The sequence below is a fragment of the Ursus arctos genome, unplaced genomic scaffold, assembly GCF_023065955.2.
Source record: "Ursus arctos isolate Adak ecotype North America unplaced genomic scaffold, UrsArc2.0 scaffold_10, whole genome shotgun sequence".
NCBI lineage: Eukaryota > Metazoa > Chordata > Mammalia > Carnivora > Ursidae > Ursus > Ursus arctos.
This window is the reverse complement of record NW_026622764.1, coordinates 9,339,386-9,767,549: the sequence shown is the minus strand read 5'-3', so window position 1 is coordinate 9,767,549 and position 428,164 is coordinate 9,339,386. Positions and strand designations below refer to the sequence as shown.

Sequence of the window (428,164 nt, the reverse complement as noted above, 5' to 3'; positions counted from 1 at the left end):
ACATTTTTAAATGTATTTTCTGGTTATGTATATTTAATTAAGTTACCTCTAGAAAAGAAAGCACAATCCATTCACTGTAGGCCAATATTAGCACTTTGTTTTTATTTTTAGGAAATTTAAAAATAATTGGCATTTCAGGAAATGCAGAACCATATGGAATAATTTTTTCCAAATATCTGAAAATTTCAGAAAGACCAATTATATAAAAACCTACATTTCCGACAAATGATGAAATCATACAGAAATATTCTTCACAACACAAAATGTCAAACAATTTAAACATTAATAAATCTACAATTTGTTTAGAAAAACTACCAATTTGTTTAATTATCTTAAATCACTGCTCTCAATTGTTTGACTTAATGCTAGTTTATTTCAGTTTGTATCTCTAAAATATATAGCTGTACATATTTTTTTAGAATTTGTCAGGTCAGAATAATCAATTAGAGAATCATATTAATGAAAGATGAAGAATAACAAATTTTGTGAATGAAGTAATAACGGCATCAGTTTTAGGAATCTCAGCAACACCTCACCAATCAGGCATTTCAGACCCGTCTCCATTCCTGATTAACGTATGGCTGTGTAAGTGTCTATAATTCATGTTCAGGTGCCAAACCATCCCATGAATTATGGAAAAGGTTTTGGGAAACCCCTGAACTGAAGCAGTGATGGAAAAGATCACTACAGGGGCGCCTGGGTGGCTCAGTCATTAAGCGTCTGCCTTCGGCTCAGGGCGTGATCCCAGAGCTCTGGGATCAAGCCCCACATCAGGCTCCTCTGCTGGGAGCCTGCTTCTTCCTCTCCCACTCCCCCTACTTGTGTTCCCCCTCTCGCTGGCTGTCTCTATCTCTGTCAAATAAATAAATAAAATCTTAAAAAAAAAAAAAACCACTACAGGCCTGGAATCTGTAGGAACTCAGCATATACGGGAGTAGACAATCACCATAAAAGACAGATTTTTAATGTCCCATATATCACTTGATCCTTCTACCTGCTCATCATCCCTTGTGCTTTCTTATTAGTAAAATGAGGGCGGTCCAACAGGCTCTGTAGCTAGATTTATCACTGTAATTCAGTAAAAGTGAATTGCTGTTCTATGAGTTCAATATAATTCACAGGTGTGTGTTGTTTGACTTGCAAAACATTTTTGACAAATTAAAATCAATTATCAGCATAGAAAACCATGAGATGTTTAGTTTATCCTGAAAAATAGGAAGGTCTGGCCAGGTCAGGTGAGCATTTCCACATGGCAAAGAGCAGCCGGAGATGTCCTGTGTCTCCTTTACACAGGCATATTCTTTCCATTTGCTCCAACTCCCAAGCCTATTTCAACACCTGGCCCCAGGAGGCATTTGAGTGTGAGAGCCTGGACAGTTAAATATGTATTCAACGGTATGAGATCAGGGAAGGAGTGCTGTCAAACAGAGAGAGAACTGTCAAATAAGGGAACTTTATAATACAGAGGATGAAGCCAGGCCAATGTACTACCAAGATAGTAAACTATGAATTGGAGAAAATTTCGTTCATAATCTGGCAAGTGCTTTGGAATGGCAGTAACTATGAAATTCAAGATAGTAAGAATTTAATGAAATGAGATATTTCTTCTCACTAACTCATCTGTCCCTACTGCTTATTTCCACCTAAAATTAGTATCCCACTTGACACCATAGTGAGTAACTGAGAAAACAATAACAATTGCTAAAAAAGAAATTTAAATATCCATGGGGCGATCCAGTGCCCGGGTGGCTCAGTCAGTTAAATGTTGGTCTTGATCAGCTCAGGTCTTGATCTCAGGGTCATGAGTTCAAGCCCCACATCCAGTTGGATGTGGAGCCTACTTACTTAAACATAAAAAGATATTTTTAGGGGCACCTGGGTGGCTCAGTCTGTTGGGGGTCTGTCTTGGGCTCAGGTCATGATCATGGAGTCCCGGGATGGAGTCTCACATCAGGCTCCCTGCTTACTGGGGAGTCCGTTTGTCCCTCGGCCCCTCATCCCACTCTCACGCTCTCTCTCTGTCAAATAAATAAAATCTTTAAAAATTTATGTTTTTTTAAAAGACTTAAAAATATATCCATGGGCGGGGAGGATGCCATGTGCTTTATGGGAATATGAGAACCTGTTCAACTCCAGGATTCCCTTAGATTTATGTGTAGATGACACTGAGGTTAAGATTGGTTTTAATCTGTACACATTTGTTTATATTGTGTGATTTCAGGGTTGACGTGGGCCCACTTGCCACTAAATATTGATGTGAATGAATTTTCTCTGTTGGAGACACTTTGGGCAGGGAAACTAAAGGTCCAGAAGACCTAATTTAAAAATATAAGAGGGCAAAGCAGGAGGCATCTACTGCTTGTTAACTTATGGATTAGCGTGCTCAGAATTCAGTCTATGCAGAGTAGATGCTCTTTGATGATGGAGAGCCTGAGGGAGGCTTGCCACAGTGTGTTTCCTAGATGTCCCAGCAAGAAGCATGATATTGAGTGTCTCTGGGGTATACTTGTCTTCTCATGAATCAGCTTTCCAGGCAGCCACAAAACATTCATTCACCACTAAAGCATTGCAAGGCTTTGGAAGACACCTCGCATGTTACCTTTTTTCCTTAAAACAATGTTTCCCAAACTTTCTTGATAATAAGGATCACTGGGATGATCTTAAATATTTCCATGGTGATTCTGATTAAGTATCTCTGGAGTGGGACATGCAACTGTGGAGAATCTGTCTTAATAAAACAAGTATCCCTTTGAGCAAGGTCGTTCCAGTAGTTGGCACCAGTCCATGACCATTTCTTTCTTAATAGACCAGAGTGAATTTGCCCACTTTCTTCCCTATCCTGTAAGTCCCATGCACCTCCATCATCATATGGACTGGACAAATTCTAGAATGCTGACAGACCCTGAACTTAGCTGTGTTATCTAAGCACTGAAAACACGTGAGTGCAACTAGATGGTCAAGAACCATCAGTCAGATTTGAGGCTGGTCTAAGGTCGTATGGCCATTTAATGTTTCCAGACGTTCCCATTTGCATTTAAATCAGTCATAGAGAGGGGATAGGCTTACCACACCCTTCAACGGCAAATAAAAGAAGGAAGGGTGATATTAAACCTCAAATAGACAAAAGCTGTGCCTCTTAAAATGGGCAGAAATATGTTGGAGCAAGAAATGCAATCAACTTCTCTTATGCAAAGATAAACTGCCTAATAATGAAGGAATTTCAGAGGACAGGCTGGAATTGGAGAATCATGCAGCAAGAAGAAAGTGTGGTCCTCACACTCTGCTTCCTTTACAGATTAATTTTTAAAAATTCAGAGCTCACCGTGGTGCTCTGTGAAATAAGGAATAAACAATACTACCAGAGAAGCACTTGCGGGGGGAGCAGACCAGAGGTCTCATTGTACGGAGTGGTAGTTAAGCCAATCCCTCAGAGAAACTGGTGGACTTCTGAAAACAAAGGTCATGTTTCAGGCGAGTCACTCAGCAATAAAATGATGTATGTTTGGACTATTTCATAATAAAAGCTGCTACCAGATAGAAGCAAATCTTTCAGTTCTGAAAATAACCTTGAAGGTCTCATTTATTGTATAAAATATCTTATAAGTTCATGGTAACCAGGGGCTCAGACCCCCCCCCCCCAGGTTGATGGGCCAGGGCATTTCAGAAGACAAGTTACCCAAAGGTCCTAGCCCAGAGGTGAGGGATCTGGAAGGGGTGACAGAGAAGAGGTCTGTTCAGCATCACTGATGGACTTGAGGCCAGCTGCAAGCATGGGGGCAGCTCATCTTGCTAATCTCCTCTTGTAAATTGTCCAGGAATTGGGACCAACCAGAATCCCGGACAAACTGTGCCTGGATGGGATAAACAATGAGAGAAGCAATTAGATCTGAAGAGCACAGAGAAGACAAGGGTGGGTGGTGTTGGATACTGTCAACGCCACACCCAGGCCTCTCTAACAGGCCAGGGCACCCATCCCCAGCTGCCCTTAGTGTTAGTGCTAACTTCTCATAGCTGTTCCCTTCTTCAGAGAATGGCACTCCTCAGAACGGCTGATATCTCCACTTGAAAGATGTGCCCCCGCCCCTGCCCCCACCCCCTCCTTGGGGACACTCTGAAGCTAAAGACAAATGGACAGGATTGTACCCAAACCTGGCTTCTTGCCTCAAAGCAGACCAACGCTGGTATAATTCATTCCCAGAGCTCCTGGTTGGTCCTGGCAGAAACTAGCAACCATCTGACACTTGCATCTTGCCTTGGCTCCTTCCCCAGCTCACTTGAGCTAGACCTGGCATTTGGGGGCTCCTCGCCTCCTCCCCTGTCCTGGGAATGTATGTTCTGCCCGCTGTTCCTACAGTGAGAACCGTTTACAAGGATGCAGTCTTGAGAAAGCATGTGTTGTTGAGACCGTCTGGATAGTACACAGACTGAGCCCAGGGAAGGCCTCTATTAAACTTGCATATTCTGGCAAGTGGGTGTAGAGATCTACTCATCTTGTAGCCGCCCAGACAAGCCTTGTAAGTAAGTTCCCTTGTTTATCAAACCTTCCACCTACCATTCCGGAGCGGCCTTTCTTCAGTCTTGCCTTGCTGTCTGTACTGAAGCCAATTTCATATTTTACCTGGGGAACCCCTGAGGTTTCAAACCAACCCATATACCAGGCTCTACTGTTACCCAGGTTTTATTCCTCCAAAAACTTCAGAAACAAACAGCTGATAAAATTAGGAAAATAATTATTCCTAGGTTTATAAAATGGAGAATACATAGGCATGGTTTCAATACATTTTGTTATAATTCTTGGCTTTCAAGACATGGAAGGGATATAAGTTACTAATGCTACCAGCCCTGGACTTCTTATTTCACAAATGACAACTGCTCCAGGATTCACATACATTTTTTAAGCACAATGTAATTTTTTAAACACGAAGACCTCGTTGTACAGCTTGGGTTCAGGTGAGCAAAGGTTGTAATGATGCAATCTGTCTTTTCTCAGGGTTGTAGTTCAGCCTGGTGAGTAATACAGTTTCTTCAAGTTCAGTACAACAGTCGCAATGCTCCTTGGGAAGGTTTATTCATTTTACATCGCATTTCTTTGAGAAACGTGCCCTGTGGCTTCTCTCCCAAACTATTCCACCTCACAAACCCCTATGGCAGCCTGCAAAGTTGGTGTTGAGATGTTTGCAGCTGGAATCTATCAAAATACAACTATTTCTCAGAGTACAAGTAGCTGAGGGAAATTTGTGAAAGATCTAGGAAATATATTCACCTGATAGATTTTTCTACATTAATATTTTCCAAAGGATAAATTGAGCCTATTCTTATTTCTGTCCTGTCTTTTATGATAATTATTTGGGAACATGTATCTTGTCATTTAGATTTTAATGCCCTTAATGCGAGTAACCTAACATTATAAGCCTTCGCATCCCCTGTTTTGCCTTGTTTAGTACTTTTAACCCGGTAAGGTATTTAATCAGTATTTGTTTAATGAACTAACAAAATGCCAATTAGTTCACAAATTCAATTGTTGAAGATTTAAATGCTTTGTGTGAATAGTTTCCCTTTGATGCAATAGGTATTTTTAGTGAGGCAGTCGAATATTTTTATATTAGGAACTGAAAATTTTCCATTCCCTGACCGGAAGCCAATCTCAAAACACAGCCGTGATAATGTCTAATTACTAAACCACCAGGGACCCGAAGCTTCCTATTTTAGTGTGAAAATAAAATAGAGAATGATGTTGAATAAGTATGTCCTCATTAGTCTTCAAAACATTCTCACATTGTGAAACCGGAAAAAGCCTTCAGAGGCCATTGGATCCGACATCCACATCTAGGCAGGATGATAACTAAATTATAGCAAAAATACTGTTGCTTTCTTATATAAGAATCTCCTTGGAAAAAATTTATAAAGTTTTATCTTGTAAGTTTTCCCGATGTTATATAGCAAAATAACAATCTCGGGCGTGATCTGTTCGTTGTGTTTATATTACATCAAGCCATTGGTGTAATGGATCGTTGAACTAAACGTGTGGACTCAAGCGATGGTTTTTTTGTTGTCAAAAGTCTTCCCAAAATCCAACGATCAAAGAGTTTATTCATTTTCCCAAATAAGTCATCAGAAATCATATTGTTTGATTTAAAGCTATTTCCTGCCCTTGTCATATTACAAGTGGATAGAAAATTGTTGCTCAACATGAATTCTGTCATGTATTTCTGTGTATGCCTGTATTATTATTATTATTATTATTATTATTATTATTATGTGTATATGGTTTTTTAATTTATAAAGGCAATTGCTGAAGTTAGCCTAATCTACTTTTTCTCCAAATTAAGTAATTCATTTCCTCTTGATCTGTTATTCAATATGGAGCCACAACTCATCAATCACTGCAAATGACTACCTTTATTGGTCATGAACAGTTAAATAACTATCATGAACAGTTAAATAAAGTATGGTTTAAACGAACATAACCCACATAGCATTAGGTGTTACATGTAGTACACAGAAAACATACATGTTATCTCAGAAGCAGATGTTGGAATGAATATTTACATGCAATTAATGTTAAAGCAAGTGCTCCCAGAGGAGATTAACATGAAAGTGGAGGAAGCAGGGCAGCGAGAGGAAGAAGATAGGCAACTGTACAGTTTTAGATGCAAGACCCACAGAGAGCAAGGTTTATCATGATTAGGCAGAGAAATGCTGCATTTTACTTATGCCTCAAAATTTACTGGGCTTTCCCCCAACAGTCAGTTACCAGATTGGTTAATGGTTTCAGGAGGGTGAGTGAGGTCAGGGGAGGGAAGATGGTGAGGAAATAAAAATAAACATCCAGGCGCTTCTGGCTGTTTACACCTGTTGACAAGGTGGCCCCAACAGTCCAAGGGTAGTGGTTAGAAGAAGATCTGCTGGGGCTGGTCTTTGAAAGTGCACCAAAGGGGCTCCATCCACACCAATAGAAATTTTGAATCTGAAAGGAACTGGGCAAGGCAGGTCTGCTATCTATAGTAGATGCCTTTAAGATGTTGAGAAAATAGAACCAACGTATCTAAGGCAGTTATAGTAGAACATAACAATTAGTTAAATAGCTGTCAATCTAAGTCCAACATAAATCGAGATGATGGAGATTTTTTACATGGGCTGAAGGAGACTGAACAGGCTTGTTTGTGGAAGGCATTGAACTCAAGTAGGTTTCCAAAAAGGGGGAAGATTCAACTGTGTGGGGGAGAAGAGAGGGCCTTTTTGAGTGGCTGAAAAGCAAAATTTTGCAGATAGGAAAGCACAGGTTGGGAAGGCATGAGGAGTCGAGAAGTTTTGTTGGGGAGTAACACCTGGGAAAAGGAGAGGTGGGAAGCCATCAGACTCTTCTGCCAACCCGACATTGCACTGTACTAGTCCCACAGGAAGCTCTTGTGCACTGATTGTCCCTTGGAGCAAACTGTGTGGGACAGAAATGGCTATGTTTCATACCTCATCCTTATGCAGTCAGTGATGGGCTTTCCCAACAAAAGCATGACCTTGGCTAGAAAGCTGAGGTCATCTCTGAAGGGTCAACAGCTGGTGGCTTTCAGCTGATCACATTCCTCCAGTGGGTTAACTAGTCCTTTCCTGAAGAGGGTTCTAAGCAAAGTTCCGCACTCATGACTGAATGCAAGGTGTGAGAAATTATGGAAGGCTGTCACACAATATCCTTGACTGTAGCGGTGGTGGGATAGGAACCACCTCAGTAATCTTAAGAAATATTAGAAATTGTGAGAAACATTCCTTGGGTCTGTCCTCCTTGTGGGTATTTGTTCTTGTATCTCAATTCTGGTATGATTTTTGATGACACTTAATAGATGAACACTAAATGTTTTTGAATGAATAGCTAGATGATTGCAGGCAGGCAATGTTGCTACAGCAAGGGTATGGAATGATCCGATGGTCAAGGTGAATCAAAGAATACTGAGTTGCTTGTGGACAAGTGACAGGGAAGGAGGAGTAGCTGAAATGGAGAATTGAAGAGTGTGGGACAAATCTCACCTGATTTGTCCTTTGACCTAAGACCAATTCTGTCCCAACAAAAGAAGCTATTGACTTTATGCACATTTGCCTTATCTGTAATTTACTAACATTGTCGTCTTGGTTTATTTGCCTGACTTTTGTGAGCAACATATTTTCACCACATGAAGTTGTGTAAGAATTAAGTAAAATAACATCAATCTTGTTGATTCTCAGAGGCAAATATTTTTTTAAATGTGGAAATTTTTAGGGGGTGCCTGCGTGTCTCAATAGGTTAAATGTCTGACTCTTGATTTTAGCTCATGTCATGATCTCAGGGTTGTGAGATCAAGCCCCATGCTGAGCTCCATGATGGGCATGGACAGCCTGCTTAAGATTCTTTCTCTCCCTCTCCTTCTACCCCTTCCCTCCTAAAATTATGAAAAGAATTTTCACATTTAAAAAAAAATCTGAAATCGGATCAATGGCAATTGATGGCATTGTGCAATCAATGTTGGCAAAGGGAGTCACAAGGATGCACACATGTCCAAAGCTCTAATCTTGAAACTTGCAAATGTGGTGTCAGCCTCTGGAATAAAATCCCAGAGACAGTAACAGAGCAATCCTGGAACCACATGGGTGTGGTGATCAGGTGTGAACCATGGAGATTCAGAGGAGCTGAGCAAGATTCTAGAAGCTAGAACCAAAATTTGGCTAGCTATACAAATGTGCTAATAAGTCAGCACCAAAAGGGTTTGATTTCTTTTATAGATTGTCTTCAGTAGAATTGCATAGTCGACACTTAATGACACAGAGGATGATGCGGTATGAAAAACAGTCATACAATTCTAAGTTGAATAGTGAATAGTTGGATTTTGCAAAGGAGTTTTAGGAATATCTCAACCAATTTATTTCACTTGTGTTTTCCCTTTTATTTATAGAGTAGAGAGATATGATAAAAATAAATGCACTTCTAAATAAGCCTTAAGGATCTCTTTCAGTAAGTATAAAATAAAACAGCTAACTGATAAGAACACATGTCACAGTTTAGTTGGCCACATTTTGTCTTTCTGCATGGTACATGAAATGATGAGGGACCTTGAATGGATGGCGTGGGAAGTAAGTGACACATCATAGGTTCTCAATGGAAGTGAATGGACTTGAATTTTCAATTATTTGTTACTTCACCAAGCCATTGCAATAAAGCTTTGGAAGAACCAACACAATAAAAATAAAAATACACAAGTTAAATTAATTAAGACCTTTTTGCTTCACTTTATAGTTTTATCATTAACTGAAAGAAGTCCATGCTACCTCTCTATCAACAGTTATATCCAATCAATTGTAAATAGTCTTAGGAAGAGAGTTAATTAAGAATACGATAATTACAAAACAATGAACTCAATTTTCTCATTGTGTTCAGTATCCTTTCCGTACACCAGGAACTGTTAAAGACATTTAGATTTTTAGTTGTTGAAGATGAAGCTTCATTTGACTCTATAATGCCAAAGCAACGGATGTAGGGGCAGAATTAACTAAGGGGACGAGCTGTTTGACCATTTCAGCCAGGGTTTGAAAGCCCAGTGTAATTCATAGTGTTGCTGTAGACAGGGGGAAAGCAGAAGGTGGGAAGAGAAATGGTCAGCGACTGAGTTATTCAGACAAAATGATGAGCTGCCCACTCTTGAAAAACTGGCGTTATCATTCCGGGTCTTACTTAGCTACTCGGTTTTTCTTCTTTTTAGTTATTGGCCTCCTCTCTTTTCCTAAAGCAATTTAATGGGTATTTACAGTAATTTACCTGCATTGATTACCAGGCTTATCTCCATTGAGATGTTGTATAAAACTGAAATTCTTCCTTGTTTATGAAAATAAAAGGTTTTGCTGACAATTTTCTTCACAAGAAAATGTTCACAAGTTGCTTAGTCAAACAAATTACATCCAAGTCCATATGATGTTCTTTATACCTATAATTCCACTTTATAAGTTGCATATTATTGTGGGAAAATGCTCATCTCGAATACAGATCTGATACTGCTGGTATTAGCCCCACGGTGCTCATGACTGTCTCAGAAAACAGACTCGGAGCGCCTGGGTGGCTCAGTTGCTAAGCGTCTGCCTTGCGCTCAGGGCGGGATCCCAGCATGCTGGGATCGAGCCCCGTATCAGGCTCCTCCTCTGGGAGCCTGCTTCTTCCTCTCCTGCTCCCCCTGCTTGTGTTCCCTGTCTCTCTGGCTGTCTCTCTCTGTGTGAAATAAATAAATAAAATCTTAAAAAAAAAAAAAAGCAGACTCAAGGCAAGGCTTCTGACGCTAGAGCGAGTTCACAACCTGCCAAGCGTGTCTCTTCACCTAGATGATCTCGCAGATAATGTCCCTTCAGTCTGTCTATTTTTTTCCTGATTTACGTAGAATGGGTCCTACTTAGGTTGGAATGATAGTGAGGATAATGGAAGCAACTAGTGTGGATAACAGTTTTAAAACAGGAAACCTTCACGTATACACTGCACGAACCCCCTGAGGAGTGCTCCAGCGAGAAGGGAACCGAGAGGTTAACGCTACTGAGCAGCTTTTTAAACCAGCCCTCGGAGTGGGAAAGGCCCTGGCACAGAGTCCAAATAAAATGACACATAGATGAAATGTTTTTAACTTCTGGGGACTTCACTATATAAACCAGCTCGATATAAAAGCCCATTACCAGAAAACTAAGAACTAGTTTCCATCATTTCCATCTCTGAGATAGGTATACGTGTAAGCAAATATATATAAATAAAACGCATAAATAGTCATATAAAATATTATGTACTATTTATATATTTATCATATTTTATGTAATATGTTATTTTATTATTAATATATTTATATAATAATATATGTATTTGCTCACGTATATATGTGTGCGTGTATATATATTCTTATTCCTCTTTATTCATGGAAGGTTCTGGACAAATACACAAAGAAAATAGAGTTACAGAAATTTAGGACTGGAGAAAATCAACATTCCCTTTAATTGTGCCATTTTAGAAACTCAAATTCATCAGGCTAAGGAAGCCAGCCAAGATCAGGCAGCTATGGGATGAAAACAGCAGCATCAGAAACCCTTCTCTGAACAAACAGTCTAGTGTTCTCTCTACTTGCCCACTCCTGATTACATCCCCCCAGTTGTTACTAATTGATTAACAGCTGAGCATGACTGTAAGAACTGAGAGTTAATTCGTTGGGATTAAATAATATTGAAGTGGGAAATTTCTTTTCCCCTGAAGTCAATGAAAACAACTTCTAGATTTTTTTTCCCCTAAAATTTCCCTTCAGCATCAACTAAAACTGCAAAAATACTCAGAAGCTGAAAGATCATTTCTTATCCCAAAGGCTCCTGATATTTCCAGGTGTTTTTACTACGTGGGAGGAAAAAGAAATGCCTTCTGGTTCTGCACTAATGTCTGGAAAAGATGTTAACTAAACACCTTTTTATTCCACAGCTCTGGCCCAGCTAAAAAGTTCTTTTCTTGGAAATTTAAACTTATTTTTATTGCTGCTCAGGAATATTTAGCCTTCCTGAAAGCTTTGGTGCACCTTTTACCATCTGAAAACCTGGAAGCCTCCTTTTGGCTAAAAATACTATCCAAGCGGGTTTTGAGTGAAAATGAGGTTATTTTTTACTTCAAATTGGACTCCAATTGATTGAACAATTAGCTTGCATACATACAGTAGGAACCGTTCATTTCCTGACTCTAGGTTAGCGGTCTTGATTGTTTTCGTGACATAAAGTTTTCTTGCTGATTTTTATAATTTACTTCCCTAAACTCATCTCTTAACAACATATTGATTCTTTCTTTCCGTTAAACCTGAAATTCTCTCTTTTAGTTCAAATTGTTGAATTTAATCAAGATGTATCAAACTTTTAAAATTCATTCATTGATTCATTCAATCATTCTCTAAGCAAGTATTTGTTGAGATACTACTCTGTGCAGGGTACTAAAGTTAACATCAAAGGACAAGAGAGCAAAAATCCTTGTTTTCATGGAACTTGCATTTATTTTTATTTTTTTAAAGATTTATTTATTTATTTGAGAGAGAGAGAAAGAGAGCACCATGGAGAGAGAGCGCGAGTGGGTGGGGTAAAGGGAGAGGGAGAAGCAGACTCCCCACTGAGCAGGGAGCCAGATGTGGGGCTGGTCCCAGGGTCCTGGGATCATGACCTGAGCCGAAGGCAGATGCTTAACTGACTGAGCCACCCAAGGAGCTCCTGGAACTTGCATTTCAATGGGGAGTAGTAGATTATACACAGTTGGTAAATAAATGGAAAAACATAATGTTAGACTCTGGTAAGGGCTGCCAAGAAAATAGAACAGAACAAAGGGTGCTTGGTCAGGAGAGCAGTTTTAGACAGAAGGAGGGAGGAAGCAAGGAAGGAAGGATTGTTGGAAATAAAGAAGGAAGGAAAGGGAGAAGGGAATAATAAATACATACGTACATATGCGCACATTTCTAAAAATTTTTCTTATTTAGCCTCACATCTTACATATCTTGCTGCCTTCAATTTTTGAGTCTTCCCTGCCTTGTTGACATGAAGCACAATGACGGAGCTCTACCATACCCGTATAAGAGGGCTGTAAGGATGTCAATACTGTTGCAAGTGGGATTAGGAGACTGTCTTGTATCTGAGTAATCAGCCTTTAGTGAAGGCTGTTCCTGGAATATAGGGCAATTCCCAGTAAGGGGTGCAGCTGTGAGCTGTCAGCTGTGGCTACTGCCATCCGCCAGGGGATGGGTGCATGGGCCCTGGAGTGGGCATCTGGGGTGAGCATTCACGACGGACATAGTCAGAATCCAAACATAAAGTGTCTTGTGTGAAATCATAGAGTACTTAAGCCTTATGCTATAACCAGTGGAGAGCTACTAAAATATTTTTCAATAAGAAAAAAATATTTTTCAATAAGAAAAAAATATTTTTCAATAAGAAATGGAGGTGATAAAATTTGTACATTAGAAGGTGATCCTCGGGAGCTGGCTAAGAGTAGACATGAAAAGATAAGACTGGTTATATCCAGGCCAGCTGGGGGGCTATGGCAATGATGTACAAGAGAAAAGCAAAAAGACAGGTAAAGATGTCGAAGTGGGAGGTTGGATTACTAAGAGGAGGAATCAACGTGAATTATAGAGAGGAATCAAATATAACTCTCAGAAGTATGGCTATAGGAATTAGGTAAAAATGATGTAATTAACAAATCTAAGAATATAAGAGAAGGAGCTGGTGTTATTTGAATTCATGTTGGATCTGCATGATGTCAGGAGTTCACAAATGTCAACTGACAATGGGTCCAAAATCCATTATATCCCCTGCATCGTTGTTGACCCGTAGACTCAGTATTCATGTTTTGCATCTTTAATATGTTCATGCCTCACGTAGATACTGAGTGTACAACATGTCTTGGGGACTATTTCAGGTGCTGGCAGAAAAGGTAGTGAAAACCCAAGATTTCCCTGGTAAACTAAGATCAGTAATACAACTGATGGGATCTTTCATAATATACTTGTGAACAAAATGAAGACATGGGCTGATTGCAGACAACTCTGTGCACTGGTAAGAGGATGGATTGGCTATTCAGTGTATGCTGATTAGGGAACTGCTGTTGTCTCGAAGAATGGTCTCACCTAGGTTTGGCAGTCCCCCAGCTACTTTTTTTCAACGACCTTATTAATTATGTGGATAAAGATGGAGGAAGCATGCTCATCATGTTTACTTTTAAAAGGGTGAGAGAGATATGAAAACAGTATCCATAATGATTTCAGATTAAATCTGGATAAAAGAGGTGAGCCCAGGGATGCCTTGATGGCTCAGTGGGTTAAGCGTCTGCCTTCAGCTCACGTCATGATCCCAAGGTCCTGGGATCGAGTCTGGCATCGGGCTCCTTGCTCACCGGGGAGACTGCCTCTCCCTCTGCTTCTGCCTGCTGCTCCCCCTACTTGTGCTCTCTCTCACAAATAAATAAATAAAATCCTTAAAAAGTTAAATAAATAAAAGAGGTGAGCTCAGATTAAATTTAACAAAGTAATTATCAACTTGTATTTGGGGGGAAATACACTTGTGCAAGCACTTGAGTGGAATAATGAGACAGCCAAGAAGCTAATCTTCAGTTTATTAGTAGAAATGTAGCATATGAAGGGAAAATGCCGAAAACACTGATGTGTTTCTGTTGGGAGAGGCCACGGAGAGGACGTGGCCACTAGTAGATCCACGACCTGGATGCAGGCAATCAGAGGCTTGTCACCCCCTCTCCTGTCCTTGGAAGGTATGTTCCTCCAACTGTTCCCACAGTCGGAATCATTTTCAAGGACACAGCCTTGAGAGAGCCATGTGTTGTTGAGACCATCTGGATGGCGTACGTGACTAAACACAGTTCAGGCCTCTATATCAACACTTAAGATTCTGGCAGGGGGGTGTGGAGATCTATGTGTCTTGCGGCTGCCCAAGACAAGCCTTGTAGGTAAGTTCTTTTGCTTATTACACCTGCTGCCTACCAATCTGGAGTGGCCTGCCTCTTTCTCCGGCTCCCCTTGCCCTCTGTGCTCAGGTGCCATTTTATGAGAAAAAAGTTCCACGCATATCAGAGCACACCTCCTTTATGGTCTCACTTGTGCATGTTACACTTTATGGAAACAACAGCCCCAGATACAGCAAAAACACTCAGGGAATCGGGGTATCAAAGTCTTGAAGTGGCATCACAGGGGGAAGACGTGATGGAGATGAGAATATTTATCTTGAGAAGTGGAGAATTCTTTGGGGTGTATGTAGACAGGTGATGGGACTGGGAAACACACCCATTATATCTTAAAATATTTTAAACAAGGCTCATGGCCAGGATGTTATTTTAAATGACCTCCAAGAGTAGATTTGAAGCCAAGGGGTGAGAACATCAGAGCTGCTTTCAGAGAAATATGTGTTACCCTTAATTTTTGTTTTCTTCTGAGTCTACCTAATCATTCATCGGGTGTGTTGTACGTTGTCAAAACAATTAGTCTTAGACCATACAACCTTTAAAAAAATCCCTTGAATCCTGAGATTCTGTGATTTTGTGACCTGAGGACTCAAGGACTATGTTCAAAGACTAGAATGTTTTCAGTCCCTTTGAACTTGATTCCAGATGCTGGAAGTCCTCCCGCCCAGCATCCAGCTCGGGCACCCTCCACTGTGCGTCCAAAGCACTGCCTTTTCCCCAGCACAGCCCCGAGGGCTGAAAGGTAGTGAGAAACTCAGGACCTTCCAAGCAGTAATTGGGCTCTGCATCTACCGTCATTAGGATGCACGTACTTGAGGTTTCTGCGCTCGGAGAGAGAGGGAAAGTAAGCACTTCCAAGGCGTTTAGTCCTTCAGCAGAAAAAATAAAATAGAAGTTTGCTAAAAGGAGAAAAGTTTAAGCCATTCTTTTTATTTTGACAGAGTTTCTGCAGGTCCAGGACTTTCTACTGAGTCACCACGCCAGCCAGGATATAATTCTTTCAACTTACTGGGAGTATTATTTCTGAGTCACAGTAAGTAATATAACGATCTGAACATGGAAATGCTTTCTGTCACCTAGTACATCCGCTCTTTATTTCACAGCTGCACGCTCGTAATGATGATATTCCTCGTTGCACACGACACTGTATGAAAATACCACAGGGTAAAAAATGTATTCTAATTCATGGAAGAAATGGTCAAACATCAGGTCCCTATTTCACAGCAATTCTTTTTTTTCCCCTCAGAAAATACGCAAAAAGTAAGTAAGACATGACTCATTTGTTACAAGTCCCATGTTTTCACTGCAAATTCCTAGTCAGGCTTTGGAATTGATGCTTCTCTTCTACTATTCCCATATTCTCTGAGTCACCAAGGTTTTTAGATGTTGGCAGGAGAGCCTGTTCCTATGTCCTCACAGGGTTCTACGTGGCTGGGAAGGAATATAATGCCGAAAGTTGAACCAGGAGTGAGTGTAAACACCGCCCTTAGATCTAGGCATCCATGGCCCCGGCCCGGGGCCCTGTGCTTTGCAAGGCTTCCCAAATCATGATGTGCAAATGGATTTCTTAGGATATTGTTAAAGGCACTTTGTGATTCAGTAGGTCTGGGGTTGGGCCTGAAAACTTGCATTTCTAACAAGTTCCAGGTGCTGCTGATGCTGCTGGTTCACAGATTATACTCTGAGAATGACTGGTTTAGTGACCCCTTCTGTCTCTCCTCCAGACATGCCCCCTCCCCACAGATTGAGCAGTTCATGTGACCCAGGGAACGTGCCAACCCAGAGCCTATTTAACTTCCTCCCAACCACACTCCGAGTATCCGGGACTCCAGAATTCCCTCTCTAGACCACTTTCTGGCCAGTGCACACCCTTCCCTGGTCTGTCCTCCTGATGGCAGATCCTCTCAATGGTGCATACACCCCTGGGTTTAAGGGTTGACAAAGGGTCAACCATTTGGAGGAGGCTTAGCTATGTGGGCTAGCGTGGGGCCCAGGACCCCCTTGGTACAGACGGAAGTTGGGGAAGCAGGAGAAAGGGAGTGGGCTCTGTACAGAGGAACTTCTTTGTCTTCTTCCCTCAGAAGGCAAATGCTGGGGGTAGTCTTATGTCTGTTTGTATAAGTAACAGGAAGAAATCCCATCGTGCTACAACCTATCTGGATATTAAACCACAAACTGCCGCTTGGATGGTTCTAGCTGGTGAGAAACTATGGGATCTAAAGTGCTTAGAGCACAGAAAGAATGTTTTCTACATTTCTTTCATGCACCCCTCTACAACACTCCCCAGGTGACCACACTGTGTAGGAGACAGTGAATGGGGCTCTGAGGTCCCACAGACTTCAGCTGAACCCCCACTGTAACTTCCTACATGAATCTGAGCAAGGCAGTCACTTTTGAGCAAGAGGTCATTCTTTGTCCTTGGTTTCTTGATCTTTATCATGGGAATAAGAATGTTTTCCTATTCTCTTCCACCCCTTCCCCATATCCGCCCTAATTACTCCTCTTCATCGCTCATCCTTTAGCTCAAATGCCACCATCTTGGGGAGTTCAGGCCCCTCCAGCTAATGTGGACGTAACTGCATTCCTCTTTCTCTGCACTTTGTCCTTTTGTATCTGTGTTTTTGATGGATGTCCACTGGCCCCTGGCTTCCAAGAGCAGCGATCAAGTCTCTTGAATTCTCTAGTTGAGTTCTCTCTATCTGGCACACGGCCTGGCTCCTGATAGATGTGTTTGCCAAATGAGTAAATGAATGTGTGGTTATTGTTAAAATTAGAGATAAAATATACTAAGGGATGGGCACAGAGTAGGTGCTTAATCAGTGACACCATAATCAGACATTTTATTTTGTCTCTTCCTACTCTGTTCATGGGGGAGATTGGGGTGAATCTGGGACAACTACAATTTGAACCATCCAAGACAAGAAAAAAATGTGGTGTGATAAACTACTGGCCCAAACAGCCAGGAACATGACATACTTTTTAAAGGCTTAAGAAGTGAAAGATCCATCATTTAAAACAGAGAATAAAAAGTACAAGAAAACGTTGTATTTATCCATTGCGCTTGCCCCCCCCCCCCCACTCATACCCCAAGTAGTACACCTTCTTAAAAAGCCTCTGGTGAAAGTAATTCCCCACCCAAGTGCTCACGCTGACGTCACCAGCTGCCCCTTTCCCCTTCACATCTAGGGGACTACTTTATCTGTTTCTTTAATATCAACCAGCCCAAATATTCTCTTGTCAAATATTTGTGGGGCCTGCACTTGAAGAAAGAGACGATTTTCCCAAATCTGTGAACAGGACATTTTTTTTTTAATGTCAAAATAAACCATCTGCTTGTACAACTGTTTCTAATTACTTCCCTGCCTAGAGTCTGCACTTGAGGGGTTTGGTACCAGCACCCCGCCCAGAGCCGTGCCGCTGCCCAAATCCTCGCAGACAGCTCATCAAAGCACTCGGGGCTCCGGGTAGAGGCCCGACCTGCACGCCCTGGTGTCCGTGTGTCCGTCTGCAGGCGGCCTGCGGGTGGCACCTCTCCCTGCCGAGGCCTCCCCCTCCCCCGCACCACGAGCCCCACCCAGCAGGAGCGCAGCTCGCCGCACCGCCCAGGAGCTCAGCATGAGTCCCGCGGGCTTCAAGAACTTCTTGCTGCTGGCGTCCTCCCTTCTCTTCGCGGGGCTGTCAGCTGTTCCTCAGAGCTTCTCGCCCTCTCTGAGGTAAGTTTGGTTTGTTATTCCTTGAGAGGAACCTGCCCTGCTTTGCGTGGCAGGGCTCAAGTTTGCAGGATGACTGCCCTAAGCCAAGAGCAGTTAGAAAGTTGGACCCAGGATAAACTGTTTTCAACCTGTTCCGATTCCTTTCCTTCTATGTGCCCTGTGTGTTGCTTCGTGTTTGTCCTTTTACTTTTCCTTCGGAAAATTACCGCGAATACATATAAATATATAATTTCCTCCTATTTTAATACCTACCAGGAGAAACTAATGCCATGAGACTAAGGTAATCCTATGTGTACCTGGGTGTGCTCATTCCCTGTAAGGCAGAGTTATTTCACAGGGTCTGTATTACATTATTGTATTGCATTTTGAACGAGACTTTGAGACACATAACAAGAGCTAAACTTTTTAAAAGTATAGTTTATAAGCACGCTCAATGCAACTGAAAATATTATGCCCTAGACTCTTCTAACATATAGAATTCTTCCTACATATTCATCTCTTCTTTTTCATAAAACGGCTGTCCCTGGCCATCAGCTAGCAATGGGACTTTTTAAAGAGTACTGAAAAGTCAGCCAAATGTCATACTTTGCATTCATTTGCATTTAATCTAAATGTGCATATAAGATTCAGTGGCAAGCCACCAAGAGGCAGGGCTGGATCACCTCTGTCCACCTGGAAGGCGGTTCTATTCCTCGTTGTGCAGGTCACCTCTCAGACATTTTGGGTCATGGCCATTTTTCTTGTGGTGGTCCATGGGTGGCTCCCAGAGAAATGTGGAACCGCAAACTTCCTTCCTGTGAAGCTGAACGTCGCCATACGGGTGGGCACTGGGGGAAAAGGGGGCTCAGAGTAAATGGGGCAGTGCGTCCTCTTGACCGTGGTGACCCTGCTGTGGTTTGTCGCCCTTGCAGAAGCGGGACTGGAGCCGCGTGCAGGCTGTCCCGGGCTGAGTCGGAGCGCCGGTGCCGGGCGCCCGGGCAGCCCCCAGGGGGCGCTCTGTGCCACGGCCGCGGCCGGTGCGACTGCGGGGTCTGCATTTGTCACGTGAACGAGCCCGGTGTGTACTTCGGGCCCCTGTGCGAGTGCCACGAGTGGGTGTGCGAGACCTACGACGGGAGAACCTGCGCAGGTAAGGGGCAGCCGGCGCACCGCGGGGTCGGGGGGGGGGGGCGCACTCCCCGCGGGCGTTTCTGCCACTTCCCGGGGAGAGCCCTCTGGGAAGTGACTACCCTCGCGCAGGTCTTCCTAATGCTCCTCCACTCTGGAATCACGTGTTGCAATACTTTCCTCCGCCCAAGGGTCCAAACTTAAGTGGAAATAATATTGGTAAGATTCATTCGCTTCATTATAACTTTGCTTATTACAGATTAAACCTCCCAACTTCCTCACAAAGGGAGTGAATCTGGTGGGCTCCTTTGCTCCAATCAGGAATGTTAATCATATTTGCAGAACATAAGCCTGTGTGTGTGGGTTTTTTTGTTTTTGTTTTTGTTTTGTTTTGTTTTTTACCAAGGAAAAGCAGGAGAATATTATCTTCCCAAATTCCAGGGGGGGCAGGTTGCGTCTTTGAACTCTGATTGCCTTCTTAGGATGTAGTTCACGGATAGAAGTGCGTATCAGAAAGTGATAAGGAAGAAATAAGCAGATCCGTACTTACTTAGAAACCATTGCTTTTGTATTGATTTAGCTGCTTGAGTTTTGCAGCTGCAGTGAAACTTGGTATTTTGTAAGGCTGGAGTAAAAATAAATTCATTTCTCTTGTGCATTTTTAAGGAGTGATTCAGGTTGTGATATTGGAATGGGTCAAGAGATTTCTTTGTAGAGAACACCCCTCGTTTATACCAGTTTCACAGGAACATGCCATTTACCTAAGGCCAGAACTTCAGTTGGGTCACTGTGAATGATAGAGGCGCTTGGTTAGGAAAAAGACAACACCATGGGTTCCAACCAGGGTTTGGCAAATTTGTGTGTGTGCATTGGGTGGGGGGGGGGGGACCACAACTTATTTTACCCACGATGTCGTTCAGAATAAGAGTCGAACACTAGCAGAGGTAAAGAATGAGTTTATAGCAAAATGGTGTTTTCCTGGCACCTGGGCCCAGAAATGCGTAGTGAGAGTATTTAACATACACACTGCGTGGCAGGGGAAAGTAGTCATGTCAGGGATTTGGAGGGGCACCAGGGCTTCTCCGTGGTTTGTTTACCCTGTAAAGGCTGGGGCTCAACCCTTTAAAAATACTGAACGCCACAGCTCGTAATTTTAATGTTGTCCATCCCACAGGCTGCAGGATTATTAAGGGCAGCCCTTTGGAATGAAAGCTAAGTATTGTCTAATATTTCCTTCCCAATTTGACTGTTACCTGGCTTCTCTGGCTTGTACTGCCTCTGGCAGGGTCTCTTCAATATCACGAGTTCTGAACGCATTTTTTTCAAGGTGTTTTTGAATCGTTCGTTCATTGGAAAAGTAAGAGGTAAGGCGGAGTCTTCAGCTGGTGAAAGTAGGTATGGGCGCCATTGGATAAAAGTTCCCCGTTGACGAAGCACATCTGGGTCCTTCACTGTAAAGTTCTGCAGAGAGAAAGCTATATGGCCTATCACGTTCTGGTTGATCTCCCAGGAAAAGTGATTGTTGTTTACCCCTAACATCTTAGTCACTGCATTCTTTCCTCCCTGATACAAATGCAGCACTGAGTCATGCATGGTTTTGTTTGCATATGTCCACATTCCCGTGGAAGGCAAAATGCTTCTCTGTATTTCAAGGCTGAATGAAATAATGGTGTTCATTTTCCATTCTCCTCTTTGTGACTGATGGCCGCCGAGGCCTGCTCTACCGGGCCCGGTGCAGGCCCTGCCCCTGCAAATGCTCTGGGGACATTGGCCAGGCCAGTGAGATCTTTACACACAGCATGTCAGTGGGCTGCCTCGCCAACTTGCTTACTTGTTCTGCACTTCAATTCCGTCTTCAAGAAGAGGTTCCTATGTTGTAGTTAGTAAGATAGAAACAGCAAGTTGTCTTTTATGTTTTTATGTGCACCTGGGCCTTTACCTCTGTGGTGCTTTCTAGAAATAGAGTAACTTTCAGAGACAATGGTTAGTAAAAGGACAACACCATGGGTTCCAACCAGGGTTTGGCAAATTTGTGTGGCAAATTTCCTCTTTGAGGAAAACGAAATCCTTCTCTGAGAGTGTATCATAGAGTGGTGAATACTCTGGGCTCTGGGGGAAAGTTTCCAGGAGTTCAAATCCCAGCCCCACCACTTAACAGCTGTGTGAACTCGGGCAATTACTTAAACTTTCTGAGCCTTGATTTCTTCATCTGTAAAATGGGAATAACAGCAATACCTACCTTACGGGATTGTTGTGAGCTTTGACACATGTAAAACACTTAGAATAGTGTTTTGCACAAAATGTTCAATACATATAAATATGTGTATAGGCATATAACATAATACTATAACAGTGATGCACAAAGGTGAGCTAGTCTGGCCAGATGGATGGATGGATGGATGGATAGCCTGGCTTTGTATTTGTTGGACATTTGACGCAGTGAGAGCAATTTAGTTGTCTTAATGTAGCCTGGGCCTGTTATCGATCCAAAGCTCAAAAGGTCGAGCGAGGATAGCTATTTTGGCGTAGCCTCAGAGCAGCTGTATTACATACACCATGCCCTTTTAAAGTTAAGTCCGTTGGGATTCTTATACTGTGAATCATAAGAAAGATACTTACTTTAGTTTGACCCTAAAAGTGATTACGTTTATATTAATGTATAACTAATGTACAATCCAGTATCCACTTGCTCATGGCACATGAATCTTCCTTGGACTCTATAGTGTAAAGGTCTGGCCCAGAGATTATTCCTGTGTGGTGGGTGGTCAAATGAGAAGTAAACTAGTTTGGGTGGAATATTTCTTTGAGAAGAGTAAAATGTTTGGTTTCATAAAAACAGACTTTCAGCTAATATTTCAAGGCATCCCTGAATAACTCCCTGAACAGGGTGATTATGCTTAAATAAAATATTGTGTTTTTTCAAAATCTTTTCTAATCTCTTTTGAAATATATCACTTAAAAGAGTTTCAGTTTTAGTGACTAGGAAGAGCTAATTGAATTGACCTTAGCAAATACTCGTGAGGTGCTGTATGTTTACTAGACCTTCTGCTGTTGAAGGCGATATAAAGATGAGGAAACTGTAACAACTTCCCATTGAGGGGGGAGATGAAAATACCAAATACTTATACTGCAATGCAGAATATCACTCCTGCAAATTTCTATGAGAGTTTCATTGAGGCAGGAGTTAAATACTGTAGTTAAAGTTCTTGAGAAAGAGGTGGCCTTTGACATAAATCTTTGTGCATGGGAGGTTTTTAGTCTAAAACGTGGACTTTTGGAATTCTGAGGGAAGAAAAGTCCAAGCGGTGGTTTAGAGGCAGAAAGGCATGTGGTGGGTGTGTTTGGGGACCAGTGAAGTATTCTAGGTTTGGCTTGGCTGGATCTTAGGGCTGTGGGGAAAGTAGTCACAGCTGGACACGCTGTTGAGAGCTCTGAACCTGAATGTGAAGTCTGTGCTTATCGGAGCCATGAAGGGGTTTGAACGTGGGAGCTTTGGTTAGTACTGTGACTCATGAAAAGTAACGGGGTAGAGTGCTGGAGGGCAGGGCAGGTTGGGATAGACACTAGATGGTGAAGAGCTCAGTTTAGAGACTACTTCAATTCTAGCCCGAGAGAGAGAGAAAGATAGAACAATGATGAATTTTAAAGACTGTTGAAGGTACAATCAACCTGCTTTAGAACCCAAGGATGAGTGAGATGGTCAATCAGTGACTGGGCGTATGAGAGATGGACTAAGAGTCGGGAGAAAGAAACAGATAACTCCTAATCAATGGCTAAGACTCTTTACTAAAAAAAAAATGCTTATTTTTAATCTGAAATTGCTATAAAATGAAGAATTATCACTAGCAGAATGAGTCTGGGCTTGACTGGCTGTGGATCTAGGACTAGATGGATCATGTCTGAACTGTTAACTTGGGTTCAGTTGTGTGTATCCTTAACTTGAGCCAGTCATCTGATTTCTCTGAAACTTAGATTCTTTTTTTTGGAACATCTTTATGGATATAAAGAACCTGCATTGTATTATTCAGAATAATTTTTGTGTTTATGTATAAATATATTTAGCATCCATATAATTATGCACTTATACATTTATTCAGACTATGTGTAAAACATCCTTATAAACATAAATTTATGTACATAAACACACACAATATAAAAATAATTAAAATACAGGGAAACACCCCTAATATATAAATATTAACAGTTTTTTTCTTGCAGATATTTCTGACTTTTACACCGCTAAATAAATAGTACGAGAAGTGCACGTGATTATTCAAGAGAACTGGACTTTCTGGCTCTTTATAGTCTGTCTTAGGACTGATGTGCTTTTCCTCACAGTTGCATTTTTCTTGAATAGTTGAGTAATTCCCTCCAAGCCTATTTTGCAGAATCACTCTTTGGTTTTTCCTTCCGTAGTTATTTTCCATTTTCCACCTTCTCCTCCTTCCTTCAAACCATATTCTATCTTACTTGCCCCCTCCTTTAACTCTGTCCAGCTCCCCTTGGTACTTCCCATTCCTGCTTCTTCTTTATACCCCCTCCACGTCCCTGCATGGGGCGCCAAGCACGTAAGAGCATCGTCTGTTCTTTAACACCGCATCTAATAAACGATTGCGTTGAACAGACAGACTCTAGTTTCCACATCGCTTCCGTTATGTGCTTTCATCATGGCCTTAACATGTCCATAGTTTTGGAGAACACACTCAGGGGTTCCCCACCACTAACTCACCTACTTCATGCAGGCCTCTTTTTTTGTGTGAGTTCTACTCTCTTAGGTTTATCCATTTTGGATAAATGTATCCTGTCTTACCTCAAGTGACATATAACAATGAAAGATTTTCATCTTCACTTTCTCTCAACTGTACTGCTTTATCTGGACCCAGTACTCTGCCATTCTGCTGTAGAGACTGAGAGACCTTGTGCTTGGAGTGCGTCATCCCCACGCCTTGATAATCTAAACAAGCATATTTATAACATTAGGGTGTTTAGATCAAATAGTGTCAATGTGAGAAGTTCAGCGGTTATTTTTCAAGTAGAATTTCCCCAGAAAGAGAGGGGAACGTATGGGAGCAAATTTTTTTATGTTACAGATTTTAGATTTGCGAAGTAAAAATCCCCTTCATAGGGTTCTCAGAAGTCTTCCATATATTTTGAGAGATGATGCTAACACTGACATCCCATGTCTCTTGCTCAGCCTGCTGGACCTGCTCAGCCCTCTGGGCCTCAGACATAGGTTGGGAAATCTGACCTTTGAAAGAGTACTGTGATTAGATTGGCTTCAACTGGCAATCCAGAATAATCTTTCCATTTCAAGATCTATAGTCTTACATTGGCGAGTTCCCTTTGCCATGTAAGCTATTTCCATGTTCCAGGAACAAGGATGTGGACATCTCTGGAGGCCCTAAGTCTTCCTACCACATCCATCCTTCTGTGAAGAGCAGGAGGAATGCTATGGTGTAGGAATGGCAAGAGAGAGCAGTTCCAACCCCCATTAGTACCTGGCTGTTCTTACACTTCATCTAGGATGCAAGTACTGAGTCTTTTCCTTCCTTCCAGAGCTCATCTTCATGACCTAATTTCCCTGTCCCCAGTCTTTCCCACACCACTGCTGATAAGGAACACCAGGCTTCTGGTCCAGACCATGAAGAGTGACTGATAGCCCAGCAGTTGACTACGTTCAGTGCCTGACATTATCACTTGCCAACTCCGGAGCTCTAGGCAAGTTACTCAAACGTTTGCCGCTCCTGTTTCCTTATTTATGAAATGGGGGTAATAATATTATCAATGGGGATAATAATTATGCTAAGGCACATGAGTGATTAGTGAGTCACTGGAGTTATATGCTTACTTATGCAAGAGGTCTCTCTTCTACCCTAGCTTGATACTTGGTCCTAAGATATTAACTCCGTAAGAGTTATAACGCACATTGTATCTTCCTCTGGGTTTGAGCCTGTGTTTGCCTTTCCTCCTTTGACAATCAGTGAATTTTTGGAACTATCTCCCTTCAGACAACATGCCTGCTCCATAGTGTCAGGGCTGGTGAGTGTTCAGCCCTGGCCATCTCAAGCCTGAGACTCACTGGGTCATATTCCAGCTTGCTGGATGTCTAAGATTCTAATCCTACTTTCTGTCTTTGTCTCAGGAACTTGACTTTTGTGTTCTTGTCCCTGAAATCTTCACTCTGATTTATGGTTCTAGAGCCATGCTCTAAATAGTGTGTGAATAGTCTTTGACTCTGGAATTTTTAGTCATTTTCTTTACTGGAAACCCTAAGATTTCTGCACATTTACAGAGTTTACACTCAGAGTTTACAATCAGCAGCTTTGCTGCTGCTGATTCTTACCTCCACTGAGATGTCTGTGTTTCCTGGCTCTTCCTTCTTCTGCTCTGAAGCTTTGATCTCAAGTGGGTTGATCCCAGAACCCACACCTACAACTTACAAAAATGGGAAAAGCAATGCAATACAAAATAAAATCAAAACAACTCACCTTTGCAGAGTTTTTGAGTATTTGGTAAACATTACTGAACGTTCTAGAGACACTGAAGATGGGGTAGTTTAATCACAGATGTATAAACAACTTAAGACTGGATAGTAATCATTCTGGTTCTTTAAACTCCCAGTTTTTTCAACCACTCCTCCTTCTTAGAGCTAAGTGTGGACATGTGATGAAGTTCTGGTTCAAGAGTTGCAAGTGGAGGTGTTGTAGGCGAACTCAAAGGGAGCTGACTTGCAAGGAGCTATTTGTTTTGCCCATCCACCCTTTTTCCTGCCTAGAATGTACCTACTTCAGCAGCCCCTTTGGATCAAGAGATGAACATGGCGGCCACCTATGAGGATGGCTCACCCAGAGGACAGGAATCTGGGCTTTCGGAGAGGCCGCAGAGCTGCCACACCAGTTCTGGATTGCCTGCCTCTGGATTGCTTTTGCACATAAAAATAATAAACTTTTGTTTAAGCCCCTGTCATTTGGGGGTTTTCTAGCAGCTAAATATAACCCTATCTGAAGCAACGGTTTTATTCAAAAAATTCAAGCCTATTAAAACAGGACAGGAGTAGCTTTTGGATAGGGGTTGAGAGCTTGAACTCGTGACAGATAGGCCTGGGTTCCCCACGGCTTTACCTGCTCCTTGCACTCCAGCAGTTTTGGTAAGTTCTGTAAGACTCAGTTTGTTCATCTCTAAAATGGGATATAATTAACACTCTGGGGAGAGTTATTGCAAAATTTAAGTGAGAAAATACACATGAAGCAGCTAATAAAATAGCTGACATAACGGTCACTTTAAATGGGAGTTGTTATTACCATTATTAACCTAGAATCTCTGAGGGGATTATGCGAAGGCAACGGGGAATGTCTTTGCTTTAAGTGTGTTTACTAGTAATAGAGTGACCAGTGATGGATACGTATTCTCTGTACCTGTTTATATATTCAGCATGTACTGCGTTTTTGCCTAGCCATTTTTATGGGGTATTATTTCTATGAGAAGATGTAATTTTTCAAAATCTGGCTGCTAGAAATTAAATTACCAGAGAGAACAGAAACATTGTTTATGTCTTTAAATATTTTTTGAAAAATTTCCATTTATTTATCGGTATTTAAAGTGTAAAACATCACACATATCCACTACAAAACCTCAAACAATACATAAACGCATGGATAAATGTCAGTACAGTGGGGCTGCATTTTATGCAGAGGAGAGATTCTGCATCAGCACAAAATCAGACATTTGAAGTTTAAACGTTACCCTGACAAATCTCCAGGGGAGGCTGTGTGTTCAAGTTCATGACGCCATCTCTCAGTCGAGTGCGGTAACACTAGTCAACGAGTGTTCGCTCCATGGCTGTCTCGGTGTTTACTCCATTTTCGGTTTTTGGCTGGATCTGAGAGGAGGAGTAGCTGGATTGTTGTTTTGGGGCCCCTCCGCTCACTAGGAGACACACGGCAAGAACATCAGCCCATGGAAGTTCCATCTCGTTCACACTCCCTCTTCGCCCCCACTTGGGGCTTCCACTCACTGAATGGAATGACAGACCCTCTACACTGTTTAAATGATTATTCCACCTTCCTTTATTGACAAGCATTTACCGTCAGTGCCTAAGCACGTATAATTGAATTCAGGTCAGTTAAATCTGTGTACGCTGTGACTCCTCTTCAGTCCGGTCTTAGCATAACCCCTGGGGTGAATCAATATTAAACGTAGGGTGTATACGTGCCTCTTTCCCCATGGTTATGGACACACGTGTGTTGTAAACATGTGAACACACACTCTCCCAGGTCTGTTTCTTTCCCTCTTTTGCTCTTTTCCCCTTAAGAATATATCACAGCTCTCATTCTAGCTTAATAATATATACGATTAAGAATTTTAATAGGTGTATGATGTCCTATAGTAGGGATATATTGCTTTATTAAATGATTTGCCTACTAGTGAACATTCTGGTTCTTCTGTTTTATGTTATTGTTGTTTTATTTTTTTGGTGTACGAGGACTTGAAGCAGTATTTTCAAACTCCAGTTTAAAATTGTGCACAGACCTTTGTACGCGTATGTGCACACGGCTCTGTAGCTCTCTCGTTCTTGCGTGGACACATAGACATTTCCACTACGAGTGAGCTGGGTCCCCAGGTGGGCGTGGGGTTGTCAGCCAACAGAACTGTTAATAAAAGTGTCTTCATACGTTGCTGATCTTGGGAAAAGGAAACTTCAAATCAGGTGGAACTGGGAGATCTGAACGCTTTGTCCTTAGGGAAATTTAGATTCCAAGCCTGGTGTGGGATTCAAGGTCAGGAGTCACATCTGAGGAGGAGGAGAAATATGGTACAGCAGAGACTGAGAATACCAGGGGGATTTACTGGGGCATTTTTAGGCCCCTGCATGGGTAAATTCTCAAGCTATTTTCCATTAACTCTTAAATTGATAAAGATAGAGAGCTGCGAGGAGGTTGCAAATCTCATTTTCTTTGGAAAAGAGTGCTTTGTCTTTTCAAGGATCACATTTCCTGGCAAATAAGAAACTATATTTTGTAATAGAACTCATTCTTCTGTCTATTCTAAATCATCTTACTTAAGGCTGGGTAGAAGAATGATGGCTTTATAAAGGGAAAAGAAACATAAGACCTTTATAAGGATGCTCACTGGCTTGACCTTGTGTCACCTCAGTCCTCACTTATACCATAAGACAAGTTTCTCTGCCAAGAGCCCTGTCATCCTAATTGTATATAGTCACTAGTTCAAGCATCGAATTATTCCAAGTGAATAGTTATCCACTCTAGTTTTCTGTTTTACTGTTTTATCTGGATACTTCCTGGGGAAAGGCAAGCCAAAAAACTTTTTTTTTTTTTTAAAGAGGTCATTGAGTTTTGATATTGCTTAGAAACTTCTCTTATGGCTAGGCCTTAACTGTAAATCATGATTTAGTCAATGGGAGAGAGTAAGGAGCCAAAATCAGAAAATCAAAACATGGTAAATGTATTTCCTTATTGGCCATCACTGCTCTCTCAAAGCTATCATTTTCTGCTGTGCAAAATAGTTAGACAAAACTAGTTATTTTTCTCAACAAAATGACTTGGCCACTTAAGCCTTTTCCTCTCCAAAATACAAAAAGCAAGTTACAGATTTTTTTTTTTTTTTGCTTTCTTGTTCAACATCATTAGTTATATAAGCTCCAAGAGTCATCTTGACATGAAATAATTCATTTGTTTTAAGAAGGAAAATATTTGATTCTAGCTGTGTCCTGGATAGACTTCAATTGCTTGCTTGGATGGATTTGAGCTTTAAAATTAATGCTGTGTTAGTAATACACGAGAATAATGGGAAAATATCTATTTCTATTTGAGTATGCTTTGCTGGAAAATATTTTTGTACATATGAATTCATTCAATTCTCATATAACTTTTAAGAGGTAGTCAAAATTGTTATTCTCCAGCTATCATATTAAGGAACGCTGAGAAAAATTTGCCCCCCCAAATCAGTAGGAGGCTTCTCCTTAAGCAGATTAAAGTTCTCCTGAAACCACATGTTTAGGGGAAATATTTTCATGAACTTGGAGTCCTGAAATACCATAATTTTGAAGGACCTCATTTTTGTATTTAAAAATATATCTTCTGTTGATTTTTTTCTTCGAAGAGCAGATTTTCACTCTCATTTCTGCCTTACGCTAGAGATAACGCACCTAAAAGCTCCGATACTGGGCAGAAGAACACTTTATTCATTTAATATCAAAAGAAGTCCGGGTAGCAGAAAGCATTGGGACTAACTGTTGTACCAACAAAGCATATCTCTCAGCTCTAATTGATGTTCTAGAGTGATTGTATTTAGCACCAACTCTTATCAAAATAGGATTCTCCAGAGTTAACAAGGGGAGAAACCTTTCTATCACCTTTGATTTCCCTGGTCTGTAACAGTGAAAGAAAATGTAGGCTGGAGAGTTGAATAATATTTGTTACTTTCCTGGACATTAACTAGCATGATTTTGGCTACTAAGAGTAAATCGCATTTCAGGGCACCTAGGTGGCTAAGTACGTTGTGTCCGACTCTTGATTTCGGCTCGGGTCATGATCTTAGGGTCATAGGATCGAGCCCCGTATGGGGCTCTGCACTTGGTGGGGAGTCTGTTTGCGATTCTCTCTCCCTCTCCCTCTGTCCCTCCTCCCGTCTCGTGTTCACTTTCTCAAATAAGCAAATCCATCTTTAAAAAAAAAAGAATAAATCACATTTGAGATTATCTTTTGCTCTTATAAAATTATTCATAATATGAAATCCAGACTTTCAAATAACATGCAATTTTTAATATATGTACAACCTTTTTGAGAACAAACCGGTAGGAATTAGCAGAAATGCACAGTGAGGGAAGACAAGTGTCTATAGAAAAGTGAACAGTTTTGACTGGAGCATCACAAGGGTGTACTTTACTTTTCGGAGGTGGGTATGTCACTCATCAATCTGCCTAAGATTCTTGAAGTTCTGTTTCTATATTTCATCCCTGCTAATACGCTAGATGTAGAATTTTAAGACTGAGGAGTGGCAATGCACTGATCTGTTAATAATATAGTCTGTATTGAAGTTAGTAATCTTTCCTTTGGGAAAGCTAAGTGAGCAGGTTTGGATAGGATGGAAATGCAGAGGCACACTGCTCTGGAAAGTGCCTGAAAATTGGAATTAGAACAAAACAAATTATTCTTTCTCCACTGTTGTTACTTATTGTGTGACCTTGTGTAAGTCTTGACTTCTCTGAGCTTCAGTTAAGTTAAATTCAATGAGCATTTATTAAACATCTCCAAAAAGATGACTCGCAGAGGACAGGCAATGGTAACTGGGCGATTGGAGCCATCAGAAAGCAGCAGGTGCTGAATCCAGTGTCCTCTGTTTCAGGAAAGGGGTGGAAAGATTTTCATTTCAGACAGTTGACTGCTACAGAAAGACGTCTTATGACCTTCAGCATACCTTGAAAGCTTTACTTTCTGAGAATTTTAAGAACTCTCCCTCTCATAAACTTTTATTTAATGAGTGCCCAATGCCTACGATACCTGCATGATATTGTAACACGGGCATTAACGTTCTATAGAGTAGACTTGGCGTTTGTTAAATTCCCAACCCCTATCGGTACATAGGCTATTAAAATACAGTAAAAGAATATTTGTGCACATCTTGAAATATACCCCCAAAATAAATATCAAAAGCCATATCAAAACCATAATCATCAAATCAAAAGCCATGACAGTCTCTGCTGCCCTCTGTGTGGAACAGAACTAGTCACACTAGCGAGAGAACTGAGCATGAGTGAGAAGAATCACTGGGGAATGGTGTGTATGGGGTTATTTGGAGGAAATAATGGCGGTTTGGAAAACAATTCCTTTCTAAAAGGGCAACATTATATGGGATAAACTTTTTATGGAAAAGATCTGTTGAATTGTAATAATGGATCTCATAGTGTTGTGGAATCGAGATAAGGTAATGATAACACAGTTACTATTTATTTAGGATTTGCTATATGTCTCTTGTGTTATATTCTCATAGGAAACCTACTGGGTGGGTCATCTTGCCATTCTAAAGGCAAAGAGTTGAGCCTGAGGAAAGTTAAATGGAATGTTTAGGATCATATTTGTCCGACACCAGAAGCTGTGGCATCAGTTACTTGCATTGACTTCACCATTTAGTGCGGTGCCACCAGATAACAGGTGCCCAAGAATATTTAGATTTCTTTTCAGTGATTTCCAATGAGTGTATGCGGTATTAATCCGTAATAACCAAGTGTTTTTCCAAATGTGAAACTGTGAGAGGCAGAACAGTGAGGATATTGAAGGAGAAGCACCCTCTAGGTTCAAAAATTGGCTCTACGCATTATGAACTACATCATCTTGGGCAGTTGATAAACTTCCCCACGCCTCTGTTTCCTCCTCTCCTCGTGTTATTGTGAGAGTCAAGACTCAGGAAAATCCCTGGCTTATCGTAATCGCTCATCAGCAGCTCCTCTTACTGTTGTTATTGATCTTATTATCAGGCCATTCCCACATCACTGCAATTATATTACGCACTCCTCAAGGGCAACAGTGCATTTTCTCTAATATTGTCTCTTAGGATGTTACTGTTATTGCTGTAAGAATGCTGTATTACGAACCACCCCAGAATTCAGGGGCCTTCCAGAAAATACCAAAACCAATCTTTTTCGTCCCTCCCTCTTGGGTGTGTAGTTCAACTATGACTCAAGTGGGCAAGGCTAGATTCCAGGGTGTGGGCTGAGCTCCACGTCATTCTCGTGCTGTTGGGGCATGCTTTTGTCATGGTGGGTCAAGGGAGCACTAGAGCATAAGAGGAAATACTTGGTGTTCCTGGAGGCCTTGAGTCACCTGCACATTATGTCCACATACTGTTATACTGTTGGGCAAAAGGAGTGACATGGTCAAGCCCCGTCTCTATGCTCCGCCTTCTCCTGGTCGCTGTAAGGTGACATGGTGGGAGGGGATTCAGCTATTGACAGCAATTATTCTATCAGCCACAAGATTTAACATAGGTATTCCAATGTCGTGGCTTCTTGGTGAAATTAGCTGATTGATGTGATTATAAATATCTGATATTTAAATTTAATTTGGAGGTAAATATGTTTCGGTTTTAAAAGTAAGCATATTAATTATACAGTAAATTATATTGATTTTTCTGAAGGGGTAAGATAATTAAAAAGAGAAGAGCAAAAATATACCCAGAAGCTAATCTCTAGTGAGGGAATTCATGTGAATTCCCTAAATATAGACTAATGTCCTGTGAGTCAAAAGGGAAGTGTTTCTTTCCTCTGTACTTAAATATACCCAATCTGTCATTTTACGACATCTTTCAGCAGGTCTTTGCATAAATGCATGCTCCAGATGCTATAAAACACAGTGGTTTTATGAAAACCAGAATATTGCTGTATGTCATGAGGCAGGTTAATAGTTGTCTGGTTTCATATGCACACTTAGTAAGCCACTTATCTACTTTTTGATGAATTACTCGCTTTAATCTTCATATGTTTTCTACTTTAAAAGAAAGTTTTATGTAGAATAACGTGTTTGGTTACTTGAATAAATTGTTTTTCGAATTTGTCTTTTGAGAACTTCAGAAGAGCAGTGGAGTCAGTCAGCATACTCGGTATTATTCAGATTTCTGTTTTTCAGATTTTTAACAACAATAGAATTCATTTATTGAAGAAGAAAAGAGAATATAAACAGTTTTAGATCATATGAGCTGTCCCACAACCATTGATTGGTCGGTCAACCATTGTAAACTGACAGCACTGTTAGGTAGGTGATTAACTTAATGGAGAATGTATTTCCTGTTTCAAATGAGGAACTATAGGTCCTTTAGGGACTAATTTTTTGTAAACTTTGATTTTGAAATTCAAAATACTTACAGTTTTATTAGAAGTCCTTATGAGTATAAATATCTTCGACAAAAATATGTGTGTAATTATTAGAAAGTGTGCCCATATAAATTAGTCACTATCTTTAAGAGTCGAAACTCTGGGGGTGCCTGGTTGGCTCAGTTAGTCAAGCTTCTGACTCTTGAAATCAGCTCAGGTCATGATCTCAAGGTCATGAGATCAAGCCCCTCATCAGGCCCCACACTCAGTATGGATTCTGCTTGACATTCTCTCTCTTCTTTTCTTTGTGTCACTCTCCCTCCAAACAAATAAATAAATAAAATCTTAAAAAAAAAAAAAAAAGGAATTGACACTCTGAAAGTGGACTGCTTTCTCATATATAAAGATCCAAGAATTTATATGTAGAGATGTAAAACAGAAGATGTACATATTGGTGTTGTATGTGTATAATTATTATGTCATTTTTACATTCAATTACCAGGTATGTTTTAAGCAAGTACTATGAATTAGACTCTGCATTGGTCGCTGTAGGGGCTATAAAGATGGAAAGATATGAGTCTTTTTCTTAGGAAATGGAGTGTTAGGTTTGAAATACAGGATAATCCTGTATTAAAGAGGTGCAAAGTGCTGGGCATATGAGGAGTTTGAGCTGTTTTGAAAATAAGGAAGGTGTTAGCTAATGGTATGGGTGGACTGGGATTCCAGCCAGAGGGAGGAAATGAGCAAAATCGGAAGGTGAACGTCATGGACACTGGTCTTGCTCGCTTAGGTCAATGGGTGCTTTCAGAGGCGTTATCAGGGAGAAGTCTGCAGAGATCATTGGTAGCAGCTCATAGGGAGCCTTTCAATACCAAAAAAAGACTGTGGACAACCCTTGGCAGGTAACCGTGGGCAGATATTGGCTTTTCCAGATGGAAATATCAGGGACATTGATCTTATGATAAATGAAAAGACAAAAATCTTTAAATGGAGAGAACAATGAGAAAGCTACTTTAATAGCCAGTGGTGAAACCTAAGAATACTCTGAATTATGGTGGTGACCACAGAAAGCAAAAGGGGAAGGAAGGAGGATGCTAGGTAGATTGATAGGATGGAATTGGCAGAAGGAGGGACGGAATTGATGGTGGAGCTGGGGAGGTAGGGGCAAGACTTATTCGGTAAATGTAAACTGTTGTGGTCATATTGGTTTCCAAATATTCTAAGTCCTGCAACCTTCCCCCCCCCCACCTCCCCCAGAGACACCGGGGCCTCTTCCTAATTGGAAATGAAGGGATTAAGTCTCGGTTTACCAGAGAACTCCTGCTCTGCTTTGGTGCTCAGCACTGGTACTTCTTCCTCATTCCTGGATAAATACTTCAAATATCTGCCATCTGGGAGAGTAGCAGGGGCTGTGTCGGGGCCATCCATAGGAAACTGAGAAGCAATGTTTTTGAGGGCAAAAGGAGCCGGAACACTTGTTTGTAAAACAGCCATCCAAAGGTGTCCAGTGGTGGCCAAAGGCTACATCAACTCCCAAATATTGCAGTCTATCCCATAATGAATGGGTGCTAAGACCCAGAAGACTAGAAATTTAATGACTCCTGCACAAATTACCACATCCAGATAAGTTTCTAGTTGCTTAAACACGTATTTTTATTTTGGGGTGCCTAGGACACTTTGACTCATTAGACATAGATAACCATTTCTCATTAGGATTGCGAAAATGAATGAGAAATGAAACGATGGGTAGTATGTTAAACAAATACTAGTTGCAACTCATAAGTATAGTGTTTTTACTATATCCAAAGTAAAATCAGATCTGTCTTGGTAGTTATATTTATTATGTAAAAATAGCTTCAATTTAAGTTCATCAAAATAAAATTCCATGTGAAAATATCAGAAACTTTCTGTTATTCAGAAAAGAAATCTAAGTATTAGTTTTTGTGTACCTCTAATATTTGATTACAAGATGCTATGAAATTTCATTTTAGCATAGAATAAAGTAGGTAAAACCCTTAAATATGTTATGAGATGTATGTTATTCTGTGTGTTATGTTATTGCCTCTGAGTTGCCTTCATATGCATCTAATGTATAAACTCTAAGATGGAGTAATTCAGGCTTATTTAGGGAGCAGGTGTCTTTCAGATACTCATAGACGTATCAGGTAGGACATCTTTTTGGGGTCCAAGTAATAGAAAACCCAATCCAAACATGCTTAAGAAAAAAAAAATTACAATTATATGCAACTTAAATGAAATACTTAGGACAGTGTTTCTCAAAGAATGTTCTTTTTATTTTTTTAAAAGATTTTATTTATTTGAGTGAGAGAGAGAGATCTTGAGCACATGAGCTGGGGAGGGGCAGAGGGAGAAGCAGGCTCCCCGCTGAGCAGGGAGCCAGATATGGGACTCGATTCCAGGACCCTGGGATCATGACCTGAGCCAAAGGCAGATGCTTAACTGACTGAGCCACCCAGGGTCCCCTCAAAGTGTGTTCTTGAGCCAGCATCAACTGGGTACTTGTTAGAAATGCAAATTCTGAGTGCCTCCCCACCCCCTTCCCAGTTTGCTGAATCAGAAACTCTCACTGTGAGGCTCAGCCATCTCTCTGCTTTAGCAAGCCCTCTGGGTTGTTTTGACACACAGTAAAATTTGAGAAAAAGTAGTCTAGAACTAAATCTATCTTCAGGTGTAACTCATCTTAGGGCTCAAAAGGTGCCACCAGGATCTACGTGTGGGCTCTGCCTCCCCTGGGATAGCCCCATTTCCAGGCTTCCCATGGTGGCCAAGACAGCGTTAGCTGCCCATCATCACAACACCCTGGCCAGTAGACAAGAGACATGATTTCACCTTGAACTGAGTCTTTAGTACTGGATAGAAATCTGGATGGTAAATACATTGGTCCATATAGATAATATATATTTTATTTTCTTCAGATTTCTTTAAAAGAGATAGAGGGAGAGGCATGTGATTGCAAAGAAGACCAAAGGAAAGGGGGCAGGGGAAGAGACATTGGAGAAAAGCAGATTGGGTGGCTGGGATAATAAAGACTATGTGAGAAATGAGAGGTAATGGTAAATAGTGCAACATGGGCTTTAATATTTTAAAAGTCTAGATCCCTTGCAGCTTTAAAACTTCGTAAGCTATTTAAGATCGTATTTAATATTATAAAATAATAATAATGGTAATCATTCATGCTAATTGCTATTCTCTCTGGCTCTGTTACTATTCATTTATTTAATCAATACATGTTTAACACTGTAAGGGACAAAAGTACAAAGCCAGTGTGCCACATTTTACTTGGGTTCATTTTAACACAAAAATAGTCATTCTGCAGATTTCAAGTGTCACCTGTTTTTGTTTATTTTTAATGCTTTCTAAATTGCCTCCACCAAACGGGGAAGAATATATATATATATATAAATATGTAAAGAACTACCTAAATACATCCTTAGGGTCACTATTCATAATAAAATATTCTTTATGATGTCTTTTCATAATATCTCTCGCTTCAGGGTACTCCCAGTGATTTTGATAACCCGTCTTGTTTTTTGTGACTACATCTTTAATAGATAAAACGTGCAAGTTTAGCACATTACCTGAACACATTAAATTTCATAAGAGCAATGTGTAGTTAGAGCTCCAGGGCAGGTGTTGTGATCCTGTCAAATTGCTCAAGCTAATTTCGAGCCATGTCAGGTCAGTTGCTGGGAAACGTTTGAGGAGCACAGGAAATTATTTGGAGCCTGTTGATAACAGCTTGTCCTTATACTGTGACCTAAAATAATACCAAACCTGCCACATTACCAAACTCTTGCTAAAATAGAGGGCCTGAATGGGCAGTTTGCACCAACATCATTAAAAAAGAGGAAATTAGAAAGATTTAAAAATATGCTTGCAATTGTTGAAAAGTTGGCAGAGAAAATATAAAGTTGGCAATTATAATTGTTTGCAAAAAAATTCTTTTAAAAATATATGTGATGTGTAGTTAAATTATTTCAGTTGTGTTTTCCAAGTTTGGCTGACCCTAATGATTACCCACAGTGTTTTTCTGTCATCAGTTCCTAAACCCTTCTTCTGGAGAAGTGCATTTCATAGACGTTCTGTTGAACCCAGTGTACCAGGTAATCGTCATGCTCAGACAAAACACTGGCCCAAAGTAAGGAATTTGTATACTTTTCAAGGAAATGAATGTGGGGAACTTATAGAAACATATCCAATCTCAGCTTACACATTTTATTTCCTTCTTGTTCATTCAGGTCGGAAGGAAGGCTTAACCTCGCTAACTCAGATGGTGCCTAGAAAGACGGATGGTTAACTAGGTTCATGTTCAGTGTGCACTTGGCACGGGAGGGGCTGCATACAACCACGTGGAAAGGCTGAGACCACAGGGGTGGTGATAATTGAAATCTTAGGGTTTTGAGGAGGAAATCAAGTGGGCCTTGGCTGGGATAGGAGAGGGGATACTGAGGAGGAAATTGAGTGGGGGGCCCCAGGAAATGGAGATATTGACATTTGGATTACACAAGCCATGCCTTTCAAACCAGGGAGCCAGCCCTTGCATTGGCATGCTGGAGAGGATGGAATTACAGATGAGGCTGGAGTGAAATGAGAGAGAGCTTTCTGTATTAGAAGGCATGGTCTTTTCAGAGCAAACTGCTCATTCTTTTTGTGTCATTTTAAAGGCAGTAGAATTCTTAGCTTGATAGACATTCCACAGACTCTACATCTTGACTTAAAAGAGTGAATGGCATTTCAGAGTTCATTCCTTTAAGTTGGGAGGGGCAGAGGGAGAGGGGGAGAGAGACTCTCGAGCAGACTCCGAGCTGAGCACAGAGCCTGACGTGGAGCTCCATCTCACAACCCTGGGATCGCGACCTGAGCCGGAATCAAGAGTCTGACGCTCAACTGACTGAGCCACCCAGACGCCCCTAGGTTATAGACTTTGTACAGGAAGACTTAAGGTCTTCACTCTACCTTGTAAGATCTGCGTCAGGATGTAAAAGCTTCTAAACCCGCCCGACAGCATTCCTTGTCTTTAAGCTAAGAATAGGACATTGAAGGCGCTATTCGTTGAGCAGATACTGTGTGCCCAGACGTTATGCTGGGTATCCTAGATATTGTTAACACAATTCCCACGGCAGACTTTTGAGATAAGCGTTGCTATGTTCTGACAACAGCGATAACAATGTTTCTTCCTTACAGGATTTTGGGCAATAATTAATGACACTAAGCAAACAAAAAAAATCATGTTCCAAAGTAGGGATCAAATTCTTACTTCTTTTGAGACGTAAACTATATATAGCTTTAAGATGACAGGGTTCCCCCCCCAACTTCCACCCATTAAATTTGTATGGAACCGTTCCTCATCTATTAACACATGGCATATATATTTCAATATATTGCACATGCTTTGGCATGTGACTTGGGAAGACCAGATGGTGTAGTTGAATATTCACGGGCTTCAGGGTTAGAAAAATACTGAATACATAGGATCTTGCCTACCTTGGCTTGGCTGTACAACACTGAGCAGGTTGTTTTACTCCTTCTAAGCCTGTTTCTCGTGGGAAGAATGGAAATCATCTCACAGTGTCCTTACGAAGACTCAGTGAAATAATGTAGGGTGACCCATCACGGGGATTAACAAACATTGGATAATATTTTTAATGAAATATACTTGAACGACAGCATGCAGCATAATTGTTTGTAAATGCCAGTCCTTGGCATCTGTTGCAGAAAGATTAGTTTTCTGAAAAGTGTGAGTGGAAATCATGTTAGAGCAGTAGACTTTTCAGGGATATCTGGTAAGATCCATTTTGAACAAAGTTAGTGAACTTCTGTTTTATTCTTTTCACACTAAAGGGGGAAAAAAAAGCCTGAATGTAGGGATGAGGTCAGTGGCATCAAAGGACAGTGAAATACTGAAGCACACGGATAAAATAACATTCAGTTTGTCTGACTCTGGTGAAAAAATAGAAACCAGTCAGAGGTGGACTAAAAGGTCTTGGTGTGTGGATTGCTAGCTTTTAGAACAAGTGGAAAACAAATGTTTTCATTTTAGATTTTGTCTCAAGCCCTTATTTGCAGTGATGGGAGCATTTGATAAAGGAAATGTGTTTCATTCAATTTAGTTAGCATTTTGCCACGGATTGAAAGTTTGTGTCCCCTTGAAATTCATGTTCAAACCCTAACACCCAGTACGATGGTGTTGGGAGATGGGTCTACGGAAGGTGAGTAGATCATGAGAGTAGATCTCCCATGATGGGTTTGTGCCCTTATGAGAAGGGGACGAGACACTGGAACTGCCTTTCTCCGTTATGTGAGGATATGGTGACAAGGCAGCTATTTCCAAGCCGGGAAGAGAGCCCTCCCCAAGAGACAAAGCTCCGAGCTGCTGATCTGGGACCTCCCAGCCTCCAAACTGTGAGAGAAATTTCTGTTGTGTAAGCCGCCCAGCCCAGTATTTTGTTATAGTCGCCCAGGCTGACTAAGACACACTTAAGGAGCTGCTGTTACAGAGTCCCCTTAAGCAAGAAGGAGCAGCCCAAGCCTGAAGCCCGGGAAGCCGAGACCCATTAAAATAAGGCCGTACACAGAGGGGTGAGTAATTTACTGTTCATGCCCAGGGCAAGACACCATTCATTCTGGCTGGGACGATCCTACAGGAGTACCCTTTGAGCAGGGCTTGAAGAGTGCGAGGGATTTGTGTCTCTGGGGTGTGATAGCTTCAGTGGGGTAGGAACTTGTAAATGGTGCAGAGAAGAGGCACATAAATGTATTGACCAAAGATGACAAACCTAAGAACATAGGCCAAGTCGAACGCAATAGCTTTGGTTCTGTTTCTCTTCTTGCTTCAGATTTTAGTCTGACAGATTTGCCAAGAAAGGGAACAGAGTTTCTTGGTCATTAGAGAAAGCATCATTGAATAACGTGTTTTTCTGTGGATAACCTGGGAATTCCTTAGTGTTCCCGGCCTCAGCATTGCCCCAAAGCCTAAGACATTTTATTGACATTTAGTAAAGACCTTTAAAGTTTCTTTTCACACTGGCTTCGTTGTTAATAAGTGCTGTAGAAGCGTATTGCAGGTGTAGGATTTTTCTTGGTTTCTGGCCGAAGAGTCTTTGGAATGCTTTTTTTTTTAAGGTTCTAAAGACTTTTTTGCTCAATCATTTGTTTTTTTAAAGATTTTATTTGTTTGTTTGTTTGTTTATTTATTTATTTATTTGAGAGAGAGAGTGAGAGAGAGGGAGCATGAGCAGGGGGAAAGGAAGAGGGAGAAGCATACCCTCTGCTGAGCAGGGAGCCTGATGCGGGCTCAATCCCAGAACTCCAGGATCGTGACCTGAGCCGAAGGCAGATGCTTAAATGACTGAGCCACCCAGGTGCTCCTTGCTCAATCATTTGTATGCACTTATATATTTTCGAATTCTTTTTTTTAATTTAAATTCAGTGTAATTAACATATAGTGTATCATTAGTTTCAGAGGTAGAATTTAGTGATTCATCAGTTGCATGTAACACCCAGTGCTCATTATATCACGTGCCCTCCTTAATGCCCATCACCCCGTTACCCTATCCCTCCCCCCCACTCCCCTCCAGCAACCCGCAGTTTGTTTCCTGGAGTTAAGTGTCTCTTATGGCTTATCTCCCTCTCTGTTTTCATCTTATTTTTCCTTACCTTCCTCTATGTTCATCTGTTTTGTTTCTTAAATTCCACATATGAGTAAAATCATATGGTATTTGTCTTTCTTTGATGACTAATTTCGCTTTGCATAATACCCTCTCATTCCATCTGCGTTGCTGCAGATGGCAAGATTTCATTCTTTTTGATGGCTGCATAATATTCCAGTGAATATATTTATATCACATCTTCTCTCTCCATTCATCTGTCGACGGGCATCTGGGCTCTTCCCGTAGTTTGGCCATTGTGAACGTTGCTGCTGTAAACATTGGGTGCAGGTGTCCCTTCAAATCACTGTTTGTGTCCCTCAGACAAATACCTAATAGTGCAATTGCTGGGTCATAAGGTAGTTCTATTTTTAATGTAAATCACTGTGAGTGCTTGAATTTTGTCATTCATGAATCTCTGTCTGGTTCTCTATCTCTAATTAAAGAATATTAATAAAATGCCCTGGGCTCCTTCACAGCCATTCTTCTCTGCCAGGTCAGCAAAATGGCCAACTCAAGCATCTTCTCTTGCCTCCTTAGATCACTGTATGCTCCCCATCACGGCAGCTACCTACTTTATAAAGCTGAGAGCTTCCAATTAACTCACACTTTTTTCTTTTTTTGTTTTCTCATCACGAGAAGGTTTATGTAAGCAGTAAGCAGGTATAAGCTGTGAAGTGCTGTTCAGAGTGAAGGGATCTAAGATTAGAGAAACCGTGGTAGGGAACCCGTGTCTGGACACTCAGTCTAACAACTCCTTCCCCCACAGTCGTACATTGACACATGCCTTTGATGATTTTAAATATTTCCCTTGTCTTTCAACTGATTTATAAGATGACAGATGCTGAGTCACCTGGGTGAACAGTTTTCTTACGGAAGACTCTGAAACGCACACAGTGCCTTCTTTTTGAAGTTCCGCTGCTTCAGATACACGGCTGTATCTGCGGTCATGCTCAACAGTTATACATTTAGGAAGTGATTTTGCTATTTTTGGAGAAAAGGGGATTGGAATAAATGGAGTTGATTTTCGATTCCAGAAATCCACTTGGCTCGGTGGAGCTGATGCACTTCATTGTAATTTTTGGTAAATTGGTAACTTACAGTGGATACTGATTTCCTGTTCAGGTTTCTGTCGGCAGTGCCTGGGGAGTCCGTGAGGAGGCCGGGACTGGCGGGGTTTTGTGGAGTAACACCCTGAGAGGGGTGCTTGGGCGGTACTCTGTGGATCTACCTCCTCTGGTCACGCTTTTCTTTGCCTTTCTTTTCCCAGAATTCCTCAGAGCTTGAAACCCCAAGGTTTCTGGGAGTAAACCCTTTGCGAAGCACATGGTAGGCGCTATAAAGTTTATTGCACAAATAGGTGGATAAATAAATAGGTGAATGAATGAGTAGCAGGGAAGGTGGAAGTGATGGATTTTGTGGAATGAACAGGTTTCAAATCATCCTGAGAATTTTCAAACTTTGACTCATAGGAGTTGATACCTTGAGCTCAGAAAACATCTAGTAGTTCATAAATGAAGGGCTATTTGACTTCTCTTCCTTACCTAATAACAGTGGAGCTCCTGCCTTTGGATCTTTTGCCCACCATCCAATGATTTGATAAAGGGTGGTGAACCTAATGAAGGGTGGGAAACTTGCAGAAGATACCAAGTTTCACTTCCATTTTGAAAAGGAAAAAAAAAACAAACAAACATTAAGCTGTTTCCCTTTAAGTCATTTTAATATGCCTCACGTCATGTACTCTATTATGTTTTGAGAGTCTTTGGCTAAAACTCGCATTCAGCGTTCACTTACGTGGTCTGGAGTGTTTCTGACCTGTGGGTGGGGAAGTGACGTCAGCACGCTCTCCTCCCTGTCTGGGACAAGCTTCAGCGGCACAACAGCACTCCTCCCGGGTGATATGTGAGTTGGGCCTTCATCACCTGCTCCTCCTGCCAGTATATTTTCCACATCTGTCCTCCCAGTCACCTGAAGATTTATTCTGCATGCCTGATGGCAAAATGTCCTTGCACCTGGGGGACTGAAGCCCGTAGAACATCGATCTCATCTTCTTCCTTTGACACAAGTCCATTAGCTTCATCTGTCTTGAGGACAATCCTGGCTAAGAGCCTTTCTGATTTTACTTCTTTGGGGACCTTTCAAAATCTCAAGGTTATAGACGAATTGCCTTTGTGTGAAGTATGTTGCCATCTGTTGCTGGCTTCTAATCTCAGATCCATTTGAGAGATTTGCCAGGCTAGATTTATATAGACGTTTTAGCTGATTATGTTTCTTTCCATTTAACCCAAGAGCACATAGTTAGGTTTCTCCTTCAGGGTCATTTGCCTAAATATCTCACCATTCAGCTATTGTGGGGGGAGACATAGTGTTTACGTCCCGTGCATGGTGAGAAGATGTAACATACAACGTGTGTCTATTTGTAGCCCTAAAATAATAACACAAATGAGTAGAGAGCCGGGAAGCAAACAGAGGATTTAGAGATGCGTGTTTTGATTTGCTTGTTTTTTTCTGTTTTAAATGAGAAAATTGAAACCCGGAGAGCTTATGTGGCTTCCTATCAACGTGTCAAAATTAGCTTATGTTTCAGATGACGTTTGTGTTCATTTCTAAATCAGCTACAGCACTGAAGTTTTGGTGACCGTTCATCTATCTCTCAGATTTTGTTTTCTTCCTTGATGAATAAGTGATTACTGAAAAAGTTATGAACATTATTTTCTAGTAAAAATTTGAAAGGGGTCAAACAAGTATAATGCTCTAGTCGGGGTGTATAACTATATAACTGCACACACACATCGTATGTAGATGTACACAGGCCTCTGCACAAATAAACATGTGTACATATTTGTATTATGCTTGATGTTGTTACATTACATATGCTTCATACACACTTTCCCACATGCAAAGCGCTAACCTTAGAGCCAAGAAAACTCTCTTCTGGAAATATATCCTAAAGAAATAACCCAGAGAAAGGAAAATGCTATATACATGAAGACCCTTAATGCATGATGCCTAAAATAGTGAACGTTCTAGGCAAATTATTTATTCAATAGTATAAAATAAATTTGTAACACATTAGCATAGTATGATAATCGTCATGAAAATGATAAATATGAAGGCTTTATATGTGTACATATAAAATCAATTTTAAAAACTCAAACTACTATCATATGTCTACTCAACTCTCAGCTATGGGAAAGGTATGGATGCAAACATAGAAATGTGAAAAATCCTGTGAAATACTAACTGGGTAGGGTTGGTAACATTATAAGTGCTTTTTTTCTACTTTTAAATCTTTCTGTAATTTAACATTGGTTTGTAATGCAACATGATTACAACATCATGATACATACTCTCTGGAAATAGGAACATGTTCGTTGAAGAAGGATGACAAGACACTAGATAAGAGCTGTACTTCCCTAGTACTTACCATGACAACATTCCTAGCTGGTCAGGGAGGGTGTGGAACCTTCAGCTGGGCCTTTCGGTCCATAAATTGATCTAGGAAGCATGGACGGTTCTGACTGTTTTTAATTCTCAATCATATATTCCAAATAAATTTTTTTTTTTTTTTGAGAGAGAGAGAGAGTGCATGACCCAGGGGCGGGGAGGACAGAGGGAGAGGGAGAGAAAGAATCTTAAGGAGGCTTCAGGCCCAGTGAGGAGCCTGACGCGGGGCTCGATCTCACGACCATGAGTTCATGACCTTAGCCAGAATCAAGAGTCAGATGCTTAACCAACTGAGCTACCCCGACACCCCAAATAAGTTAATTTTTTAGGAAGACTGTTGACTCCAAAATATTTCAATAGCAGGAATGATGACTGGGACAAAACCCCCTGGTGTCCATTCCCTAGCGATGTGTGATACTGAAGTCACAGGAATGATTGGGACTGGGTCTGCTCTGGGCATAACCGTGAAACAGCTCGCATTTGTTTCTAGCCCCCACACAGCTAATGTCCTATCTGTATGCCAGCAGACATAAACGTAGTCACCTCTGCCCCAGGCTTAATTTTCTTTTCCTGTTCTAGAGTCCTCTCATCCAAATGTGCCTGTGCTCGTTCCGTCCTCTCAAGGATCCTTGCACTTACTCTGTGTGTGGGCGCCACTCCTCAGCGGTACTGGTGCTACTTGTACATCAGTCTTCTGGCTACCCACTGTGTTTGCTCAAAAGAGAGGTAACTAGTAGAGGGAAGACTTTTCTCAAGCACATGATTTTTGGTACTTTTCACATCATACCGCATTGGGGGCCTACCGCACATAGGGTGGGCCCAGATTAGGGAGGTGGAAGAGGATTAAAAGGGTCTGGACTGAGAGCTACCAGGGATGTGTGGGATTTCATGGTCTCTGTCTGGGACATGATTAGGAAGAAGCTTTCCCATTTGGGTAGGTAAACTTATATAGTTTACGGAACAGGCATAACTTCCCTTTATCTTGAGACAGCGACTCTAGGTCAAAGGAGTTCATCGAGATAAAACTTAATATCTTTTATCTTACAGTGTGTATTTTGTAATAGAGAAGGACATTTTCAAAAGCTTTATTCATCTTCTGTTGGTTTTCTTAATGCTCTTTAATTTTCCTACCAGCCCGTTTCTAGAACTTCTCTACATGCCGACACCCTTACCCTAAACCTCTATTTCCCAGTCTGTATTACTCCAGAGTTACTGTTTCTCATAGAACATTTCTACTGGAGTGATTTGCTAATATCTGAAAATTAACATGTCGAAGTCAGGGATCAAAACCTATTTCTGTTGCAAAATAACAGATAGTACTCAGTATGAAATGTCACACTCTTAACAAATCCCGTTTGCTTCAAAGGTAGATATGTTCCCAGACAGGGCAGTGGCCAACAGGGATGGAGCCCCGGGCTAGGGTTCCCTTTGCCTGAGCACCTCTCTGGGAACCAGCAAGTCATTTAACTTCTCACACTTCAAAGTCCCTGTCTGTGGAAGGAGTGGCTTGACCTTCATGATCTTAAAAGCTTCGTCAAGCTGAAAAATCCTGGTTCAATGATTTTAATACTGAACAATACACGTAATTGTACTGGGGCTGCATGATGATTAGCCATGAATGATAAACGGCTTACCATGATGGCTATGATTGGTTATAACCTACAAAGGAGAAATGTATTTTTAAGTCTCTCCTCTTCTTATTTTATTGGGTTTTCCAGTTCCAGTAATCAGTGTCAATGGTATTTGATTTTTCCTTGAAATCTTGCATCCTCAACTTCTTTCTCTCCATTGTTTTCATTAGCATGGTGGTGATTATCCATGGACACACATGTTAAAGACAATTATGTTGAATAATATTTCCCACAAAACAGATTCTCCCTCTTCTGAGTCTATGGTAAGCAGTCCTCACCTATGTCCTCACTCTCATCCAGTGAAGACACTTTAGGGTAGCTTCCTGTGCTGTCCTGAACAAAGGCATCCTTAAAAACCTAGAGAGGAACATGGAGGAATGAAGGACACAGGATCTGTGCCACAAGATTGGACACTCTGGGAGTTGGAGTATAGAGCATTTGGGTCACTATGGGTCAAAGGGTCTGGAAAGTTGGGGCAGTCCCAGGGAGCCTGGCAGAGGGTAATGGCCACAATAGGAAAGGCTCTGGTACCTGCCTTTCCAATGGGAGTTCTGATGCAGAGGGAAAAGAAAGGGAAGTGGCCTTACAGGAAGGAAGAATCTAGAACTGAGGCCATGTAAAGTGGTCTTCTGGCTCTGTAAGTAAATTCACCTGACCGGCATCATATTCATTATTATAACTAACATTAACACTCACCACAAATATGCAAGCACCAAGATCTAAGTACTGTAAAAGGATTATTTTATCCCTCACATTATACCTTTTAGGTAAAGTCTTTTTAAATTCCCAAGTCATAGGTCAAGAATCTAAGGCCTAGAGAGTTTAGGAAACTAAGGTGCGTGCACATGGGTAACGGTTGACGGAGTCAGCTTTAGTAAATGGATATTTTCGGCACAAGGAGAAGATATTTTCTTTCCCCTTCTGCTTTCCTCACACTACCTACCCCTTCCCTCACCCCCGACTCGCCATGTCGATTTTTCCTATTGGAGTGGGCCAGGGCCCTTAAACCAGGAAGGCACTGAGACTCCGAAAGTTCTATGTAATTGAGCAAACTAGTCATAGAGCGAAGCTGGAAATGAAAGAAAAACTTTGATTCTGCGTGGTATATTTTCTTTTAAATCGGCCACGTGGAAGGCCTGCGCAAAGGTGCTCTGTGTCCCACATGACCTGGCCCATGTCTTCCTGAGCTGGGAGCACGTGGTGTCCCTATTTCCCCCTGTGGTCATGTAGCTCCCCTGAAGGGTGGTCCCCTTGGATGTTGACTGAGTGGTCTCTAGAGAAATTATCTGGAAATTGATTCTGATGTTAAAGAGTCCTTGAGAGAAATAGCATTCCTCTCTTTTTTCAAAGTAATTCAGCTGAGATGGATTTTCCTTTCAGGCAGCTGCAAAATTCCCTGCTGCCAGGTTCAAAGACGAGTGTTCCTTATGTAGGGTTTAATACTTTGACAGTTTCAGTAGAGGTGGGGAGATTTTGATGCCAACCTCTGATTGGAATGTTTTTCCAACAGCATCTGGTTCTCTTGTAGGATTTCAGTCAGTAAGGTTTTCCGTTCAGTCATATGGCTTGATATTCACATCCTAATTTAATTTATCTGATCCATCACTTAAAATTTTTGTTGCACTTCTTTTAATTTAGTACCGAAAAAAAAAAAATTCTCTACCTGAGACCTCATATGACTTCTATTGGGAATGGTTTCCACTTTCAACTTACATTTCCTTTGAAATTCCACTCATTGGCCTTAGTTTCCACATCTGTGATGAGAATTCTCTTGTATAAAGTGTGGTCATTGTATTTCCTTTGCAGATGTAAGTGTGCTTTTTTTAACTTCTCAAATAGAATGCATAGCCAAGACTGTTAAAATATTATGTAAGGTGTGTCTCAGGGTAGAAATATGAGGTCTATTTTTGTATAAAGATATGCAGGACAGTTACTCTTTTGTGTATCATTTACTACCTGTGAAATACCTTTATACATTGGTTTGCTTCCCCAGGAGATTTGGGAAAGTGTGGTATTTGTATTGGTTTATGTCTAGAGATCTGTAGTGAAGTATTCAGTGAGATGCATTTAGAATTCAACTAATTTGGTTCATTAAGGATTTAGGATTTTACAAAGATAAGAGAATGAATTAAGAAGAGGTGAAACATCATCGTGTTTAGAAATATACAGGTGATCTGGGGTGCCTGGTGACTCAGTCGGTTACATGTCTGACTTTTGATTTCAGCTCAGGTCATGATCTCAGGTTCATGAGATCGAGCCTTGAGTTGGGCTCCAAGCTGGGCATGGGTGGAGCCTGCTTTAGATTCTCTCTTTCCCTCTCCCTCTGCCCTTTCCACACCCCACACACTCACTCACTTGCACTCTCTCTCTAAGAAAAAAAAAATACAGGTGATCTAAATAATGTATTCAGATATGTACTTGTATGCGTGGCTATGATGTATGAGTCAGCTTTCTAAACTGCCAGCCGTACCTCCTTGAGCTTCAGATGGGGGTTTCGCCTTGGTTCCAGAATGTCCTCTCCCAGCACAATCTTGCTTTGCATTGTCTGTGTCTTTAACTACATTCCGGTCATTCCCTGGCTATCTGCAAAAATAAGAACTGCAGACTCCTCTTGCATTTACCCCACATCCTTTTATTGTGGTATACAACCTTTACCCCATTATTAAAGAACAGCCATTGCTAGATCTTGCACCTGTTGTTCCTACTGTTCTTTTAACCCTATCGCATGTCTTTGCACCAGCAATTACACAGGCACCTGATGAAAAATTTATTGTATCAACAGCATAGATGGCTATGAGGGTGACTGCTTTACAGTAGAGGGCTGGCCAGTGTTTTATGGTTTTATCTGGGGCAAGAAAGAAGACTGCTGGCACTGAAATATTCTTTTCTTTATGTTTGTATTTTCCCTTTCATTTTCTGTTTTTTTCTTTGTAAAGATTTTATTTATTTATTTATTTGAGAGAGAGAGAGCACATGCGGAAACGCTCGCCCAAGAGTGGGGGAGGGGGAGGGGCAGAGGAAGAGGGAGAAGTAGGCTCTCTGCTCAGGAATCCTGAAGAGAGGCTCCATCCCAGGACCCTGGAATCAGACCTGAGTGCAAGGCAGACACTTAACCAACTGAGCCACCCAGACGCCCCTCCCTTTCACTTTCATTATAAAATGCCTTGACCAGATTTTGGAACTCGTTCAAGAGAGAAGAAGGAAAGTCATCTAGAGTTGCTACTTCTGGCTTGGATGGTAGATTCCTCATGTTGTCCCTGTCCCTTTAATGTGAGTCACATACAAATGAACAGATTTCCCGTTGATTTTTCTACTTGTAATCAGATACCCCCATAGGGATCATTCATGGATGGCCCTGAAAAAGGAAAAAAAAATGATGTGTGTTTGGAACTTTTCGTAAGAGTAGTTGGGGAAAAGAGGAAGAAGAGACGAGAGGTGGCTCAGGGCTTGGGTGTCTGTGTATTTTAATTTGGTTCTCAGATGGAACTCTGTGCCTGGAACCCATTTCCACCTTCTGCTGTTTCAGCTTCCTGCCATCGGCTCTTAGACCTCCTTCCCCTCACTTTGGCTTTCCCAGTGGCCCCCCGTCACCCCTCCCTGCCTCTGATGCCATCGCTGGGCGACAGGCTCTTCCTGGCAGCACCAATTCCACTCACCAAAGGTGGCCCACTAAATACTCAAATTCTCTGTGGTCTCTCAGGATATAAGCATAAAGATACAGAAAGTAGATTCAAAATAGCCTTTATTTGATCAGTCATGGTTAGGATAATTTTTCACCATTGCCTGCAGGTTTCAACTAACTAGCATCAAGTCCAATAAAATGTATCATGAAGTATCTCTTTAGAAAGTGTTTTCTTGAATTGTTATGAACAGAGCCCTTTGGATTCCTATTTATAACAGTGTGTTTAATGTAGTGAAATTCCTGCTGACCAATATTGGAAATGAAAGTTTCATTTATAAGGATGCAATTAAATAAAACATTGCCAAGTTAAAAATGTCATGTTGCTCTTTGTCAATCAGGTTTATTATGCTATATTATTATATTTGTATGGATCCTTTCTTCTGGGGAGCTTAATGTTCTCTGAATATTAAACAACTGCCACGAAATTCTTGTGAGGTTATTATTCTTCCAAATTACATAAAATTTGAAAATCATTCACTAATTAATCTTTCTGAATCTCTCACAAGTAGGGAGAACTCAAGCAGACTTACCCATTGGAAAAGGAGGTCCCCTTTCCAGTGTTGAGTTGGTCAGAGCATCCCCCACACTTGACTTTCATTTCAATCAGTCATAGATGCAGAAGAGGCATCCTGGTGGTGAATGGCATTTACAGCCTTCAACAGCTTTTTCCAAACAAATAATAATCAGAACTACTTGGGCACATGTATAAGTCCTCTGGGTGCTCCATGTCTAGCAGAGAGATTTGAATTGACTCCAGTATCCAGTCTGGAAATGCCTTGGATTTTTTTTAGGACAAAAGCAAATAAAGCTTGGAATCCTACCCCCATTCGTTACCCAGTTGAAATCGCTCACAATTTAACTTAATTGCTCTTCCTGCTTCTTCTTGACAGTAAGTAAAATAATAATGAAGAGTTATTTTTAAACAGCAAAGTGGTATCTATCTTAGTGGTTATTATTGTGATTATTACCAGGTGCCTCTGGTTCTGTTTCATGGCAGAGACAGAGTTTGGTTTGATTTGAATTCACTTCTCGTCTCCTGCCATTTGGTTGGATGTCTTCAGCCTGTCTTGCCTTACTTATATTGTAGGTCCTAGAATCTATTCTAGGAAGCATTCAAGTAGCCTGGATTTGATTACTCTTCTGGAGGGAAAGCAGGTGAAACAGGGAGATAGTAGGAAGTCCTTCCACAGTTCCTGGTCTTTCTGTGGCAGCTCAACTTTCTGGAAACTCCATGCTGTTCTCTACTGAGCACTCATAACAGCGGTTGACCATAGTGGGGGGAATTGTCAGGCCATCCCTGCCATCCGTTGCTCATGCTGCCAACCCTACTTGGCCAGCTCATCCTCTAGATCTCAGGGTCCTGATGGGTGTGACTCTGTGGCATCCTACCATTCTTCTAGTGATTCAGTTTCTAGGCAAAACTGAGGAAGCGCTTTCCCAATGAGAATCCAGCTGTCTGACACTGACATCCTCACTTAAAATACACTGATCGCAGGAGACCAAAGTGAAATCTTGTGCAAAGACAAATGACTCTTAAGTATTACCCAGCAAGTGTTCTGGAGAACTGTATTACCCCACAATGGCCTCTAAAGTCACTCCCCACTTAATAATTTCTGGTTGAAAGATCTGTAAGTGCTGTATGACCTTGAGCTCTATCTTCCGTTGGGGTTGGTATCATCCATAAAGTACATTGCATTATTCATCGTTGGGCTTCCATGAGGTCAGGATTTCTCCAAGGTCTGTCCCATGGATAAGCTTTTAGACCAGTGGTGAACAAACTATGGCTTGGGGCGGGGGGAGGTGGCATATGTTGCCTTACCAGTTTCCTGAAGTGGCTCGTGATCTAATTTTTGGAAATCCCTTATCATAAAGATGAAGAAACTGAGGACCTAGGATCGAATGTAAGCCTGTTACATTCTGCTTATTTTGCATCTGTTCTTTTCCCCAAGGGCTCCAGTGATCTGTCTGACCAGAAAGGACTACTTAGTTTAGTCCCATTAGTGGAATCAAGTGAATGCGGGTAAAACAAAGTGAGATTGTGGGCTGGCCCCCAAGGGGACACTGTCAGTTAAGGATTGACTGGATTTCATAAGTAAACACTGAAAAAAAAGATTGCTGCTCTTTGACAGATGGCCTTATGTAAGATACATACTAAAGCTTTCAACAGTCTTTAAGTTTTATGTAAATTAGTATTTTTTATTCTCCAATTTAAAAAATTGTGTTGTTAAAGCACAGAATTAAGAAAATCACACAAAACCACGTATAGCATAATGCTTTATTAGAAGGTTTAACTCTTAGGCGAAGACATTGAAGTCTGAAGCCACACCAGAAACCATGTGCCCCATCCCAAATTTGACCTCACTCTCTCGTTTCAAAAGTAACCAATGTCTTGGTGTCCATTCCTTCATTCCTTTATTCATGATCTGACAAGCATTTATAGAGTACCAGGCATACATCAGCCTTTTCTCCTCTATTGGAAACATTTAGAATGGCATTTCAGGTTTCTAAGACATAGTTGTAAATATATTTGATTCTCCTGACCTAGAAACTGATTCTTAAGAACTGCTGCTTTTATGACTGATTTGATTATTTGGGCATAGATAGGCTGGTTCATCTATTTACTAATTAAATACATTTCTATTGATAACTTAATATTCAGTGCCTTGTGTTGACAATGATGAGAGAGACAAACATGAATAAATCAAAATATTTGTTTCTACAGTGCTTATACTGAAAGACCAGAAGACATAATGCAAAGAGAATGTTACTAGTAAAAGTGTCAGAGGCTCTTTTCCCCAAAATTCTCATATGCCTGGTTACAGCATTTGAGACAGAAGGAAAAAGCAAAATGATTTGGGATGTTTCTTTTCTCCACCAGCCATTCCCTGGGAGAGGAGAGAGAACGAGGTGAAATGAATTGGATTGTTCCTCAGTCTTTTTCCATTATACTTCTCCATCGACAGATTATGTCCTTTAACAATTTCCTTCCTTTGATTTAAATGCAGTGCTCCTGGGAACTTATTTTATGTGTACCCAATAAAACAGCATTAATCTGATAGTGGTTTGTTCAAACTGGCACAAAATTGGAAGCAAGTGCTATTTTCAACCTGCCAGATGTCATATTTGGTAAAATAAATATGGGATAATCAATTTTAAAGTCTCCAGGGTCTGACTATACTGTAAAATTTAGGAGGTAAAAATCAGGATTCAAGCAAAAGGATCCAGAATACCAGAAGAAATAAAGTTAGCTCTATGCACTTTTTTCTCTAAATATGTGAACCCATTATTTTTCAAGACTTTGTAGTGATGGTCAAGGGTGGAGGCTTTCATCTGCATGACCCCTTCAGACACTGGGATATATTAGTGGTTTCACCAAGTACCTGCTTCCAAGAAGGGACTCCTGGACCTGTGGGAAAATGTGAAAAGAATTTGAGCTGAGAGTCAAGCCTCAGGGAATGGGAAGTAATATTCTGAAATAATGAAGGACAACATACCATGTTCCTCCTATGGGGTCAGACAAAGGAAAGAACACCAAGTGAGTTGGGAACTCGCCCTTTACCAGCATGGAGTCCACATGTCTATCCATGGTTAGTAGAGAGCATGCCTTTGAGTATGACATGGATGGGCAGCTCTGAAATGACCTCTAACATGGCCCCGGGGGGATGGATGTGTCTCAACTTTATCAAAAAATAAGGAACCACTGGAAACAGAGAACTAGTATCTTTTGGGGGGCTTAGTTCCTGGTAGGGGAAAAAATCCTCCCTTCTACAGTTAAAACCATGGGGAGTTGACAAATGACAGTGCTGAGACTGTCCTCTTTTTGCTGTTAAAGGTGACGGAATAGAGTCTTTGGGTAACAGAACGAGCAGTAATTACACAGCAGCACATGGTAGATGGTCACTGGGAAGAGAAAGAGTATTCAGGTCTGGGTGTCTGTAAATCTGAAGTTATTGCTCTAACCTTGATGCTCATCTTTGCCTAATGTGACCTGGTAAAGTAAGGATTATGTGAAAAACTTAGATTGTAGCTAAACATATGGGCATTCCTCCAATCTGTAAAAGATAAAGCCAATTAAAAAAAAAACTGATTGTAAAAGAAAGCATATTTTTTGCTGAATGTTGGAATAATTATTTAAAACATTTTGCTTTATAAAGATATATCCCCAGGAGAGCTGTCAAAAGCATTATGGTTAGGATAGATCCATTAAAAAAATAAAAAGATCTGTTTTTGTTACAAAACTGCTCATCCTTTTAGGACTTGATGGAGTTACTGGAGACACAAAGAAGTTGGAAAGGAATCATGGCTTCTCATAGAATGAGTCCATGAGGGATTTGAATATGACAGTCTGACTACCAAGCCTAGTATCTTAACTGCTATTTTATATTAAATTTCAGGTTTGTTTTGAAGATTAAATATGGTAATAAGAGTGCATTGTAACATTATACACAAGTAAAATACCATTAACTAATAAAATGAATGTTTTGTGAATTTCCTTTAAAATGGATTAAAGTATTCATCAAAAACATCAAAATGCTATTATCCTTACATACTAGTGTTTACAATCACATTTTCACAAATTTATTTTAGAAATCCAAATCTAAACACGCCTTGTATATACATTTTACGTGAGGGGAGAGTATTGAAAAAATAAATTCTGAAATCAGAAATGTTGCTTGAACATTCCACCTTAACTGGGAGCCTTTTGTACCTTTTTTGCAGGAAGGGAATTTGAAGCAGCCAAAGTAGTATAGGGCAGATGATAGCTGGCTGGCTGACTCATTGCTTTAACTTGCTTTGGTAGCTGCTGCTTCTGTCTTGTCTGTGTTTAAGGGGAAAATATACCTGGCAAATTTCTCTAATGTGCACTGCACTATACTTGCAGAAAATGACATCTTCACATAATGTCAAAGAAAAAAACAGCATCACACAGCCTTTTTGTACAATTAAGGATAATTCTATATAAGTAGAAGAAGGTGAGGGCAAAATAGAATGTTCAGCGGGTCATCTCTCCATGAAGTGTTTAATACTGAGACATTTTGGGTGTCCATGCTGTGCTTTAAGCTGTTACCAACTCTCAAGCCTGCCTACTTATTTATTATAAACATTTAAAGCTGAGACCTTCACAAAAGGCCAAAATTAATAGTGAGTGCATTCACACAAAGAAAATGTATTTGAATGAGATGTCTCTACTGTTAGGTAGACTGTCAGCAGAATCGTCTAAAAGGGTATTTGCACTTCTCTCCAGGTCATTTGACTTTGACGATCAAGAACGTGAAGATTCCTGTAGTAAGAGTATGCACGTAACTGGCATTTTTACCAGTTTCATGAACACTTTCAGAGAGTGCCTACTATGTACTAGATGTGTATGTCTTTGAAGAGCTCATGATCCAGCAGAAGACATAAGTATGTAAATAAATATAAGGAGTACAATGTGATGAAATATTTGAGAGAAAGCAATGTTCTTTATGCCCTAGGGATCTATGTAGGTTGTGTCTAACTCTGCCTAGAGGATTTACGGGAAGCATCATGACTAAAATAATGAACATTAAGAAATATTATTCTAATAATATCATTGTTTTATTCAGTCTTTACTGAGCGCTTTAGCGTATGTCAGGCACCATGTTTGGTGTGGGGAATACACCTGTAACAAAGTATAACAGTGTCAGAAACAGAAGGGAGCTGAGGCTTTTGCCTCCTTGCAAGCTGACAGGTGAGCCTGGCAGTTTCATGGGTGCTGACAGAAGACAGGAGGTTCCTGGGTCAGAGACAAAGGATTTTTGTTATTACTCATGTCACAATAGGCAGCATGCATTTCATGCTCATATCAGTTCCCTTGCTCCCCAGATCTTATGGGGAGTTGCTGTGTTGGGTCCAGGTAGCTGCTGAGCACACAAGTGGGACTTCATATTTTCTGCTTCTTGAGTAAATCTTTTGAATTTATACTTTATCTCAAAATTACTTATTATGTTAAAATGTTGAAACTGTGTTACCATTGAATTAGTATATAGTTCTTTATTAGTAGTAAAAATGTTTTAATCTGCATATAATTTTCTATTTTCAACAATAATTTTATTATTCCATATGATCTTAGTTTTTTCTTCATAAATATCCAAGTTTTACTTTTCCTTTGGTTATATTTGAAATAACATTATTGAATGTATTGATCAATTTTACTAATTTTCATCAATCTAGTTTCTTTATATTCGTATTTTCTTCCACTTTTATTAAGGCTCTGTGTTATTTTTTCATTTTTAAATTTAGAGCTTAGCTGGGTCTCTGTTCTTGTAATTCATAGTTACTTAACACTGGATCTCCCTGTATACTGATTTGTTAGCATGTATATCAGGCCACAAGATTTAGATAAAACATCTGGCAGACATTTATGTACCCAAACAAAGAAGTTTACACCTCTGAGTGCTTAGAGTGGCATTTCTGTCCTGCCTTTTGCCCCGATCAGTAGGCTTTTGTGATCAGGGAAATGACCTGCTTCTCTGCCCAGAAAGGTGACTCTCAGTACAAGAGATTTTACAAGGATATAATAAATTGAAAAATATGTGATGTATAAAGTATTTTTATTTTTGTACAGACCTTCCTCAGCTTATGATGGGGTTACATCCTGATAACCCCGTCGTGAGTTGAGAATGCATTTACTACACGTAATCTGCCAAACATCATAGCTGAGCCTGGCCTCCCTTAAACGTGCTCAGAACACTTCCATTACCTACAGTTGGGTAAAAGCACCTAACCCAAAGCCTATTTTATAGTAAAGTATTGACTCTGTCATGGAACGTATTGAATGCCGTACAGAAAGTGCATGGCTGTCTGGGTACAGAAGGGTTGTCACTATACGGGTTGCTTACCCTTGCGATCACGTGGCTGACTGGGAGCTGAGGCTCAGGACTGCCGCCAGGCATCAGGAGAGGATGGTACCACCTTTCACTGGCCTGGGAAAAGATCAAAATCTGAAAATCCAAGAACGGTTTCTACTGAATACATACTGCTTTTGCAGCATTGTTAAGTCGAAAAATCATTCCGTCCAACCATTGTAAGTTGGGCACCGTCTGTGTTTTGTTTAATACAACACATACAGGTCATTCGTATACAATGGAATCCAGTAGTGTATGAAGGACACAAGTGGATATTCTCCTCTGTGCCCCCAGACCCGCAGTGCTAAACCATAGTCTCGATTTCCTTTTACCTCCCACGACCATTGGATGCCGACAAAAGGTCGGATGGTCTTGAAGAGCTGTCAGTAGCTCCCTTTACCGTCCTCGTCCTCCTCACTGAGTCTCGAAGAAGCCACGCTTACCACCGCTTTACCCAACCACCGAACACAGGGACAAGGGCATTCAGGAGGCAACGATCCAGTTCTTCAGACGATTAAACTGATGGCAGAAGAGAGTGGGCTTGCTGAGACTCCGTCTGCAGGTTTGAGCATTTTCCTGCCTCAGCAGACACCAGTGTCTGAGTTCCCTTTCCTGGCTCCTGCCAGCCCCAGGATGACAGTGCCGTAGGGACATGAGAGAGATCTGTTACCCAGAGGCTCCGCTGCTTCTGAAGAGGTGGGTTTTCCTACCAAGTGAATATTCTTTTGATGATGGGCCTACTGCAATGGGCTCAATGTGGAACTAACCTAAGGACATTTGAGACTACTTCAGATGTCCTGAACTGTGATAATGCACCGCTGAGCTAAACAGGACATTCCTGATGTGTTGAATTTTACTCCTTGGTTTGATGCAGGACAAAATGCCAGGAGGCATGTCTTTCTACTTTTATATAACATCTGTGACGTTGAAGATAGAGAAAACAAAATGTTAGTTGATTGGTAAAGACAAAACCAAAATATGTCAACTACCATGCCAATTTTCTTCATTTTGCTTCTTTTGGGATACATTTCTAGAGTCCTGTATGTCACAATAGTGATGGGATTTGATGGTAGGCATTTTTTTCCATAGCAACCGTGAAAGACCACATGCAGCAGGGTATTGCGATACTTGGAAGATGTGCCAAATATTCAGGGTGAAGGAGCAGGTGCATAATTGGGCAGACAGGGCACATTCAGATAGGCCATGCCGATCTCTGCCCACCCTCTGCCTCAGGCTTCACAAAACGTCTCCAAGCCAGAAAACACAAGACACTCTCTTATGAAGACAACATTCACTTCAGGTTCAAGGGCTTCTTTTTTTTTGGCCTACGACTTGCATTTGATTTCTGATTTCCTTTGACTTGCGTGACATGTAGGATTCTTGTCTCCTGAGACCTCTCTTGACTCTGAACTGATTGCCCAGTGTGATATGAAAACATGACAGGCTTTCAATTTCTAAGGATTTGGGATTTTAAAGAGAGTCATCTGTTTGTTCAGTAGAGATCACGGGTTTGAAGGTGTAATTGGGAGAACGAAGCTTTTCTCTATAAGGAGAGGACGTATAAAGACACCGGTGCGGGGCGCCTGGGTAGCGCAGTCGTTAAAGCGTCTGTCTTCGGCTCAGGGCGTGATCCCGGCGTACCGGGATCGAGTCCCACATCGGGCTCCTCCGCTATGAGCCTGCTTCTTCCTCTCCCACTCCCCCTGCTGTGTTCCCGCTCTCGCTGGCTGTCTCTCTGTTAAATAAATAAATAACATCTTTAAAAAAAAAAAAAAAGACACCGGTGGCTGGGAGGGGGGTTTGGGGTGGCAAGCAGGAGATTGGGTGGGGGGAAGTGAGGGGGTTGGCGAATTTGGGAGAGGAGAGGACTGCCCGGGTTGGAGAAGAGGAAAGGAAGGAAGCCTGGTGGCTAAAGGATGTGTTTGAAGTCTGTGCCCTCTCTATGCCCTGGTAGGCTTCCCACATAGTGTACAGAGTAAACCCTTGTCCTCTTGCCCTCATGAAATCTTCAGGAAGACACTAGTTTCTCATCGATCGGATGTGAAGTCAGAGCTATTTGTTTATTTTCTGCTTTTCCCACCAGAAGCTCCGTGAAGGAAGGAGAGTTTGTTTTGGTCTCTGCTTTAACCCCAACACCAAGGACAGTGCTTGGCACAGAATGAACACCTGGAAAAGACTTGTTGAACAAATAAATGACTTATTTACTTAGATATATATTTATTTGATATGATTATTTGTTTATATGATTCTATTGAACAGTTAAACTATTTTTTTCCTTATTTATCATCCCACTTAAAATAGTACCTATTTCTAGTACATGCACTTTTCAAATCTTTCTTTATGATAAAAAATATAAAATTTTTAAAATATTTTTAAAATAAAGAAAAATGTGAGACAGGGAAAGGACAATTTACATCTACCTTAGGAGACCATTAGTTCTTTGACTTAAATCTTTCTCGTCATCTTCATACATGTTTTCCTACAGCTGATGTTAACTACACCATCGTTCCTACAATTAACTCCAGTGTTTCAAGGAGACACAGGTATAGCAAGCTCACAGAAGCATTGACGCAACCAAGCTTTCTGAAAAAAAACTTTCTCTTGATTCTATTGTTTTTCTAAATCTGTTGCATAAAACAGGTCATGTGTGAGGCATTGCTTGCAAGGGTGTCTGGGAAATGTAGTTTTTAACACATCAAACTCTTAACCTGTGTTGATCCTTGTACTTCTATTTCATTTGTTTACAACACTCTTCCTGCTGCTGTTTCCCAAAACAGACCCTTTGACATATTTCAAGTCTTAGTTCAGAATCACCCCTGCAGAGAGACCCCATCTGCCTGAAGAGTCACAGGGGGCCTCTTTCTTTCTCTATCCCACCACCCAGTTCATTTTCGTTGTAGCATTTCTGACAATCTAATTATTCACTTGTGTCTCTTGGCTCTCTCCGCCACTAGAATGTAAGCTTCTTGAGAACAGGAACTTTGTTTCATTCATGACTATGTCCACAGTACCTAACACTTTGCCAGGGCTGTGCATGTTTTAGACACATTTGCTCTGTGATAGATTCACCCAAAATTGTACCTTTAGTTTCTTTCCAGTTTACCACCATGTGAACTGCAATGATGCATGCACCTTTTTGCACAAACATTTTTGTCTACCTTTCTGATAATTTCCTTGGATCAACAAATGAAAGAGGAGAGATCAGATGCATGGTCAAGTATGGAACGTTGTACATTTGCCAAAGTGCTTTACAGGAGTACTGTTCCAGTTCACTTTCCTGCCGGCAATGTGTGAGAGCTTCCATTTCATCACAACACCACTGGAACTGAGTATTTGCATGCTTAAATCTTTGTTAATCTATTGCCAGTGAATTTTAGAGATTTGTGTCTTATACTATTTTTCAAGTTTTAGTGTATTATGGATATTGCACTCTTGGTCATATTTTTTGAAATAAAATTTACACTGTTGTGCACTATGCTAGTGTAGTTGAACTGGTTGATTCTTTCCTTAGTGATTTCTTTCATTGTTAAGTAGTTTTTGTCCAGATGAACATTTTATGTTTAATCCATTGATGTCTTCAATATTTCAATTCTTTGAGATACTTTCTTTATCAAACTTATTTTTACAAACTACATTTTAGGGGCTTTTAAAATTATCTTCTTTATCAAATTTGAAAGTGGCTCATATTAGTAGGTAATAGAACACATCACAGACAAAAAGAAAGACCATACAACTAAAGTGTTTTTTTCTTATACACTTGTCTATTTTTGTACCAGTATTAAGCAAGTATGAAAATCACATTAAAGCACTCATCCTTCGTTTTAACTGTATTCACAAATATAATTATGTCCCTGTTCTAAATGGGATGGTGCCATCAAACCTGGTTTGCTTAGCACAATATTGTGATTTTTTTCAATATTAATTCTTATTGGATATTATTATTATTATTATTATTATTATTATTATTGAATGGTAAGATTAGTACATGGACCTGATTGTAGGTTTGAAACTGGTCACAGTGACTTACCACAGGCAAGGATGGATGGGGGGAAATTTGATTTTTACAATGCAGGAAGCCAGTCGTTCAGTGTCTGACTCTACTGTGAATGGAGGTAACATGCTCTCCTATAATTCCTTCAAAATGCTAACATATCCCTTAGCTGAAGCCCTTAGACTAATCTCTTTGAAAAGTACCCTTCTCAAATTTCCTGTTGCTAACTTCAGGTCAAAATGAAATCATCAATGTTTTCTAACTGTGATTAGTGACTATAATAATTAATTTAATTTAACAATGTGCCTGCCTAGATGTAGATTATGCAGTGCCCTGGAAAGAACAAAGAATACTAGAGAAATTAAATCTGTCCTCTGTTGATTTCGTAGTTTTTTTTTTCATTTTTTTGCCTTTTTTGTGGGGGGAGGCGGTGGATAGTCATTCTCTTCTGCCCTATTTAAAAAAAAAACTCCAGAAATAGAATGGAAGATGGATTTTAATTTTCAGAAATTACTAGTTTACCTGTTTAGGCATGATAAATGAGAATTCTGGAAGGAAGTGTAAAGGAAGAATAACTGGGTATAAAGTAGCAAGGCAGATGTACCGTAAGGGAACCCTGATGACTCATATCCTTGCATAATCCATCCTCCTTGAATGGAACCTGGGAGTTGTCTTTATCTGCTAGAATATTGCAGAGGTGATGTCACTTCAAGGATTATGTTAATGTATATGGCAAAGGTGACAGATTTTGCTGATGTTTTTGTTCCCCTTCTGTTGTCTTTGAGATTGTACTAAGGGAGATTTTACTAAGTAGAACTGACCTAATCAAGTTAGTCCTTTAAAGGAAGGTCCAGGCCTTCTCTGAAGTTAGAGGTTCAAAGCAGCAAAACTATCTTCCTCCTTTGCTGGCTTCGAAGAAGCAGCTGTTGTAATTCCTGCAGCCACAGGAAAATAAATTTCACCAACAACCTGAGGGAGCTTGCAGGTAGACCCTTCCCTATTTGAGCCACCAGATGAGAACATGGCCAGACATACAACTTCATGCCAACCTTCTGCAATTGGGATCAGAGAACTCAGCTAAGCAGTGGCCACACTTCCAATCTACTAGAAACTGTGAGATAATAAATGGGTGCTAAGTCTCTCTGTTTGTGGGAATTTGTTATGCTGCCACAGAAGATGAAAGCAAAGAGACTCCCTGACGGCATCAGCTAAAGGAAGGAGAATTCCTTCTCTCAGACACCAAAATGGGAAATGCCTCTCAATTTACAGGTTAATTTGGCTGTTGCTGTTCTAATCTGAAATTATGTCTGTGTCTGAAGAACAGGCCTGGTATTGCTTCTTCTTTCTTTGTAGACTTTTTATTAAGGGATGCTGATAAAAATACCAAAGTGAATATTCTTGACATAATCCCCCCTCTGATTAATGCAAGCACTTATTCCTGTGAGTTTTGAGTTCCCCTACAATTTAATTTCACTTAATTTAATTTTGGATTAGATGACCTTTGAAAAATCCTGTGAGCCCTGAGATTCTGTGATTTTGTGACCTACGTTTAAGGACTAAGATGTTTTCGGTTCTGTCTTTGCCGGGTGATTCTGCATTTCCCCCTCGCTTCTGCCTGGTCAGGAAGCTTACTCCAGCCTGCGTTCCTCCTTCCATTCCCATTCTGGGTCCACCTGGATCTCTGTGTCTTCCCTCTGCCACTCAGCATCCAAGACATTTCCGTCTCTTCTTCTCCTTAAGATTTACCTCCCTTTAAGAATTTCTATTTTCTGCTTGACAAGTTTCAAATTTAGAAATGTGTAGCTAGGCCCATTCCTTTATGAGATTCTTGTTCCATGTTTATTTTCCTCCAGAAGAGGTGAATAAATGCACATACCACTCGGAGTGAGCTGTGTCCTCATTGGATGCAGGTCACATAGAAACACCTTGCCTGAGCTATAGAACTGGGGGACTATTATTCAAAGGCTGTGAGCGAGCATGAACATCATTCCCAGTGGATGCACCATCCTTCAAGGACCACCAAGAATTGCAGGGAAAGCTGGTTATTCTTTGACCAGTTACCTACTATAGGCTGAATGTTTCTGTCCCCTGAAATTCACATGTTGAAGTCCTCATCCCCAATATGATAGTATTTGGAGGTGGGGCCTTTGGGAGGTGATTAGGTCATGAGGATAGAGCCCCCATGAATGGGATTAGTGCCTTCATAAAGGAGATCCCAGAGTGCAACCTTTCTCCTTCCACCACATGAGGACACAGCAAAATGCCAGCCATCTATGAACCGGGAAGTGGGCCCTTACTCGATACCAAATCTGCTGGCATCTTGATCTCAGACTTTCTAACCCCAAAAACTATAAAAAATACGTGTTTGTTGTTTCTAAGCTACTCAGTCTGTAGCGTTCTGTTATAGCACCCTAAACACACTAAGACGAGCCCTTTTCTGTTCTGAATGCTCCAGGGTATGTGGCTTCTCATCTATGATTACCTTCCCTTGAGTTGATCTACATGCCAAGGTCCCTCCCAGTCCCCGCATCTGTGCCTCATTCTCTGAAGCTAGCATTCAGAATATATTATAAGAATTGCTTGGGTGTTTCCTGCATCAGGATATAGCAGTGGCTTGGTGTCCTGCCCGTGTGTGTGGCAGGAAATACTTTCATTTGTGCTGCCGAATTCATTTTGCCTGAGATTTCTTCCTTCCCTAAAAATCTTTCATTCTTTTACTTAACAAACAGATAGTGAGTAATGATGATATTCCAGGGAGTGTTCAGAGGGCTGTGGAAGGTATAAAGATGAAAAAGAGTTGCCTTTCTCCTGCCAGCTATAACAAATGTGAAATATTCTGGGAAGGTGACACTGATGTCTGGTGGGGACACATCTGCTGTGGCATAAGGCTGGTACAATGCAATAAGTCTTGCTAAGTGAGAATTTCTGGGTATGGATCTTGGACCCAGTAAGCCTCCCATGTGATTCTTGTGTATACTAAAGTGTAAGACCATTACTACCTAGTGTCCAAATAATGTCATTGTTGATGATGATGATGATAAGATAAAATCCCAAAGTTCCCCCAATTTTTTTATTATGTCTTTAAGAAAATATTATCATTTCAATTAAAGGGAAATCATATACTCCTTTAAATTATTTTTACTAACTGAAATTAGCATTTGGGTTAGGGCTAAAATTTCTGTGCCTTTCTAATTCTCTTGTACTTGTAAGCCTGAGGCTTTTAATATGGTCTTTCATAATTATACCTCAGCTTAGTGGGGAACCATTGACCCTGTGAAATCAAGTTCTGAAATTGACCTACAAGTAATGAATTTTTAATCAGATGTATTATTCACATCTGCAGTAATTATTTTGGACTAATAATATTCTAGACTAAAATGATCTTGGAAGATGTCTCACATGCAATACTTCCTGATCTCAAAGCACAACTTTATAGTGAATACTGTATAGTTCTATTTTTCTCTAGGAACTGGGAATAAGGTACTGCCCTGAGCATATATAGAAATATGTATTTTTTAAAAGTACATTTTTAACATTCATTTCTTTGAATGTAATTACATGAAATTAATACCCTAAATTGTAATGCTCTCTGCATTATTACTTATTGCTGTGTATCCTGAGATTTTTAAACCTTTCTAATGCTTAATATATGTTGTGTGTTCATGTAATGATATATAAAAGAGGACACTTCTGAAATTAGAAGCAAAATATCCTGTATCTAAATATTCCTTCCTGCGTATCCCCATCTTTTTCTGCATTATATAGAGAGATATGCTGATTTGTTTATATAAGCTTAGTAATTAAATATACATTTATTTCTGGATTGAAGGTAAAGGGAAACGTGCATCTGAAAGTGACCAAAACATTGTTGACATCTGTTAGCAACTTGCTAAGTTCCATCGTTGAAATTACCATGACTTAATATCCTCCAGTGAATAAATGTCTCCCTTGCAAAAAGCTAATCACTTTTGGAAGTGCATTAACTTCTCCCGGTCACTAAGATGCTCCTTAATGAATCATATCTAATCAGTAGTAGTATTTTTTTATTTAAGAGTCATTTTTAGGAGTTAATTTCCTAAAGTCTCCCATTTCTTCTTTTGATGTCATTTATGTAGCAAGAGATAAATATTTACAAGCGATAAATATAAAAAATTATAACTATTAATATCATGAAATCTTCATTTTTTTTTCTCTGTAGCTGTCATCAAAATCACCTGTATTCAATATTTGAATTTTAATTTCTCTGATAGTCCTTTGTATATGAAAGTCAGGGCTTGAGTCTGAAACAAACCCTGAAGATATTATCTTAAAAACATGAAGACATGTGAGCACACTCTTAGGTACCCGAACTTGGGTGACTTCAGTTCCTTGCACCCAGCTTTGCTCTGGATGCCCCCAGGCTAGGGGAATCTGGGTTGTACTAACGAGCCCATTAATATTGGCCACCAGAGGGCTCCCATATTCCTTCCAAGTATAAAAATACAAAATGCAACCAACATAAAGTTCACCATCAAATAAAAAGGATTGTAGGAATTTATGATATCGTTATCTATAGAGGAGAACTGTCCCAAATCCACTGTGTTCTTATACAAAATTATTTTAATGAACAAACTTGAGAAACTAAACACTTGCATAGAACAAAATGATTAAATTGTGTGGGTCATTTTGTTTTTCTTTCTGGAGACCATAGTGCGGACTTAAAATGCTTAATACTCGGTGATTCCACTTAAAAAATATTGACATCAGTCAATTTGGGTATAAACCCATTGTGTATTTATGAATGATATAAAGTATAGTTGACTCGAGTCGCTGGAGTACAGTTTTTGATCACACACTAGGTGTATAGATTATCCTGAAATAAAACTGGGTCTTTTTGTTAGCCTAGCTTTTGATAGTACACAAAACTTTAAAGAACAAACGGTTGGGTTTCTTTGGGCGGGCATTAGTAGGAAGAGGAATAATGTCATGAGCTATGGATAGTTCCCCTGGAGAGGGAGAAAAGGTTGCTTCCCTTGAGGATCCATCCACTGGTTCTTGGTGAGTTGTGCTAGCCAAAAACCAGTCCCAGGAGCTGATGCTTGCCAGGATGACTCTCTGGGTTTCTAGAAGCAGCAGAAGCATTTGTCATATCTCCCTTTCGCTATGGTCATGTTGTCCGGCTCTGACAAACCAGGTGCTGTCCATAGGGGTGATGTATGCAGGCACATTTCTGCATTCAACAGCAGGATAGAGGGTAGAGTCTGCAGTTAATGGAAATGTTGCAATCCACAGCAGAACGAACTTGGAAAACAGCATCTTTAGGAGCTCTTTGAATGCAGGTGAAGCACTTCCCATGAGTCATCAGGTTGGTCTTCTCTGTGATGTTTTGAAAGCACAGTTCATTTACCGTCATAACCATTCTACCCTTTTCAGCTCCTTTCTTTTTTTCTTTCTTTCTGGAATACATTAGTTATTACTGCTTCTCTTAAATGTGCATCAAAGAGAATAACAACGTGGAAGGCCTGATTAGCTCAATTATACACCCACACCTAGATGCTGTCTTTTTGACTGTAAGACTGAAATATTGGTGCAGAAGAAAAGAAAACAATCTGTTCCCCCTCTTTTCCATTATGTTCTTCCGGTCTCAGAATTATTTTGATTTTTCTTTAGAGAAAGAGAATTAAAAAATGGAGCTAATTTTGGTTTATCTTGTACTTCTTGAAATAGTTTAAACAGTGTTATGAATTCTGTTTTAATCTGGGCTTTTGATGATCTTTCCCCAGGCAAGCTTTCTCTGAATTTTCCTCTTTCTCTCCACAAGACAATGGTGATTCAAAAAACACTCTACTCCTCAGGCTTAAATAACCATGTCTAAATGAGACCTAGATATGAAAGTATCAGAGTGTAAAGTCTATTTTAGAAATTCAAGTAGAGTTAGTGGTATTTACGACCACATAGTAATCAGTCTAGTCCAGCTCATCTCTATGATTCACCGGATTTGGATTTGACTCCCATTTCTGCTCAAGGAAACCCACAGTATTGCAGCTGGTAATTAACCTCATTTTGAGACCATCACTAATGTCTAGTTCAGAATAGGCATGAGCGAAAGAAAAGATGAAAAAAATTTTTGATAATACTGTATATCACAATAATGCACAAGCTGATATACTATGTTTTATGTTCCTCATGGAGGTCTTTGAATTAAAAATCAAGGAAATTTTTCTGGGTTTAGATAGATTTCATTCAGGGAGGTCTTTGCTAAGTGTCATACTACTTCTAAGTTTCTATTATTTAGGGATAAAAATATCTGGAAATATTTTAATGAATATGCCCAAACTCTTCCACATAAACTGGTTTGGCTCCTAGGTTTCCTGAATAATCACTTAATTGCTGAAATTCAGCATGTTTCGATACTGCTCCAATTGCAGGTATTTACCTTTTAGAAAGAAAGTTCCTATCTAGACTATGTGAAATCAAATTGGTATAAAATGAACTTTGGCTCAGAAGCTTCTCCTGACTTTTATTTGCAAGAGTTTCTATGGCCAGTATTCCTGGAGCCAAGGTGACATTAAACCTTGTTGGTCACTGGGGAGAATGTGGCTTTTCTCTTCACTCACTCTGGGTGTGAGAAGAAAGGAACTACTGGATATACTGCCCTCGATTTGCCTCTTTCTGCCCCTAGCGATACTTGATATTTACAGTTCAGGCAAAAGATGAGGAAATTGAATTCCCAGCACAGGGAGACCGTGATCACAGAGAGAACCTGCATTGCCCAGCTCTTAAAACCTATATAAGTAGCTCTTCTTAAAGCCACTAATGGTACCTAGAGGCCTTCTTTTCTCAAGCCGTTGATGCATAGCCTTATTTTCCCAGGATTTGGGGATCTCTTTAGCAGAAAATAAAATACAAACATTACCTTAGAACACGGGTGCTCAATCTTGGCTGTTCACGCTGGTCAGTCACCTGGGAGTGCTTTCAATTCCTAAGGCTCCGGCTGCATCCCTGACCAGGGGAATCAGAATGCCTGTGATTGGAACAAGGCATCGGGGTTGTAAACCCCCAGGTGACTACGATATGGAGCCAAGTTCGAGAATCACTGTCTTATAAACCAGTGTCCCTAAGTGATATCGTAATCGTACGTCCAGACATGTGTAGTGGACAGGGATCTGAGTCCCAGGCTCAGATGGTCCAGAAACATGGGTTATCTCCTTACAGCCTCATTTCATTTTGCTTATGAGTTGCACACCAACTTCTATTAATTCCGCAGTGTGGTAGAGAGTTGATCTTGGCCCATTTAGGATTCTTTCTTTCCCTAGGATTGCAAGTAAACTCCAAGGGGCTTACATGGTACTAAAATGTTTGTGGGTGGGATTGGAGAGGGTTCTGTTCTGGACTGCTGCTGAAACACACACCGGCACTGTCCAACGATGGATCGGCGGTCTGCTGGGTTTCTGCAGCATGGCCTTTCCACCCTGTTCTATTCCTTTCCTTCTTCTGTGCCAGGTCCTGGTGTGGGGCACTGAGGGGAGCTGGCTGGAGTCTGCCTTGAAACAACAATAACTTTCTCTTCCCCCTTCTCCCCAAAGTTGGGGAAATTTGCCATTTCTAAGAGACTGAGTGTGATGTTGAATGAGGATGTTAGGAAAGGAACCAATATTAAACTGGAGCTTCTGGTCAGCAAAACCAATGTCTCCCCTTCTTTTTTATTATTATTATTTTTATTATTTTTAAAGATTTTATTTATTTACTGAGAGAGAGAGGGAGGGAGCAGTAGGAGGGGCAGAAGGAGAGAGAGAGAGAGAGAGAGAGAATCCCACGCAGACTCCGCGCTGAGCACAGAGCCTGATGTGGGGCTCGATCTCACCACCCTGAGATCATGACTTGAGCTGAAATCAAGAGTCAGATGCTTAACTGACAGAGCCACCCTGGTGTTCCCGGTGTCTCTTCTTCTTTAGGCAAAATCCTATACATTTCTTTTTAGTTTATAGCTTCTTTTCAGGAACCATGAAATTAGGCCCTTTGTCTTGAAGCAACTTTTTCAGCATGGGAGTTGCTTGGTTAAAAATCATCATTAACAAGCAGTCACATAAACATTCAACTCCAAATTATTTTGCTAGATAAATCTAATTTGTCTCTGTCTTCCTCAGGTAATTTTGTCATCTGTCTAAACAGTATGAATCACTTTTAAAATTGTATCAGCCGGTGCCCCCTCCAGCGGAACGAGGCAGACTTGTCTTAATCCTATCAGTGCTACCTCTCTTGTCATTCAGAACCTCTCCTTAATTATTGGTTTAGATGAATTACTTCAATTTAGTGAACATTTGAAGCCAGTTCAAGGGGAGAAAAACAGTTTATTGATTAGTACCGTTGCTGAGTACATATTCTTCGTTTGTCTGAGTTAGGAAACCTCCAGGTGTTTTATCACCTTGGTCTTAAGAAACTATAACTCTCCCTTACAAAGTCCAAGTCAAATACTCATGGATGGAATTTATGTTACTATTATTGTAACAAAGAATATCCATTAATTGTGTGCCTATCAGGAGTTGGACACCACGTTTATACCTTTTAAACATTGCCTTGTTTAACTGGACAGTCTCCATTTTGCAGATTAGGAAACTGTTCAACTCACTTGCTCGGTTCACTCAGCTAGTTAATTGCAGTTACGACCTTCTTCACCCCCTTAGCCCGTATACTTAGACATACAGATCGAAGACAGTTTTTTTTTCTTTTTTTCAAATTTCTTTAAAAATTTTAATTCCAATATAATGAACATATAGTGCTCTGTTAGTTTTAGATGCACAATATAGTGATTTAACACTTCCATACATTATGAAAACAGTTCCAGATGTTTGAAACCGAGTATTGTAATCCCTTCCCCCATGCACACACATTAAGACACTCCTTTTCCTAGAAGGTAATAAGCATAGAAAATACAATTAATGATGTGATAAAAATAAATATGTTCAGATTCATAATGGAATATCAAGAGAAGCTTGGAAATATTTTGGGAATAAACCTTTTGAAGGTAATGTGATAGATACTACACAAACCCGCACAAAAAGTGTCTTGATATCCCCATGTCTGATACGGGGTACTGTGCGAAGTGGAGCATGGTGTACCCAGAGCCGCGTGATAAAAATATATGCAGTGATGGGTGTTTATTTACACTGTCCAATACAATATCCTATTGACTTCTCTCTCTCTCTCTTTCTTTTGAATAAAGGGAATAAATACAAGCTTTGGAGTCAGACAAATGAAAGTTTAATTCCTAGTAATAATCTGAGTAAATAACTGAGTTTTTCCTTCCTGAATGCAAACAGTAAATAAAACATCTATTTCTATGGTTACTTTTAGGATTAATGGGATGATCCTGGTAAAGCTCCTAGTAGCATCCCTGCCGTAAATTATCTCTTGATGATGCTTTGATTATGACGACACTCAGACTGATGCTAACGGTGTGTCCATGTAGTAGAAGGGATGGAAGTGCCGTCTGTGTCTCATGGGCTAAGTTGTCTATTTCCTCATTAATATAGGAATATCCCATGAGTGTATGTCATGTGCGTATACAGTGGTTTATGAGCACGGAGCAGTTTGTCATCCGTGAGCATGTACATGTCCACTATGAGGTCAAGGTTGAAAGATGAGGCTTATTTTACTAGTGAGAACATCAAAACCTAGCAAGAGGAGGATTGGCTGCAGGTCACGTAGACCATGCGCTCAAATTCTCATCTTCTGTTTTCATCTCCTTTTCTCTCTGTGCTATCGTATTGCCTCTTGGAACACAATATGGAAGCCTCTAAGACTCGATGAAAAATATAAATGTTTGCAGGACTCCGTTAATACTTTCTGATGTGAAAGAAGACAATGATGTGTCAGAATCAGGGCTTTAGTATGATCAGAATTTCAGGCGAAATGATTTCTCAGAAACGTCTTCCATTTTTTGATAGACCGTCAGCAGTGATTTTCAGAGGATGGCTTTATTTTGTTTTAATCTTACAATCGGAAGGTTTCAGCTCAAGCCCTTGAAATGAGCATTATAGTGGCAAGGGGTAGAGGAAATCCAGTGGTCTTAGGGGATAAAAATTAAAGAAGCAATCTTTTGGCCAGGAAACAGGCCAGGTCATGTGTCAGCTTGCATCTTACCATTGTCATAGCTCCATGGAGGAGACAGCATCTAATCATGTTCTTAAAGGATAATCACTGTCCTGTTCAGGATGTCCTGCTGACTCCATGGGGGTGCTAGCAGGATGTGAGAGACATCACAAGGCTGACTCACTGGAACCCAGGGATTCAGCAGACGCAGGAGAGGAGAGCAAGTTTAAGCTGAGAATTTAAGTGAGTTGTCAAGAAGCCAGGGCAACAGAGAAAACCTTTCTTCGCGAGAGAGCTCCACGCATTTAAAACAGTTGTGGCTATTAAAAATGTTTTTCTTTCATTAAGCTGAAATATGTTCACGTGATGAGGCTCTTCAGTGGGACGTTTATTCAGTCAGAAAATATTTATCATCTACCACATGCTAGTATCTCCTCTGTCTCCTCTACGTCGTTCTGGGCGCCAGGAACAGGTCAGGGCTCCTCACACTTACGATGTTTACGTTTAATGAAAATTACGAAAAAGTCAGGCTTGAGGAATTTTATTTTATTTCATTTTTTTTTAATTTTTTTTTTTTATTTATTCGACAGGATAGAGACAGCCAGCGAGAGAGGGAACACAAGCAGGGGGAGTGGGAGAGGAAGAAGCAGGCTCATAGCGGAGGAGCCCGATGTGGGGCTTGATCCCACAACGCCGGGATCACGCCCTGAGCCGAAGGCAGACGCTTAACTGCTGTGCCACCCAGGCGCCCCAAGGCTTGAGGAATTTTAAATGCAGACACAGGAAGGCAGGGCTGCATCCGGGCAGATGAGGGGCAAAGCACAGCCACGAAGAGGAGCAGTAACAGAAAGTCTTAGGAAAACGAAGCAGCGTCTTCAAAGGAAAAGAGAGCAGTTGATCGTCCAGCTGCAAGCAAAATAGTGTTAGTGGACACATCTCGATCCACAGTCATTTCTCATCCAAAGATTTCCTGCAGGGATTTCTTTTTTCCTTTTGTGCAAATTAAATGGAAATAATGCTGCTTTGTGAAATACGGCTCTTTAACTACCTTTCCTAGAACGTACCTGTTCTGTGAAACAAAAGGGATTGCTCACCCTAGTTCCTTTGTCCTTGAAATAAATATTTGGTCCGACATCCAAGATTTTTTAGGAAATTGATCTAAGGGCTGGAACTGTTTCAGTAATCTGTGAATGACCCTAAATTACCTATTCATGGGAAGAGAAGGCCAGGGCTGGATGGCAAACAAAGTAGCCTTTTCATTCTTCCCATGACTTCCTCTCCTTGGCAGACCATCCCGGTCCTCTTCGCGGGAGCCCGGCTCCCTGCCTTTCTGGCCGACAACGTTGGTTCAGAAGATGGCCTGGAGGGCGCAGCGTGCCGCCCACTCTCCTGGAAGCTGCACGTGTTTTTGCTAGCTGAATGTCAGGCCTGAGGTTTGACTATCTAGATAGCATATATTGGCAGAAGTGCCGAGTACCTTTCCCGACAGCAAACCTCCTGCTCTGGATGAATGCTAACCCAAGGCTGCTTGTTCTTCACGTTAGGAAACCACAGACCTGTTATTAATGCAAGTGACTTCTCAGATGTCGAAAGTGAAACACTTTGCTTATTCACGGGAGGAGTATGTGTCGTTCGTGTTCGGGGTCACTTATTTTTATTCTCTTGACGGCACTTTGAACTTAAAATGGATGTGCATCGGGCAGCTTTTAGAGCATCTGTGGCTGTTAAAGAAAAGAAAAGAAAGCCATGTGCTCGTGTGCTGCTCCATTACAGAGATCTTCAGTTCGGTCCCAGCACCAGTGCGCGTCACTCCCAGTGATTCAGGGCCAGCTTGTGGGCAGGACAGCCGTTCCCCACCGCCGTGAGCGATTGCTGCGGGACTGTGATGACTTTCCCCAAAGCTTTCCTCACCGCTCCTCAGTCCGGTCTGTGCGGTGGAGGCGAAACGCGAGGGCTGAGAATTATAGACTGTGGCCAAATGAGTTGTCACTCCCTGGTCCAATGTGGGCGAGAAGGGGGGAGAAGATGACAGAACCATTTTTACTGCAGTTAAATGTGATTAATCTGTGCCTTTCTAATGAGATGGGGGGGGAGCCCTATTTTCAGGGTTTTTTGCCAGCTCTCCTCTACTATGGGAGTTAATTTAATGCGTTCGGCAGAAACTATATAGCAGGGAACAATTGCTCCCTGGATGGAAATTCTCCCAATTAAGAGCATAGCCTGTCTTTAAAAACAAAACAAAACAAAACAAAACAAAACACCATCGATGATATCCTTTAGATTATATAAAATCCTCTCACATTGCCCCATCATGATTTACTTTTTAAAAAAAAAATATTTATTTATTTATTTATTGTAGGGGGGGAAGGGCAGGGAGAGAGAATCTTTCAAGTAAACTCCCCGATGAGCGTGAAGCCTGACACAGGGTTCGATCTCACGACCCATGAGACAGGAGATCACGACCTGCCTGAGCCAAAACCAGGAGTCAGATGTCTTAATCAACTGAACCACCCAGGTGCCGCCATGATTTATTTTTTAAAAAGGAAATAATTCAGTTCTTTTATGGGTGAGAGATAGAGATGGGTTGTCAGAGTCAGTATTTTCTCACTTATTCTTTTTCCAATTATTTTTCAATCAAAAACTTAAATTATGACACTAGAGCTTGATATCTAAAGTAGGGAATGTCAAAAAAATGAACCCGTCTTACGCTTGGGAAGGATGTTGATGGTCATTAGGTCAACTGGTGTATTCGTATAGTTAGCACCACTGATGTGGTTTTACATGTGTTTGTGTAATTACTTGATTGATACCTGTCTTCTCTACTAACGTATGAGGTATGTGAAGACAGGACTCAGACGTATGCGCTCGCCACCTCTTTCAGAGCATCTAACACTGCCCTTGCTGCAGCCTTGGCTCTCTGCTTCAATGTCTGCTGAATTAAAGAATGAAATGAATGAACGAACTACCTATGATTAGAGTTTCACACATTTCTTTTAAAAATGCTTGTCTCAACTTTTTTGAACACCTCCAGCCACAGAGAAGACCTGTGTTCACAAGGGTACCCAATACATTTTGAAGTTTTGGCTGTTAGAAAGTTTTTTCTTCTATTAAGCTGAAATATGTTCACATACAGACCTTACTTTTCAAAAATAGAATCGGATATTGTGTAGAGTAGAATGACTCGTGGTAAGGGACGATCTTCTCTATGTAATTTATGTCCTGATCAATGTGCTCTTATTGTTTATTATTCCTTCCCTTCATTTAAGCATTGTTCACAAAGCTTGATTAGCTATTAATTACAGTTAGCTAAAACTGTTTTAAGAAAGGATTTTGTTGGGGAAAAAATACAGGTACTATATAAAAGTCACTTGGGATCATCCTGTCCATTGTAATTAAAATGAAATTGGCTCAAACCTATATTTGCTTAAGTTCCTTCTCCTACCTGTTTTCCCGGCCACCTTATTTTGTCCCAAGGCTGGCTCTGCCAATACAGGGCTTCCTGGTTTAATATCCGGGGAAAAATTAGGTCTCTTTCTTTCTCTTCCATCATTCCTAATGTATTTAAGTTCTATTTGATTTTCAAAGTATTAAGTATTCTGAAGAATATGTGTCACTTCTTTAGAAGGCAGAAGTGGCTGCAATCCGCTGTGTTTTACTTGTATTATTTCTGTTTGCTCTTTATGAAGATAAGTGATATGTGCACACATGAAAACATTCTCATCATATGACATGAAAACTTTACAGATAAAGTTAAAGACCTCTTTAAATAGTAATACCTCATTCTATTTTCCATCACAGAAATAAACTAATATCAACTTCATCTTTAGTCTTCTAGCTACTTATATGTTAGGTATATAATTTATAAAAATTATATGTTATATATAGGTTATATATATAACCTAAAGTATGAGGTATATGAAGATATATATACTATATATAACTTCTATAAATACATAAAGTTATATAATAACGTATAATTATTTGATTTATAGGTTATTTTGTATTACATATATATATACACATATGCATACACACATATATATGTGCATACACACACACACACACACACGTAAGCAACAGAAGCCAACTCTAACTAAATTCACTAATCATCTAAGATTTATTGAGTGCCTACTATGTGCTAGGTACTGTTCTAGGGACTAGAATATAGCAATGAATCCAGTCCCTGCTCTCATCAAGCTTATATTCTAGATTAGGAGGGCAGAGAATAAATAAGAAACTAAGTGAAGTAATTTCAGAGAGTGATACCTCAGAGAGTGACGCCTATGAGAAATTTCATGGCAGAGATGTGACCGTGGCAAGAAGAGCTACTTCCGAATGACTGATTAGGGCAGGTTTCTTTGAGGTGATGCTATTTTTACTGGAAAATAAATTGTGAAAATGAGCCGGGCATGCTAAGGTCTGTGGAAGGAGTAGTGGAGGCAAGGAGAGCAGCAAAATTGGAGACCCTAATGCATGGGTAACTTGGAGTGTTTGAGGAGTAGAAAGAAGGACAGTAGGGCAGGAGCAAGGGAGAGTTAGTAGAATAGGAAATCAATCTATCAGAGCCCAATCGCCTTCTTCTAGACAGGGAATTTGTGTCACATCACAAGAATAATGGGAGGCTATTAAAGGATTTTAAGCAAGCCTGTGTTTGGGGATCTGATTTGTTTTAAATTTATTACTCTGGCTTTGGTGTAGAGAATGGAATCTATGAGGTAAGAGATTAGAATGAGTTGTTCTTGCTTGTTTGTCAAAAATCAATTGACCGTATATTTGTGGCTCTTTCATTGATCTGTGTTTCTTTCCTTTCATCAACATCACATTATTTTGGTTAAGGTACCTTTTAGTAAACGTTGAAATTATGTAATGTAATTTATCCTGGTGGTATTTTGCAATTTTCAGTATATGTGCATTTAGTATTTCATGTTTTTGGATACTATTCTAAATGGACTGTATTACCGATTTCATTTTCCAATGTGTTGTTGTTAGTATATGGAAATATATTTGATTTTTGTGCATTGACTGTTATCCTGCAAATGTGCTAAATTCATTTACTTTTAAGGGCTTTTTTTTTTTTTTAAATTGGAGATTCCCTAGGATGTAACTACATAAACAATCATGTTGTCTGCAAAAAGACAGTTTTCATTTTTACTTTCCTATCTGGATACTTTTTAATCCTTTTTCTTATCTAATTACACTAGCTGAGACCCCAGCATATGCTGAACTGAAGTGGTGAATAGATGTCCTTGCCTTGTTCTCTATCTTAGGAACCCTGCACCATGATGCATAATGTTAGCTGCAGGTTTTTGTAGATGACCTTTAACAGATTTAGGAAGTTCCCTTCTGTTGCTATGACCTTGAGAGTTTTTATCACAATACGTGTTGGATTTTTGTTGAATGATCTTTCTGCATGTATTGTGATAGTATATATTTGTTTTTCCTTTATGCTGTAAACATGGTGAATTATCTAGTTTTATTTTTGAGTATTAAATCAAGTTGCATTCCTGGGATAAACATCAGTTTATTATGATATGTATTATTCTTTTAAAATATGTATAGATTCAATCTGCTAATATTTTTTCATGAACTACAAACTGAAGGCTTCAGAGGGGAGGGGAGTGGGGGAATGGGATAGGCTGGTGATGGGTAGTAAGGAGGGCACGTATTGCATGGTGCACTGGGTGTTATACGCAACTAATGAATCATGGAACTTTACATCAAAAACCAGGGATGTACTGTATGGTGACTAACATAATATAATAAAAAAATATTTTTATTTAAAAAAATGAACTATTAGTCTGCAGTTTTTTGTTCTTGTATCTTTGGTATTGTTATCAGTATTGTTGGCCTCATGAAATCAGTTATTAAGTATTCCTTCCTCTTCTATAAATCTGAAAGAGTTTGTGTAGGAGTCTTGCTTCTTTAATCTTTGATAGAACTCACCAGTGAAGCCTGTTGGTCTGGTGCTTCCTTCGTGCAGAAGTGTTTAATTATAAATGCAGTGTTTTTAGTAGATAAAGAGTTATTAAGATTTCTCCCCTTTTGTTGGGTTTTGTTATTTCTGTCTTTCAGTGAACTTGTCCATTTCATCTACATTTTCAATTATGGACACAGAGCTATTCATAATCTCTTACTTTCCTTTCCAGCATTCAAAGAATCTGTAGTTGTGCCCACTATAATTCCTGACATTTTAATTTGCATGCTCTTTTTTTTTTTAACAGTGTATGTTGTTTATCAATTTCATTGATCTTTCAAAAAAAACTAGCTTTTGGTTTCATTGATTTTCCCTATGGTTGGCTTTTTATTTCACTTATTTTAGCTCTTATATTTATTAATTTCTCTGTTCTACTTTTCACTCTTCCTAGCTTCCTAAGGGAAATGCTTATTATATCATTGAATTTAGAATTCTATTTTGTTTTGTGATTATTATTTTACTTCAAATATTTCCAATTTCTTTGTGTTTCTTATTTGACCCATGGTTTGTTTAGAAAGAAATTGTTTCTTTTTCAGATATTAAATTTATACCATGAACATTCTCTGATATCATTAAGTAGTTTTTATTTTTACTTTTTAAAAATTTTTATTTATTTATTTGTGGGAGAGAGCATGAGTGGGGGAAGGGTTAGAGGGAGAGGGAGAAGCTGACTCCCCACTGAGCAGGGAGCCTAACATGAAGCTTGATCCCAGGACTCTGAGATCATGACCCCAGCCAATGTCAGATGCTTAACTGACTGAGGCACCCAGGTGCCCTTAAGTAGTTTTTAAAATGTAAACAACAGGGATACCTGGGTGGCTCAGTCAGTTAAACATCTGCCTTTGGCTTGGGTCAAGATGCCAGAGTTCTGGGATTGAGTCCCATGTTAGGCTCCCTGCTCAGTGAAGAGTCTACTTCTCCCTCTGCCTGCTGCTCCCCCCTGCTTACGCTCTCTCTCTCTGTTAAATAAATAAATAAATACAAATCTTGAAAAAAAAAAAGAAAACAACAGAAGAGGGATCTCTGAAGGTAGCAAAGATATTCTGAACTTAAAAGTTATGGAAAAAGTAATTTTCTATAAAAATTGAGGCCAAATCTCATAGTAAGATATTATAGAACAAAGGAGAATAAGGAGACAAATAACATCTCTAGATGTAATTAAGAACAGGTCAAATGGAAAGAGATCAAAATTATAACTTTATATTGCAAGACTAAGACATTAAGAAAGTAATACAAGACATAGGATAACATCATAAAGCAGAATTAGGAAACCCAGAGGTTATGTGTAAGACACAGCGGAAAATAGTAATGAAAAAAACAATATTTCAGAAATGAAGACTTAACTGGTAGTAACACAGGAGCAAATAAACACATGGATAATGCCCTGAGAGAAACCTGAGGTGAAAAGTAGGAAAATTTTGAAAATGAGAAAGAAATGAAGAAAGAGATAAAAAGAATTTGAGAAAAAGTGATAAATACTGAAGAAGGGTAAAGAAGTTCTGAAATATAGATAATAGGAACCCCTAAAGAAGAAAATGAAAGTAAGGGACAGAACAGATTCTAAAAAGTGTAATTCAAGGAAAAGTTTCTGCAGTGAACAAAAGAAAGAAAAAGATTTAAAATATGTATTGAAAGAACATACCAAGTATCTGAGATTATTGACTGAAATCAACCAAGACCAAGATATGTTTTAATATAACTCCTGAAATACTGAAGAAAAAGAAAAATCTTTGGGCATCTAGAAAAAAAGTGATGTAAGAAAATGAAAATATGATTATTATCAGAATTTTGACAACTGTGTTTTATTCTAGAAGAGAATAAGGTAATATAGTTAAGATAATCAAGGAAAGAACATGTCAGCCAATAATTTTATACCCAGTGAAAATGACTTTCCAATATGAAAGGCACAAACTGTTCTATATGAGCAAAAACTTGTTCTCAGGAGTACTTCTTGAGTAATCTGATAAAGAATGAACCTCAGACAACCAAAATGACAGGAAGGAAAATTGATAGATGGTGAGATTTAAATTTAGAGTTACTTATGTTGGACAAGTCTTATTGCTGTACTAAGACTAGATTAGAACAAGTCCTAGTGTAGAAGTATGACTGAATGAGGTTCAAAGGAAAAGAGTACGGTATCTAATGACTGTATGTTTAGACAATGCATTGCTAGAGAATCAAATGGCATTTATAATTCATTTTTTAAAGAATATTATGTAGTAATGACTAGTAGGTCCTATACTGCTTTAAGAGTTATTTCAACAATATTAGTAATTACCTCCCTGCTTTTTGGAATTACTTTCCAAGCATAATGGAATTCCATGTATCAGGGTGTCTTTCTTCCCCTTATTTTCACACAGGATTTCATTTAGATAGGTTCTCCCCTAAGATTGTTTTGCCACTATTTCCTTGCTTCCAGAAACTTTCCTCTTGGTGGAGGACCTCCAAAACCAGAACTGAAGGTATAATTTGTTTATACTGGTGTATACTCCCAGGGGCTTTTCCTTATAATAGAAATTTATATTTTTATTTCACATCCTGGTATTTTTAATATTTTATTTAAAATTGTATATGTTTGATAATTTCATATACGGGTCTCAGTTTACAAAAAATTTAACATAAGAATGGGGTCTAATTTATTCTCTAAATGTCAGTTAGTCTGTAACTCAGCATACATGATGAATATTCATGAGCTGCATGATTTCACGAATGCTGTTGAGCAGTTCTTCAGAAAGTATGGCTTGGGTCTGTGGAATATACTGATGAGATTTTGACGCATTAAGGTGGCTTGTGACCTAAAAACACATTTCTGGAACATGTTGCATGTGATCAACAGTAGTTTCCAGTGAGCTCTTCTTTGACTGATCGTCTATTCCAAGTTCTTGAAGGGCAAAGCACACACATATGATGGTGTTTCATTGTGCCTGGGCTCATGTCAAAATAATGATGAAGAAAAGTGAAGTCAGATGTTTGAAAGCACCCTGAAGATTTCTTGTTCTTCTTTCTTTCTTTTGTTCTTTATATATATATATATTTTTTTTGCAGTATTGGAACTACTAGAGGAGTCCCAATCCATTCTAGAAAAATATATTACAGGAAAATTCTGTTGATTTTCAAAACTTTTGGAGGCATATGGGATAAACTTTAAATGATGGCCAGGGTCATTAAATTCGACTGAAATATCAAACAGTATTTTTAGCTTTAATTGTTAATTTAAAAAAATCTTATACTAGTTTGTTTAAATCAGAGATCTTCAATATTAATTCATACAATTAAAAAGTAACTAAAAGAGTTTAGGAAACATAAATAATTGCTTACATGGTAAGATTTCAGGGCTTGATATTTCTAGTCCACTACTAGACTAAAATTCCTTCTTGTAGCTTCAACTTTCAATGTTAGCTTCCCATAATCATTACTATTCATTCACTTATTCAGTTGTTAAGTAAATATCCAGGTCCTCCTATTTTCTTTAGGTAGATACTATGGTTCTTTTTAAATTTTATTGAGATATAGTTAACGTACAACATTATATCAATTTCCAGTGTGAAACATAATGATTCGCTATATGTATGTATTGCAAAATTATCACCACAATAAGTCTAGTTAACAGATACTGTGTTGTTTTAAAGCAGTAAACTGAAAGGAATAAAAATTAGCCATCAATATTATTGTGTGAAGTCATGCTCATTGGGTGGGTTTTCACAGAATTGGAAGGGTGATGTGTACTGAAAAAGAGGGATTGTTGGTGTCTGCAATTCCCGTTTACTTTGTAGGTTTGTTGAGAATATACTTCATCTATTAAGTGATTTAGGCACTTCATTAGTGATTTGGACTTTTCTTGAAGGTTTTATATTTTTTAATTTATTGTCAAAGATTCAAGACAAAGTGTACATCTGAAAATAAGGTATACACCTCTATTTAAATAACTAATCTTGGGGCGCCTGGGTGGCACAGCGGTTAAGCATCTGCCTTCGGCTCAGGGCGTGATCCCGGCGTTATGGGATCGAGCCCCACATCAGGCTCCCCCGCTGGGAGCCTGCTTCTTCCTCTCCCACTCCCCGTGACTGTGTTCCCTCTCTCGCTGGCTGTCTCTCTCTCTGTCGAATAAATAAATAAATAAATCTTTAAAAAAAATAAAAAAATAAAAAAAAATAAATAATCTTTTCAAATTATCTTCTGGAAGTAAGCTGTTTATTTGATGAGATGTTAACTTTGAAAAATGATTTGGCTACCATTAAGTGCATTTTTAAAAACAAACGATAAATAAGCACAAAGAATCCTTTGCAGTAATTCTGTACTTATCTAAGAAGCTAATTTCTATTTTAAGAACATACAGAGTAAATATTCATGTTATCTGACAAGTGGTGTGTTTATTCATGGCAAATTAAAAATCATCAAGTTCACAATTGTTCTGCTTAATTGATGCTTAGGTATATTTTAACAGATTCCAAGTATATGCTAATGTATATCTTTGGAATTCAGTGTCAGTATATTTTATGCTAATTGCATATTAATCTTTCCTCCTCTCTAAATTGTCAGTTTCATAGATTACAAACAGCATCCCTGTTGCAGATTTTCTAAATAGTGTTGCTCCTTAGAAAGTCCTCTTTGGTCCCTGGCACTTAAGATTAGAAAGAAGAAAAGAAAGTAGTTGAACATATGAAATTCTTCCCTGAATATGAAGTTATAAAGTGAGAATATATTGATGCAAAACAGTTTCAAACTGTTACCTTGCAAAATGTTTTGTTTTCTATAACACTGTTTTAATAAAGTGGAAAGATTGATCAAAGTAATGAATCTAAATAATAGTGTTTCACTATCAAAAGGATGATTATAGTTATCAGTGGAAGTCTAGAAATATTAGGTCCTAACTCCTAACATTAGGTCCAATTTTTATTACATGGTTATTTGAAGACATATAATTAAAGTAACCTAGGATAATTTGAAGTAGAAAATCATGACTAGAGAAATTTTCCTCAACTTTCTTGACTTGCTGGAATCTAGGCTAACTCAGAGCATGTGTCTGTGGAAACTAGCTAAACTTTATCTGGGTCTAGACTCAGTCCTTAAGAATAAGTTGACAGCTCTCCTGAGCACCTGTGAAATATCCAGAACTGAAAACAAATTGACAAATTTGTCATAATCTTCACAAACAAAAGCAAACACAACAAGAATAGAAACAAAACATGTCTCAGGATGTCCTTAAACTCTTTAAAGACAATTTGGGGGCGCCTGGGTGGCTCAGTGGTTAAGCGTCTGCCTTCGGCTCAGGGCGTGATCCCGGCGTTATGGATCGAGCCCCACATCAGGCTCCCCCGCTGGGAGCCTGCTTCTTCCTCTCCCACTCCCCGTGACTGTGTTCCCTCTCTCGCTGGTTGTCTCTCTCTCTCTGTGTCAAATAAATAAATAAAATCTTAAAATAAATAAATAAATAAAGACAATTTGGTCTTTCAAAACTTAAATAGAGAGAATTACAAAAACATTTTCCTTGTGAGATTTCCCAATTCAAAGCCTTTCTTCATAATCATGCTTCTAAAAGTTCAGTCTGAATCATTTTATATGACTTTTAGGAGCTATAAATCAGACATTGACAGTAGGCTTACTCTGTGTTGGGGTAGAGCTTCTAAAGTATGTTTTTCATGTTAGTTCTGTATTGTAGCTTCTTGATACAGATTTTGTGTTTGGCCTTCAATTTATTACCTTGTTCTTAAATGTGGATATCTGGGGAAGGTTAGTGATCCTAAATTTAAAACGATTCTGCCTGAACAAATAATCAGAAGATAAAGCTGTATTTCCTCTAAGATCAATATTAACTGCCCTTCTTTCCCCAAAGTCAGGATTACTACTAGTACAAGGTTGCATTTTTTTTTAACTTTTAGAACCATGCAGTTTTAAAAAAGGAAATACATAAAACGGCATCCATTTTCTCTAGCAAAGCAATCAAGGTAAGATTATATAACACAATTTCTAAACAGGCATCATTTTAAAGTAACTGGTCATGGAGGTAATGTGCATTCCAGAAAGTTATGTTAAAAAGAGGTAAAATTGAGAGTGATTGTTGAGAGCGATTGGTAGAAAAGTCAAGATCATGAATATTGGGTTTGAATCGAATTGTGTGATTTGAGAAAAGCCAGTTGATCTCCCTGAGCCTACACGTTGGCGTTCTTGTTCTCAATTCATAAGGCTGTAAATTAATTCACTGTGCTAACGAATGGGAAGGAGCTAGTATAGGGCCTGGTATGTAATAGGTACTCAGGGAAAGTTAGCGTTCTCCTTTCTCACCGTTGTGGTTTTTTTGTTTTTACCTTATCTGCTTCATGTACATTTCTAAATAAATTGATACAAGCCCTCTATTATTGTCCTATAAGGTCATTCATTAGGAAGATCATCTCAAACACAGAGGGTGATTTCTGGCCAAATTAACTTATTGTAATCTTCTGTTAATAATTGTTCTCTGAAAAATGCTTGGGGCAAATGATATTTGTGCATATTCAAGAAACCAATGGCACTTAAACTTTTAATATATAAGCCTTTCCTTATCTCCATCACCTATGAACATATGTGGACGTTTTTGTCCACGATGAACATAATCTACATTTTCAACACATTATTTCCTAAACCTATTTTAACATCTGGTGTTTTTCTCCCTGATGGTGATTACAAGTATTACTAGGATGGTGAGCATTTAGAGGTGACAATGTTAAAGTGGTATTCCCTTGTTGCAGTCCATGAACAGTCTCCTGAAATATGTGCATTCACAGTATTCTAGTCAAATTGACTATAAACAGCCCTGACTACAGACAAACTATATCAGCTTTGACTGCTGGAAAGCACATCTTGGAAGTCAGAGATTGGCTTTCCAGGCTATTCTATCTCTTTATTTGAGAAGAACAACAAGAACCAAAACAAATTTTGGTCAAGTTAATTTAGGCAATATTTAAAATAGAATATATATTTTAAGGGATAGAACTATATTAGATTAAAATAATTTTATATATAACTTAGTCTTTAGAAATGTATAACATTTCAAAGAAAAGCTTTGAGTTCAGCCATCAGGACTAACAATATGTGGCAATTTGGGGATGTGGTTGCCATAGTGTGACTTTGGCAAAAATTAAGTTGAAATGGGGGGCGCCTGGGTGGCACAGAGGTTAAGTGTCTGCCTTCGGCTCAGGGTGTGATCCCGGCGTTATAGGATCGAGCCCCACATCAGGCTCCCCCACTGGGAGCCTGCTTCTTCCTCTCCCACTCCCCTGCTCGTGTTCCCTTTCTCGCTGGCTGTCTCTATCTCTGTCGAATAAATAAATAAAATCTTTAAAAAAAAATTAAGTTGAAACGGAAGTATAAATTTTGACAACTGGGCAATTTATTTCATTCAACATGCAGTAATATGAAAATCTCACTGAATTTCCTAGATTTAAGGTTGATTCCATGATTCTAGTTAGACAAAACTATTATTTTATAAAACATACATATTTTTCATATAAAATCGTAATCTTCCTCTCCTTCATGAGAGAATTAAAATCATCCGATGGATCACAAACTGTTAAATCAGTGTAATCAATTACAGGCATTTTACCTTAAAATGGGCTCTAAATGTGCTCTATATCTTCATGTGAAAAAGAAATAAGAGATTCTATAAGATTGTTTGCATGAAGAGCAGTTGAGTTTTAGTCATAATTATCTATAGTTGGCGAGTTGCAGCTTAATAAAAAAAGAATTATGCAATACTTTCATGAGGGTTTATTAATTCCATGCCAAACTTTGGTTACAGAGATAGAAAATATATTTGAACCATGCTTTAAAATCTCATATGAATTAAAGTGTATTATTAATATCTATGCAAACCATATACCATAATTTTATCAGTGTTTGAATGAATAAGGGTCATTTGCAAGAGTCATTTGAAGGATAATTATGCTTTCAAGTATGTGAAACAGGTTTTGACCTAGACTCGAGTCCTTTAATTTATATTGATGTAACTGAGGAAAGTTATAGTTACATGATTTGTAGAGGAAAAACTGGATTCATATTCTACTTTTACTATTTACAAGTGGTGTGAACCTGAACAGTAATTTTATGCAGCCTTCACCATTTATGTATTTATCAAGCATTTTGTAGGGGCAGTTACTATATGCCAGAAAATTGGATAGGAACTAAGGATATAAAATTAAGGTGACAGACAGAGTCCTGATCCTAAAGAAGGTAATTGTTTAGTGGGGAGAGAACCATGTAAGGAGATAATTAAGGGTCAGGGAAGTAATAGATATGCACATGGTATAGTGGGAGCCTGGAAGCTGTTCCTTTCCCAGTTGCAAGTTGGGAAGCTTTTCAAGCAGAAGAAGAGCATACACAGCGCAAGGCAGGAAGCACTGACTTAAAATTGTTGGCAGAAACAAAAGTTGACAGAAAACATTATGGCCATATCTACTCGACTTATGTATTCATGTAACATTTGGTTCGTCAAATTTAGCTTTAGAAATTAATAATAAAATATTTACACATATGTGCCAAACAGTACTTACAGAAAAGTTTACTTATCTGGTTCCTTTCTGCGTTTCCTTTCACAAATAATTATTCTAGGAAAAATCTCTCTTCTTCAGTGATGGATAATAATTACGAAATTAGCATGTGAGCTGTGAAAAAAATACAAGAAATAAATACAGAACATGAACATAACAAACAAAATAGATAATAAATCAACACCTGAAAGACGATCGTACTATGGAGCTGATAACAAATATGAACAATTGTTCATGTTACAAAATTAAAAAGAAAGACTTCTTTATAAGCAGCTAATGGATCTATTGCTTTTAGGCAACAAGAGGTCAAAGGAGAGATGCAAGTACTCAAGGATAAAATTATAATAAAACAATTTTTTTAAGGATTTGACGATCGCTTATATAGTGTTTTATTATGCGACAGGCACTGTCTCCAGCACTTTACAGTCGTCATCTGATTTACTCCCTATAAATGCCCTGTAATGCAAATGTTGTTTTTGTTCCATTTTACAGCTGAATATTCTGAGATACACAGAAAGACAAAATAACTTGCTCAAGTTCACACAATAGTCATTGAGTGGGGATTTGTACACCAGCAGTACAGAGTTTGTGACTTTAAGCTTCCTGCCCTGATGCGTCTGAAAAAGTAAATGAACTGATGGTGTGTGTATGTGGGGGGGATATAGGAGGAAGAAAAACTCACAGGAAGGAACGTTGAGAAAAAAAAGTATAGACACTTCTCAGGTCAATCAGGAACAAAGAAAATTAAGAAAACAATGAAAAATAAAACCAAGTGTTATACCAGTGATTAGAGAGAAAATAGTATATGAAGAAGGGTAAAAGGAGACCCAGCATAACCATAATCAGTGTACCTATGGAAGAGAAAAAGCATGGAATAGGATGCTTTTCTTTTTTCTTTTTCTTTTTTTTTTTAAAGATTTTATTTATTTATTTGACAGAGATAGAGACAGCCAGCGAGAAAGGGAACACAAGCAAGGGGAGTGGGAGAGGAAGAAGCAGGCTCATAGCAGAGGAGCCTGATGCGGGGCTCCATCCCAGAACCCTGGGATCACGCCCTGAGCCAAAGGCAGACGCTTAACAACTGTGCCACCCAGGTGCCCCTAGGATGCTTTTCAACAATATAATTCAGGAGTACATTGTTGAAACTATGGGTGTGCACTTTAATCTGTAGTAAGGGAACAACATGTCCTAGAAAAAAAATGCAGATCAACCTGCAGTAAAATATAATGTGGTGAAGTTACTGAGTTGACAGATAAAGAGTCCTGGGGAAGCACCAGGCTGAATACAAACAAGAAAACAAAAATCAACTTGTTCAGGGACATTGAAGTAACAAACATTGTTCAGATATGTATACAAGACAGATACTTTCAAACAGGCAAGAAATGGGAGAATATATACTCATAGCATTTCTTGGAGAAGCTACCAGAGAAAAAAAAATTCTGTTAAGGAGTAGATAAGAATCTTTAATAAGCACCTCTCCTAGGCACGATAGATACAGTAGTGAAGAAGATAAAACTTTCTTGGTTCTGATTGAGCCAACATTCTAGTTATGTGATAGAATAGAGAAAAATAAATCAAAGCAGGGGAATTCTACAGTATGCTCAAGAATGTTTACAGCCTGGGTGATATTCAGCTGGTCTGTGCTGATTAGATTATAATCATTGTTAATATTGAAATATTTCTCCAGCAGTTGGTGAAAAGATGTGGCCCCAAATTTCTTAAGATCCTCTACCTTTTTGTCCATTGTAGGGCTTCCCCTGGAATCTCTCTATGATCTGGGATCTCTCTGTTATCCAACAATGAAGAGTTAAAGCAGAGGCTAGCAGGGACCTTCTGGGTTTGCCTGTGTCCTGATAGATTATTCGTAGCTGTTAAAAATTTCAAATATTTCATCTGCTTATAGTCACATTATTGATATTGACAACCGCTGGAAACAAACCCAAAGTCCAACAGGATATGAAAGCATAATTTTAAAAAAGTCATGCAGTGAGATATATTAAATGAAATTGAGTTAAATACAGCTTCATGTGACAAAATGGATGACTCTTACAAACATTACATTGAGTAAAAAGTTATGTTATAAAATTACTTATAACATTGAATGACAGTTGAAATAGTATGATTCTTTTATAAAAATTAGAAGATATTTGAAGTCAACCATTGTTTATGCATGCATACAAATGCAATAAAATTATAAAGAAAAGCAAGGAGGGGTGCCTGGGTGGCTCAGTCAGTTAAGCATCTGCCTTCGGCTCAGGTCACGATCTCAGGGTCCTGGGATTGAGCCCCGCATCGGACTCTCTACTCAGTGGGGAGTCTTCTGCTCCCTCCCACTCTCCCTCTGTGCTCTCGCTCTCCCTCTCTCTCTGTCAAATAAATAAATAAAATCTTTAAAAAAATAAAGCAAAGCAAGGAAATCAAACAAAATTCAAGGTAGTTGGTGAAGTCGTGTAGAGTATAAGGGGTTCAGTACTCACTGTGATCTTATTCTTCACTGGGTGGTGGGTACAAAGGCTTTTATTTCATTGGTAGATGTTGAACTATATGTAGGTCTTAAACGCTCTTGTATTTATGATATTGCATAACAAAACAGTTCACATAGCAAAAATGGAAGCAACAGAAACAGACTAAACATTTTAAGTGCCTAAAATCAAAGTAAGAAAAAGAACAATAAACTCAAAAAAGTAAAAGAAAAAGTTAATAAAATTGAAAACAAAAATAGTAGACAGAATAAAGCCAATATTAAGTTTTTGAAAAGTAGACAATCTTATTGAACACTTAATCAAGGGAAAACAAAAAACAAACAAGCAAACTAATAGCAAAAGAAATAAAATGGAAAACAACAGACATAACAAAAACAATAAAGAAACAAAAACAAAAAAGAGAAATATGTTACGAATGAAAATGCATTTATTAACTACAGAATTAGTGTAGTTTAAAAATATAGTGAACAATGATTTTCCAGCAAGATTGCAAATTTAGCTGAATCTATCAATTTCTAGAAACATATAGTTTATTAATCTGATTAAAAAAGAAATAGAAAATTGTTCACTGTTAGGAATGAGATGAGGTGTTCACAATGTAGTTCTACTCAGTATTTTACTGAAGGTGCCAGCAAGTGAAGAAGAAAAATAGTATAAAAATTTGGAAGAAAATTAATTCTGAAATAATATTATAGAGTCAGTAGTTCTCTGAAATTTTAAAAATAAAAATCAATCTAGATCAAATAAAACACAAAACAAGACCTTATTGATTGTGAATTTTAAAAATCTCTTTTGAAAACTTTGCAAAAAAAGGAAAATAACCCAAAACTTCAGACTACCAAGACTAATACTATCAGAATTTTGCATATATATAACCTATCTACTTATGTATCTTTTATGTACTGTGATTTCCTTTCTCAGAATTTGTTGCTAATTTTTCCTTTTTCTTTATGTATTTTGTGAATATCTATCTTCCATCTTTATATATTTATCATGATAGCTAATGGTTTTGCCTTTTCACTAGCTATTAATTAGCTCACTTGTTTGTGTGACTAATATGTATTAGTCACCTGTAATGGGTCCTTTCACCTGTAATGGGTCCTTTCACCTGTAATGGGTCCTTCCTTATTCTTTCCTAAGAATTGTTATTTTATGACTTCTTTTTTTAAGTAAAAGCTTAATTTGTGTTCTTTTTTGTTCATTTGGTATTAAATGTATCTGAAGGAGATAAGTTTTCCCTTTAACATTTCTTTAGATATATACAAAAGGATCTGATAGTGTAAAACAAAATAATCTCCATGCACATAAATTTTAAAGTCTAGATGAAAAAACTAACTAAAGAAAAGAAAAAAAGTTATTTTTACTTTACTATCATTAATTTGATTCAGATCTTATATGTTTAAAACAAAACAAGACAAAATAACCATCTGAAAAATTATTCTGATAAGTAGTAAGAGAAATATAGTAGTCAATTAGTTGAAATTGGCATTCCATTTTACGTTATACATTAGTGTATATCTGTGAATTTATCCTAAATTAATCTTTATATTTAATGTAATTAGTTCCTCTCTCCAAAATAAATTGATTTTGTTTATAAAACAAAAATGATCTGTAAACCAATGAAAAGATATTGAACTCATCCATAGTTGACAGATGCCAACACAAATATCCACCATAATTTTTAATGCTCAGATTGACAAAGGTTATTTGATAATATTCTGTGTTATGTGTTGGCAAGCATATCCTCACACATTGTTGGTGGGAATGTATTTAATATAGTTTTGGAAACAAATCTGTCTATATCCATTAAAATTTCAATGATAGGCAATAGTCTTTTATCCATAAACTCCACTTAATAATTTATCCTGTGGATCTATTCATACTTTTGCACAAAGATACATGTGTAAGGAAGAATACTTATGACAACATTGTTTATAGTGGTAAGTGATGAAAACCAGCTGAACGCACACCAATAAAGGATAGCTAAATTATTGTGGCTGTATACAGAGGAATGTTATGCACCTGTTAGAAAGAGTAAATAGGTACATATGGGCTAAGATATTAATATCAATAGCTGTTGGGAGATAATTCTCCATGCTTCTCTTCTAATTCTGTACTTTTTATTAACAGAGGCACTGATTGCTTTTATTCCAAAATATCTTTCCTTGGGTATTTATACAGAGAGCAGCCTTGAAAGATAGACTTGTTGTCTCCTTCTGAAGCAAAGAGAACTTTATTTATAGCCTAATATAATCAAATAATGTCTCCTTCTGGGGCAAGTTCAAGTATGCTTACTGCCCCTAATAAAAGAGTCAGGATTCCTGTCTCTGGTCTTCCTCTCATGTAACACAACCCACTGCATGTGCAAGCATCATTTGGCCCTTGTTGTGTTGTCCTGTCAGAACTGGGGTTTGATAAGTGACTCAAATTGATATTTCAGTTACTGCTATTAATGTGAGTAACAAAGTTCTTTGACTCTGACCCTTGAGTTTCATGTCTTCAGAATATGTGAAACTGTAGCAGGCTAATTTATTAGTTTCAAATAGGGTAAAACCAAATCTCAGCCCCACTTCAAAGTTCTTAACAGAAGTTCTCCAAGATACATTTTACATGTAAAAATAATTAAGACTCAGAACAATGTAAATGTTATAATGCTAATTTTAAAATAACTGGTAAGTATGTATGTAGCAGATTCAACTTTACATTATTTTTCTCGAATCTTGGATATTTGAATATGCAAAAGAAATATTGCTTATAATTCCTTTTCAATTTTCTCTAATATTCCTTATGAGCCTTCCTCTTGTTTTCCAACTGCTCCCTGGATCACAGGGAAAAAATCAAAACAAAACAATAAAACATATTTCAAGCCTGCTTAAAATTTAGTATGATTCAGTAATGTAAAAACTATCAAGTTTAATTAACTCTCTTCAGAATAAATGCAACAGTGTTTTTTATTCCTTTTATTTGCCTTATCTTTTGTCAGATGCATTGGGGAATATGGATTTTACTAATGCTGTATCTTTAGGCATGATGGAGGTGGATGAGGGCCCAGGGAAGGACAAGGAAGAGGGTGGGGAAAAAGAAGATGTCAAAGGATAGAGAAGCAACAGATAAGATAAAGACTTAAATATCAATTGACTTAAGGAATAAAAAAGCTTAGTAGTTATCTCAGGTAGAAAAATGTCTGTAGAATGTGGTATTGAAATCTGCAGGTGCGAAAAAGTGAGACTGGGAGAGAAAACTATCTTTTTGGAGATTGGAATAGGAAAGGAAGAATGGACTGGAATAGAGATTAAAATTAGGGACATGTGTTTAATAGAGGCAGTATTGATTACATTGTGTAAAGGAGACACTTGTTCAATTTTATGGTATAAAGGGAAGGTATTAATGAACCTGAGGTTGAAATAAAATGGGGAAAGGAAGGAGGCCTCCGAAGAACCAGAAGGCAAAGAAATCAAGGCTTCTTAAAAAGGAATGGACCTTGATGTGGCCTCCGGGGCTAGAGAGAAGGAGGCAAAGTGGATGAGGGTGAGATGGAAGGAGGACAGGAAGTCTGGGAATTTCATTCTTGCTCCTGAAGTTGAGGGTACCCAAGCTAAGTGGGGGCCTTGAGAGCTTGTTAAAAATTTGGAGGAATCGTTTAAAGACATTAACCAAGAATTTCCTCTTCTATAAGTGAGGGTGGTAATATTTGTTTTCTATTTTTTCATGCCATTTTGATGATCAAATAAGGTAATATAAATTAAAGTCATCTGTCACTTAGGAGTTTAATATATGTTTGTTATTATGCGTTACATTATACCTTGGTAAAGCTATTTTCCAAAGTAAATATCTGTATGCGAATGCCAAAAGGAAGACAAGATACATCATCTAGAATGATTAAAAATAGGATACTTTGTAAATTTAACGATAGGTGAAGCTTATCTACCATGAATTATAATAATTATAGTATCTACCATGAATTATAATTTTATAATAATTATATAAAGTAAATTTTCAGAATGGGGAATGACATGGCTCATGAGTCAAGAACAGGGAGGGCATTCTGGACTGGGGTGGGTCAGCTTTGAATTTAATCATATCTTCATGTGAAGATATTCCTTTTCATTGGGACAATGGCCACCACTGTTGTCACACTCTTTTCTGCTTCCCTAGATGGCTTGGCTTTAAATGGTTTCAAAACAACTGAGTGAACTGGCTGTTACAGCAACCTTTCCTTTCCTTTTGATCACCTAAATGCACACCTCAGTACAGTTTGCCTCTCCTCTACCAATATCCATGGTTTCTAGAAGAGCTCTCCTTGTCAAATGAGCTGTGTCCAGTTTTTTTACTCCTTAAAAATGAGAGAGGGATATCCCAACAGAGTGACAGAGTATTATATCCTTAAAAAAAAAAAATTGCTTACCCTATGGCTTTATTCCCAATTTACTTTTTGTCTACTGATCTAGGTTTTTAAAGTTTTTTTAAAGGAAATCTAAAGTGACAACTCATTTTTAAGTATTTCTTACCTTGTCTATGAATTGCTTTTCAAATTTTATAAAATACTTTACGAGTTACTGAAGAGTTTTAAAAATAAATAGTAATGAGTTCAATTTAGTCTCCATGCCAACTACTGATATATATATTTTCCTGGTGACTGATCTTTATATTGTAGAAAATGCATGATTTAATGTGTCCTTTTACCTGCTTGCAAGAGAACGATTTTATTTTTTTCTAATCAAGTCAACCAAATTGTCAACAACTTTTATTAACTACCTACTTATAACAGCTTAGAACAGCGGTACCCTGGGGAGTTACTGAGTTAATAGAAATCATTGCAATTAGTGGATTTACAGTAAAGTTAACTGAACATATAAATGTTTGTTAATTGTTGAACTGAGAAGGAAATAAAAAAATAAATTGTTGCCATCTGCTCCTTTTTTTACTTGGATGAGGAGAAAATAACATTCCAAAGAATTACTTGATCATAACGTTTGGAGATTATGAGGTGATCATAGATAATCTCTGACTGAGCCCTGGCACAGACTTATTTAAGGAGCAATAAAAGAGTTCTTTATTAAAAAACAGATTTTATAAAAAGTAGACTTTACAAAAGCTCTTTATAAGAGTTCAGACTTTTTATAAAGTCTACGTCTTGGCCATAGTTTGGAAGCTTTTTTGGGGGGAGGATTTGCACAGCCCGCAGGAATTTACTAATGCGGTAGAGCTATCGGGAGACGTGTGGCATTCTTTTCAGGTGAAGGAAGTGGTTTTATTTTCTAGAAAACAGGTATGAGGAATGGAGGAATTTTAAGTAGAATGACTAGAGAGATAAGCCGTGAAGAGTCATTTGGCCTGTTTCTCAGTGATTGCCTAAGCCGTGTGTTTCATTACATGGGGGATTTCTACTGTTTTTTTTCCTATCGACTTTAGACATAAGTTAGCAAAGAGCAATATATACTTCCGTTCAGAGCTTTTTGCCTTCTTCTGTAACCTTTAGGATGGTCCTGGGTGCAGTAGGTAGAACATTCAGGTAAACCTCGGCCATTATTTATGGAGTCATCTCTGAAGCATATGGATTAAAATGTGCTGAATAGGTCAGAGGGTGGCAATTACTTTTTCAAACAATAAACTCAGACATGTAAAATGAGAAACCTTTATTTTTCTGTAATTCTTCTAAACAATACCTTGAGCCCCTCTATGCCTCTGTTGGGGCTGCCATAACCAAGTACCACAAACAGGATGGTTTAACTACAGGCATTGTTGTCCCCCTGTTCTGGGGGGGTATCGGCAGGGTTATGTTCTGAAGGGGAATCTGTTTTATCCCTTTCCTTCTGGAGGTTTGCTGGCAATCTTTGGTGATCTGTGGCTTGTAGAAACCTTATTCCAGTCTCGATCTCTGTCGTCATATTCACGTGGTGTTTTCTGTGTCCAGATTTCCCATTTTTATAAGGACATTAGTCGTATTAAGTTAAGGACCCACCCTTTGCCAGTTTGAGAGCATCTTAATTAATTATATCTACAATGACTTTATGTTCAAATAAGATCATATTCTGAGGCTCTCTAGGGTGTGAATTTGGGGTGGGGGAGACACTATTCAACCTGTAATAGCTCCCATGCTACAGATGATAAAGACCTTATTTAATTTGATTCTGGGTGTGCTCAGTCATTTGGGGTTTTCCCTGGAGTGAAAACGACAAGGTCGGTGGAGACAGAGGGTCTTTGGGGGTCAACTGCTCATGGCCCACAAGGCACTGCCTCTGCCTCCTCATTCCTGCTCGCGTCCTGCTCTGTGGTTGCTCGGTTCTGTCCCGTCTGCCATTTAGTACGTCCGTGCTTTCCGTTTCATCTCTGGTTGGCAGTGTTTGTGGTAAAAATGGGTAGATGGAATTACAAAAACCACAGAACAGGACATGAGCCTAAATACACACCTCAGTACAGGTCACCTTCCTTCTCCAAAAAACTGTGATTGCCGACCTGCACCATGCTGGGTGAGCAGGACGATTGGTGGCCTGTGTTAGGTACTTGCAGCTTTCACAGACATTTCTGTTCTGCTGAACCCGTTCCAAGTTGGTCTAGAGAAAGTGTACAAGGCTTTACCAGGAATGTGCAGTGGGATCTCCACTCTGTCTCTCCCTCCCGTACATCACCCCCAGTGAAGGGGGCAGGGGACAGGCCCCTTCCTGGAGACCTTTTCATAGCTCTTTTCTGTACCGCACACACTGGCTCAGCATATAGCTTTCATCCCTCAGTCTCAAGTTACCAGAATTCTCCCAATTTTATCAGTATTTTGAATCTCCCAATTCTATCAGTATTTAACCCAAATTCACATTAAAAATACACATATCAGGATAACCTACAATAGTTTAATGGGTGCTTTGAATGACAGAATTCTGTGTCATGGTGGTTTTCAGTAGCAAGCAAGATTTGTTTTAATATACCAAGTGCCCTATTTGAAGAAAGTACTTTGCTTTTGTTATGAGGAAAATAAAATAATTCCAGCCAAAGTCTGGATTTTTTAAGATGAAAGGAATGTGGGGATCACGTAGTCCAATCTCTTAGTTTTGCTGCTGAGCAATGGAGGTCTAGAGAAATTAGGTGACTAGAGGCCTAAATTCTTTTATCTACCAACTTTAGCATTAACTTTAAATAGTAAAGTCTGATAATTTTACTGTTAGAGTTTTTCACCAGGGATTATCAATAATCCAATTCGGGGCATGTGAATTCCAAAAGGAAACAGCAAAAAGTACATCAGTGCTGTCAAGCCAGCAATTCATGGCTTTTACTAACACCACCTTTCCTAGAACAGAAAGGGTCCTTTCAAGTCTGTTGCATTGCAACTAAACAGATAATGGCTGTAATGGAAAAAACACAGCTTTTCAGCTTATAAACTATGTGACCTTGAGCAAGCTAATTACACTTTAGTCCTCTTATTTGTAAAACTGGGAAACAAAAATCTATCTCACTGGCTCCTTCTAGAAATAAAACAGACTATCCTGTATAAAGTACTTATCATGGTACCTAGAAGGCAATAATTACTGGTGTTCCTTTCTTCTCTTCTATTTTCCTGATCAAGGTCATGTGGCTGATTAGTGTACAGGCAGGATTAGAGCCCAGACCTTTTATTTTCTAGGGCAAAGCTCTCTTCTACACAGAATTCTTCCATTGTTCACATCATAATGTTCTCAGGACTGGGAAGGAGAAATATCTGAGAAGTCATTTTTTGTTAGCCTGAGAAGCAAGCCAAGGACTGGTGCCCTGTCTTAAAAATGGTCAAGTTTCTATTGCTAACTGTGAAATAATTGTAATAGTAGATAAGGGATCCTTTCACAATCTTTTCTTAGAATTCTAGGTGCGGCATAGCTAATTCTTTTGTTTCTTTATACCTGGAGAGGGTGGGGGAATTTACAGTGGCTCAGAAAGAATAGGAGAAAACTTGATTGTGTCTCTTATTAAGTGAGCTTGTTTGAATGCACTGGAAAATAGGACACAATGCAAGTCATGGTAATTTACATATTTGACCAAGGCAAATAGATCCGCAGGACCAGCTGAGTGTTCAAATTAAAATATCTGTTTCAAGGTTACCATGAGGCTCTAGAATGCTTTACCCCTAGCTTATTTGACACCCAGAATAATTTTTTAATATTTAAATATTAAAACATAAATGATAAAACTATTGCCAGTAGTATTCATGAAATAATAATTAATAATCAGGATTTTTCCAGTTTTGTTGTGATTTAATTGACATGTAGCACCTTGTAAGTTTGCTGTACAATGGCTTGACTTAACATCCGTTGGGAAATGATGACCATGTTAAGTTTAGTTAACGTCCATCAACACATATAGGTACAGAAACAATGTTTTTTTCCGTGTGATGAGAACTCTCAGGTTTCATTCTCTTAACAATTTTCACATATACCATACAGCAGGGTCAACTATAGTCCTCGTGTGGTACATTACATACTTCTTCTAACTGGAAGTTTGTGCCTTTTGGCCACCTTCCTCCAACTCCCCCCACCACCCCCCCACCCCACCCCTGCCTCTGGAAACCACAAACCAGATCTCTTTTTTTATGTGCTTGGGTTTGTTTGTTTGTTTGTTTAGTTGGGTTTTTTTTGTTTGTTTTGTTTTGTTTAGATTTCTACATATAAGTGAGATCCTACAGTGTTTGTCTTTCCCTTTCTGCTTTAGCATAATGCCCTCAAGAGCCATCCTCTTGTCCCAAACAGCAGGATTTCCTTCTTTCTGGTGACTAGCATTTCATTGTATGTATATACCACATTTTCTTTATCCATTCATCTTATACATCTATTATCTAACTATTTTTTACCTTTTTAAGACTTAAAACCGAAGATGTATAGCTAATCTGATAGGCACATTCGTTTTGGCAGTTTGTTTTTACCCAGAATATCAGTAGACTTGGAGGAGAGGTTGCTGCTGTCCCCTCATCTTTATTAGTTTTTTTCTTATTTGGAAAAGAAAAGTACAATTATTTTTCGTTAGTATGTACAAATGGCTAATTGACTTTTTAAAAAAGTTCTTCAATACTGGTCAAGCATTTCCATTTGTTTAGAGTTTGTTTTAATTTAAAAATAAAAAGCAGCATCTTCTCCATTGTGCACTAATAAATTCATCACCACTGCCTCTGGAGTAATTAGTGCTTTTGCATTCCTAAGGTAAAAGGGATCTGGAAGTAATAGTGGAGCTGCTGATGGCATTAAGGAATCGCAACAAAGTTTATTCTGTCTTTGTTGGGATGCTCTCCTTTATCAGTGGAGATGAAGGCAAGGCTTAGCTCACCTCTGAGAAGCACTGGGGAAAGCCGCCAGGTCTCCACATTCTTCCTTGAACAGGAGACTAACTAACTACTGAATTTTACTCTCTAGACTGGCTACACCCCTGACAATCCTGGAAGCAACAAGAATAGCCATTTACTTTTTCTTCCTTATTACTTTAGAAGAAGTTGTTTTGGCATTTTTCTGACATTCTTGTTTTGTGTGTGTTTTCTCCTGACTCCTTGGGAATTTATTTGAAGGGCAACAGATTTATTGCCAAGCATGTTGGATTGTTCATTTTAAGACCACATTTTTTAAGTGTGGAAATTGAGTTCTCTGGAGAAGACACAGAACTGGAGAGGTGAATCGTGACAGGCAGGAATGGTGACTGCTTTGCTGCTTGGCATTTCATGTAGCCAGCAAAGACCACGCTTCAACCTTGGGCATCAGAGCCCTCTTCTGGGCCTCATGATTCAGGAGTTCCGCTTTGTTTCTCTTGGGCCGTCTATTCCCAACGGGCAAATTATTTTTGAGAAATGGAATGTTTTTGGAAGCCATATTTGTGACACTGCAATGGAGATGAGCTATGTAATATGGGTACAATAATGTAGCAACCTAATTCCCTGAGCTCTGTTCAAGAAATTACTAACTGTAGGGAAAGAGTAAAAATAGTCTGAAGATTATTTTCTATCTTAAAAAATATTTATATTTACCTCCAAATTAGGCTGTACAGGGTATTACTTGATAATTCTTGACAGTAAAAAAATTGATTTCTATTCACTTAACTAAATGGGCAAAAGTGAATCAAAGAGGACTTTATTAGGTATAAAGTTTAGAAACAGTATAAAGGCAGCTGACCTTGTCCTACACTGATCAGTTGCTAAATGAAAAGCTGAAAGCACATTATCTCATACAGTCTAAGTGTAGTTCAGGAAATTCAAATAGGTTATGAGAGAAAGAGGCTCCCTAGTAAGAAATACTGTATATTTTGAGCAAAAGCGAAATAGCTTTTTCACAACAGGACATGAAGAAGCTTCAGTGTGCTGATTTATATCATGACCCACTAAAAGAAGAAGATAGTGGTTCTCGTTCCCATGTTTATTTTGCCACAGAACCTTTTATGGAAGGAGTTTCTGAACCTAGGCCCCATGAGCTAACTTTGGGGTGTGAGCACCTTAGAATATTACTTCTACTATTGCTTCATTGGGTCAGTCTGAGGTGGAGGAGTCTCTCCCTATCATCTGTATATTTTTTATTTTCACCCTATTTCTAAAATTTGTCCCCCTGTAAAAAATCTGCAACTTTTGGCCTACCCACCATTACCCATTTCTGTTATATATACCTTCGGTCCGGTTCTGAGATGTCCCATCCAATATAAAAGAAGTGTTGAGTGTTCTTTTATTCTAGATTCAGCAAATCATTACTACTACATTTCATTATCTTCTAAATCATTTCTATTTTCTTTGCTATGGATATGAAGCCACATTTTATTGGGATGGATCATAATAAATAGCTGATATTAAACTAATAATAGTGATGATCCCTGTGGTTCAACCTGATAAGCTAACATTATCAAAGAGTAATTATAGTTACCAAGATACCTCTTTGCAAAAAGAGACTTAGCTACTTCAAGGATGTGGCTTAATACTTTTATAAATAAACTGGATGGTTGGCAGGAGAGATCACTTATGCTTGTAAATGATACCAAGTTGGCCGAGATTGACAGTATCATGTAGGGCCAGACAAGAATGCAAAATGATACAATCAATTTGACAGTAATGTGCACTGGATAAAATGAATTACAATTAGGGTGCATGCAAGGTTGTGTTTGCAAAATAGAATAATTTGAAAAATGCAACAGGAATAGAAATATTTACGTGGACTGGGCAACATTCAGAGTTTTAAAGTCACAACCAATCATAGAGTCAGGCTCTGCTGAACATGCCCAAATGGGACACCTCTGAGCCATTCATTCTGACCAGCCATCTGGACCTCATCATGTAGATTTTGGCTGCCATGCTGAATGACTGTTGGCACTAGATCAATGATTCCATTCTGTGGTCGATGAACTTCAGGCATTGGGACATGGCATTAATATTTTGAGTAATATAAGAATACTCTCCCTGCAGCCCATTCAAACTCTGCTCACCTTTCCAAGCTCAGTTAAAGGTCAAGGAAGTTCAGAGAGTCTCTCCTTTCTTATTTCTATAAGAGACATATTGCTCAACTTAACACAGGGTCTGACAAACATTTCGGGCTGAAGATAACACGGTCTTCTTTGTACATTGACCTCAACTTTGAACTTTTTAAGTTACTTCAAGACTAGAGCAAAGTATTTTACATTGTATTGTACTTTGGTAGGACTAGTGTGTAGTCAATAAAAACCTTGGGAGGATTCATCAACCAAGACTTAATAAAGTTAATTATCACAACAATAAAAACAGCACAATGTTGATTTGAGAACATTAAAAGTTGAGAAATTTCTGTAGAGGTAGATGACTATGGCTCTTAGCCTTTTGATTCTTGGACCAAATTTTCTCATTAAGAAACAAAATATGTAATTATTTTTTGTGTCAGTCATATTCCAAAATGGTATTCAATATATCCATTAAACTTTATTACATCCTAAATTCCAATAAATCTAAGCCAATGTTTGGTTTAGTGGAGTTTCACGGAAGAATGGTTACTCAGAGTTGGTGGTTTTATGTGTTATAAAATGCAGTTAAATGGAAATAATTTTTATTGGGCTTTTGTGTCTTAAATGTGGAGGTGCTAGGTGGATCTTTTTTTTAGTGCTAAATTTTCTGACCAAGTGTATAATTAAACTTCTGGTTTATTATCTATCCTAATGTCTTTACAAATTAATTAATGGTTTTAGAATGACTTACCAACTTTGGTTATTGAAATAAGATCCACATACTACATTATACTGTCTACAGTAGCATTACCCCTCAGCCCCTGTAATCTATATGTGTTTGAATTTATTAGAGCTCAGTCCTGAGCCAACGTCATCCTCAAGACTTTCAGTTACAATAGTGGGTTTCTTTGGAAAAAAATTCGAGTCTAACTGGATGTTGTTAAATTCTCAGGCCATGGTAAGTGTGACTGTGGCAAGTGCAAATGTCAGGAAGGTTGGTTTGGGGACGCGTGCCAGTACCCAACTCACTGTGACCTGACGAAGAAAAAGAGTAACCAGATGTGCAAGAATTCTCAAGATGTCATCTGCTCTAATGCAGGTAAGAAATATATCCTATGAAAATTCTTCAATAATCACATTTTGGTTTTTTATGGAAATAGGTAGGCGTTGAGAAACGTGGAACCTCTGAGAGAGACTGCTTTTGAGTATATTTTTTTGAAATGAAATGCAGATAAATCAATAGGGGAAAAATGTCATCTTGCTGAGACTGGCAAGTTTGATGCTCTCCAGCTGTTCCAAATGCCTTCTTCAAGCAGGATATTCACGGGAAACAACACCCCAACAACATTTTATGCAAATTGTGAACCATGATTTTGAATGCTGGATTAAATCTTTTAAAAAGGATTTATATAAGATGACTTAATTATTTTCTGTTACAGATCAAGGGTGCTTTGAATTTATACCTTAGCATCAAATAGAACCAAACCTTTTTAATTTGACAGAAGCTTTAGATGCACTGAATGTGAAACTCGTGGGAAAATATGGTGACATCACGATTTTATGTTTGGCGAAAATATTTTTACATCTCATAGGAGTCATTTAAAAATATTTTTTAGAAATTTATAGGAAAGCTGTTAAAATTAATTACCCAGATCATATAAAACAAAGCTACTGGTTTTGGTTTCATTAATGCTTAGTTGGTGTTACTATAATTAAATATTCTTTTCGTATTTGGGCACATGCAGCCTCCAAAGTCCGTTTTTTCTTAAGGCTGGTTGATCTTGAGAACGCTCCTGCCCAAAGCTAGAAGCTTTGATTGAGTTGTTTTGGTGGGTGTGGTCTGGGTGGCACTGAGTTTTTAAAGTTCTCCCAGTAATTCTTTTGGAAAGCTGTGGATGTGAGCCATTATTTTGCATGTTAAAGGCAAGTATTTGACTCCAAGAGTGACTATCTTCCCTCCTGCAGCTCCCATTGTAGGTAGAGCTCCCATTGTAGGTAGAGTTCTTCTAGGTTCAGAGCTGGCACCTTTCCACAGTATTTGATTGCAATGAATTGCTCTGTGTAAATTAAGTGCAGTCAGCGTGTTTTGCTAGTAGGAATCAAGGCCATATGCAAAGCAAGGTATGAGTAGATGGGTCAGACACCATGACAAATGGTCTTAACAGTTAGGTTACTTTCTGTGTTCACTGATCTTCTTGCTTCTCTCCAGCACCTTAGTCTTTTCTGTCTTCTCTGTAGGGTTTTTCTACCTCCAGTTCCTAACACCCACCCCATACACACACGCGCACACACACACACACACACACACACACGTGTGCGTGCTTAGCATATAGCCTCATTGTTTTGAAAATGTCAAGCTTTCCAAACTTCTTTCAGTAATAAAACTTGAATTATGTTTTGTTTCTTTGTTCTTTATTTTTGGCTTTATTTATCTGTTGTTTTTTTTTCAAAGCGAATCTCATTTTTTTTCTTTTTAATAATACATTATAAGCAAATGGGGGTTAGTTTAGGAGTCCAAACGAGTCAACATTAGGTAAAAAAAAAATATGTGATTTGCTACATTAACATACCTTAATGGAGAAATTTACAGAATCATTTCAGGAGATGATGAAACATATTTGATAAAATATAAAACACAGTTTTAAGATATCTGAGCCTTTTTTTAAAAAAACATTGGTACAATACTTTTATGTAATCTACCATCCATATTCCAGTTTCATTCATTGATAGAACAATGTCCTTTACAGCATTTCCCTGCCTCCGTAGGATCCAGTCTGGGGCAAAGTTATATTTAGCTGTCCTCTCTTGTTAGCGTCCTTTAATCTGGACCATTTCCACAGACTGTGGTGGTATAGCGTTGAAAATTTTGGAGAAAATTGTCTCCAACCTTTTTTTTTTTTTTAATAGAATGTTACTCGTTTTGGCTTTGTCTGATGCGTCCTCATGATTAGATTCATGTCATACGTTCTTAGCTGAATCGCCAGATAGATGATTTTGTGTTCTCGGGATGTGTCATCTGGAAGTCCATTATATCCATCTGCTCTCACTGGTGAGGTTAATTTTGATCACACGGTCAAGGTGTTGTCTGATGTCTCAGCTCTGTAATTACTGATTTTGCCCTTGTAACAAATGAGCAGTCTGTTGAGAAAAACGTAGAAATTATAAGACATCACATCCTCATCAAAATTACCCCTGATTTACCATCCATTGATGACTTTCACATGATTCAGTGCTTACTAGTGATTGAAAAATGATGATTTCCAAACTCCAGCATTCCCTCCCTATTTACTAGTTGGTACTCAACATTCTACCACAAATAAGAGTCTTCTCTCATCTACCAGTTATTGGATATTTCATTTACTTAGTGATTTGTCAGTCCAGGATCACAGTTCCTATTATGTCAATGCTTTATTATACATTACTGCACTTAATTACTCTGGTGCTCAGATTGTCCCAGATGAGGCTGTTGGAGCCCCTTCAAGCTAGCTTTTCAGTCCTTGTGACATACCTCCATTGTTTTGTTTTATTTTGTTTCAGCAATTCTTTCTTTCCTGGGATAACAAAATATTCCAGAATTGTATTGTACCTGATTTGCCATAGCTTTGGAATCAAACATTTCTCTAAAGAGCCTTGATTCCTTTAGGTGAAGAATGGTATTAGAATAAAAATTGTGTGCACTAGGGATGTGTATTTCTACTAGGATGAAGTTGCTTCTTGGCCCTTTCTATAAACAGGCTAGTAAACATGCATGAACATATATATACATGTACATGCACATACATACACAGACGTATTTTAGAAATCATGAATTCACACCAATACAGCCAACTCCAATCCACCCCCACAAGGTTATCTCCTGTTTTTCCCCTTCCATATTTTCCCCCACCATGTTTTCATGGTGAGAACTCTGGCTCCCGATATCACGGATATATTTACTCACTTGCTCAATCCTATGCTACATCTAAAATTGTTTTTAGAATTGCTTCATGCATACCACTATACAAAACAAGTCTACCAAAACATTGTGGAATTTGTTTGCAACTGACCTCCTCCCCTACCTCACCCCACCCCAGCCATGCTCAAGATTGGGATACTTAGTTAATTGCTGTGTTCATAAGTTACTTGGATTTCTTTCTTTTTGTCTCCCTTTAGTGTAGTTATTGTACTTGTTTGAAATACAATTGAGCTTATTTACTTCAGATTGCTTTCGGTTTTAGACTTTTTTTCCTCCTTTCCATCCTTACTGATTTTATTTTGCAATATGCAGAACATCAGCATGCTTCCAGAAGTCAGAACTACATAAAAATGCATACTTAGCAAATCATCATTCTCTTCCTGAACCTACCCTCCTGCTTTCCGCATACCTGATAGGTAACCCACTTTATGGCATTCTGCTTTATCTGTGTATGTGTTTATTTTTTATAAAGGCAGATAGATAGATATATGTGTTATTATTTTTTTTGTTTTTTTCATTTGTTCCCTACACAAACGGTAGCATGCTATATGTGCTTTTGCACTCTGCCTTTGCCACTCAGCATCTCCTGGAATTCACTTCATATCCGTACATAGAAATCTTGCTCTTTTTTTTTTTTCAGATGCAAAGGACTCAGTTCTATACAGGTGACATAATTTATTCATTCAGTCTCCTTTATTTTCCCATATTTTGAAATTACAAATATTAATGCAGAGAAAGAACTGGTACATATTTATTTTCATATTTTGGGGGGTGTATCTTCAGGATAAATTACTAGACATGAAATTGCTGCACCAAAAGGTAAATTCATACTCAGTGTTACACTTCATCTTTCTATGTTACTCTCTACTCAGTATGGAAGCCTTTCAAGTTGACTTTAGCAATCTCGTTGTCACATGGCTTCTTTTAATGGCGATTTCTACCAGCCTAATTCTGGAGTACCCCCCCGAAACTGCATTAGGCTCTGAGTTCTCTCTACTAATCGTTCCCCCTTTTTATCATGATGTGGTTTCCTAGAAGCAGCTTGGGGGAGACGGGGAAGAGGAGGAAGTTGCACTGGGACATAATACTACAGGGCAGGATGAGATGGAGCTGGGAACGAAAGAAATTCCAGAAGCTGACTCTAGAGGGGTGCAGAAGGCAAGGCACAGCCTGCAGAGCAAAGTGGGGCTCCGGTGCCGTTGCAGAGGAGTGTGGGTGGTGTTCAAGACAGGGAAGTCTCCCAGAGAGAGATCACTTTGTTAGAATGAAAAGTCAGAGCAAAAATAATTAACGTAAAGCAGAAGACCAGTCCTAGAGACTGAGCTCACTGGCAACTAAGAAAGAGAAGCAGTATGACATAACATGAACACAGGAGTCTGTCACTTTTGCCTGGGCTTCTGTCTGCCATATCCTGGAGCCTCAGTTGTGAATTCTACTTGGTGGGTGAGACAGGAAGTCGCTGAGCTGTTCTAAATGTCCCACATTAGCCAGAAATGGTTCGGATGTGAGCCTGCCTGTCAGGGTGTCAGTGAGAAGTTGTAGAATTCAAAGGTAGAGGCTGTTCCCATCTTTCCTGAAAACAGCTCCTGCGTTCTTTGCCCTGATCATGTTACCCCTCCCTTCCAAACCATGAGAGGCTCCTGGTATTCCAACAGATAAGTTCTGAAGTCCTTAGCCGATATTCATGATCCTCTACGCTCTGCCTTCAACGGACCCTTTTCTCCAAACTCGAGCCAGACTCTGCACTATTCTTTAATTCCACATCCTCCTCCCTTAGCTGAGGCCCCTTCCTCAACATTGCAAGCCTTTTCTCCATCTCCACCTGTTGAAATTCTATCCATATACCAAGAGCCAACTCAAGAACTTGCTCCTTTCCTGTGCTTTTCCTCCTTTACACAGCCAGACTGAGGTTTATACTTTCTATGTAGCATTTGTCACAGATCCGTTGCAAATGCCTTTATGTCATCTGGTCTCATATGTATGTGTAAAAATTATTGATCATCTAAGCTCTTTCTTCCTAGTCTGTGATTTACTTAGTTTTAATTTTATTCATCTTATTATCTCCTATAGCACCTGGTACTTTGCCAACAATATAATAGGCAACAAGAAAATTTAATGAATGGATATGTGGATGGTTGAAAGACAGCATGAATAAATGTGAAAATGAAAAAGAAGGGTGATAATTAGAGAAAAAATGAGATGAGGCAGTACCATGAATTATAGCATTCAATTTGAAGTGAGCTTTTATAAATTAAAAGAGTTTTCAGGAAAAAACACACAAGAAAAGGAAATTTAATAAAAGTAAAATTCCTATGAGTATTCTCAAGGAAGAAAAATAATTAGTTCAAATTCTGTAAAATCACCATTTCTATGTGACTGTGAAAAAAAAAAAAAAACTCTTTAAAGATAATAGCTAATTGGGAATGACCTGGGTAACAGAGTCATGCAGAGCGTATGGAGACAGGACGTTGTGGGTCTATCAATATACAGAGAGTCTAGAGGAAATGTTTGGGAACGTGACTTCTATACTCAGTGTCTTCATGGGAGAAGATGAAGAACCCAAAGTTTTCTGAAAACCTATGACATAACTGAACAAAGAGTGTTTTCAGGGGCGCCTGGGTAGCGCAGTCGTTAAGCGTCTGCCTTCGGCTCAGGGCGTGATCCCAGCGTTCCGGGATCGAGTCCCACATCGGGCTCCTCCACTGGGAGCCTGCTTCTTCCTCTCCCACTCCCCCTGCTTGTGTTCCCTCTCTCGCTGGCTGTCTCTCTGTCACATAAATAAATAAAATCTTTAAAAAAAAAAAAAAGAATGTTTTCAAAAAGATGGCTGGGTGATATATTTACCACTGGGCTCTTGTAGCAGCTCTATGAGGTAGATATTATTTGCAGAGAAGCAATTTGAGAGTTAGAGATGAACATAATGACTTCAAAAATGTATAGCTACTGGTTATTAAAACTTGGATTTGGCTACAAATCCACCTTAGTCCTAAATCCATTCCCTTTCTGGTCCATCACATACAGAATTGCCAATATTCAGTAGCTCAGTTCAAACATCAGTATTATATCCTCGGTTCCTCCTGATCCTTCAGCACTTGTACGCAGTCCGAGTCATCTGTTCTTTCTCCTGAAAACACCCCTGAGCATCTTCACTTCTTTCTAACTCACTGCCATCACCCTAGTCAGCCTCTATCTTCTTTCCCACAGACAAATGTAATAAGCTATTCTCATATCCACTGCGCCCCATTTCGCTTCATTCTGCATATGACAACTGGCGTAATCTGGTAAAAATGCATACTTGATCGCATGACTCCCTGGCTGAAAGTATTTCTACGGCTTCTCATTATTCTTGGATTAAAGTTGGAAATCTTCAACATGACCTGTAAGACTTCAGTAAACTGCACCTCCACATGTCTCATTCATTTCGTTCCACTTTCCACATCATTTTCTATGTTCCAGCCCTCTTGGACTTTTTCTTCTTATTTCCTCTTTTACCACAGAGCCTTTGCTGTTGTCTCTTGCAGGAAGTGGGCCTCCCCACCATCTCACTTCTCTTGCCTATTATTTTTACTTTGCTCTCTGTACCTCGTTTAGGAGCTACTTCCCCAGGGACTCTGTGTCTGACTACCAGGTCTCAGTTAAGTCCCCTGCTAAGCTCTTCTGCAACACTTTGCACTTCTCCATTTATTTTATCACTTTCGTTTTCTCATATAAAACTCTGAGAGGAGGATTATGGCTGACTTGCTCTCCCGTTGTGTTTCCACAGTCAAGTATGGTATCTGGTGAGTGGTAAAGTCTCAGTTCATATCTGGTGGTTGTTATGATGATCAATTAAAAATGGAAAAATAAGCCTTAAAAAGGGAGTTCCTTAAATGGACATTCTACTTCTCAATATCATTTGAATGCTGTTTTACTGTCAGTGAAATCAGTCTCAGGGGTTGTAGTCAAATCCTCAAAGTTGGCAGAGTCTATGGCGTGTGGTATACCAGATGACTCCAGTGCCTCTGTGTCACTGTGAGCCACCCTGAGGTTTTGGTGAGGTATAGGTCCCAGGACACTATACCTGAGAAAACCTGCTCTGGTCCCATTGTCATAAGGACGTGTGGATCAGTTTAACACAGTGGAGGTGAAATTATTAGGAGTTTCTAAGTTTTTCATTTATGCATTTGATAATAAATTCCACAAATATTTATTATATAAATAGTATGCTCAAATATTGTGCAGAGCATTGAATAAATACTGGTGAGGAAGATAAGCAAGGCTACTTTCCTCACAAAGCTTGGAATTTTCTGCTTTATTTCACTTCAGACCCAGGTGTAATCACAAGATAGTCATTCATGCATTGATTGGATGGCCATGTATAAAGTAGCTGTACACTTGGGAAGGTCAAATTTACATTCATGAAACTATTAGAGGTCAATCATAATAGCTATGTGCCATAAAACATAATTGCTGTACTATAATCATCGAGAAAAAATGTCATTATCTATCTCATCCTACCCACAGAATTACATCATTGGAATATTAAATTGATTTGAATTTTCTCTGTTTCTGAAAGAGATAGATTAAAAAACATCAATGATCATTTATATGCATTTAACAAATATTTGTTGGTTTGTTTTTTTAATGGTTTAGGTACATGTCACTGTGGCAGGTGTAAGTGTGATAATCCAGATGGAAACAGCCTCGTGTATGGTAAATTTTGTGAGTGTGACGACAGAGAATGCATAGACGATGAAACAGAAGAAATATGTGGAGGTCGGTACACTAACTGTGTAGAAATTAGTAAAAGTACGTGATTGTTCACCTGTCTTATTGTACTTTTGTCTCTCTACACATTCTTGCACTAAGTTTACTCATTTAAGTGGAATGTTTATTTGGAGAACACCTCATGTGAAGCATTCAGGGTAAACTAGTACTTTTTAAATGAAAAAATCAGACTGTTCCCTGGGGAGTGCCAGATCATTATGGCAACAGACCAACTGTGTGGTTCCAGAGTGATCCTATCGGTACTTCATCTTCCCTGCTTCCCGAAGCCACTTTTACTTGTCTCTTTTCTCCCCCATCTCTCAATTGCATGTGTTAATTTCATTCTGTTTCCCTTTCTAAATCATAAGTCTTTAAATAGTTTCATGTTCTATTGGAGACATTGGAGCCCAAAAGGATTACTAGCCTAGAATCTGTCCCTCCCCACCAAATACTTAAATAACATTTTTCATGCTCTTTCCTATGTTTCCAGGGTATTTCTAACACCATTCCTCAATCCATTTTTCTGTTGAAATAGTTATTGCGTATGCCACACTTCCTAGTGCCAAGCACAGCAATAAGTTCTTCACATTTGTTGGGTAATGCACCCAGGGTCGTTGCGGCAATCGTAGCGGAATTTAAACTCTTGCCTGTGTGACACCAAAGACTGTGCCCTTGACCCTGCCCCTGGAGAGTTGATTCAGTGCCCTGGAGTTTGGAGCTCCATAAGAAGAGCCCCTCCTCATCGCCCAGAGTGTCCTTCTCTTCAGCTTATCTATCTGCAAGCCTGTTTCTAGGGTTTATATTTGTGCCCATGGCTAGCACAGGAGAGGAAAGTAGAGAGCCGAGACAATCCCTTCAGTTTACGTAAATGTAAACATTTCAGCCTGGTTACCTCTGGCCTCCTCTCTCCATTAATAAGCAATTGTTTATTTCATTTATCTCCGACAAGATTCCAGTGCATGGAATCCTGTTCTGCATGCAGAGTGGGTGATTTCAGAAGAGAATTTGCCCTGGAAGGATCAGGGACAAATGGGGCAGGAGGAGCTAGAGAGCTATAGGGCAAGTGTCGCTAACTTAGGACAAGCTGTCCCTCTGTTTACAGAAACAAATTGTAGCTTCAGTTCTTGCGGTCATCCAGATACTCTTCTCTTATTTTAGGTCTGCTTGGTTACCTCTGGTTTCCTTGCTGTACAACCCACAAAGATAAAACAGACAAACACAAGAAGTTACATTTTTCAAGGAGTGACCTCAGCTAGATGCTGCTCAGACAATTCGGTTAATGGACTCAATCCAAAATAATTAGGAGAGTTAGGTAAATCCACCTACAAATATTATGTATCTTTCCTCCTGATGTTTCATTTCCAATTATGTTGGACCAAAAAAGAGGCACCGGACAAGCTTGGGGCCAATGTGTTCTAACGCACAGGGGAAGTCTATTTGCATATGTAAATATAAACATTTAACTTGAAGCAACACAATAGGAACTGTTTGACTCTCAGCCTTGCCACTAACCATTTCCATTTGTTTGAGGCTTAAGCAATTTCATGGTGCAAAGTCTCTGACCACAGACACCAGTACCCTCTGAGGGTGACTTTGGCTGGGATTGTAGATCTTTCTACGTGTCATTTGCATGAAACCAGTCTGTTGAGAGGTGATTCTACAGCCCATCAGTGGAACAATTTTCAGAGGAGATTTTCTCATTCCATCAGTTTACACAAAGCAGAGGATATTTATTGTGTGCAATGTGTATTGTCCTAAACTTGTATTTTATCTCAATTATCCACATGTGGCTTGTTAACAATATTTTCATTTGGGTTGTGAGGATATCTGCTTAATTTTTCATATCTACATGCAAATGTAGTTTTACATGATTCTTCTTTCCTTATTCACCTGTATCTCAGTGATTTTTTACTGAAACCCTAATTCAATTATGAGTTTTATAAATATACAAAGAATTTAGGTGTGAAGAATGTAGATTTGGGATTATTTGTTAATGTCATGGTAATGCTTACGTACGTAGCACCTTACATAAATTTCCTAAAATTATAGAGGAAGTAAATTCTAGTTTAAGAAGTTAATCAAGTGTTAAAAAAAAAACCCAGCCCACTTCTAGAAAAGCTTTTGGTACACAGTTATCTTGCTGTTTTCCAGTGTAAGTTCCTGAGGAGACAGCCCTGGGATGTGATATTTTGTGTGGGTACAGGAGAGATGTTTTTGAGTTCATAAATAAAATGTATAGCTTTTATATTTTATCACTGGTGAAATCCATTTGATAGCCCTCACATTTGCCTACGTGAACAAATTAAAATAGTTGTAGAAATGATCATTGACTGTTAGGTTAATAAGAGGTTTTCCATGGAAATCCAAATCACAGCTCATTTAGAGAGAAAACGTGGCGTCGTGTGTTTAGGTTCCTGCCTCTTTCTTATATAGCTCTCTCTCTCTCTCTCTCTCTCCCCCTTTTTCTCTCTGATGTATGTCTGCTGTTCTTCATCTCATGGCTGAGACTAGCATAAGAGACCACAATCTTCTATCGTATTTCCCCCTTCTAGTGTGAGTTCCATAGGCCCTGTTGACTACCCCTGCCACAAGCCAGAAATGCCATAGTGTTTAGAAAGAAAAATAGCCTCACGGTCAGTTTCCTGCAGGCCCTCTGGGATTATGGCTGCAGGGGAAGAGAGAGGGAAGAACGAAGCCTTTAGCTGTAGACTCTGATAAAGCATAAATTCTGATGACACAGGAAGAAGAAACTCAGTGAAATCCAGCCTGACCGTCATGTTCACCACCTTCACCAGAACAAACACACGTTCAGGGCTGGGTGGCTAGGGTGGCATAACCGGAGAAGTGACTTGAGGTACATAGAATTGCCACCTGCTCGGAGCCAGAAGGATTGCTCGGTAGGGGTGCAGGAAGCGAGGGTATGACAGTTCATTAGGGGTTGCTTGAAGTAGGTACAAATGAGCAGGGTAAAGTTTAATTAGAGGCAGGAGCCAGAAGGGTGTGGTGGCTCCAGAACACAAAATGATGGGGAGTCCCTCCCTATCATGTCTGTCCCCTTGACAAATAGGAGGGTGATTTGATTGGGAGGCCAACAGTCCATGATATTTTATTGGCCTAAAGGAGGACTAAACACTGATTTAACGGAAAAGCTCTTTTCCTTGTGGTAGAACACAACAGCCTGTGGGACACACTTGAATGGAAAGATGAAATATTTCCCCTGGTTTAAGAAGTGGTTCAGTCATTAATACTGTGCATCCAAGTAAATATGTACCCCTGGTTTCTCAGTGGTTGATTTCAAATGAAATACTTGGATGACTAATTCCGGAAATGCCCTCGGGATGGATGCTTGCATACATTTCACTTTGATGCCGTACCTTTGAGATCGGGAGGTAGTAGACAGGCTTTCACATTTCACAGTCTTTTATGTCATTTCTTTACACTTCTTTCAATCTAATCAGCTACCTGGCTAGGACGAGTTAGAGGACACTTGGGCTTACTTTGTGTGTATAATTACATAGATATATGCGGAAGTATGGTGTTTGGGAGCAAATATGTAACTTGATTATTTTAAGCAAGGACTGTCAAGCAGGTATATTTTATTTCAAAAGACAAAAATGATCATGAAGAGGTAGAAAGTTAATTTTGCTTTTAAAAGTGGCTTTGTTTCCTCACTCTATAAAATTCATTTTGGGTAAAGGCCATGGAAAGTGTTACTGTGGAAACTGTTACTGCGGGTCTGGTTGGCATGGAGATAAATGTGAATTCCAGTGTGATATCACCCCCTGGGAGAGCAAGCGAAGATGCACGTCTCCAGATGGCAAAATCTGCAGTAACAGAGGTGTGTCATTCATTCACGTTACTACAGATGGGGGGGGGGGGCGGCTCTTAATTGTCAACACTCCTTTTCTCTGGATTTCCTTCAGTATGGGAGGAAGTTGTCTTTTACGGTGTTTGACTTTGCTGTAAGTCCACATTTACTCTACCAACAATCTTCTCTTTCTTATTTTATATTGAGTAAAAAAGCAGAAGAATTAGAAAGTTGCTATCTTTCTTTAAGCTTCACTGAACCAATAGTTAACGTCGGGGCTATAATTTCTTTGGCGGCCGTCCAGAAACAGCACAGGGCAGCTAAAAAGGCAATTCTTGTAGATACTTCTGCTAACTGTCTCTTGACTAACAGAACCATCTCCAGCACGAGCATCTAATTATCTAGAGAGCATTCAAGAAACTCTCTTGTCTTAATTATGAGTAAATCGAAGGCTTGGTTGTCATTCAGAATTGATCTGGACTCGCTTCACTTTTACCTGCAGTAACAAAAATGGTATGGATATAAAAAGTACGTGACAGGTAGCCATAGACAATTTAGGTCGCCCTCCGACATGAATTTGAAGAATAGATTAGTATTGCCAAAATGTAATTTAACCTGAGTTAACCCTTGCAATCCAATCGAATCAGTTTTCAACACTTTTTAAAAACCCTTGAAAATACTTCTCATTTTTTCCCTTGTTAGCTGTACTATAAGTAAAAGAGGACCATGTGGGACTGTTCCTTGCCGACCTGATGATATAAATAAGTGACCATTTTTCCTTCTATAAAATTATAAAAATCTAGAAAGTTGGAAAACTCTATTTTTTTTTCATTTCTATAAATGAATGGTGCTTCTTAATAGATCATGCTTACACGGAAAACCTTAACACATCACCGATTCTATCTTTTGAAAAATTGGCATGAAACATTGACATGGAAGAGTAAAATGGACCACATGTCTGTACGCAGGGAAAGGAAAGCAAAAGGCCTGAACTTGGCGCAAAAATCATAAAGAAAAGTCCTCTTTTTAATTTATGCACGGTTGGTCTGACTGTAGATCACACTAACTCACGTTCTGTTTTCCGTTACTGTATAAGAACGTGCTGCTGCCTGAGTCCCTGTGTAGTAATACAGTAGGGTCAGTGGTCGCTGTCGTGCTGTCAGCGCATGCGGTCTATGCTGCGTTCCTGTGGAAGGAAGCAGCCAGGTGTTGCAAGGAGCGAGGAGAAAAGTGGAAATGTTTGGGCCGTGGAACAGGGCCGGGTTCTGCAGCAGGTGAGCTCTGAGAGACAGAGGTCCTTCAGAAATACACATGTCTCACCCCCTCTCTGCAGTCTCACCTCCTGCCGCCCTTTGCCAGTGAGCTGTGCAATTTGGAGATCCGCCAAGGGCAGAACAGAAAGCAGCATGTCTGAACGAGGCTGGTTAGCAGTGAGACTCAGGGGTTCCTGAAAGCAAGTTGGGGAAACACTACCATGAGTCCTTGTTTTTCCCCCGGAAGGTACCGGCCCTGTCTCCCCTAGCACTCTTCCCTATCATTGCTTCTGGGCCAGGAGAGAGACAGCAATCCCTGCACAAACCTACCTCCCCTTCTTTGTCAGCCCATCTCTAAGGCCCCAAACCCTCTGTGGCAGACACAGCTCATCGGGGAAGAATGCATGTCCTGCATTGACCAAATGGCTTATTCAGTTTCACGCTGGTCCCACTTTAGCACATATCCGTCCTCATCCCCTGCTCCTGCATCAATTATACGATTAGGAGAGCCACATGTATTTATTTTTTAAAATACAGATACGGATATTTTAAAATACATTTTAAGCATTCAGATATATTCAGCATGCACCTTTTACATTTTGGTGCATGACCCTACAGTCTTTCATTAGCTTTCTTTTTGTCAAATAGATGGCAAATTTCTTGAGGACAAGCATTCCAGAGAGAAACCAGCACCGTGCTAATGACACATCCCACAACCCCACACAATTATAGACACACATACTTACTTTTGTTTATTAAAGAATCTCTACTGTCCACTTTAGATGGTGTTTTTCCTTGGTAGATTTTTTTCCTCCAATATATATATTTTCCATGTATACAGTAAACAAAAGATTTTAAAAAGCAATATGTCAGATGCTTCTTCCATGATTTTTCTTCATCAAAACCCTATACAATTTTTTTTCTCATCTAGGGACTTGTGTGTGTGGTGAGTGTTCTTGCCATGATGTTGACCCAACCGGAGACTGGGGAGATATTCACGGGGACACCTGTGAGTGTGACGAGAGGGACTGTAGGGCTGTCTATGACAGATACTCTGATGACTTCTGTTCAGGTATGTTGTTCTCCTCATTCCTGTTTTTAAGTAAAAAAATATATATATATCTATATATATATTTGTTTTCCTATTTTCAAGGTTCATTCTGATTCTCACAGAAACTGTAAAAGATCCGAAATCTGTGGCCCCTGGGTGGCTCAGTTAGTTAAGCATCCGTCTCAGTTTCAGCTCAGGTCATTATCTCAGGGTCATGAGATCGAGCCCATGTCAGGCTCTGTGCTGGGCATGGAGCCTGCTTGAGAATCTCTTTCTTCCTCTCCCTCTGCCCCTCCCCCCATGCTCACACACTCTCTCGCTCTCTCAAAATGAATGAATGAATGAATGAACCACATCTGTGCATTGGAAAGTGTTTGATAGTCACAGTGCTCCTGTGAGTACCTTGGAAAACCTTCAGAGAATTTACGCATTGGGCAAAGACCAGAGATGAAAGGGCCTCACTTTCTTAAGACTGGTCTAACTCCTCACCAAGGAGCACCACCTCCCCCAAATATCTGTTGCTCAGCTCTGAGTGCCCAAAACCAGCAGGCCAGAAGGCAGTGTCCCGGATGGGGACCACGAGAACAGCTACTCTCATATATTACACAACTTCATGTAACACAGTTCTCGTCCATATTTTCCTGCCATAATTCCTTGGCATAATTTATATCCTAGGATTATTCTGCAGATTAGTGCAGGATTAAATATCAGTAAGTGGATCCAAAAATTTTATTCCATAAACATTTATAGAGCAGATACCGTTCTCCAGGGTCTGGCTGGCGTCCTGGCTATCGGTTCCAGCAGGGAAGGAGACAAACACGATCCATCTTCGGCTTTGGGAACTTTCAATTTTAAGTGCAAAGGAAAAACACACCCTGCCAGAACTTCTCAGGGCGAAAGGCACAAAGAAGGCGGTCAGATTCATCTGAAAAAGGGTCATTGAACAAAAACTGGAGTTATGAATTTTCAGTCCGGTTGTATTTGACAACCCGGGAGACGGAGACGTATGCATACACGTCTTTTTAGGCTGGCCTGCCTGATGGGTGTGTAAGTAGATGGGAAACTCCACTCGCTCCTGAAGGTTTGCCGGCAAAGGGAGATGAAAGGGCTGCCCTATTTGATCACTGATTATGCAACGGTGGAAGCTTCTCTGGCCCCGCTGACGGGAGCCTGCTGCTAAAACTTCCCACTGCAGAAGAGCTTCCCTCTCCTGATTATCCCTCATGCTCCGGAGTATTTCCTAAACATTTGGTGAACACCCATCTCTTGGGGGGATACCCTTTCCAGGTTTTTCTGTTATTCATTATCTATGAGTGTTCTTTATTATCTCCATTATCAAAACAATGGAAATGAGACAGCCTGAAGCTCTCGGGTGGCTCTCCGTGCCAGACACCGTGCTAAGCACTTTTCAGATTGTGGCATTAATTTTTTTTGTAAAAGTCTACGAGGTAGGGAATCTATTTCTTCTCATTTTACAAACGGGGTTAGTGAGGTTCGGGAAAGTTCCATAACCTGCTGAAGTCCTCACAGCGAAGAGACAGGATCACAATGTTAATGAGATCTATGAATCTGAAGAAATGTAAAGTTTCTCTCTTTACTGAAAAATGTTTGTTTAAACTTCAATTTAATAGGACAAACATTTATCAGGTGCCAACTATGCTAGAGGCACTACGTAAGATATTAGGGTCTAAACATAAAAAAATTCGTAAGTTCTACCTCCAAGCTCCAAAAAATTTACTGTTCAGCAAAAAAACAAAACAAAGCAAACAACAACAACAAAACCCTGCCAAAACCAAAACAAAACAACAATGACAAAACTGCCATATAAACATGAAATTTTAATGTACTGTGGTAGGGGAGATTTGCAGAGTCACGGATTTGTTGCTCATCTGGCCATTGACCTGGGGACATAGCAAGGACCCCGATAGATCAAATGCCTCCTCTCGGGGAGTTTACATTCCATCGGGACTGGAGAGGCAGCCAACAAACTGAAGAAGTAAACTGTAGAGGATATTGGGTGTGAGCTTCTTTGACATTTTCCTTAGGGTGATGAGGCTCTTCACAGAGGTGGTGAGTTACGGTTCCTGCAATTGCTGATGCTTTCAGATCACCACGCATGTGCCTACCCCTACCCCGCCTAAAAGTAGGCTTGCAGGTAAAAAGAGATGAGAGGCACATCCTAGGCAAAGAGAATAGAAGTGTGTGATCTGTGCAGGGGACTAGAATCAGTTTCGTTATCACCAGGATGCACAAGTAGCAAAAGGTAAAGCTGGCCAGAAACAGAGCTAGAGGTCTTTTCAGCCTGCTGCACAACCAGACTCTACTCCAAAGGCCATGGGGACCTGATGATGGTTTTAGGCAGCAAAGTGCTGCCCTCACAGGTTTCCAGTCTGGTTGTCTGGGTGCCATTTACCGAAACGGAGAATATAGAAGGAAGTTAGCAAATTCATTTCTAGATATTGAGTCTAAAAGACCAATGGCAATCCAAAGCTGTTATTATTATTTTTTTTTTCCAGCCTACTGAATATGTGAGTCTGAAGGGTCAGGGCTGAACATGAGAAGTTAGAGCCCTAGAGTAGCTAATTAAATCTATACAGGGTTCAGGAAATGTCATTTAAGAATGCCACTTTAAGATTGTCTGTGAGATAAAACATGAATTCAGACAATTTTAAATGGGAAAATGAAGGGGATAAGCAGGCTACATAAAAAAATATTAAGTTTGTGACTTTCTGATACGTGGTTTTTGTGATTGTTTTGTTTTTTGTTGTTTGTTTGTTTGACACAGGGTATGTTCTTCCTTGATAAACCCATGATCTTGATTTTGGAGTGGGGTTGACAAATTCAGAGTAGCTATACAATAGTGACCACTCAGGGTCACGTGTGCTGTTCTGTCTCACGGTGAGCAAGAGGGGGCATGGGGTGAAGATGGGCAATGAAACTTCAGTTGACACTCCAGTCTTTTTATTATAAGCTCACAATTCCTGCTGCATGTCATTTGGGCTCAGAGTTACTACCCTAGGTTGGGCAGGTGAAGGTCCTCAGGAGGCTCCTTGGAAGCTGAAAGTCTCCATGTCATCTCTTCCTTCCCTTCTTCCCTTTCCATTAATTTGGAAAATGGAATCATTTGATAGGACCATATTGTGTGGGGAGATTTATCATGGCGGATTACCAAAACACTAAGGAAAGAAACTGAAGGACGTGATTAAGTATATTCAGTTTGCATTGTCTTGAAAGAAAAATCAAATAAATATATCAAATGGATTTGTTTTTTTAAAATAACATGTACTAGTTAGACCTAATCTATTCCCCCAAACTTTTCCTGTTGGTGATCTTCATATTACTTTGTAAGGAGCTCATCATAAAAATCAGATTCCAGTTCATGAGCAGCTTTGATCATTTTCAAAGAAAGAAATATCTTTTACAGCAGAAGAATGTTTGTCTGGAATGGATGCAACTACATTTGTCCTGGATTGATATTCCTGAGACGTCTTCGCTCCAAAGAGCACATGGCCATGGCTGTGGTTCCACTGAGTGTCCAGCCATGCTGCCAACTTTCTACCCCCGGGGTACAGATTGGACTGCAATCCCATTACGTGGGCGCCATGTTCTTCTTCCATTGTCACGCACACGCACGTGTGTGTTTAATGCAGATCATAGGTCTTCTGAAAGCTATTCTCTACTGTATATTCTTCACGTGTTTCCTATCAGGGATAAACAACAACATTCTGTATTTGTTAATCCTTTGCCTAGAGAGTTTGGAAGAATACTTACTGGAAGCAATGAACTCCTGGAGGCCATATCTATCTATATCTATCCATCCATTTATCTACTTGACAAACTAGCATGGAAGTATGAAATTTCAGTGTGGTAAAATTTACTTCTTTTATCTCTGTCATTTTAAAGATAAAATGAGATGCATTTAGACTAAAGACACAGGTCCCCTAATTTCTTCTTTTATGCACCTTTCACTATTTGTTCGGAAAAGACTTGCTATAGTGTATTATGGCAGTCAAAAGGATTTTCATGCTCAACAGATCTTACCATTTCTAAACTCTTTTTTATATACCAACACCAAGCGTTTTCATCTTCTTCATTTTATCCCTATAAAATGATCCCTTTTCTCCCTCTTTGGCATAACCTTTATACTGAAATTGAGAAACTAGTAACTCCAGGAGAGAAATTGCAATTTCATTTTATGATTTCCTGTCTTCTCTGAAAGGCTCAATACCAGCTTCAGAATCTGGTATTAATACCATGCATTTTTAAGTGATTTCCTAACCCCACTGATGAAATATCAAAAAGAATTTTATAGAAAAGGTACAGTTTCATTTAAAGTGAGATCCATAATGTTCTGAAATATACTTGAACAGCATGTGATTTTGAGTTATTGAAAGATGGAGAATATAATCTTCGTTACCATGAAAGTAATAGTTATGTTTATGTTTTAACCTAATCTCTAATAAACATTTAGGTCAGCAATACTGCTGTCAATACTATTTTTCATCCTATTAGACTAGAAGTATTTCAACTTTTCTTTATAACTTTCCTATTTGCTTCTCTGTGATCCTCACTGGGACATTTGATTTAGGTATTTCTACTTTCCCGAAACAATGGAACCCTTAAGAAACATTCTCTTTCCCTGCTATCACCATTTGAAGTGGTTGCCATGCATTCACTGACTCTCAGGAATTTCATTCATTATGGATAGTTGATTTAGGTCATTCATATTTTAATAACCCTTCTGTCCTCGGCCCAAACTTGTTCCATTGATGTTGACTTCAGATGGCAGAATGGAGAGGAGACTCCTAACCAGGTGTTTTGAGGAGGAGCAGTGGCCATCCTGAACTAAATAATATTCTCCCACTGTGATACTTTCCTATTTAGAGGCACAACCTTTCATTCTGCAGCCAATCACAGCAGTGACACGGTCTCATCCATTTATTCCAGTGCTTAAGCAGTGGACGACAGTGGGGTTGTCGAGGGCTCTTTGATGGGGTGAAGGCTGAGGCTGAGACAGAAGGTGCGGGAGGTTAGGGCTCATCACACAGGTGGTAAAAGTGAGGGACACATTGTATGTGTTCTTCCCAGCTGTGCTTGGAGCTGGCGATGCCCGGGGGTGTCGCACAAATTTATAGAACTCATTCTTGAGAATGTTCATGATGCTGCACTGAACACCCAGGAAGTAGAGACGTGGGATCGCATAGGTTGCTCTTCCCCCTAGTGACTGTTACCAGAGCCCAGAAATAGTGAAGGGATAGAGAAAAGGCATAACTTTAGGGAGGAAAGCACAGAGATTAGAAACCAAATGAAGAAAGCAGTACGATAGAAAACAGAAAACGAATCTGGAGCATAATGGTGCGAGACTTTCAGAGATTTCTTCTTCTAGCTCTAGAGCAGCTGTATTTTGTTTTTCAAAATGTGTCAATGCAGCCACAATTCCTCTGACTTCTTTTGTTATCAGTGGGACCAGATCTTAACTCTAAAAATGCCTTAGTCATACTTCTGACCGTCTTCATGAATTTGTTTCATTCCGCCACCAGTTTTGTTTTATTTTATTTATTTATTTGTCAGAGAGAGAGAGAGAGCACAAGCAGGGGGAGCTGCAGGCAGAGGGAGAGGGAGACGGAGAAGCAGGCTCCCTGCTGAGCAAGGAGCCTGATGTGGGACTCGATGCGGAGGACCCTGGGATCATGACCTGAGATGGAGGCAGCCGCTTAACCGACCGAGCCACCCACGCATCCCCACTACCAGTTTTGTTTTAAATCTTGACATGGGAATGAGATAGAAACTAATGGCTGCTCTGAAGCCTATATTCCAACTACAGAACTTGAGAACGTTCTGCCCTCGGTCACTGCTCTCCCGCTACGCAGGCTCCTGTTTTGTTCCACGCCTGGGTGTGTGGTGGCGCTGTCCTGGGTAGTTCGGGACTGCTTGGCATCCTTGCCTACTGAATATTTTCTTCTAACGTTCACAGCTATTTTCAACTTGTAAAAGTAAAGCTTTCTTCCCCCCTTTCAGTAAAACTGTTTTTCACTGTTCTTGTGAAAGCATCAACTAGCCTCTCAGCAACGGCAGCATGTTCCGTGCTTTGTCCAGGATCCTTGTAGGAGATCTAACTGTGCTAGGAATGAGACCTCTCATCTTCGAGAATTTCAAAGCCATGGGCTCTATAAACAGCAGAATTAATTATACTTGGAATGTTGAAATCTCTTTTAGAATTGCTATGTATCTATACCTTTGCAGTGTAGCTCTGTTTGGAAATTGTGCTCTAAATTACATGAGGATGGAGAAGAAGAGTGGGAACTTCTGGGAAAAGGGCAAAAAACCACAAAGCCCAACAACCTCTGAAACATAATTGCTCATAAGTTAAACTAGTAAAATAAAAACTCTTATATTTAAAGGTTTCAATGATCACATTGACATGTCATACATATTTATGAGCAAAAACAATTTTCTTTTCCTTTAAAATGATAAGCTCGAAGCAGAGTATTAATGTGACTGAAATTTGTTGTTTAGACTCTGGTACATAGTAAGTCATCAATAAATGTATGTTGAATTGAGTATAGCTTTAAAGGCAAAATTTGGATTCACTGATCCCTAATATCTCATTCTACTTTGACTATGATTTTATGATTTATTTCATGAAGAACCAGGTTAATAGGTGGTGAAAAGCTTCCTGATATGTGGATTGTCCAATTCTTCCAACTCAAAAGATAGCTATCTGCCCACAAACTTCAGGGACTCTTGATAAAACAGGCTAGTCTGTACTAAAGAACAGTTGCCATATTGTATGATTTATATTAATATCAGATGCCAAAGACGAAATAGCAGAGATTTTCATCCATTAGCATTACACTCAGTTTAAAGAAAATATAATTCCACTTCCTTTAAAATTTTTCATGCATTTTTGGGGCGCCTAGGTGGCTCAGTCGGTTGAGGATCCAACTCTTGATCCCAGCTCAGGTCTTGATCTCAGGATCATGAGTTCGGGCCCCGCATTGGGTTCCACATTTTGGCATGGAGCCTACTTAAAATTTAAAAAAAAAAAAAAATTCATGCATTTTTGCAGCAATTACAGAAATCCACAGTGTCCTGCATCTGCAATAATGAGTATGTTGATTAGGAGTTAAGAAAAGCTTGGCTTTCTTGCTTTTCGTTCTATTCCTACTTGTTTACATATATGGACTCGAATAAAAATAACAATAGCTCACTTTTATGTAGCGTTTTAAGATATATTATGTACTTCCTGATAAATGTGGATAGATAATGTATTATTATCTTATCCAAAAACAAAGAAACTAAACCTCGGAGACATTGACATTTGACCAGCTCTACTCTGTAGATGGCAGGACCAGGATTTGGACCCATTTATTTGATTGATAACATAGGCCATTTTTTGCTCTACCATGCCACTACTCATCGCAATTTGTTACAGGCTCTGTGAGCATGTGTAAAGAAGTTTAATATCTTTCCTGACCTCTTTTGTATATACTACATCGATCCTCAAGGAATGTGAATTCCACAGAGGTTATTAGTTTTAGGCGAAGAGTCTCTAGGCTAAGCATGTAGAGTGTAGAAAGGAGGTAATGAAAAGTGTGGGAGACTCCACAAGATAAGCCCTGTTTCAACAGCAAATTGTTTTTAATTTCCTATGGCTCTCCTCCACATGAATTAATTACCAAATCCATCAAATACTCCATTTAGGCCCCAGCAGACCAATACAATCACATGAACCTGGATTTTGATGGATTCACGTTTATAGCCCTACGAACCCATTTATCTTATCAGGAGTAGTTGCTTTTCTTTACCCCTCATGATCAATCAATGTAAATCAGGTATTTAAGAACTTGAGAAAAATATGCCTTTGCTTTAGTGTTTAATACGGGGTTAAGATCCTGACTCATTTGTGATATTCACTGTTGAAATGAAAGCTAATTCTGACCTCAATGTCTATTTTTTCATATTTTTTTACACTCTCATTGTGAAGGTCATGGGCAGTGTAATTGTGGCAAATGTGACTGCAAAGTAGGCTGGTATGGGAAAAAGTGTGAGCACCCACGTTCCTGCCCACTGTCAGCAGAGGAGAGCATCAAGAAGTGCCAAGGAAGTTCCGATCTGCCTTGCTCTGGAAGGGGTAAGTGAGAGCTCTCAGGCTTTGTCACCACCTCCTAACCTTACGAGTCAAATGCATTCGGTTCACATATATCTTATTTAACAGAGAGCTGAGATGCCTCGATAAAGAAAGATTAGTCTTTTTAGAACTAATAATGCATCCAATTTCCACTGCTGAAAGTACATGGAGAAATATAATCTCTCTCCTTCTCCCTTTCTGTTTCAAGCATGCACTCTCTCTCTCTCTCTCTTTCAGTCTTACACATACCATCAGTTTAGCTTTGAGGTCTGTTCAATTTCAGTTTAGTTCAGGTCAGTTCAATGCTACATTAAAAAAAAAGTTTTGCACAGCAAAGGAAACAAACAAAACAAGAAGGCAACCTACTGAATGGGAGAAGATATTTGCAAGTGATATATCCGTAAGAGGTTAGTATCCAAAATACATGAAGAACTTATACCTCTCAACACCAAAACAAAACAAAACAAAACAAAACCACAGATAGTTTGATTAAAAAATAGGCAAAGTATCTGAATAGACATTTTTCCAAAGAAGATATACAAATGGCCAACAGACATATGAAAAGATGCTCAGTTATCAGGGAAATGCGAATCAAAACCACAATGAGGTATCACCTAGCAGAACAGCTAGAAAAAAAAAGACAAGAAATAACAAGTGTAGGCAAGGATGTGGATAAAAGGAACCTTTGTGTATTGTTGATAGGAATGCAGATTGATACAACCACTGTGGAAAACAGAAGTTTAATTAAAAATTTAAAAACTAAAAAATGGAATTACATGATCCAGTAATTCCACTACTGGATATTTACTCAAAGAATATGAAAACATTAATTTGAAAAGATGTATGCATGCCTGTGCTCATTGCAGCATTATTTACAATAGCCAAGATATGAAAGCAACATAAGCATTCATCAATAGATGAATGGATAGAGAAGATGTGGTGTATATACACAATGGAATATCACTTAGCCATAAAAAAGAATGAGATCTTGCCATTTGCAACAACATGGTTGCATCTAGAGGGTATAATGCTAAATGAAATAAGTCAGACAAAGACAAATACCATATGATTTCACTTATATGTGGAGTTTAAGAAACAAAACAAATCAACAACAACAACAACAAAAAAGAGACAATCAAGAAAACAGACTCTCACAGAGAACAAGCCAGTGGTTGCCAGAAGGGAGGTGGTGGGAGAGATGAGTGAAATAGATAAATGGGATTAAGACTATACTTTTTTAAGAAAAAGTTTGGATATTTGCTCAGAACTTTCTGAGTGAGACCATTTAATTGTCCACTGACATTTCTGAAACTCATTAACATTGCATTGAGGAGATTGTTAGCTTTTGAAAAAGCATCCTATAAATAGATAGCTCTGAATAAGCTTATATTGTTTTAGAAAGCACATAGCCTTGGGTCCGCTCTTGGTTCCAGATCAAGCACAAACTGGAAAAGAAAGAAGGATTCATCTAGAGGAAAGCTGGTTCCATTATTTTTGATTTATCAAAATAATAAATGCATTTTTACCTCTCACATGGAAATGGCAAAGTTAATATGAAATATGCTTTCGGAGGAACTGGTAATTGAAATTATTACAAATTTTACTTATGAAAGAGGAAAAAGAGCAAGACTTCCTTTTACCTGAATGTTAGATCAGAAATTTAATTAATGTTGCAGTTTTCTCTTTGAAAAATGAATTTTTTATTGAGATATAATTCAAATACCATAAAATTCACTCTTTTAAAGTGGTTTTAGTATATTTATAAAATTATGCAACCATCACCACTACCTCATCTCAGAGCATTTTCATCACCACTAAAAGAAATTCTGTGTGCCTTATCAGTCACTCCCCATTCTCCTCTCCCATCAACCCCTAGAAACCACTGATCTACTTCCTTTCCCCATGGTTTTGCCTAATCTGGATATTTCATATAAATGGAATAATAAAATATGTGAATTTTTTTGTTTCTGGCTTTTTTTCACTTAGCATAATGTTGTCAAGATTTATCCATGTACTTCATTCCTTTTGATGGCTGGATAATATTCATTTGTGTGGACACACCACATGTATTTAACCATTCATCTGTTAGTAGACATTTGGGTAATTTCTACTTTTGACCATCGTGAATGATGTTCTATGAACATTAATTTGTAAATTTTTGTGTGGGTATGTGTTTTAATTTCCCTTGGGTATATCCATATATGTGGAGTTGCTGGGTCATTTGGTGACTCTATGTAACTTTTGGAGATATACCTAAACTGTCTTTAAAGTGGGGGCACCATTCTACATTCCCACCAGCAGTGCATGAGGATTCTAGTTTCCTTACATCCTTCCTGTTATTTGTTATCATTTGTCTTTTTGACTACATAGTGTTTTCTTTACGTAGGAAACAAAGTCCCCAAGATTATTTGTACCATAGGTATTTTCCCATACTCTGATACATATCCCTACTCATTACAAGTAGAAGGTTAGGATATGGGTAGAAGGAAATTTTCATTTCATAAATTTTATTTCTACCTTGACCCCATTTCACCAGCAGCACCAGATGGAAAATACTGTTCTACCTGCATTAATAAAATATCGTCATTAGAGAGCTTGAATAAGCCTGTCTTGCTTTTAAAGGAACAAAGATTAAAAAATCAGTGTCCTTCAGACTATTATTTATTCATTCATTGTTTACAAATAACAAATTTATGGTGGAAAAATAAGAAAAGCCTATAAAGTATATCTCAAACATAGAAAATCATTCTCATATTACCAGTTGTTTTTCATTTGTCCCTAAATTTTTTAATATGGTGTTAAGGTAAGAAAATTATGGTGGGTGGGGGGTTGCCCGGGTGGCTCAGTCATTAAGCGTCTGCCTTCAGCTCGGGTCATGGTCCCAGGGTCCTGAGATCGAGCCCTGCGTCGGGCTCCCTGATTGGCAGGAAGCCTGCTTCTCCCTCTCCCACTCCCCCTGCTCGTGCCCTCTCTCGCTGTGTCTCTCTCTGTCAAATAAATAAAATCTTTAAAAAAAAAAAAAAAAGAAAACTATGGTGGATTTTAATTATTATGGATATGTGGATCTTTGATAACTCTGACAAACACATATTTGTCTCTTACTTTTCTAGAGATTCACTAATGTATTAGTTACCATTTTTAAGCAATAGCACATATTAAAAGTTTATTTTGTTAAAAAGGTGTTGAATATTATATATGGAATTAGAAGAATTTTTATTATTTTTATAATTCATTTAAGCTTTTTGAAGTACTTTAGAGATTAATAAGCTTCTCCAGTTTCCTCGCAAGGAAATGGAGGTATTGATGAATGGAGTGATTTTCCAGGGACCCATAACAAAATAGAATTCTGAGAATGAAGGCCAGGGATTTATGAGAGCTAGTCCAGTGCTCGGACCAGTGGTTAAGAACCCTTCCTTTCTCACAGAGCTACCTTTGCAAACTCATTGGCATTGGCTGTTTTAAAGCAAATGGCCAATATGAAAACTTATAAAGGATTAGTTTTGCCATTTATGAATGACAGCTGCAGCTGTGCTTACATGAGTGAGGAAAGCAATTACAAGGCCCACCGGTTCCGAAGCCGGAGATGCACAGCCGCTTGCTAGCTGGGGCCAAGAATGTACTGAAGTTCCTCAGCGTAGTCTACCTCAGGGGCCAGGTGAAGGCATTTGTGCACTGGAAATTAAATTAGATCACTTGCTTCTGCTGGGGATGACTAAGTGTGATCATTATGTCTTGAAAGCGGGGGAATAATTCAGATAATCTTTTAAACTTGCTATTAATCCTGTGGCTCCTTGATTTCTATTCCTTATGGCCTACAAATACCTTTTTATTTAATTCGATGACTCTTGTCTGCTTGATTTGGAGACATAATTATTCATCCTAATTTCTGTCTCCTGGCCACTGGAGCTAGGGGACAAATTTCTCTAGTCTCATACCAATGTTCTGCTCAAAAACTTGAAATGGCCCATGATAGGCTACACATTAGTTTTAAATTCTTTTTGACTTAAGAATACGTTTTTAAATTTTTTTGAGGTTCTCCTTCTGAGTTTGTGTCTGGCTTTGGCCAAAAAATATGAGCAAAATTGATGTGTGTCATTTGGGAGCAGAAGCTTAAGAGGTGGGGAGGGATTTGCCATCTCTCCTGTCCCCGCACGGGGATTTGCAGTGTTTGAGATGGTGGCTGATCCATTAGCCTGGGTGTCTGAATGAGGATGATTGGGGAAGCCTCTGCTGACCCACCACGGACCCACAACATGAGGGAGAAATAAACTTTTGTTGTTCTAAGCAGCTGAGATATTAGGATGGTTTGTTACTGCAGCAGAACTCCCGACTCAGACTCTTTTCCACGTAAAACATTTAGGGAATGCAGTTAAAGCAAACAAACAAGCAAACACAAAAAATTATATGTAAACCCAAAGAGAGGGACGCCTGGGTGGTTCAGTTGGTGTCTGCCTTCAGCTCAGGTCATGATCCCAGGGTCCTGGGGTCAAGCCCCACGTGGGGCTCTCTTGCTCAGAGGGGAGCCAGCTTCTCCCTCTCCTCCTGCTCTCTCACTTTCTCTCTCTAGCTCTCTCTCTCAAATAAATAAATAAAATCTTTAAAAAAAAATCCAAAGAGAGAAGGAAAAAAACAGTTGAAGTTTGTAACTACGTGCATATCTTAACAGTGTCAATAAACATTATATATTTTAGAAATGATGTATTTATGCTATTCGAGCAACACCATTTATGTGCACTTGTCCAACAGGTAAAATGCTGAGAACATTGAATGTATTATCCTTTTTTAATATGCTCCAAATACAATGAAGTAGGAAGTAGAATTATTCTTCTTTTTTACAGAAAAAGAAATTGGACATTTGAATAGTTTGTCATCTTGCATAATAACTGCCAGAGGTACAAGTTTTTAAACAAACTTGTTACAGGCCATCCAACTGCAGAGCTATTGTTTTAGATCATTTACTCAGTCTTTCAACATGCCAACTTGTTGAGCAATATGCAATGAGTATGTTTCCTTGTTAAGAACATTTTTATGCAGAATCGTTGATATTGCTACATAGTATTCCAAAGTATAATTGTGGCAAACAAATTTAATCAGCCCTCCTCTATTAGACATCTAAATCGTCTCTTAATTTATTCAAGTTCTAAATACTATCATTTACTTTCTTGCAGCAGAAAATTTGCACAAATCTTTCTTAGATGTAGATCTAAATGCCTATCAACATAGTAAAGCTTTTTAATAAAATTGCCCAAGCAAATCATATTCTCTAGAAAAAGTGTACCAGTATACCCTTCTACCAGAGCATAACGGGTTCCCTTCGCCCAATAGTGACAATTTCAGTACTCAGTTTTTCTTGATACATTTTGCTCTTAGTGTTATGAGCATACCATTTATCAAACTCCTTTCATTGACTTCTATAATCATCAAACAAATGATTTATCTGTAGGCATTATTATTCAGAGGCTTGTGTTTGCTGTATTTGCCTTCTTTGATCATCATTTGTCCTTGTGTCTAAGTCATCTTTTTTGTTTGGTCTGCAATCTCACATGCTTTTGTTACCTGTCCTCTGTGCCCTTTGGTTTTCTTTTATCAGACTTCTTCTAAGAGGTATTGCGTATGTTTTAGTCTTTAAGCACACATAAGCATGTACGCCCACAAGGGAAGGTGGGAAGTGGAGGAAGAATGATAAATTGAGGCTAATTATTTAATATTGTAGCTTTTAGAAAATAGAAACTATGTCTTCATTTTTATCAATTAGTACATTTTAATTAATGAATTAAGCAAGTTGGTTCAATTCCCTTAGCTAGGAACATACTTTCAAAGAATAATAGCATGCCAAATTCCCACCATCTGGAGATTTTTCAATTGCAGCCATAATTTATCTCTTTTACTGGCAAAGCACATCTTTAAATTTTCTTGTTTTATTTATCAGAGAAGTTTCCCATGATGCATGTATTTTTTTTAAACTATGTGATTTTTACTGATTTTTTGACAGCTGAATCATTATTTTTCTTATTCATGTACAGAGATGTTATTATTTCAAACAGAGTAAAAGTATTTTAAAAAGTCCTCCAGTGTATTTAAAAAACTTTGGGAGGTAAGGATCTTTCTATATTTTTACTAAAAAAATGTTTATGGCTTTATCGAAGTATAATTGGTACACCCAAAAAACCACACATATTTAATGGATACAATTTGATGAGTTTGGACATATGCATACACCCATGATGCCATCACCACAGTCAAGGTCATGGACATATCCACGCCTCCAAACGTGTCCTTTTGTGCACGTGCGCACGTGCGTGTGTGTGTATATGTGTTAGGGATACTTAACATGAGAGGTGTTTAAAATAGTCAAATTTACAGAAGCAGAAAACAGAGTGGTGGTTGCCAAGGGATGAGAATGGGGAAATGGAGACTTGTTCAATGGGTATAAAGCCACAGTTATATAAGATGGGTAAGTTCTAGAGATCTGCTGTCCTACCTGGTGCCTATAGCAAACAATACAGGATTGTAGACTTACCAGTTTAAGAGAGTAGATCTCCAAACGTTTAAATTAAGCACCACACCACCTGTTGTGATTTTGATTATATTTTTAAAATTCTCAGGGACCTAATATCTCATTTTAAGTTGGCAGCAGTGGAAAAGGCACAGGGTTTTCAAGTGACAAGGGAGCCCCGTGTGTTCTTCCTGCAGTGTTTCGAGATAGCAAGTAGGATTCAGATTCACTCAATTCTAAGTATATCTTAGATCTACTACTACATCTGCCAGGGCTCGAGGACTCGGGAGTAGTCATGCACTAAATTATAGCATTTCAAACATAGCTGTTAAGGACTGCTGCCAAAGAAGATGAAAAAATGACCCTGTGAAATTAACGTCCTACTTCTCCTTATCCAGAAGGAATGCTGCTGCTTTTTTTAGTGATGCACCAAATGGGGAAAATATTAGTAAATGGGTAAATCATGCCAGAAACAAAAATCTGTATTTTGTCATATTAATTGATGAAAACTCCGTCTGTGGATCCTCAGGTGGTCTTCCGTGGATCCCTGAGCACACTTTGAACTCATCGTGCTCTCTGCCATGGCTTCTGTTTGTTCTGCTGTCATGGAAGGACCCACAATAGTAGTAGGATCCCTAGGAAGAGTAAAAGCCTGTTTATTATTTACTTCCTTTGTACTCAGAAAAACTTACTAGAATGTCTTAATGCAGCCTATATTTCATGAAACCTCAGGAATGTAGATGTTATTTATTATGACTTTTTAAAAGATGGGGTGGAGACAAAAAGATTGGAATCCAGAGAGAACTAAATATGGTGCCTCCAACATCCTTTCTCTGTGTCCCCATGATGTGCTGGGACCTCTGCATGTTGGGACATTTTCTATCCTCAAGAAGGCCAAAGGTGCAGTTGCCCAGAACTGGTGGCTTACTGGAAGGTCCTGGTTAAATCCAGTGTTAAATCTCTCATTCACATGAGGAAGCAGCTCTTGCTAAACTAAAGGCATAATTTGCATAGAGTGAAGGGAATTGCTAAAAAGAATTGAAAAGAGCCAAATTCAGTAGTAATGGCAGCCTCATACAAGATGATTATTCAGGGACTCCTTTTTCCAGTGGGTAAATAATTATTCCTTTTCCTCATTCCCCCTTCCTTGTTTTATCTTGCCTTTCTTCTTGTCATTTTTATATTCGATAGAACCTAGAGGAGAGGAAGAAATTCAGAAGGTGAAATTAATAATTTTGTGTTTTTTAAAAAGATGGTAGAAGATATTTCAGTGGAAAGTAACAAACTTAGTATTTTTTTAATTGCCTGAGGTTTTTCTAATCTGTAGTCCAGAAAACTGTATCACTTCCAAGATGGAGTGAATATTTTTGTGTGTGTGTTGCAGTCAATGATCTTGCTTAACTGTTTTATCTATGGCAACAGAACATTTTGTGTCAAAGATAGGAATCGACCCAAATAAATAGACAATTTTTATTACATTTTGCATAATTTTTATGTGGTAAATTGAAAACCAGTGAAATCCTTTGGCTAAGAAAACGTCCTAGTAAAAGCTGCAACAAATATTGTCAAAATCTATTTGAAATGAAAATAGAAAATTGGACATGAATTCAATCCCAATTTCCTTAAGTGAGCTTAAAATGAAATGTGTGACAACTATGACAATTTTGTTACTACAGTTATATATTTATTTCTATTAAAACACTAAACACATAGTGAAGGAGGTAGTGTGGTACTCTAGCAGTTATTTACTTGATTTTATCCAATAGAGAAATGCAAACCAGACACTTTTAGTGGGAAACAGTCTGGTCCATGAAGCCATAATCTTCATGGAACCATATACTCTGCAGATTTTCTTTTTAATAGAAAACCAACGAGGCAGCATGTCATCATTTTGTCTAAGCTTTAAGGTCACAGAGCTGATCAGAACCCTATGATTCCCCTCTAGGACACATAAGCTGTTATTAAAAATTGATAGGGCTGGCCATTGTGCTATATTCGCGTAATGGATGTATTCAATATATAATCATATGATAGCACATAGCCAATTAATACATCATATTTTCCTTAGTGGTGGTGTTTATAACATTTAATCGACCTGATAGTTACTGACCACCCTACCATGTATCTCTGTGCTAAGCCAGGGGTCAGGAAACGAGGATCAGGAGGCTGCATTCTGTTTTTACAGATAAAGTTTTATTAGAACACAGCCAAGCTCATTTGTATGCATATGGCTGCTTTCTTGCTATAATGGAAGAATTAAAGAGTTGCCGCAGAGGGTATGTGGTACACAGGGCCTCAAATATTCACTATTTAGCCCTTTATAACAGTTTGCTGCTCCCTGTGCTAAGGATTTGTGGGAAATGTGACAAATGTGGTGGGAAGGAAGACTGCGTGTCTTAAGAGTGAGAAGAGGAAGATACTGTTTTCTAAAGACATCTGGGTGCAAATACGGCTTCATGAAGCGAGTGAAGCTGGAATTGAGTCTTCAGGGAAGAGTAACATTAGACAGATAATGATTTCGAAAAATGTGTGTTCCAGGTAGAGGGAACCACGTGAAGATTCAGAAACATTGAGTTAAGGAGAGGATAACTTTTGTAAGGCACAGGAAACAAATTAACTTTTGATAATAAATGAAGAATAAAAAAGTAGTGGAAGACAGCCCCGGGGACAAATGTCATCTCTCCCACCCCCCACCACTTCTCCCCACATTGTGATGGGTTTGAGACAGAAAAAGCAATTTCTTTGCAGAGCTCTTGTTCTCATAATTGTCTTATGAGGTTAATTGTTAGTAAGAGGGACACTCATCGTAAGCACGATTGTAAATAGGCTAAAATGATGTCATAGAAACACTGGTTAACCTGGCTTAGGGCCCACTCCACTGTGTTATTGCTGAAATGCCAAGCTTAATGTAGCTAGTTACCAAGATCCAAATCTTCCCACGAACAAGATAAGTATGCCAGCCTCTTTCATGTGCCTTCCTCTCTCCTTTCTGCACCTCAATCATATTTGCTTATTTACTGACAGAACAAGCACAAATCTAAAGTGTCTGTTTTATTAAGAGTCATTCATATTAGCAAGGTAGTCAAATGACCAGAGTTTAGCAATCAGGTTAGTATCTTGAGGGTCATATTATCTGTACTGGGTATGGATGCACATACCCATGTGTTTTATTTTTATTTTTTGTTAAGTTTTTATTTAAAGTCCAGTTAGTTAACATACAGTGTAGTATTAGTTTCAGGTGTACAATTTAGTGATTCAGCACCTCCATACAACACCCAGTGCTCATCACAACAAGTGCCGTCCTTAATCTCCATCACCACCAGCCCTTCACCCACCACCCACCTCCCTTCTGATAACCATCCATGTTGCTCTATATTAAGAGATTTCTTGGTTTGCCTCTCTGTTCCTTTCTTTTTTCCCCCTCTATGCTCCTTTGTTTTGTTTCTTAAATTCCACATATGATGGAAATCATATGGCATTTGTCTTTCTCTGACTTATTTCACTTAGCATTATACTCTAGCTCCATCCATGTCGTTGCAAATGACAAGATTTCATTCTTTTTCCTGACTGAGTAATATTCCATTACACATATATACACACACACACACGCGCGCGCACGCACGCACACACCCCACATCTTCTTTATCCATTCATCACATACCCGTGTGGTTTAAATGGCAAAGGGGCATTATATCCTGAAGCAAGATAGTGGATTTTTGGTACGGATGTGAGTGACTCTACACTTAGTCTGGGCTCTGCCACTAGCTAGGTATCTGAGCCAGCAAGCCATAGGCTAAAGTGGCAACAAAAACCTAATGGTGACTGGGAACTTAACTTCTTTAGGCTGCTTTCCCTCTCCTTTGCTGCTCTCTGCAGTAAGTGAACCTGACTGCGTTCTGACTCATTTGGACCCTTAAATTTTCTGTTCTCTCTTCTGGGCTCCATGCCTTTGATTTCCGACTCAACTTTACAATAGACTCTCTATCTGGTGTTGCATAGCTAACTGGACAACTGACGATTCCTCAGGAGAATCAGGTGACTGGCCAAGCTGTTCTTCTAGACTCTGCTTTTTACCAAGTGACTGTTCTGAGTACAGACTAATGTATTCTTCAGTTATGGCATTCTTTCGCTTGGAATGTAGCAGTTAAGATGGATAAGCTTTTCGTTCTCCATAAATGTTTATTTCTCATGTGATGCCTTTTATTTGGATAAAGGAGGAAAGGCAGGATTCTTTGGCTTCTTATTTAAGTTTCTAAATAATTCTGGCCTCTTGGCTGCTCAAAATATCCATGCCATGTGGATGCTTGTAAATAGCACCAAATGGTCTGGCATGGTACCGTTGTGAGCCATTTAAGGTTTGAATGGTCTCAAGGATGAAACAGCAGATATTTGAGGTCATTTGTAAAGTCCTTTACAAGGACATTAAATTCTTTGCTAGGATTTCTTTCTCTGGATTTCTTCCTAAGACCCTGTATTGCCCAACAGTTAACCAAAGGAGCTTAAAAGAAACATTAAAAAATGCAAGCAGATATAGAGGATAAGGTGACTGGAAAGTCTCTTATACTTCTTTGATTAATTTGCTAGAAGTCTGAGTACGATTAATATTACTATTCAATTACAGTCACAACGGTGAGACAGACTCACACAGCTTCGTGCTCTTGAGTATAGTTTGTTATAATTATGAAAGAGTCAGTAGCAAAACCCAAGTGGCGTAATTCATGTTTGATTCTAGATGCGCTTTTCTGGATGATCGTACTACATAAAGAGAAAACTCCGGAGGGATTATTGGGAAATGAGATCTTTTGTGTTAGGTTGTGTTAGGAGGCCTGAAGGTCTTGTGGCTGCACGAGGCTGGGCAGGGCTGCTGCAAACTGACATTGTTCAGCCCTGTTCCCACGTTGCTATGGATAGACATCAGTTTCTTATTTGGGTGGAGAGGCTCCTCCTCACTGCCAGTATCGTGCTTCCTCTCTGTACCTCATGCAGTCGGCCACTTCCATGGTGAGTGCATGTGCTCTGTGGGGGCGACAGTGACAGAGATGGTGGTATGGCCCATGGCCCCCTCACAGGGCAGGTGTGCTCACGCCATTTGTCATTTGCGTGACCCTGGAACATTTTCATATTTTTATGGACCCTCAGTTATGTTATCTGTAACAATAGTATTATTATAACTGCTCTGTTTCCTCTAAAATGCGCGGGACAAGTAAAATAGCACACATGAGATTATTTGTTAACTTTAAAACTAATAGGCAATTATAAGGGATTACAAGGGTTTAACTAATTGACATCACAGCTGAACTCAAGGACACAGAGTATATTTTTTTAATTTTTAAAAAATATTTATTTGTTTTAGAGGGAGAGGGAGAGAGTGTGTGCATGTGAGTAGGGGGAGGGGTAGAGGGAGAGAGATAAGCAGACTCCCCGCTGAGTGCAGAGCCTGATGCAGGGGTCAGCCCCACGACCCATGAGATCATGACTTGAGCTGAAACTGAGAGCTAGATGCTCAACCGACTGAGCCACCCAGGTGCTGCAAGGGCACGGAATTTAATAGAGAAAATGAGATCAATATTCACTCACTCATTCATTCATTAATTCAGCCATACATTCAACATATATTTATTGGGATCCTACTATGTGCCTAGAACCAGTCTAGGTGCTAAAGAAAGAAAAATAAATAAGATAATGTCAGGGCTCCCACAGAGTTTCCAGTGAGTTTGTTTGAAGAAGTTAAATAAGAAAACAAATAATTTTGGTTAGTGCCAGAAGAAGAAAGTCAAGATCATACAAAGAGTGTCTGGTGTGGAGTTTGGCGGTTGCTCTGGATAAGGTGGTCAGGGACCTTCTCAGAAGACGTCCTCTTTGGCCAGATCTGAGTATTGAAAGAGGCCAAATGAGAACTGAGGAAAAGTGACCAGAAAACAGAAAAACAATGGTTTATACAAAATTTCAGACTCAGAGGATGAAAATTTCCTGGAAGAGATCCACGTCAGGTGGGCCCTGTCCTTCAAGAATCCACAGAGGAGACTGAGAGCTTGTTGAAGAAGAGTTTTAAAAATACCAATCCAAGTTCCTACCTAATTTAATTTGTTCGTGATGTGGCCTGGGCATCAGGGAGTTTGAAAGCTCCCCGATGGGTCTGCTGTGCAGTCACATTTAGAATCGCTGCTCTGCAGAGACTGTAATGGACATGGTCTTGCAGCAAGGAATGGGCATTTTTGTTCTTGCCCTACTTCCCATAGAGCAAACAAGGCTTCGGGGAGTGCTAAGAGTTGCAGAAAAATTACTGTCCTGTGGGGTCTTTTCCTGATGCTCTGTTGACTAGGTGGGAAAGCAATGAGGCGGAAGCAGGGGTGGGGAAGGGATGCTCTTGGAGAAGGGGGGAGAATAGTTTCCAAAACAGGAAATCACCGCAGGAGGCACAGAAATATGGAAGAATATGGTATGTTTGCTCAAGGACTTGCGCCAGCCCGGTTTTTGTATATCTGAGGTGGGGACGAGATTCTGTACTTTTAAATAGATTTCCCGTGTAATTATGAAGCATTCGGGGATGAATGCTGGGGGTATATCTCTTTCACAAAAATGTCCTTCCATGGTCCTCATTTGCTCAGGACACTTAGACCTGTTTTCCAACTTCATAGATTGTTTTGTGAGAACTAATCTGTGGTGTTTCCTTGACCCGAATAATTTGTATTGTAATGAGGGATTCATGGAATTCTGTATCTGGAATGAACCTGGAGTTCATGCAACTCTGGAGGCTTATGGTTGAGGGCAATAAGAACCCTTATCAGGGCAATAAGAACCTCTTAAAATAGCACAAATGTGTTGTGTGAACCTTCTTATGTTTTTGTGAAGAGGGGGCTGTAGCTTCTTTTATCAGATTCTAAACGGGCTGTATATCAGCCAGAAGTGGCAGTGATTTAGAAATCTCTGCATAAAACCAAAACAAACACTTTTAGAGAGATATTCACAGCAGATTTTTAATGAAGATATTTTGAGCTAGTTGTGTCTAACTATACACTTGCCGTGTAATAATTATATCAGTAAATTATACTATTAGCGATCAAATATAGAACTACTTTGTGATATCTAGTTGTATATGTAAGTTATGATTTGACTAGTTTTTTTTTTTTAATGTGTTCTTAAGATAGAAGTTTGGAGTAAAAAGTGGACTAAGCCCCCAAACCATTTTATTCCAAGTCATAAGAATTTGTCACTGAAGTTTCTTATTAGGGTAACTGCAAACACAGGCAGGAGTTCAAGCAGAGAAAAAAATAATCCCATTGCTGTTTTCTGTCAGAACAGAGTGACATTTCTTCTATAATGCTTTAGGTTTTACTCTCTACCCATGAGAGGTGTCCGTTCTGATTAATAAATGTTTAAGTATTGGATGCTTATAAGAGTACAACCTGGCATTCTAGAAATAACAGGAATACGTGAATAAGAACAGAAGGAAATTTAATTTATATGCTAATCAAGTTTCATTAGGAATTGTTTTAAGGAGACCCATCTCATTATGTAAAAATAAAGTCTTTTATTAACAAATATAAAAATTTAATAAAGAAATATAATTGGTGTTTTGCAATTCCTACACGGCTCCAAACTAAGATTTAGTGAGTCTATAAACTTATTTCCAATCCACATTCAGCCATATTATTATTGTTCTAACTTTGGCTAGTTAATGTCCTTATGAATCTTGGAAACATGTAGGATAGAGCTAAATTATCAAAGAAAATTCCAGTCCAGTGGGACAGAGCATATAACCCGAGGAAACAGTGGAGCAGATGATTGAACAGGTCATAAAGCCACAATAACTCTTGTTTGTTGATATTGAATGATTCGTAGCCTGCTTTCTGGGCTTATAACTGTTCATCATATATCCACTCATATATTCATTTATTTATTCAACGCAGTTAATTACATTGGCAATATAAAATGACAAGGAGGATCTCTCTAATATTTAGCTTAATAACACAATTTGGGTAGCTGTTGGTTTGCTTCTAATGTTGCTTTGAGCTTCTGGTTGGATCCAAAGATTTTATTTTTATGTTATATACTGGTTATACTAGGGAAAAGATGTTTAATGAGAATATTTACTATTTATTCAATGTAAACAATAAATATGAAAAGTGTTCAAGAAACTGTAGCTGATGCTTACTGTAGATGAAAGATCGTCAGGAACACAAGAGCATAGCATTACTGCACCCAGATCACACTTAAGAGCAAGCCCCAGTTTTAGATACCCAAAGAGTTGTTTGGGTTTTACATCCTGAAAGAAGTCTGGATTTCTTGATTATGTTTTTAATCCCTTTGTCATTAATTACAGCGCTGAAGATATAACAAAATTACACAGCATCGAGTTTAATTAAGAGTCTTTTGGGTGCAAATGGCACAATCCCAATTCAACCAGAAACAAACAAATGAATTATGTATTCACATAACCAAGAAGGATAGAGGTAAGATGACCTTTAGGATGGATGGAAAAGGAACTTAGACAACCTCACATCAACCTCTCTTTCTCTCTTTCTGCCCCCTCACCCACCAGCACACACATTTCTGCTTCTGGCGGGAGTTTGGTTTTCGTCTTGCTACTGCAGGCAGAGTTTTCTCAACGTAGAGGGTCATGGATCTTAATGTTACCTAAGGTTATATTTTTACTGTGCCCTGACCAAGGAAGATGAGAGATTCTTCTCTGCCAATTCAAGGGAAGGGGGAAGAAATCTCAGGAAAAAACTCTGATTTTGCTTAGGCTGGAACCGTGATTGATTTTGAACCACTACCCATGTCCAAACAGAGAGATGATGGAGTATTAAACTTGGCCCACCTTGGAGGCAGCTCTGGGGTGGTGAGGTGTAAGATTTTAAGACTTCAGAGAGCCCTTCTGAGAAGACAAAGCAATTTTTGCTGGCTGTAAACTCTATTTTAGATTGGTATTGGCCTTCTTTGATTACATGTAGAGCTTTCTTCATGTGTCAAGGATGATATATAGCATATTTTAGGATTCATAACCAAAAGACAGCACCGCATTACAAGGCAATTCATTAATGGTCATGGTGGACAGAAGAATGGTCCACAGAGACATTCATGTCCTGGTCCCTGGAACCCGTGAATATGTTAGATTCCATGGCAGAAGGGGAAAGGTACACACAGAACTAAGATTGCTAATCAGGAGAATATAGTGGATTATTTGGGTGGACCCAGTATAATCACAAGGGTCCTTACAAGTGGAAAAGCAGACAGAAAATGTTTCAGAATCAGAGTGATTCAACATGAGAAGGACCTAACATTCTATTAATGACTTTGAGAATGGGGGAGTGGGGCCAAGAGCCAGGGACTGTGGTCAGCCTCTAGAAATGAAAAGGCAAGGAAATGTATGCCCCTAGAGCCTTCAGAAGGAATGCAGTTCTGCTGATACCTTTATTTCAGCCTAGTGAAACCCATTTAGACTTCCAGACTCCAGAACTATCAGATAATAACTCTGTGTCGTTTGGAGCTCCAGAGTTTGTGGTAATTTGTTAGAACACCAATAGGAAATAATGCAGGAATCTATGGAAGTATTCTTTGCTATAGTTAATAGAATATACATCAAAATCTTTTTCCGAGTGAATTATGTATTCCTGTGAATTGTTTTAGACTTTTTGCAGAGAATCTGAGAAGGAATAATATTAAAAAGATGATTCCTTTTACCACTAGTACTTCGTCTGTCAGCATAAACCTAAAAAGATTAGCTTAGGTATAATTTCCTTGTTGACTTTCCTCTTGCATTGTTTTAAAATAATGGAAATTAGTTTTAAACACAACTTTATATCATACTTTCTGCACTTCCATGAGATCTTACAGTTTATTCCTTGTTGTATAGTGTGGATGCATTGTTTTAATTGCTATATGCTGTGTTAAGGTATTTTGAGCAAGCATAATATGCACCTTTACTCCATTATTTAATCCATTATTCTACTTAAATAGCGCATGAACTCAATGACAAGATTTTAATGTTATGGTCTGAACTTTGTTCCTGTTTCTACATTATAATTCTACATTGTAATTCTGGGTGCGTATCATTATCTAGAGTAAATAAGTAGATCCAAGGTATTCAGGGCCTACATTTTAGGAGTCTCATAATAAAACGAATTCAAAATTACAAGTTCAAAATTAGTTAAGGGGAATATTTATTTATGATGAAAAGGAAATCAGCATACATTTTTAAAAGCAGACAAATGCCACAAACATTATGAAATCCAAAGTATGATGTAATTACAACTTTATGCATCTATTGTAAATGGCTCTGTATACCTAAAAACCTGTTTCTTTTCAACTTGCCAAATGTGGGCTGGGCTTAATACAGTGCATTCGGTATATGACTTAGTCTCTGGCCTCACATTGTCAGGAGCCAGTATTTACTGTAGGAGTATTCCTAGAAGCAATTCCTATACTCTAAAACGCCATGAAAGTGACTATACCCCACTAATACCAAAGTAAATATATCCTCAACTCAACTTCCCTCTGGCTAAATCCCCAAGGTGCCTGGAGGTATCCCAGTGCCACTTGACATGAGGGGAAGTGGCTAAGTGGAAGCTGGAACAGAGAGTGGAGTCTTAATCAGTAATACAATTTTTAAATAAATTTTAAAAATAAAATTTATTATTTTTGGAAAATTTCCAAAATGCATATCACCTCTGGCCAGGGTCCTCCCCAGCACCGTGGAACGGACCCCCCCAAGTAAAGAAATTTGTGGATTAATTGCCCCTAGCTCCATGATCAGTGTGCCTCAACTCTTGATAGTTGACACTGAAGAGCTGCCCTTGGGGTTGTAGCAGAAGTAGAGAACAATGAGTTTCTATGTCCTGTCCTGACTTTCTGTGCTTTCCTCTCCAAAGGAATAAAAAGCCAATCATTTGCTAAGGTGGCACACTTGCTGTGGCTTCAGCCCTTCTTTCGATCACGGTAAAGGTGGAGTCCATTGTAACTGCTCCTGATGCTCCCGCAAAGATGTTTGGCACTTGTGGCCTGGCAGCTGTCTGTTTCCTGATGTTGATATCATGACCGTTCTTTACTATCAGCAGGACAGCGTCTGTGTAGATAGATGGTTTTTTACATGTGGGTGTCTCCAGCTCAGGCATCTTTCCTTTCCCTGGGCATGTGTGGAATTAGAAGTATTTGTCGTATTATCAGCTTCCAAATACATTAAAAAACAAAACAAAAAACCTGGAGGTGGATGGTCTGGGGCCTCCGTGTTTCTATTTTTGTTTATTTGTCATACAGAATGTCACTTCTCACCTGAACGTCTTTGTAGACGTCAAGGTCTTCCTACAAAATGTAATCATGACCTTGAATCTTGGTTTCATAATCCATAAAAAGCTAGATTTTAGGTGATGGAAATGCAGAGTTAGACCCCTCCTGACTATTTTTTCCTCACTTGAAAAGAGATAAGGAGGCTGATCCACCCCAGATTGGTGCAAAGTTAAATGAGTTTTGCATACTCATTGAAATCCGAGACTCTGCAGTCTTTACTCCCACTCGTAAAATGCACTTGGCCGTCTACGCACAAAACTTTGGAGACAGGAGATTTTCAGAGTCTCAATGCACTGATATGAAGATGAGCAAAAAGAAAGCTTTTTCAGAACTTTTTTACTCTCTGCAACTTCTCTCTGGGAAAAGGCAGACCTTTAGTTTAGTCAAAAGGGAATAAGACTGTTCGCAATGACAAATTAAGGTTTTGGGGGATAATTGAAATAAGGAAGTGGAAAAGTTTGGTGGATTATCCCCAAAGCCGGGATCAGACAAGGAAATAAACCAGAGGCAGCACAGATTTGAGTGAAGATATACACTCTAGGTCAAGGGCCTGCGCTGGTTGGGAGCAAAGAGATAGAACAAAACAAGTGAGAAGAAATGTTTTCATAGATTGAAGGCAGTGGTGTATATATACATGCAGGGTTTTTGCCCACTGAGGGTATTTGTTTTTTACTTTTTTTGTTTCTTTTGCCTGCACAGAGCCCAGGAATGTACTAGAGGCTTACGTATCGATTGAATTAACCTTTCCCTATATTGAAAAATCTGTATGATTAGGCTTTTGTTCTTTTTTTTTTTTTTTAAGATTTTATTTATTTCTTTAACAGAGAGACAGCCAGAGAGAGAGGGAACACAGGCAGGGGGAGTGGGAGAGGAAGAAGCAGGCTCCCAGCGGAGGAGCCTGATGTGGGGCTCGATCCCAGGACCCTGGGATCACACCCTGAGCCGAAGGTAGACGCTTAACGACTGAGCCACCCAGGTGCCCCTAGGCTTTTGTTCTTTGACAGCACTTCTAACATTAGATTAAAGATTTGGTGGGTGATAGTAATTAACATTTAATAAGTATGTGCTAGGTGCTGCGCTAAGTGATATATCTCATTTAATGTTCTCATGACCTTGTAATGGTGGTTTCATGATTATCCCTACACAGCTAAACAACACCTGTCTCTCTTTCTCTGTCTATATAAATTCTGTCGTTTCTGTTCCCATCAGTACTATTCTAGTCTGAGCTCATGGGTGTGTCCTCTCTGCCGAGGATAGCCACTGGCGCATTGTAGGCTGGGGTAAATCAAACCTCACCTCCTTCATCTTACAGCTAAACCTGTGTACACTTTCATTTCTGCATTTCATGACTGTAATATAATTTTTTGTGCATGTTCTGCCCTATCTTTGGCTTCATGGGTAGTGCTGGTGTTCTTTGTATTTCTAGATTCTAGCATTGATCAAGTACTTGGCAGAGGGTAAAGAGCAATGATTAATGGTGAGGTGCATGACTAAGTGATGCCCAGATGAGTCCACCATTTGCTCTTTCAGGAAACGATCTTGTAGAAGCAATGAAAGGACTGATTCTTAGCCTGGTTCCTAAGTACTCCTAGACCTATGAGTGAAAAATCTTTATTTCAGTGAATACCGAACCTCCTTCCCATGGGTCTGCTTCTGTATTCTCTTGTGGTGATCTGAAAGGGGAAGAGAAAATTGAACCCGGAATGAGGTTGGTGTGTGTATTTTCCTGTACTTGTGACTTAATTCCAAAGTCAGTTAGTGATAATACAGGAATTTTCCAGTATTCTCTTTTTTCTCCTCTAATGGAGAGTAGATTATATTTTTACAGGCAGATGAACAAAATTTTAATTCATTAATAATATGTAATTTCCATAAATCACTGACACTTGTTAACATTAATTAAGATGGATTTTATTCTCCACTTAAATTGTATGTTTTAATCTTTCCTGTTAAAAATAATTCACCATAAATTTGAAGAAAATTTTTGAAATGGATACAATAATGCAACTTATTGTTTATTAATTTAGCTTGATTCTGTGATAGAGTGATCTAATATTTAGTGTATGATCAGCAACCTGTAAGAAATTTTTAGAGGTTACCTCTTCTGTTATTCTAGGGTGATAACTTCTCTAAAAGTTAAAAACGTTTGTTAAATGAGTCACGCCTCACATTTTCTTATTCTGAAATGATTTTCTTATTTTGTTGCAAATATCTAATGTGTAATTCTGTTTTATTTCTCATTCCACATTGAGAAACATTATGTCATTATCTTAAGAAAAGGTATATCAATACATTTAGTTACTCCTTCATGTATGGTTTTGAAGAGATACCTGACAAAATTATAAAACCCAGGTCTCCAGCTGACTTTGGTCTGAGGACAGATAAGGAAGTTCATCCATGAGTCATTGTAGTTCCAAAGATGTAAAGAAATCTCTTGCAATCACAGGTAACCTTCACATAGTTTGGATTTAAGGGGAAACGCAAGATTTAAAAATGGGTAATTAACATAAGAACCTTCTCTTTCACCTTGGATGAGATCATCAGGGCAGTCTAGCTAATAGTCTGATGATAGAGCATTTAAAAAAAATGAAATTGTATTTTTGGAATATATACTTTATGGCCTTTTGAGCCTGTTTTAAGTCTTATTTCAGAATTCTCTGTAAAATAACTAAAGGAACAAATTTATAAGTATTCCATTAGACTGGTTAAACACGCCCCCCTCTGCAGTCTCTTTAGAGGAACACTCTCAATGGGCCCTTGTATTCATGCCGAGCAGTGATTTGTGCAGGGGTGACCCCGGGCCCCCAGGGTTCATAGAGAGGTTACTTTGGAGAGAGAAAAATCTGGGTCTGTTGCACTTTGCTCACTGCTACCCCTTGCTTTTTCCAGGCAAATTTCACTTGTGTTTTATTCCGCAAGGATCTTTTCATGGTTTCATGTAGAATACAATGTTTCTTCTGGTTTCCTGTTACTGTCTTTCAAATGGGAAAACCTTTGCTTTGGTGAAAGCAAGCACCATAGCTTTCTGAGTCACAGCTCTGCTCTGAGCAAACATTTCTTTTCTGCGCTCCAGTAACTACAATACTTTTCATTTTCCCTGCTCTGAGCCTTGAAGTGTTCACCTGAAAGCATTTAAAAATAGCCTGTCACTCCAAAAGGAGGTGAAGTCAGTGTCCGGGGCGGGGATGCGGGCAGGGCTCAGGATCACTGGGGTTAGTCCTACCTGGAGACCGACAGAAAAGGCAAGGTAGACTAACACAAGGAGAGAAGAATGAGCGCCTGTGCCTTCTCTTTGTCCAGAGAGACACATGGCGCACAGCCACTCTGCATCTCATTCCTGCTTAATCGGGGACTTCGCTCAGAACCAGGCAGGGGAGCCCGGCATCAAGGATTTCCTCTGCCTTCAGATCCTGGTCTCGGCTACCAGCTGGAGCCACCCACAGATTCCCTTTGTTGCTAAGTGGTTCGAGAAGGTAAGGGAAGCCCTCCCCGCCCTAGGCTGCAAATGAACAGAACTGCAGCCCCATTTACCATGTGACGAACACTCAGCCTCGTGTGTGGAGGGGGTGGGCAAGGTATTTTTCGTAGTAATAAAGTGCAATCTGTGAATCCTGCCATGTCCCAGATTAAAAGAGCGGCTGCGGGTACAGCGGTCCGTGGAGAGAAGCAGGTAATTATTCAGAGACAATGCTTCTGCAACAGAATGTTGTCACCACATAATGGTCCCCTGCTGATAGATAAATGTGGAGGCAGAGGCAGTGGACTTATTTTTTAAAGCAAGAGACATTTTTTCGTTGACAACAATTGCAGCTCTTGTGATTACCTTTCCTGTTTTACCAAATGAAAGGTTGTGGATTTTAATCATCGCGCTTGATGGAGGGCTGATGTCATAAAGTGACAGGAGTGAGCCCGGTGACAGTAGCCTGCTGTGTGCAGATTGACTTGGTAAACACTCTTCGCACAGACTTTAGCCACTGAAGAACCACTTAGTGACAAATGTGTAGATTCTCAATTGTTAGTTATATTCCTGCCAGTTAAGACTTAACATGTCTTTACTTTGTCAATGAAAAGTCAGCTGGCCCATAACACACGAGATGACAGTGTTAACCTGATTTCAGGAAACCACTTTATTTCATCTCTCGGTTGAGGGTTCCGTGTAGTGACTAGAGAGTTCTAGAACTGTCCTGTCCTGCAAGAGCTCAGCTGGCCCAACTCTGTGTGTATATCCAGTAATAGTAATAGCCAGTTTTTATTGAGCACTTACAATATGTGAGACCCTATTCTAAGAACGTCACATCAATTTTTCATTATTCCTACAGCATTTACACATCTGTGCAGGATTTTATCGTGTCAACACCTGAGAGAAGGTTGGAGACGTGGTCAGAGAGGTAATGGGAAGCAGATGATGCAGGGCTAGGGCCTGTTAAGGATTTTTGCTTTGACTTTGAGTTATTTGAGAAGTCGTTTAAAGGTCGAGAGCATAAGTGCTATGAACAATTAGTTCTAGCAGACCCTGCTGCTGTTGTGTAGACAGGACACAAGAATGGCAAAGGGAGGACAAGGAGGTCACTCAGGAATCTATTGCGATATTCCAAGCCAGAGACGACTGTGGCTTAAACTAAGTTTGTGGCATTTCGGGTGATGAGGGTATGTTGGTTTCTCGAGTTTTTCTGAAAATAATACCTATAGGATTTCCTTTTTTTTAAAGATTTTATTTATTTTGAGAGAGAGAGTGAGCACAAGCTGGGGGAGGGGAAGAGGGGAGGCAGACTTCCTGCTAAACAGGGAGCCCAATGTGGGGCTCAATCCCAGGACCCTGAAATCACGACCTGAGCTGAAGGCAGACGCTTAACTGACTGAGCCACCCAGGTACCCCCCCAATAGGATTTCCTGACAGAACATCTATGAAATATGAAATAAAAAAAGAGATCACAAATGATCAATATTTCAATCTAAGGCCCTAAGCAAGTGGAAAATAGAGTTGTAATTAACTGGAAAAAAAAAAAAAACCCAAAAAACAAAGCCTGCAGTAGATATTCTCATTTTACCCAAGAAGAAATTAGAACTCAGGGGAATGGTAGTTTCCCACCATTGGGTAGTATTTCAACTCATTATTTTGAACAGACCCAAGAAACATAATAGTGCAAGGTTTTAAATATCAGAAGCTGAAAGCAGTAAGCACAAAGCCTGAAATATAAGCCTAATTATTTTTATCATATTTCCTAATATTACTTTTATTGTTAACTTCAATTATTCGAACACTCAGTAGAAATGAAACTGATAGATCAGGCTCTATGAGGCTTGTCAGCTTTAATATAACCATCCTAATAAAATAAACTTGAGTTCAAGTGTTCAATGAAATAACCACAAATTGAAACTCTAAGAACATGTAGAAATGGATGGGTATCAATTTCTGATGACAGTTGTCTAGAAAGGGACTGGGAGGTCCAGAAGAGGTGCTGTAACGTGCCAACCTGGCTGGCAAAAATGATTTCCGAGATTTAAGACGTTCAATGATAAAGCGCACTGATGATTGGCAACCCTTGAATAACAGTTTCAGGGAAAGAACACTATATAAAATGTCTACATTAAAAAAAATCAGAATAGCAAATATCAATTCATTATCTGCAAAGAAATAACATTGAATCTATACCTTCTTCTTACAGTGTCCACAAATTCTTCAGAAACTTTTTTGCTGTTTTAAAATATGCATCCCTATGACCCATAAAATTTTATGACCTTTCCCATACTCCTTAGTCTGTTAAAGCAATTTGAAAATGGCACTACAATTTCATGGCACAAAAAAAGAATAACAGGGTTTTGTAGGCAATTCAATTTTAAAAATGTATTTATAAATGCATAATCATTTTCTCCAAGATAAGCAGCTCACCATAAAAGTTAGTTCACACTGATTGGTGTTAGTATCTGAGTGATGGTCCTTTTGAAGAATCAGTCCCGTCTCTCGCCTACCGTAGAAAAGTACCATCTACTCCTGGAAACTTGGCACTTTCTACAGTCTTTAACTGAGTTGATTTTGCTTTGCCTGTGATAAGTCTTTTGCAGGTACAATAACTATCTTGTGTTTCATTGCTTTGTAAAGATACTTAAAACACAAATGAGGGATTTGAATTTAAATTAAAATCAAACTGCACACATTCTTAATAAAGCTAATAATTCAGTTGAGGCGATCTTAATCAGTAGATATTTTCTATTGATGTCCATTTGCCTATTCTCAGGCAATGAAAGTACATCATTTTTCTTTTAAGAAACCATTGTATGATTCATCCTAATTTCAGAAACCTTAAAATATGAAAAAAATATTGTAGAATCAAGGGATTAGCTACTGAAAGGCTTTCCAGTTATGATCTTAGTTGTTCATCGAAAGTGCACAGGGTATCTTGAAAATCATCGTGGAATAGGAGACAAGATCTGGGTTGAGGTCCTGCTTCAGCCACTTTGAGGCTGTGTGACTTTGCAGAGGTCACTGAACCTTGCAGAATCTCCTTTATCTTCTCTGCAAATAAGGATCAAAGTCTTGTTAGGATTAAATGAGGATGAAATGGTGGATTTTTCTCTTCTGTTTCATGAATCTCTGTATGTTTAACTTCCTCCTGCTTCTCAAAGCCTAGTCTGAATTGTAGGACCTCTCTTCTGTTTACATTTATTTTTGATCATTTTTTCTAGCATTATGGAATAATGGTCACAGAATATAGTTTGGAGAGACCATGTTTGGGAATATCCCACTGATTTTTATGCGATATAGTGTATGATGTATGTAACCAGTTTTGGTAAACATTCTATGGATAATTTAAAGAAAATTGACATATTTGATAAATCAGTCCTATTGATTATTTTGTCCAGATCCTATCTGAACCTATTTAGATTCAATCTACCCAGGGTGGAAGGAAAGTACTACAAATTCCCGTACCAATAATCAATTTCTTATTTTGTTTCTAGCAGTTTTTATGTTATATGTATTGGTAATGCATGATAGGGACAAAGAATTCATGACTTTACATACTCATTAACATTGAAATGTTAAAAGAACAAAATCATGTGACCTTGTTTAGTTCAGTCGTATCAGATTCTACTGGGTCTGAATTATATTTTACCATCCCTTTTTATCTATGTGCTCGATAAATTTTTGCCAGTGCTTTTTCTAATGTTCTTCTTCATTCTTTTGAGTCAGATTTGTCCCTTGTGAGCATCACACACTTGGATTTATTATTTTGGTTTTTTAATCTAATATGTAAATCTCCTCGATAAGAGGGTGGGAATTACCTATTGGAATTCATTATCCTGCCATATTATTTGATTTGATTTCTGTCAACTTGTTTTATCTTTTCTTCATGTCAGTTTTTATTTTCTGTGTTTTGTTTCAATTACTGTATGAAACACACTTTAGAGGTTTCAGTTTCCAATGCTTTGCACGTAAATCGATGTTTTTATTTCTCCTAATGGTTACCTTATATTAGTTTAGAAACATTGTCAGTGTTAATTTTTGCAAGGGTCTCAAATTAAATGGCATCATTTGTCCCGCATCTACTTAAAATGAAAGATTGAGAATCTTTTTATTTTCCTCTCATCTTTACTCGAAATTATTAGTGTAACTTTGGATCTTAGAACTAGGTAAATAAAATTAAATTATGACTGTTTTATTGTGCTTCTGTTTTGAACACGATTTCTGACATTTTCATTGAGTGGTATAACCTTATTCATAATGGTCATTAAATCTAAATACTGTAGTAAAGGACTACAGTGCTTATGACCAGTCCTGTTTTCCACTTCTCCTTTTACTTATGTTTCTCTTTTATGCATTTGGAAGTAAATTCTTAAGGTATAGTATCTGGACAGTTTATTTTCTGAAACAATGAATAGCTAAGATTTTTTAAAATTAATTTACTTTTTAAACTCCAGTGTAGTTAACATACCGTGTTATATTAGTTTCAGGTGGACAATACAGTGATTCAGCAGTTCCGTACATTGCTCAGTGCTCATCAGGATCAGCGTACTCCAGATCCCCTTCACCTATTTCACCCTTCCCCCCCACCTGCTCCGTCTAGTGACCACCAGTCTTTCTCTGTATTTGAGTCTGGGTTTTGTTTTTTTTTTTTGTCTCTTTTTTCTTTATTTGTTTTGTTTCTTAAATTCCACATATGAATGAAATCATATGATACTTATCTTTCCCTGACTTATTTCATTTAGTATTATACCCTCTAGATCCATCCGTGTTGTTGCAAGTGGCAAGATTTCATTCACTTTCTCTTCTTTATCCATTCATCTGTCGATGGACACTTGGCTGCTTCCATATTTTGACTATGGTAAATAATGCTGCAATAAACATAGGGGTGCATATATCTTTTCAAATTAGTGTCTTCATATTCTTTGGGTAAATTAACCAGTAATGGAATTACTGGACAATATGGTAATTCTATTTTTAATTTTTTGAGAAATCTTGGTATTGTTTTCCACAGCAGCTGCATCCAGTTTGCATTCCTACCAAAAGTGCACAAGGGTTCCTTTTTCTTCACATCCTCACCAACACTTGTTCCTTCTTGTGTTTTTGAGTTTAGCCATTCTGACAGGTGTGAGGTGATAGCTCATTGTGGTTTTGATTTGCATTTCGCTGATGATGAGTGACACTGAGCATCTTTTCCTGTGTCCGTTGGCCATCTGGATGTCTTCTTTGGAGAAATGTTTGTTCATGTCTTCTGCCCTTTTTAAATTGGATTAATTGGTTTTTTGGTGTCGAGTTGTATAAATTCTTTATATATTTTGGATACTAACCCTTATCGAATATATTGTTTGCAAAGACCTTCTCCTATCCAGTAGGTTGTCTTTTTGTTTTGTTGATTGTTACCTTTGCTGTGCGGAAGCTGTTTATTTTGGTGTGTTCCCAATAGTTTATTTTTGCTTTTGTTGCCCTTGCCTCAGGAGACATATCTAGAAAAATGTTGTTTGACGTCAGATGATAGTCGTTGTCAGAGAGATTACTGCCTGTATTCTCTTCTAGGATTTTTATGGTTTCTGATCTCACATTTAGGTCCTTAATCCATTTGGAGTTTATTTTTGTATATAGTGTAAGAAGGTGATACAGTTTCATTCTTTTGCATGTAGCTTTCCAGTTTTCCCAACACCATTTTTTGAATAGACTTTTTTTCATTGCATATTCTTGTGTTCTTTGTTGAAGATCAATTGACCGTATAATCATGGGTTTATTTCTGGCATCTCTACTCTGTTCCATTGATTTATGTGCCTGTTTTTGTGTCAGTATCATACTGTTTTGATTACTACAGCTTTGTAGTATATCTTGAAATCTGGGATTGTGATACCTCCAGTTTTGTTCTTCTGTTTCAAGATTGCTTTGGCCGTTCGGGGTCTTTTGTGGTTCTATACAAATTTTAAGATTGTTTGCTCTAGTTCTGTGAAAAATGCTGTTGGTATTTTGACAGGGATTGCATTAATCTGTAGATTGCTTGGGTAGTATAGACATTTTAACAATATGTGTTCTTCCAATCCATGAGCATGGAATGTCTTTCCATTTGTTTGTGTTGTCTTCAATTTCTTTCATCAGTGTTTTGTCGTTTTCAGAGTACAGGTCTTTCACCTCCTTGGTTAAGTTTTTCTAGATAGTTTATTATTTTTTGTGCAATTGTAAATGGGATCATTTTCTTATTTCTCTTTATGATGCTTCATAATTAGTTTATAGAACTGCAACAGATTTCTGTATACTGATTTTCTATCCTGTGACCACTAAATTCGTTTTTCAGTTCTGGTAGTTTTTTGGTGGGGTTTTTAGGGTTTTCTATAGATAGTATTATATCATCTGCAAATAGTGAAAGTTTTCCTTCTTCCTTACCAACTTGGATGCTTTTAGTCTCTTTCTTTTTTCCCTTTCTTTCTTTCTTTCTTTCTTTCTTTTTTATTTTTTATTTTTGTCTGATTGTTGTAGCTAGGACTTCCAGTACTGTGTTGAATAAAAGTGGTGAGAAAGTACATCTTTGTCTTGTTCCTGATCTTAGGGGAAAAGCTTTTAATTTTTCACCATTGAGTATAATGTTAGCTATGGGTTTTTCATATATGGCCTTTATTTTATTGAGGTATGTCCCTTCTAAACCTACTTTGTTGAGGGTTTTTATCATGAATGGATGTTGTACTTTGTCAAATGTTTTTTCTGCATCTATTGAGATGATCATATGGTTTTTACCCTTTCTCTTACTGATGTGATGTATCAATGTTGATTGATTTGTGAATACTGAACCACTCTTGCATTCCAGGAATAAATCCCACTTGATTGTGGTGAATGATTTTGTTAATGTGTTGTTGGTTTGGTTTGCTAATATTTTTTTGAGGATTCTTGCATCTGTGTTCATCAGAGATATTGGCCTGTAGTTCTCTTTTCTTTGTAGTGTCTTTGTCTGGTTTTGGTATCAGAGTAATGCTGGCCTCATGGAATGAATTTGGAAGCTTTCCTTCCTCTTCTATTTTTGGGAATAGTTTGATAAGAATAGGTATTAACTCTTCTTTAAATGTTTGGTAGAATTCACCTGTGAAGCCATCTGGTCCTGGATGTTTGTCGTGAAGTTTTTGATTACTGACTCAGTTTTGTTGTTGGTCTAAGATTATTTTTTTCTTTTGCCCCCAAACCTGAACATCAGTTTACCTTTGCAAATCAACATATTGAATGATGATATTATATCTCTAAATACTTTATTTTCTTTGGATGTTTTGGTTATAAAAAATCCGATCCTTTGTAAGTGATCTTCATTTATTTTCCATAATTCTACCATTATGTGAATCTCTTTTAAGTGATCATTCCATGGATCATGGTAAGTGGGTCTTAGCTTGATCCTGAAATTCGGTTTTAAATGCAAAATGTATTCTTCAGTATCACTTCTGGTACTGTGGTGCTTGATTATTCCTAGGGAAGACCCAGGCTTCTACATTTAGCATGATCTTCCAATAATTTTGTCTTTCAGTCATTTCCTTTGCATTTTTGGAAAATCCCCCTTGTAAGTGCTGCTCTTCATTGTTTTCAGTGGAGAATTTAATGTTACAAAGATGTGTTACCTTCTTTGATTTGCTGCCTTTCTCACCCTGCTTCCCTCTTAATCTTAGTTCACTTTCCTGTATGGCTTTTCTTTTTTTAATTGAAGCTCTATCTTTTTATTGCAATCAGTAAAGACAAAAAACATCCTCTTTTAGTGCTAAAACCGTTTTAAAAGCATGTGTTTTCTTGATTTGACTTGTCACTTTGCTTATTCTGTGGTTACTCTTTCCTCCCTATGTTAATTATTCTGTCTTCTTGGAAATTCACAATGCCCATCAGTTTGTTAAAGGCATTGATGTATTCATTTCATAGTAAGAAAACTTTGACTCTGCCCAACCCAACATCTCCTAAAATTAATTGATCCTGGAAATTTTCTCTCATGAAACACCTCACAGAGCTAGTGTTTCATGAAATTATAGTTGACCACAAATAGCTAAAAATATGTCCTTTTATAATTTGTAGATATTATGAGAAATCCTTTGACTGCTGTAATCACCCCCTAGTACTCATTTCACTTCAAGGCCAAGTCATTATGATTTTATATTTAGTTATGATTTCTTTACAAATGAAAATAAATGGCAATACAGAGCTTCCCAATGTTTTTTCTTGTTGTGTAAAAATAATATGTAGATGTTAAGTATATATCTTATACTTCATTTAATGAGGTTTTTATAGAGACATCTCAGACACCCACGTAGACAGACTGCTGAAGAAAATTGCAAACATTTATCACACATGTTGTATTATTGTAAGTCACATTGAAATATTGCAAAGAAGTGGTAAAAGATGTCAAAATTAACTGATTTCAGAATGTGAACTTATGGTTTTGCCTGTATTTGTCAATTAAACAACTCTCTATGTGGAGAGGAAGCATTGCAAATTGTCAATGACTTAATTTTTATGTATCAAAAAAATTACACTCTATAATTTTATAGCTACATAGATTATGAAGGAGGATTACACAAAAGTATATAAAAAATAAAAGTGAGGAGAGTCACAACTACAGCCAATCACCATGGTAGGCTAATGGGGACAGGGAACCTTTGCAACAAATGGTGCTAGAACAATGGAATAAATGTATAAAAAGGAATGAATGGACTGCTCCCAAGTACCATACATAACCAAATGTGAAAGCTAAAACAACAGAGTTTCCCAATGAAAATAGGAGACAATATTCTTGGACCCTGGGTAAGATGGAGATTTTTATAGGAGACACAGGAGGCATGAACCATAAAATAGTGATAAATTGAACTGCCTCATAATAAAAGCAATGAACTCTAGTTATCAAAAGACATTATTAATAAAATGAAAAGAAAGTCACACATCAGATAAAATATACTCAATACATATACCTGACAGTAACTTACTTGTATCTAAAATATATAAACAACTTTTATTATTCAGTGATAAAAATTGAACAACCCAATTACAGAGAAAAAAGACTTGATTAGACCTCAAAAGAAGACATATGGTTGGCATAACTATATGGAAAGGTGGTCAGTGACATTACCAGGGAAATGTAAATGAAAACCCCAGTGGGTTACTCCTGCACAACCAACAGAATGGATAAAATTAAAAATACTAAAGCACCAGGTGTTGAGGGCGTGAAGCCTGGGACTGTCCTACATTGCTGTTGGGAGTATAAAATGGAACACCTACTTTGGAAAAAATATGCTCTAGTCTATGAGCCAGCAATGCCACTTAGACATTATCCCAAGAGAAATGTTCGCAAAAAGTACTGATAGGTAAATAAATAATGGTAATTCATAAAATGAAAGATTACTAAGCAGTAAAAAGGAATACTTAATATACCCCAAAATATGAATTCTTTGGAAGATAAACCCAATTATACACATCCATTTATACGGCTCTTATTTATCTCTACTCATCAAAAATAATTTTGGGAGGATGATACATTGTTTTTTTTTTTTCTTTACCTGAGCCTTCCTTAATAGACTCAGGTTTTCAAGTTTGGAAGTAAGATGCTGCGCTTCTAAATCATTGATTCAGAAGAGAGGAGCTCCTGAATCACGAAATCCAGCCTTGAATTTAGTTTCACCTGGTAATAGTGTTTTTACCCGATGATTGCTGTTAATGACGAAGCAGTGGTTCTCAAACTGTAGTGTACATCAGAATCACCTGGAATTTCACATTTAGCAGGTCTGGGGAGGGGCCTGAGAATTTTCATTTCTAGCAAGTTCCCAGACGATGCTGATACTACCGGTCTCAGAACTGCTCGATCATGGGCTTTCTCGGTAATGGGTGAAGAGCTTAGAATAGTTAACTTTCAGGTTTGTATTTTAAAGAGTACAGGAGTATCAGAGTATGGGGGGAGTACCTGCTGGGGCTGCCCTTCAAAGTATATCACTGATCTGACTACTGTGTGTGTTCTTACAAGCTACTTACAGTACACTCACAATGAATGTATTGGCTTTGGGTCAGAATTTACTGTTTTCACATCTACTTGATCTGGGGAGAAGCAGTTGTGGTCATTGTTTGTTGAAGGGGGTGGAATGGTTTGGTAGATTTCATTACTGTCCCCAGTTCTTCTTTCCATGAATGTTGCCATGAGACTTAAAATAAACATGGCTGTGTGAAGGGAGGTACGGGGAAAGGATATTTTCCCACTTGACAAGCCTAGTCATGCGAGTTGTCTTGGCCAACAAAAAGTGAGTGGAATGTATGGTTCTGAGTAGAAGGTCTGAGAGTCCTTCTGTGATTTTTCGACTACCCCCGCCCCCCATTCTGCCATGAGAATGGCCCATCACAGATGGCAGCTGCTGCTTTGGCCAGAAGGAGAAAAATACACGCAGAAGAGTTGCAGCCAACATGGATCCTGAGCAAGAAATAAATAATCTGTCATTGTATGTCAGTGAGATGGGGCTACTACTATAGGAAAATCTAGACAAAATTGTTGCGTACTCCATACCTCCTACTTGATGTCAGGTATTGGTCAGGGCTGATTATGTGTGTTATTTTAGTTTTAGTTACCATAATCAACCTATTAGTTAGATATTTATTCTTCCTCAAATTAGAGGGACGAAAATAAAGCTTACAGAGACTACACTAATTCTGGTAAGAAATGTCTTCCAATTATACCATGGTGTGGTAATGCATACAGTGATGAAATATAAATAAATAAGATTATGTACAAAGATAGTAAAGTTTAGAGTATTAAGAAATATTATTAGTTTAACCTTCCTGACCCCAGCATCTTCGTCAATGGACAGAGTTAATGCAACTACAGAAAATAACAGAACTTCATCCATTAGAATTGGTTTTTCCATTTGAAGTTGGTGAGATGGGGGCACTTGGGTGACTCAGTGGGTTACGTGTCTGCCTTCGGTTCAGACCATGATCCCAGGGTCCTGGGATTGAGCTGCGCGTGGGGCTCCCAGCTCAGCCAAGAGCCTGCTTCTCCCTGTCCCTCTCCCTGCCACTTTGCCTACTTGTGCTGTCTCTCTATCTCTCTGTCAAATAAAAAAAAAAAAAAAAACAACAACAACAAAACAACGAAGTTGGTAAGATAGGATTTTAACCCCTCAAAGCAAAACCTCTAGTTAAAAATATTCACTCTTCAAAACTTATTAAATTGGGGGTTGTTTTTGGAAGTAAATGGGTTAAGATTTTGATGTTTAAAAGTGAAGGTAGACCCAATAGGGTGAATGAATGGGGAGACATTATCCTATTTAAGAAGCATTTATTTGAGCGTACCTGGGTGGCTCAGTAGTTTAAGCATCTGCCTTCAGCTCAGGTCGTGATCTCAGGGTCCTGAGAATCAAGCCCCACATCAGGCTCTGGGCTGGGCAGGGAATCTCTCTCCCTCTGTCCCTTCCCCCTGCTCATGCTCTCTTTCTCTCTCTCTCTCTCTCTCTCTCAAATAAATAAATAAATAATTTTTTTAAAAGAAGCATTTATTGGAGTAAATAAATATAAATTGATAGACCATTGAAAGATTGATAGTGAGGCAGTAAGTGAAGAATTCAAAAGAAAGATGATAGAGGTGCCTGGGTGACTCAGTCAGGTAGGCATTCGACTCTTGATTTCGGCTCAGGTCACAATCTCAGGGTCCTGAGATCAAGTGCCACTCTGGGCTCCATGCTCAGAGTGGAGTAGGCTTGGGTTTCTGTTTCTCTCTCCCTCTGCCCCCACCCCCATACCCCTGCACTCGCTCTCTCTCTCTCTCTTTCAAATAAATCTTTAAAAAAAAACAAAAACAAAACAAAGGAGAGACGATAAAGACTCTGGGATCCGAGGTTTTTGCTCAGCAGGTGTGTGTGAATGAAGAGTCTAGGCTTAGCGATATACAAGGCAAGGTACTTTCCCACTAAGATGGGAAAGACTGCAGTGAAGATATTTTATGATTAAAGAATCGACTGGGCTAGTCATTTGGGACTAGCTTTCGCAATCGTTTCATTTATTCATTCTTTAAATAGAGTTTATGGTGCACCTGCTGTCTGCCAAGTGCGCCAAGTCTGGATTGTATGCAGTGAACAGGAAATAAACCCGCTCTCACAGATCCCTTACATTCTGGTGAGGGAAACAAAGACCCAGAAGGATTGATCTTCTGGAAATCGTAAATGCCGTGGAGAGACCGATAAAGGAAGAGAAGACTGAGTGGCAGTATTTGCGGGAGGAAGAGGGGCAGATGGGCTGAGGAGAAATGGACTCTGATGAGAACCTGATATTTGAAGTTCAGCTAGAGAACACTCTAGGGCAAGAGGGATCCTGAGCGGTACAAGTAGGAACGTTCCTTAAGGCAGCAACTGGGTCCTCAGCTTCTACAGTATCACCAAGCCCATGTTTCCCACATTTAAATCGTACACAGATATAGCATCTATATGTAGATAATAGATGTGTAATCTTTTGAATATAAGGTTGCGTGCGTGTATCTGTTTTTGGGCTCCTTTAAAATAATTAGCTTTATAGGCAAGTATGCTCGATTTCTATTTTAATTTCTTTTTTTTCTTTTTTAGCTTCATGGGCATATCTTAACTGTAACAGCTATATTGGGAGCATGTTAAATTGTATATTATATAGTCGAAAAGAAAATGAGAATGTACAATTATCTGGGAAGTTTCATATCACTCATATTAACTTTTGAAAAATAATTTTAGTTGCCTAAATTATCGGTGCTGCCTCTGCAAATGAGAGTTTCTCAAGCTTTGATGGCACGCAATATTCAGTGGAACAAAAGATTTAGTCACCGGGCTATTTCTACTCCTGATTCCCTCAAAAAAACAAAATAACTGCCCAAAAAACAAAACAACAAAAAAACACCCTCAAACAAAAGAAAATAAAACACATGTTAAGTATCTGTATAAATAAGTCAAATAAAAGAACCAAAATAACATCTATTGCAATAGAATGAATATGAATATCATCTCTTTGAAATAAACTGCAATTTAGTCCTAAGCAAATTATGTTAGTCACAACAATATTATTCCATGTCATATAGTTGTAGGCAGTAAAGAAAAAAAAAATCAGTCTCAGAGCTTATTAAAGGAAATGTAATTGTGTTATATGCTTAAAGAGTTAGAAATACATAAAATCTGGCCCCATTTCAATTAGTGCTGTTGCACAAATACTTTGCTGGTGCCTATGGTGGGGACAGAAGACACATTCCTTAATCTGAATGCACTCAGTAGAGAAAATTAAATGTGCAACTCTTTGTGTATTTGGATTAGCTCCAATAACTAATGTAAACCGGAACTCTATAGAAGATAGTGACTGTATATGAATAAAGATGAGCATATTAAGCCTTTCCAAATACTTTAAATAGTCCCTGGATTAATTTTCCATTTTGATATGAGGATATGAACTGAGGAAAATCCAGACTATAAAATGCTTCACTATTTATATTTATCAGAGCTTGATTTTGGCATAATTCAGTCAGTATCTTAAAAAAAAATGAGAGGATACAATTATTGTTGATCTAACCATCAACACCAAAAACAGAAAGCTATCAAGTGACATTTTATTCAATGAACTCTTTGAAAATATATGGCATATAGAACTGTAAGAATTAATTTACTCAATGATGAGATTGAACATTTTTTTCCAATGGATAAGAGAGAGCACATTTGTGATGCTTTTCCTTCCACTTTATTCTTTTATGTAATACATTTAAAACTTTTAGAATGTGTTTCCTTTTCAGTTGGTCCCTAATGTTAGCCAAGAAATTCTCAATGGCAATTCAAAATAGAAGAACATTTACACCTAGAAATACTCTTTTGAGCATCAGAACCTTTGCTTTTAGGGGAAAAAGGCTATTTTCTAATTAGACTGTCCACCTGCTCTTCCGTCATCAGACATATATCTGTTTAGTGGAAAAGTTATCTTAGGTTTATGATCGTTTAATCTTATGATTCATTTTCAAGTGGAATGAGTCAGAAACTTCCATGACCTGGTGTGTAGTGAAGGACGAAGGGGAGGAACTAACACATAGGTCTCTCCATAAATATAGATTATCTATATTTGATTAGAAGCCTCTTCAAACATTTATAGACTACAGGCTTGTAAATATATTACTTATATTTCTTCAGTATTTTTTATAACAGGAAACTATTCAAAAATTAATTGGAACCTTTTCATTGACTTTCTTTGGGGACACTGAGTTCTAATCCTAGATTAGCGGAGTATTTTTAAGTGCATTGAGCTATTTAAAAATAACTTCAGTTTGTGCTCTGCAGAGGTGGGAAGGAGAAGCTATAGCACATAATTATACCTCCCTTCCAGTGTGTAATAAACTGGCCATGATGATTTTTAATACCTCAGAGTGCTCCACGATTTCTGAATTTTCTAGACTTACTATTGCTGTGTCTTGTACTGGAAATACCACGCCATCACATTTGTTTGGATGCCAAAGATTCAGTCTACTGCTTTGCTAAATTTTGCCCTAGCTTATTACATGGAATATGTTTTATGAAGAAATTTAATTCAAATATTTATAGATGATGTAATTAAATAATCATATCCAACTTAATTCTGAGATTAACTCCTTAGTGAGGCTAAGGTTTGAACTGGCTAAGTTTAGATAGTTCCACGGGTACAAATTAGAAAATTTCCTTTTCACAGTCATAAAGAGTTTTTTGTGGTGATTATCAAAAATAACAAAATGGGAAAATGCATCAGAAGTTGCGAGTAGGCTTTGCTAAACCTGGATTTTCAGTACATGCTGGCACTTTTAATGACTAAGATGTTTTCAAATACAATCCTTTTAGACCTTCAACTCAATATGTGTTGTATGCCTACATAAATATATGTATATATGTCAATGTGTGTGTGTGTGTGTGTGCGTGTGTGTGTGTTGGCTTTGAAGTCAAATCAATGATGGGGAAGCAAAGTCAAAATGCTTGGAATAGTTTTAAGACCATTAACTATCATTATATGGGCTGCATCACACAAACAGAAATATTCCCATTAGGATATGCCGAGTACTTCTTTTAACCTCCATTTACATGGAAATCCCATATCTAACTACAGAGAAATACGTTTCCTAGGAATCAGTAGTCCACCTTCCCATCGTCTAACACTGCTAGCACTTAAATGAATCTGACACCATTTAGCAGTTCATGACTGAGCTGATTTTGTGCAGTAAGACTTGGTTCTAGAACAAAAACAAATCCTCAGGTACTTGTGTTGTTCCACTTTATTATTATTGAATGAAAACTCTTATTTAAAGAAAGCCCTTTTGGGGCACGTGGGTGGCTCAGTCGGTTAAGCCTCTGCCTTCGGCTCAGGTCATGATCACAGGATCCTGGGATCGAGCCCCGCATCGGGCTCTCTGCTCAATGAAGAACCTACTTCTCCCTCTCCCTCTGCTACTTCCCCTGCTTGTGCTCTCTCTCTCTCTCTGTTAAATAAATAAATAAAATCTTAAAAAAAAAAAGGCCCTTTAAAAGGAATATTCTTAGTATAACACAAAATATATTACCAAATATTAATGTAAATTAAGAAGAAAAGAAGGCTCTATAATGAAAAGATGTATCGGAAAAGGTTTTCACCTGTCATTATACACAATTTCAGGGTGTTTGGAGAGGTTCTGATGCAAGTGTATTGCTCATTTTTGGAAGTTCAACTCCGTCTCTTCAAAGACAGTCAATGGCATTATTTTGTAGATTACTTGATAGGAATGAAATGTAATTTAGTGCCACATAAAAGCAAAAGCAGAATATTTGTAATTACTACACGGTGTGTGTATTACCATTGCTGTTGCCGTTGCTGAGGCTAGTGTGTGAAGTACAATGAGAAGAGAATCCTGTGTCACATCTTAGTGTGATTTGAGTGAACTAACACTCTGCTTGCTTGTATTTAACTTTCAATGACTTTCTGTTTATTTTCTTACTCAAAAAAGTCAGCTATTGTTTGGAGTAATTGTTATGAAATGCAAAATGAGCCAAACAGCAAATCATTCACAATAATTTCTTTTGGAGTAAAAAAGTAATTGTGTCTTTTAATAATGGTGTTGCCTGTTTTACTTAATTGTTTGCATTTAGTAAGCATTTTGAAGCATTAAAACAAACAACAACAACAACAACTAACTGACCAGGAAAAAAGAGAAGGGAAGTGAATGCAGCACTCTATGCAAGTAGATGATTTGGTTCCCAGCGTATGGTTTTTGCTCTGAGGGTCTAGCCCCTGTGCGCCATGTGAGAACCCACCACTAGGAACCCACATCTAAAGATCAAGCCCGCCTTTCATAAGTCAATACCTAAAAGAGCTGTTTACACTTGGAAGATAATAAGCATTCTTCTAACCTTATCTTGAAATGAAAAAAAGAACTTTATTTTTAAGTTCAGACATCTCATAGATTTTCTATACCATGTTTTGCACTCATGTTGTCCTCCTAAGATAAATTTTTCTTTTGTTCTGAAATTCATGGGATAAAATTGCTTGAACAAGCGATAGTTCAAGGTCCTGATGAATGTTTCACAAGAAGCAAAAATGCACATATGTGATTGTCACTGGGGGTTGGGTGAGTCATCTTCAAATTACTTAATATGAAATATGATCAAGTCAGTTACTTAAAGTACAGCCTAGAGATATTCCTGAAATTGCTATCCTATATTTTAAAAGGAATTAAATATTTACTTTTAATACATATTCTAAAACAAAATATTTTACTACATTGAAGAGATGCAGGATTTTGATTTGGATTTTTAGGTATAAGGAAGGTTTTTCTCCCTGGATTTTTAAAGGTTTATATAAGTATACCTTTTTTTCTTCTGCATTTCATGCACAATCTTTGTGCCTTTCTAATTACAAGACATCATTTTGTTGGATTCTTTCAGCCTTTTACAGCATTTGTTTTTGTTTTTGAAATATGTTGTGGTTGCCTCCTCTCTAAAATGCATTAATGCAATTTCATTTAAACTTCAGATCATCCAATTATCAGAATAGCACTATGTAGACAACACACGAAGGAATGAGTCATTCACCCATTTCCCGTCTTTTGTTTCCTTTCCTGATTGAAGGGTTCAATAAATTGCTTCGGCTCATAATGACTATGAAAGTCACATACTATTTTTATCCATTCAGCTGGATTTTAAATACAGCATGTGGACCCATCATTCTGTCATGGGCAGAAGCTCTAGAAATTCTTGACAGCTTATAATCTTCTTTGTTCATATTCACAAGTGAAAATGATTATACTTAAAGGAGGAACTTTACACACTAATTTTTGAATCAACTTTGAGAAAGGCAACCACCCCATGAAAATCGGTGCTCTCTTTCGCTTTTGAGAAAGTTCTTATCTTGGAGAACAAAGCATTCAGGTTTTAAGGATTAAATTTGTTACTTGTTTGTTATAATTTAAAGAATAAAATACATGAAATCTAATTATTTGTGATAACACTTGATTTACTTAGATGTTAATGTTCTAATATTAAAGTTGAGTCAAACATTTGGGAGTCTATTTGGTAGAAAACATTATTTCCACATTAGGAGAGTACAAAATCCCGGCCAGCTCAATCTACTCTAATTGCACCGGGCTCTCTCACTGTTTATCCCTTACTCTGGTATATATTTTTCCAGCACTTTTTATGCCTGAAAGCATATATTTTTTTGTTTACTTCTGAATATCTATTTCACTCATTAGAATAGAAATTACAAAAGTGTGTGTACTTCTTGTAACTCTGCCGTCTTTAGCCCTAGACTAGTACATGGCACGTCAAGATCTATGGTGTCTCAAGGGGCACGTGGGTGGCTCAGTTGGTTAAGCATCTGATTCTTGATTTCAGCTCAGGTCTTGATCTCAGGGTTGTGAGTTCAAGCCTTGTGTTGGGCTCCATGCTGGGCGTGGAACCAACTTAAAAACGAAAACAAAAACAAAAAAAAAAAGTGGGGCGCCTGGGTGGCACAGCGGTTAAGCGTCTGCCTTCAGCTCAGGGTGTGATCCCGGCGTTCTGGGATCGAGTCCCACATCAGGCTTCTCCGCTATGAGCCTGCTTCTTCCTCTCCCACTCCCCCTGCTTGTGTTCCCTCTCTCGCTGGCTGTCTCTATCTCTGTCAAATAAATAAATAAAATCTTTAAAAAAAAAAAAAAAAGCAACTATGGTGTCCCAGTAAAGAGCTGATAAATGACTAATTGAATGAATGAAAAAAAATTACTTAGTTTATTTAGTAGGAACGTTGCTACCAAGGACTTTTGCTACATAACATCTGTGACTGAAGGTTTTAAAATCGTCACTGCAGGACTTCATCATGGATCTTCATGTCAGTATATATTTTATGCCTATTTTCTTTGATTATTCCTTAGTGGCTTCATATAAATGATGAAATATATATGAATAGAATATATTCTCAACCAGAATGTAAACGTGCCGAAGGCAGGAACTTGCAGATATCTTCATCTTATGAGTTCTGTAACATCTGACATAGATTAAATGCTCAGTGATTGGTATGTGTTTGGGTACATGGTAGTTGTCAAATGATGGTTGTTGAATAAATGCATAACTTCACTAATAACCTGTCAGCTCACAAATAAAGTAATATTCTCTCTGTGTGTATGTATAATGTGTATTTTATACATACATATTCATTTATAAAAAGAATATCTTTTTATTTCCTCTTTATATATTTTTCTTTATTTCCTCTCCATCTGTATAATAAAGGAGTTAAAATAGATGCTTCCTAAACCCCCTCCAATTTTTCCCATCATTTATTAATGTAATTCTGTTTTTTATTCTCAGTTCTGCCCAGAACTCCTTCACAATTTCATTTGTATTTCTCCATTTCATCACTCTGCTGTTTCAAGTCTAAGGCTTCATTTTCTCACAGGTGATTTTTAGCCAACAGGGGGAATGAGCTGCATTCATGTCCCCAGAGTCTTGGTACTGAGTGACAAGGGGCCCTTTGAGATCTACCATATGGCCTGGAGGAGTGACTTGATTTCTTCAGGCCTCTGTCCCCTCACCCGAAAACCCAAGACATTAGAGTCTACCATCTGCGTCCCCTCATCTGAAAATATGAAACATTGCTGTCTACTATCTCTGTCCTGTCATTGGAAATTTCTTCTTTTTTTTTTTTTTAAAGATTTTGCTTATTTATTTGAGAGAGAGACAGAGAGAGAGAGAGAGAGAACACAGAGGGAGAGGGAGAAGGAGAAGCAGACTCCCAGCTGAGCAGGGAGCCCGATGCGGGGCTCAATCCCAGGACCCTGAGATCATGACCTTAGCCAAAGGCAGCTGCTTAACTGACTGAGTCACCCAGGTTCCCCTCATCTGAAATTTCTGAGACATTGTGTCTCCCATGGAAATAGACAGTTTTGTGGCCCTGTGACCTGTGCAGTCACCCATTTCCCCACACGCAGAAGGGCCATGCTTGGTTTAATGCTCTGCCATCATTGTCTTAAAATTCTTAATACTTTTTGAACAGTAGGCTTTGCATTTTCATTTTGTACCAGGCCCTGCAAATTAAGCAATCTTTCCTTCAACATGATATTTTAAAGATTAATTTTAATTAAATAATATTTTGAAATATATAGAGTAGTATTTCATTAACAATATATTCTCTCTTCCCACTTATTTTCCTCTTTATTTCCTAAAATGTATAGATTTGTGTATTTGTATAGACTATTCAATAATCCAATGACCAATAGTTGTGTAAAATAATAATCATGGACTGTGTATAATTCGTTCCTCAGTGATTTGGATAGCTTTCTTTTCTTTTTATTATTATTATGATATGTTAGTCACCATACAGTACATCATTAGTTTTTGATGTAGTGTTCCATGATTCATTGTTTGTGTATAACACCCAGTGCTCCATGCAATACGTGCCCTCCTTAACTCCCTTCATTGGGCTAGCCCATCCCCCCCACACCCCCCTTCTAAAACCCTCAGTTTGTTTCCCGAAGTCCATAGTCTCTCATGGTTCATCCCCTCTCTGTTATCCACCCCCTTCATTTTTCCCTTCCTTCTCCTAATGATCTCCCTACTATTCCTTATGTTTCACAAAAAAGTGAAACCATATGATAATTATCTGTTTTTGCTTGACTTATTTCACTTAGCATAATCTCCTCCAGTTCCATCCATGTTGATGCAAATGTCGTGTAATCATCCTTTCTGATGGCTAAGTAATATTCCATTGTATATATGGACCACTTCTTCTTAATCCAGTCATCTGTTGAAGGGCATCTTGGCTCGTTCCACAGTTTGGCTATTGTGGACACTGCTGCTATGAACATTGGGGTGCATATGGCCCTTCACTTCATTACATCTGTATCTTTGGGGTAAATACCCAGTAGTGCAATTGCTGGGTCATAGGGTATTTCTATTTTTAACTTTTTGAGGGACCTCCACACTGTTTTCCAAAGTGGCTATACCAACTTGAATTCCCACCAACAGTGTAAAAGGGTTCCCCTTTCTCCACATCCTCTCCAACACTTGTTGTTTCTTGCCTTGTCAATTTTTGCCATTCTAACTGGTGTAAGGTGGTATCTCAGTGTGCTTCTGATTTGAATTTCCCTGATGGCTAATGATGTTGAACATTTTTTCATGTGTCTGTTAGCCATTTGTATGTCTTCATTGGAGAAGTATTCATATCTGCTGCCCATTTTTTGATTCAATTATTTGTTTTTTGAGTGTTGAGTTTGAGAAGTTCTTTATAGATCTTGGATACCAGCCCTTTATCTGAAGCATCATTTGCAAATATCTTCTCCCATTCTGTGGGTTGCCTCTTTGTTTTGTTGACTATTTCCTTTGCTGTGCAGAAGCCTTTTATCTTGATGAAGTCCCAAAAGTTCATTTTTGCTTTTGTTTCCGTTGCCTTTGGAGACGTGCCATGAAAGAGGTTGCTGTGGCCGATGTTGAAGAGGTTACTGCCTATGTCCTCCTCTAGGATTTTGATGGATAGCTTTCAATGTGGGAAAACAGCACTCATATATAATTCAGTTAGGTACTTAGAGTTTTACAAAGGGCCAGTTTTTTCCTTATTGTCTGTTGTTAAAGGAAGTGCAGAGAAACAATATTCAACTTTCATTTCTTAGGATAATGGCTAGTCTTAACCTTTCCCATTGAACCACTTCTTTCTGTTTCTGTATTCATATTCTATATTATACAAACTTATGTAATTATATATTAAAAATATATATAAAATAAATGGCTGATATAACATGATACTGCAAAAACAACCAATACTATCCAAGTGTCTCTTTTCCATGTTAAAATAACTTCTAAAATGGAAATAAAGATAAATAAAGTAGTTTAAATTAAGCAAACCTAGACAAAATCTTAAAAGAACACGATTACAAATGAAGTGATAAATATAAAGAAATAAAGCCAAAATTTTAAAGTCTATACTAGCTCTGTAATGAATAAGATAGAACCAACAAATAAAAGAACAATGAATCCAAACTAAGAAATACAAAGTGTCAATACTCTAAGTAAGTAATTTGAATACTATAAAAATCCTGGAGAGTTTTGCTCCCCTAGTGCAATGAAAGACTACTTATAGCAAAGTCCAAGGCTTCCCACAGTCTGTGCAGGAGCTCTGAGCCCAGTGTCTCATGGGCTCTGGACATCATTGGCCTCTCACGCCTTCAGAATCTGGCCAAGGGTTCCTAGGAGTTGCATTCCTCCCTGTGTGTGGCTTGGGGTGTGGAATGGGAATCACATGGTCAGCACTTACTCTGCTTTTGCAGTGAGAGGTGCTGTGACTTCTTGATAAACACCAAGATTTTTTTTTTTCTTTTCCTGTAATTGTAACCCAGTGATCATCCAGATTGGCCCATGCAATGTTAGCTTCATTTCAAAACTAGGATCAACATCTAGATTTCTGGGAATTCTTGAAAAAGCAGAAGATCTGGCACACCTGACCCAGATCCTTGACTGGCCACATCACTTCAGCCAAGAATGGCTACCTGGAAGGTTATATGCCTTCCCCTTTGGCCATGATACTCTCTGTGTTGCTTCCTCACCTGGACCTTAGTGGCCCCTGCCATTTATCTTCATACTTGCTTAGTACAGTCAACAGAATAAAATATTTACTCCGCACCTTCCCTCACTGAATTTATAGGTGTGGTCACTGTAGATACCTGAGTTTGTCCTTTCCTCACCAGACTGCAAAATAATGGAATTTAATGTGTAAACTAGAAGGAGATGGTTAGGTTTAACTCTATTCCTTTCATTGCATTTGGAGGCTGAATAATATTCATGGAGAGGACAAGGAGATTAGATAATAGAAGTAGTGTCTAATATTTACTACAGACAATAGTAATAGCAAGCACTTGTGATAATATATAGATACTAATGTAACATCAAAAGTATTATGCAAAATATTCTCAGATTTCTAACTACTCTGTACCCACGATGAGATTATATCAGAAAAAAATACAATTTACCAGACGACATTGAAAAGACCATTTAAACCTAAATCTGCCAGACAAATATTCAAGTTTGCATTTTAGGGATTCAGCAGTCACTTAGAAATCAATGTCATATTTGTATATAAATTGGTAGTAGTGGGGAAACACAACCTTATATTTTATGAAAGGCTCAGTTACTGTTATATCTTCTGGATATATCCTCCTGATTATAATACCAATTTATTCTATGTGGTTTTTTTCCCCATTCCTGAATTAACCATGCCTCAGATTTTCTGCTTAATAAAAATCTAGTAACTCTTTTTCGGATGAGTAATAAGTAGTTACTCATTTATGTAAATAAGCAATTGACAAATAAAGGAACAAATTAGATGATGTAAAGTACCTGATAAAAATATTAGACTGTATAAGTAAGAAGGATTTCTGAACCATGTGATTCATTAGGCACTAGATTCTGGGAGAGAATATTTCGTCAGTTGTAGACGGAAGGATATTAAATAGAACAAAAATCAAGACAGAGAAGACAGAGAAAAACAGAGATGAGGTGGTTAAATGAGTATTTGGATAATTGCATCAGTCAGGAATAACTTTTGGCTTTGGCGAACAGATACCCCTCCTTCCAATCAAATAGTAGCTTACAGTTTGGGGGGAGATCTCATTTTAAATAAGTCTGAAGGTAGGGAGTGTTGGGATAGTAGGACAAGTCTACAGTGTCAACAGGGGCCCAGGCTTGCTTGGGTCCTGTGATTCTTAGGGTGGGACCACACTTGTCCCCATGCTCTCAGGGTATTTGTTGAAATTCCAGAAATTATATCTGTGTCTTGAGATGAAGGTAAAATGCCAAGGGCAAAAAAGTTGCTTGCCAACTAACTTTTTTAAAGGAGCTTTCTCAGGAGCCTACCTAGCGGGTTCTGCTTATGTATCATTCTATTATATCTCATTGGCTTGTGTCTCTTTAGAAAGGATGCTAGCCAGGCCTAGGTACAAGTGAGCCTTGGGATAGAGCTTGCATTTGGGCATCTTGCAAACATGAATAAAATAGGAGTTTTGTCAATAAGAAATTTTTAGGGAATCATGTCACATTTCTGTCATTCAGGAAAATTAAGTATAATAGTTCCTTGATGCATAGGCAGAGTTGGCAGGCTCCTTGCAAGACCTTTATCTAGTTCGAGCCTGGCGGTAGCCATGTGAGTGAGTCAGAACGTCTAGACACTGGCCCTTAGAGAGGAAGCTCAGGAATGGGTTGTAGCATGGCCTCCGCGAGATATAGATGTTGGACTGCCTCATGTAGGAGGGACACGTGGTCTTTCCTGACATTGAATTTTGACAAGTGAGTTTTGCTAGTGAATCTTTGATTTTATTTTGTTTGCTGGAAGTTTCATTTAAAAAAAAAAAAAATTAAGTGGGAGGAAAGTTTAGCATGCAGCTTTTATGTTACGGTTTTCTCTTTTCCTCCAACTGAACCTCTCATCCACCTGACTTCAGGGGCAGGGTCTAATTTTGCTGCAGGAGCAACATAATGCTGTTCTCGCCTAATGAAAGCAGCTAATAATGATTAATGCCAGTGAGTGTGTGCTCAGTGGGAGGAACAGAACTGCTGGATACTGTCCTCAGCTGTCCATTAGACTGATGTGTTTCCATTGGCTTTAACCCTCCATTTCCTTACCTCTACAACAGTGTGAACTTTAAACACACTGTATTGAGAATAACATGCCTTTTGTTGTAGGGCACCAATTTCGCATGTATTCTACCACTCCACTGAGTGTTTCCATGAACAAAGCACTACTATGGTAATTGGTATAATTACTTTCCCTAGTGGGAGTTCAGTAGGAAAAAAAATGTTATTCTTAATATGCGAGAGCCTAGGTATTACATGAAAAATACAAATTACATGAAAAAGAATGGTCAAAGGACTTAACTTACCCAAGGGAAAAAATAAACTTAATGAAAAGTGTATGTGTAAAAGTTCCTTTGAATTGGAAATTTGAGCCTTTTTACATGTAAATTAGAAGAATGTTTTTTATGATACGCGCTGTTGATATGGTTTTGTTATGAGAATGTGCTCTGGCCTAAAGGTTCTTGGGGTAATTTGCCAGTGTACATTAAAGAGTCTTAAAAGTCTATGCCCTTTGACCCAGTAGTTGTATTTCAAAGAATTTACCTACACAAATACCTCCAAATGCAGAGATATGTATATATGAAAATAGTCTTTGCACTTTTATTTCAGTAGTGGATAAGAGAAAAATAACCTAAATATCGAGCAATAGGATTAGATGGTTAAATGCAGTAGAATTCAGAGCCACACTAAAAAAATAGCTTTCAAAGGATAATTAATTGATAGACATGAACAATGGTCATGGGATAATAAGTAAAATAAGAAAGTTTCAAAATACATTCTTAATGAGTTTGATAATATTATATATGGTATATAATCTGTTTAAAAGAATAGAAACAAACAGGCCAAAAATGTAAAAGTGGTCCATTCTGAGTGATGGACTTAGAAGTTATTACTATTTTTATTTTTCAAATTTATATTCATTAAATACTTAAAATATGATTAAATATCTTGGTTAGCATGATATTTATTATTCACTGAACTAGTACAAGGCAATTTCTAGAACCACTGATAGCAAAAATGCTACATGATTATGAGAATAGTTTTTTAAACCTCTACTTGCCAAAGTTACAGAAATCAATTAATGTCAAGCAAGTGTTTCAGTAGTAATGGAAATAGTTACCTAATCTAATATTTTCTATTTTCAAAATCCTCTGTGATCAAAAAAATTAATGTTTGTCTATAATTTATTTGTAATGCAATATAAGATTTTGTGTGGCAAGAATTCACGATAAATATTTTAAAAATTAATAAGTAGTTTTATTTCTCATCGTGATGAAATAATTTTAATAGACCAATGCTGTGGCCAAATATTAGGAAAAGCTGGATAAATACCCTGGAAAGTCTATTTGAAGGAATTGGTATGCCATTGAGACAATCAGGATTTGAGAAGCTGAGATCTCAAAGAGAAGAGAAGCTAATTTAGATGCTAACCTGGTATTCTTGTTGCTGATTTTTACCTTGTACAGGGAAGGAGGGTGAGAAGCCAGCAGAGGGTCTGGGTATAAAAAGACAGAACTTCTTGGAATCTTAAAAGGATGGATACAAAATACTTAAGGTGGAAGCTGCCAAGACTGCCAGGACTTGAGGGGTCAAAATCTTGGAGATAAGGGAGATGCAGAAAAGTGAGCCAAATATTCCACTCTAGTTTTCTTTCCAAGGCACCTGCCAATTCAGGAGCAGTGAAAGTTTAGAAACTAAGAAGCCAAGAAGAAAGTGACTAACAAGCTGATTAGAACTTCAGGGAATCATGCTTTGGGAGACAAACCTTGTATTTCAGGATCCACTGGGAATGTGGATCCCGTGTCCTCATAGAAACCTGGAAGTGTTGGTGCCTCCGAGACAGATCAAACCCAGCAAAGATTACAGTGTAATTGGACTCAGCACAGTCCCTGATTGGGGTGGAGAGATCTACCTCTAGGGTCGATGCCTGCTAGAGTATAAGATAAATTATCTCAGGAGAAATATTACACTGTTCCGAGCCTCTTCCATGTCCTGTATACTCAGTAAAACTATGTCCATGCAAACAAAGCAGATGAGCTACAGCAAGTGAGACCCATTTGGGAATGTGGACAATAGTAACAGACCCATAGGTGACACTGGAAAAGCAGGTTTATGTGATCTGTGTTTACAAAGGGAGATGACAAGATGCAGAATTTCAACATATATTTAGAATCAATGTAGGAATACAGTTACTAATAGCAAGAGCTCTAATGGTAGACTGAACAGCAGGTTGGGCATAACCAAAGAGAGGATTAGTCAAAAAGAATGAAAAACGTGTATTTAATGGTGAAATAATTAAAGCTTGTCCCCTGAGATTGGGAAGAAGACAGGATGCCTAATACTACCACTTCTATTCATCGTTGTTTTGGTGAACCTAGTCAGTATATAAGGGAACGAAAATTATAAAAAGACGTAAGGGATGGAAAAGAAGGTAAACCATCATTGTTCACCAGTGACATGAATATGAGTATATATAGCAATATCTATAGATTGCCAAAACAATTTCAGGAAAACCATTCAAGTTATTAAATAAATTTGGAAAGTTCCTAGAACACAGGAATATAAGAAAAAAGATCAGTTGTATAACTTTATTCCAGCAACAGCGGTAGATACGAAAGGATATATCTCATAAGATCCATTTACACAAATTTCAAAAAAACTGATCCATAGTAATAGTAGCCAGATTAGTGGTTATGTTTGGGGCCGATGAGGGAGGCAGAAGAGGAATATCAGGAAGTGTGGGTAGTGTTCTGTTTCTTCATTTGGGTGTGACTTCGTTTGTTCACTTTATTCGTTGAGCCATACGTTGATGATTTGTTCACTTTCCTGTAGGTATATTATAGTGACTCTGGAATTAATACACCACAAATAGGAGACACCCACATAAAATTGTAAAGATTGAAAAGAAGAGCCATAATTAAAATTATGGTCAAGACATCTTTTTAATAAAGAGGAGTATACATCTGAATCGAAAAAAATGGATAATTTTCCTTTTAGAATCTTGTTGGCTTTTGAACATCTGCTCACTTTTGTTGTTCACAGGTTTTTAATTTTTATTGAAATTCAAATGTGAAAACACATCTGTTTCTCTGATTCATATTTTTATGGTGAATTCTGAAATGAGACCATTGTTGTGAACCAAGAAATCACTCAAAACACAAGTGATGTGTCTTCACATTATTTATGGGAAGAAGCACACAATAAAGTCCTGAAATCAGCAACTTGTATGCTGGCTTGTTTACATGAGAATTTATATTAAATATTTACTTTTCTACTCGTATATTTCTTTGTTTCTCATTTAGAATATAAGACCAAGGTAAGTAGGGTCCCTAAATAAAAGTGAAAAAAAAATGGAAGCATGAAGACCTGAGTTTGAATTAGAAATAGATTTTTTAAATAATTTAATATACTGGCCTTGTGGATGAGAATATTTCCTGGAGGAATTTTGTACTTGTCTGGACATTCTCCCTTCCAGTCCAGTGAAGAAATGTCCGATCCCCTGCACAGCGCTGTCATAACCTTAGCACAGATCCTCATCTCTCAGTGTGTTGCTGGAAGAACCTGCCACCTGGTTCCTCTGATACTTGTCTTATGCACATTGATTTATGTGTTCTCCATACTGCTGTCAAGGCAATCTTGCCAGAATCCAAGTCTCATTTTCTAATTTTCCAGCTTGAAGTGTATGAAGCCTGGAGAAAAGTCCAGACGCCTTTCCTCTCCCACACCTGCCCAGGCTGACTCTAGAACTCACTGCAGGTGCCACTTTTTCCAAGAAGCTGATCCGATCTCTGTCCCCCCAGCTGCTTTTGCCACATGTTTATTGTACTGTGCTGTAACGGGTAGGCTTTGTGGTCTGCTCAGCCCAATAAAGTGTTGGATGCCTGAGGAGTAGAGACAGGAGAATGGGAATGTAAGAGACCAGGAGATGCCATTGGCTGTTTTCCTAAAAGTGCATGGCTGCCTTGGGTTCACAGTGCTGGTGGGCCTCAGTGTTCTCGTGAGATCCTCAAATACCTAGGATATTTGTGATTGAAGTAAATATAATTAATGCCTCACACCATGGTTTTATATTTTGTCAGATGTATACTAACTGCCTTAGAGGTGTGCCTTATTTTCTTTAAGAAGAAGCAATAGGGTAGGTGGAGGGATGGGTGAATAGATACAGGGAATTAAGAGGCACAGACTTCCAGTTATAAAATAAATAAGTCTTGGAGATAAGTACGGCATAGGGAATACAGTCAATAATATTGTAATAACACTGTGTGGTGACGGATGGTGACTGTGCTATTCGTGATGAACAGTGAATAAGTAAAGAATTGTCGAACCAGTATGTCGCACACCTGAAACTAATACCACATCACATGCCCTTATGCTTGAATAATAAAACAAGAAATGTAGAATGAATAGGTTAGTTTGTTTCTCAAATGAACTGAGTGATTTGAGAATGTGTTTGTAAGGACATAGGAGAAAGCTTTTTTCCTATACCTCATAGGAGATACTTGGGTATTTGTGTTAGATGTTTCCCCAGTACCTTCCTTTGCATTGAGAGTGATTTTTATATCATGACCCTTATTTCATTTTGAAAAACAAGAAATACGTTTTATGTTGATACTATTAATTACTTATTTTGGGCATTTGTGCAAAATAAAGAATAGGTATAACCTAGTGATTTAAAATACACGTTTTTGAGTAAGCCAGATGTTAGACTGAATCCTGGCTTCACCATTACGGACTGCATGACTCCGAGTAAATTACCTAAACCCTGTAAGTCATTGCCTCACTTGCAAAAAAGGGTAGGACTGTTTTCTTGCAGATGTGGAGTCTCAGGACATTTTCAGCGATTTCAGTCCCAGAACTGATCAGTGGAAAATACATGGAAAAAAAAAAACGAAACCATTTGTCTAAAGTCAACGAAGGTCTCAGTGAATGGCCACTCCCCTACAATTGCTTTGTTATAATTATTTGAACGTATCAACTTCTAGATGGAAAAAAAGTAGGAGATGGTTCAGGAGGTGTTCCCTGGGAAACACATAGAATGTATGAGAAGGAAATGGGCATTCCAAAATTGCCGTTTTGATTGATGGCCTGCAATAGATGTTGGTTTATCTGATCTCTGTTTTCTTATGTGGGAGGAATGGACATATTGCAAAAAAGCAGTCGTTAGACATGCTTATTTCATTGTAATAAAAAGCAAGGTGGTAGACAAGATAAATTTAGTCAAATTAATGCACTAATAATTTATCCTCAGAAAATGCAAATCCCCGTTATAATTCTCCTCCTGTTCCTACAAATGCGATTAAACATTGATAAAGCAGAAAAGTCACAGAACCGGAATTAAGAACCATCTGATGTATATGGGAAGGAAACATTGAAAATTTTAAGTTCCTCTCTCCTCTGCTTCTTAATTAATATTTCTGTATCTGTAAACTCAATTTTCACTTTCCCTTTCTATGAAACTAATCAGTAGATCTTATCTGCTACCTACATTTAAAACATCCACTATTACCTCTAAAATTCATTTGCTTCTCCATTGTCAAATCAGATGGTCACAACCTCTCACGAATGTGCCCCGTTGTGGGATGTGAGCTGATGGTTGGTGGTGGTTCTTGGTACGGTGGCCGTGACCTTCCCTATGGATTGCCACAGGTGATACCTGACAGTGCCCTTAAGATAAGCAGTTGGAAACCTTACTATCCAGAAAATGTGATGTATATTCATAGAGGAATATAAGAATCACCAGCTTAATATCCTACTTTTCAGAATATACTCCTATTCCAATTTGTGTGTAATTATTGACATTTTCCTTTCCTTTATGGGGAACTAACCCTCAGCCTTATTGAATACGCTCTTTGGGCAGCTTAATATTTTTATTGCAACTCCAAGTCTGCATAATCTATTTTCACATCCTTCTTATTTACTCCCCCTGCCTTTTTTCTGTCAATTAGAAACATCTTAGACATATATTCAGGCTACTCTTTAACTCAAAAATGTTAAGTTGTTTAGATTGGGTTTCTAGTGTTGCTGCTGGTGGAAAATGAGCCCACATGCAGAAAGGAAAAGTGCCTTGTCTTGGTCTTAAACATAATGAAGCTGATATAGTGCCCATTTCGTTTGAACTTTGCGTATGAATATAATTGATATATATTTTATTGTGTCAAATCAGTGAGCTTTTAAAATTATGCTTAGCCTGGTATATCTTCAGTTTTTAATTCAAATTGCATGAGAATTTACCCTTTTTGTTTCTTAATAAAATTATTTATTAGTAACATTTCGTTTAATTCGTTGTTTTAGGCCTTTATCAAATATGCCCCCTGTCTGCTGATCTGATGATATACTGACCCTGTCTGAACAGTCTAATTGAACACATATACCAAGTCTACAAACAAAGCCTAACACGTACAACCAAGGGTGTGATTCTACCTTCCTCTTCACCTGCTCATCACACATAAAATAAAAATCATAAAAAAGCATCTTATGATACATTCTTCTCCCCATCCTGCATGTTACATATGGGTCCGTTCCTTTCATTTTGATTTGTTTTATTATGTAGGACTCCCCTTACACATTAGCCAAATTCACCCAAACCGTAGTAGTGGTTTTCTTTACAGTTACAAAATATTTTGAGGTCTGTTCAGTTTCTGTGGAAATTGGGATTCATACTGGAGGCTATCTTTCTCCTCCTTGGGACCATCAGTCTTCATAGAATCCTCGGTTCGATTTAGATTTTGGACATCCTCCCCCCACCCCATGTTCTGTACAGTACCTAGAATGCTGTCCACATATTTGAATATTAACGATTGTCTTGACAGATAATAAAGTTCTCTACTAACTAATCTACATTAGAACAGTCCTGAGTGAAGGGAGCAAAGAGTTCCCCAGGCCCCTACATCTATCTCTTATCCTTGGGTAGCACCAAGACAAAGAAGCTCATTTGTGAGAGTTCAGGGGCACTTTTTAAAGAGTAGTGTAGAAAGAGGATTTTTTTTTTCCTCCTAGAGATGGCCTACTTACTGCTTTAAGTGACTAAATCAGCAGTCTCCCTCCATTGGGAGTGAATGGCCAATTAGTCAAGCTTTAGGTAAATTAATCCACACTTGAAATTCTGTCAGCAGGGGAAATTCAAAATGTGCATCAGAGGTTTTGGCTGGTACTAGATATATCTGCTCCTTTAAATAAAAATAATACCGTATTTTGGGATTAAGTCCAACCATAGTTTAGGTCATGAAAAGGCTATTGGAAGAATGATCTTAATTAAAATGAATCCTTTTCAAAGTGCTCCTAACTAAAATATTTATGTTATACTTTTAGATAAAATTATATCACATTGTTTACTCACATACGTAAAAACAGGTGTAGATGAGAGACTAGAAGGAAGTTCATTGTCGTATTAACAGTAATTACCCCCTGGAGCTGAGTTTAATGGGAATTTTATTGCCTTTTATTTAGGTATTTTCTCATTATTTACATTGATCCTGTATTGATTTATTAGATATTGCTTTGATATTGATACATTTTAGACCATTTGAATTCCAACTTAAAACGTATAAGGCACTCAGTATTTTAATACCTGTGTGTGTGTGTGTGTGTGTGTGTGTGTGTGTGTGTGAATTTTTAAGTCTTGATTTGGAAGTAAGAGAGTGATTTTTTTAAATAGGGGATAATGGGAGTATACATTAAAAACTATGGTGAATGGGAGTCTTAGGTAGGGGCACAGAAGTGATAATGACTTGCATAAGCACTGAATTCAAGATGCAAATAAGCAGCTGAGATTAAAAAATTGTGAAACAGCCTTTAACACCATGGAGCACATTTTAGATCAGTCAGTATCTGTTAGATCAGAGCCCTGCCAAGGTTCTATTTTAAACATTTCAGGGATACCGAAATCAAGCCTTAAGTAGTGGTCAAATGTAGGGTTGAGGGAGTAGCAAGCAGTGCTTTTTAGAGGAGGTGAAAACGATTGGTCTTAAAGGGTGAAGCGTAGACCTGGGTGAAGTGCTTTTCACGTGAGCATGTGTATGTCACATGTCGTGTGTGCTGAACACAGATGCTGGTGTGTTTGCACTTCTCGAGAGGGGAGCGGGAAACAAGGGATGGATAACGGAACTCAGTTTCGCGAGCGCTATCATGAATTAGATCAAGGAGGTCTGTCCTCACGTATTTTAGCAGCACTGCGAACATTTTGGGCTGGATGATTCTTGTTATGGGGACTGTCCTGTGCTTTGTAAGATGTTGAGCAGCAGCTCTGGTCTCTCCCCACTAACATGCCGGTAGCACCTCCAACTCATAATTACACCCCAAAATGCCGCCAGACATTTGTCCCCGGGGAAAAGACACATTGCTTTATGTGCTTATAAGAAGATAACTATTTCTGGGGAAAAGACTATCATCCAGAGGCTCTGTAACCTTTTCATATACAATTTATGACATTCAGCCAAAGAAATAAGAAACAGATCTAAGGAAATAAGTAACAGGCAACAGAAATAAATGCACAAATGTCCCGGTTATTGGTTTATCAGATGCAGGTATTAGAATAACTATAACAAACGTTTTCACAAAAGAACATGGCAAGATGAGTAATTAGACAATATCCAGTTTGTAGCACAGAGCTAAAAAATGGTTTTTGTTCTGTTTTGTTTTGTTTAATTTTTGGGTTTTTTTGTTGTATCTACTTTCGCTCATGGTGGTTTGTTTCCTTGTGTGTGTGCATGTACTGGTCTTCAATCATGTGTTTATACATGACATATCCTAATTTCTGGAAATCTTGAAGCCTAAATTCAGTACACTTTTCTTCAGCAAAGATTTGTGTTAGGTTCTCAGAGGATATGACTGATCTTGGGTCTCTCTATCCCTCTTTTCATTTCTGTATTACTCAAGGAATCTCAAGTTCAACTTCTCTACGTTTGTTGCTTAAAGCACTGATACTTGTTTTTTGGGTTTTCGGGTTTTGGGTTTCTTTTGGGTTTCTTGGAAAATTACATAACTTCCCACAAGCCCAGCAATAGAATACTCTGTTATAGGTACCATATATGATTTGCTGTTCATATGGCTGGAAACTAAGCTATATACTGTGTACTTCATTGTAATATATTTCAAAATTTCAGAAAGTGAAAATTAATTTTAAAAATCTCATTTAAGGGGTGCCTGGGTGGCACAGCGGTTAAGCGTCTGCCTTCGGCTCAGGGCGTGATCCCGGCGTTATGGGATCAAGCCCCACATCAGGCTCCTCCGCTATGAGCCTGCTTCTTCCTCTCCCACTCCCCCTGCTTGTGTTCCCTCTCTCTCTGGCTGTCTCTATCTCTGTCAAATAAATAAATAAAATCTTTTAATAAATAAATAAATAAATAAATAAATAAATAAATAAGAATAATAAAATAAAAATCTCATTTAAAATCACACCTCCCCACCAAAAAATAAATAAAATTGAAAACTGAATGGAGGAGAAACAAGAAACTAGATTTGGAAGAGAATAAGTTTTGAATGTGTATTAAGTATCCTTCCCACAAAGCAGTTGTCATTTTCCTGCAAAAGAAAAAAGGGATATGCAAATTAAATTTTCCAGTGGAATTAATGCAATATCTCATTACATAACACATCATGGGCAAGCAATCAATTATTTGGACTCTCAGGCAATCAGATGTATTGAAGCCAAAGATGACTCAAGACAGAAGTAATCAGGGTTCCTCCAGCACTGCTTTTTGTGAGATGTATCATTGTTTAAAGCATCTAATCGCTTAGGCTTTATTTGTTCTCTTTTATTACCTCGTTTCATTCCCTGAATAGCTTTAGCAATAGCGATGTTAACTATTATTGCTAGGACTGATTGAAAAGTCTGTTTCTTTTGATACATCAGGTGAAAGCAAAAGTCATTTCACTGCAGAGCTGATATTGCAATTTCCTGTTACTTCAAGGGAGACATCGCTTTCAAACAATGGCATGAATGTTTTTGACAATTAGCAATTACATGTGATTTTGTTTTGTTTTGTTTTTATTATCCTGTATTCACTTCTTTGATTTTATTGAAGATTTGAATGAGAGAGACACATAAGCTTGGTTTAACTCATAATATGAAGGGATTCAAAGTAAGCTCAGTTTCTATTCCAAACAAATGACTATTTATCCTACGTTTTCTAGGTCAGGGAGATGTGAAGGCTTGCATGAATGACCTGCATTTCAAATGACTTTATTTTCTGATATTTTTTTTTCCATTGCCAATCTAAACAGGTAATCACATGTAATTTGAAGGTTCTTTTTTTTTTTTCAAAGCCCTCCTTCTCTTCCCCTTCCCTTAATTAAAAGCATATTTCCCTCTCTTCCTCCACACCATCTGTACACTACCCCTTTGATATTCTTATCAAAATCAAGTGAGTCCATTTATTTGGTAGAGTCCCAGGAACATAGAGCACCCTCATTTGTTTGGCCATCATGCAATTTTTCTAGACAGCCAAGTTTAGCTGTGGAAAATTCTATGGGCTCTCCTATGACCAAGTATTTAATTATCTTGAAAGAGTGAAAAAGATGGTCAAGCAATTTTTTTCTTGTGCCTTCCCACAGTCTCTGAACTGTTTCCATGACTTTTAACCACATTTTTTTTTTTTTTGCCTTTACAGACAATAATCATTAGGGCATAATTTGAGAAATCCTGTATTTCCATAGATCTGGATCATTTATGGACCCAGTAAATGCCATCAGTTGGAATTGTGCTTCTATGCTTAACTACTTTTACTTCATAGCCAATGGTAGAAAGTTTTTCTCTATCTTACTTTCTCTAGAAAAGAAATTGAATTAAAGGGAGTCACAAGCAGTTGGCTTTCTATTTGTGATGGAGGGCAACAATTTTAATATCTAAATATAAGTTGAATGAGTTCATATGATTGTTCCTATGTGCATTGCATAGTAATATTCTTAGAGAAAAAAATGCAAGTAATACCGTGGTAACTGCCATTAGAGTCTAAGAAATTATGCAGCCTGACCAGACATGTTTGGAACATTTAACCGGAAAACAGGACTGATACCTACAATTGTTGAAGGTTTGTGAGTGAAATTCTATAGTTAAACCTGAGACACCTTAGAGATCATTTAGTCTAATAGCTTTGCATAGAGACAAGCAACTGAATTTGTGAAAAGCCTAAGTGACTAATCCGGGCTAGATAAAACCCTTTATTGAAAAATCAACCTTTCCAAACTACACTGTAATATCACCTCTGTCATAAATCAGGTGGCCTTATATTTTATAGGTCTCTTTCCAGTGTTTTAATTTTGTTCCATTTGTCTACTTATCTAATCTTTTCTTCATCAGCAATATGCTCTTAAATACTATAGCTTTATAATATGGCTTAAAATCCGGTATTGTAAATTTCTCCACCCATTTTTCTTCTACAACGATGCTTTGGCTGTATTCATCCCTTTGCATTTATAAACCATTAATGATACCTGAATACTTTGGGGTGCATTAAATCTATACATCAATTGTTGGAGAATTAACACTACTAAGGTCCTAATTTATTAACGTGGCATGTCATTCCTCCTATTTATATATTCTTTAATTTCACCTGGTAGTTTATAGTTTTCAGTGTAGAGGTCTTGACATCTTTCGCAAGTATTCCTATTTTCTGTTTTTTATGTTATTAAAAATTAAACCCTTAAAGAAATTTCAGGTCCCAAGTGTTTGTTCCTGCTATATTAAAATGCAACTAAAGTTTTAAATATTAACCACTTGTGTCTTCTGACCTTGATAAATTTACTTCCTAATTTTAATGGCTTATATGTAGTTTTTAAAAATTTTCTACTAATATAATCGTGCCCTATTTGAATAGTGACAGTGTTATTTCATCCTCTCTTTATGCTTTTTAATTATTTTTCTTACCTTAGAGCACTATATAACATGTCTGTATGATATTGATTAGAAATAGAAATAGTGGACATTCTTGTCTTGCTCCCAATCTTCAGGAAAATGTTTTCAATATTTTACTTCTAAATGTTATGTTAGCTACAGATATATTTTAGACTATCATCAAAATAAGAAATTACCTTTTACTCCCTTATTTTTTTTTGCGTGTACGAGTTTTGAATATTAACAAATATTTAATATGCATCTATTTAGATGATAATGTTTTTTCTATTAAGGTGATGAAATATTTTGATTGACTTTTAAATGTTAAACTAAGTCTTTAATCCTAGATTAAACCCATTTGGATAGGAATCTTTTCGAAAATGGCTGAATTCAAAGTTTATGAGAGAGATTGATTTGTAACATCCTTTTCCTATAATGTCCTTGTGTGATTTTTGTTGTCAAGATTATTCTAGCATCATGAAATTTAAATTCTAGACCTTGACCTTTACGAGACATTATTTTAATTCTATAGACTTTTTTCATTTATATTTACCCTGTATTTATTTTTTATTTTTCATTTCTTTATTGTAGTGTGGATCATTTTCCTTGTGTGTGGGGAACTTTTTTCTTTAATATTTCTTCTGATTGATAAGTCTCATCTGGTCATGACTTCTTTTAATTTTTGTTAGTCTGGAAGTGTTCTCATTTCGTAATCAAATTGGAAGGATATTTTTGTTAGGCATAGAATTATAATTTGACAGTTTCTTTCTTTCTTTCTTTCTTTCTTTCTTTCTTTCTTTCTTTTTTTTAAAGATTTTATTTTTTTGACAGAGAGAGGCAGCGATAGAGAGAACACAAGCAGGGGGAGTGGGAGAGGGAGAAGCAGGCTCTCCACGGAGAGGGGATTCCAACACAGGTCTTGATCCCAGGATCCTGGGATCATGACCTGAGCCAACAGCAGACGCTCAATGACTGAGCCACCCAGGTGCCCCTGTAATTTGACAGTTTCTTTCAGAATTTTAGAGATGTCATTCCATTTCCAACTGGCTTAAGCATTTTATTTTGGTTTTTCAATTGTCAGTCTTCTTGCCTTTTTTTTTTTTTTTTTTTTTAAGGTAATGCATCTTTTTATCTCTGACTACTTTTAAGACTTTCTCTTTGGCTTTCAGCAACTGACTATGCTGTGTCTCACCTAAGGTTTGTGGCTTTCTTTATGTTTATTCTCCTTAAGCTTCATGAAGTTTCTTGAATCTGTAGCTCAATTTCTTTGGGCACTTATATTAGTCTACTAGGGCTGCCATAACAAAGTGCTACCATGTGGGTGGCTTAAATGACAGAAATTTATTTCCTCAGAGTCTGTCTCTAAGTCCAAGATCAAAGTATCATCGGAGTTGCTTTCTTCTGAGGGCCTCTCTCCTCAGCTTGTACATGAGCATATTTTCTGTGTCTACACATGATCTTCCCTTGGTGTGTCTGTTCTAATCTTCTCTTTTATAAAATCTCACTTGAATGACCTCATTTAACCTTAATTACCTCTTTAAAGACTCTGTCTCCAAATGTAGTCACATTCAGAGCTGGGGATTAGGAATTCAACATGTGAACTTTGGGGCAACACAATTCAGCCCATAACTGTGCTATTATTTCTTAAAATATTACTTCCGCCTCATTATGTCTTTTCTTTCTGGGAACCAATTAGATGCATGAGAGATTATTTCCTGTTCAGTAGGTCTCTTATGCTCTTTTTTGCTCATTCTTTTTGTTTTCTATGCTTCAGTCTGGGTATTTTCTACTGACCTACTTCCAGTTTACTAATCCTCTCTTCTTCTGTGTCTAATCTACCACTGAATATCTTTATTCAGGTTTTAATTTCATTTACTATATTTTTTAATTCAGAATTTCCATTTATTTTTTTACATATAATTTTCTGGTGATTTTCTCCATTTAGTAATATAATTTTTTGAATATATTAATCATAGTTATTTTAAAGTCCATTACTGACAATTCCAGGTTAGTCACCTCTATCATTTTTGGATCTCTTTCTGTTGTCTATTTTTTCTTTTTGATTTCTGGTCCTTCTGCCCTGTCTCTTGACATACTTGTTATTTTTTGTTGTTATTAAGCATAAATACAGTTTAATAAAATTGGTAGAATTTTGTGAGTGATATTGTCCTTCTTGCAGAGTTTTTTTTTTTTTTTTTTCTGGCAGACGTGCAAAGGCAGTTAGATAACCTCAGTCCAATTAGAGATGGAAATGACTTCTAAAGTGAAAACTTGGGACATCTATGTGATGTTTATCAATGCCCTCTTTCAAGGTCCCTGAATCCCAATTACTATTTTTCTAGTTAGATGAAAATTCAAGAGCTCTATTTAGTTTATTCATCTTTTAGATGTTGCTTTCTTCTTGCCTTAAAAAGTTTCAGGTCAAAGGTGACAAATGCAGGAAGGGGGTTGTTTGCATAGAAGTTAGAACTTATTTCCCTATGGTCTTTTTCTTTAGGATTTTGGCCAGTTAAATCAGGCTGTCTTGGCAGCCTTTGACTTAATCTCATATATTGAATTTTTGCTAGTGAATAATTATCGCTGAGGCTAGAGACAAAATGGAGATAAGAATTTCAGGTGCAATAGAAGTTTGTTGAAAACTAATGTCAATACAAAATACCTTTTAAAGAAGTAGCATTACTTAATATAGAAACCATGAGTTATCTGAGATATATTGTTGGCAGGGAAAAAAAAAAGAAAGTGGAATTTCATACTGAGGTAGAAACATATTAGCAGTGAAAAATGAAATACTATTTCCAATTATATAAGAAATATATAACATAATGTATGTGGGTCTATTTGTGGAAACACTGTGCCACAAACAAATATAGTAGTACTTAGGAAATTCAAACTATTAGTAATACTTAACAAATAGCATTCTATTTCCATATCTTTAGAGAAAATTATTAAGTAGGTATTCCCAATTTTGAAAATTTTTAAATCAATAGGTTAAGCTATTCCCTAGATTATAGAGCATATAAGTGGTCAGTATTAAATTCTGTCTCAGGTCTTTCTGAGTCCAGAGCACAAACTCTTAACTCTTATCAAAGATTCCCTTCTTCGAGAGCTTACACCTTGCCATGGTAGTGCATTCCATTATGGACTACTCTGACGGGTAGGATGTTATTTATTACATTATATTAAGCCCTGTTTCCCTGCTACTCTTACCTATTAATCCTGATTATGCTAACTGTGCTGTAAAATACCAAAGTTAAAGGAAGTTTACTATTTTTATAAATTTTAAGTTTATTGAATTTCTGACATTTTTGGCTGTGCAGTTCCCAGGCTCTGCATATGTTTGACACTGCTTTATTGAATAAATTGGCTGAAATCCTGAATATGATGTTAAAGAATATTTCCCAAAACTGAATGTAAAACACGTGGGCAGGTATATGCATAATTATTGATAAGACTTTATTTTTTTTAAATTTAGCTACATAGATACATTATGTCTAGAGTTTTACTTACATATTTTTAAATTTTTAAATATTTTTATTTTTAAATAATTTCAAACTTAGAAGACTTCGGAATAGTGTGAAGAGCTTTTTTACATGAACCATTTGAGGATAAATTGCTCACATGGAGTTCTGTCACCTTCAAATTTAAATGTACTTTACATACACATCTTCATATATGTATACACTTATACGTATACACAACGTTTTCTCTAATGTTTTAGGACTCGCAGAAATCAATATTATTAAATATAGAAGCAAAAAATAATACAAACTGGGGGACCTGGGTGGCTCAGTCAGTTAAGCATCTCCCTTTGGCTCAGGTCATGATCTCAGGGTCCTGGGATCCAGCCCCGCATCAGACTCCCTGCTCAGAGGGGAGTTTGCCTTTCCATCTTCCTCTCCCCCAGCTTATGCTTTCTCTTGCTTTGTCTCTCTCAAATAAAAAAATAAAACCTTAAAAAAAATACAAACTAAGTTATCAGTAGAAAATATTTCTTTTTGGTTTATTTTTTCTTAATTTTAAAAGCCTACCTTGTTGATGGAAAATGTATTATGTTTTGTGATATGGATCTCATTGTTCAAATTGCTGAACAAATTTCCTAATTATACCTGATGTGGGAAGAAATTTCACACTTATTTCAAATCAATTTAATTAGCACTCCTGAAAAGTGTATTAAGGAAGTACTTTTGTTTTTTTTTTTTTGAGAGTGACAAAAACCAAGAATTTCAAAGTGACTATGGCCTGATTCTATGCTACCCTTCCATTGCCCAAATAAAGTTTATTTTCAAAAGACTTTCCATAAAAACATTTCTCCGATTCTGTCAGCCACAGCACATGTACTGGTGAATGGCATTTGTTGCCTGTGACTGTCTTAAGGCATTTTCCCCAAAGAGTCTTTCATGGTGAATTATAGTTGCATGTGTTTATGTATGACCTGGCACGGAATAATTAAAGTCAATACCAAGAATAGGCTTGAATGTGATAGCATTTATGTTTGCAGAATCCCTAAATCTTGTTTCTGAAACAAGATACTGTCCATTGTCTAGTTAATGGGTTCATCAGCCAGGAAGAAAGAGATTCTTGTTTTAATTGATATTGACCACTTCATGATGGGACACGCTAATCAATTACTTAAGTAGCACATTTCCTAACTTCACTCATTGACTGACTTTTTAACCTTAGACCTGTTGCTTGGTTTCTGGCAAATGAGTGTGATATTGCTCCCTAACTTATAGGTATTTGTTAGAAAAAAATGAATCTTGAGTAACTGTTATTTTAGAAATGATCTTAAGGTTGAAATAATGAGATAATCTAATTTAGAGGTCTATAGACAGCCTCTGAGACACTTTGTTCAATATATTGGAAAATCCTTAGAGAAAAGTGACACCTGGTATACCAATTTCCCATTTTCAGTTTTAGACACTGTAGGGCAGACAACAGAAAATTATATTAGTGCTATGTTTGCTTAAATGTCTTCTTTCCTCACATAGTCCATGACTGATTACTTTAATCCTTGTGTACAAAGAAAGTACAAACAAGAATTGACATTTATCCATGTTTCTAAAAGTCATGAACAACTCTTCCTTGGCTGGTAATTGTGATGTCAATGTGGCTTGAATTATAAGAAGCCTCAGCACCCATTTTGAAATGGGAGGTGAAAGGTGCCTCTTCACTTTCAAATGTCTGATGGAAGATTACTTCATTCTCACACACAAAAATATTTGTACTTAGATGAAATGGTACAGAATATTATAGTTCTCAAGTGTTTAATTCCTTCTCATAGAAATTTCAGGAGAACTTAGGATGCATTTGGCAGGAGTTTTTCTAGTGCAATCAGGTTGCTATGGTAAACCTATTATTTTAGGCAAAAGAGGACTGTGTTAGTAAAGTGCTAATCTCTCTTCTGTTTTATGTGAGCCTCTAATTACTATCTAGCTATTGAGCGTGCACTGCAAGTGTGGTTTTTATCATTTTAAAAAGTGAAAGAAAATAAGGTCATAGAGAGTGCGCCTGCTCTTAACCACACCGGCAGGTGCATCCGATAATACAGTGCTCTTCCTAGTTAATCTCACTCTGGATCAGGAAATACAGGTGTTTGTTTGTTTGTCTAGAGAAATGGAATAGGAAAGGAACAGATTTTATGTGAGTAATTGAGATGCAAGCCTCCCAACATATTTTCTATTGTAAAAATGTAAATAGTATCTATTGTTTATTGGGCACTAACCATATAACAGGCCCTGTCCTATGTACTTTATATGCATTACAACACTTAGCCTTTACAATAACCTTGTCATCAGTTTTATTACTATTCCCATCACACAGCCATGACAAATTAGGTTTAACTTGGTCTTCCAAGGAATTACATTTAAGAGTGGACATCCCAAGATTAGAATCTAGATTTATTTAATGTCAGAGCCCATGCTTTTAGTTGTATCAGTGCCATAAAATGTATTTCCCTTTCTCTTTACCTTACTGACATTTAACAAACACTTTGAGACTCATTCCCAGGTCACCTTTACCAGGAACTTTTTCTAACCCTGCCAGGTGTGTGTGCTCCTGTGTTTTCCTTTATTCTCCCCACTGTTAAAAGTTTTTAAATGTCCTTAATTTTGTATCTTCAGTATCTAACATAATCCTTAATCCATAGTTGATATTCAAAATGTGTCTGTTGAGTGAATGAGGGGGTGATGACATTGATGCAGATATTCGAGGCTGATGAGCCCAGTTGCATCTATTCTTGAGCAAGAACATGTGGATTCTATGTGGTGTAGTTTGAAGGAGGTGAGAATCAGTCTCCACCTAAACCCCTCAAATGGGAAATGATTTGTGTGTGTGGCTGTGTGCTGTGTTTTCAGTTATGGTTTCTGGAGATGTTTTCAGTCTAGTCCATACATCTACCACGTGGTATCTGAAAATTCCATGTTCGTACCCCTTCACAAATGCACAAGCGTATTACTAGTGGTGATGGAGAAGATTCAATTGGTCATTAACACCTAATGAAGTATGGATTTACCCGATTCGTTCATGAAGGGACTCTTCCCTAACTGTTAATCCATGAAATTAGAGATAGCATCTGTCTTGTTTATCTTAGTATCTCCTCATCTAGCATATAGTAACTAGTCCCTGATGATTTGAAGGCTGTGCCCTGTGGAGATGACACCTTAAAAAGGAAAGTTTGAAGAGAATGATAGAAGGAGAAGGCAAGGTCTAAAGACTGAGAGATTTGTTACGTTTAAGATTGTGTAAGAAAAGGAATCCAAGAAGAAAAGAAATACCCCGAAGAAAGAGGGAGGGAACAAGTATGGTGTGTATGTGTGTGTGTGTGTATGTATGAGAGAGAGGGGTGGGGGAGGTTGGTTGGGGGACAAAGGACTAGAGGAGGAATAGGAGGGGAAGAAAGAAGGAAAGGAGGAAGAGATATATAGCCTGAAAAACAAATGTCACCTTCATCTTCACAATTTTCCATCATTAGCCTTATATTAGTTTTTGGAAAACTAGCTTGTACAAGAGATGACTACCTTTTCTTCAGGTAATGCTTACAGATACCGCTCCATTTTCATTAGGAGTCACCCAAGCATCCCTAACTATTAAAAAGTATAATCAACGATAGTTCTAGAAATGACGGAGGAACGAGTTAACCTTTCCATCCCCTCACTCATTCTGTGACCTTGAGAGATGACCTGTGGATCCCTTTTCATTGTGTGACCTGAAGAAAGTCACATGATATCTCACTCCCAGAGTTCATTTTCCTCATCCATAAATTGTAGGGCTAGTTGGATTTGATCGTCCTCCATGATTTTCCATCTCTAACACTCTCCAATTTTATGAAATAATTAAAAGTATGTTTCTACCATAACTGTGCTCTGGCAGTTAATAAGGATAAAAACTAGTGAAATTAATCAATAAGGCTGGGGGTTTTGTTTCAAATTTTTTATTTAAATTCCAGTTAGTTGACATAGAGTGCAATATTAGTTTCAGGTATACAATATAGTGATTCATCACCTACATACGACACCCAGTGTCCATCACAATAAGTGTCCTCTTTAATACGCGTCACCCTAGCCCATCCCCCCCCCCAACTGTCCCTCCAGCAACCCTCAGTCTCTATAGTTAGGAGTCTCTTTTACAGTTTGCCTCCCTCTCTTTTTCCCCCCTATTTTCATTTGTTTTGTTTCTTCAATTTCACATATGATGAAATCATGGTATTTGTCTTTCTCTGACTGGTTTATTTCGCTTAGCATAATACACTGTAGCTCTATCTGCATGATTGCAAATGGCCAGATTTCATTCGTTTTCATCTTTCATTTGCTAAAAATGTAAATGAGGCAATCTACCTTTATAAAGGTATCAAGCTGTTCTTTTATTTCATCTTATAATTTAGTAGTACAGAGTTACCCTGTATGTAGCATGACAGTCCTACTTAGTCCCACTTCTTAGTATTAAAATAACGTTATTTTATTTGCATATACCTTGAAGCATCTTGTAAGCAAAACCCAAAACACCATAAATGAGGGTTTCTCTAGGCTATATCAGGTAAAACCTTATCAACTTAAAAATTTCAGAATTTTCAAGTATTTTAGTGAACCAGGTGACTCTCCTTCAAAGTATAATTATTTTAAATTTGCAGTTTATTTCCATGAGATTTACTAAGTGATATAAATAATTTACTATTGATAATGGTCATTGTGTATTATTTCTATTGTGAATGATCCTTTTTTGTCCTTGGTCTATTTTTCTTGTGGGTGTACATTATTGGTTATTTATATATGAGCTTATATATATAGTCATTTCTTATTATCTGTTTTATTTGTGCAAATATTTTGTCTCAGTTTATTATTTATGTGTCAGTCTTGCTTACATTATTTTTTGTTTTAAATATTGTTTTGTTTTTAATTATTGTTTATGGTCAAACTTGTTGATTTTTTTTTATGTTTCTGGTTCATTGTCATGTTTGAATGCTTTCCTACCCGAAGGTTATGAAAATTCCCACCTACATTCCTGTCCAGTATTTTATGTTTTAAACTTTTACATTTAAATGTTCAGTACATTAGCAGTTTATTTAGTTGTAATGAATGAGTTAAGTAAAGGGACTGATTTTTTTTTTTTTTTTGCAACATAGCTCACTGGTTATACAACCTTGTTTCATGAATAATCCAGTATGCCCAGGAAAGTATATACCATATTAATTATAACATTATGAATCATTGTAAAGTAATCACACACCAAACCTTCACCCAGGTGCAAAAGTAGCATAATTCCAGGATCCCAAGAGCTCCCACTTGCCCCTCCTCAATGACCACATACACCCTCCTCTGAAAAGATAACCATTATTCTCACTTTGAAGGTGTTCTATGCCTTTCTTTAAAGTTTTGCAACTACATATATATTCCCAAACACTATGGTGTTTAGACTTGTCTGTTTTGAAATATTTCAAACAATATGTGTCATTTTGTGGCTGACTTCTTGCACTCTATATTATGTTCTGAAGATTTAGGTATGATGTGGCAAGTGCTCCCTTCACTCTAATGTAGTGCTCCACTTAAGAATATAACTGAGATTTATATATTCTGCTATTGAAGAACATTTGAGTCCCTTTTGAGACTATTAGGAATAGCATTGTTATGATTGTTCTGGAACATCTCCCAGTACAAACAAGTATACTTTTCTCCAGCGAATATGACCAAGAATTGAATTGCTGGTTCATAGATTATGCATATTGACTTTACTAGATAATGCTAAGCAGGATTCCAAAATATGCTACCAATTTATATTTCCACCAGTTGTAAAATATATCCCCTGTGTTTCCAGACCATTTCCAAAACTTGTTATGGTCAGTTCTTAAATGTTTGCTAATCTGATTGGTTGGGGATGGAATGTCATTATGGTTTTAGTTTGCATTTCCCATATGATTAAGAAGGAAGTATCTTTTCAAATGTCTATGGACCATATGAATTTTCTATTAAAACAAATATTAAAAATGTTTGACCTTTCAGTTTCATAACAAGAATAGTAAATTTTGCCAATAATGCTGAAAACAATTAAGTGTGTGATATTTGGAAATATCATTCTCCAACACTTTTATCTGGGGTTGATACCTAGTGAAATGAAATAAGCCATATGGGATAGCAGAAATTACAGACTTACATAACTTTTGTTTAGACTTCTACTCCCATATCTAATCAAGTGCTTCGCACAAAACAGATTCTTCATATTTGCTGAATTTCATATGAGAAATATTTTGGAGTAAGTGCATTAGGGTTTTAAATTGTAACCTGGTACTTACAGAAAATTGTACTCCAAGGCAAACATATGCACATGTTTGGAAGATGTTTAGCTCTTTTAGTGAGTGTAAGAAAGTTTAAATTAAAAGTGATATTTAAAGTGAGGTATATTTTATTTGCTAAAATGACTAGTTGTACATAGCACTATATACTGCACTTTGTCACTCTTGACTTAGAGATTTTCTGTATTTTATGAAAGTGTCAAATTTGAAACATTAAAGTAAAATCTTTTTAAATCAGAACTTCTAGGTATCTGCCTTGGCTCATGACTCTTTGCTAATGTATAAGCCTTAAAATCATAGGGATTGCAGTCCCTTACAAAATGATGTCATTGGACTGACTTTTTGTGTGTGCTTAAAGATTATCTGCTTTTTAAAAATTTAATAGGAATGTACAGACTCAGTATAAAGTTCATGAAAGTTTTGGTTGGATGATACTGATGATGTTGACTGAAGTAATTTCTTAGATATTTATTTCTATCCTTTCCATCTGTTCCTGAATTATCTTTTCAAAAATTACTTGTCTCATTTGTATTTCTTTGAGTATATCTTTCTTTAGATTTTCCTCTCAATTTGTTAAATAAAATGGCACTTATTAGGCCAGACATGCAAACTTCCATTAGCCTTCATTCTTATGTGAATATTGACAGTCATTTGAGAAGCCACATTTATAGCTCACAACACTAAAACAGTCACAGAAATAATAATATTTAGCAAATAAAGAAAAGAGATTGGATTCAATTTCTTATTTAAAAAAAAAAAAGCAACGATAAATCCGTATGTCAGTGTTTCCTACTCCATCAACAGAGAACTTTGCTGGCTGCCAACAGGACACAAATCTCACTGTCAGCCTGGATGACAAAGAGTTCAGTATTTGCGGTCAGATTCAAGCATGTACTTATCCAGTATAAGGTTTGCATTCAGTGATCTAGTGGTGTGAACAAATTACTGTGAGATCAGAAAGAAAGAACAAGTGTTCCAGGTAACCGAATAGGGATGACAAGGAAGGTTTCATAGAGGAGAGGAGATCTGAGCTGGCTGTTGAACAGTGGGTCGGATTGTAGAAAGTGGTAGAACTCACAGCGGAGAGAAGAAGTGGAATAAAAAGCAAAGTCTCTGAGACTCTGTCGGGGAGCTTGATCTCTGCCTTGAAGGTCTATGTGGGACTATCACATGAAAGGCAATTACATAATCACAGACATGTTTTAAGAAAGTGGATCTTGGGGAGAGATGGGATGGGGTAACTGGGTGATGGACATTAAGGAGGGCACGTGATGTGATGAGCACTGGGTGTTATATAAGGCTGATGAATCATTGAACTCTACACCTGAAACTTAGAATACATTGTATGTTAATTCATTGAATTTAAATTTTAAAAAAGTGGATCTCATGAAATTTCAAATTGGAAGAAGAATAGTTCATTAAAAGAAGGAAGGAATCAACTATGTCATCAGGTGTTTTTAAGATTTGGTGACAGATCAAATGACGGTGACCTTCTCCTGATAACAGGACATAGGAAGAGAAGTACATCTATAAATAAAGATGATGAGCTTGCTGTGGGACAGATTTTATTGATGTAACTGTGAGAAACACAAATGAAGGCTTTCTGGCAATTGGAAAGGTGTGTGTATTCTGGCGGAGACATCCAGTTCTAAATTCGAGTTCTACCATTAAAGCTCATGTGTTGTGGGAATATTATTACTAAACCATTCACGTACGGTTATTGTTTAGTGCATCTGTTCAATAAATACTGATCCAAACATCATGAGGACACATGAGAAGGCAGTTGATTCTGCCGAGTAGGAGGGTGCAAGCCTCACGGATTTGGTGAAATTTACTTTGGATCTTGAAAGATGAGTAGAAATTTACTGGGAAAGTACATGTCTTGGTAGTGACTAGACTAAAGTTGTGAACTAAGACAGCAAACTAATGCTCTTTAAACTGTGGACTGCCTGAACAGTTTACTCTTCTTTACCTTTCTAAACATAATACATTAGTCTGTCTTGATTTATGATTTTTTTTCTTTCTGTATGGAGCTACTATAGCCTATAACCTGTATTAGAGCTGTATCTATAAAGTAATTCAGCTAGTTGTTGGCTTAATATAGCTTTTTTATTTTTTATTTTTTATTTTTTTTAAAGATTTTATTTATTTATTTGACAGAGATAGAGACAGCCAGCGAGAGAGGGAACACAAACAGGGGGAGTGGGAGAGGAAGAAGCAGGCTCCCAGTGGAGGAGCCTGATGTGGGGCTCAATCCCAGAATGCCGGGATCACGCCCTGAGCCGAAGGCAGACGCTTAACGACTGTGCCACCCAGGCGCCCCTTAATATAGCTTTTTAAAACTCCAATGGATACATGACCAAAAAAACCCCCCAAAAACAAAAAAACACCCCAAATTGCAAAGTGGTTAATTATACACTGATATTTGAAAAAGATACATGAATTACAATTTACTATGGGGAAAAAATGGACCTAGGACCAAATATGAACACCTTGCGATCTAACTTTATAGAAGAAACACAAGACAAATTATCCATGATGAAAACAATGAAATGTAGATATCTGAACACATATGCCGCCCTTTATTTATTTATTTATTTATTTATTTATTTATTTATTTATTAGAAGGTGAGAGAGAGCATGAGAGTAAGCAGCTGGGAGGGACAGAGGGAGAGCGAGAATCCCAAGCAGGCTCCACGCCCAGCACAGAGCCCAACGTGGGGCTTGATCTCACAACCCTGAGATCATGACCTGAGCTGAAATCAAGAGTCGGACACTTAACTGACTGCACCACCTAGGTGACCCCATGTGCTGGTATTTGGACCATCTTTTCCAAGGCACAGAAACCAATAATGCATATCCAGGAAAATTCCTGAATGCCTTAAAATGTTAGTAAAATTGTCACCATAAACACATACACCCTCAAACTTAAAAATCTATGTTGACTTGATAACTAGGACTGCATTCCCTCTTACAAATATTGTGGTTGATGTTTCCCATATCTGTCCATGAAGGACTAGTTAACTATACATGGTTGCACTGCTCATGGTGCATAGTTAGTCTCTGTGTCTCCACAGTCTGGATTTTTGTTGTCATTCACACACACACACACACACACACACACACACACACCATGATGAGGGTGAGTATGTTTATGGACACCAGAAGGTCACTGGGGCTCAGAAAAATGGGTTCCAGCACCAAAGTTGCTACTGTCTACCTCTCTGGCCTTAGATCAGTCAGCCTCAGCTTGGTTGGGTTTCCTTTTCTATTAAATACACTGTGGGAAGTCATGGATCCTCCTGACATTTTACAAAAAATAAATGTGTGCTGGCATATTTTTCCAAGGAGAGATCTGAGGTCTACCAGTTAGACTTCTTGTCTGTGAACAACAGAGACCAACTTCATTAACTGGGATAAAGAAGGATTTTATGAGAAGGGTCTAGATGCAGAGAGCAAGCATGGACAACCAGGTCATGTGGCACCCGGAGCAGCCAGGCCCTGCTAACACTCGCCCCTGCTGCCATTACCTTTGACTGTGTGCCGAGCTCCTCCGCTCCTGGACTCTCACTGCTCTTGCTCCTCTGCCATAAACCCTGTGTCTTTGCTTTCACCCTCAAGAAGCAAAGCCCTGGCCAAGAGTGTCTGCTGGGTCCCTCCTCTGTCCACCAAGGTATAGGAAGAGGGAGTATCACCGGGGAAGGAGAGGGACTCTGCCTCCTGCCGAACTTGGGCCTGTCTCCAAGTGGGAAGAGAGACCAGCTGAAGAGCAGCCAGAACCACACTATCTATTGCAATATCTTTCACCAGATTCTCAAAGGGACAGTGACCCTACCACTTCTGCCAGAAAAGATTATGAATCACTGCATTAGATTATCTTTAATTACAGCTCTGAAATTATATGATTCTAAATACTAATTTTCCTTTCTTCCATCATCTACCAACTCAGAATTTCTTTAACAAGATACAAATGCAGCACCAGAATGACTAACAACATTGCAGGGTCAGCCCCGAGGCATCTTATGATCATTTCAGTGGGTGTGTAATTATGATGGTTGGGCTAATGACAGAGAGTAACAGATGTCTCAGGGTAGTCACCCAGATGAATGTCTGCCAAGACAGCGCCAATTCCTCAGGCAAAAGGAATTTTCTTTCTCATAGCCTCGTGGTGCCATGTTGGGTATGTTAAGATGCAGTCTGCATTCATGGTTAGGTGCACAAACTTTAAGGTTAATGAGGATGGATGTAAATTCTTGAATCTATTCCTTATGAGCCGGTTCACCATGGAAAGGAACTTGGCCTCGGTATGTCTCTGTTTCCTGTTTCGTAAAATGATAATGATAATGCTAGTCAGTGAGTGGAACGGTGAAAACAAAATGATGGAATTGAAAGAATTATAGTGTTTGGCACAGAGTTACAGCCCAAGAAATAATGATGACAGCCATAATGGTAATAGTTAAGGAATTCCCAAATTGTGAACCAAACTCATTCAAAAAAATGTTAATACTTTAAATTTTTAAGTCAAGAATAATAAAGGCATTTAGGCCATGCACTTTGATATGCATTCCATGGTAAAATTAGTTCTATAAATTATAAAATTGGCACCTATAGTCATAAAACATTGCCTTGAAATGTACCTATGAGCATTTTTTTCTTATGTGGCAGATAGATCCAAAATACAAATATATAAAAATATTTTTAAAATGACATTATACTCAATTATGTCAAAATATATACAATTTGGTATCACCCGAAGTTAAATATGAAATACCCAGAGGGTTTCGTAACTGAATTAGTCTTCAGAAATGAATGAAACAAGTGTCACTCCAGCCCCCCTCTTCTCCCCCGCTCCGCCAGCCTCCGTGGCTCTTGTGCTTGGTGTTCAGCTTACCGGAGGCAGGTAAGAAAAGTTATTTGCCGAGCTATTACCAGGCGCCACGTGGAAGGGCTTCACCGTGTGCTTGTGTGCTAGGAAAGCCCAGCCGATTCCGGGACTCTGTAAGCCGTGTGCTCTCCCTGTGCGTTTTGCAGGTAAATGCGAATGCGGCAAGTGCACCTGTTACCCTCCGGGAGACCGCAGGGTGTACGGCAAGACGTGCGAGTGCGACGACCGCCGCTGTGAAGGCCTGGACGGCACCGTCTGTGGGGGTGAGTGCTCCTCACGTTCTCCGCCGCCTGCTGCCCACCTGCAGCCATGTGGCCTGCCTTTCTCATGTTGCTGCCGCTTCTTCTTCTTCTTCTTCTTCTTCTAAAGGAAACTCTGGGGCACCTGGGTGGCTCAGTTGGTTGGACCTCTGTTCCTTGGTTTTGGCTCAAGTCATGATCTCAGGGTCCTAAGATGGAGCCCTGCATTGGGCTTCGCGCTCAGTGGGGAGTCTGCTTGGGATCCTGTCTGTCTGTCGCTCTCGCTCTCTCTCTGCCCCTCCCCCACACTCATGCTTAAGCTCTCTCTCAAATCAAAATCTTTAAAAAAAAGAAAAAGGAAACTCTGTTAAAAAGAAGATAAACTTAAAGCAATATACAATTAGACGTAAAAGCATTATATAATTAGGTTTGCAATGATCTTTATCTTCTTGGACCCTTGATTTAGGGCTATGTGAAAATACACAGTATGCTGGTGACAAAAGGTTGCTGAGATTATACTAGGTCCTGTGAAGATAGTGACAGGTCTTGCTGTTGAAAATGATGTTTATTGTTCTGCTAGTAAAAACTAGTGGGGGAAGGACACATTACCTACCAACGTGAAAAAAAGCAGTACGGTTAGACTCAAAATTTACTTACAAAATCACAAAAAAATAGACACTCCATTTCTATGATGGCTCAGAGACCCAACAGGAGTTTTACCAGGAAAGAAAACAAGAACAAAAACTGCAGAGGGACATTGAGACAGAAAGAGGTCAGGCAGCACAAATAAAGAGTCCCGAGGCTGAATGTGACAATGTCTGCCGAGCTCCATCCAGCCGAGAGGATGGGCTGCCATCATGCTCCTGTTTCAGTCTCGCGAGACTTCCTGGGGCCGAGGTGATGCATGCCGCCGGCAGCTCCGTGCAGTCTCCGGTTCAGTCCCGGTGAACTGGGTGTGCAAGCCTACTGAAAGACTCTCTCTTCAGATGACGATCGTAATGTAATTGGGTGCTGTTATTGGTAAAAAATAAAAAATGCACATCCAACTTAGGAAAGGCAGGGACGCCATCTGTCTCACATCCGTGCACATCTCTCTGTTCATTCTCCAATTATAAAACACTGGCCATTTGAGCAAACTGGCTTTTTTCTTCCCTTTCTCCGGGAGTCAAGGGAAAAGACCCCCCCCCTTTTTTTAGTAGGTCTTGTGTCAGGTGTCTGTCTCCCACAGCCCTGAGAGATTGCTCCTGCTTTCTTCAGGTCACAGATGGAACAGGGAGTGGGGTTGGAGGTATTAATGTCTCATAACTAAAAAGTGGCAGACCCAGGATTTGAGCTCTGACGTTCAGTTCACAGATCTTTCTCGGTACTGCAGTTTTCCCCAGGGTGACATCAAACTGTTTTGACTTTTTATCACTATTCGTTCTGGTTTGGATTTTTTCTTCACTGGTAGTTACCACAAATATCTAAGTAGATTATAGTCTTTTTTCTTTTCTTTCCTTTTTTTTCTTTTCTTTTTTTGCAGTAAGTGCCTTTATGTTTACCAACTCATTTAATTCTTACAGCAATGCCTATAGCCCACCTGGCACCTAGGAAGAACCACAGACATGTCTTTGCTCTTAAGAGCACCATCACATCTCTCTCATGGAGCGTCTACCTCACATGGGTCTCCTCGCCCATCTGCCTTGGTATCTTGGTTGAAATGGTTGATATGATAGAAACCTGTTACATCTACACATCCATTAAATTATATATGCCCTACCCCCCAGTGAATCTCTCTCTCTTTCTCTGGGGAGGAACTCAAAGATGACAACAAATCTGTATTGTTCCATGCTAGATGAGATCAAACATTTACTAGGTAACCGAAGAATATCTCACAAAGGAATAATTTTTTTAGACTAATTCTTGACTCTGCTTGTCTACAGTCTGTATCTTGTCCATCTACCCAGAGTTATTGTGCTCCAGGGGGAACTGATTTCCACTAGCCAAACTAGTAAAAGACCAATGTATAAACCAGAAAACCAGTTATTTGATATACAATGAGAAATAAAAGCATACCAGAGACTAGAACCCTTCGTAGAGAAACTCTGTGGGAAGTAAGATTCTGAAATAAGGATTTTAATGCAAGTCATTTATTGGAAAGGTGAAGGAGATTTTGGTAGGAGAGCGGAAAAGGGGAGGCAGTCAGTTATGATTGTGCTATCAATCCCATTACTGCTCTGGTCAACTGGAGCTTCACCAGAGGACAGGAGGTGAAGCTCTGGGAGCCTGGGTAAAGCACGTAATTTAGCCATCAGTCGTTGATTGAGGACTGCTTCTAGGAGGCATTAGCTCCCCTCTCACACCCAGCATGCCTCAAAGGTACACACGTGATCTCAGAGCAGGCTTCTCTGGCTGGCCAAGACCTTGGGGCCGAGAACTCCGGGCGACACCAGGTGGAGGTCCCCAGAACAGTACGGACAGTATTGGCGGGCACAATATCATCTGCCAAAGGATTACAACTCTCATGCCCGGTGATCTGAGTATCTCCTCTGGATGGTACGGCAGACACACCAGCACGGTCTCACTCTTTAATGCTGTCTAGATTTTGCCAACCATCCAATCCAACCCTTCCTTAGACAGGATGTAACACAGTAGATGAGGCGATAGCTACGGACATGCAGACAACACCTTATTCTCCTGCTGTAGCCTTGCTTACAATTTGGGAGATCCTTAGTCACACAATGAAAATTAATTCTTAGGGGGTTGATCTTACCGAATAGAGATGGTATCATGGAACTTAATTATCAGAGGACAAAGGCGTTTTCAAGTTTGGGGAGAATGTTGCTCCTGTTCCTGGGTGCTCAAGGAAGGCCCAGCCCTGCCAGCCGCGGACAGATAGCAGCCGGATATGCATAACCTCTTTGATCGCTATAATGGGATGCATTCCCTCAGTGCTTTTTCTTAAATCTTAGCAACCAACTCTTAAAAAATCACCTATGCATTTAATTTCATATTCTAAATTTTATTAAAAAGATTTTATTGACCGAAGATCTTTGAATACTTTTCAAGTATGTAAAGGGGAAAAGTCTTGGGAATTTTCCTAAAAAAATATCTTATGCATAATTTCACTTCAATAGTTGAATAGTGTCCTTGAGAGATTTGGGGTTAGGATGATACTAGTATTTTTTTTTAATTTTTTTTATTATGTTATGTTAGTCACCATACAGTACATCCCTGGTTTCCGATGTAAAGTTCGATGATTCATTAGTTGCGTATAACACCCAGTGCACCATGCAATACGTGCCCTCCTTACTACCCATCACCGGTCTATCCCATTCCCCCACCCCCTCCCCTCTGAAGCCCTCAGTTTGTTTCTCAGAGTCCATAGTCTCTCATGCTTCATTCCCCCTTCTGATTACCCCCCCTTTCTTTATCCCTTTCTTCCCCTACCGATAGGATGATACTAGTATTTTAAAAGATTGTCTATAGGTAACAATGATTTGTTACCCTTCTGCTTCATCAAAGCTGCTTGAGCTGACCAGCGCAGGTGACCGGGCAAGCCATTCAGTTCTGTCCCCTGTTCCGCACTGGGGCTGATGCCCACGTCTTTACGTGTTCTAGTCAATATGTTTTTTTGCTTTTCTTGTCATTTACTTATGGCTCTTTACTCCTGATGGTCATTCCTATTGCTTGGGGAGGGATAGTTCCAGGAGGGAGAGGGAGAGCTGTCCCCATCAATGGCCTACTCATGTTTATCCTAGGTAACATACAGCTAGAAAAGCTACAGATAACATACACACACACTCTGTTTAGTATTCCTCAGCAAGATACTGTCTGTTCTTCTTATCCGTGGTAATTATAGTCTATAAAGTGGCTGTGAATACTGAATTAGCGAATACTGAATCATTGTTTCTAAGAGAAATACGGGGTCCTGTTCCTGCCTCTAGTCAGAGGATTTTCATGAACACATCAATACATGCCCTTATATTATGTATGTTTCTGTCTAAAGACACCTCGTGTAATATAAGTTGATTTGTTAATATTGAACTCACGGCCAGCAGCCCTGTAACTCATACCTGAAGGGAGATTATGTAGCAGATGATTTCTCTGGAAGACACATGACAGCCTTTTTGCACTTAGGTACACAAGGCAGCACCTCGGCACTATATCTTAGGGGCCGTCTTAAATATCAGCATCATCAGCAAAAAGCACAAAAATGTGAAAAGTAGGGCACTAAATATACTGCAGAAAGCACACTTGTTGGCAGTGTAGGCGCTGGAACAAGAGGCAGAGGGTGGTCTTCCTGGCCCTTAGCTGGCAACAGAAGCCATTCTGCCCATGTGCCCCAATGACCTGGAAAACTCTAATGACTATTGATCTCAGGGATACAAATACATTTTAGCGAGTAAGCAAATTCTCAAATACGGAATTCGCAAATAATAAGAATCAGCTGTAATTCATGTTCTCACTGGGAACATTACCTCCCACCATAGCTTTGCACTTGGGCTCAAAGTGTGATTTCTTTAGGCCAGCTAATAAAGGTACTGTGATTTTAATTTGTTTATTTTCTGAGCACTGTTTTAAGGGAGGAGTTACTTGAGCCTTGGTTATTATAGTCTTGAATTTCATCTATGTCTCAGCTGTTCTCTGGAAAGAAAATATAAGAGACATGCCATTAATTAACATGTTCTAATCTACAGTAACTTTAGGATTAAAGTATACAGCATACTAAACCAAATGATGAGGAGACCACAAGTTCCTCCACTTCCCATGAACCTTTATGTAAATGTACTTTAATACTTAGAAATATAAATGGGAATATAGTACAGTAGTTAAGGCTGCAGATGGGAGGGTTTTCCCCCCTACCCTGGCTCTGCCACTTACTAACATTATTTGAGATAATTTACATAACCTCCATTTCTCACCTATAAATGATGATCATAATATACCTCTCTTATAGGGTTACTGTAGGATTAGATGAGTTAATGCATATAAAGTCAGTACCCAGCATGTAAGTATCATACACACAGGACATACATATATCTGACATGCATGTGTGTGTGTGTATATATATATATATATACACACACACACACACACACACACATTAGATGTTATTATTACCGGTATGTATACATATAAAGAGAGTGACAGACATAACAAAGGCAGAATTTTATCCTGTGGACTACTGTGAACTCTGTGGGATGTATAACAGGGTTCCATGTTTGCTTACGAATTCCTTTTGTAACAACAGTTTATTATTCAGAACTGTGACTTTCTGGTGTTCAGTTTTAGATGGAATGAGTGTTTTCTCCTGTTTCCTTTTTGCATAAAGCAGTCTTTCTCCTCACACTTGACAGTGAGCTTCCGAATCCAAGTGGCTGCTGTGCATCTCAGAAATATTTTTAGTGGCTCTTACTCAGCAGTGCCCCTTCTGTGGGGGATCTTCTCGTAGATTCCCCCAAGCATGGAAGAGCACAATTAAGAAGACACTGGCCAGTGGGGTTCCTCAAGCCACAGTATGCATCCCCAATGCTTCTGTATTTCTCAGTGTATCTAAAAATATCCTTTATTGTAAGAAAACCCCTTTTCTTATTTAGTAATACCTCATCATGCACATAGCCCATAATAATAATTACATCAGCAAATACTCATTGCATACTTATTCCATGTAAAGCCCTGCTCGGCCCCTCAAGCACACACATACCCTTAGATATTTTTCATCTCCTTGATGCCATTCTCTCTGAACTATATGCTTAGAGCATTCCTCTTGGTTCAATGTTAAACCCGTGGAAACTTGCTCTACCTCCAGCCGTTGCACATAACTGACTCTCCCTGAGGTTACTGATAAATCCTAGTTGCCCAAATCCTGGGTGATCCTCAGTTCTCATTCCAGATGACCACATTAAAACACAGGGGTTGTAGTTTCTCTGAAACCCCCATGAAATGGTCTCCCCTCTGGGCCTCAGAAACACCTGTCCCACCCGTTTCTTCTCCCACTCCTCTTATAACCACTTCATTTCTTTTCGTTGTTCCTCTCCCAGAGCCTACCCATAAATCTCAGTATTTCCCTTGAAATGGCTTCTGGATGTCTTTCTGGTGTTTGTTGTCCTCGTGCCGTCTTAGCCCCTCCCACATTCATCCCCAGGTCAGTCTCTCAAGATGGTTTCTTAGCTCTGTTCTCCTTAGCTTCAGACTCTTCCTTCCAAATTCTAATGAAATATTTTCATACGGAAATTCTTCCAACTTCTGCTTGGTTGAAAGTGAAGTTATCATTTATTTCTTCGTTAATTCAGCAAATACATATGGAGCCTCTGCCCCGGAGATCTGGTGGTGAATCTATGGAGTGCACAATTATGGTTGAAGGGTAGACGTTGACAGAGGGATGACAATGAGCCGGATGTGCTGAAAGGAGAACCGCTAGTTCAATGAGAACATATGTAATTGGGGGATTGAACCCAGACCCTAATGCTCGCACATCTGGGTAACACTCTTTGATGCATAACAGGCGCTTTGCATGTATTAATCACCTGAACACGACAAGCACCGTACTTGGTGGTAAAGGGCGTGTAGAACTCAGCCGGGTGTGGTAGCGGGTGTCACAGAGAACAGTGTGTGCGAAGCGTCTGTGGGAAAGTGAGAGGAACATATTCCAGGAACGTTTGAGAACCAGAAACCCTGGGTGGTTGGAGATTGGAAAGCAAATGGGAAAAGGGTGCGACATGTTTTAAAAACCATGTTCGTGATTTGAGGTTTTCCTCGCAGGATGCTAGGAAGCCATAGGAGGGGTTTACACAAGCCAGTAATACGATCCCTGTGGTGACAGTACCTCCGGCTGCGGGGTGAAGTATGCATTGTTGCGAGGAGTCGCTGGGAAGGCTGCCGGGTGAATATGGATGTCAGGAGAATAGTCCTGGTGAGAAGTAAAGATGGTTCAGCTAGACAGAGGACGGTGCAGAGGGAAAGACTGAGGTGTGTCGGTGATGGCATTACCAACAATACGGACAACAGGCTAACAAAACGCTTACCTTGCTGCCAGAGACTCTGACCCGCTGTTAAACCCCTAGCTCCGGTTCCCTGGGAACAGATGCAGATAGTATACGCCAGTGTCACCGGACAACAGTGCTCATGGTAATCGCGATCTGTGATCCATACATTTCAGCTAGATGGGGAGGGAGTATGACTGAACTATACGTGTGTGATGGGGGTGCCGTGCCCTGGTGGGGTTTCCGGGAGCTGTGCTTAAGGAATCATTAGGAGAGATTTTGGCTCCTCTCGGGCATAAGGCTTCCTGTAAGCCAGGGAAGCCTCAACATCTGTGCCATATGGATCTCGTTTCCGGGCATCTGGGCTGTGCTATCGGAAGAGAAGGTAATTCCCACACCACTGTATTGAGCTGTCATCCTCATAAATTGCTACAAGGACTCGCGTGGAGAAAGCCTGGGACCGTGCTGCTGCCAGGATGTGGTTCCAGCGTCCTTCCCTTCCAAGGAGACTAGTGCCAGAGGTCAGCCCAAAGGCTTAGCGGGCCCCCCGTGCCCCAGGAGTATGAGCAGCACGTACAGAAATCCATGATGAAGGGATGCGTGAAGGGCAGGGCAGGTTCAAGGATGAGTCCCAAGGATGAATCCCAGGTTTCTGATTTGAGTTTTTGGATGGAGGAGACAACGTCTTGTGGCACCAATTGTCTGCATCTTTTTAAAAAATGATTCCTTCATAGAGGGCCATGGAGATGGAGAAATTTGGACGTGTTATGACTTTGTCCCTTTTACGTGGCACTGTATTCCTTACTTTCGCTTCTCCTTGAATAACTCATCATTTCTATTAGACTTCCAAATTATCTCCTTCAGGGAGCCTTTCTGAAATTCTTCTGTACTTCCTCCACACTGCAGTACCTTCTTCATAACATCATGTCATTTCACTCTAAGTGTCCTTATGTCTCTTCTGTACACTTCTTGTGGATACAGTAAGAGTCTCTCTCTCATTATTGTAGCCTCAAACTTAGGTTAAGGATGGATCTCAAGGAGTTTTTTTTTTCTTAGAATAAATTGAAAATTAACAGAGCCACAAATAAGGGGAGGGAGGGACAGAGGAAAAAAGAGAGAGACAGAGACAGAGATCTGAGTTTGGAATCAGAGAATTCTTCAAGTGGGAATGAACATTTCCTCTGAACCTTGAACAGCTAATATTTAAATGTGTGGAGCTTGGGTGTGAAGAACATTTGGGGTCTGGGAGGGGCTAAGCAAAGGCACAGAGATGAAAAAAATATTTGATATATTGAAGGACTACATTTGTTTCATTTTCTCACATCAGAGCTCTTTCTCAGCTGCTCTTGAATCCATCCTTGGGAAGGATTTTTTTCAAACTACTCATTTATCATTTATAATGCATATTATTTCACTTCACATATTTTATCCTTGCTGATCTTTAGATATTTGGACATTATAAAATATTTTACATTGATTTTTTAAAATTTTTCAACATTTAAAACCACTAAAAATATAATGAAAAATATAAAGGACAAAATAAAAATCCCTCATAAATCTATCATTCAAAAACAATGTCTGATGACATTTTGTTGCATTTCTTCCTACATTTTTTTTTTTAAGGGATAGAACTTTTTTTTTTTTTTAAATCTTGGTTTATGAATCTTCTGTGGGTGTGTGGATGTTCTGTCTGGGGAAAGTCCGCCTTCTCTGGTATGTGTGGGGCACTCTGCTGCCGTCCTTCAGAGAAGATTTAAGTCCTTCAGAGAAGCTAAGTGAGCAGCGCCCCACAGCAAGATGAAGATGAACCCTCTATTCCCACACACCGGGTTTTGGATTCTGGCTCCATTTCCTGCCAGCTGTAGTAACTTACACGGGCTTTTGGTCTCAGCCTTGGTACGCCCACGAGTGCGGTCAGGATCCTAACGCCCACCGATTTTCTTTACGGTGAGAAGGAGACGTAAGGAATGAAACGTGCCTGCTACCGCGGGCCCAGTAGGCACCCACGCACGCCCTGCGCGTGTAATGGGAAGCAAAAGCCTGAAATGCCCATCTTCAGAACAGGACGAAACAATGCATTTGTTTTGGATATCTTCAAGCATTAGCTTCGGAGTTTCTGGAAGGAAGTTGGCGTCCTACGAATCAGCAGTCTGTGCCTCGGAGGAGAGTCTGCTCTTCGTACAAAGCATTTAGTCTCCCTCTCACAAATCTTACTAGTATGAGTGCGTGAAACTCATTCACATCATCCGTCTGGTGTGGCTGCCCGGGGGAACAAAACTGAGAGTCACTAATCTGGGTCGTTTTCTCCGTGCGCCACCAGACACCGAGCCGTGGCTTGCGTGGTCTTGCACCTGGAGAGGAGAACTGGAGCCCTGTGCATGCAGCGTGGGGCCCGAGAGCCAGGCAGGGACTGCCTGCGTGTTTGAGCAAACAGGGACTGAGTGAAACCAAACACGCCCATCAGCCTACCAAATCAGCAGGCACGTGAGAGGTAATAACTAGCCCTGTTTCTCCCCTCCGAACGGTAACGCTGAAGATGATTAAACCAGTTCCGGTAGGTGGGGGTAGATTAGCAATTGTACCTGAAGGGGAATGTAAGTAATTACATAATTCTAAGCAGTTCAGTTTTGATTACAGCCAAATTACGACCTGAAAATGAGAGTCGTGAAAATGACTGGCAAACAGAAAATCGGTATGAAGTAAGACCCTTCTTACTAATTAAGGTATTGGTGAGTCACGTTCAGTGATGGTAGACCACATGCGGACCTTCTCAAAACACCTTTATTAACAATGAAAATTGTGTGTGATCTGTAAGTGCATGGATTTTTTTAATCAAATAAGTCACTGCTGAGAAAACATGCTCTGTCCAGAGTGATAATCCCTAAGAATTACTCACTTTTTCGTGGTATATGATTTTAAGATTTCATGAAGGAAATATATCCACGTGTTGGCTGGTGTGTGTTTAGTTGTTTTAGGCTAATAGAAACGGAATCAGAGACCTCCCTCCTGTCCTCCATTTACCCAGGATAGGAATAAGAAATGGCTGCTTATTGCTTTTCTTCTTTCCTCTGTGTTCCTGGAATAGCTGCTGCCCATGGGTCCAATTGAAGAAACAAGAAGGGGTAATGAAGAGCCACCTGTTAATTACACAATCAGTTCACATTTCTTCTGGGAGTTCTTCAGTTCATAGCTGCAAACTGAAGAACGTGCAGCCTGAGGATGTGATTATAGTGACCCCCAGACGCTGCCGGATTGCTCACGTTGGCAAAGGTCTCCAACCACTGAGTCAAGCCAAGCCTTTCTTAGCTCGGGTAGCATGGGGATTGTCTCCAGATTACATGTTAAGTCACAGATGTCTTTTCTGACTTCATAAGTGTACCAGTCAGGCCTGTAGGTAATTCACAGAAATAAATCTGCAAGGTGTCACTCCCGGGATGGAGGGTGAGGGGGCTACCTGAAAGCCATCAATGTCCCATGCACCTCTCTCTTCACTTCCGCCCTTCCGGCATCACTTTCATTGTCGTGCTCCTAGAAAGCCTCCAGTACGTCCATCTTCTAGGGAAGAAAAAAAGGGAGAGAAAAGGGCAAAGAGCAAAGGACACATGCTGGCTGAGTCTGTCTTTCTTTGGATGACCATAGCTTTCTTGGAAACCTCACCCAAGAGATTTTCTCTTATATCTCATTTATTCGAGCTCTGTCCTAAGTCAAAAGGAGCCTGGGTATTCAAACATTTTCAGATGGGCATATTATCACCTCCCTGAAAGAAATGAATGGCCCTCCCCAATATTAACAAGGGGAAAAGAGTATTGGGCAGACAATACGTAGTATGTGATTCAATTAGTCCCCCCCAGGGGTCAGTTTCCTAACTGAGAACCATCATTGCAGTGTCTGAAGGAAATGTGTCTCAGAGCCAGTGAATTTCATTGGAAAAGGTGTTTGTCTAGAGCCGCACTGTCCAATAGGATTTTCAAAGATAACGAGAGTACCCTGTGTCTGCGTCATTCCACGCAGGAGCCACTGGCCACTCCTGGCTCTCAGGCCTTTGAAATGTGACTAGTGCACCCGAGAAACTGCATTTTAAATTTTACTTAACTTTAATAAATTCCGATAGTCATGTGTGACTAGTGACTACTATGTTGGGCAACACAGGTCTGGAGTGTCCTTGGTGAATATTTTGGTGTGGGGGAAGGAAAGAGAATAGGAAGAAAGAGCAAGGATGGGGATACCAGATGCAAGGAGCTAAGCATCTGGGAGAGGGGAGTGGCTCTGGAAGTGAAAATCGAATGGGAAGTTACTCACCGCTGTGAAGGCTTGGAAGTCAAGTGAAGGCCGATTTAGTGTATTTCAAATGGTTCATTAGGCAGATCTTTCTAAGGTTCATTCTAGAATGATCTGTTGTACACTTATTATGTGAAGATAGCTTATCACTACGGGTTCTGCCACCCTCAGACACGTTGTCCTTACTAAACGGTATATATGCGTTATACATCAATAAGTCTGCCACCCCTGGGGGTGGCATTCATAGGCCTGAGTGATTTCATAGTAGAGTTGGTCTGGCAAAAGCTGACTTATGGTGTTTTTTGGTTTTGGTTTTTTTTTTTTTTTTTTTTTTTTAAACTCCAATTTTCAGGAACATTTCACTCCGTAAGCTGCCTTTATGGAATAGCCTTTCTTGTCATTTTATAAAATTGTCTCATTTTCTTCCTTCTTTACTAGATGTTCCTACCTGTCTGGCTTCTCCTCCTTTACCCTAGCCCTAAATATTGGAGTTCCCCAAGATTTATTTCTCCCTAGGTAGGCTCATTGACTTCCAAATGCTTCAAATGCTCTCTCTTTTTGGAAAAGAGTGTGTATAACCAAGCCCTAATCTGTGACATCAGACTTGTGTCACCTGCTTACGTGGCCTGTCTACTTGGTTGTCTTAAGAGGATCTCAGACACACAGTGTTCAAAGCAGAGCTGATTTTCTGCTCCCAACCGCGCCCTCCTGCAGCTTCCATATCTAACAAATAGCGTTTCCCTAACTAGAAAACTAGTCCTTTCTTTCTCACTCATCACGTCCAATCCAACACCAGGTCCTATAGGCACCATCACCAAATTGGATCTCCATCTACTCTCCTCATTTGTGCGCCCACCTCCACTTGGACCGCTCCAACTCTCTCACTTTCACCATACTCAGTGCCTCCCAACACACCTTCATCTCGCCCTCCCAGCTGCCAAGCTGAATTTGCAAATTGTAAATCATATCGTATCACTCTCTTGCATAACACCCTTCTATGATTTCCCATTCTTCTTAGAATAAAATTGAAACTTCTTACCAAGAATAGACAATTTCCTGTGTTCTCTTTCCCGAATATTTCTCTGGCTTTGTTATTTATTCCATTTTTTCTTACTCAATTTTCTTTGAACACATTGACCTTTTTTTCACTGCCTGTAACATGCCAAGCTCTTTCTTATTCCAAGAACTTTTCATTAGCTTTTCTAGAACATTGGCTATCTTGGCTTCTTCTTATCCCTTGGGTGTCACAGAGCTCTTCTCTGACTACTCCAGTTAACATTGTTCTCACTGTTGAATATACTAGTGCCCTCTTCAGCTCTCCCACAACTCAAGTGTATTTGTGTCCTTGTTTTCCACTCTCGTGGACTATGCCTGGTACACAATAAATAGTTTCTTGAGTGCATGCCTATATCATTAAAGTTTATTAAAAAGATAGCTTATATCAAAAGCTTTTAAAAAAAACTTTAAAGAAAAGCCATGTCAGTGGCAAAGCAAAACATTTAAATACCAGTGCATTTTGACCATTGTCTGGGCTAGATGCCAACCTAATTTTGTGGAAGGATGTGATGAATGAGCTAATAAATGAAAAACAATCTCCTATTTCCTTGAATATTTTGTATTAAATTACTTGCTGTGAGGAGCCATTTAGTTATTCTCAACAATATCCTAAGTTAAAGGGAGAGTGGCTTTCTCTGCAATAGAGATTAAATGATTCCAATTATGTCAAATTGATGGAAATTCTCACTAGCCCAGGGTCAGTAAGAAACATGAACATTCGGAAAGTCCTGAGCTTGATGTCACTGGTGCATAGAAGCTCTTTCTTACTTTTTGTATCCCAGATTATCTGCCTGCAAAGATGGACAGTTTTTTTAAACATCTTAAATAGACCTCACTTTAGGTGGACTTTTGTTTTATTGGGTAAGTCAGGATATAATCAATTTAATAACTGTTTTTTTGTGCACGTAGCTCTTAGGGGGCACTAATTTTCTAACTTCACTGCGTCCTACCCATCGCAAAAATAAAACAGAGCCATCGAAGAACTGTCCGTTGTCCTTCAGTGACAGGGCATTAACCAGATGACCTGTAAACATGCCCTGGATTCAGTTGACGGTTTTCAGCTGGGATTTGTGTGTGGGGGGGGGGGGGGACGAAAAGGAGATTTTGTTTAAAAAAAAAAAAGATTTCAGGGGCACCTGGTGGCTCAGTTGGTTAAGCGGCTGCCTTCGGCTCAGGTCATGATCCTGGGATCAAGCCCCACGTGGGGCTCCCTGCTCAGCTGGGAGCCTGCTTCTCCCTCTGCCTGCTGCTCCCCCTGCTTGTGCTCTCTCCCTCTGTCTCCCTCTCTCTGTCAAATAATAAAATCTTAAAAAAAAGATTTCAATCTACAAGTATTTTTTTAAGGATTCACCATGTCTAGGGCAGTGTGCTTGGCACTTTGAAGGACTGTAGTGATGAATCAGAAGTGATTTCTACTCTCAAGGGATTCACAGTCAAGTAACGGGTTTCTTTGGGACGTAACTATATACCACAAAGTGCAAGACCGAAGTTCCACAACAGAGGTGAAAAGTAAGGTAGTATAGAAATTCAGAGGAGGAGATGATGAACTTCTCTTGGGAATATTAGAATAATCTTCACAGAGGTGCAGTCATGTTCCCTGAGCTTTGAAGATTATCGGGACCAGGCTGTGTCGGCTAGGGAGAACGATTTCTATCTCAGCAAAGGCGTGACATCCGAAAAGCCGGGGACATGTACGCAGAACAATGAATAGATCAGTTTAAGTCAAGAAGTATCTGATAGGGGAGAAGAGAAGAGAGGGAGTGAGGTTGGCAAAGTAGGGCAGGGGTGTATTTCAGGAACCTAAAGTGTAAGTAAGGCTAAGCAGGTGAACCTCATCGCATAAGCAGCAGGGAGCCGCTGATGCTGGCGCTCAAGGCCGTATGTGAGTGGTCGTGCTATGGGAAGCGGTGAGCACAACTGTTGGAGAAACCTGTTAGATGGTCTCTCAAAGGTTTATGCGGGTGACATGGGTGGACCTTTTGGAGGTAGTTTTCAACAGGTTCTGACAACTCTTTAGAAGGAGTAAGAGAGATTCAAACGTGATTTAAAATCTTTGGAACTGGGTGACAAGGCTAGTTTGCGCCATTAAAAGAACTGGGTGTTACAAAAGAGCAGCTGTGCGAAGGACAACTGTAGATGCAGGTCTAGACGGGTCAGTCTGGATGCTAGCAGAATACAAAATATGCAATGATGGGAGTGGGCGTTAGGAGAAATTTAGAGGCTGGAGATACAGTCCTGTGATCATTGCCGTTATCTGAAAGCCTGAGATTTAGGAATTTTTCAAAAGAGAGATTATAGAGAGAGAAAAGAAGATTAAGAGTAGACAATCAGGGGACACCCGCACTAATCGGGTCAGAAAAAAAAAAGTAGAAAAACAGAAAAAAGGAAAAGTGTCGGAAGGAGGAGAGTCCCATGAAAACCAGCATGAAAACCAGTCTAGGAGAGACTTTTCAAGAAGAAAGTGCCCATGAATGCCAACTATATACCTTTAAACTATGCCGCAGTTGAACCTGCCTGTCCTGTCTGTCATGCTTGATTTTGTATCCCCTGGTGCCTAGCAAAATGCTCTGCTCCTCATCAGCAAATTTTACCTAACAGATGGTTTTTTGGTTGTTCTGTTTGAAGAGATCTGGCTGTAAGGTAATGTACATACAAGTAAAAGAATGAAGCATCGGTTGAAAATAAGAAATTAAAGTGGAAGATGAGATAATGTAATGGGATGCTGGTGACAAGCAATTAGATGGACTTTATGCTGGTGTGTGACTGTGATAAATACAGTGTTATGTATACACCAAAAAATAAACATCCCCAGAACCAAGAGCCAATGACAAAAACAAAAGGGAAAAAAAAAAGGTCCCAGATATGAATCTAAGCCTTATGCTGTTTTTAACATCTATACAATAAATTGACTTAAACTTACATCTGTTCTTATTATTAAGGGCAGGATACACAGATAAAGTAACACAATGCCATTCCAGGGGAAGTTAACCTTTTGCTTTTTATTAGTAAACAATAGGAGGGCGATCAATAAATGCCGCAAGCCTTGGTAACGTGACTAGCCTTGCAAGTTGGTCTGGACGCCGTGGTGTGGCAATGAGGAAGCACGCTAAGACTTCCTGCTGATAAAAATGCAGATGAGGAAGTGTTTTGTATCAAAGAACGACGATGAAATTCCATTTTAAATGATTTCAAGGTTTCTTTCTTTCTTAGACCATCTCCTGTGCTACATTCAAAGGTCGTATGCTAATCTGGAACCCGGTTGTGAAGTTCTTTTAAACAACCATCTGCCAAATGGACTGTGTTTAAAGGAAAGCATGTTTGCTTGCTAGGGCATGAGGTCCTATGGTTTACGTGTTTCTTTCTGAAGAACTGTGATTCCGCTGGATATTTACCCATCTCCCCCTCTCACCCCCTCCCCACCCCCGTGATTGCTTCGCAGGCCACGGAACATGCTCCTGTGGTCACTGCGTGTGTGAGAGAGGCTGGTTCGGGAAGCTCTGCCAGCACCCGCGGAAGTGCAACTTGACGGAGGAGCAAAGCAAGAGTTTGTGCGAATCGGCGGATGGCATACTGTGCTCCGGGAAGGGTGAGTACCTCTGTGGGAGCTTGGACCCGGTCCCCGTTCCGACACACGGTTTGCAGGGCAGCGCGTACCACCTTTCCCGGCGGCACTTCGTGGGAATGAAAACCATGCTGTCCTCTGCTCCTACCAGACTTCAGACTTGCAAGTTAAGCACATGAAGCGTGGGGTCTGAGAAAATGAAAGGCGTGGGAAGGTTTTCCTGCAAGAAGGTCCTCGGCCACTTGCGTGCATCATCATGGCAGAGTGACATGTAATTGGTAATTGTATAAAGAAGAAAAGACAACAAGATGTAATGGGCAGTGAATGGACCCCCAAAAAAGGCAGAGGGGTAATTGTTGAGTTCTCCTGTGAAATAGCACAGCCCAGAACTGCAGAAAAGTGATCACAAGGGTCTGAACTGTCAACAAGCAGGACTGGACCCTTCCCAGGCTGGATGATGTGGGGGTAGGGGGGAGGGGAGGGTTGAAGGGGGCAAAAAGACATAAAGGGAAACTAAATATTTTGTTTCATAAAAAAGGAAAGGAAGAGTCTATGAGTCTCAAAGTTCTGGTGTCATTTTCTTTGGCCTAAAAATCACCAATTTTCCAACCAAACATGTAATCTAATATATAACAAAAATTTAAGCCTGCAACGTGTTTATAATTTTCAAGTTGATTGAATAAGAGTTACCATCCCAATCAAAAGTTTGCCATAGAAACAAATTCTAGAAGAATAGCAATCCCGCCCATTGTCCCCTCAAGTCCCCCAGAAAAGCAGAGCAGATTTTTTTTTTCTGAGAAAGAATACTGACAGACTAAATTTCAGGCACCTTGACCTTGATGTTTCTGTGTGAATTCTTGAAGAGACTTAAAATCCCGTTCTCATGGTGCATATGGGCTCCTCTAGGACGCTGTCGCTAGTGCCTAAGAAAACACCAGGAAGGCTCTGGAAGCTCACCAGATTCTCAGTAACGTTCGGGAGCTGCCCCTCGTGAAACTAGATGGCACGGAGTGTCCAGACTCTCTTCTTCAGCACAGCCCCCTCCCTGCTTTTCAGACAAGGCGCACAGCTAGGGGTGAAACTGCACTGTTCACCCTCAAACCCCTCCCCCTGGGTCCCAGTTAGCACGTTAAGTATCTTTCTGAAGAAGCCCCCGGGAAGCACGTGAACGGCTAGAGAGTGACGGCGGTTTCGGAAGCAGGATGTGCCCCTACACAGTGGCTGTCCCCTTACCTACCGCCAAAGGCCACCGCCTTCAGGCTCAGAGAGGCTTTCTGGCATAACTGCAAAGATAGAATCTGATGGAATGCTCTGACCACATGGGATGCCGGGAGGAAGGTGGAAAACTGAAACGTGCTCAGCTTCAACAGACAGCTGTGCTTGTCCTTGGTTTCCGGGCGTGCTGGGTTTGAGACTCTGGGTTTACCGTGCTCTGCCAAGCACGCCGTGCCTTCGACCTCACGCCCTGGCCATCAGGGGCAATCGAATGAGTGGAAAGCAACCACTTTGTTCCTTGTTTGTTCTTTTATTAAATTCATTCTAATTCCAACTCCCAGATGAATCTAGCACCAGTCTGTCTGTCGGGGGCTCTCATTGCCTGGAAACGCTTGCTTTAGGTTCAAGTCTGTTGGGTGGGCCAGAAAGCGGGGAAGGAATTATGGAGGAGGAGGTGAACAAAGCAAACAGGAAAGGCCGTAGGGATGGAATTAACCTTCCAGGGGGAGAAAAGAAATGTTATCAGACCAGAAGGCAGCGTCCTGCAAATAACCGACAGGTGAGAAAGATCAACCTGTCTGAATTAGATTTCTTCCCGAGTACGGCTCCTAACACAGAGCCCGGAAGTTCAGATTTTTTTGGTTGATTTTCCACAATGGCATTATCGTTGGAATAAGGATAGTAACTTTTCACAGAAATGCCATAGAATGAGGATGCCCAGTCCCATTAAAACATGGATGGGCCCGTTAGTATTAGTTTACTTTAAAAATCAGCCACTTTGGGAGCGTTTGTGTGTGTGTATTTACAAGACACACTATGGAATCATTCACGTTGTCCACGAGTGGACCTTGGCTAAGCCATGTCCAGTTGCAGCTACAGTCAGAAAGCACAAAGCCATGCTCCCCCATAGCGCAAATACCAGTCTGTCGTTTCCTACACTGAATTTCATACAAAGAGAAATCGTTTCTTTTGAAGAAATGAACCTTCTTTTTAAAGCCATTACTTTCTGAGGAGAGTCTTACTCTTCAGCATCATATATGCAGAAAATGCAAGAAAAGAATAGGTTGACTAAATATTGACCCGAAGGCATTTCCTCAGAACAAAACAGAACAAGGAAATCTGTCTCTAGTTAATGCCTTTTCAGATTGTTTGCTTTGGGTGATGGAAATATATCCAGAGATCAATGGAGGGTTGAAAGTCTATTTGTCTAAGCGGTTTATCCTTCATTGAGTAGAGAGTTTTAGAGTCGTTAAAGTCAGAATGTGAAAGCTGCCCGGAGGCTGTGCTTTTGGAGACTGGTGTTAGTGGCGATGGCGGGCGTTCCTACTGTTGGCAGCAGCTGGCTGTGGCTTCTCTCTCTCCTCCTGTTCCGGAGCCATCAGTTGGACTATACAGGAAGAAAGGGGCTGAGACCAAGATCATAAAACTGCAGGCATAGAGGAGAACAGGGGTCCAGCCGTTATTCCTGTCCCCATGGAGGGTGCCACTCCACCCCCACCCCAAGAACCACAGGAAAAGTAGTCCAGGAAGTAGACTAACGGTCTTCTAACATGGTGGCGAGATAGAGAAGTCTGTGCCAGCGACTTGACTAGGACCATGTATTTCTTGATCTCATGGACTTGCCCAAATTCCATATGCTTTTTCTCAAATTTGCAAACGAAAACCCCTGACCCTGATGATCACAGAGGAAGTTGGAGCCTTTCTCTTTCTCCGAACGTGGGACAGGCATGAGCAGTAAGCCTGAGATGGGGCCCAAGCCGCCAGCCAAGTGTTTCCACCAGAAAGACAAGTCTGGGTCATGCGCTTCCCGTGAGCTGTGAATAAAGTTGTCACCTCAGGAGACGATGAAGAAATAGCGTTTTATTTCTTTACAAATTGATAGCCAAGACAATAAATCACTCCATAGAAAAATTTAAAACAAGATACATTGTTGTGACCTTCATAACAGATGGAGTAGTTAGTACAATAGTGAAAGAAAAGTGCCTGCTGGGAGGTCAGGTTGCAGCATTTTGTCAGGCTTGATGAACGAAAAAGAAAGTCCAACTTTATTAATGGGACAGCTAATAAAGGTGCCTCGCCCTTAGACTCAAACTGTTGGTGTGAATAGCCAGAGGGATGAGCTTAGAGCCAGGTCTCCCCTGAGTTTAGCCACCTTTGTGGAATACGTGACATAATTCGTAGGCTGTTTGTTTGGGGATTTATTTATTTATTTGGATCCAAGAGTACCCGATAACCTTTCTACCTTCGTAACTTCAACCTAGATCCGGGTCGTCACCTGCGATACTCTTAAAGCTGCTGTTGTGTGACAATGACTGTAGTTGTGTATCATTGGATGTCTCCTTAAACTCTCCCAAGGGTACTTGCTGAGTCCCGCGTCAGCCATGGAAGCCACGGTGCGCGTGCCCACCTGCCTGTCATCCCCTCTACTCCACCAGGGCTCGTCCTCCATCCCCATGAAAGGGAAAGGGTACAAGTTGCACTTCAAAAGCCAGCTTTTGCCAAGAGTTCTAGTTGCTTCCCCCAGTGTGGCTGTCTCGTCAGAGCTGTGAGAACACACAGCTCATTTTTTGAAACTATATGGAAGTTTTTCCAAGGATAGGTAGGTAGAGACAAGAACAGACTGAGTCAGATTGAAATCTTGGGATAACTGTTGTGTCTGGCCCATGTGGCCCTGAGTAATTCCCTTATCCTGTCTGTACTCCCATTTTCTCATCTTTGAAGAAGGCAGAAGAATTTCATTAGCTTCCCCTTCTTAAGTCCTAAGGCTGCTTTGAAGACAAATGAGAAAATGTGGCTGGTTCCCCAGGAATGGAAACCAGTAAGAAGCACAGAAGGGAGATCGGAGCCTTCTTGGGGGTCCTTATACTGAGAAAGAAAATAAATGGGTTAGTGGTGTTGCTGTCCTGAGCCTACTACCCGAGAGCCCCTGCCAAGATGGGCCAGCTGTTCCTTATGACTGGACTGGTCTCATGGGTGTGAGTGGGTCCTGGCCAGCTGAGCTCAACAGTTGGTCCCCTCTTGGCAGTCATGTGGCCTGTGTGTGTCCGACAGAATCCTCTCCCTCAGTTTTTCCCTTTGCAGAGACGGCAATTTGACCTCTGATCACCAATGAAAACAGCCAGTACTCTGTGACAAAGGCTATAAGAGGTCCTAAGAACTATCCCACTGTGTTATTACATTGTGAGGCTATGCCTAGAAGAATTTCCGACCTCTAAGATACACTGAGAATTGACAAACAGGAAAGGAGCAACACAGCTGGGGAAGATGCTGACCGAGAAAAGCTAGTTTTCACAGCACACACAAAAATCAATCCGCATTTTTCGTTCTAAGTATTTCAGTACCTAGTAGACTCTGGGAACTGGAATTTATTTGTCAAACGGTCTGTCAGTGTATACCATATTAACTTTAGCTGAGCTTATCAGTTTTGGGAAAGTGCGTTGATATGGCCTGAAGCTGAGCATTTCAGAAGCTGGAGCATCAGTTGGAATAGTTTCAGAGCCGGGGATAAGTTTAAAAGTGAAATGTGAGATCTTTTCATGAATTGTCACAAAATAAAAATATATATCTATCTCCTAGGTGTGATACACGAATATCATGGACATATAACGTCATTTGCTTCTGCTTCTTTGTAGAAATAATTTTGCAATGTAAGGGAGGCACTATTTTAGAAACAACTAAAACCAGTCAGATTCTTCAAATAATTGATTTTCCTCTAGTCATGGAAAGAAGGCACTAAATACGGTGCCTTCTGAGGAAATTGCAGTGAAAAGTCAATGACACGCCCCAGGTTTTCTCTGTTGTAGATATATCGCTAACCATCTGCTAAATGAGTAGCTGTATGTTGAACATTTCCGGGCCTAAGAAAATTGAAAGAAAATCTTTGAAGTTAAGATAAATAACTTCTAAACTGAGGAAGCTCTCTACCTGGATGTGGCCAAGAAGGAGCCACCATCCCTCACGGACTGACCAGGACGCTCGGCTCCTGGGTCCTCGGCAGCCTGCCGGCCCTTCATCGAAAGCGAGAGTCGTTAGACTGTGCCCAAGAGCCTGCAGATCATTCTAGACCCTCAGGAAAACAGTCAAGACTCAATGAAATCGTGCTGTGGTTAAGCAAGGAGTTGATCAGTGTAAACACCGTTGTCAGCATACGACTAATTCTGACTTCTCCCTTACCGTGAGAAGTGTGACAAACCATGTCACACGTTTAATTTGGCCATTGGGGATTCTGGTAGCTACACGCACATGCCAGTTTCCCTGTGAAGTATCACAAAGGGCCTGAGGCATGGGGCCCGTTTATATGAACCTTTCATGATATCTAAACAAATACCAATTCCTTTCTGTAACCACTGTTCTCTCCCAGCTCGCTAACTCATTTTTCAATGACTCTGTGTTTCCCAGAGGCACTGATCAATGTTGGTTCCCCGCCCCGCTCCCAATACCTTTTGAACTTAGCAAGTCTGGAATTTGGTTAAATATATCAAAATACTTTTCTACTTCACATTCTGTGAGGGTGATTTTTGACCTGAAACATTTAGTGATAGATAGACCTCATTTAGTAAAAGGAAATCACGTTGGGAAGGAACAAAGAAGCCAAGGGCATAGAAGGAAGGGGAAGTCCTTTTTTCTTTGTTTCTTCGATTCTTTTTTTAATTTTAAAGTTGTCTTTACTGCTGCTATAGAAGTAATTTTGCCCGGTGAGGGGTTTTGAGCCTGTCACGTAAGGTTGTGTAGACCAAGAGAACTTTCTTCTCTTTGTGAGACCATTTAATTCATGTGTTTTCTCTTCTTTTAAATATACCACTCATAAAATTGTTTTTCAGCACACCAAGATATGTTTAATAACAGAAGTGGAAGATTCTTACTGATAAGAAATAAAAAGAGGGGAAATGGGTGAAGTAATGAGAAAGTTGGTTAGACCCAGAGCCTCATGGAAGATGAACTTTTGGGGGGAGATTAGAGCTCTCCTGGGTCGTGGCAGGGGACCCCCAGAGTGAGATCTCATGAGTCAGATGCCCACGAACGGTCGTGTGTGCCCTTGGAGCACTGTGACGAGCCCCCCAATACGCAGGTGTGTCCCTCCTTTCAGAAAATTATGTAGACAAAAATCCAAAAGCAGAAGCCCAATAATTTAGTAGCAATTTTAATTATAAAATACATCCTTATTTAATAAAACTTACCGTTCAGTTCCTTTAAAGAGCAGACAGTTTAAAACATGAGTCATCCCAGGAAAAAAAAGAAAAAAGCATCTGTTTTTGAACACCTTTTTGGAAGGCTATCTATAAGAATCCGCACGTTCTGCTCTTACTGACATTTCAACCAGACTGGGCCGTGGAACATTTGCTCAAGGCTAATTGCAATTGTCTAGATCCATAATGAAGCCTTTCCTGGATGACCTTTATGGATTGCGGTAAGCAAAGCTCCCCTCTGAGCAACAGGCTCTTCGATAAACTTGTACCTCGGGAAGATGGGTTTTTAGAAGCCTGTTGTTCGTGCGTTGACGATGTTCTATTCTAGACAGAAACCTTTAGTGCTGTGGTGACAGCGAGTCGTGCCCTTTGTGATTTCAGGCTCTTGCCACTGTGGAAAGTGCATTTGCTCTGCGGAAGAGTGGTATATTTCTGGAGAACTCTGTGACTGTGACGACAGGGACTGTGACAAGCACGACGGCCTCATTTGCACAGGTGCGGTAGGACCCGCTCGGCTTGCTCTGCACCCCCGTTGGTGAGAAAGACAAACAGCCCCCCTCCATGGTGCCGCCCATGGCTGTGGGGTGGCTGGGGCTCTCCCGATTATCGAGCCCTGAGAATTGCTTATGAAATACACGCGCTTAAACAAGCTCGGGGGGAAACAGAGATGGAGACAGAGCCCAGCTGGAACGGGGCAGGGTGGGCACTACTGACTGGCTGCTCCCCGGCTGGTGGCACCAAGCGGAGGCCAGCAATCGTTTGAAAGATCCGATTTCCCATAGCTGTCGGTAAGATACTAACAAGGTGGCTGTAAGAGGGCGAGTGGAATGGCTGCGACTATGAGCGGCTGTGGTTGATAAGAACGTATTTTAACCCGGTGCATTTCAGTCACGATGATGATGCCCCCGTGTGTTTTCTTGCAGGGAATGGACTTTGTAGCTGCGGGAACTGTGAGTGCTGGGATGGATGGAACGGAAATGCGTGCGAAATCTGGCTTGGCACAGAGTATCCTTAACAATTACACGGGACAGGACTGGAGTCTTTACTTTTCTAGGCCATTAGAACAATATACATGCAAAGGAAACCTTGTATAATCACCACTAGGACAGGTCAAACAGACTATTGTATGTTTTTCTCTTTCTGAATGCCTGCATGAAGTCTGGGTACCCATTAAAAAATGAGTTAAGCAAAGTCTGATGTAAATAACGCCAGAAAGAATTTGTCTTCCAGGATTTACATCAGTGGTTCTCAACAAGGGTGACTTCGCCACCTGGAAAACACTTGGCAACGTGTACGGACAATTTCGATTGTCATGCTGGGTGGGGTGGGAGGGCGAGCGACAGGCCTCTAGTGGCTAGAGGCCAGGGATGCTGCTGAACATCCCACAGCAAAAAGTTAGCGGACTCCAAACGTTAATAGTGCCGGAGTTGAGAAATGTTGGATTACACGGTCGTTAGACACGGATATCCCTCACAAAAAAGACCACATGAGAATCTATGGAAATATCCTCACATAAAGCCATCGATCTTATTTTTTTCAGGATTCCTGTGACTCAGCATTTCCATACGGGGACAATAAAGACAAACACACATAAGAGAAAATGGCGGGGGGAGCGGAGGGAGGTGGGGGGCAGAGGCTGGATCACCAGTGCTTTGTAAAGAAAAAGACTGGTCCGTTTTAGCCAGTAAGTCATTCGTTTGGTCTCACTTTAAACTCACGAAAAAGATTCTCTTAGGAAGGCAGTATGAGAAATGTACAATTTGACATTTTTAATAAATAGTGACTTAAGTTGCTTACAATGTGTCAATATATATTTGGCTACTGCTGATGAACAACACAGAATGAATAGGTATTCAGGGGCGTCTTCTGTTACCGGATCCCTTCTTAAACTGGGCAGGGGTAGGCGTACGAGGACTCTGATTTTTCACTATTTAAACTATTCCATGGTAACTTGCCTTTCAAGAGGACAATATCTAATGGGACCTAGGAGGGGCCTGAAATATGCATTCGTTTCCCTTAAAAGACTCTTATTCCTAAGGATACATTTACTGCAAAATAGGGTCATGCAGAGAAGTCAAGAAGAGATACTGTGATCAAATGACACCAGTCTCAAAGCTCAGTGGATAAAAAAAAAAATCTAGAAATGTCTTAAGTAGAAATTACAAATATTCACTCAGCAATAGGAACAAAATGTTTATTTTCTTAATGGTGAAATTTTGCTCTGTATGAAATTCACATTGAATTATGAAAATGTACAATAATTAGGACTTCCCTTACACATTTACAGTTAAATCTACTTACACACATTAGTTTAGGCAACCTTTAATTATTTGGAGCTAAAAAACCCACTTTTTTTTCTAAATGTGAATTATATTTTGTAAAATCCTAGAATAATGTAACAAAACCATTTCCGCATTGTTTAAGATGAAAATTTTTACTTGGAAATTTTACTTAATGATGTAAATATTCTAGAGTCATGGCTTGGACTTCATAAGTCAAGTCACCAAAAATAAGGAAAATATGCATTTGCCGAGTTACTTAAAAATTTAATATTGAAAATTATTTAAGAGAAAGTTTATCTGATGCTGACTTTTATAGTACTAATAGTGTTCTCATACTTTAATAGATTTATAAAATTGTTATCTCTATCCTGAGATTATGGAGTGCAACCATATTAGTTGTATCTCTATTGTTGAGTATGTCCGTTGATATATCGGTTTTGTAAAATGAGGGAAATAGAAGCAGTTGAGAAATAATATAGACTATATTCTTTCCTCCTCTCTAGCTAATCATTTTAAGCCTCAAACAAGCCTGTTGTAATTGTTCGGTAGCACTTTTGATGACTCGATGATGCACCATCATCAGAATTCCCTTCACTCTCTAGCCATCATAACACAAACCGCCTTCAGCTTCCCTCCTGCGGAACTCCACCTTCGATAAAGGACCAGAATACATATTTTAGACTTTGTGGGCCACATACATCTCTGTTGGATCTTCTTTGTTTGTTTTTAATACTTCAAAACTATAAAAGGGAAAACAGAAAGCAAACTCATTTGGAGTTCACAGGCTTTTTTTTACAAAAACAGACTGTGGGCTCGACTTGGCTCCCAGTGGAGCAGCATTTTGCCAACCTGAGCTCTCCTTTGTCTTCTCATGGAATCCTCGGTGTGTCTTATTTTTCTTGCTGTTCTCTACGTTTGTTATCTCTTTTGTTAACAACTACAATGAAGGGCTTCTCTTTTTATATTTTCGTATGAGAAAAGTGTCCTCAGCGTTTATGTTTTTTAAGGAAAAGTTTTGAGATGGAGAAATTATTATATGAGAAATTTCAAAATGTGGTTTGTTCAAATTTTTGGACAAGGCTGAAAATATAGGACAGTCAGCTATCTTCTGGGTTCATTTAGCTACAAATTATTGAACTGAAACTGAGTTATAGCATAAGTCACCTGGTACCTAATCTCTAATGAATACTTTTCTTTTAAATCAGAAATAGTTTTTTACTTCTTTCTGTCTGCTATAATATTTCGTATGCGTGTATATGATTTTGACTCTAGCAATGCAATCATCAATAGACCTATTAAGAAGTTATTTAATTTACATGTTTAAGTTGGAAAAAATAAAATATAGTTACATGTAAAGACGTAAATCCTACCCTTTTTCAATGTGATTTTGTATTTTGACTTTAAATTCCGTTACTAAGATTAAAAAAAAAAACAAAACTCCCTCTTTCAAAAAAAAGGCAGGGCAGGAACAAACTTGTAATAGGGGAAGAGTAAATGTGGGAAGCTCATCGGCTTGTTGGAGTTGGTGGGAAGTTCTGGAAGATTAAGGTCAGTTGGGAAGGACGAGACACGTCTGCAGCTGGTGTTGGCACTCACCCTGCTTGTTGGCAAACCATTACTGAGGAAGTCTTCCACAAGGACTTTTCAGTAAAACTCTACTAAGGTCCTAAGACCCAAGAGGATAATAATGATACCCCATTTTCTCCCTGGACCCCTTGAGCTAATCTAGATTCCTGTAGCACCTTGAAAGGAACGGCCTCCAGCACTTCGAATGCAAACACAATCTTTGCCAGCAAACATCAGGATCAGACCGAATGATAGAGAAAACCAAGAAAAAATAAAACAAATCACAACTCAGCCTTTGTTTGCAGACTCACTGTCAAAACTCTGAAGCCCTACCCAGTATCCAAGAGTCAACAGGCCTTGTGTGCCCCCTTATAAGCTAAGAAACTTAAGCTAGGAAATGTATTTTACTCCAAAGTAACACAGTTTGCGTCTGGATGTTGGTATGTCTGCATTTAGCCAATTGCTTTCCCTGGAAATAGTCTTGTTCTGAAATACAATTGAAAATAGGTTTCAATTATTTTATTTCCTTCTAAAATGCATTTCTTAGTCATCTGGTCTCTCCTTCAAACATTAGTTCTCCCTCTAGTATTTATTAGGAATAAAAACTGAAATGAAATGATACATGTCTAACTTAAGGAACAAGAAGTTCTTGTTGTTGCTGTTGTTGTTTTGTTTTGTTTTATAAAAGAAAACCAAGTCTAATATTGGTCATCTCGAAAACATCTGACTGTTTTAGTGCTTTAGGCATTAATTGAGCAACTGGCCAGGTGTGTTAAAAATACTCACTCTGCTTACTCTCCAAGAGGCAAACAGTTAGGACTGCAGCAGGAGTCTTGTCGGCCCATTGTGGAGCTCCTAAAGCCACCTGCTATCCCCAACACTCAGGACAGGCCACCGCTTAGGGCAAGAATCTCTAAGTTCTGCAGGATTTGTAGCAAACTGTTGCTCAGGACCATTTCACTCTTTACATAGGGCGCACCATCTGGATCTCCTCTATATTTTTTCCAAGTAAAGTTGTAGCCAAACATTTTAGAAAGCAAACTTTAAAGAAAATGAACGTGGTGTCGCCTGGAATATCGAAACAACGAACATTCCCGAGCATTGCGGAGGGATGGGTGAAGCAATTGGCTACCATAACAGATCAGTAGAAATATCCTCCCCTACCAGATATGCATGCAAAAGGAATGTGACATAAGACTCAATGCGACTGACATACGTACATGGAGGTACAAAACACACAGTCTGTAGTACAAATGAATTCCATCAGATTTACTATACAGAACATCAATGAGGACAGATTGCACTTGCTTAATAACAGCAAACTTAATTTTTGAGGGGAAAAAATGTTGGCGTCTTATCCCAGAAAAATAGCAAGAGAGGTATCATCAAAGAGCTAAAATCTTCTTTGGCATGGTAAAGGGGGACATTGAGTGTACCAACTTATTTACATGACATTTCTCTATAGTTGTGGGTGAAGCAATGGCATTTTGTTACATAAAGTTGTTTGATGTTTTGTAATATGCCTTCATATCAATATTTTATTCAGTATGTTGTATTTGTGAATACAACAAATGGTATTAAACACAGAAACTGTACAATGCAGACAGACTTTTTGTATGTAAATTGAATAGTACATACCAACAGTTCTTGATACACAGGTCCTACTACATGCAGTTCATCGGTGCTGTCCTCGTCCCATGCAACAGGTGAGACCAGACACAAAGGAAACCGTCTAATTTACAAATAACAAGGACCCGTCGGCAATATGTCTAAACATATATTAGCAGAAAGTATTTGACATCCATTCATAGGGATAAATGCCCTTGGAGACAAATAATATAAAAAACAAAACGGAGGTGCACATTGACATAAATCTCAGTCATTTACAAAAATAAATCTTGTCTTAATTTTAACCAATAAACAGGCTTGCAGGGGGAGAAAACAGCATATAGGGCTGATTACCAAAACCAAATAGGTGGGGTTGTTTGTTGTGTGTGCATGTGTGTGTGCGTGTGTGTGTGTGTGTGTTAGTGTGTGTGTGTATATTGGGGGAAGCAGTGTCTATAAGCCCATCTAATTGGAATGTCAAGTTAAATAATTCGGTTTGCCACAGATTATAGAATACATGTCTTCCCTAAATTGGTTCGTGAAATTCATCTAACGGATTTTAACTCATCCTGTTGCAAATGATGGGCTTTAAAACGGTGTCACAAGAAACCAAGAATGGTTGAAGGAATCATTTTGTTGTATTCGTACTTTAGCATTATTGACAATAAATCTACTCAAACGTTATGCTAACTTTTTATTTATTAAAATGAAATCCAATATGAAAATGAAGTAAGCATAAACAGTTAAATTTATACTAAATCTTTAATCAGCTAAGCAGGCCAAAATTTTTAAATGCCGGGCAAGGGCTGTCATGGAGACTTAGGAACGCAGTGGCAAAATAATTTCCCAGGAAATACAGTGCAGATGGGGGGGGGGGAGGCGGGGGAGTGGCGACTGGGTCAGCCTTCCACATGGAAATAATCATAAGAGGCCAGTACATTTATAGTTTTCTATAAATGAGGTTCAGTTTGGTCTCAGTTAACTCTTCTGAGGAGGAAACATTGAATTTTATTAAGTACACACAGAGTTAACAAATATATTTCCAAACAGTTTCGTATTCCACATTTTGAAACTCTTTATATCCCATAGCGAACGTTTTGCATGGTTTCTTCCCTGTGCAGTCAACGATTTCGTGGCCTTTCTTAGCGGTTGTCTTCCCTAAGCTCGGACTTAGGCAAAAGGAAATTAAGAAAGCAAAATAAAACAAAAGCAAATCAATGGAGTGGACCAAAAACCTGATGTTTGAACGTGTTGGTTTGCCATGAATTTTATCCAGAAGAATTCAACAGACTGCATTCTGAGCTCATGGCAAGGCACCTCTACCCCAGCTACTGGGCAACCCGGGGCCCCGAGAAGCTGAGTTACAGGTATGGAGTGGTGACTTACACAGTACCTGACTCAGCATGCTGAGCTAAAAAAAATAGTTTTTCCTAGTATGTCCAGTTTAAAAACTTGTCATTAAACACCAAAAATATTAAAGTCTAATTTATAACTAACGTTTGCATTGCTGCTGCAGAAAAGAACACAACAGCCGCCTTGCCCATGCTCTGCTGAGTATGAGTAGAACGCAGCCAAAACCGGGGATGGCATTCAGTTCGGTTCATTAAAAACAGGTAGGATTATATCGGAAATGGATTTAGGTAGCGCAATTCTTGTAGGTTGTAATTATTGAATTTTCTTTTTTTTTTCCTTTTTTCCAAATAATGAGGATCAGTAGATGAAAAATGAACCTTAATCAGGCCTACAAGGCCTACAGAGTTCTTTGGACCCACTTTCTCAAAAACCAGTGGGTCTTGCTCGCTGGGCAAGGCAAATGTTACCATTACCAGTAAGCTTGTGATATGTATAAAACACACACACACACAAAGAAACTATAGGGGGATGTCAAACACATATCGTAGAGAGCTTCCCCCGGGACTGTGTTTGACCCATTTCTCACCCCGGCAACGCCGACCTCAGGAGCACAGTGTCTGCTACTGGATAGAGCGTATATGTGTGTTTAATCGATAGTGGGAGCCGGAGACAACACTCTTAATCTTTAGAGATGCAATTTGTAATAATAGGTTTAGAAGGCTTCCTGATTCCCTGATCGCTCTCCGAACTAGGCCAACTGCCACATTTAAGATTTAGAGGAATACAATCCCTGCAAAAGGTCACAGACAGTGGAGCGAGCAGCCCTGTAAAAACGGGAAGAAGAGAAATCCATAATAGCACAGGTTTACAGCGTCTAACTAGAAATTACTCAATAGTATTCGTGTGCTACAAAATTGAACTTAAACACATGGATTTCGCTGAAACAGGACTCAAAAAGGATTATGGGTAGCTGTCAGCAGGCAAGGTATCGAGTGTACTTGTGAAGTATGTCATTCACATGAAGTGTCACGGTCACAGAAAAGATATTAAAAAGGCATTCCATATCTGGTAGGGCATTCCATGGTCTGAGTTTAGCTGGTTGTCCAGGCGTCTTCATGTTCTGGGGGCGCAACAGGTTGAGATTTATCCACTTGCAACCAAGAAGTTCGAGCGAGCCGGGAGCAAGCTCCGGCCGACTTCCAGCCGCGCCTCAGCCACGGAGCAGGACTGTCCGGCAAGGATAAATCACTCAACTGCGCGGGACGACTGAGTCACAACACCGGTGGGGATCTGGCTATGTCGTCTTACTTTTGTTGACTGGTTTGCCGCCATTCATGATTGCCGACGCGCTTGTGCTTTTACTCGGCGTCACCCCGGCCTTCGGGACCGTTTCTCCGACGTCATGCAAAGACGGTTCTCGGTACATGGCAACTGGTGACGGGCAGGAGGGCATGAGGGAAGGAGGGGAGGAGACATGACCCGGTTAGGTTCGAGCGTGGCCGCGCGCCGGAGTAAAGCAACCCCGCGTAGGGGAGGCAATTCCCGTGGTGAAGCCATCGTTTCCCGCCCCCGGACAGAAATGACTTCCTTCACATTCTCTGGTTTCTAGAACCAAAATATGGACGTGGGTGTGCCTGGGTTTTTGTCTAGGAGGGGAGGTTTAAATAGGAGCTAGGGCCTCTTCGTGGGCCTCAGACGTAAAGCAGGCATCGGCACCGGCACACACACACGCACACGCGCACACACACACACACACACACACACAGTGTGGGGGATGGGCGAGCACTTAACCTCCTTCTCTTTGTAGAGCTAGGAAAACTCAGACTTCCCTTCCAGGGCACGCCGATGTCAACCCCTGAACCCCCTCGTTCCCATCCATCTTTTCGAGGCCCGGTATGGACACCGTAGATCATTACATTATGTTTCTCTCAAGTGATTCAAAAGCAACACAATCACACTAGTGTCAACTTCAAAGCTATCCCAGGCAATGACCAGGAACTCACTTTCCTGAAGCCAGAGCCTTCTGGATTTCCTCTCCCTCCATCACGGAAACCGAAGGCATGTGTGGGGCATTTTGTATTTTTAGGCCTCGTTTTCCGAGAGCTTGTTAAAAGTAAGGCAGAAGCAGAGAGTGGCAAGAGGGCAAGTGGGAGCCATGTCCGAGTGAGCGCTGAGGAGCTGCTTGACGAGTATCCAGGGCCGCGGCTAGCCCAGCCGCTCAGGTGGCTTGTTGGAAACGGACTCTAAGAGATGCCGTGCAAGGACATGGAAGACTGACTTGGGGGAAATCAGCTGAGCAGGAATCATCTGCCGTCAGAAATGCTAGAGAATTCGGGCCGTCTAAGCCGCTGTGCTGTGGAGAGTTTCCTGTATACGGTATTTTATGAAGAGACTGTGTCTCCTCAGGGTCAGGTGGGCGCCCCATCGTGGGCCCCCCACCCGCTCAAGGCGGCGGCACAGGCCTCTGGCGTCAGGGCCGTGCGGCCGGGCAGCAGCACCCAGCTCTGAGAGCGCGTGTGCGCCCGGCCTGTCTGCGAGGACCCGGCAAGGTACCAGGGAATTAATCCACATCCGCGAAGCGCCTTCCAGTCTCACTCCCACTACTAACGCAGTTAGGAGACGACAGCGTCACAGCATTAACCTTGACCGTCCATGCGGTGAAGGTGTGGAAGAGACAGGAGTGCCCCAGAGCATCAATAATTAATCAAGTACCTAATTTGCCCTCACGTTTCCAATCATATAATGTACATTCCGTATGGGTTTTGAAAGTTGGAAATTAATCTTCCTCTATAAATTACACTAAGTGATAACCTCCGTCGTTATAATACCCCCTTCGTTATTTTTAGGGTACTTCTGTCTGCTAATTATTTGAAAATACTGCTTCTCTCTGCCTCTGAAGTCCATGAACGCACAACGCACACATACACACAACTGTTCAGTGTATGATTCAAATACCAAGTGATATTATTACACCAAGTCTCAGTCTCCGATATTTCCTGCTAGATATACAAAAATAGCTGGTCTCCAGCTTTTGCCTCAGTTAAGAGACATGAAGTCTCTTTTGGTTTTCATTATGTTGATGCGGCTAGAAGATAAGGTTTTAGAATTTAGTTAGTTCCTATCAGTTCATATTCAAAGCAAAAGTTAATGTAAAGAGACAAAGCAAGGTGGCAAAGAAACAAGATTTTTATAGAACTGCTATGGACTTAGTTTTCAAATATTTCACTTGCATTTGAATATTGGTGAGTCTGATGCTCTCAATTCATGTAAAACAGTAAGGCCAAATCACAGAGGTGTTACTTTGGAAGGACAGCAAAACCCTCTCATTTCTTATTTCTACTCTGTCTGATGATCTATCATGTAATGAGAATAGTTCACTCATATTTCAGACTCTGGCATAATTTTTCCTTTCCAAGATAGTCCCTGGTGGCTAATTGTCTAGGTTTCAATGGCTTGTTCTATAGGCAAATTTAGTTAAGGGGATAGTAAGCCATTATTGTTGAAATTATAAAGATGGTATTAACTAACAAGAGTGGTTTTCCAAACACAGGCAAACTTAAAGCTGAATTATACATTCACAAATAATTAATAATTAACCTTTAATATTTGGAATTATCTTATATCTATATAGAGAAGATGGATTATAAAACCAATATACATTTTCTCTTGATGGCTAAACCTTTCCTCTAGGAACAAAAAACAAAAAGAAAATCAAACTAAGTTAGATGAAAGTGTTTATTTAATTATTGTAGATCTGCTTTTCTGCCAAAGTGAAACAAAAGTATTTGAATAGACAAATGCCTCTTTTGAAATGCCTCAAGATTAATTTTTTTCTAGTTCTCGTATTATGTAGATAAGGTAAATGGCACTTCTGGCAGAATCCTTAATGAGAAAGTTGCAGAAGTTTCTGATTAATTAGCAACACTTTATAGCCTGCTCTCTGGGAATCAGGTCAAAGTGAATGTGAAAGCTTCCCTGTTCTCAGGTGACTATGAAAGAAGGCGGAGCCACAGCCCAGTTTACTAAACAAGGGCACAGCTGGAAAGGAGATAGGGGACATCAACAAGCTCTTGAAAGGTGAAGAGATTAACTTTATTTTCTGTAATTATAGTAATTCACAAGTGTGTGATTACTTTCAGCTGGATACCATCAAAATGGGTACAGACTTGGGGCGCCTGGGTGGCTCAGTCGTTAAGCATCTGCCTTCGGCTCAGGGCCTGATCCCAGGGTCCTGGGATAGAGCCCCGCATCGGGCTCCTCTGCTAGGAGCCTGGTTCTTCCTCTCCCACTCCCCCTGCTTGTGTTCCCTCTCTCACTGGCTGTCTCTCTCTCTGTCCAATAAATAAATAAAAAATCTTAAAAAAAAAATGGGTACAGACTTGTATTCCATAATTTTCAAAACTTAATTATATATGTATACATGTAATATATTTTTATATGCTCCATCAATTTGTGCATATATGTGTATGTATGTGTGTATACATTATATATCTATAAAATATATAAATACACACACCTATATATACAATAAAGTGGACAAATCTTAAATTCATAACTTAAGTAGACATCTGGGTGACAACCACCCAGATCAAGATACAGAAAATTTCCAGCATTCCGTGAGGATTCCTCGTGGCCCATGTAGAGTTAGCAATGGGAAAAATAAATGTGTCACAGACTGGGAGGGGTGATCACATAACACTCACCTTCCAATGGCTTGGGTAGAAAATGAGCTGCTGGTTTGGTTTTCTTTACTCTGTTTCCTTTCATGACTTGCCCTTCCTTATTCAATCCCAAAAACCAGGCTCTTCCAGATTCCTGTTGTCTGTACAGCATAGATGAGTAGATTACGTAATAGTTTTCAAAAACAGATTCTTTAAACTTGCATTCAGGGGTAAAAAGTTCCTGTCGAGAGAAGAGGAAGAAAAGACAGTCAGAGAAAAGAATGGGAGCTTCCCTGAACTTTGTATTTCTCCAGACACTTGTCGGCCAGGCTGAAGGAGACAGCCCTGGGGCAGGGACGACCCGGCAGCACCTCGTCCTGCAGGGACTATTTGTGTACTTTTTTCAATATACAATGAATAGAGAAGAATCTGCTACTCCTGGGAACATATGCATAGGCAAGAGTATGCATGTCCTTTCGTAAGAAACTAGGAGACATGCGCAAACTCACAACGGTCTTGGTGAAACAGAATAGAATTCAACCAGAATATAACCAGAAAAGGCACAGTGAGTAGCATCATATATTCACTGTAGGCTAAACAAAAATAGAATCTATACTTCTGGTGTTTGCTCATCTATGTTCAATATTTCCGTAGGAATCATCATGTGCTACCCTGACAGTCGCTAGCTGTGCCCTAGATCACTGAGAGGATAGGGTGATAGTTTTACCTACTAAGACACAAACTGAAACCTCACACTCAAACCAGAAGGATCGGCGGGCACAAGAGCGAGCCACCGGAGCGGAGTCTGGATGTTGTGTTAGCCGGCCGTAGTGACAGGAGCTGGAAGTAATGACCTAATTCCATGCGGGACCCCCACTGGAATTCTTGAAGAGAAACAGCAGAAGCTGCCCTAACCGCCGTCCACACGGCATTTCTGGAAAGGGTAACATGAATTAAGCGCCGTGACTCTCAATGCCACGATCCCCACTGATGGGCCGCACTAAGCTTACTACCGTGTGATTATCATTAATGACATAAATATTCATAGGTGACTTTTACACACTTCTAAACTTTAACTGTCAAAGGCATTTCTAACAGACCCCTATTAAAATAATTTAAGGGATGTCCGGGTGGCTCAGTCAGTTAAGCGGGGGCCTTGAGCTCAGGTCATGATCCCAGCGCCCTGGGATCGAGTCACCAATCAGGCTCCCTGCTCAGCGGGGAGCCTGCTTCCCCCTCCGTCTCCTCTGCCGGCTGCTCCCCCTGCTGTGCTCTCTCTCTCTGACAAATACATAAATAAAATCTTTTAAAAAATAATAACGATTTAAAAATTCAACCTTCCTCATTATAGACATGGAAGCCACTTAACTTGTCTTTGCAGCTACTTTAAATAGTTCGACAGTGTGCTATTTTGTACATATGAAATACAGATGCAAAAACAGAGCTTTCCTGCCACTGATCTTTTAAAAAAATATCACTGTACTTGAAAAAAAATTTCACCTTAATAGATTTTTATGACTGCAGAAAATAATCTGTTTTTCTTTTCTTTTAAAATGTAATTTTCTGTACACGTTCTGAAAAACACATCCTTTAGGGACTAGAAATAAAACTTGTCAAGAGTTAAAGTTAAGCTAACCATAATAAGGAATGTGACATTATTGCCTGTAGAAAGGTTCTTTCCATATTTCCCATGAGAGTGCGAATTATCAAATGGTGTCTCTTGCAGGATACAATTTATTCAGAGTGCCCCATTACTGTAATTCACTGAGAGCTAATAGTTTTCCAAGGGGAACAGGTTTTGTTAATGGCAGATGCTTCTCATGACAAAGATAACAGATCCAGTGATTAATTCAATGAAATTAGAAGTAGCCAAAAGATGGGATTAGACACCCCCAAAGGAATTTATGTAGGCCTTCATTTCTTCTAGATGACACTAGCTCAGGTTTGACTGAGATCCCATCTAAATAAATGTTCTGGCTCTCCACTAAATCCTATTTTTCCAAATATCACCCTGTTCCCTCTCTTGCTAATGAACGACCGTCTCAGTGAGCTAATCAGGCCATGGCACGGAGGGAAGACTGACAAAAGGGTGCGTGTTCACACACTGTGGTGAGGGAAATAAAGTGGAATTCTGTAAATCTGGCTTGTCCTCAAAAGACTAATAAATACAACATATTGTTTGACTGTGCAGCTTCCATGACAAATTAAACTTCAGCATGTCACTTGTCTTCTATCAAGACAGGCCAAGGCATCCGAGTATATTATTTGAGACCAGTTAAAGCTCATCTCGAAACCAGCTGGGAGTGGACTGGAGAAAAGCTGACCCGTTAGGCCACACCGTTGACTGACCTTTACCTAGAGACACCAGGGCTTTCAGCTCTGGAAAAGCAGTTCCACAGAGCAGTCAACCCTTAACTCCCCTCTGGTCCCCACTGCCTTGATGTGGGATGAGGGCATTACCATCCGCAAATGAGCTAGCATGGTCTTTTCTCTAAGTTGCGTATGAAAGAGAATGAAGAGGTAGATGGGGAAGAAGTCATTTGTTCTCAGAGTATACCTTCAGGACATCTGACACTACATCTTTTTAGATGAAATGTTTGCCTCTGGGGACTCTGAGGAAGTCATTCCCCATCCTCCTTCTGGGACCTGGGCCAGTGACTTCACAGATTTATGGATAGGAAGGTAGATCAGAGAAAGGTGATAGGGTCTTGGACACTCTGATAATTACACAGACTTCTTAGGAGCAAGAGGTAGATATGCAGACATCCCCTCTTGAATAAGTGAGGGAATCATGACATAGCCCGATGAGTCTTTTACCGACACAAATCTGTTGTCAACGAGGAGGCTGGTTCTGAGACATTAGTAACACACACTGACGTGCTGAAGCCAGATCTCTGCAAAATGGACTGGAAAACTGTACAACATGCGTATATGTGTGTTCATTTTAGTAACTAGTATTAATATAATTATCAAGGACACAAAAAGTAAGGGGGGAAATATCACCGGAATTATGACACATTGTTAAACTGAGTTCTGAACCTCTGGGTAGCCCAGACTGAAACAGAAATCTCTATGTCCTAAAAATTCTTGAAGAGAGAAAATCTTTTCTTTTTCTCTGGACTAACTTCTAAAAGGTATTTCCTTGCAAGGAAAAAGTGGCATTGAGCAAATGAACAAAACATAACACATAAACATACATGCTCTCGATAATAACCAGTTAACCCAGTTGCAGTTTTGTGTTTGAGTCCCACAGTATGCTTCAGGGGACAGATGGAGTGAAAAGTCCCACGGGTGGACACTGTCGCTGATGAGATCCCTAGGGGACATGTGCCCAGCAGGGGTCACAAACTCCATGCATTTACTGACCATGTGGACACAAAAGGGAAGCGGGCTGCTATGGTCAAGGCACCAGTATGAGGCTGAATGCGCCCCTACTCGGGCTCAGTGTCGAAGAGATAGAATGGTAGAAAAGAAAAACATTAGATCTTTAGTTAAGTCTGGTTTTCCAAAGGAAAGAAGAAAATCGGGTTTCTCGATAAAATTTCCTTTTAACGGTGGCAACTGTATCTCAGTTCTTGCTTTTGTTTTTCGATGGTGTGAAGACCAAGGGTCAGAGATGGGGCCCATGAGCCTGCAGTGTGAGATCTCCAACATAAAGAAGCCAAAGTACTAAAGAAAGAAGGAACCCCAGGTGGCTTTGTAACGCAGCTCTAACCAACCCTATGGTTTTGATACATTTGAGTAATACGATGAGAGTGCCAATGAAATGCTCTAAAACGGGCAGTGATAATATGAGAATGCTTATTTAAATTTAAGCTTAAATATAAACTCTCAGAAACTGCCAAGACGAAATAGATATGGAGTTTGATACGTCTTTTCCTTGTCTTGCCTGCCTGTATTTAGAACCCCCGATACCACAACAAAATCAACAACAGTTGAGCTCCAGCAGAAGCTTAGATATTAATTTGTACCACTGCCAGATGAAATCATCCACTCATAGAATAGAAAAACAGAACAATTAGACAAAAATTTCATATCTCCTTTTATGTTGTGGTTGTTCTGGATTGAAAGCACCATCTGTCCTGCGTACTTATTATCTTAACAGTAGGGGCAGAATTCCTCTTCTGAGGGAAATGCCTTTGTTTCAGGAAAATACCCTGATGGGCCATTTGCATATACAAAGCAAGACTTGTGGGTCAGGATGAAAGAGGGTGGAGGGAAGGGAAGGCCAATTTTCCATAACCCATGACTAGCGAATGGCTATAAACCCAGCTAACTCAGGATAATCATAACCTAAGACCTAAAGGTGCCCTTGAAGATCTAAGCCAGTGGTGCAGCAAACTGCAGAGCAAGGGCCTGAGACAGCTGCTTACCTCTTCGTACAGCGCGCACTCCGAAGTTCAGGGAATTGCTGAGACAGAGATTGTATGTGGCCTGCGAAGTCTACGATGTTTGCTGTATGGTGACTGGCCAAAACTTTTTGCCCACTCTGATCTAAGGTACATTTTGAAGACTCCCCAACCTAGATAAATGGGGAGGGGCTGTTCACCTAATTTCAAATCACTGAAGAGCTAAGTATTCCCAAACTGAATTTGGATTGCACTTACTTTTCATGTATACAATGATGTGAGAAACAAAGGCAGAAGAAAAATTATGAAATTACCTTACTACCTACAGCCCATTGGCAAGTCCTTGGAACAGGCAGAGTGACATTCCTCTAGGGACTCAATTGCCTCAATGTTAATACTTTGCTAAGGGCAAAAGGCAGTCCTAGCCTGACCCCCTCTCCCCAACCAGGATCCTGTAAGTCTACTTTAACGAATAAAAGCTTCCTTTCTCTCTAAATCCCCCCAAGATACGTGTTGGCAATCATCCCCCAAGCACATGGCCCACCTATATACATCTGAAGATCTCATGACCAAGGTTTTATTAGACGGTAATAAATGATCTTTTCCCAACAACAGCTATCCCCTCAAGGTCTGGAAACCTTGCTTCCAAAATTCTTAGAGACTTACACTATTCCTAACCCTCTCCCAACTTGAGGGTATATAATGGGCCACTCTTCATGACCCCGGTGCAGCTCTTTCTGCCCACAGGTCCTGTCCCTGTGCTTTAATAAACCACCATTTTGCACCAAAGATGTCTCAAGAATGCTTTCTTGGTTGTTGGCTCCAGACTCCACCCCACCCCACCTCATCTCACCGATATCCCACCACCTCATCACAAATGCAAACCATTTGAATGAGAATTCTCATGAGTTTCATCCCTGGAAAAGCCCATACAGTGTGTTATGAGCTGGCGTTTCTGGTAAGGATACACAAGTAGTAGCCAGCAAATTCCTTTAGTCCCGGTATCATCAAGGACTAAATGAAAATTGACATTTTGGTTACTATCTCCAGGTTTGCCTACCAACAGCACCACCACCACCACCTCCATTGTTTCCAAAGGAAAATATAAAAATAGGCATTTCAGATAAATTTACAATATTTATTAGAATAGAAAGGAAATCTAAAATAGATTCAAAGGAGAGGATAGAGAAATATTTGATATATACTAGCATGTAGCACATAATAAATGCTCAATAAATAATTGCTGTTGATATTCTACTAACCTCTGTATTTCAGAGTCATCTAAAAGCTCAGTCCCCTCCCATCAACATCTCAGTAATGACTCTGACCCTGAACTTTGGAGTATTTCTCCCCAGGCTTAGGCTGAGAGAAGGAAGGAGCCTCAGATTCCAAGTTCTTCCTCGAAGAACAGTCACAAATCATGAAGGTTTCTTGCAAATCTCAAATAAGATAATAGAGGTGCAAATGATTTGTAAACTATACATTGAGTTGTAAATTGTAATTATATTGATAGTTATATTTATAAGTTATACATAGAACCGCAAAGTGCAACTTGAATATTCACCTAAGTTATTATTGTCAGGTAAGTAGTGATTTAATTATTCCTTCTAGGTTTCAAGACAATAGACATTCCTACATACAGGAATTCTAAGGATCCATTTAACCCAAATTCTCAGTTTTTTTCTTCCTTTTCTACTCGAATTATCCTGAGATCACCAGAGAATTATCCCATCCATTCTCCTTCACCTTCTATAGTTTCAAAATCAATGATATGCTTTAATGATACTGCTCTGACGCTGGCCAGCTCTTGAAAAAGAAATGTGGGGCACCCTTAAGATTACGTATAAAGGAAGAATGTTCTGACCTTTTAGAAGAATTTATAGTCGTGAATTTGGGGACAAACCAGAATTTGTAGTTAACACTCAAAGGCAGACAATTGAGTTGACTAACCTATTTATCTGAAATTCTACATAGTGAAATATTCATAATATTAGACTATGATGAATGCCCACAGGAAGAAAAAAATTAGCCAATTGTTTGCATGTACTTCAAACTAAAGCATAATTTTATTTGTGTTTAAGAGACAGCTTTGCTTTGATTTGATTACAGGACCCAGTGGCTTGAAGTATATTCTCACCAACAAAGAAGTCTTCAGTTTATACATTTATAGGTCCAGAAGCTGTTACTTAAGTAGTTCCTAGAGAAAAAAAGTTGTAAATGAAGATATTTTCTTTCTTTCTTTCTTTGGCCAGGAAAGATACTATTTGACATTTAGAGATATTATAAATAAATAGATTTATTTTTAGACATATTAATTGTTATATTTATTAAATATATTTTTAATTTATTATATTGAATAAATATTTTCTTTTTATGACTTACTGACATACTTACTTAGAATTGTGGCAAGAACATTGTTTATTGAAATGATTAAATATTAAATAATTTAATTATTTTACTAATTTTTATGATTATGTACTTTTATATTTTTTCATATATATTATAACTACATATATAAAAATCTTTAACTTACATAAGGAGAATATAAGTATCTCCTTGCTATTCAGGGACTAAATAGCAACTCCTTCACATGGGAATTTGTTAGAGATGCAGAATCTGGGGCCCCATTGCAGACAGACCTACTAAATCAGAATTTGCATTTTAACAAGACTCCTGGTGATCTGTATGCATATTAGAGTTTGGGAAGCATTGCAATATGTTCCTACTACCATTAATAAATTGATAAATGATCACAAAATTTTAGAAAATATCAATTAAACTGGTATTAATCATAAGCTTGCTACATTTCTTAACATTAATATAAAATTTATTAAAGCAAGAAAATGGAAACAAACATATGAAGTATTTACAGCACATCTTTAAGTGAGAAATTTTATGGTCATAAATAAAAATATGTGCAAACTGGTTCTATAATGTTAAATCTGTTTTCTCTAGAATATAGACATGGATAAATTCCAAAAATAATAATGCTTGTAACATGAACACATGGTATCAACGCTATAAATATTAGCAAAAAACTTACAAAATAAATACGCTTAAGAAAGTATTGATACAACCATACACCATTCTCACATATCCGTCAGCACACAACAGTAAAATCTTCAACATAACAATGATGGTAATAATAGTAATGTTAATAACTTTGGCTAATACTTAAATCACGTATACTCTGCACCAGGTGCTGTGCTATACACTTTACATAATCACTGACTTTAATCCTCACTATAATTCTATGGGACTGGTGCTATTATTATCTTCATTTTAGAAATGAAGTAACTGACCACGGAGAGTTAAGCAGCCTGCCCAAATACATTTCTTTTCATCAAGATAAATATATCTAACTATTCCTACTCATTTATCATACTGTCCAGCTGAAAATATTTACTTTTTTAGACATGCAAGCAGTTGCAAAAATGGCCCGTATTCTTCACCCTCCCTTGGATCTATGCCCTTTAGCATGTAATTTGACACGTCCTCCCACTAGGAGCCAAGGTGAGGAAAGCAGAGGTTGACAAACACTTGTGCCCCTGGACTTGCCCTTCCCCCCTGCCGCACAGTCACGACAGCATGCCTGGGTGGGCCTGCTGGAGGACAGACATAGGGGAAGTAGAGGCAACTGCTCCAATCTAAGCTAGCCTCTTTCCAGACACAAGCTCAAGTCCTGCCCGAGATCTACAGAGCTGCTTAGCCAAGCTGCACCCGACCCCACGTGCCCAAGCTAGACACTCTTAACTGTTACATGCCGCATCACCTCTCGTGGTTGGTTGGTACATGGTTACAGAAAGGCAATTGATACCTGATATAGATAATTGCTAATTCAACTGAATTACTCCTTCAACTAAAACAGAGAAAATCTGTATCTTATCAGCTGATCTTTATATCTATTCCTACATGAGGAAGAAAGTACAGATGGAAAATAGTAATGAATGGCGTTCACTATCATTGTGGCAAAGGTGACACATCTCTCTATATAACTGGTAAGGAGAGGAAAAATTAAATCCTCAAGAGAGTGTAAAAAAAAAAAAAAGAAACAAGAAAACGTGAGTACTCAAAATGAATCTCTTTTCCCCTTCACCCAGGCTGTGCACAACTTTTTCCCCCATTGATCAATTAAAGAAATATTGAACAAAACAGAAATTGGGTTGGCTACCATCTGTTGTCAACCATCTCCGTAGAAAAACACAATCCATGGCTGTCATCAATTCCCACGGGCAGGGTTGGAATGGGATGAGAGTGTCGTAGTGGGTGGTGGTGTGAGTAAATCTGAGCTCTCAGAACAAATGTGTCCTGCTGTTTTGTCACACATCAGCGTCCCAATGGTGTACTTCTCCAACATATGCGGGGTCATATGCTAACTATACTGAACTCTCCCTAAAAGAGAAACATGAAACTGACAGAGCTTTATGTGAAAGGAATCAGACTGAATGTACGTAATCGAATCCAGAAAAAGTGTTGCTACTAGTTTTAAAAAATGTTCTGGAAGATCTGAGTGAATGACGTCAATAGATAACACAAGCACGCAGGGATACATGCAAGTGTCTTGGTCTGACAGACACTCAGACGCTTCATCAAAGCAGAGCTTAGTGACGTCTCAAAGTTAGATTATCGGTACCGCCTCACCTTCCATTTTAAGGATTTTACAGATGCAGTTAGTGATTCGTAATTTTGTTACAGCAGAAATATCGAATGAAACCAACTTTATATATAAACTAACCATGACAATGTCAGTGAATGCTTTAGAACATTTCAGAAATTGGGTTATCTCATTGGAAAAGTAAATAATAGAAGATATTACAGTCTCCATCGTAATTCTAGGTAAAGTATGGTTCAGGGACCTGTGCCCAGCTACAAATTGTTTATTCCCTGTCTGCAATGAACAAGTATAGAAACTGAGCAAAAACATTGATAAACTTCGGTAGCAATTTAAGAGTATTTTTTTATATCTGTTGAATGTAAAAATAAAAATGCTGAGATTTAATTTTGTATTTTTAAAAATACTTTTCTAGTAACTTAATGTTCTTATATTTTATGGAGGTATCTCTGCAAAAGATTGAAAATAAAAAGAAAACAATTGTTCTTTACCACAGATGTCTGGGGAACACTGCTGTATTATAGACTGGGTTAGATGGGGCTATAAATCTAATTAAAGGAAGACCAAAGAGCATATGAGTAATAATTAACATTTATTTATTTATCAACGTAAGCCACTCATAATGATAAATGCTTTACATGCATGATCTCATTTTATTCCTTTTAGCAAACTATGGCATTAAAGTGAAGCATCTTGGGAAGAGTTTATGCAGAGCAGGGCTTCATCCTGGGCTGTCCGAGTCACCACTAGTTATGCCACTGGTCAACCCAATATCGTTGTAAAAGCAAATCCAAGAAAGGAATGTGACTTGATAACAATTAGGGTGACCACAAGGCAAGTTAAGACAGTTCCAGAACAAATTTTTTCCTTCAATGAATGACCCTCAAGAAAGGACTGGAAAAGATGATTGAGTACATTTGGATAAATTATTTAAAAATTATCAGCTGTAGTGTTTCTTTTATTCTTAACTTATTTCATTACTCTGCCCTAATGTCTGCAGAGTGTTGGGTTTGGAAAGGGACCTGCACCTGGTCTGGTCCTGTCAGGTATCACCTATACCTGAAAGAGAATAAAGAAACACAGGGAGCTGGCACTTAAGAAATAAGATTGCCCAAGTAAGGGCTTCCAAGATAACTGGGGGAAAAGACGACAAAAGCTGTGTTCCCAGAGTTAGGGCACCACTGGCGGTGGTGAGGGTGCAGGTCGGGAGGGGATACAACAAAGACACTCCCGAATGGGACAAAGGCTGAGGACGATACTCAGCTCTTTTACATCCAGCTAGGCAAAGATATTATCACTGAGGGTAGCAAACATTTTCAATTCTTGCACGAGAATTTTTGTTAGCCGAAACAAGCAGCATTTTCTGTACAAAAAATTAATTTTTAAGTTAATGTTTCAGAATAGAGGTATTTGGTATCTTGTCATGTCCTATCAAACCCCACCTGGTTGCTCTATCTTCCTTTCTCATCGTGTTCTTTCAACTTCTTGTACTTCTCAGCCTATTGTCTTGAGTAACTGACTATAAAATGTCAAATATTTAGCTGTGACTGTTACTCTGCTGAATTCTATGAGTAAATATGTCCTTGTTTTCATCAGTTTTTTCTTGTACTTAACTCCTTGAACTGTATTTTAATACTATTTCTATGATTCTACAAACTTCTCTCTTTAGGCTAATTTCCACATGTGTCTGCAAGCTTTTTCTACTCCCCTTTCTTTAAACCCCATTTAAACTCTTAAATTAGGCCTTTCTATTGAACTTTTTTGATATTAAGTGTGTTGTGGATGTTTCCTAATAAAACCTACCTAGTCAGAACCACTTACTTGTATAAATAAAAAGCAAAGCAAACCAAACAATCAAGAGTTTCAGTTTATCCAACCTTTAAAATGCAAGTTTCCATAGAAAAATAAAGGAACCATCAGCAGGTTCTACCATACTCCTAAAATACCATATTTACTGAATAACATTAATGTGTATTGAGCTTTATGATTTCCAAAGACCATTCACACATATTTTGTTTGACTCAATAATGCTGTTAAAAATGCTTGAAGAAGAAGAAAAGCATGATCTCACGTCACAGATGGTGATTTTGAGTCTCAGAGGGCACAAGTCCCCCTCAGCAATGGATGAGATGTTTTTATTTCTATCCATGTAATATTTTATGTGCATCACGTTGCTCCTTAGCAAATATTTGTTAATAACAACAATGTTAAAAAATGGAGCAAATTGAAGGGGCTTAATTTTTTCCCCCAGAGTATCCAAAAAATCATCTTACTGGACTGGACTAAGACAGAAGTCAGGAGCTGATGAGAATCATCAACACTGAATGCATGGAGCACACAGAAAGCCCACATGGTGCTAAGATGAAAACCTGAGGATTACTTTCTCCTGATTTTGCTTTATTAGCTAGTAACGCATTGGACATGATTTCCCAGACTCTGGTTAACAACTTGTTTGATGATTCCAAAGGTTAACACGTAAAGACAAACATCAAACACTGAAGAGAGAAGCCAGGAAAGCAAGAAGAGAGACAACACCCTCCGGGGAAGCAGAGCACCCGAGAAGAGGAAAATGTCAACCCATGACTAGCTTACTCTACCTAGATGAAGCGGAGGCCACCAAAGCTGGCCTGCTATGGATTTACTTCTTTCTAAATTAACACTGTAATTTCATGTAATACCATGAAATGTTACAGGCAGTAGTAAATTACACTCTCTTATTTTCCAGGGTGTTCGTTGAGAGTATGATACTATGAAATGGGGAGAATTACATCTGCTAAAAAAAAAAACAAACAACAAACAAAAAAACCCTACCATTTTAAATACTAAATTTCCTGTTGCAGGTATGAGCTAAAACATTTGAAAATCTGAGTATTGTGAACACATGGAAACAAGTTTCCATTATTCTATACTTAATGATATCTAAAAGTCATGCATTCATTTATCCAACGTAAATTTAGTTTCTAGTATTCACCAATCGCTGTTCTTGATCTTGAGACATAACAATGAGCAAAAATTGATATAGTCTGTCCTCTCATGGAGGATACAGTCTAGTGGAAGAGACAGATATTTACACGAATGATTGTCATCATCAAATAAGACAAGTTCTTACAAGAAGAGGAACAGTTTCTCTGAGAACATCTAACAAAGAAATCTGACCTTGCCTGGGCTAGTAAGAAAAAAATATTACACTCTGAGCTGAAATCTGAAACATCATTATGAGTTAACTAGGTTTAGAGCAAGGTGAAGAATATTCCCGGAAGGGGCAGTATCATGTGCAAAGCCCTGGGGCAGAAGCAGAGACAGAACATTTGAAGGATAAACTGAAAACGGTGAAATTGGAATGCAGAGTGTGAAGGAAACAGCAGGGAAAGTTAAGATCTGAGGGCTAGGTATGAGCCAAACCAGACAGTCATGATCAGGTTTTGGTCTTTCTCCCCAGACAATGGGAAGATATTAAAAGTTTTTATGCAAGAGCATGCCACAGTCAGTTTGGCATTTGGAAAGACCACTCTGGCCCGAAGTGTGAAGAATGGAAAAGAACAGAGTCGCTTTGGATACAAGAATGCTGATTTGTCTGCTGCAGTGCCAGGAAAGGCCATCACCAGCGAAGATGGAGAGAAAAGGGCAGATTTGAGTTTTGAGGAGGTCAAACAGCCAGTACTCTGTGATTGTACATGGCAACGGAGGGAGAAGGAGTGTCAAGCACAACGTGCCGGTTTCTTGCTTGCGGAACTGGCTGACATTTGGTGTGTGTTCCTTGCTGTTTCTGAAAGGTCAGACATACCGGTTTTGTATTCTTGGGCAAAATTAAGTTTACGTGTATAACATAAGTTTACGTGGTGCTTTCTGTCCTTTTATAGACTATTATTTCTAATATCTATTGGGTAATTTTCCACAATGTTTTGTTTTTAATTTTTTTCTCAAGTAGCCTGTGTGCGTATTTTCAATTTCAGATTACTGTACAAAACTTAATGCATTCATCGAACAAAGACAAATCACATTGAGGAACTATTATTAGCTGCAGAGCAAGTGGAATTGGAAGAGAAAGGACTGGAATTTGCAGGGGACAGTTCCTTAAATTTCTTACAGTTTATTTCTTTTAAAAAAGTCTCAGTCAATAAACAAAATGGTTCTCAGATCACCACTAAAACATAAGAGGAAGATGGCCGTCATAGATTTCTGGGATGAGGGTGGAAACATTTGCAAAAGGTTTATCTCCTAAGTTTACTGTGGTAGAAAACTATTCTATTCCCAGTGATTTTAGTTAAATAAGTAAGAATGACCCAAAAATTGTCAAAGGAATTTAAATTTGTGACTTTTTCAAAATACTATCAGACACGGTTATTGTTACCGATGTCAGGGCAAAAGGTTAGAAGTAGGTTCTGAGATATTTGTTTCCTTAAAACTGTTATTTATCCCCATTCATGGACTCACCTAACCCTTTTAAAAACGATTTTCATTTTTATGTGGTGTTACAGTAAACAACAGCAACAACAGAAATGCCATCGGTGTATCCCTCCTGCCTTCATTAATCTATACACTTGATCCTATCCTTGCCACATTTATCTCTCCAGATTGAGCTGGGTAAGCTTTAAGGTCTGGTTTCATAGATTAGTTCTCCCATTCACTCAATCAGTCCAATTTGCGGTTGCAACTAAAAAGGCCAAGCAAATGGTAGGCCCTCTGAGGAGGAAAATTGAAAACAAATTAACAAGTACCACCACACCTTGTTACAAAGCCCCCATGAGCCTACCCCTGGGGGACAGTGTGCTCCCTGAGTCACTATACTTTTAAGGACAATATAAACATGCAGAGAATGACAATTCAATCAGTTGAGAGTTAAGGAAGGGGTCGGAATCAGAACAATAAATTTGAACGTAGGTGCGTTGAAATCATCAGGAGAGAAAAGTACAGATGAAAGTAATCGTAGTGCAAAGCCCCTCTAAGTATAGTATAGGGGTTAAGGTCAGGGATTTGGAAACTAAATAGACCTGGGTTTGTTCCTACCCTGGCCTCTTCATTAATAATAATCTTGGAAAAGTCACTGAACCTCCAAAATAAAATACTTACCTCTATGGAATTATTAAATTGGACACAAAATCAGCATAGTTTTGGTGCAAAGTGTGAACTCAATAAATGCTAACTACTGTTTTTATGAAAAGACTAAGGATGAAGAGAATTGTAATAATGTCGAGCAGAATTCATATAACTCTGAGGGAGATGAAAAAAGCAAATTCAGATCTGTTTATCAATCACGGAGTTCTGCAAATGGAAACAGTGAGACTGTTGTTGAAAGAGGAAACCTTAAGGCATTACTTTGGCTCTGCTAGACAGTTCCACAAATGCAATATGCAACCACACTTAAGAATGATTGAGATGGTCCATTTTATGTTATGTGCTTTTTTGCCACCATCAAAAAAAATTTTTAAAGGTATAAGAGAAAAAAGAAACCTTACCTTACTGCCTCAATGAACAGTATCCAACCAATTCTCATATTAATAGAGTCAGGGGGCACATTTGTGTTTTGTCCGTGTAAATATATATAATAAAGAGTTGCAATGACAGATGTTGCATCTGAGAACCTTTGTGACTTTTCAAAGTAGAGTTGCATGTACCTTTATCTCACATGGACATCTGAAAATATGACCCAACTAAGAGCTTCCTATCAGATTTTTTAAATGTTGTGAAATGACTAAAAAGATAAGTACTGTGGTTGATGTTTATGGACAGAGGACAAACAATATATAGAGATTTCTATGCCTACTTGGCTTGAGGACAACATTATGTAGCCAACCCATAATTGGCAGTGTGGAAGATGTCATAAGCTTTGCTGATATATAGCGTCCTAGTATATTTAACTATACCATACATACAGAATAACGCAAAATCCGGGACGAACATGTAATTTCCTTTAAAGATGAAAACAAATGATAAGTTACAAAGAAATTTTTTTTTTAAGAAATAAGACGTATACAAACATACATATTTCAAGGGAAGGTTCGGATTTTGAGGAATGGGTTTTAAATCAGAAGAGTGACAGTTTGTATGATGCTGAGAAGGAGACTAATGGAAACAAAGAGCTGGAGTGACAGGGGACCAGAGGAAGAGGGGGTCACCAGCAGGAAATGCCAGAGGCAGATCTGGTGAGTGTTGGAGCGGAGATGGCTCCATGGGCACCATTACAATTAAAGGAACTACTTTGTAAAGAGCACTTTGCAAACAGAATCAAAGGAAGCCACTGAGAAACGGGCCAGACTTGGTCTCTGTAACTGACTTTGCCCTAGAAAAGGACAGTGAAGGAAAGGTTGGCAGAGGGAGTATAAATGATCTTGGAGGAGTAAACTGCAGTCCAATTGGTTACTATGATTGCAGTTAATGAGGCAAAGACCAGGCTGTGTTTAAATTTCTTAGAACTTTGACTTCGTGTCCCCATCCCAAGTAACTCCAGCCTGAGCCAGCCATTGCGCATGGGAGGTGGAATGCATATCCTGTGATTTGCCAGTGGGGCAACAGACAGGACACTAACAGGACAGTAAGGTGAGCCTGAAGTACAACGTGGGTCAGCTCAGCAGTGTCGTTACTGTGTATGCAACATGAACATACTTCATATGAAACCAACTCTAACTAGTACGTGGGGAATTAAACTTACAGGAAACAATGCCAGGGCTACTGTTTCTGTTTTTCCTATGCTATCCAAGTCACTCATTTAGTCAACAAATATTTGAGTGTCTCTTCTATGCAACTCACATACTCGTTGCTGGGGGTGAAAGAACAGGTAAGATAGAGACCCTGTCGTCTTAAGAGTTTCAGTTTCATTTCTGAGAGGTAATCAATACTACGTTAGCCATCACAACAGCGCTGAAGACAGCAGGGTGAGTCTACAGAAGGGAACGGCTATTTCCGATTACGAGAAGAGGAAAAGCTTCTTAAAGGAGCTCTTTAGCAAGGTCATGAAAGGTGATCGGGAGTTTGTCAGGTGAAGAAGAAAGAGAAAGGTATTCCATTGAAAGAAAAAGAACTGCATTCTGGAAATTATAATTATAAGAAGCTCTCTGAGGCAGGAGTCCTGGGCAGTGAGGTGGAAGCCAAGGTCTGTACAGTCAACCGAAGACGGAACACGGATCGTATTGGCCGTGCTGTGGAGATGTGACTTTCTAATAGACAAGGATGAGCCCCAGAGATTTTCAAGCAAAGGGATAATGTGATGAGGTTGCATTCTTTTCTTTTCTTTCTTTTTTCTTTTCTTTCTTTTCTTTTCTTTTCTTTTCTTTTCTTTTCTTTTTTTTCTTTTCTTTTCTTTTCTCTTCTTTTCTTTTCTGTGTAGAATGTATCTTTCTTTTTTAAATTTAAATTCAATTAGTCAACATATAGTACATCATTAGTTTCAGATACAGAGTTCAATAATTCATCAATTGTGTATAACATCCGGTACTCATCACATCACATGCCCTCCTCAAAGCCCATCACCCTGTTATCCCATCCCCCCACTCATCTCCCTTTCGCAACCCTCAGTTTGTTTCCTAAAGTAAAGAGTCTCTCGTGGTTTGTCTCCGTCTCTGATTACTTCCCATTCTGATTTCCCTCCCTTCCCCTATGATCCTCTGTGCTGTTTCTCGTATTCCCCATATGAATGAAACCATAGGATAATTGTCTTTCTCTGATTGACTTATTTCACTCAGCATAATACCCTCCAGTTGCATCCACATTGATGTAAGTGGTAAGTATTCATCCTTTCTGATGGCTGAGGTTGTATTTTAAAAACATAATTGATCATGTGATCCAGTAGTCATGTTCGTTGGTATCTACCCAAGTAAGCTGAAGATTTATATCCTCACAAAACCAGCATATGAGTGTTTATAGCGACTTTATTCATAATTGCCCCAAACTGGGAGCAACCAAGGTGGCATTCAATAGGTGAATGTATAAACAGACTGTGGTAAATGCGTACAATGGAGTATTACTTAGCAATAAAAATACATATGGAGCCACGCAGTACCTTAAATGAATATTACTAAGTGCAAGATGCCAGTCTGAAAAGGCACGTATGATTCCAACTGTATGACATTCTTGAAAAGGGAAAATTCTGGCGACAGTAAAAAGATCGGTGGCTGGCAGGGGCTGTAAGAGCGGGGATGACCAGGTGGAGCGCAGGGTTATTTTAGGGCATGAAACTACCTGTATGATGCTGTCCTGTTGGATACACGTCATTAGACATTGGTCAAAACCCATAGAACGCGCAATACAAAGAGTAAACTCTAATGTGAACTATGGTTTTTAGTTAAGAGTTTATCAATATTGGCTCATCAATTGTAACATTTGTACCACATTAATATAGAAAATGCTCATAACAAGGGGTATTGGTGGGGGGGGGTCGCAAGAAGAAACATAGAAAGTCTCTCAATTTTCTGCCCAATTTTTCTGTACACCTAAAACTGTTAAAAAAGAATAGTCTATTAATAAAAAAAAAAAAAAAAAGATAAATGATTCAGGGTGGACGGGGATTTTGGTCCCAAGTCAGAGATGTTGCAGGCTGTGCATAGGTCCCTCCATGAATGCCTAAATAAATTCCCATTAGGAATTCTCAGCAATTATGTATAAGGGAAGATACATATATTAATTGTTCTCAAGAACAATATTTGAAAGCACAGGTTGGTGAAACTAAAATGGAATTTGAGAGCAGGGATAAGTAAACTACAGTCCACAGGCCAAACACAGCAGCCAACTGTTTATGTAAATGAGTTTTATTGGCACACAGCCACACCCACTAATTTACATATTGCCTACGGGGCTTTTGAGCTACAACAGCTGCTGATTAGTAGCAGTTGAGACCATAGGACCTACAAAACTAAAACATTTATCTGGTCTTTTTACAGAAAAAGTGTGCCAACCACTGCATTAGACCCTTATTGGGGTTAGGTGTGTACAGCTTTCACGGGACTCCCTCATCCTAGAATAAATAATTCTGAGATACGGAAAAGTTCTCTGGAAAAAAAAAAAAAAAAGAAACAACTCCATCTGTGGACAGATCTCTGAGAATATCTGAGATTTGGAGCTAGGATTCTGGAGGAGATTTTCCAGTCTGATCTTTGGAATGCCGAGGCCTACGTGACCACTCTGCTGTTGGAATGCTGTGGCGAGCCGCCTTCCCGAAGCTTTCCCAGCCCAAACAGTTGCCCTGTGATCTGAGAGGTGTAGGCATTGGCCCTTAGGCTTTGTTTAGCAGAACTCACAGAACGTGCCCAAATTAGCATATCATATCTTTCCTGTAAACAGATCCTCCCAGTGTCAGTAAGACCCCTTGTCAACATCAAGTGCCTGAGAAACAGTGATAAGGATTTGTGATTATCTTGAAGGACAATAAAAGCGGGAGCAAAGAAAAGCAAAGGGTCTTCGCCTCTGAGCGTTGACCCCCTTGCCTTCTCGTCTCTTTCACTGCAAAGGTTGGAGTCATTTTCTATCTGTTGGTACAGGGATTGCTGGTTCATTAAATAGGCCAATTATGACACAGATCGAGCGGCATTCTACCTATATTTTATTTCTATTTTAATTACCTCATGGATACACTTTAATTCCTATCAGTAAAATTATAGAGGCATATTTCTAGTGAAATCTGTAATTAATGAAGTTTCAACAATTAAAGAGAACAGAAATCGAAAGCATTGTTTTTGCTTAACCAGAAACAACACTCAAAACACGGATTTATAGCATGTTTATCCTCTCAATGGTCTCATGCACAGTTGATTAGAGGAGTAAAAATGAAATATTTAGAATTTGCTGTAAATAAATCTTAAAGATATTCAATACAAATTTTATGCATGAGGTACAAAAGGAGAGTAATAATTTCCATGTATAAAATACCAACCAAGTCTTACTTTTTTTTTAAGTTTTACAAAATTTATTCAAAAAATTGGAAGTGAACAAATTTTTCTCTTAATAAGAATCACTAAATATGTACTTAGCTCAGTGTCAGGTACATAGTTAAGTGTTTAATAAAATTCTGTAAGTGAACATTTTTATATCATCGCTCATAATAGTAAGACTTGGTTGGTTTAATAAATACCAAGTCTTACTATTACGAGCGATGATATAAAAATGATCACTTACAGAAATAACTAAAAGTACTTGGTAAAGACAGTATCTGTATCATTTCAAAATGCTTTCCACTGAAGGAATGGGCTATCTAAACTTAGGGGCTTCAAGGGCAGTAATTGAACTTCTGTCACATAAAGTCTCTGGAAGTGAGTGCTTCCGACGTGGGATCACTGCCTCTGATGGCATCAAGTTCCTCCCTGCCGTCCTTAGCGCGCCTGCCTCCTCCTGCCCCACGCTAAGCATGGGTCAGGCAAAATAAGTAGGTAGAGAAAAACCTGCTTCTTCTTTGTTGCCGTGCATTATAACACAGTTTTGCCCACAGGGAATCTTTTATGCTGCCCTCTCATTTTTAGTATTTTTAGTGCTTTGGAGCCACATAATTAGAGTACACCTTTATGAAAGATAAAAATTAAGTTGTGTTAAAAAAAAAAACAACAGACATTGCCTGTGACTTCCATTTTATAAATGGAGAAACAGACAATCCCAAATACCACTAATAATGATGAAGAGGAAGCTGACAGTTCTCGAAACTGGTGAAAAATCAGTAACCAGTTCTCCTCATTTAACTATCAACCAGAGGGAAAATGTGAAGTGGAATGCACTCCCCCAGAGAGACGGACGTGGAAGTAAAGCCGCTTGCTTGGAAAGATGTATACGCAACATCAGCATTGTTGGAAGAAAACAGAGAAAAATAAATATCTAAGTATATACATATAAACCTATGCAAATACCACAGAACCATTACTACCTACAGAAATCATTTTTTAAAAAAGGTGTGGAAACATAGGTGGTTGAAATTATTTCTGAGTTGTCTACAAAGAATGCAGAGGAGACATTCTAGTGAAGCTTTGGAAAGGCTCACAACAATGAATGATGTGAAAGTGAAATGAGAGGACAACCCTGACCCCACACCACCCGCCCTCCTCCTCACCCTCACACAGTCTCCTCCAGTAGCTTTGTGTGTACCTGTCAGCCTCGTACACTTCACCTGAAAAAGGAGGAATCTGAACAGGTGGCCGAAAAGAAATAAATGAAGCCTTAAACTTTCAAGGAATCAGACTAGTTGGGGCAATCTAACCTTCAAGCGGGCAGAGAAGCAAAGACCCTGCCTGATGAGTTGCTCTCCATAGGCACAGGAAGGGTCAGCCCTTAGCAGGTGAAGGACAGGTAGGAGCGTTAGTCTTACCGTTCTGTCACCATTCACAGTTGGAAGGAATGTTTGAGGGGCATCGTCGTGAAGTAATTAAATAGCATGCTCCTCTTCCAACTCTAATTTGCAAACCAGAGTCTAACTCCATGTCATCCTTAAGCTGGCACGGTTGCAAAAGTTCGGGCTTATACATAACCCCACGTAACTGTCAGGGATGCCTTCTCTTGGTTTCAAGTGGGAGTTGTTTAATTAATGGAAAAACACCTCATGTTAAACATAGGGATACACGTTTGCAGATAAAAAAAAAATGCATTAACTGGAGAGAATTGTGAAAGTTATTGGAGTCACACCAATTCTGTATAAAAACATACACAATTGTACATAGACAAGATTTTAGTGTGAAAGCACAGCAGGCTTATTTTTCTGGAAGAAAGCTTTCAATTCGGGCTGTGATCTGCTCCTTTAAGAATATAATAATGATAAAACCACTCATCCTTCAAAGAGACTTACTTCTTTCCAAAGGCAATCTTTCCTCATGAACTTAGATGCAAGCTAAAAATTAATTGAGACTAAGTCATGCCACAGAAAAACTTACTTCGTATTTTAACAGATATGCATTTCGTATGACAGTGTTTTTCTGGTTAACAGAGGTGGATAAAAATGAAAATCATTTGTATCTAAGAACCCAGGCTAACTACTGCAGTCTTCTTTTCCATGAGGTTAATTGATTTTTTTGTTGGTAGCTATCCAGTGTTCTAGAAACATGCCTTACAATACTCTGAGAAAAGAAAAAAAAAAGTGCAGCCTACATGTTTTAGTTTAATTCAGTTGGCACTATCCTATGCTAAGCTTTCTTTTCCTGTTAAAAATTATTAAAAATCAAGGTAGAGAAAAATCAAATTAGTATATCAAGCATCCAGAATACATAAATATTTTTTGAATTCATAGTGTTGAAAGTGTTGAGTTAATTTCACACGCTGCAAAGAGATGTTTACTAAGATGGTTTTTAAAATAACATTGAGCTCTGGTGTCTCATTGAGAGATTTTTAGTGGAGTGATTATTATAACATTTATAAATATTTTACTTCTTAAATCTAAACCACGAGAGGGAACCCAAATCTGGTGTTCAATATTAATTTCTTAGGGTTTGATCTAAACTGTGCTTTCTGATCATGGCCTGAACATCCTGATTGTGCCTTTTGGCACCGAGAGAATCTGTCTTATTTTCAAATAGCTAAATGGAACTTAACAAAAACCTACAGCCTTTTTTTTTCTATCTTGTTTCTAAAAAACACAGACAGAGTTGTCTTTTTCATATTTTCAGTTATGATTTTTTTTTCAAAGGGTGGGGAAGGGAGGGCTTTAGAGACAAAGAATTAAAACAGATAAAGAATTTTTAAAAGTCAGACATGCATTTATTAGTCAAGAATTTGCCCTAAAATACAAACCAAGAACATGCGACAGCACAGTGCTAAACGTCCCCAGAGAACTGCTGGGTTCTTTAGCAAGGGGCAGAGGCTCAGGTCGAGTGGGCCTGGAGCGGTGCCCTGGGCCGCTCCCTCCCCTTGAACTAACAGAACAGCAGCTCCGTCTAATTGGGAGGTGGCTGCAGGGCACACCCTCAGCTTATCTGCACCCTGACTTAGACAAAGGTCACCCTCTAGTGGGGTTGACACGCATTTCAATCTCAATCCCCACTCTTGGAGGAGAAATGTCATTCAGCATGTCACAAAATGATGCCTTTTGAAAATCGAATGCAAGTCCAGATTCAGGGATTTTTATCTGGGTGAAATGGATGAAGAGGTAGAGATTATTGTAGAGATTATTGCCCCAGGAAACTGGCCTCACCTGGGATTAAGAAATGTAAAGACCCAGGAAGCCTTGCTAATGCCCTGTTAAAGTCACCCGTGAGTAAGTCTTAAAATGGCTTTCAATAACAGTAGGAAATGGGATAGGCTGGTCCTCATTTTAAAAATAAAATAATAAAAAACCTCATTCCTCTTGTGAACTACGACAACTTTATAGCATCTGGATCCTTTCTATAATCTTTGTTTGTGACTTCCTTTTTTTAAAATTAAGTTCAGTTAGCCAACATATAGTACATCATTAATTTTTGATGTAGTGTTCAATGATTCATTCCTTGCATATAATACCCAGTGTGTATGTGACTTCTAATGTGACCACTTATATTATACACAACCTATGGATTCCCTAGAAATTAAGCAATTAGAAAGCGGGAACAACTTCAAAAAATTAAATACAGACTCAATGCTATTTTTACTATGTATCAAACACTTCTTTGGGGCAAAGTGATTTTTTGTACATTAGCTTAGTTTTACAACAGAAAATAATATACAGGATAACTTTGAGGCATAAATTATTATTTTTTAGAGTACAGATAAGGAAGCTTAAAGCCACAGTCCTCCAACTTGGCCATGCATCAGAATCACCTAGAAAGCTAGGTGAAAGGGAAGTCTGGGGAGAATTTGCATTTCTACAGGTCCTCAGGTGTTGCTGGGGATGCTTGCCCCGGGGACCACACTTTGGAAATCTAAACTCTGTGATAGGTAAATAATCTCATGAACGCCTAAGAACCAAGTTAGCATGCATATGTGACTTTTGCAATAGAAATTCCTTCAGCCTGGGTATATGATGCATGCATACCAGGAGCTTAACGTATTTTATATTTTAAGTTTTCTACCTTTGCCAAGAAGAAAGACACAATAACTGTAAAGATAGAGTAATTACAAAGATGGTAGCTAAATAATCACAGGGACTCTGCACCCAGGAATCTAAAGCTAACACTTTCCCCCATTTCTGGTTCAAGTTGCAGAACTTTCTACTTCTCTATGTGATTTACAAGTCAGCGGAGTTAGTGAAAGTATATAGCACCTTACCAACACATAGATATTGGGACCTGAGTAAAACAATGGTTCTCCAAGTTCGGTATCTAGGCCCCACAGGTTTTGATTCAACAGTTCCAGGTTGGGATAAGGTATCCGCTTTAATAAGTACCCAGATGATTCTTATGTAGGCAGTATTTTCCAACATGCTTGGAGAAACTCTGGCTTACAGGTTTAACAGGTGTCTGGTTGCATCTGACATGAGAAAAACAACGACGACAATAATCACAAAAGCACTATTTCCGTCAGGGCTGTTCTGAGCCAATCTTGGTTCGGGCTGCCCGAGCACGTCTAGTCCATGCCTTGTGACTACTTCCTGTGTCAAGTGCAAAACAGAGGTCCGTGCAGAAGTCTACAGAGCTGTACTGTGTTCCAGCTGTTGTAACTACTCCAAACTTGGGGAGAATCACAAGATAGGCAAGGGGCAGAGACTCATCTGCTCTCCTCCCCCACCTCCCTGTCCCCTTCTCCCAGCCCTCGCCACTAAGTCATTGCATGTAAGCTATGGTGGCCAGGTTGATGCTGTCACACAGAAGCCTGAACGTTGAGGGAATGAAGCACATGCCCAGTTGTAGCCTGGGTGGTGTAGAGATTGCAGTGGTGAATCAGAGAGTGATTGGGGCGGCTAAAGACCATAATGGCATCAGTGGACAGTAAGCGGTCAGCAGAAATAGCATCGATGGTACATCATAGGCAGACTGCCTCTGGCTGGACTGTGCTTTTCTTGGCTCCCATCAGAGCTTGGTTATCTGAGTGCCTGGTACCCCGCCAAAACATTTCTATAATTATTCTTCTTCCTTTTTTTAAAAAGATTTTATTTATTTATTTGGCAGAGAGAGAGACAGCAAGAGAGGGAACACAAGCAGGGGGAGTGGGAGAGGAAGAAGCAGGCTCCCAGCAGAGGAGCCTGATGCGGGGCTCGATCCCAGGACCCCAGGATCACGCCCTGAGCAGACGCTTAATGACTGAGCCACCCAGGAGCCCCCATTCCATTTCTATAATTCTTAACCTCTGACCCCTAGGTTGGCGAGGCAGGTTTGCATCAGTTCGTGAACCATTTGTCTCACCTATTTTAATTTTACCAAGGACCTTTCTACTGGTTCTCCTTTGGGGGAAATAATTTAATCTTTTGCTTGGCTGTAAAATTGAGAAGAGGGATTCGATGATCTCTAAGATGCGTCCCCGGTTCTCAAGATTCCATCCTATTTGGTCTTAGAAAAATGGCCCTGGGTGGGAGGTATAACCGTGGAGGAAAGAGGATCAGATTTATTACCTGGCTCTTTTCTGCAGAAGTAGAGATGGAATTTAGATAAATGAAAGGATCAGCCTGGAAGTTTCAGGCGCTGCTTCCACCTCTTCTTTTAAGCTAAACTTAGTGGTTGCTAAATAGCCTAATAAACTGCTAAGAGGAGAAAGGATTTCCCAACCGACAGGGAAATCTCACGTCTCTTCATCTAATACCAACCGCTGAGCCTCCCCAAAATAGGGGTGGCGCAAATGGTCTTGCACAGACTGTGGCACTAGCAACTCTGGAGAGAATCTACTTTTTTAGTCAAGGTAGGGTAACAAAGTGTCCTTGGATGAAACTTTTTTTTTTTTTTAAGATTTTATTTATTCATTTGACAGAAATAGAGACAGCCAGGGAGAGAGGGAACACAAGCAGGGGGAGTGGGAGAGGAAGAAGCAGGCTCCCAGCAGAGGAGCCTGATGTGGGGCTCGATCCCAGGACCCCGGGATCACGCCCTGAGCAGAAGGCAGATGCTTAACGACTGAGCCACCCAGGCACCCCTGGATGAAACTATTTTTGACAGAGATAAATCGGAGTGAAATTTGAGCCAGTACCTAGAATGAAAGGCAAGAGTACACCAATTAAATTCTTTGGAACCACTTCAGTCCCTGGAGTCCAGGAAATAAAATATATCTCTTTGGGGCTTCCTCTATGTTCGTTGCTTGTCTCTCTTCTACCTTTTCTTAAAAAGGCCTTTGTCTAAGACCTCGGGCTGTCTGGTGACTTAATATTCTCTCTATCAACACCTATTGTCAAATGTTGCCTATTCACATGTTCATTTTCATTAAGACTCACAGGGAGAGTTAAAGTGGTAAGAAAATCTATGAGAAGTAAGCATAAAGTGCATTTTTTAAATGGCTTTCCAATGTCTTGGGTGCTCAACGCACTGTTCCTGCTGCTCCCTTGATTAGAAGCCATCAGTGGCTCCCTGCATCTTCATGTACAAACTCGAAATTTCTTTTGACATATGATGCACAGAACTTGCCTTAACCAACCATCCATCCCTGTATTCATTCAAAGGCTAACAGGTAGTTACGGAGCATCTACTGTGTGCCAATGGCCTGGTAAGATCATTTTTCTTTGATTCCTTCTACCTCACCCCCCAGCACATGACACTGTCTTATCACCATGTTTCCCTCTACCCACCAGTTCTTACCTTCAACAACTGCAACACGTCAAGCCTCACATCATGCCACCTACTCCATGAATCCCACTACAGTGTCCCAACTATATTGAAAAATTCTCTGAGTTTTCCTGATAATGGTCCTGTAATCGTATTATAATAATACTGGCCATGTTCTGAGTCATGCCATATTTCTACTACATATGTTTTATCTCTAAATCTGGATTACACACTCTTGGTTTACAAAAAGGATAGCTAGTACTTGCAAATGGTAGCTTGCAAAATCAATCTCATTGCTGGGTGTCTTGAAAAATCATTTCCATTGAGGCGACAATTATATAAATTGTAGCCCTATAACCAATTTTATAATTTCTCTTTACCTTAATTCCCTTGATGTGCACAATACAGCGTTATCTTCTGATTTTTCACCTTCTGTTAGAAGAGGGGTGCTGCTGTTGAAATTATAGTCCCAACTCCAAAAAAATGTATTATTTTAAAAAGTTATGATTACTATCTAGGAAATGACAGATCACACTCACTGTTCAAAAGAAACATTAAAAAATATCAGGGTCGTAGAAAACCAGGCCCTACTACTTCATTTTTTGTTAAAACAATTGCTTGAACAAAATTTAGGACTTCCCTTCAAAATTCTAATAACGTTAAATGGCAAGTGACAATATTATGTTAAATTTCATTTAGTATTTTAGTGATATGATTCCTAGTTTCCTACTATTAAATTTTGAAGGTCGTCAGGGGAAAAACTAAAATCCAACAAATACCAGTGTTTAATTGTTAACAGCTTTCAGTTTTACTGGAAGAACAACTTGTACACCATCACTGGTCTTTGTGGATCTGTGGGAATTGATGGTAGCATTGGAAAATCAAGATCATTCCACATTTCAAAATGAGAAAAAAATGTATCTTTTAACTATATGCCGGTTATGTCAATGTATAGTCTGATAAAAAAATCTAGAATTGATTATCAAAAAATATGCTTTGTGAGTTAATGAAAATAGTCAATATACATAAAACCTAGAAATGCACACTATAAGAAATTATTGGAGACTCTCATAATTTCTTTTAAGAGGGTTGCCAGATTGTGGGTAAGAATCGCAAGGCAGGTATAGCGTGAGACCTCTGACTAGGGAAGGTATCTGTTGGAAGTGAGCAATGCCTTGCGTGATCCCATCTAAGGATCTTGAATCACTATCAACGTGGGCAGCATTGATAGTGGCCTGACATAAAGTTCCATCTTTTTTTATCCAATCTTCTTTAACACTTTTCCTAGAGAATATAAGGTATTGAGCAAATTGAAGATACCATGAGGCTAAGAGTTTCAATAAATATATTAAATGGTAGAATCTAGATCTAAAAAGATTCTAAGAAATTGGAGTGATAGGTTAGATATGATGAAATGATATTCACAGAGAATAAAAGTGAAGTCCTGGCCTTGGGTCCAAGTTTACTTCTTACAAGTACCTCACCGGACACTTATGGAGAAGAAGGTCTGAAACACATCAGAGGTGTGTAGCTGACAGTAGGCTCAAAGACTCAAGAGAATGATATGACTGCCCAGCCTAGAAAATTCAACCTCAGGCTCTACTTGTAACAAGCACTGTTAAGACAGCCCTTCTCTGAGAGCTCACTAACTAGACGACCTACTTGGGAAGTAGATTGGCAAGTAATGTTGGCTGAGCCTGCCTGGCTCAGAAATCTCTTCCGAATAACACCTAAAATTGTTCCTAACTCAACTCATGACTTCATAAGGATACGACAGAGTCCAATGACAAGAATAAAACATATATTTGTAATTAATGCTCTTTGTGTCCTAATAGATAATTTGAATCTACATGTATTTTATCTGTCTTTAGGCAGAGGTGAAAAGAATAACTCCGTTCAGTTCCTCACAAATCAATCCAGGCCACACCTATCCTTATGCCTTCAGTTCTTAGTTCCTCACTCTGAGATGTTAGATGATGTGAAAATAACCTGGATATAAAAGAGAAGCTAACACTCTCATTTTATATAGTTTCATATGGCTTCAACAGCAAGGGCCAACAAATAAAACTAGTCATGTAACAAATTTTGGCATCATATAAGAAAGGATTTTCTATCAACCATCTGAGATGGAGTATGTAGTCATAGAAGTTCATCATCAGAAGGGAGAAAACCATATGTAGAAAAGAGAGGTCAAGCATTTGATGAATGGTCATTGTAGGTGATATTATGGGCTGAATGTTTGCGTCCCTCTCCAGTTAATACGTTGAAGTCCTAATCCCCAATGTGTTGTTATTTGGAGGTGAAGCCTGTGGAAGGTAATTAGGTTTAGGTGAGGACATCCCATCATGATGGGATTATTGTCCTTAAAAGAGGAGGAAGAGACATGAGAACTCTCTCTCTCCATGCACTCGCACGTACTGAAGAAAGGTCACCGTAGGATACACTGAGACAGGAGCCATCTGCCAGCCAGAAGAGAGGTCTCACCAGAAACCAACCATGCTGGCACCCTGATTTTGGACTTCCAGACTCAAGAACTCTGAGAAATAAATGTCTGTTGTTTAAACCACATAGTCTATGGTATTTTGTCATAGCAGCCTGAGCTAAGACAGGTGGCTCTCTTCTGATAACTCTACCACTTTAATATTGACAGAAGCAAAAACTGCCCATTTGGTTTTTTTTAAACAAAATGCCACTATGGTTTAATTAATTTCATCTTTAAATGTTAGTCTTTTGATAGATTATAATTATCTCCATGAAATACTACTTTATAAGCTTGATTTTACTTTGACTGCCAAAAAAGTTCATTAACTTCCGTTTCACTAGGAATTAATGTAAAATTCTAGGTGATCTAGAGCCCTGATAATTCTCTGATTTCACCTTGAACCAAGTCCTCCTTTCGTAGCCCACTCCAGCCACGTTGGCCTCCTGACCCCAAAGACCTCCTTGTACCTTTTCATCCATTCCGAAGACTTCCCTACCACAGGACCTTTGTATTTGTTATCTTCTTTGTGTATGGCATTACTCTGAATGCTCTTCCCCTCTTCCACAAGACCCACACTACTTCTTCATGTCTCTGCTCAAATATCCCCTAAGTGGGCTTTCAGAATCACCCTTTATAAAATAGGCCCCTCCTCTCTCCCTTGACATGCCCTATCTTGTTTACATTGCTTTGTTTTTCTTTTCCAGTAGTCACTGTGTGTGTTTCTTTTGATTTGTTTATTATTTGTTTCCCTCCACTAGAATTTAAACTTTAGGATAGCTGTGATTTTGATTTATTCACTGGTATCCTAAGCACCTAGAATAGCCTTTAGCTGGTACTTGAAGAGCATTAGTTGAATAAATTTAAAACTATTAAAAAAAATTCAGTCAGCATGTTTGGTACTTCATATAATTAATTATTGTCTTGAAAGATAAAAGATAGCATTACTTCACCCAAACCCCCTATTAAGAATTTATGCCTTACAATTCTCATATAGTAATCTTACCTTTCAGATCAAAATATAAATTAGGTACATCCCTTCTCCAACAATATTTATTAACAAAGATAATAAAGCTGGAGGCCTTAAACCAGGGACATTTTTTATATAAAAACAACAAAATAATGTTGTGTATTTGTGTGTTTAATTTACATTAAAAATAATTTCTAACTGAAATAAATACATTTTGTGAATCTTCAGCTAAATCACAGAACATGTAGGGGAAAACATAAACCAAACTCCCCACTCTAATTTATATAATGCTTAAAAATGAGAAGAAAAAAACCCCACACAAGATAATGACATATATAGAGATTCTCTAGCTAGTCGAAAAAAGGTGAAGTCATACCACAATCTCTGTTGTACTTAGGCATATTTTAAAGACCTAAGCAACTAATGCCTATCACTTGGCCAGCCAGGGGAAAGGCCAAAGCTTGGAACCCACCTGAGCATGGGTTCCCTCTACCAAGAATCGTTGAGTGTCCTGTGCCCCACGGGAAACCTAATGGTAGACACATGCTTATAAAGGTTTCTTGGTCAAGTTCACAGCAGTGAAGAACCTCTCTGTTCTGGCAGCTAAGCGGTGGGCATTTCTCTGTAAATATTCAGTTCATACCCCAATGGCTTGAAATCACAGTTAAAGTCTCCCATCTCTGGGGAAATACGCCCACACAAGAGTCACTGAGAGAGCCTGCCAAGGAGTCAGCATTGGGGAGAAATCTGCTAACTCCTGTCCTTTCGATTCTGCTGATTGCAGTTGACCCTGAGCACAAAACAGTATGTGTTGTCCATTTGTGTAGGGAGCAATACGAGGTACTGTCTCATACTGTAGATACAGTATTCTAGATCATTCCATAGCTACAAGACTTGAATAAACTCAAGGAAGCCAAAACCCAAAGGGTAGGGTCATTTTGTCTGATTCCTAATAGCACTCTTAAACATGCTTTGAAAAAGCTTGTAGAGATGTGCGCTTACTTTGAGAGGGTCCAGTTATAGAGTGCTGCATTAAATCTCACCCAGTAACGCAATGTTTTGGAATAGTATGCCTTTAATACGAAATCGGTGATACTGGCCTTCAGCTTGATAAATCTTCAAGGAACGAATCTTCAAATCCCACTGTAGAAAATCTAGACTTTTTGAGTGAGTTTGAGATTTCAAACAACACGTTCACTAATTTATTACAACAAAATAGCTTTTGTTGGGGCATTATACTCAAGTCAAGTAGAAGGCAGGCATCATTGCCTTCTTCACTCCACATGTTTTAAGCTACCCCTTCAAAGACTAACAAGAGATACAACCTTAGGTCGCACATATAAATATAATGCCAACTGAATCAGCTGTTGCTCATGCGTGTGGTTATGGGTAACATGGCTGAAGACATTTTAAAAATGGCAAAATTGAAACACCTTGACCCAGAAGACACTGCTGTAAATGCTCTCCTAGTTCGGTGGAGATAAGCATAGTGTAGTCAACATAATTTTATCCCTTTTTTTACGCTTCAATACCTATACACTTTCTATACACTTCAATACCTGCTGGGACTCGGCAATGGGCCCGTTTTCACTGAACTGCACGGTATTAGCAATTGTCACATTTCATTTTCCCAAATCAGTATCATGTCAAATCCTACCTCCTGCCTTGTCATATTTTACTCTTTCCCTGAGGAATATTTTCATGCTAGTCAATGAGTTGTACTTTGGCAGGCTGCTGACACAGCCATGGGGAATATCTCTTAGTGCTGCGCCAAACACGCACCCCGACTCCAGCCTCTAGCCTTCTGTCCCTTCGTGAAAAGGTCAGGGGTTGTCTCTCAGACTACCAACTGCCATTGTTCCTTCTCATCACAAGGAGAGTCAAATATAGGGCAACTGGGTATGTCGGAAATCTGTAAAATGCATGGAAATGAGAGCATTTGGCCCCGGAAGTTTGGTGGGGCTGGAATATGAAAGCACAATCAGTGGGGACGGAGAAGGCACAGCACAGGGACCTATGATTACAGTAATAGCACACTGTTTTACCTGTGACACGTTAGAAGACATACAACATTTCCCAGCCGGGCATCCCCAGCTGCGGCAAGGCCGGCAGAAAGTCAGGAAGAGCTTTTGGTATCACTGATTGGAGTAAAAATGTTGGCTGACTCAGCCAGACCCAATGTGCCAATATTAATATGTAATTTGCTCAACCTATTGGATGTAATAGTATTTTTTGAAAGATTTGTTTATTTATTTCAGAGAGAGAGAGATAGTGAGCACGAGCAGGGAGAGGGAGAGAGAGAATCTCCAGCAGATTCCCTGCTGAGCACACAGCCCATCTTGGGGCTTGATCTCATTACTCTGGGATCATGACCTTGAGATCATGACCTGAGCCAAAACCAAGAGTCAAACACTCAACCCGACTGAGCCACCCAGGTGCCGCGGAATTTAATAATATTTTAAGGGCCTTCTTTCCCTGAAGCAGTATAATACTACAGTTATGAGCTTTAAACTGGAATGGTACAGGAACCTCTGTACAGAGACTTCAGATGTGGAACTTGATCCTACTTCTACGCATCCCCACTTCCTCTCCAGTTTTAACTTAGGGTGACGTAGTTATCCTCCCAAAGCAGGGGCGCACCAAGGAGGGAGGGCTAGTAAGAGGTCTGTCTCATCAGAAATCATGTTTCATCACTGACATCGTTTAGAATGGTAATAAAAAGCAGAGTAAATTTTAGTTGGCTTTATTATTATTTCTTACATCTCTATAGAGAAGGCACTCTTCTGTTGCCTGAGCCCAGGGACCGCTTCCACTGACCCGCCTCCGCCCCATAGTGGGTCTCAAAGCTGCTCCACACTTCAGGGCTCTCATTTGCATGTGACAATTTCAGTACCTGCCCCTACTACCTCCCAGAGTTGTGAAGATGAATGTGATAATGGGGAGAAAGTGTTTGTTAATTGTCAAGCAAATTGCAGCAGTTAAGTTCTTGATTATCTTGGGGTGTGGAGAGAATGAAGGCGAAGGAAAATCAGAATTCGCTCCTTCATGTCCTAACCCTATCTTTGCTCCTGGTCTAGAATAGTCCTCTAAACCGTAAGTGAGTAACAATGACAGGCGATGACAGGCGACTGACTAGCGGGAGAGCCAGCTTATTCATTCTCTGTGCTTATTCTAAAGCAGAGTATCTCAACCTTGGCACTACTGACATTTTGGACCAGATAATTCTTCGCTGCGGGGGCTGTCCTCTGCACTGAAGGATGCTTACTAGCATCCCTGGCCTCTACCCATGAGATGTCAGCATCCTCGTCCTGAGTTGTATCAGTCAAAGGTGTCTCCAAATATTGCCTAAAGTCCCCTGGGCGGGGGGAGCAAAATTACCCAGGGTAATAACTGCTCTAAAGCCATGTCACAATTTAGGAACGAGATGGGCAAAAGGCGAAGTAAGCTTTTTTGAAGTATTTATTTGCTAAGAATCTCAAATTTATTTTTTTTAGGCAAATAATTCGACATTTTTAAACTGCTTACATGGAGCTTAATTTGACCTTGAGTGAGAATTAGCATTTTAATATGACAAAGTGACAGCGGTACCCCTGGGTTCAATATAATCGCTCTGGACAGTAATTTCCCCCATCTAGATTCTCCATGCATCTGCCATAAAGTGGTTCCTCGTGCACACAATATATAATTGGTGTTTTGTGAGCCAACAGCTTTCATTGTTCCATTTTGGTTGGGTTCCTACATTCTACAATATATATGAAAGCAGCAGTGAGGAATGGCTTAGATCAGTAGGACTAAACAGTGGACCAGATGATACGACCCTGCTTCTGGCCTGTGTATTCCTTCCATTAATTCTATTCTTTTCCCTCCGTGCTTCATGGTTCAGTTATAGGGAATATAAGTTAATGAGTTAATAAAATTTAAGTTGACTACCAAAAAACTCACACAAAAGAAAAAACAAATAACTTAAAAATCCCCTGTATATGCCAATTATGTGCAAAACCTTACTTGGCCCAAAGCTGTAAATCCATGAACCATCTAAATGGCACGATCCAACAACTGAAAATGTTGTCACTGGGACTGTTGCCTCAGATTACGAGAATAGTAGTAAAAGGAGACTTTGCTGTCAACTCTCAAAATGTTCTAGAAGAATCGGGCAGCTTCCATTACTTGCTATATGTTCCCACTCTTCCCCTGACAGAATCTCTATTTGCCAAGTCAATGTTTCACCCTACAGATTCCTAAGTTATGGAACTGAAGATCACGTAGATGGATCAGCATATAAAACAAAGCCTACTGAACACATAGAGAACCTTTTATTTCTTGGGCAAAGCAATCTATGGAGATTATGTTTCCAAAAGTCGTGGGGCTCAGTCATTTGAAAAATGGGTCTCGATAGCCACTGGTCCAGATCTACATTTGTATAACCAGACACCGTGCTACGTGGCACACTGTATTTCAAACGCAAGATATTCGATATGGGCAACAAACGCCAACATTAAAAAATGATCATTGCAAGAGGTCCACCCCACCAAGTCAAGGTACATGTTGTATGTTTCCTGATGATGTTTTTCATGGGGCAGATCCACACCTTGTGCTATATTCAGGTGAGTGACCACACATTCTTCCTCTCTCTACTTCTCTCTCTCCCTCCCTTTCTTCCAGTGCCTACTAAAGGCTTGAATGAGCCAGAAATGGTGCTAGATGAATAAATCAATTTGCCCTCAAGGATTTCACAAACTGTGGGAGAAACAGGTATGTAATGGACTTTTGCAACATGTGGTTAGTGGCATTATGACAGAAGTAAGCAAAAGATGCAAAATATACACAGACGACGTGGGTAGGAGAAAGCTTTAGGAAGAGTGTTGACCAACATCAAAAAGCCGCAGAGAAGGCAAGTGATGTGAGGACGGTACTGGGCTCACCAGGATCCCCCCAAAATTCATGTTCTCCTGCAATTTCACAATGTGACTTGACTTGGAAGCAGGGTCTTCGCAGATATAATTAGTTAAATTAAATTCAGGTCACACAGGATTAGGGCGGGCCCTAAATACAAGGATTGATATCCTTATAAGGAAAGGACACATGAAGACATGGACACACATAGGGAGGAGGAGGTCATGTGAAGACAGAGACAGAGATTGGGGTGCTGAATCCACAAGCCAAAGAATGCCAAGGATTGCCGGAAACCACCAGAAGCCAGGAGACAGGAACGAGGCAGATTCTTCCTAGAGCTTCCAGAAAGAACCAACCGTGCAAACACCTGGATTTTCGATTTATGGCCTCTAGAACGGTGAGGAAATGAATTCTGGTTGCTTTAAGTCCCATCGCGTGTGGTAATATTTTACAGCAGCCCAAGGAAACCAACACCAGGACAGAAGTGAGCTTTCTCTCCAGTATCCTATTTGGGCATATCCTCATCAAAAAAGGAGAATTTCCCTATCTCAAGCGTGACAGTCCTTATTTTACAGAGCTAGAAATGCAATTTATTACTCTCCTGGAATTTCTGGGTTTATCCTCTCGTTTTATACACAAAAGAAATAAAATGAGAGCTCTTCTCAAGTGCCCTAAATTATTATAGGATTTACATCTCTCCCTCTTTGTTCCAAATCTTTTTCTAGCCACCTATGTGATGCTGAGGTAATACAGACTATGATTAATATTTATAAGCAAGCTGCCTGTTCTACTGTTTGTAGCCGTGGTTGGCCACCATGGCCGCATTTTAGAATCACCTGGAGAGCTGTTTTAAATACTGAGACCAGAATGTTGGCCCCTGGAGATTCTGATTTAATTAGTCTGGTGTGATACTAGGTCATACTTAAAAAAAAAAAAAAAGTTTCCCCAGTGTTTCAGAAGTGTAACCCCAGGTTGAGAACCACCAATACAGAGCAAGGCTTTACTAGAAGCAGATAAGCTGAAACAAAGAATGTTAAATGAGCCCCTGTATTGTGTTTGAAAATACAAATAAAATCCAAGAACAAGCTCTAAATTTACTGACTCTGTTATAAACTCATGTATTGTTTTACCCCCAATATGATTTCAATAGAAACAAGGGAAGTAAAAGATCATGCAATGAGACCTGGATCAGACAGTCAGCAATATCATTGATTTGGGATCACAGCGGGGGGGAGAGAGAGTTGTTCTTCCAGAGTAGCGGAAATAAGGGTGAGGATTTAAAGGCAATAATAAAATCACTATCATCATGTTACCCTTTCGGGACAAAACTCTCTAGAATAACCAACCAAACAGAAGCGAAAAATAGTCACTTTTGTTCCCAAATGCATTCTTCTAGAAATGACTATATTGCCTTTTTTTACATTTTTAAGTGTGGATTTAAATTTAAGTATCTTGTTATACAAATGAGGTACTTTTAAGTACAAAATTGAGACTATGTCTTCACAGTCCAAACTATCTTTCTCATTTCCTCTTTGATGCCCACATTTATATTTTATTGCTTATGCAATTTAGAAGAAAATACCGTTGTTTCTAAGATGAACATAATAGAGAACCATAAAAGTCAACAACATGTAGACATTTTGGTGTGAGCTGGGAGGTCTCTAATTGCACATAAGATAAATATGTGTTATTTTTAGAACCATGAATCCTTAAAAAACATTTTACTCCAAAAAGAGTGAATCAAGCATTAAAAATATGTGAATATCCACACAGAAAGAAACTTTTTTTTTAAAAGATTTTATTTATTTATTTGACAGAGAGAGAGACAGCTAGCGAGAGAGGGAACACAAGCAGGGGGAGGGGGAGAGGAAGAAGCAGGCTCATAGCGGAGGAGCCTGATGTGGGGCTCGATCCCAGAACGCCGGGATCACGCCCTGAGCCGAAGGCAGACGCTTAACCGCTGTGCCACCCAGGCGCCCCAGAAAGAAAATGTTTTTAAGGGTACATTTATATTGAGGTTTTTATTCCTGTGAACTTGCCTACATTCTTGATGGCAGAATCCTTTATGAATGGTTGAGTCTGAGCAGAACTTTTGTCCAAACTATTCACTGTGGACTAACGTGTGTTGACATATTCAGAATAAATGATGTCAGTAACTTGTCATCTTTGTCATATATGTGTATATCCATCTTATCACAGTGCATATCAGTAAAACTTGAAGGTACTCAAGTATTTTAACTGGAATATTAAGTATTGTCTTACAAGTGGGTCTTAGTAAAATAAACATTTGAGCGGTGCCTGGGTAGTGCAGTCAAGCAGCGGATTCTTGGTTTCGGCTCAGGTCGTGACCTCAGGGTTGTGAGATCGAGCCCTGTTTTGAGCTCTGTGCTCAGCATGGAGTCTGCTGGAGATTCTCTCTCCCCATGTCCTTCTTGCTCATGCTCTTCCAATCTCTCTCTCTCTCTCTAATGAATAAATAGATCTTTTTAAAAAGTAAACATTTGAGGGGCGCCTGGGTAGCGCAGTCGTTAAGCGCCTGCCTTCGGCTCAGGGCGTGATCCCGGCATTCCAGGATCGAGTCCCACATCGGGCTCCTCTGCTATGAGCCTGCTTCTTCCTCTCTCACTCCCCCTGCTTGTGTTCCCTCTCTCGCTGGCTGTCTCTCTGTCAAATAAATAAATAAAATCTTAAAAAAAAAAAAGTAAACATTTGAATACTACACGACAGGTTAAATTGTGTTTGATAATTAAAAAATAATTACTACACTTTAAAAAGAATTAGCCTGAAATGTTGGTATTAGTCCTATTGGCTAACCTCAGAGTTGAGAATAGTTAAATTATTAATAAGACAAAACATACCCCTCTAATTATTTTCTTGTATGAAGGTTTTGTAACTACAAGAAAGCATGGAAATTATATATTGGTAAGTAATTACTGTTAAATTGCATAGTCTAAAATACCATGTAAGAATCTAAAAAAAAAAACCCTAAAATGACTTAATGTGATGATTAGATATCAAACGTGATGCTTTAAATTCTTTTTGTTGATTTGGAGAAAATGGATAGAATACCCTGCATTTCTAAACAGTCCAATTAATAGTATTCAAATATTGCAGTGTGCCGGCAACATTATCTGGAACCAAATAACGACAGAGAACCATCAAGGAACTTACTGGGGAAACACACAACAAACAGTGAAAAATAGAAACAGATTTGAAACCAAATGAAAATAAGAACAATGCACCAAAAGCGTTTCTCAGCTGCCAGGATACAGGTTTCCCCCACTATCTGAAGGTGGAGTTGGTTTCATGAAACCCCTTCTATGCCAAAATGGTTTAACACCAAGAAACAACTGCCATTAATGTACACAGAAAAATTTTTGAGCATTCCCAGACCCAAAATATCACCTCCCTTTGGCTTCCTGATACTTTAGGACAGATCTTGCTAACAACTGCACAAAATAAAAGGAGATAAAACCCAGATGCTCACAGACAGAGTAAAACCTCGCCGGTGGCCAGATCCAGAGAGGCTGCGTGTCGTTCCCAGGATCCACGAGGGCTTGCTACAAAACCAACGCTGAACAAGCTATTTTCATTTTCGCCTTTTTTTTTTTTTTGTAAAAGTGAAAATTCTCTTGGAATTTCTTTCATTGAGTGAAAACAGGTACGAAGGTAGGTCTTCCATAAAAGCCAATTGGTGTAACACGAACTTTAGAAAAGCGGGCGGGGGGGGGGTGTGTGTGTGTGTGTATTGTAATGTCTATCGGGTCTAAGGAATTTAAGAGGATGCTTAGAAGTGCGTTAAGTATCTTGACAGAAGGATGTTTGGTGCAGTCATCATGGATCTTCATACTTCCCCACCAGGCTGAAAGCGTCCAACAGGCTCAGCCTCGGTGGTAGGTCGTAGCATGCGTTAGCATTCTATGGCTACGCGCACTTTGCACAAAGAGGGTTTAAAGAAGCCTCAGCAAATACATGGAGGCTAGTAAGACACACGAGGAAAAGGTTAATGTACTGTATTGCAAAGTTTTAATTATTTAATGTGATAAATGACCCTTTATCTTTTCAAGTATTGACCTGAGAGAAGAGTTTTCTCCTTATGGCTAGGCTAAAAATCAACATAACACCATTCATAGATAATTATTGTTTACGTGCACCAGTTTTACTAAACAGTAAGTCTATTCACACAAACAAAATGAAAACTTTGAACATGACATAGAGACCTTCAATGAAATTATATTTAGTCAGAATTTTGGACTTGAGACATACATCTTTTTACTCAATCAGGGATGTTGTAATACTGAATATTTACTTGGTCCCCAATATATAACATATAGTCCGATTTTCTGATCTACGAATTTAAGGAATGGTTGACAGATATTGTCAGGAAAAACTCTCAAGTTTTTCAACTTGAGTTTTGAGAACTCTAGGTATTCCACATAATTGATTTTTAACTTTTTTTTTTAAAGATTTTATTTATTTGACAGAGAGCAAGAGAGCAAGAGTGAGAGCGAGAGCAGGAGAGAGAGAGGAACACAAGCAGGGGGAGCAGCAGGCAGAGGGAGAGGGAGAGGCAGGCTCCCTGCTGAGCAGACAGCCCCACATGGGGCTCGATAAAGGACCCAGGGATCATGACCTGAGCCGAAGGCAGACGCTTCACCAACTGAGCCACCCAGGCGCCCCTGGTTTTAACTTCTCTTTTCAAAATATGTCTTTTAATGATTTTCAAAATGAAAATCTAAAAAAATAACTTAAAGGGAACCAAGTTTAAAAAAAATTCTTAAATCGTTAAGGATTTGTACCACTTTGATTTGCATATACATTTATTCAAAAATAATGCTATCGAAAACATGCCTGCCTTTGATACATATCAATAAACTAAATGAGAAATAATACATTAAAATATGGCAGCACATTCACATTCACAGGGAAGAAGAGGTGTTGTTGGAAAAGGCACAGTTTCTTGTGTTGATAAGGGCACGGGGACGCTCCCTAGACCAGAGATTGTCAATGGCACCGCAAGAAACTGTCTAATCATTATAGAGGGCCAGAAGTTTTTAACTGCAAAATCAAAAAGCTAGCTCTCTTATTTATTAATTAATCCACCACAGTTTCATATAATTAACACAGTCATCTTTGAGTGGAGAAATAAAAATTTTCCAATATTGCTCCACACAGATATGCCTTCTGAATAGCTTGTCTTACAGCCCTGTATGAGGACAGAACTTTCCATGTAGAGGAGATATTACATTTTGGAGTGAGTGCTCTCTTTTCTCTTCTCTTCTCTCAGGATAGAAAGGCTTTGGTTTCTATAATTACTTCCCATTTATCCTTGGTTGAAGGTGGGTGAAATTTTTTACTGATTAAATTTGAATTCTCTCTAATTGGCAAGTTGAAGACAATGACAGGAATAAATTGTACATATTGCAACCAAAATAAGGTTGATATAAAACAGATACATTATGTCACTTAATGAAGCAATATTAAGAAAAAAAGAATCCACAAATCACTCAGGTTAAAAGCATAAGTAAACTGTAGCATGACACAAGTTAGAAAATAAGACTTCCCTTTAATTGGACACATTTTTGAAAGAAGCCTGGGAGGGATACCACTTCTAGAATTGAAGATAATTTTCTTGTATAGAGGATGCAAAAGGGACCCACTGAAGACCCTAAATTACAGACTATTCCTAAATAACGAATTTGGCTTAGTTGTTTATAATCAGTGTATTCATTGTTGGTTTCTAAACATTAAAAAAAAAATACATTGCAGAAGAGAGTACTGGTATGTCATGAAGCCATGGTCTTAGATTAAGGCACATTCCGACAACTGTTTAGCTGGCCATTTTGTATGGCTTTTGGACTGGTATTTGCTGACTTGCTTCTTTCCATTAATGAAGGGGGAGGTGATACCCACTGGTTTATACCAGTGTATGTTCTGCATTTCCTTCTCTCCATATCCAGAAAAAAAGGATTTTATTTATTTATTAAAGATTTTGTTTAGTTATTTGAGAGAGAGAAAGAGAGAGAGAGAGCATGAGCGGGGGGGGGGTAGGAGTAGAGGGAGAGGGAGAAGCAGACTCCTGCTAAGCAGGGAGCCTGACCCAGGGCTCAATCCCGGGACTCTGGGATCATGACCTGAGCAGAAGGCAGGCACTTAACCAACTGACCCACCCAGGCGCCCCAAGAAAAGGATTTTAAAACTCAGCATAGTGCTTTAAAACATATTGGATCATAAAACTTTTAATGCAGGGAAATCCCTTTGAAATTCTCTAGCCCAGCTTCTTCATTTCACAGATGTGCAGTCAGATGCTCTGGGAGAGGATGCTCTCTGCCCACGGCTACTTAGCTAATAGGAAATCTAATTTACAACTAATGACAAACGTATGCTCTTTTGTTCACACCAAACACTTGTGAACATCGTTTGCCAGTGACACAGGTGAACACAATTTCACAAAACTTGCAGATGGACGGAATCTGAGAGGAAGAACGACTATGTTAGAGATGGTCAAATAAGAGTTCGAAGGAAAAAGGGTGCTGACTCAGTTGGTAGAACATGTGACTCTTGATCTTGGGGTTGTGAGTTCGAGCCCCATGTTGGATGGAGAGATTATTTAAAAATAGAATCTTCTTTAAGATTTTATTTATTTATCCGGCAGACAGCGAGAACACAAGCAGGGGGAGTGCAATCAGAGGGAGAAGGAGAAGCAGGTCCCCGCTGAGCACGAAGCCCCGTACAGGGCCCAGTTCCAGGACCCTGGGATCATGACCTGAGCCGAAGGCAATTGCTTAATCAACTGAGCCACCCAGGCGCCCCAAAAATAAAGTCTTGAAGGAATGCTGGCAGGTTAGAATGATGGGAAAAAATGGAAAAAAAAATTTTTTTTTGAGGAACATGGATGTGAAATTTTCCTCTAAGCTGACCATACATATGTGGACCCTGCACAGGGCTACAGTTGCAGAATGGAGAAGAACAAGCTTAAGAAAAGCTCTTGCCAAAACTACTGATTGCCAGAAAGACTAGTTTAATTGGACCTCATTAACAAAAGTGAATGTCTACCTCGGTGACAGCAATGGTCCTACTGCATTTATTTTGAAGCCAGAAGATGTATGCTTCAGTTCTAACTCTGTCACACCCATGACTACTATCAGAACATCATCTGTAATGATTTTTAACCAGATGCCATCTCCACTAGATTATAAAAGGTACAGGGGCAACATCATACTTGTTTCATTCCCTCCAGCATTCCAGGATTCTGCCCTGAGCCCGGCACAGAGTTTCTGTTGAATCAATCAGTAAGGTATGTGACTTACCCTCCCTGAGCCTTGGCTTCTTGTTTGTAAAATTAAGGACCTACCGTTGCTGCTGTTTGAGTGTAAAATAAAAAGCGTGTGGAAGTGCTTTGGAAACTCCAAAGTGCAATGGATAACTAAGAAATTGCTACTATTATCGATAAATGCTACCAATGAGACTTAAGGAAACAGATGATTTAACCCCCAAAAGCTGAGATTAGTGGAATGTTATAGTTGTCTCTAGTTATTTGCAGAAGTATTGTATTAAACAGAGATTGGACCCACTTTATATATTGCTCCAGAACGTGGGCGAGGGGCCAGTTGGCCAGGCAGATGTGTCTTAATGGAAGGGCAATCTGTCACTAGAGTGTATTCCATAATTCTCTATCAGTGAAAATCAGCTGAAATGCCAACATCCGTCTGGAAGCAAGTCCAGTTCATCACATAGTAAGTACAGTGTTTTACTTCGCTTTCATATGTGTTCATCAGGGCCAAAGGGACTGAAGGAGATTATGTGGGTTCTGAAGTCTTGCCTACCCCACCTCCATTTCCATCTCTGGCCACACTGTGACACCAACGTCGGTGGAAATGTTTACACAGAGGCTAATATGGATGATAAAGGGGATCTTGAATTGGACAAGAGTGGCCCTTTGAACTTTAAGGTCACATCCAACTGCAAATGTCTGGATATAAGCTAAAGAAAGTAAAATTTTTGAATTGGGTAGGAATAAATGAGCCTTAAAAAAACTGGAAAAAGAGCTATAAGCTCCTCTTTTTTGCTTCCCTGTAATAGAGAAAACAGAATTTAAGTAACAATTTATATTGGTTACACCTCCCACCTTTCTTTAAAAAAAAATCACTATCTAAAATTCTATACAGGAAATAATATAATTTTGTATTAAGCTATAAACATGACTTTTTGTATATATAATAGATATACATGCAAAACCAAACACATATAACACAATTACATAGAACAGCTCTCTAATTCACATATTTTATTTTGGCATTTATGTGAACTTAGTTGTCAAATGCATTAACCCACAGAAAACTCTGAACCTTGAATCCACTGAGAATCTGTCTTCTCAAAAAAAAAAAAAAAAAGTGTATGTTTTTAGAAAACCGTTTGGCCCAAAGATAATATAAGGGAAAGCTTTTCCCATTTAAATAGCTGCTATTTTTATAAATGGAACCAAATCAACTTCTCCATAAGGAGAAAACACTCTTGTGAGGAGCTGAGAAATTCTGAGAGGTGGGGGGAGGGGAGGTGTTAGAGTTGCCAAGGAGTTTTCTCCTACATTCCAGCAACGCATCTTCAGGAAGAAAAGAGATGCACGGAGACTTGTTTCCTGGCCCCTGTGTAGATTAGTATAGCAAAAAGCCAAGTCTTAAGGGGGGAAGGGGATACTAGGAGATAAGTGAAGAGTTTCACCCAAGTCGACAGGTAATGTAAAATGAAATTGGAAAGGCAAAGAACCTGTTCCCCTTCATGCCAGTATATGCTCTCCTTTGATTTTAATAACCACTGAGCCAAGGAGGAAAAGGATCTTTACCCTTCACAATTATTAATTGCTACCAATTGTACACATGAGCTAGAATGCTCCAGCCACATACCCAGACTTGTCCACTGGAAATACTGTTATTTCTTTCCTTTTTTTTTTTTTAAAGATTTTATTTATTTATTCGACAGAGATAGAGACAGCCAGCGAGAGAGGGAACACAAGCAGGGGGAGTGGGAGAGGAAGAAGCAGGCTCATAGCGGAGGAGCCTGATGTGGGGCTCGATCCCATAACACCGGGATCACGCCCTGAGCCGAAGGCAGCCGCCCAACCGCTGTGCCACCCAGGTGCCCCAATGTTATCTCTAAGATTAATGATAGAATATGTCACATGACAATATTTTTCCAGGACGAAGAAATTCACGAAAGCATTATACAACTCCCCCAAATTAAAAACCAGCCCAGTGGACAGGGACGACTTTCTGAAGTTCCATTTTCATATTCACAGGACACATTTAGTAATCCCATTAACCGGGGGTGGAAATTACACACAGGCATCCCAGAAAAGACGTCCCCACCCTCAACGCTTCCTGTTCTTATCAGTGGGAGGACTGGAGGGCAATTGGCCCTCTCGACCATTTCTCTCCCCAAGTGGAAGCTTGCCATTTGACTGCATCTAGGGGTTTTGTCAGTCAAAACGTGCAGATATTATTAATATTTGGGGCTGGGCTCCAGGAAGGTGGTGGTTCTGTGAAATGTGAAACACCAGAATGGAACTGGCCTGCTGTTATTACAGCCATCTTAACTTGAAGCCGTAATTATTAGGATGCGTGTCTCAAGGGCAGTGTCTAGGGAGTGCACAGATAATAACCAGAGTCGATTTTCTCCCGAAGCTTGCCATTCAGAGACTCCGTTTCCAGTTCAGGGATATTACACTAAATCCCCTCCCAATTTCTACAGATCAGTGTCAGATCTCAGCTGGCAAAAGGCAGCTTTCAAGCTGACCTCTTGAATATGTTCGAAGGCCACCGCTCCAGACAGCGTAAGTGAAAGCTGAGAAGCGCTGAAGGAAATCCTAGCTGCTGAGCAAATCCCACACTTGAAGGCTCACGCCCATGCTGAGCTCTGCTCACACTCGGCATGTTCTAAAGCTCTGCTTCTGGGTTACCCACCCCCCCGGTAATTCCTGTGCTCTACAAAGTCTTAAAACATGCAACACTCCTATGGAAACATCTGTCATTAGAGGCCAAAGAACAGCACTGAATGACAGAATAGCAGGCTCCACGTTCTTCCCCAGCCAGCTCCAAGTCCAGGCCACGGCAGACCTTACACAGCTCTCCCCAGGAATCCAGATGCTGCCCAGAGGAGGGGTGAGGGCACGCCGGCCTTTCCTATCTGCCGACAGACAGAGGAAGTTACTGCGCGTGGAGAAAAACATCGAAGAAGAGAATGAACGAAGTATGCTGTGGTTCATGAGTTCCCATACTTCACAACTCCTTTAAAACAAGCTGGGTAGACGGCTCAGATGGTCTACAGCGGAGTAAAGCACATGGCTTTACTTCCGAGAGTCCTGACACGTGAGCAACGCTCGAGTCACACTTAGAGCACCACGCACTGCGAGTGCTTTTTCTCCTGGTCATTTGCCTTATCTCTTCATCTAACATCTAACTTCCTGGAGCAGAGCGCCTCTGTATCGAGGCCCCTCTTCCACTGAGATTCTCTAGATGAGAGTCAGTGGAAACCTGCTTTGTTACCAAAAGGATTTGTTCTGCCCTAGTGAACAAAGGAGGAACGGTCACAAGAGTGGTCATTTGTTAAGATGCCAGTCCTTGTTACGACGTCTTTGTAATATCATAATTGGCAAAATGCAGAAATTGATGTGAGACCTAGCATAACCTTGTTACGCTCCAGGGCTGTCACCGAAGAGCCAGGTTGACATCTGAATTTAACTGACACTGTTTGCTTGCTTTGAGGCTGTCTTTTCGTTGTGTCTGTAGCTGCAAATGAGAATGACTTCCCGAGAGAGAAGCCTTTGGGATCTCAAATGCATAAACATCTGGGATTCAAATCTCTTTCAATTACATTAATGATCTACTATGTGCAGGAGAAAGTTTTGAGTCTAAAATAACATTAATTCAATCTCAAGGTTAGAGAGAGAGATTTTAAACTTCTTCTAAACCCCAAATGCCCTTTAAAAGCCCAGAGGGAAAAATCTATATGCACTCTGTAATGAGACTGTGATGAGACCTGTGAAGGGAAGCATATCCTTGAGCTTCTTGGTGAGAGTAGCTGATAAATCAAATGGCTGTGATTCTTGTTTCCATAAATCAGGAAAAGTCTGGGCTGCCAAATTATTTATTTAAGATGTGGTCATAATATGTCATTCCACGTGATTGCGATTATTTGCCTACACTAACTAGCTTTTTGCTCCAATACAGTTCAATTCTGCTGGTCTTGCCTTTGAGACCTCACTCGTATTTTTCTGATCTAATGGTGTCCATTGCCATCAGCTAAGCCAATCTCTTGTCCACCTCTTGCCAGTACTACCCACACCATATGACTGTCACGGCCCCACATCTAGCATATCCTTCTGTATAAACAGTTCACCCAGCAAAGCAAGCTTAGACCTCCATCAGCCAATCTCATCCTGCACCCAATGCTCCTTCCCATTTTACAGACAGCTAGCCTCCTTGCTGACTCCTTGACTTTGACCTACAACACACTCATTGACTTGTGTCTTTGCAACTACCTACGCTCTGCTCACTGATTGTTGTGCCCTTCTCCTTCTCCCCTGCTCCCCAGTATCCAGTGCTCATCCTTCTCAAGGCCTCATTCACGTTCTACTCCATCTATGTCCCCTCTCTCTTTTGATCCACACAAACTCTCTCCTTCTCTGTACAGTGTTTATAGACTGTATGGTAGGTTTTAACTGTGGGTGGGCGTGCTTGTGAACACATGGAAACACATGCGTATTTATAGAGACACAGACTATAATTTCTTAAACAAAGCAGCTTCTACTTGTTTTGTTTCTTCCAAGATATCTGGGACCAATTTGTGAACTCCTCTGTCTTCATAAAACAAGTCTGACAACCATGGGTTAGTTAAATTATACTACTAATTAACAAAAAAAAATGACTAAAAAGGTCATAGAAGATGTCAAAGCACCATTCCTTCTTCCCCTGCTACCTGCCTCTGTTACCTCACCCCTTATCTTTATATGATATTAAAGGATCCTTTCAAAAAGCCAGAGACTGAAGCTGGGGCCAAAAGTCAGATGGACAACAATGTCATTTGTACATATTAACAATAACAGAACTTCCTTTCCAATTTAGAAATCAGAACATGGGCTCACTACGATAAAAAAATAACAAAACTAACTCTCAAAGCCTCAGAGAAGTTCAATTTCCTCAGTGTTTCAGTCTGTTTCAGGGTCTAATAAAACTTTCAAAGAAATCGCAATTGAGGGGGAAATGTGCCTCAACAGTATTTTTGATGGCAAACTGTGTTTCAATTAATATCAGTTCCATTTTGAAATATTTCCCAAGTGTTTCTTGTATATGTGAAAAACACTGGACATAAAAGGGAAGTAAATCAGTTAATTTGCATGTATCTAATACAAAGTTATGAAATATTTGGGTTTAAACTTTGATCTGATTATTCTATGGAAAAGACCTCTGTCATTATTGTTTTAATATGCTAATTTAAGGTCCAACGGTAATCGGCTTATTTAATATGCTCTAATGGTAATTTGATTTGACTATTATATTTACAAAAAACCCCAGCGTCTCCTTTTCTAGGAAATAATAAGGTTATGGAGGAGAAATAAGATCAACTGTATGAACTATGTGCTTCTCCAATAAAATATTTTGGGGGGCAATTTTAAAGGAGCATCCCTTTATTTTCAATAAGTATAATGCCCTGGAAAACCTCCCCAAGCTGCTGTTGGTGTGAGATATCAAGGGCCCAGACTGTGGATGAGCGTGAGTTCACGTCTTGATTCAGCTGCTTACTAACTGAATGGCATTGGGCGATTCACTTAAGATCCTGGAGCGTCTGTTTTCAAATCTGGAATGGACAGGGTGGCAGTGGTTCCATACTTAGTATTTAACGTTAAGACAAAGCTAAGATAAGGGATTACTAAGTGGCTGTCCTGTCCGTTGATGTACAGAATTACCATTACTAGTAAGGGAAACCATTCTAAAATACCCCAAACTGTGTGGAGCTATGAAGGATCCTCGTTTCCTTTGTTACCCTGTAGTTTTGAAAGTTGGTGTTGTCATAGCATCTCATCAGCCAGAAATACTGTTGCTGATTTTGTGGTTTTCCAGTAGGTACTTGTGAAGTAGCATATGCTCTAATTTTTCTTTTTTTCTAAGACTTTCCTGCAACATTAAAAAAAAATGGATTCGTTATGTGAATGCCAATCTACAGCTTAGAGTCTTTGCTACTTTAGCTCTTAAACATGAAGTCAAACTCTTTATTCGTCATTAATTTATAATGACTGTTGTCTTTGTCTAAATACTAAAACTGTGTATCATGACCTATAGTAGGCTTATCTTTTCTGTTTTAATTGTTCGTTTGAAGTAGGGTAGGGAAAATGTGTGGCACCCTGCAAATTTGGTCTTTCTTTCCTTTTTTTTTTTTTTTAAAGATTTTATTTATTTATTTGACAGAGAAAGAGCAAGCTAGAGAGCACAAGCAGGGGGAGTGGCAGGCAGAGGGAGAGGCAGAAGTAGGCTCCCCTCAGAGCAGGGGGACCCCGATGTGGGACTTGATCCCAGGAACCCAGGATCATGGCCTGAGCCAAAGGCAGTCACTTAACCAACTGAGCCACCGAGGTGCCTGGTTTTACTTTTTTATTAAAAAAAAATAATAATCAAGCCTTCCTAAACCCTTTAAGACAGTGTTTTCTCCCATCCCTTCAGACTTGGAGGGATCTTGGTTGCAGTTTATCAAGAACAGAACTTACAGCACAGCGCTGATATCCAGGATCCAGGGAAGGGGAAGAAATAAGAGGTTTAGAGAAGTGCAACGTTGAAGCTTATTAAGTATTTCTTTAACTGAATTTAGAAACTCTAATTTCCCTCCAAAGCAGATGGTATTATCTCCTTGCTCTAAAATCCCTCGCGGCTTCCCATCACTCTTAGCAAAAATGAAAACTCCTTCTAGCTCTGATGACCTCCATGATCTTACCCTACCGACAGCTCTGACCTCCGCCCCTTACCCACGCCACTCCAGCCACAAGGACCTGCCCTCAAATTTGCCATGCAGCGCTGCCTCATGGACCACACACTTGCCATCCTGCATGCTTCTCTCCCCAGTCATCCTGCTGGGGATGGCGTGCCCTCTCATTTCAATCTTGTCTCCCTTGAGTGTCCCATTGAAAACAGAGCCACCCCACACCAGTCATTCTTGTAGGCTGTCTTATTTTACTTCAGAGAGTTTATCACTGCCGAAGTAATAGTATACATTTTTTTCCCAGTTTACTTGATTATTTTCTTCCTTCCACTCATCTATGAACACTTTCTGTCTCATCCTTCACATCTGGAACATGCCTGATCAAGACAGAAACTCAAGGACTTACTGAATAAATGCACGAATGGGTGTTGTCCATAAATATTGACTAGTGGCCCTTTAATGCTGCATTTTCTAAGAAAGTAGTGCAAACTCGGAAAGTAACACTGCACTATCACATTTAATTTCTTATATTAAAAAAACATTGTAGAGTATCTTTCATTCTCATTCTGTAGCTGAAGCCTCAGATTTTAGATTCACAAAACGTGTCCAAGTTCATCTACTTAGCAAGTGACTGTCAGGTTTGAGTCTTAGTTTTTAGATTCCAAATAATTTCAGAACTGTTTCAGATAATTTTGTCTATATGTGACACAGATGCAAACATAAGTTTTAGAGATGCTTACAGAGCTTGATAGACTTCGTTAATTTTTAGTTAGGTGGTTAGTATTACAAGGAAACTGATTCAGAAGCTGGGATGAAAGAAACATAAGTAAATGAATGTTTATATAAGCAAAGAACCGAAGCAGCAATAAACCTAATATTTCTCGTTCATCTCTGGCTCTCCTTTCCAATTTCCCTCAAATATACATATCCCTTAAAATTTAGCATGTGTTCTTTTCAATCTATAGTCTTTCCTTTAGAGATCGCATGCAATTATGGCTTTATAACCATAATTTTGCATTTCTAAGACTGACCTTCCATTTAAACTCCAGCCCTATCTCCTCATATCAAGTGAATATTTTCACTTTGGGTTCTAGCCATCATGTCTCCAAAGTCAATATTTTTCCATGTCTCCAGCTGGCTTCTTGCTTTGGATTTTCTCTACCAGTGGCATCATAGTCTAGTCACCTGGATTATTAAATCGTTTCTTAATTGATCTGTTTCCTGTGTCCCCTTATTAGAATTTATCCTGTATATCACTGCCAAATTATATCCCTTAGAGTTTTCTCAAAAAGTCTTTGCCTACAGTTCAAAGTTTGCACAGCGTAGTTTGGGAATAGCCATCTACGATGTGATCCTTTTCTCCCTAACTCCTACTATTCCTTAATATCCTCCAGTTTAGGAAAATCTTCTAAATATGCCCTGCTCATATTTGTTGTTCAGACTTTTCCCACACCCTGACCACTTCTTGGAGAGCAATCCCTTCTTCTCTCCATTTATTCAGATCCCTCAAGGTGCGGCTTATGACCCATCCTCATGGAGACTTCTCTGCTTGGATTGCCACAAGCTCAACTCCAGGAGACACATGAACACATTTGCGTTCTAGGATGTGCATTTCTTTTTCACTTTTGGATATTAGCCTCTCTCCCTTTTAGCCTTTAATCTTATGGACTGCTTCACTAATGTCATTCTGACCATTCTTTAATCATCTCAATAGTTTGCATTGTACCACATCCTGCATATGACCTCCCCTCTTTGTTCAGTCTTATCTCATCTTTCCGTTCTTCCATTTGTCAATTCCTGCCCTAGCTTTTGGGAGTCAGCATGTCTTTATTAAACAGCTGCTACAGTCTACAGCACCGGGTGCTAAAGGGAGGTCTGCCCAGTGCTAGAGGGGCTGAGCAGTGAGCTGGTGGGGGCATGAAAGCTTTGGGCTGCCTTAGCCATCTATTCATGAATAGCTCTCAGGATCACCTCTAGCTTTCTTCATACTGTTCCCCGTAAAGAGGGAATCGCAAACTCCACATCTGCCAAAACATGTCCATTTTCCCTCATTGCCCTCTAGAAGATCTTTCTATCTGAGCAGATGAGAAGTACAATCATTACATCCTCCGCATAAAAAGGCACCTCTCCCCAGTATACGAATGCGATGTGCACATAGACGTAACCTTGACATATCCTTAGTTTTGATGTTTTTGAATTATATATAGATATGTAAACTACTCAAAGGCAAGGAGCAAAGCTTCTCTCTGCTTTGGAAGGCACATTTGCAATGGGGGTCAGCAACCCCAGCTGATGAGGACAGCCTCTATTTAAATATTCAAAGTTTCAAAGGCCAGCTTCCCTCACAGGCTGAAAGAAAGAAAAATAAGTCAGTCAAAAATATAAAGTAAAACAATATTATTTCTGAGTGCTAGGCAATTTGATGTATAGGTTTTTGCAACTTTAAATGTCATTTTAAGCCATTCTTAGCATTAGTTTAGTAACTGAGCACTGTGATTGCACATACCTGTCTTTAAATTAAATGCATTATAAATGGCAACCTTATCCCATTATCAAGGTAACTGGCTTGATAGGAATATGTGTTAAAATGCCTTCTTCCTCTTTTCTTAAATTGTTTCCGGGTCTTTTCCAGGTGGCAGAAACAATCAAGTAAAGACTATTAAAAATTAAGTTAATTTTTAGTGCTTTTATTTATTTACTTTTTAGGCTATCAGTATATTCGTAATGTTCTAATAGTAACACCATGATTATCCTATTGCCCATGCTTGAGAACATAGACTAATTATAACTTTTTGCGAAGTTTCATTATTACCTACCATAGAACTGTACTGGACTTAAAATTGATCAGAGCTCCCAAAGGCCCTGGCCATTTCTACCATCTGGCACACTCTGTGAGCCAGTGTCCAGGAGCCTGGCTGATCCAACAAGCTGCTGGACGTCACTCTTACTCTACACCCACCAGACAGGACTGGCTGCTGTCACATGCCTGTCACTGTCTGATATCCCAGTACCAACGCTGTGGCTCATGGCCCAACCATGCATTTTATGCCATTTCACAGAATTATGAAAGCACTAGTATGCATTAAGTCTCACAAACTGTCTATTCCTATTTGCTTCACCCATTTATTTACAAGAATAGGGACTTTACTTAGGCAATGACTATTTGCATATGAAGAGTTCCATTGATTCTAACTCTGAAGAGAAGATACTTTCTGTATTGGTTTGCTAGCGCTACCATAACAGAGTATCACAGACTAGGTGGCTTAGCCAACAGAAATTTATTTCCTCACAGTTCTGGTGGCCCGAAGTGTAGGTGGGGTTGATTTCATCTGAAGCCTCTCTCCTTGGCTGTCTTCTCCCTGTGTCTTCTTCCTATGGTCTTCTCTCTCAGGTTCCTATGTCCTAATTTCTTTTATAAAGATACATATTGTATTGGATTAGGGCTTTTGCCAGTGATCCCATTTTAACTTAATTAGTTCTTTAAAGGCCACATCTCGAGATACAGTCACATTCTGAGGTATTGGGAGTTAGGGTTTCAACATATGACTTTAGGTGAGAACGCAGTTCAGCATAACACTTTCTTCTTCCAATTTGTCTGATTCTTGGGTTTCCTCCTCTGGTTGTTGACTATTAAGCCAAGTAGCTTTTATATAGGCTGCTAGAAGATTGATGGTGTGCCTTTTAAGAAACTTAAAAAAAAAATCAACTGTCTCTGTGATGGATTTTGTGACATACGTGCCAGGGAGGACAACACTGATAACTCAAGTCATGTTGTTATTTAATCCTGACTCACTGCCAATATACAGTCTGTTTTGTCTTTCCAATTAACACTACGTTATGTGCTATCTAAAAGCCAGAATCCTAGGCTAATTCTGGACTTTATCCTCTAAGTGAATATTCGAGAGAATAAACAGTGTGGAAAAACCACTGGACTGTAATTCAGAAAATGTGACATCATCCGTGTCACTAATCAATGGTGTATCCTTCAACATACTGTTCAAGAGTACATGGCAAAACTAAGCCAACAGTACTTTCCCTAACTTTCTAACACTGTTCTAACAAAGAAAGTTAGAATCTATAGGAAAATCCTTTAAAAGCCATAAAGCACTATCTAACATATTGGATAGCTATTATTATCCTTTTTTGTGATTATTATTGTGCCCACTGTTTTTATCCATCAAACTCAGTCATTTGCCACCCGTCCCCCCATGTATTTCCATAACTCTCTCCCTTCACTTTATTATAATGTTCATTATACTATGTTTTTATTGTGAATTCACTGATCTTTTTTTCCCACTGGATTATAAACCCTTGAAGGAAAAGATCATGTCTACAAGCAGTTCTGTTTCCTCAATGTACAACCCCACATGGTTCTCAGGAGAAGCTCACTGAGCTTTCTAGTTACTGACTCCATCCCCTCAAAGCAAATCAGCTGGGCATTCATTCTGGGTAGCAGACATCCCGTCCTCTTTCCATCCTCCTCCCCAGACAGCTCACAGCCTCCAACCATGAGTAGTGGCTGTCTCGGCACACTTCCAACCCTCTTATTCCGTCACCCCACAGTGTGTAGGATTGTAATTGGTTTGGTGTTTGTTTTCACCCCGTTGCTCACCTCTGCCCACTGAGAAGATTAAATCACACAGAAATGCCTGGCTGTTTCCAATTACCTTTCTTTTTCTTTTTTCTAAAATCACGAGGGCAGTTCTGCTGGCATGCAGAACGTGCAGAATGCAGGCACACTAGCGTTGGGTGCCTCAATGATTTGGGAAAACCACACAGCTAATTTGGGGTTGCTGAGATGCCTGCCTTCTGATTTCCCCATCCAGGCCGCCACTGTCAATTTAGAGCAATTAACTGGTAATTACGACTCTGAATGGGAAAATTAATTTGGGGGACTGTAATCACTGTCCTCCCTCCAGGAAATCTACACATGTGTGTACGCACTAAAGAAAATTCTGAAATATCTGCAGGGGTAATAAAAAGCAGTAGTCTTGAGACAGAATACTTGATTAATGAACTTATCATGAACCCAAAGCACGTCGTTATCAGAAAGACCTACTGAATTCTTTTAATGTGACTTGGACATTACATGCTTGCCTTCCTTGCTTACTTTGAATGTGATCAAGTTCAAACCAAATACGGGGAGGAGAAGGTGTAGACATTTAATTGGATTTTTCAGAGTGCATTTTCCACGTAATTCCCTGTTTTTGTGTTAGTCATATCAACCAGAAGGATTTGCTTTTCAGTTCTAGAAGTATCAATAGCTTCACCTGTCTAGGGTTTTGGATATTTCTTCACTTTTTTTCCCTCTAGGATGCTCCCTAATTTAAGGGAAATCCTACCGCTTCATTGTTCTTTCTGCCTTTCTGTCTATCCGTCTTTTAAATCTACATATTCATTGTAGGATCTTTCCTCCCGTAGAAGGATCCATGATTTGGGTTGCCTTCCCGTCTATACACACCATTCTATAGGGGTTTATTCACTAGCACCTTTTCAATCACCATGACCACAAATTATCTCTGATTTCAGACCTTCCTACTTCTCCTTCACTGTGCTGAACATGCCTGGGACTTTTTCCACTTCAGTGTTTCAGGGGCTAGGATTAAGTGCATCTGGAATGGAGTTCTCTTCTCTCAAAAAGTCTTTGAGAGACTTTTAAAGAAATCCCTTCTTTAAGGGATCACTGCTAATTTTTATGCTTCCCATCACTCACACTGTTCTTTTAGGTCTCCAAGCCTGGAATCCACTGGGAGTTCTTTCTACCTGCCTGGCTCTTGACCCTCAATAGGCACCAAGTACCAAATATTATTTTCTTCCAGTTTCCAACATTATCAGCTTTTTAGAGTTTTGCAGGTGTCCTCATGCCCCAGTTTCTGATCTCTGTGTTGGTCTTACTGTCTTCATTTCCCACCTCAAATTGTAACTTGTGACTCACTTAAGAACATCACGTTCTAACTAACATAACATTAAAAAAAAAGGGGGTTTACACCCTAAAAAAAAAAAAAAAAGAAAAGGAAAAAAAGAACACCTCATTCTTTACTCTCCATCCAATCAGATCTGCTCTTCAAATCTCCCCCAGATTTCCCTGTCATCACGAAGTTGATGCATATATGTATTCTAAACTCTTTTCTAGTCATTTCGATAACTCTAAAATTTAAAGCACTGACTCCCATTCATTTGAGATTCTTTTGTTCTCTAATTTTAGAAGATTCCAGTAAAATTCTGAGGATCATAGGAACTCAAGATACCGTGGAAAACTGGAGTGAAAGGAATACTTTTTGGAATAAATATCTGAAACCTTTTTAAGATATTATTAGTTTCCTAAGGTGGAACAATAAAGAGTACATTAAATTAAGATAATATATGACATTGTGTGTATTTCAAATTAATAAAAATAACTCTATATTAGGAGATAGTTACATTCTTTGATTTCTTCCCATAATGTTTCAATGAAACTTTTTTTTTTGGCTTTATTGCAAGTAACATAGACTGTTAAGGGCTCTCCTTCCCTGCTTTTAGCCTTCAACCACATGTTAAATGTCAATGTGATCTTATGACTCTTCCATTTTGCCTCCTGGCCCCATCTCCCTCATCTACTCTTCTAAGCGTCTCAGCTTCCATTGATGAAGGGCTAATTTTAACATTTTCCCATCGTTTTCCTTTAGTTTTACTTCTCATTTTTACAGACCTTTATTTTATTTTGCACAATAACTCCCTTTCACCCTGCTGTCTGTTCCACCTCTCCTTTTTTCTCTTTGTAGCTCAGGAGTCCCTCTTTTTTCTAGTAATATCCATTAGAAGTAACTGCAATAAATGTGTGAGAACTAATCTGCTCCTAATGTCTAAAGAGTACAGTCAACTGCGTCTGGGTGAGGGGGACTAGAACGTGGGTAGTGTTATTGGTGGACTTTATTTATTTTCTTGTAAATATCTATATTTGTTCCAGAATTAAGTCTAAGTTCCCTCTAGCACATGAAGCTACCTGTATTTCTCAGACTTCGGTGTGCTTCACCTTCTGAATAAATGGACCCACCACAGAGATGTTGGTTAAATAGTCTTGGCCTTATGCTTGCAAATAAATATGTTAAAAAGAATCCAAAGTGATTTTGATGCAACTTGACTTTGGATCATATTATGATGAACACCGATGAAGGACAGAAAAGAACAATTAATTGCACACCTTTAGACTATCAGCAATCTGTCATATTTGTTTTCACTATACCAACTATATTGTGGATTTGGGTAGGGATGTTTGTACCCAAATTCCCAAGTTCCTTGCATTTGAAAGCACATACTAGTTTTTCTTTTGCTCAGTCAATAAGCCAAATGAAGTGAGGATTAGCAGTGTTGATGGAAAATATTTTCTGTGACTAACACACAGGTTAGCTATTCCAGAGGTGGCTGTGAAGGAGCATCAGGTATGCAAAGAAATCCTGTGCTCTTTTCTGGCCCTTTCCCTAGCTGGGTGACCTTTGATAAATGCACAACCTCTCAAAACTTGCTTCCCCTATGAGTGTAATATGGGAATGTCACCACTTCAAATGTTGTTGTAAAGATTAAAGATGAATGTGCTATGAACAGGAAGCAAACATTAGGAAGCATTAATATTTTGGGGTGTAAAGCATTGGGAGACATAATATAGTATGTGAGATGCTCTGGCCTTTAGGAACTGACGATTTAACTCTCTTATTCCTACAGCCCTTCTCTTCCTTTAAATTACAATTTTGTAAGTTCAGAAAACTCATTTTACTCCTTAGGAGCTCTCTGAAATATAGCAGTCCGTAGAGACTAAATGTTTCAAGTGAGTAATTTTACAAGCATATCTACTCTTCAGTAAATATCTTTTGCTAATAGTATATTCAACTCCTTTCTCCTATACCTCCTTATCAGAAAAGGGATTATTTTGAGTCTATCACAACCTTTTGCAATAGCTCAAACACAATAAAATGGCAGATTTCTAGAAGCCTAGGTTCCACTCAAGGGCCTTGATTTTACTACCCTGCATTCCAGCCATTTGTGTTAAATTTTAACATTTTCATGACCGATTTTAGGTAAAGTTGATAAATATTCAATGAAACACACATTGTAAAAAGGTGTCCAAAAATTTAGGATTTGCTTCCTTTAAAAAAATATGCATCAGAGTCTAACTCAGCAATTTGGAAAGTAAAGTTCCCTGGATGTCAAAGGACAAGCTGAATATGTTTATATGTTGGCATTTAAAAATAAAATTAACACAGTGTTAACTCTTCCTAGGGAATGAGGACAATCAATTGCAGTACCCAATAAAGGTAAATAGAAAATGTTTTTTTAAGTCTTACTTGATCTTTTCTTTCTTTCCTTCTTTTTCTTTCCTTCTTTCTTTCTTTTTCTTTCTTTCTTTCTTTCTTTCTTTCTTTCTTTCTTTCTTTCTTTCTTTCTTTCTTCTTTCAGATTATTTATTTATTTCTCAGAAAGAGGGAGAGAGAACACAAACTGGGGGAGCAGCAGGGATAGGGAGAAGCAGGCTCCCCGCTGAACAAGGAGCCCCATGTGGGACTTAATCCCAGGACCCTAGGATCATGACCCGAGCCAAAGGCAGACGCTTAACCGACTAAGCCACCAAGATGTCCCTTACTTGCTCTTTTCTTATTTGGCCTTTATGAGAGAGATGAGAAAATAAACAGTAAATCAAATGGTTAGAGCAAAAAAATCTGGAATTGTCACAGGGAATAATATTAAAACCAGAAGCCATCTTACTAACAATGCAGAGTTGAAGAAGAATTCAGGTAGAATAAGTAAAAAGAAAGAAAAACAGAAAACAGAATTGGCAAGGGTGATCTAAAGATGAACAATTAGAGCGAACATAGGCTACTTTCCTATTGTCAGAGTTAGATCAGAGGTAAGGAGCACTGGTTCTCACACAGATACCACCATCCCTTCGGATCCCTGAAACAACAGGAAATAAAGCAAGGAGGTTTCTGGTGCAAAATGACAGCTTTTCATTTTAGTGTCACTCGGGTTGACAATTGTTATATAGGACACATGTCACAACTCATCATTGCCTATCTTGCAGATAGGAGTCTTGGAAGTTTCCAGCAAGAAATGAAAACTCTGAACACAGTGAAATCCTATTTCGTGAGATGAGCTCAGATGAAGGTCATTTTGGTGAAGGAAAAAAATCACAGAAAATAGTTATTGATTTATGCCCCAGCCTGCCATCACAAGAGGGCCATCAAAATTCAGGCTTGTTGTTAGTCGTAAATCCAACATCATAAAACAAAGCTTGTGCACAAATATTTTCTTTGTCCCATATTGGGTGTTTTTTTTTTTGTTGTTTTTTAACCAATTGAACTCATGCTTGAAAATCAAAACTCACATAAAATTGAGTTTTCTAGCTTCTTTTGAAAAAAATCAGATTTAGCAACACACCACACACACACACACACACACACACACACACACGCCTTTGACACATGATCAGAAGCAGCAGAGAAGCTGCCTCTGCTCCATCAATGCCTATTGCTTCCTCCTCTGAGACTGATTTGCTCATTTTCCTGCCTGAGCTCTTAGACACTTGAGGTTGAGATCCTTTGCTAAGCCATAAATAGGTGTGTTTTGTGATTAATTGCCTCTGCATTGTATTATGAAAATGATCAATTAGCTGTACTTATTAGTGAGACACGAATATTAGCAGCTCTGTTAACTTCAGGTGATAAAGCTTATTGCAAGGACACACGGAGAGATACATGATAGGTAAATACACTGAGGGAAACCAGAAAGCTCCCTGTGTCACTCACTCACACACACCCCTCCAATGTCATATCAGCCACTCAAGCAGTTGTCTCCTTGGAAATGGGTGTAGTCTGCCTCTGACCACCTTCACCATCATTCTTAGGACTTAACTTCTTTCCTTGCTTCACCATTGCTACTTTATTTGCTCTCCCTTTCCATCCCTCTTCCTCCCCTCCCTCTCCCTCTGTATCTCCCTTTCCTGCTAACAATGACCAGGACTCTCTGTAAGGCTCTGGTCATTCCTGCCACTTTGTAGTCTGTGTTTTTTCCCTCTAGCTCTTAACTCTCCAGGGGAAGCAGTTGCTTTGGTCAGCAGTCAGGTCTGACCCAGTGTAGAATGTTCCTATTGGGCCGAGTGCTCATAGAGGCTACTAGTAAGTAGCTCAGCCACCAGTTCCTGGTCCCAGTCAGAAGTGACTACGCTAGATGGCCATATGTTGCAAAGCATGGCAATTTAGGTACAAGGAATTGCCTGTGGCTCCTTTTCCCTCGTTCCAAATAGCAAACATTTTGACATTTTGACAAGTGTCCATTTAATACATGGATAAGGTTTCTGTGTTTTATCAGCAGCTCAAAGCCTGAAATTTCTTTTTCAGTGCACATGTTTGAGACTCTGGGGCTTTCCTAGCAGCAGCAAAGTAAAAAAATAAACAAAAACCATGTTGTATTCAACTGGATATTCTTTTTATTCTAATTTCATTATTACTGAGGTATAATGGACAAATAAAATTGTAAGATATTTAAAGTGCAGATTGTGATGATGTGATCTACATTGTGAAAGGATTCTCGCCCATCTAGTTAATTAACAGTCTATTACCTTATTTACTTATTTATTTAGTGAGAACATTTAATTTCTACTCTGAAACTTCAATGACACGATGCAGTGTTATCAACTAGAGTCACCCTGTTTTACATTAGATCCTCAGATCTTATTCATCTTATTGATGAAAATTTGTACACTTTTACCAACCTCTCATTTCTTGCACCACCCCCAGCCCCAGGAAACCACTTTTCTACTTTATGTTACACTTAAAAAAAAAAAAAACACATAGAAGTGGTATCTTTATATGTGGATACCATGAAATATTTGTCTTTGTCCTTCTCTACTTGACTTATCTCACGGAGCATAATGCCCTCGAGGTCCATCCATATTGTCACAAATGGAAGGATTTCCTTCTTTTTTGTGGCTGAATAAATAAAGTTCCATTGTATGTATATACCACATATTCTGCATCCATTCATCCATCCATGGACATTTAGGTTGTTTCCATCTCTTGGTTAATGTTTGTTATTCCACTCACCAGCAAATGGTGTGAAGCTGTTTGCTCGTAATTGGAATAACAAACATAAACAATGATCAGGTTTCTAGTACCATCTCTACTAAATAAACTGTGAGGTTGTGGGATGGGAAAGAGATGGAACAAAAGCTGACTGAGCAAATATTTATTGGTAGATGATCAATCAAGAAGGAGTATATCACATTTGCAGGCAGACCCAACTTGGATTTCAGCCTTTGCTTTTTAATGTTATGCACCTGCTTTGAAAATAAATCACATTCCACTTCTTCATTTTAAAAATGTGTTACCTGACCAAAGAGAATGACGACTATCAACCCCAGGGATAAACTGAAGCAACTGTTATGAGTTGGGGTGTGTGTATGTGGGTGTATGTGTTAAAACTCAGTAGAAACACAGATGTTTAAAGTCAGCAAGGAAAAAATATCTTAGAAATGGTAAGTCTCCAAAAAAACAAAATGATCTTTTCATTGTCTTGAAGTTGTTTCAAAAGGTAGTCTTTTATTCAAAGACAAAATAACTACAAGGAAAGGCTGAATTAAGAAAATTCACAATGGTTATTGGGAGATGGCAAGACTTCCTAAAATTATGAAAGTGTGCGCTAAAGGCATTTCCTGTCCTTGGATAAGCTCCTGTCTCAAATATCTTCCCTTCCATCTTCTCCCAGTGTTTTGGAAGGTCTTTCTTTCTTTCTTTCTTTCTTTCTTTCTTTCTTTCTTTCTTTCCTTCCATATTTGGTTGTTAAGGACCTCTAGATTGTCATGAAAAGAAGCCCTGACTTGAATGGCTATTTTTTTTCTAGTAGAAGAAAACAAACAAATCTCAACCTCAATATATCTTTCACATTATTTCCTAGAGTAATAGTAAAAATAAAACATATTAAGAAAATGTAGTGTACAGTACAATTCCACACAGATGTTTTGATGTGTTGTAAAACCAACAAATAAGAGAATAAGATTAGTTTTTAAATTAATGATGTGTACTCAGAAAAGCTCTGGTAAACTTTCTGGGTTTTAGCTCTGCCTCTGATCTGAAAAAATATCCCATGATAAGATAGTTTGACATAAAAGGAACTCAAATTATGTTGATTCATAAAGAGCTGATTTTACTGATATTGTAACTCATATGACAATTTGTTGAGAAAGTAATAGAGGAGAGAAAAATCCAAGCTGAAGTTTGAATAACACTATTCCACATCTCAGATGTCTAACTGGTCTCTGGGGAGGAAATGGTGGTCAAAATTGAAGATGTCTATAGGCCAATGAATAATCTTGCTATGAATAGGCTAATACAAATTTTAAATCATACATGTCCTGCAAGTTGTCATTTTAAGTGTTTTGTGGTGTTTTCCTGTGACTAAGGGAAGGCTGTGCAAATATGTGCCTATATAAATAATTAAAATATGAGATTAAATACAGAAGGGTATGTGTGTGTGTTACATTTATACTTGTGTGGTTTGCAGTGGGTGGAGAAAAAGTACAACCAATGACATTGGCATGACATTTGTAAAATTTTGAGTTAATTTTAAAGTATTGTTTCCTAAAACCAGTTACAGTATTCTGCTGTTAGACAGAGGTATGGCTAATTAGAGCATTAATCCCTTGGCAATGAGTTGATGTGAGGCAAAGATCATCTTGTATAGATAGGGTAAACACAAAATAACTATTTGCTGCTTATGGAAGACTTCAGCGCATTTTTAATGCATCGTGATTGTGCAGAAGCGGTACGCCTCTGCTCAAATCTCAATGCTATTTGGCTTTTTCCCGGAACTCAAGTCCATTTGGGGATGGAAGGTTGGAGACATTTTTTTCCCGTCTGATCCTTCTCATTTCACATTCAAGCTGTTCCCTCTGATATCCCTTTTGTCTTTCAAATCTGAAGTTTCTTAGAATGTATGAGCCCAAAGGATAGAGAAGTCACGTCAATGCCTTGGTGTGACATTGATGTGATGTCTCGTAAGCCTTCCTTCTCTCTTTTCCAGACTCAGCTGTTGTTCTCTTGATAAGCAAGGGAGTGCCTGCAAGCAGTGAAGGCAAATGCACTTTGAGGCAGTTTGCTACAGCAAAGATCTCTTTTCAGAGTTTAGTGCTGGGGAAAAAAAGCTTTAGAACAGAGAAACATGCCTTAAGGTCAATCTGAAAAAATGTGTGGCACTGATAGACACACCAAGCAGTCAAATGTTTGTGTGGAAATTAATAAGCATATAGTGCGTATGTGTTATTTTATAATAGTCATTATTTTTTCTGTCTCGGTTTCAGAATTTTGATTCTGTTCTACCTGGCAGACACTTCCCACTCCCTTCCCCAAGTGAGCTATTCTTAAGCTAATAGGCTACCCAAGAAGAGTGGGAGAACAGTAGTATAATGAAACATAAAAAAGTAAGACCTTCACAAAAATTACTAAAGAGAATAATTGGAGGGGGGAAGAAGACACCTAGACATTGTTTTCCGAATTCTTAACAGTGATCATTTCATGGAAGCTACACGGTAATTATGGGACAATATATATAGGAAGCATGCATATGGGCACTAACAGCCTTGGTATCTAGTGTGGGCGAGGAAAATGCCTTGTAGGTAAACTTTAAATAGAATGTCTATTTTTCAGGATGTTCTCTGCCTAGCCCTCCATAGAGACATTGAAACAGTGCCATGAGATAATAAGCTTTTATTTTAATGAGTTAGTATTTTAGAATTTGCAGACAGAAAGGGTGTCTTGAATAAAAATCGAGTATCTCAAAAATCACCATTGGCTGCATGTCAGCTGAAAATTTCTTTTACTTAAAATGATTATTTCATCTCCTCAAAACTGATTCAGAAGTATAAAATGTAAAAACTAGTGAGAATTGATACCTATTGTTCAAATTTAACTGCTTAATATAATGACCATAAATTTATATATGTAATAATGTAGGTAGATAGTAGTAACGGTGTATATTCTAATAATCATAGTGTATCCAAACCTAAAGAGACTTATTCAACTGTTGTTTCTATTAGTGTAGAAATCTGGTCCTTAATTATCCCTCAACTAGGATAGCAACTGATCATAATACTTCTCTTGACCATAATACAAAAAATGCTTCCATTTGTAAGATAGATACCTACTTCACCAAAATCAAATCAAATTTATTGGCAATCTTTATATTCTGTGTGTCTGTGTACTTCCAAATTGCGTATTTGGGTGAAGTAGATAATTTGACAAAGTGTAGCTTGGCTGTATCACGTATAAGCTTCTACCTCCTTCTGGAGAGCTTTATACAGAATTAGCATCTTAGTAGGACACGTCTTACAAACTTAATCAAAAGATAGAACATCTCAGACCTTCATAAATATTTACTTAATGACAAAACTGCCAGAGGATGGTCCATTAAACTGCTTTAGAAAATCTGACATAATATCCTGGCATAATTCCCTTAAAAAGGACATCAAAACTGGGTGTCAGCACATGTCTGAGTGAGACACAGTGTCTTAGTCCTTTAGGGCTGCTGTAACAGAATCCTATGGACTGGGTGACTTATTAATGACAGACATTTATTTCTTCCAATTCTGGAGGCTGGGAAGCCCAGGATTAAGGCACTGGCAGATTTGGTATTTAGTGAGTGGCTACTTCCTGGTTCATAGATGGCCATCTTCTTGTTGTGTCATCATATGGAAGGGGCTCAGTGGCTCTCTGGGGTCTCTTCTCCAAGGGCATTGATCCCCATTCATAAGGGCTCCCAAAGGCCCTACCTCTAAATACCATCACATTGCAGGTTAGGAAGTAACATAAATTTTTGGAAGGGGATATGAACATTCAGTCTACAGCAGACAGAAGCTGGTCCTAAAAGAGCACACATCTGAAAGCTACTTCAAATAACTCTTTTTTGGTTCCTGTTATCACTGATGCTAAATGCACAATTCTTTTCCTCACATGGTTGAGGTCTGGACAGAACACAGAGTCTGAGCTGAACACAAGGTCTTTGTCTATAAGAAAAATTACAATGTCCATGTAGAGTCTATGCAGCAAGGAGGCCTATCCTGTATTCAGGGCACAGAATACACAATAATTCATCAAACATTTATTGCATATTTAATATGTACTGAACGTAGAGGTCAGCAAACTTGTTTTACTGAAGAGATAGTAAATATTTTGGGTTTTGCAGGACATAAAGTCTCTTACACAACTGCTCAACTCTGTTGCTATAACATGAAAGCAGCCATTGATAATACACAAACAAATGAGTGTGGTTGTTTTCTAATAGCTTTATTTATAAAACCTGGGGACTTTCTAAATTTGGCCCAATGGTTATATCTTGCGGACCTTGCTCAATATATCAAAGAAATACAGGGGACAATATCATGAGATTTGGATGTTCTTGAAAGCATGCTCTGACTGACCTTTGGAGAGTGCCTGAGAAAACAGTTAAGGCCTAATCTGTGATAGAGACCCCACCAAGAGCAGAGGCTGACTTGGACAGGCTACCTTTTTGATGGCAGAAATGGAGAATAGTTGATAGATTTAAGAGCTATGTAGGTGGTAAAATATATAGAACTTGGTAAGCAGTCGACTACATGATCTGGGAGAGGTGTCATGGATGACACCCAGGCTTCTGTCATGAGGAATTGGGCAGATGTTGCCACATTTACTGAGCCAGGAAACACTGGAGGAAGCCAGGTTTGGGGCAGAAGAACATGAATGCGTCTAACACATAGTGCATTTCAGATGCAGATGAAGCATTGAGGTGGAACTTTTGAGTAGGCAAATGAATTAATATACAAGTTTGGAGCTCAGAAGAGAGATCTAAACTATAAATATAAATATAGAAGCCATTGGCATTGAGATAGAAATTTCAACCATGGAAGTAGATGAGTAATATTGGAAGGAGCCAAAGATTAAGCCCTAAGGAACCACAATATCTGAAGTTTAACTGGAAGAGGAGCCAGCAAGAAAGCCAAAAGCGAGGGAGGAACATGGAAGAGTGTGATGTTGTGGGAGGTCATGGAAGTCGTTCAGGTAGAGAATGAATGATCTACATCTAAGGCTGTTGAAGAGTCAAATATGATGAGCACTTAGTAACTTGCAGTCTACATGAACCTCTGTTAAGAATGGCTTCCAAACTGCTTTTGCATGCGAGCTGGGTAGGTGTGGAGATAGGGAGATCAGATTCAAGTGGGTGGTGGAGTAGATAGAAAGTAATGAAAGGAAGTAGGAGAAGAAACATCCACACCAGCAGTAATTCAGGTGGATGGCAATGCATCCCAGGGGCATTTTGGAAATTTGTTGCTTGTATTCAATATGCAGGAGTCATGAATGCTGTGTCCCACAGTGGGTGAGGCAGTTCCACACGACAACAGGGATTATTCTGCATCCTACACAACTGTTCAATGTCTTACAGGACATTCCTGCAGATGAAAAACCTATTTATAAATATCTGTCTTTAAATCACAACTCCATTTCACACAGACATACTCACACACATTCTCCTTTGTAGGGTGATTTATTTTCATTTCTCTGGAATAAAATACCAGTTCTAACTTTCCATGTGAGCTTCTATCCAGCCTCACATAGCCCACTAAACTCAGAAAGAGGTAGAGGCAGAGAAGATTCCAAAGAAAAGAAAAATAGGAGGCATGGTGCAAGGAAAAGAGTCGAGGAAGACTTTACTCTAAATTCACTGCAGACATTTAGTGGACTGGCCTCTAATGATGAGCATAAAATTATATTTTTCATCAGTTCCTGGGACATAACCACTATTCATTCCCATCGCAATTATTGAGGAAACTAGCACTGCATTTTAACTTAATTCTTGAGCAAACCCATAAACTGATAAATGCCCCCCAGTGGCTAACTCTGCTGAGCAGAATCACTTTCTACTTTAGTATAGAAAGTTAGTAGGCTCAATGGCTTCATAACATTATGATTTTTCTTAGAATTAGGAATTAGATGAAGATTACTTACCTTAAATGCTCTCTCTGAAAGCTAAGAGGTATCAAAGCGATAATCCACGTATTCATGTACTACTCCTATTAAGCAGGCTTCTTTTGTTCTTTTTGGTACTCTACATGCATTTTCTTGTGTGGGCTCTGAAGTAAAGCATCATATTTCTCCTCTAATATTTTATAATTTGGAACAAAATACAAGAAGAAGAATGTATTGTGGGTAGGCACACAAGACTCATAGACTAGGGAAAATAATTGCTGAATACACGTAATTTTTAAAACTGGAAAAGTATACTTATTTTACATCACCTGCAAACAAAGGAGTGGAAAGGGAGTAGCTGGGATCACAGATTTAAATAGGAGGTGACTGCAGCAATTGCACTACTGGGCATTTACCTCAAAGATACAGACGTAGTGAAGAGAAGGGCCATATGCACCCCAATGTTCATAGCAGCAGTGTCCACAATAGCTAAACTCTGGAAGAAGCCAAGATGCCCTTCAACAGATGACTGGATTAAGAAGAAGTGGTCCAAATATACAATGGAATATTACTCAGCCATCAGAAAGAACGATTACACAACATTTGCAGCAACATGGACAGGACTGGAGGAGATTATGCTAAGTGAAATAAGTCAAGCAGAGAATGACAATTATCATATGGTTTCACTCATTTGTGGAACATAAGGAATAGCAGGGAGATCGGTAGGAGAAGGAAGGGAAGGATGAATGGCGGGTAAACAGAAGGGGGAATGAACCACGAGAGACTACAGACTCTGGGAAACAAACAGGGTTTCAGAGGGGAGGGGGATTAGGCTATCCCGGTGATGGGTATTAAGGAGGGCATGTATTGCATGGAGCACTGGGTGTTATATGCAAACAATGATCATGAACCATTACATCAAAAACTAATGATGTACTGTATGGTGAATAACAAAACATAATAAAAAATTAAAACACACACACACAAAATAAATAAATAAATAGGAGGTGCCTGGGAGAGATTGTTACTTGTTGCAAAGTTGAGGAGATATTTCAATTATTTTGAGCTTGCCACTTTGTTTTTCTAACTTTTGCAATAATATATCACGGAAGTAAGAAAAATGGTAGACTCCCAGGCCCTCAGTTGGGTGTCATCTGGTACAGTAATGATATTATTCTGCATAATGCTGGTAGAGCCCAAGAAAAATGTGTGTCTGGTAACCTATTCTGTGTGGAAAATATAATGGTTTAAAGGTTGGAGCATTTAAAAAAACTGCAAATGATGGCTAATGAGCAAGAAATATGCTTTATGCTGTTCTCCTTCACAGAGTTTACTGCTGTGCTTTATATCTAGCAGGTACAATATATTTTAATGGAATGAGTGAAATAAATTAATGAATCAGGTTTCCAAAATAGCAACTAGCAACTCATAGCTCAAATGATCTGCGATGTCTTGTAAGTAATTAAATAAGAGAACACCATTTGTTATAACTTATGCGCATGTGTGAATCTACTAAGTATCTTTCTTTCTCTCTCATCGCTAGTCCTTCCATTGTTCTTCTCTTTTTCCTTTTCTTCCATATTTTTCATTTTCTGTGCTTCTTTATTTACAACATTTCTCCACTAATTAATAATTACTTGGAAACAAGGTGATACATTAACTATTTTAGTCCAACAGAAATCTTGTAAATTCATGCTTAATTTTACAAAACTGTTAATGTTTCCTATATTTCCAAAAATCACAATAAAAATTCATTTTAGATTCTTCAATAAATTATAAAAAGTACTGTCTCCACCCCAAATCTAGAGTAGGATATATCAGATTTTGCTACCAGAACCAGAATGAGCTATTAGTAATGAAAAAATGGCTTGGTGGCTACAATTTAACATCACTCCATTGTTGGAAGGCATGATTTATAACATACACACTATTAACTGGAAATACCTACTGGGAGGCTAGTATCCAAATTGACAAGAGATTGAGCTAACTTACTACTTTAGAAATTTTTCCAGGTAAAAGTTTTGAGTACATGCTGAATGAGGTTGGTGATTTGTAAACAGAAAAAATCAGGCTACTTTTTAATACTCCATTATTAATACAGGGAAATTAGAGTAATTTAGTGCATGATGTAATTCACAATTTCCTGTTCTCCTTTATCATGTGAAAACTATAGTTTGGGTCCTTGCATACAATTCTTGGATACTCTGCTTTCAACTCATCTTACTCTCTTCCACTCTTATGAGAATGTACACAACATTTGAGTGCAAGCTTTACAACCCTCTGGATATCCTGATATTAGATAAATTGGAAAATTGGTCCAGTGCTATTTCACTTGAGTATATGTCTTAAATTAAAAGTGTGACAGTGACAGCTGTATGTTCGCAATTCAGGCAAAATTTTTCATCTGTATCATTTTTCAGTAAAATAATATATCAAGATGAATTGATAAAAGTATACACAATTAGAAAAACACTTCATACAGAAAAAGGAGCTTAGATTGGATTCCAGGATTTTATTTTTGTTTTCAGAAAACATGATTAAAAATCCTTAACCATGTGCTTTTTGACTTATGACCAATAACTATCACAGCAGTCAATGGCCTCAAGTCATATCTGTAGATGACACCACACAGACACCTAGCTGTCCCAGGTCTAGGCTCTGAAGAGCTAATCATAAAATCTAAAAACAGTGAAACCCACAATAGTGAAAGAGGACTTCATTTGTCTTCTTTAATTCACAGTTACATCAATTATCTTACAAACGAACACAGAGGGCTGTCCTCAGTTATGATGAACCAAACCAGTGAAATGAAACAGGTGAAAGGTACTTGGAGCAAAGCAGCCACAGTCCATGACAATTTCACAGTCCGGATCTAGTGTCAAGGATTCCTTCAAGGTGCATGATAGACTAAAGGATTTTGATATAACAGAGTGTTAAAAATTCATTCAGAGTTCTAGAACTCTAAACTTTGTGTTTCCTTAAATGCAGATTAACTCTTGCCTAAACAGGTCATGGTATTATTAGCTGCAATCCAGCAAATGGGGCTGGATATCCAATAAACGCATGTCAGCCTCATCATAGTCCTGCAAGGTGTTTCCTTTATGATCTATATTTTGTAGAAGAAGAGACTCTCTAAGGCCACAGAGCTAGTTAATCAATTAGTGAATTGGCAGAGTTTATATTTGAATCAAGAGTTTGACCTCTTAACTAATTCAGATTGTAAGTTTCTTGAAAACAGAATCCATATTCGATCCACTTTTGTATTCCTATAATATTTACAGATCATTGGGCCTTTGGTCATTGCATGCAATTGTACTAAGACACAATTTCAAAAATCCCACTTCATCACTATCTTCCAAACATACATATTCTGACAGTCCCAGCTTCATCCTTCCCAACATTCTATTCAGATGGATGACACCATCATTCACATTACACGCTGAGCAATCTAATGACGCAGACGCCCACACTGTTCCTTCCCTGCCCTGCAGTTGAGGAACCTCCTGTTCAGCCAGGCTGAGGCACTCTCTCCTTAGCAAGTGTCCACACCACTTCAGCTCTCTCATCTCCATTCTCTTTAGTCTCTGACCTAGAGATTCCTCCTCCCATTCTAAACCTGTTCAGACTTCATGGATGTGGCCAACCAATCCTCAAGGGGGCTCTTTCTTTAGACTGGTTCACAATCTGTTCCTATAGACATGAAGGCTTATTTTATAGTTGCCAAAATTTCCTGTTCTCAAATATTTCTGACTTTCTTGGATTTACGGTGAAACCTCTGAATCCTGTCCCTGATGAGATGCTGATGGGCAAAATTGGAAGAGCCTAGGCAATCTTCCATCTGTGTGACCTTGGACATGACACTTAATCTCCATGAACTTCACTTTTTCACCCACACAATGAAAGGATTGGCCTAAATATTTCAGCTTATCTTTCAGGTCTAAAGTTTGAAGGTCTCTAACAAGTAATTTTGTTCATGTTTGAATAATATAGTAAAAGATGAACAAGCAAATTCCAGTTATTTAATTTCCTAAATTGAAGGATGATATAAAAAAGTCCCAGAGAGGGTCAGGTCTGGTTCCAAAGGATTTATCACTAGCCAGTTATATGACTTCTGCTAAACTACTTCAGCTTTATCTAAATTCCCTCATTTACAATAAAAGAAATTAAAAGACACTGTATGTCCCCAATAGGGTTGTTCTCTGGAAAGTATGTGACAACATTCTAAATTATTTAACCATGTTACATGATGCGAACTCTTCAAATTATTGCTCAAGCTATCATCAGTTAATTGCTAAATTTTAGATGTTGGAGAGCTTCCAGGGAAGATATTCTTAATCCAGGACCACAGACTCCCAAGCAGGGAAAAAGCAGAGTTCAGAGGATTTGCAAACTAAGGTGGAAAATAATGCACCCTTGTCATTAGCCTCTTACTGAGCTTTAGCACTTTCTTCCACGATGAACACAAACAATAAACCACAGTGGTATCATTAATACCTAACCTTTTGTTATTCATAAAAATTATAGGTATTTTAATTTTATATTTAGTTGCAGAGATCTCAAAGTATTTATGCTCATTGCTACTTAGATTTGCTAATAGATCTTATTTAATACGCTAATTTGAGAAAGCACATATATCACTACATCATTTTTTATATTTTTGAAAAGTATTTCAATACGATTGTTTTTCTTGCCAATCCCATTGATTTTTATTTTGTGCATTTCAAAGTGCTTTCCTTAGGAGGGGCTCAAAGACTTCAGTGGACTGCCGAGGGGGAGAGGTCCACGACAAAAACATTTCTGGTTGACAGGTAAAAAGAGGTGTGGTGCCAGCCTCACAATAGCACATACAGACAACAGCAGAACCTCTACCTGTACCAAGATCTCCTTAATCAGACTGGTATTCTCCATCCCTTGCCAAACCTTTTCTCTAAGTCACCATTACAATGCCCTTGGCCTTTGAACCCTAAACACTATTTGGTCAAGAAAAAAAGAATTTCAAATTGACCCTGTATAAAGAAACAGATGTATTTAAAATTAAAATAAAGTTTTCAGGTATTTGAATTATATTACCTCTAATGGAAAAGTGTAGTAGGTGAGCTGCTCCTTCAGAACTGTGTTCTCAGAGACACTTGTTCCTAAAACAGTCTAACAACAGGTCTTTGATGAGGAATCAGAAGAACTAAAATCATCTTCAGCTTCATTTCAATGGCAACGACAGCAGTACAAGGCAGCAACAAATATTTTAAAGGTTAAAGGACCTAGTACCAACATAGCTAAAGAACTTATCATCAAACAGGTTCTTTCTATACAGTACGCTGTCATTTTTGCCATCATGGGAATCAAGTAACCCCTACAGGTCAACCGTGTAGAGAGACAGCTAAACCCTTCCTACAAAAATGTGGTCCTCAGACCAAAAACATCAGCATAACCTGGGAGTTGGCAGAAATGCAGAATCTCAGCTTCCATCCCAGAACCTTGAACCAGATTTGCATTTCAGCAAGATCCCCAGGTGAGTCATGTGCACATCAAAGTTTAAGAAAGATTGTCCAAAGAACACTGGGTAAAAAAAGGGAAGGGGGGATTTTTGAAAAAAAAAATTGTAAATGGAACTTTGCAGAAGCATAGTTTTGAAGGACTTCAAAGAATGTATCTCCACAATTTTAACTGCTTTATTGAAGCAGAATTTATATAGCATAGAATTTACCCTTTAAGAGTGCAATTCAATGACTTTTAGTAAATTTAAAGAATCATGCAATGATAACCACAATTTAGTTTTAGAATACCTCCATCATCCCCATAAGTTCCTTATGCCTCTTCGCAATCAGTCCTCTTTGCCTCTAGAAAACTACTGATCTGCTTTCAGGGACAATTTTATCTTTTGCAGAAATTTCATATAAATGGGGTCATACGCTATTTAGGGTTCTTTGTTCTGACTTCTTTCACCTAGCATGATATTGTCAAGGCTCACCTAGGAATCAATAATATGTTCCTTTTTATTGTATTATCTTTATATGAATATACTGCATCCATCACCAATTGATGGTTGTTTTCAGTTAGGGGCTTGCTATGAATAATCACGCAATGAACATTTGCACGTAAGTCTCTGTGTCTCCACAATGGTTTTGATAACTACCAATGAGCAATCCAGTGTACAAAGGATGAGCAAGTAAAAAATAAAAATAAAAAATATGTATTTCATATATAAATAAAAATTAAAAATATATATATATATACACATATATATCCAGACTTGTTAGTCTTTGACAATTATTTTTACAATAACAATTTGTGTCAACAAAGTGGACATCTTTTAATGTGGAGAGAGCCAGTGATATCAAGTGGAGGAAAGAATGGTGTCATATTGTGTAACTCTATAAGAATGTTAGAAAAAAATTGGCTTTGCTACCAGATCTGGATACTAATATTTGGGCTGGTGGAAAGGAGGCAAAAGTGAGTCTATATTAAAATGGCCATGTTTGTGATGAAGTCCAATAATTGGATTGATGTGGTAAGGAGGTGAAAGGGTAGAGTGAATCATAAGTGTGGCAAACAAAGGACAGATATTTGTCAAAGGCAGCACAGGAAAGGAGCTCAGGAGGTCATTTTAGGGATGAAAGGTAGGTTTACTAAGAGTGTGTCTTTCAAGAATGCTCACTGACTGAACAAAATGGCACCCCCAAGAAGCTAATATGGAGAACCTCCATGAACTCATTGATGCTCGCCAGGGATTCTTTCATGACACTGCAGCTACCAAGTATGTGACTTGAGGTACTTGTGGCTGCCCTTAGCCTTATATGTTCAGAAGCACAGGAGACAGGGGAAGAACCAATTGAAGACACTGGCAGAAGCAGACGATGAAGCCAATGAAGGACATCACATTATTAATCCTTCCTCTACTGACTTAAAAAGAACGTGTCTGTTAGGCAGCTCACCCAAGATGCTAACCTGTTGCAGCTGGAGGAAGAGGACGACAGAGCCATCGGGGTAGTACTCCCTTACGTAGACTTCCCCTAAGCGCTTTACCAAGAGAAAATAGATGTCAGTGTGGATGAAAATGTCCCTGATACGTTTGTGTGCAAGGCAAGGAAGACATGAGAAACTAAGCAGTGTAGCGGTAGTAGGTGGGCAGTGGGTTGTTAGCAAGAGAAGGGATAAGTTCTCTTAGCCACAGACAAGAACAACTTCTTCAAACTTCACACAGGTGAATTCAAATCCTGATTATCCTGGCACTACTGTGAAGACTATTAAAAGGTTGCTTCCTGCAATATAACTAAAGGTTTAAAGTGTACAAGTTTGCTTGACATTTACCTCTTTGACTTTTAGAATTTCTTGCTCTCCCTTCCCTACGTGATGTGGTGGTGAAAGAGAGAATTAAAAATCCACATAAAAGTGAAATAACATAATCGACTAACAAATAACATAATATCAATTTATTCCCTAAAACATCATTACCTGGGTCACCATTTTGATCTAAGCCATTTATTAAAACAAAATTATGTAAAAAGCCCTACCGCTACAGAGATCTGAAAAAAATTACAGAGCATAAACAATAGTACTTTAGTCCGACTGTATCGAAAAAATCAGTTTATCTCAGCATGATTTTTGCATCTCTTAATAAGGAAAAATATGCTATTTTTGTACTTCATTAACCTTCTTATATTCTCACATATAAGTGTCATTCTATTGTATTGATGTCTCATTACAAAACTCTAGGTTAGAACATAGGGGCAACCAACACGCTATTTATAATATTTTTATCAGAAAATAAAAGTCATACATATTCACATATAGAAAGTATATTTGAAGTGACTCTTATTCGTACAAAATAAAGATAACCAATTTAACAAGGGGTAAAATTTCTCTGTTGTGATGTTCAGCATAATTGTTACTTTGCTAAACTTAACTGTCAATTTTGACTAAATGGGCAGGTTTTAAAAACTACGTAAAATCATTTTCTTTTCTTTCAAAAGAAACATGTTTGAGGCCATGTCTCACCTGCTTCTTCCTCTCGTCTCTAAACAATTTTGTAAGAGGATGAACGGAGCATTCTTGTTAGATTTTTCTGAGAACTTAAATAAATGGCTATTTCCAAAAATGTACATGAGTTAACCTATGATTGTAATCTCCTCTCAGGATCACGGGGCCTGGATTCTGTGAGCATCTGGAATCCTGGCAACATTCAGGCAACGTTCGCTTCATGTACTAATCTAGTTTCTCTATCCTCACCAGCCCATTTTTCTAGTTCTTTCCTTCAATAAGTGGATGAGATGTTTTTCTTCCAATTACTTAACAAAAGTACCTCTGAAGTGCCTCAAACATAAAGAAAGTAAAAACACTAAATAGACCTTAAATACAAAATGTTCTCTAAAATGTAAATTGTGGCTACTTATTTGGGATTCCTCTAAACATAAAAAGACAAATGACATGTTATTCAGAAGAGTCAGTCACAGTCAAGCTACGCTCATGCCTTCTGTCCATTATATCTTTGAGTACACAATTTCATCCGTACAAATGCTAATACTTGGTTTGGCAGGATATCCTTTGAAGAGGCACTGAAATTAATCTTTTATTTTTCATTTAAATTCATTTTTTTCCCTTTTGCTGGCAAGGAATTGGAGAAATAAGAGGTTCAGCTCAGGTTCTGAAGTTCCAGGCAAGGGTGTTCTATGAAGTTACACTGCCTGCCTTTCTTCCCGTAAACTTACTCAGCATCCTGGATACTATCAGGATCCAGCAGCTGCATGAACACGAGTTTATATAAAGTAGAGAAAATGAGTAAAATTTGCCTGGCAATGTGATAGTCTGAGAAACACCTTTACTCTCTGATCTCATAGAGGACTGGCAGCTATGGTTTTGGTGATCAAAGCAACAAGAGAGAGAACCAGAGGTTGTAAAAATATTAGTCACCACGCACAAGTGTACAGAACATAGATTATCTGAACAAATTGTAGGTCATCCTCGTCATTGTTCATCCACTTACTCATTCATTCACCCAGGCTAGATGCCTGTATCGAGCACTTGCTGTACATTAGTTAATGTATGCAAGGCTTTTGGAAAGTCAAGGTTACCAAGACATGAGCCATGACTTGAAGATGCTCTTGTTTTTGGCTCCAAGCAAAAGCCTTTTGTTTTGGGGAAACTACCTGCTGACATATGAAACCTTCAAAAGCTCAATGAAGCCTGAATCCACTAAGAATACTGTCAGTCTGTCAGGAGTGGAAAATTCATTTTTGCTTCTTTTGCTATTTTTTTAAAAAAACTTCTTTAGATGGAAACATTCCTGGACCAAACCCAAAGTCAGTAATTGTGATAAAGAAATCATTCCCAACCAACTATTCATTTCTCCATCAGCTTTGGCTCTGCCAAAGGACTTGAGTTTGGATGCCTGCCAAGGCAGATCCTCCCTCTGCTTTACACGGTGTTTTGGGTAATACACTATATCCTAGCTTCTGTTAATCCTCCAGCTTTCTTATAATGGTAAAGATCATTAAAAAAAAAAACCATGTGTGTGTGTGTGTGTGTGTGTGTGTGTGTGTGTGTGTGTGTGTGTGTGACGGTCAACCCAAGCAAAAAGGAAACCAATGTGGAGTCCCTGCCACCACCATAAGATTAATTTAAAATACTCTTGGGTTTCTTGGGGTATTACAACTATACTCTTAGGTGTTTGGTTTGGAGAGTTTTATCAATACTTATTAATAGTGTCCTAGGCAGAACTGCAGTCCACCAAATTTCCCAATAAATTATATTTCTAACCATTCCAGAACAGTTTATAAGATTTCAGAGAATAACACAACTTAATCAATTTAAGATAAACAAAGGTCTATTTTATTGGAAGAAGCACAGCATGAACCTTTAAAATATAATGATCCCTATGTAGAGCTAAGCCTACCAGATTTGTTTTCATTTCATAGGATTTCTACTCTACCTATCTTTCCCAGCTTTGGCTTGGCTAGGCATTACCCATCTGTTACTCAAAAAAATTACTTCTGTATTCATTTCTTCAGCTCCCTTCCTGTGAAGCTTACCACTAAATCATCTTGAGAGGTTATCAATTAAAAAAAATATGATTTAGCCTTTTGTTGAGCACTTACCTTATGCCAAGTGTTTTGTACCCTTTTATTCCTCATAATAAGCCTATGAGGTTGAAAGTATTTATTCCATTGAGAGGAAAGAAAACCAAAGTTCAGAGAGCTAAAGAAAACCATCCAGTACCACAGAGCCCTTACATTAATTGAGGTCTTAATCGGAGACAAATTAACTTGTTTAGAGAAGAATAACAAGAAAAGGGTGGGGGGAAACAATGGAGAGAGAAACAGCTGAGATCTTCCTTTTTAGGCAATTATTTTTCTTACAAAAAAATAAAATAGGCTTAATTGAAAGCCCCAGAAGGTGTCATGGATGAGCCCAGAAGTCTGCTATACAAGCCACATGCAGCAGTAGGAAGGCTCACCTCAAAATTGGGTCCAAAAATTCAAGGTGAGGACAGAAATCTGTGTTTTCGTATACAAATAACTATCTTCCTATCATTATATTCTACTTATCAATAACTTGAAAGTTAACCTATATTGCAGGTATATAGGAAAAAAACTATCATAGTATAATTCTGGTACTCACAATAAGAAAGTGAAATTGAATATTTCAAGTAATAACTGCACCACCCATTCTTGGCTGAATTGTAATTCTGGCTGGTATCTGTATCTTTTCTAGTACTGTCCTCCATTCTTTCCCCAAACCATCATAAAATGGATTTTTAGAATTTTCATGAAGATACATGAGAGATCAACCACGGGTCTTATAGAGAGAGAAAACATGCCTTTACATCTTCTATTTTGGGTCTTGAAACCCTCACGTTGGTAACATTCCCCTCTCCCTCTGATGCAGAGGCCCTTCATGATGTGAGTGAATGACGGTGATGCTGGGCAGGGCACGGGCTGTATAATTAGAAAAAGGAGAATACTCGAGCCTCAAGTGTACACTCATCATTTTTGTCATCTAAGATCCACAAGCTTTGGGCAAATCAGCTTTTCCTAGCTATTTCTTGGCTGACAGCAGGTGAAAAGATTTAAGATGAGAATTAATTACACTGATATAAAGCTACCAAGGGACTTGCCAATGAGAGATGCTCATTGGCCCCAAAGGATATAAATGTCAGAGACATAGCAGCAGCAGTATATCAGGGAACGGCTGTTTCCGATGCTTGACAAAACACATTATATCAATAAAAGATGTGTGTTCTGTAATGAGATTGTATAAGAAAAGAAAAAAAAAAAAAAACCAGCACCACTTCTTAGCAAATCAACTATTTAAAACAAGATTTCTTTATGTATAGTACCAATGGTGACTAGATGAGTCCAGATGAGTCCTATATAATGTTAATATCTTTGCTATTAGAAATAAAGGAACATAGATTAAAATTTAAACAGCACTGATTCATAATAAAGTTAAGATTATGAAACAGAACCCAAATTAATATATCCAAGGGGAAGGTTAAGACTTCAGGTTTGGTTGGGGCTTCTGAGTTGGACTATCACAACTAAGTCATAGTTAATATGTAAGAAGAAAGGTTAAAGCTGAATTTTGAAAAAATAAACTGTATCTCCCATATCAAGAGCTTATCAAAATACAGTCATGTCATTTTTTTTCATGTAAGTGGAGAAAGAATTTATGGCAATGCAAGAATGATTGTGAAAAGGAGCACTGAAAGTGCTCTTTGTAGGCTCTGCTTACACCCCCTTTCCTCTGTTCTATTGAGGTATAACCTACATGAACCAAAGCATCCAAATATGAATTTGCCTCTACAGCTACATTATACCCATAAGCACACACAACACATACACGCATAGATGCATAGACAGAGATATCAGGTAAGACATAAAGCATTTTTAGCACCTCATTTGTGCCTCTTCAAAGACTAGATTTGCCTGTTTTTGAACTATTTCATATTATTCATAGTTATACTATTGATTATATTGAATCATTCAGCGTATACCCCTGAGTGTCCAGCTTCTTTTGCTCCTTATTATATCTGTGAGATCCATCCATCCATATTCGAGCGTGTTGAGTTTCATTGCTGTGTGGTATTCTACCATATAAATATATTGTGTTTTATCCATTCTACTACTGATGGATGTTTAGGTTGTTCCATTTTAGGGCCATTATTAACAAGGCTATTGACATTCTCATACGGGTCTTTTTTTAGTAGAAATAAACATACATTTCTCTTGCTGTATACCCAGAAGTGTCACTGCTGTTCTTGAAGATATGTGTATATTTATTTAACATTAGTTGACCTTCTGAAAAAGTGTTCTTAAATGGTGTGCCAATTGGCATCCCAGAAGCAATATATGAAAGTTTGTTTTGTTTTGTTCTACATCATTGCCAACTCTAGGTATTCTCAATTATTTTAATTTTATCCATTCTGGTCAGAGCCTAGGGGCACCACTTTGTCATTTTAATTTACATTGTTCTGATGAGTAATGACGCTGAGAGTCTTTTCATAAACGTTCTGGCTATTTAGATACCCTCTTTCATGAAATGCTACTCACTTCATTTGCCTATCGTTAAGTAAAAGATGCCATCTTTTAAAAATATGTTTTATATAGTACTAGAAAATGTCCTTTACATTTAAAATGCACATGGCTTGATCCTGATGACAAAACAGTCACTAAAGGTAATACAAACAACAAAAATTCAACTCTTAATTAAAAATAATAAAATGTTATACAACCTCTTACTGTTTCTGTAATTTGGCATTCCAAATTAAATGTTTTTATATTTTAAAACATATTGTGTAATTCTTATTCATAGCCATCTAAGACCTGATTTCTATAAACTTTCTTACAAGTACTTTCTACACTTTTATTCATCTCCACAAAGACTAAATCTCTTCATAAGATGTTATCTGAAAAACATCTGTGAAATTATGAAGTTCATTATTCCAACTATGTTTGTGTAGTTTACTTATAATGAAAGCTTAGACAATGAATTTTAGCTTAGACAAGGTATTTTAACCTGGGCTGTTATAATCCCGATTGTCTATCAGTTTAAGACCATTCATGGTCTCTGTAATTACAAAACATAAAAATAATCATTGCTCACTTACTGTAGCAAAACCAAGCTATAACGTTTGACTTTAGTTTCATTAACTGAATCAAGCCAATATAGATCTTTACTAGTATAAGCACCTTCGACTGCTTAGAGACATGAACTTGAATCATTATTGTAAACTTAAGTAAATTACCTGCTAATGGGAGTAATTACTAAAAAAAAAAAAAAAAACACAAAACATCACATGGTACCAAGGCAGCTGATTCTAGGAATGTCAAGATAGGCAACTCATGTCTGAGTTACTATGAAATCTACTCCTTTATTTTCCTATCCTAAGTATAACTCATTCAAATAAATTATTTATACGTCACAGATACAAAACATACACACGTATATATTAACATGCACATATATATCTCACATGCATATATTATTCTGAATATTTTTAAAAGGATAAAAGCTATGATGAGATGATTTCAACTGCTTTAATACAAATGTGTCCATTTGCAAACCTCAAAGTGTCCAAAATGCCAATAGTGTTGCTTCTACATGGCTGACTCCAGCACAGCGCGGTAAATCATTTCCATTTCTGGAGCTGTTCACTGAGAACTGAATATCCTTATGAGATCCTCTGAGCCATTTAAAATGAACATCCTCATTCCTGCTGTTTCTGTCACTATACACTCATTAACTGCTGAACGTTTCCTAGAGCTAATTCAAAGACTTAAAAATCAAACAGACTTTTTTTGGGGGGGGTGGCAAGGATTTGAGAGAAAGCATTCCTCGTAATAACTATTTCTGACTTAACCTGGTAATCAGTGTCATCATGAAGTTTCCAAATTGAGGACTGAAAAGATGTCCGACATCCTTAGTATTCAGCATGGCACACTGAGTTCCACATGGCCGACACTGATTTTTAGATTGGATCCATAATAACCGTGCTATCCCAAATGGATGGGTTTAATCCATGGATTAATTCAATTCCTTACATGCTCTAATTTTATTCCAATTATGCTTGCTGGGTTGAGATAAAAATATCTCTGGCTTTAAAAAAGGAGGAACACATTTTAAAGAAATCGTTACTGATTTGCTTTTGTTGCATTTATTTTTATATACACGCTCAGAAAGGGAAAGCAGCATGGGACCCACCTTGGTTCTCTCACACCTTTCCTGTCCTTGCTTTAGAAACTCATTACCAGTGTCACACTGGGCCACAGAAACTCCTGATGACAAGCTAAGTCAAGGTGAAGGAAACACATTTGTGGTCTCCGCCCATCAGAGTCCACAATGCTGTGTTCCTGGTGCTTCTGCATTCAAACCTTTGCTATTTATCCCTGGGCTGAGATATAGATCTAATTGCATGTGAGCATTGACAACCAGGACAAAAAGCAGAATCAAGGAAGAAAATTATTCCCACAAAAGTCTTTACAGAAAGTGCAAATCGAATAAGTCACAGAAAGAAGTGGCCAGCTTGCAGCCAGCCTGGTTTTTATACATCCCTGTGGGGGAAGCACCTTTAAAATGCGGGTGAGATATCAAAGAACAGGGAGCCATCAGCTTTGACTGAATCTGTGTGGAATCAGTTGTACACAACGCCATAAGGTGCTATCACAGGATTCTCCTTGTTTAATTTATAATGCAATGTCAGCCACAATAAAAGAGAGAATAGAAATTCTATAATTACAAATAACGAAAGCCTGAAAACAAGGGTTTTATAGTGATTTAAAAGGTAGCGAATTATATTTCTCCAACCAATTTGGAGCACATTAACCAGTCAGCATTGCCAAACACTCATCTAACTGTTCCACTCTCAATTGTTCTGGAAGCATTAGGAACAAATGAGCGCCTGTCTTATTTAAACCCATTTCCGGCACCAAAAAAAAAAGAAAAATCCATGGTTCATTACGGGAGCTGATGATACAGGGCTGAAGCAAACACCAGGACTGCTTTTGGTTGGAAGAATTTCATAAATAACTGTCTTGGCTGAACGACCCCATACTAACCCACAGTGGTTGCACCTTCTAGAGGATAAGATTTCAAAAGCTATTAACATCCAGTTCACTTCTAGGAGGCAAGCTTTTTGGCCCATTACCCTATTTAATTCTCATAACAAATATATGAGGTGGGATCTTTATTTCCAGTTTGCCTTTAAATGAGGCTTTACTGGTTAAGTGATGTGTCCATGATCTTTTGCCAGTAAGTACTACAAATTAGAATCAAACTGGCCTACAGACTTCAAAACCTTTGTCTTTTTCACTGTAGCACAGGGCACTGGGTGAAAAGAACAACGGCCCTGTGACCACCTCTTAGCCCTGGGGGACTTAGGCAAGCTACTGAGTCTCCCCGAGCATCAGTTCTCTCCCACGTAGTCTATAAAACAAGGACCATTGCTGCCTATGGCCTAGAGCCATGGTGCCCAAAATAAAATATTGTTGTAGTTGAAACCTGAGAAAGCAAAAATTAGCTCTATCGAAGTACAGTCTCACCATTTAATTTTCGCTCTACATCATTTAAATAATTTTGGAAGAGGCTCTTGTAGGTATCTACGGAGTAGGAAGGAGGGAGCAGTAAGAGTGAAACCACCATGACGAAGGATAAGGGGGAACAGGAGCAGAGATTTTAGGTCAGCAGCACCAACTAGAAGTAGATGCCCCATCATGTGCCAGGTTCCCTGGGAGGTGAAGGTCCCTGGTGGAACCCAATTGTTCCTGGCTCACAGCTCCGCAAACTCTTGGAATTTCCGAGGCGTTGAGAGTGACAAAGTGTCTTTTGTTATATTAATGAAGGTGATTGTCAGGCACCACCCAAGAGTGGGGGCTGGTTGCCAGAAAACCCAGCTGTACTAGTAGAGGGTTGGAAATTTCAGTTCCACCTTCTCCCAACCCCCAACTCCAGGGAGGAGAGAGGGGCTGGAGGTTGAATCAGCCAATGATTTTTTAGTCAGTCATGGCCGTGTAAAGAAGCCTCCATAAAAATCCAAAAGGATTAGGTTCAGAGAGCTTATGGGTTGGCGAGCACGTGGAGGTGCTGGGAGAGCGACGGCCTAGAGCAGTCCCAGGATCCTGGGCCCTTTCCTCATCCTTCACCCTATGTAACTCTTCATCTCGTTGTTGATTTGGATCCTCTATCATATCCTTTAATAAACTGGCAAATGTTTCCCTGAGTTCTGTGAGCAGCTCTGGCGAATTAAAAGAACCAAAGAGGAGGTTGTTGGAATCTGTAGCTGGTGAGTCAGAAGCACAGCTAATAGCCTGGGGCATGGTTTGGGGTATTAACTGGGGGGTGGAGATGCAGTCTCGAAGGATTGGGCCCTTATCCTGTGGAATCTGACGCTACCTCTCGGTGGATAGTGTCAGAATTGCTTGGTCTTGTGTGGGGGAACCCTCGCCCCAGTACCACCACCCTGGAATTGGGTCCAGGAACCTAAAAGGATTGGTATCAGTAGAGAGCCGCCAGAGTTCCTGAGGGAGGGTTGTAGGAGTAGTGGGGTGAGTTTATATCACAAAAATTAAGATGAGGAAAAACTGTGGAGTTCTTCATAAAAGGGTTTGGAATCTATATGCTTATAAAGAAGTTCTTAATATTGCTGTTCCCCTGAAGTTTTCTCACATATTCTGCTCAAGTCTATGTAAGTAAATGAATTATTACTTTGCCAGCAGGGGTCTAGCCTGGTAACTTAGATTCACTGTCCTGGGAATAGGGGTCTAGCCTGGAAAACTGAGTTTACTATCCTGAGAGTACAGGTATAGCCTGGTAACCTGGGTTCATTGTCCTGGCCGTAGGTGTTTAGCCTGAAAACCTGGCCTCACTGTCCTGGGAGCAGGGGTCTAGCTTGGTAACCCATAACAGAGGTTGTTTTCCAATCTTTGCTATCACTGAGGAGGCTGTGTCAGGCCGGTTTGGGGAGGAGGTAGAATTCTTACACATAGCACACAAACACTTTTGCATCTTTCCAAATAGGCATGGCATTAAGAGCTTATTTACTTTTAAAGTATAAATGAAACCATGATTCTAAACCATTTTTATACAAAAATACTTTTTAGAATGGCAAGCTTTTGTGTGATAAGTGCCTGTAAGAGACAGATATTGAGGAAGTCCTCTGCTCTTTTATATATACTTTTCCTTTTAACTTGTGATGGAAATGAAGCAGGATTCCCACTTAAGAAACATTTTCAACAGTATAGACTGAATAGTTACTATGGGCATAAACTTCCCAATGGCCGGGGGATACAGAAATGAGGAAGTAGAGTTCTTATTCTCCTGAAAAAATACATCATCTGTAAATTTAGTTAATTTTAACTTATAATTTATAAGACTGGATGACAACCTCTTGTAAGTTGCTCAAGGAATGAAATACTTGCATTTTAAAGGACTATACAGAAATTATATCTATACATCTATACAGAGAGATATATCTCAATAGAGAAAACCATAGATTATTTGCTTTATGTTGGTTAGTCCACGCACAGTTCAAATCTGTAAGCAATTCATCATCACTACTGGTTTAATTACAATTCAGCATCTTGCCAATTGCCATTAACATTCAAAGCCTGTTGTTGTGTCTTGTTACTTAATTGTAGACTTCGGCTAACTAAACTTAATGTTGAATACAGAAGTTAGCAAACCTCCTAAGCTGAAAAAATGCACTTTGTTATATCCTGACATAAATCCAAGAAATTTAATGGAACGTTCTACCCAAACAAGATCATAGTCCTAATTCATACATAGTGCTATGCAAAAGAGAACACCATAGCTACTTTATTTCCTAAACCAATAATGTATTCCCTTAGCGATCAAACAATTGCCTCCAAGTGAGTGTATGACACAGGTGGAAAGATATATAACATCAAAACGCAAACTGAAATGCTACAGTGTCCCTAGAAAATTTTGATCGGTGGGTAGCACATTTTTATTTGATACCCAATCTCTCTGATTTTACAAAATTCATTCATCCTGTTTAGCAATGGCCTGTTACCATATCGTAGTGTTAATCTCCAGGTACTTTCCACATTTGCATCAAAGCATTGTTATAATCAAAGCATTTGGGAATGTGGGTACCTTGAAGATGTCTCCTTTCACAGAAAGTGAGAGGTTCCAAATCAATAAGCAAAGGGATGGCAAATACGTGGTGGGCCACAGCTATAGATAGGCACAACCTGGAAAAAGATACAGGCTTTTCATTAATTCAGCACTGATTCACTAAATGAAGTCAAAAGGTTTCCAAACCCCCACTTACAGGTACTAAGTGGCAGGTAGTATGAGCTGTTATTTTAACATTCAAAAAATAATACTATCATTCATGGGACAGTAGGACTTCAAAGAAAGATTCAAAAAAAGAACTGAGTACTTTTCAATCTCGACAGAACACGGGGATAGAATTCTTTCTTTTCACTACAGACAATTCAAGACAAAACAGGACTGGAAACATTATAGAAGGCAGTTAGCCACTGGAAACTTCTTAGAGGTCAACGGTGGCAAGTCCCAGATGAATATATAAGAATGAGAGTCCATAATTTTACAAGCACTGGAGTCGTATATGAGGACTGAATTAGGGACCCAAATATTACGGTTAAGATATCATGGAGCCACAACACTCTTGCCAACCTTGATCAAGCCAAAGTAAATATGTAACATTTCTGTAACTCATGCTCATATTTACACATGGACTAGACAGAAAATATTTGTTGCTGCTTCCGCAGGAGTATCAAAGTTTAACTATAATGGCATATAGACATTTGGAAACAAGAGAAAGATTTTGTTAATTGTGGCAAAGAATCACACTTGAAATCATTTATGATACATCTATATTTAGCTTCTCTTGTTTATTTTTTTTCCGAAATAAGAAAGCTTCAAATTTGCTTTGTAGATGGGATACGCTGGGATGGGAAACAAACTTTTCTGAAGGTAAATGGAGAACGTTGTATCAACTCAGCTTTCTGGGGGTGGGGCGTGTGTGGGTGTGTGGGTGATTTATTCTTTTTTTCTTTTTCAATATCCTCAATGTTTAAACAAACTACTTCTAAATTAACCCAGTTAGATCAATTTAGATAACAAACTTTTTGATTCCTAGAGAATCATAAAGCATTGCGAAACCAAATGTGACTACAGAGACATATTAAAGTTTTCCAAATTTGTAAAAAAAAAAAGAAAGAAAGAAAGAAAGAAAGAAAGAACAGAATTAGACTACAAAAAGAGTAAAAAAAAAAAAAGTAGAACATAATTCCAGCATGTCGTATGTCGTAAACCAGCTGTACTGGTAATAAACTGTACCAGCGTTGAGTCTCATCTTCCTTTGGATTGCTATTCTCACCCTCCCTCCATGCACACATGCACCTCTACATGTACCGAATAAGGATAGCGCCATATGCCTATTCTGGTCCCCACTGTACCCTCAACACTAGGACGCCTGACACATAGTAATTACATAAATATATAAAACATAAATAAGTAATAATTTGGTGAATAAATGAAGGAATACATTTCTCTGTATACAAAGTCATAAATTTGAATGTGAAAATGACATATGTTGATTTTCAGAGATGTATGTTTCATTTGTGTTTACTCCATAAAAGAGACAATAACTTATCTTGACTTGTTTAACTTCCTGTGACATAGAAGAAGCTTCAAAATTTTTATATTTTTTTCTTTTATTCCCCCTTTGGTATACAGTTAATGGTATATAGTTGGCTTTTTAAAAACTATATTCAAGTGAATGTTGCCTGTCTAAATAGTCATTTATGAGCACAACGGATTAATTCTGATCATGCAACCATTAATCAAAATATTTAAAATCTCTCTGTCTCTCATTTCTCTTTGTCTCTCTCCTTCTCTCCTTCACTCCCTCTCTTCTTCCTTCCCTCTCTCCCACCCTCCATCCCTCTTCTTCCCTCTCTCTGTCTCTCATCTTAATGCAGGTGATTCTGAAGATACTCACCCAGTCCTGTCCTCTGTCTGACCTTGTATTTCGAATTCCCACTGCTTATGGGGGAAGGGGGTGCTGTGTTACTGCATTCTAAATATAAGCATTGCAAAAATAAAACATATTCTGGAAATCCTATGAATATTTATGGTTAGCCAAGTACAGGTTATTCATAATCTTAACTCAGTCCTAATTATCAACTAAGTCAAAATTTCTATGACAAGTAACCAAGTTCCCTCTCTATTTATTCTATGTTTATCTATCCGTGTATTTATTCTGATTGAATAAATCAGGTATATCAAATAGCTTTTATGTAAAATACTGAACAGTTGTGCTTCTGGGGATTATATGAACTTTTATACGTCTCATAAGAGAAGAATCTTATATTTTAACAGGAAGAACCCATAAAGCACCAACAAACTTTATGTTGTTGTGATTCATCAATTTCTTTATGCTAAGATAAAACATCTGAGCTTACATTCTTTATCAATAAAAAATCACACTGCATATGAAAAAAACATGCAGTGAAAGTCAATAATGGTCTCTACAACTACACTATAAACCACCACAGTAATTAGCCATCTAAGGAATATGCCCCAATTATTGCCAGCTGGGACCAAAAAATCTTTTAGGTTCCAAACATGTATCAGCTTCACATTTCAGAAAAATTTTCAGCAAAATGTTAAGCTATAGCCTGCCAGCATTCTTTGTGAAAATAAGCAGTTTTACTCTTTACCACATTTTAAAGAAAAAGAGATTATTCCATCATTACATGCTTCAAAACAAACAAAACAGTAATACTATATAAAACTTAATCCAAACTATCCCATTTAATCAACCATCATTTTTTCCCAGTAATATGTATTTTACTAGGAATTGTCTTGAAGCACCAGGTGCTTTCAAAATATCCTTCTAACAGTTTTCCCAACTGTAACACATGACCAATTTGCAGAAAGATAGATGAAAAAGGAATAAAAAACATTTTTCCCATTCCTCTCTCCAAAACAAAGAACCACATACACACACACCCAAAATAAAACAACAATAACAACAAAGAAATATGAAAAGAAATACAAAATTCTTAATGCTGGATCAAGGATTCACACTAAATTCTCCTGATTGCTGAATTTTTTCATTTTTCCCGAATTATTCAATCACTGTAAACTAGAGAATCAAAAAACACACTTTGGGCACCTTCTACACAGAAACTCTTTGTGGGGATACAAATAATGTGTTGGACATATTTAACTGAAAAACCACAGATTTTGAAATGGAAATGACCTTATAAATGAGAGTTCTTAATTTGCAAACATATAAATAGCCATACCTAAAATCTGCATAGCGCTTACAGATTATACAGTACCAGCATGTATTATTGCCTTACCCAAATCGCAACTCTAAGAGACAGATATTAAAACTACCATTTCAGTGGCTCCTGGGTAGCTCAGCCAGTTAACCATCAGACTCTTGATTTCTGCTCAGGTCATGATCTCAGAGTCCTGAGATCAAGCCCCGTATGGAGCTCCATGCTAGGCACGGAGTCTTCTTAAGATTCTCTCTCTCCCTCTCCCTCTGCCCCTCCCCCTCTCCCTAAAAAACAAACAAAAAAAACCCCTACCATTTCACATACGGAGAAAGCCCAGTTGAGCAGCCTACCCAAGGCTAGATAGACAGTAATTGTGAAACTTAACTTTCCGAGATGGTTTAAGAAGCTTACCTCTACATCTCAGAAATTGATTAAACACTGCCAAGCTATTTAGTAGCATATGTAAAATTATAAAACACTTCTGCTCTATCATATTAACTTAATCCAAATGGAGAGGTAAGCAGCAACAAGAATGCCTGGTATACGCCTGAACCTACACATAGTGAATAAACACAGATGGTGGTTAAATAAGAAAAAAAAAATAGCGCCATAAGTATTTATACCTAAAACATGAATCACAGAAGCAAGGACAAAATAGTCTAACAATAGAGTCAAAATTTCTTAGAAGAAAATACCACACAAGAAAACTGGTGGTTACCGAATTTTTGTGTGTATCTGAAGTACTTTTTATAAAATGCAAACTACAAGATGTCACACTCGTCCGGAGATGCTGATTTAATGAATTGGGTAAGACATAACTCAATGGTCTCTCAGTCTTGCCGTATATGAGAATTACCTGGTTACTTTTTAAAGATCCCAACGCACTCCAGAGCAATTAAAGCAGAATGTCAAGGAAAGGAACCACACATCAGTATTTTTACAGTAATTTTCTCATGAGTCAACTGAGATTTAGTATTTAAATGTATTTATTTTGAAAAAAAAAAGAAAATTTTATTCCAAAATATATTGTAATGGTCGTAAACAGGAATTTCATCCTAACTCTGTTCATTTTCCCCCCAAAAGGCATGTCTGTGACCCTGCAACTTTTCTCAGCACTTGGCAGTTTTGTTCGATTATGTTCTACTTCTCTAAGGAGACATGGGGCCAGAGGGCTCCCTGGTGATTCCTGTCACTCCTTTGGATGCCCTGCTCTATCCTTGACAAAGATTCTGCTCCAGGCACAGTGATTCATCCTGAAGCCTGAAGCCAAAATGCACATGGAAATCACTTTTCGAAGATTAAAATTTATATTTGAAAGAGAAATGCCGGTAGAACGAGCGACTGCTCATGCAAAGAAGTTTGGTTGCTTGGCAATCATATAACCTTCGAAAGAACTCTTCAGAGGTAAAAGAACTTTTTACCCGTCTGCTCTTGTAAGGCTGTAAAGTAAAGAGGCAAAAGGTTGTGGTGCTATGCGTAACAGACCCCAAATAAAGTCCTCACATGAATACACTCTGGCATCACATGAGCTTTAAGCAAGCAACTCAGAAGCAACACAGTTATTCAGCAGGAGAAGTGACAGCAAGGTGCAAATGATTTCTGCCTGGTTAGGGCTCCCCACATTGCCCCCAAATGAAGACGCTGATAAAAAAACTGCCCGGGGCAAAAGTTCCAAGGGGGCACGTGTGATTGGTGTGGCAGGAGCTTCTATTTTCCAACTGTTCTCCAAGAGTTTTTTTGGTTTTGTTTTGTGTTTTGACTTGTCTAATGTTAAAGCCCTAGGCTGATGCTATTAGAATTCTAGCGTCTAGAGAGCTTTCAGAATGATCAGCACCAATGCTCACACCCCTTCCCAGACTAGTTATATCATATTCTCAGGTGATGCAACCAGACCCTGATATATTTCAAACGTTGTCCAAAGGGGCAGCCAAGGCTGAAATTCAGTTTTAGATTAACCTAAAAGATATGATAATACTAATAACGGCATACATCTATTAATAAATAGAACCTAAATACCTTAGCACTTACCTGTTTCTCTGTAGTGTGCACTGTCTGATGAAATCTACAATTTTCATACAATATTTCAAAAGCATCTTAGGAACTTTAAATGGAATGCAAACTTAGGTTCTCTTTGGTTCCTTGTAGCAATAACAGTCCATGAAATACCATGTGAAATTTAATTTGTAGTCCATATACAAATATGATCCTGAGAAAAGCTTTGGTTTTTCACTTTAAGGAGAAAAACTTAAGTATATGGAGAGGATATTTAGAAATAAAAAGAAGGATAAAATTATGACTCTCATAACAAAAGTAGGATCAAAGCAAAACCCAGCTATCAGTGCTATCAGCTTGAGAAAGGCCACTGCAAACTGAAAGATGAGTTCAGGACAGTCTCAAAAAACATAATTTGAATATAAGGCTTCATCATTGGTTTTGTCCACTGTGTCTTCCCAATGGCTCTTTTACTGTTTAAATTGAATTACAGATCATGCAATATTAAAGAAAGCGCTGAGTAAATGACACATCATTTAGAATACCACTCCCTGTGTACAGACTCAAAATGAAGAAAATGTATAATCCTTCTTCACTAGAGGGATGTTTTTACCCAGAGAAATAAGACAAGAACCTGCTCTCCTGGACAGACCTGGGAGAAGTCAGTTCTACTCAGGAATGATGGCTGATATGTTTTGTGTCCCCTTAACACTGATAGTTATTAGTACCTGAGATCCAATGAAGGCATTTTTTGAAGGAAAACCACACCTCAATCTCTTTTTGGCTTATGAGAAATAAATATTCAGAAATGTAAATACTAGTTCAATTAGCTGCTATTGTAAATCTGCATTTGTAGAAGAAATGTTGCCTGTCTATTTTAAAAAGATTCTAAATTGGTTTTAGATTGTGGAAAAATTTGCAGTTCCTCTAGTTAATTCTTCAATTCACAACTATTAATGTGGTCATTTTATATATGTCTTTTAAAACACATAGAGAAGCAATTCCTAATTTCTATCTTATTTCTGTACTTGAAGACAACTTTTCCTTATTTCTCAGTTACTTAAAAGAGGTATCTTACGGGTCAATTATTTAATTTCCTTCATAATGTAAAAATATTTATGAATGTGTCTTTAGTGGTGTGTAATAACCCCTATCCACGAATATAATGATGCACTTTCTCAAAAGGTGACAGGCTCTGTGATGTAAACATAGATGCACATTTATAAATTGACAGTTAAAAGATGCACAGAAGGATATTACTGAAGTAATACTGAAAGAAATCATGGATTTACATGAATTTGTCACCTATATTTAAATATTTCATGCAAAGTAGCAAATGCCCTTTCACGCATGCGTGGCAACCAAATAGCTAAAACACATGGGTAATTACATGCATACTACAGAGCGTTTTTTCTAAAATGTTTTATACATTTCTGTTATTGTAACCTTAACTATTCAAACCTATCTACATCCAGAGACAATCGAGAATGTGTGCTTTTCTGCTTTAATAAATATTCTAACCATAGTTTAGGAGTTTAAAATTTTTGATCTCTAGATAAAAGATGGACCAATACAAAGATATTATTAACAGGGCAATTATCATCTGGATCTCCTTGTAATAAGGAGTTTATACTTTCAAGTGTGGGACCCAAATAGAAAAGTCCTCCTGGGGGGCGCCTGGGTGGCTCAGCCCTTAAGCGTCTGCCTTGGCTCAGGTCATGATCCCAGGGTCCTGGAATCAAGCCCCGCACCAGGCTCCCTGCTCCGTGAGAAGCCTGCTTCTCCCTCTCACACTCCCCTCGCTTGTGTTCCCTCTCTCGCTGTCCCTGTCAAATAAATACATAAAATCTTAAAAAAAAAGAAAAAAAGTCCTCCTGGATAAATATAATGAATTAACTATATTTTCCAGTATGGACATAATGCATCCCACTGGAATTTGGTATCTCTGCTATTAGTAATAGCTATCCTTTGAAACAAAACAAAATCTTATATGGTTTATACAATAAGGACTGATAACGAAAGAACATTTATATTGCTTATTTTATTATTTTGTCCCTTTGCATGACGTTATACACTCAGAATACAATGTGAGCACGGTCTAATGGGGATGATGGTTTACCAGGAAATACCCCAACAGGCCACTAATTGAACTGAAGAAGATAACCTCATATATTCTTATACTAGTTTCAAGAAATCAAAGGTCTGTGTGGATATTTTTTTTCATAATCTAAACTGCTTTCCAAGTCGAAGAGATTATAAATCAGCCCATTTCAAGTTAGATTTTTAGCCAACAGATTTGTTTTGCAACATAATTTACTATTAAACATATATACTATTTACTTTTAAGCATTCTCAATGCGAAATCCCACCATGTTAAACTCAAACAAATAGAGCATATTACCATGAAGTCATGAGACCTAAGACTAGTAGCAAGACAAGTGTTCAGGGAGGGAAAGCAGGGGCGAGCACTCATCGATCACTGGAATGGTAAATAGTGTTCCTAGAATTAGTAGCTGGGAAATCAATGGTGACCCTATAGCAGTTGTAGGGTGATCAGAGTCTCATGACTCCTCTCTTTGTAGGACACACAAACTGCCATTTTTGCCAGTTTTCTGACTCATGCCTCAGACCTTCTTCATCTGAGTACCCTAGAATCACAAATGCAAGAATTTCTGCTTCTTCCAGACCTCCTCAACCCCTCCTACAACAGACTCCAGAACTGTACTTTTTTGCATTATAGTGAAAAGAATAGTCACTATAATCATTTATGTGAACCACCTGATTTCTAGGCAGGATATACCTGAGTATGCATATAATTAAATATATATGAATTTTTAAATATTTCAGGTTTTCTTTCATCACATTCTGATGTGTTTATGGCAACCCAGCTTCAGGGTTTACAACTCATTTGGTGTAGTTTTAGGTTTATGTCTAACCTTCCTGAGGAACCTCAGATGCAAAGTGGAAAAAAGCAAGGAAGCTCTGCAGGGTGCCAAATTTCCCCCTCCTCCTTCCCATATTCCTCTCTGTGCTCAGCAACTGGGCCCACGCCATTGTTCTGCCGTCCTCCTCTCCTCTTTGTGTCTCCTCTCTCTACTCTCCATCTTAATAACATATCTGGGACATTGCCTCTCTTCCTGCTTATCAGCACATTATTACCTATTCTTTTATAAGGAATTCTTTTATAAGGTTAAGCTTCACTTGTCATTGTTATTACCTGTGAAATATTAGTTTTACAAATGGCAAATGGAGCACTAAAGATGCTTCTGGACACGAAACCCCACAGGGAAGGGATACTGAGAGGCTCAGTAGGTCAGATTCAGACCCAGAATTGAGGATGGCTGAACAAATGTCAGAACACATCCCTGAAGCCAAAGGGTAAGTGCTACTGGATGACTGGGTAGGAGATGTCTAAAGTGTTTAAAGTGGAAAGAAAAGCACTGTAAAGGAGTGTTATCTCAGCATGAAAAGTAATGGTGTTCATCTCTACATCACGTGAGGAAAAAGAGGGAGCTGACAAGAGGGAGAGGATGGAGGTCAAATAGGCAGGTCTTGAGCAATGTGGCTTGAAGTGCAATGAACGTCACTAAGCAAGTCTTACCACTTCTTTTGACTGAGCATTATTCCTACCACATCATGCATGCCAGTACTCAAAATAGTTACAGTAATTTCGAATACAATTATGGTGATGGTGACCATATATATTCTCCAAAAAGGGACACCTTTAAGAATGAAAGAGGGCTCTATTAATGTTTACACCAAAACAACTGGTGTGAAACAGAACTGTCCTGGTCAGACGAAGACAAATGGCTATCCTATCGTTATTCTTCAATATGGACACATACATGTCACTGAGGTGTTCAATAACAGATATGTTCAGCACACCTGTCATATGCTGGGTGCACAATGGAGTTGAATCTGAGGGGTGATAGGTTTTAAAAATTGGCAAGTAAGGCAGAAATTAAGTTTAATCAAAATTATTCTTAAGTACTTCTTAGGGCTATAATAATTATGGAGCTTAATAGAGCATTTCAATATATTCAATAGAGGCAGTTTTCCTCTAGCATTAAAACCAGTCACTCTGCCTCCCTCCTCATGGTGCCTCAGGAGTCTGGCATTTAGGGGCCAATGTATATTAAAGTTTCCCATTGTTACATATATCATATAGTGAATTAGAGTCACCGGACAGATGCTTACAATATGAGTGCCCACAGAGCTGAATCTGACAGAAGGAAAGCAGGCCAACATCTCCCATCTGCACTCAGTCTGGGCACACGCTCACATGTTCCCACACCACTAGCTGGGATTCCAAGTCCGCATGTATGGCGGTCTTTGCTTAAGTTATATACAATGTGGTACTACTCACGAAGTTGAATAATATATACTTGAATTGTGCAACTCTATTTATAGGAGGAGATGGCACTGTAAGCAAACCCCTATGATAAAATAGGTACTAAGGAACTAAAGGATTGGATCTAGATATAAGGGAGTAGGGAAGAAATCATGACTGCAGGCTTCAGCAAGTTCAGGGAAAGGGTCCTCTTATAAAAGCTTGCCATGGACAAGATAGGAAAAGAATTTAAATCAAATGAGTGTAAAGGGACAGTGTGAGTTTCAGAAGCATAGCCATTTCAACTATGAAAGCACTTCTGTATGTTTTCTAAGTCCAGCTACTACCACAAATATCAGGACACAAATTGAAGCCATTAAATAAAACATTCTTAAAACCATGACAAATAAGTGATAGAAAGAAGATCCTTGCATTGCTGATAATTATGGGCATTTGCTAGAACTAGGAAGGCCAGATATATAGAAAGACTAATGTCATCAGTGATTTTGACATTATGTCACCCCTACATAGACTTGCTGTCCCCAAACGGTATAACTCTGCATTCTCATCCTCGCTAAAAACATCATTCCTTGAACCTGGCTTGAATACTATGCATGAGAACAGTGCCTTCTATAGAAAACTTTTTGCTTTGGAGCCTTGGTTAATAAAAGACATATATTTGAAGCCCATTTATTATTGCAGCCACATATTTACAGGCTCTAAGCCTTTATTCAACACATTTCACAATTCTCTTACCATATGGCTGAGTTACTTTTGCTTTTTAATCTTTACCCCATGGCAGAACAGAATTGCCCATTTTAAAATGTATGGTACTCTAAGCTTAGCATACTCAGCACCATTATGAGTCTCCCCTTTTATAATTTCCAAACATTCAGTGATAAAATGCGATCACTGCATACTTTCTCAGTGTACATTCTCACTGACTTCTGTTTCAGGGAGACTATAATTTCCCTAAATCATGTGCAGCTATCTGCTTGGGAGACGTTTCCATGGAGGCACACATGTGTGCTTGAACATAGCCTGGCAAATCCAACACAAGTAACTCAGAGCACAGAGTAACGATGTTGGAGATCAGAAAGATTGTACTGCACGTGCCAGAACACCAGTGCTCCCACTCAACTGACATGGCAGAAATGAACAGGAATGGAGTTAGGTCCAGAAGATCTTTCATTTGGGTTGGTTCTCTTCGTATTCAGTAGAATGGTGAATCCCCACGATCTACTTAAAATGTGAACTCTTAGCCTGCAAGGACTTGTCCTATGAGGTACCTGTCACCATACATCTGCTAGTACTTTGTAAATGCCTTGTAAGGACAGCGATGCAGAAAACAGTCAGAAAACGAAGTGCGTTTACGAAGAAAATCCTTACGCAATAGCAAATATGATATTTTAGAGTTTAAGGATATTTTTAAATGTCTGGGATAAGAAAAATCACTATGGCACTTGTAACTAACACAACCTTAATTGGTGAAAGCAAAGTGTCTTTTAAAAATTTAATGTTGGTCAAAATTTAGAGATGTGTTGGATTTTTCAATAATCGTCTTTCAACAGCTTTCATGGCCTGTGGCATGTGGGAAGCATTTTTAACCCAAGACCTTAAATGTTTGCTGAATGAATCTTCATGTGCACACAACTTGCAAAACAACAAGTAACAACTCTAACATGATATAAAAACTTGGGAAGCCATTCCTGGAATTATTATAAGGGCTGGAGAGGGAGCTTTGCTGTCCCAGTGGAAGAGAACAGACTTCTGCAGTGGCCATTGATAAAGATACATATGAAGGCAAATGATTAACATGAAAATATTCGGTGGCAGACACCAATTATGGCTTGAGGGTAGTGGTGAAGGTCACCATGTAGAGACAGGAAGACAGAAACTACAGGGCTGGCATGCTGAGAGAGACAGAAACAAATCAAGGATGAGGGGGAAAAAAGAGGTGATTATGGAAAAGGGTAACAAGGAGGAATCTTAAGCTTATAAACAGATGTCTCTAAGCAAAGAAAGAAGGGCATCAAAGCTATTCATGAGGTATGAGTACCATATTGTGGGTGTTAAAGAAGAGAGGAAATCGATCCTTCTTCTGGCATGTGGTGAGGGTAGGGGCAATGGAGTAGGGAATACTTCACAGTGTGGGCTGGAAGAAAGCTTTGTATTCCTGGGACGGAACCCAGAGTGTGTCAGAGAGCTGCGTGCGTATAATTATAACAGTGTGACTAGTTATGCATCTGGTCAGTGGGCCAACAATCTGGTCCGCATGCAACTATGTGCGTACTTCCAACATTTCCTCATACGTTCTATGCAGCTCCCTCGAAATCTTGTGGACAGCAGGTTTATCTAATAAGAGTTGTGTCTAATCTACTTGCCAAGTGCAAACAATTCATTAGCAGTGCTATGATGATACCTAAGATAGAAGTAAAAGTTTAAAAAAAAAAAAAGAATACTAGAAATAAACTATGTGGTCCAAGAAGAATGATATAAAACTATCCAGTCTGAAGTACTGCCTTATTTCTCCTGTTATTATTTCTCCTGTGAATATCATGATTATTCTGACCTTGTATCAGCAACTGAAGCATCACTAATAAAAGATTATAAGTAAAAATTTGCACAAAGGTTATGTGCATGACAAGTACCAACCTATAAAGGGTCTTGGCAGGAAGGAAAATGGAAATGGATCAAAATATTATTATCTGGGTTCCTACCCCCTTTAAAATTGTAGGGAGTTTAGCTGATCTAAGTAAGTCGTTTTCCCCTCAATATTTTTCAAAATCTTTTACAAAGAAAACTAACATTTCATTCATACTGGCAATCTGAATATCCAGAAATTGTCCTGATTGTTTCGTACACATTCAATTATACACTCCTTCATTATGGCAGAATTACAAGTGTTAAATAGGAAATATACCAAAATCAACAGCATAGCTAAATATGGATAAAATACTTTTCTCATAATACAGATACATCAGCAACTTGAATACTAGTATCTCCCTTGCAACATCATTATTTCTCTCATGCAAATATGGATAGAAATATGGCAAACTTTTTAATAGATGATCATTTTTAGCAAGACCCAGAGATGTATCACAATTAAATAAATTATATTTTCAAAATCACCAATGTGATAAAAAAATACATTTATCATTCCAGGATAAGTTTGTCATTTCCAAATGAGGTGATAAAATGGCCCTCTTACAGGTATGACATGAGGTATATATTACCAAAATTTAAAATAAATTTTTCTGAAATTATCATCAAAAGGAAGTTATATCCTGTCTTCAAAATCTTAAAAACCACAGAGTGAATTAATTTAATTAGTTTTCAAGTAAATAAATTTAAAAAGCAGTAACAAGTTCCCCTTAGAATCCTGCACACACTTTCTAGCTTTATTATACACTTAAGACTTCTATTATATTGACATTTTATCTAGTTTCAGGACATAAATACATGGTATGGAAACATTATTTTATGGGATCCACTTTCACAGGATTGTTTCTAGGTCATTTCAGTGACAGAGTGAAAGCCATCTGACACTAAAGAAAGGTAGTAATAATAGTTGCAGGCACGAGATAAAGAAATCCCGAGGTCTGTCAATGAAGTGAACTGAGTTGTAAATTTTACTGAAAAACAAAAGAGAAAGAAAGAAAGAAAGAAAGAAAGAAAGAAAGAAAGAAAGAAAGAAAGAAAGAAAGAAAGAAAGAATAAAGATTTCATTCCCAAAGCTCCAGAATTTCTTTCTTATGGGCTTATTGCTTTCATAATTGGAATACTACACAAGAAAGGCTATTTCATTTCTCCTGAAAACTCAGTAGACTTTATGAAACTTAGAATAATGTAGAAAACCATCACATCTTCAGCTCCCTTTCAAGCATTCAAACTTGTGTGAGCACTAATTTGAAGGACCATGCGTTTGAATGTCATCTTTATTGGGGATTATAACAAGGATGTATATATACTCACAATTAAATAGAAATGCCCTTTGCAATCATCATAGTTTTAGTCTTGCTAAAACTTTGAGGAGGGATCCTGGAATAGACCAGAGAGGAGAAATAGCAGGTACTCACTTCCTGCTATCCCAGTCTTCCAGCACAGGGCTTGCTCAGTGGCCGAAGAAGCGTCAGAGAGATGACTGCCACTGGCACTGTGCCCACCAGGCCAACTGCACAGCTGGGGAAATTCGGACTTGTTCTGAATGTGTATATGATAGGCATGGTGATGTTCACTGACCTAATGTAATTAATTGCCATCATTCTGCCAGAACATAATCACAATATCAGAAGATTAAAGGAAACATAATTGAGTGTTTCATCTGTTACTTGGAAAGCATTTCAAATGTCATCATCGTGTTATGAAAAGTCATTCAGGATTCTCAAGGTCACTCAGAGAGTCCAAATGCTTTAATTAATGCTCATGGTTTTGTCGGCTTTCGTTTCGTCTTCTGAGCTGGGTGTTTTCTCCTCCCTCTATACCTGTCCGCCTATCAGTCCCACTCTGCTGTCCATTTAAAAAATGAATTATATAAGCATTTTCCTTTGAAGAATTAAAAATAACAAGAGCTGTGAGTTATAGATCTGATACAATGTCCCTAAAGGTGGATTTTATTTTCATGGTGCTTCACAAATGAGTATGAAGAAAAATACCTAAGTGATAATGAAGAGACAAATAGGTGCATGTACATATCAGAACACGAATTTCTAAGGGCGTGCCATTTTCATTGGGTGGGAAAGAGTAGGTCTTAGTAGTTTATGATTATAGAATAATCATATGCAAATACACCACACAGTGCACATAGTAAAATAATTGTACTTTTTCCAGTGGTAACATAGCCAGGAACTCTGCATTCACCCCTTCAGTTACTGAATTACTCTAAACAAACTCACTTCGAAGTGGAATTCACAAGAATAATTCGGTAACACATTAAAATGACTCTGACCTTTGCATCCCCTATATTTGTGAACTTGGGCATTATGTTTCTTTCCCATCGTATTGCTGTTCTCACCACCACCTCCTCAAATGTAAAATCACAGGTAGCCAGTATTGCAATCTACCACTCTTTCCACAGTAACAAGTTATTTTAAAGCACCAGTTACTTCTAGGTACAACACTGACATCAACAGAAGATACAATTAGGTATTGAACAGAACGGTTAAGGTAATTTTCACATGCTACTATTGGATCAATTAGTACAGTCATCTGCTGGATATGCAGTGTTTCAGCAGACCCTTGCTTGGGCAAGTCTCTTGTTAAGAAAATGATTGGAATATTAGATAATTGAAATTAACTGCTACAATGTACCATATTTCATATTAGAAACATAATATATAATGAAGTTGTTATTCATAAAAAATTTTAAATGACATGAAATTTGGGTCCTGGTATTTAATGGTATAATGAGTCTGAGGAATTTCCAATGGGTCCCAAACACTGACTATCAGGAATAAAATAAAGTCAGGACTGGATTTTGTGGCTCCAAAAACTAAAGTATGACCAAACACCCTGTGCTTTTTAAAAAATCACATGTTACTGACATGGTTTCTTTCTTTCTTTCTTTCTTTCTTTCTTTCTTTCTTTCTTTCTTTCTTTCTTTCTTTCTTTCTTTCTTTCCCTATCTTTTCCTTCCTTTCCTTTTCTTTTCTTTCTTTCTTTCCTTCTTTCTTTTCTTTCTTTCTTTTTCTTTCTTTCTTTCTTTCTTTCTTTCTTTCTTTCTTTCTTTCTTATTGTTTCTACATGAATGATGCATAAAAATTAATAAGAACTTTGTCTGCATTCAAATTCCTACAAGGTATTATTTGATTTTTTTACATAAGCACAAGGAACTATTGCCCAAGGCCATTCTCCCATTTCAATGTGCCTGCCTTCTCATGTACTGTAATTTTAAATTAAATAAAGGCTCACCGCTATTTCTCCTGGGTATATATTTGGCTTTGCTTAGTCTATAAAACAGTCTTTCCAAAGCCTCACATTGCATTAGGAAAACTACTAACCCATTTATGGCACCTGTGGACCAATTTCTTCCTCCTTTATTTTAATATGATATTGCACATTAGAGTTTATTTCTCCATGGACATTAAAAGAATGTCTCTTACCTTGTCTCCAAGTAAAAGTTGTCTAGCGAACTTCTGCACAGTTTAAAAGTTAATTCTTCTGTTATCTATACTGTTAGTAATATAGAGTTCTAACTGATATTGGAATAAAAACAATGTAGGAGTTAGGCATCCTGCCCACCCTTCAATGGTAGGTAAAGTTATCCAAATTGCAAACTCTTGATACCAAAACAATTTTCCATGGCTTCTATTGATAACATTAATTGATGGTTACAGGATAGAAAGCAAAATGTTACATGACAATATTTAAATATTAATGCAGTAGATGCTACGATTTCTTCCAAAGTTACATAACTTTTTTAACCATCATTTTACCATTTAACACAATAGGAAAAATAATAAGTCTTGATTATAGAGGAGGTCCTTGTAAATGAATTTGCGTCTTTGCATTATGAGCTTTTAATGTCCCTTTTAATAAAAACCATTGTTTCTCATATTGCAACAAATAGGCAACTCACAAGGTAATGTATCTTCATGTCATGTCAAATTTTACTCTTTATTACCTACAAGCAAGGAAGATATTGATCTTTCTCAAAGCTGTGTCTGAAGTACAGCCCGGGAAACCAAAACTCCCGAACCATAACAGAGTATTGCTTACCATGACAAGGATCTCATGCACTGAGTCTAAGAATTAGATAGTAGAAACAAGGTTATAAAGGGGCCATGGTTGAAAGACAGATGAGTTAACTGGAGAAGTTTACATTAATGGGGAGTCATTGACAATCAACGCTTGTCCTTACAACGTGGTGAAGGGCACTCACGGTTAATTCATTAAATAACATGAGTAAAAGCTCCTCTCATGACATAAATCAATACTCATCATTTGTCAGGTTAGTGCTTTCAGGTACTAGTTGTTCCAGCTTAAAAGTAAAGTAGAATGTTTCCTGTTTTCCCGTATAACCATTTCTGCTAAACAGTGGCCTAGATCTAGGATTAATGACCAAATAAAATATTTCCACCTTGTTAGAGATGTAGCAATTCCAAAAATATCTTGTTCCCATTCAGTCTCTGGCTCTATTGGGACAGCAAATAGCAACCAATTATGATGCTTTTGGAGGGGCTGGGACATGCCTATTAAAAGTGACTTATCTCTCTTCATTTCATATAGTCAAAAGACCTTAAAACCAATATCTAACTCCAAATGAGACTCTTAAGAGATCTACTACGTCCTTGCTCAGAGTGCATTATGTACCTTTCCATAAACTAGCCTTCCAAACCGAATACATTACCTTAAGACAAACGGCCAACATTCAGTGAAAGCCAAAGTAGCTCAGAGCACAAAACACACTTTCAGAATCTAAAGAAATCACTCAAAGTGAAAATGCACCGTACAGGGAACTCACATCTATAGAAACTGTAAGTTCCACGAGGTCGGGTGTTGTGTCTGTCTTTTTCACCATATTTCTCTTGGTTCAGGAATGTGTTGCATCAATATTGGTTGACAGATAATATTAGAATGGAAATATGGCCATTATTTTCAGTCAAATAACTGGTCATCATTCTTTTGAGAATACTATAACTCTAAAACTAGTGGAAACAAGGAACAAAACAGATGAACATAGGGGAGGGAAAAAAGATAAAATAAGATAAGAAACAGAGAGGGAGGGAAACCATAAGAGTCACTGAACTCTAGGGAACAAACTGAGGGTTGCTGGAGGGGAGCGGGGGGATGGCATAACTGGGTGATGGACATTAAGGAGGGCACCTGTAGGGATGAGCACTGGGTGTTACATGCAACTGATGAATCACTACATTCTATCCCTAAAACTAATAATACAGTATATGTTAAGTACATTGAATTTAAATAAAAAATTTAAAAAATACTGAACCCCAAAAAAATAATAATAAAAAAATATAAAACTAGTGGAAACAGAGAACATAAGGAAGAGGTAACAAGGAAAATTATCACCAAAGGAATGATTTTGTTGGTTGTTAGTATATAACATGTGAAAAACAGCCAGTTTGGTTAAAAAAAAAAAGGTTGTTTTAGTTTTTTCTCAGGAAAAAAGAAAAGTAGGGTAGTTTTTCATATTGCTATGAATTATTTCATAAATTATTTTTCTTTTGGGGCATGTGGGTGGTTAAGCATCTGCCTTTGGCCCAGGTCATAATCTCAGGGTCCTGGAATTGAGCCCCACATTGGGCTCCCTGCTCAGCGGGGAGCCTTCTTCTCCCTCTCCCTCTGCCACTCCCCCACTTGTGCTCTCTCTCAAATAAATAAAATCTTTAAAAATAAATAAATTATTTTTCTTTTTATTCCCAAGTGACTAAAAAATGAGATGTAAACTGCATTGAGGAAACAGAGACATTCCTGTGCAGAGCCCACCATGAGCTCGTGGCTCACGATTTCCCAGAGTCCCCAGCAAGTAGCTCACATGCCAGAAGTAGGAAGAATTCTCAGAAAGTAAAATAATCAGAAAGAAAGCCCATCAGCTCAGCTTGGGTGGATGACATGTAGCAATTTCAATCATGAGCCTCCCACATATGCAAACAATTTTTAAAGAAGTAGAGCTTTGCCCTCTATTTTAGTAGCTATTAACTGTTGTTCTGTTATTAGAGCTGATTTGCTATTCACTGTATGGTATCTCGGCTTTGGCATTTATATAGGGTTTTTTTTAAGTTGGTTTTTTTCTTTTGATGTAGAAAATGAAAACAAAGAGATAGTTCATTCTCAAATATTGTTGATCATTTTAGGTAGATACTGTTTATCTATCGTTTTTGAGGTAGTCTTTCAAACTCCTTATATGCAAACATTTCTTCCATCATTTACCACCTATCATCTACTCTCTATGAATACAGGATTTAAAAAAATGAAAACACTTTAATCAAACCTAAATTTTGTTACCCTTTACAGTATTTTATAGTTTTTGCCCTAGAGAAAAGCCAGGATAAAATGGCAAACTTCAATGGTATTTTTTTCTTTCACACTAAAAGGAAATAAAAAACCAAAGTACTTGATGTCATTTCATGAACATACGGAAATAATAAAATCCTTTCCCTAATTATCATTATTCATATGCTTTCTTTAAAATGTTCAAGTTTAAGTGGTAGCAACATTTACCAGAAATTGGGTTTTATTTCTTTGCTCTGAGCTTCTCTCATAAGGTGAAGACATTACCACTCACTTCATTAATGCAAATACAACCATGTTAGCATGCAGACATTGCATATCCAAGTTCTGTCTCTGTGGGTTTATCATGCTCTTTCAGGAAAGGAATGTGTAAATAGTGCTTTTCTGCAATTCTAACTTGAGAAATAAACAGACTCCTATATTCTTTGTTGATGCTTAATGTTTTCCAGTGGGGAAAAAGATAAGTGTCATGCATAATAAATATCACGAACAGGAGGGCACTCGAGGAATAAATTCATAAAATTTGCTGGTGACATTTATTCTACCTTAACCATAATCAATCAAGAACCACAAATTGAACACCTCCTCCATATCCATCACTATTGAAGGAGTGGCAGGAAATGTACAATCAGGGGATCATAGATTCTGAGGAAAGAAAGGAGCCTTAGAATTCATTTGATCAAGATGTACACTGGCATCCTAGCCATTGGATGCTCAGGGGTTTTTTGTTGTTTTTAAATCAGAAGCCCCTGCACACACGGCACATTAGCTGTCAGTGGAAGGCATACAAGAGTGCTTCTTGAAGGAGTGAATAAATAAACTCGTGATTACACACATCCCCACCAAGTGCTTGACTCTGCAGCCTACGTTTAAGTGTTGAGTAATTATATCGAGTAGAAGTAGTCTTCCATACACTTCCTGCAGACCATTTTGCTATTGGACGTATGTGTTTCATTTTTGTGGGGCAGGTGTTACAGGGTTTGTGTAGTAAGGAATCTGTAAAGTAATGGATCCATATGGGATCGAGCTGCTCTCTATACAGGATCTGGAAAAGTTGCTCAAAGGTGGACCAAGCACAGTCCACTGAGGAAAGAGAAGGAAATCTACTCTACTCCAGAAATGAGACTTGCATGGAAAGACCCTGCTTAGAGGAAAACACAATTGTCTTGTGGAAATAGAAAGTTAAGAAAAACAAACAATTTATTAAATAAAGATATGTTTCATTAGTAAATGTTTTAAAATCTAAAAAGAATTCACTTCTGAAGCAACCCAGCTTCACTGCCCTTAGAAACCTGCTCTGACATGATCCCCTTGGCCTGAATTGGCCCTTCAATTCAGCAGGTGCCCGATGGCCCCCCGGCCAACTGTCTTAGGCTGATTTCTCCCCTGAGCTTTACGTGATGGAGACCACTCCTCCTTTTCAGGACTGTGCTATTGGTTTGAAATCCAGTGTCTTATTTTGTTTCTTTTTTCTCATTTCTCAGCAAAACTCCTATCTTTCCACACATCATCTCGATGCTCAAGGACACATTTCTTACCCTATTCCCAGACTGAGCAGAGCAATCACAGACAAGGCTTTTCTCTGTTTGCTCACAGGCCAGACCACCTGGTCAACAGGAAAGGTGAACACTTTTTATGGCCAGTCATTCTGCTTACTGCAAGGGCCGTGAACCGGACTGTGAATTTGTAAACACCACCACCATCATCATCATAAACAATGGTAAATATAAAATCATTTAATCTCAATGTCCTGGTTCCTGAGACAGTGATGTAGACCCATGTTTATCAAAGTGTGCTCCTTCAGGCACCTGCATTAGAAATGCCTGGGATATTATTCAAAAATCTGAATCTTAAGACATAGTGGATTCACTGAATTGCAATCTTTCAGGCTAATGTTCTGGGATCTGGTTATTTACACTGCTATCTGAATAAGTCTTATGTTTGTTGAGGATTGTGAACCACCATGAGAATATCTGAAGACCTGAGAGTCCCCTCCCATATTATTAGCATCCTTTTTACACAAGTTACAAATTTAACTCTGCTGGTCCTCTGCTTTGCTATCCAGTGTCCCAAATTGCCTCTACTGATTCTGTAGACTTGGGAATTAAGTAAAATAGATGAGAAAGCTTTCTTAAGAAGTCATGTTATTTTATAAAATTCTTTCTAATATCTAACTTCATTTATGCTGATGTCTTTCACCCCATTTCTTCATCGTTTGTCTTACATTCAGGAAGGAAGGAAAATAATCACCATCCATCACAGACAATTCTTTCTCTATCTGCACATCACTCTTAAGACGGCCCTTAGCCATGGTTCTTTCAGAGGAAAGAGGCTTTGTCATCATCCAGTAGTGGTCCAGTGAGAGTATAACCCACCTGCATCTTCTGTGGGCAAAGTGAGCATGTCCCAAGCTCCATGCAACAGATTCCTCCACCCACGCCCCCTCCTCCTTCTGGGTTTTGTTTTCTCCATGAGAAGCACCACAGATCACCAGGTTTCATCCAAGTCAGTCCTCCCTGAGCGAGCCTTGACTCTGTCACCCCCCTTCCCAGACCACCATGGACTTCTTTCCACATCTTCTCAGTAACACTTCAAATATCTCTCACACTTTCCAGTCCCTTCATTCAGGGGTTGCCAACACCACTGTCTCCAGGCCCAGAAACAAAGTTGATATGTGCAATATCTTCCTTTATAAAATTCAGGAGAAATTGTCATTGTGGTTAAACTGTAGACTGTATAGTGCTGTCCCACCAGATCACAGAGAGTGCATGCGTGCGTACTTATGCTGTCCAAAGAAAGCAAAGGTTTGTAGTTTGCAAGCCCTATTTAGGTTTTCCTCTCTCTTTCTTCCCATTTCCCCCACTTCCTTGGCCCTGGTGACCAGGGTTCAAGTCTCTGCTTCTATATATTTGATTTGTTTAGATTCCACAAATAAGATCATGCAGGTTTTTTTCTTTATGCGTCTGACTTATTTTACTTACTCTACTGTCCTCTAGGTCCATCTATGTTGTTGCAAATGACAGGATCTCCTTTCCTGGGCTGAATATTATCTCATTGTATATACTCAGCATCCCTCACTGGCCTGTTGCAGTGTGGTCACACTGCCATTAGTCTCTTCCCACTAATCCTCACCATCACACATATAATCCTTTGGAAGCCAGATTATGGCCGTATTCCTTCCTTGCTTAGAGAATAACATTAACCAAGCACAGCCAGCATTCTGGAAAGAAGGCTAAGGGAAAGGGAAATAGGGCAAAGTGGTCATGGGGTTGGAGCAGAGAAGGTATTTTGGGTGTGGCTGGAAAGCCCAGCCTGGGCTTCAAGAGGGAAAGTCTTGTTTTCTCCATCCCAGAGTGGGAGACTGGAGCCAGGATTCAGCTGGGAGAGGGGGAGGGGGGCGGTTCCCAGGAAGGTGATGGAGTGAGCAGAAGATATGGGCCTTCCTTTCTCTTTTCCTTGTGATGCGTCTCCCGTTTCTTTCCCTTTGCTGTCTACCCCTCCCACCCTCTCTTCTTTCTTTCTTCTCTTTCCTCTTTCCCTAATGCTGTCTAGTGTATCACCCTACTGCTGATTTGTGATTTCCTTTCCGTTTTCCTTTCTCCCCTCTTCTCCCTCTTAAACTTCAGTATCTTCTCCATCAACTCCAGTTCCTGCCTTTGTACTCCATAAAATGGCATTGGAACTTGGATAGCCTAAAAGCACATTTCTTTTTATTGCCTACTTTCAATCTAACGTGGGTGTTTCACATTTTTCTTTTGCCCAAAAGGCTACTTAAAATTAGTTACATGTAGTCTAATGTTTGCATTTGTTTCTCAATTGCTTTTTCCTTTTGGCAAGTGACCCTAAGTAGGATGACAGACTCCTTGTCTTTGTCATACTCAGTTATATTCTGTGCATCAGTGTTCAGCGTCGTGGGAATTACATGAATACTGGAGGGAAATTAATTGAAGTGCCATACTTGCTTTCTTATTACTATAAATTATCTTAGCCAAAATACTAAGAAAGGATAATAGCCATTTTCAAATTGGGCAATATATCCAACTGAGTCATGATGTGGGAGAAACCATAGGGAAACTTAATGAAAAAAGAAATATTTTTAAGCATAGCAAGTAAAGCTTTAAAATATGTGTAAACTTAAAAACTGTTATTTAACATTTCATAAAAAGAAATAAAAACACTCTGACCAAAAGTATAATCATGTGAATAAGTGTGTGTATAATTTAAGCACAATACATAATTCCAATGAAACACACACAAATATATATACACAAATTATATATATATGTATATGTATATATGTATATATAGTCTCAAAAGGTGTTAGATATTGTTTGTGCAAAAAAAATGCATATAGAGTCATAGATGGTTAGAATAACAGAGACATTAATAATCATCTCAAATTTACTATCCTTTTTAAAATAAAGAATCTGACCTATTGAGAGAGCTGAGGACTGAAGGATGAAAGGTGGAGGCAGGGACTCTGAGACTTTCCTATCTGGGAGACCTTGGGAAGTTGAAGGAACACAAATCAAGACACGTAAGAGATGCTTGCTGGCATAGAAGTGGGAAGGCAGACCCACCTTTGTAGAAGAGGCTCAGAAAAATATTTCTAAAAGATGTGAGTACAACATTGGAAAACTATCTCATGTAGAGTAGATAAGACTTTGAGGTCCTTGAACATGCTTTTTCCAGAATATACAGCATATTCCTTATTTTCCTGAATTAAAGACTGTTTCATCCCTTCCCCTGCCCCACGTTCATTGTGTATAGATAGTTGGGTTGCTGCATTAGTAAAGAGGAGTGCAGAACTGCTTCACATTTCTGTAAACTTCAACTTAGGGTCAGAGGAAGTTAGGAACACCAAGTATTTTATCTTACTTACTGTTGGGTTCGGTACCTAGGTAGTCTGTCTACCAGCTCTACTCTTACTACCTTGGTCTAAAGCTACCATCATCTCCCCTGCCAGCCATTGCAATAATGCTTGCTGTGTGGTTGCTGATTGTTGGGCTATGGGCTTCTGACTCACCTACCAGTGGGCAAGTAGGGGCAGTAGGGGGATCCTTATTAAACTACAGGTTCCTGGGGCTCCTACTAGATCTATTAAATTGAAATATCTGGAGTCTGATCCAAGGAATCTGCCTTTTCCCCCTTTTTTTCAAGTGATTCTTATGAGCCCAAATATTTACAAAACACAATAGCAGTGTACTTTTTTGATTTAATTAAAAAACATACATGAAAAAGGATTATCTTCGTCTCTACTCGTATCACTTGGTTAAGAAAGTCAGATGAGATTTTAATCTTGGGAGAACACCAAGGCTGACTGCCCTCCCACCCCAGATGCCTGCATGTGGGTAACAGAAACACTTACAGCATCATTTGGAATATAATATTCTCATAAATGTCAGCTTGTGGTAAGACAGCAATAATGGATCTTTATACATCTTACTTATGTCGATTACTTCATCATTCAAAAAATCAATGAGACTAGAACCAGAAGTTTCAACCCTAAAATTAACTGAAAGCATCCAGGGAAATTTTTTAATTTTACAGATGAGAAGCTTGAGAAGCAGGGACTGGGCATGAAAACATAGGTATTGTCTGGATCTGGGACCCAGGTGTTCCGAACAAGCCCAGGACTCTACCCACCATCAATCTCTTTTCCTTCTTCCCCTGCGCCTTTTTCTTTGCTCATATCAGAAACACACTCAAACTTCAACTCTTCTTTCTCTCCGCCCAAATGATGAATACCCTTTTCCCTTCACCCTGTTTTTCTTCAGTGTTCAGACTTTACATTCAAACCATACCTCTCTACGGAGAATGGAGAATTTTCTTAGTCCTTCAAAGTCACAGGTTGTTTGAAAAAAAAAAAAATGACCATTCCTTGCAGCACTATGGATAGTTTATACTTGGTCAAAATACATTTTTTCCCAAACATCATATTGAACTAATTCTTTAACATAAGTGTTTTCTTGTCAGTTTCTGTTCTACGACCTTGCAGCCTGTGCTCAAAGCATTAAATCTCTTGCGATACGTCTTCAAGGAACATATTATAATCATCATGACCACAAAAGAAATGACTATTGTCATATCAAAGGAAAGATTCCAAGGGGAACATGTGCCCTCAGCATCCAAAATGTGGTTATTTACATTTCAGACAAGATACATTTCCCCCCTCCGAAGTGAAATTATCTGACAAATTGAATATCTTTATTTGGGTGCCAGGGGCTTATGAGAGTTACTTCCAATACAAATAGAGAACTATGCACTTTGAGTCAAAATACTACCATGTTTTTCATTCAATAGAATTCGTTTTGAATGATCTGAGTTATTGCCTATGTTCTAAACCTACGGATCCTCAATAATATTGGTACCATATTAGGCCCTAGTTTATACCATGCAAACATTAAGTTGATCTTTTTAAAGTGGGCATTAGCTTAAAATGGATTCCTTCATTTCTAGGACTCTAATCTTCATTACTTTTTTCTTTAAACCTGAGGCTGACTGAAGTTTTCCTTTTAAAACACCTACTCAATTTACTTCAAAACTTCTTAGTTGAGTTAACCATGTTTGACATGGGTTTTTTAATTTAAATTTCAAATGTTACATGTAATAAATTTTCAGAACCTTAAACACTCAGTGTATAACATCAAACTTTTCCCAGATAAATGTAATTTTCTATTTTTTTTAAATTTGAGAATCTCCAAAGGAAACTGATTATGTTTCAAATTACACTTCTTAATAATTGAAATGAAGTTTGTTCCCTAGGTAACAATTCCCTAAAGGTTTTCATTACATCATCATGTGTTTATAACTTCTTGTTAGAATAGGTGCCAGACCATATGATGAAAAATGTCTGGCACATGGCAACAGTATAGTGAAACAGAAAGCTAATGAGTCAGACTAATAATGCTCAAATTCTGCCTTCTCTATTTACTACCTGGCAGACTGCACAGATTTTTAAACTGTCTGTGTATCAGTATGATCGGTTTTTCTTAAAGATTTATTTTTTAAAGTTTATTTATTTGAGAGAGAGAGAACAAGGGAGAGAGAGCATGAGTGAAGTGAGGGGCAGAGGGAGAAGCAGACTCCCTGCTGAACCAGGATCCTGACGCGGGACTCTGGGATCATGATCTGAGCCTAAAGCAGGCGCCCAACTGACTGAGTCACCCAGGTGCCCCAGTATGATTGTTTTAATAGTATTTGCTTAATAGAATTAGATGAGGTAAGACTGTACAGTGCTTGGAACAGTGTTGGGCAGAGTGTACTATATAAATACTAGCCATTATTATTATTATATAGTATAGTTATTGTTATATTGTTATGCAATATTATTATTCAAGTAAGCACTCACTAATTATGAAATAAATGATTGACTATGGAAATACATTCTTTTTACTGAAATGTTTGAAGTTCACATTTCATTACATTGAAATAAACAGAGCACTTTAACTATGGACTTTAGTAAAGATTGGAAATTGCATTTGGTTTGGATCTAAGTCCCCTTCCTGTGAGATGGCTGAGGATTTTAAGGGGCTGGCCTAGGCAGTGGGACTTCTCAGGGTAGGGGATGGGCAGATAGAGTGCCTTTTACCAGATCCTGGATTCAAAGCAAAGAGTCAAGATGGGAAGAGAAGAAAGCCAACATCTGTAAGTCAGGGAATCAAGGCACTAAAAGGGAGGCCCAGATGCCAAGAAACTGGAGAACCAGGGAGGTGAGAGTAGAGAATGATGGGTCGATAACAAGCTTGAAGTTGTCACTGAGACAAATCTGGGAGCAAATGCTGTCACCCCCAGCTAGCCTTTGAGACCTGATTCCTGGGCAGGAAGCTGCATAGTCCGGGCATTAATGCCTTCCTCACTTCTATTCCTGCCCCACTGCTTTGACTGCACCAAACATAACTGTACTTGTATTTTCAGCAAAGACACACACTCAAGATGATTTCTCTACCTTAAAAAAAATGGTATACATGTGCAACCTCATCACAAAAAATAGAAAGCACCTCCCTCAGTAGCAAAAAGATAAAATAAACATTCACATGCCCCCTGACATAAACATATGTATCAGAGCACAACAAACAATGTGATAAAATCTTCAACAGGACCTGAGAACTACAGGCTATGGCAGATGCTGCAGCTAATAATTTTTAAGCATCTCAAAGATTACCAGGGAAAAGAAAGAAACAAAAATAACAGAACAAATGTCAAATCAATAAAATTGACTTGTGTGTGAACGAAGGCATCTCCAGAAAGTGATCTTTATCCGAATCATATTGTTCTTAAAGGGGGGGGACAGGGAATTCTAGCTGGATCTTGCTCTCGGTATGTTGAATATTCATCTTGTGCAACAGAATGCAATTTGCATAATGTGGGGCCCAGGACTGTTTGTAGGAACACCCTTCAGGGAACTCAGATGAAGCTTCCAGAATAACAAGAACATTTTCCAGCTCACCGCAGAGAGAATCTGCAGCTCGAACTTCATTTTCTTTGACAGGATTTCCCAGATTTGCTCAAGAAAATGCCCCAGAGAATGTTTCTGCTTAAGTTGTGTGTGTGTGTGTGTGTGTGTGTGTGTGTGTAATATCTGTATATATGTTTACATGTAGTTTTTTGATGATCATATTTACCAACAACAGAGTTTTAAAGAATTTATATGAAGATGACATGCAAACCCAACAAGAGCATTTTTCTTTGAGGCACCACGAACTTAATCTGTCAATTTTTGCACAAAGGATAGTGAAAAGAAATACTTTCATCTAGGTCTCTATTGCTTGGTTCTGTGGCAGAAATTAATTCTAACTACACAATATCATATGGATATAGCACATCTGAATGTGAATTATTTGAAAATAGTAAATATTCCAGAAGTCATAAGGCTAAAAAAGTGCTCAACTTCCCATATATATTAACACAAACAGGAAGACTTGCTTTGATTTTAAATGCTGCAATATACATTTTATATTAGAAGTATTTTCCCCAGTAAAACATTAACACAACCTGAATTCCTAGTTTTAAAAGAACTACTCTCTTTACATTTTCTTTTTTAAAATTCATATTCTGTTTCTTTTTACAGAATAATCTTTTATAGGAAACTCTCTAAGACAAGTACCTTTCTAAACAGAAAAAAAAGTTTATATCAACTATCAACTCTTTCAAAATTACTCAAGTTCCCACAACTAGTTCATTTTTTAAAAATATGCAAATGCACAACTTCAAGAGGTAATATTACTCTTCTGCTTGACATGCTGATATTATCAAACATTGATGAAGAATGAATCAACAGCCCTTACAGCATTGTAGTAGAGATCAAATATTAAAGCAAAAATGGCAGAATCAACAGACACAGATCCTTTTCATTTTGTTGTTGCTGCTACAGTTATTCTGCAAGCATTGAATGAATGGCCAATATCTTTGGCATGTTACTTACTGATGGGTAGAGGTAACCTTCTCCATTCATGGCTATATACAACCCTGTCTTCACGCCCTGGATGGCAACAACGCGCAGTCCCACTGGTATGAGGTTGAACAGTGCTGTAAAGATAAACATAGCCTGTCACAAATGGGCCGGGAGCAGCAAAGCCTTGCCATCTCTTTTCCCTCCTTCATTTCTTTTATTTAAAAAATAATAATCTTTGTTGCAACCTTCTGAGAAAGTCCAATTAATTTTTATTTCTCTTTAAAATTAAGATGTTTCTGCAATGGGTAAAATTAGCACTTGAGCTTCAATTTGCACACCTTAACAGTCTGCCTATAGCATTCCAAAGAACTGATAGAATAATAAACGGAATCAGGCCTGTAATCCCGATTCCAGGATCACAGTCTCTGATATCGTTTGGCACCAAAAGAGATCAGCTGTGAAGATTCTCAAAGAGTGGAGTTTAAAAAGTCCAAGCTGAATGCTTATTCTGGTCTTTCATGCAGAAGGTGTGCTTTATCACTGCAATGTAGGACAGGCCAGAAGTTAAGATGGTAATTCCAAAATGGAATTACTCTTGCTGAACCAATATGAGAGGCCAGTAGGGCCCAGAAAAGATGTGCGCCTGCCAACGCGCTCAATTTAGAAAGAACTAATCATACTGAATGGCACGCACTTCTTAGAGAGACATTTTCTTTACTAATATTTCATAACGCTGTGAGTGATAACTAAAATAAAAGAGGGGAAAGTGCTCAATTTTACCCATCTAAGAGATAAAAACTCATTTACAGTTCCATGTTTCGTTTCTTCCCTTATTGACAAGGAAAGTATTTTTATATATTTTTACATAGTACAGAGAGCAATGTTATCATTGATTTCCTAAAAAGTCTTCACATTCCTTTAACACATTTCTGTGCCAGGGTTATATGTTAACTCTTCAGTAGGTATTCTAGCACCATTCTTAGTAATAAGAATGCTTGATCATTGGGGGACTTTATTGTAGATACGTTTATAAGAGAAGTTAATTATCCACAGTGCGGTTATTTGCTCCCATGCAAGGTCTTAATTGAAGACTAATTCCAAGCAACTGGACCAGGCCAGAACAGGCAACGACAGCACTGACATGCTGCAGTAAACAAGTAAGCAAAATACCTGAGGTCTAGGTTCTCAACTGCATTCCACAAAAGACAAATAATTGGGAAAATGTGGGCCACATTGACTTCAATCTACGGGTCTACTCAGTACATAATTTAAAATGGACTACATAAATTAATTTCTATCTAATTCTGAGGCACCACATGTATTCTCAGAATAGGTTGGGGGAAAATTATACCTTCTCTTTCAATTAGTACAAGTTACTGATCCCAAGATCTCAAGATGTCTGTGATGAAAGGAACATGGCGGGCAATGGCTATAGATAATTATCCCTACAGGATTACTCAGAGGAGTGTATATGGTTCAGTGGCTATCAGCTTTCATGATGCAAACTAAGATTGGGCCATCTTTCATGGGATTCTAGGGGCTTATGTTATGGAAGAAGGAGGCTTATGTTTGCTCACTTCTATTACTTAAATGGTAAACACGAGTGGGAATCATTGAGCAGTATGAAGTACTTGTGTCACTGTAACTCAGTATTTCTTCTTTGTGGGAGAGGGCCAGTAGCCAATTCCACTCTTGGTCAGAACACCTAAACTGTCCCATCTCTCTCATATTTTGAAAGGATGGGCACCATAGAAAAATTCCTAATTGATGTGCAAAAGTTTTGGAGGAAAAACAATTGTATGACTGTCCTTCAAAACTATTCTAACTTAACCCATTCAAACATAATTATTCTAATATTTATGTACCCTTAATGGTATTTATAAATGCCGTATACTTTATATAGGCCAGATGTTATAATTCTAGAAAGTAAGAACATATGAAGACACAAAAATAATGTGGTATGGGAAAGAGAAAAGTTCTAGATGATAGTCTAAAATGACCATACAAAAAATAGGTCTTTTTTCCTAGGATTTTGGTTGGGACCTGAATTATAAAATGTCAGTTATTACCATTTACAGAATGATAATACAAAGTGAATCCATATAACCACTGTCATGAGGAAGCCCATTCAGAGCTGACCATAATGAATCCATGGTGCTAATTAAAACTACAGATACCCACATTAATTGAGACATCATTATATTTTTCCACCCCTTTTGTATTTTATATAATTACAAAGCAATGTCATAAAGCCTAAGGGAGTCAGAATAATAAGATGTTCATGATACTTTGTTTATTCTGTGGAATACCCTAGTTTTCCATATAAAAGTGATTTTCAACCCTGGTTATCCTTTAAAACTAGCTGTATTCATAAAAAAGGATAGCCATGCTCAATTGCACACTAATTAAATTAAATAAGAATCTCTGGAAGTGATGATAGGGTTTAGGGCATACGGAACTTTTTTTTTAAAGCTCCTCAAATGACCCTAAAGCAAAGCCAAAGAGAAAATCACCATCCCAAGGCCTGTGGGGTGGTGGTCACTGTGAATGATGGGCAGTTTTTACACATCAAATTATCAGGCCGGGAATTTTTAAGGTGATAGGGCTTGGTTCATGTGAGGTTTTAATATTGCTAAAGTTCCTGGCATATTGATATTTCTATAGTCTTATTCCAACTGTAGCATTTATTAAGTCTGGTAACGGGAGCAATTAAGTTTAAGAGCACAGGAAAACCTCATGGCATCCCAAAAGCCAACTGGGGGAAAAGAAAACCACCCCTTAATTAATGCCATAGTTCATGGTAATGCTAACGTTTAGTAGACAGATGGGAAGCTCCAAGATTTTAAATGAATACACTTTTCAAAATGACTCTGGTGCTGAAGTAATCTGGGTGCTCACTTCTTCCTGTGAAAGACCTTTCCAGGGCACATGGAAGCCAAAAAGAAGCAGCCAAGTTGCTACAGTATCTTCTCTATTTGGACCAATCATCCATCATCAACCATCGTCTTGCCATTTTTCCTCCCAGAGATTTCTAGATCTTGGGCTGGAAAACCCAGGGAGGACTTTAGTGTCGGGTTCACCTGCCTGCTGGTCTTTCTCTTCTCAACTCATCTGAAAATTTTGACAAAGGCAGCTTAGTAGGGCGGTTCTGACTTTACCTAGTTCTAAATCAGCACCTGCTTAGTTGTGTGATATGTGTTCAACTCAAATCATGAAGATTTGAAGGTTTGAGCCTCAGTTTTGTTATTTGGTAACCTTTACAGTGGCATCGTGGTGACTTTTAGGGTATTTCTCCTTATTTTTCCTAGTTACAGATGACTAATCCTTGTTTTGTATTCAAAGAATTATCAAATATCTGGAATGTATATGTAAATTACTACATTGCACCCTAAAGCAAACTAAAAGGGCAGTGCTCCCATTAGGACCTGGCTGCCAGCATCTCTAGTGCTCCCCCCTCTTTTTTATAGAATACTCTTCATGGCTTATGATTTTCTTAAGACTCATAAGACTGCTGTAATGAGCCAGAGAAAAGGAAATCATCTTAAATTTCACCTAAAAAACTGTGGTTTTCAATTACAAAGGTGATGCTACCCAAAAGTAGCGTTAATCAGTCATTCCCATATCATTGATAAAGCTGCCGCAGTCCTGCCAAATTTTATTAAATTTTAGGGTTGTACAATTTTTATGCCTTTTGAGGAGAGAATCTCTATCTCACCCTGTTTTGTTCTCTTCTGCTAGATCTTTGCAAATGTTGAAATAGTAACAAAACTAACGTAACTAGCTAAACGTGCACGTAAAATGCAACATAACTTATAAGAAAAGCAGCTTTGGGCAAGGTCTGGCACAGCAGTGCAAGCCCCTTGAGGGCGGGCGGGCACTGTGACTTGGTTCTGGTTTGCTCGGACACAGGAGCTCCTGCTCTCTCTTCATTCCTCACCAGCATTTAGGGGGATTAGAGAGGATTCCAAGTGTTGCCCCAAGAATCTTGTTCCGTGGTTACACAGCAGGAGAAAAGAAGGCTCACACATTTAGAGAACAGAAGGTTGTGTCTCTTTCGGTGTCTCAGCTTTCCAGTGCGGTGTTGAATATGGTTCAGATAACCAGATATAATTACGTGTGTGTGCATATAATGTCCACATCTGCACTTCCACAGTTTAGAAAATATTGTGCTGCTTATTGAGTTCTGAAGCAATATGCTATAAAAGACAGTGTCTACCTAACCTTTCTTAATTCAATATTGATTTCCATCATTAAAAACAACCAACTTGTTTGGCATTACAAAAACCAAAGAAGAAGGTAGGAAAACGAGCATAAAGCCTTTGCAAGAAAAAAATTTTTTTCCTGAGAATACAACTAAGCAGCATTTATATATAGTTATGGTTTATTTCCTTTCTTGAAAACTTTGTCATAAGGGATGGCCTCAAGTTCTAAGTCAGAATGACTTAATTCTTGCAGTGATCAGAGTTATGGAAAACTAGTCCTCACACTCCCCCAGACTTTGGCTGAAAGAAATCAGAGACCATTGAAGACATCAGAACTTATGAATCTCAGGAGTCCATGACCGCCACAAGTATATGACATAAGAAAAAGAGAATGTCTTTTGTCAAAGAATGGGTAAGGAGTTAAAGATAGAAGAAAATGAGCAGACATACATGTATTAGCTTGAACCAGAAGAAACTGACATCTTTTAAAGATCAAAAAATGGTCAAGTCCTTATATTTTTAAAAAAGTTCAACCTAATAGCAAAATCCCAACAAGTAAACAATGGTTGACATCAGTCTTGTGAGTAAAAATAACTTCTCTTTCTTCCTTGTGTTTGAATTGCTTTATCTTCTCTTTCTCTAAATAGAAGAAGGAAATAAGCAACAATGACAGAGAATCAATGAACAAATATGATAGGGAAAAGTTTTAAAGGACAAAAGGGTAACATAATAGACACAAAGAGAGAAAAAGATTAGAAATTGAAAAGGAGGAAAACGCAGACAAACAGAAAAATTTTAAAGTTGAAAGAAAAATTTAAAATGAAGCAAGGTCCAAAGTCTAAAAGGTAAACACAATGGCTGGGAAAATATTGACACTTCACATAGTGACACCAAATGCAAAACCAGTCTACATTATGTTATTAGCTATTCTCAGTGCTATTGAAAATTTGATTACTAGAATTGAAAACAGAAAGTGCCTATAATTTGGTCTTATGTATTCAAATCCTCCCTTCTTTTCATGGAATGATGTCCTACATATGAAGGGTAAATGCTAAATGGATGAAAAGATTCATATCCATTCCCGATCCACTAGTAATATGTGAATAAATATTTCCAATAAAATAAGTTTTTGCTTTTCATTAATTCTCCTGAGCAGTAGAAAGTGTCTATTTTAAAACTGATATGCTAAATTAAAAGGAATCCAATGTCAGTATAAACAGAAAATGGGAAAGAAAAACACAGACAATTGAGTAAGGAGGGACAACAGAATGAAAATACAAAGAAAAGTTATATATTAAAAAACAATAAATTGGAGGCAGACACTAATACAATGGAAGGTCAGTGGCTTTTCAATTAAGACAAATCATTATAGACTCAATTCTATAAAATAGTGAAACATTTTGTGCAATGTATTTAAAGGCACAGAGCCTTCATGTCCTCTCTATAAAAAAGATACTATCTTTTCTTGTTGAATGCAAATTTGAAAAATTACACTTCTATTCTTTGAAACAACTAATCCTTATAGCTCTTGAATTTCCACAGTTATCATTAAAAAGCTACAGGCTTGATAAAAATATTTCCAAGGTAAACATGGATTCATCTTTCATCTGAATGCACTAGTGTACTTACTTGACTTTTATGAGATAAAAGTAACAATAAGGCTGGATCTGCCAATTGTTTTGAGAAAAAAAAAAAAGAGAGAAACTAATTATCTTAAAATGACAGGCTTCTTGCTTTGCTCCGTTCATGTGTTCATCCATGTGGTCCAAGTAAAATTGTGAATGGCATTCTAGAGTGTAACATTTGTAAAAATGAACATTACCAATATTTGTAAATGTAGTTTTAAAAAGTCATTTATGTAGCAGCATATCTTCTACCAACTGTGTTAGTGGGTGGCCTGAGGTTGTCACTTACTAGAATTAGTGCTGTCATCCTTGGTTCCATCGAGAGCTCCATCGGGGTGCATTTGCAAGTAGTAGCCTTGCCTGCAATATAACCTGGTCACTATACCCTTGAGCTGGGGATCTGAAAGGCAAACATAGTTATCATAAGCCTCACAACGTGTCACAATAGAGTTTCTTATTTCTTTTTCTGAGTCTTTTTATTTTTTCTGTTTCAGAAGAGGGCATTTGATAGAAGTAGCACAATTTACTCTGTGTCTCCCAGATTCCTCTGTATTTATCAAACCTGGCGCATACTAATCATAGAAGGTCATAAGCTGCATTTGTCAGCTACAGAAAATGGGTCATTTTATAAAACTAACATGTGGATCTATTCATTTAATTATTAGTTAAATCCTAAACTAATTAGTTTAATATCATTCAAGATGGCCATACAAGAGTTTGGCAAACTTCTGGCTCTAAGAAACCTTATTAAAGGCTTTTTAATGGATTTTTCTTTTTACTTTATTTGAGAAGTAATCCCCAAAGGTGAAAAACCTGTATTTTTTTCTTAAATCACACTAACATTTTGATATGCGTTCTTAGAAAAAAATCCGTACGGAAAATGTTTCTTTGATGTCTAAAGGGTCACCCTAACTGGCATGGAAGCATCTGGTACTTAGGCATGATCCATAGAAAAATGGGAAAGTCGATTTCTGAGCTCAGGTAAGGCATAATAACAAAACTATGCTGTGAGGTCAGCTCTGTGGTCATAATCCAGACAAATTAGACATATTAAACTGATTTATAACCAAAAAGGAGAATTAAATTATTTAACATGGATTTAATTCTTAAACAAAAGGACCAAGAATAGAGGACAGTGGAAGTTTATTAAAACAAAAAGGGAAATTGTATGGTAACAGACTTCTCATCTGATGATGCACTGAAAAGATAACCACTCAGGTGACCCAGGCTTTATAAAGGGCCAGTTGTACCTTTGAAAATAAATATTTACATGTGGCTTTTCAAAGGCCATCCCCATCTCATGACTAGATTTGATGTTCGACATTGCCATGGCAACTGGCACGTCTCCACAAGCGCTGAATGGGACATGAAAATGCGCTCAGATCATGCTATCGAAACAGTAGAATGGTACAGAACAATGAAGGCAACCATCTTGTAACTGACCGAAAATTTGTGGATTTGCCAACAGGTGAACACAAAAAAATACGCATGCCAAAAAAAGGCTGTTCCAAACCAGAATACCCTTAGCTTTTTAATGCTAAAGAAATTAAAGAGAATGTCAATATCTATTGTTACATACATATGATATAACTAATAATTTGAAAAGTGACTTTATGGTACACAGATTTTCTTCAAAGATCGCAAGAGAATGAAGAAAATCTGGGGAATAATGCATGAACACCATGGCGTCACACCAGTGTGACTAAATGTAAGAGTGTAGATGCTTCTAGAAGACTAGGATTTAAAAAAAATCTAAGTGATTATTGGGATTGTATGACATATGTTCCGTACTCTGTAGTATGTAACTTTAAAAAATCACACAATTCTAAGATGTGCATTTACTCTTGCACCTTAGTGTGCCCATTACTCAGTAAAATTTGACTGGGCTACCGACTCTCTAAGTATCAAGGATTTCTTTTCTTATTTATGCTGCAATGTACTTATGCTCATCATTGAAAATAAGTGGCATGGAAAAGAAGAGAACAAAGGTAAAAAGGCGGGTTCTTAATTGTCATGAGGACATACAGAGGATTTCAGAGATTGACAATTCTTCTGTAAAACCTTTATGTTCTGAATGACTTACTTTTAATAATTCTACCTTTTAGCTTACTACATCTTCTGGACTTGAATTAAGTAGGTCAGGCAAGGCAGTACAGACATACAACCCCTCCAAGCTCCCTCACACTTAAAAGAAGAGAACACTTTTTTTTTCTTTTTCTATGATCAAAAAGACAAGGAGAACAAGCATGGATAAGGATGTGGAGAAAGGGGAATCCTTGTGCACTGTTGGTGGGAATGCAAATTGGTGCAGCCACTGTGGAAAATAGCATGGGGTTTCCTCAAAAAATTAAAAATTGAACTACCAAGTCCAGTTGATCCAACAATCCCACTTCTGGGTACACAGCCAAAGGAAATGAAATCAGGGTCTTAAAGAGATATCTACACCCCCATATTCACTACAGCATTATTCACATTGGCCAAGATATGGAAACAACTTAAGTGTCCATCAGGGAGTGAATGGATAAAGAAAATGAGGTATCTATATACAACGGACTATCATTCAGCTTTAAAAAGAGGGAAATTGTGTCATTTGTGACAACACGGATGAGACTGGAGGACATGAGGCTAAGCGAGCTCTTCCGGACCGCGCCTGATCTCTGATAAGGAAGTGTCAGCAAGATACAAACAGTGTTTTTGAGTTCTCACTAAATTTCAAAGAAACGAAACCAAATTGGTATCTATGTATCTAGTTTCACATTATTTGATGTTTTCCTTTTAGAAACCATAGTAGCATTGTGCTCTTCTCAGGTGCCGGGCACCGTTCTTAGTACGTTGCAGGATTAACTCATTGAACTCATGACCACTTACTTAACGGGAAGCCCAGTTTGAGGATGAGGAAGTGGAGACAGAGTGAGGGAGTAACTGACAAAGAGCACAAAACTGACAAGTGCCCAGCGGGTGTTCGAACACGATCCTGCCCCCATAACCACTACACCATGTGGCCTCTGGAAGTTGAACAGTTGACCTGAACCTTTAAAAAACCTAAAATAAAATGCAAACCAATCTTTTTTTTTTTTCTTTTAAACTAGGTTTTTAAAGATTAACCATGGCTGTATCTAAACCCAAATCCTGCATACTTGGAACTGAATCTGTGATTTAGAACAAAAACATGAAGTTAGCATCAAAGTGCTTGAAAAATCTCTTCTACGATCTGCCCCACTTTGCCACTGGCCACATTTCCAATAAATCTCCACCCGTGCAACCCTCACCAAGGCTGCAGACCCGATACTGTAGGCTTAAACTCCCTCTGCTACCAGCTCCAGCCAGAAGGTACTTATACCCCTGACTCGGTGACTCATGTGAACTGTCTCAGCCGCTCAGATCAACACCGAGCTTCCCTTAGTCATGCCACCTGAACAGTTGCCTGGTTCGTGCAGATGCTGTCTTCACAATCTCCCTTACTTCCCCCTGTTCTATTTTCACTGCCAGCAGCACTTCACTCCCTCATGGCCTCTCCTAGGTGGTCATCCCACCTGCAGTGGCCCGTTCCAATCCAGCAGATCCGGAAACATGCAGCGGCTCTGGCCACCCCCTTAACTACTCACGCCCCGCAGCCGTGGGGCCCCATCTCACCTGCCCTGCCTGGTTTGGTACTGCTCCACGCCATCCCCCACGAAGGCCAGCCTGGGTCACCGGGGGCTGCCAGCAAATACCCCATAATCTCTCATATGTATCATGTCCCCTTAACCTTCTCTTGTCTCAAATACGCTCACCTGCATAAAGATGCCTCCTTGCACATCTGTGCGCACATACCCACACGCATACATCTTTGTGTATTTAACTCCTTTTCCTCCTTCTCAAGTTCAGCTCCAACAGCTCTTCCTCTGGGGCACTTTCCTGACACCTCAGATGAGTTCAGATTCCTCCTTTGATCGCCTTTATGAGAGCATTCTTCATAGGCATTACTCATTTTTTAAAACATCAAAATTCTTTCATTTTGAAATGTTTTTAATACATTTAAAGTTACCGGAACTAATACAACCTACGTCTATGTACCCACCACAGGGGTTAACAAGTGTTAGTATTTTGCTTTACGATTCATGATTTGAATTTCACATTTATTTGTGCAATTATATGATTGACATCTGTCTCCAAACTGCACTGTAAGTTTTGTGAAGAAAATCGAAATGTATGATATTGCTCACCATTACATCTCCAGGGTCTAAGTAAAAAGGAGCCGGGCAATATATGTTTCCTGAATGAATGCTGCCTGGGTTAGAGTGTAATTTATCTAGTAATTTCATATATTACTAATAAGAGTGAAACTTGGAACAACAACATGAAATCCAGGATGGCAGTCAAGCCTGAAAAATGTCTAAAACTTTCGACCAGGTAATTGTACTTTTCAGACTTCTAACTTAAAAATAAATCCTCCATGTTATAAACTTTTGTGTTATGACATATATGCATATAACATGAGCATGACTATGTAAAAAATATTATCCATGGGGGAAAATATGGGAAAGAACACACTAAAATGTGAAATATAAATATATTTTGCTGGTTACGAGAATATATATTTTTCAACATTTTATTATTTAAAAAATTTCCTATAATTTCATGAAAATACAGATTTAATAAAACTTATTAATGCCTTTTGACAACGGATGTATAAAAATAACATTTCATACATCCTTGCAAATGATATTGCATACATATATGCAAATAACCTAAATGCATATTACTGTTGTAGATTAACTGGTTGCCCCCAATTTTCAAGGATTCCACGTATTAGTTTCTCTTTGTGCACAGTCACATATCCACAAATCCTTCACTATGATCCTCACTTATAAAACTGGCCATCGTGCAATGCGGCCACTTATAGCTTGAGGTCACTCTTTCAAATAATTAAAACAGAAGAAAACAAAACCTTTCCTCAAAGCCCTAAAATACAGAGCCAAATAATCATAGCAAACACAAAACAAAAGAAAATGAAACAATTTTCCTGAGAAAACAACCACATCAGTTATATGTGGTCAGGCAATGGTATGACTAAGTTTCTAGATCTACTGTGTAGAGGAGAACAAACCCTCCATCATCTCACTCTACAGCAAGTCTCAACTTCAGCCTAATATGTGCTGGACAGCTCACTTACATGTATTATTTTATGATTCTGTGAGAGAAACATCGACAAAAGGAACCAAAAATATCTCACATGACTGCCAGAATGGACAGGACCCGGTCTGGGCAGCTGCAATAGAAGCACAGATCTCTCAGAAAAGAGCATCCAAAGTGGGCTGTCTCTCCCCAACAAGGAGGGAAAGGCAATGGATTGCAGCACGTGAAGACCCAGTAGTAGAACTTGCGGTTTGGTCATCACCTCCAAAAATGAAAAAATAAATAAGCTTTGCTAATAGTTAACATGACTTGACTTCAGAGTCTTCAGGGTGACATGTCACATGAGGTCCTTGAAGAACCTGAGTCAGGTTGGGGCATCCTATAATTCTGAGGGGCTGACACTGTGACCCTGGCTGCCAGTCATTGTTCTCAATGAGTGCTTTGCAATATGCTGAAGTTTATACCTTCTAGGTTAAGAAGATGTGTACGTTATATTATCTAGTTTGCCTAAAGTTGAGATATTTTAGGGAAAAAAATCCAACAGAGATAGGATGGATTAATGGTGATACTAAAAGAAAAAAATCTAACACCAAGAAAATAGCAAAGATGACCAACCTTCCATATGGGTTATGTGGGTAAAAACAAGTATACAAATAAGTAACAAAAGCAATGATGACCTACCTATTCAGATCTAACACGAAGTCAGCCAAAAGTGTGAAAATGTTAGGATATCTACCATGATAAAAACAGAACATCATCCCAAGTGAATAGTATGCCTTGAGATATTAAACAGTGAAAATATTACATGTGTGAAACAAGCTTATACTGAGGTACATGTTCATTTTTTTTTTCATTAAACTAATAGGATAAGAAGGCTTGGTGACATTCTTCCAGTGAATGCTAAATACAAGCCCTACAAGAACAAGGATTTTGTTTTTGTACTGATATATCTGAAACCCCTATAACCTTGACTCTCAATTAATAACTGATGGAAAATAAATATCTGAAATCCCTCACCTAGATTTCAGCTAGCCATATAAAAAATGCAAAAATATTTTTCAACTCATAAAACTGTTAGAGTTCTTCATTCTCTCCTAATATACTTATGCATTCAGAATATTTACTCTGCTTAAGAATATATGACAACTTTTTTTAATTATCCCTTTTCCTTCTATTTTCTCTTTTGTTATGCTTACCGTATAACACATTTTACTAGAAATGTTTTGAGGATACTCCTTGTCTGAAACTCTGTACTAACTATGCTCTCTGACATTAATTAAAATAGAAATAATGAAAGCTAATGTGCATGTGTTTCAAGAAAAAAAAATGTCTCATAATATATTAGCCTCAACACTCAAAACTGAAAGAAATGCAAATCAGTTCAACTGTCTTCAGATACAAGAAAAAAAACCCCAACATTTTTAATTAAAACAATCACTCTCTCAGAAGTAGGTTCATTTAAATCAATCACTGTCACAAATTGTTTTCATGCAATGTGCCGACTGACAAAAGAGAAATCGGGATAATCCTTAGAATGGTGGATATATTTTTAATCATTATTTAAACTGAAAAATTCACAATATGGCATGTGTTTCTATATAGCAAATATAAAAATGTATATACATCACACACACCGTGTTTGTTTACACGTGAGTCTCGGTACTAGTTGGTTACCAGCGCGGGTTCTTAAATGTCACTCCTCTATTAGCTATGGAAAAATCACATGTTTTTTACAGAGTAAAAAGCAACTTTTGGAATAGACATTTTTGTGGCAGATCTAATTAGATTTTGGCACTCCTAGTAGCAGAAAATAGCATTTTGAATAATTTACCCAAAGCCATAAATTATCATATAATTCAGCCATAAAAATAAACCATATCAGGAGCTCTTCCAAAGGGCTGAGAATGAAGGTGGGGTGGGGACACTAGAAAAATGATGAATAAACTAAAGGTATGTGAAAACCTGCTATATCTTTTTGTTAATGCCATCCTTAGGATGGCATTCAACTTCCTCTGGAAATTGCCCCCATGCTACCTCAGGGGCCCATCCCGCTAGGAACCTTGTTTCAGTGATTTCAGAGTGGTCCCCCAATCCACCAACCCAATCCAATGCATTACTAGGTCTGTTCAATTTTAACTGTTGATTGCACAGCCTAGAATAGGCTGTCCACCTCTGCATACCAGAATCTTATGCTTGTAGGGACTAGAGATAGAATCTTGCATTAAAAAAATAGTTCTTGCCCTCAAAAAGCTTGTTATCTACTGAGAGGGATAAGGGAGAATGTATAATATGGTTTTACGCCAATTAGTCATGTCTGAAATTATTGGGTTTTTGTGTCTTCCTGCCCTGCAAATACATGATAAATCCCTTGATAATTTGCATCATATGTTATTCACAGTAACCTATCATTATATTTTGCACAGAGCAAATATCTAATGACTGAATTCACTTTGTCTTTAAAAGAATCTATATATAAGCCCTAAGTGGCATTCAAGGCAAGATGGATTTTTTTGTATCTTATTTAAGAATTGGAGGAGCAGAGTATGCTTGAGATAAAGAAAAATATGGGTTTTGAAATGGAAACATCAGTAATTTTTTAAAAAATTTGTTTTCCAAAACTATTTTGGCCAAAAAAATCCCTCTTAATGAAGTATATTAAGGAAACAACCATGGGTAGAGCCTCTTCTTGGGGAAAATATTTGAGAAGATGACTAAAGGAAGGGCATGCCATAATATCCTGCTTAATATTTGACCCTCAGCTCCAAAGAACAGACAGACCTGAGTGGTTCTTGGGATTCCTAATGCAGGGTTGAACTCTCACTAGCTTTGTGAATATCCAGTGTCTACAAGCTCCAAAAGGAAGAACATCTTTGGAGCTCAGTTGAAAGCACCCCCTTCCAATACTATTTTCCAATGAGGTTCTCTAATTGCAAGATTCTAACATATTAGAGACACATTGGTCCTCCTATGGCCTCAACATAATTCAGCATTGGACAATGAAATCTAAAAATGTTGGATCTACTGTTTATTTATTCATCACTTACAAAGATGAATAATTATTACACATTGTGTTTTCTGGTTTGCTAACTTATTTCTTCTAAATTGTAATTATATATTTAAAAATAAATTACAAATGTTAATTATATAATTGCAAAAGATAATATAAAAAATTATTGTGCATATTTTAAAAAGAAAAGTATGTGGGGTGCCTGGGTGGCTCAGTCAGTTTGGCATCTGACTCTTGATTTTGGCTCAGGTCTTGATCTCAGAGTCATGAAATTGAGCCCCACATTGGGTTCTGCACTGGGCGTGGGGCCTTGCTTCAGACTCTCTCTCTCTCCCTCTCCCTCTGCCCTCCCTTGCATGCTCTCTGTCTTCTCTCTCTAAAAGAAAAATATGTGTCCTTCAGTGACAACATTGGGATTCAAGTCAATCATTATTATTATTACATCTAGAGAAAGTTTTGCTGATAATATATTCTGTCATGGATTCTTAATTTATGAATGACTTCATTTCCTCCTGGCCAGAACACATACATGCATATGCAAGGAAGCACTATGCTCTGTCTCATTCCATGTGCTGATGTGTCACTCTGTGTGGTATCTGCAGCACTTACAAATATGAACACATTATTCATGTTCAGATTCTTCACCAACAATATCAAATACTAAGAGAAACAATACTATTTTGAGGATATTTTATACCAACTCCTTTACATTAGTCTAAGTGTCAGGAATAACCATGCTGCTAGCTGACTGACAGCATAATATTTCCTAGATTGCCAAGCAAATAACTAAGCATTTTACTTAAATTTTCAAATGCTATTGTCATAGGAAGAGTGGAATCTAAGATCCTTCAGTTTAGTTGTTATCTAAATGATATTTATTTTTTAACTCTAAATATACATTTTGGGATTTGTGTTCCTAATGCTGTTTTCAGATAAGTATCTCAAAGGAGTGTTCAAAATCTTAGCAATATATTTGCAATAAGTACTTTCTAGATAAATTACCAGAATATTCCATGCTTATTCAGCTAGTCTCCAAATGTTCAATGATAAACTTCTTTCTATTTCTTAATTACAGGATTTTTTAATTAAGAAAACTACTATTGGCAGTAACTGCTACAAACCTCCTTGGAATTCTGAAAGGCATCTGTGCCATCTTGAAATACTCACAAGTTGGGAAGTGAACTTATGATACTTTTTTAACAATAAAGAAACACACACACACACACAAACACACACACCAAATAGCAAAAAGTGGGGGAAAAAAGGTTTTACTTTGCCATTTAAGTGGACAAAATCACATTCTTTAATTTTGATAATCCTTTCACTTCATGCTGCTCAACCAAAAAGCCGTTTTATACTTATTATAAGATAAAATATAATTGCATATTATAAATATTAATCATGCCTCTCACTATGTTCTTCATAAAGTTTGAGGCTAATCAAATGTAACTGAATGGCTTGAGGAACAAAGGCCCAAGAGTACTATTAACATTCACTAATATTTTATGGTCAAATACTATTATAACGAACAAATTTCAATCCTGGAAATATGACTGAAAAAGAATGTGAATGTTATGTGAACCACATGCCATAATCTGAGAGAGCTTAATAATTGTGAAGACTTTCTTTAAAAAGTGACTTCAACATCTGACCAAGATAGAATAACAGGGACCAGGGGCGCCTGGGTGGCACAGCGGTTAGGCGCCTGCCTTCAGTTCAGGGCGTGATCCCGGCGTTCCGGGATTGAGCCCCACATCAGGCTCCTCCGCTATGAGCCTGCTTCTTCCTCTCCCACTCCCCCTGCTTATGTTCCCTCTCTCGCTGGCTGTCTCTATCTCTGTCAAATAAATAAATAAAATCTTTAAAAAAAAAAAAAAAGAATAACAGGGACCAGAAGTACCCTTTCACATGAAATAATAAAAAATTGACGTACCGAATTTTGCAAGATACTGGACATCAGGAAATGAAAAAAAGTAGTCCTTGAGTGATGGGAAAGAAATGAGGTGAGTCCTATTTCCTGAGAGAGATTCCAGGGCATGGTGAAGGGAGGGGAGCCCAGTGGACTTTCTAAATTGAAGAGATTGAGCTGAGAGTCCACAGAGGCCAAGGTAGATGGTATCTAGAGTATTGGAGAAGAGATAACTGCTGAAAGAGAGAACTTCCAAGATCTGCAGGTTTACATGAGAATTCAGCTCTGTACCGATCTGCAATTTATGTAAAGAAACTATTACAGGCTGGGGAAAACCATCTGAGAGGACTTAAGGTAACACTGACACAAAAACACACAGGACTGGAAATATTGCCTATTCCCACCAGTCAGACTGCAAAAATTCATAATTCATGGGGCATTGAACAGAGTATAGATAGGGTCTTATCTCAATAGTGGAGAAAAATTAGGCCTAGACTGAGCACTGCTTCAGTCTCACCTAAACAATTCTAAAAGCAAGAACCAAAAAGAGTATACCATTTCAAAGGAAATTAAGTGCATCCTAGAATAAGCTCAAGCATATTTATGGGAATACAAAAATTTTGAGCCCCTAACAAAGTAAAATTCAAAATATTTGGAATCCAGTAAAAAATTACCAGGCATGCAAAGAAACAGGGTGATTTTACCTATAACAAGGGGAAGAATTAATAAATCAAACTGACCTAGAACTTCCTCAGATGTTAGAATATCAGACAAAGACATGCAGTCATTATAACTGTATTTCATAATTCAAAAAGTTAGGTAGAGACATAGGAGACATAGAAAGGACCCAAACTGAACTTCCATAGATGAAAAATACAAGTTGTAGAATAAAAAAAAAAGGACATTGGATGAGATTAATTTCAGATTAGGAATTGCAGAAATGCAAAGGATAAACTTGAAGGCAGCAATAGAAATTATTCCAAATGAAGCCCATAGAGAAAAAATAATTAAAAAAAAAAAAAACAGAGCCTCAGTCAGCTGTGCGATAACTTGAAGCAACAAAATGCATGTTTAATTGGAGTCTCCAGAGAGAGGATCAAGGGGACAAGAAGGAAAAAAATACTTGAAGAAACAATGGCTGAAAAACTTCCAAATTGTTAAAAGTATAAAACCAAAGATCCAAAGAGCTTAACAAACTCTAAAGACAGGAAAAATGACAAAAATGCATCAAGACACATCTTATTGAAAGTCCTCAAAACCAGTGATAAAGAGACAATCTCCCCCCCCCCCCCCCCGTCAGGAAAAAACACATCACATACAGAAGAATGAAGACAAGAAAGACAGCAGATATTTTGTCTGTAACAATGCAAGCAAGAAGACAATGGAGCAATATCTTTGACGCGTTGAAAGAAAAAGGTATCCTAAAATTCTAAAAGAGTGAACATATCTTTCAAAAACAAAGGTAAAATAAAGATGTGTTTAGACATCTGGAAGAGAAAGAGTATATCATCAGATGAATTTCATTACAAGAAATGTTGAGGGAAGGCCTTCAAAGACGAAGGAAATGATACCAGATGGAAATAAGGATCTAGGAGCACTGGCAATGGTAAACACACCAGTCAATACATTCTTGTTTTTTTTTTTTTTTTTGGTTATTTATATCTCTTTAAAAGATAATTGACTTTTTAGCAAAAATAATAGTGCACTGTGGAGTTTATAATGTGTAAAAGTGAAATGTATGACAAGAGAGGAGAAATGGAACTATACTATACATACTTGAATATGTACCATATATGCTATCAGGAAGCCCCACATTTACTTTAATGTTCTGTTGATACCATGTTGAAATTATTAATAATTTTTTAACCATAGCCCCTGCATTTTCATTTTGCCCTGAGCTCCTTGAATGGTATACCCTATTCTGATCTTAGATATGACACCAAAAGCATGATCCATTGAAGAAAACATTGATAAAGTGAACTGCATAAAAGTTCAAAAATTTCCTCTCTTCAAAATGAACTGTTAAAAGACTTAAAGACAAGTTACAGACAGGGTGAAAATATTTGCATACTTTACACCTGAATAAAGTCTTGTATTCACTAATACATAAAGACTAAAACTCAATAATAAGAAAACAAGCATTCCAATAAAACAAATGCACAGAACCATAGAGCATTTTATCAGAGAATGTTTGTGGCTGAAAAAGATATTCACAAAAAGTTGAACAACATCACTAATCACTGGGGAAATGAAAATTAAAGCCATAATGGGTTAGAGGCACACATATTAGAAGATTAAAATTAAAAAGAATACCAGACCAATTGTTGGCAAAGATGTGGATAAACTGGAACTCACATACACTAAAGAGAGGAATAGAAAGTGCTCCAACCACTATAGAAAGCTGTTTGCAGATTCTTAAAATGTTCAACATAAACCTGCTAACATAATCCAGCCATTCCACTCCTAGATATTTACCCAATGGAAATGAAAGCATATGTTCACACAAACCCTATATGTGAATGGTTATTTGTAATTATTTGTAATATCCCCAAACTGGAAACAACCCAAATGTCTATTTGACACATGAATGGATAAACAAACCATGGTATAGCCTTACAATGGAATACTACTCAGCAAAAAACAGGGAGTGAACTATTGATAAATGCAACAAAATGGGTGGATTCCAAAATAATTGCGTTGAATAAAAGTCACATGATTCCATTCATACAATATTCTATAAAATTTAAACAAATATAAAATGACAAAAACAGGATCTGTGACTTTGGAAATTGGCAAAAGGCAGGGAGGGGCAGGAATTCAGGAGTGTCAAGAGGCATAAGGAAACTTTTGGGGTGATGGACATATTCATAATCTTGAGTGTGATTGTGGTTTCTTATGTCAAACTCATAAAATAATACACTTTAAATATGTACAGATAATTTTATGACAATTATACCTTAGTAGAGCTATTAAAAATAAAAACAAAAGGATAAAAAGCATCAATGATTATTAATAAAGGACAAAAGAAATTTCAGGTTAAAGAACCTTACAGTGGATAAAAACAGATTGTTTCATAATGATTAAGGAGTCAGTTCTTTAAGAATACATAAGAATCCTGAACGTTTATGTGTTAACTGACAGAGTTTCAACTACATGAAGCAAAAATCGATGCAGCTTCAAGGAGAAATAGAAAAATACAAAATTATAGTCAGAAATTTCAACTCTATTCTCAAAAAAATTATGTGACAAATATACAGGAAATTAGTAAGGATATGGGGGGGGAAGCCTAAGGCTTAGAGTGTCATATGTTAAATTTAATATACTCAGTTAAATCACTACAAACTATGATTCACTTTTCCTTTCAGAAACTAGAAATGGGATTTCCTAAACGTAAGGAGTCTGAAAACTACTATTTGACTCATTCATGGAATTTTCACAGCCAAACAGACCCGCAGCAGGTCATTTTAATTTGCTCTCCAGCTGTTACTACATTATCTAAAATTGAGGATTAGAATGACAAAAGTATGATGCTAGGGAATCAAGGGCATCTGTTGAAATGAAAGTATCCAAAGGCTTTCAGTGAAAGTTATATTGCAAACAATATTGCATTAGCCATGTAAACAAGAATTATGGTCGATGCATAGTTTTATTAGCTTTCTTAAGAGAAATCGTCGAAGAGTAAACTGGGAACTTTGCATGAAAAAATATGTTTTTAACTTTTAAGCACATATTTGCTTCAGCGTCAGGAAGAATTTCCCTGAGTGTACTATGCCAAGAAAATAATCAGGACAGTAGTTGAATTTCAGAAAATCACTGCACATGACAAGGACTAATCAATACCTTCTCCAGAGCTGAGGTTCATACATTTGAGAAATAGTATTTCAAAGCAGGTATAATCCCATTTTGTCTGTTCACATCGAAAGCTACACAGAGACCTCCACCCAGGGAGCAGAGCTGGCTATATGAAAATTGAAGTTGGTACTGATAAATCCTGTAAGGCTGCTCCCACTTAAGGAAGGTACAGTTATTTGAGCTCTGCTTCCTTCTAAGTTTCTGCTTCAGACATTTGTCTTCCAGCTGCTTCTAGGAGGAGATGACAGTCATAAACTCTTTTGTGAACCAAGGCCACTCTGTCCAGAACCTCTAAAGCAGCAGGGTAGGGAGCAGGAAGAAGGTACTGAAAGGGACCTATTCATCACAGTTGACATGGACACTTTCAACTAGAGAGGAAAAACATTTAAACCAAAGGTCATGAAAGGAAAACAAAACAAAACAAAACTCCTGGAAATCAATGTGGAAGTTCCATAAAGGATGATGCAGAATTTAGCCTTGGATTTAGAATTCAGTTGTGACAAGGTCTACGTATATTGAAAACCCAAACCTTCTGCATAATTTATCAGGAAGTGGTGCCTCTTACCATTTTTATTTATCAAGGCTTAAAATAAATGGCATTTCATAACAATTTCCTCAAAGAATCCTTAATGGCACATCAATCACTAATACTCTACAATATAGCTACAGGAATAGATCAATTCACCTTGGAAAACAAGAGAACAAATCCTTCCCATGTTCTGTTTAAGTGTATTTTCTAAAGCCAGGATATCTAACTGGCTCATTCAGCAGGCATTTCTTGAACATCTACTTTATTTCAGGCTCTCTGCTAGGAGCTGAGAGGGACTTATAGCCAGAGCAGATTGCCATCATTATCCCCAGCATCCATAAGCCAACATATGATGTGGGTTCTGAAATAATGAGGCTGTAGGAACAGAAAGGGCCAACACAAATTGTAACAGTAGGAAGAATAACAGCGGTCACCCTCTGAGCACATACTTTGGGCTGGGAACTACTCTAAGTGTTTCATCTATATTGACTCATTAATCCTATAGCAACTCTTTGACGTAGGTGGCATTATTATCCTCACTTCACACATGAACGAGCCGAGGCACAGAGGGGTATCTGTCTCACCCAAGATAACACAAGAAGGATATGATGGAGCCTTCATTGAAGCCTCGGGAGTCTGGCTCCCTGTCTCTCCATGTACCATTCAGCCTGGCTCTGGTTGAGGACCCCTGTGAACTCAGAGCACACAGAGGTCATGGTGACTCACTGAAAGCACACAGTGAAGGGACACTGACAGTTAGGGGACAGTGACTGACATGGCGGACCCAGGCAAAACTGTATTAGAAAATGTCTAAGCTGAACTAGGTGAATTTAGTTGTTTTCCAATATCTGTGGGGCTGTCATGAAGACAGAGAGTGGAATTATTTAGTCTTGCTTTGAAAGACGAAAATAAGACATAAGTAGAGTGACACCAAGATTGAGCCTAAGCGAAGGTGCTGACTGTCATCTCTGTGATCACTACTATATTCCGGGGGTCTAGGAGATTGCCTGTCATATAATAGGCGCTCAATAAATAAATGGTTAATAAACGAATAAATGGATTCATAAAGGTGGAGAAACTGAGCTGTCCAGTGACAGAGAGAATCAACTCTCCCACAAAGTACTGGCTTCCCTGGCACTGAAGTGTTCAAGAAGAGATTAGATGGTTGTCTGTCCAGGGAGCCGGGGAGAGAATTACTGCTTCGAATGCTCTAATTTCATCCCTGCTTTGAAAAAAAAAAAAATTCATCTAAAGATACAAAACAAATATGAGAAAAAGTCTTCATTTTTTTCAAAATGGAAGTCATCATCACTGGCAAAGGACCAGTTTAGGACTATGGTCCCACCCCTTGCACACGTGAAGAAGTATGGCAAGCTCTATCCCTTTCCTCTCCTGAGGAGTTGGACAATGGACAATTAGGAATTGGAGCAGAGTGGGCACTAGAGAGGATGTGGGGAGGGGGTGGAGAAAGGAAATTATTTCTTACTAAGTTGTTAAAGGAAAGCAGACAGATCTTGTTTATTAGAGCAAAGGTTTAGAAGACTGAACTCTATAAGAGTTGAAAGATTGAGACTGTTTTGATAAATCATAAAATGAACTGTGGGATATGGAGCCACAGACAAGCCAGGCATATTTTAACAGAAGTGAGACCTACTCAAGTCTGGGAGGAAATTTGCAGATTATGTATTCAATTTTCTTTCTTTCTTTCTTTCTTTCTTTCTTTCTTTCTTTCTTTCTTTCTTTCCTTCCTTCCTTCCTTCCTTCCTTCCTTCCTTCCTTCCTTCCTTCCTTCCTTCCTTCTTTCTTTCTTTCTTTCTTTCTTTCTTTCTTTCTTTCTTTCTTTCTTTCTTTCTTTCTTTCTTTTTGTATTTCAAGTTTCTTTAACTCTTACTTTAGTTCATATAATTCATATAATTTTAATTCATATAATTTAAGTCCTTTGCTTAAATTGGATTTATGGTTTGTAGCTTTGGCACCAGATCCATATTTTTAATTTCTAAAAAAAAGAGAAACAATGCTGGGAAAGAGAAACACTTGGGGAGCACCGCTCCATTCAATGTGTGAAGTTTCTCTTTGCCCAAAAGCCTTTCTGACCTGTAGCTGATCTGGAATGGGCCCCTGAAAAAAAATCACAGTGTCCTAGAGAAGAAACAGAAGAACTGAAGCCTCAAAGGAGGATGGGATCTGAAAGGTCTGCACTTACACCTCAGTGAGGGGGGTCTCAAATGACAAAGAGTAGCACAAGCAAAACGCAAAGCGATACTTTGAAACACGATTCTGAGAAACACCGCTTAACTATGTGCATGCCCATGCCTGTTATTTGCTCTTTTCTTTTACAATATAACTTTTTAGGGAATAGAAATTCCAACATTCTTATCCATTTTTAAATCTTGGTCCAGTCCTTCAGCACATAAACACACACACACACACACACACACACACACACACACGCACACACACACACACACGCTCCTCCTTTAGATCCAACTCCACACAAAAGACCCAAATCCACTAGGAAATCTAAGTTGTTTTCTTTCTTAAGGAATTTACAACTTCATGTGGACTTCAAGTTGGATGGGATAGGAAACAGATCAACAATAATAAAAGACTTAAATGTTCATTCAAGAATACCACCAGCCAAAGAAGAGGGAATCCTTTGTAATGAACTGAAACAAGTGTGGTGTAGACAAAATTACTAAGGGCTAGTGGTCGGTGGAAAGCCTCAGAGGGAGTGTGAGTGTGAACCGATTCAGAGATGGCCAGAATGTGGAAGGTGGACTGAGGCAAGGGCTTTCCAGGTAAGGGGAATGTCCTCGTGGGGGAAATAGTTTCTGCAGCCACGTTGATGGACAGGACAGGTTTAGAGTATTTGGGATAATGGCACACCAGGCTGATGGCAGTCTGCAGGCAGCTCTGGGCACACAGGAAACTCAACCTGAGCAGTCAACACATTAAACAGTGCAGAGATAAGAAGATGTTGTGTCTGTTTTTGCTTAATTGAGATGATCTGATGTTGTGACATTTTAGACAACGTTATCCACTGTAGACCACTACTCTACACACAATGACTGCTCAGTAAAATAAATGTTAAAGATTAAACCTGAGAAGCTCATTTGGTTATGTTTCTAAATTACCAAATCTAAAATTCTAAGCTTTGCTGTAGAGAATGTTAGCTCTGTGTGTGTGTGTGTGTGTGTGTGTGTGTGTGTGTGTGTAATGAGATATAAAGATTGATTCTGTTAAATCTATGACTTTAGGTCTTTAGGTCATTCAAGATTATTCCTGCTGGAATATTCACAGTGGATTAATTTAAATAATACTTTAAGCAAGCTTGCTCTGTTGCTTCATGAAGACAGATATGCAAAAAGATCATTAATAGAAAAAAGAAACCTTTGAATCCCTATCAATATTCCTCTGAAATGCTCATGTAGCTAAACAAATTGCTGTAATATCTTCCCAATCAACCCAAAGACAGACAACTTTAAAAGGCCACATCTTCTTTTGAGATTGTCTTCTGATAAAAAAACAGCAACAACAAAAAAATACTTCGTAAAAGATATATTTCTACTTGCTTATGTATAATCATGAGGAAGCCTCAAAGGGAGTATCAATTAAAAACAAAGTTTATCATTTATTGTGAAAACAGATTTAGTGTAAAAACAGATGAGAAAAATCTGAGCTGCAATTTCCACTTCCCTGGATAGCTCTTGTCTTAATTCATGTACTCACATATTTGAAGAAACGAATTTGATGTAAATTTTGTGTCACAACATCAGGAACGTAGGCATATTTTCTGGAGTTTAAAGCTTAAAGGAGTTATAGAATTATTCTATGCCCCCAAATTTAATCATGGGAGGCAGAAATAAAGAGAAAAGACACAACTGAACATGTTTACAAAACCACATTTGGAGAAATTCCTCCATCTCTATGTTGGGAAACAAACAGCAAACCACTGATTAAAAGTAAAGTGTCAAGGTGATGCTTCATCAGATGAAAGGGGAATAAAGCTTTCCTCTATGCTCATTTGACCTAGCAATTTTAATGCACATTGTCTATTTCCATGATTAGTCCGTGTATTACCCATGGAATATATGAAAAAAATTTGGATCTGAGAACATAGATCATTTGCTTATTATCACTCAGCTAGTCAGGGCTGGCATTGATTCTAAACTGGACACGTGTTGGGCTTTGAAAGCGCCTTTGCTTTGTGGGGCTGTTATGCTTACGCATCCACATATTGATCACACACATGGGTGTTCAAACTATTTCCTCTGCCTCTACACCTCTAAACAGTACCCTGTATTAAGGCCGCTCCTGGATATCCCCCATTATGAAATGGTCTCTTATTCTCCCAGTGGAGAACAGTCTTTATTTCCTTGATTTGGATATTTTATGAAAGCATCTTTGTTGAGTTTTAAAACTCAATTTATTTAGACAAAACAAAACATAGTTCCTCCATAGTGAAAAGTATTCCAGTTATCTTCTGATATAAATCTTGACTCATGCCAAGGCCTGAACACAAGGTAAGGAGTGCTTATGTGCTGATTTCAGAGCCTTTCTGGGGAGGAGGTGTGGCATTCTTGTTTCTGTCTTCATCAGCTCACATCTATGGCATACCAATAAGTTCCATGTGCAAAAAGCACTTCCTGGCTCACCTGAGAAAACACTGATCTTGTGAAACAGACCAATTCTGACTTCTCAGGACTCCTTTATGAAAGCTTTGTGTCTGCTTTTCTCTGCAGTGTACCAGGGAGAGCCGTTTGGTGACTGCTGTTCATTTAAGTCCTTCCATTAAAATGAGATCTGTAGTTCATAAGGTCATCCCAGAAAGACAAAGCTTTAAATAAAATTGGAACTAAAAAAAGAACCCTCAAATCTCAGAGAGGACAGCATAAAATAGGTTATAACAATATGGGCTGTAACAACAATGCTCTACTCCCACACAGCCTACATGCTGGAACAAGATGTTTCCCAGGCAGAGAACAGAATTTATGCCTCTGTACATCCATGAAAGCGGACAAGATCACCGGGAACCCTGGAACTACCCTGGTGATACCATGTACAGCAAAACATTCAGCCGGATTGGTGCACATGCTTCCGCCAGCCCTCGGCTCAGACATCTGCAGGACTGACTCCAGATAGGATGGGATATGGGCCAAAGGTGGAGCCAGTTACTCTCTCTCCAGATTGATGAGCTGGATAAGTGCCTAATCTTTCAGAACCTGTTTTCTCATCTGTATGAACACAAGTGAGATAACGTCTGCCCATCAAGGTAGGACCACTAATGACATCAGGTATATACGGGCTTGAGAACAATAGTTGGCATTTAGGAGAGGGTGAATGGGGTTAAATTTTCCTCCTCTTCTGTCATTTATTGTCATTGCTCCTTTTATAGAAATTTAAATTGGAATATCCGATATCCAAATCTTTGGTGAAATTGGAAACAGTAATACAGAGAGATGGTAGTTTGTAGAGAGACCCTCTATCCTCTGCTCTGCACCTCTTTCCCTACAGGGGACCTACCAGTCAGCATGCTCTAGATGCCTGGACTCTCACAATGCCCTTGCCCATCCCTCTCCTCAGAGGTGTAAAAAATCACCTGATGCTAGATGCACCGTTCGAGGAGCATTCAGATAGGAGCATCCCAGGGGAACTTTTCAGAGCTGCCTCCTTCCAAAAAGCACCCTCATTCTTAGAGATATCAAGATGCATTCTTCTCCCTCCCCACCTCTCCATGCTTTCCACAAAGAGGGAATGGCCCTCATGCTCTGCTCTGTATATTCCAATAGGAAATAGTAGGAGTGTTGGTAACGGTAGTAACTATAATAATGATAACCATCACTTAGTTATTACTCAGTATGTGTCAAGCACAGTACTCAGAATTGTGTAAACATTACTTAACATGATCCTTAGAAAACTATACAAATCAATTGTTATTACCCTAATTTTATTTACTTAAATACATATGTATAGTTTGAGACTTAACCAGATGAGGAATTTGACCATGTTCACGTAGTATGTTGTAAAGCTAGGTTTTGATCCCTGTTTGCAAAGCTGCTGGATTTAGCAGTAAATAATTATAAAGTTTTCATTTATTCCATGCCCGTCACAGAGCTATCTTCTGATCTAGACTTCTGATGGGGCACATGAGAGATGGGGAAGAAGACTCAGAATAGAGGCGCCTGGGTGGCTCAGTCGTTAAGCCTCTGCCTTGGGCTCAGGGCGTTATCCCAGCGTTCCGGGATCGAGGCCCACATCACGCTCCCTGCTCTGCTGGGAGCCTACTTCTTCCTCTCCCACTTCCCCTGCTTGTGTTCCCTCTCTCGCTGGCTATCTCTCTCTGTCAAATAAATAAATAAAATCTTAAAAAAAAAAAAAGAAGACTCAGAATAGAGCTTTACATATAAGCACAGAGCACGAGAGTGTGTACGTCACAAGCAGAGACTGAGCCATGGACAAAGAAAAGTCATTCAATTATTTGATAGGACTTATAGTATCATTGTTAATAGTATCAGTGGCTAAGGTTTAAGATATCTAGAGTTTGCAGAGCAGGGAAGAGAAAATAATAAGGAAATGGACAACTCATTGTCAATACAAAGATGCAAAAGAAACAGCTTCTGTTTTAGATTTATTTGCTGTTTTTAAAAATATATCCCTTATTTAAAGTCATCATTTTCCCCTAAAGAAAAGTGCCAAGTATCACAGAAAGACTTTTGATATGAAGATTTCCATATAAGTTCTCTTTGTACATTCTTCAAAAAGTGTTTTAAAAACAAAGGAAAATGGTCCTCACCCTAATTGTTTACCATTTAGCCACATATATTATTTGGGCATCAGAAAAGTCTTAGTAAAAGCTAATTAAGATCAAGACATTCTTAACTTGATAATTCTCTTAACAGCAGAGAGGAAGTGTCTATGCTTTGCAATTACGTGGGCCATTGAACACGTGAAGTAAAAGGAATTAAACTTGTTATGACTCACTACCATGCCCCCAAAATACCCCAATCCCGGTGTTATCTGGTTTAAGGGAAAATGAATTTGCAGAAAACAAAGAGGAACTTGTCCCCGAATCCCCAGAATCTCCAGGAACAAAATTTGCAGTTTGAAAATACACCAGCTTTACCACCGTGCAGTGGGAAGAACCCTGGGGGTCAACCGGTGTTGACTGTCTGGTTAAATCATAAGCCACAGCCTCCCAAATCTCTCTGTGAGGTGAACATAAACCTACTTGGCCAACCAACATCACAGGACGCTATATGAAACCCATGCATTATTTTAATAAAGGAGTAAGGAGCAAAATCAAGAAATGAGACCGAAATGGTGGGTACGTGTCCAAACCTTATGTCAAAAATGAATTCCATCTGAGACTATGTAGGTCAATAAATTAAAGCAGACAAATGACAAGATCCTATGGAGATGCTTAAAGTATTGCTCTGGTCACCAGACTATTGGATATGATGCAGGCAGTTAAATACCACCCCTGTGACCATGCCATAGGTGGCCTTTTTCTCAAGTGACAGCAGTGGGATGGTGACAAATGCACAGATGTGAGAGGTATGGAGGAGGCGGAAATGAGAGGATGAATTCTAACAGCAGCTTGCTCTCTGCACTGGCTGCCCGCTGTTTAAAGATGGCCTCTGCATCTTTTCCAATGGCTATTTCCTGTTCACCGTCATCACCTCTCCATCTGGGACCTTCTTTTGCAGGTGTTTCCTGCCTTCTGCACCCAGAGCTGCATGAAGTCAGCTTGCCTTATGCTCTCACAATACTTATGCAAATGCTGCTGTTGCATTGACTGTGTTGCGTTGTGATTATCTGTTCATGGGATTGTCTTGCTGTGATCCACAGAATAATGGTTCCCCAAAGGTATCCATATCTTACTCCCTGAAATCTGTGAATACGTTGCCTTATTTGGCAAAAGGGCCTTTGCATAAAGGGTTAAGTTAAAACCCTTATCCTGGAAAATTTGGGTGGATCCATTGTCATTACAAAGGTCTTTGTAAGAAAAGTGAAAGGAAGATATGATTATGGAATAATTATCAGACAGATGCAATGTTGCTGACTTTGAGGATGGAGGAACAGCGATGTGCCAAGGAACTCAGATGGCCTCTAGACATTGGAAAAGGCAAAGAAATGGATTCTGCTCTAGAGCCTCCGGAGAGGAATGCAGCCCTACTGACACCTGGATTTTAGCCCCATGAGACCCATGTCAGAATTCTAACCTACAGAATTACATAATAAATGTTCATGGTTTTAAGCCACTGCATTTGTGCTAATTTGTTACAAGAGCAATCCTAAGTGATTACCCTTGCACCAGACTTAGCATCTCAAGGGAAGGACTACATCTTTGACCCCCTAAAGCATCATGTAGGTAGCCCTCTGTGTTTGAGAAAGCACTTTCATTGACTACCACAGCCTCCGCCTACCTTGCCTGCCCTTTTAAAAATCACTTTCCCCCTTGCAGAGATACGGAAAAATAATTAAGAAAGACTGTTAATGAGGGGCGCCTGGGTGGCACAGTGGTTAAGCGTCTGCCTTCGGCTCAGGGCGTGATCCTGACGTTATGGGATTGAGCCCCACATCAGGCTCTTCCGCTATGAGCCTGCTTCTTCCTCTCCCACTCCCCCTGCTTGTGTTCCCTCTCTAGCTGGCTGTCTCTATCTCTGTCAAATAAATAAATAAAATCTTAAAAAAAAAAAAGACTATTAATGAAAATAGGCTTTGGCTTCCTTTGCATTTGTAATGGCCCTGGAGCATTTTAAAGGTGCTTTCATACATCTTAACTCAATGGAGATTTATTCTCTCCAGCTAAGACTGGATTGCATCCACAGGATGATAAAAATATTGCACAAATATGGAAGGGAATATTAAAAAATTAAAATGGTGTGCTGCACACGAAAGTAAAGCTTTTTTAAACTTGCTTGTGTGTGATTATTGTAATGATACTTTCGTAGCCAGTACCGCTATTGAAGGAACACCACCTGCATGGGCCTCAGGTTTATAGAACAGTCCGAGTGGACAGTATCTTAGGTGTTCCCTATTACTGCAATGAACCCTCCAACTTTCAGAGGAACTGAGACCCATCTTTGTCTGAAGTACAAAGAAGCAGGATCAGAAGGTCCTGCCCCACACTCAGGGCTACTCAGTGTGTAGGGAGTAGTGAACTCTCACTTACTGCCTGCGCCGAGAAGCTCTTTATAACAAATTATACTACCTGCCACATACCTGTTGACAGACTCTGTCATTAATTAATTAACTTAGAGTGGGTATTGGTTGGGAAATTGAGCTTCTCAAACTTCCTATAATGGTTTTGGATATTTAATAAGTTTTCTCTTCACTTTAAGATTAGGAAAAGAAGGAAGAAGCAGAGGGAGTCTACTCAGTAACAATGGCAGCAGTCACGGAGACTCAAATATATTTGCACTTTTAATTTTGCCTTTCTGGAACAATTTGCATTTGCGTCATTGAGAGCCTCTTATGGAAAAAGAAAAAAACATATTAATTCTACTGTAACCTGAGACAACAATGTAAAATAGACTATAAAACTTCTTTTATTTCCCATTTAAGGGCCATATAAAGAATATTAATTTATCCAGCATAGAATGTTTTTTTCAAATCATTAAATCTGGGACTTTTAAAATAAATTATTTTTAAAATATATCTTTGCTATTTCAACTTTAGAGACTCAGTTAATATTAACATTTATCTCTGGATTTCCTTTCGTAAAGTCTAAGCATACTTCCTTTTGTCAGAAATTTAATGTGGGCACACACTTCAGAGATCTTACACACCGTTAATCTCTTAATGACTGCTTGGGAAGGATCATTTTCCTTTTTCTGACATATATCAAGTCATATTTATAAAGAACTCATTGGATTGTCAATGATTTTCAAAGTCTGATAATTTCATTTCCTTTTGAATACCTTGAATCCTTTACAAATACAAAGTGAAGGTCATCAATTTCAGTACATAATTCTATCAGGCGAAAGTCTTCATGCACTTTTCCACTTCCCCCTTTATTTCCTCCCCCTCTTCATTCATTCAGAATTGGTTTTGCACAGTACAAATACCTTGTTCTTATCCTGGACATGAATATCACACGTTCTCCCACATTAGGCAAAGAATCATTCAAATATATGAAAACTTTTAAAGGCAGATGAAAAAGAATTACTCTCATTAAAAGAGGCACTGAGTACAAACACAGCTGTCCAAGGGAAGTCACTTCAGCAAACGAAAATGTAGAAAGTAAGAATGTATCAATATGCTAAGAATCAACTTTCCATACTTCACATTAGGAATTAGAAAGGGCAACATCTGATGTCTGATAGTCAAAAAGCCAAAATGTGGAGGGTGGGATTTGTGAAAACTATCTGAGGTACCTAGGCATATTTTACACCACGAATCCTCCAGGGATTCTCAAATATTTTTACCTAAATACCTTCAGTGGTAGAGGAAAGTAAGTGGTCATGTTTACTGGTGAACCTGCGGGATGTAGTCCCAAATAGCACCTGGTTAGGAGGAGTTCCTTTGGAATCTTGATTCTACCCAAATTTTTTGAAATTTGAATTTTGAAATGTTTATTCTAGTCAATAGTCAGATTTCATTTGATATAAAGTATTTTAAATTACTTGCCATAACTAAAATTGATGCTGCACAAAGATATACTTATGGGTTCTCATACTTCCATATACTGCTCTGTTCCCCAAGGGTATCATACCCATTTGCGAAGGATGCTAGCCAGCCAGAAAATGCTTGTTTGCTATTGAGGCAGAACAATAATGCCCCCTGAACGTTTTTATCATTTTGAGTTCATGTCACCAGGTCAGTCGCGTCTACTTATTTTCCCTTCTATTTTCCAAATCAATCCTCCTTCCACACTCCATAAAAAAATTTAAAACTATCACTGACACTAAAGTGTTGTATCTTTTCTTTCCATACTTGCCTACATTCCAGAGCTCCCTTTGCACTTTCAACATCCTGTGCTTTCACCTCTGCTCATCTAGCATCACTCTCCAGGCATTATACTGTTCCTCAACGATTGTATGGTACCATTCACAAACATTGGGTTCTAATAGTCAGATTTTTTCATGGTGTGGTGAGGCAACAAAAGATTCCAAACAGAAGATATTACTGCCTCACCAGAGGGGTATATGCATGGAAAAGAAATCCACTTTGACGTAGAGAAACAGATGAGAAATGAAGTCAGATCCTTTCTCACAGCTTGAGGAAAGTTACTATTTTTCCTATGTGTATGTCGGTGCACACAGGCAGACACACGTGTGTGTTCCTGTGTGTTATATCTGAAATGGTGCAATGCTGTGTCATATCCACAGGGCACCAACACAATGAATTAGGAGAATTCTTTCTTATCTGGCTCTGGCTGTGACTAACCATGAGGCCATAATAGGGGAATTCACATGTTGAGGTACATGTGGGTTACCTTAGCTATAAAATAAGATGATTTAAACTGGATGACTTTTAAAATTTCTTCTAGGCAAGACATAAAAAAGACACTATAGTTCAAATAAAAATAAGAAATAAGGAAGTAAATAACCAACAATCTTTACCTTTTCCTCCCAGTCCAGATTTTCAAACTGATTTCTATTAATGTTCTTGAGAATGAAATTAGAAACATGATCTGCTGGGAGAAGTGTTGTTATGTGTATAAAAGAGAAGGGCTCTGATCAAGTAGAATGCTGAATGCTTTTACCAGGTCCAAGGTTTGCCCCTCACTATGTGGGTGAAGTTTGGTAATTTATAAAGCACTCCCATGTGCATTATCTCATTTGAGTCTTACTCATGAGGCAAGCAAAATAGACACAATTACATTAATGTATTTGACAAACAAGGACTCAATTAGAATAACTGAGTCATTTATTCAGAAGTACACACTCCAAGCTGAAGGAACTCTTCAAGACCAAGGAAGTTTGGGATGGGGTCTCCACTAACCCCAGCATCAAATTGTGCCATAGACTTCATTAGTACTCTGATTTCTTGTCAAGACTATCCCAGCCTCTCCAGAGTATTTGTTAGTAAGAAAAAACATGTTGCAGAGTATTTATAGCAGCCTGGAGCATGGGATTCATCATTCCATCTTTCTTATAGACTTTAAGAGCTAAGCCAAAAATAGGACACACACAAATCTTTATATTACTCTTTGCGAGGTAAACCCACGTGTTTTTAACGTTCTGAAAAGTGGTTTGATAATCTACAATTTTGTTGCTGTTAGCAACTGTCGGGGAATGAATTTGGAGAATGAAAGAATAACTCAATTTTTACAATTGAACACAAAAGGCTTAAAGTAATTCCAGCTGGCAGTATTAGCAGTATAATAGCATGGCATATACAACATACAAAAGATGTATATCCAGAAACAATTATTGACAAAAATATCCATCTTTGTCCCAGATTTTATTAGAAATTAGAACTGAAAATATATTTTAGTCAGTAATGTTTTAAAAAATCAAATCAAAAGCTGGTCAAGAATTTTCTTCCAAATGACTTACAAAAAAATTTGGAACTCATGATTTGATCATACCTATAAATCACAAAATCTCTCTCAGTTTTTGTCAAGATACTGATTTTCTTTTTATATTCAGGATATGGTGATCTAAAAAGAAAGCAGTATTTCCTAATTGCCAATTTCTCTGAAAGCTAAGATTTAAAATTTGGAAAACAATTTTACCACTAGTTATGACCAACTAACCAGTATAAGATCAACTCTCACACTATATATGAAAGCTAGGTACTTTAAAAAAGAAAAGAAATAAATTTGATTAAAGATCCTAAAAAGCTTCCCACACAATTAGGACTTGAGAGGCCAACATCTAAATGAAAAGGAAAACATATGGAGGTGAGCACAGTATTATACATCACTCTTCCTCTCAAGAATTTGCTGTTTCAGAAGTAGAGAAAGGAAAAAGGTTGAAAACCAGAGCAAAGTGTTTGGCAGTCCACAATGCTGGAGACAAAATTGGAGGCAAAATTGAAGATTAAATTGGAGCTCCAGCGTGCCAATGAGTAGTGCCCTTGGTAAACATCCAGGTTTTCAATTGGAACCCCTACAAAGCTATTCCTTAGCCAAAAAACAAACTAGAAATAGACAAGCTAACACACACACACACACACACACACACACACACACACCACCCCCCACCCACACAGGAAAGCCAACTTCAAATATATTTCATATTAGAATAAATTCGGGTTTTCTGCCCTTACTCTAATTACCTACACACACAAAGAGTCTCCTCTCCAAGGAAGATAAAATCATAGACAGTTTCTACATATTTCTATCTAAAATGTTCAACACTCAAAAACTGCCAAAATTATGAAAGAAAATAGAAAAAGATCCAAGAGAAAAACAGATGTTTAGACCAGCCAGATAGGAGTTAACAGACTTAGACTTTGATGTATTGTGATTAATATGTTTAAGAAAATAGAAGACATGATGGAGATCTAAAAAGAGAACTAAAATAATCAAATGGAACATTCAAAATTGAAAAAAACTGTAACAGAAAGAAACAAAACAGTAAATGAGTTTAACAGCAAAAGAAGAGAGGACTAAATAATTGAAAACTAACTCAAATCAAAATATCCAAACTAAAGCACAAACATGGAATGGAATCTAGAAAATGGAGTAAGAACATGGGAGACATAATGAAAAGTACTGATATAAATGTAACTGAAGTCCCAGAAAGACAAGTGAGAGAATGGTGAAGAAATATTTGAAATATGTGAATATAATAAAAAAAATTCCGAAGCTGACATAAAATCTCATATCCCAGATTCAGAACATGTTGCAATCCTCCTGCAAGAAAAATACAAAGTGACACCTAAGCACATCATGATAAAATTACTGAAATAAAAGGCAAGAGAAAAATCTTAAAAGCAGCCAGAGGAAAATGAGTACAGATGCCCTTCAAATGAGAAATGATAAGATGACAGTGGAATTTTCAGTAGGAAATAATGGAAGCCAGAAGACAACAGGATGACATCATTAAGTGATGGGGGAAAAAAAAAAAACCTTCCAATCTAGAATTCTACACTCAGTAAAAACACCACTCAAAGACTAACAAAAGGTTCACTCAAACAAAACTGACAGAATTAATAACAAGTAGACTACACTAAAATAATAACTATTACAATAATAATAAAAAAAGTGTTTAGGCTGGAAAAAATAGTGTTTCCCAGATGAAAACACAAAAATGTAGGAAAAAATAAAGAGCAAAGATAAATATTTCAACAAATATTGAGTTTATTACATAATAAAAATAATTTCTTATGAGTTTTATATATACATAGAAATAAAAGCATAACAATAAGAAACAAACAGACAAAAAAGCCTGGAGAATCTAAATGATAAACTATACTAAGGCCCTAATATTAAATGTGACAAGTGTTCAAACTTATATCAAACTCTATAAGTCAACATTAAATGTGGTAATACCCAAGGTAACCACTAAAATATACTGTAATGGCTTTATAAACCTCAGGTTAATATTGGAAAATGGAATAATAAATAATATTCTTGACACATTAAAAGAGTATAAGAAAATAAAGAAACAGGTAAATAAATAGAATAGATGGGACAAATAGAAAACAAATGTTAAATGTTACTGTATCAGTAATTTCATTAAATGTAAACAGACTGGATATTCTAATTAAAAGTCAGAGATTGTCAGAGTGTATTTAAAGCAAAAACTAAAGCAAAACAAAAATAAATTCATACTTACAAGATACCCACCTTAATTATAAGATTATAGAAAAGTTAAAAGTATGAAAAATAACCACTATGCAAACACTAAACCAGAGAAAGCTGATGTAGTTACACTAATAGCAAGTAAAGTAAATATTAAAGCAAAAAGCAAGACATTATGATGAAAGGGTATGTCTACCAGTGAGATATAATCATTTCATATTAACCTATAAAGAAGGCAAAAACTGACATATCTAAATGAGATACAGAAAAATACACAATCATAATGGGAGATTTTTAACATAGCTGTCTCTGTAACTGACAAAAGTGGAGACATGCCTGGAAAACCAATTTTTAAAAGAGAAATTAGTACAATTAATGAACTTAATGTAGTTGATGTGCATAAAATGTTACATTTGGCTACTGAAAAAAATTGTGTTTTCAATCCTCATATTTCATTTGTTCTCAGATTATAGTAGATTTAACCTACAAATATAGTGATTTACTTTAATTTAAAAAAGATAACTAGGGGTGCTTGGGTGGCACATTCATTAAGCTTCTGCCTTCAGCTCAGGGCGTGATCCTGGCATTATGGGATCGAGCCTCACATCAGGCTCCTCCGCTATGAGCCTGCTTCTTCCTCTCCCACTCCCCCTGCTTGTGTTCCCTCTCTCGCTGGCTATGTCTATCTCTGTCAAATAAATAAATAAAATCTTAAAAAAAAAAAGATAACTAGACAATCCGTAAATATTTGAAAATTCAATGAGAACTTCTTAATAATCATGAGTAAAAGAATAAATCACAATTTATTAGATTGTGATTAGATAGGGGATTAGAAAATATTTTCTTGGGGTGCCTGGGTGTCACAGTTGGTTAAGCATCTGACTCTTGATTTCTGCCCAGGTCTTGTTATCTGGGTCATGAGTTCAACCCCCTGTTGGCTCCATGCTGCGCATAGGGCCTGCTTAAGATTATCTTTCTCCCTTTCCCGCTGTCCCTCCCCACTCTGCCCCCCAACACCACTTGTGCATCACTAACTGCAAATTAAAACAGCACAGCACAACTTGTGAAATGCAGCTAAAGGTAAATGCTTCCAGATAAATCTACGGTATAAAATTAAATGTATCCTTAAAGGCCTAAAATTAATAAGCTTACAATTTATGCTCTCAAGAAGTAAAAACAAAACAAAACAAAACAAACAAACAAACACAACAACAACAACCCAGAAAATTTAATCTAAGGAAAATAGAAGAAAATAATTGTTAAGAACAGAATTTAATAAAACACAAAAATAGAAAATAGAAGAAATCACCTGAGCCAAAAGTGGCTTCTTTTAAAAAGATGAATAAAACTTAATACATCTTAACAACATTGTTCCAGAAAAAAAGGCAAAAAGCAAAAACTATCAATATCAGGAAAAAAGGGGGATATTGCTATAGATGTGATGAACAATTCCCAGAGATAACATTAATGAATCTCCAAACACTGTTAAGTAAAAGAAGCCAGACACAAAATGCACATGCTGAATGATATCATTTATATAAAGTTTTTAAAAAAGATTTTATTTATTAGAGAGAGAGAGAGAGCACAAGTGGGGGAAGGGGCAGAGGGAGAAGGAGAAGCGGACTCCCCGCTGAGCAGGGAGCCCGATTCAGGGCTCAATCATGACCTGAGCCAAAGGCAGATGTGAAACCAACTAAGCAACCCAGGTGCCCCCCCGAACTTTTTTTTTCTTTAGCGGGGGAAGGGTGTAGGAGCAAAGGGAGAGAGAGAGAGAATCTTAAGCAGGCTCCCCGCCTAGTGCAGAGCCTGACATGGGGCTTGATCTCACAACCCTGATATCACGATCTGAGCCAAAATCAACAGTTGGATGCTTAACTGACTGAGCCACCCAGGTACCTGAAAAGAAGTATATTTTATTAGCAATATTCTTTTTTTTTTTTTAAGATTTATCCATTTATTTTAGAGAGAGAGCAAGCACGCGGGGGAGAGGGGTAGAGGGAGAGAGAATCCTGAAGCAGACTCCCTGCTGAGTAGAGAGCCCAACATGGGGCTTGATCCCAGGACCCTGAGATCATGACCTGAGCCGAAATCAAGAGATGGCCACTTAACCAACTGAGCCACCCAGGTGCCCCTATTAACAAAATTTCTGATAAATTTATATATATATATATATATATATACTTTTAAGGAGGCTCCACTCCCCAAGTGGAGCCCAACACAGAGCTTGAAGTCATGACCCTGAGATCAACACCTTAGCTAAGACCTAGAGTCAGACACTTAACCAGCTGAGCTACCAAGACACCCTATATAAAGTTTTGAAAGAAGCAAAACTAATATATTGTGTTGGACGTCAAGACAGTGACTACCTTTAGGGTTTGTTGATTGGAAAGACCTGTGAGTGGGATTTCTGGGGCACGGTTCTGTTCTAGATCCAAGTGATCCTTATGCAAGTGCATTATTTGTAAGAATTCATTAAGTTGTAGGTGATGTGTGCACTTTTTAATGCACATGTTATATATCAATAAAATATCTATTTTAAAATTCAGGATAACATTGTGAACTTAAAAACTACTATAAAGTTTGTGAATTAGAATTAGACATATGTGTCATCCTCAAGCTATAGGTGATTTGATAAACCTGTGAGTGTTCACACCAGGAATTTTTTACACCTTTAACTGTAGTCTTGCATAAGAAATACTGAAAAGATTTTCTAACCAACAAAAAACCCCAAACAGCCTCTTTAAAAAAAGGAAAGCTAGGGTTGGACAAAAAGAAGACTTACAGTGTTTCCCCAAAATTGTAGAAGAATACTTAATCCAGGTTGTCTCCTGGATTTTATAGTCTTGCAAATTTTATGAACAATAAACATGAATAAAGTCCTTTTGAAAAAAAAATGGAGTGGAATTGCCCATAATTAAAAAGAAGCATGTCAGAGAGAGAGGAGGTGGGAACAGATAACTAAAGCCATATTTCTTAGCATCTCCCTCTCACTCCCCAAGGGGTGGCTTCCAACCCAGATTTGGAAGAATGTTCTCAAAACTTGCAACTTGTTCCCCACTTGAAAAGAATGTTCTCTACACACTTTTCTTATTCATTATCAAGGATACTTCAGGGAAGATGGTAGTTTATCATAAGGGAGCAGCCTTCACACTAGGAATCCAAAAATACAGGGTTGTAATCCTATTACATATCCCTATAGTACAGACTATATGATCTAAGAAAAATTACTAATATCTATGCATTTCCTTATTTTCACTGGAAAAATAGCCAAACTATGGAAAAAGCCGAGAGGTCCATCAACAGATGAATGGATAAAGAAGATGTGGAATATATATACACAATGGAATATTACTTAGCCACCAAAAAAATGAAATTTTACCATTTGCAATGACATGGATGGAACTAGAGGGTATTGTGCTAAGCGAAATAATTTCAATCAGAGAAGACAATTATCATATGATTTCACTCATATGTGGAATTCAAGAAACAAAGCAGAGGATCATAGGGGAAGGGAGAGAAAAATAAAATCAGATGAAATCAGAGAGGGAGACAAACCATAAGAGACTCTTAACTATAGGAAACAAACTGAGGGTTTGCGGGGGGGCGGGGGTTATAATGAGCACTGGATGTTATATGCAACTGATGAATCACTGAATTCTAACCCTGAAACTAGTAATACACTATATGTTAATTAATTGAATTTAAATGAATGAATGAATGAATAAATAAATAAATAAATAAATAAATAAATAAATAAGAAAAATAGGCATAATGTCTATTTTAAAGAGTTTTTGTGAGGTTCAGTGTGGATTATGGTAAAGTTTAGAATGAGTTAAGAAATTTATTCCCTTATGTTTACTCGCAACAATAAGAGGGTCTCAGGTTTATCAGTTTAGCAATCCCTTTAGATTATTCAAAGTAACAGATCCTTGAAGAGGAGTAGACACATACAGAGCCCATACATATTGCCAGGGGAATACCTACAAGAGTATACAAGGTCACAGCTTTAAGAATTCTCCTTGCTGACTGCACCTTCTATGTTTTAGGGTTTTCTACCCCCCTCGATATTTTTTTCTATCTTTTTGTTCTTCCTCTTTTTAGCTTCCTGATGGTAAGCAAGTGATTTAACTTAAGGTTTCCTTTATGGAGTTCAGACGTACTTGAATGAAAGGGGTTCATATATTTCTTAAGAATAAACCCAATAGACAGGTATCAAAAATTCCTTTTTGTGCTATATATCTTCTTAACTGCAATTTGAAACCCCATATCAGGATATACAGTATATGGCTCATTCACATTTTTCCTCATGAAACAAGATGCTTACAGCCAATATTGATACGGCAGCCATTAAACCAGTATGTTTAATCAAACCACTTGTGTGTAATGCATTCTTTAAATGGAATCACCTTGGATACAAGCACTAATAACCACAGAATAACCAACTCCCTGAAGCATAAAGGAATCCTCTTGACTTATAATTATTTTCTTCACTAGGAAAATTACTATTTGCTGAGATTTTTACCAAAGGATGTTTCCCTGTTCCAAACCATGTCATGGTGTTTGAGACTCTGAAACTTCACTGGCTGGTCACTAATCAGAAGCACATCAGTCTGGTCTACTTTCAAAACCAGCGCTTTTGATACAAATCCAAAAGCTTTAGTCCTATGTTTGATTAATTCAACTTCTTAAAATTGAGAAGCTCACTTATGTACTGCTTCTCCTTCTCTTCCAAAGAAAGCTGGCTGCTGCTGTCAATTCCAACTGGTTAATATCCAATAGTTTTATTTTTCTCATCGAGCCAATGCTGTCAATCTAGATTATTTTCCAGTTTTCTGTTCGATTTCTTTTTATCGCTCCCCTTAAATGCATTCTTGTTGCCATTTAGGGGATGGAATGCTGTTCTTTAGGAATATGTTCAATATTACTTAACAGAACCTAAAAATGCAGATTGAAATTCTTATCGGCACGTTGACATTCATTTATGTTGCAGGTCATGGTTGTAGGGATGATGATCGTGGGGTGTGTGTCTTTGTGTGTGTGTGTATGTGCATAGTCATTCATTTTAGTTATGCCTTTCTTTCTGGACTTGTCACTGTTTCTATATTTCCTCACTGAAGTTTCAATCCCTTCAAATGGGTTTTAGCTTAGTTGCTGGTATGATTGGGTCTTACGTATCAAAGCTGTAAAAAAAAAAAAAAAAATCTATGGAGATGCCAACCCCAGAAGAATATAATGAGGTCTGTCAAGGTAAAACAAATAATGGTATCTGAAAGAAGTAAGTTCTAGAAGTTACTGGAAGGCATTAAACTGACTTTTACTAGAGTCTTGAGCAAGCTTCTTTTTTACTTTCGATTTTAATAGTCATATCTGTGAATCTAGGAGGATGGTAGCTTTTACCTGCCTGGAGGCAGAGTGTGGTAATAACAGGGTGGGGGATGGAGGGTTGGGCCCACCAATTTTTAAAATATATGTAAATTTGGAATTGAACATAGTTCTCTGCTTTTATGCTTCATGCTGTATCTGCATCACACATCATTCTTCATGCTAATCTTCTTACACACATACACAACATACTTTCTCACACACAAACACACACACAGCAAGAGAGAGAGAAAAGCGCTCTTAGCAGCAATTGTCTCAAACTTAACAGATAAGATTGTAATTGTAAATTATAAGAGGTAGAATAAATATAGTATACAGGGATAATTAGCCAACTGGTTTCAGGCTGTATTTAGTAAACAGCCAACAGGAAGTATGGGGCCAAAGTAAGTTAGAAGGCACAGGGGCTGGGGAAGCATGAGGGAATGGATTCTGGGGCAGGGGAACAGGGCAACAGACACTGAGAACAGACCATTGAGCAGATATCCTCTCTTCAGAAGGCCTTTTAATGTAAACACAAACCTGGGCAAAGAAACCTGTCTCTGCCTTATTTACTAAGGCTGAGCCCATGTGGGCTTCTAAACAAGTGAGCAAAAGAATTTAAAGCTAAATGATATCTTCGAGATCATCTTGTCCAAGCTGCTCAATGTGTGGAGGTCTCAGCATATTCACAGACTTGTCTGAATTGCTCAGCCTATAAAAGGCAGATTCTGATGCCAGAGCCCACACTCTCCCTATTTCCCCAGGGCACCACAGAGCTGATGTGTGGGGACAGCCGGGCTGCATAAGGATAGTGTTAAATAATAGTGATGGAAATGCAGAGATGCAGTGCCAGTGAGAATTGGGGTATTTCCTTGCATTCACTTTTTAAGAAAAAAAAAAACAAAAAACGAGACTGCCTCAGAAGACAACAATAGGCATTGTGTAGCGGGCAGAAACATGGAACAGCGGTATGAAGCCAGCCAACAATGATAACATTTCAGTTAACGTTTAACAGCTGTGATGTCGCAAAGTGCTGTGTTTGCTTTTTTTAAAAGAGTGAACAAATAGGAATATTTATGTTATAAACCAATGAACTTAGGGAGATGGTGCTGAGATAATCTTTGCTACTAGTGCCCTGGGGCAAAAGAAAAACCCAGGCAGAAATGAAAATTTTACCTTTAGGCTGATTTATTGGTGTAGGAGTTGCAAAAAGTGCTTAACATCGTACTACAAGTCTGTTTCACTTGTCCGCACAACAATAAACCATCCAGAAAGTAAAATGAAAACAGTCATGGGAGCATTTGGATACCAGGGACATTTCTAATGATTAAAAATTGTGTTAGCTCAGCAGCAGTAGCAGAGGAAGAGGACAGCTTTGCTTATTAATTCCATATTCTCCAAACTTCAGCAACTTGTATTACATTTATAATTTTCCAAAATGCAAAGGCCTGGGGATGAAGAATACCAAAGTTGACAGACATACAATCCTCCAAAACTTCCAGGAAAACTTCAACATTGCCACACTATCTGGGATGGCTCACCCCGGAAAGAAAGGCTAGGTAGACTATGGAATGAATGTGTCTGAGCTCTGCTGTTCTGCACAGTGCGTTGACCTGGCGCCCCAAGCATCAGACAGAAATGGGAAAGTGGAGGCCGAGCGAGAGGCACACTTCTGTGTGAGGTGGTTGTCATGGGCGCAACACCGCTAGCCACAGCACCATGTTCGGTCAAATGGATCCCGTAAGGATGAAGAAAGGCAAACCTTGCGGTCGACGTTCTAGCCCATCTGAAGGATAAATCTAGGAAGACACTAGGATATAATGTTGAGTACTATTATTATCTAAGATCCACTGGGTTAATTCTAAAAACTTATACCTTGTATCGGTTAGACCTGAACTGCACTGAAATGCTACTTCTGCCAAGAACAAGTCTCTAGAAAAATTACTTCATTTCCTCTCATCCATGGAAATGAAAATACCACCACCTATTTCCTATGGCTGGAGAAGTAAGAGGTGTGGCATATAATGCTTCTAATCCTAGCAGACGCAGTAAAGATGTTTGATTACTTTCCCTGCTTTTTCCTTCAATTTGTCAGGCATGAAGCCAAGACAAATACTTCTGTCTTGTGTAGACTTGTCCAATTTCCTCATCCCTCCATTCAAGTCAGAGCCCGGCCCCAGCGAGAAGGAAGACAGCAGATGCAATCTTCTCTGCACCAGGGTTGGGCCCAGCATGAAATTCTCTTCATGAAAACAGCAGCCATCTCGTTTGCTGGAATAAGGATGAGGTAATTATTGAACAATCTAAGCCACAGAAATGATTAAGGGGCTAGTGGCATTTACTTATGCAGAAAGATTAATAGAGTTAAACAATTGTAAGCTGGCCAAATGGTAAGGAGGATAAAAAGCCACGAACAAATATTTAAAGGGCATGATGTAGCCAAGGCTAGGCAGGAATTATTTACATAAATTTAAAGAGATAAAATGAGGCATGTGGAGGAATAAAAAGACATCAAGCCATGAAATTCTGAGTATTTTAAAGACCTTTTCCAAAGGGAGAAAATTGTTGGATTCTGAAAATGAACAATTGCCCACCAAACTGTCTATGAATTTATTCCTAAACTCTAATTGCCAGCACTTTGCCATTTCTCATATCTCAAAAGCGGTTTGTCATTCTGATAGGAGATAAAAAAAAACAAAAACAAAAACACAAATGTAAAGAATTTACCTCAACTTTGTCACCAGATCTCATAAGTGTGTATCTACATATACTAGGTAGATACGTAAGAGAACCCATTAGCATTACTTAAAACCGAATGTATCAGTGAAAACATTTCATACACAGAAAATAAACGGTTAAATGTTCCTTCTTATATTTATAACTATTTCTTTGTGTATAATACTTGAATCTGAGTGATGTTTATTATTAAGTAAATTAACCAAATATTTTAATTTGCTTATTACTACTGGCTATGCTAGTGGTTAAAGAGTTTGCAAATCAGTGATTACTTAGTCAAAAATCTATTATATTTGTACAGACAAAAAATTAAAAGACTAACTCTTAGACCATTCAAATTCTGTTTTATGAGGACAAGTTGTTCAGTCCCAATACAAATATATATGATGAAAATAATATTCTTCCCAAGTAAGGAAACTTCAAACATTGCCTTCCAATGGTACCTGAGTACCAACTGAGTACTCATAATGTTTGGCAGGGCATCATGTTGTGTGATGGCAATAGTTAACGCATTAACAATTAATCCAGACACATCATAACTATGACAAGATGATCACCATGAATGGTTTTGATGGAGTAAATAATATGTTAAAAGTATTTTGATGCTAACTTTAACTATATTGTAGTAAAAACTATAAATTTATTATGAAAGATTGAATTCCAAAGGCTGTACAAATTGGAATAAGGGCTAAAGGGTTAAACCCTTGGGTCTGACCACTTGCAGGTCATTGGTGACCTTGAAAAGAACAGCTTATTGGTAGGAGCAAAAACGTGATTTAGAAAGGGTTCAAGAGAGAACAGGAGGAGAAAAGTTGGAGATCTATTTTTCAAGGAGTTTTGCTGACAAAAGACAATTGGTTTAGTAGCTAGAGAAGAATGCACCATCATGAAAAGATTACTTTTAAGATGGAATATATCACAGCATATTTATATTTTGATGAGAATAAGATGGTAGGATATGAAGATTATATGATGCAGAAGAGAGAGGGAAATTATTGGATTGATGTCCCTGAGTAGGAAAAAGGATCTATCCCTCAATTGGAGGCAGTCTCAACCCTAAATAGAAGCACGAAGACTTCATCCCCAAGTTCAGAAGGAAAAAGAGGAATAAATGGATAGATATGCAGGATCGGCTTCTAAAAGCCAGTAGTGGAGTATGTGAAAATTTATTTATTATTATTTCTATTTTCTCAGAGAACCAGAGGTAAGAACATAGTTGAGAGTGGGTATGGGAGAGTAGGTATAAGACGTTTAAAGAGAAAGAAGATAAGAAAACCATCTAGTTAAATAGAAATAGATTTTTTTAAATGTACTAGGGGCCCACTTGATGTAATTGAACTATGAATTGAAAGTAGGAACAACCCATGTGTATGCATGTTTTCTCTTCAGCCTTTGAAACCATCTGTGTATGTGCAGGCACAAAATAGGTTTGACGGTTGGATTACCCAGTTAGTTTTATCATGTAAGTAAGGGGAACAAGAAAATAAAAATCAGATAGTATAAGTCAATAAAATATCCAAATAACATATAACTAGACTTGAAAATTGTCTCAGAGTTAAATATTCATCTGTGTTCAATTTTTATAAAGCGCATAATACAATTTACACACAACTTAGACTTGACTACATTATGTTCTTCTGGTATCAGTATTAAGAACAAGATCAAAGAACTCATTAGACAAGAACTCTGAACCAATGTGTTAATTCAAAAACAGCATGCAACACACTGTATCTAGTTTTCTAACAATCTGTAATTCTCATGATTAATTTGTGACTCTGTAACCTTAGTGGTTTGCTTCAGTTTATCATGTACAATAAGGCCAATAAGAAATGTAACCAATAAAGCATCTTGTTAGGAATGAGAAATGTCTAAAATATATAATCTAGGAAAATTAATAAAAAATTAATGAAAGACTTAACATAAAATTCATTACATGCTAATGAAAGTACTCCAAATTAATCCTTTTCGGAGTTTCAGGTCAATGTTGCAATTCATCAAGGAGATAGCATCAATGAGTGTCACATCCAGACACTGTTAGAAAATCAAAACTACATGCCCACGTGAAAAATGGCTTGGTAAAATATGGCGCTTTTGTGGTCTCTTTTGCCAAAGCCCACAAAAAAGTCTCTACTTCCAGGCAAGCCTTCTCACACCTTCAATTTTAAAAAGTTAATAATACACTATCACATGTATCCCATCACTGATACATACATTGAACATCTACTACAGGCCTTACAGTAAGCGGTCTCCCATCAATGACGAGTTCACAACAACATGAAGAACTGGAAGTGCAAAGTAGTGGGGAGATAGAGGATTTGAGGACAGGCAGATTTGTGTTTGAATTCTGCTGGTGCTACTTGCTCGGGTGTAAGCCTTTTGGCAAAACGCAAACTCTTTGAGCCTCGGTTTTCTTTGCCGTGAAATGCCGATGTATCTCAACTAATTGAAATAACGGAATAAAGTATGTGACAATGGAGAACTGGCATTTGTTAAGAGCAGAGACGCTGGTGTCAGCCTGGCAACCTGGGTTTCGATCTCAGCCCCACTCTTTAAAGATACATGAACTTGGTCAATTAACCATTTTATTTGTTTGTTTCAGATTCCTCATTTATAAAATGGATGGGTAGATAATATTAGTGCATCACCCATTAACGGATAATTTAGTGTATCAATGGATAGATAATGTAATGTACCTACCATACAGATTTCTTGTGAAGATGAACTAGTCTTCCATGGTACAGCACCTGACGCAGAATGCCATGTAGGCAGCTGATACACACATTAAATCCAGTCAGTTATGGCACTGCTATGTGCCAAAGACTGATCTCAACGGTCACTCTATGTCACATGTAAATCCTAAGAAATACACAATTTTTCATTCATTCAACAAATGCTTGTGCAGTGTTCGTTTTATGCTAGGCACCGGTGAGACACTGACTTTTAAGGGGCAGTATCCCACCATACATACCATATGAGTGTGTCATACCATAAGAGTCCCTATCAAACCTGATAGCTGAGGACTTTGCAAACATAGGGTGAAACATACTACACACACAAATATTTCACACGATACAGCTTTATCAAAAGAGTATTTCCCCTGAATGACAAAGTAATAGCTACCATAAAATGTTTTTTTAAAAAGGCATCTAGATTCCTACTACCACTCCCTACTGCTATCCTCCCAGTAAACAGTAAATGGTAACATATTCATGTAATGTGAGTTTCTTAAAATGAACACTGGAGTCTTTACAGGTAAAATTACTAAATTAGTTGTTTCCTAGTTATGCCAACACAGTGTGATTGACTTTAAATTGCATCGACCTTGTTAAAATTGTTTTTGATATGTTTGAGTTGCCATTATGCTTTTGTTTTTGTGTCTTTAGCCCTTGAGTGCTAATGACAACAGCTAAAACATCATATACAAATTTGTATTATTGAAATGTCATAGTCTGTTTTGGCTAAAATTTCTCACTACGGGGGAAGAAATTAATATAAAGTATACCTAGAAAGAAACTTAGATTCCCAAAACTAAATAGATAAATCAGATTGAATATGTCACCCACCTTCTCCTTTGAGTATCTGCCATTATTTTTAAGTTAGGCCAATCAAATTTAAAAGACATTATTTTACATTGAAGAGAGGGGAGGGGAGGTTCATGTCCACTTGAAAACAATTTTCTTATAGTAGCATTACATAGAATAAAACTGTTAAGAGAAGAACAGAATTTAGGGGCTAATCATAGAAGAACTACACAAATAATTCTACTAATCTGAAATATAAACTGAAACCTGTAACTGATAATGGTAACTCGATGGGGGATTTGGGGTGGAGTGGTGTTTCTGAAATCTTGTACTGCGAACTGTCAAAGGATTTCTTCACGAGTAAACAGTATTATTTTCTCAATACATGTAAACTCAATCTATGAACCTAACTCAACCCAAAGCAAATCATCTTACTCAACCTTACATCTTACCTAGACTACTCTGTAGCTTACACTTGGCTTACTGGAGCACTTCCTAGTTTACTGCACCACTGTGGTATCAACCATTTTTAGAAGCCTAGAGCAAATGTAGAATGTTGAAATCATAACAATTAAGGCATGGGGAAAAAATGCATGAGCAAGCAAGGGGCAACTTCTTAAAAAATCTCTAACATTGTTTTCGTTACCAATTCAGTAAAGCTCCCGTAAGAGTTCTCACTTAGGAACCCTACATTTGACAAAATATCCTTGTTGAAAAATTAGACATTTCAATCTAGAAAAACTATTATTTTTGTCTTACCTTTATACAACTAACAAATAATATCATTCTGATTATCAACAAGTTAGCAACAGGTATTATTAAAAGGTAAATAGGAAGATTCTTATGCGCACGGCTTTGGAAAACTAAAACACACACACACACACACACACACACACACACACACACAAACAAAAACCAAAAACCAAAACACTTTCCAAAGAAAAGAAGGATGATACTTAGGGGGAAAAATATTCCCTTGTTTTATTTTGACCTAAACAACCAATATAAGCAGGTGGTCTGTATTATCACATGGTAATGGCTCTGAAGCAGTAGCACAATGGATTGTGGTCTTTTGATGACTCTCTGCTATTGATTATTTCCTGAGAAGGTGGACACATCTTTCCTTACATAATACCTTGTAAGAGGGAAGACCATTTTCCTAGGATAACTGATGGGCTTCACTGTCACACTGGAGCAAAGCAGTTTTGTTGATATAGGCATACATATATTTCTGCTTTTTATAGTACACAATAACTTGAAAACAAATTTTAAGTAGCTCATTTTTCTTTCCTTGTTTCTTATGACATCCTGTAATTTATTTTAGGTAAAATTGCTAGTAAAAAACCCACATAACTACTGATTAAACATACATGACACATGATACTGTGGCTCCTATGACAGTAGTGAAAAAAAGTAGATTTCAAGAAATGATTGCATTAGCCACACTAAAAATTTTAAAAGGTTATTGTCTTATAAGCAATAAAGGTTCTTGTTTTGCTTTACAAATTAACAATGAAAATGTAACACTTTAGGATAAAATGTTCATTATACATCATTGCTTACAGTTTCTATTTTAGTTTTTCATTTTTTATTAAAAAAGTTGAAGATTTCAAATAAAACTATTTGCAAATTGTTGGTTTCCTTGTGCCCTCTTCTTTCTTTAGCTAAATTAACAGGTATCCTAAGTATCTATTTTCATAAATTAGTTAAGCCTTAAAGTGAGGTTGGTTATATGTAATCACCATCTAGTCCGTTAAGAAGGGGGTAAGTTATATATATATATATGGAGGAGAGGAAAAAATATATAAGAACTTGAAAAGTATATATACTTCTAAAATGGTCTATTTAGAGTACTGTGGTTCAAGAACACTCTTTTAGCTTTGGACCTGTTGACCTTCCCTATTTCACTTCAATTCAAGGGCAATGCCAAATACCCAGGGCATGGCAGGCACTTTATCAAGATTTGAAAGTCTATGAAAGTGCAGAAAACACAGACTTTGCTCTTAATGACAATTAATCACATCTTGGGATGGGGCACAATTAATTATTATCAGGCATAAACAATGATAGTGAGGTATAAAATGCCACAGGAAGTCTATTCTTACATCTATGCAATAAGGGAAGACTTCCTAGACACAAATGGCATTTTCTCCAAGCTTTAACAAATGGGGATAATTTCAACAGGTGAAGATAGAAGACAGAAGATTCTATACACAGAGTAAATTACAAACAAAAGAATAGAGATCTGAAAGCATGTGGCTAACTTTAGGAACTTTGAATGGTGTTTGGAGTCTTTGGAGGTAAGGAAGGTAGAGAGAGATGAATCTGGAAAGGTGGGATAGTCATGGTGCCCACAAAATCCCTAAAAGCCATCTTGTAGATTCCTGTCCTTTACAAGAGGACAAAATGGTACAACTGGTACTCAACTGGTACAAAAATCAACCTTCTATGAGGGTAGGCTGATCAGAGTGGGGGATAGGGCTCCAACCAAAAGCACATAATTAACTATAAGCCATCCTCTTTATACCAAATAAATTACCAATTAAGGAAGCATTAAAAAGGAAAAACACCCTACATTTAAGAACTGTCTATTACTCTTCCCCCAACACAAAATGTGGAGTTATTCTTTATTCTGTTTGCCAACAGGTCACATGTACTTGAATTCACCTGTCAAAACGTAAACTTCAGCCAAAATGGACTATGATATAAGATGACAGCATACTGAATTTCTATACCTTCTTTGCTTCTCTCAACAGTTTAAGATTTTTCCCAACTCAGGAGCTTTCATTTCCCTTGTCAGATGTCAGCTCTCAACCTGGACTTCTCAGCGTGGCCCACCCTGCATACTTGATCTAATTAGGTTTCTCTCCCACCACCCTTGCCCCTGCAGCCTCCATCTCAGGCCTCTTTGTTCTTTATAGGACTTTGAGTCTCTTATTTCATTCCTTTCCATATGCATTGACTTTTACCCCATATATGTAATCTCCATGATGGAAGGGACTTCATTTTTCTATTCACTGTTTTACACGTAACACCTGGAACAGCACCTGACATAGTAGGAAGATTCAATAACTCTTTGTCAAATTAATGACTTTCAAATATGAAGATATATAAAATTGTCATACCTAAAAGCTGCATCTTTAAATTAACAAATCAGATTTTTAAAATTTCCTGAGGGCAGTTCCTCTGCAAAAAGTGAGTTTGGAGGTAAAGATAACTATGCTTAGAAATATTTCCTTAAAGAGCATTTAATTAAATAATGAAATAATTATGTATATATGGCTATATGTAATATAAAAATCATATAATTAGGTATCAATATATAACTTATATGATACGAAGTTTTAATATTTATTTTGCTTAAATTAGTAAGAATAAATTAATGTCTGATGCTCCAGAGATACATCTATATTTTTCTTCACAAAAGAATGTATTTCTTTATATATGAGAAGTATATGGAGGATAAAAGAAAAGGTCCTGATGAAATTTCCTTTTAGCCCATCATCTGTTTGGGAAATGAGGGAGCAGAAGTGACCTCAAATATATTTTTCTTACAGATCATTGATGCATGCGTATCATTTTGAACTCATGAATACCAGGAGAGCAGTCAGGGTTGAAAATGGTGTGTAACAGACTATTAGGAAACTCAGATATCTTCCCATTATCTGGAGGAAAAAAAAAGGTATATCCCCATCTTAAAATACAGAAGTGTAAAGCACACCTTCCTTCATTATGCAATATGACAAAACATTTATTGTCCATATTTCAAAACAATCTACTGGTTGTATATTTAAAGAAGACACACAGTAGGTTTTAATCATTGTTTATATATAGTAATCTTATATAGAAAAGAACAGGTTTATTTACTTCAAGCAGATGGCAAATTTGGAGCTTTACCTGGTGAAAACTGTGTTCTAAAAGAGAATCTGATCTTAAAAAGGGGGAGAAGCAAACACTCTGAGTCAAGATAATGTGACATTCCATGGATCAACAATGTTTACAACAACTGAGTTGCTCTTATAATACAAAGGCTTCCTGGCTATAAAGAATAGAGAAGAATATATATATTCTTCTAGGCTCTAGGCTAAAGTGGAAAATTAAAACCCATTTTTCTTAATAGCTTCTACACTCATCTGAAAATATTGTCCCCAAACACTTCATCAAGAGGTATTAAATTTATGCAATTAGGTATTATATTTATATATATTTTATCTTCCTTAGAACTGCCACTCTAATTTTTCTCCAATGTTTGCCTTTTAAGTTCGATTCTAAGAGCAAACAATCTCCAATTTCTAATGTGACAATAAGCTATTGTCCTTTAAAAAACTATTTAGCTACAGCCTTTATAAAAAAAAACCAATCACTGAAACTTTTGGTCATAAATCTGTAACGCGTAGAACACACACACTCACATAGATACACATGTATAGCGTATGCTTGTCTCCCCTGTCTTTGGAACACAGGGTATTTAAAACAAATACAGCTGGGCACCAAGAATATAATGTGCTGGGCAAACATATACTCCTATTAATGTAAATACATTCTTCAATGTTTCCTGCCAAGCCCACTTAGTTATGAAAAGCAAGCAATCCCCATTTCTCCCACAGAACACTCCACACAGTCTCAAAACAATCGCCCTTAGCAACTGGATGTAGAAGCAAGCAGAGATGAACAAAAGCAGTTGGGCTCCGGCTCCTAAGTTGCCTTCTCAGACCCTGACATTTTAAAGCAGCAAAAGCAGGACATGCTGGGCACTAGTTGTTTCTCAAAAAATATGTATAGTAAGGCAACTCTTCTAGTCATCCGCTTGTAGTAACTGCTTGTTTTGCCTCATGTAATTCGCGAGTCCTTGAATTTAAATTGGCACATATTAGGGATGTGTACCTCGCCAAACCCCCAATTCGGACTCATTCTTCCTCACTCTGCGCCCCTCTCCACATCCCAAGATGTGACCTGGGGCTTCAGCGCGCTCAGTGCTGCCCGCTAAGCAGCATTCTGGTAAATCTCAATTGAACTGGCCCTTAGTTACACACACCCTCCACTCCTCTGACACCGGCCCCTGAGGAGGGCGCGCGGGGGTGGGGTGGGGATCACCACATTTCGCCAAGGTCTGGGAGCCAAGGAGGTTTTCAGGGGACCTGGGAGGCCAAGTGAGGCCACACATTCTTGACCCCTCCAATCAGACTAGAAGCAGCCGCCAAAACCCCGAGGTGTAGCGGAGATCTTTCTCCAGCATTCTGGAGTCATATGCTACCCCCGGGGGAAGCCAAGACCCTCAGAGTGGAAAGAGATTTTCCCTGGAAGCCAACCCGCAGGAGACTCGGGGAACAAGAGGCACCCGGCGAAGAGCCGTCCAACTTGCCGGCTCCTGGCGGGGTTGAGTTTTCAGTGGCTACAGGTTGCCTGAGAGCAGGTTCCCAGCTCCCACGGGCGGGCGGAAGGCGCTCTGAGCGCTCTGAAGGGAGACTAGGGCGTGGGGGTGGGGGGTGGTTACTGAGAGACGGAGGGATGGAAAGGGGAGCCCGAAGAGGCCCCATGCAGGTGGGGAGATGGTAGAGGTCCGAGGGCGCGCCTCCCAACAGTGACCCACACAGACCTTGGCGCCGCAACCTGCGCTTCTTGAGGCCGAAGATGCGCACTTTGGAGAAGATATCCACCAGGTTGCCGTTGCAGAGCCCGCGGTTCTTGCTGGGGCTGCTCCGCCTCCTGCTGGCAGACGGCCGGTCCCAGTGCTGCTCCCGCGCCTGCCGCTTCTGGCGGATCAAGCCGCTGGCGATGGCCGCAGCCATGGTGGCCCGGGGAATGGGTCCGGGAAGAGAGGGGACAGAGGGAAAGGGAGCTGGGGACACGGGAGAGGGAAGGGGCGGCGCAGATGGCCGCTCGCCCTCGAGGAGGCGGAGGGAGGAGACCCGAGGGGTTGAGGAGAGGGGTAGGGGCGCTCAGTCCCGACTAGGACCCATCTCCCTCTCCGCGGAGCGCGGGGCCGGGCGCGCAGATGCTCCCGGGACGCTGCGGGGCGAGCCCTGGGAGCCGAGGTCGTGTCGGCCGCCTCCCGGCCGCGTCGGAGCCGACAGTGGGGCCGGGGCTGTGGGCGCCGCCGCTCACCGCGCGCTGACTGAGCCCTGTCGGGGGCCGCCACTGCCACTCGCGCTGCCTTCAAGCCTCGCCCGCCTCCCGGGCGGGAGGTAGAGCCCGCCGCCTTCTTCCAGGGCACGGGATGGAGGGCAGGTCCCGGCCGGGTCTCGGCGCGTGCGTCCGTCCAGGGCAGACTAGGCAGGACTCAGCGCCGGGCTCGAGCTGCCCCCCGGCCCGTGCCGCAGCCGCCGCCCGCTCGCGGGTTCTGCCGGTGATTGTCAAGTGCTTTGGAAATCAGCAACTGGGGAGAGCAATCTTCTCCCCGGAGATCTCTAATCAAAGCGCTTCGTTCCCACCCCACTACACCTCCCTCCCGTAACCCCTCTATGTCTCTCTTCAGAAAGAAAGAAAAAAATATATATAATGATTAAAAATATTAATAATAATAAAAAAAGAAAGCTAAAATGGATTCCAGGGGGTGGGGTGCTAAGAGGCTGAGCCAAAGCAGGTGGGGATGAAGGAATATCGGTGCGCTTTTTCTTAGATGAAACTCGCAGGTTTCCGAGGCTTCCGCGGCTTGGCCAGGGCTTCTGAATCTTAACGTGTCTCCTGGTCCCCAGAAACTCTCGGCTGCGGTTGGAGGGCGAGGTGGTTTCCGCCCTCCCTGCTAATCCCTTCAGCGCCAAAACCCCTCCACCCTGGGAAGGAGGAGGAAGAAGGAGGGAGGAGAGTGTGTCCCGAGGAGGGAGGCGCCTCCACTCCTCACCCGGTCCACCCAAACTTGCGGACTCTGCCTCTTGCTGTCATTTTTAAACCATAACATGGAGCAAAAAAAGGAGGGGGGAGAGGAAGGTGAGAAGCTATGCTAAGGTTGTATGTATGGAAAGACCCCCTTCCCAAATTCGCTCTCTAGCACTAGGAGGAGGAGATGCCAGCGACTATAGCAGCTACAGAACAGCAGCTGGACAGGATAATTGCCCAACTGAATACTGAAGAAGTCACCGCAGAAATATTAAGGGGGGGGGGAGGGTGTCACAGTATTCCAGGGACAACAAAAAGCAGCCAGACTAAGGGACACTCCAACCTGAGTTGCTGTCTTTGGCGTCCCCGGGTAGAGAAGCTCTCAGGGAGCAAAGCCATATGAACTGTGTCTGAAATTCAAATACAACAGCTGCTGCCTCCTCCCCTTGACTTCCTGTCTGTGTCCTGGCAGTGTTCTGTCTTGGATAACTGAAAATATAAAGGTCCAAGAGGAAGGGAGCAAGGGGAGGGCACCTTAGGAAAGAAGGCTGAGAGAGAAACACTTCATGCTCGGATGAATACAGATCTGTGGTTTCTAGGATACACTCCGAGCGACAGAACCAAGTGTAGATTTTGCTCCTGTGGTTTTGTACCTTTTCCTCTTCCCTTTAAGCTGTTTGGTTTATCACTACAGGAAGGTAAAGAAAAGAAATGCAAAAACTAGACTTCTAGCAATCTGGTGTGAAGGATGGAGGAAAGAAGATTCATTTGTTAATCGAGAGACTTTTAACAATCACTTCTCTGGTGACTGCTTTAGAGCTGGAAAGAGGAAAAGGCACATTCTGCAAGCAGTCCGGGGAACAGTTCTGAAACAAGACACACTTTCTCTTTGTCTCAGGAATAGGCAGTTAAGTACTACAAAGACTTGCAACCCAGCAAGTGGGAGAAGCTCAGCCCAGGGTTGATTACAGAGAGGCTAGACACCTTCCTCTCCATAGAACTTATCCACAACGTCTCCATGTAAGCAGTCATTTATCTGTAACTCATTGCATTTATTCCATATTTACTAGCAAGTTTTCTTTGTGGAAGACAATTTAAAGAAAGTGTATAGGTTTAACTCCAGTGCAATTATCATTGGCTTTAGGATGATGTATATTGTATTTGACATTTAAGAACATCCTCTGTAAGCTTATTTTCCACACCTTCCAGTGTTATTGTATCTACAAAATAATAGCAGTTATTAAAAGGAATAAGCAGAAGTAATTTTGCCAGAAATTTGTAATCCCTAGTAACCCAAGAGATAGTAAAAGTGAGGAAAAGGGGTGTGTTAACTATTTTGCTCTATCTCTACCACTTTATTTTCTATTTTAATATCTTTGTTCTTATATTTTTACTAAGTGTGTATTTATGTTGTGTTGCCATGTTCCTACTAAAAAAGAAAAGGCCGTTTTGCAGAGATGGCTATTTAATTGTATCTTTTTAAAAAATTCACTGAAACAAATCCCAGTGAACATAGAGTAGCTACTCTTGCCTTCCATTATTGAAGAGAGGCCATTTGGACATTTCAGGCTTTATAGATTGGAATTTCTGAATGACTTCACAATTAAAAAAAACATATTTATTTAAAGCTAGTAATGAGTTTTTCAAAGAAGCCAAACGTTTAGGATAGTGACCTCTTAAATCTAGTACTACTACCCCAATCAACGTAACCTAGTTTGCCTTGAAAGGTTTTTTCATCCTATGACATATGTGTCTACTGTATTAATTTGAACAGATAGAAATTAAGCTTCTTATTATTATAGCTGTGTTAATTATTTTCTTTCCGGGCATTTTTCTTATAGTGCAGTCTTTTCCCCCAGTTCCTTAGATTGGGTAATTGGAAGGTCGGTTTTTGGTTCCTTCAGACCCCTCCCATCATTGTTCAGTACCCTCCAGATCAGGCTGTGGTTCAGCACCGCGGACAGAGATCCTGCCCCGGGGTATCCAGCAAAAGGAAGTTCCCCTGAGTGTGGAACGCAGGCGGTGAGTCTCTAATACTCCCCTCCCTTAAAAGCAGCTTTTCACCTTTTTTTTTTTTTTCTTCCCCAAGGTGGAAAGGAAATCAATCCTCACAGCTTCCACTAACATTAATAATACTCCTCTTAGCATCAAGCCTTTCAGCTCTTTGATAACGAGAAATACTCTTCCTTCCTGATGCATTCCGACCGCTGGTGCAGCGCGGGGAACCGCGGATTCCTCATACTCAGGGCGTCCACTCAGACTGTGAATTTCACAAGCCATAAGCGGTTCTCTCTATTTTATGTGGTTTCCTGTTTTAATGCAGCTTGGGGTGGAGGCAGCATTGGGATAATCAAGGTCCTTTAGTTTAATCCCTGTGTTTTCCTTTTACCTCCTCAAAACGCTGTTCAGCTGTTTACAGATCGAGGAGGTAAGCGAAAGAAAACGCAACAGAGCCATCTGCTGTCTTAAGCTGTGATAAAAGTGTGTGCAAAACTAGGGCGAAATTTGTATTCACCCGTTAGGGGCGGGTGAATACAAATCCATACCTTGCTGTAACTCAGAAAATAATTTCTCATTTGTGAGAAGCTCCCCCCGACCCCCGGAGTTATTAATTTCACCTTTGACTTTGTAAAAACAAACAATAAAGTACTGCTACTACCTGGTGTATAATGAGTTGCAGGAAGTTGCTTTAGTCTCTCTCAGCCTCAATTTCTTCATCTTTAAAATTGAAATGATAATAGAATCTTCTTTTCAACTCTTGTGAGATCAAATTTACTAAATGAATGTAAAGATCCTAGTACAATGTCTGGCACCTCCTAGGTGTTCAAAAATGACAGCTACTACTACTACTACTACTACTACTACTACTACTACTACTTTCCAGATCACTCATTGCTCTCTTGTAAATTCCTTTCCAATTTCCATGTTTTTTTCAATATTGAAATATATGTATTCTCATGTGTATTTTTTCATGTCCTCGATGGATTCATGATAAGATTTAAAGTATTCAGAAATGTAAAATATATATATATATATATTTTTAATTTTGGAGAGAGAAGTTTGAGTTCAAGCCTTAGTTTGTAATTGACTAAATTCGTGAACTTGGCCCTATGAAGCCATTTCCCACTCACTAAATAATGATAATAAAATCATTTCCCTCCCTCATAGAGATTAATGTTTGTGTCTATGAAAAAACAATTCTAAAACTGTAAAGAATCGTAAAGCATTCATTCATTGGAAGGTAATTATTCAAATATCTTCCCTGTGATTGCAGTTCTCTTGATGATCGCATGCTCCCTTTGACCTCTCTACTTTGCATATGTTGTCCCCTCTGCCTGAAATATAATATAAAACAGTTGCTAAAACCACAATTGGTGTAAGGCAAACATAGGCTTGACTGTGTGTCTTTGAGCAATTCATTTAAGCCTAAGTGTCACTTCCCACTTCTGTCGTAATAATACGATAAGGTTATTATGAGAATTACATGACAACATTATCTAAGACACTTACAGAAGTGCCTGTCACATTGGAAACTCAACATACAGTAGCTCTTGGTAATAACTTAACTCTTCATCACTCTGTTCTTCATCTAATTCCATCTTTGTGAAGATGTCTCACAGGCATCTCATGCTTAACACAGCCAAAATCAAACTCTTATTCTTCCTTCTCAAACTTGTTCTTCTCCAATCTTCCCTACCTATGGAATGACAACTCCATTCTTCTTGTTCCACAGGTCAAAAAGTTTGGCATCATACTAATCTCATTTCTTTCTTTCATATCCCATATGTACTTCCTTAGCAAAATCTATTCAGTCTATCTTCAAGATATATCCAAAATATTATCATTTCTTCTTCCCTATCACTATCTCCACTACTGCCTACCATCATCATCTTTTGGACCACCAACCTACGTGGTCCCCTGGGATCCACTCTTCTTTGATATGCCCTCAATACTGTGGCCAAAGTGTGGAAAATAAGATTTCATCACACTCCTGTTCCCCTGTTCAGAATCTTACACTTCAATAGAAACCAAAGACCTCACTGTGCCTACAATGTCCCATATGATTTGTATCCACATCTGATTTCATTTGTTCTCTGACATAACTTCTACTTCTCTTTCCTTGTTCACCAGTTGCTGTTCCTCAAACCACTGTCATGCTCCTATCCTATAGCAGGACTTTTATATTTGTTCTTGCATCTGACTCTTTTACCTCTTTCAATTCTTTGCTCACATATTATCTTCTCACATGAGATCTTCTCTTACAAATCTATCTACAATTGCAACCCCTAAACATAGTCCCTTCCTTCTTCCTTCCCTGGTTTATGGTTCTACATAACACTTATAACTTAAAATTTCTATGTATTTCCTTATTTATTTGGACTGTCTTGCTACTTTGAAATATATGAAGGAACATATTTGGTTTCATTTGTTGACGGCCACACTATCCAGTGCTTAAAATGGTACCAGAGTAGGCACTTGACAAATACTTGTTTACTGAAAGAATTAAGAAGTTGGGTACATAGACCAATAGCTATTACCAAATAAAAGGAAGAGGAAATTGTGTTTAGTCCCATCTGTCAAGGCTGAATTACCCCACAGTGCTGATCTCTTTAAGCACCAAGGCATCTAAAATTCTATTTGGATTACACATAATCTCAACCCCATAAATAGGATATACAGAGAGTACTTTAGTCTTTGCTTGATGATTTAGCTGCAGTCTATGATGACATGTAGTTTGAATTCTGAATTCCAACAGGGATAACCTTGGGCCTTACTGGAGATGTGAGACTAATTCTACTTGAATTGGAGAGAACTTTTCTATCATCTTTATTTTAAATTCCAGTATAATTAACATACAGTGTTATATTTCGGGTGTACAATATAGTGGTTCAACAGTTCTGTATATTACTCAGCACTCATCACGATAAGTGTACTCCCATTCATCTATTTCACCCATTCTCCCACCCACCTCCCTCTGGCAATGATCAGTTTGTTCTCTATATTTAAGAGTCTGGGTTTTTGTGTGTGTATTTATCTCTTTTTTTCTTTCTTTGTTTATTTTGTTTCTTAAATTCCACATATTGAGTGAAATCATATGGTATTTGTCTTTCTCTGACTGACTTATTTCTCTTAGCATAATACACTCTAGCTCCATCCATGTTGTTGCAAATGATGAACACACTAATTCATAAAGATATATGCACCCCTTTGTTGTAGCATTACTTATAATAACCAAGATATGGAAGCAAACCAAGCATCCATCCAGAGAGGAATGGATAAAGAAGATGTGGTATACATATACAATGGAATATTACTCAGTCATTAAGAAGAATGTACTACCAATCTTTGTGATTCATTCCCCCACATCCTATTTTCTTCTTCACTTTTACATTGCCAACTGACAATGTGCACCTTTTCAAACCTGATACATCTAATCCATTGTAAATTAGAAACACTGATGGACATATTTATCAGAAGTGTCTATAAATATAAACTAAATGAATTCTAATGGAGGAATGCATATAAACAAGAAACAGCCTTATTCATGTTAATTTCATTATCAAAGGTGCTTTTTTTCTCCCTTGACTTCTGAGTTTTTGCTATGTTCTAGGTGATTTTGTTGCATAGACTGCCTATGTTCCAACTAGATAAGTTTTTGTAAATGGTTCACTAAAAAAAAGTACATAATTTTCGTGTTTGCATCAACCTTAATAAACAAAAAGGTCCAAAGAATATATTTTATGACGTTGATGTCTATATTAGATGCTATTTTTCACAAAATAACAATTTGTTTATCTTTCATTTCTGCCATTGTCACAGCAATTATTTCAACTTAACCAAATTCATCAAATGTATGAAACCACTGATTTTAGGATGCATTATTTTATATATGACAATAAAAGAAAAAAACTTTGCTAAACTATGTCATGCCATAGATTAAAAGATGTGTACCAATTTCAGAGCTGTTTATACATATAGTGTATTTGCATTTTATAATCAATAAAATATGGTATAATGGTATTATATAAGTCTATAAATGGGAGTTGTACTTTAAAAGCCTGTTGTACTCTGTGTTTTGCCTAGACATCACACATCTAATTAAAAAAGATTGAAAGTGCTTCAGAGCACCTGCAGGCTAAAACGTTTTTGGTTTCATTGTTGTTGTTCTTCGTGTAATTTTTTTTGTTTCCCAGTGTGTCTGAATCAGAGGGATAGATAGGGTGGAAAAAAATATTCCCCAAACATTTCCTAGTTACTTATTTGATCATCTGTATACAGTGAGTGATATACTACATTTTGTAACATGGCTTCCTTTGTGAATTATTCACTTTTGAACATTTTAAATATCTCCTAAGTTAAGGATAAAATATGAAGATCCAACATTTTTTCACAAATAAATTATTGTAAACTTATTTAAGATGAGCTGAATTGGGGTTAAAAAGGATATTATGCATTTATGTTTTCATCCTTTTTTCCCTGGATAAATGGGTTCCATTTGAAAATATGTAAGATAATTCTGGTAATGTAGTCAATACTGATGTCCCTCTTCCTTTTTTACTCATTTGGAAGAACATCAAAAAGTAATGTTAAGATGCACTTGGGACACATTTTCAGCTAGTTAATTAAGATTGAATACCTATCTACTCCTTATAGTTCAAGTTCAAAATCATATTTTTTCTCTGATAAAATTGTTGACTTTTATTTTAGATTCAAAGGATAATCTAAGTGAACGTTAAAGCATTTTAAATTAAATTTTCAAGAAATAAGTGATTGTATTAATGTTACAACAATCCAGTTGATCTGTTTTGTTGGATACATTTATTTCTAGTAGGTGACAGATTTCCATTCATTAAAAAAAACCTGGAAGGAATTTTATTGTTGCTTAATATTTTGATTCAATAAAGAAAAAGTGAAAACTATTGGTACCAAAAACTTGTGAACATTCTTTCCTATAGAAGCAATACCAGATTGATACTAGCAGATGGCTTAACTTTACAAATCTAGTGTATTTTTTTAAATCTGACTAATACATTGGAAAAAAATATTCTCAGTGTCTTCCAGCCTTCTATATTAAAATAAACCCAAAATGTGCATAGCATTCATTTCAGAGCTATGAATATTGACGTATCTTTCCTTACTCTAAATCGGTAGTGGGAGATGATAATAACACTAATTTTAATGATATATCAGTTCATTGGCTTTTTAAAAGACAAATACCTCAACAGAAAAAATATTAGCCAATGTCCAAGAAAATTGAGAAATAAACATTCATTTATAATCTCAGTGCAAAGATTCTGTGTGCACATATATATATATTTTACCTATATTTGACATGGTAAACAATATCTATTCAATGATTACTAGAATGGCCAGTTTCATAGCAATTAACTGTTTTAGACTGATTATGTTCTTTGTATTTGGTATATATAGATTAAACACATATATAAACATGTGTGTCTGCACACACATGTATGCATGCACACACACATGCACACATGCATATGTGCCAAAACACACACAACTAAATTCCACACTCTGGCAAAAGCAATGTTGAAGCATTAGTGATTTCCAAATGAAAGTGACTTGCAAACTCTAAGGGTCAAATTCCAGACTTTAGATAGCTATTTTTGTTACCACCTTAAGAGTGTGCAATACCTCTCTAAATTTACTGTTGAATTTTTCTCGATAATGGTTCAATGGAAATTAGGACTACGTTAGAGTACAGATTTAGTCATAATTCTTTACATGTAAGCAAAGACTATATCTCTCTCAACTTATAAAACACCTAAATAATACGTGTTTAATGGTCTGTGACAAGCTTTAGCATTTTTGTTGTTGTTGGCAGTGGCAAGGGAGCTGTGCCTGAAGAGCTTTAGCATTTATTGAAATGAGTGTCCAGATCTCCGCTTAATAGAAGAGAAAGTTAAGCCCCCAAGGTGTTAAATGATTCATGTGTTTATACTGCTAGGAAGTGGAGGAGTCAGATCGTAAGCTCCTGCTTTTTCTACCATACTATGTCCTCCTATCGCTCAGCTATTTAGTGTAACTAGCTGTCACAGCACCAAGTCTAGAATGGGGACTTATATGGGATTTAAGGGCTCCCAGCAGTTTCGTGGATGGATTTTGGATTATCTGTGATTCCCCTGAATTTATCCTAAAGGGAAAATGATAGTGCACAGGTGGACATGTACGTACACTGACTCACAGTATTTATCCAATTCTTAAAGAGATCTCTGACCAAAGCAAGAATAAGAACCACAAGCGTAGAAGGAGGAAAAAAAAAAAAAAGAGCACCTAACACCCAATACTAGGTTTTCTGACTATAAAATTTATACATGCTCATTGAGAAATAATTACAATATAAAATAAATGAATAATAAAAACCAATTCTAATCTTAACATTAAAATTTTTTGGTGTATTTTTTCCAGTTTTTTTAAAAAAATCATTTTACATAAAAGTTTGCTATGCTATTTTTGGCACAGTTTAGTGACTAAGAAGATACATTTGAGGTAAAAGCCAGTGTATCAAAACATACACTTAAATTATATGACCTGGAAGTCCTTCAGAAACTACTATATTCTATATACATCCAAAAATCTTTTACAACTCAGAAATCACTTTCTTCTAAATCTTGCTCTACATGTTCTAAGTTCTGGAACCAATCCTTGCCTTAGTGGTCAGAGTTTTAGAAAGTTTAGCTAAATATCTTAAGACATAGAGTTCTGGAAAAGTGGATATTAATCCACCTCTGATATTATAATCTACATCTAAAAGACACAGGTGAAAATAATTTCCAAAGTGCAATGCACTTAAGAAATGTTATTATACATTGATGCCATATTCTTGAGCCTAGTCTTACTTTGTATATCAGAACTAAAAAATTAAATCCTTAAACTATTCCCCTGAATCTCCCTGAATAAACTGAAAGTTTCCTATTGTTTCTGTAACAAATCACCATAAACTCAGTTACTTAAAACAACACAGATTTATTCTCTCACAGCTCTTGAGTTAGGAAGTCTCAAATCAGTCTCACTGGGTTTAAGTCAAGAGGGCTGCAGAGCTGGTTCCTTGTGGGAGCCCCGGGGAAAGAGGCTGAATGCTGGCTTTTTTATCTTCTAGAGGCCAACCCCATTCCATGGTTCACACTGCTCTCCTTGCATCATTTCACCCTCTTGCTTCTTGTCACATCTCCTGCTATAGATTCTGATCCTCCTGCCTGCCTTTTATAAAGATAACAGTGGTCCCACCCAGATAATCTGGGATAATCTCTCTATCTCAAAATCTTTAATTTAACCACATTTGCAAAATCCCTTTTACTATGTAAATTAACAGAGCCACAGTTGCATGAATTAGGACTTAGATATCTTTGGGGGCTATTAGTCTACCAAACCTACCCTATATCTAAGGCACATGGAAATAAAGCCCTGCCTAGCATTTGACAATCGCCCACCCAACTCCACTACTATGGACAGGATAACTGCTCCAGAATGACAGTTTTTAAATTACAGTCCTGCTTCCTACAAATATATATATATTTTTTCCTTCCTACGAATATATATATATATATATATATATATATATATATATATATATATATACCAGCTGCTGCTTGATTGAATTTCTAACTACTGTCTGCTTCTGTATCTCTGTTGCTTTACTCCCTGCTCAGAATAATGTCTTATCATTGGCCAGGTCTTTCTGATACCACCTGCTTACCTGAATTTCTTATGACTTCAATTATTACATCTCTCAGAAAAAAAAAATGTACAGCATTTCTCAGCAGTTGTGGAAACAGAGCCACTGTGCTCCCCTGTGGGTCATGAGGATGCATTTTCTGAGTCCCACATAAATCCATGAAAAATTTAATTTCTTGAGTTTATATCACGCCTCTCATGAGATTCAGGGCCATGGAATCGAGCTGAATAAAACTAAGGCCAGACATGTGATGCTGTACAGGATGAGATTTAGAGCCGAAGGCTATCACCAAATGAAGGAAATAGATTCTGAAAGTCTTTTTTCCCCATTCCATTTTCATTTTTATGTAGCTGTAGGGGTGGTAAATAATTGCTGTTTCCTTTTAGAAATTAAGACTAGCTCCTTAGGCAGGAATTTGCCTTACCCGTAGATTTGACACTGACTACAAATGAAGGGTATCCTTCAAGTCAAAGAGTTTTTAAAGGAATCAAATACATCCCTGAACCTGATGTAGTCAGAGGAAAAGGAATCTCAGAAAAAAAGAATAATTTCAGGCAGAACACCGTGGAGAATTTTAAATAAAAAAATTTTAGAGCCCTCATCTCTAAAGTTCTCTTTGCTCACTCCTTCCCCCTTTTTGCCCTATGTTGTCACTCACTTTACCTTCCTGTGAGTCCCTCTGAGCTTTGAAACTGGTTTCCAGAAATGAGGTACTCAATACTTGCAAGAAGTCTTTGGCTGTGAGTCAAAGACAGTAGCTATTCTACTTTAGAGGTTTCATATTTTCATACATAACTGGAAACACCTAGACATCTCGGTAAATGGATCTCTTTCCGATGGACAGGGATAAACTGTCCAAATGGAATTATTTTTCCCCTAGATGCAGTCAGCTGGGATAAGAAGACGACAGCTCTGGCCACACTCACAGGCCTGTGTTCATTTCTCCATAAAACAGGCTTAGAGATCCCCTCAAGAGGTTTTGTTCTACCAGGACGAGTTGAAGATTAGTTTATGCCAGACGTTTTGGACTATAAACAGGAGACAGCAATTTAACATATTTTTATACTACAAAGTCTCGATTTTAGCCCTTGGTGCCCTACTGAAAGAGTCAGAGCAGATATTCAAATGCTGCTTTCTACTTTCAGGTCTGCTTTGGCTGAAATAAACCAGGTGTCCTAATTCTCTGACATTTGACGTAGCTTCCGTTTCATGACTCTGAAGTGCGCCTGACCTTCCCTCAGTAAATTCATGCCCACCTGTCATGGGGATAAAAGCTACAGCACAGGGAGTATAGTCAATGGTACTGTAATAATGTTGTCTGGCGACAGATGGTAGCTACACTTGTGGTGAGCATAGCATAATGTATAGACTTGTTAAATCACTATGCTGTACACTGGAAACTAACGTAACATTGTGTGTCAACTATATACTTCAACAGGAAAAAAAAAAAAAGTTCCTGCCTATGGCTCCCAGCTTCTCAAACTCCAGGGATGATCTCTTGGCTTCTAAGCACTCCCAGCTGTCCCAATGCAGAGCTCCTGACTTCAGAGCCTTGCACACGCCCACGAACCATGTACTGGATCAGTGTTGGTCTAAGTGAGGAAGAGAATCTAGTTGTGTTCTAGACTTTTGGTCCCATTCCCCCATTCTCACTGTCTCATGCCAGGTAACACGGGAACTTTTAAAAACAATACCTTCTCTAAAGGAAGTTACTCTTACACACTAAAAGAGAACCAAGAGATCGAGGCTTGTGGAGGTCCTCGCTCTTAATTTTTATTAATCTCAACAGATGGAAAATCACTATATGTGACTCAGAATCATATCTTATTTCTCAGTTCTAATCATTTATGGATTTGAACTGAAATCTTAATTCGTTATGTTGCATCCTTATTTCCCACCTTTAAAAGTTAGAACGAGGAATAATTTTAGAGATGATCTAATTTAATAACCACATTTCACTAAGCAATAAACTCAGGCCCGAGGAGGTTAATTAATTTACTAAATTAAATAATGAGTTATTTAATAAGCTAACTGGAAGCAGCTCCAGGCCTGGACCTGGAGCAAACCTCCTGACATTGCGTGCAAGGGCCTCTCCTCTACACCTTGCTACTTCTTCCAAGAGCTTGGCTTCACTGGAGACAAACGCCCACACACTGTTCCCAAAGCACTTCTAGAACACAACTAGCCCCTCTCTCTTTTTGCTAAGCAACAGCCCATTATTTTTTCTGTGCAGGTACATGTATGATTCTTAAATAACCTAAGCTGGTTATGAATTACAGTTGACTCTTGGACAACATGGGGGTTGGGGTGCTGACTCCCTGTAAAGTCAAAAATCTGCCTATAACTTCTGACTCTCCTCAAACTTAACTACCAATACCCTACCGTTCACTGGACATCTTACCAATAACATAACAGTCGATTAACACATACTGTGTATGTCCTATGTATACTGTATTCTTACAATAAAGTAAGCTAGAGAAAATAAAATGTTATTAGGAGACTCATAAGGAAGAAAAAATACATTTATAGGTCTGTACTGTATCAAAAAAAATCCGCATGTAAGTGGACCTGTGCAGTTCAAACCCACGTTGTGCAAAGGTCAACGGTATTATATCTGACATTTTTAAGATAAGCTCTTGTCAGTCAATATATTCATATAAAAGATAATTTTTATAAAGGCATATGTCTTTGTTTACATGATCAACCTACATTTGTACATCCATTCATTAATTCACCCTATTCACAAATCTACTGAGTATTAATTCTCCATCACTATGCTTGACCCGGGATTCAGACATTAGTGAAAAGTGAGTCTACTCTCAAGCAGCTCAGAGTACAGGGGAAGATGGCTGCATATGTATGTGGGCCTCGCTGTTACACATGCTGTTTGTAAAGCTCGTGCAAGAAGAATGGAAAGAAAAGTCAGCTCTGCCTGTGTGAAGGTAGGAAGGGTCTCTTGAAAACAGTAACACTGAGTTTTAAAAGATGAGTTTTAAAAGATGGGAGGTATTCACCAGGTAGATGGGAGAGGGGAGGGCATAGGGATTCCAGAGAAAAATGTCAAATGAGAGAAACCTCAAGTTAAGACAATTTAATGTGTGAAGGCAGGTGCAACAGTTGTGTGCATCCAAAATACCCCATCTGTGTTGGGAGGAGGGGTACAAAGAGCCTCAGCTGGTGACCATATTAGGAATCATTTGTCATTTGGAGAAATTTGCACCAGCTATAGAACTAGCTGAGCAAATAAATATTATAGAATAAGTCACAGAAAAATGCTTTTCCATATAGGCTTGTAATAGGAGCCACGGATTTACCTGGGTATTTTCATGTCATCTCACTATTCTCACACTGAGCTTTCGCCATACTTTTCTGTTAGTCTAGGAGGCAGCGTTGTTGGAGTTAAAATGTACACAACATAGGTTATGTGTGTGATGTATGTCATTCAGCACACACATGTACACTCATAAAAATAGACTAAAGTATAAATAGGGTTTATCAGTGTGTGGTGGGTTAGAGCTATTTATTTACTTTTATTCTTTGCACCGCCCGCCGAATCTTTCAAGGAGCATGTGCTACCTTCATAATCACAGAAGGCTGACATTTTTAAACAGAGATGTTGATTTAGAAGAAATAGGAGGACAACGTATATATAAAGAAGAAAGTCTTTACGTTTAGCCGAGGAACTAGCTGTGGACATCCATCAGCTATTAGATTATTCTTTCTTCTAAGTTTCAGATAATCTTGTTTCTCCTTTTATCATGAGAGCATCTTCTATTTACGTGGTATCTAACGCCTTGCATTTAGAATTCTTAAAACATCAAATTTTTTCCCTTTCCCTTCCTGCTTGCAGAGATGTCAAATATTACTGTTTCAATAAGATCATCCAGAACAAACAAATAAAAAAGAAAAAAAAAAGGAAAAAATGATGTATTTTTCCTTGAAAAATCAAGGTTGCCATCTTTAAGACAGCCTTCAATATGGCTTTTTAGGACATGAGTAATATAATTTATGGGTTGAGAGTATTTACAAGGTCTGGTGTCATAAAGAGCAAATTTAATTTCCTGCAATAAAGCATTGCTTTCTTTACGGCCATACCTTGGCTCCTGGATAAACAGACCTGATTTTATTTATAGCACACTCATGTCCCCATATTCCAGGATTAATGCTATACCGATAAACACAGAAGTAATCTCTGTCACTGTGACACTTCGGTCTCATGATGCCCTCTGTGTGGTTATACAATCACAGATTCTTTTTATTTTATCTGAGAGGGATGTCGTCACTTGAAAACTTTTCTCCATCAACTTTCCTGGCTAGTTGGTGTCAACAGTTCAATTTTATTTTCGTCACAGAAGTAAATTATTTAATACCGTGACAGCCCTTGTGCTTTCGGTTTAGAGTCACACACAGAGACACACAAACACGTCAATAAATATTGTTAAACACTCTGGTCTGTCAAGGAAAATAAAACTAACTGCTTCCACAGAGAGTTCCAGAGACTAGTTTGTTGAATTCCCATTTACTCTTCTGCTCAGAATTTCCTAAGAAGAGGTCTTATAATCATCTAGTCCTATTTCGTACTCACAGTCCTTTCAAGAGGTTGTATAGTTTCCATTTGAACTCTCCAATGACTTAGGACCCAACAGTTCAAGAGGCACCTCTCCATTTTCAGATGTGTTGAATTTTAGAATGCCCCTCTCAGGATTGGGCCCAAAGCCCGATTTTGTATTGCCCACTGGAACGAAATACAGTTCCTTCTCCCACATAACAGTCTTTAAGTATTTTATCACAACACAAGCCACCTGTATTTCTGTCCCCCTAGTGTCAGTACATACATTTAAATGACATTGACCCACCCATAAGAACTACCATCAAGGTGATAGGTGTATTTCTGCTTGTCTCTAGAGTTCAAACAAAACCTTTCACTCAAGCCTTCTCTTCTTTCTTGGGCTTGGCTTCCTAAGTCCTTATATCCCACACTTACACTGTCTCAGTTCCAAGTCTTAACACCCATTGTTTCTCTAGGCTTTTCAAGGACAACTGAGTTAGTAGTGTGTACTCACTGTCCTTGGCACGTCAGGATACACATTTTGATGTTCTCTTTCATTGCAAACCCCGAGAGCTCAAAACGAGAATATATCTTAATTTTCTGAAAAAACATTGATCTGGATGCCCATCTCTCTCCTCCTCCATCATGTTTGAAAGATGAGGGAGATTCTCAGCTTCCTTCAGTCTTGTCTGTTTTGTACACTGCTCATACAATATGCCCCAAGAGCCTGGCATCATGCTTGTCCCAGAAGTAATTCAGTGACAGGCTGTTGCATACTTTCGGAAGGTTTATTTCCTCTGGGTAGGCTGGACAGGGTGCTGATGGCCACGGTAAACCCTCTGATCAGAACTGCATTTTGCAGAGATAGTCAGGGTAATCTGCAATGGGTCTGTACCCGTCACTGTGTCCAACGGCTGGAGGAAAACGTTGGCCCATCCTGAACCTTCCCATTGCATCCTTAGTCTTCTTCACATCACTTCCTATTATAAATTTGTTTATTATTTTAGTCCAGTAGAGCTCCACAGCTGCAGCTCATAAGAATAACATAAAATATTCATCTAAATAACCCCTGGGGATGGGTGGGCCCCAAGCATAAAAACCTTCTCTAAAAGACCCCTGAGATAAATTTTAAATACTAAAATATTATGTAAATGATCAGAACATTCCATTAAAATTAAGGGTACCTTTTTTTCAAAGGTTTTTTAAAAACACATTTCTTTCACGTGCTGACCTGTGGTCTTGCTCTGTAATTTCTCTGTTAGCATATGGAAAACAAAGTCCTTTAATGAAGGACAGTCTGACACTTACTTTGAACCCACTGGAAAGGTGCATGTTATCTTCATCATTTTTTTTAAAGGAAATCATAATGTAAAATAGAAAATATACAGAATTTCATGGAGATAGTTCTGAAACTTTGATTCTTGGATCTCACATAACTAGTGGCTGAGTTGAATTAAGCTACGGGCAAGTTGTCTAAAATGAAGTGGTTTTTGTTTTTGTTTTGTGGATGTTAATATCTGAGGGTAAGACAGGACCAGGTAACCAGCCATAAGTGACACCGTGAAGTCTTGTTTTCTGTCATTTGTTTTTTTTTTCTTTCTTAAAACAATCTTTTTTTACCCTTAATTCTTTATTCTATCCATTTCCATCTCTCCTAATTGGTTCTTCAAAACACAACAGAAGGAAACAACACAAATGTCCATCAATAGGAAAATGGAAAACAAACTGATATATTCATACATTATAGCACATTAAAAAAAGTGCCAAGTCACCGCTACACACAATAACAGAATAGACCTTAAAAACCATTATGTAGAAGTTAAAGAAGACAGAAACAAGTACAACTGACTCCATTGAGAAAGTGGAATCTGCTATCTGTAGATATCAAGAGTGTTTGTTGGAGGTGGGATTGGCTGGAAAGGGGCAGGGGGACTTTGAGGGTTGTTGGAAATATTCTCTCTCTTAATTTGGGTAATGGTTATAAGGATGCATGTATTTGCCAAAATTCATTGAGCTGTACACCTAAAATATTTGCATTTTACTTTGTGTATGTTATACTTCGATAAGTATTATTAGAAGAAAACAAATAAAAACAACAAAAACATCTACTCAAATGAGCTGGTAGCTCTGAGCACAATTACAGCACATGGAGATTCTCTGGAAGTCCATATTGCCCCACACTCTGCACCAGTATTTCTATTAAAGTTCCTCTGACTATGGGTGGAGATTGGGGGGATGTAATGTCCCCCTGCCCCAGACTCTCCAGTGGTTGGGTAATTCCAGAGTCCAAACTGTTACAAAGGAAGCTCAGATTTGGCTTTTGTTTTAGACTCACAAAGCTACAAAAGCACATTAGAGAACTGTAGGTACAGTACATTGGTATCAAAGAGAAGAAAAGTCAATTATTCCTAAGAATACATTTTAATAAAACATTTCCTGCTGAAGTTGAAATGAAAACAGGAAGCTCATCACTTTCTATAATTGTGTTTAGGCAAATTGTGACTGAGTTGATAAAAGACAAATATGCTCCTTTCAGCCCCTTTAGGGCTGCATCCAGCAGCCCCATGATCCCCTGATATCCACTGTTGAGTACCCACTAACCAGGTAAAGTTGCCCCCTCACATCTCACCAACAGACCAGCTGGGTGCTTCTTGGTCTTCAGACCCAAACTGCCCCCAACCACAACCCCAGCATGCACATACACAAAACCCAAAATGCACACAGATGTCAGCCAACAAATTGTCCCTTTTCCCCACAGGGTTTCTTAATTGTCATCTAGTTATTGTGGTCAGTTAATCTGAGAATGCATGCAATGCATTCCCTTTTTCTGCTCAGGTAAGATGTTTTAATTCCTTTTTTACTTTTTTCATTTTTTTGAGAGAGAGCGTGTATGTGGACGGTGGGGAGGGGCAGAGGGGGAGAGAGAGAGAATCCCAAGCAGACTCCACGCCCAGCACAGAGCTGACATGGGGCTCAATCTCACGACCCTGAAATCATGGCCTGAGCTAAGTTGGACGCTTTAATGGACAGAATCACCCAGGTGCCCCAAGATGTTAAAATCTTTAATAAGAGATATTTAAATAGTGTATATAATCTCAAAAGAGTAAGATATTGGTAGTCAATGAAGGGAGAGAGATTTTGGAGGCTGGATGGTGGTGGGTGAAAGGGTCTTTCCATGGTCTCAAATATCCTGCATAAACTAATATATATTGAGTGCCAGGCACAGAGAGTAGCAGACCCTTAACACATATCATCTCTTTTAATCCTTGAGACAACCTTAAAAAGAAAGATCCTCCCTTCCATTCCCTAGATGGGGAAGCAAGTATGCTGCAAGGTCATAGCATCTGTAGTTTCCTGAGACCAGATCAAAACTGCTTTGTAATGTCCTAAAGTTTATGGGCATTTTAACTGTTGGTGGAAACCATGGGATAGATTATCTTAGTATCTGACACAGAAGATCTGGAATCTAGGGCTACCATGCCAAATCAGCACCAGAAATCTACCCTTTGGGGGCTTAAGTCTCCTGTCTTTATATCTCCTGTTTTTCAGAGCAGAATGAGTCATGTTGTTTACCACTGTCTCCCCAATACCTAGAACATGCAGATTGTCCCGAGTTCTTGTTGGGAGAATAAACAAATGATTGAATGAAAGAGAGAACATACCCATAACCCTGACTGAATCAGTTGCTCCAAAGCCTCAATCTACCCTCCATGAGATGTTTGCAAGTGTATGTTCTTTATCTAGAGTAGAGAGGAAAAAATCAGCTCAGAAAGGTCAGATAAACAGGGTGGGATGGGGGTTCCTGGAATACCAGCAGAATGAAGGCTGTTTATACAACTTGTGTCTCTGTGAAATACTCATAAATTCCTCTTGCTAAAAAAAATGGCATTCACATTTGTCACGGCACCTCCAAAGCCTGCCTCAGCCCCGAATAATGTGCTTTGAGAATATTTTAAATCCACTGTCACTGTGGATAAAATTCTCTCTCTGCATCTATCTCTTTGTATGGATTAATGGAACTAATTGGGGATAATGAATATATTAGAATCACTTCTCATGTAAACAACATTAACATGCAAGCCCTTTGTTACAGCCTGACTTGTGCTCCCCCCAAATTCATACCTAACCCCCAGTACCTCAGAATGTGTCTGTATTTGGAGCTAAGGCCTTTAAAAGGGTGATCAAATTAAAATAAGGCCCTTAATATGGGCCTTAATCCAACCTGACTGGATATTTAGACACAAAGAGAGACACCAAATGCACACACAGAAGCAGGGCCATGTGAGGACACGGCAGGAAGGTGTTTCTGCGAGCCAAGGGAAAAAGCCTCAGAAGAAATCAACCCAGCCAACATCTTGATATCAGACTCCTGGCCTCCAGACCAGTGAGAAAATGACTTCCTGCGGTTTTAGCCACCCAGTCTGTGGGACTGTGCTATGGCAGCCCTAGAAAACTAACACAGTATTTGAAAACAAACTCACGCTTCTTTGGAAAGGAAAATCTCTGAAGTCAGGAAGGTCAGGCTTCACGTTTGTGACACTGCTTAGATCCATGCTTGCTTTTTAGTCTGTCCAACAAGGTACCCCAAAGCTGGACCCTTCACAGGTTCTGCTAGCAACGTACTGACTGCTGTGCTGACGCCCATGGGTGTAGGAACAGGCCACTCATCAGGCTTTCATTTGTGACTTCATGGTTTGGTCTTGGAAACAAAATTTTTTTGTGGATATAAAGCACCATCCCCATGCAGCCAGAGACCACTTTCAGCCATTTGCCGAATGAACAAAAATGAAATTCATTGGCATATGGTGTATTTACCAGAAATGATTTTTCTTAATCAAGCACTGTTACAATTAATCATGATGAACATCTAGTAAAGAATGTCTTTATGAAATTAACATTTACAATGATTCTTTCTGCTCTTATCTCTTGGGTTGATAGTTGGTTTAACACAGGAAGAACATTTATTTAGTTCCTAATAAAAATTGTTACTAAAAATAATACCATGGCATCTCCTGATATAATCCAGGCAGAAAAGAGAACCTCACTCAAATAAAATTAGTATATGTTTTCCTCTTATCAGTCAACATGAATGATGTAACTTATTTCCCTTTTAAATGTGTCCCCTTGGAATCTCAAAGTTAAATTCATTCTTTGAATATAATTGCTATCTTCAGTCTAGATTTCTGCTATCTCTCCCCCTTGTTACTATATTTCATTTAATCTTCAGTTAGGAAACTGACAAATATGCCAAACTATATTTTTCCTCATAAGCTTCTTCAAGTCCTTTTCTAGAATTAGAAAGGACACAATAATCAATAAAAATTATCTCTCTGAGAAAAACAAAGATCTTCATCCAGGAGCAGTGGTTCTCCATCGAGACAATTTTGCCCCTCAGGGCATATTTGGCAAAGTCTGGAGACATTTTTAGTTGTTGCAACTGGGAGTGATGGGTGCTATGAGCCTCTAGTGGGAAGAGGCCAGAAGGGCTGCCGGGCATCATATAGAAATTCCACGAGAACAAGTTATCCACCTCAAATGCCAACAATGCCAAGGTTGAGCCAAACTGCCGTAGAGCTAGCTCATCTGCAATGTCAGAAGAGTTTGGTAAGGCCATGGTTGAACATGGAATGTTTGATGAATGAATAAAGTCTGATGAGTTTCAGGTTCTTTATTGATCTCTAATTGTTACCATGTTATATTTTGTAGTTCCAGACAAATAATCGCTCAGTACAATTCTGTGCATTTTAGAGACCTTCTGGCCTTGGCCTCTTTTTCCCTGAGTGTTGGCAGCAGGGCTTCTCCAGACCTCTTGGAAATAGCTATAATGTTATTAACAGCACGAGTATATACATTCATGGAATGATCATTAGAAATGGCTTAAAGCTGTAGCCAGCTCACTAAACAATCTCAGTCTGTCCTCTGTTTTTGTCTGACCTTCCCTGATCCCAAGAGTGAAAGCACATTTTTTTCTGTCCATCACCCCTGACTGTAAGCCCAACTCCTACCTTGAGTAAGATTGAGTGAAGACTTAGAATTAGGCTCAGAAGCCCCAGGGAGTTAACGTAAGACCCTTGAATGCAGCACTAGTCGGGGTTGGATTTGCATCTTGAGTAATAAAGCTTTGTAAAAATCTTGTCGCCATGCACTAATGGGACACAGACTTCCGTCTTCTTCCTAATTCCTGCTTCACAGACTGTAAATGCCCATTGGTTTCGTATGACTGCACTATCCAGCTGAAATAGTCTCAGTGTGAGGAAGATTCAATGTGGGTGTAGTCTTACTCTTTGCATTCCATCTAGTTTATAGGGAAAGAAACTGTGGGTCCAAATGTTCCCATTAAATGGAGGTGGGGCAAAGAACTGGCATGCTTTGGAAGGAAATCATAGGAAGGGAAGGGTCAGAAAACAAAAGATCCACATGATCCAAGAGAACAGGGGGAAAGGTGACGGGAGGAGTGAAATAGAATGTGGCAGAGGAATGTATTATGGCAGACAGAACAAGTAATTCAAAGAGTTCTGGAGCGGGATGCAGAATTTCTGGGTTCTTTTCCTCCTTAAATTGGCAGAATGGCCTTGTCCAAGTCATGTAACATCTCTGGACCTGCAAAATACTGGACTTACGTTGAATGATCTTGATCAAAGTCTTTTTAGGCAATAAATATCTATCGGTACCTTGGGTTGGCTAGCAAGAAACTCAGCAATCAGCATGCCTAGATAAGCAGGCTTTCACATATATGATAAAGTGCAAGGGACTAGTTTCAAAGGGAGGTGAGAGGAGTCACCTCTTCCTCCGGAAGTCTATAGGGAAGTGGTGGTGAAGGAGAGAGGAGGGAAGGCACAGACATTCAATTGAGCCATGATTCTCCAGTGGGAGATGAATGAGAAAAGTATTCCTTGTGCTCTCCCATCCTTTCAAGGTGAAAAGGAAAACAGTACAGGGAGATAGAGTGGCTACTTTCTATTCTTTCAACATGCAAAGCTTGAGGCTTCAGCACAAATTGCTCTTTTGTATCTAAAATACTTGCTAGAACCTGTCCTTCCCTGTCATTCAGGTCTCCATTCCAGTATCACCTCCTCAGAGAGATCTTCCCTGCCCATCCAATCTAAGTAACTGTCTGCACTCTTTAGATCTCAGCCTACTTCCTTTATCTGCAGAGATCTTTTCTCAGTGTGATAGCTCATCTTGATTTTTGTCTTTAAGCACTCCTGATTTTTCTCTCTCCATGAGAGCAGAGGCTTCATAGGTCTTGTTCGTTGCTCTGTTCCCAGGCCCTGGCACAGAGTAAAATTCAATAAATATTTGTTGAATGAATAAATGCTTAAGAAATGCTGCAACTAAAATTTGCTTGTGGGAAGATCTGGGAGATGGAAAATGGAAACAGGATATGGTAAGAATGGATAAAGTTCCTAGGGAGATAATATTCCCAGTGGGTGGCACCAGTAAGATGTAGGGAGGGGACAAAGCTTGATCCTGCATGTCAAGTGAGACCTGAAGGGTCAAGAAAGAATAGCCTCATGAACTAAAAGCGCGAAATTGTGCAGAGATTGGTATTATTAGCTTACCCAGTTCTGGTGCCTAGAGGCCAAGAGCTACAAATCTCAAAAACTGGGCTTTATCACAAAGCAAGAACAGAGGGAACAGGGACAGGGCTGTAACATTTCAATATAATTTAACAATCTTCATTAATGTGCACAGTCTTCACCTAAGATTTATGGTCTCTCTTCTAGCTGTGGCTTCCCAATCTCGAAGTAAATAAACACTGGAATTCTACAGTAGCTGTTAACTAACCAAGCAAGATTTCTATCACTAGGATAAATTGCTATTTGTTGATTTCCATAAATTATACCAACACGATAAGACTGTTTTATCCATACTCCTCGCGCTTTTTCTTCCTATAGCAAAAAACGAACAAAGCAAAAGCAAAAACAAAAACAAAAACCCATCTCTAGCTTTTACCATATACAAGCACACATTTTAAGGAGAAATTTAAAAGAGGAGCAATCATGTGTCCTCAGTTTCAGCAAGTCTCCTGATAGGTAAAATTTGCTGGGCCCTCTGCTGCCTGTTTTTGGCATTGAAACCCAAGAAGCCTTTTTAAAACTAGAAATCTTGGGAAAAAAGCCATCTCTAGTTAGGCTTTTATCCAACTGTTGAGTTAAATAGATTAAGTCCTTAGATTACAAAATGTGCTTCAGAAATTTAACAAAATGAATTGTCCTTTAAGATTTTGAACAAATTATTGGGGGGAAAAATCCCATTTCAATAGTCTTCTCCTCTCCCTCTTCTAAACCTATGATGATTGTACTGAAAAGGATAAATCTGAGTACATTTTTTTGTGAATTATTGTTTGAAATGGTAAAAAAAAAGTTCACCATAAAATCATGATTGACTTTGCTTATTTGATAACACTAATTACAAATGTTTTTGTATAAAATTATATTTTCTACTCTCTTAATATATTAAACCTCAATTATCTTAAAATAGAAATGGTTACTCTGTTGTAGTCTTAGATTTATAGAGCCAAATCATTAATTGATTATTAGACGAACAGAAAACTAATATCTTTTTAAACCACAGAGGTATCCTTTCAGAACATATGCCTTAAAAACCTGATGTGAAATTGCATCCTGGTGAAGGTAAACTACTCCTTACATACAGTAACTGTACAAAGTACAAAGTACGGTGCAATTATCTGATTTGCCAGTAGTGGACACTGTTACTCTAGTTATCACCACAGAGTGACTAGGGAAAACCCGGCTTAATATCTCAGAAAGTGCCTGCTCTTTATTTCTTTAAATAGATCAGAGTCGGTAACATCGGTGACTATTCTGGAAAAATAAAAAAACTTCAGAAAAAATGTCAGTGTTGTTCTTGGACATTCAAACTTTATTAAGAGATAAATATGTACATTTAAAGATGCAGTTCTCACTTGATTTTGTTTTTTAATTTATGGGACATAACTATTAGCTGCAAATTTTCCAATCATTATTATTCCCAAGTATATCTTATGCATCTACAAAAGATCTCCATTCCAGAAAATGTTGACAAGAGGTGTAAGAAATAAAACTGAACTGACAGAAGTCAAAGTGTCAGTCCCGGGTTCCCACAAACTAGCTTTGCCTCCCTGAACAGATCGTCAGTCTCTCTGATCTTGGGCATCTCCTGTCTGTAAGGAAGTACCTACCCTAGCAAATTGCCAAAAACTCCTACCCTGACAACCGTGTTGCTGGGAGTCTCTCAGGACAGACTAGAGCAAAAAGCTTTTCTATAATTGTGTAATCCTGTAAGGTGTTATTTACTTAATCTCCATACACACACACACACACACACACACACACACACACACACACACACAAATACCCTTATAAAACAGCTATCCTTCTGCAATGAGGCCAGAAACATAAACTCCAGCCCTCAGGGCAACCATAATGAAAATCAACCTGCAGAGCTAATGAAAATCAGGCAGTGGGCTCAAAATAGAAGCCTCTTACTCTCCACTTTCTACCCTTCTCTGCAGAGGAGTCCAGCTTGCCATGATCAGGGAGTTTACATTGTGCCAAGTAGGTATTATTAGTATTCCCATTTTATAGATGAGAAAACTGAGGCACAGAAAATTAATATCTAGTCCATGGAGAACAGCTAGTAAATGTTGGATCTGAATTCTGAATCCAGGCAATCTGGCTGGGAAGCCTATGCTTTTAAAACCACTGTGTTCTGCCCTTTTGGGTTCCACTCTGTACAACTCTACATATGTCTTCTTTTGGGTTCCACTCTCGGTACAACATTCTACATATGTCTTCTGCCATGTACTAGGATTGTGAATTGCTTCAGGACAGGAAAAAGAGCAGCACTGTGGAAAGACACGGGTGCAGACCAAAGGTTCTCAGCTCTGTGTGACATCCCCCTCCCCTCAAGGGACATTGGTGATATTATTTTTGGTTGTTACAACGGAGGGAGAAGTGCTCCTAGCATCTAGTGGGTAGGAGCAAGGATGCTCTTCCACATTCTATAATGTTCAGGACAGCCCCACAACTAAGAATTACCCAGGTCAAATTGTCGAGGATACTGCGGTTGGGAAACACTGCTTCGTAGTAAGAGAAGCTGGTTTGAATCCTGGCTCTGTCACTTACCAACTGAGTGAACTTGTGGCATTTGTGAACTTTTTCCCTGAACCTCTCAGTCTCTTCCATTGAAACTGGTAAAAACAAACAAACGAAAAACCCAAAAAACAAAACAAAACAAAACTACCTGACAAATTATGGTTGTGGAAAGGACTGACTGCTTTTCACCTGTGGAATTATTTATAGCATATTTTCGAAGGTAGTGCCACAGAGTTAAAGAGCAGAGGTTTTGGAGTCAAAGGGACACAAATTCTCAAACCTTCCAAGCCAGTTCTCTCCCTCTACTTAAAAAAAAAAGAGGAGGTGGATTTCTTCTGACGGTTTTTGGCTCAGGACTAAATGAAGTAATGCAAAGACCCTCTTATACTGTTTCACACATAGCATATTCCTAAAAGTGATGATTTCCGCCCTCCAAAGTATGTGGTTATTATTTTTTGTCTAACTTGTATGCAAACCCACTCTCCACCAACTGCATGCCTTCCTTCCCAGACCAAATCCAGTTTTGTTTAGTTATCTTCCTTAGCTTGCGGCCAAGTGCCTCCAGAAACGACCCCACACTTAAGATTCAGAAATAAACCTCCATTGAATTGATGCCAGGTCAATCCCGTGCACGTCACACGTGACACAATCCGTATCAGCCACGTGACCTACGCTGGCCAATGAATTCCGAGGACTGGAGAAAGTGGTTTTCATTTCTAAGAAGCTGTCCGAGGAGAGACAACCGTGTTTTCCCCCTAGGTGTTGCTTCTGTTTAGGGTGCCAGGGACTGCAATAGTCATTTTACCAATAGGCTGAGAAGGACACCAACTCCACTGATGGCAGGAAAAGGAAATGGGCAGATCTGCAGGACGAGATTGGAGAATATAGTTGCACCATAAGTCAGCCACATAACACTGCCTGCCCTTTGGACTTCCTGCACTGTTTAAGAATAAATTTCCATATTGTTGAAGTCAGTTTGAGTCAGAGTTTTTGTTACTTGAAGTCAAAAACATCCAAACTGGTACAGGCTGAGTCTAGGATCTTGCCGCTGTGCCAGTCCCCCTGCGTCACTGTTGGGGAACAGGTTTCCCTCCCTTTCCTGCAATAAATGTGTGCGGCCAACCAGCCTAACAGCCATAATAAAACAGAATTGAAATGGAGCAGTAGTGAGGGGCTTTTTGCCCTTTTATTCAATATTTTTAAAATTATGGTAAAATATATGTAAAATAAAAGTTACCATTTAATAATTTTTAAGTGTACAGTTTAAAGGTACTAAGTATATTCACGCTGTCCAAACATCACTATCAGTCCATCTCCAGAATTTTTTCATCTTGTAAGACTGAAACTCTGCTCGCTAAACATGAACTCCCTATTCCCCCTCCCCTAGTCCCTGACAAACACCGTTCTGCTTTCTGTCTCTACGAATCTGACTACTCGAGGCACCTGGTGTAAGTGGAATCATACAGTATTTGTCCTTTTGTGACTGGCTTATCTCACTTAGCATAATGTCCTCAAGGTTCATCCATGGTGTAGAATGTCACAATCTCCTTTTTTTTTTTTTTTTTTTTTAGATTTTTTCATTTGAGAGAGAGAGAGAGAGAGCATGAGCGGGAGGGGCAGAAGTAGAGGGAGAGAGAATCTCGAGCAGACTCTGCACTGAGGATGGAGCCTATCACAGGGCTCCATCTCACCACCCTGAGATCCTGACCTGAGTGGATACCAAGAGTCAGAGGCTTAACCCACTGTGCCACCCAGGTGCCCCACAGTCTCCTTCCTTTTTAAGACTGAATAATATTCCACGGTATGTGTACACTACATTTTGTGCATCCTTTCATCCATTGATGGACACTTGAGTTGCTCCCACTCTTTGGTTTTGTGAATAATTCTGCTATAAACATAGGTACAAATAGCAAGCTTTAATATGGCAATCAATTTTTAATTTTTAATGGATACTTGATCATCTAAATCAGGGGTTGGCAAACTGTGACCTTACGTCAAATCTGGCCTGATTAACTGCTTTTATAAGTAAAGTTTTATTGGAACACATCCATGCCCATTTGTTTACATATTGTCTAAGGGAGCTTTCCCATTACAGCACAGAATACAGTAGTTATGGCAGAGACCATGTGGACCGTGAAGTCTAACATATTTACCCTGAGGACTTTTATACAAAACTTTGTTTGACCTCTGATCTAAATGGTAGTTGGTGAACCAGACTTCTAAGTGCTCTTCTGCCTCCCTTATTGTTCACCCATCCTTCCTACCCCCAGTTCATCATCTGTAAGACTAACAGTGTAAGTTTTCTAAAATACAAATTCTACTGTATTAATCTGCTTTTAGAATTTCACTAGTTCCAGCCACCACAAAGCTGGAGCCACAGCTCCTTGGGACACCATCTAGGACATCCATAACCCCACCCCATCCACCTCTCTCTGCCTCAATGTGACTTAACTCCATCTCAAGTGCATCGGTCCCTCTAGAAAAGCTTTCCTTAATCCTCAAGAGTCTTGCCTTGCAAAAACTAGTTGTACAGTCATGTTTATTGAATAAATGAATGAATGAATGATTTTTTTTACCATATGACAGCTGCCTCTTGGAGACGTTTATTTTTGTTTTTACCTTTCTGTTATTCTGGTGTTTGAATAATTGTTCAAGCCTCCTGAACATGGCCAAACAGAAAGTGTGTGAAAAAGACTAGGGCACTGTCAATGGGTTTCGTCATCCTTAAGGTTCCTAAAATTCAGAATAGTCACTTAGAATGAAGCTTTTAGAGATGGTTAGACTATACATGTTTAATAATTACCTTATATTTAAATGATTGTTTTTTAAATGATATGTTCTCAATACAAGTAATAATTATTACACAAGTGTTTGTTCTACTTTGAATTCTACTCATTGTCTTGTAAAGCAAGCTGCTGCACAATATCAGAAATTAATGGCATACCATGTCAACATAGCTGCAACTCCCATGAAATGCACCTGATAAAAATCTATGCTGTATATCTCTTCCCATAAACAGGAGATATTGTTTGTTATTTATGGTTGCTAAAATACTACTATATGATCTAGAGAGTTAACTTTCACAAATATTTTTTATATTGAACCTCATGAGGTTATTATGTGTTATATAGACGAAGAATTCTTTAGTTCCCAGAATTTTTAATAACTTAATGATGAGATTTTCCAATAAAGCAGTTCCAGAAATAAACTTTTCTTTAGAATGAGTTGTCTCCAATAATAAAAGTAACACATAAAAGGCAATAATCTAGCAAATAAATGGTGGGGAAAAAAAGACATTTTAAAATAGGACAGTTCTTTCAGGGCAATTAAAGGATATTAATCCAAATAAAACTTTAAAACTTCACTTTTAAGGAAAGGAAAACTTTGTCAAGAGGCAATGATGTCCAAGTAGGCCATTCACGTGCATTTCCAATATAATTCTGTCTTTCGTCAACTCTGAGAGTTGTATTCAAGAGGTCCTTACAACTTTGCTAAAATTTAGCAGTGATGAATAATAAAAGTCAAGATGAAGCAAAGACATATAGCCATATTTTGGGAAGGCATATTATATATTATTATTATTGGAGATTGTCATTACTAGTAGTTATTAGTTATCAAAGTAAAATTTAAAATTTCTCAGGTTTCATTGTCCAATGCATAGCATACCAAATGCACATTGAAAATTAGTGTTGTCAAAGAAGTATATAGGAATGACTAAGAGAAAAGTGAGAGGGAGAAAGAGAAAGCTGCATAATATTTGCACTGTCAAAGGGGCAGACTTCTAGATTCCTCTAATGAAGTCAGCTTAATTACAAATGCAAATATTAAAATGATTTCCTTAGCAGTGATATTAAATAAGTTCCCAATGCACAAGCCTTGTTAATGACAAAGAAGCAAATGTTAGAGGGTTTTTCTCTGCATTTAAAAAAGGAGAAATAAAAGGAGTTTGACACACAGTTTTCACATTTGCATAAACTTTTATAATACAATCACCAAACATTCCTAGAATAGGACACCCCAAAATTTTGAAATACAAACATCATCTTCCTGTAACTTTGCAGCTGCCTTTTTTTTTTTTGACTCTGTGTTCCATATATTAAGTTCAATTCAAGTGCTGTGATGATCTCACTTGCAAGAATTTGAAGATGTGTGAAAAGGAAAAGGTTGATTTCCTTTCTCTTTTCATTGTGTGTATGGGAGGGTGGGGGGAGCAATTACAAGAATGATACGATGGACTAGAAGATAAGGGTACTGCTCCTACCTCATCAGTGGTTTCACTATCTTATGTTTAGAATAAGAGTTCCGTGCCTCAGTTTCCCTTCTTTGAAACAGAATTTTTGTTGAGGAGATTGAGTTTTGGCCATAAATCGAAAAGGCAGCCCAACATTTTTCTCTTCCAGGAAACTTCCCTAGTAATAATCCGGAACTCCGTCCTACTCCCAAATGCAATCACCGCACAGTGTGGAGTTCCATGATGACACAGTCTGATGAGTACTAGCTGGCAGTCTTGTGTATCTACAGTTTCTTTAATATTCTTCCCCCGTGCCTGTCACAGCTGCTCAACTATAGGACTGCAGAAACCTGAGGGACTTGGCTCATAGCTCTCTGGGGCCCCTGGGGAACTATTAAGCAAATGAATGCCATTTACAGATACTATTAATTTGGTAAGTGCTGAAAAGTAAACAGAAAACAAATTCAGTAAAGGCACATTGGTGCTTAGAAATGCATGCCCTTTAGTTATTGTACCATGGGGATTTAATTCATGCACTTCCCCAAACGCCTCAATTTCCCCCCAGAAAGATGTTAACTTCAAAAGGTTTTGAATTACTTGGTGTGGGAGACACGAAGTTTTCACCAAAGAGTATCCTACTCATTTTTGTTAAAAACAATCCTGATTTTGTTCACTGTGCAATATGCTCAGCCCCAAGGAATGAAACAGAGTTGCTTTAAGCCAGCCATGGCCCGTCCACTTCCCTTTTCTAGAAACTCATTTCCCCAGCTTTCTTTGGAGAAGTGTGCAGCTATAAAACCCAATTCATGATTGGTTGCATGTGATGGAACATTGTTACACTAGTAAAGAGGTATTATTACCAATATGGAGTGCAAATTAAGAGAGAGTTTATCAGTCTAAGAAGAGAGTATGAAAGTCCAAGCATAGACGGTAGCAGTGGATATAGGAAGAGAACAAATTTAACTCCTTTTGCTCAGTTCTCCCAGTACTCAATTACATTCTATAAGTTGAACAATTTCAGAAATTATTTTAATAAACAAATCATGGTTTATAGATATTAAATGGAGTCTAGGAGCTTGGAAATATTAAGGAATAGAACAGCAGAATTAGACTCAACATATGTTTCCCAAGAAAATGGATCTTATTTCTTTAAAAGAGATTAATTTCAACATTTAATAATCTTTTTATGAATGCTTGAACTTGGTGGATTTCAAACTAGTCAATTACAAGCCTTCAGATTTCAACAATATTCAATTTAACATCATCCTCAAATGATCAGGATTTTAATAAGAATTCTGATTTGGAATTCAATTTACAAGCATGTGACCTTGTCCTCACAGCAGTATGGTGAATCATCATCATTATTCATTTATTACTGTTGTTGTTACTAATAACATTAATAACCCAGACTATTCTAATCCTTTCGATTCTTCTTTAAAGTCCTTACTAGTTGAAGGAGAATAATGTATCTTATTAAATTTCTTTGGATCATCTATTAAATATTTGACAATGACCAATCTATCAGATCTACTACTAGAGTTTTTGAATTATATCAATAAAATGGCTCTACTTTGTCTGATAACTTGTGCTTCATAAATTTGATATCATTTATTTAATTAAAGTCAGTCAACATTTATGAGGTGCCTACTATGTTAAACAATGGATGATATTTTCTGCATACTTTTTTCTTTCCCTTAAAATAAGCTTATGAACTCTATATTATTATTCCACTTCACTGGTAAGACAGTTAAGATAACTTGTCCGTCATCTTATAAGAGTCAGTAGTATAGCCAACTTCCAAGTCATTTCACTGCAAATTCAATGTTCGTTTGTTTGCCATACTACATGGTCATTAAATGTTTCCCTTTGTTTTATATCATGAAGCCAGATTTGAAAGGCGGGGCTATTCTAGATCTTTTAAGGCATTTTTCCTCCTGTCTTCATAACTTCTCCTTTATCCCCATTTTCCTTTCTTTTCTGCCTCCGTTGTCTGAAAAGAACAAAGTACCAAGCAAAAAATAAAATTTGTCCTAGATTGGTTAGTCTACGGTACAAGAATAATAAATTTGAATGATGAAATGACATGATTGGCAAAAATAACTCCCATGGTTGTTGCTATAGATAGTTAAAGGTATTATGTTGAGATCCTGCCTCCATATAGCTCTGCCTGTCTTTTATTTCCTGACATGTCAAAGAACACAGGTTCCTTGGAGCAGTCAGAAGTCACATAGCCTCCGCTAGATTTTCAGTCCCTGGGATTCATACAGTGCAGCCAAGGTAAGGAGTAGGTAGAATAATCTTATTTAACCATGCAGGAAAGTCATTGCAAAGGTGTTTGGTTGATCATGGTTTAGAATTCACGAAAACAGCCACCATTTTTACTTACCTCATTATTCGTATATTTTATAATGCTGGCCCTTTAATATGTCATTATTTTAAAATCTATCCTTTATCACAAATAGGTAACCAGTTTTTGCTTTTATTTTAAAAAAGAATAAAACATAGTCTTATATAACACCCACGCCTGAGTACCAGACTGTGTATATTCCCTCGCAGCTGCCAAACCTGGAGTAGCGACTAAACAGTAAGCCTTCCCAGCTCAACTAGAGGTGAGTGCTCACCAGGGAATGGCACCTGCATCAAAGGGAATAAGCACCTCTCCACAAATCCAATCTTATTAAATGACGGCAAATGACTATCACCAAGGAAACCTGGCACTAAAATAAACCTCACCCAGACTATTCATAAACTGATTTCTGATGAATAGGGCAAAATAAAATTAAAAAAAAAAAAAGTCTTGGGGACTTTTGCAGATAATCCATTTGCAATCTCCCTGTATGAGTTGGCCAGTGTCAACAGCATTCTATATCACTTTGAGAAGCCTGTCTTCCTTTCCTTACCTTTATTTGTAATGTCTCCATAAATTGAAAACTTTTCTTTAGATTCATATGCACACAGTTTTATATCCTTCTGCCTTTTTTGTCTATTTACTTTTTGATTCAGTCCACTACCTACATATCATTGTCAACTCTCTTTTCAAGCAGGTTGGTGAACTGAGTGTCCTGAGAGTCTGCTTAACCCAGCAGGAAAACTCAGTGTTGTCTTGGTCCAGCAGAGATGAATGAACTGGACAGCGAAGTGACAGACGATTTCACTCTTGAACTTCAACTAGGTAATGTCACACTCACTCCTGGATCCCCTCTGCCTTGTCTAAAGGCTCCATGCACCGCTCTAGATGCCATGAGATGTTGCTTGGCCAATTGCTAGCTTGCTAGATTTTACCTACCTGTTACTATGAATTTTAGGTCAAGACAGCCATTACTCTCTGTCTATGTCTCAACCAGAAAAGACTAATTGAGTTTGGATGAATAACTAGAGATTGCTCTGATAGTTTTTATGTTCCAAATTTCTTTCTATTATAGTTCTGTGGACTTTTAGAAGATAGGCATCTTCTAACTTCTTGAAGAAACAGGTAAAAGCAAGACTAGATTAGGTTTTACTGCTAAGTGCTCAGCATTGAGAGCATTCCTATAGAACTGAATGTGTCATCTAAGCATTAGAAAAGCAAATAATGTCAGAGCCAATCTCTTTGGACCATGGAAAACCTGACCAGGCCTGACTTCAGTGGCTCTGCTCAGTAAATATTAGTTGGTCTATAAATATTTATTGGAAGTAGAAATAATTTCAAGTTATAATTTATGCTTTCAAGAAACTGAAAATGAGGATATGAAACATAGTAATGGTTTCTATACTTATCTGTAGACCACTTTCTTCAATAAAAGGTTAGGGGAGAGTCCTACAAGACAGAGATAGACTGAGCTATGTTCCCATGGTCCCTTAGGAGACTTAGAAGAAGAGTTTAAAATTCACTGAAAGTGTTCATGTGCATGGGTGTGTTTGCACATGCACAGTTCATAAGACGAGCAAATATTACATGTAACAAAACAGTGGTACAAACTCTAATGGGTATGGGAGCTCAGAGATTAGAAAAATTCAGTATTGAAAGTGGCTATCAGGATTCTCAGCTACATGACATTTGGCCTGAGTCTGGAAAATTACTCGGGATTTGAATAGATTTGGCTTTGGAGGAGAGTGTTTTAGGCAGAAGAAACAGAGTTAATTTGGTCTCTATTGACTAATCACCCCCAACACCCCAAATTAAGTGTGAAATGAGGACTGTTTCCAAAATAAACATTTTACAGACACTTGCTGTGGCTTTTACCAACTGTTAACTAACATTTCTCATTTCTTTTCTTTGAAGAAAACTGAGCTCTTAAATAGTGTTGATTGATGCATCCCCGTTTGGAGACCAGAATTAGCAATCTCAGAGATCATGGCACCCTGATCACTCTCGTTTTGGATGTCTGAAATTGCAGCAGTCTCTAAAGTTGTTTTCTTCATGGAACTCACTTTTTGGGCAACTGCCCCCAAACTAGTTTACGCTACAGTTGGTTCAGCTTCTAAAATGCAAATCTAACATGTCTTCAATGATCCTAGAAGCCAGTGGGTCCACTGAGCATAGCCTTCTTCATGGCCGTAGCTATGCTCAATGGCTTGTTATCTCAGCCATGGATAAACTGGCTTCTTGTGAAACTACAAAGGGATACAAGTCTTGAGGCAAGGAAACAAACCCATTAAGACACAGAAATTAGCTTTCAATAGGATTCATTCTACTGCTTCAGGTCAATACAATGGGAAATGACTTAAGATATCATAAAATGCATATGTATTTAGATGTCAAAGTTATACGTGCTTTAATGACAGACAGTGTTGAATATGCATTACACACCACCTTCACATTCAAGACTCTTGAGGAGAAGGATGAGACATGAGTGGCCAATACTGAGCAGAAAGTATGTGGACAACTCATTTCATAGTAGTTTCTAGGGTAAAAATTCCTATAATGGCATATGCATTTCTGAAAGGATTGCTTCAGAATCAAGATTTTTTTTTTGCTCCAAAATAATAGGAAAGACATTTGATTTATAAACATTTGTATGGATATTTGATAGAGCTATTTGTCATCAAAGTTAACTTTTACCCCAAAACTGAATTTTTACACAAAATCAAACCTCAGATTAACATTTAAAGCAAAGCTAGCTACTGTCTACCACTACTCATACAGAGCAGAGAGCAAAGAAGCAACTCTCACATTTTCATTTTTGTTTTTCCGTCAGATATCTGGCAAATAGATTCATTGGTGAAGATCCAGAGGAAAAATAAAAAGAAGAAATTAAGTATAGCCTGTAATAATATTACAACTTCATCATCTCAAATCCACTTCATCTTTCCTTTGTAACCCCTGTAAATCCCTAAGGGTACAAGTCAATTTCACCAGTCTCCCAGACATAAAAGAAACACTAAATGAAAAATCTCTACCCAGGTAAAGCAAATGGCTCATTGGTTCACAAATCCATATAATATATTATATTGTTAAAATGAATATTGAATCTCAGATAGATACAGATCTTATTATCTCTTAACATCTCTATACACACACACTTCTATGGTATTTCATAATATTCTGTAACTCTTCTCTAATTTCAGATTACATGATTATATTACAGTAGTACTATTGTATTAGAGTAGTGAATACTTTATAAAGCAAATAGAGGAGATCTGAATTTGTCCAAGAGCTTTATTAGGAAGCAATCATTCCGCACAGTGGAATGTACAAGGCTTGGGATTTATAGGGAAACCAGCAGTTTATTGCTGGCTTCCCCACCTCCAGCTAGACTGTCTCAAGGAATTCACCTTAGTTTTGAGCTTCAATTCTCTATAAAATACAAACAACAATGAGGCCCAACCTATATATCTGCTAGAGATGATAAGATAAGAAAATATAACAACCACATGCCATTGAAAGAGTAAAACCTCATATGGAATAATTATTATTACTATTATTTGATTTGCAAAAGGAACCATAGTGCGTGGTCTTTAAATGTAAAGATTGCTGATGCACTTCATAAATTATTCAGTTTATCAAAAAGAAAAAAGAAAGAAAGAAAGAAAGAGAGAGAGAGAAAGAGAGAGAGAAAAGAGAAGAAAAAGCATTTTTAACACCAATCTTCAACACTAAAGAAATAGGCTGCTGAGAGGCTCTCACAAAAGACGAAAAAAATATTATTCTTCTGTTCTTGTGCACTCTCTCTCTGTTATAGATTTCATTTTTTCATTTTAGACATAGAAAATTAAATGCTTGCTACAATGACACATTTGATTGTGAGACTAATGAGACCATAGCTAAATGTAATCAATATTCAAGAGAATCAAGATAATATGTAGGAATATAATCAAGAATCTGCTTCATGAATGCAGATGATTTCCAAGCTATACAGAGGATATGAATCCCAAGAAGGGTCTATACGCTCAGTGTTTCTTTTCAGATACTCAAATTTGCATTTAGATGTGAGAATTGAAATACAAAACAAAATATAAACAAAAGAGATATAAATCAATATCCCTCGAATGCTGTATCTACCTTGTCTATTTCAAAATTCAGGTTTGCTTTTTAAATGAAGTACAAAAGTCAATGTGTTCACTAAGGTTATCCTTTGTAGGCAAAGAAAGCAGAGGTGAGAATAGAAGATAGGAGCAAAGAGACACCACGTGTGTCACATAGGCGAAACGAGAAAAGAAAATACAGAACCATAGGAGAAACTGAATGAGAGCTCATAGAATATTAGATTGTCAACAAACTAAGTAAGTGCAAAGACAAACTTGAGCCTTGCCACTCTGAGTGTGGTCCACAGATCGGCAGTATCACATCACCTGGTAACTTGTTAGAAACACAGCAGTTCGGCCTTACTCAATCTATCAAATCAGAATCTGCATTTTAAGATCTCCAAGTGACTCACATGCAGGTTTGCATTTGAGAAGCTCTAAATCAGAGCGTCCTTTTGTGCCTGTTATGATTTAGAACTATCCCATTGTTTCATAACCAGATAACAACCCCCCCAGCCAATCTTTATGCATTTATGCAGACCTATGATTGTTTATATGCAAACACATATGAGGCTCAATTCTAAAGCAGGATGTGTGGCATGGCTTAAGGAAATGATTTTCACTTCTTGATCCATATCATATGAGTACATATATGTTCACAGAGGGTCATTTCCCTCCATCCATCTGACTATGACAGGAAAAAAATTTTGGCAAGGGCATAGAGTGGACATAGATGGGAAGCCCCAATTTGTCCAAAATCCAATGGTCCAATGAATTAAAATATAATAAATAAAACCATGCCTGTGGCAAACTTGTTAACATCCTAGAGCAACTCTCATCTGAATACCTAGTAACTGGGAATGATGCTTCCTTCCAATCCAGCTCTCAGAGAAATTAAAACTTCTCTGAAGCATGTTCTGCATCTGTGAAGTTGGAAATCTATTAAATAAGGTGTTTCTATTGCCTCAGAAGCAATGCTCAGAAGGAAATTCGAGAAGAGAGGTTAACCAAAAGCAAGCCAGGCTCAGCAAATCCTAATGTACTGCGGATTTTAGGGTGTTCAGTATGAAAGACTGCTACAAGTCACAGGCCAGATTGTGAGTTAATGCCACCATATCCTTTACTTTGCCCCTCCTCCCTGCCCTGTTTCAGAGTCCAAGGCCCTTGTGGGTCCTTTTGGAGTCCAGTGGACTTGTTGTACATTCAGTCTGCTTTGGCCTTATTTCTTCTGTGGACTGTTGCTACTGGTTTCTGGCCACCACATCTCACTTGCAAAATGCAGTCAGGAGTTACTAAACCTTAACTCCTAAGGTTTCCATAACTCTGTGTACCTGCAGAATGCCATTATAAGTCTTGACAAAGAAAAAAAGAACATCCTTGGCAGTTAGAAGCTAGCCTGGCACTCAGAGCTAGGCCATGGTACTCCCTTGTGCATAAAGAATCTCACAGAATACCCACCTCAGATAAGGTTACTCTTAGACCACAATACAGT

General features: G+C 38.7%; 2 protein-coding genes across 2 annotated transcripts; one reads left to right on the top strand and one right to left on the bottom strand.

The window, feature by feature from the left end:
• The first annotated feature begins 17,859 nt into the window (after window positions 1–17,859).
• ITGBL1 (integrin subunit beta like 1) lies at window positions 17,860–219,710 on the top strand. Its single transcript, XM_026493565.4, has 11 exons — window positions 17,860–18,189; window positions 19,101–19,318; window positions 99,799–99,945; window positions 107,434–107,556; window positions 111,245–111,385; window positions 113,540–113,680; window positions 121,647–121,793; window positions 193,707–193,823; window positions 209,538–209,684; window positions 216,443–216,556; window positions 216,985–219,710. The coding sequence occupies exons 1-11, from the start codon at window positions 18,092–18,094 to the stop codon at window positions 217,074–217,076; spliced, it is 1,485 nt and encodes a 494-aa protein (XP_026349350.1). The 5' UTR covers window positions 17,860–18,091; the 3' UTR covers window positions 217,077–219,710.
• Window positions 219,711–222,208: 2,498 nt separating this feature from the next.
• Window positions 222,209–390,624, bottom strand: FGF14 (fibroblast growth factor 14). Its single transcript, XM_026493566.3, has 5 exons — window positions 390,432–390,624; window positions 344,391–344,501; window positions 338,305–338,408; window positions 227,574–227,772; window positions 222,209–224,301 (listed from the first exon to the last, which is right to left on the bottom strand). Exons 1-5 carry the CDS (start codon window positions 390,622–390,624, stop codon window positions 224,165–224,167), a joined length of 744 nt encoding a protein of 247 aa, XP_026349351.1. The 3' UTR covers window positions 222,209–224,164.
• Between the last annotated feature and the right edge of the window lie 37,540 nt (window positions 390,625–428,164).

Excerpts from the sequence above, each read along its gene's own strand:
- ITGBL1 (XM_026493565.4), top strand. The coding sequence starts at position 18,092 with ATGAGTCCCGCGGGCTTCAAGAACTTCTTGCTGCTGGCGTCCTCCCTT. Across the intron at positions 18,190-19,100 it reads AGCTTCTCGCCCTCTCTGAG|AAGCGGGACTGGAGCCGCGT; the intron begins GTAAGTTTGGTT and ends TCGCCCTTGCAG. Across the intron at positions 111,386-113,539 it reads CAAAATCTGCAGTAACAGAG|GGACTTGTGTGTGTGGTGAG; the intron begins GTGTGTCATTCA and ends TTTCTCATCTAG.
- FGF14 (XM_026493566.3), bottom strand. The coding sequence starts at position 390,624 with ATGGCTGCGGCCATCGCCAGCGGCTTGATCCGCCAGAAGCGGCAGGCG. Across the intron at positions 338,409-344,390 it reads GGATGACAGCACTAATTCTA|CACTGTTCAACCTCATACCA; the intron begins GTAAGTGACAAC and ends TTATCTTTACAG. Across the intron at positions 227,773-338,304 it reads AAGGTTACCTCTACCCATCA|GAACTTTTTACCCCTGAATG; the intron begins GTAAGTAACATG and ends TTCTCTCGACAG.